The 576,716-nt window shown below is 45.2% G+C and overlaps 1 protein-coding gene across 4 annotated transcripts; it reads left to right on the forward strand.

Annotated features, from left to right (window-relative positions):
* Positions 1 to 228,476: 228,476 nt before the first annotated feature.
* Positions 228,477 to 485,214, forward strand: VAV3 (vav guanine nucleotide exchange factor 3). Of its 4 annotated transcripts, none has more exons than XM_073642837.1 (28): positions 228,477 to 229,599; positions 308,095 to 308,211; positions 337,747 to 337,805; positions 345,249 to 345,314; positions 347,700 to 347,811; positions 350,286 to 350,378; positions 352,360 to 352,428; positions 354,236 to 354,339; positions 355,527 to 355,626; positions 358,412 to 358,507; positions 367,803 to 367,871; positions 370,984 to 371,070; positions 375,481 to 375,566; positions 375,832 to 375,964; positions 386,770 to 386,879; positions 395,104 to 395,205; positions 408,211 to 408,302; positions 414,069 to 414,091; positions 422,336 to 422,378; positions 455,583 to 455,719; positions 459,653 to 459,718; positions 461,629 to 461,666; positions 462,400 to 462,516; positions 466,617 to 466,704; positions 472,885 to 473,014; positions 476,909 to 476,992; positions 481,031 to 481,182; positions 481,959 to 485,214. In XM_073642837.1, exons 1-28 carry the CDS (start codon positions 229,396 to 229,398, stop codon positions 481,998 to 482,000), a joined length of 2,619 nt encoding a protein of 872 aa, XP_073498938.1. In that variant the 5' UTR covers positions 228,477 to 229,395; the 3' UTR covers positions 482,001 to 485,214. The 4 variants fall into 4 exon arrangements, with proteins under 4 accessions (XP_073498938.1, XP_073498939.1, XP_073498940.1 ...); XM_073642838.1 differs by having other exon boundaries at positions 461,632 to 461,666; XM_073642839.1 differs by lacking the exon at positions 476,909 to 476,992.
* The last annotated feature ends 91,502 nt before the right edge of the window (positions 485,215 to 576,716 follow it).

A 576,716-nucleotide genomic window follows, 5' to 3' on the forward strand; every position in this document is an offset into this window, starting at 1 on the left:
GAATTATATGAAAAACAGTTTACTTATAAGAAGGAATCTGACAAACAAATAAGATTGATTAAACCCTATAACAATCAGTGGGATAAATTAATTGAAATTATCAACAGGCACTGAAAGTCCTTAAAACAGATCCCATTTTAAAATAAACACTTCCCTCCAGACTGTTTATTACAGGTAAGAAATCGAAAAATCTTTGGGATCCTCTAGTTAGAAGCCACTATTTACCAACATCCAAGAAAATCCGATCGTTCTATTAATCCAATTCAAGGCTTCTTCCCATGTGGACTATGTAAAGCCCATAGGAATGTTGTCAAATGTAAGGATTTTAGGAACATCAAGGGAACCCGATATTATAAGATTCAACATTTTTTGACTTGCGCTTCCAGTGGCGTTATATACCACTCACAATGCCCTTGTGGAAAAGGATATATTGGGATGACCACTCGAGAAATGAAAATACGGGTAAGAGAACACGTAAGAGACATTGACAAAGTCAAACATCCAAAGATGACAAACACCTAAAAACATTACCCAAGCACTTCAAGCGGTTTCACAATGTGGATTTGAGTAAGCTAGTCATTAAGGCAACAGATCAGATATCATTCGGGCAGAGGGATGGGGATTTGTTTAAAACTCAATCTCAAATATAAAGTTGTTGGATGTATAGGCTAGATACAGTAACACCGAGAGGTCTCAATGAGAACTTCAGGTTTGGTTCTTTTTTGTAAGACTGGTATGTATTTCTTTGTTTTTTAGGAGATTGGGGTAGACATGGGTCAATTAGTTTTTATTAACTTAATTTTATGTGTTTTAATTCTTATATTGCTACATACTAATATCTGCTTTATAATGTATTTTTTCAGTCTTATATATTTTATGATGGTATATTTGTGTCCACAACTTACTTCTTTGGATGGATCCTGGGTAGATTTCGCTGATGAAGAATAGAAGTATTGCATGAGATCTCTTTTGGACTCTATTAAGAAGAAATCTTTGGTTAAAGGGAACCTGTCATGTCCTATCTACTATGTAAACTGCCCCCATTGCATTGATAGTGATGCAATGTGCATCACTAACACGCTTTTTTCATTAAAATTGGTGAAAACATAACGAGTATATAACATTTTGTATACTTACAATCCTACCTGCTCGTTCAGTCATAGCGGTGTGTTCCTCGTATTCAGTCATGGACGGGCGCCACATTCAGTCAGGGTTGGCGCCGCCCACGTATTTGAATTTTGCTCCCGGCGAGCACTAATATTTGTGGGGAGCATGCGCTATATGACGCGGCCAGGAAGTAAAGCTTCCAGCGCTGGGAGCCGCACATGCGCTATAAAGCTGTGTAGATTCCAGCTTCACTGCGCATGCGTTATGACAAGGCTGCTTCCGGCGCGCGCAGTGAAGTTCCCAGCGTCACTGTGTGCGGCACTGTATGTGCATGGGGAGAGAGGAGCGCCCTTATTCCGGCACTGGCTGTCTTAAAAAAGTCATGAAACAAATTAATTTATATTATAACCTTTTTAACAAGCATAAAAAGATGCAATTTGTACAAAATTTTATAACTATGAAACATTTGACACACTGGACGCCAGCTCTTTTTTCAACATCGAGAAGTGTGCTACCATGCTTAAAATGTTCTTAATGTGCTTAAATAATTTACACCAAATTTATCATTAGGGGTGAAATTTGATAAATATCAATAGTAGTGTTGAAGTGAGTACACAAGATTTGGCTCAAATTACGCAATTTTTGATAAATGTGAACCATTGTGTTTTTATGCTACACCAAAATATTAGTACTTTTTACCACACAATTGGTGGGCTTGTATTATTTCTATGTAGCTACATAGTGGGCCCCAGCAATGATTTTCTGGTGGGCCCAAGGTGCTCCAGTCCAAAGCTGGTCACGTTCCAACCCCTGAAGTCACCAATCGTGTTATATTATAGTGTGAACAGTGTCATGCGTCTTTTATATATATACACACGGTCAAAATTGTTGGTACCCCTCGTTTAATGAAAAAAAAAAAACACAATGATCACAGAAATAACTTGAATCTGACAAAAGTAATAATAAATTAAAAATCTATGAAAATGAACAAATGAAAGTCAGACATTGCTTTTCAACCCTGCTTCCACAGAATTTAAAAAAAAATTAAACTCATGAAATAGGCCTGGACAGAAATGATGGTACCCCTGAAAATAATGTGACAAAAGGGACATGTTAAATCAAGTTGTGTCCACTAATTAGCATCACAGGTGTCTACAATCTTGAAATCAGTCAGTGGGCCTGTATATAGGGCTACGGATACTCACTGTGCTGTTTGGTGACATGGTGTGTACCACACTCAACATGGACCAGAGGAAGCTAAGGAAAGGGTTGTCTCAGGAGATTAGAAAGAAAATTATAGACAAGCATGTTAAAGGTAAAGGTTATAAGACCATCTCCAAGCGCTTGATATTCCTGTGACTACTGTTGCACATATTGTATTATTCAGAAATTTAAGATCCATGGGACTGTAGCCAACCTCCCTGGACGTGGCTGCAGGAGGAAAATTGATGACAAATCAAAGAGACAGATAATACAAATGGTAACAAAAGAGCCCAGGATAACTTCTAAAGAGATTAAAGGTGAACTTCAAGCTCAAGGAACATCAGTGTCAGATCGCACCATCTGTCGCTGTTTGATCCAAAGTGGACTTCATGGGAGCCAACCAAGGAGAACACCATTGTTGAAAAAAAATCATGAAAAAGCCAGACTGGAATTTGCCAAACTACATGTTGACAAGCCACAAAGCTTCTGGGAAAATGTCCTATGGACAGATGAGACAAAAATGGAAGTTTTTGGCAAGGCACATCAGCTCTATGTAATGCACACGCCCGGACTGACTGGCGTGTGCGTGTTTAGTAGTTCCACTGGGCCATGAACCGGAGAGTGCCTGGAGGGGCGTGACTAAGTATCTGCCCAATCCGACCAAGGTCGCACGACGGCATACGACGCCAGTGCACCAGGGAGGAACCGAGCAGAGGGACCAGGGTCTACTCCAGGTCAGACTCCGGACACGGCTGCTGGCCCACACCGGGGAATACAGGAACTGGAAGGTTAGGCTGGCACACAGACTGGGGGTATAGGCAGACACGGCTGGTATGCAGACAGGTGGATGCTGGTAAGCACGACTGGTATGCAGGCAGGGAGGTACAGGCAGGTACGGACGGAATGCAGGCAGGTGGATGCTGGTAAGCACGGCTGGTATGCAGGCAGGGAGGTACTGGCAGGTACGACAGGTTGGAGCACAGAGTGGATAGGACCCAGTACAGACTGGGACTCAGGAACAGAACCGCAGATGCGGTAGACAAACACAGCTGAGTGGGACCGCCCGGAGCGGCGGGTAAGAGCAGAGCGGAAACCGCAAGAGCGGTGAGCAAGGCAGAGCAGAGCGGAAACCGCAAGAGTGGTGAGCAAGGCAGAGCAGAGCAGAAACCGCAAGAGCGGTGAGTAAAGCAGCACAGGCTAGAACCACCGGAGCGGTGAGCAAGGCAGAGCGGGCTAGAACCGCCGGAGCGGTGAACAAGGCAGAGCAGGCTAGAACCGCCGGAGCGGTGAACAAGGCAGAGCAGGCTAGAACCGCCGGAGCGGTGAACAAGGCAGAGCAGGCTAGAACCGCCGGAGCGGTGAACAAGGCAGAGCAGGCTAGAACCGCCGGAGCGGTGAGCAAGGCAGAGCAGGCTAGAACCGCCGGAGTGGTGAGCAAGGCAGAGCAGGCTAGAACCGCCGGAGCGGTGAGCAAGGTACAGCAGAAGGGACAGGGCTCTGTTCACATGGAACAGACAGGAAGGGAAAGGCAGAACCAGATACACAATCGATACTTGCAATGAAGTAGCGAGTGAACTCTAAACTCACAAACCGAAGTACAGCGACAACGAGAAGGAGTTAGGTGCAGGTTCAGACTCTGCAGAAAAAGGGAAGGTACGGACATAGAGAAAAACAGGAGACAGGTTAGGAGACAGTTCAGACAGGAACTGTTACTGCGACAAATACAGGAACGAGCCAAGGTAAAGCCAAGTGCTGGTTCAGACAAAGCAGAAGAAAGGGAAGGTATGGACACAGAGAAAAACAGGAAGCAGGTAAGGAGACAGTTCAGTCAGGAACTGTTACTGAAGCGAGATACAGGAGCGAGTCTGGGTATGCGGCCCCCAGAGGGCGGGATGAACAGGCAAAGAGCGTGTTCACACAGGCCTGGAAATACAGCCTCCAGGAAAGGCAGCTGGCAAGAGAACACAGACAGGACTCAGTTCAGACACGGGAACTGATACCGCAAGGCAGGAAACATAGACAGGACCTGGCACGTCAGCGACCAGAAGCCAACTGACAGAACACAATGCTCAGGCAAGGATTCCAGGGAGGAGCTTGGTAAAATACCAGGTGACAGACAGCAATAGGCTGAGGATGCATCGGGGGTGTGTCTGCAGCAGCTACAAGAAGCAGGAAGTTCCGCGGGCGTCACCCTAAACAGACAGAGCATAGCAAAGCAGACAACATGGAAAGAAGCCAAAGTGGTAGTCTGGACTGGAGATCAAGTGCGCGCTCTTGCACAGTGGGAGATGGACCACTATGCAAGGACGCCGCCAGGTATGTAACACTCTACATTCACAGACAGAAAAATAAAGCATATCAAGAAAAGAACACTGTCCCTACTTGAAACATGGAGGAGGCTCTGTTATGTTCTGGGGCTGCTTTGCTGCATCTGGCAAAGGGTGTCTTGAATCTGTGAAGGGTACAATGAAATCTCAAGACTATCAAGGGATTCTAGAGAGAAATGTGCTGCCCAGTGTCAGAAAGCTTAGTCTCAGTAGCAGGTCATGGGTCTTGTACCACAGAATAACGACCCAAAACACAGCTAAAAACACCCAAGAATGGCTAAGAGGAAAACATTGGACTATTATGAAGTGGTCTTCTATGACCCATGACCTAAATCCTATTGAGCATCTTTGGAAAGAGCTGAAACATGCTGTCTGGAAAAGGCAACCTTCACACATGAGACAACTGGAGCAGTTTGCTCATGAGGAGTGGGCCAAAATACCTGTCGAGAGGTGCAGAAGTCTCATTGACAGTTACAGGAATCGTTTGATTGCAGTGATTGCCTCAAAAGGTTGTTCAACAAAATATTAAGTTAAGAGTACCATCATTTCTGTCCAGGCCTATTTCATGAGTTTAATTTTTAAAAAAATCCTGTGGAAGCAGGGATGAAAAGCAATGTCTGACTTTCATTTGTTAATTTTCATAGATTTTTAATTTATTATTACTTTTGTCAGATTCAAGTTATTTCTGTGACCATTGTGGGTTTTTCTTTCATTAAACGAGGGGTATCAATAATTTTGACCACGTGTGTATGCTAGCAAAATACCCGTGGCTTCGATCACAGAAAATAATGTGTTACTTTGTTGGCTACACTTTCTAAGGTTACAGTTTCAGTTTCACCCTGAAGTTAACATCTTCCGCGTTTAAAATTAGTTTTTTTACAACTCTCCTTTTTGTTAGTTTGGAGTTAACAGTTGTTCATTTTTATAAATTTGTTGTAACACTGAGGCGAACAGCAACTACTTTTTGAACAAATTTTTATTAAATATTAAAATTTCCTCTCCTTTCACAAACACATAAAAAATTAAGAGGGGGGCAGCATAGTGCAACCCTTCACTACCCTCCCCCCAGTGTAACCTATCAGTGGTTAATGGACAAAGAAGTAAGATTGATTTACAGATACACAGCTGATAGCATATATTTATGGGCAGCACGGTGGCTCAGTGGTTAGCACTGCAGCCTTGCAGAGCTGGGGTCCTGGGCTCAAATCCCACCAAGGACATCTGCAAGGAGTTTCTACGTTCTCCCTGTGTTTGTGTGGGTTTCCTCCGGGTTCTCTGATTTCCTCCCACACTCCAAAGACATCCTGATAGGGAATTTAGATTGTGAGCCCCAATGGGGACAGTGGCCATAATGTCTGTAAAGCACTGTGGAATTAATGGCGCTATATAAGTGAGTAAAATAAGTAATTAAGTAATACATTTTTGAAAACAATGTTTTTCGTTTTACCTTCAGGTACATATATGAAAAGATTTTTGGGGTTACTCACCCTAGAGCAAGCAACATAGAGTCGACCATGTGAAAAACATGAGCTCTCCAAATTAATGCTGACTACTTTAAATGATTGACCTTGTGATTTGTTTATAGTCATAGCAAATGCAAGTCAGATTGAGAACTGCAGACGCTTAAAATGGAAGGACATGTCGCTTGGTAGCAAAGGGATACACAAAATGTAAGCATTTTCTCCCTCAGAGTTCCTCATAAGAATATTGGCTTCAATAATGCTTGACATGAGACTCCCAACACACAACTTTGTACCGTTGCACAATTTTGGTAGGTCCAGGTTCTTAAGCAACATTATTGGAGCTCCTATTTTTAAAGTGAGCCTATGCGGTGGCATACCAGGATGCTCCAAAGAATTCAGAAAGTCCAATGGGTACATTATGGCTTGTCCATTATCCATGACTGAATCAATGGACATATATGTAGTCGCTGGACCAGGCAGTCTCCCCTGTATTTGTAGATTTATGGAGCTGACACTATGGGTGTTAAAATTTTTACAATATGAGGGAAAACTTGGTCAATAACCTCCAGTACCAAGGACGTCAGTTTGCAAAAGTCTTCCAGTAAGAAATTTAAGCCAGTAGTGGAATCTGTAGGGAACCTGTCGTTTCTGAGGCATAGTAGGTGGCATGTAAATTTGTCCGCAGTAGTATTTCCCATCAACCCACATATTAGTAGTCAGAGTTAGCTTATGAATATGTCTCCATAGATAAGAAGATTTTAAACAGGCGTCTGATGGTGTTGCACCCTTAAGAACAGGTAACATTTGGCAGAAGTCACCTTCAAAAAGTACAAATTTCCACTATTAAGCGATTGGATCCCCACATATCTTTCAAAGTGCATTCGAGAGTCTCAACCACTTTCTTGTTTGCCATGGTACATTTGTCCCAAACAATTATGCTAATTTTCAAGTCTGTAATACTTTAGCTCTCCCTGAGCCCTTAGTGATATTGTGGCGCCCCTGTGGGTTCGACCGCCACAGGAATGCTGCTCTTCTGCAATGGAGTGTGGTGTTCCTCCTCTGAGGTAAGGCCAGTGTGATGGTAGTGACCTAGCCTTTTGCATCCAACACCACATTTCCACCAGAGGGAGCTATTATGCACTAGGTGCTGCTCCCCTGGTTACAGGGAGACTGGGGAAGACAAAGTGGTAGGAACCAGTTAGTGGGTGTGGGTGGAGGAACAACTAGATAGTGACACTTTAGATTTCATATTTAATAGAATGCCATCTTTGATCTTGGTCTTTTTCGGTCTTCTATTGGTCCATCAGTCTAGCCTTTGCTAGTCTGTCGGCTGTCACTGTGCTGTCAAAATACTGTGTGTAATGTGACTTCCCTCCGGGAGCGCAGATCCTGTGTGGGCCTGCACCGGCATGTGACTCAGCCCTCGTACCCCGATCTTTGGGACGAGAGGTAGGTTGCAGACAAAGAATGTCTCAACCCGGCCGAGGACCAGGATCAAGAAGGCCCGGGAGCTTTAGAGTGTGGCTCCCTAGCAAATGGGTCCCGGGGAGGATGCAGACGGAGCGGAGCACGCCACCTGTCCTCGCCTACCTGATCTATTCAGAGGGATTCCGGCTGCAAGAGGGGTACCGGCCCCCGACACCCAACCTAGTACTCTACGTCCAGGACGGGAAAGCCCGATTAGGCCCTGAGGATCCCACCGGGCGTCAGATGGAGAGGAATTGCCACCCGAGCCCTACACCTGAGAGGAGCTCAGAGGGAGAACCGGCCTATCCACACACGCACAGACGGGAAAGGGTGAAGTCTGTAGTGCAGGAACACTCTGGTGCAGGGTCGCTACCAAACACAGGACTTCCTCGGAGGTAGTCGGACCCCCGTCCCTGATGGCCGCAGGACTCCACGAGGAGCAGGGAGTCGCCTTCCCGCTAATATCTCTGAGTGAGTAAAGCCTTGGAAGTTCACCCCTATGGCCTCCGGACTGTTCATTACGCGCCATACCACGCGACGCGGTGCCCGTACTCCCCGCGCTGCTACTGCTAACCCCCCTTCATCCTGTTTACCTGCCCTGAGGCCTTGCTCCGCCTGTGGGGAGCAGCGAGAACTTTAGCCGCCATGACATCGGGCCTCAGCGGACTGTAGCGGTGCTGGTGGCCCCTTCACCAGACACCACAGGTGGCGTAGTCGTTAATTAAGCCACTCAACCCGGAATAGCCCACACCATCTCTTTCTAATGTGACGGCCCTGAGCATGGGTCGGGCCCGGGCCACGGCTGCATCCCATCTCTTCAAAGCAGGGCCCGATACTGAGTCCCCCAACACCCAGGGTAAAACACGGGCTTTCTAAGTAGAGGCGTCACAACCTGGCGTAGTCGGCAGGATATCGTGCCCGTAGCAATGGAGAAGAGTGCCCATTGCTATCGGGTACTGTGTGCCTTACACCTTGAACTGTTGTTTTACACTTAAAATGGCGTCCGCCCAAGAAGAACAGGCGCCATAATGCTGTGAAAAGACTGTCTTTGAACGCCTCCCATCGTGGGCTGGGCTCCCGCTTGGCGCCAAAAATGTGGACTGCCCCTTCCATCAGAGACTGTCCGCGGGGTAATGCCCGTCAAACTGGATGGGCTGAACGAAGGCGGGCCTGTCAGCATTCCGCCCAGGAACCGCCCTGAAAGAGGAGGAAGAAGAAAAGCAACAAGGTGCGGCCATGTCAGTCGGAGCTTGGCAGTCAACGGAGGCAGACATGGATGCCTCTGGGGAGCAAGTCCATGCAACTACTGAACCCGGTTCAGGCCCTTCACCCGGCAGAGGGCAAGGCGGCAGCGTGCTAACCCCGGGAGATATTAAATTTCTCCGTAAAGAAGCTCCGGAACTTGCAAGGAGGCAGAAAGAGGCCCAGGAGGCGGCGACGGCAGCGTGGAAAGAAGAAATGCTGCTGCGTATTCGAAACCGCCACCGAGGAGCAGAGGTTCCAGGACCAGTCGACTCGGAGATCGAGGTCGAGGGTGACCTCGCGGTGGGTGAGTGTGCAACCCCTGCCCCGGCTGCAGAGCCAACAGAGACTATCCTGGACCTCATGGCGGAGTACATAGTCCCCCGCGTGGTCACCTGGGAGCAAGCGCTAGCTCCTGAGGTGCAATCGGCAGCCATCGGTGGGGACCTGCGATGCCGCCCAAATTCTGAAACGGAGGTGCCTGAAGCTGCGGAGGAGGCTACCGGCTCCAACCCGGACTGTTCCGCATCAATCGAGGACTCGCAGCAACCCGTCCTCACCCCGCTACCTGCTCCGGCAGTAACCTGGCCCGAAGCTGAGGAGTGGGCCTGGGAAAACCAGGGGGGCGACCTAATGGGCTTCCCTCGGGAGACCCGATCTGAAGCGCGAAGGAGGAGCCAGTGGTGCAGCGACCAGATCTTTCAGCTCGCAAGGGAGCAACGTCGGCGGGAGCAGCGCTGCGAGCGCCTCGAGGTCAGGACCAAGGCTGCAAAGACTCGGGCGCGTCAGGAGGAGGCCACCCGTCCCAGTCCCCGGTATGAAGGCCAAGTCGTCCGATTTCATCATGAGGCGGGGTGGGGGTTCATCCGGTGTCCCCTGTTCCAGGACTATGTGTTCGTCAGCCGGCTGGACGTCGAGCCGCGCCTCAAGAAGGGACACCCCGGTCGGAACCTTCTCCCGGGCGACTCAGTGACTTTCACTCGCCACCAGGGGGAGTGTGGGTCGTACGCCCTGGACATCCACAAAGTGTCTGGGAGCGACGCCACCCCGCCCTCAGCCTCAGGTGACCGGCTAGCCTCCGTCGGGAGGAATGAGCCTTTTCCTAGACGAGAACCCGAAGTCTAAAGCAGCCCCCGGCTGCTGCTGTTGTTGTTAAAGTTTAAGTTCTATGCTGCTATTTTTGGGTTTTTCCCTATTTACAGAGACTTTGGTTTCTGCGGACTGTGCATTGTATATAGTTATGCATCTATTTAGGTGCTTCCTATTGGTTTTATGCAAAACCGTGCCTTATCTTCTACCTCAGACCTCAGAAGCAAAACCTGTCTGGAGTGGCACGTTTGGAGGTTCAACTCTGGATCTTCATGCCCTGCAGCCACCCCAGGGCCCACGTAGAGGGTTTAGGGCAGGTCCCTCTTGCTACTGAACTGACCGTCGTTACTTCTAAACAGTCTGCTGCCATTATCAAAAGTCTCTTGTCCTAATTTATGATTTGTACTTTTATAATTTTGTACTTTTGCACTTTTACACTTTTATACCTTGTTATGCAACGTTTAAGATATGTGCCTCCCATAAAGGGATGATAGTTTTGTTATTATAAAAACAAAATTTCCTAGGTGTTGCTTCCTTTGCAGCCCGCGGACGTGCTGTGTTTTACCATGGGGGAATGTGGCACCCCTGAGGGTTCGACCGCCACAGGAATGCTGCACTTCTGCAATGGAGTGTGGTGTTCCTCCTCTGAGGTAAGGCCAGTGTGATGGTAGTGACCTAGCCTTTTGCATCCAACACCACATTTCCACCAGAGGGAGCTATTATGCACTAGGTGCTGCTCCCCTGGTTACAGGGAGACTGGGGAACACAAAGTGGTAGGAACCAATTAGTGGGTGTGGGTGGAGGAACAACTAGATAGTGACACTTTAGATTTCATATTTAATAGAATGCCATCTTTGATCTTGGTCTTTTTCGGTCTTCTGTTGGTCCATCAGTCTAGCCTTTGCTAGTCTGTCGGCTGTCACTGTGCTGTCAAAATACTGTGTGTAATGTGACTTCCCTCCGGGAGTGCAGATCCTGTGTGGGCCTGCACTGGCATGGGACACAGCCCTCGTACCCCGATCTTTGGGACGAGAGGTAGGTTGCAGACAAGGAATGTCTCAACCCGGCCGAGGACCAGGATCAAGAATGCCCGGGAGCTTTAGAGTGTGGCTCCCTAGCAAATGGGTCCCGCGGAGGATGCAGACGGAGCGGAGCACGCCACCTGTCCTCCCCTACCTGATCTATTCAGAGGGATTCCGGCTGCAAGAGGGGTACCGGCCCCCGACACCCGACCTCGTACTCTATGTCCTGGACGGGAAAGCCCGGTTAGGCCCTGAGGATCCCACCGGGCGTCAGATGGAGAGGAATTGCCACCCGAGCCCTACACCTGAGAGAAGCTCAGAGGGAGACCCGGCCTATCCACACACGCACAGATGGGAAAGGGTGAAGTCTGTAGTGCAGGAACACTCTGGTGCAGGGTCGCTACCAAACACTGGACTTCCACGGAGGTAGTCGGACCCCCGTCCCTGGTGGCCGCAGGACTCTGCGAGGAGCAGGGAGTCGCATTCCCGCTAATATCTCTGAGTGAGTAAAGTCTTGGAAGTTCACCCCTATGACCTCCGGACTGTTCATTACGCGCCATACCACGTGACGCGGTGCCCGCACTCCCCGCGCTGCTACTGCTAACCCCCCTTCATCCTGTTTACCTGCCCTGAGGCCTTGCTCCGCCTGTGGGGAGCAACGAGAACTTTAGCCGCCATGACATCGGGCCTCAGCGGACTGTAGCGGCGCTGGTGGCCCCTTCACCAAACACCACAGGTGGCGTAGTCGTTAATTAAGCCACTCAACCCGGAATAGCCCACACCATCTCTTTCTAATGTAACGGCCCTGAGCACGGGTCGGGCCCGAGCCATGGCTGCATCCCATCTCTTCAATGCAGGGCCCAATACCGAGTCCCCCAACACCCAGGTAAAACACGGGCTTTCTGAGTAGAGGCGTCACAATATTACAGACGGGAGTTTCTAAGAGCGTTAGATTCAAGGGCAATCATAGTGATGAATGAGCTGTGCACCCTCCATCTGTAAAAGTGGCCGCAATCCCAGACAATGCAATGACCAGAGCAATGTTATTGTTTGAGCAAATTTTTCCGAACAGCAAATTAAATAAAAATGTTTTACTGGTGCCTCCTGGTGCATCAATGAAAAACATTTCCCATTTCCACTTGAAATCTGAGCCATAATTACCAAATACACCGATCTTTGGTCATCAACCAAAAGAGGCTGATAACATACCTATATTTCCCTGAGTCTTCTACCCGTAAGTGCGCATGCGCTGCCTCCATTCCACTGATCTTTCGGCGAATGGAAATTGGAACGACCGTGCACGTGCCGTCACCATGACGGTGGCGATATGCTTGAGTTCCACAGGTCCGCAAGCTGAGACACCTGTGAGAGAGGGAAGGCTTCTGCTCACGTACAGCAAACACCCGGATCACATGATTTACACACCTCCTTATTAAGTGCCATGATTGGCGCACTGACAGTATTTAACTATGTCCACACTTCCCCAACACTTGCCCCCTGATGAAGAAAGAGCAAAACGTGCATTGGGGAGGTGGTACATCATACAAACCACTGGTCAGTGCATGTAAGTGTATTCATCTAATTTATTTATGTGACAGATTTACCCACTACCTAATTATAGGAAAGAGTATATCCTGCATTATAAAGTAGTATTAATGTAATTCATCCTAGTAATTTGCACTATTTGCACATTAAACCGCTGGTATTATTGTTATCATGTCCCTGCTTACACATAGCAGCATTTCTGTTCTATTCTATTCTAATGTAAACATTTTATACAGTATTTAATAAAAAAATGTATTGGGCTTAATATACTCTTTGGGTTTTGATTACCCTCCATCTTTAGCATTTCACTGTCATGAATTTTGCTCTGGCTAATTAGAAGGTGTATTGGTAATGGATATCTTGTTGTAGTTATTGCTGTCAGATGAGGTAGAAAAAACCTATTGACAAATTCCCTTTAACTCGCTTATACAGTATAGTATCATTAATTCCACAGCACATTACAGACATTATGGGCACTGTCTCTATTGGGGCTCACAGTCTACATTCCCTATCAGTATGTTTTTGGAGTGTGGGAGGAAACCAGAGAACCCGGAGGAAACCCACACAAACATGGGGAGAACATACAAACTCCTTGCAGATGTTGTCCTTGGTGGGATTTGAATACCGCACTCCAGCACTACAAGGCCACCGTGATTATTGTAACGTACCGAACTTAGTAAGTGGACAGATCACTGTGTCTGACAATATCTTCTCTATTGAAATATTCTGTTCTTTATGGGAACCCTGCTCAGTTTTCTATGTAACATGTTGTCTGTGACTTCTACCAAGGTTATTACACTTCTTCTTCTGAAATATTTCATACTGCGGTAAATGCACACTATTATCCATTGCCCTCTTCACGTTCCTCTGCAGCCTCAATAACGGATTGCATCCTACTGACTCTGCCAAGTGTAAAAGGGTTGTTTTGGGTGGCCTCTAAACCTATCACGGTACCCTACTCTAGGATGGTGCATCAAATGAGAAAACTTCCATGTAAAGAATTCACTGTAAACTTTACTTTAGATGGCGCATACTGTAATGGTTACACCAGTGGAACTTAATAGTTACGGAATATTGTACTGGTCTACTGTGGTTTTAGCAATCGCTCCATGATGAGCAGGACAGGCCCAAATTTGGGGAGCTGTCAGGGGTATGTCTCGAATTCAACAGTTGAACACAATAGTGGAGCAGGGAGCCGTCAAATCTAGGAAGAGATTGCCGCGTCATGTTTCTGGGGGTTGTCTGTCCATGAAGCGCCGTGCACTTGTTTAATGACATCATCAGGTTAAAGTTTACCCGACATGTGCATGGAGTGTGGATGGCTGTAGAGGAAAGTGACCTGAGTGGCGGCGGCATCTGGAGCACATGCGCCGAAATTATCAATATCCTTGACCGGGGAGGGTAAATATAATGGGACAGGACAACGCAGATGACACTCCTTTGAGAAAGCAGCCACGCTGTAGCGTCGGCGTCCCTGCCCTCTGCTAGGCAGGGACGCTGTTCCCCTCACCTCTCTGCTCCGAGCCCGGCGTCCTCCTCCCACTCTGCTGGCAGCGCGCGCTCCTTCCCGGCCACTGTGCTTAGGGCGCGCGCGCGCTCCCTCCCTCTTAAAGGGGCCGCACGCGCCGTCCTAAGGAGTCCCCGGCCAATGGCCGGAGGACTTCACCATATATAAGGCACCTCCTCCAAAATGGAGGTGCCCGAGCAATGTTGTTGCACTGTTCACTACTCTGCTTCAGCCCTCAGGTCCCGTTGCCAGTTACCTGTCAGTTACCTGCCTGATTCCTGCCAGAGTCCTGCCAGTTTGCTGTCTGTTTCCTGCCTGATATTCCTGCTACCTGCTTGCTAGCCTGAGGTCCGACGGTCTGCCTTCCTACTCCTGTCAGTCTGTCTATGGACCAGCTTGGCCGCTCACCTGGGAGCGCACATCTGCTACCTGCCTGCTAGCCTACCTGGAGGCTCCGCCGTCACGTGCTGTGACCACCTGCTATTCCAGAGACTCTTGCCCGCTCACCTGGGAGCACTCCTCCGCTACCTGCCTGCCTGCCTACCTGGAGGCTCCGCCGTCACGTGCTGTGACCACCTGCTATTCCAGAGACTCTTGCCCGCTCACCTGGGAGCGCTCATCAGCTACCTGCCTGTTAGCCTACCTGGAGGATCCGCCGTCACATGCTGTGACCACCCGTTTATCCTGAGACTCTCGCTTGCTTACCTGGGAGCGCACATCTACCATCTGCCTGCTAGCCTACCTGGAGGCTCAGCCATCACAGGTCGTACCTACCCTTTACCCAGAGACTGCCCCGGTCACTTGCCGTGACCTCCTGCCCGTTCATCCAGAGACTGCCCCGGTCACTTGCCGTGACCTCCTGCCCGTTCATCCAGAGACTGCCCCGGTCACTTGCCGTGACCTCTAGCCCGTTCACCCAGAGACTGTCCCGGTCACCTGCTGTGACTGCCTGCCCGTCTTCCCTGGTCGCCACCCGCTCCCTTACAAGGACCGCCCCCTTGTATAGTAGCTCAGAGGTTCCGCCTCCCAGACCCGTTACAGTTTGCTCGGCCATGGAACCCGGTGGCACCCAAGCTCCCTCGCTCTCGGACCTCTGTCATGAACTGTCCCGTCAGAGGTCCCAACAGGAGTCCATCCTGGGTCACCTGCGGAATGTCAATTCTCGCCTGGACACTCTGACTGCTCCACCAGCAACCACCGCCAGTGCCATGACTCGCAACCCGGCAGCTCCGCTGCCCACCAATACCATGGTATCCTACCCCAGACCCCGGCTTTCTGCACCTCCTCGCTTCGGAGACGACTCCGCTCAGGCTCGGGGCTTCATAAATCAGTGCACCCTGCACTTTGAACTCCTGTCCCACCAGTTTAACTCCGACCGGGCCAAAATTGCCTTCATCATGTCCCATCTCACCGGGGAGGCCCTGGCCTGGCTAAATCCTCTATGGGAGAGAGGAGACCCCCTGGTGTCCGACTTGCCTGCCTTTCTCACGGCTTTCCGGAAAGTCTTCGACGAACCCGGACGGAGGACCTCATCTGCATCATCTCTGCTACGCCTCCACCAGGGAAATCTCACCGTGGGCCAATATGCCATACGGTTCCGTACCCTTGCCTCGGAGCTGGATTGGGATAACGACGCTCTGGTATCTGTCTTCTGGGAGGGTCTGTCCGGCCGTATTAAAGATGAACTCGCCGGTCGGGACATTCCTACCACTCTCGATGACTTAATAACTCTTGCCACCCGGATTGACCTACGGTTCCAGGAGCGTGCCAAAGAGGTCACCCGTGAGAGGAGGTTTCCACGTCTAGCTCCTACTTTTCAGAAACCCGTCACTCCCTCCGTTTCTCCCCAGGTACACTCTCCTGAGCCTATGCAGGTCGACCAGACCAAGATGGTCAAAACCCGTCAGGACTTACGCCGTGCCGAAGGGAGCTGCTTCTACTGTGGCAGTAAGGAGCACCGGATCCGTACCTGCCCGGAGAGGTCGGGAAACGCCTGTGTCTAGGTTCGCTCAGAGAGGTCGACCTAGACAAGAATAAATCCTCTCCATCTCTGCTACTGTCAGTCTCTATTATCTGCGGGGAGAATCGTTATTTCGAACTAGCCCAACTTGACTCTGGAGCGGCCGGGAATCTTATTTCACAGTCCCTGGTAGAAAAATACCGCATTCCCACCAAACCTCTGGCTGTACCTTTATCTGTCGCTGCTGTGGATGGGGGCCTCTTACCTCGTCCCATCCAACTCATCACCGAATCCATAACTCTGCAGGTGGGAATGCTGCATTCTGAGAGCATCTCTTTTCATGTTCTGCCTGGACTCTCTCACGCCCTCTTACTAGGTCTACCTTGGCTCCAGAGACATGCACCCGTGCTTGATTGGCAGACAGGAGAAGTCCTTCGCTGGGGACAGGACTGTCATAAGACTTGTTTGGTTCCTGTTCATCCCGTCCGTCCTTCTCCTACCCCAACTAATCTACCTGGACTTCCGATTCCCTATTGGTCATTTGCTGATGTCTTTAATAAAAAGGAGGCAGAGACATTACCCCCTCATAGACCATACGACTGTCCTATCGACCTGTTACCCGGTACTACTCCTCCCCATGGGCGTATTTACCCATTGTCCGCTGCTGAGACCCGGTCGATGTCCAAATATATTGAGGAGAATTTGGCCAGGGGATTCATCCGGAAATCTACCTCCCCGGCGGGAGCAGGCTTCTTCTTCGTAAAAAAGAAGGACGGCTCTCTCCGTCCCTGTATAGACTATAGAGGCCTTAACCAGATCACGGTGAAGAATAAGTACCCCCTTCCGCTCATTCCAGAATTATTTGATCTTCTGAGGGGGGCTAGAGTCTTCACCAAACTGGACCTCCGTGGGGCGTACAACCTGGTCCGTATCCGTCAAGGGGATGAATGGAAGACTGCATTCAACACCCGGGACGGCCACTATGAATATCTGGTAATGCCCTTTGGTCTCTGTAACGCTCCTGCCGTCTTTCAAGAGTTGGTCAATGACATCTTCCGGGACCTTCTCTACTCCTGCGTTGTGGTGTACCTGGACGACATCTTGGTCTTCTCTCCGGATCTCCAGACTCACCGGAGGGACGTTCGTCAGGTCCTGCTCAGGCTCAGGCAGAATCACCTCTTCGCTAAATATGAGAAGTGCCTCTTTGAGCAGACCTCGCTTCCGTTTTTGGGCTACATTATTTCTCAGACCGGCCTACGAATGGATCCAGAGAAACTGTCTGCCATCGAGAAATGGCCCCGACCGGAGGGGTTGAAGGCCATTCAGCGGTTCCTGGGCTTCGCCAACTACTACCGCCTCTTCATACCACACTTCTCTTCCCGGACTGCCCCAATTTCCGCGCTCACCCGTAAGGGTACTAATCCCAAGGAGTGGCCGTCTGAAGCAGAGGAGGCCTTTCTTTCCTTAAAACAGGCCTTCTCTTCCGCCCCGGTGCTGCATCGTCTGGACGGCAACAAGCAGTTCTTCCTGGAGGTTGACGCCTCCTCCTCTGGAGCCGGAGCTCTACTTACTCAAAAATCATCTTCCGGGAGGATGGTAACTTGCGGCTTCTTCTCCAAACTCTTCTCCTCTTCTGAGCGCAATTATTCCATAGGAGACCGAGAGTTATTGGCCATCAAGCTGGCATTGGAGGAGTGGCGTTACCTACTCGAGGGGGCTCTTCATCCGGTAATAATTTACACTGACCACAAGAACTTGGCTTATCTCCAGCATGCCCAGAGACCTAACCCGCGCCAAGCCCGGTGGTCCTTGTTTTTTGCTCGCTTTGATTTTGTTCTACATTTTCGCCCGGCTGACAAGAACATCAAAGCGGACGCCTTGTCCCGATCCTTTCTGGTATCTGACCTCGAGGAAGAACCTAAACATATCATCGATCCCGCCAGAGTAATGCAGGTGGCTCCCGTGAGTCTAAATCGTCTCCCTCCCGGTAAGACGTTCGTATCGGTACCTGATCGGGAGAAGATCCTACACTGGGGTCATTCGTCTAAACTAGCTGGCCACGCCGGTCAGAAAAAGACCCTCCAGCTTATTACCCGGCACTACTGGTGGCCTAACCTGCACAGGGATGTAATAGACTTTGTTTCTGCCTGTGCGTCCTGCGCCCGCAACAAAGTTCCGAGACACCTGCCAGCCGGTCGCCTCCTTCCTCTGCCAGTACCTGCTGCCCCCTGGCAGCATATAGCGATGGACTTCATAACTGATCTTCCCGTCTCTGCCGGTTGTACGGTCATTTGGGTGGTCGCTGACCGCTTTTCCAAGATGGCTCACTTCATTCCCCTGCCAGGCCTCCCGTCTGCACCCGAGCTGGCTAAAGACTTTATCCGCCACATCTTCCGTCTTCATGGCCTGCCCCGTCACATCGTGTCGGATCGTGGGGTACAGTTCACTTCTCGTTTCTGGAGAGCCACTTGTAAATTGCTAGACGTCACCCTGGACTTCTCCTCCGCTTACCACCCACAGTCTAATGGTCAAGTGGAGCGGATCAATCAGATCCTGACCAGTTACCTCCGGCACTTCGTTAATGCCCACCATTCTGACTGGGTGGATCTCCTGCCATGGGCCTAATTCTCGTACAACAATCACGAGAGCGAATCTTCCTCCAAATCCCCGTTTTTTGTAGTCTTCGGTCAGCATCCTCGGATCCCGTTTCCCGTCTCCACCTCGGTGGACAATCCGGCTGCGGAATCTCTTATTAACAAATTTTCCTCCATATGGGAGAGTACCCGGTCCGCACTCCTTCTGTCATCCGAGAGTATGAAAAGACATGCTGACAAAAAACGTCTGGATCCTCCTCAATTCCGTCCAGGGGATAAGGTCTGGCTCTCGTCCAAGTAAGTCCGGCTCAAGATTCCTTCCTATAAGTTAGGGCCTCGGTTCATCGGTCCTCTGGAGGTCATCAGTCAGATCAACCCGGTGGCCTATAAATTGAAACTCCCGGCCAACTTGCGGATCCCTAACTCCTTCCATGTATCTCTCCTCAAACCTGTGGTACTTAACTCTTTTTCCAAGTCTACAGGTACGCCTCCTGCTCCGGTTTCCGCTGAAAACGAATTTGAGGTAGAAAACATTCTGGCCACCAAAAGGGTAAGAGGGAAGACCTTTTTTCTAGTAGATTGGAAGGGGTTTGGTCCTGAAGAGAGAACGCGGGAGAACATCCATGCCCCTCTCATCCTTGCTAAATTTCTGTCTGGCCTAAAAAGGGGGGGGCCTAAAGGGGGGGGGTACTGTAGCGTCGGCGTCCCTGCCCTCTGCTAGGAAGGGACGCTGTTCCCCTCACCTCTCTGCTCCGAGCCCGGCGTCCTCCTCCCGCTCTGCTGGCAGCGCGCGCTCCTTCCCGGCCACTGTGCTTAGGGCGCGCGCGCGCTCCCTCCCTCTTAAAGGGGCCGTGCGCGCCGTCCTAAGGAGTCCCCGGCCAATGGCCGGAGGACTTCACCATATATAAGGCACCTCCTCCAAAATGGAGGTGCCCGAGCAATGTTGTTGCACTGTTCACTACTCTGCTTCAGCCCTCAGGTCCCGTTGCCAGTTACCTGTCAGTTACCTGCCTGATTCCTGCCAGAGTCCTGCCAGTTTGCTGTCTGTTTCCTGCCTGATATTCCTGCTACCTGCTTGCTAGCCTGAGGTCCGACGGTCTGCCTTCCTACTCCTGTCAGTCTGTCTATGGACCAGCTTGGCCGCTCACCTGGGAGCGCACATCTGCTACCTGCCTGCTAGCCTACCTGGAGGCTCCGCCGTCACGTGCTGTGACCACCTGCTATTCCAGAGACTCTTGCCCGCTCACCTGGGAGCGCTCCTCCGCTACCTGCCTGCTTGCCTACCTGGCGGCTCCGCCGTCACGTGCTGTGACCACCTGCTATTCCAGAGACTCTTGCCCGCTCACCTGGGAGCGCTCATCAGCTACCTGCCTGTTAGCCTACCTGGAGGATCCGCCGTCACATGCTGTGACCACCCGTTTATCCTGAGACTCTCGCTTGCTTACCTGGGAGCACACATCTATCATCTGCCTGCTAGCCTACCTGGAGGCTCAGCCATCACAGGTCGTACCTACCCTTTACCCAGAGACTGCCCCGTCACTTGCCGTGACCTCCTGCCCGTTCATCCAGAGACTGCCCCGGTCACTTGCCGTGACCTCCTGCCCGTTCATCCAGAGACTGCCCCGGTCACTTGCCGTGACCTCCAGCCCGTTCACCCAGAGACTGTCCCGGTCACCTGCTGTGACTGCCTGCCCATCTTCCCTGGTCGCCACCCGCTCCCTTACAAGGACCGCCCCCTTGTATAGTAGCTCAGAGGTTCCGCCTCCCAGACCCGTTACACACGCGAAATGCGTATCAGGGGCTGCAAGGAGTGGATTATTCACGGTCCTGGCACACTATGTGTAAGCACCTGTGATTTGTACTATGAGTTCTGTGTTTACTAGTATACCCTACTATGGTTTAGGGGGTTTCTTTTGACTGCATAATGATGGAAGAGATCTATTCTATATAAACATTGGCGTTCCTCCTCTGTAGTCTCTTTGAGTGCTGTTCCCATATTCCTCATTTGACTGTGCCTCCCCTTGTATGTCTTCCATGTCTCCTCCTGATATATACATACCTTGAAAGTTCTATATTGACATATATGTGTTTTTATGGAATCTTTGTTTAATAAAATCATATCTATTTTTAACTTTTGGTGGGTTGTGGCTACTCCATTTGTTCTTGTCGTTTTCAATATGTTTAGGAGTACTCCACCTCCGAATCTGTCTGGCTAATATAGAGGGAGAACAGTATACAATTTCTTGACATGTTCTCAACCTGGTTATATATCCTGTGCTTAATGAATATTATTTTTGTAATTAACATGTCTTTATATAATTGTATGATATACATACTGTATTTAATTTTATATATTAGTGTAAATGAATGTGCGAAAAAAGAGAAAATTATACAATTAGTGTCTAGTAGACTATAGTGTAGCACTTTTACCCAGTTATTACGTCTTTGTAGACAGCGTATCATTCAATGACAGAACTCCAGCGATGAGACCATTGGAGTTTAAAATATCTCCTTCAGGATGTGGAAATGTAATCTTCTCCACACACACAGCTCTTCCTCTGTGTTCTGTAATATCCAGCATTACAGTTCCAAAACCATCTAGTCCGGTACAGGAAGAAGCCCTGAATCACAAAAAAACACATGTTTGTTATGGATAAGATGGGTGATAATTGTGAATGCTTCCTTAGTGGAAATTTTCACTGGCTAAACTGATGAGAATGTATTGTGTTATGAAGAATATAAACATTTTTCACAATACAAGTAAACATGTGGAGTGTATGTATCTACCAATACATAGGGGAGTACTCTAATTAAATTTCCATTCATATTCTTGTCATTGACAGCACATAATAAAGATTTGTTAAAAAAAGTGTTTGCAGAGTATTTCCCAATGTTCAGTATATCTACAATGGAAACACCATAGTATTCCACTATATGGCAAATGTTGTCATACTGTACAGGGCTCATTAACTCACTATAAGGGATACTTTTCTGCTCGATGTCTCTTTATAGGCTGATGAAAACAAGTATGATATACTTTACAGTTTAAAAAAAAAGTGAGCCAGAAGATAAGTGAATCGATTTGATACAGATCAGATTCATGTCAAATTTTAGGAATTTGCTGAACCCAACAAATTCGAACAATCTGCAATTTGCTTTGTGTGGATGGATAATGTGGATGCCATCAATTTACCAATTTCAGAATATTGCATCATCCAGAAAGTCTCAGATGACGTCGGCCATGGCCAGGCAGGCTTCCCTATAATGTCTTGCATCTATCACAACAGATAGTACAGCACAACCAAACAGGAGGGATTATCAAAGCCTTTATAAAAGCAGGAGTAGGGAATGCAGCAGCCATTTTGTGCTGAATGTTTTTTGGGTGTGCTATGCACTTACCATTTCTCAATCATTTATTTTGGGGAAAGGGGAATTGTTTTAGAAAAAACTAAAGAGAAATAAAAAAAATACTTTCAACCTATGTGACTTTCTACCTCACATAGCATGCGCTTCACAAACTACTGATTTCTTGTACACTTGTTTTATTTGTCAAATTTCACATCCGCACAAGCCAAACCAATACTGCGCCCTGTTGCCGGGGGTCAATTTCCTACCAGACCTTGGTTGGTACATGAGAACGTTCAAGCTGTCCTAATCCTACTTCTTAATCCTACTTAGCTCATCATTCTGGTAGACAGGCCACATCCTAATTAGTACCTGGTCGGTGTCATCATCGTCATTTATTGCTTGTAGTGCTTCCACTACTCCTCTTCCTTTATCACACCATCAGATATCCATATCTGTTTGTGTGGTCAGTAAACAACAAACTCATCTCCCACCTGGTCAATTTTCTGGTAGTGCAATTCCTGCCATGTCACATACCTTTTGGGACATCATGGTGTGCCTTCAGCCTTGCTGGAAGATACACAGCCACTGTTATTTCTCGCAGTAAGGGGTGTCCGCTCTGCTCTCATGTGCAGGAGAACGTGAGCCTCTTTGCAGATTTCTCATTGAGCTTTGAAGTTTACTGCACCTAGACATATGAAGCAACAATTACGGTCAAGGGCAGTACAGTTTTTCACAGTAATATTTTGATCAGCAGTGACATCAACCAGGAAAGGTGGTGAAGCCTCCACCGTTGGGCGTTATGTCTAGTTAAAACAAGAGGCGGTGCATATCCACTTACTCCTACACCTCCTCCACATCCTCCTCAGTGGACATCACCCCATCGCTAATTGCAACAGGGCAGAATGTTGCATCCAGTACCTCCTCTCAGTCTTCTCGTTCTTCTATCCTTTAGGATAGGGCTACATGGCGACATTGGCCATGACACAAGTCAAGTGATCACTGCATGTATTTTTATGCAGCTGTCACGCTCGGGTCGAAGTTATATGGCCGTCTGACTCTTCCCTAACTGCAATGTTCAATTATGGTGGTTTGCTTTAAAGGGGTTATCTGCTGATCAGAAGAGCAAGTAACTCTTAACCCCAATGGGGCACTATTTATCCCCTTTTCAAAATGGAACAGCAGATTGGGTGCCTGTCGCTCCATTCAGCACTCGGCATCCCCATAGGGAATGAATGAAGAGGCAGTCTAACATCAAATGAACAAGAAAACATGACAAATTACTCAAAGTCATTATTTATTTTACAAAAAATAGGTCAAACTGCAGGAGAAATGTGTAAAAAATGAAGTACCGTATTTTTCGGACTATAAGACGCACTTTTTTCCTCCAAAATTTTGGAGGAAAATGGGGGGTGCGTCTTATAGTCCGAATGTTGGGGGGGGTGGTGTATATATATATATATATATATGGGGTGTGGGGGGAGCGGTAGAGGTGGAGGAGCGGGGCACATGAGGCAGCAGCCTACACTGTCCCCGCTGCTAAAGAAAATGAATATTCACTGCTCTCCACGCCCATGGGGCATGGGAAGCACTGAATATTCATGCTCCTTAATAGCGGCATACAGTGTAGCCGCGCTGTGGCTCCTGCTGCTGCCGGAATCGCCTGTGCCCGCTGTTAAAGGGTATGAATATTCAACCTCTCTCCACGCCCATGGGCGTGGGGAGGGGGTGAATATTCATGCCCTTTAATGAGCGGGCACACGAGATAGCCGGCAGCAGCAGGAGCCACAGCGCGGCTCTGCTGTGTGCCAGCTATGAAGGAGAGTGAAGTCACTGCTCCCCGCGCACACAGACCCGGCGTGGGGAGCAGTGACTTCCAGCAGCTGATCTCTCCTTGTGAGCCGCGTATGGCAGTGACGTCATGCGCGGTTCACATGGAGAGATCAGTGCAGTTAGACAGGACGCAGCGCTGGAGGAGAGAAGAGAGGTGAGTAGGAGTGTTTATTTTTTTTATGTGCAGCCTGATGGGGATTAGGGGGACTATGCATACTAGGATAGGGATTAGGGGTGCCATGCATACCAGGATAGGGATTAGGGGTGCCATGCATACCAGGACAGGGATTAGGGGTGCCATGCATACCAGGATAGGAATGAGGGGTGCCATGCATACCAGGACAGGGATGAGGGGTGCCATGCATACCAGGATAGGGATTAGGGGTGCCATGCATACCAGGATAGGGATTAGGGGTGCCATGCATACCAGGATAGGGATGAGGGGTGCCATGCATACCAGGACAGGGATGAGGGGTGCCATGCATACCAGGACAGGGATGAGGGGTGCCATGCAAACCAGGATAGGGATGAGGAGTGCTATGCATACCAGAATAGGGATTAGGGGTGCCATGCATACCAGGATAGGGATGAGGGGTGCCATGCATACCAGGATGGAGGGGTGCCATGCATACCAGGATGGAGGGGTTCCATGCACACCAGAATGGAGGGATGCCAGGCATACTAGGATGGGGATGGGGACCACGTATAAAAGGAAAGGAGGGGGCATATATACCAGGATGGGGAATATTGTCAGAATTGGGGGACATTACCCCTATACCAATGTCAGCAGAAGACCCGCTCCCCCTTAAAAGTGCATCATGACCACATTTTTTGCTTAAATATTTTTTTTTTATTTTCCTCCTCTAAAACCTAGGTGCGTCTTATGGTCCGGTGCGTCTTATAGTCTGAAAAATACGGTACATAGTTACTGCTTTCATAGGAATTAAGAAGGTAAGTAGCAGCAAGGTGTTACAAATCAAACGCCCTTGCTAATTGTTCATTAAGTAAGTGTGACCACCTCTATAAAACCAGAAACTTTGGCTACTTGCTGGTCTGGAGTATTCAGGTACATGTTAACACAATGTAAAAGAGAAAAGAGATCAGCAATGATCTTAGAGAAGCAATTGTTGCCATCCATCATTCTGGGAAAGGTTATAAGATAATTTCCAAACAATTTGGAGTCTATCATTCTACAGTGACAAATATTATTCACAATTAGAAAATATGCAAGACAGTTTGCAGTTTTACCAGTAGTGGACGTCCCAACAAATTCACCGCAAGGTCAGACTGTATAATGCTCAGAGAAACTGCAAAAATCCCAAGAGCTACAGCTCAGTATCTAAAGGCCTTAGTTAGCATGTTAAATGTTCAACCTCATGACAGTACAATTAGGAAACGACTGAACTCTGAATTGTTAGTCAGCAAAAAGTCTCTTCTTTCAAAAAAAGAACATTGCAGCACAGCTTTAATTTGCAAAGTTGCATTTGAACAAACCACAAGACTTCTGGAACAATGTCCTGTGCAATTCACTGAAAACGACATCAAATCCAAAAAATATCACCTGGTCACAATATTAATGCACTGCAGAATGCAGCAAGCCCTCATGAAAAACGCAGTCAGCACAGGTTCAAAATACGGATAAAACAACCAAACACACCAGTCATTCTTAATGCACCAGGATAAGGCCTATATAGGACGCCAATCACATAGATACATGTAGTGCACCATGCTGGCTTATGACCATACTATTAGATCAGTCAGGCTGCCCAGCTCTCTATATATGCACCCCCCAGGGACAGACACTTAAATTCCCCCTAGCAAACTACAGGGCTTGGCTTCACACTGAAAAAGATGAAAACAGAATTATTGATATTTTTGTAAAAATATGCAAGCTCGCAACCCACATCAAGGGTCCTCACTGTCTTGTGATTCCCTACACTAAAAGCAATTCAAGAACATAAATCCAAACAACATCACAGAAAAAAGCAGCCGTACTTACAAATACCAGGTCACATTACTAATAAAATGCAGCGTCGGTGTAAAATACTGACAAAACAACCACTCACACACCTACCATTTATGGGGCGGTGGCAGGGCTTGCCTAGCATTTTTAAAGCCCTTGGACAAGGCCTGCACAGGGCCCAAGTCACACAGACACGTGTAGTGCACCATGTTGACTTACAGCTTACTGGTCGTACCCATCACTCTGTATTTGCATCCCATAGGGACAGACACCACAATTGTACCAGTATTGTAACCAGGTATTGGTGTTTTTTTTCTGTGATGGAACAATATCTTTTAGACATACGAGACCAGTTTGGAGTTGTTAAACCCTGCGGCATGTTTGGTGGAAACCAAACAGCATTTCTGCACAAATACTTTGTACCAACTGTCAAGCACCGTTGTTGAGGGGTAATGACTTTGTCTTCTTGTATTGCCACAGGGACTGGGCACATTGCAGTCATGGAGGTGACCATGAACATCTTTGTATACCATATTATCTAGAGTCAAAAGCAAAGCTATCTATCCAAAAGCTAATGTTTGGTTGAAAATGGGTTATACAGATACCTCATGGAAAGAATCAACATGTTCTATAACATATAGTGACAATATACATACCATATAACATATATACATGTGACGGTAAAAAAGGACTAATAAGACCACACGTCAAAGCTCAAGAGGGAAAACAGAAAAAAGACGATATGGTGGGCAAGGTATTATAAAAATAGCAAACTTTATTAATATTTACTTCACTGTAATGCAGGTACCGGAATGCAACGCACAGAGACACAAGGCGAGAACAGTCAGAGATGTTTGTAAACAGTTTTATACAACAGGTATTCTGAAACAAGGGTAACGAACAGTGGTTTGAAATATCAGAAAAATACGACATTTCTCAAAGTAAGGCGCAGTCTCTTAAAATAAGGCGCAGTCTCTTAAAGTAAGGTGATGCCCTCAAGCATGAGAAGCACCATACAAGTTCTTTAACCGTGAATTTGGCCCTAGCGGGGGTCACCGGTTATTCCCGCTAGGTCGTGAGTCTCTTTCCGGATGAATTCAATTAAATCACGTTGTGCTACTTTAGCCCCAACCGTCCCCCTCCCAACCTGAGTACTTAAACCCAATTGTCCCCGGTACCGTGGGTGAGCAGAGGAAGTGACGGCCCTGCTCACGTATGCAGCTCCTCTCTGCTTGGCTGTTGGGGGCAGTCTCTCGAGCCTTGGATAGGGGGATCCAGGCCTCGTCTGTCAGCGGCCGACGTCGGGTTCCGCGAACTCACTCAGCACCGCGATCAGGTTCCTAGTATCCTCAGCAGGCACAGTACTCGAGTCACAACTGTGAGGGATCCGGAGCTCTTTTACCGGTGCCCGGCTGGAGCACCTCTCAGGCCTCTGGATTTGGCCTGTCACGCAGGGTTTCTCAGGACGCAGGGAGCACGTCTGCTCCTCTCTGCTGCTTGGCGCCAAAGACCCCTCAGGTTTGGCGCGCTGGCCTCTTATCTCTCTGAACTCCTTCCTGGAAGTCACCTGATTGGGTCCAGCCTCTGAATCTGCCCTCCCTGCAACTTCCTTTGTATATTTTGGTTCCGCTTTACTGTCTCTGGCCAGTAGATGGCAGTCTCGCTCCATCCCTGAAACGTCATGTTGAAGTTCTTTTACAAGCTTTTTTGCTCGTTCTACATTCCTCCCTCCTTTTTGCTCGCCAGTCCTCGGGCGAGTGGACTCCTCGCAGAATTGATGTCTCCTTCCAGGCAGTGCAAGCTCAGACAGGAGTTGGGCACACTCCTGCATTTTCTGTTGGATTCGAGACCAGATAAACTCTTCCTGAGCATACCGGTTAGGAGGAATTCCGGCATTAGCCCGCTCAGTTCTGCGGGGCTCTTCTTGCGGAGGAGACTCCGGGAGATCCGAGGAATCAACTACTGGGGATTGCAAATCATTTCTTGACTCATTCTGACTTCCACTCGGGAGTGGCACCAACGGTTCTGACGGGCCCAACTGCATTGTGGCCCATCCTTCTTCATCCCCCAAGGTTCCTGTATGTGGCACTTCAGCCAACACGTCTGAGGGCCCAGCCCTGTTACAGACTTCTGCTTCAGAGGAGCAAGGTCGCAACATATTACGGTGCAACACCCTGGATGTCGCGGCGTCATCCCCTTCGGGCCTAACCTCGTAGACGGGGTTGTCTGGGTGAACCTTCTTCATCACCCGATATGGTATTGCCTCCCAACGATGGTCCAGCTTACTCCCAAATCGTTTAGCCCTCACCAGCACTCGGTCTCCTGGCTGAAGCGATCCACCTGTGGTCGGGGGCCGAACTGCATGCTCTACTTCCTGAAACTTCTGAGCAACCAGTCTTCTCACGGTATGGAGTCGACGCTGGTGTTCTCGAATCCAGGTACTTGGGCTACTGCCCGGACCGGGGTCTTCTGAGTCTAGCTCCAGTTCGGTGATTTCTCGGCCACTTCTTCCAAACAGCAACAAGTAGGGGGTGTAGCCGGTGGTTGCATGAACTCGATTATTATACACCCACACCAGCTCGGACACGAATTCGGGCCACTTCATCTTTTTGTCCACTTCCAGTGTTCGCAACATTTGCAACAGGGTTCGGTTAAAGCGCTCGCATGCACCGTTCCCTTGCGGGTGGTAGGGCGTTGTCCGGAACGGTCGATCCCATAGATGCGGTATAGCTCATCTATCACTCGTCCTTGGAAGCAGGCCCCCTGGTCAGAATGTATTCACTTCGGGCACCCATAAATCCGGATGAAATCTTGACAGATGGCCTTGGCTGCGGCTTCTGCCGTCTGATCTTTAGTGGGCGTCACTACTGCAAACTTGGTGAAGTGATCAGTCATGACTAAACAGTGTCCATAACCGTTGTATGAAGTTCCTACCATCAAGTAGTCAATCATCAAGACTTCCAAGGGGGCAGAAGTTCGGATGGTCTGAATGGGAGCTCTTTGCTCCGGGGGCTTGTTCAACTCACACTGGCGACATGTTCGGCAGACCCCCTCGACTTCTTGTCGCAGTTGAGGCCAATACACCAGACGTTGCAACCACCGGAAGGTCTTTTCTACTCCGAAGTGAGCACCTCTTCTATGAGCTTCTTGGGCTAGCTGTGTTACTAGCGCTCCTGGAACTACCACTTGCCAGGTAACATCAAACTCTCGAGGCAGCTGGATTCTTCGGCATAGCAAGCCTTCCTTCAGGAGGAGCCTCTCCCACTGACCTAGGATTTGTAGGGTAGTTGGAAGTGAAGTGGCTCTGGTTTCCTGGTCGGGTCTCTGATTAAGGGCGACCCATTCTCTCAACTTTGCTAGCTCCGGGTCGGATTGCTGCAGATGTATCCATTCGTCTCTTGAACGGCCCAGAATCTGAGTGGGCCTCGGCTCCCCTCTGGTCTCTTGGGCGTCGACCACAGCAGCGGCGAACTGGCTGAAATCCGGGATCTCGTCGCCTTCGAGCTCCTCATCTCTGTCCTTTTTCGGCCCCGCCTGAGTGACCCGGGACAGGGCATCTGCATGTGTGTTCAGGGTCTTGGACCGATAGGTGATTTTATACTGGAATTTGGACATCCTTGCGACCCACCGCTGTTCTAACGCGCCCAGTTTGGCGTTCTCCAAGTGGGCCAAAGGGTTGTTATCTGTCCGCACTTGCACTTCTGACCCTGACAGGTACTCAGCAAACTTCTCGGTCATGGCCCACACCAGTGCCAGTAGCTCCAGCTTAAACGAACTGTAGTTGTCCGGATTCTTCTCCGTATCTCGGAGTGACCGGCTGGCATACGTGATCACTCGCTCTTTCCCTCCTTGTACTTGAGCCAGCACTGCTCCCAGCCCATGCAAGCTTCCATCAGTGTACAACATGAACGGCTGCGAAAAGTCAGCGTAGGCCAGAATCGGGGCATCTGTTAGCGCCATTTTCAATGCTCGGAATGCCTCTTCTTGTCGTGGGCCCCACTGAATGGGCTGCCGCTTGGCTCCCCCGGCTGTTCCTCTCAGCAATTCATTGAGCGGGTTCGCAATCTTAGCGAAGTCTTTAATGAATCTGCGGTAGTATCCAGCGAGCCCCAGGAATGCCCTTAGTTCCCTTAGATTGGCGGGCGTGGGCCACTTCTGCACGGCAGCTACTTTCTCCGCAGTGGGGTGCACCCCTGCACTGGACACAGTGTGCCCCAGATATTCAATTTCTCGTTTGAAGAGACGACACTTACGAGGCTTAATTTTCAGGCCATGCCTTTGTAGCCGTTCTAACACTTGTTCCAATCGGTGGAGATGATCCTCAAACGTTGCGGAATAGATAATTATATCCTCCAGATATATTAAAGTGGCTTCAAAGTTGAGGTCCCCCAAGCATCTCTCCATCAGCCGTTGGAAGGTTCCTGGCGCATTTGTTAGTCCGAACGGCATTCGATTGAACTCAAACAGGCCCATAGGGAGAACAAAAGCTGTCTTCGGACGATCCTTCTCAGCTACTGGGACCTGCCAATAGCCACTGGCCAGGTCGAGGGAGGAGAAGAATTTGGCGCTCCCTAGTGCAGATAGAGACTCTTCGATTCGGGGGAGTGGATAGGAGTCCCGCACTGTACAGGCATTCAGCTTCCGATAGTCTACGCAGAATCTCAGGGTACTGTCCTTCTTTCGGACCAGCACGATCGGAGCCGCCCAGGGGCTCTGGCTTTCACGGATCACACCGTTCCGCAACATGTGGGCCAACAGCTCTTTCACCTCCTGGTACATTTGAGGCGGGATCTGCCGATATCTCTCTCGGATGGGAGCAGTATTTCCAGTGGGTATTTCGTGCTGAATGTCCCGAGTGCACCCGAAATCATCTTCATGCTGTGCAAACACTCCCTGATATCGCTGTAGAAGTTGTTCGATCTGCCTTACTTGTCCAGCAGAAAACTCAGTCAGGTTAGCTTCCATTTCTTCCAGGAGGTGGCGTCCAGCCAACGGTTCTCTTCCATGTTCCTGGCTATTGAGGGACACCTCTAGGGTCCATGGTTTTCCTTCCACAGGTGCCAGCCCTATAGCGTCAGCTCTAGTAAGGGCCTCCGGCATTACGCACACTCGCGCCACCTCCTGTCGGGGCAACAACTGTAAACTGGTGCCACTTAAATTGATGCAGCGCACGGGTACTCGACCGTGCCGCACGGTGGCCAGAGTTCGAGCAATCAGGAGTCCAGAGGGCGCTTCTTCTCCCTCCATTGGTTCAACTTGAATGTCCACGCCCTCTAAGGACACATGTGCCAGCACCGGCAAAGTGAGTACAGTCTGTCCCACCGACAGTGTCATTGTGGCTTCGGGCGGTATCGATACCTTACCAAGGTACTGGGAGGTAGTGGCCAACTTTTGAATCTGACTGACCCGCACGAGGCGCTGGAACACTCTCTTGTTAGCTGGGTCTCGAGTGGCGCGGGTCCAGTTGTTTTTGCTACAGCCCTCAGCCAGGAACTGTCCGACTTCTTTCAGCACATTCATGCCCAGGGTTACAATGGGCCCATCGCCTCCGGGCCCGGTGGTCAGTACAATCCCTTTTCGACCGAGGTCCTTTCAACATGCCCGCACGGACATCCATACTACTCCCGCTACTGGGATAGGTAGTTGATTAGCTGCCACCAGTTTGACAGTGGGCTCCCGGCAAGAACGAGCGACTTCAGGAAAGTGACTTTGGAAGTACGTCTCAGGCATAGTGGTCACTTGAGACTAGAGATGAGCGTTGTTCTACTCTAACTGTTCGCCAATCTCAAATTCGAGCTGTTTTGGGCGGTGTTCGAGCCGTTCGGCGAACACGAACAATTTGAGAAAAATTCGGCTGTTCGAGGTTATGTTCGATAACTGTTCGTGCACCAAAATCATAACTGGATTTTTTCTCAGTAATGATGAAAATTAATGTTAATACGCAGTTTGAGTGTACAGCGGGGTGGGGGGAGGGGCAGGGGATGGATCTCTGCAGGAACAATGAAGATCTCCATTTTTTTTTCTCTTTCCCGCATTTACAGTGGGGAGGTGCAATCTGTCAGCCTATCAGCAGCGCACACACGGAGCGAAGTGCTTTTTTTCACACAAGCAAGGGCATGTGTCATTGGCAGTGTATGTCACATGTCCTTGCCCTATAAGACCAAGCCATTTTCCCCGTCGCTACCATTTTCTCACTGCTGCAGCTGCGTGTTAGACGGCACCGCTGTTGCTGTGTGCGCTATACCTTGTTAATTTCAAGCCAATTTTCGCACAAATATACAGATAGCTTGGGAGTAGGGAATAGTTGTGATTGCAGTCCTTTTAAGGACTAGGTTACAGCATTTCCTACGACTTTTATCAGGCAGGTCTGTGCTCTTAAATAGATAGGTTGTGGGAGTAAAGACTAATTGTAATTGGAGTCCTTTTCAGGACTAGGTTACATCAGTTCCTATCAGTTTTTGCCAGGCAGGTCTGTGCCAGTGCTGTGCAAGTTTTTTTCACAGCATTTGGCTGAATCTAGCAAAGCTAATCCTTTTTGGCCTATTGCAGAGTGTGTTAGTCAGTGGAGTAGCCTATCTGTGTTGCAAGATATACCACCTGTGTATAGAATACCAATTTTTTTACTGCACCTAGTGAAGTAAAATCTTTTGGGCATAGCATCATTCTATTAGTCCATCTATACTGACCTCCATCAGGTTGCAAACTGAATCTAATTTTTTTCTGCATCTAGCTCTGAAAAAATATTTGGCCTTCTAGCAGTGTGTGGGACTTGTTCTATTAGTCCACCTATACTGACCTCCATCAGGTTGCAAACTGAATATATTTTTTTCTGCATCTACCTTTGAAAAAATATTGGGCTTCTAGCTGTGTGTGGGACTTGTTGTATTAGTCCATCTATACTGACCTCCATCAGGTTGCAAACTGAATATATTTTTTTCTGCATCTACCTCTGAAAAAATATTGGTCTTCTAGCTGTGTGTGGGTCTTGTTCTATTAATCCATCTATACAGACCTCCATCAGGTTGCAAACTGAATATAATTTTTTTTGCATCTAGCTCTGAAAAAATATTTGGCCTTCTAGTAGTGTGTGGGACTTTCTCTGTTAGTCCATCTATACTGACCTCCATCAGGTTGCAAACTGAATATATTTTTTTCTGCATCTACCTCTGAAAAAATATTGGGCTTCTAGCTGTGTGTGGGTCTTGTTCTATTAATCCATCTATACTGACCTCCATCAGGTTGCAAACTGAATATAATTTTTTTCTGCATCTAGCTCTGAAAAAATATTTGGCCTTCTAGTAGTGTGTCGGACTTTCTCTATTAGTCCATCTATACTGACCTCCATCAGGTTGCAAATTAAAAATAATTTTTATCTGCATCTACAGTACCTCTGAAAAAATATTTGGGCTTCTAGCTGTGTGTGGGACTTGTTGTATTAGTCCATCTATACTGACCTCCATCAGGTTGCAAACTGAATATATTTTTTTCTGCATCTACCTCTGAAAAAATATTGGGCTTCTAGCTGTGTGTGGGACTTGTTGTATTAGTCCATCTATACTGACCTCCATCAGGTTGCAAACTGAATATATTTTTTTCTGCATCTACCTCTGAAAAAATATTGGGCTTCTAGCTGTGTGTGGGTCTTGTTCTATTAATCCATCTATACAGACCTCCATCAGGTTGCAAACTGAATATAATTTTTTTCTGCATCTAGCTCTGAAAAAATATTTGGCCTTCTAGCAGTGTGTGGGACTTGTTCTATTAGTCCACCTATACTGACCTCCATCAGGTTGCAAATTCAAAATAATTTTTTGTATGCATCTAGCTCTGAAAAAATATTTGGCCTTCTAGCAGTGTGTGGGACTTTCTCTGTTAGTCCATCTATACTGACCTCCATCAGGTTGCAAACTGAATGTAATTTTTTTCTGCATCTAGCTCTGAAAAAATATTTGGCCTTCTAGCAGTGTGTCGGACTTTCTCTATTAGTCCATCTATACTGACCTCCATCAGGTTGCAAATTAAAAATAATTTTTATCTGTATCTACAGTACCTCTGAAAAAATATTTGGGCTTCTAGCTGTGTGTGGGACTTGTTGTATTAGTCCATCTATACTGACCTCCATCAGGTTGCAAACTGAATATATTTTTTTCTGCATCTACCTCTGAAAAAATATTGGGCTTCTAGCTGTGTGTGGGTCTTGTTCTATTAATCCATCTATACAGACCTCCATCAGGTTGCAAACTGAATATAATTTTTTTCTGCATCTACCTCTGAAAAAATATTGGGCTTCTAGCTGTGTGTGGGACTTGTTGTATTAGTCCATCTATACTGACCTCCATCAGGTTGCAAACTGAATATATTTTTTTCTGCATCTACCTCTGAAAAAATATTGGGCTTCTAGCTGTGTGTGGGACTTGTTCTATTAATCCATCTATACAGACCTCCATCAGGTTGCAAACTGAATATATTTTTTTCTGCATCTACCTCTGAAAAATATTGGGCTTCTAGCTGTGTGTGGGACTTGTTGTATTAGTCCATCTATACTGACCTCCATCAGGTTGCAAACTGAATATATTTTTTTCTGCATCTACCTCTGAAAAAATATTGGGCTTCTAGCTGTGTGTGGGACTTGTTGTATTAGTCCATCTATACTGACCTCCATCAGGTTGCAAATTGAATATAATTTTTTTCTGCATCTAACCCAGCCAATAGTTTTGGCCTAATACCACAGTTTGGCCACTCAGCTCTGCTCGGTTACCATCCATTGTTTTTTTGTGCAAACAACTCCAGAGTTGTGAATTAGTTAACCACCAAAATGAGTGGAAAAAGGCCTGCTGCTGGTGGAAAGGGGAATAGGCGTGTTGGGAAGGGGAAAAAAGGTTGTGTCCGTGGGGTAGGTGTTAAAGCAACAGTAACATCTGCAGAAGAAAGACCATCTTCCAGCCAAACTAAAATGTCTACTTCTTTTAGCGGACAATGTGATAAGATCCCTTTCTTACGGCCACGCCAATCGCTACAAATTCCAGATGAGGCACAAAAACAGCAGGTGCTTCAACGGATATCAAGTGCTCCTTTAAGTGGGCTCTCCTCCACATCAACTTCAACATCACAAATACTCCAGTCCTCAAAGGTGTCACCCCAATCGCACTTGCTTCCTCACAGCTCCCAAATCTCCAGCTGCCCGTCTGAGTATGAGGTAGAACAGATGGTTGAGTCTGCAGAGCTGTTTACTCATACTATAGCCTGGGAATCAGAGGTCGACTCCAGCGCTTCTGTGAATCCAGACGAGGAAATGATCTGCACTGATGCCCAGAATCTTTATGAGTCGGATCCAGGACCAGACGCAGAAGGTTCTGACCATAATGTAGACCCTCATTCCCAAACTGTAACTCCTGTTGGTGGAGACAATGAGGAAGACGATGATAAGACTCAAATACCTGATTGGAGCGACAACTTTAGTTTTTTGTCAGGGCAGGAACAGGTTGGCTCTGAGGACGACGGGTGTGATAACACACAGGGTGATGATGATGAGGTTGGAGATCCCACTTACTGTCAACCCACAGTCAGCCAAGAGATGAGGTCAGCAGAGGAGGTGGAGGAAGATGCTAGTGACGACGAGGTCAGGTTGCGCCTTCCTGGACAGAGACGTAGTACTGGAAGCACGTCAACAACTGCATCCTCAAACACAACTCTGCCTCTCACCACAAGTCGTGGTGGCTCTTCAGGTCGCATGGGTGCTAAGCCTTGCATAGCCTGGGCATTTTTTCAGATCGATAAAGATGACCCAACTCATGTTATCTGTAACATTTGTCAGCAAAAGCTAAGTAGAGGCCAAAAAATACATAGTTTGAGTACTTCATGCATGAACCGGCACATGGACATGAAGCATAAGTTGCAGTGGGAAGCTCAGTGTGCTACAATGCGGCCTAGCCGGCCGGGCCAACCACCGTCTGCCATATCTTGTGCATCCGCGGCCTCTTCATCCTCTGTGACTGGGGGGACAGCAGTCACACCTGTTTTGGGGCGCAGACCTGCCACCTCTTTACCCGCAACAGCCAGCGTGATTGGCAGGTCATCATTTTCTTTGGAGGTGGTAACACCAGCTGGTGTTGAGCGCTGTCCGACATCGATAGCACCACCTTTGGATCAAGGCAACCTAACATGTCCGCCTGCATCTTCCTCACAGACCGGCAGTTTGCCGGGGACACCCTTATCAACCCCGTCTAAGCACAATAGCCAGCCCTCGGTCCCTCAGATGTGGACAAGTAAAAGACCATTTCCTCCTAGCCATGAGAAAGCTAAGAGGTTGAATTTCACCATCTGCAAGCTCTTGGCTACAGAAATGCTGCCTTTCCGCCTGGTGGACACAGAGGATTTTCGAGACCTTATGTCCGTCGCAGTGCCCCAGTACCATATGCCCAGTCGGCACTACTTCTCAAAGAAAGGTGTGCCTGCGCTCCACCAGCATGTCGCACACAACATCACCGCTTCTTTGAGAAACTCTGTGTGTGACAGGGTGCATTTCACCACAGACACTTGGACGAGTAGGCATGGACAGGGGCGTTACATGTCGCTGACTGGGCACTGGGTAACTATGGTGACAGCAGGACAAGGGGCTGCTGTCCAAGTCTTGCCGTCCCCACGAGTTGTGCATCAATCTTCTTTATGTCAAAGTTCCTCCACTGCTTCTGCCTCCTCAACCTCCTCTCGGTCTTCCACCTGCACCCAAAGCCTGTCTGGTCATGCCACAAGCTTTCTAACTGCGCAGAAGGGATCCTGCACACCTCCTTACTATGCTGGCAGTAGGGCTTAACGTCATCAGGCGGTTTTTACTTTGAAATGTCTGGGAAATGTGAGTCACACAGCTGAGGAGTTGTGGTCAGCTCTGGAGAACCAATTTCATGAATGGCTGTCTCCACTGGACCTGAAACCAGGGAAGGCCGTGTGCGACAATGCTGCAAACCTGGGTGCGGCCCTTCGCCGGGGCAATGTCACACACGTGCCTTGTATGGCTCACGTGTTGAACCTGGTTGTCCAGCAATTTTTAGCCCACTATCCCAGACTAGATGGCCTTCTGCAGAGGGCACGGTCGCTGTGTGCTCACTTCCGCCGTTCGCATCCCGCAGCTCAGCGACTTACATCTCTACAGAAGTCGTTGTGCCTGCCACTTCACCGGCTAAAATGCGATGTGCCTACCCGGTGGAATTCAACTCTGCACATGTTGCAGCGACTGTGGCAGCACCGAAAAGCCCTGGTGCAATACGTTCTGACGTATAGCCTGGGCCAACGAGATCCAGAGGTGGGGCAAATCACGCTGGAGGAGTGGTCTCAGATCAGGGACCTATGCACCCTTCTGCACAGTTTTGAAATGGCGACGAAGATGTTTAATGCTGATGATGCCATTATCAGCATGACTATTCCGGTGATTTACATGCTGGAGCACATGTTAAACAGAATTCGGAGTCAGGTGGTGGCACAAGAGGAGGTGGAGGAAGTAGAGGAGGAGGAGTTGTATGCGGAAGGGCTAATGACACACCCCCTGGGCCATGTTCAAGGGGATACCCGGAGCCGGATCTGTATGGGGGTAGTAGTCCTTGTGGCGGTGACCCGGTCCGTGCCCAGGGTGTCAAACTAAGTGGCAGTCTATGGCAGTAGATGTTGTTAAGTGTCGACTACGCCACCCGTTGAGTGCGGCTTTGAAGCCGCCGCTGCAGAGCAGTCCGCTGAGGCCGGTGGTATATGTGCAGCAGTGATGGTATAACCCCCAACGGGAGGGGTTTGGCCTCAGGGCAGCAGGTGTGGATGATGGGGGTTGTGATGGTGCAGTAAGAAGACTCAGAGTCGGGAGATGCAGTTCAGGGTTTTTTACTTACTGGTGTCCTTTTAGTCACTCTGGCCTTGAGTGACCACCCGAGCCGTGCTGCGTCCACCAGGTCCTGGACTCGGCCAACCCCCAGGCAATTCCGGAGCGTGGTCCTGAGCTCCTTTCTGACTCTCCCTTCCTCTGGCCGTTCCCACCAGGGATCCACTTTTGGCCGGCTCCCTCGGGTCTCTTGGTGGTCAAGCCTCCTCTGGGCTCCCTGACCCTATACTTGGTGTGCCTTTCTAGTGGATTTGGTGAGGGTCGTGGCAGATCCTGACCACGACCTCCGGTTCCTGGCTAAGGTTTACTTCTGCCTCTGCCAGCTTGGGTTCCGGTACCCGTGTCCGCCAACCCCTCACCCTTCTGTACTTATTCTGGGATCTTGGGGTTCCTTCTGACTCTTTCTCTGGGTCCTTCTTCTCTGGAGCTGGGCCCAGCCGGAGCCACAGCTCCCTGTCAGCCCTCCTGGCTGAGCTCCTCTGCTCTGCTTCTCCTCAGGCTGAACTCACCCTGATCCAAGATGGTGCCCACCTTATATACTCCCTCTATGTGTGAGCCCAGGTGACCAGCACCCAATGAGCTCCTAGCTTTACCCAGACTGCTCCCCCTATCTGCCCCTACACTACTGGGATGTTCCACCCCCCTCCCACTCCAGCCAGGGACAGACGCTGTCGTACCTGCACATATACTGGTGGGAGTACCGTTGTTCTGTCCCCCGGAAATGGGATGTATGTAGTGCATGCAGCCTACTAAGCTCAGTTCCACACTCCATCCTTACCCGGGAGTGGAATACCACACCTCTGGGTTGAGGTGCAATACCCCTGTAGCAGCCGAATCCTCAGGGTGCTACATTCCCCCCTGGTAAATCACAGCACGTCCTCGGGCTGTAAAAGAATAAAAACATCCACAAACATACAAATTTTTTCAAAAACATCATAAACATATAAAACATTATATATATCATCAGCATAAAACTTTTCATATAAAACTTTTCATAGTAAACATTCTTGTTCCTCCGGCCACGGTGCAACTTGTGACCGGGTAAAGTGCAACAGTCTCTTCTGGGAGAAAAAACAACAGTTTCCTATAAAACCGGTAGGGGGCGCCTTAAAAAGCGCAACTATATACAAGGGGAGGTATGGCCGCTCTCAGTCCTCGGCCAGTGGGATTAAGGAAAGAATGACCGCTCTCAGTCCTCGGTCAGTGGGGAATAGGGATGGCTGTTCACAGTCCTCAGCCTGTGGGGAGATGGGACACACTGGAACAGTTCACACTTGTCCCAACGGGGAACTCATTTTAATTAAGCAGCATGGCATATACCCTTACGGGTAACTATTTTACAGTTTCAGTTCACCTCTTAATGGTGACGATGCCCTCCTGCTCCTTCCTGAGGGTAGGCTTCAGACCCGTCCGGGTCCTCTTGACCTTCCTCACACCGCAACTCCTCTTCCGTCAGGCGATGTACATGAAGTGCATAGGGTCCTTTGGCACACTGGTGCCGGGTGAAGGTGACCTCATCACCCAGGTAAAGGTCACGACCTCTGTGTCCCTCCGGTAGGTGGGACTCGACATCTCTTCTGGTCACGAAGACGTCGCCGGGGGTATGATGATCTCTGATGAAGCTCCAACCGTGCTGCAGTTGGAATTTGATTACAGTCCCGGTGGCACGGGGACCGTGGGCTGCACGGGGGTTCCGTCGGGTCCGGCTTTTCTGCTCTGCACTCCGGATTTGCAGCCGCTCCTCGCGGACCCGCCTCTCTCTCCTTTCTCTGTCGAAGACCTCTAATTGCTGCCGGCAGCACTCTGTTCGCTGGGCTGCGGCCGCCCGGGTCTCTTGGGTGAACCCGATGAGGTCTTCTCCAGTGGGGTCCCACGCGAACTGCGCTTCCTCCAACGAGAGTGGGGTGATCTTGGCGGGCGCCGGAGCCGGGATCAGGGGCTCATCCAGGGGTCTTTCTTTCCGGAGTCGGGGATGGTAGTACTCCGGTGACCACTCAAAGGGCTGCCCATCCGGGCAAATATGCTGGGCTAACAAGTCTTCACCCAGGTGCGGCACTGTGGAGGTTGAGGGCGCGGTGGTGGTAGCGGCGCCCAGGTTCACCAGGCCTTGCGACCAGGCCTGGGGCACCCTGAAGGTGAAGGGCACCGTGAAGACGGCGGCGCCCGGGTGTACTTGACTTTGCGACCAGGCCGGTGGCTCGGCAGAGGGCGCTGTTGGTACTGCGGCGCCCTGGGGTACTCGGCCCTGCGACCAGGCCGGTGGCGTCTCCTGCTTGGCCGCGCTCAGGGTTGAGGCGCGTGACGTCACAAGAGGCGTGGCCGCGGCTCCTGCTTGAGGCCTAGTCTGGAGCGGTAGCGGTGCGGCAACGGGCACGATCGGTGGGATTTCGGGCTCTGCGACGGGGAGCGGGGGTAAGCTTACGGTGGCCGGGCTTGGGGTAGTGACGTCCCCTTTACTTGCCTCCGTCTCTTCAGCTCCCTCTGCGGCGTCGTCTCCGGCCTCCGTCCCTTCTGCATCCTCTTCAGGGGCAGGCGTGCTCCTCGTTGCGGGTGGTGTGCTTCGCTGGCGGGCTCCAGCCTGCTGAGCTATCTCTCTGCTCCATGCGGCCAGTACGTCTCGCTGCACTCGGGCCATCCTCTGAGCCAAGCCCTCCAGTGCGGTCCGTGCATGCTCCCGATCTCTGGGGAGCTGCGCCAGGATCTCCACCAGGCCTTCTGGGGTTGTCGCTTGCAACAGGCTCCTGACCACTGGGTCGGTGCTGCCTGACTCTCCCTCCATCTCCGGGTACGGCTCCTCCAGACTCCTCCAAGCTGCTCCCATCTTCACTCTTTTGTTCTCGGTCCGCCCACACTGAGGGTGGTCCCGGGGCAACTTGGTGATTGTCAGTCCCAGGGGCAGTCCCCTCACGCTGATGGACATCTCAAGCATCACAGTCTCTGCTGGTGGGGGCGGTCTTCGTTTTTGGCACCATTCTTGGTCCAGGCCCACGATGGGAGGTGGCCTCTTGCCACCCTCTGGCACGCCCATAATGGCGTCCGCTCTGCCAAGGCGGGAAATCTTCTCAGATGGCGGGAACCGCTTCCCAGTGGCGGGAAACACTGCAGATGGCGGGAAAAGACTGCAGATGACGGGCAAATGGCGGGAACCGATCCGAGATGGTGTCCGATGGCGGGAACCCTCTGGAATTGGCGGGAGACTCCTTTTTACGGTAAATGTGAACTTTTCTTCAGGCACGCAGTACCCGTCGGTTGCGGGCACGTAATCCTGCCGACTACGCCAAAAGTTGACGCGCCCCCTGGGCCATGTTCAAGGGGATACCCGGAGCCGGATCTGTATGGGGGTAGTAGTCCTTGTGGCGGTGACCCGGTCCGTGCCCAGGGTGTCAAACTAAGTGGCAGTCTATGGCAGTAGATGTTGTTAAGTGTCGACTACGCCACCCGTTGAGTGCGGCTTTGAAGCCGCCGCTGCAGAGCAGTCCGCTGAGGCCGGTGGTATATGTGCAGCAGTGATGGTATAACCCCCAACGGGAGGGGTTTGGCCTCAGGGCAGCAGGTGTGGATGATGGGGGTTGTGATGGTGCAGTAAGAAGACTCAGAGTCGGGAGATGCAGTTCAGGGTTTTTTACTTACTGGTGTCCTTTTAGTCACTCTGGCCTTGAGTGACCACCCGAGCCGTGCTGCGTCCACCAGGTCCTGGACTCGGCCAACCCCCAGGCAATTCCGGAGCGTGGTCCTGAGCTCCTTTCTGACTCTCCCTTCCTCTGGCCGTTCCCACCAGGGATCCACTTTTGGCCGGCTCCCTCGGGTCTCTTGGTGGTCAAGCCTCCTCTGGGCTCCCTGACCCTATACTTGGTGTGCCTTTCTAGTGGATTTGGTGAGGGTCGTGGCAGATCCTGACCACGACCTCCGGTTCCTGGCTAAGGTTTACTTCTGCCTCTGCCAGCTTGGGTTCCGGTACCCGTGTCCGCCAACCCCTCACCCTTCTGTACTTATTCTGGGATCTTGGGGTTCCTTCTGACTCTTTCTCTGGGTCCTTCTTCTCTGGAGCTGGGCCCAGCCGGAGCCACAGCTCCCTGTCAGCCCTCCTGGCTGAGCTCCTCTGCTCTGCTTCTCCTCAGGCTGAACTCACCCTGATCCAAGATGGTGCCCACCTTATATACTCCCTCTATGTGTGAGCCCAGGTGACCAGCACCCAATGAGCTCCTAGCTTTACCCAGACTGCTCCCCCTATCTGCCCCTACACTACTGGGATGTTCCACCCCCCTCCCACTCCAGCCAGGGACAGACGCTGTCGTACCTGCACATATACTGGTGGGAGTACCGTTGTTCTGTCCCCCGGAAATGGGATGTATGTAGTGCATGCAGCCTACTAAGCTCAGTTCCACACTCCATCCTTACCCGGGAGTGGAATACCACACCTCTGGGTTGAGGTGCAATACCCTTGTAGCAGCCGAATCCTCAGGGTGCTACACTAACATCTGCAAGGTCCAGACGGTCGGCAGCACCAAGGCGGCAGGCATGTGAGGGTGGGGGAGATGGTTTTACCAGGGCGCATGGTAGCAGCCAAACTAGTGAGGAAGGTGCAGGAGCCCAGGAAGAAGTGGAGGACGAACTGATGGAAGACTCATCAGATGAGGGAGACCTTGATCACATTTCTGTTGTGCGAGGTTGGGGGGAGAGGACAGAGGAAGGAAGCATGATTGTTACCTCGCCACCAACACAACAGGGACTTGGTGCTCCTGGATGCGCAACACACATGAGTGCCTTCTTGCTGCACTACCTGCAACATGACCCTCGAATTGTGAGAATTAGAAATAATCCTGACTACTGGGTTGCCACACTGTTAGATCCCCGGTACAAAAGTAAATTTGCCGAAATTATTCCTGCCATAGAAAGGGATGCACGCATGCAGGAGTATCAGCAGAGACTGTTGCAGAATCTTACATGTGCTTTTCCACAAAACACCAGTGGTGCACGTAGTGAATCTCACAGTTCCAACTTGCCAACCGTGGGACCGTCAAGTGTTCAGCACTCAAACCGTAACAGAACCACAGTATCTGCTGGTAACATCAATTTTGCGGAATCATTTCACCACTTTTTTAGCCCATCCTTTGCAAGGCCACAGGAGACAAGAAGTCTGACACATAGTCAACGCCTAGAGACGATGGTACAGGAGTATCTCCAAGTAAACATTGAAGCCACGACTGTGTCACTGGACTCTTGCTCTTTTTGGGCTTCCAATCTGGATAAATGGCCGGAGCTAGCCACTTACGCCTTGGAGATCTTGTCATGCCCCGCAGCCAGCGTTCTGTCTGAACGTGTGTTCAGCGCTGCTGGTGGTGTGCTGACAGATAAGCGCACGCGGCTCTCCACTGATAATGTAGACAGACTCACGTTCATAAAGATGAACAAATCATGGATCCGAAACGACTTTTCTACCCCTGTGTCATCCTGGGGAGAGTAAAAGCTTGATGATTGGTTAAAATCACCCTACCAACCGTTTTAAGCTTTCAAATTACTAATCATGTATATCTGTATCTTGACTGGAAAATAATTTGGGCTTTGTAGCAGTGTGCAGCACTGATCCTATTAGGCCATCTATAATAAGCTCCACCAGATTTAAAATTAAAAATAATTTTTAGCTGCATCTAGCCCGGAAAATAATTTTGGGGCTCCGAGATGCGCAAGACACATAAGTGCCTTCTTGCTGCACTACCTGCAGCATGACCCTCATATTGTCAGAATTCGAAGTAATCATGACTACTGGGTTGCCACACTCTTAGATCCCCCAAACTTTTCGATCAACCTTTTCATTTTAATAAAGACCAAAAAAATGGTCATTTTTGAAATTATAAGCATTAGCAGGTTGTTAGAAACTGAAATCAAACAGTTTTCAACTCAAAACTTTATTCTAGGTGATGTTACATTTTCACATAGGACCCCTTGTTCGAAAGGAGCTTCTGAACTCTCTCGTCCATTGAATTTGTCAGGTTTTGGATGGTTTCTGCTTCAATTGTTTTGCATGAGGACAGAATACCCTCCCAGAGCTGTTGCTTAGATGTGAACTGCCTCCCGCCATCATAGACACTCCTTTTAATGATGCTCCAAAGGTTCTGAATGGGGTAGAGGTCAGGGGAGCATGAGGGTCACACCATAAGTTTGTCCCCTTTTATGCCCATATCAGCCAGAGATGCAGATGTTTTATGTGCAGCATGAGATGGTGCATTATCATGCAGAAAAATGATCTTGCTGTGAAATACACGGTTCTTCTTCTTGAACCATGGCAGGAAGTGCTGTTTGAGAAAATCCACATACATTATGGAGTTCATCTTTAGCGCCTTCAGGGATCCTAAAGGGGCCGACAATCTCTCTCCCCATGATTCCAGCCCAAAACATTACTCCACCTCCTCCTTGTTGGCGCTGTAGCCGTGTTTGCGTGGGGTGTCCATCAACCAGCCATCCTCCACTCCATCCATCTGGACCATCGAGCGCTGCACGGCACTCATCCGTGAACAAAACAGTTTTGAAATCAGTCTTCATGTAATGTTTGGCCCACTGGAGCCGTTTCTGCTTGTGTGAAGTGGATAGAGGAGGTCGACAGGATGGCGTATGCACAGCTGCAAACCTCTGAAGGACCCTGCATCTTGTTGTTCGGGGGACGTTGGAGGCACAAGCAGCTTCAAAAACTTGTCTGCTGCTATGACAAGGCTTTTTTGCCGCTGCTCTTTCAACCTGACGTAATTGCCTGTAGGAAAGAGTCCTCAATTTGCCCTTATCAGCACGCACACGTGTGTACTGTGAATCAGCTACATACTTCTTGATTGCCAAGACACTTCATCCTGATCATCGCACAATGTTGATTGTAGTCATGCCTTGACCTAAACACTCCACAATTTGTTGCTTCTCAGCAGCCGACACATCCTTTTTCTTTCCCATTTTGGCAGAAAATGTAGGCTGCTTAATAATGTGAGAGAGCCTTCTTAAGTAGTCTTGCCTTTCATTGGACACACCTGCCAAACTAATTAGCACAGGTGTCTGCAATTGCTTACAGTGATATAAAGAGCCCTGACACACATCACCATCAATGAGTTTAACTGACAAACAAACAAATTCTTCCCTTATCACTCCTAAACACTTTTTGCATAATAATTTGGAACGCAGTGTACATGTGCTTTTCCACAAAACACCAGTGGTTCACGTAGTGAATCTTACAGTTCTAACTTGCCAACCGTGGTCTGTATGGAATTGTTCAATAAAGGGCCCAAAATTAAGATAACATAGATGGGAGAGGTCTCTATGAATAGGAATTCCTAAGTATTTGATACCCTGTGAGGGCCAGGCAAAGGGAAAGTTGGACTGGATGGAATCCTATATGGATTTGGGGAGGGAGACATCGAGGGCCTCAGACTTCGCAGCATTGATTTTAAAATTTTACCATGTAACAAAGTGATCTATTTCAGCCATAACAGCAGGGATGGATATATGTGATTGAGTGATATATACTAGGACATCATCAGCAAATAGAGAGCACTTGTACTCGGTGCCTCCCACCTCAATCCACCTAATATTGGGGTTATGGCGAATTGATGAGAGCAGGTGCTCCGTCACTAGGATGTATAAGAGAGGGGACAGAGGACATCCCTGCCTTGTCCCATTGGTGATTGTGAAAGGTGATGAAAATGTTCTGACGCACCCCCTGGGCCTTGGGACACCCGGAGCCGGACCCTTTTTGGTGGATGCTGGTGGTTGTAGTCTTCGTGGCGGCGACCCGGTTCCGTGGCTCAGGGCGGTCAAACCAGTGGCGGAACTATTTATGTGGTTTTGATGTTTAAATGTCCGACTACGCCACCCGTGGATTGCGGTCAGAGTGAACCGCCGCTACAGGGCAGACCGCTGAGGCTGGTGTTGTGGGTGCAGCAGAGCGTAGCATAACTCCCCACGGGAGGAGTATAGCCTCAGGGCAGTGTATGTGGAGGATGGGGGTGATGGTGCAGGGCAGCAGCAGTAACGACACGGAGTCAGTGATGCAGTCCAGGGCCTTTACTCACAGTTCTTATTATCCAGACCACGTCTGCAGGTAACGGCTGCCCACGTCGTACTGTGCTCACCAGGTGAGGGGCTCAGACAACTCCCAGATAACTTTGGAGCACTTCACAGGACCCCCTTTGTGTGTCCTTTGTCTGGCCTTTCTTACCAACACTTCTGTCCGGCTGCCTCGGGCCTCCTCTTGGTAAACTTGGCGCCAGTTTCCCTGACCCTATGTGGTGCCTTCCTAGCGGGTGTAGCGAGGGGCTGCGCCACATAAAATGTCAGAGCCTCCGGTTTCTAGCTGAGGGTCGTTTCCTGCCTCCACTAGTTCGGGGACCGGTCTCCCCCTTTGGCCTGACCCCTCCACGCAGGTGGATTCGGGCGTGCGGTGGCGACTCGCCCGTCCGCACCCCTGGGATCCCTTCATTCCTCGTTCCTGGAGCCTTCTCCGCTCCTCTTCCTTCCTTCTCCCTCTTCCAGGCCTGGGCCTCTGTTACTAGGCCCGCCTCCGGAGCAGAGCTCATGCAGAGCCCCTGCTCCCTGCCACTTCTGCTCAGACTTCTCTGCACTGAACTAAGATGGTGCCCACCTTTTATACTCCCTTCTCAATGCACCCAGGAACTGCTTCCTCCCTGCTCCTGCACTACAGGGTTCCCCTTCCTCAGTGTTCCCTCCCCCCACTCCAGCCAGGGACAGGGACTGTCGTGCCCATCTCAGGGGCATATTGGTCGCCCTGCCCCACGGCAATGTGGTGTAATGCATGCAGGTGTCGGGTCCTGATCCACACTCCATCCTTACCTGAGAGTGAGATATCACACCTCTGGGTGAGGTGCAATACGTCTGTAGCAACCGAGCCCTCAGGGTGCTACAGTTCCATTTATCTTCAGCCTAGGTGACGTATTGCGATACAGGGCCGTGATTTTGGCTATAAAAGGGTTCCCTAGACCCCTACCCCAAGCTTTTTAAGAGAATCATATATGGCGTGCCAGGAGACTCTATGGAATGCTTTCTCAGCATCCAACGAGAGTATCTAATTACAAATTTTTAACTGCATCTAGCCCAGGAAATACTTTGTGCCTAGTAGCAGTGTCTGCTAGTCAGCGGATTATCCCGGCTGTTAAGCAAGCTACACCACCTGTAGTTTAGACACTTAATTTTTTCAAAGGAAATGCTTCGGGACCATGGGATACTTAGTGAAGAGCATCAGGAGGCACCCCAAGGCATAGGGGCTGGGACTGGCAGTAGGATGCCTTGCGGTGGACAGCCGAGCTCGATCCTTATAAAAGCTTTTTAACTGCAGCAGCTTTAGTGGACGCTACTGGAGCTGGAATTACCGCGGCTGCTGGCATGAGACTTGCCCTCCAATAGATCCTTGTAAATGGATTTAAAGTGTATTCATTCAAATTAGAGAGACAATTTAAATTAAAAAGCTTAGAGCTGCCTCCACCACAGGGGAACTCGCTCGACCCACCAGCGGACAGGCACCAGTATTGGGAGAGGGGGGCTGGCCGTCAGGGTTCACCGCGGCTCTGGCACAAACCCAGCGACACGGAGGTGGCACGGGCAGGAGCGGACTGGCCGTGTCGGCTTCTCACTTTTTGGATTTTAGAAGGGCATGACATGCCTATATCTGTGTCTCCCCCTCCTTTTACTCCTCCACCTCTTTTATTTTCGCATGACTATATGTACTTGTCACTTTTCCATGTGTTAGTTATGTCTTCTGAGCAGTTTGTCAGCTTTTGGACACCTTTGAAGGTGTTTTCTATGTGTTTCTATGTGTTTTTGTTTGCCTGCCATTGGTTTTAACGGTGTTCGAAGGTGTTCGACGAACAGTTCGACGAACAGTTCGGCGAACACACGGGTGTTCGACGAACCGAACCGAACTCGAACACTACGGGGGTGGCTCAACACTACTTGAGACCCGGTGTCCATCAAACAGCGGATCCACTGCCCATTGAATTCAGCCCAGATAATGGGCCTCTCGGAGACAATGTCTTCAGAGCTCCCTCTTCTACTCTCTGAAGCTCGAGATCCCATGGTATGCTCCACAACCGTGGGGCATTTTAGTTTAACGGCTGTCCCCTCCTCCTCCTTTCTCCCGTTGGGACAGTCTTTGGAGATATGCCCCCTACCTCCGCAGGTCCAGCACTCCGGTCCTCGTTCTGCCGATAGGTCGGGTACATGTCATGCTGGGGCCGGATAGGAACGTCTTTCTCGTTCTGGTCTCCGTCAGCGTTGAGCAGTACGGTCCGTCGGCAAGGGGGCAGTAGGAGTCTTCCTAATAGAATTCAGCTCACCCCGAATGTCTCGAATTTCCTGATGTATTTCCCGTACCCAATCAGGCATCAGGCTCTTGGTTGGTGAATCCAGGAGCAATTGCCTCATGACTTCTAACTGTGGCTTTGAGAACAGGAACTTCTCTCTCCAGGACTCTAGCTTCAGCCCCTACCTCCAGGAAGCCCATATCAGGGCTCAATCGCAGCCGTTCCTTCAGGATCTGCCTCAGGGAAGGGTCTTTCAAGCCAGCAATCAGTTGGTCACGCAACACCTCATCCAATGGTCCCAGTCCTCGGTTCCCATCTCGAGTTTTCTTAGTGATATGGGCCGTCACTTCCTGTAATGCATTAACATACTGATTTACTGTCTCATTTTCCCCTTGGACCCGCTGAAACAACCGTAAGCGCAAGTGTCCCAAATCTGTAGTGTCACCGTGCATGTCCTCTAGAATTTTTATCACTTTATCCACGGTGTCACGGTCCCCAGGTGGGCGGTACATCACAGTCTGTCGGGCCTCTCCATCAAGGGTTAGGAGAGCCAGCTCCGCCTGGGCTAGAGGGTCAAGGGGATACATACGTAGCATACTTCTCAGTCTTTCTGCCCAGTCCCAAAGTGACATGCCATCCCCCGTAAACTTGGGAAGATGGCTGAGCATAGCCCCCAGGGGTATATGGCTCCGGCCGGACCCAGCCACAGACTGATCCGCCATCTCTGCGTCTGAATGTTGCATCCTGCCGACTACGCCAAATGTAATGCAGGTACTGGAATGCAACGCACAGAGACACAAGGCGAGAACAGTCAGAGATGTTTGTAAACAGTTTTATACAACAGGTATACTGAAACAAGGGTAATGAACAGTGGTTTGAAATATCAGAAAAATACGAAATTTCTCAAAGTAAGGCGCAGTCTCTTAAAGTAAGGTGATGCCCTCAAGCATGAGAAGCACCATACAAGTTCTTTAACCGTGAATTTGGCCCTAGCGGGGGTCACCGGTTATTCCCGCTAGGCCGTGAGTCTCTTTCCGGATGAATTCAATTAAATCACGTTGTGCTACTTTAGCCCCAACCGTCCCCCTCCCAACCTGAGTACTTAAACCCAATTGTCCCCGGTACCGTGGGTGAGCAGAGGAAGTGACGGCCCTGCTCACGTATGCAGCTCCTCTCTGCTTGGCTGTTGGGGGCAGTCTCTCGAGCCTTGGATAGGGGGGTCCAGGCCTCGTCTGTCGGCGGCCGACGTCGGGTTCCGCGAACTCACTCAGCACCGCGATCAGGTTCCTAGTATCCTCAGCAGGCACAGCACTCGAGTCACAACTGTGAGGGATCCGGAGCTCTTTTACCGGTGCCCGGCTGGAGCACCTCTCAGGCCTCTGGATTTGGCCTGTCACGCGGGGTTTCTCAGGACGCAGGGAGCACGTCTGCTCCTCTCTGCTGCTTGGCGCCAAAGACCCCTCAGGTTTGGCGCGCTGGCCTCTTATCTCTCTGAACTCCTTCCTGGAAGTCACCTGATCGGGTCCAGCCTCTGAATCTGCCCTCCCTGCAACTTCCTTTGTATATTTTGGTTCCGCTTTACTGTCTCTGGCCAGTAGATGGCAGTCTCACTCCATCCCTGAAACGTCATGTTGAAGTTCTTTTACAAGCTTTTTTGCTCGTTCTACATCACAATACACCGATCACACAAGGGGGGGAAGAAGGGCATGTGCGTGGGGGATCTTGTGAAAAGTAGGGGGCGCTAAGGACACAAAGCCATAGTGGTAAATAACAAATAGGGTTCATGTGTGAACAGAAATTACCATCCTGCAGACTGTATGAAATGGCAACACATGACATTGAGACAACTGTACATAATCAGTAACATATAAATGAATGTTACACCGATGCTGCTAGGTTCAGATAGGGCGAGACAGGTTTCATGAATTCGTTGGAATCCTGGGGGAATCGTTACTCAGGGCGACCATAGGCTGCAGCTTCTCTCAGGCACACGATAGATTCAGAAACAAAAAAGAGTACAATTGGCTTACAAAGAGAAAAATTATTTATTAATCAATAGGTATACAGTACCAAGTTTTACATATCATGAGTATAAAAATAGGAGACAAAAAATAGCAAAGTGCCTATCAAAAGCCCCCAAGATGTAATGCGTCCCATCCCAATACAATCAAGTCATTAGGGTCACCAAGAAGCCTACATAACTAGTCAGGAATATACATATAGAGTGCTCCTATCAACATTGGATCGCACTCATCACTAAAGTAGTGACCTAAGCAGGTATGAAAGAGACTCAAATTGCCATGTGGCAGAAAATATTGTACTCACCACAGGGACAAGACCAGATTGGGTGGGAACGCAAATAAGGGGGGGGGGGCACAAGGTAGCAGGCGCACCTCGACGCGCGTTTCGCTGTCATAGGGCAGCTTTCTCAAGAGGAAATGTGCATTAGAGTCTGTAGGACCTTTTTAAATATGCCCCATATTGGTCATGTGGCCAGATCATGTAACCAGAGAATACCAGGGGTAAGCAACCAGGACCTGCGGTGGAGCATGCGCGGCGGTGCCGACACCCCGCACGTGGATCTCAGCCGTCACACCCCCCAGCGCGTCATCCAAAGCACGGAGGTGCCTGGAGTCAGTGCGATCGGGATACTGACAGCAGGATCAACGCTTGGGACCGGGAAGCCATGGCGAATGCGCGCAGTGGTCACTGTGCCTCATCTCTACTCCCAGATAAGTAAATCAGTCTAACCCTACAAAGGTAAGAGGGGCTATCCACCACTGCCCGAAATGGTATAATGGGAACACACACACAAAAGGTTGCAACATGTCACACTGTTACATCAATACACCACTGTATATAATTATAAAATCCATAAGAGTTTCCACATATTAGTCCACAATAACTTTGCATCGGAAAATCCAACACACATATGCAGTCCACATAAGACCTTCCAGGGGCAGGGAAGAGTACCAGGGCGGTATAGTGTTGGACACATAGACTCTATAGGGAAGAAAAAGAGATAAACCAATAAAATTAAAAACAATTCTAAAAAGGATAAATTCAAAACACAGAAAGCGTCATGCTAACCAATGGAAGTATAGGGGACCCCAGCGGAGTAGGAGAACATTCCACTATCACAAAAACGATGAGAAGACCAGGCTCTCATTCAGGCCTCATAGAGACAGGGTTGAAATCCATCTGGCCTCTTTTTGGACCAAAATCTGTTTGCCATTCCCTCCGCGGGAGCCCAAATGTAAAATGTCTATGCCACGGACCCTCAGGGAGCTAGGATCGCAATTATGAAACTTGTGAAAATGACGCGGAACGTACTTGCCCCACGAATGTCGCGCACATGTTCCCGAACTCTCACTCTGAGCTCCCTCATGGTCAAACCAACGTAAATTAGTTGGCAACTGCAAGTTGCATGGTATATAACGTGGGTCGAACCACATGAGATGTATCTTAGAATTTTAAATTCACGGGAGCCATCAGAGGAGAGAAAGGAAGCACTGCGTAGGACGTTCGTGCAGACCACACAATGGCCGCATGGGTAACAACCCACCGTGGGTCCCCGGGAACCAAAGAAGCTTTTTAGAGTAGGAATATAGTGGCTTGACACAAGTAAGTCACCTAGATTTCTTGCCCGTCGAGACGTCATCAACGGATGTCCTCCAAGGCAGTCCCGCAGGGAGGGCTCCGTGCCAAGAATACCCCAATGTTTCGAGAATATTTCCTGCATCGCCACCCATTGACGGTTGAAAGTTGAAATATAGCGCACCTTCTCTGGTACGTCCCTACCCGATGGGGGGGCCGGATAGAGAAGGCGGCCCCAAGGAGTTTTTCGTGCCCTCTCATAGCCACGCCTGATGGACCTGTTGCTGTATCCACGGTGACGAAAGCGTTTCGCCAGGTCAGCGGCCTGTTTTTCAAAAGATGATTCTGTAGAGCAGATGCGCCTCATCCTCAGGAATTGACCGACCGGAACGGCCCGAATCGTGGAAAAATTATGGGCAGACTCAGCATGTAGAAGGGCATTAACCGCAGTGGGTTTCCTAAAGACATCAGTCTGCAGAGAGGGGGAGGAGTCCACCTCCATAAGGACGTCCAGGAATTCCAAGCGTTTAGGATGGTAAGTAGTTATGTAGGCTTCTTGGTGACCCTAATGACTTGATTGTATTGGGATGGGACGCATTACATCTTGGGGGCTTTTGATAGGCACTTTGCACTTTTTTGTCTCCTATTTTTATACTCATGACATGTACTTGGTACTGTATACCTATTGATTAATAAATAATTTTTCTCTTTGTAAGCCAATTGTACTCCTAGTTCTTTTTTGTTTCTTATGCGATTTGAGTAGGCTTTCTGGGTTAGCCCCGGTCATCCAGGGTTCTAACGTGGCTTTTTTTGATTCATGATATGTTGGTCGTTGTTTATAAATTGCTTTGCTTCTGTGTTTTTGACACGCCCCCTGGGCCGTGGGGTACTCAGCAGTCGGGCCTATGGATTCCGGGATGGGGGATTTCACGGTGGCTGGCCCGGTCCGTGACCCAGGGCGGTCAGTAAAAAGGGGAATAATAGGGGATTTGGAAAGTTCGTGACGCCACCTGTGGAATGCTTCTAAGGGGTGCCGCCGCTGCGGAGCAGTCCTTTGGAGTTGGTGTTACGGCAGCAGGGATGGTGTGGCTCTCAACAGGTAGAGATAGCTCCAGGGCAGCGTGGGACGTAATGGATGGTGGTGCAAGGGAGAGATGGCAGGACGGTCCCGGAGGAAAGACGGACACTCACACGGGGGTAAGCTTCAGTACCTTTACTGGTGATGGTGCAGGCACAGTCCCGGGTACTCCGGGCGAAGGGCGCACTTTTGGACTCTCCCCAGTGAGCGGGTATAGGGCCTCCTTATCCGTGGCTTTACTTGCTAAGCTTCTGACCAGCCTGGAGCTAGGCCTAGCTTGGTTACTGTCTCTCCTTGCACCTGCTGACCTGGTGGTAGGGCCTATTCTTGGAGATCACTCTCCCTGGACGCTGGGGCCTCCGTGACTCCTAGCCCTGGTACTGTAATCAGCATTTGGTGAACCTGGGACCTGTAGTCCTCCAGGGGTTCCGCTGGTTCCTACTGGGTGTAAAGGGTCCCTGTAGGTGCAGACCCGGTGTCCGGTATATATCTCGGGGTGAGCCTGGTATGCTCCTCTGCCCCCTCGCTACTTCTTCCTTCTCCTCTCGCCTTCGGCCCACTCAGGGCCCTCACTAGGCCTTCACACGTGCTGTAGGCCTTGGCTCGCCTAAGCACAGCAGCCAGCTTGCTGCCTCTTCGCTGCTCTCTAGGCGTCAACACGCTCTCTGCTCAACTCTGAGCTCTGTCCCTCTCTGTGTCTGAGTAGGAACTGTCTGAACTCACTTCAGACTAAACACTCAACTGAGCTGCCTGGCTCCACCCTCCATTTATATATCCCTAACGGGCTCCCTCTGCTGGTCTGAGGTGGTAGGGTGGAGGTGTGTGAATGTGTGAGGGCCTCTTGTGGAGAAGTCCATACATGCACCCTTCTGGGATCTGTGGCACCAGTGCATAGCAGGGCGCCACATTTTCACAGCTAATTTTTGGCTGACGATGGATTTTCGTGCCCGGGACATTTCCTGGCTCGCTCAATTAAATGAAATCTCGGGTGACAATGGTGCAAGTGGTCTGGGGGGTGATCCTGATGTGCGGGAGAACATTTTGAAATTTAAAAACCTGTTGAGACGTAGAACTCGTACGTGTTGGACCACGCTTTCCTTACGAAATACATTGACCAGGCTCTCATTCCAAGAGGTTTGAGGGTCCAGATCTTTCCTTCTTTCTCCATTGAGAATAAAGACTTTAAAATGAAATGGGAATCTCTGGCAGACACTTGTTCACTTGGATTCCTCAAACTCCTGAGAGACTCTAATGCGGTCTCTCATAAAGAAATGGAGTCTGAGATTAAGACACTTCAGACTCTTCTCAAAAACGAGTTAAGTAATGATGAACTGAGTAAAGTAAATGAAGAGGTAGACCTTGAATCACAGAAGTTTGTTAAAGACATTCAAGCCAATAAAATCAAAAAATTCCAACGAGATGTCCGGGATAGACAAATGAATACCATTTATAGATGGAAACTTCCCTCTGTGAGGTCCAGATCAAGGTCAAGATATACCTCCATCTCTAGATCAAGGTCAACATCTGTTCCATCTATCACTTCAAATGAGGACAGTGCCCTCTCAGAAAGTCGGGGGCCGGGCCTTATAACTCAGCATCTCTCAGTGCCCAAAGTTCAATCAAGACCTAACACACGCAGGAAGGGTAACCACTCATCCCAGGTTAGTGTTGCCCTGGGGGGCACCGTGTCACCAACCTCTCTAATTATGTTCTGACTGAGGAGCAGATGGAGGTCCTGGGTTTGGGTCTATCCTTTGTTCCTATTAATGGATTTGACTTTTTTACTGCCCTTAAGGACCTCCATCTGTTCGTAAATTAATTCTAAAAAAACTTCACTCTAGGCCACGAGGTGAGGATGCTATGCTGATGGCGGCGGAGAGGGAGGCCGTGAAAAATCTGGAGGACTTCCTCATGGAATAAGAACCTGCCCCTCCAGGTGGGTCACTTACCCCTTGGGTTCCTAGGTCTACTAGATTTCCCCCCTTGTCACTCTGCCCAGCAGTGGAGATTTTTGTTCGCCTGGTGACGGAAGATCTTAAATTCCTATCCGGGCGAAGGAGAGGGGATAATCTCTCCAGCACTAAACGTTTGGCGATAGAACAACTTAAAACCTATAAAGACATTGTGATTAAGCAGGCTGACAAGGGGGGCAATATTGTCCTGTAGGCATGTGGAATGTATGAGAGGGAGGCTTTACGCCAATTAAGAGATCGGGACACTTATTCTAAATTATCATACAATCCCACGATCGCTTTCTCCGCCGTTCTGCAAGGCATCCTCACCCGTGCCTGTGATCAGAGCATAATTGACAAGAAAACTCTTGAGGCGTTGACCGTTCGCTCCCCAAGGACGGCTACATTTTATCTATTGCCCAAAATCCACAAGGATGCCCTCAGCCCACCTGGACATCCGGTCGTGTCTGGTCTGGGTGGCTTATGTGGACCAATCTGTCGTTATATTGACAGTCACCTCAGACCTTTAGTGCCTACATTGCCATCTTGTATTAAAGACACGACGGACGTCCTTACACGGGTTGACGGCGTCCTTGTGGATGATGATACTATCATGGTCACGGCTGATGTGGAGAGCCTTTTTACATGTATTAACCATGACCTTGGCCTGTCTGCGGTGCGCCTCTTCCTCAGGATGTCCGACCTGGGCGGCCCCTTGTGTAAGTTTATCCTCGAGCTCCTTGACTTTGTCCTGTCACACAATATTTTTTATTTAAAGACAGTGTGTATCTGCAGAGACGCGGCACGGGCATGGGGGCAGTCTGCGCACCCTCGTACGCCAACCTCTTCCTGGGTGCCTGGGAGCGGGAGCTTTTTCGTGATGGGGACGCGCCGGGCGCCTCACGTGTCGTGTTGTGGCTTAGATACATTGATGATATTTTGTGTTTTTTGGCGGTGGACGGTGGGGGAGCTTGAGGATTTTATTGTGCAGCTCAACTCCAATAACCAGGGCATTAAACTTACATATACTTACCATCCTAAACGCATGGAATTCTTGGACGTCCTTCTGGAGGTGGACTCCTCCTCCTCTCTCCAGACCGATGTCTTTAGGAAACCCACTGCGGTTAATGCACCTTCTACACGCTGAGTCTGCCCATAATTTTTCCACGATTCGGGCCGTCCCGGTCGGTCAATTCCTGAGGATGAGGCGCATCTGCTCTACAGAAACATCTTTTGAAAAACTGGCCGCTGACCTGGCTGAACGCTTTCGTCACCGTGGATACAGCAACAGGTCCATTATGCGTGGCTATGAGAGGGCAAGAAAAACTCCTCGGGGCCGCCTTCTCTCTCCGGCCCCCCCATCGGGTAGGGACGTACCAGAGAAGGTGCGCTATATTTCAACTTTCAACCGTCAATGGGGGGCGATGCGGGAAATATTCTCGAAACATTGGGGTATTCTTGGCACGGAGCCCTCCCTGCGGGACTGCCTTGGATGACATCCGTTGATGACAGCTCGACGGGCAAGAAATCTCGGTGACCTACTTGTGTCAAGCCACTATATTCCTCCTCAAAAAAGCTTCTTTGGTTCCCGGGGACCCATGGTGGGTTGTTACCCATGCGGCCATTGTGTGGCCTGCACGAACGTCCTACGCAGTGCTTCCTTTCTCTCCTCTGATGGCTCCCGTGAATTTAAAATTCTAAGATACATCTCGTGTGGTTCGACCCACGTTATACACTATGCAATCTGCGGTTGCCAACTAATTTACGTTGGTTTGACCACGAGGAAGCTCAGAGTGAGAGTTCGGGAACATGTGCGCGACATTCGTGGATCAAGTACGGTCGCTAACCCTCGGGAGCTAAGGACGCTTCCGAGTCATTTTCACAAGTTTCATAATTGCGATCCTAGCTCCCTGAGGGTCCGTGGCATAGACATTTTACATTTGGGCTCCCGTGGAGGGAATGGCAAACAGATTTTGGCCCAAAAAGAGGCCAGATGGTCAGATACAGTGTCTCCACGGGGCCTGAATGAGAGCCTGGTCTTCTCATCGTTTTTGTGATAGTGGAATGTTCTCCTACTCCGCTGGGGTCCCCTATACTTCCATTGGTTAGCATGACGCTTTCTGTGTTTTTAATTTATCCTTTTTAGAATTGTTTTTAATTTTATTGGTTTATCTCTTTTTCTTCCCTATAGAGTCTATGTGTCCGACACTATACCGCCCTGGTACTCTTCCCTGCCCCTGGAAGGTCTTATGTGGACTGCATATGTGCGTTGGATTTTCCGATGCAAAGTTATTGTGGACTAATATGTGGAAACTCTTATGGATTTTATAATTATATACAGTGGTGTATTGATGTAACAGTGTGACATGTTGCAACCTTTTGTGTGTGTGTTCCCATTATACCATTTCGGGCAGTGGTGGATAGCCCCTCTTACCTTTGTAGGGTTAGACTGACTTACATATCTGGGAGTAGAGATGAGGCACAGTGACCACTGCGCGCATGCGCCGCAGCTTCCCAGTGTTAGAACCTTGCTGTTAGGTTTTTTTTTCCTTTGCTGGTCACATGACCTTGTTGGCCTATTTAATCCTGCTCCGCCCTTCTGGCTTTGCTGGACTTCATTGTATATCTACTTTCTAGTTAGCCTGTGCTCTGCATCTAACTCTGTTAGTTTGCTTGGTCTACGGACCTCTATGTTCTATCTATTTTGTTTGTTCGTCTGTCTGCTACTATTTCTGTTAGGAGGTGTCCCATATTCCTCCCAGTCCTTAGTACTTGTAGGGATTCCCTCCCCACATCTATAGGTCTTCGTACAGACTAGATTAGGACTTTAGCAGGTCTGATCGCAGGATCAGGTTCCCTGTTACATCGTAGGGATTCAGCTGAGTCTTATAGTAGGGACAGATCTCCTCTCTTTCCTTAGCTTTGGTAGCAGAACATAACAGTAAGTCCAGCCTGCAAATTCTCTAAGGAAAGATTTTTTTTTTTTTTTTTTTTTGTTCCATCATGGTGTCGGTTCAGGATTTGGCTAAACACCTGCAGGGACTCTCTCTGGAAGTGGCCGAGCTCCGTCAGCACGTGAGTAACTGTCCTGGAGCATATTTCTTGGAGCCTAAGGTATGTTTGCCGGATTTATTTTTTGGTGAACATCGAGAATTTTTTTCATTTAAAAATGCTTGCTTATTGTATTTTCGTTTGAGACCCAAGTCCTCTGGGGATGAATCCCAGCGCGTAGGGTTCATAATGTCACTTTTGCGCAAAGAGCCTCAGGAGTGGGCCTTTTCTTTGCAACCTAGTGATACATGCTTCAGATCAGTGGATAGTTTTTTTTCTGCTTTAGGACTATTATATGATGATCCTGACCGTGTGGCATCAGCTGAGACTGAGTTGAGACGTTTAAAACAAGGATCAGGTAATGTCGAAAAATATTGTACTCATTTTCGTCGTTGGTCCACTCAAACAGGGTGGAACGATTCTGCTCTGAAAAGTCTATTTCTTGCTGGGCTCAGTGAAAGGGTTAAAGACCTGCTAATTGCTTATCCTACACCTGAGGATTTGCAACAGGCTATGCAATTAGCTATACGGGTGGATAGAAGACTGCGTGCTAGGGTTAATGAGAGCAAATCCTCTGCTATGTCAGTTTCTGGTTATGATAATGTGTGTACTAACAGTGGTGAACCGATGGAGATTGGATCGGTGGCACCTCGCTCTCAAGAAAAAGACCGTCGTTTTTCGGAAGGCTTGTGTTTCTATTGCGGAAAATCTGGTCATTTGATTAAAGGCTGTGAGCTTCGTATGAAGAAAGAAAAAAAAATGGTCAGTCACGCCCGTATTGCCTGTTTAAATTCCAAGGGTATATTTTTAGCTGCTTCCACGATTGCTCAGGAAAAATTAATGGAATTTCGGGTGTTTGTTGATTGCGGGTCTACACTGAATGTAATTGATGGGGGATTCGTGGAAAAACTCAATTTAAAACCTGAACCTTTATCATCCCCCATTGCTGTGGTTTCTGTGGATGGCTCCCCTTTGAAGAATATTACTCTCAAGGTCAGTGAATTTCCTCTCACTATTAATGGTGTTCACCATGAGAAATTGGATTTGGTAGTGTTGAATAACTTGCCTTCTCCAGTAATATTGGGTTTGCCCTGGTTAAAATTTCACAATCCTGTACTGGATTGGTCTACCAGTGAAATTAAATCCTGGAGCCATAAATGTTATGACAAGTGTTGTAACGGGCGTATTGCAGCTTTGGATAGGGGAGAATTGCCTGTTCCTATTCAGGATTTTTGGAGAGTTTTTTCTGAGAAGGAATCGCAGGTTTTGCCTCCCCATAGAGACTATGATTGTTCTATTGAATTTGTCCCTGGAGCGACTCTTCCTAAAAGTCGTTTATTTAACCTTACTATTCCTGAGAGGAAGGCTTTGGAGGAATACATACAGACAAGTTTGGCCGCCGGTCACATTAGGCCCTCTAAGTCTCCTGTGGCGGTTGGATTTTTTTTTGTAAAAAAAAAGGACGGCGGTTTACGTCCTTGTCTGGATTTTCGTGAGATTAACAAAATTACGGTACGCAATCCTTACCCACTGCCATTGATTCCTGATCTGTTTAACCAGTTATTGGGGGCCAAGTGGTTCTCTAAAATTGACCTTAAGGGGGCATACAATCTGTTGCGCATGAAGGAGGGTGATGAATGGAAGACTGCTTTTAACACTCCTGTGGGTCATTTTGAGAATCTGGTTATGCCTTTTGGTCTTACTAATGCTCCTGCATTTTTTCAGAATCTGATTAATGACATCCTTAGACCTTTGATCGGTAAAAATGTGGTTGTGTATTTGGATGACATTTTGATTTATTCGCCAGATCTGGAGTCTCATTGGCGGAGCGTGCGTGAGGTATTACAGTTATTAATGGACAATTCACTTTTTGCTAAGCTGGAGAAATGTGAGTTCGCTGTACAGAGAATTAGTTTTTTGGGCTACATTATCTCCAGCAAAGGTTTTGAGATGGATCCGGTTAAGGTTCAGGCTGTGCAGGAATGGCCTAGGCCTATTGGTTTGAAATCGATACAGAGGTTTTTGGGTTTCGCCAATTACTACAGAAAATTCATAAAAAAATTTTCTAGTATTGTCAAACCTCTGACTGATCTCACCAGGAAAGGTGCTGATGCGGTTCAGTGGTCTTCTGAGGCCATTGAAGCTTTTGTGTATCTCAAGGAGAGGTTCACCTCTGCTCCCATCCTTATGCAGCCTGATGTTACTAGGCCGTTTTTGGTTGAGGTTGATGCTTCCTCTGTGGGGGTTGGCGCAGTATTGTCTCAGGATAACGGGGATGGATTACATCCCTGTGCCTTTTTTTCAAAAAAATTTTCGGAGACTGAACTGAATTACGATATTGGTAATCGGGAATTATTGGCTATTAAACTCGCATTTGAACACTGGCGCCACTTCTTGGAAGGTGCGGAATTTCCCGTTCAGGTTCTTACGGATCATAAAAATCTGATATATCTTGATGCTGCCAAGCGCCTGAATGCCCGTCAGGCTAGGTGGGCACTGTTTTTCTCGCGGTTTAATTTCTCCGTTACTTACATCCCTGGTACTAAGAATGTTAAGGCGGATGCCTTGTCTCGCAGTTTTTCTCCCATAGTCGGTGCTGAGAAAGAGGAAAACATTTTACAAGAAGGTGTTGTGATAGCTGCTTTAGACTCCGTTTTGGAAGATGAGATTCTTAAAGCTCAGGAGAATGCCCCATCTAACACTCCTCATGGGAGGTTGTTTGTGCCTGAGACCTTTAGGAGAGATTTGTTTGTTGAGTGTCACGAATCTCGGTTGGCAGGTCATCCCGGAATCTCTGAGACCAAGAGACTGGTGGGTCGCAGTTTTTGGTGGCCTGGATGGCAGAAGGAAGTCATTAAGTGGGTGCGCCAATGTACTATATGTGCTAGATCTAAGTCCTCACATACTCCTGCTGCGGGGTTGCTTTGTCCTTTGGAGGTCCCCAGTGCTCCTTGGACACATTTGGCTATGGACTTTATAACTGACCTTCCCCCCTCTGAGGGTTTTACTGTCATCTGGGTGATCGTGGACCGTTTTAGCAAGATGTGTCACTTGGTTCCCTTCGTCAAACTGCCCTGCGCTAAAACTCTCGCTAAGGCCTTTGTCAAGGAAATTGTCAGACTTCATGGCGTTCCTACTGACATTGTTTCTGATAGGGGTCCTCAGTTCGTGGCTCGTTTTTGGCGTGCCTTTTGTGACAGGTTGGGAATTCATTTGTCGTTTTCGTCCGGATATCATCCTGAATCTAATGGCCAGACAGAAAGGAAAAACCAGGATGTTGAGCAGTTCTTGCGTTGTTTTGTGGCAGACAATCAAGAGGGGTGGTCTGAGTTTCTGCCACTTGCCGAATTTGCTCTGAACAATCATACATCTTCTTCTGCTGGTTGTTCGCCTTTTTTTTGTTGTTCTGGGAGACATCCGTCGTTTGGGTCGTTCTCCAAGTTGGGATCTGCCGTGCCTGAGGAGGAGAATTTTTCCGGTGATTTGGAAAGAGTTTGGACGGATGTGCGTGGTAATCTTCAGGAGGCCAACAGAAAATCTAAAGACTACTTTGATAGGAAACGACAGGAGGTTTTGTTCGCTGTTGGTGACATGGTTTGGTTGTCCTCTAGGAATCTGCGGTTGAGGATTCCTTCTAAGAAATTGGGTCCCAAGTTTGTAGGGCCCTTTAAGGTGCTTCAGGTTGTCAACCAATCTGCTGTTAGGTTGGAGGTTCCTACCTCCTGGAGAATTAATCCGGTCTTTCATGTCTCTCTGTTAAAAAAAGCTGTTGTGTCGGATGGTGACGCCTCTGCCTCTGTTCCTCCGGTGGTGGAGGACGGGGAATATGAAATTTCTCGCATCCTTGACTCTAGACGGTATAGAGGTAGTTTGCAGTATCTTGTGGCCTGGAAAGGTTTCGGACCCGAGGATAACTCTTGGGTGAGGTCAGATGATGTTTCCGCGTCCAGACTTATCAGAGCGTTTCACAGGAGATTTCCTGATAAGCCTGGTCCTAGGGGATCCGGAGGATCCTCTTAGAAGGGGGGGGTACTGTTAGAACCTTGCTGTTAGGTTTTTTTTTCCTTTGCTGGTCACATGACCTTGTAGGCCTATTTAATCCTGCTCCGCCCTTCTGGCTTTGCTGGACTTCATTGTATATCTACTTTCTAGTTAGCCTGTGCTCTGTATCTAACTCTGTTAGTTTGCTTGGTCTACGGACCTCTATGTTCTATCTATTTTGTTTGTTCGTCTGTCTGCTACTATTTCTGTTAGGAGGTGTCCCATATTCCTCCCAGTCCTTAGTACTTGTAGGGATTCCCTCCCCACATCTATAGGTCTTCGTACAGACTAGATTAGGACTTTAGCAGGTCTGATCGCAGGATCAGGTTCCCTGTTACATCGTAGGGATTCAGCTGAGTCTTATAGTAGGGACAGATCTCCTCTCTTTCCTTAGCTTTGGTAGCAGAACATAACACCCAGTTCCGGGCGTTGATCCTGCTGTCAGTATCCCCCTCGCGCTGACTCCAGGCACCTCCGTGCTTTGGATGACGCGCGCTTTGGATGACGCGCTGGGGGGTGTGACGGCTGAGATCCACGTGCGAGGTGTCGAGGTGTTTCCTCTTGAGAAAGCTGCCCTATGACAGCGAAAGGCGCGTCGAGGTGCACCTGCTACCTTGTGCCCCCCCCCCTTACTTGCGTTATCACCCAGTCTGGTCTTGTCCCTGTAGTGAGTACAATATTTTCTGCCACATGGCAATTTGAGTCTCTTTCATACCTGCTCAGGTCACTACTTTAGTGATGAGTGATGTTGATAGGAGCACTCTATATGTATATTCCTGACTAGTTATGTAGGCTTCTTGGTGACCCTAACGACTTGATTGTATTGGGATGGGACGCATTACATCTTGGGGGCTTTTGATAGGCACTTTGCACTTTTTTGTCTCCAATTTTTATACTCATGACATGTAAAACTTGGTACTGTATACCTATTGATTAATAAATAATTTTTCTCTTTGTAAGCCAATTGTACTCCAATTGTACTCCTAGTTCTTCTTTTTTGTTTCTTATACTATTTGAGTAGGCTTTCTGGGTTAGCCCCGGTCATAACCCGGCTTTTTGTTGATTCATGATATGTTGGCCGTTGTTTATAAAACACGATAGATTCAGTTGCTGACCTGACATATCAGACAAGAGTCTTTTTCAACAGTTTAACAGTGGAATTTAATCTGAAGTACGGCCAGTGCAATTCAGGGATATTACAGCAACAATCTTCATTACAGTACAGTCTCATAAAGCAGGCACAGTAACGTCAGTCTCTTCAGTAGAAAAATTCAGCACAGATTAGATCTCTTGGCAGCACACTTCTATGCATAAACAGCAAACTTTTCCTTCACAAGGACTCACTAGTACACAGCTTTCTTTATCCTGCATGGGGATGGCGGGATGGACGGTTTGAGGGAGATGATCCCTATGACACGATTCCTTCCAGTCCTTATCTTTCTGCCTGTTAATACTCCACACTGTTAGCTCAGGGAGTCTATCTGACCTGTGCTTAGATTCCCGTCTGACCTGAATTCTGTTCCCTTGTCTTTTGTGAGATACAGATCACACACCACCTTTCTCTACGGCTCCAGCCAGACAATAAACAACTTCCCCACAATCCCCCTGGGGCTCTGCTAAACACTCCCTGTCTCCTGTGACTGTGTTAACTCTTATAGTTGCTGGATGCTTTTGAAGCAACAGCACTACTTCTGCATGTCACATGAAGCAACATCATAAATGTGCCATGTCAAATTCCTTAATAACCATGCAGGACCACCAGGCAGACCAAAGTGTACCAACCACGACGGTCGTTTTGGTAAGCCTTCGTCAGTGGGCAATGCTGTGAGCGTGATGCGACATTTAAATAAGGAAGTAGAGACAGTGTGACCGGTTAGCCGCAACCCGGATGTGTAACCATGAGCCGGATGTGACGCATGCGTCACCTTAAGATATTTGACATGCCACGTTTATGATGTTGCTTCATTTATATGTTACTGATTATGTACAGTTGTCTCAATGTCGTGTGTTGCCATTTCATACTGTCTGCAGGATGGTAATTTCTGTTCACACATGAACTATATTTGTTATTTCCCACTATGGCTTTGGATCCTTAGTGCCCCGTACTTTTAACAGGATCCCCCACACACATGCCATTCTTTCCCCCTTGTGTGATCTGTGTATTATGAGGTATATATTAATAAAGTTTGCTAATTTTATAATACCTTGACCACCATATTGAAAATGGGTCATGTGTAAGGAGATGAACATGCTGCCCATTTTCTCCCATTGAAGAACAAGTGTAAAGTTGTATTGTACAATGTCAACTGTGACTTGCGTTAATAATGTTGGTATTGTGTGTTGCCCTACATTAGGGAGAGCTAGAGTTAAAGATGGGACTAGCCCAGAGTGGGTGGAGCTAATATGAAGGGACAGAGACACTTTCCTGTTAGAAGGTCCAACAGGGCTCAGTGTGTGTAGAAAGCAGACCTAAGGTCTGATCAGTGAGCAGTGCAGCATGACGTAGGTGTCCATACCGTGAGAGGAGATGATGACTGAGGATAGCGAGATCCTAGTAGAAGGAAGGAGACAAGTTACCGAAAGATAGAGTGATTTATCAGAGACTGGTCCCAGGAAAGGACTCCTGGCAGTATGTCCCAGAGTTTATAACTCCGAGAGGTAATGGACCAAGACGAGACAGACTACATGAGATGAAGAGAGTGCCCTGAGCGGGAGTTCCAGAGCGTCAGGGACAGAGAAGATAAGTACCGGCCATACTGGCAAAATAGATGCCTTGATGGAAAAGAAGACGTGGAGCCCCGGTTTGAGAATAGGACACTTGCTAACTGGACTGTAGCACTGAGCTGGGTTTGGTGAAGTAGAGGGGAATGGTGAAGAGATAGGAAAGCAAGTAAAGAGGAAGAAATTGAAACTGTGTGTGGAAAACGCTCCGTATTGTGAAAGAAACGGTCTTCAAGTTGTGTACACGCTATCTAGTGTATTTAATCCAACACCAAGTTATCGTTTAGTAAAAAGTTTATTTTTGACTGGTGGTCTCCCTCATTGAGCCGTCTAACTTCTGGACCAACCAAAGTCATCGGTTACATGCGGCCTGCAAGGGTGTAGCACCCCCACAGCACAAGTTTACTCACCCAGCCAGGACCCCCATGTAACCTGCTAGGGCGCAAAAGATGAGTACCTCGCCCACGGCTACCGCCCTGCGTTACGTTACACATGCAGCATTACAATGATTCTAAGCACACCAGCAAATCTGGGGCATGCAAAGGACGTTACCATGTCACTCTGCCTGTGCCAGGTCTTTGATGTCCTGTGCACCACCCTGTGGTTCTGTAACCAACAGGACTAAAGTGACTTGTGACCTTCAGAGCGAGACGGGCAGAACAAGAGCAGTGGAGCAGGGAGACCATAAAAGACTCTAGTTTTTAGTACAAGAGTTACATAAGATGTAACCATTTGCTAAGATATCTGCAGCAACATCACTGACACATTCAAAAAATGTAATGGGCTATTTGCAAAAAGACAAATGTATTCAATGGACTAGAGTCACTCTAATAGCAAATGGGATAATAAAGAAATTTAAGAAGCACAAGATTCTCCTCTTCATTATAAAGTCTAGTGCAGAAATTCAGCATTGCTATAGTTGTAAAAGCTATCTGATTACATTTTAATGTAAACTAATGGCCATTTGTGCATTAATTATGTATATGTCAATCAGAGGCGGTTTTGTTTCTTTCCGTGCAATTCTGATAATTTCATGCACATTATTGTATCATCTGTTGTCGTTTTTTAAGTTCATAAGGTACTTGGGAAGCACATTTCAAGTTGTGAAGTATGGGGAGGAATTTTCTCATAGCTATGAGCTCTTCTTTCAGGGTAGGGAGAATATGCTAGGACTTGTAAAGTCTGGATCTTGCAAGCTGTTGTTTTTTTTTACCAGAGGGCAAATAAAATTCTACTCTGCAATCTGTGTAAAAAAAACTTCTCATGTCTCTGATTTCATAAGGAAGCATGTCAATTGTTTTATTCATATGAAATTCCACTAAAAAATATAGTAGGGGAGGGGCACCTGTGATAATGGATGCATATTAGTAAAGAATTAGTAATTAACATAGAAGCATATTAGTAAGGAAATGGATATTTCATCACTGAAAAAATCCACTTGGATCTTTATTTATAAATGAGACAATTCCCAGCTAATGTTCCAATCTTCCACATTATGCCACTCCAAATTCCAAAGCCATGAGTTTGATTGACATTTGTTTAGCGACGCTACTGCAATCTTATTTGCAGCACTGAAGAGACATCAATCAAGCCCAAAGGGGTGGAGATGGGTGGGGAACAATGCAGAAGATGTATGCGATAGCTAGGCAATGGCCCTCCCTCAATGCACTTGCATCCACATTTGCATAGATATTTTATTCTCTGATCCATTTGGGGCTTGGAAGGTAAATTTGAACTTTCCTATTTTTCCCTTCTTCAGCAATGTAAGAGCCTAATAGCCCCATATCATTGACTGATCAAGATATTAAAAAAACATTGTTTTGATTTTTATTTCAGAAATCAATAGTACACATGACAATAAAAAACTTTGTAATATATCTTTTCAGAAAAAAATCTGATGTTATACCTCTTGGACTGATCATTCTCAATTCAGGGGTAAAATCTGTTTTCAATGAAGACAGATTTTCCCATTACTGTGATAGGAGATGGCAGTTGGTGCTTTTAAAATTCTATGGAGGGAGGAGCTAGAAACACACACGGATATTCTACTGCAAGTTCTCCTGAACAGACAGTTACAGTTCTCCATAGAGGTTTATGAGCACCAACTGCCATCTATCTCAGTAATGGGAAAAATCTACATTTGCTGAAGAAAGATTTTACGCATGTATTGAGATTTTTGAGAGTGAATGATCAGTCCAGGGGGAGAAAGAAGTGTATTACATAGAAAGAGAAGATATCTTACAAAGTTTAGTATTTCCGTGTGTGCTATAGATTTACAAAAAAAAAATATATAACAACGGTTATTCTTTAAGTTATTATCTAACATTTTGGGTCAACCAATTGTTATCCTTGATGCCAGCCATTGTAGGTCCCACACAGGTGAGTTGTGGATGACAATGCGATTGTTTTTGATAGAACAACACTTTGCCCACCTACTTGCTTTGGATGCTCTTGAAGAGGGAATTTGGAAAAAAATGGGCATCATTAGTCTCGCTTACTGTATATGTTCCCTCATGTGATCCATGTGAACCTAACAAAAAAATTTTTCCGTCAAGTACTTTTCAGATACTTAAATTGGCCAGTCAAGAAATTACCTCCCCCTTTGATCCTCTACTTTTTTGATTTGACCATTGATCCATTGACTAAAAAATTAAAGCATTCTTTCTAACTTAAATGGGTTTTCCCATGAACAAAGTTAATTTTAATCAACATTTTAATCAATAAATCTTTGAATAATAATTAGTGATGGGCAATCACTAAAATGCTCGGGTGCTCGATGCTCGGGTCGAGCACATTGGAATACTCGGGTGCTCGACCCGAGCAACGAGCCCAATGTAAGTCTATGGGAAACTCGAGCATTTTTCAGGTGGCTCCCCCCGGCAGTCTGAGAGGGCCTAAAAATTGCCCAAGTGGATGGGAATAGTGCTCAAATGACAAGGGAACAGCATGGGGAAGACCCCTGGAAGTATCTCTGACTCCCAGATCACTGCTGTCAACAACGATGTCAGAGGTATTACGTCATTTTTACAGACTCACAATAAAACATACAAAAACGAAACCAAAATGGATTTTCCTGGGAAATATGTTAAGGAACATCCTGTCCAGGGTAATGACTTCTATATAAAGCAAAATAAATAACCAAAAACAAAAATACTCCTCCACACCTTGGGCTATGTTCACACTTAGCGTTTTTGATGCGTTTTTGCACTTTTGCATTGCTTTCAACCGTGACAAAAGCATTCACCAGGAAATTTCATTTTAACATTTTACAACCTTATCTGGCCATGTGGTGTGTGAGATATCATCAGACACATCGTGTTTCATTTATGAAGGAGGGACTCTGAAAGTCACAAAGCCAATTTTTATAGGGCCATCAGGCGGCCTTTACTATTCTTAAAGGGCCAGCAGTCGTCCCTCACTATTCTTAGAGAGCCATCAACCGGCTATGTTTTATTGTTCCCATTACTAAAGAGTGGGTCTCCTATACTGTTATTGCATATGCAGTGAGTGGCAGGGTTGCCCAAAATTTGGACGCACCCCAATACCACTTTGAAAATTTGGACGCATCCCGATACCCCTTTGAAGAGACTTAGAGGAGAGCCTCCTGAAAACAATGTTCCCATTATTAGGAAGTGGGTCTCCCATTGTGTTTGCCTATACAGTGAATGCAAGGGTTGCCAAAAATTTGGAGGCACTCCAATGCCCCTTGGTAGAGACGTGGAGGTCAGAGGGCCTCCTGAAAACAATGTTCCCATCATTAGGAAGTGGGTCTCCCATTGTGTGTGCCTATGCAGTGAATGCAAGGGTTGCCAAAAATTTGGAGGCACTCCAATGCCCCTTGGAAGAGAAGTGGAGGTCAGAGGGCCTCCTGAAAACAATGTTCCCATTTTTAGGAAGTGGGTCTTCCATTGTGTTTGCTTATGCAGTGAATGCAAGGGTTGCCAAAAATTTGGAGGCACTCCAATGCCCCTTGGAAGAGACGTGGAGATCAGAGGGCCTCCTGAAAACAATGTTCCCATTATTAGGAAGTGGGTCTCCCATTGTGTTTGCCTATGCAGTGAATGCAAGGGTTGCCAAAAATTTGGAGGCACTCCAATGCCCCTTGGAAGAGACGTGGAGGTCAGAGGGCCTCCTGAAAACAATGTTCCCATTATAAGGAAGTGGGTCTCCCATTGTGTTTGCCTATGCAGTGAATGCAAGGGTTGCCAAAAATTGGGAGGTACTCCAATGCCCCTTGGAAGAGACGTAGAGGAGGGCCTCCTGAAAAAAAATGTTGCCATTATTAGGAAGTGGGTCTCCCATAGTGTTGGCCTATGCAGTGAATGCAAGGGCTGCCAAAAATTGGGAGGCACTCCAATGCCCCTTGGAAGAGACGTGGAGAAGGGCTTCATAAAAAATATTCCCATTAAAAAGGAGCAGGTCTCCTATACTTGTAATACCCATGCACTAAGTGTACGGGCTGACAAACATTTACCCCTGGGGGGTATACATGAACATACTGTATAAAAAAATTTTTTATGGGCATCATAAACACCCTTTAAAAAAATTATGTGGGTGTTGCATCACGGACAACGGTCACCCTGGTGATATGGTGGTGGAGGATGAGGATGAGGAGAAGTAGGAGGGCAAGAGCAAATAGACAAAATCAGGAAGCGTATACCCATGTGTGGGTGTGAAGAGGTGCATGGGAATACACCTCCCAAAAAAAGACACTGGATTTGAGTTTATGTTACACTGCTATCATTCGGTGGTGTTGAGAAGTCTGGCCCAATCCAGCCCTTGTTCATTTTTATAAGAGTCAGCCTGTCAGCATTATCAGTTGACAGGCGGATACGCTTATCAGTTATAATTCCACCAGCGGCGCTAAAAACCCGCTCTGACAAAACACTAGCAGCAGGGAAGGCCAGGACCTCCAAGGCGTAGAAAGCCAGTTCATTCCACATATCCAGCTTGGATACCCAATAATTATAAGGCACAGAGGAATCACGGAGGATGTTGGTACGGTCAGTAACGTACTCCCTCAGCATCTTCCCAAACTTTGCACTCCTTGTGAGAGTACCCCGTGCCTCAGGGCCTGTGCAATGGGAGGGGCTGAGAAAATTCTCTCAGAATTTTGACAGTGTTCCCCTGCCTCTGCTGGATTGAAGTTGAGTCTCTCTCGCCTGTACTCCTTGGTTGTCCAACGAACTGTGACCTCTGCCGCCAGCATTTTCAGATGGGAATTTTTTTAATAGTTCCGCAACAAGGGCCTTCTGGTACTGCCCCATTTCTGTAGACCTGTCCACCTCAGGAATAAGAGATATAAAGTTCTTCTTGTAGAGTGGGTCTAGAAGTGTCACCAACCAGTAATGACTGTCACCCAAAATTTTGAGAATGCGAGGGTCATGGGAAAGGCAGTGTAACATAAATTCAGCCATGCATGCCAGACTGCTAACAGGCAAGACTTCCGTGTCCTCACCAAGAGAGGATGACTGACCATGCTCTCCTCCTCTTCCTCTCTGTCCTCTGGCCATCCACGCTGAACAGAGGGTATGACAGTTGTGCAAATAGTACCGTCTATAGCGCATGAAACTAGCTCCTGTTTAGAGATGAGCGTTGTTCTACTCGAACTGTTCGCCAATCTCAAATTCGAGCTGTTTTGGGCGGTGTTCGAGCCGTTCGGCGAACACGAACGATTTGAGAAAAATTCGGCTGTTCGAGGTTATGTTCGATAACTGTTCGTGCACCAAAATCATAACTGGATTTTTTCTCAGTAATGATGAAAATTAATGTTAATACGCAGTTTGAGTGTACAGCGGGGTGGGGGGAGGGGCAGGGGATGGATCTCTGCAGGAATAATGAAGATCTCCATTTTTTTTTCTCTTTCCCGCATTTGCAGTGGGGAGGTGCAGTCTGTCAGCCTATCAGCAGCGCACACACGGAGCAAACTGCTGTTTTTCACACAAGCAAGGGCATGTGTCATTGGCAGTGTATGTCACATGTCCTTGCCCTATAAGACCAAGCCATTTTCCCCGTCGCCACCATTTTCTCACTGCTGCAGCTGCGTGTTAGACGGCACCGCTGTTGCTGTGTGAACTATACCTTGTTAATTTCAAGCCAATTTTCGCACAAATCTACAGATAGCTTGGGAGTAGGGAATAGTTGTGATTGCAGTCCTTTTAAGGACTAGGTTACAGCATTTCCTACGACTTTTATCAGGCAGGTCTGTGCTCTTAAATAGATAGATTGTGGGAGTAAAGACTAATTGTAATTGCAGTCCTTTTCAGGACTAGGTTACATCAGTTCCTATCAGTTTTTGCCAGGCAGGTCTGTGCCAGTGCTGTGCAAGTTTTTTTCACAGCATTTGGCTGAATCTAGCAAAGCTAATCCTTTTTGGCCTATTGCAGAGTGTGTTAGTCAGTGGAGTAGCCTATCTGTGTTGCAAGATATACCACCTGTGTATAGAATACCAATTTTTTTACTGCACCTAGTGAAGTAAAATCTTTTGGGCATAGCATCATTCTATTAGTCCATCTATACTGACCTCCATCAGGTTGCAAATTGAATATAATTTTTTTCTGCATCTAGCTCTGAAAAAATATTTGGGCTTCTAGCAGTGTGTGGGACTTGTTCTATTAGTCCATCTATACTGACCTCCATCAGGTTGCAAACTGAATATAATTTTTTTCTGCATCTAGCTCTGAAAAAATATTTGGCCTTCTAGCAGTGTGTGGGACTTTCTCTATTAGTCCATCTACACTGACCTCCATCAGGTTGCAAATTAAAAATTATTTTTATCTGCATCTAGCTCTGAAAAAATATTTGGCCTTCTAGCAGTGTGTGGGACTTTCTCTATTAGTCCATCTATACTGACCTCCATCAGGTTGCAAATTGAAAATAATTTTTATCTGCATCTACCTCTGAAAAAATATTTGGGCTTCTAGTTGTGTGTGGGACTTGTTCTATTAGTCCATCTATACTGACCTCCATCAGGTTGCAAACTGAATATAATTTTTTTCTGCATCTAGCTCTGAAAAAATATTTGGCCTTCTAGTAGTGTGTGGGACTTTCTCTATTAGTCCATCTATACTGACCTCCATCAGGTTGCAAATTAAAAATAATTTTTATCTGCATCTACCTCTGAAAAAATATTTGGGCTTCTAGCTGTGTGTGGGACTTTTTCTATTAGTCCATCTATACTGACCTCCATCAGGTTGCAAACTGAATATAATTTTTTTCTGCATCTATCTCTGAAAAAATATTTGGCCTTCTAGCAGTGTGTGGGACTTTCTCTATTAGTCCATCTATACTGACCTCCATCAGGTTGCAAATTAAAAATATTTTTTTTCTGCATCTACCTCTGAAAAAATATTGGGCTTCTAGCTGTGTGTGGGACTTGTTCTATTAATCCATCTATACAGACCTCCATCAGGTTGCAAACTGAATATAATTTTTTTCTGCATCTACCTCTGAAAAAATATTTGGGCTTCTAGCTGTGTGTGGGACTTGTTCTATTAGTCCATCTATACTGACCTCCATCAGGTTGCAAACTGAATATAATTTTTTTCTGCATCTAGCTCTGAAAAAATATTTGGCCTTCTAGCAGTGTGTGGGACTTGTTCTATTAGTCCACCTATACTGACCTCCATCAGGTTGCAAATTCAAAATAATTTTTTGTCTGCATCTAGCTCTGAAAAAATATTTGGCCTTCTAGCAGTGTGTGGGACTTTCTCTTTTAGTCCATCTATACTGACCTCCATCAGGTTGCAAATTGAAAATAATTTTTATCTGCATCTACCTCTGAAAAAATATTTGGGCTTCTAGCTGTGTGTGGGACTTGTTCTATTAGTCCATCTATACTGACCTCCATCAGGTTGCAAACTGAATATAATTTTTTTCTGCATCTAGCTCTGAAAAAATATTTGGCCTTCTAGTAGTGTGTGGGACTTTCTCTATTAGTCCATCTATACTGACCTCCATCCGGTTGCAAATTAAAAATAATTTTTATCTGCATCTACCTCTGAAAAAATATTTGGGCTTCTAGCTGTGTGTGGGACTTTTTCTATTAGTCCATCTATACTGACCTCCATCAGGTTGCAAACTGAATATAATTTTTTTCTGCATCTACCTCTGAAAAAATATTTGGGCTTCTAGCTGTGTGTGGGACTTGTTCTATTAGTCCATCTATACTGACCTCCATCAGGTTGCAAACTGAATATAATATTTTTCTGCATCTAGCTCTGAAAAAATATTTGGCCTTCTAGCAGTGTGTGGGACTTTCTCTATTAGTCCATCTATACTGACCTCCATCAGGTTGCAAATTGAAAATAATTTTTATCTGTATCTACCTCTGAAAAAATATTTGGGCTTCTAGCTGTGTGTGGGACTTGTTCTATTAGTCCATCTATACTGACCTCCATCAGGTTGCAAACTGAATATAATTTTTTTCTGCATCTAGCTCTGAAAAAATATTTGGCCTTCTAGTAGTGTGTGGGACTTTCTCTATTAGTCCATCTATACTGACCTCCATCAGGTTGCAAATTAAAAATAATTTTTATCTGCATCTACCTCTGAAAAAATATTTGGGCTTCTAGCTGTGTGTGGGACTTGTTCTATTAGTCCATCTATACTGACCTCCATCAGGTTGCAAACTGAATATAATATTTTTCTGCATCTAGCTCTGAAAAAATATTTGGCCTTCTAGCAGTGTGTGGGACTTTCTCTATTAGTCCATCTATACTGACCTCCATCAGGTTGCAAACTGAATATAATATTTTTCTGCATCTAGCTCTGAAAAAGTATTTGACCTTCTAGCAGTGTGTGGGACTTTCTCTATTAGTCCATCTATACTGACCTCCATCAGGTTGCAAACTGAATATATTTTTTTTCTGCATCTACCTCTGAAAAAATATTTGGGCTTCTAGCTGTGTGTGGGACTTGTTCTATTAGTCCATCTATACTGACCTCCATCAGGTTGCAAATCGAATATAATATTTTTCTCCATCTAACCCAGCCAATAGTTTTGGCCTAATACCACAGTTTGGCCACTCAGCTCTGCTCGGTTCCCATCCATTGTTTTTTTGTGCAAACAACTCCAGAGTTGTGAATTAGTTAACCACCAAAATGAGTGGAAAAAGGCCTGCTGCTGGTGGAAAGGGGAATAGGCGTGTTGGGAAGGGGAAAAAAGGTTGTGTCCGTGGGGTAGGTGTTAAAGCAACAGTAACATCTGCAGAAGAAAGACCATCTTCCAGCCAAACTAAAATGTCTACTTCTTTTAGCGGACAATGTGATAAGATCCCTTTCTTACGGCCACGCCAATCGCTACAAATTCCAGATGAGGCACAAAAACAGCAGGTGCTTCAACGGATATCAAGTGCTCCTTTAAGTGGGCTCTCCTCCACATCAACTTCAACATCACAAATACTCCAGTCCTCAAAGGTGTCACCCCAATCGCACTTGCTTCCTCACAGCTCCCAAATCTCCAGCTGCCCGTCTGAGTATGAGGTAGAACAGATGGTTGAGTCTGCAGAGCTGTTTACTCATACTATAGCCTGGGAATCAGAGGTCGACTCCAGCGCTTCTGTGAATCCAGACGAGGAAATGATCTGCACTGATGCCCAGAATCTTTATGAGTCGGATCCAGGACCAGACGCAGAAGGTTCTGACCATAATGTAGACCCTCATTCCCAAACTGTAACTCCTGTTGGTGGAGACAATGAGGAAGAAGATGATGAGACTCAAATACCTGATTGGAGCGACAACTTTAGTTTTTTGTCAGGGCAGGAACAGGTTGGCTCTGAGGACGACGGGTGTGATAATGCACAGGGTGATGATGATGAGGTTGGAGATCCCACTTACTGTCAACCCACAGCCAGCCAAGAGATGAGGTCAGCAGAGGAGGTGGAGGAAGATGCTAGTGACGACGAGGTCAGGTTGCGCCTTCCTGGACAGAGACGTAGTACTGGAAGCACGTCAACAACTGCATCCTCAAACACAACTCTGCCTCTCACCACAAGTCGTGGTGGCTCTTCAGGTCGCATGGGTGCTAAGCCCTGCATAGCCTGGGCATTTTTTCAGATCGATAAAGATGACCCAACTCGTGTTATCTGTAACATTTGTCAGCAAAAGCTAAGTAGAGGCCAAAAAATACATAGTTTGAGTACTTCATGCATGAACCGGCACATGGACATGAAGCATAAGTTGCAGTGGGAAGCTCAGTGTGCTACAATGCGGCCTAGCCGGCCGGGCCAACCACCGTCTGCCATATCTTGTGCATCCGCGGCCTCTTCATCCTCTGTGACTGGGGGGACAGCAGTCACACCTGTTTTGGGGCGCAGACCTGCCACCTCTTTACCCGCAACAGCCAGCGTGATTGGCAGGTCATCATTTTCTTTGGAGGTGGTAACACCAGCTGGTGTTGAGCGCTGTCCGACATCGATAGCACCACCTTTGGATCAAGGCAACCTAACATGTCCGCCTGCATCTTCCTCACAGACCGGCAGTTTGCCGGGGACACCCTTATCAACCCCGTCTAAGCACAATAGCCAGCCCTCGGTCCCTCAGATGTGGACAAGTAAAAGACCATTTCCTCCTAGCCATGAGAAAGCTAAGAGGTTGAATTTCACCATCTGCAAGCTTTTGGCTACAGAAATGCTGCCTTTCCGCCTGGTGGACACAGAGGATTTTCGAGACCTTATGTCCGTCGCAGTGCCCCAGTACCAGATGCCCAGTCGGCACTACTTCTCAAAGAAAGGTGTGCCTGCGCTCCACCAGCATGTCGCACACAACATCACCGCTTCTTTGAGAAACTCTGTGTGTGACAGGGTGCATTTCACCACAGACACTTGGACGAGTAGGCATGGACAGGGGCGTTACATTTCGCTGACTGGGCACTGGGTAACCATGGTGACAGCAGGACAAGGGGCTGCTGTCCAAGTCTTGCCGTCCCCACGAGTTGTGCGTCAATCCTCTTTATGTCAAAGTTCCTCCACTGCTTCTGCCTCCTCAACCTCCTCTCGGTCTTCCACCTGCACCCAAAGCCTGTCTGGTCATGCCACAAGCTTTCTAACTGCGCAGAAGGGATCCTGCACACCTCCTTACTATGCTGGCAGTAGGGCTCAACGTCATCAGGCGGTTTTTACTTTGAAATGTCTGGGAAATGTGAGTCACACAGCTGAGGAGTTGTGGTCAGCTCTGGAGAACCAATTTCATGAATGGTTGTCTCCACTGGACCTGAAACCAGGGAAGGCCGTGTGCGACAATGCTGCAAACCTGGGTGCGGCCCTTCGCCGGGGCAATGTCACACACGTGCCTTGTATGGCTCACGTGTTGAACCTGGTTGTCCAGCAATTTTTAGCCCACTATCCCAGACTAGATGGCCTTCTGCAGAGGGCACGGTCGCTGTGTGCTCACTTCCGCCGTTCGCATCCCGCAGCTCAGCGACTTACATCTCTACAGAAGTCGTTGGGCCTGCCACTTCACCGGCTAAAATGCGATGTGCCTACCCGGTGGAATTCAACTCTGCACATGTTGCAGCGACTGTGGCAGCACCAACAAGCCCTGGTGCAATACGTTCTGACGTATAGCCTGGGCCAACGAGATCCAGAGGTGGGGCAAATCACGCTGGAGGAGTGGTCTCAGATCAGGGACCTATGCACCCTTCTGCACAGTTTTGAAATGGCGACGAAGATGTTTAGTGCTGACGATGCCATTATCAGCATGACTATTCCGGTGATTTACATGCTGGAGCACATGTTAAACAGAATTCAGAGTCAGGTGGTGGCACAAGAGGAGGTGGAGGAAGTAGAGGAGGAGGAGTTGTATGCGGAAGGGCTAACATCTGCAAGGTCCAGACGGTCGGCAGCACCAAGGCGGCAGGCATGTGAGGGTGGGGGAGATGGTTTTACCAGGGCGCATGGTAGCAGCCAAACTAGTGAGGAAGGTGCAGGAGCCCAGGAAGGAGTGGAGGACGAACTGATGGAAGACTCATCAGATGAGGGAGACCTTGATCACATTTCTGTTGTGCGAGGTTGGGGGGAGAGGACAGAGGAAGGAAGCATGATTGTTACCTCGCCACCAACACAACAGGGACTTGGTGCTCCTGGATGCGCAACACACATGAGTGCCTTCTTGCTGCACTACCTGCAACATGACCCTCGAATTGTGAGAATTAGAAATAATCCTGACTACTGGGTTGCCACACTGTTAGATCCCCGGTACAAAAGTAAATTTGCCGAAATTATTCCTGCCATAGAAAGGGATGCACGCATGCAGGAGTATCAGCAGAGACTGTTGCAGAATCTTACATGTGCTTTTCCACAAAACACCAGTGGTGCACGTAGTGAATCTCACAGTTCCAACTTGCCAACCGTGGGACCGTCAAGTGTTCAGCACTCAAACCGTAACAGAACCACAGTATCTGCTGGTAACATCAATTTTGCGGAATCATTTCACCACTTTTTTAGCCCATCCTTTGCAAGGCCACAGGAGACAAGAAGTCTGACACATAGTCAACGCCTAGAGACGATGGTACAGGAGTATCTCCAAGTAAACATTGAAGCCATGACTGTGTCACTGGACCCTTGCTCTTTTTGGGCTTCCAATCTGGATAAATGCCCGGAGCTAGCCACTTACGCCTTGGAGATCTTGTCATGCCCCGCAGCCAGCGTTCTGTCTGAACGTGTGTTCAGCGCTGCTGGTGGTGTGCTGACAGATAAGCGCACGCGGCTCTCCACTGATAATGTAGACAGACTCACGTTCATAAAGATGAACAAATCATGGATCCGAAACGACTTTTCTACCCCTGTGTCATCCTGGGGAGAGTAAAAGCTTGATGATTGGTTAAAATCACCCTACCAACCGTTTTAAGCTTTCAAATTACTAATCATGTTTATCTGTATCTTGGCTGGAAAATAATTTGGGCTTTGTAGCAGTGTGCAGCACTGATTCTATTAGGCCATCTATAATAAGCTCCACCAGATTTAAAATTACTAATCATGTTTATCTGTATCTTGGCTGGAAAATAATTTGGGCTTTGTAGCAGTGTGCAGCACTGATCCTATTAGGCCATCTATACTAAGCTCCACCAGATTTAAAATAAATAATAATTTTTAGCTGCATCTAGCCCGGAAAATAATTTTGGGGCTCCGAGATGCGCAAGACACATAAGTGCCTTCTTGCTGCACTACCTGCAACATGACCCTCATATTGTCAGAATTTGAAGTAATCATGACTACTGGGTTGCCACACTCTTAGATCCCCCAAACTTTTCGATCAACCTTTTCATTTTAATAAAGACCAAAAAAATGGTCATTTTTGAAATTATAAGCATTAGCAGGTTATTAGAAACTGAAATCAAACAGTTTTCAACTCAAAACTTTATTCTAGGTGATGTTACATTTTCACATAGGACCCCTTGCTCGAAAGGAGCTTCTGAACTCTCTCGTCCATTGAATTTGTCAGGTTTTGGATGGTTTCTGCTTCAATTGTTTTGCATGAGGACAGAATACCCTCCCAGAGGTGTTGCTTAGATGTGAACTGCCTCCCGCCATCATAGACACTCCTTTTGATGATGCTCCAGAGGTTCTGAATGGGGTAGAGGTCAGGGGAGCATGGGGGTCACACCATAAGTTTGTCCCCTTTTATGCCCATATCAGCCAGAGATGCAGATGTTTTATGTGCAGCATGAGATGGTGCATTATCATGCAAAAAAATGATCTTGCTGTGAAATACACGGTTCTTCTTCTTGAACCATGGCAGGAAGTGCTGTTTGAGAAAATCCACATACATTATGGAGTTCATCTTTAGCGCCTTCAGAGATCCTAAAGGGGCCGACAATCTCTCTCCCCATGATTCCAGTCCAAAACATTACTCCACCTCCTCCTTGTTGGCGCTGTAGCCGTGTTTGCGTGGGGTGTCCATCAACCAGCCATCCTCCACTCCATCCATCTGGACCATCGAGCGCTGCACGGCACTCATCCGTGAACAAAACAGTTTTGAAATCAGTCTTCATGTAATGTTTAGCCCACTGGAGCCGTTTCTGCTTGTGTGAAGTGGATAGAGGAGGTCGACAGGATGGCGTATGCACAGCTGCAAACCTCTGAAGGACCCTGCATCTTGTTGTTCGGGGGACGTTGGAGGCACCAGCAGCTTCAAAAACTTGTCTGCTGCTATGACAAGGCTTTTTTGCCGCTGCTCTTTTAACCTGACGTAATTGCCTGTAGGAAAGAGTCCTCAATTTGCCCTTATCAGCACGCACACGTGTGTACTGTGAATCAGCTACATACTTCTTGATTGCCAAGACACTTCATCCTGATCATCGCACAATGTTGATTGTAGTCATGCCTTGACCTAAACACTCCACAATTTGTTGCTTCTCAGCAGCCGACACATCCTTTTTCTTTCCCATTTTGGCAGAAAATGTAGGCTGCTTAATAATGTGAGACAGCCTTCTTAAGTAGTCTTGCCTTTCATTGGACACACCTGCCAAACTAATTAGCACAGGTGTCTGCAATTGCTTACAGTGATATAAAGAGCCCTGACACACATCACCATCAATGAGTTTAACTGACAAACAAACAAATTCTTAACTTATCACTCCTAAACACTTTTTGCATAATAATTTGGAACACAGTGTACATGTGCTTTTCCACAAAACACCAGTGGTTCACGTAGTGAATCTTACAGTTCTAACTTGCCAACCGTGGTCTGTATGGAGTTGTTCAATAAAGGGCCCAAAATTAAGATAACATAGATGGGAGAGGTCTCTATGAATAGGAATTCCTAAGTATTTGATACACTGTGAGGGCCAGGCAAAGGGAAAGTTGGACTGGATGGAATCCTATATGGATTTGGGGAGGGAGACATCGAGGGCCTCAGACTTCGCTGCATTGATTTTAAAATTTGACCATGTAACAAAGTGATCTATTTCAGCCATAACAGCATGGATGGATATATGTGATTGAGTGATATATACTAGGACATCATCAGCAAATAAAGAGCACTTGTACTCGGTGCCTCCCACCTCAATCCACCTAATATTGGGGTTATGGCGAATTGATGAGAGCAGGTGCTCCATCACTAGGATGTATAAGAGAGGGGACAGAGGACATCCCTGCCTTGTCCCATTGGTGATTGTGAAAGGTGATGAAAATGTTCTGATGCACCCCCTGGGCCTTGGGACACCCGGAGCCGGACCCTTTTTGGTGGATGCTGGTGGTTGTAGTCTTCGTGGCGGCGACCCTGTTCCGTGGCTCAGGGTGGTCAAACCAGTGGCGGAACTATTTATGTGGTTTTGATGTTTAAATGTCCGACTACGCCACCCGTGGATTGCGGTCAGAGTGAACCGCCGCTGCAGGGCAGACCGCTGAGGCTGGTGTTGTGGGTGCAGCAGAGCCTAGCATAACTTCCCACGGGAGGAGTATAGCCTCAGGGCAGTGTATGCAGAGGATGGGGGTGATGGTGCAGGGCAGCAGCAGTAACGACACGGAGTCAGTGATGCAGTCCAGGGCCTTTACTCACAGTTCTTATTATCCAGACCACGTCTGCAGGTAACAGCTGCCCACGTCGTACTGTGCTCACCAGGTGAGGGGCTCAGACAACTCCCAGATAACTTTGGAGCGCTTCACAGGACCCCCTTTGTGTGTCCTTTGTCTGGCCTTTCTTACCAACCCTTCTGTCCGGCTGCCTCGGGCCTCCTCTTCGTAAACTTGGCGCCAGTTTCCCTGACCCTATGTGGTGCCTTCCTAGCGGGTGTAGCGAGGGGCTGCGCCACATAAAATGTCAGAGCCTCCGGTTTCTAGCTGAGGGTCATTTCCTGCCTCCACTAGTTTCGGGGACCGGTCTCCCCCTTTGGCCTGACCCCTCCACGCAGGTGGATTCGGGCGTGCGGTGACGACTCGCCCGTTCGCACCCCTGGGATCCCTTCATTCCTCGTTCCTGGAGCCTTTTCCGCTCCTCTTCCTTCCTTCTCCCTCTTCCAGGCCTGGGCCTCTGTTACTAGGCCCGCCTCCGGAGCAGAGCTCTTGCAGAGCCCCTGCTCCCTGCCACTTCTGCTCAGACTTCTCTGCACTGAACTAAGATGGTGCCCACCTTTTATACTCCCTTCTCAATGCACCCAGGAACTGCTTCCTCCCTGCTCCTGCACTACAGGGTTCCCCTTCCTCAGTGTTCCCTCCCCCCACTCCAGCCAGGTACAGGGACTGTCGTGCCCATCTCAGAGGCATATTGGTCGCCCTGCCCCACGGCAATGTGGTGTAATGCATGCAGGTGTCGGGTCCTGATCCACACTCCATCCTTACCTGAGAGTGAGATATCACACCTCTGGGTGAGGTGCAATACCTCTGTAGCAACCGAGCCCTCAGGGTGCTACAGTTCCATTTATCTTCAGCCTAGGTGACGTATTGTGATACAGGGCCATGATTTTGGCTATAAAAGGGTCCCCTAGACCCCTACCCCAAGCTTTTTAAGAGAATCATATATGGCGTGCCAGGAGACTCTATGGAATGCTTTCTCAGCATCCAACGAGAGTATCTAATTACAAATTTTTAACTGCATCTAGCCCAGGAAATACTTTGTGCCTAGTAGCAGTGTCTGCTAGTCAGCGGATTATCCCGGCTGTTAAGCAAGCTACACCACCTGTAGTTTGGACACTTAATTTTTTCAAAGGAAATGCTTCGGGACCACGGGATACTCAGTGAAGAGCATCAGGAGGCACCCCTAGGCATAGGGGCTGGGACTGGCAGTAGGATGCCTTGCGGTGGACAGCCGAGCTCGATCCTTATAAAAGCTTTTTAACTGCAGCAGCTTTAGTGGACGCTACTGGAGCTGGAATTACGCGGCTGCTGGCATGAGACTTGCCCTCCAATAGATCCTTGTAAATGGATTTAAAGTGTATTCATTCAAATTAGAGAGACAATTTAAATTAAAAAGCTTAGAGCTGCCTCCACCACAGGGGGGCTCGCTCGACCCACCAGCGGACAGGCACCAGTATTGGGAGAGGGGGTCTGGCCGTCAGGGTTCACCGCGGCTCTGGCACAAACCCGGCGACACGGAGGTGGCACGGGCAGGAGCGGACTGAACGTGTCGGCTTCTCACTTTTTGGATTTTAGAAGGGCATGACATGCCTATATTTGTGTCTCCCCCTCCTTTTACTCCTCCACCTCTTTTCTTTTCGCATGACTATATGTACTTGTCACTTTTCCATGTGTTAGTTGTGTCTTCTGAGCAGTTTGTCAGCTTTTGGACACCTTTGAAGGTGTTTTCTATGTGTTTCTATGTGTTTTTGTTTGCCTGCCATTGGTTTTAACGGTGTTCGAAGGTGTTCGACGAACAGTTCGACGAACAGTTCGGCGAACACACGGGTGTTCGACGAACCGAACCGAACTCGAACACTACGGGGGTGGCTCAACACTACTCCTGTTCTTCCTCCTCCTCCTTTTCCTCATTGTCACCAAATCCACGTGGAGATGAGATGAGGCTGGGCTGTGTGTAACCACCCTGTATGGTTGCTTGCTCCATCTCATCATGCTCCGCCTGCAATGCATCCTCTTTGATTGTGAGCAGAGAGCATTTCAGAAGACAGAGAAGCAGGATGGTGACGCTAATTATGGCGTCATCGCCGCTCACCATCTTGGTGGAGTCCTCAAAGTTTTGGAGGATGGTGCATATGTCTGACATCCATGTCCACTCCTGAGGTCTTATGTGTGGAGTCTGAACTGAATACCGACTGCCTTGTTGATGCTGATACTCAACAACTGCACTCTTCTGCTCACAAATCCTTCCCAACATCTGCAGTGTAGAGTTCCAACGCGTGGGGACATCACACACCAGTCTATGAGCCCGAAGCTGCAAACGCTGCTGAAACACGGCAAGGGCGGCGGAAGCTGTAGGTAACTTTCTAAAATGGGTACACAGGCAGCGTACTTTAACAAGCAGATCCAGCAGTTCTGGGTAGGATTTGAAAAACCGCTCAACCACGAGGTTAAGCCCATGGGCCAGGCATGGTACGTGTGTGAGCTCGCTTCGCCTCAGAGCCGCCACCAGGTTCCCGGCCATTGTCACACACGACCATGCCTGGCTGTAGGTTCAGCGGTGTAAGCCTCAGATCTGCCTGCTCTTTCAGAGGTGTCCACAACTCTTCAGCATTGTGCGGTTTGTCACCTAAGCATATAAGCTTCAGCAGAGCCTGTTGCCGCTTGGCTGAGGCAGTGCTGCAGTGCTTCCAGCTTGTGACTGATGTGGTAATTTCGGAGATGGAGGCTGAAGAGGAGGAGGAGGCCGAGGAGGATGAGGTGCAGGAGCTGTAGACTGTGGGGGCAACCATGATTGACCTAGGGCCCACAATCCTTGTCATCGGGAGGACGTGTTCCATCCCAAGGTCTGACTGGGTCCCAGCTTCCACTATGTTAATCCAGTGTGCCATCAGCGAGATATGCCATCCCTGCCCACAAGCACTTGTCCACGTGTCCTTGGTTAGGTGGACTTTCCCGGTAACTGCGTTGTTGAGGACATGGCTAATGTTTTGGGACACGTGCTTGTGTAATGCGGGGACGGCACATTGGGAGAAGTAGTGGCGGCTGGGGACGGAGTACCAAGGGACGGCCGCCGCCATCAGGTTGCGGAATGCTTCTGTCTCCATGAGCCTAAAAGGCAACATTTCTAGTGCAAGCAGTCGTGAAATGTGGGAATTTAGTAGTGTGGCCTGTGGGGCGTTGGTTGCGTATTTGCGCTTACATTCCAAGGACTGGGGTATGGACAACTGAAGGCTGCGCTCCGACAAGGATGTGGACGTGCTTCCTGATGCTGCTACTTGAGAGTGTACAAAGACAGGTGCAGGGCAGGAGGCATCTTTGCATGCACCATGGACAGGGGATTGGCTTGTATGCACAACAGCGGAAGAAGCAATGGTGCCACCCGCGGACACTGTTCCTGGACCCTGGGATTTGGCCCACAAAGTCGGGTTCTTTGCTGCCATGTGCCTGATCATGCTGGTGGTGGTCAGGCTGCTAGTTTTGCCACCCATGCTGATGCTGGCCTGGCAGGTGGTGCAATTGGCCTTTTTTGGGTTATCGGCAGAGTCTTTAAAAAACAACCAGACACAGGAAGACCTAACAGTTGTACTGGCAACTTCCGTCGTGTTGGTGTTATGGGGAATGGTTGCCTGCCTTCTGTCTGCGGCCAGCACACTGCTTCTTCCTGCCTGTTGGGGTGCTCTGCCTCTCTCCCCCTGTGTGCTGCTGTCCTCACTCTGCAGGTTCTCCTTCCAGGTTGGGTCAGTTACGATATCATCCACTACTTCGTCTTCCACTTCCGCACCCTGGTCCTCCTCCTGACTTTCTGGCAATTGTGACACTTTCCCACCGTCGCCTTCATGTGACCATGGCTGCTCAAATATTTGGGCATCGCTACATGCGATCTCCTCTTGCACCGCTTCAAGTGGATCGGGCGAGAGGCCCGAATCTATAAATGGAAAAGTGAACAGCTTTTCAGAGTGTCCAAGTGTGGGATCAGTTGTCTCCGGGCACTCGGCATGGTGGGAGGAAGGAGGATCAGGGGGGAGGAATATGCAGTACAGACTCATGGCTACTGAGACTTGACCGTGTGGAAGACAGGGTGGTGGTGGTGGTGATGGCTAAGTGACTGGAAGCATTATCTTCTATCCAACCAACAACCTTTTGACACTGCTCTGGGTTCAATAGTGGTGTGCTGCGGTCCCCTAGGAATTGGGACAGGAAGGTCGGGCGAGAAGATGTGGATGTTTGTTGTGGCACAATTTCAGCTTGCTCACGGCCTCGGCCTCAGCCTCTGCATGCACCATCACCATTACGTCCAGTTCCCCGTCCCTTGCCACGCGCCTTGCCCATTTTAAATGGAGGACAATATCTTTCACACTCACTACAAATGGCTGAATTTGGAGCGAAGTTATATGTAATCCATGTGATGGAGAAAACACAGTTTTACATACCTGGCCTGTAGGTAACTATTTTGAACAGCAAACCGGTGTTAAAAACTTTGCTGATACACTGAAAAAAAATTAGAATGGAGGTCAGAAATGGCAGAATTTTCAGAAAACGTATATGTGATCCGTGTGACGGACAAACCACAGTTTTAAATACCTGGCTTGTAGGTAACTATTTTGAACAGCAAACTGGTGTCAAAAACTTTGCTGACACACTGAAAAAAAATTTGAATGGAGGCCAAAAATGCCAGTAGTTTCAACGCAATTATATGTGATCCGTGTGACGGACAAACCACAGTTTTAAATAGCTGGATTTTTAGCGCTGTAATATGGAAAGGACCTGGCTGTATTCTGCAGTGCCAACAAGCAAATCGCGCAGATTCTCTGTTCTCTGGATTGCTTTTTAAGCAAATAATGAGGATTAAGATCCAAAAAAATTATTCCTGGCCCCTGAGAACTGGGCCTTTGTCTAGAAATGTCTAACAGCAGCAGAAGGCAGAACTGGAATGGAGCCTCTTGTGCTATGTGCACTGCAGTCTGCTATATACCCTGCCTGCCTATATACACTGTCTGCCTGATATCTCTGTAGATGGATTAGTCCTCAGAAGGACTGTTTGTTGAGATGGATATGTGTAATATACTTGTTTTCTCCCTACACTACCTAATACACAACCAAATATCTCCCTAGCTCAGCAGCACCTCTCCCTTCACTGCCTGATTGTGGAGTAGACTGACGAGCATGGCGGCGCCAGGTCTTATATAGACCTCATGACGCTGTGCGGCCAGCCAATCACTGTAATGCCACAACCAACATGGCTGCGGCATTACAGTGAGTAGTAGGCAATCCCTGCATGTTGATTGGTGCTCTAAAGAGCCCCAAACATGCAGGGAGGGGACCCGAGCATCCGCCTGAGCAACCCCGGAAATACTCGGCGAGCTCCGAGCATCTCGAGTACTGAGATGCTCGGGCGAGTACCGAGTACTTGCGAGTATGCTCGCTCATCACTAATAATAATAAGTTCCACAATTGGATGTGTTTTAAAAAATTGTTCCTGTGCTGAGATAATCTTATAAATGTCCCCTGCTGTGTACTGTGTAATGGCTGTGTCTGACCGTAAAGGTACATGGTCTGATCATACCACATCTCCAGGGCAGGGGAGGAAGAAAAAGAGTATACAGACAGGACAGCACAAGATCACAGCTGATTATTTCTTTGCCGTAAAACTTTTCTTAGAAACAGACAGGGAAATGTTTTGCCTCACAGAAACAATCAGCTGTGATCGTGTGCTGTCCTGTCTGTATACTCTTTTGCATTCTCCCCTGCCCAGGAGCTGTGGTATGATCAGACCATGTTCCTGTATAGTCAGACATAGCCATTACACAGCAGGGGCACATTTCTAAGATTATCTCAGCTCAAAAACATTCTTTTAGCACATCCAAATGTGGAAATTATTTTCATTTTAATTATACAAATTCAAATGTACTTTGTTTGTGGGACAACCCCTTTGAACAAAGATATTGAAGTGTCAGAACTCAGAACGAAATTAAAAAATATGTTTGTGGATGATATCATTCTAATTTGGCCAACCAGACAACCAGAAAACCAGGGGTAGTCAACTTTGGACGACCAGCTAACTAAGTCAGGGTTAGCCAAGATTCGGTGTGATCAGCAAGTATATGATAAATTTTTATTAACTTCATACAGCAATAAAAAAGATAAGCACGGCTCTCACTGTAAGTCCAAAAAAATATTTTATTAGTCCAGAGTATCTAGACAAAGAACTACAGCGGTTTCCCTTCTCTTGATAGGCCGCGATGGCCGTTTGATGTCACTGATGATGCTTCATCCAGAAGGAGTGTCATCAGTGATGCGAAATGGCCATCTTGTTGTGCCAGGAGAAGGAACTCGCTCTAGTCCTATGTCTCTAGATACTCCTGGTTGGACTAACAAAATACATTTTTTTGATTTGCGGTAAGTGTCACATTTATTTTTTATTGATTGCTATATGAAGCTAATCTTTATCACTGAGGACTTCTGAGTGACGCGCCCCCTGGGCCGTGGGGATACCCGGAGCCGGGCCTTGTAGATGCTGGGGGTTTTAGTCACCGTGACGGCGACCCGGTCCGTGATCCAGGGCGGTCAAACCAAGGGGGTAGTCTATGTGTACAAATGTTAATGTCCGACTACGCCACCTGTGGAATGCGGTTATTGGTAACCGCCGCTGCGGAGCAGTCCGCTGAAGCTGGTGGTATGTGCAGCAAGGTGATGTGACTCCCCACAGGAAGAGTGTAGCTTCAGGGCAGCGTGACTGGATGATGGTGGTGATTGTGCAGGGCGTTCTAGTGCTGTGAGTACTGGCGCCGCAAGGAACACAGAGACAAGATAGTGCTGTCCCATGGTCTTTACTCACTGTTGTTGTAGTTCAGATTACAGGTACCAAGCAATCTTCCCCCGCTGTTTTTACTCAGTGAGGGGCTCAGTCCACCCTCAGGTATTTCCAGAGCACTTATCAGGACCCCGTTCTGTGTACCTTCCTCTGGCCTCTTCCTGCACCTCACACCCAGCGCCACTTCTATCCGGTACCCTCAGGCCTTGGCGGGCGACGTATGTTCCGTCCCCTGGGTCCTATGTGGCTACCTTCTTAGTGCGACTGGTGTGGACTTGTGGCTACAGCACTTGAAATGCTGCAGCCTCCGGTTCCTAGTTAAGCATTTGCGGTGTCTCTACTGTGACACTCACAGCCCTAACCCTGGGAAGATGGGGGATTACTCGGAGCCGGGTCCTATTGTTTGATGGGGTGCAGCCGTGGCCTGGACCCGCTCCATGCCCAGGGCCGTCACATTAAAAAGGGTGGTACGGGCTATCAGGGTTGAGTGGTTGCTATCGACTACGCCACCTGTGGTACCTGGTGAAGGCCACCAGCGTTGCTGCAGTCCTCTGAGGCGGGATGTTGTGGCAGCCGACGTTGACACTACTCCACACAGGCGGAGCAGGGCCTCAGGGCAGAGACAAGGATGGAGGGGATTGTAGTGTAGGAGGTCTGGTGCTACGTGGTGCGGTGCAGTACAGAAATAAAGAGTCCGGAGGCCATAGGGGTCGACTTCCAGGGTTTTTACTCACGGTGGAGAGTACAGCTGCAAGGCTTCTCCCTGCTCCTCACGGAGTTCTGCGGTCACCAGGGACGGGGGTCCGACAACCTCCGAGTAATTCAAGCGCTTAATCAGGACCCCGCACCAGAGTGTTCCTAGACTTCAGACCGAGTCCTTTCCTGTCTGTGTATGTGTAGATAGGCCGGGTCTCCCTCTGGACTTCGCTCAGAAAAAGGGTACGGGTGGCAGCTCCGCTCTTTCCGTTACCCGGTGGGATCCTCAGGGCCTGCCGGGCTTCCCTGACTAGGACGTAGAGTAGCAAAGTCAGGTGTCGGGGGCCGGTAACCCCTCTTGCAGCCGGAATCCCTCTGACTAGGCCAGAATAGCGAGGACAGGTGGCGTGTACAGCTCCGTCTGCATCCCCCTGGGATCCTTTTGCGGTGGAGCTACACTCCTAAGCTCCAGGCCTTCTTGGTTATGGTCCTTGACTGGGTAGAGACATTTGTTTACTCCAACCTGCCCATCGACTCAAGGCCAGGGTACGAGGGCCATGTCTCCATCCACTGCAGGTTCACCCAGAAGCCATGTTCAGGGATGGAGAGCACAATCAAAGAACCATGAGCCAAGATGGCTGTTTATTAAATACGAAATGTGAGTCCTCCACCCTCACCCACTAATTGGTTCCCCCTATCTCTTGGTTCCCCGTCTCCCAATTTCCAGTAGGGGCAGCACACTAGTGCCTACTAGCCCCCTCTGGTGGGAGAAGTGTGCATCCCAAACCCTTAACGGAGGCCCTGGGTTGGCTGCAGGGCTTAGACGATCCAGATGCTGGACCTCATCTTCGGCCACCTCCAACGGGTTTTTGTTCTGAGGTCACTCGTTGTAGTTCTTATAAAACCAATAAGGGGCACCTCAAAAGGTGCAACTACTGTATTTACAAGAAAGTGGCTGCTCCCAGTCCTCAGCCGGTCAGTCTTTGGACCTGTTACGGGTAACTAGGTAAACGGGTAACAACACACATTGTGAACCTGCAGTGTTTATTCTGCTGCACGGGTACTGATTACTACTGGCAGTCCTTAGTAGTATTGCTCCCTCCGGGGAGGCTCTAGTTCATGATAAGCTGACCCAGCCGGGTCTTCAGCTTCATACTGGTAGAAGCCGTGCTCTTCTTCCACCTTGTGGACATTTAAGGCGTACCAGCCTCTGACTCCTTTGTGACGGGTATAGGTCACGATGTCTCCGGGGTAGAGGTCCCGATCAGGGTGACCCACTTTTAGATGGGACTCCACATCCCTCCTGTTGACAAACAAATCAATGTCTGTGTGCGGATCCCGGATGACCCCCCATCCGGCCTTTAAGTTAAATTTAACTACGGTCCCCTCTTCTCTGGGACCGTGGGTGGCTTTGTTGGACTGACGGGCCCGGGCTTTCTCCTGCATATTCTGGGCCTCCAATTTCTCCCACCGCATGCACCGTGAGCTGCGCTCTTTTTCAAATTGGACCAGCTGCTGGTGACAGAACTCCTTGCGGCGGGCTGCGGCTGCCCTGGTCTCCTGGGAGAACCCCATCAGGTCCTCCACAGCAGGGTCCCTCTCGAACTGGGCCTCGTCCTCCGGTATTTGGGAGATGACGGCCGGCTGCGAGGCAGGCAGGAGCGAGGGGCACTGGTCTTCTACCTCCGCGGACCAGTCCTACCGTCGGCGGCGGTACATCCACTCGGCTGGCGGGGGAGACGGCTCCTGCAGGGGGCCCAGAAGCTGGCTGGATGCTTCCAGGATCTGGGGAGCATGCTGGGCAGATGCGCCCGGGGCTTGTAGGCCTTGCGGAGGGGCCTGGAGAGGGCCGCTGCTGATGACGCCCGGGGTCAAAGGGCGCGGCTTTGGGCCTGGGCGCGGGCTGATGATAGTAGCGCCCGGGGCTGGAGGGCTTGATCTTGGATCTGGGCGCGGGCTGGTGGTGGCAGCGCCTGGGGTCGGAGGGCTTGGCTGCGGGGCTTGCTGCGGGATAAGGAACAGGCCGGTGTCGGTAGCGCCCGAGATCGGCGGCTCCACCAGGGGGCCCAGGAGCAGGTCGACGCTGGCAGTGCCCGGGACAGGGAGACTCCTCCTACCTGCTCCCGAGGCCGCTCCTGCGCCACGCGTCGCCTCCTGGTGCTGGTCAGGATTCGCGAAGGCTGGGGCACTGCCGGTACTGGGAAGCATCCTCTGCTGCCGGTCTGCCATCCTCTGCTCCATCTCCCGCTTCTATCCGGCGATGGCGTCACGCTGGGCCTTCTCCATCCTCCGGCCCAGGTCTTCCATCCCGGAGCGGAGGAACTCTGAGTCATCCTGGGGCAGCTTTGCCACGAGCTCCTCCAGGGTGTAGGGTGCTGCAGGCTGCAGCAGGCCTCTGACTGCCGTCCTCCATCTTCTCCACCGGGTGCGGTCTGTCTAGACTGATCCAGACCACACCCTGTCTACTAGTTTTCCTCTCTCCCCTCCCCTGCTGGGGGCAGTCCCAGGGCAATTTGCTGCGGTCCCATGGCAGCCTGCTGTTGGTCACCTTTAGGGTCAGCACCCCCACCTTGATGGACACACTTGCATACATGACCACTTCTGTTTGGGGCGGGCTCCGCTTCTGGCGCCATTCTGGGACCAAGCCCACGATGGGAGGTGGTTTCTTGTTGTCTTTTAGCACGCACATAATGGCGCGTCGTTCTGAATGTGGCGGGTGCCACATTCAGTACAGTGAAACAGTCTCTAGGCGCGCGATACCCGGTGATAACGGGTTGGTTGCATATCCTGCCGACCAAGGGCGTACATAGAAGTCATGGGGCCCCATAGCAGAAGCTCTAATTGGGCCCCCCCCTACAAAAAATAAATATTTGTCTGTGTCACAGAAGAGCAGCTCTCATAACTTTCCAGCCTTTACATAGTAATTTACCTCCTTCTGAAGTCGTAGATTCCTCCTTCATTGCCCCCATAAAGTATGATGCCAACAAAAGTGCCCCCCAAACAGTATGATACCCCTATGATGCATTCCTCCACATGCACAGTATAATGACCCTATTGTACCCCACTTCAACTCCCACGGCAAAGTATGGTGACCCTAACACAGTATAATCCCCCAACTGTGAACCCCACAGAGCCCTCCATACACTCTCATGGCCCACACAAAGCCCTCCAAACAGTATAATGGCCCCCACACAGCCCTCCAAACAGTATAATGACCCCACACAAACCTTCACACTGTATAATTGCTTTCATACAGTATAATGGCCCCCCACATAGCCCTCAAAATATTATAATGGCCCCACATAGCCTTCCATATAGTATAATGCACCACCAATAATCTTCCATATAGTATAATGCGCCCCCATAATCCTCCATATAGTATAATGCTACCCCCATAAACCTCCATATAGTATAATGTGCCCCCCATAATCCTCCATATAGTATAATGAACTTCCCATGGTCCTCCATAGAATATAATGCACTCGCCATAGTCCTCCATACAGTATATTACACACCCCATAGGGTAAAATGCAGCCCCCATATAGTATAATGCACGCCACAGTCCTGCAGTATTAAGGGCACCACGTACTCACTGATTTTAAAATACCGTATATTTTAAATAAGCCGACCCGAATATAAGCCGAGGCCCCTAATTTTACCACATAAAAATGGGAAAACCTATTGACTGGAGTATAAGACTAGGGTGAGAAATTCAGCAGCTACTGGTAAATTTCCCCATCCTCGTATGTGTGGCCCCCTCAATCCCACAATCCCTGGTATGTGTGGCCCCCACAATCCCTGGTATGTGTAGCCTCCTCAATCCCCCAATCCCTGGTATGTGTGGCCCCCTCAATCCCACAATCCCTGGTATGTGTGACCCCCTCAATCCCACAATCCCTGGTATGTGTGGCCCCCTCAATCCCACAATCCCTGGTATGTGTGGCCCCCTCAATCCCACAATCCCTGGTATGTGTGGCCCCCTCAATCCCACAATCCCTGGTATGTGTGGCCTCCTCAATCCCCCAATCCTGGTACGTGTGGCCTCCTCAATCCCCAAATCCTGGTACGTGTAGCCTCCTCAATCCCCAAATCCTGGTACGTGTGGCCTCCTCAATCCCCAAATCCTGGTACGTGTGGCCTCCTCAATCCCCAAATCCTGGTACGTGTGGCCTCCTCAATCCCCAAATCCTGGTACGTGTGGCCTCCTCAATCCCCAAATCCTGGTATGTGTGGCCTCCTCAATCCCCAAATCCTGGTATGTGTGGCCTCCTCAATCCCCAAATCCTGGTATGTGTGGCCTCCTCAATCCCCCATTCCTGGTATGTGTGGCCTCCTCAATCCCCCATTCCTGGTATGTGTGGCCTCCTCAATCCAAGTATCCTGGTATGTGTGGCCTCTTCAATCCCCAAATCCTGGTATGTGTGGCCTCCTCAATCCCCCATTCCTGGTATGTGTGGCCTCCTCAATCCAAGTATCCTGGTATGTGTGGCCTCCTCAATCCAAGTATCCTGGTATGTGTGGCCTCCTCAATCCCCCATTCCCGGTATGTATGGTCTCCTCAATCCCCCATTCCTGGTATGTGTGGCCTCCTCAATCCCCAAATCCTGGTATGTGTGGCCTCCTCAATCCCCCATTCCCGGTATGTATGGTCTCCTCAATCCCCCATTCCTGATATGTATGGCCTCCTCAATCCCCAAATCCTGGTATGTGTGGCCTCCTCAATCCAAGTATCCTGGTATGTGTGGCCTCCTCAATCCAAGTATCCTGGTATGTGTGGCCTCCTCAATCCCCCATTCCCGGTATGTATGGTCTCCTCAATCCCCCATTCCTGGTATGTGTGGCCTCCTCAATCCCCAAATCCTGGTATGTGTGGCCTCCTCAATCCCCCATTCCCGGTATGTATGGTCTCCTCAATCCCCCATTCCTGGTATGTGTGGCCTCCTCAATCCCCAAATCCTGGTATGTGTGGCCTCCTCAATCCAAGTATCCAGCATGTGTGGCCCCCTCATCCCCCAATCACTGCACACATAAAACAATAAACACTTATACTCACCTTCCTTCCTCCCCAGTCCTCCAGCGCTGCGTCCTGTCTGCAGCAGCTCATGTCGGCATCTGAGCTGCGCGCGCTCTCAGAAGCCGAGGTGAGCTGCTGCTGCTGCTGGCACATTCACTGCCCTCTCCACGCCGAGACTATGGGCGTGGAGAAGCGTGACTATGCTTTCTCTTTAGCGGCGGGCACTGACAGCAGGAGCCGAGGCTCAGCGCTCCTCCGTGCCCGCTACTAAAGAGAATGAATATTCCGTCTTCTCCACGCCCATGGGAGTGGAGAAGAGGGAATATTCATGTACCTTTAGCAGCGGGCACACGTGGTAGCTGCAGCAGCGGCTACTGTGTGTGCTCCGCTCCTCCACTGCCGCAACCCGCTCCTCTGCCGCTGCAACCTCCTACTCACCTATCCTCCTCGTTCCCACGCTGCTTGGGGCCCTCACGGGCCCCCTCCAGCCACGGGCCCCATAGCAGTGGCGTGGTCTGCCGCCATTGGCGATACGCCACTGCTGCCGACTACGCCAAAGTTGACGCGCCCCCTGGGCCGTGGGGATACCCGGAGCCGGGCCTTGTAGATGCTGGGGGTTGTAGTCACCGTGGCGGCGACCCGGTCCGTGACCCAGGGCGGTCAAACCAAGGGGGTAGTCTATGTGTACAAATGTTAATGTCCGACTACGCCACCTGTGGAATGCGGTTATTGGTAACCGCCGCTGCAGAGCAGTCCGCTGAAGCTTTTGGTATGTGCAGCAAGGTGATGTGACTCCTCACAGGAAGAGTGTAGCTTCAGGGCAGCGTGACTGGATGATGGTGGTGATTGTGCAGGGCGTTCTAGTGCTGTGAGTACTGGCGCCGCAAGGAACACAGAGACAAGATAGTGCTGTCCCAGGGTCTTTACTCACTGTTGTTGTAGTTCAGATTACAGGTACCAAGCAATCTTCCCCCGTCCTGCTGTGCGTACTCAGTGAGGGGTTCAGTCCACCCTCAGGTATTTCCAGAGCATTTATCAGGGCCCCGTTCTGTGAACCTTCCTCTGGCCTATTCCTGCACCTCACACCCAGCACCACTTCTATCCGGTACCCTCGGGCCTTGGCGGGCGACGTATGTTCCATCCCCTGGGTCCTATGTGGCTACCTTCTTAGTGCGACTGGTGTGGACTTGTGGCTACAGCACTTGAAATGCTGCAGCCTCCGGTTCCTAGTTAAGCATTTGCGGTGTCTCTACTAGTTGAGGGATCCGGTTCCCTGTTCTGGCCTGACCCCTCTACCTCCTGGCAGCAACGGGCGTACGGGTGGCTTGCTGCACGGCCCGTACCCCTAGGGTCCCTTCTCTCCTCATTCCTGGAGCCGTCCTGCTCCCTCTCCTTCTCTTCCCAGACCTGGGCCTCACTGTCTAGACCCGCCTCTGGAGCAGAGCTCGTGCAGAGCCTCTGCTCCTGTCACCTTCCTCCTCTGACTGTCTGGACTCACTGCTGATCTAAGATGGTGTCTAGTTTTTATACCTCCTACACATGTGCTCCCAGGATCTACGTCCTCCACCCCATCCACTACATAGTTCCCCCTCTCTAGGTGGTTCCCCCCACTCCACCCAGGGACCAGGGACTGTGCTCTCCCGTAGGAGCAATCTCTCTCTGTCCCCCGGAAATGTGGTGTAGTGAATGCAGGTGTTAGGGGCCCGAGCCATACTCCTTCCTTACCTGAGAGTGAGATACCACACCTCTGGATGAGATGCAATACCTCTGTGGCGACCGAACCCTCAGGGCCGCCACATGAGCATCACCTGCCACATCCTGTATGCTATATTGGCATTATAAACCTACGCTGCCGAAACATTGTATAGATAGTGTTGACTTTTTGGACTCTTGATTTTTTATTAAGAGGAGCAAATTTTAGCACAAAACCACTTAAGTTCATAGCTGGCATTGTGATGTAGCATTTCTTAAAGGTTTTTCTTCCATTATATCCATTTTCTTAAGGCTCAGTTATGTGTAAAAAAACAAACTGATCTTTACTTACCCTCCATGGAACCAGCACTGTATCATTATCGCTGCCCTGGTCTCTGTTTGGCTGCAGCGGTGACATCGTGTTAAGAGCTCATCGGCTATGCTGATGTACAAGGGAAGAGATGCTGAGTGATTGGCTGCATCTCTGTCAATGTGACGTCACTACTGTAGCAAAACAACAGAGACCGGAGACCCAGCAGGGACACAGCGTTAGACACAGGGAGGGTAAGTAAAGTTTGTTTTACACCCAACTAAGCCTGTGTTTGATATGTTTGAGAAAATTTGACAACCGCTTTAAACTTCCAAAATAGACAGATATCACGGTACAGAAAGTTAACACTTATCACTCAAGACAACCAAAGCCATTGAGCTCATATAGCCAAGTGACGAGTTACACTTTTCTGCATCAGGATTATTTTTTATTCTAAGAAATGCAGCATCTGTAGATTTCATTTTCATTCTTTAGAACAGAGCAAGATGTACCAAATACATCAAGGTTGGGTTTCCATGTATCAATTGCATCAGGATTAGTTATTTTGTGACTCAGCTGATCACAACTGATATAAAATTATTCTCCTTTGGCGTTTTTACTAGTTTGTTTTGGAAAATCATGGAGCTGGATCAAAAAAACACAACATGCAGCATTTTCTGATCCATCTTCTTGAAGGGTCTGATGAAACAACTGATATCCCAGATGAATGAGAATGACCCCAGGATCAGGAATCAATTCCCATAGGATCATAGGATAGGATCAGTTCCCACATTAGTTTCCTTCCAGCGTATTTTTTTGTAGCACACTGGAGAAAAAGAACCAGAACCAAAAAACTGGGCCACCATACTTGTTGGTATATTTCTTGTACTTTGTACATTTGGGGGAAGGGGCCACTTACCCTTTGGGCTGTGCACCTTGTTTATTTAGCTTTTCTTAGATAGGCGCAAAACACAGTCAGGTCTAGGTCCTGCTCTTCCCCCGTCTATTTTGAGGTTTGCTGGCACATAGCGAGGTGAGTTACTAGAGTGAGGGACTATCCTTATTGAGTACAACTTGTCACAATGGGATCGCTTTTACACTTTTTTCATCAAAATAGTTTAAAATACTTTTTTTTTTTTACATGTATTTCTATTATTTAATTATTTAATGCAAGGTATTTATTGTTTTTATTTTATTAATTGTCTTTATCCTTGGAGAAATAAAAACGAGATTGCATGCACACAATAATAGGAGGAATAACAGTGGAATGTTACAACGGAGAATTCTACAATAACTGAAGACAATTATGAATTATCTCACGAGTAATACAAGGCTATACAGGAAGGGTGGAGAATCTTTTTTCTGGCAAGGGCCATTTGAATATTTATACCATCCTTCAGGGGCCATACAACTAGTGCACTAACTCTGCCCACAAAGTACGTCCTAACGCTGGCACTGGTGTCAGGACATAATCTTTCATTGCACGCGCGTCAGCATTCAGTAGTGAACACTGCGTGCGTGTGGTCACAGAGCAAGAAGAAATTAATGGGAGATATCAAAACACAGCTGCCGGCCCAAGTACTGCAGTCACCAGGAATCTGCCCGGGAACCAGATAAACTGTCATCGAGGGCCGTAAACGGCCCACAGGCCTCAGGTTCCCCACTCCTGCTATACAGTAATGAACATGTCAGGAAAGCCAAAATGTCCTCTTTAAATACATGAACTCACAGGTGACATCTTCTGTGATTGCAGATGTTCTCTTTCCTTTCTTTCCCCATTCGACCCAAAGCACCATTATTACTTATCTACTATACAGTGGCATGTAATAGTTTGGGCACCCCTTGTCAAAATTACTGTTATTGTGAAAAGTTAAGCAAGTTGAAGATGAAATGATCTCTAAAAAGCGTAAAGTTAAAGATGACTCATTTCCTTTTGTATTTCAGACAAAAAAATATATTTTTCATCTTTTACATTTTAAAAAATTACAAAAAGGAAAATGGGCACATGCAAAAGTTTGGGCACCCTGAATGGTTAGTACCTAGTTGCTCCACCCTTTGAAAGTATCACAGCTTGTAAACGCTTTTTGTAGCCAGACAAGAGTCTTTCAATTCTTGTTTGAGGGATTTTTGTCCATTCTTCCATGGAAAATTCTTCCAGTTCTGTGATAATACTGGGTTGTCTTGCATGCACTGCTGTTTTGAGGTCTACCACAGATTGTCAATGATGTTCAGATCAGGGCACTGTGAGGGTCATTGTAAACCTTCAGCTTGTGCCTTTTGAGGTAGTCTATTGTTGATTTTGACATGTGTTTAGGATCATTATCCATTTGTAGAAGCCATCCTCTTTTCAACTTCAGCTTTTTTACAGATGGTGTTATGTTTGCAACAAGAATTTGTTGACATTTCATTGTATCCATTCATCGCTCTACCCATGAAATGTTCCCTGCGCCATTTGCTGAAACACATACCCAAAGCATGATTGATCGACCCCCATGCTTAAAAGTTGGTGAAATGTTCTTTTCCTGAAATTCTGTGCCCTATTTTCTCCACACATACCATTGATCATTGTGGGCAAAGAGTTCTATTTTAATCTCATTGGTCCACAGGACTTGTTTCCAAAATGCATTAGGTTTGTTTAGATGTTCTTTTGCATACTTCTGATGCTGAATTTTATGGTGAAGACACAGAAGAGGTTTTCTTTTGATGACTCTTCCAAGAAGGCCATATTTCTGCAGGTGTCTCTGAACAGTATAACAATGTACCACAACTCCAGAGTCTGCTAAATCTTTCTGAAGGTCTTTTGCTTTCAAGCGTGTTTTCTGATTTGCCTCTCTTGCAATCCTACGAGAAGATCTCACTGAAATTGTGCTTGGTCTTCCAGACCTTATCTTGACCTACACTGATCCTGTTAACTGCCATTTCTTAATTAGATTCCAAACTGAGCAAAGGGCAACTTGAAAACTCTTTGCTATCTCCTTATAGGCTTCTCTTGCATTGTGGACCTCCACCATTTTCATTTTCAGAGTGCTAGGCAGCTGCTTAGAAGGATCCACGGCTGCTGTTTTTTGGCACAAGGTTAGAGGAGGCTGGGTTTTTATAAAGCTGGGAAATTTGCATCACCTGGCCTTTCCTAACAATGATCCTACCTTTCCAGTGGAGGATACTACATTTATATCTAAATGGGAAGCTACATGTGATGAATGTTCGTATAAATTGATGCAACAATTAAGTGAATTAAATGCTGGCAAAATTGCGGCATTGGACATATCTATTGATACTACTCAGACGTCATTTAGATTGAACTGTCCTTCTGATAAACTACTGATCTTTGATTCTAAATTGGAAAATTCTATTGACGGCATTGTCAAGAAAATTCAGGATGTTCATGTTAAAAAGATTAATAGAGATATATGCGACTATCAATTGAAAAGAGTCTACTGGTGGCGTAAAGTCTATACTCAGCAACCTCGTTCACTTCGTACATCGTCAGTTTCATCGGGATCATCACTGAGTGAATCCTGTGACGAGGCATGCAGCACAAGGGTGACCAGGTCTAGTTCCATGACCAGGAAACATCGTGACCTCAATTATCACCCATATAAACGGCAGAACTCTAGACCACCCGGGAAAAAGAATATCGATAACAAGGTAATTAATTTAAGCCAACATCCGCATTCCGAATCTGATCTGTCCCTTCTTAGCAGGGGCCTGTCTTTTTCGCCAGCTATGGGGTTTGATGAGTTTACCCTTATCAAGGATCTACATATTTTTGCTAGATCCTTGATTTTTAAACATCATTTCCATGACCCTTATCTATGGCATTTATTTCCATCTGAGGAGGAGCAAAGAGCTTTGAGAACTCTGGAGGAATTGGCGATTGAACATACATCCACTGAGAGTGGAAGGATACCTCCATCTATTAGACAGGGCTCCAAGCGGTTCCCTCCTCTCTCGAGTCATTCTAATGTGGAGATGTTTGTTCAAATTGTCTCTAATGAATTGCAAAAAATTCCTAGACATATCTCTTGTGACAATTTGAATAGGGAGGAGAGACAAAGGCTTAAGATCTTAAAAAATCTACCCGATGTCGTAATTAAGCCTGCTGACAAAGGCGGTAAAGTTGTGGTCTGGCCTCAGCAGATGTATGAAGCAGAGGCACTTCGCCAGTTACGTGATACATCTTGCTATAAAAAATTGACGTATAATCCATTGCGCACTTTCCAGGAACAACTTAAGAATATCGTTGGTAAGGCGGTCTGTAGAGGGATTATTACTGGCGAACTGTCCTCAGCTTTGTGTGTGGTTGAACCGACAGTCCCTACCCTTTATCTTCTCCCTAAACTACGTGCCACTCAACACTTTTTGAGAGGGTCATCTTTATCAATTGAGATACAAGCATTACTGATGGAGCTGTTAGAGTTTACACTTACGCATAGTTTTTTTGTGTTTAAGGGGTCCTTCTACCTGCAGCTCCAGGGGACCGCGATGGGGGCGGCCTTTGCCCCCTCATATGCTAATCTCTTCCTGGGGTTGTGGGAGATGGACCTCTCCCTGCCGGATCAGGAGTCCTCGATTGGCCGCGTCCTTTCTTGGACGCGGTACATTGATGACATTTTCCTGATCTGGCAGGGGCCACGTGAACACCTTGAATTATTTATTCATGACCTAAATATTAATTCCCTGAATATACGGCTCACTTTTTGCTGTAATTCAGATAAAGTCGAATTTCTAGATGTGTGTCTAACTCGTGGTCCTGATAATGCCATCCAAACAAACATTTTTAGAAAGCCTACTGCATCAAATACTTTGTTGCATGCTTCCTCCTCTCACCCACCACACATCATCCAATCCGTCCCGGTGGGGCAGTTCCTGCGCCTCCGCAGGATCTGCTCTAATGACCGGGATTTTGAATTACAATCCCAGGAATTGAGTGAGCATTTCTATACACGTGGGTACAGTCGCAGGTGTGTGAAGAAAGCATACAATCGAGCTAGACATTCCTCCCGCCATGACTTACTTTATAAATCTAATACTAGGAAGGAAAGTGATGTCAGGTTCATTACAACTTTTCATTCTCAAATACCGGCTGTAAGGAATGCCTTAAAAAAGGCCTGGCCGGTACTTAGAGCGGATCCAGTGCTAGCTAAATACATCACAACTAAACCCACTCTTGTATTTCGTCGTAGTAAAAACCTCCGCGATCACCTAGTTCGGAGCCACTATGAGGGGGGAAGGGTTGGTACCTTTTTAGATAATTTCAGGAGCCGCCCGGGATGTACCCCAAGTGGTCGGTGCGTGGCCTGCCCCAACGTGGTGAGAAGCACCACATTTGAAGATTCTACAGGGAGACATTCATATGAGATCAAGAAACGTATAACATGTAGCTCTCGGAATGTTATATACTGTGCTACATGTCCCTGTGGTCTCATCTACGTGGGGATGACCACGCGGTGTCTTAAAACACGTATAAGGGAACACGTCCTAGGGATATCAGCGGCATCAGAGCAAAATGAAATATCTACGTTAAAAACACTACCAAAGCATTTCAAAAGATACCATAATTGTAATCCAAAGCTCTTAGAGGTCAAAGGGATTGATTCGGTGGAGGTGGGTATACGTGGAGGTCCTGTTTCGCAGAGACTGGCCCGTATGGAAACAAGGTGGATTTGGACCCTTAATACAATAAATCCGAGAGGTCTAAACGAATATAACAGTTTCGCCCCATATTTGTGAATCCGGTCCTGCTATTCCATCTAACATATGCGTTAGTCATTTTGCATAGAATTTTGTGTGTTCTTTCGTTTTTTAATTGTGCACAATATTATTATTATTTTTTATCAGGTGCTATGAATTTGTGGGCTTTGACTGGATACGTGACCTGTTCCTCTATCCTCCTTCCATATTGGACTATCTTACGTGACCTGTCGCCCTATTCTCCTTCCATATTGGATTATCCGCACTTATTTTTTGTATACCGGACAACCTCCTGTTTGGATGTGACACCTGAGAATTATATGCTACGCCATCGTTGCTGGGAAGCTATGTCATATAGAGATCTATTTGTACAATTTATTTATGCAATAATGTCCTATATCCCCCTGTTGTTGATACCTATTTGTTAGTTGTCATCTTATGTATGATCCTTCACTATGCAGTATATAATAATTTTTTCTGTATTGGTCTTTATATTTTGTGTATATGCCATGTGTCATCATAGTCATGATGGATTTATTATCACATGAGTTATATCTCTGCGAGTATATGTATAATTATCTACATATTGTGACAGGATGGGTTGTATATGCACGATATACATATAAACATGTTGGTAGCACGAGTTGCAATTTATATATACAGCGACCAGTAAGTTAGGTGTTAATAATATCCTTCTTTATGCTAGTATGATTGTGCTATAAATGGGGCATATTGGGACCTTTTGTTATTGGCATCGCTGTTTGTGATGGTTTCTTTTTTTTTTTTTTTTTTTTTCTTTCTCTCTCCCCCCCTCCTTCCCTCCCTTTACATCGTGACATATGTTGTAATCCCTATAGTGTCACCTCTTAGTTCCTGCGTCACATTTTAGACTTTCTGTGATGACTCTGCACGCAGGTGCCTCTCTGTCCATGGCGTCTGACTCCCTCCGTGTCCTGGGCAGCTTACTGCTGCGACGCTGATGTAGTCCGTCGCCTGGCCTGCAGTGATGGACTCTGCGTCACCTTTGGGTCATGGTGCAGGGTGGGCAGCGTCTTGTGCTGCTATAGTAACAAACACGTGGCCCTATAGTCCTATGGTAGTGTCCTGGTTGTTTCCGGGTTGTAGTGCATAGTGGGTAGCGCTATGTGCTACTATGGTAACGGTCACATGATCATTTAGTTTCCGGGTTGCAGTGCATAGTGGGTAGCGCTATGCGCTACTATGGTAACGGTCACATGATCATTTAGTTCCGGCATTAGCGGCAGGTCCCACCCCATTGTGGGTGTATTTAAGAGGGATATGTGGCACCCCAGGGGTCTGGTTTCCACAGTAATAGCAATATTACGTCTGTGAGCAGGTGGGAGGTCTCCTGGTCAGGAATCCTATGCATGCCACACCTCCTGCCCAGTCCTGGGAGGGGAAGAACTTCCCCTATATAAAACTAGGGCTGAGGCAGGGTTAAAAAAAGAGAAAGAGCAGAGAACACAGACAGAGATACAGTCTGGTCTGTAGTGGAGCAGATTTAGGGAAAGAAAGATCAGGAGCTCTGTGGGAGCTGTGCTAAAAGAGATCAGGGGCTGGAAGCTGTAGAGCTCGCCCTGATTGAAGAGTTCTTACCGGACCCGGAGTCCGAGGCTGTGGGGATTAATCCTTACCCAGCAGCAGAAACCGCCCGGCAGGGGATTTCAGGTCCTCTGGCCAAGAAACCCGAAGGCACGGTCACACGCAAGGGACCAGCACCGCGACGTGGAGCGGAAGCTACCAGAAGGCCCCGAGTCACCGGCCATACGGGTGAGCACCACACGGTACACTTAGGGACGTGGGCTACTTTTATCAGCCTCTAGCAAGGTAGCCAGAAGAGTACGATTAGTTGGGGAGGCCTACAACTCCGCCTGGCCAGGGGAGATCCCATCAGCTCACGGACTGACCAGGCCCCGATCGCTAGCCAGTACTCCGGGAGGGTCTACCTTGTCACCAGTAAAGACCCAAAACTACACCGCACCGTCTCTGAGTGGTTCCTGCTACCCCCTTCAAACACGTCGGCTGCCCTGAGGCCATACCCCTCCCGTTGGGGGTTATACCATCTACGCTGCACAATCGTACCACCGGCCTCAGCGGTCTGCCCTGCAGCGGCGGCCTCATAGCCGCATTCAACGGGTGGCGTAGTCGAACACCGTACCATCTTCTGCTAAACTCTGCCACTCAGCTTGACTCCCTGGGCACGGACCGGGTCACCGCCACGAGACTACTACCCCTATCAGATCCGGCTCCGGGTAGGCTCCCGCGTGCGCAACGCTGCGCGACTCAGGCCCAGGGGCGCGTCAACTTTGGCGTAGTCGGCAGGATTTCGTGCCCGCAACCACCGGGTACTGCGTGCCTGAAAGAAGACTGTTAAACTTACCTGTGGTGAAGATTCCCACCATCCGGCGCCATCTTCTGCCTTCTTCCCGCCATCCGTGAAGTTTTCCCGCCATCCGGCGCCATCTTCTGCCTTCTTCCCGCCATCCGTGGAGTTTTCCCGCCGTTGAACGCCATCTTGAAGACGCCGCGCGGGAAGAAGAGGGGCGTGGACTCTGAAAGCGCGCGAGAACTGAAGCTCCGCCTCACGTCCGGACGTTGCGTAAGGTCCTGGAAGGAGCCCAGCAGACGCCGACGTCATAGGAGCGCGACGGAAGGTCCTCAACCCTGACGATCCACTGCGGAGCCGCGGCCTACGGAAGAGGATCATCGTAAGGTAGGCCACGGTCCACTAGGGGGGAGGAGGATGTCGGATACAGAGGAGAGCTTCACTGCCACAGCCACCGCCAGCGCCACCGCTGCTGCGGTCATGCCTTTCACTATGCCCTATATCCCGGGGGCAGCCTGGCTACCCCAGTACTCAGGGGAGTCACATACCCTGAATGACTTTAGAGAAAAGCTGGATAGCCTCTTCCAGGTGTACCCCCTCACAGAAGAGCAAAAAGTGAGCATCCTGGTGGCCCAACTAACCGGGGCAGCCCAAAGGGAGGTAAAGTCCTGGCCACCTGGGAGGAGGACTGTCGCAGGGATATTAACCCGGCTGAAGGACACCTTTGATACCCGCACCTCAGCCGAGATTAAGCTTAGATTCTACGGGTGCAAACAGCGAGCACATGAGGATATAAGGGACTATGCACTAAACCTACAAGAGGCCCTGAGAGCCATTAAGCAGACCGACCCTGACGGCGTGGGAAACGAGGACAGGCTGTTGACCGAACAATTTATAGAGGGACTATATTGCAATGCCCACCGAACCCAGTTGCGGGCAATGGCCTTACAGGATCCTCATCTGGACTTTGCACAGTTCAAGGACAGAGCCATCCGGGTGCTCCGAGAACCGGCACCGGGTGGCGTGGTGACCCACAGGCGCCCTACTACCGCTTACCACCAGGAGGCGGCGCCCTTGTCGGCAGGGCCTGTGGGAGCTGATGCGCAGGCTTTGAACAATGACCCGGCTCCAGACCTGCACCATCAGGTCCAAGAGCTAGCTAAAAGCGTTGCTGCGCTAACTCGAACTGTGCAGTCTTTACAGGTTTCTGCTCCAGGGAAGATCCAGCTGGCATCCGGACCGGAGGACATCCCGTGGCGTCGACCAAGGAGGACCCCACCGGCCAGAGGAAGACCCAGCGACCGATACAACGAGGACGGACAACCCATCTGCCGCCGCTGCAATCAACCCGGACATATGGCAAGGTACTGTCCTTTAAACTGGCACAACCTGGGGTAGAGGGCCAACCCCCAGGAATAAGATCACCAGGCCCATCGAACTGGCGTGACAAATACGTGGGAGGACGTCCAGTCTTGCCTGTGGTACTGGATGGCATTCCTATGAGTGCCCTACTTGACACCGGGTCACAGGTCACCACCATCCCGTACGTGCTCTTCAAGCAGTACTGGAATGACTCGGATATAACCCGCTACCCTGACGACGACTTGAGTATCATTGCCAGCAATGGTCAGCCCGTGCCACAGATCGGATTTAAAGAGATGACCATTAAAATCGGTAGAGTCGAACTGGCAGCACAGGGACTGATCATTGTAGACATTGACAAGCGCGAGAGTCACCCAAAGATAACTCTAGGAACTAATGTGATTGAAAATTGTCTTGCAGAGGTGATTTTCATTTTACAGCAGGTTGCCAAGAACGCCAGCTCCGGCCAGCAGCGAGTGCTCCAAAAAGAGATCCGGGCACTGATGCGGCGGCAACAGGTGGAACTCTCCGGTGGTGAGATAGGAAGCGTGAGAATGTGTGACCCTTTCCCTATTGCCATGCCCCCGAAAAGTGAAATGATGATTTGGTGCCGGGCAGCTATTGGTCTGAGAGGTAGAGATTACCAGGCAATGGTAGAACCAGTCTACTCAGACAGTAGGCCCACCATTTTGACGGCACGGGGGGTGGTTGATGTACGCCATGGGAGGGTGCCCGTTCGCATAATAAATATCGGGAAGAGGGAAGTATACTTGCCCCGGTATGCCACGCTAGCCAAATTGTATACCATCGACCAAAATTCTGTACAGGCCGTGGAACCCTTGCCTCCATCTCACCCAGAGGAAGGTAACGGCTCTAAGAAACCAATGGAGGACTGGTGTCAGCAACTACATTTGGGAACTGACTCCACTCCCTCACACCAGAAACAGGGAGTCTATCGGGTGGTTCAAGAGTACGAGAGAGTGTTTAGTAAACACCCGTTAGACTTCGGGCGAGTAAAGGGGGTAGAACACCACATCCCCACGGGAGACCATCCTCCCATAAAGGAGAGATACCGACCCGTACCCCCTGCACACTACCAACACGCCAAGGGGATGCTTAGAGACATGAAGGAGGCTGGAGTAATCAGGGATAGCTGTAGCCCCTGGGCAGCTCCGCTAGTCTTGGTTAAAAAGAAGGACAACACCATGAGAATGTGTGTAGATTACCGGAAAATCAACCGTATCACACACAAAGATGCGTACCCCTTACCAAGGATAGAGGAGTCTTTGGCTGCTTTAAAATCTGCTAACTTCTTCTCCACTTTGGATCTCACTAGCGGGTACTGGCAGGTTCCTGTAGCAGAGGCGGACCGGGAGAAGACCGCATTCACCACCCCGATGGGACTTAGCGAGTTTACCTGCATGCCGTTCGGACTCTGCAACGCACCAGGAACCTTCCAACGATTGATGGAATGCTGTCTGGGACACCGAAACTTCGAGACGGTCCTGTTATACCTGGACGATGTCATCGTCTACTCCAAGACCTACGAGGACCACCTGAAACACCTGGCAGAAGTGTTCGAAGCCCTGGCAAACTACGGCCTAAAGGTGAAACCCTCCAAGTGTCACCTCTTGAAACCAAAGGTGCAGTACCTGGGACACGTGGTGAGTGCTGACGGAGTGGCTCCCGACCCTGATAAGATCACCGCAATTAAGGAATGGCCAAGCCCCTCCAGCGTAAAGGAAGTGCGGCAGTTCCTCGGGTTGGTAGGCTACTACCGAAGATTCATTCCCGGTTTCACCAAAAAGGCAGCTCCTATGCAGGACCTCCTGATAGGCCAGTCCAGGAAGACCAAGAACCAGAAGCCATCCTTCAAATGGGAGAAGCTGGAAGAAGAGTCCTTCCGCCAGCTGAAGATGGCCCTCACGGGGGATGAAATCCTGGCGTACCCTGATTACAGCCAGCCCTTTATCCTCTACACCGACGCAAGTAACATCGGGCTAGGAGCCATACTGTCCCAGATCCAGCAGGGGAAAGAACGGGTAATTGCTTACGCCAGCCGAAAACTGCGACCCACCGAAAGAAATCCTGAGAATTACAGCTCATTCAAGCTAGAGTTCCTGGCAGTGGTGTGGGCAGTCACCGAACACTTTAGGCACTACCTTGCCTCTTCCCGGTTCACCGTGTACACGGATAACAACCCGTTGACACACCTGGATACGGCAAGACTCGGTGCCCTGGAGCAGAGATGGATGGCCCGCCTGTCCAACTATGAGTTCACGATCAAATACCGGGCAGGACGCTCCAATACCAACGCGGATGCCTTGTCCAGAATGCCAAACCTACCGGACGTAGGGGAAGATCCAGAGGAACTGGAAGAAGTTGAACTCCCCGCGTTCCACCGTCATGGGACTATCCAGTATTCCCACCGTGTAAGGGGTAAGCAATCTGCTACGTTCAACCCCTTACCTCATTACAACTGGGCGGAAACGCAAGACAGTGACCCCGCCGTCCGACTGGTGAAGGAGATGCTGACTCAGCCAGATGCCCGCCTTGACCCAGACGCTCCGGAGGAGGCCAAGCAACTGTGGGTTGGGAAGAGTCGACTGTTCCTTTACAAGGGGAAGTTGTGCCGCAGAATGGTTAACTCCCGGACGCATGAACTGATCTGGCAAGTAGTGGTGCCAAGAAGAGACGCGGCTATGGTACTGGAGGCATACCACAACGGAGCTGGGCACTTCGGATGGAAGAAGCTGGAGTTCCTGCTGCGCGGGCGGTTCCATTGGGTAGGCATGAGAGGAACCATCGAGAGGTGGTGCAGAGACTGTGGCCCATGCAACCTAAGAAGGAAGGACCGTGCTAGCCAGAAGACTCCCCTGCAGTCCATCGTCACCAAGCAGCCGTTGGAACTGGTAGCCTTGGATCATGTAAAACTGACCCCCAGCAGAAGTGGCTACGTCTATGCGTTAACCATCGTGGATCACTACTCCCGGTTCTTGGTTGTCGTCCCCGTCAAGGTCTTAACGGCTCAAACAGCAGCTAGAGCCTTCCAGCAGCACTTCTGCCGTCCACACGGATACCCAGAGCAGGTGCTGACGGACCAGGGACCTGCCTTTGAAGCGGAGGTCTTCCAGGAGTTCTGCACTCTGTATGGCTGCCGGAAGATAAGAACAACACCCTATCATCCGCAAACCAATGGACTCTGCAAGAAAATGAACCAGGTGGTGATAGACCTTTTGAAAACATTGCCCCTGGAAGAACGCAGTCTGTGGCCTGAGAAACTGCCTGATCTGGTGGACCTATACAACCACATCCCTGTAGGTTCTACCAACTGTACCCCGGCTTACCTAATGAGAGCAAGACCTGGTAAGCTGCCTGTTGACCTGGATATGGGAGTCCTGACACCCGAGGACACTTCACCAGAAGCAGACTGGGACACAGAGAGGCAGCAGCAGTACCGGAAAGTACAGGAGAGCGTGGAGCGAAGTCTCTGTCAAGCTAGAGAAAGACAGGAGAAGACTTACAACCAGTATGCTCCCGCTGTTCCCCTGGTACCTGGAGAGCAGGTCTTGAAGAGGAAGAGACGGCTCCACAAGTTGGACGACCAGTGGGAGAAGGACCCGTACACCGTACTGCCCTCCAGCCATGAGAACCCGAAAGTCTGCACAATCAGTAAGGACGGAGGAGAAACCACAGCCATTGTCTCCCGAGATCACCTGAAGAAGTGTCCCGAACAGCTACGGAACCCTGAAGAAGAACAGGAAGACCCTCGACCCGCAGAGGAAAGGGAAGATATGGTCAGTACTGTGCTCGGAGACTTCCCTCGGTCTTGGACTCAAGTCAATGGCGCTGTTGTGGTACCCGTCCTCACCTTCCTCCAACCAGCATCTCAAGTACCTACGGAGAAACAGGTAGAGCTGGAAGAGCAGCCGGTCCAGGAGGCAGAAGACCCCACACAAGCAGACCAGGAGGATCAACCCTCTGCTTATAGTGAGCCTGCCGTACCCCTAGTGAGCCAAAGAACCCGTAGACAGCTGCCCAGTTTACCTTTGACAGCTCCTACCACCCGTAGCTCAGGACCAGTTGTTAGAACCTTGCTGTTAGGTTTTTTTTCCTTTGCTGGTCACATGACCTTGTTGGCCTATTTAATCCTGCTCTGCCCTTCTGGCTTTGCTGGACTTCATTGTATATCTACTTTCTAGCTAGCCTGTGCTCTGTGTCTTGCTCTGTTAGTTTGCTTGGTTTACTGACCTCTATGTTCTTTATATTTTGTTTGTTCGTCTGTCTGCTACTATTTCAGTTAGGAGGTGTCCCATATTCCTCCCAGTCCTTAGTACTTGTAGGGATTCCTCCCCCACATCTATAGGTCTTCGTACAGACTAGCTTAGGACTTTAGCAGGTCTGATCGCAGGATCAGGTTCCCTGTTACATCGTAGGGATTCAGCTGAGTTCTATCGTAGGGACAGATCTCCTCTCTTTCCTTAGCTCTGGTAGCAGAACATAACAGTAAGTCCAGCCCGCAAATTCTCTAAGGAAAGATTTTTCTGTTCCATCATGGTGTCGGTTCAGGATTTGGCTCATCGCCTGCAGGGACTCTCTCTGGAAGTGACCGAGCTCCGTCAGCACGTGAGTAACTGTTCTGGAGCACATTTCTTGGAGCCTAAGGTATGTTTGCCGGATTTATTTTTTGGTGAACATCGAGAATTTTTTTCATTTAAAAATGCTTGCTTATTGTATTTTCGTTTGAGACCCAAGTCCTCTGGGGATGAATCCCAGCGCGTAGGGTTCATAATGTCACTTTTGCGCAAAGAGCCTCAGGAGTGGGCCTTTTCTTTGCAACCTAGTGATACATGCTTCAGATCAGTGGATAGTTTTTTTTCTGCTTTAGGACTATTATATGATGATCCTGACCGTGTCGCATCAGCTGAGACTGAGTTGAGACGTTTAAAACAAGGATCAGGTAATGTCGAAAAATATTGTACACATTTTCGTCGTTGGTCCACTCAAACAGGGTGGAACGATTCTGCTCTGAAAAGTCTATTTCTTGCTGGGCTCAGTGAAAGGGTTAAAGACCTGCTAATTGCTTATCCTACACCTGAGGATTTGCAACAGGCTATGCAATTAGCTATACGGGTGGATAGAAGACTGCGTGCTAGGGTTAATGAGAGCAAATCCTCTGCTATGTCAGTTTCTGGTTATGATAATGTGTGTACTAACAGTGGTGAACCGATGGAGATTGGATCGGTGGCACCTCGCTCTCAAGAAAAAGACCGTCGTTTTTCGAAAGGCTTGTGTTTCTATTGCGGAAAATCTGGTCATTTGATTAAAGGCTGTGAGCTTCGTATGAAGAAAGAAAAAAAAATGGTCAGTCACGCCCGTATTGCCTGTTTAAATTCCAAGGGTATATTTTTAGCTGCTTCCACGATTGCTCAGGAAAAATTAATGGAATTTCGGGTGTTTGTTGATTGCGGGTCTACACTGAATGTAATTGATGGGGGATTCGTGGAAAAACTCAATTTAAAACCTGAACCTTTATCATCCCCCATTGCTGTGGTTTCTGTGGATGGCTCCCCTTTGAAGAATATTACTCTCAAGGTCTGTGAATTTCCTCTCACTATTAATGGTGTTCACCATGAGAAATTGGATTTGGTAGTGTTGAATAACTTGCCTTCTCCAGTAATATTGGGATTGCCTTGGTTAAAATGTCACAATCCTGTACTGGATTGGTCTACCAGTGAAATTAAATCCTGGAGCCATAAATGTTATGACAAGTGTTGTAACGGGCGTATTGCAGCTTTGGATAGGGGAGAATTGCCTGTTCCTATTCAGGATTTTTGGAGAGTTTTTTCTGAGAAGGAATCGCAGGTTTTGCCTCCCCATAGAGACTATGATTGTTCTATTGAATTTGTCCCTGGAGCGACTCTTCCTAAAAGTCGTTTATTTAACCTTACTATTCCTGAGAGGAAGGCTTTGGAGGAATACATACAGACAAGTTTGGCCGCCGGTCACATTAGGCCCTCTAAGTCTCCTGTGGCGGTTGGATTTTTTTTTGTAAAAAAAAAGGACGGCGGTTTACGTCCTTGTCTGGATTTTCGTGAGATTAACAAAATTACGGTACGCAATCCTTACCCACTGCCATTGATTCCTGATCTGTTTAACCAGTTATTGGGGGCCAAGTGGTTCTCTAAAATTGACCTTAAGGGGGCATACAATCTGTTGCGCATGAAGGAGGGTGATGAATGGAAGACTGCTTTTAACACTCCTGTGGGTCATTTTGAGAATCTGGTTATGCCTTTTGGTCTTACTAATGCTCCTGCATTTTTTCAGAATCTGATTAATGACATCCTTAGACCTTTGATCGGTAAAAATGTGGTTGTGTATTTGGATGACATTTTGATTTATTCGCCAGATCTGGAGTCTCATTGGCGGAGCGTGCGTGAGGTATTACAGTTATTAATGGACAATTCGCTTTTTGCTAAGCTGGAGAAATGTGAGTTCGCTGTACAGAAAATCTAAAGACTACTTTGATAGGAAACGACAGGAGGTTTTGTTCGCTGTTGGTGACATGGTTTGGTTGTCCTCTAGGAATCTGCGGTTGAGGATTCCTTCTAAGAAATTGGGTCCCAAGTTTGTAGGGCCCTTTAAGGTGCTTCAGGTTGTCAACCAATCTGCTGTTAGGTTGGAGGTTCCTACCTCCTGGAGAATTAATCCGGTCTTTCATGTCTCTCTGTTAAAAAAAGCTGTTGTGTCGGATGGTGACGCCTCTGCCTCTGTTCCTCCGGTGGTGGAGGACGGGGAATATGAAATTTCTCGCATCCTTGACTCTAGACGGTATAGAGGTAGTTTGCAGTATCTTGTGGCCTGGAAAGGTTTCGGACCCGAGGATAACTCTTGGGTGAGGTCAGATGAGGTTTCCGCGTCCAGACTTATCAGAGCGTTTCACAGGAGATTTCCTGATAAGCCTGGTCCTAGGGGATCCGGAGGATCCTCTTAGAAGGGGGGGTACTGTTAGAACCTTGCTGTTAGGTTTTTTTTCCTTTGCTGGTCACATGACCTTGTTGGCCTATTTAATCCTGCTCTGCCCTTCTGGCTTTGCTGGACTTCATTGTATATCTACTTTCTAGCTAGCCTGTGCTCTGTGTCTTGCTCTGTTAGTTTGCTTGGTTTACTGACCTCTATGTTCTTTATATTTTGTTTGTTCGTCTGTCTGCTACTATTTCAGTTAGGAGGTGTCCCATATTCCTCCCAGTCCTTAGTACTTGTAGGGATTCCTCCCCCACATCTATAGGTCTTCGTACAGACTAGCTTAGGACTTTAGCAGGTCTGATCGCAGGATCAGGTTCCCTGTTACATCGTAGGGATTCAGCTGAGTTCTATCGTAGGGACAGATCTCCTCTCTTTCCTTAGCTCTGGTAGCAGAACATAACACCAGTCAGTCAGCTCCGTAGGTCCACTAGGGTCACTAAAGGCCAGTTGCCCGTACATTGGAGGATCTAGGTGTTTAAACTGTTTATTTGTATTTACCTGTTTTCTGTTACTTGTAAATAATTGTGTATTTTTAGTTATTTTATAGGTGTCGTTTAGGGATTATCCGGAATCCTTTGTACATATGTTGGAGCGTAACCCAGGAATGGACTAAAGACTGTTAAGGACTCGGGGCAGGACAGACCCCTACCTGGTTACGGCTCCCGGTCTCTTGGTGAAATGGACACCTTTGTTTTCTTCAAAGACTGCACCTGGTTGCGGACATGCCGTGACCATCCTAATGTGTTTTTCTTTATTGTACTGTTTCTGTTTTTACTTGTTATGTTTTAAAAAAAAAAAATAAATATGTTTAGTCCCGGAGTACTAAATTTCACTAGGGGGGAATGTGGCACCCCAGGGGTCTGGTTTCCACAGTAATAGCAATATTACGTCTGTGAGCAGGTGGGAGGTCTCCTGGTCAGGAATCCTATGCATGCCACACCTCCTGCCCAGTCCTGGGAGGGGAAGAACTTCCCCTATATAAAACTAGGGCTGAGGCAGGGTTAAAAAAAGAGAAAGAGCAGAGAACACAGACAGAGATACAGTCTGGTCTGTAGTGGAGCAGCTTTAGGGAAAGAAAGATCAGGAGCTCTGTGGGAGCTGTGCTAAAAGAGATCAGGGGCTGGAAGCTGTAGAGCTCGCCCTGATTGAAGAGTTCTTACCGGACCCGGAGTCCGAGGCTGTGGGGATTAATCCTTACCCAGCAGCAGAAACCGCCCGGCAGGGGATTTCAGGTCCTCTGGCCAAGAAACCCGAAGGCACGGTCACACGCAAGGGACCAGCACCGCGACGTGGAGCGGAAGCTACCAGAAGGCCCCGAGTCACCGGCCATACGGGTGAGCACCACACGGTACACTTAGGGACGTGGGCTACTTTTATCAGCCTCTAGCAAGGTAGCCAGAAGAGTACGATTAGTTGGGGAGGCCTACAACTCCGCCTGGCCAGGGGAGATCCCATCAGCTCACGGACTGACCAGGCCCCGATCGCTAGCCAGTACTCCGGGAGGGTCTACCTTGTCACCAGTAAAGACCCAAAACTACACCGCACCGTCTCTGAGTGGTTCCTGCTACCCCCTTCAAACACGTCGGCTGCCCTGAGGCCATACCCCTCCCGTTGGGGGTTATACCATCTACGCTGCACAATCGTACCACCGCCCTCAGCGGTCTGCCCTGCAGCGGCGGCCTCATAGCCGCATTCAACGGGTGGCGTAGTCGAACACCGTACCATCTTCTGCTAAACTCTGCCACTCAGCTTGACTCCCTGGGCACGGACCGGGTCACCGCCACGAGACTACTACCCCTATCAGATCCGGCTCCGGGTAGGCTCCCGCGTGCGCAACGCTGCGCGACTCAGGCCCAGGGGCGCGTCAGATACGTCTCCAGTTACAGTCATCCCCTTGACAAAGGCGGAAGCGCCGAAACGCGCGTCGGGGAGCCACACAGCGTGCAGTCTCGATCCCATTACAAGGTGAATCATATCTCTGTGACATTTCCTCCTTCTGATATTTTCCTATAATTGATATGTACTATGAAGGTTTATGTCTCTATGTGGGTGTGCTAGTGGTAGCCATTTATTTGTCTACAGATATGATTACCCTAAGTGATATGTCTATAGTTTAAAACGATATGTGAGGCATGCGATATCTGTACTCTGTGGTGACACCTGGTGGTTGTTTTTAAGTATGTTTTATTTGTCTCTGTGTAATGTCTTCTGACATATGTCGTGCCACCATAGCCTGAAATGATGTTGTGATTATTTATATATATATTTCTCAATAAAGATACTTTTTCTAAATTCTTTATATTTTTGGCCGTATATTCGTATTTTTTCTTGCTTAGGCACTTCGGAATATATGTTACTTATACGAATGGCCCTAGATACATAGTCTTCTGAATTGGTTCTAATATGGAGATACTTGTTATCTTCATTATATATGTGTATGGTAACCTAATATTCGGTTCTAATCCTTCTTCCAATGATTGTGAATGAGCCATAATCCTAACAGGCTAATTAAGGTCTGAAACTTTGATCAAAGTTATCTGAGCACACAAATCTCCAAGGGGGCCCAAACTTTTGCATTGGACCATTTTCCTTTTTGTAATTTTTAAAATGTAAAAAATGTCAATATATTTTTTCTTGCGTAAAATACAAAGGAAATGTGTCATTTTAACTTTAGGCCTTTTAGAGATCATTTCATCTTCAACTTGCTTAACTGTTCACAATAAGGCTGTGTGCCCACGATGCGTTTTTTAAGCGTTTCCGCAGCGGCAAAAACACTGCAGAAACGCTTAAAAAACGCATGGTAGAAGGCCTGCCATGTTCCCCAATGATAATTTCGCGGATTATCATTGCGGAAAAAAACGCAGAACTACCAATTATTTTGCGGAAGTGCTGCGTTTTCGCCGCCATTGACTTGCATTGTAACGCATGGATTCCGCATCACTGTATATGTAGATGCGCATTCCATGCGTTCAATGTGCGGATGTTACCCAGGTCTGGAGGAGAGGAGACTCTCCTCCGGACCCAGGTACCATAGAAATTGTGAAAAAAAGAATAAAATAAAAAATAAAGATTATATTAACCTTCTGGCGGCCCCCAGTCTCCTTGTCTGTGCTTGCCGGCAGCTAGCGATGGACTGAAGGACCTGCGCTGACGTCATAGTCATGTGACGGGTCACGCGACGCTGACGTTGGCAGGTCCTTCAGTGTACCGCTGCCGGCAGCCGGGACGGAGGGAACCAAGACTCCGGGGGCCATCGGAAGGTAAGTATAGATTTATTTATTATTTTTTACCATTCTTTTGGTCACACTATATAAATCCATGCCGGTTGCATGGATTTATATAGTGTGACCAAGTTGACAAGCACTTTCCAAGTGATGCTAAAATCGCTTGGAAAGCGCTTGTCAACCCGCATGCGGAAATGCATGCGAAGAACGCTTCACATCCGCATGTCCTTGGCAGGAAAAACGCATGTACAATCCGCATGTACAATCCGCATGCGTTTTTTTCTGCCAGGGAGATGCAGAAACGCTCAGGAAAGAATCTTGAGCATTTCTGCATCGTGGGCACATAGCCTAACAGTAATTTTGACCAGGGGTGCCCAAACTTTTTCTACGGAGATATTTTCCAACCCTTACTTTTGCAGCTATCACCATCACTAAAGCTACACAAAATTGTTCTGCAAAAGACTTTGCAGATGAGCCACCGTGCTGCCCATACTTCATTTCTATTTGGAGGGATTTGCTAATATTATTATTATTATAACTACTACAAATAGGTATAGGATCTTGGAGATTGAAATACCTCTTTATACTTATTTAAAAATCTAGTTACTCTTTAAGTTTATGTTTCAGCAATGAAACATTAAGAGAATCTGATGCCTTTACTTAAATTGTTTATAGATGAAATCCTGGTTTATATGTTCTGTAACTTTTACAAGCTGCATAACAACTGGGGTCAAGACTATCCAAAAATAAATAAATGGTGTGGCATCTGGTATTTAAGTACGGTAATGTCAAAAATGAAACACTACAGGAGTCAAGCAAAATCTTCACTCTACTATAAGGGTATGTGCACACGATGCAGAAATGCTCAGGATTTTTTCCTGAGCGTTTCTGCATCTCTCTGGCAGGAAAAAACGCATGCGGATTGTACATGCGGTTTCCTGCCAGGGACATGCGGAAATGAAGCGGTCTTCACTTTCATTTCCGCATGCGGGTTGACAAGCGCTTCCCAAGCGATTTTAGCATCACTTGGAAAGTGCTTGTCAACTTCACACTATATAAATCCATGCAACCGGCATGGATTTATATAGTGTGTGATGTCAAAAAATAAAAAATAAATCTATACGTTACCATCTGATGGCCCCCGGTGTCCTGCTTCATCGGTCCCGGCTGCCGGCAGTGAAGACTGTAGGACCTTCCGACGTCAGCGTCACGTGACCCGTCACATGACTCTGACGTCAGCGAAGGTCCTTCATTCAACCGCGAAGTGCGCGGGAAGCCAGCAGGACGCAGCGCGGGCCGTCAGAAGGTGAGAATATATATATTTTTTATTTTATTCTTTTTTTTTTAATGGTACCTGGGTCTGGATGAGAGTCCTCTCCTCCACACCCGGGTACCATCCGCACATTAGACCGCATGAAAAGCGCATCAACATATACAGTGATGCGGATTCCATGCGGTCTAATGCAAGTCAATGGCGGCAAAAGAGCAGCGTTTCCGCAAAATTAATTGACATGCTGCGGATTTTTGACCGCAGCGTTTACGCTGCGGAAAAATCCGCATCATGGGCACAGCACATGCGGATTTCCATTGGGGAACATTGCTGCCCTTCTACCATGCGTTTTTCATGCGTTTCCGCGGCGTTTACGCAACTGCAAAAACGCCACGGAAACGCATGAAAAACGCATCGTGTGAACTCAGCCTAAAAGAAAAAATAATCATGTATTATTCATTAGGCTGAGTTCACACGATGGGTTTTTCATGCGTTTCCGCGGCGTTTTTGCAGTTACGTAAACGCCGCGGAAACGCATGAAAAACGCATGGTAGAAGGGCAGCAATGTTCCCCAATGGAAATCCGCATGTGCTGTGCCCATGATGCGGATTTTTCCGCAGCGTAAACGCTGCGGTCAAAAATCCGCAGCATGTCAATTAATTTTGCGGAAATGCTGCTCTTTTGCCGCCATTGACTTGCATTAGACCGCATGGAATCCGCATCACTGTATATGTTGATGCGCTTTTCATGCGGTCTAATGTGCGGATGGTACCCGGGTCTGGATGAGAGGACTCTCATCCAGACCCAGGTACCATTAAAAAAAAAAGAATAAAATAAAAAATATATATATTCTCACCTTCTGACGGCCCGCGCTGCGTCCTGCCGGCTTCCCGCGCACTTCGCGGTTGAATGAAGGACCTTCGCTGACGTCAGAGTCATGTGACGGGTCACGTGACGCTGACGTCGGAAGGTCCTACAGTCTTCACTGCCGGCAGCCGGGACCGATGAAGCAGGACACCGGGGGCCATCAGAGGGTAAAGTATAGATTTATTTTTTATTTTTTGACATCACACACTATATAAATCCATGCCGGTTGCATGGATTTATATAGTGTGAAGTTGACAAGCACTTTCCAAGTGATGCTAAAATCGCCTGGAAAGCGCTTGTCAACCCGCATGCGGAAATGAAAGTGAAGACCGCTTCATTTCCGCATGTCCCTGGCAGGAAACCGCATGTACAATCCGCATGCGTTTTTTCCTGCCAGAGAGATGCAGAAACGCTCAGGAAAAAATCCTGAGCATTTCTGCATCGCGTGCACATACCCTTAAAGTGAATATTATTCATACAATGATCAGCATTTTATTGTTACAGCTAAACCGCTGATCAGTTTATTGTGACAGACAGGAATTTACAAAAAAGAGTTGAGGGCGTCAGCTTCTCTGCCCAAATTTAACTTTTTATTGACAAATTGCATAATTCATAGGAAAAAAATATCTATACATATTAACACAGCAGTGCTGTAACTTGAAGCTCAAGGGAATTAATACAAAATCCCAAATAGAGCCACTGACTATCATAGATCAAGGACTTCGTAAATGGGCCAAAGGGACTTTTTGCCCCCCCAGAGCTCCAGGGCGCAGGTGCCACTGCAACTCCCGGAGCATTTTCCCTAAAGTATAAAAAAAAAGTCATGCATCTGTCCATTATATCAAATTGTTAAAAGTACTATTCAGCAACTTTTTATTTTTATTCACGCTTATGATTGGTGACAACTAATATAACGGTTATGTTTTTAAGGGATTACATCCCAGTTTCCTAAACATCTCACCATTAGATTTGCCTGAAACATCAGCCATCGGTGCATTCACTGATAATCCATATAAATAAGGGACTTCCGGCTAATGAATGTACTAAAAAATAATTGTCACCATTTTATCTTATAGGCTACGTTTATATTTTCAGTATTTGGTCAGTCTTTTACCTCAGTATTTATAAGTAGAGATGAGCGTTGTTCTACTCGAACTGTTCGCCAATCTCAAATTCGAGCTGTTTTGGGCGGTGTTCGAGCCGTTCGGCGAACACGAACAATTTGAGAAAAATTCGGCTGTTCGAGGTTATGTTCGATAACTGTTCGTGCACCAAAATCATAACTGGATTTTTTCTCAGTAATGATGAAAATTAATGTTAATACGCAGTTTGAGTGCACAGCGGGGTGGGGGGAGGGGCAGGGGATGGATCTCTGCAGGAACAATGAAGATCTCCATTTTTTTTTCTCTTTCCCGCATTTGCAGTGGGGAGGTGCAATCTGTCAGCCTATCAGCAGCGCACACACGGAGCGAAGTGCTTTTTTTCACACAAGCAAGGGCATGTGACATTGGCAGTGTATGTCACATGTCCTTGCCCTATAAGACCAAGCCATTTTCCCCGTCGCCACCATTTTCTCACTGCTGCAGCTGCGTGTTAGACGGCACCGCTGTTGCTGTGTGCGCTATACCTTGTTAATTTCAAGCCAATTTTCGCACAAATATACAGATAGCTTGGGAGTAGGGAATAGTTGTGATTGCAGTCCTTTTAAGGACTAGGTTACAGCATTTCCTACGACTTTTATCAGGGAGGTCTGTGCTCTTAAATAGATAGGTTGTGGGAGTAAAGACTAATTGTAATTGGAGTCCTTTTCAGGACTAGGTTACATGAGTTCCTATCAGTTTTTGCCAGGCAGGTCTGTGCCAGTGCTGTGCAAGTTTTTTTCACAGCATTTGGCTGAATCTAGCAAAGCTAATCCTTTTTGGCCTATTGCAGAGTGTGTTAGTCAGTGGAGTAGCCTATCTGTGTTGCAAGATATACCACCTGTGTATAGAATACCAATTTTTTTACTGCACCTAGTGAAGTAAAATCTTTTGGGCATAGCATCATTCTATTAGTCCATCTATACTGACCTCCATCAGGTTGCAAACTGAATATAATTTTTTTCTGCATCTAGCTCTGAAAAAATATTTGGGCTTCTAGCAGTGTGTGGGACTTGGTCTATTAGTCCATCTATACTGACCTCCATCAGGTTGCAAATTAAAAATAATTTTTTTCTGCATCTAGCTCTGAAAAAATATTTGGCCTTCTAGCAGTGTGTGGGACTTGTTCTATTAGTCCACCTATACTGACCTCCATCAGGTTGCAAACTGAATATATTTTTTTCTGCATCTACCTCTGAAAAAATATTGGGCTTCTAGCTGTGTGTGGGTCTTGTTCTATTAATCCATCTATACTGACCTCCATCAGGTTGCAAACTGAATATAATTTTTTTCTGCATCTAGCCCTGAAAAAATATTGGGCTTCTAGCTGTGTGTGGGTCTTGTTCTATTAATCCATCTATACTGACCTCCATCAGGTTGCAAACTGAATATAATTTTTTTCTGCATCTAGCTCTGAAAAAATATTGGGCTTCTAGCTGTGTGTGGGTCTTGTTCTATTAATCCATCTATACTGACCTCCATCAGGTTGCAAACTGAATATAATTTTTTTCTGCATCTAGCTCTGAAAAAATATTGGGCTTCTAGCTGTGTGTGGGTCTTGTTCTATTAATCCATCTATACTGACCTCCATCAGGTTGCAAACTGAATATAATTTTTTTCTGCATCTAGCTCTGAAAAAATATTGGGCTTCTAGCTGTGTGTGGGTCTTGTTCTATTAATCCATCTATACTGACCTCCATCAGGTTGCAAACTGAATATAATTTTTTTCTGCATCTAGCTCTGAAAAAATATTGGGCATCTAGCTGTGTGTGGGTCTTGTTCTATTAATCCATCTATACTGACCTCCATCAGGTTGCAAACTGAATATAATTTTTTTCTGCATCTAGCTCTGAAAAAATATTGGGCTTCTAGCTGTGTGTGGGTCTTGTTCTATTAATCCATCTATACTGACCTCCATCAGGTTGCAAACTGAATATAATTTTTTTCTGCATCTAGCTCTGAAAAAATATTGGGCTTCTAGCTGTGTGTGGGTCTTGTTCTATTAATCCATCTATACTGACCTCCATCAGGTTGCAAACTGAATATAATTTTTTTCTGCATCTAGCTCTGAAAAAATATTGGGCTTCTAGCTGTGTGTGGGTCTTGTTCTATTAATCCATCTATACTGACCTCCATCAGGTTGCAAACTGAATATAATTTTTTTCTGCATCTAGCTCTGAAAAAATATTTGGCCTTCTAGCAGTGTGTGGGACTTGTTCTATTAGTCCACCTATACTGACCTCCATCAGGTTGCAAACTGAATATATTTTTTTCTGCATCTACCTCTGAAAAAATATTGGGCTTCTAGCTGTGTGTGGGACTTGTTGTATTAGTCCATCTATACTGACCTCCATCAGGTTGCAAACTGAATATAATTTTTTTCTGCATCTAGCTCTGAAAAAATATTGGGCTTCTAGCTGTGTGTGGGTCTTGTTCTATTAATCCATCTATACTGACCTCCATCAGGTTGCAAACTGAATATAATTTTTTTCTGCATCTAGCTCTGAAAAAATATTGGGCTTCTAGCTGTGTGTGGGTCTTGTTCTTTTAATCCATCTATACTGACCTCCATCAGGTTGCAAACTGAATATATTTTTTTCTGCATCTACCTCTGAAAAAATATTGGGCTTCTAGCTGTGTGTGGGACTTGTTGTATTAGTCCATCTATACTGACCTCCATCAGGTTGCAAATTGAATATAATTTTTTTCTGCATCTAACCCAGCCAATAGTTTTGGCCTAATACCACAGTTTGGCCACTCAGCTCTGCTCGGTTACCATCCATTGTTTTTTTTGTGCAAACAACTCCAGAGTTGTGAATTAGTTAACCACCAAAATGAGTGGAAAAAGGCCTGCTGCTGGTGGAAAGGGGAATAGGCGTGTTGGGAAGGGGAAAAAAGGTTGTGTCCGTGGGGTAGGTGTTAAAGCAACAGTAACATCTGCAGAAGAAAGACCATCTTCCAGCCAAACTAAAATGTCTACTTCTTTTAGCGGACAATGTGATAAGATCCCTTTCTTACGGCCACGCCAATCGCTACAAATTCCATATGAGGCACAAAAACAGCAGGTGCTTCAACGGATATCAAGTGCTCCTTTAAGTGGGCTCTCCTCCACATCAACTTCAACATCACAAATACTCCAGTCCTCAAAGTGTCACCCAAATCGCACTTGCTTCCTCACAGCTCCCAAATCTCCAGCTGCCCGTCTGAGTATGAGGTAGAACAGATGGTTGAGTCTGCAGAGCTGTTTACTCATACTATAGCCTGGGAATCAGAGGTCGACTCCAGCGCTTCTGTGAATCCAGACGAGGAAATGATCTGCACTGATGCCCAGAATCTTTATGAGTCGGATCCAGGACCAGACGCAGAAGGTTCTGACCATAATGTAGACCCTCATTCCCAAACTGTAACTCCTGTTGGTGGAGACAATGAGGAAGACGATGATAAGACTCAAATACCTGATTGGAGCGACAACTTTAGTTTTTTGTCAGGGCAGGAACAGGTTGGCTCTGAGGACGACGGGTGTGATAACACACAGGGTGATGATGATGAGGTTGGAGATCCCACTTACTGTCAACCCACAGTCAGCCAAGAGATGAGGTCAGCAGAGGAGGTGGAGGAAGATGCTAGTGACGACGAGGTCAGGTTGCGCCTTCCTGGACAGAGACGTAGTACTGGAAGCACGTCAACAACTGCATCCTCAAACACAACTCTGCCTCTCACCACAAGTCGTGGTGGCTCTTCAGGTCGCATGGGTGCTAAGCCTTGCATAGCCTGGGCATTTTTTCAGATCGATAAAGATGACCCAACTCGTGTTATCTGTAACATTTGTCAGCAAAAGCTAAGTAGAGGCCAAAAAATACATAGTTTGAGTACTTCATGCATGAACCGGCACATGGACATGAAGCATAAGTTGCAGTGGGAAGCTCAGTGTGCTACAATGCGGCCTAGCCGGCCGGGCCAACCACCGTCTGCCATATCTTGTGCATCCGCGGCCTCTTCATCCTCTGTGACTGGGGGGACAGCAGTCACACCTGTTTTGGGGCGCAGACCTGCCACCTCTTTACCCGCAACAGCCAGCGTGATTGGCAGGTCATCATTTTCTTTGGAGGTGGGAACACCAGCTGGTGTTGAGCGCTGTCCGACATCGATAGCACCACCTTTGGATCAAGGCAACCTAACATGTCCGCCTGCATCTTCCTCACAGACCGGCAGTTTGCCGGGGACACCCTTATCAACCCCGTCTAAGCACAATAGCCAGCCCTCGGTCCTTCAGATGTGGACAAGTAAAAGACCATTTCCTCCTAGCCATGAGAAATCTAAGAGGTTGAATTTCACCATCTGCAAGCTCTTGGCTACAGAAATGCTGCCTTTCCGCCTGGTGGACACAGAGGATTTTCGAGACCTTATGTCCGTCGCAGTGCCCCAGTACCAGATGCCCAGTCGGCACTACTTCTCAAAGAAAGGTGTGCCTGCGCTCCACCAGCATGTCGCACACAACATCACCGCTTCTTTGAGAAACTCTGTGTGTGACAGGGTGCATTTCACCACAGACACTTGGACGAGTAGGCATGGACAGGGGCGTTACATGTCGCTGACTGGGCACTGGGTAACTATGGTGACAGCAGGACAAGGGGCTGCTGTCCAAGTCTTGCCGTCCCCACGAGTTGTGCGTCAATCCTCTTTATGTCAAAGTTCCTCCACTGCTTCTGCCTCCTCAACCTCCTCTCGGTCTTCCACCTGCACCCAAAGCCTGTCTGGTCATGCCACAAGCTTTCTAACTGCGCAGAAGGGATCCTGCACACCTCCTTACTATGCTGGCAGTAGGGCTCAACGTCATCAGGCGGTTTTTACATTGAAATGTCTGGGAAATGTGAGTCACACAGCTGAGGAGTTGTGGTCAGCTCTGGAGAACCAATTTCATGAATGGTTGTCTCCACTGGACCTGAAACCAGGGAAGGCCGTGTGCGACAATGCTGCAAACCTGGGTGCGGCCCTTCGCCGGGGCAATGTCACACACGTGCCTTGTATGGCTCACGTGTTGAACCTGGTTGTCCAGCAATTTTTAGCCCACTATCCCAGACTAGATGGCCTTCTGCAGAGGGCACGGTCGCTGTGTGCTCACTTCCGCCGTTCGCATCCCGCAGCTCAGCGACTTACATCTCTACAGAAGTCGTTGGGCCTGCCACTTCACCGGCTAAAATGCGATGTGCCTACCCGGTGGAATTCAACTCTGCACATGTTGCAGCGACTGTGGCAGCACCGATAAGCCCTGGTGCAATACGTTCTGACGTATAGCGTGGGCCAACGAGATTCAGAGGTGGGGCAAATCACGCTGGAGGAGTGGTCTCAGATCAGGGACCTATGCACCCTTCTGCACAGTTTTGAAATGGCGACGAAGATGTTTAGTGCTGACGATGCCATTATCAGCATGACTATTCCGGTGATTTACATGCTGGAGCACATGTTAAACAGAATTCGGAGTCAGGTGGTGGCACAAGAGGAGGTGGAGGAAGTAGAGGAGGAGGAGTTGTATGCGGAAGGGCTAACATCTGCAAGGTCCAGACGGTCGGCAGCACCAAGGCGGCAGGCATGTGAGGGTGGGGGAGATGGTTTTACCAGGGCGCATGGTAGCAGCCAAACTAGTGAGGAAGGTGCAGGAGCCCAGGAAGAAGTGGAGGACGAACTGATGGAAGACTCATCAGATGAGGGAGACCTTGATCACATTTCTGTTGTGCGAGGTTGGGGGGAGAGGACAGAGGAAGGAAGCATGATTGTTACCTCGCCACCAACACAACAGGGACTTGGTGCTCCTGGATGCGCAACACACATGAGTGCCTTCTTGCTGCACTACCTGCAACATGACCCTCGAATTGTGAGAATTAGAAATAATCCTGACTACTGGGTTGCCACACTGTTAGATCCCCGGTACAAAAGTAAATTTGCCGAAATTATTCCTGCCATAGAAAGGGATGCACGCATGCAGGAGTATCAGCAGAGACTGTTGCAGAATCTTACATGTGCTTTTCCACAAAACACCAGTGGTGCACGTAGTGAATCTCACAGTTCCAACTTGCCAACCGTGGGACCGTCAAGTGTTCAGCACTCAAACCGTAACAGAACCACAGTATCTGCTGGTAACATCAATTTTGCGGAATCATTTCACCACTTTTTTAGCCCATCCTTTGCAAGGCCACAGGAGACAAGAAGTCTGACACATAGTCAACGCCTAGAGACGATGGTACAGGAGTATCTCCAAGTAAACATTGAAGCCACGACTGTGTCACTGGACCCTTGCTCTTTTTGGGCTTCCATTCTGGATAAATGGCCGGAGCTAGCCACTTACGCCTTGGAGATCTTGTCATGCCCCGCAGCCAGCGTTCTGTCTGAACGTGTGTTCAGCGCTGCTGGTGGTGTGCTGACAGATAAGCGCACGCGGCTCTCCACTGATAATGTAGACAGACTCACGTTCATAAAGATGAACAAATCATGGATCCGAAACGACTTTTCTACCCCTGTGTCATCCTGGGGAGAGTAAAAGCTTGATGATTGGTTAAAATCACCCTACCAACCGTTTTAAGCTTTCAAATTACTAATCATGTTTATCTGTATCTTGACTGGAAAATAATTTGGGCTTTGTAGCAGTGTGCAGCACTGATCCTATTAGGCCATCTATACTAAAGCTTCACCAGATTTAAAATTAAAAATAATTTTTAGCTGCATCTAGCCCGGAAAATAATTTTGGGGCTCCGAGATGCGCAAGACACATAAGTGCCTTCTTGCTGCACTACCTGCAGCATGACCCTCATATTGTCAGAATTCGAAGTAATCATGACTACTGGGTTGCCACACTCTTAGATCCCCCAAACTTTTCGATCAACCTTTTCATTTTAATAAAGACCAAAAAAATGGTCATTTTTGAAATTATAAGCATTAGCAGGTTGTTAGAAACTGAAATCAAACAGTTTTCAACTCAAAACTTTATTCTAGGTGATGTTACATTTTCACATAGGACCCCTTGTTCGAAAGGAGCTTCTGAACTCTCTCGTCCATTGAATTTGTCAGGTTTTGGATGGTTTCTGCTTCAATTGTTTTGCATGAGGACAGAATACCCTCCCAGAGCTGTTGCTTAGATGTGAACTGCCTCCTGCCATCATAGACACTCCTTTTAATGATGCTCCAAAGGTTCTGAATGGGGTAGAGGTCAGGGGAGCATGGGGGTCACACCATAAGTTTGTCCCCTTTTATGCCCATATCAGCGAGAGATGCAGATGTTTTATGTGCAGCATGAGATGGTGCATTATCATGCAGAAAAATGATCTTGCTGTGAAATACACGGTTCTTCTTCTTGAACCATGGCAGGAAGTGCTGTTTGAGAAAATCCACATACATTATGGAGTTCATCTTTAGCGCCTTCAGGGATCCTAAAGGGGCCGACAATCTCTCTCCCCATGATTCCAGCCCAAAACATTACTCCACCTCCTCCTTGTTGGCGCTGTAGCCGTGTTTGCGTGGGGTGTCCATCAACCAGCCATCCTCCACTCCATCCATCTGGACCATCGAGCGCTGCACGGCACTCATCCGTGAACAAAACTGTTTTGAAATCAGTCTTCATGTAATGTTTGGCCCACTGGAGCCGTTTCTGCTTGTGTGAAGTGGATAGAGGAGGTCGACAGGATGGCGTAAGCACAGCTGCAAACCTCTGAAGGACCCTGCATCTTGTTGTTCGGGGGACGTTGGAGGCACAAGCAGCTTCAAAAACTTGTCTGCTGCTATGACAAGGCTTTTTGGCCGCTGCTCTTTCAACCTGACGTAATTGCCTGTAGGAAAGAGTCCTCAATTTGCCCTTATCAGCACGCACACGTGTGTACTGTGAATCAGCTACATACTTCTTGATTGCCAAGACACTTCATCCTGATCATCGCACAATGTTGATTGTAGTCATGCCTTGACCTAAACACTCCACAATTTGTTGCTTCTCAGCAGCCGACACATCCTTTTTCTTTCCCATTTTGGCAGAAAATGTAGGCTGCTTAATAATGTGAGAGAGCCTTCTTAAGTAGTCTTGCCTTTCATTGGACACACCTGCCAAACTAATTAGCACAGGTGTCTGCAATTGCTTACAGTGATATAAAGAGCCCTGACACACATCACCATCAATGAGTTTAACTGACAAACAAACAAATTCTTCCCTTATCACTCCTAAACACTTTTTGCATAATAATTTGGAACGCAGTGTACATGTGCTTTTCCACAAAACACCAGCGGTTCACGTAGTGAATCTTACAGTTCTAACTTGCCAACCGTGGTCTGTATGGAGTTGTTCAATAAAGGGCCCAAAATTAAGATAACATAGATGGGAGAGGTCTCTATGAATAGGAATTCCTAAGTATTTGATACCCTGTGAGGGACAGGCAAAGGGAAAGTTGGACTGGATGGAATCCTATATGGATTTGGGGAGGGAGACATCGAGGGCCTCAGACTTCGCTGCATTGATTTTAAAATTTGACCATGTAACAAAGTGATCTATTTCAGCCATAACAGCAGGGATGGATATATGTGATTGAGTGATATATACTAGGACATCATCAGCAAATAGAGAGCACTTGTACTCGGTGCCTCCCACCTCAATCCACCTAATATTGGGGTTATGGCGAATTGATGAGAGCAGGTGCTCCGTCACTAGGATGTATAAGAGAGGGGACAGAGAACATCCCTGCCTTGTCCCATTGGTGATTGTGAAAGGTGATGAAAATGTTCTGACGCGCCCCCTGGGCCTTGGGACACCCGGAGCCGGACCCTTTTTGGTGGATGCTGGTGGTTGTAGTCTCCGTGGCGGCAACCCGGTTCCGTGGCTCAGGGCGATCAAACCAGTGGCGGAACTATTTATGTGGTTTTGATGTTTAAATGTCCGACTACGACACCCGTGGATTGCGGTCAGAGTGAACCGCCGCTCCAGGGCAGACCGCTGAGGCTGGTGTTGTGGGTGCAGCAGAGCGTAGCATAACTCCCCACGGGAGGAGTATAGCCTCAGGGCAGTGTATGCGGAGGATGGGGGTGATGGTGCAGGGCAGCAGCAGTAACGACAAGGAGTCAGTGATGCAGTCCAGGGCCTTTACTCACAGTTCTTATTATCCAGACCACGTCTGCAGGTAACGGCTGCCCACGTCGTACTGTGCTCACCAGGTGAGGGGCTCAGACAACTCCCAGATAACTTTGGAGCACTTCACAGGACCCCCTTTGTGTGTCCTTTGTCTGGCCTTTCTTACCAACACTTCTGTCCGGCTGCCTCGGGCCTCCTCTTGGTAAACTTGGCGCCAGTTTCCCTGACCCTATGTGGTGCTTTCCTAGCGGGTGTAGCGAGGGGCTGCGCCACATAAAATGTCAGAGCCTCCGGTTTCTAGCTGAGGGTCGTTTCCTGCCTCCACTAGTTCGGGGACCGGTCTCCCCCTTTGGCCTGACCCCTCCACGCAGGTGGATTCGGGCGTGCAGTGGCGACTCGCCCGTCCGCACCCCTGGGATCCCTTCATTCCTCGTTCCTGGAGCCTTCTCCGCTCCTCTTCCTTCCTTCTCCCTCTTCCAGGCCTGGGCCTCTGTTACTAGGCCCGCCTCCGGAGCAGAGCTCATGCAGAGCCCCTGCTCCCTGCCACTTCTGCTCAGACTTCTCTGCACTGAACTAAGATGGTGCCCACCTTTTATACTCCCTTCTCAATGCACCCAGGAACTGCTTCCTCCCTGCTCCTGCACTACAGGGTTCCCCTTCCTCAGTGTTCCCTCCCCCCACTCCAGCCAGGGACAGGGACTGTCGTGCCCATCTCAGGGGCATATTGGTCGCCCTGCCCCACGGCAATGTGGTGTAATGCATGCAGGTGTCGGGTCCTGATCCACACTCCATCCTTACCTGAGAGTGAGATATCACACCTCTGGGTGAGGTGCAATACGTCTGTAGCAACCGAGCCCTCAGGGTGCTACAGTTCCATTTATCTTCAGCCTAGGTGACGTATTGCGATACAGGGCCGTGATTTTGGCTATAAAAGGGTCCCCTAGACCCCTACCCCAAGCTTTTTAAGAGAATCATATATGGCGTGCCAGGAGACTCTATGGAATGCTTTCTCAGCATCCAACGAGAGTATCTAATTACAAATTTTTAACTGCATCTAGCCCAGGAAATACTTTGTGCCTAGTAGCAGTGTCTGCTAGTCAGCGGATTATCCCGGCTGTTAAGCAAGCTACACCACCTGTAGTTTAGACACTTAATTTTTTCAAAGGAAATGATTCGGGACCATGGGATACTTAGTGAAGAGCATCAGGAGGCACCCCAAGGCATAGGGGCTGGGACTGGCAGTAGGATGCCTTGCGGTGGACAGCCGAGCTCGATCCTTATAAAAGCTTTTTAACTGCAGCAGCTTTAGTGGACGCTACTGGAGCTGGAATTACTCGGCTGCTGGCATGAGACTTGCCCTCCAATAGATCCTTGTAAATGGATTTAAAGTGTATTCATTCAAATTAGAGAGACAATTTAAATTAAAAAACTTAGAGCTGCCTCCACCACAGGGGGGCTCGCTCGACCCACCAGCGGACAGGCACCAGTATTGGGAGAGGGGGGCTGGCCGTCAGGGTTCACCGCGGCTCTGGCACAAACCCGGCGACACGGAGGTGGCACGGGCAGGAGCGGACTGGCCGTGTCGGCTTCTCACTTTTTGGATTTTAGAAGGGCATGACATGCCTATATCTGTGTCTCCCCCTCCTTTTACTCCTCCACCTCTTTTATTTTCGCATGACTATATGTACTTGTCACTTTTCCATGTGTTAGTTATGTCTTCTGAGCAGTTTGTCAGCTTTTGGACACCTTTGAAGGTGTTTTCTATGTGTTTCTATGTGTTTTTGTTTGCCTGCCATTGTTTTTAACGGTGTTCGAAGGTGTTCGACGAACAGTTCGACGAACAGTTCGGCGAACACACGGGTGTTCGACGAACCGAACCGAACTCGAACACTACGGGGGTGGCTCAACACTATTTATAAGCCAAAACCAGGAGTGGAACAAACAGAGGAAAAGTATAATAGAAACACGTCACCACTTCTGTATATATCACCCACTCCTGGCTCTGGCTTACAAATACTGATGTAAAATACTGACCAAATGCTGAACGTGTGACCGTGGCCCTACAGTATATTTTTATCATCAAGGTCTGAGTCAAAAGTGAACTAGGCTCCATACCTGATATGTGTGATGCCTGTGGTAAAGTTATTTAACATTCACATATAATAATTGTTGAGTCAGTTACAGTAACTCACACTGAAAGTTGTTGTCTAGACTGCTGCGGACATTACAAGAGAACAAAGGACAGATAAGACAGTCTGAGGCTTGAGACCGAATACTCAAGGACATTTAAAAACTTCCTGGAGATTTCTTCTTTTATTAGAATAACTGTTCTTCCTTTTCTTCTCCATCTGGTCCAGACCATCATGACATCTTCAAGTTGTTTCTTCCCTCTGCAGTTTAACCCCTTAAGCCCCGCGGGTGGTTTGCACGTTAATGACCGGGCCAATTTTTACAATTCTGACCACTGTCACTTTATGAGGTAATTACTCTGGAACGCTTCAACGGATCCCCCTGATTCTGAGATTGTTTTTTCGTGACATATTGTACTTCATGACTGTGGAAAAATTTCTTCGATATCACTTGCGTTTATTTGTGAAAAAAACGGAAATTTGGCGAAAATTTTGAAAATTTTGCGATTTTAAAAATTTGAATTTTTAAGCCCTGAAATCAGAGCGATATGTCACACAAAAGAGTTAATAAATAACATTTCCCACATGTCTACTTTACATCAGCACAATTTTGGAACCAAAATTTTTTTTTGTTAGGGAGCTATAAGGGTTAAAAGTTGACCAGTGATTTCTCATTTTTCCAACAAAATTTATAAAACCATTTTTTTAGGGACCACATCACATTTGAAGTCACTTTGAGAGGTCTTTATGACAGAAAATACCCAAAAGTGACACCATTCTAAAAACTGCACCCCTCAAGGTGCTCAAAACCACATTCAAGAACTTTATTAACCCTTCAGGTGCTTCACAGGAATTTTTGGAATGTGGAAGAAAAAAATGAACATTTAACTTTTTTCACAAAAATGTTACTTTAGACCCAATTTTTTTTATTTTCACAGGGGTAACAAGAAAAAATGGACCTCAAAATTTGTTGTGCAATTTCCCCTGGGCACGCAGATACCCAATATTTGGGGAAGAAACACTGTTTGGGCGCACGGCAGGGCTCGGAAGGGAAGGAGCGCCATTTGACTTTTTGATTGTAAAATTTGCTTGAATAATTAGCGGACACTATGTTCTGTTTGGAGAGCCCCTGTGTGCCCAAACTTTGGAGCTCCCCCACAAGTGACCCCATTTTGGAAACTAGACCCCCCAAGGCACCTTTCTAGATGCATAGTTAGCACTTGGAACCCCCAGGTGCTTCACAAATTGATTCGTAAAAATGAAAAAGTGAAAAAAAAAACACTTTTTCATTTTTACGAATCAATTTGTGAAGCACCTAGGGGTTCCAAGTGCTCACTATGCATCTAGATAGGTGCCTTGGGGGGTCTAGTTTCCAAAATGGGGTCACTTGTGTGGGAGCTCCAATGTTTGGGCACACAGGGACTCTCTAAATGCAACATGGTATCCGCTAACAAATTGAATGGAAAATCGGCTCAAATTGTTAGCGGACACCACATTGCGTTTGGAGAGCCCCTCTGTGCCCAAACTTTGGAGCTCCCCCACAAGTGACCCCATTTTGGAAACTAGACCCCCCAAGGCACCTTTCTAGATGCATAGTGAGCACTTGGAACCCCCAGGTGCTTCACAAATTGATTCGTAAAAATGAAAAAGTGAAAAAAAAAACACTTTTTCATTTTTACGAATCAATTTGTGAAGCACCTAGGGGTTCCAAGTGCTCACTACCATCTAGATAGGTGTCTTGGGGGGTCTAGTTTCCAAAATGGGGTCACTTGTGGGGGAGCTCCAATGTTTGGGCACACAGGGACTCTCTAAATGCAACATGGTATCCGCTAACAAATTGAATGGAAAATCGGCTCAAATTGTTAGCGGACACCACATTGCGTTTGGAGAGCCCCTCTGTGCCCAAACTTTGGAGCTCCCCCACAAGTGACCCCATTTTGGAAACTAAACCCCCCAAGGCACCATTCTAGATGCATAGTGAGCACTTGGAACCACCAGGTGCTTCACAAATTGATTCGTAAAAATGAAAAAGTGAAAAAAAAAACACTTTTTCATTTTTACGAATCAATTTGTGAAGCACCTAGGGGTTCCAAGTGCTCACTATGCATCTAGATAGGTGCCTTGGGGGGTCTAGTTTCCAAAATGGGGTCACTTGTGGGGGAGCTCCAATGTTTGGGCACACAGGGACTCTCTAAATGCAACATGGTATCCGCTAACAAATTGAATGGAAAATCGGCTCAAATTGTTAGCGGACACCACATTGCGTTTGGAGAGCCCCTCTGTGCCCAAACTTTGGAGCTCCCCCACAAGTGACCCCATTTTGGAAACTAGACCCCCCAAGGCACCTTTCTAGATGCATAGTGAGCACTTGGAACCCCAGGTGCTTCACAAATTGATTCATAAAAATGAAAAAGTGTTTTTTTTTTCACTTTTTCATTTTTACGAATCAATTTGTGAAGCACCTAGGGGTTCCAAGTGCTCACTATGCATCTAGATAGGTGCCTTGGGGGATCTAGTTTCCAAAATGGGGTCACTTGTGCGGGAGCTCCAATGTTTGGGCACACAGGGACTCTCTAAATGCAACATGGTATCCGCTAACAAATTGAATGGAAAATCGGCTCAAATTGTTAGCGGACACCACATTGCGTTTGGAGAGCCCCTCTGTGCCCAAACTTTGGAGCTCCCCCACAAGTGACCCCATTTTGGAAACTAGACCCCCCAAGGCACCTTTCTAGATGCATAGTGAGCACTTGGAACCCCCAGGTGCTTCACAAATTGATTCGTAAAAATGAAAAAGTGAAAAAAAAAACACTTTTTCATTTTTACGAATCAATTTGTGAAGCACCTAGGGGTTCCAAGTGCTCACTATGCATCTAGATAGGTGCCTTGGGGGGTCTAGTTTCCAAAATGGGGTCACTTGTGGGGGAGCTCCAATGTTTGGGCACACAGGGACTCTCTAAATGCAACATGGTATCCGCTAACAAATTGAATGGAAAATCGGCTCAAATTGTTAGCGGACACCACATTGCGTTTGGAGAGCCCCTCTGTGCCCAAACTTTGGAGCTCCCCCACAAGTGACCCCATTTTGGAAACTAAACCCCCCAAGGCACCTTTCTAGATGCATAGTGAGCACTTGGAACCCCCAGGTGCTTCACAAATTGATTCGTAAAAATGAAAAAGTGAAAAAAAAAACACTTTTTCATTTTTACGAATCAATTTGTGAAGCACCTAGGGGTTCCAAGTGCTCACTATGCATCTAGATAGGTGCCTTGGGGGGTCTAGTTTCCAAAATGGGGTCACTTGTGGGGGAGCTCCAATGTTTGGGCACACAGGGACTCTCTAAATGCAACATGGTATCCGCTAACAAATTGAATGGAAAATCGGCTCAAATTGTTAGCGGACACCACATTGCGTTTGGAGAGCCCCTCTGTGCCCAAACTTTGGAGCTCCCCCACAAGTGACCCCATTTTGGAAACTAAACCCCCCAAGGCACCTTTCTAGATGCATAGTGAGCACTTGGAACCCCCAGGTGCTTCACAAATTGATTCATAAAAATGAAAAAGTGTTTTTTTTTCACTTTTTCATTTTTACGAATCAATTTGTGAAGCACCTGGGGGTTCCAAGTGCTTACTATGCATCTAGATAGGTGCCTTGGGGGGTCTAGTCTCCAAAATGGGGTCACTTGTGGGGGAGCTCCAAAGTTTGGGCACAGAGGGGCTCTCCAAACGCAATGTGGTGTCCGCTAACAATTTGAGCCGATTTTCCATTCAATTTGTTAGCGGATACCATGTTGCATTTAGAGAGTCCCTGTGTGCCCAAACATTGGAGCTCCCCCACAAGTGACCCCATTTTGGAAACTAGACCCCCCAAGGCACCTATCTAGATGCATAGTGAGCACTTGGAACCCATAGGTGCTTCACAAATTGATTCGTAAAAATGAAAAAGTGTTTTTTTTTTCACTTTTTCATTTTTACGAATCAATTTGTGAAGCACCTGGGGGTTCCAAGTGCTCATTATGCATCTAGAAAGGTGCCTTGGGGGGTCTAGTTTCCAAAATGGGGTCACTTGTGGGGGAGCTCCAAAGTTTGGGCACAGAGGGGCTCTCCAAACGCAATGTGGTGTCCGCTAACAATTTGAGCCGATTTTCCATTCAATTTGTTAGCGGATACCATGTTGCATTTAGAGAGTCCCTGTGTGCCCAAACATTGGAGCTCCCCCACAAGTGACCCCATTTTGGAAACTAGACCCCCCAAGGCACCTTTCTAGATGCATAGTGAGCACTTGGAACCCCAGGTGCTTCACAAATTGATTCATAAAAATGAAAAAGTGTTTTTTTTTTCACTTTTTCATTTTTACGAATCAATTTGTGAAGCACCTGGGGGTTCCAAGTGCTTACTATGCATCTAGATAGGTGCCTTGGGGGGTCTAGTTTCCAAAATGGGGTCACTTGTGGGGCAGCTCCAATGTTTGGGCACACAGGGGCTCTCCAAACGCAACATGGCGTCCGCTAACAATTTGAGCCGATTTTCCATTCAATTTGTTAGCGGACACCATGTCGCGTTTGGAGAGCCCGTGATGTGCCTAAACAGTGGAGCTCCCCCACAAGTGTCCCCATTTTGGAAACTATACCCCTCAAGGATTTTATTAAGGTGTATAGTGAACATTTTGAACCCAGAGGTACGGCACAGAATTTGTTTACATTAGGTCATCATATTGAATAAGTTGTCATTATTCTTGAGCGCAAGTGCTCGCTACTTGAGTTTGCATCGGGTACTCAGGTATGCACCATGTACAGCGTGTGCTTGAGTGACATGCTCGAGTCCCTGCTCCGCATGTTTCACGGTTATTAGGCACCCAAAAAAAAACATGCGGGGATCGCTCGTGCATGGCAGGCAATCCCCGTAAAGTTTTTTGGCCGCGAAGCATATGGGGCAGAGACTCGAGCATGTCACTCAAATACCCACGATACTCAATGCATACCAGAGCACCCGATGCAAACTCAAGTAGCGAGCACTTGCTCTCAACACTAGTCACCATATCGTCATCTTTTTTTCTTACTTTTGAAAAAAATCCCAACCCCAGCCCTAGCCCTAGCACAACCCTAGCCCTAGCACAACCCTAGCCCTAGCACAACCCTAGCCCCAGCACAACCCTAGCCCCAGCACAACCCTAGCCCCAGCACAACCCTAGCCCCAAACCCAGCCCTAACCCTAGCCCAATCCTAACCCAAGAGTTTATTTTTGACGCCGTTCCTTGTGCGGTATAAGTGATTAGACGACTTTATTCTTCGGGTCGGTGTGATTACAGCAATGCCAGAATCATATGGGGTTTTTATGACTGACAGCTGTCACACACTAAAAGACGCATTTTTTGTAAAATCTAGTTTTTGCATCGCCATATTTTGAGAGCTATAATTTTTCCAGATTTTGGCAGACAGTCATGTGACGGCTCGTTTTTTGCGGGATGACTTGACGTTGTTATTGGTGCCATTTTCAGGCACGTGACATTTTTTGATCGCTTTCTATTCCGATTTTTGGGAGGCAGAATAAACAAAAACCAACAATTCAGGAATTGTTTTTTTTTTTTTTTTTTTTATTCTGTTCCGCGTGTGGTAAAATTGATGAGGTAGCTTTATTCTTCGGGTCAGTACGTTTACAGCGGTACCACATTTGTATAATTTTTCTATGTTTTGGCGCTTATACACAATAAAAGCTATTTTATAGAAAAAAATATTTTTTAGCATCGCTTTATTCTGAGAGCTGAAACTTTTTTATTTTTCGGCTGACGGAGCTGTATGGCAGCTTGTTTTTTGTGGGACGAGATGACGTCTTCAGCGGTATCATTTTTATTTATATGCGTCTTTTTGATCGCGTGTTATTCCACTTTTTGTTTGGCGGTATGGTGATAAAGCATTGTTTTTTGCTGCGTTTTTTTTTTTTTTTTTTACCGTGTTCACTGAAGGGGTTAACTAGTGGGACAGTTTTATAGGTCAGGCTGTTCCGGACGCGGCGATACCAAATATGTGTACTTTTATTGTTTTTTTTTTATTTTTTTATAATAATATTTATTGATGGGTACATTATATTTTTATTTTTGGTGTATTATTTTTTTTATTTTTTTATAATATTTTTGCACTTTTTTTTTTTTTTTTTTTTTCCACTTTCAGACAGTTTGTACACCTTATTACTTTGTCCCACTCTGGGACTTTCACTTTTTTTTTTCTGATCGCCTGCATGGCATAGGAATGGAGCACCATCCCTATGCCATGCAGGCTGTCAGAAGTGCACAGTGTTAAGATTGCTTGGAGATGCACTGCGCATGTCCAAGCAATCTTCCTGCTCTCTGGTGACCCGGATGTTGTCATGACGACATCGGGTCGTCATGGCAATGACTCGCCCCCTGGGCCGTGGGGCACTCGGATCCGGGCCATAGGGGGAACGATGGGGGTAGTAGTGGCGACCCGGTTCCGTGGCTCAGGGTGGTCAGGCCAATGGTAGTCTGCTATGTTCTGCTGATAATGTCCGACTACGCCACCCGTGGATTTGCGGTTATTAGGAACCGCCGCTGCATGCAGACCGCTGGGGCTGATGAGGTGTGCAGCTAGGGTAATGTGACTCCCCACGGGAAGAGTGCGGCCCCAGGGCAGTATAGTGGATGGTGGGAGTGATGATAGTGAGAGTCCCAGTGATGATAGTGCTGGAGGAGCAAGGAGCACACAGACAATAGGTTGTAGTCCAGGGTCTTTACTGAAACAGGTAAACTGACCCATAAACAGTCCCGGCTAGGAGGGGACCTGGATGTCTGAGAGCAACGGGGAAATTGGCCCTGGTCAGGGTGAGGGTGTAGGCCTACCGTGCTTTCTGCGCTCCTTCTGACTATCTCCTCCTGATAGGATAACAGCCCACGTTTCCGAGCTTTCCGTGCTTTCTCGCCTGTATGGCCTGCGACGTGGGTTCCTTTCTGCTCCCAGCCTTGTACGGCTTTACTGGTCCCTTCGGTTGTGGCAGGGCCTCCAGGCTTCTTAGGCCAAGGAATGTACAGTCCCTTGCGGGCTGGTTCTCTGCTGGGGGATGTGGAATCCTTCCAGCCTCAGACACCAAAGTCTGGTTAAGTAAGTCTTTTCTCTGCCAAGACAGGCTCACTGCGCCTCTTGTCTCTGGCTTGTGGCTCTTCTCCTGCCACACTTCCTCTTAGGTTACAATGCAACTGTCCCTCTCTGCTCTGGGACCTGAATCCTCAGATAGGTCGCCCAGTTCTCTCTAACCCTGTCCCCAGTACCAGCTTTTATAGGGGCAGCCTGCTCCCCCTACTGGCCTGAGACAGGAGGCATTGCATGCTAATGTTCCCCTAACCAGAGAACCTCCCCCTTGCTCTCAGACACAGCTTTATTACACTTATGGCATCCAGGTAGGGTGACACAGCAACACCCGGGAAGCCGCTGCAGTCTGCGCTGGAAGCCGGAAGAGGAGGTGAGTATCGCCGATCACCTCCCCTTGCCCCCGCAATGCCGCGATCGATTTCGATCGACTTCGATCGCAGCATAGCGGGGGTTAATGTGCTGGGAGCGGTGCAGGACCGCTCCCTGCACATAGTACCGGGTGTCAGCTGTGACAATCAGCTGACACCCGGCGGCGATCGCGCCCGCACAGCCTGTGTGCGCGCGTGATCGCCATGACGTACTAATACGGGTCTGGCTCTTAAGTCCCAGGGCACAGACGCGTATTAGTACGTCAAATGTTATTAAGGGGTTAACGTCCAGACATCTCCGGCTTTTCACTTTTGCAAGAGATCCGATTCCTTATCAATGGAAATAATAATTCCACATACTATCCCGCTGAAAATAATACTACTGTACACTGACCCAAAGAATCCTTGGCATCTGCTGAACGTCTCATATTCAATTGTATTCTTATCTTTAGGGTTCATGCACAAGTCAGTCATTTTCTCATACGAGAAAATCAGTCCGAGTTTCTTCAGTGTTTTAAATCAGAATTTCACCAGAGTTTGGTCAAAGTTTCATCAGCTTTTTTCTGATGAGAAGAAAAAAGTTTCTCCACTTTATCTTATCTATCAGTCTCTGAAAAACAGAAAGCACTCAGATAGCATCCAAGTGCAGTCCGATTTTTTCATGCGCCCATAGATTTTCATTGCCGAGTCTGATCCGACACTCGGATCAACTTTGGACATGTCTCTGTAATTTTGCATGGAACGCTCGGTCCCCAAAAAATCATGGATATGTGAACAGTTCATAGGCTATCGGGTGATATCCGAAAAAACAGCACTTGTTTGAGAAAAAGTGAAGTGTGAATGAGTCCTAAGAGCATGAATACAATTGATTGCAGGGAGAACCAGTTTGTGAATCTCTTTTTTTCCTGGTTTCCTGAACTGGCTGTTAAAAAACAGGCTAGATCCAACCCCTGCTTATAATTATCTATCTTCTTGATCTTGCATTTTCTCTTGCCAATTTGTGTGTAAAAATGTAGGCTATCTGTGATTTTGGCAAAATTATCCAAAACAAATAAAAAGGAATCTGAAGCCTGATAAGAACCTTTGCAATCGTAAACGCAGTCATATTGGTTGTCATTTATGGGAACTTTTCAGATGAATTACTAATTAGTAATTTTTAAACTAGAGAGATCAGAAGACTACAGAATCATGAAATTATATCTTCTTCTATGCCTTATTGCTGCAAATTTATTTTTAAGATTTTAGGAGCATTACATTTTTGGACATACAAAAAGACACTTAAAGGGAACCTGTCAGCAGGATTTTGCTAAGTAATCTATAGGCAGTGTCATGTTGGAGCAGCTGCACTGATTAATATGATACCTGAGGTGAAGAAATCCGTCCTGTGGTTCTTGTGTAATCAGTGTTTGCAGTTCTAGGTTAATGATCTACTCGAGGTCCGGGCAGGACTATAGGCAGGGTATTTCCTTGGTGCTCTAGGCCAGATCTGCAAGATAAGACCTGCCCACAGGCCGCACCTATCTGTCTCTGTGTCTGTCTCTATGATAAGGAACGTACTTGTGCTTCGGGGCAGTCCTGTGGGCAGGTCTTTTCTTGCTGATCTGCTCTAGAGCACCAGGATTAGACCCTGCCTACAGTCCCACCCCGGAGCACAGGCATATTATTAACTCAAAACTGCAAACACTGATTACACAAGAACAACAAGACGGATTTCTTCATCTCAAGTATGATATTAATCAGTGCAGCAACCCCAACATGACACTGCCTGTAGTTTACTTAGCAAAATCCTGCTGACAGGTTCGCTTTAAGGCTTGTCCACAAAACTCATGCACAATGAAATGTAAATGTGTCACACAGTTTATTTTTTTTGCAAAAATACTGCATGTTTGCTGTTTTTTTGTGACAAGCTCTATCTTTTTTAGCATTATTTTAGGTATAAATAAATGATTGCATCATTTAGATAATTTTAATATAGAAGAAAAATGATTTTTTGGTTTATTTTTCTTTAGTTTATACTTTTATTGTCTACATTTCACACCAAATAACATTTTGAATGCCTAGTTCAGGCTATGACAATAATGTAGATATGTACAAAATAGGGTTTTTTTCAGTGGGGACTTTTTATTTTTATTATTTTTAAAAAATGTAAGATGTTTTATAAATGTATATATTTTTAGCATAATTTGTTTCCCAAAAGATAATAAAAGACTTCTAAAAACATTATTTTTCCTTTTATTGTTTATTTTTTCCACTGTACCCAGGACATCTATAGGAGGCCCAGTTACAGGGGAGAAATGTTTGCTGCTATGCTGAACACTACTAGAAGAGCTGATTTGGGTCTGCTAGGACCCAGCGGCTCTGCTTTACCGGCCAGACGATCAGGGATCATATAATCACCAGGTCTTACAATGTTCACTGCATAGAACAAGTTGTTTTTTATATGTCACCATTTTGGGGTATGTCATGCATTGTACCTTTTATAAATGTTGCTTTTCTACTTTTGCTCAATAAAAATACTTTATTTTTTTTTTGATTAGTTCTTTTTGTCTCTGTCTATGGAACAGTGTGAGGGCTTTTGGGGGGATGAATTGTAGTTCTCACTGGTGTCATTTTGGATTGCATAATTGAGTTTGATCACTTTTTATTGCATTTTTTGGAGGCAGGTTAAGCAAAAGAAAAAACACATATTTTTTTCTATTGGATTTTTTTATGATTCTTTTATTGTAATGGTTACTATGAATATATTGTGTATCTTTTTTACACCGAGAAAAGGACTTTTATGTTAAAAAAATGTCATTTACCTTTTGTTTCACTAAGTTTTTCCTTTATTTTCTTACACTTTTTTCCATATGGTACTTGAACATACAACCCTTCATTCACTTGTATAGCAGTCTGCAAGTCTTCTGTATAAAATTGCCAGGCGTACTAGCCTCCAAATGTTATGGTAATGCATTGGCACCTTGAAATTGCATCTCCAAGGAAGGCTAAGACCATGTGCACACGTTGAGTATTCGATGAGTTTTTTACCTCAGTAAAAACCAGGAGCCAAAACCAGGAATAGGTGATAAATACAGAAATGGTGACGTGTTTCTATTATACTTTCCCTCTGATTCTTCCACTCCTTGTTTTGGCTTATAAATACTGATGTAAAATAGTGACCAAATACTGAACGTGTGAACGTGTCCTAAGTGTATGTGTGTGTGTGTGTGTGGGGGGGGGGGGGGTGGCAATAAGGAGACTAAGGGTGCACTCTCCTTTGTGAAGCAACTTAGATTTAAAGTTGATAATTGACTTGGACATTTAAGTGGAGTAGTAGCCAGGATTGAGGTCATTAGGGGGTAGAAGGAAAGTAATGGTGCAGACACATTTCATCACTGCGCAGAGTGCATGGTGCATTGTGCTAGGTTCAGCACAGTGAGGAGAAGGGTTAACCACCATGGTTCATTAGTTTTTGTTCACATTTTTAGTTTGACTCATACCATTGCCTTTTGATCATCGCATCTCTCCCTACCCTGACTTGTATTTGTGTCTCATGTTGCATACACTCGGCCTTCATTGACCTTGGATTTGTACAACCACTTCTTTTCATCGATTCTTGCACCTTTCCTTGGAAATATTATAGGCAAGCTGTCAGAAGTTACTTTACAGACTACTCCTGGGACACAACTTGGGGATTCCTTGCTTGAAGTTCGTACTCTGATGAGATGAATCTTAAGAATTACAAATGTAGTCAAATAGTGACATGATGGCTAAGTATTTGCTTGTACAACCCCTGGCAAAAATTATGGAATCACCAGGCTCGGGGGATGTTCATTCAGTTGCTTAATGTTGTTGAAAAAAAGCAGATCACAGACATGGCGCAAAACTAAAGTCATTTCAAATGGCAACTTTAGGGCTTTAAGAAACACTAAAAGAAATCAAAATAAAAAATGTGGTACTCAGTAAGGGTAATTTTTTTTCAGAGCAAGCAGAGGGAAAAAATTATAGAATCACTCAATTCTGAGGAAAAAATTATGGAATCACCTTGTAAATTTTCATTTCCAAAACTAACACCTGCATCAAATTAGATATGCTTGTTAGTCTGCATCTAAAAAGGAGTGATCACACCTTGGAGAGCTGTTGCACCAAGTGGACATGAATCATGGCTCCAACACGAGAGATGTCAATTGAAACAAAGGAGAGGATTTTCAAACTCTTAAAAGAAGGTAAATCTTCACACAATGTTGCAAAATATGTTGGTTGTTCACAGTCAGCTGTGTCTAAAATCTGGACCAAGTACAAACAACATGGGAAGGTTGTTAAAGGCAAACATACTGGTAGACCAAGGAAGACATCAAAGCATCAAGACGGAAAACTTAAAGCAATATGTCTCCAAAACAGGAAATGCACAACAAAACAAATGAGGAACGAATGGGGGGAAACTGGAGTCAATGTCTGTGACCGAACTGTAAGAAACCACCTAAAGGAAATGAGATTTACATACAGAAAAGCTAAACAAAAGCCATCATTAACACCTAAACAGAAAAAAAACAAGGTTACAATGGGCTAAGGAAAAGCAATCGTGGACTGTGGATGACTGGATGAAAGTCTTATTCAGTGATGAATCACGGATCTGCATTGGGCAAGGTGATGATGCTGGAACTTTTGTTTGGTGCCGTTCCAATGAGATTTATAAAGATGACGGCATGAAGAGAACATGCAAATTTCCACAGTCATTTATGATATGGGGCTGCATGTCAGGTAAAGGCACTGGGGAGATAGCTGTCATCATTACATCTTCAATAAATGCCCAAGTTTACATTGATATTTTGGACAATTTTCTTATCCCGTCACTTGAAAGGATGTTTGGGGATGATTACATCATTTTTCAAGATGATAATGCATCCTGTCATAGAGCAAAAACTGTGAAAACATTCCTTGAAAGAAGACACATAAGGTCAATGTCATGGCCTGCAAATAGTCCGGATCTCAATCCAATTGAAAATCTTTGGTGGAAGTTGAAGAAAATGGTCCATGACAAGGTTCCAACCTGCAAAGCTGATCTGGCAACAGCAATCAAAGAAAGTTGGAGCCAGATTGATGAAGAGTACTGTTTGTCACTCATTAAGTCCATGCCTCAGAGACTGCAAGCTGTTATTAAAGCCAGAGGTGGTGCAACAAAATACTAGTGATGTGTTGGAGTGTTCTTTTGTTTGTTTGTTTTTCATGATTCCATAATTTTTTCCTCAGAATTGAATGATTCCATAATTTTTTCCCTCTGCTTGGTCTGAAAAAAATTACCACATTTTTAATCTTGATTTCTTTTAGTGTTTCTTAAAGCCCTAAAGTTGCCTTTTGAAATGACTTTAGTTTTGTGCCATGTCTGTGATCTGCTTTTTCTCAACAACATTAAACAACTGAATGAACATCCTCCAAGCCCGGTGATTCCATAATTTTTGCCAGGGGTTGTAGTTCTCAGCATTGAGGACACTATTATTCTTGATCAAATCCCTAACTCTATTTGCTGAAATGCAGCTCCAAACTTGTAGGGAACCTCCCCCATGCTTCACTGTTACTGCAGACACTCATTATTATACCACTATAGAGCCCTTGCAAACAAATTGCCTTCTGTTACAGCCAAATATTTCATATTTTGACTCTTCAGTCCTGAGCACCTGCTGCCATTTTTCTGCACCCCAGTTTTTATGTTTATGTGCACAGTTGAGTTACTTGGCCTTTTTTCCATGTCAAAGGAATTATTTTTGGCCACAATTCTTCCATGAAGACCATTTCTGGCTAGAGTTCTCCAAACAGTAGATGGGAGTAGCTTGGTCCCACTGGATTCTGCCTGTTCTGATCTAATGGCAGTGTTGGACATCTTCCAAATTCAAAGGGAATTAAGCATGATGTATCTTTCGTCTGCTGCACTAAGCTTCCTTGGCTGACCGCTGCATCTGCAAGCCTCAATGTTGCCCATTTCTCGGTGTCCTCCATGCTGAGAAATACAGGCTGATACTTAACCACCATGCAATACCATCAGGGAGGCGTCTGATTGGCTCTAAATTTATTCTGCACCAGGATACTGCCCCCAAACATACATCAAATGTCATTAAGAATTATCTTCAGTGTAAAGAAGAACAAGGAGTCCTGAAAGTGATGATATCCTCCCCAAAGAGCACTGATCTCAACTTCTTCAATTCTGTGTTGGATTATATGAAGACACAGAATAATTCGTGCAAGCCTACATGAACAGAAGATCTGTGGTTAGTTCTCTAAGATGTTTGGAACAATCTCCCTGCCAAGTTCCTTTAAAAAAACTGGGTTCAAGTGTACCTAGAAGAATTGATGCTTTGATGCTGCTTTAAGGACAAAGTGCGGTCACACCAAATACTGATTTGAAGATGATTTCTCTTTAGTTCATCCATTTTGCATTTTTTTAATTGATAAAAATAAACTATTAACACTTCTATTTTTGAAAGCATTCTTACTTTGCAGTATTTTTTCACACCTGTGTAAAACTTATGCATAGTACTGCATATAATAACAAAAAAAACCTACAAGAAGGAAAATGAATATAAATCCTTGTAGGGTTTTGTACTCACTGTGCCACGTTAGAGGTAGGCACAGGATGCTGTCTCTTTAAAATGTCCAAGGCAGGTTTATTCAGAGTTCATAAACCGCACTTTCAAAGCAAACAAAACACTGCCTTGGTGGCACAAAGTAACAAAGCAGAAAAATAAACAGTCCATACAGTGTTGCTGGTTCGCCTGCTCACAGTCGGTGTCTTTTAGCACAGACACGCTAGAGGTCTCCACACCTCCAGCCACAGACACTGAATGAGACACTCGGTCTCCATTTTATTTACACGCCCTGGGGTGGGGATATGTGAGTAGCCAATCCCTCCCAACTCTTATGACTGCTCGTAAAAAACGGCCCTGATATGTCCAATTAACTCTCTCAGCACCACGTCTGCTGGAGCATGCTTTTCCCGGGTTTACATCACCGAAGCTACCAACCTCGGTGATACAAGGACCCATCCAGCGGCCATCTTACACCCTGCTGTAAATAAATAAATACAAAGCAAAAGTGCATTTAAATAACAGAGGGTTCTTAGTAACATTGTTTTTGATCAAAAATAGCATAAAAGCCATGCTACCTCGGCAAGGCGACCCCATTTAAGATGGTCCTAGTCTGTCTATAATTAAAAATCTTACCATGTGTCAAAGTTGACCTCGGTGTGTGAATAAGGGCAGATAAAGGACCAGGTCCGGAACTGTGGACACCAGCCTTAGCAAGCTATTTAAATGTAATTTCCAGCTCAATGAAGGGAGGCCACACCCTGGCTTTCACAGAATGCAAAGATAGAAAGAAAAAAACACAAAAATTGAGCTTGGTTTAAGTTGGTATACATGCAGCAGATAAACACATATTCACATTGGCCATAAATCAGAAAAAAACTACAAGAAGCAAAATGAACATAAACCCTGCTGTAAATAAATAAATAAAAAGCAAAAGTGCATTTAAATAACAGAGGGTGCTTAGTAACACAGTTTTTGATCAAAAATAGCATAAAAGCCATTGTACCACGACAAGGTGACCCCATTCAGGATGGTCCCACTCTGTCTAATATTAAAAACCTTACCATGTGTCAAAGTTAACCTCAGTGTGTGAATTAGGGCAAACAAAGGACCAGGTCCGGAACTGTGGACACCAGCCTTGGGAAGCTATTTAAATGTAATTTCTCGCTCAAGGAAGGGAGGCCACACCCTGGCTTGCACAGAATGCAAAGATGCAAAGAAAAAAACACAAAAACTGAGCTTGGTTTCAGATGGTATACATGCAGCACATAAACACATATTCACATTGGCCATAAATCTGAAAAAAACCTACAAGAAGCAAAATGAACATAAACCCTGCTATAAATAAATAAAAAGCAAAAGTGCATTTAAATAACAGAGGGTTCTTAGTAACACTGTTTTGATCAAAAATAGCATAAAAGCCATGCCACCACGGCAAGGCGACAACATTAGTATTTTTTTCACACCTGCATAAAACTTTTGCATAGTACTGCATATAATAACAGTAGACAATATAGTAAGGAATTATTATTAAAGCAATTCCATAATATCTTATTAAATGTTCACCAAAAGTTAAAATCACTGGAAGCTTTCAGTTATAAAGCAATAGCAGCTTTGACACATAGGCGCCACTTAGCTGGAATGCCCCTAACAGAATGGTGAGAATTTCCAATGTGTTTATATCTTCATATAAGGCTGTGTTCACACGATGCGTATTTCATGCGTTTCCGCGGCGTTTTTGCAGTTGCGTAAACGCCGCGGAAACGCATGAAAAACGCATGGTAGAAGGGAAGCAATGTTCCCCAATGGAAATCCGCATGTGCTGTGCCCATGATGCGGATTTTTCCGCAGCGTTAACGCTGCGGTCAAAAATCCGCAGCATGTCAATTAATTTTGCGGAAACGCGGCGATTTCGCCGCCATTGACTTGCATTAGAACGCGCCAATTCCGCAAGACAGCATTTGTACTTGCGTAATTGGTGCGTTCTAATGTGCGGATGGTACCCGGGTGTGGAGGAGAGGAGAGTCTCATCCACACCCAGGTATCATTAAAAAAGCTGTAAAAAGAAGAATAAAATAAAAAATAAATGTATTCTTACCTTCTGTCGGCCCGCGCAGCGCTCCTGCTTGGTTCCCGGCACTTGCAGTGAGTTGTAGGACCTGCGGTGACGTCAGAGTCATGTGACGGGTCATGTGACGCTGACGTCGGCAGGTCTTTCAATTCAAAGTTGCCGGCAGCCGGGAGAACGGAGTGAGCAGGACAGCGCGGGCCATCGGAGGTAAGTATATACACTCTCTCGGTTCACACTGTATAAATCCATGCTGTTTGCATGGATTTATATAGTGTGACCTAGTTATCAAGCACTTTCCAGGTGATGCTAACATCGCCTGGAAAGCGCTTGTCAATCTGCATGCGGAAACGCATGTCAATCTGCATGTGGATCCGCATGTATTCTGCAGGAAAAACGCATGCACAATCTGCATGCGTTTTTTCTGCCAGGGAGATGCAGAAATGATGCAGAAATTTTCTGCTTCATTTCTGCATCGTGTGCACATACCCTAAAGAAGGTTTTGTTTTTGAAATTGTTTTCTTTGTCTTGGCGTCTCTAAAATATAAAACGGCTTAAATAGGCATAGTTCAGAATAAATAAAGCAAGATGACTGGAGACAGGTTACTTTGATGCAAACCGATTTTATAAAAAAGAAACAAAATTGTTGAATCTGCATAGACATTCTCATTCATAAATTGCTCTTTGGATTTTAAAACAAGTGGCACAGCCTGTAGAAGTGAGCGAACACGTAAAGAAAAATAAAGTCATTCAGTAATGTAAAGAGAATTATGCAATATCCAAAACTGTTAAACAAACCAAAATGAATATTTAAGATTACACTCGTGTACACTCCTTGCTGGATGGTGCACAGCAAGTGACTCCAAGTGAGGGCTGCTGGGCAGACCGGGGGCTGCTTTAAAGTGTGAGGGCTGAAGATAAGTGTATAGTTAAACACAATATCATAGTTTAATATAAGAGCAGAGTTTTGGTGTCTTCCCTAACTAGTTTTCCATTGTTTTTCTACTTTTATCTGTACTGTTTATCCAAATTTAGTATGTGCTCCATGGACAATGCTACAAGGTGTGCGTCTTGCAGGATGTATGCACGCATTGAGCAGCCGTTATCAGCCCTTGATGTCAGCGTGCTGCATATTTGGAAGCCCAGGTAACAGATCTAAATGTGCAGCGTGCAACACTCAGGAGCACTGCAAATCTGGAGTGGAGTTTAGAGCTCACTGAGCTTGCTCTGGCTGGGGCCAGTGATATGGGGGAGGGTGGAGGTGGGAAAGATCAGGATACAGATGTACACACATGGTCAAAATTATTGATACCCCTCGTTTAATGAAAGAAAAACCCACAATGGTCACAGAAATAACTTGAATCTGACAAAAGTAGTAATAAATTAAAAATCTATGGAAATGAACAAATGAAAGTCAGACATTGCTTTTCATCCCTGCTTCCACAGAATTAAAAAAAAAATTAACTCATGAAATAGACCTGGACAGAAATGATAGTACTCTTAACTTAATATTTTGTTGAACAACTTTTTGAGGCAATAACTGCAATCAAACGATTCCTGTAACTGTCAATAAGACTTCTGCACCTCTCCACAGGTATTTTGGCCACTCCTCATGAGCAAACCGCTTCCAGTGTGTGAAGGTTGCCTTTTCCAGACGGCATGTTTCAGGTCTTTCCAAGATGCTCAATAGGATTTAGGTCAGGGCTCATAGAAGGCCACTTCAGAATAGTCCAATGTTTTCCTCTTAGCCATTCTTGGGTGTTTTAAGCTGTGTGTTTTGGGTCATTATCCTGTTGCAAGACCCATGACCTGCGACTGAGACCAAGCTTTCTGACACTGGGCAGCACATTTCTCTCTAGAATCCCTTCATAGTCTTGAGATTTCATTGTAGCCTACAGAAATTCAAGACACCTGCGCCAGATGCAACAAAGCAGCCCAAGAACATAACAGAACCTCCTCCATGTTTCACAGTAGGGACAGTGTTCTTTTCTTGATATGCTTCATTTTTCCGTCTGTGAACATAGAGCTGATGTGCCTTGCCAAAAACTTCCATTTTTGTCTCATCTGTCCATAGGACATTCTCTCAGAAGCTTTGTGGCTTGTCAACATGTAGTTTGGCGAATTGCAGTCTGGCTTTTTTATGATTTTTTTTCAACAATGGTGTTCTCCTTGATCGTCTCCCATGAAGTCCACTTTGGATCAAACAACGTTCGATGGTGCGATCTGACACTGATGCTCCTTGAACTTGAAGTTCATCTTTATTCTCTTTAGAAGTTTTCCTGGGCTCTTTTGTTACCATTCGTATTATCCGTCTCTTTGATTTGTCATCAATTTTCCTCCTGCGGCCACGTCCATAGAGGTTGGCTATAGTCCCATGGATCTTAAATTTCTGAATAACATGTGCGACTGTAGTCATAGTGTGTCACCCTGGCCTGGATGCCACAAATACAATAAAGCTGTGTCTGAGAGCAAGGGGGAGGTCCTCTAGTCAAGGACCATTAGCATGCAGCATCTCCTGTCCCAGACCAGTAGGGGGAGCAGGCTGCCCCTATAAAAGCTGGAGCTAGGGGCAGGGTTAGGGAGAACTGGACAACCTGTCTCTGGATTGAGAGGTGTCCCAGAGCAGGGACCGACAGTTGTGTTGCAGCCTAAGAGGACGTGTGGCAGTAGGAGAGCCACGAGCCAGGGACAAAAGGCGAAGTGAGTCTGTCCTGGCAGATAAAGAAACTAATCCACCAGACTTTGGTGTCTGAGGCTGTGAGGATTCCACATCCTACAGCAGATAACCAGTCCGCAGGGGACTGTATGTTCCTTGGCCTAAGAAGCCCGGAGGCTCCGCCACAGCAGAAGGGACCAGCAGAGCCGTACCAGGCCGGGAGTAGCAAGGGACCCAAGTTGCAAGCCATACGGGCGAGAGGACAAGGTGAGCTCAGGAATGTGGGCTGTTACATTACCAGAAGGGAAATAGCCAGAAGGAGCACAGAGAGCACGGTAGGCCGACACCCTCACCTTGACCAGGGCCAGCTTCCCACTTGCTCTCAGACATCCAGGCCCCCTCCTAGCCGGGCCTGTTTCTGGGTCGTTTTACCTGTTCTAATAAAGACCCTGAACTGTTTAAGAGGCCTCCGTTTCCTGGCTAATGCGGTTGGAATCATCCCCTCCATCATCCATCATACACTGCCCTGGGGCCCTACTCTTCCCGTGGGGAGTTGTACTATTCGGAGCTGCACATTTACATCTGCCCCAGAGGTCTGCACTGCAGCGGCAGTTAGCACTGACAGCAATCCACGGGTGGCGTAGTCGGACATTACTTAAAACTTATAAAGGACTGCCACTGGTCTGACCACCCTAAGCCACGGACTGGGTTGCCACTACTACCCCCATCGTCTCCCTATTGCCCGGCTCCGAGTGCCCCACAGCCCAGGGGGCGAGTCAGCTTTGGCGTAGTCGGCAGGATTGTAACCAACCCGCCACAATCGGGTATTGCGTGCCTGAAAAAGACTGTACACGTACCTGAAGAAGAGTTTTCCCGCCATTCGGAGCTGTTTCCCGCCATTTTCAGCCGTCTCCCGCCATCTTCCGTCGGTTCCCGCCATCTTCAGCCGTTTTCCCGCCAACGGACGCCATCTTCAAGACGCCGCGCGGGAAGAAGAGGGATGTGGACGTCCAAACCGCGCGAGACCCGAAGCTCCGCCCCACGCACCGACGCTGCGCAAGGTCCTGGAAGGGAGAGAGAGCAACGCTGACGTCACCAGGACGCGACGCAAGGTCCTCGTCCGGAGCAGCACCAGCGGAGTCGTGGCCTACAGAAGAGGATCGTCGGAAGGTAGGCCACGCTTAACTAGGGGGGAGGAAGATGTCGGACACGGAGGCGCCCACTACCACCAGCGCAGCTGCAGCAGCGGTGATGCCATTTTCTCTGCCCTACATCCCTGGAGCGGCCTGGCTGCCTAAGTATTCAGGGGAGCCCCATGCCCTAACTGACTTTAAGGAAAGGCTGTACAGTTTGTTCAAAGTTTACCCCCTGACAGAGGAACAGAGGATTAACATACTGACAGGGCAGTTAACTGGCGCAGCCCAGCGGGAGGTAAAGTCATGGCCCGCTGAGGAGAAAAGGACCGTAAAGGACATTCTAGCCCGGCTGCGGGGTACCTTTGATACCCGTACCTCCGCTGAAATTAAAATGTGGTTCTATGGATGTAAGCAGCGGGCACAGGACAGCATCAGAGACTATGCCCTAAATTTGCAGGAAGCCTTGAGAGCCATCAAACCAGCTGACCCTGGCAGCGTGCAGGATACGGATAAGCTACTAACAGAACAGTTCATAGAAGGTCTGCTGTCTAGCGCCCACAGGACCCAGCTGCGCCTCATGTTCTTTCAGAACCCTGATCTGACCTTTGCCCAATTCAAGGACAGGGCCATAAGGGTGCTCTGTGAACCCGCAACAAGTGGCGCTATAAACCCCCGGCGCCCTGCTCTCACCTACCACCAGGAGGCGGCGCACTCCTCTATGGACTCTGTGGGGGCCGATGCACAGGCCCTGAACCAAGCCCCGTCGAAAGATCTGCATCACCAAGTCCAGGAGCTGACCAGGAGCGTCGCGGCGTTGACCAGGACCGTCCAGGCGTTACAAGTGGACCCGTCAAGACTCATCGAGTTGGCTTCAAGTCCGGAGGATGTCCCGTGGTGTCGACAGTGGAGGACCCCGTCGTTCCGAGGGAGGCCCACAGACTGCTACACAGAGGATGGACAGCCCATTTGCCATCGATGCAACCAGCCCGGACACATTTCCAGGTACTGTAATTTAAACGGGTCCAACCTGGGGCAGAGGGCCAACCCCCAGGCATAAGATCACCAGGCCCTTACAATTAGCACAATAAGTACGTTGGAGGGCGCCCGGTTTTACCCGTGGTGCTGGACGGTATCCCCATGAGAGCCTTGCTGGATACCGGGTCGCAAGTAACTAGTATCCCTTATGTACTTTTTAAGCAGTATTGGACTGATGCTCATATAACACGGTATCCAGACAGTGACTTGAGCATCATCGCCAGTAATGGCTTGCCCGTGCCGCAGATGGGGTTCAAGGAGATGACCATTAAAATTGGTAAAGTTGAACTACCGGCACAGGGAGTGATTATTGTGGACATTGACCGTCGTGAAAGTCACCCTAAAATAACTGTGGGTACTAACGTGATTGAAAATTGTCTTTCAGAGGTAATTGTAATTCTACAACAGGTGGCGGTGAATGCTAGTTCCAGCCAACAGAGAGTCCTCAACAAGGAGATAAAAGCCCTGATGAGACGGCAGCAGGTAGAACTGTCTGGTGGTGAGATCGGTAGCGTAAGACTGAGTGACCCATTCCCCATTTCCAAGCCTCCCAAAAGTGAAATGATGATCTGGTGTCTGACTGCAAACGGGTTGAGAGGTAGAGACTACCAAGCCATGGTAGAACCCGTGTACTCAGACAGCAGGCCCACCATTTTGACAGCCCGGGGGGTGGTTGATGTCCGTCATGGGAGGGTGCCCGTTCGCATTCTCAACATTGGGGAGAGAGAGGTACACTTACCCTGGTACGCTACACTTGCCAAACTGTTTGTTGTCGAACACAAAGCTATCAGGGCCGTGGAGCCTTTGCCTCCATCTCCACAGGCGGAGGGTAATGGCTCCCAGAAACAAAAGGAGGACTGGTGCCAGAAACTCCATGTGGGTGCTGACTCCACACCCCTGCACCAAAAACAAGGAGTCTACCGGGTGGTACAGGAGTACGAGAGAGTCTTTAGTAAGCACCCACTGGACTTCAGCAGAGTAAAAGGGATAGAACACCACATCCCCACAGGGAGCCACCCACCAATAAAAGAGAGACACAGGCCTGTACCCCCTGCACATTATCAGAACGCCAAGGGTATGCTGCGGGAAATGAAAGAAGCTGGGGTCATTAGAGATAGCTGTAGCCCCTGGGCAGCCCCCCTGGTTCTGGTAAAAAAGAAAGACGGCACCATGAGAATGTGCGTGGACTATAGACAAATCAACCGTATCACCCACAAAGACGCATATCCGCTGCCTAGAAACGAAGAGTCTTTAGCCACACTAAAATCAGCTAACTTCTTTTCTACTTTGGACCTTACTAGCGGGTACTGGCAGGTTCCTGTAGCAGAGGCTGACAAGGAGAAGACCGCCTTCACCACCCCGATGGGACTGAGCGAGTTCAACTGTATGCCCTTCGGGCTCTGCAACGCACCAGGGACCTTCCAGAGGCTGATGGAATGCTGTCTAGGGCACCGAAACTTCGAGACGGTCCTCCTTTACCTGGACGACGTGATCATCTATTCGAAGACTTACGAGGACCATCTAAAGCACCTGGCCGAGGTGTTCGAAGCCCTGGCAGGCTATGGCCTGAAGGTGAAACCATCAAAGTGTCACCTGTTGAAACCGAAGGTCCAGTACCTAGGGCACGTGGTAAGTGCGGAAGGAGTAGCCCCCGACCCTGACAAGGTCACGGCAATCAAGAGCTGGCCAAGCCCTTCGAACATCAAGGAAGTGAGGCAATTCCTCAGGTTGGTAGGCTACTACCAAAGGTTCATCCCCGGGTTCACTAAGATGGCAGCTCCTATGCAGGACCTCCTGATAGGACAGTCTAAGTCCAGAAGCCAAAAGACACCCTTCAAGTGGGATAAACCGGAAGAGGAGTCCTTCCGCCAGTTGAAGATGGCCCTCACAGGGGATGAGATCCTGGCCTACCCTGATTATGGCCAGCCTTTTATTCTCCACACAGACGCCAGTAATGTGGGACTGGGAGCCGTACTGTCACAAAACCAACAGGGCAGAGAAAGGGTGATTGCGTACGCCAGCCGGAAGCTGAGGCCCACTGAGAGGAACCCGGAGAATTACAGCTCCTTCAAGCTAGAATTCTTGGCAGTGGTGTGGGCCGTAACGGAACGCTTCAAGCATTACCTGGCCTCCGCAAAGTTCACTGTGTACACGGACAACTACCCGTTAACACACCTAGACAGTGCCCTGGAACAGCGGTGGATGGCCCGTCTCTCCAATTATGACTTCGTGATCAAGTACCGGGCAGGCAAAACCAATGCCAACGCTGACGCCCTATCGAGAATGCCTCACTTACCTGAAGGTGACGAAGACCCAGAAGAGCTTGAGGAGGTAGAACTCCCCGCGTTTCACCGGTATGGGGCCGCTCAATACTCCCACCACGTGAAGGAGGAAGATTTAACAACCGTTATGATCAATCCCCTACCTCACCACAGCTGGGCCGAGACCCAAGATAGTGACCCTGCAATCCACCTGGTGAAAGATCTGCTGACCCAGGAAGACGCCCGCTTAGATCCGGATGCTTCAGAGGAAGCCAAGCAGCTATGGAAAGAGAAGAGCAAGCTGTTCCTCTATGAAGGCAAGCTGTGCAGAAGACTTGTCAACCACCAGACACACGAGCTGACCTGGCAAGTCGTGGTCCCAAGGCGGGATGCAGATATGGTCCTGGGGTCTTACCATGACAGAGCGGGGCACTTCGGTTGGAAGAAACTGGAGTTCCTGCTAAGAGGACGGTTCTTTTGGGTCGGCATGAGAGGGGCTGTAGAGAAGTGGTGCAGGGACTGTGGCCCTTGTAACTTAAGGAGAAAAGACCGCACCTGCCAGAAGACACCCTTGAAGCCCATCGTCACCCAGCAGCCTCTTCAGCTGGTAGCTCTGGACCACGTCAAATTATCTCCAAGCCGGTCAGGATACATCTACGCCCTGACAATCGTGGACCACTATTCCCGTTTTCTAGTGGTGGTCCCGGTAAAAGACTTGACAGCCCAAACGGCGGCCAGAGCCTTCCAGCAATACTTCTGCCGTCCACACGGGTATGCGGAACAAGTCCTGACAGACCAGGGTCTAGCGTTCGAGGCCGAAATCTTCCAAGAGTTCTGCAACCTCTATGGCTGTAAGAAGATTCGGACAACGCCTTACCACCCACAAACCAACGGGATGTGTGAGAAAATGAACAATATAGTCATTGATCTCCTGAAGACGTTGCCCCTGGAGGAACGCAGCCTGTGGCCAGAAAAACTGCCGGACCTGATAGACTTATACAACCATATCCTGGTGAACGCTACAAACTGCACCCCGGCTTACCTGATGCGAGCCAGACCAGGTAAGCTGCCCCTAGATCTGGAGATGGGAGTCCTAACACCTGAGGACACCTCCCCGGATGCGGACTGGGATACGGAGAGGCGACTGCAGTACAAGAAGGTACAGGAGAGTGTGGAGAAGAGGCTGGCCCAGGTGAGAGAAAGGCAAGAAAGACTCTTCAACCAACACGCCCCTGCTGGTCCCCTAGAACCTGGTGAGCAGGTCCTGAAGCGAAATAGAAGGCTACATAAGTTGGACGACCAGTGGGAAAGGGAACCCTACACCGTACTGCAGTCTGATCACGACAACTCGAAGGTGTGCGTGATCACCAAGGATGGAGGAGAAACCACTAGTACCATCTCCAGAGACCACCTAAAAAGGTGCCCCGAGCAACTCCGTAGTGCAGAAGAGGATCAAAGTGACCTTGAATCCGCAGAGGACAAGGAAGAAATGATCAGCACCGTTCTCGGAGAGTTCCCTCTGTCCTGGACTCGAATAAACGATGCCATAGTGGTACCCGTCCTGCATTTCCTGCAACCGGTTCAGCAACAACCTACACCAGAGCCGGAAGGTGAAGAAGAGCAAGCAGTTCCAGAGGCAGAAGAGCCTGTACCAGCAGCCCAGGAGAATCAACCCTCTGCTGACAGTGAGCCTGCCATGCCTGCGGTAAGCCAGAGGACCCGCAGACAGCTGCCTGCCCTGCCTGTAAGTCTAGCCAGTGACTGTACCCTAAATGGTAGTGAAGAAAACCAGGTCGGTCCACCACCAGACAGTGGGTTACGCAGGTCAACCAGGAGCACAAAGGGGCAGATACCCGCTCGCTGGAGAATATAGGGTGCACTAAAACCGTAAATAACCCTGTTGCCAAGTGTTGAAATGTTTGCAAAGTTATATGCATGGTTAGTAATTGTGTATTTCAGTTTCTTACAGTTACCGTACAGACTCAAAGGTTATGGATTTTTAATAACCGGGACTTGTGTGGACTGCGTTCGGAGCCTGACCAAGGAATGAACTAAGACTGTAAAGGACTTGGGGCTAGGACAGACCCCCACCTGGTTAAGGCTCCCCGTTGTGTTGGTGAAAATGGACACCCGGTCACAGACCACACTGTGACCTTAAGAACTCAATCTGTGTGTCACTTGCCTGATAATGTTTTATGGTCATGCATATTATCTTTGTTTATTGTTTAGTCCCGGAGTACTAAATTTTACTAGGGGGGAATGTGTCACCCTGGCCTGGATGCCACAAATACAATAAATCTGTGTCTGAGAGCAAGGGGGAGGTCCTCTAGTCAAGGACCATTAGCATGCAGCACCTCCTGTCCCAGACCAGTAGGGGGAGCAGGCTGCCCCTATAAAAGCTGGAGCTGGGGGCAGGGTTAGGGAGAACTGGACAACCTGTCTCTGGATTGAGAGGTGTCCCAGAGCAGGGACAGACAGTTGTGTTGCAGCCTAAGAGGACGTGTGGCAGTAGGAGAGCCACGAGCCAGGGACAAAAGGCGAAGTGAGTCTGTCCTGGCAGATAAAGAAACTAATCCACCAGACTTTGGTGTCTGAGGCGGTGAGGATTCCACATCCTACAGCAGATAACCAGTCCGCAGGGGACTGTATGTTCCTTGGCCTAAGAAGCCCGGAGGCTCCGCCACACCAGAAGGGACCAGCAGAGCCGTACCAGGCCGGGAGTAGCAAGGGACCCAAGTTGCAAGCCATACGGGCGAGAGGACAAGGTGAGCTCAGGAACGTGGGCTGTTACATTACCAGAAGGGAAATAGCCAGAAGGAGCACAGAGAGCACGGTAGGCCGACACCCTCACCTTGACCAGGACCAGCTTCCCACTTGCTCTCAGACATCCAGGCCCCCTCCTAGCCGGGCCTGTTTCTGGGTCGTTTTACCTGTTCTAATAAAGACCCTGAACTGTTTAAGAAGCCTCCAGTTCATGGCTAACGCGGTTGGAATCATCCCCTCCATCATCCATCATACACTGCCCTGGGGCCCTACTCTTCCCGTAGGGAGTTGTACTATTCGGAGCTGCACATTTACATCTGCCCCAGAGGTCTGCACTGCAGCGGCGGTTAGCACTGACCGCAATCCACGGGTGGCGTAGTGGGACATTACTTAAAACTTATAAAGGACTGCCACTGGTCTGACCACCCTGAGCCATGGACCGGGTTGCCACTACTACCCCCATCGTCTCCCTATTGCCCGGCTCCGAGTGCCCCACGGCCCAGGGGGCGAGTCAATAGGAACATCAAGCTGCTTGGAGATGGTCTTATAACCTTTACCTTTAACATGCTTGACTATAATTTTCTTTCTAATCTCTTGAGACAAGTCTTTCCTTTGCTTCCTCTGTTCCATGTACAGTATGGTACGCTCCATGTCACCAAACAGCACAGTGAGTATCTGTAGCCCTATGTACAGGCCCACTGACTGATTACAAGATTGTAGACACCTGTGATGATAATTAGTGGACACAACTTGATTTAACATGTCCCTTTTGTCACATTATTTTCAGGGGTATCATCATTTCTGTCCAGGCCTATTTCATGAGGTTTTTTTTTTAATTCTTTGGAAGCAGGGTTGAAAAGCAATGTCTGACTTTCATTTGTTCATTTTCATACATTTTTAATTTATTATTACTTTTGGGATTTTCTTTCAGTAAATGAGGGGTTGACAATTTCGACCAATTGTTTAGGTAGCTGAGTAACAGTTAGAAGAAGGGGTAGGAGGTAAAGTGCCAGGGAGCCTAGTCCTGATCTGGCACAACCTGGTAAATATGCCTGTTTGGCTGATATTAGGATTGTAAGCCCAGTACTGGGATCACTACAGCAGGCCTTGCTCCAAGCAACCAGGAAAATGACCACTATAGGAAGGAGGGAAATAGGAGTGCAGCAAAGGTCAGACAGATGTTAGTAGTAGGAGCCTCTATAATTAGGCGGACAGACAGGGTTATCTGCCGCCGAGACCGTGAATGCCGAACAGTGTGTTGTCTACCGGGTGCCGGTTTCTGCATATTGCGGATCGGATAGACAGATTGCTGGGTGGTGCTGGGGAAACCCAGCGGTCATTATACACATTGGTACCAATGACAAATCTAGAGGAAGGTGGAAAGTCCTTAAAAATGATTACAGGAAACTAGGAGAGAATCTGAAGTCCAGGAACTCCAATGTGGTGTTTTCAGAAATATTGCTGGTGCCACAAGCATCACTAGAAAGACAGCAGGAGCTTAGGAACATAAATAAGTGACTTAGAAATTGGTGCAGGATGGAAGGGTTTGGGTTCATGGAGAACTGGGCTGACCCCTCTTTCAGCTACAGGCTCTACAGTAGGGACGGGCTGCACCTCACACCTCAATGGGGAGGGTGCAGGGGTGCTGGGGGAAAAATGGTCAGACGGATGGAGGAGCTTTTAAACTAGGATCTGGGGGGAGGAAGGGGAGTCGTGCAAATAAGGGGATAAATAGAGTAGATGGAGCAAGTGAAACAGTAGGGGTCAATGAGAATTTAGGGGGGCAGGGACATACAATAGGGAGGTGAATAATAAATGTGCTCATAGTATTAAAGGGAATCTGTCACCCCCTGGGCGAAAGAGGTCTGCTTGCAGAGAAATGCAGTTTTATAAAGTCTGTTTTCACATGCTTGGCGTCCCCCGGATGCCAAAAAATCCCTGCCTATCTTATTAGGAAGGCAAGAAATCCCCGTCTGTCTGATTAGGAAGGCAAGAAATCCCCGCCTATCATCTTATTTTGCATCCCCCCCCCCCTGCCCTGCATGTCACAGATCCACAGGGCATTTGCCAGCAACACTTCCTCGGGATTAATCCACATGGTCCGGGGCACAGAGGGCAGAGGTGCTGCTGATCTCCTATGATCCTCAGAGAGCCTCCATGGCCATGGTGAGCTACAGAGGCGCTGCACAATCCTTCTGCCACCGTCAGCTGCTCCTGGAGGAGGGGAGGAGACGGGGACCTCCGGTCACTGGATGTCCACACGGATCCCAAGCATGAGAAAACATTTTATAAAATTACATTTCTCTGCAAGCAGACCTCTACTATGGGCCATACAGGTATGTATAGATTTACTTTTCTATCACCTGCATGCCCATATTAGAGGTCTGATATCTCCCATGGGTGACCGATTCCCTTTAAATGTTTGCTGGCAAATGCAAGAAGTTTTGCAAACAAAATGAATGAATTAGAGACTCTTATGTCAGCCACGGATTACAATGTGGTGGGCATTACAGATACCTGGCTGGACGAAAGCCATGACTGGGTGACAAACGTAGAGGTATATGATGCACCCCAGGTCTGGTCGCCACAGTGGCAGCAATGTCATGTCTGGGGACAATTAGCATGCAGCACCTCCTGCCTCAGTCCAGGGAGGGGAGAAATCTGCCCTTTATAAACTGGATCTGGGGCGGGGTTAGAGAGACCAGTTAGAGACAAGCTCCAGTGAAGCTGCAGATAGGGACAGGTCAGCAGCAGGCTGAGGAGTCCCTGTAGGCAGAGGAGGAACACGAGGCTAGGAGGGGAGCTAGCAGAGCTCATCCTGGCTAGAGACTTACAGAGCCGGACACTGGAGTCCGAGGCTGTGGGGGTTATAAGCCCAGCAGCAGAAAACCACCACGCAGGGGACTTCAAGTCCTCTGGCCCAAGGAAGCCCGGAGGCTCAGCCACACGAGAGGGACCACTACTGCCCAGGAGGGGTGAGAAGTACGGAAGGCCTGAGTTGCCAGTCATACGGGTGAGAACAACACAGTACACTCAGAGACGTGGGCTACCACTACACTACAGCAGGATAGCCAAGAAAGAGTGAAGTCGGCACGGTAGGCCTACAAACTCCCCCTGACCAGCGGGATTTCCCAGTTGCTCTCAGACTGACCAGGCCTCCATTGTTAACCTGTATTCCGGACGGGTCCCTTAATACCACCAACAGTAAAGACCCTGAATTGCATGACAGACTCCATGTGGTTACTGCTGCTCCCGCGCACCCTCACCACCAACATCCCTATTTACTGCCCTGAGGCTATACTCCTCCCGTGGGGAGTTATACTATCCTCTGCTGCACCCACAGGTTCACTCTGACCGCAATCCACAGGTGACGTAGTCAGACATTCAGCATATAGACTGCCATTTGGTTTGACTGCCCTGGGCACGGACCGGATCGCCGCCATGGAGACTGCAACCCCCAGCATCCACAAGAGGTCTGGTTCCGGGTATCCCCACACACACACGGCCCAGGGGGCATGTCATATACCCTACATTCAGAAAGGACAGGAAAGACAAAAAAGGTGGAGGGGTGTGTATTTTTATTAAATCCAACGTAATACCTGTGCTCAATGATGACATTGGGGGGAGATCTGTGACAATGTATAGGTAAATGTACATGGGGATGGCATTAATGGATATCTGCTAATTGGAGTTTGCTATCAGCCCCCAATATAGCTGAACAGGTAGAGAATGTAATGCTTCAGCAAATTAAAAAGCCAGAAAATAATAATATGGTCCTTATTATGGGAAATTTTAACTATCCAAATATTCAATGGGACATAGAATCTTCTGTTTGTGCTAAAAGCTGCAAGTTCTTATCCTTAGTTTAGAACAATTACCTCTCTCAGCTGGTAGATAAACCAACCAGGGGAGATAATTTGCTGGTTCTGGTTCTGTCAAATAGACCAGACTCAATTTCTGATCTACAACTACAGGTTCAGGAGCATTTGGGAGCTAGCGACCATAATATGTTAAGTTTCAATGTTCAGTTAAACATTTCAAAGGGGAAATGCAAAAAACTGGAACTTTAGGGAAGATTATTTCATCAAATTAAGGGAAGAGCTTAATCGTGTAGACTGGGACCTTGTCATGGTAACTGGGGATACCTAACATAAATGGGGCAGGTTTAAGGATATACTACTAGAATCCTGTAGAAAATGTATACCTTCTGGTAATAAAATGCCCAGGAATAAAACAAAACCATTCTGGATAAATAAGACAGCACAAAGTTTAATAAGACAAAAACATAGGGCATTCAAAATCTTGAATTCCGAGAATACAGAATTAGCATTTCAGGAGTATAAAGATCTCAATAAGAAATGTAAAAAAGAAATCAAGCTAGCAAAGTTAGCTACTGAAACACAAATCACTAGAGACATTAAAATAAATCCAAAAATGTTATAAATACATCAATGCCAAAAATAAAAAAACAGAAGCTTTGGCACCTTATAAGATCATAATAACAAGATAATTATAGAGGACAAAGAAAAGACTGGGATATTAAACAAGCACTTTTCATCCATGTTCACCAATGAACTGTCTGTTCCAAGGATCATTCAACAAAGCAAAAATCAAAGTTCACCACTTGATATAAGTAGTTTAACCCAAGAAGAAGTACGTCTGCGTCTGAGCAAATTAAATATTGATAAATCCCCCGGCCCAGATGGTAATCATCCACAGATACTGAGGGAATTGAACTCAGTAATTGGCAAACCACTGTTTCTCATATTCTTAGACTCTCTTGTAACATGGTTGGTGCCACAGAAATGGAGGATAGCTGAAGTGGTATCGATATTTAAGAAAGGTAAGAAGGTGATCCAGGTATCTACCGTCCGGTAAGTCTGACATTAGTAGTGTGCAAAGTTTTTGAGGCATTTACAAGAGATGATCTGCAAAGATATATTGCAGAGAATAATATAATAACTGACAACCATCTTCGATTTATGAAAGATAAGTCATGCCTAGCCAACATGTTGGTGTTCTATGAGGAGGTAAGTGCAAATCTGGATGTTGGTAATGCGGCTGATGTGACTTATCTGGACATTGCAAAAGCATTTGATACTGTACCATATAATAGCCTGAGGCTATGTTACCACGTAGCAGATTTGATGCAGAGCGTTTTTGCCTCTCTCTGGCAGAAAAAACGCATGCAGATTTACATGCGTTTTTTCTGCCAGAGAGAAGCGTTTTTACATGCGTTTTCGCATGCGTTTTTTCAAGCACTTTTCCAAGCGATTTTGAGCATCATTTGGAAAAGTGCTTGACAAGTTGATCACACAATATAAATCCATGCAACCGGCATGGATTTATAATGTGTGAACAACTTAGATGCTTTAAATGCAGCATTTATAGTAAAAAAAAAAAAGAATAAGGCTATGTGCCCACGTTGCATTTATGAAGCAGAAAATTTCTGCTGCATAAATGCAAGTTCTCTCCCGGAAAAACGCATGCTGAATTCCGCACGCGTTTATCGCGCATCTTTCGCGCGTTTATCACGCGTTTTCCACATGCGTAATTGCCTTGCGTTTTTTTATGCATTGGACAAAGGCAATTCCGCTTGCGGAAACGCAAAATTAAATGACATGCTGCGGACTTTTGAACGCGGCATAAACGCTGCGGAAAAATCCGCAGCATGTGCATAGAACTTGCGGAATCCCATTGGGGACCATGGGGTGCGGATATACATGCGTTTTTCAAGCGTTTACGCTGCGGAAATTCCGCAGCATATACGCTTGAAAAATGCTACGTGGGCACACAGCCTAAAAACGTTAAAAATAAAAAAAACCTGTATATTCACCTCTCCGGCGGCTCCCGGTCTGCTCTCCGGGCTCCTCCAGTCTGCTCCCGGCCGCGTCTTCTCTCTTAAGCGTCCCGCAGTGTACTGTCAGGACCTGCGGTGACGTCAATTAGTCAGCTGATGGTCACGCGACCATCACCTGACCGCCGAAGTCAGCGGTCGCGTGACCATCAGCTGACTAAATGACGTCAACGCAGGTCCTGACAGTACACTGCGGGACGCTGAAGAGAGAAGACGCGGCCGGGAGCAGACCGGAGGAGACCGGGGGCCGCCGGAAAGGTGAATATACAGGTTTTGTTTATTTTTAACTTTTTTATTTCTTTTTTTCACCGCGTGGTAGCCGGGATGAAGAGGAGTTGTAGTCTCCTCTTCATCCCAGGTACCACACGCACCGCGATTACGCTGCAGCGTAATCGCGGTAGAATTGGTCATGCTGCGTTTTGCAAACCAATGCGAATTCGGCGCGCAAATTAGCGCATCATGTGCACAGAACATCCGAATTCACATTGCTTTGCATGGCAGACTGTTTTACAAGCGTTTTCGTGGCGTTTTCGAGGCCGTAAATACGCCGCAAAAATGCTACAAAAACGCTACGTGGGCACATAGCCTTATACTGAAGCTCCAGAAGCAGGGACTTGGGGAACCTATATGCAGATGGATAAGAAATTGGCTAAATGATAGGAAACAAAGAGTCGTCATAAATGGTACATTCTCTAAATGGGATATAGTCAGCAGTGGGGTGCCACGGGGATCTATGCTAGGACTGATTCTTTTTGACCTCTTTATTAATGACCTTGTGGATGAGATTGAGAGTAAAGTGGCAGTCTTTGCTGACAACACCAAACTATGTAGGATATTAAAAACTTGACATTACAATATTGCAGAACGATCTGGATAAGATGTTTGAATGGGCAAACGCTTGGAAAATGAGGTTTAATGTTGATAAATGTAGAGTAATGCACCTGGGAAGGAGTAATCCTATTGCTGCATATACATTAAATGGGAGTATACTCGGGACTACAGAACAGGAGAAAGACTTGGGTATTCTGATTACAAGTAAACTGAGCAGAAGTACTCAATGTCAAGCAGCAGCGGCAAAAGGAAACAAGATTTTAGGATGTATAAAAAGATAAAATCCTGCAATCCTAACGCATTGTTACCCCTCTATAAATTATTTGTAAGGCCACATCTACAATATGGAATTCAAATTTGGGATCCACATTTTAAAAAGCATACAGTGGCTTATAAAAGTTTGGGCATCCCTGGTCAAAATTACTGCTATTGTGAACAGTTAAGCAAGTTGAAGATGAAATGATCTCTAAAATACCTAAAGTTAAAGATGACACATTTCCTTTATATTTTAGGCCAAAAATATATATTGTCAGTTTTTACAATTTAAAAATTACAAAAAGGAAAATGGGCCGATGCAAAAGTTTGGGCACCCTTGGAGATTTGTGTACTCAGAAAACTTTGAGCAAGGTTTCAGACCTTAATTAGCCTGTTAGAGTTATAACTTGTTCACTGTCATTGTTAGGAAAGGCCAGGGGATGCGAACTTCCCAGCTGTATAAAAACCCAGCCTCCCCTAGCCTTGTGCCAATAACTGAAGCCATGGGTCCTTCTAAGCAGCTGCCGAGCACCCTGAAAATGAAAATGGTGAAGGTCCACAAAGCAGGAGAAGACTATAAGAAGATAGCAATGCGTTTTCAAGTTGCCCTTGAAATGTAATTAAGAAATGGCAGTTAACAGGAACAGTGGAGGTCAAGATAAGGTCTGGAAGACCAAGCAAAATTTCAGTGAGAGCTTCTCGTAGGATTGCTAGAGAGGCAAATCAGAACCCCTGCTTCACTGCAAAAGACCTTCAGAAATATTTAGCAAACTCTGGAGTTGGGGTACATTGTTCTGCTGTTCCGAGACACCTGCACAAATATGGCCTTCATAGAAGAGTCATCAGAAGAAAACCTCTTCTGCCTTCTCACCATAAAATTCAGCGTCAAAAGTATGCAAAAAAATTCAAACAAGCCTGATACATTTTGGAAACAAGTCCTATGTACTGATGAGGTTGAAATAAAACTCTTTGGCCACAATACAATGATCAAAGGTATGTGTGGAGAAAAAGGGCACAGAATTTCAGGAAAAGAACATCTCGCCAAACATTAGGCATGGGAGTGGATCAATCATGCTTTGGGATTGTGTTGCAGCCAATGGCACTGGCAACATTTCACGGGTAGAGGGAAGAATGGATTCAATGAAATTTCAACAAATTCTTGATGCAAACATAGCACCATCTGTAAAATAGCTGAAGTAGAAAAGAGGATGGCTTCTACAAATGGATAATGATCCTAAACACATGTCAAAATCCATAAGAGACTACCTCAAAAGCGCAAGCTGAAGGTTTTGCGCCTTCACAGTCCCCTGATCTGAACATCATTAAAAATGTGTGGCTAGACCTCAAAATAGCAGCGCATGCAAGACAACCCGGGAATCTCACAGAACTGGAAGAATTTTCCAAGGAAGAATGGATGAAAACCCCTCAAACAAGAATTGAAAGACTCTTGGCTGGCTACAAAAAGCGGTTACAAGTTGTGATACTTGTAAAAGGGGGTGCTACTAGGTTCTTCACCATGCAGGGTGCCCAAACTTTTGCATTGGCCCATTTTCCTTTTTGTAATTTTTAAAATGAAAAAATTGCAATATATATTTTTTGCCTAAAATACAAAGGAGATGTGTAATCTTTAACTTTAGGCCTTTCAGAGATCATTTCGTCTCCAACTTGCTTAACCGTTCACAATAACATTAATTTTGACCAGGGGTGCCCAAACTTTTACATGCCACTTTATTTAGAAGTTAGAGTCAGTTCAAAGGAGGCAACTAGATTATTACAAGAGATGGAAGGCCTCTCATGATGAGAGATTGGAAAAGTTGGGTTTGTTCAGCTTAGAAAGAATGTGGGCCCATTATACTGCATGGATGACTATGTGGGGTCCATTATACTCTATGAAGGACTATGTGGAGCCAATTATACTGTATGGAGGACTATGTGGAGCCCATTATACTGTATTGAGGACTATGTGGAGCCCATTATACTGTATGGAGGACTATGTGGAGCCCATTATACTGTATGGAGGATTATGTGGAGATTGGAAAAGTTGGGTTTGTTCAGCTTAGAAAGAATGTGGGGCCCATTATACTGCATGGATGACTATGTGGGGCCCATTATACTGTATGGAGGACTATTTGGAGCCAATTATACTGTATGGAGGACTATACGGGGCCCATTATTCTGTATGGAGGACTGTGTGGAGCCCATTATTCTGTATGCTGGACTATGCAGGGCCCTGTATTCTGTATTTATAACTATGAGCGGCCCATTATTCTTCATAGAAGACTATGCGGGCCCATTATTCTATATGGTGGACTATGCATGGCCAAATATTCTGTATTTAGAACTATGTGCGGCCCATTATTCTGTATGGGGGACTATGCGGGGCCCATTATTCTGTATGGAGGACTATGCGGGGCCCATTATTCTGTATAGAGGGCTATGTGGGGCCCAATATACTGTATGGAGGACTATGCAGGGCCCATTATACTGTATGGAGGACTATGTGGAGACCATTATACTATGTGCGGATCACAGTTGGGGTATCATACTCTGATGGGTCACAATACTTTGCTGGGGGAGTACAGGAGGGTCTTCATACCGTGCGTGTGGAGGAATTCACTGGGGGGGTATCATACTGTGTTTGGGGGACACTTGTTGGCAAGACACTTTATCTGTATTATTTATTATTTCATGGTTCTTTATTAGTGATGAGCGAATGTGCTCGCCACTGCTCGGTACTCGCCCGAGCATCACTGTGCTCGACAAGCTCGGCGATTATTTCCGAGTTGCTCAGGCGGGAACATGGGTTCCCTTCCTGCATGTTTGGCGCTCTTTAGAGAGCCAATGAAAATGCAGGAATTGCCTGCCATGCACTGTAATGCCATAGCCATGTTGGTTGTGGGCAGCACAGTGATTGGCTGGCCGCACAGCATCATCAGGTGTATGTAAGACAGGGTGCCGCCATGCTTCTCACAGTTTACCCCGGAATCAGGCAGAGCAGCGAGAGGTGCTGCTGCGTCAGGGAGAGATTTGCTTCTTCAAAGTTAGTATAGGTATTCCACAACATATATATATATATATATATACACTGCTCAAAAAAATAAAGGGAACACTTAAACAACAGAATATAACTCCAAGTAAATCAAACTTCTGTGAAATCAAACTGTTCACTTAGGAAGCAACACTGATTGACAATCAATTTCACATGCTGTTGTACAAATGGAATAGACAATAGATGGAAATTATTGGCAATTATCAAGACACACTCAATAAAGAAGTGGTTCTGCAGATGGGGACCACAGACCACATCTCAGTACCAATGTTTTCTGGCTAATGTTTTGGTCACTTTTGAATGTTGGTTGTGCTTTCACACTCATGGTAGCATGAGACGGACTCTACAACCCACAGAAGTTGCTCAGTTAGTGCAGCTCACCCAGGATGGCACATCAATACGAGCTGTGGCAAGAAGGTTTGCTGCGTCTGTCAGCGTAGTATCCAGACTGGAGGCGCTACCAGGAGACAGTCCAGTACACCAGGAGATGTGGAGGGGGCCATAGGAGGGCAACAACCCAGCAGCAGGACCGCTACCTCCGCCTTTGTGCAAGGAGGAACTGGAAGAGCACTGCCAGAGCCCTGCAAAATGACCTCCAGCAGGCCACAAATGTGCATGGGTGTGCACAAACGGTTAGAAACCGACTCCATGAGGGTGGTATGAGGGCCCGACGTCCACCGATGGGGGTTGTGCTCACAGCCCAACACAGTGCAGTACGCTTGGCATTTACCACAGAACACAAGGATTTGCAAAGTCGCCAGTCCTGTGCTCTTCACAGATGAAAGCAGGCTCACACTGAGCACATGTGACAGACGTGACAAAGTCTGGAGACGCCAAGTGGAGAGCGATCTGCTGCCTGCAACATCCTTCAGCATGACCGGTTTGGCAGTGGGTCAGTAATGTTGTGGGGTGGCATTTCTTTGGAGGGGCGCACAGCCCTCCATGTGCTCGCCAGAGGTAGCCTGACTGCCATTAGGTACCGAGATGAGATCCTCAGACCCCTTGTGAGACCATATGCTGGTGCGGTTGGCCCTGGGTTCCTCCTAATGCAGGACAATTCCAGACCTCATGTGGCTGGAGTGTGTCAGCAATTCCTGCAAGATGAAGGCATTGAAGATATGGACTGGCCCCCCCATTCCCCAGACCTGAATCCGATTGAGCGCATCTGGGACATCATGTCTCGCTCCATCCACCAACGTCACGTTGCACCACAGACTGTCCAGCAGTTGGTGGATGCTTTAGTCCAGGTCTGGGAGGAGATCCCACAGGAGTCCATCCGCAACCTCATCAGGAACATGCCCAGGCGTTGTAGGGAGGTCATACAGGCACGTGGAGGCCACACACAATACAGAGCCTCATTTTGACTTGTTTTAACCCATTACTTGCCAAAATAGCAATTTTCATTTTTTATTTTTTTTTTACCTAATTGGACCTAATTAGAAAATCTCAATTGCTAGAAGCAAAAATGTAGGCGTCCCAAAAATAGGACATTGGTAGATAATGGGACATTACATCAAAGTTGGATCAGCTTGTAGTGTGTTTTTCCACTTTAATTTTGGGGGTGACTCCAAATCCAGGCCTCCATTGGTTAATAAATTTGATTTCCATTGATTATTTTTGTGTGATTTTGTTGTCAGCACATTCAACTTTGTACAGAACAAAGAATTCAATGAGGATATTTCATTCATTCAGATCTAGGATGTGTTATTTGAGTGTTCTTTTTAATTTTTTGAGCAGTGTATATGACGCGCCCCCTGGGCCATGTTCAAGGGATACCCGGAGCCGGATCTGGATGGGGGTAGTAGTCCTTGTGGCGGTGACCCGGTCCGTGCCCAGGGTGTCAAACTAAGTGTGTGGCAGTCTTGGTAGATGTTGTTTCTGTGTCGACTACGCCACCCGTTGATTTGCGGTCACAAGGCCGCCGCTGCAGAACAGTCCGCTGAGGCCGGTAGTATGTGTGCAGCAATGGTGGTATAACCCCCAACGGGAGGGGTATGGCCTCAGGGCAGCTGGTGCGGATGATGGGGGTAGTGATAGTGCAGAAAGGAGAGTCAGAGACGTGAGATGCAGTTTCAGGGTTTTTACTCACAGGTGTTCCTTCAGTCACTCTGGCCTTGAGTGACCACCCGAGCCGTGCTGCATCCACCAGGTGCGGGACTCGGCTAACCCCCAGGCAGTTCCGGAGCGTGGTCCTGAGCTTCCCTCTCACTCTCTTTCTCCTGGCCGTCCCCACCAGGGATCCACCTTTGTCCGGTTCCCTTGGGCCTTCTATGGTAAAACCTTCTCTGGCTTCCCTGACCCTACTCTTGGTGTACCTTCCTGGTGGATGTGGTGAGGGTCGTGGCAAAACTTGACCACGACCTCCGGTTCCTGGTTAAGGGTTACTTTTGCCTCCGCCAGCTTGGGATCCGGTGCCCTCTTCTGCCAACCCTTCACCCTTTTTAGCTCACTCGTGGGATCTCAGGGTTCCCTCTTGGTCTCATGCCTCTGGGCCTTTCTTCCTCTTCCTCTCTGCTTCAGGCCTGGCCGTGGAGCTGGGCCCAGCCGGAGCCACAGCTCCCTGTCAGCCCTCCTGGCTGAACTCCTCCTCAGCACTCTCCTGACAGACTGACTCTATCTCTAGATGGTGCCCACCATATATACTCCCTCTATGTGTGAGCCCAGGTGACCAGCACCCAATGGGCTCCTATCTCTATGCCCAGAGCCCCTCCCCTATCTGCCCCTACACTACTGGGATGTTCCACCCCCCCTCCCACTCCAGCCAGGGACAGACGCTGTCGTACCTGCACATCTACTTGGTGGGAGTACCGTAGTTCTGTCCCCCGGAAATGGGATGTATGTAGTGCATGCAGCCTACTAAGCTCAGTCCCACACTCCATCCTTACCCGGGAGTGGAATACCACACCTCTGGTTTGAGGTGCAATACCCCTGTAGCAGTCGAGTCCTCAGGGTGCTACATATACAGTGCTGGCCAAAAGTATTGCCACCCCTGCAATTCTGTCAGATAATACTCAGCTTCTTCCTGAAAATGATTGCAATCACAAATTCTTTGGAATTATTATCTTCATTTAATTTGCTTGCAAGGAAAAAAACACAAAAGAGAATGAAGCAAAAATCAAATCATTTATCATTTCACACAAAACTCCAAAAAAGGGCCGGACAAAAGTATTGGCACCCTCAGCCTAATACTTGGTTGCACAACCTTTAGCCAAAATAACTGCGAACAACCGCTTCCTGTAACCATCAATGAGTTTCTTACAATGCTCTGCTGGAATTGTAGACCATTCTTCTTTGGCAAACTGCTCCAGGTCCCTGATATTTTTAAGGGTGCCTTCTCCAAACTGCCATTTTGAGATCTCTCCACAGGTGTTCTATGGGATTCAGGTCTGGACTCATTGCTGGCCACCTTAGAAGTCTCCAGTGCTTTCTCTCAAACCGCTTTTGGAAGTGTGCTTTGGGTCATTGTCCTGCTGGAAGACCCATGACCTCTGAGGGAGACCCAGCTTTCTCACACTGGGCCCTACATTATGCTGCAAAATTTGTTGGTAGTCTTCAGACTTCATAATGCCATGCACACGGTCAAGCAGTCCAGTGCCAGAGGCAGCAAAGCAACCCCAAAACATCAGGGAACCTCCGCCATGTTTGACTGTAGGGACCGTGTTCTTTTCTTTGAATGCCTCTTTTTTTTTCCTGTACACACTTTGTTGATGCTTTTTCCCTAAAAGCTCTACTTTTTTCTCATTTGACCAGAGAACATTCTTCCAAAACGTTTTAGGCTTTCTCAGGTAAGTTTTGGCAAACTCCAGACTGGCTTTTTTATGTCTCGGGGTAAGAAGTGGGGTCTTCCTGGGTATCCTACCATATAGTCCCTTTTCATTCAGACGTCGACGGATAGTACGGGTTGACACTGTCGTACCCTCGGACTGCAGGGCAGCTTGAACTTGTTTGGATGTTAGTCGAGGTTCTTTATCCACCATCCGCACAATCTTGCGTTGAAATCTCTCGTCAATTTTTCTTTTCCGTCCACATCTAGGGAGGTTAGCCACAGTGCCATGGGCTTTAAACTTCTTGATGACACTGCGCACGGAAGACACAGGAACATTCAGGTCTTTGGAGATGGACTTGTAGCCTTGAGATTGCTCATGCTTCCTCACAATTTGGTTTCGCAAGTCCTCAGACAGTTCTTTAGTCTTCTTTCTTTTCTCCATGCTCAATGTGGTACACACAAGGACACAGGACAGAGGTTGAGTCAACTTTAATCCATGTTAACTGGCTGCAAGTGTGATTTAGTTATTGCCAACACCTGTTAGGTGCAACAGGTAAGTTACAGGTGCTGTTAATTACACGAATTAGAGAAGCATCACATGATTTTTCAAAGGGTGCCAATACTTTTGTCCACCCCCTTTTTTTAGGTTTGGTGTGGAATTCTATCCAATTTGGCTTTAGGACAATTCTTTTTGTGCTTTTTTCATAGAAGACAAATTAAATGAAGATAATAATACCAATGAATTTGTGATTGCAATAATTTTCAGGAAGAAACTGAGCATTATCTGACAGAATTGCTGGGGTGCCAATACTTTTGGCCAGCACTGTATATATATATATATCCATCTGGACTAACAGTCCTTCTAAGGACTAATCCAGGTCATATATTCAGTGGTGACAGCAGGAATTAGGCAGACAGGCATTGTATGTGGCAGACTGCAGTGCATATAGTGCAAGAGGGTCCATTGAACGTTCCTGCTGCTGCTGTTCTTACAGATATTTGCTGACATAGCCCCAGATATCAGGGGCAGGGGAATTTTTTTTTATCTTAATCCTGGATATTAGCTTAAAAAGCAATCCAGAGTACACCATTTTTCTGCTCCTTTTACTTGCTCTCACTGCAGGATAAAGCCAGATCTGTTCCATATTTCAGCGATAAAATTTCAGAAATTTAAACTGAACATGGAAAATATTGGCCTCCTTTTCCATTCTGTTGCAGTGTGTCGGTCAAGCTATTCACACTAAGTGTCTGTGAAGGATAGTATTACCAAATTATAGGCCTGCTATTCAAAACCGTGGTTCTCTGTCAGACATATCACCTATAAGAGTGTTCCAAAATCAGACATTTCTTCCATTTTCATTCCGTTGCAGTTTGTCGGTCAAGCTATTCACACTCGGTGTCTGTGAAGGAAAGTATTAGCAAATTACAGGCATACTATTTAAAACCGTGGTTCTCTGTCACACATAACACCTATAAGAGTGTTCCAAATTCAGACATTTCTTCCATTTTCATTTTGTTGCAGTGTGTCGGTCAATCTATTCACATTATGTGTCTGTGAAGGATAGTATTAGCAAATTACAGGCCTGCTATTTAAAATTGTGGTTCTCTGTCAGACGTATCACATATAACCGCGTTCCAAAATCAGCCATTTCTCGTCAACATGGAAAATATTGTCCTCCTTTAAAAATGGGCAAGGTGCGTGGCAAGGGACGAGGAAGTGGACGTGATGGTGATGGTGCATTCAGAGGCCAAGGACGTGGCCGTGGACAAGCTGAAATTGTGCCACAACAAACACCCACATCTTGTCGCTCGACCTTCCTGTTCCAATTAATAGGGGACCGCAGAACACCACTATTGAACACAGAGCAGTGTCAAAAGGTTATTGGTTGGATAGCAGATAATGCTTCCAGTCACTTAGCCACCACCACCACCACCCTGTCAAGTCTCAGTAGCCGTGAGTCTGGACCGCATATTCCTCACCCTGATCCTCCTTCCTCCCACCATACCGAGTGCCCGGAGACAACTGATCCCACACTTGAACACTCAGAAGTGCTGTTCACTTTTCCCTTTGTAGATTCGGGCCTCTCGCCCGGCAAGCTGCAAGCGAGTCAAGAGGAGAATATGTGTAGCAATGCCCAAATACTGGAGCAGCCACGGTCAAACAAAGGCGATGGTGGAAAAGTGCAATTACTGTCGCAAGAGGTGGATGATGATGAGACACAATTGCCAGAAAGTCAGGAGGAGGACCAGGGTGCGGAAGTGAAAGATGAGGTGGTGAATGATGTAGTAACTGATCCAACCTGGCAGCGGGACATACAGAGCAAGGACAGCAGCACACGGGGAGGGAGGCATAGCACCACAACAGGCAGGAAGAAGCAAGGTGGCCACACACACAAGACGTGAAAGCATTCCTTGTAACGTCAACACGACGGAAGTTGTAAGTACAACTGTTAGGTCTTCCTAAGTCTGGTTATTTTTTAAAGACTCTGCAAATAACCCCAAAAAGGCCATTTGCACCACCTGCCAGGCCAGCATCAGCAAGGGTAGCAAAACTAGCAGCCTGACCACCACCAGCATGATCAGGCACATGGCAGCAAAGCACCCGACTAAGTGGGCCGAACCCCAGGGTCCAGCAACAGTGTCTGCGAGTGACACCACTGCTTCTTCCGTTGTTGTGCATGCACGCCAATTCCCTGCCCATGACGCATGCCAAGATGCCTCCCGCCCTGCATTTGTCATTGCACACTCTCAACCAGCACCATCAGCAAGAATGTCCACGTCTTTGTCCCAACACAGCGTTCAGTTGTCCCCACCCCAGTCCTTGGAAAGCAAGCTCAAATACGCAGCCAAAGCCCCACAGGCCACACTACTAAATTCACACATTTCGCGAATGCTTGAGCTCGATATGTTGCCGTTTAGGCTCGTGGAGATGGAAGCTTTCTGCAGCCTGATAGCGGCGGCCATCCCTCGGTACTCGGTTCCCAGCCGCCACTATTTCTTCCGGTGTGCCGTCCCCGCATTACACGAGCACGTTTCCCACAACATTAGATGTGCCCTCAACAACGCAGTTACTGGGAAAGTCCACCTAACCACGGACATGTGGACAAGTGCCCGTGGGCAGGGACGGTACATCTCGCTGATGGCACACTGGGTTAATATAGTGGAAGCCAGGACCCAGTCGGACCTTGGGACGGAACACGTCCTCCCGACGCCGAGGATTGCGGGCCCTGGGTCAATCAGGATTGCCCCCACATTCTACAGCTCCTGCACCTCATCCTCCTCGTCTTCAGAATCCATGTCCGAAATGATCACATCAGTTGCAAGTTGGAAACACTGCAGCACTGCCTCGGCCAAGCGGTAACAGGCTGTGCTGAAGCTAATCTGCTTAGGTGACAAACCGTACAACGCTGAAGAGTTGTGGACAGCTCTGAAACAGCAGGCAGATCTGTGGCTAACACCGCTGAACCTACAGCCAGGCATGGTCATGTGTGACCATGGCCGGAACCTGGTGGCAGCTCTGAGGCGAGGCAAGTTTACACACGTACCATGCCTGGCCCATGTGCTTAACCTTGTGGTTCAGCAGTCTCTCAAAACCTACCCGGATCTGTCACATCTGCTTTTCAAAGTACGCCACCTGTGTGCCCATTTTAGAAAGTCAGCTACAGCTTCCACCACCCTTGCTGTGCTTCAGCAGTGTTTGCAGCTTCCAGCTCACCAACTGATCTGTGATATCCCCATGCGTTGGAACTCTACATTTGCAGGTGTTGGGAAGGATTTGTGAGCAGAAGAGGGCAGTTATTGACTACCAGCATCAACAAGGCCGTCGGTATTCAGGTCAGGCAAGAGCAACAGAGGCAAGAGTGCCGGAGGACGCCGGGCAGGGAGCGCGGCGGTAAGTGGGACGGCGTCTCTGCCTGACTGGGGGCAGAGACGATGATACTACATACACCTTTTTGGCAGCCGTTGCTTCACTGCTTAGGCAAATAGTATGGGAGATACACTTCCTAATAATGGGAGAATTTTTTGCAGGAGGCGCTCCAACCTCTACGTCTCTTGCAAGGGGCATTGGAGTTCCTCCAAATTTTTGGCAGCCGTTGCAGTCACTGCATATGCAATAACAGTATAGGGGACCCACTATTTAATAATGGGAACAACAAAGCATAGCCGACTGCTGGCCATTTAAGAATATTTAGGGCCGCCAATGACCCTATAAAAATAGTCTTTGTGACTTTCAGAGTTACTCCATCATAAATGAAACAGGATGTGTCTGATGATGTATCACACACCACATGGCCAGATAAGGTAGTAAAATGTTAAAATGACATTTACTGGTGAATGCATTTGTCTTGGTTGAAAGCAATGCAAAAGTGAAAGAACGCATCAAAAACGCTACGTGTGAACATAGCCAAAGGTGTGGAGGAGCATTTTTGTTTTTGGTTATTTATTTTGCCTTATATACAACTCACTACCCTGGAAAGGATGTTCCTTAACATATTTCCCAGGAAAATCCATTTTGTTTTGGTTTTTGTATGTTTTATTGTGAATCTGTAAAAGTGGCGTAATACCTCTGACAACGTTGTTGACAGCAGCAACCTGGGAGTCAGAAATGCTTCCAGGGGTCTTCCCCATGCTGTTCTCATGTCATTTGAGCACTGTTCCCATCGATTTGGGCAATTTTTAGGCCTCTGCAGACCACCGGAGGGAGCCGCCTGAAAAATGCTCGAGTTTCCCATAGACTCACATTGGGCTCGTTACTCAGTCCAAGCACCCGAGCATTCCAATTTGCTCAACTCGAACAATGAGCACCTGACCATTTTAGTGCTTGCTCATCACAATTCTTTATCCTTTGTTATTATAAACATACATTTTTACAGTCTTACATAACATATATTATTCCAGTATGCTCCATTTGTGATTATGTGCTAATTTTATTCTAAGCTATACAAAGAAAATGATAAAGTCCGCTCACCTATAAACTACTTCCCGGAGTTTCCTCCTTTCTGCTCGGATAGCAGCAGGCTGCTGCATTGAACACAACTTCAAACCAAAATCCAGTTAGTGAGGAGACTCCAGCGATGTGGCGTAATTAAAATTTCCATTTATTTGAAGGATGATATTTCCATAAAAAATGCACTTACAAAAAGAGCCAATTTACACCATATGGGCAAATAGAGTAAAAAAAACACTACACGTTTCGGCTTAGAAAAGCCTTAATCATGGTACCATGATCATGGCACCCATATGGTGTAAATTGGCTCTTTTTGTAAGTGCATTTTTTATGGAAATATCATCCTTCAAATAAATGGAAATTTTAATTACACCACATCGCTGGAGTCTCCTCAATCGCTGGATTTTGGTCTGAAATTTTATTCTAAGGTCTATTAATTAAAATGTACTTTGTTTGTGGGATAACCCCTTTAAGTCTTATTCCATATGAAGTTTCATCATTATTTTTGATGAGGAAAATCTTCCTCAATTGTAGACATTTTTTTTAATAAATATCAAAGTTGGCCCCCGACTTTGTCCAAGTTTTTTATTTTGGCCCTCTGTGTATTTGAGTTTGATATCCCTGATTTATAGTGATCAGATGTCCAGGATCAGTGTTTATAGGCCAAAATTCATTTTTTTAAATAGAGTAGTGGATTCTTTGCAGCATTTTTACCATCACAGCCTTACTCAGTCTCCTTTGTATATTCACACATAGGGAGGGATACATTTATCTAACCTCTAATCCTAATAAAAAAAAATTAAATAAATTGTATACTCAAAAGCACAGGATACATTTGTTTCACCTTTTCAGTGTCCAATTTCACTGGAGCCTGGTTCATTTTTAAAGTTGGACAATTTGACCAAGTGTGTTTTCCTAGTCTCATACTTTTCTTAGAATCACTTGAATATAATATAAAATAACAAAATGTGTCATTCTTACCTTTGATATTCCATACTGCACTGGTTCTGATGATCCTGTGGTTCAGTCATTGTTTACTATCTTCATATAATCTATTAGTATAGGGATGTTAAAATACTTTTCATGGAAATGGTAAAAATCATAGAAAATATTATGACAAGTAGCAGTTGTAGCATTTGCAAATGATAAAATTGATAACCAGAAACATCTGAAATTCCTCTGCACTGTTTACCCAAAGTATGAGAGGAATTTGGCAGTGCATAAAAATATTAAAAAATTGCCTTAAATTACAAACATAAAATCTATACAACCTAATAACAAATGGAAAATGATAAAGACATGACATTTTAGATATTTAGATGAAATTCTCATACATAGAAACTATTGGTTTTAATAAATGGAAAGTTATTTTTTCACTGTATTTATTGCCTTTTTGTACTTTTGCATGATAAAAATTTAACTGTTAAAGGGATAATCCATTTTTTAGCAAATATTTAGATTTTATTTTGCATGATCAAAAAAAAAGTTTTACAATTTACCAATATTTTTTCTTTAACTTCCTCATGGTTTTGAAGATCTCTGCTTGAACAGATTCAATTAGAACCTTCATAATTTAATTCCAGCTGCTAAAAAATATGGGCAGGTAATGTACTGTAACTCTAAAGGCTCCAATACACAATAGATTGAAGTTTACTGAAACTGCTGACCAAATGTGTAAAGAGGTCCCACAACTCACCCTTAGGGTGCCTCCACACTGCATTTTGGCACCCGTTCATTGGTCCCTTCGGGGCTTAAATCCGAACCCCCCCTACTTCGTCTGAGTGTCCACCTCCAGTAGGAGTACACGCCCGAAAATGATGCACGACAGAGCACATGTTCTCTCTGTCGGCACCATTACAGTCTATGGCCCCCATTGGCGCATACGCCCAAATACCGATAGGGTGCCAAAACACAGTGTGAAAGCACCCTTACAGATGATGTTGGGGGAGAGAAGAAGAGAAGAATTGGGAAATTTTAATTTAGAAACCCGATCAGTCGGTTCTGCTAACAGATATGCTGTTGGCAGGTCTGTCCAGCAGTGGATTACTCTCCTCTCCTCTTTGAAAATATATGAACGCTCAGCAGAATTGAGTGTTCATGTGTATGATGGAGTTGGGAGAGTTCACGTATACAATCACTACATTTGTGTGTTTAATTCTACAGTAATCATTGGTAACTTAGTGGCCATTCTTTGTGGTCTAATAGTTCTTTGTCAACTTCTGGTAGTTCAGTCCAATCCCTTCGCGACCTTGGGATTTTCCGTTTTTGCATATTCGTTTTTTGCTCCCTTTGTTCCCAGAGCCATAGCGTTTTTATTTTTTGGTCAATATGGCTGTGTGAGGGCTTATTTTTTGCGGGATGAGTTGTACTTTTAAACGCCATTACTTGTTTTACCATATCATGAACTGGAAAATGGGAAAAAAATTCCAAGTGGGGTGAAATTGCACAAAAAAATGCAAATCCACAGTTGTTTTTTTTTTTTTTTCTTTCCACATTCACTGGATGCTAAAACTGACCTGCCATTATTATTCTCCAGGTCATTACGAGTTCATAGACACCAAACATGTACTAGTTCTTTTTTACTTAAGTGGTGAAAAAAAAATCCACAATTTGCTAAAATCAAATTTAAAAAAAGTCGCCATTTTCCAAGACCCGTAGCGTCTCCATTTCTCAGGATCTGGGGCCGAGTGAGGGCTTATTTTTTGTGTGCTGGGCTGACGTTTTTAATGATACCATTTTGGGCTAGATACGATGTTTTTATCGCTCGTTATTGCATTTTAATGCAATGTTGTGGCGAACAAAAAAACGTAATTATGGCGTTTGGAATTTTTTTCTCGTTACGCCGTTTACCGTTCGGATTAATTCTTTTTTTATATTGATAGATCGGGCGATTCTGAACATGGCGATACCAAATATGTGTATGTGGGGTTTATTTTTTATTATTTTATTTTGAATAGGGCAAAAGGGGGGTGATTTAAACTTTTATATTTTTTTAACATTTTTAAAAACATTTTTTTTAACTTTTTGCATGCTTCAATAGTCTCCATAGGAGACTAGAAGCAGCAACTGTCCAATCGCCTCTGCTACATAGAGGTGATCAGCAGCCATAACAGCCAGTGGATTATCACAGTGATGGTCAGTACTTGGGCCATCACAGATCAGTGGTTTCCCCGAGGAGCACAGTTTTGTAGGGCAGAGTCGTCTTCCATCTTCAGAGTCTCTGGATAAGTCTCTCTCCTGTAGAGTGTAATCCCTTATGGTCAGGGGAGTACTTTCTCTCTTTCCTTGTAAGCTTTTATGATCATCTGAGTCTTCTCTCTCCTGTAGAGTGTAAGCTCTAATAATCAGCTGGGTCTTCTCTCTCCTGTAGAGTGTAAGCTCTTATGGTCAAATCTGTGGAGTGCAAGCTCTTATGATCAGTGGCGTCCTCTATCTCCTGTAGAGTGTAAACTTTTATGATCAGTGGCGTCCTCTATCTCCTGTAGAGTGTAAGCTTTTATGATCAGCGAGGTCCTCTATCTCCTGTAGAGTGTAACCTGTTATGGTCATCTTGGTCCTTCCTCACCTGTCATGTGTAAGCTTTTATGATCGACAGGGCTCTCTTTCTCTCTGTCATCTCCACTAACTGTATTTTCTGTGTAATTACAAGCTTTCCAGTACTGAAATTCATGCAGATTTATTAGCTGCAAATCAAATTTTTGGGAAAAATTTGTCAAAGTCAGAAAATTCAAATTTCAAAATATCCGCTCATCTCTACTAATGAATAAAATCACTGGTGGTCTTGTGAGTTAATAATTATTGGTAAAATAAAAATGATCTTTGGTGTCCTTATATTGGATCCATAATATTAAAATTTATGGGATCTAGTGGATTATATAATAAGATCCCTGGTGGACTAGTGGGTTATCTAGCAGGCACCTAGAAGGGTAATAAAATATATTCTCAGTGTGTTAGTTGATTAAATATATCTCCAGTGGTTGCACGTATTACTTGGTCTAGTGACCTAATAAATAATGTTCCTGACGTCTATTATTATGATAATCAGGACAATAGTTTAAGCTTGATAATATTTTGTGGTTCAGCTAAAAAATGGAATTATAAAATGTATTTAATTGGTATTTCCATGAATCTATGACCATGACAGATCTATAATATAAGTTAATACTTCCACTTTGCTTCCACTGTCTGCATCATTATTCGGCTATATTTCCTTTAGGCCAAATTATTGCTGCAGTAAATTAGTATGTTCTCCAGACATCTCAGAAAATATATGATATATAGTATAATATGGTCTGCTTTATAACCAGCGCTTAGAGGCTTTAACAAGCATTTGACTTCACTTAACATCAAGAACAGCTCCCTAATGACTTTCTTGTATATATACAAGACTCTCGGGTTTTTCAACTGATGAAACAACGTATTTGTGTCAGGAGAAGGAGACGATACATAAGTACAGTCTGACGGGTCAGAAAGGCAGCATTAGTAGTAACACTTACTTTACTCCAAGTCTAAAATATGTTTAATGACACATTTATGTACAGCATGTATGTGAGAAAAACATCTGAATGGAAATAATGTTATAAATGAATGTGATTGTGAATTTGCAAATGTAAATTTGCTGTAGAAAAATGAAAAACACACCAGCGCTCTCAAAGCCTCGGCACTCCCAATAATTAAGGCATGGTAAGTAAATAGAAAATGATGGGAGACAAATTATATACTTGATTTTATCCAATAAAGAAAATTTGTAGCACCGAGGTTTGAGTTTAAGCGGCCTGTTTCATGAAGGTGTTTTTCACAAGTTTCCTGGCAAAAAAACACCTTCAAATGATACAAAATCTTTGTGAAACTCAAAGTTGTACAAAATTTTTTCAACATTTGGCTGTCTTATGCCATTTTTGACCAGCTTCAACAAAATGGATGGAGCTGGTGTGGGATGGGGCATGGCAAAGCCCAGCCGTCTAATTCATCAAAATTTACCCCACTTTGTTGGCATAAATTTTGCCAGAAATTTATCCCAAAACCTGGCAGAGTAACATTTAAGGTGTGTCTAATTCATTAAGTAGTGTACGCCTTTTGTGAATTAGGCGCACATTACCGCATTCATTACTTGCTAAATTCGATCTCTTCGTTTATTTATTATTTAATTATTGAAAAATGTGATTAATCTAAAATTAAACAAAAAAGGTTATTCTGACTCCATAACTAGACTGTGAGTGTGAGGTACTTGAGACCCCGTTTCTATGAATGTCTCTACGTACCAGTACTCATACAAAGAGATTTCATCTGATAGCTTGACTCAACTGCAGGAGGCACATATAAAGATTGCAGAAGATGGTTTATTAATCTGAATTCTTGTAGTTATGTACAATTGATGTAGGTAAAAAAGACTATACTGGACCAGGGATGCAAGACATGAGCTTCTTAACTAGGCTGACATACTCAAAATGAGGAAGGAGAAGAGAGGGATTACTAACATCAGAGCTAGGGAGACAGACAAGGAGAGAGTGAGAATAAATAGTAACAATACAATTCAATATTGTATGATTCCAAAGTTGTGGGATATGACAAGGGTCACAATTCATCAAACAGTTTGGCATATTTTGGCATAAAAGTGATTGAAATGTTGCAAATTGCTTTTTTATGGCAGCTCTAATAACTTTTTGAAGAGTGTGTAGAGCTTAGAGGGAATGGGTGAGGAGTGGGGTGGCCCAGAACGGCCTGAAAAAATTCATCATAAGTTCATCCCCTGACGAGAGTAGAGAGATGTGCCATATTCTTTACGAGGCGCATGCCTGTTAATGCACTTGATGTATCTTACTCCATTTGCACGCCAGAACTTCATAAAGTCTGGAATACAAAACGTCAGGATTGATTTGTTTACTGCACTTTTTTGTAGCACATTAGCAATAAGAGCCCGATGAATCTCTAAGGCTATGTTCACACATCATTTGTTCAACGTTTTTTACTGCAGATTTTTATGCAAATTTTCAGCTGCCTTTTGCAGTACCAGCATCATAAACCACTTTCAATGAATTTTACGGGTGGGCTTAACCAAGCCCCGCCCCCCTCTGGCTCCTTCTCAGCTGCACCCATTTTGGCAGTGCTGCTTGAAACTGACTCAAAAACACCAAAAGATGCTTAACTTTTGAACAAGTCCACGTTGCACAAAATTTTGTGACTTATCAAAGAGTTTAAATCACTTTGATGAACTGCTCCGTAGACTATAGTCGGTACATGTTCTGTCCGTGCAAACCATTGATAGAACACGTTTGTGAAAAACGAATGAGGCCTAAATGTTATTCCAGTCTGATTATCAAAGGGAATATGTGCCCATTTAGAGCAGATTGCTTTAAGTATTATGTTTTTTTTCCTTCCTTTTCTTGCATTTTTTGGCTTTTAGTGCGGTCTTGGTGATTTTTTTTTCAAGTCACAGCATTCCTTAGGGATGGCATTTGTTCTGGTGTTTTGCTCACCAACTGTGATATTTTCATACTTTTACAACTGGATTGCACTTTGTTGTAGCTTATGTTATTTTCTACTTCCAACATCAGAGGGGTTGTACATCCCCTTCGGAATCCCCATGTTTTCCCTTTGGAAAATAACAACACTTATACTCACCTCCAGGGCTGGCGCTGTTCCAGCGGTGGCGGCACTGCCTCTCCAGGGGATGACATGATCATTGCGGCCAATCAACGTCAAGTCTTCGGGTGTATCACATACGGTACATCCGGAGGAAGTGAGAGCTGCTGCTGATTTAAACATAGATATTCAGAAGGTGTTGTCTGAGAAGTGGTAATCCTTTTAATGAAAGTGTGCAAAAGAGTTTCTGCAACATTCAATGTATTTATTTTTTTTAAAAATTACTGATTATTACAAAATGTAAAGTCGACCTGTAGCTTTAAATGAGTTTATGATACTCTGCCTAGACTGTATTTGTATAACACAAAAGTCTGTTTTCATTTTGAACTGTGGTTAGACTTTTTTCTTATTTGTGAAATGACAAAAAGTAAAAAAAAAACCTCATAATTTTAATTTTAGAGAACTGCTATAGGTCTTCGTTCAGACTAGTCTAGGACTAAGGCGGGTCTGTTCGCTAGGAACAGGCAGCCAGCTACATCGTAGGGATTCAGCTTAGTCTTACTGTAGGGACAGCTTTCCCCTATCTTTCCTTAGTACTAGTTGCAGATCATAACACAATGCAGCCATCACATTTACATTTTATTAATCATCATTATTTTTTGTCACTATAATAAAATCGGTTCAAATCTAGAAAAAAAAACAATAACAAAACAATGGTTACAATTGCAATGTGCTTGTAAAAGCAAGCTACTTTGCATTTTAATCTTATTAAAATTCCTTTTTATCCTCAAGAACTAAGGGATTTTTAATCTTATTGTTTAATGCTCGTTGTCTAGGTTACCAACCACCGCTGCAGAATCGGAGAGTGCATAGTTTGGGCCAACGCAACACCCTCAACAAACAGGAAGCTGGGAGGCAGAGGGAGTGGTCTGCCCAAGTCACCAGGATCCGCGGTAAGATGCGTATATAATGTTTATTTTAATTGTACTTGTGGGGCCCTTCATACAGTGTGGACTACTGTAGATATCCTTATACAGTGTGAGGACTACTGTGTGGGCCCTCATACCATACGGGGACTACTTTGGTGCTATCATACAATATGGGGACTACTCTGAGACATTATACAGTGTGACGACTACTGTGGAGTCCCTTATATAGTTTGGAGAATACTGTGGCGGTCCTCATACAGTGTGTATACTATTGTGGAGGCTGTCATATATTCTGGGGACTACTGTGGTGGCCAACATATAGTGGTGAGGCCATCATACAGTATAGGGGGCATTATACTGTGTATAGGGGAGTAATGGCAACATTATAATGAGTATATGGGAGCTATGGGTCTGTCCTACTGTGTATAGGTGAGCTGTGAGGGCATCATCCTGTGTATATGGTCACTGTGGGTTCATCATGCTTGTCACGGATACACAGCTGGGGGGGTCGTGCAGATCCCAACACTGTTACCACTTTGTCACAGATGACACCGAAGAGTTCACCCAGATCACACCGCTGCCATCAATATGTCAGGGAACGCAACTCCGCTGCCTCAAATCATCAGGACAATTATGCAATTGGCTGACAAGTGATGGACAAAGACGTGGCTGCTTCCACTACTAGGCCGGTTATTGGAGAACTCACAGTGAGGATATGGTATATACACCTCCGATATATATATACCGTATTTTTCGGACTATAAGATGCACCGAACCATAAGACGCACCCCAAATTTTGGGGTGGAATATAAAAAAATATATTTTTATAAGATGGGGGTCCGTCTTATAGTCTTAATAGGTACAGTATCTTACCTGGGGGGCGGTGGAGCGAGGGTCACAGGAGGCAGGGTCCTTCAGGAATCCAGTGCTCCAGCAGCGGGGAGTTGCGGTGGAGCAGGATTGCAGGGCCCTCAGTTCCCTCCCTCAGGAACCTGGCAGCTGCAGCAGAAAAGATGGCTGGGGCCGGCGCCTGGCTGGGGGCCTGGCTGAGGGCCTGGCTGGGCCCTGGGCTTGGCTGGGGGCCGAGGCTGGTGTTTGGCGATCGGGGCCTGCCTGAGGGCTGGGACCGGGGTCTGGATGCGTGCCGCCGAGGCCTGCCTGGGGACCGGTACTGGTGGCAGTGGCCGCAGCAGCAAAGGAGGAGGAGGTGAGATGCTGCGGGTGTCTGGCTGGAGGCCGGCGCGGGTTGGACTGGATGCGGGCAGTGAGCGGCGCAAGTTTCCGGTGTGCTCGGCCATCTTCCTGAAGCTCTGATCTACAGGAAAATGGCCGCCCGAGCTACAAGTCAGCGCATGCGCCGGCTCGGGTGGCCATTTTCCTGTGGATCACACCTTCAGGAAGATGGCCGTGCACACCGGAAACTTGCGCCGCTCACCGGCCCCGGACCGCAGCCAGACACCTGCAGCATCTCACCTCCTCCTCCTTTTCTGCCGCCATCACCACCACCACCATCACCGGGTTCTTGAAGGAGGGAAGCCCCGCGATCCCGCTCCACCACCATCACAGGTACGCAATGTTCGGACCATAAGACGCACCCCCCATTTTCCTCCCAAATTTTGGGGGAAAAAAGTGCGTCTTATGGTCCGAAAAATACGGTAAATACCCCAGTCCGATCACTGCCAGCTCCAAAATAACAAAAAAAACTACTAGCTGGAACCACCACCATTTATGTATAGAGATCTATTTTCAGTAACAGCAGGGTCACCTGCTGAGGTTCCCCTATAACCAAGATTATTTAGATTAGATAACCACTGTAGTTGTAAACATGGTTACCTGTATATATATTTATGCATATGCTTTCCTTACCTTTATAATGATATAAACTAGATAAAGCCAGTAACATATCTCATTACAAGAATCTTGCTCTGTACTTGATTCCATATGTACTAACACTAACATGCACTAGCACTTTATATACTTTTTGGCTCATCATGGGCTATAATTCGTGCACTAGAATTTTATATTGTATATATATTTTTTAGTCCCAATGTTAGCCTAAGTCTATATGTATTTTAGATTGTGCAAATTTCTATCAGCTCAATACACTAGACTTAATTAATTCTTTCTGTCTGATTTAATCACTCCCTTCTGGACATCAGTTAATACACTCCCTTGGTGTGCGCCCCTTGTTTTATATATTTTTTATGTTGTTTTAATTTTTCTGTCATTGTTTTGTCGTCCATTTGTTGTCACCTCATTCAAATAAAATATGATTATTTTTCACTAACTTTGATGTACTGGGACTTTATGGTCAGATTTCTTTCTCTCTTTTATTCTATTTGTGGTTCACGGACTGTCCACTCGGTTACTTAGGTCGGGTTTTCACGATTTTGGAGATACATACTATATATACTATAAGGTTGTTTAAATTATATTACATATTAAGTCTATATCGGAAACCTATCTTGTCCCTTGTTTCATATTTTATTGCTCCATTCAGTATCATGGGCCCCATATATTACTCCATACAGTATAAGGACCCCCATATTGTGCTCCATACAGTATAATGAGACCCATATATTGCTCCATACAGAATAATGGGCCCCATATAGCACTCCATACAGAATAATGGACCCCATATATTGCTCAATACAGGATAATGGGCCTCATATAATGCTCCATACAGAATAATGGACTACATATAATGCTCCATACAGAATAATGGACCCCATATAATGCTCTATACAGAATAATGGACCTCATATAATGCTCTATACAGAATAATGGACCCCATATAATGTTATATACGGAATAATGGACCCCATATAATGCTCTATACAGAATAATGGACCCCATATAATGCTCTATACAGAATAATGGACCCCATATAATGCTCTATACAGAATAATGGACCCCATATAATGCTTTATACAGAATAATGGTCCCCATATAATGCTCCATACAAAATAATGGACCCCATATAATGCACCATACAGAATAATGGACCCCATATAAAGCTTCATACAGAATAACGGACACCATATAATGTTCCATACGGAATAATGGGCCCCATATAATGCCCCATACAGAATGGGCTCCATACAGAATAGTGGGCCCCATATAATGCTCCATAGAGAGTGGGCCCCATATAATGATCCACATAGAATGGGCCCCATATAATACTCCATACAGAATTGGCCCCATATGATGCTCCATACAGAATGGGCCCCATATAATACTCCATACAGAATGCGCCTCATATAATACTCCATACAGGATGGACCCCATACAATGCTCCACACAGGATGGGCCCTATATAATGCCCCATACAGGATGGGCCCCATATAATGCTCCATACAGGGTGGACTCCATATAATGCCCCATATAGGATGGGCCCCATATACACTGTGTTCCAAATTATTATGCAAATAATATTTTCTCAGATTCTCCCAAATTACCTATATGAATTGCAATCATTGTAATTTTCCAGTCAAATAACTATTAGAGTACAATTGAAAGGTTTTTGTACAAACTGGCTATGATAACAGTATATTTTTAAAAAATAAAAAACTCAAACTGCACTCAAAATGCATGTTCCAAATTACTATGCACAGCAGAGTTTTCAACCTTTTCATTTTAATAAAGAACAAAAAAATGGTCATTTTTGAAATTGGAAGCATTAGCAGGTTATTACAAACTGAAATCAACCAGTTTTCAACTCAAAACTTTATTCTAGGTGATGTTACATTTGCACATAGGACCCCTTGTTCGAAAGGAGCTTCTGAACTCTCTCGTCCATTGAATTTGTCAGGTTTTAGATGGTTTCTGCTTTAATTGTTTTGCATGAGGACAGAATACCCTCCCAGAGCTGTTGCTTAGATGTGAACTGCCTCCCGCCATCATAGACACTCCTTTTGATGATGCTCCAGAGGTTCTCAATGGGGTTGAGGTCAGGGGAGCATGGGTGCCACACCATAAGTTTGTCCCCTTTTATGCCCATAGCAGCCAGAGATGCAGATGTGTTATGTGCAGCATGAGACGGGGTATTATCATGCATGAAATGATCTCGATGGTCCAGATGGATAGAGTGGAGGATGGCTGGTTGATGGACATCCCATGCAAACACGGCTACGGCGCTAACAAGGAGGAGGTGGAGTAATATTTTGGGCTGGAATCATGGGGAGAGAGATTGTCGGCCCTTTTAGAATCAAAAAGGGGTAAAGATGAACTCCATAATGTATGTTGAGTTTCTCAAACAGCACTTCCTTCCATAGTTCAAGAAGAAGAACCGTGCATTCCGCAGCAAGATCATTTTCATGTATGATAATGCCCCGTCTCATGCTGCACATAACACATCTGCATCTCTGGCTGCTATGGGCATAAAAGTGGACAAACTTATGGTGTGGCACCCATGCTCCCCTGACCTCAACCCCATTAAGAACCTCTGGAGCATCATCAAAAGGAGTGTCTATGATGGCGGGAGGCAGTTCACATCTAAGCAACAGCTCTGGGAGGGTATTCTCTTCTCATGCAAAACAATTGAAGCAGAAACCATCCAAAACCTGATAAATTCAATGGACGAGAGAGTTCAGAAGCTCCTTTCGAACAAGCGGTCCTATATGCAAATGTAACATCACCTAGAATAAAGTTTTGAGTTGAAAATTGTTTGATTTCAGTTTGTAATAACCTGCTAATGCTTATAATTTCAAAAATGACCATTTTTTTGTTCTTTATTAAAATGAAAAGGTTGAAAACTCTGCTGTACATAATAATTTGGAACATGCATTTTGAGTGCAGTTTGAGTTTTTTATTTTTTAAAAAATATACTGTTATCATAGGCAGTTTGTACAAAAACCTTTCAATTGTACTCTAATAGTTATTTGACTGGAAAATTACAATGACTGCAATTCATATAGGTAATTTGGGAAAATCTGAGAAAATATTATTTGCATAATAATTTGGAACACAGTGTAATGCTCCATAATGAGCCCCATATAATGCTCCATACAGGATGGGCCCCATATAATGCTCCATACGGAATAATGAGCCGCATATATTGCTTCATACAGAATAATGGGCCCCACATAATTCTCCATACAGGATGGGCCCCATATAATGCTCCATACAGGATGGACTCCATATAATGCTGCATACAGGATGAGCCCTATATAATGCTCCATACAGGATGGACTCCATATAATGCTCCATACAGGATAGGCCCAATATAATACTCCATAAATAATAAAATAATAATCGAATACTCACCTGAGCTTCTCCTTGTTCCCCACTGGCTGCAGCTCTGGTCTCCTCCTCGGCGTCTTCTGACTCGACATGCAATGCTCAGCAGAGGACGCGCTGTAGTGACGTCATTGCGCCCTCTGCCCTGAGGAGTCACAGAGTCAGATGACGTGGAAGAGACCGAAGCTGCAGGGAACGAGGAGAGGCAAGTATTGCAAACAATTTAAAGTACGGAGGGAAGCCCCCCGACTCAAGGGCCCCATAGCGTGGCAGTGTCCCCGACGGCGAGTGGGCCCTCCGCTTGCTCAGGGCCCCAGCACTTGCCCGGGTGGTGATGCAGGCCCTGCCAATGTTCACTGTGACATTAGGATGGTTCTAGTGCATGATGTAAAAATGTGGCTAGATATATAGCAGTACATGATCAAGTATTTTTTCTGCATTATTTTAGACAAATAAGGCCTGTAGTGTGAACAGGGTATCATAAAGCGTCAAAACTTTTATTTTACTCTCATCCTAAATGCTGAAATTACTTTTCATTTGTAAAAAGAAAAAAAATCCCAACTCATGAAATGGGGCTTTAACATCTACCAATGTCATGTGCACTCCTCAACATTGAAATTGCAAGTCCACTGTAGCTATTACATCCACTCAGATGTTTCTAATAGAATGTCTATTATAGAGTATTTTCTTTCAGTGAAAAGACCTGGATATTGGAGGAAAAGCTGTAAAATTTTAATAAGGGCCATGTATCCGTCTTGTGCTCATATATACAATCATGGCCGGTAGTGTTGGCACCCTTGAAATTGTTCAAGAAAATTAAGTATTTCTCCCAGAAAATTATTGCAATTACATGTGTTTTGTTATGCACATGTTTATTTCCTTTGTGTGTATTGAAACAACACAAAAAAAACAGAGAGAAAAAGGCAAATTGGACATAATTTCACACAAAACCCCAAAAATGGGCTGGACAAAATTGTTGGCACCCTCAACTTAATATTTGGTTGCACACCCTTTGGAATAAATAACTGCAATCAATCGCTTCCTATAACCATTAACAAGCTTCTTACACCTCTCAACTGGAATTTTGGACTACTCTTCTTTTGCAAACTGCTCCAGGTCTCTCATACTGGCAGGTTGCCTTCTACCAACAGCAATTTTAAGATCTCTCCACAGTTGGCCACTTCAGAACTCTCCAGCGCTTTATTGCCATCCATTTCTGAGGGCTTCTTGAAGTATGTTTGGGGTTATTGTCCTGCTGGAAGACCCATGACCCAGGACATAAACCCAGTTTCTAACATTGGGCATTACATTGCGACCCTCACTCCTTTGGTAATCTTGAGATTTCATGATGCCTTGCACACAATCAAGGCACCCAGTGCAAAAGGCAGCAAAACAACCCCAAAACATCTTTGAACCTCTACCATATTTGACTGTAGGTACTATGGCCTTTTCTTTGTAGGCCTCATTCCATTTTCGGTAAACAGTTAAATGATGTGCTTTACCAAAAAGCTCTATCTTGGTCTTATCTGTCCACAAGACGCTTTTCCATAAGGATTTTGGCTTACTCCTGTACATTTTGGCAAGCTCTAGTCTAGCTTTTTTATGTCTCTGTGTCAACAGTGGGGTCATCCTTGGTCTCCTGCCATAGTGTTTCATTTAATTAAAATGTCAGCAGATAATTAGCTCTGACACTGATGCACCCTGAGCCTGTTGGACAGCTTCAATTTATTTGGAACTTGATTGGGACTGCTTATCCACCATCCGGACTATCCTGTGTTTCAACCTTTCATCAATTTTTCTCTGCCGTCCACGTCCAGGGAGATTAGCTACAGTACCATGGGTTGTAAACTTTTTGATCATGTTGTGCACCGTGGACAAAGAAACATCAAGATCTCTGGAGATGGACTTGTAACCTTGAGTTTGTTGATATTACTAAACAATTGTGGTTCTCAAGTCCTCAGACAGTTCTCTTCTCCACTTTCTGTTCTCCGTGCTTAGTGTGGCTCACACAGACACACAATGCAAAGATTGAGTCAACTTCTCACCTTTTTATCTGGTTTCAGATGTGATTTTCATATTGCCCACACCAGTCACTTGCCACAGGTGAGTTTGAATGCACATCACATGCTTGAAGCTAAGTTGTACTCGCAATTTTGGAAAGGTGCCAACAATTTTGCCTGGCCCACTTTTGGGGTTTTGTGTGAACTTATGTCCAATTTGCCTTTTTTTGTCCATTTTTTAGTGTTGTTCTAATACACACAAAGGGAATAAACATGTGTATAATAAAACATGTGTAATTGCAATAATTTTCTGGTAGAAATACTACATTTTCTGGAGCAATTAGAAGAATTTCAGCCATGACTGTACATTTCATATTTCCATTATTAATGTTTTGTGGTGTTAGTACACACCAATTATATAGAGAGATGATGTATTGCTTTCTAACCCAAAAGTGGTGCTGGTTACTCCCATAACACCTGTTCCTCCATGGCGCATCTCCAAAAAAGACATGTCAATTAAAGATGATAGATATGATCACCCCTTTTTCCTTTAGAAAGAGCAGCAGTCGAAGAATATCTTTATGGCATATGTTTGGTTAAAGATAGGTTATGGTCACATTAACATTTTATGACATATACAACATGTGAAAGCGCAGTTACTAGTTGTACACTGTGTAAGGATAATACTGTGCTCACAATCCAAACAATCGAGAATGACTTAACCACGGCTTAACTATTTGATGAAACAGGTGTTACTATAGCTTTAATCTTCTATCAGCCACTCCATACATGTCTGTGAAATACATAGATCAGGAAACAAGCTGATGTAAAGGACAGGAAGCAGGTGTCTCTTCCTGTATCTTCAGTTATTCTAATATTCTGCGTCTGTGATCTCTAACTTATGAGCATCTGGAACTCTTACATATTCTTTCCATTCTGCACATCCCGTAATGAATCTGATACTATTAGTAATTACATATCAATATATACTTTATCCACACGAGAAACAGTATAGAATGTGGCTTATGTTTCAGGAAATGTGTCACCAGGTTTTTGCTACCACATCTCAGAGCAGCATGATGTAGGATGATGTAGGGGCAGAGACCCTGATTCCAGCGATGTGTCACTTAGACTATGTGCACATGATGTTTTTTTCAGTTGGATTCTGCCTGGAAAAGCGAAGCAAAACCATCATAAAAAACAAATGTAATGCGGTTAAAAGAAAAGTAGCATGTCTTCCACTATGAAGCTGCTCAATAGTTATAGTTTAAATAAGAGAAAAGTGACGCTGAAAAATGACAGCAAAACCAACTTTGAACCCACTTCAGAAAAAAAGATCACTGGCATACTCCTAAAGTGGCTTTGCCTAGGATATCCTCAGCGTGTGCGCCTGTGTCTTAAAGACGTCGTGTGCACATACCCTTATGGGGCTGCTTGCTGTAATTTTGATAAAATCACAGTTTTTTCTACTGCAGATCAGTCAGTTCTCTGGATGCTGAGCTCTATATAATCCACTGATTGGCAGATTTCTGTGTGCACTGTGCATAGGCAGAAATCTGCCAATCAGTGGTGGGGGAGGGGTGATACAGAGCTCATGAATACGGAGGACTACATATCAGCAGGTTTACTAGCCCTTTAGTAATAACTTACTGCAGATAAAACAGTTATTTTACTGAAACTGTAACAAGCAGCATAGTAAGAAACACATCCCTGAATCAGGATCTCTGTTTCTACATTTTACTGCAGTCAGATTAGGTGGTAAAAACCTGCTGACAGATTAATAATGACTGATGAGACCCGAGCACACAACAACAACAACAACAATCCCATGAATAAAAAGACCACACAATATATAACTTTTAAAACAAATCCTTTTAATGGATGGAGGTCGGTCACAGCAAAATGTATGTAAACATTTGGAGAACATCTCTGTTCCAGTGGCACTATAAGTGCAAAATTGTGCAAAAAAACAGCCGGACTCCCGGCGGGTATAACCATTAAAACATAAAACACCATAACTGACCGCCAAGGAGGGGCGCAGCTAAACTGCGCTCCGACCCCCACCCATTAGAATCAATGCCTGTTCAATACTATCCTGGATACCCGACAAGAAAATATCCATTCCGATGTCGGTGAGATGGACACCATCACTAAGCATGAGCCTAGAGTTGTCCCCTTCAAGCTGGCGGTGTCGAATAACGACACCCCCTTTGAAACGCACAAAGCGGGACATGCGAGCGTTGAGGGTTCAGCAAGAGCGTTCAACAGCCGCCGACTCCCTAGCACCCTGCCACACAACGCGAGGAATGACCTCAGACCAAACCAAGACCAGCTCTCTCTGAGAAGAAGCAGTGAAACTTGTCCGCATCAGACCGCATCATCGTCAGCACCTCGGCAAAGCGGAAGGAGCAGAGGTCATTCCCGCCAGCATGAGGAACAAGAATGACGGGGGAGGATGCAGGCTGAGATATTCCAACAATTTCCGGTAGAACTTGGGACCACGTAAGGCCACGATTGCCTTTCCAAAACACCTCCAAACCCCGGAAACCGAGGCCTCTTCCTCCTGGACGACTGTCTGCTATTTGGGCGGCCCAAAAAACGTAGGAATAACCTAGGATCCACACAGTAGGTCTGGTCGAACCTAAGTGAAAATATTATAATAACAATAATAATAATGTTCAGTTTTTATAGCGCCAACATATTCCGCAGCACTTTACAAATTTTAAGGGGGATTTATACAGACAATACAAAATAAGCATATCTCATATCGAAAGGAGTGAGGGCCCTGCTCGCAAGCTTACAGTCTATGAGGAAATGGGGGAGACACAAAAGGTATAATGTACATATACTGTATAATGCAGCCTTAATATACTAAATAGGATAAATAATACATGGACTGGTCGCCTGCCAGTATGTGTACAGTCCTGACCAAGGCTATTAAGTACATGGTTGGTATGAACCTGAAATTGAAGAAGATTTTAATATGGGGGAAAACTGGGACGGACAACTGGGATGGACAGGTAGTGTGTGGAGGCGATACGCCAGTCTAAAGAAATGGGTTTTTAGGGTCCGCTTGAAACTGTGGGTATTGGGAATTAATCGAATTGTCCTGGGTAGTGCATTCCAAAGAATTGGCGCAGCACGCGAGAAATCTTGGAGACGGGAGTGAGAAGTTCGGATTATGGAGGATTTTAGTTTTAAGTCACTGGCAGAATGGAGGGCACGTGTAGGGTGGTAGACTGAGACAAGGGAGGAGATGTAGGGGGGTACTGAAGCATGGAGCGCTTTGGGGGTAAGCGTGATAAGTTTAAATTGAATTCTATATTGGATGGGTAACCAATGCAATGACTGGCACAGGGAAGAGGCATCGGAGTAGCGGTTGGCGAGGAATATTATCCTGGCGGCTGCATTAAGGACGGATTGGAGAGGGGAGAGTTTAGTAAGAGTGAGCCCGATAAATAGAGAGTTGCAGTAGTCCAGACGGGAATGAATAAGAGCTACGGTAAGAGTTTTTGCCTAGTCAAAGGTGAGAAAAGTCCTGATTCTTGAGATGTTTTTGAGGTGTAGATGACATGAACGAGCGAGTGATTTGATGTGAGGAGTAAAAGAAAGATCTGAGTCAAAAATGACCCCAAAACAGTGGGCTTGTTGCTGGGGAGTAATGGTTGAGCCACAAACGGAAATGGCAATATCGGGCACAGGTAGGTTAGTGGAGGGAGGAAAGACGAGTAGTTCAGTTTTTGACAGATTCAGTTTTAGGCAGAGGGAGGACATAATGTTAGACACAGCAGAAAGACAATCACTGGTCTTTTGTAGTAATGCAGGGGTCCGGAGCAGAGGTGTATAATTGGGTGTCATCAGCATAGAGATGGTACTGGAAACCGAATCTGTTGATTGTTTGTCCAATGGGAGCGGTGTATAAGGAGAAAAGAAGGGGGCCAAGGACTGATCCTTGAGGAACCCCGACAGTAAGGGGAAGGAGAGAGGAGGAGGAGCCGGCGAAAGACACAGAGAAGGAGTGGTCAGAGAGATAGGAGGAGAACCAGGAGAGAACAGTGTCCTTGAGGCCAATAGTGCGGAGCATAGTGAGGAGGAGCTGGTGATCCACAGTGTCGAATGCTGCAGAGAGATCCAGGAGAATCAGCAGGGAATAGTGACCATTAGATTTAGCTGTTAGTAGATCATTAGAGACTTTAGTGAGGGCAGTTTCAGTAGAATGTAAAGAGCGGAAACCAGATTGTAAAGGGTCAAGAAGAGAGTTGTCTGAAAGATAGCGGATTAGACGGGAATGGACCAGGCATTCCAGGAGTTTAGAGATAAAGGGAAGATTGGAAACAGGTCTGTAGTTGGCCGTGCAGTTCTGGTCAAGGGATGGTTTTTTAAGTAATGGATGTATGCTGGCATGTTTAAAAGAAGACGGAAAGATACCAGATGAGAGGGAGAGGTTGAAAATTTTAGTTAGGTGAGTGGTGACAGCTGGAGCAAGGGACTGAAGGAGATGTGAGGGAATAGGGTCACTGGTGCAGGTGATAGGGCGAGAAGATGCAAGGAGCCTGATCACTTCATCTTCCGTGACTGGTTCGAAGTCAGAAAGTGAGCAAGATACAATGTGGCGGGGGAGAGCATGCATAACGTTTGGGGATTGGGAGAAAATTTCCTGTCGTATATGGTCAATTTTTTCTTTGAAATAATTGGCCAGATCGTCAGCGCTGAGGTCGGTGGTCGGGGCCTGTGTTGTTTGATTGAGGAAAGAATGAAACGTGTCAAAGAGTCGTTTAGGATTATTGGAAAGTGAGATTATGAGGTTGTTAAAGTAGGTTTGTTTGGAGATGTGAAGCGCAGAGTTATATGTTTTCAGCATAAATTTATAATGGAGGAAATCTTCGGGCAGATTAGATTTTCTCCACAGCCTTTCAGCACACCTGGAACACCGCTGGAGAAGACGTGTTTGAGGTGTATGCCAGGGTTGTCGCCGTCTATGCCGAATTGTTCTTTGTGTAGGAGGTGCGGCTTCATCCAGGGCGCATAGCATTATTTCATTATAATGCTTCAATGCAGAGTCGGGACATGAGAGGGAGGAGATTGGGGCCAATGATGAGTGCAACTTTTTCATCAATTTCTGGGTGTTAATGGCGCGTAAATTTCTATAAGTGTGGAAAGAGGGGGGGTCTAGAGTAGAGTCACAGTTCTTGACAGAGAATGAAAGAAGATTATGGTCAGACAGTGGAAGGGGAGAGTTAGAAAAGTCATGTACTGAGCAAAGCCGGGAGAAGATCAGGTCCAATGTGTTCCCGTCCTCATGTGTAGGAGAATTAGCAAGCTGTGAAAGGCCGAAGGAGGAGGTTAGTGATAAAAGGTGAGCGGCAGATGGGGAAAGAGGATCGGCAATTGGGATGTTAAAATCTCCCATGATTATCGTGGGGATTTCGCAGGATAGAAAATTTGGAAGCCAGGCAGAAAAGTGATCCAAGAACTGACGGGAGGGACCTGGAGGGCGATAGACAACTGCCACTCGCAGGGAGAAGGGCCGGTAGAGTCTGACTGTGTGAGCCTCAAAAGAAGGGAAGATAAGGGAGGGTACTGGCGGGATCACCTGAAAAGTACATTTTGTTGAAAGAAGCAGACCAACCCCTCCACCTGATCTGTTGTCAGGTCTCGGAGTATGAGAGAAGTGTAGGCCACCATAGGAGAGAGCTGCAGCGGCGGTGGTGTCCGACTGCTGGATCCAGGTTTCAGTGAGAGCCAGAAGGTTGAGGGAATTAGAGAGGAAAAAGTCATGGATATAAGAGAGTTTATTACATGCTGAGCGTGCATTCCAAAGGGCACAGTTGAATGAGACAGAAGATATGCAGGGAATATTAATGAGATTAGCAGGGTTTCTGAATGTAACAGGGAGTTAGTGTTATTATTACTGGAGGGTCCTAGATTAGGAGAAATATCACCTGCGACTAAGAGAAGGAAGATACAGAGAGTGAGCAGGTGGTTGAGTGATTTGTGAGAGCGTTTCCTGTGTTGTATGGTGGGAATGAATGGATCTGTGTGGTATAACATTGTGAAGAGAGCATGACAGTCGTACATAGGAGAAGAGAGGAGAGAGGGGTTAATATGGATGAAGTGTGCTGAATTTGTGGGAGAACGGTGAATGTGGATGATTGTAGCAGCCAGAATATAAATGGCACAGATACAAAAGGTGAATACTGTTTGCAAAACAGATGGACTGGAAGCATGTTTGTTTAATTGTCTTGCATGTTTTACCTGTCTCCTGCCCTGTCCAACTGCCATATCTAACTGCCAGGTCACTTTGATAAATTATGGCACTTCGATAAAGTATGCATAAATGCTATATGCATAAATGCCCCCGCATAAATGCTGCCCCTTGACTATGTCTCAATATATAGGGAAGTATCTGCTTAGATCTACACAGATTTAACTCGTTAGCAATCAATCAGCTAGTTTAAGATAACAGGAGACCATAAACTGCAGAAAAAAAAAAAAACAGACTGGCAAGTCTACATGGATCATAAACTGTGAAAGTAAGTGTGATGACCTTAGAGTATCATGGGTTAAACAACGTAGATGAATGACAAAGATATACCAATGATAGGCTGCAGAGCATTGCAAGAAGCATGGAGGTACAATTCAGTTTTCAGAATAGATAACACGTAGTAGATGAATGACAAAGATATACCAATGATAGGCTGCAGAGCATTGCAAGAAGCATGGAGGTACATTATGTCATTAGTTTAGCAAATACGGTCTGATATACTTCGCAAAGCAAGCAGAACGCCATCTGCCAATCCGTTGAATCTCGACATTGGATAAACCTGCCCGAGCCGCTTCGGTAGCCGCCCCAATTCTAAACGAGTGAGTGCTGAAATCTTTCGGGGGAAGACCTAGTAAACCCAGGCCTTTAAGAAAAAGGGAATGAAATTGAAACTTTGTCAGAGGGGAACCGTCTTCATGGGACAAAAATGAATAACCGCAACGTCTGTGTTGAAGGAAATTCGAAATTAAAGATAGTGGGCAAATGGGGCCCGGAATGGAAAACAGAGGGACCCATGTCCCTGCGTCTGAAGGGTCTGTCTTGGATTTACGTATACGAATACGTAAGCCTCCCTGACAGAAAGAAACGTCATCGTGGCGAAGGCCTCTTGGGCTGTGCTTAGAGGCTGATACCAACTCACTAATGCGGAAAGCACCAAAGAATGCAAGACTAAAAGCGGCTGAAAATAAAGAAACCTCGTAAGGAGAGGAGCAGAGGGAGGGGGTGCACTCAATGAGGCGCTTTAGGAGGTCAAAGGAAATGGGCTGTCTGCTCTCCTCCCGGGGGTGACTCCTGCTCCAGCCCCTTACGGCGCGCCGTATAATAAAAACTTTTGTCACATCCACCCATTCACGGAGCTGGAAGTGAAAAGACAGACCTGACAAACGGCTTTGGGCAACCGTGCCTGAGGCACCAGTGCTGTGAAGGTGAAGAAGATACTGTATAGTAGCTTCTAAACGATCAGAGGTGGAAGAGGAAACCGGTTTGTTACCTGCGAATAAAAGCCACTCATTCCATGCCTTACCATGGGCCCGTCAAGTCGCCGGGGCAACAGATGACCTGACCAGCGACATTAGCTGTCCTCCACAACCTCCCATACACTGGATGGGCATGGGAGACCCTCCGGCTGGGCACTGGGACACAGGTGTCGAAATCTCTGAAAATCAAAACGCGAAAGTGAGTCAGCGACAACATTCATAGAACCAGGAATATGGCATGCCCGAAACCATATGTTAAAAGATAGACATTGTAATACTAAAAACCTAATTAACTTTATCACTGGAATGGACGAAGATGAAAGATGATTTATAGCCTGGACTACACTCATGTTATCCGACTAAAAGCAGATGCGCTTATCACGCAACTGGGGACCCCAGATGCGAATTGCAACTGCAATAGGGAAAAGTTCCAGCAAAGTAAGATTTTTAACCAAATTTCTGGCGTGCCAGGACTCGGGCCACTTTTCAGCACACCACTGGTCCTGAAAAATCACACCGAAACCTAAAGATCCTGAGGAATGAGAAAAAAGAGACAGATCCTCGTTAGAAGACTCCGCTGACTGGAAACAAGTACGGCCATTGTAAGAGGAAAGAAACTGTCTCCAAACCACCAGGTCAGCTCGCAAAGGGGGGGTTATGCGGATCCCGTGATGAGGAAGCTTTATACCTTTAGTAGAAAGGGACAGCCGGCGAGAAAAAATTCTACCCATGGGCATAACCCGACAGGCAAAAACAAGGAGGCCCAACAGGGACTGCATTTGACGTAGAGTGACGCTTTTAACAGCGAAAAAAACTTTAATGATCGATAATAATTTTGAAATCTTGTCCTCAGGCAGACGAAAAACCATTTCTACTGAGTCAATTTCAATACCCAGGAAAGATAGAGAAGATGTTGGTCCGACAGTTTTTTCAATGGAAAGGGGGACTCCAAAACGAGACATAAAAGAACAAAAAGTGTTCAACAAATATTGACAAGAACTAGAATCCCGAGGGCCAACGAACAAGAAATCATCAAGGTAATGAATGATTGAAAAGGACTTTGTTTCATACCTAATGACCCATTCAAGGAAGGAGCTGAACAGTTCAAAATAATGGCAAGAAATGGCGCAACCCATTGGAAGACAGGTGTCGTAGTAGTATTGCCCGTCCACCAAACAACCTAAGAGGTGATGACAGTCACGATGAACCGGCAAGAGGCGAAAAGCAGATTCGACGTCAGATTTTGCCATTAAAGCTCCTTGACCGGCATCCCTGACCAGGGCGACTGTTCTATCAAAGGAAACATATGTAACAGATGCGTCACTGTCAGAAATGCCGTCATTAACAGAGGAACCCTTAGGATGTGAAAGGTGATGAATCAAATGAAACTTTCCGCTCTCCTTCTTGGGTACGATACCTAGCGGAGATACCCGTAAATTGTAAAACGGGGGGGATTTGAAAAAGGACCCTTAATTCTTCCCAAAGAGATTTCTTTTTGAAGCTTCTCAGCTAGTATCTGAGGAAAATCTCTGACAGATTTTAGATTTGAAGAAAAAGAGGGAAACCTGCTGAAAGTGAAAGGAATAAAGAAACCAAATGTGAAACCAAAGCGGAGTTGGGCCCCTGCCTCTTTATTGGGGTACAGGTCGAGCCAGGGCCCCATCTCGGACACGCTCACTGGAGTCCTTTTTTTCAGATTGACCAGAGGGCATGGTTGGAAAATTAGTGGAGGGGCGGGAACATTTAATGGCCGCATGAGGGGCTCCGCAGGCGGAGCACTCATGCTTATATTTACAGAGTCCGTAAAAACGGCAGTGCCCTTCATTGAAAAGCCAGCATGTGCCCAGTCTGCGAACGGCCGCTGACCCAGGACCAACGAGGGGGCCAGGGGCCGTTGACTGAAAGGAAGATGATGCCTTTTGAGCCATCACTAATCTGAGCCATGTATCCGTGGCTTTTACCCCCCATCCCAGATGAGGCTGAAGGGACAAGCGCCTTCTAAAATCCTCATCATAACGCCACCAGGCGCTGCCTCCATGGGACTTGTAAGAATTATATATGGAGTCCATATATATAAACATCTCAGAGCATCGCTCAGGGTGTTTCTGACCCATAATACAACCCATATCAAAGAAGGCCTGAAGCCAATTATTCATAGTCCTTGCGACCTTCGGTTTGCGGTCATAAGGTCTATCGGACACACGACGTTCCTTGTCAATGGTGTGTTGGTCAGTGGAAACCAGAGACCAAATATCAATATATTCATTTGGCCAAATTTTATTTTAGGTTTCCACATCTAAGTGAGATCCTAACGGGGAAATACCGCAGAAGAAAACGTCCTTATGTATGCGGGCCTGTACCGGGGTGAGGTCCCGCTGGACTGCGGGGTTCTGAATTAACGGGTTCTGAATTAACATAAGTGGGTTAACTAAAACTTTTCTACCTGTGGTGGAAGCTACTACCGGTGATGAACCATCCCCCCAAGCTCCAGAATATTGGTACTCACCACAGCCTTGCTGAATCGTCGAAACAGGAACAGAAGTGGGAGCGATCATACCCTCCTGACGTTCCGGAGGTCCGGGTGACCTGTGACGGCGCCGAGAGCGACGGTGTGAACCCCTCTGCGAATCCGTTGAAGAGTTCGACGACTCGTCCGTAGAAGACGGTGAACGCCAGCTCGAGGACCTCAAACGGTAGATCCTTGAGCTATGGGAAGAATGCCTGGTGCGCCGTTTATGCGATTTTCTTGCGTGTCTGCGTGGAACTGAGCTGCCTGAATTTGAAGGGGATGAAGAATCCGAGGTGCGGTGATGACGAGCCGGAGATCCTGCACCCGCGGATGGACCAGCAATGGGAATAGTTGCCATATCGGAGCCAGAGGGCATCAAAGGTGCTGCGGAAGAGATGATTGGGTCAGGGAGGTTAGGAATGGGGGCTAGCACCTGCAGCATGTGTGGATGATGTGGGGAGGGAGGGGGTGGTGACGTGGCTAAAATCACTGCCTGTGATGGATGGCTGATTGGTAGTGGCGTAGGCGGGGGGGGTTAATACGCCCGAGGGTGCCGGCGGTTGTGGAGTAATAGCAGTCTCCTCAAAAGAGGAAGAGCTGCAACTGGCATGGCCACCCATGGCTATATAAGCAGGCTGCTGGTTTAAAGTGGGGTAAATGGAAGAGCAAAGAGGGGGCTCGGCAATGCTCTGCAGCATGCAGCGATTACTTGCCCCTTGAAAAATCCTATGTGGGGGGGGCACTTTTATTGGGCTGGGAGGTGGGGGTTTGAACCACCGGCTCTGCGTTACCCGATATACGGCGTGCAGCAACCGCAGGTGCTGTGTGAGGGACTGTATTTGGCGCTTTATTCAAACTTGGCGCCGAGAGTGAAGGGGGAGGGGCCTGTCCTAAGCTGCTGCACACGCTGCATGCAGCAGCCGAGGAGGAATCAAGATGGCAGGTGGGCGGGGCCATCAACAGACCCGGCGCACGAAGCGCCGCGCTTGATAGTGGCGGCAACGGCGCTGTGTTGCCTTCTGAGCCTGAAAGGCTTACAGCCGCCGGTGCTGCCGCCATTGTTACCCGCTGTGAAGGTGATCTCATAGCCGGCGCGCGCACGGCGTTCTTGCACACGCGCCGGGATGAGTCACCACTGGGGCTGAGATTGACTGGCGGGCGGATTCGCCGAGCGGGCTGCCGGCCACCAGGGGGGTCCTGACTCTGCTGCGGAGAAGGAGCGCCAGGCTCACCAAGTATGCAGGTAAGCCAGGCGTTCCCCTCCTTTCTGATCTTTTCCCTAATGGCCTGGGCAAGACTGTCACTGTCTGCCATCTGTCACTGTCTGTCTCTCACCAGCAGACAACCAGTCTCTGGGTCCCACGCTGTGGGGAGAGACCGGAAGATGAAACACAGGGACATTTATATGAAAGGGAATGGGAGGAGGACAGGAAACATGGAACCATTGGGCAGGCAAACATGGAGGAGGGGACATGGGAATGCAGAGGATTTTAACCCCTTATAGCAGGGCTCCTCAGTCAGAGGTATCTGACTAAGGGTCAGACTGCCCTACAGTATCTTAGACAGCTGTTAGGCCAACAGATATCTCTGTCAACGTTCTCATACACATGAAAATTCATCATAGCCTAGAATATTTATCTGGTTTCAGTTGGGAGGGAGGAGAAAGCTACTGCCAGAAAGCTGCTGCCAGAAAGCCGCTGCCAGAAAGCCACTGCCAGAAAGCCTCTGCCAGAAAGCCACTGCCAGAAAGCCACTGCCAGAAAGCCTCTGCCAGAAAGCCATTGCCAGAAAGCCTCTGCCAGAAAGCCTCTGCCAGAAAGCCATTGCCAGAAAGCCTCTGCCAGAAAGCCACTGCCAGAAAGTCACTGCCAGAAATCCTCTGTCAGAAAGCCACTGCCAGAAAGCCTCTGCCAGAAATCCTCTGTCAGAAAGCCACTGCCAGAAAGCCTCTGCCAGAAAGCCACTGCCAGAAAGCCTCTGCCAGAAATCCTCTGCCAGAAAGCCTCTGCCAGAAAGCCACTGCCAGAAAGCCACTGCCAGAAAGCCTCTGCCAGAAAGCCTCTGCCAGAAAGCCACTGCCAGAAAGCCTCTGTCAGAAAGCCACTGCCAGAAAGCCTCTGCCAGAAATCCTCTGTCAGAAAGCCACTGCCAGAAAGCCACTGCCAGAAAACCTCTGCCATAAAGCCACTGCCAGAAAGCCTCTGCCAGAAAGCCTCTGTCAGAAAGCCACTGCCATAAAGCCACTGCCAGAAAGCCACTGCCAGAAATCCTCTGTCAGAAAGCCACTGCCAGAAAGCCACTGCCAGAAAGCTCCGGCAGCAGCTTAGCTCATGGAGAATAAAAGGAACTAAAGAGTAGGGCATATGGATTCAACTTGCCCAACCCTAAACTCCCTCAACATCATCTGTCATGAGATAGTTGGGAAGCTGATTCTTATGATATTGGGAGGTTCAGCAAATTCAGTGTGTATGAAGGTGAGGATTGTACAGTTGTCACCGCCATGTTTCTTTTGTTAGCATGCCTAGAATAGGGGTCAAATTGGCTTAGCCCTTTTGGCTAAAATGGGTATATATTACTCTGTGCACTTGCTCTATGCTGTTATTACTCTACATTACATACGGTTGTCCAGGGCTGGATATACCATGCTGGAGCCTATAGGAGCTCTGGGTGCCCTGAACACTGGCTAGCTCACAAGTCTCAGATAGAAGCCATCCTTCTATGACTTTTACCCTATTTCTGGTGTTTTACCCTGACTCACACAGCTTTGTTTGTTGTGTCCTTAGTTATTTTCACTTTGCTAAGCCATCATATCTGTTAGTGTTACTGGTATTTCCTGATCTTACCGTCCCATATAACATATATTTTATTTGTATTACAGAACTCCAATAAAAATTTATTGATGTTAAAACACAACCTTTGACATGAATGCCATATCGAAACCAGACGTCCATAAAGCAGCTGCCGGCTCAGACGGTCATACTCAATTCTTACCATCACTAGTAGTAAATCCTGTAAATGCTTTTCATGCAGGCAGATAGATGTTATTATGTGGCAACATGAATATTACTGCACATCCTGCATCAGATAATCAGCACAGACCTAAGATGAGTACAAGGAGTGATCAGCTGTAACGGGGTAGGGGAGGCAGGCGGCTATGTGCCCAACAACTAGGATCCATCCATCTGCACCCAGCCATAAGGCGCGGTTAATGATGACTATGGGTGATACAATAGTCCTGTACTGTGACATCATGTGTTCTTTGTACTTGTATGATATGATTTTCTTCCACATAAGGCACTTAGTGCCCTGTTCTGTTTGCCTGATGCTGTGCTGATATAATGTTGTGCATTATTCTTGTACTGTGACATCACTGTGTGAACTATGATATTACTTGCGTTATCCCTATGCTGCGATTTCCCTTTTCTCTAGCTATTGTGATACTACTGTGTGCATTATTCCTGTGCAATAGGAAAACAGTGATACATTTTTTATATTATGAGCCAGCTGCTGAAGATCATCATTCCAAGTCTCGTTATCTGCTGCATCTGAATTTTTTTTATTTCGCTTTTCTGCAACCAGGACGCAGAACATTGTAAGGGCTCGTTCAGACGAGCGCATTATACGGACATGTGCTGCCCATGTTAAAATCAGACAATGTAATTCAATAGGGCTGTCCAGATGAGAGTTTTGCCACTCGGACCGACTGCAACATGCAATATTCTCTTCCATATTTCAGATGAGACTTGCCTAATCAAGTCTAAGGGGTCGCAAAGAAAAAAACCGATCATCCATTTTGCATCCGATTTTTACTGATATATTGCATCTTACTAAACTATATTTCATCTTGAACATTTTAAAATGTTGATGTATAAATACGGATAACACACGGATGCCACATGAATGTAATACGGATGACGACGCGGATGACAATCTTCTAAGTTTTCTGGAGGAAAATGGGATGATTTTTCATACACTTATCTGAGGCCGGCCTGATACATAGAACAGAAGTAGTAAAAAATTATTTTTAATAAAAAAGAGAAAGTCCTATCAGTTGGTGGCACAGGTAGAGGAAGTTTCAGCAAAACTGATCTGCGACAGACTGCTTCTACAGGAAGAGACGCGCAGCGCCATTGTAGTGCCAATTCTCCTCTGTATAATTATCTGAATCTAATAATAGAATTAATTAATAAATAAACCACCTATCAACCAATATCCTATCAAAGTCATTTATTACCAAATCTACCAATAACTTTCTGGCTTCTAGCATTTACAGTTTTGGCACAGGTGTACTAGCAACTTGGCACCACTTGCAGTTAACATGCCTAGAATCAAATCACTGTGTCAATATCATATAAAAAGCAGCAATATAACTCTTTCCTTTAACAAGTACAGTATTACTGCTACTTCAGCTTGCTGTGCCATACAGTCTCTTGGTTTGCTCGGTTTATTTTTAACATTTATTTGATTTTTGCCTTGTAACTGTATATAACGTTCTTGTCAATGAGTCTAATATGGTTCTACATAACCTATTATCTTTGAAAGCCATTCATGAGCTAACTAAAGTCTAGAGCTCTTTGTTCTAGAAAGTCCAAACCATTGAATCCTAATTGTTAGCTGCTATAATGCCGCATAGCCATTGACCAGTCATATGGGTATCTTCACATATCATAATTCACAAAAAAACTTCCAAAATTGCAAAATGTAGGAAATCTGTTGTGACTTTTGCCCTTTTTATATTCCTCTTCTTAAAGGGAATCTGTCAGCAGGTTTTTGCTTCCTGATCTGAGCGCAGCATGATGTAGGCAAAGATACCCTGAGTCCAACGATGTATCACTTAGATTACTGGGTGCAGCCATACTGACACAATCAGATTTTAGATTTAGGATGAAGCAGAGCTGAGAAAGCTAACCCCGCCCACACCAGGCTCTCTGTTTACAAAGTTCATACACAGTGAGGTGCTTAGTTGCCCAATTAGTCTGGCAATGTTAATCTCTCTTCACAGTTAGTAAACAATAGCAAGCACTGTGACAAGTGACACATCCCTGAACTCTGTGCTTCAGCCTCTATCTGCTGCTGTCTCCAGATTACATAGCAAAAATCTGTGGACAAATTCCCTTTAAAAAGTAGGTGGGTCTTAGATACATTGAAATTTACAACAGAAAGTAAAGTAAATCATAGCAGAGGTCTACTTGAACTCATAGCTGGAGGAAGTGGTATTATTCTTGATAAATCGGCTCCATAGTATTGATGCTAATGCATTGCTAACAGATCGCTAATCACTTGCACAGTGGCTCATCTTTTCCTACTATTCCTATTCAATTTTTGTTTCATACCCTTTGACTACACATTTCTGTTCTCTAGTCTCACACAGTGATTCTTGTGCTATTCCTCAAGCAACCGCACCATAGCTGTACAGCAGTCCCTAATCTGGGTTACCCCATCTCTTCGGTAAGACTATGTTCACATGTCCAGTAATGATCCATCAGAACGGATCCAGCAGAAATCCGTTAGGAATAAAGTTGTGCTGACACAACTTTTTTTGTCCATTATTCCCTAACTGATCTCTGCCAGATAGTTTTTTTTTAACATTGGAGTCAATGGGTAACGGATCCATAAATGAGGCATCAGTTGTCGTCTATTTCTAACGGATCTGTCAAGAAAAAGACATCAGACAAAGTAAGAGACATCAGACTAAGGCTATGTGCACACGTTCAGGAAAATTTCTGCGTTTCTGCACCCCTTGCCAGCAAAAATGCTGCGGAAAATCTGCAGTGTTTTTGATGCGTTTTCATGTGTTTTTTGATGAGTTTTTGCCTGCGGATTTGCCATACGTTTTTTCCAATGTACTGTATAGGGAAAAACGCTGGCAAAAACGTACAAAGAATGGACATGCTGCTTCTTTTTCTGCACATGAAATTCAGTCAGGAAAAATCCTGATCATGTGCACAGATGTTGCAAAATGTCATAGGAAACCATGAGATAAGGTTTGCAATGCGTTTTTGGCCCATTTCTGCAAGGAAAAACCGCACCAAAAACACACTGTGTGCACATAGCCAAAGACATTAGTTGGGTAAAGGGCTGGATGTTACACTTAAATACAACCTTGTGCAAATTTATTTGCATTTGACCACCTTATTAAATTGAGCATAAAATGTCATCACCTAGCTCCCTACACATTAGCTTAACATATCTACCTTGTTTGTACCATGAGCCAAACCAACTGTGCCCCGATTGGAATAGCTGTAAATCTTTTGCAATTACTACATACATATGCTGTTAGGCTGAGAACTTTGTGCAACACTACTGTCCGTCAATAAGGCAAGCCCTGTGGCTATTGTTCAGGCATACGTTTTTGATGCCCTACCTAGGATAGTCCATCAATAGCAGATCAGTGAGGGTCTGACACCCAGCGTCTTCAAGATCAGCAGTTTTTTGCTCCGGGGGTCGCTGGATGGAAACACTTTGAAGGGGGCTACAGAGTGCAGCATCGTTCAAAGTTTGGTGGCCACTGCTGACTACTGCTACATAGGTACCATGCAACAGAAAAAGAGCTGTCCTTCAGCAGTGCATGCAGCTCTGGTCAAAGTGTTTATATCCAGCTGCCATAAGAGCAGAGAACAGCTAAACAGGGGCAGGAGGAACCGGGTGTCGCTCCCCCACCCATATGCCATTGATGACCTATCTTTTAGATAGGTCATCAAATACCAATGCCTGGACAACCCCTTTAATGTAGTTTACTTGGACCCTAATTACAGTTTTGAGGACTTTCTTGCCTGTTGCATTTTGAGAAATCTCTGTTTGAAACTGAACACAGGCTTCTGACATCCTATTGTTTTCACTACAATCTCAGCCAGATAACTGTTTGGTGCCTGAAGAAGTTGTTTTAGTTTTCTGTCTGTTATTGCAGTTTCTGCTCTAAGGGTATGTGCACACGATGCAGAAATGAAGCAGAAAATTTCTGCATCATTTCTGCATCTCCCTGGCAGAAAAAACGCATGCAGATTGTGCATGCGTTTTTCCTGCAGAATACATGCGGATCCACATGCAGATTCACATGCGTTTCCGCATGCAGATTGACAAGCGCTTTCCAGGCGATTTTAGCATCACCTGGAAAGTGCTTGATAACTAGGTCACACTATATAAATCCATGCAAACAGCATGGATTTATACAGTGTGAACCGAGAGAGTGTATATACTTACCTCTGATGGCCCGCGCTGTCCTGCTCACTCCGTTCTCCCGGCTGCCGGCAACTTTGAATTGAAAGACCTGCCGACGTCAGCGTCACGTGACCCGTCACATGACTCTGACGTCACCGCAGGTCCTACAACTCACTGCAAGTGCAGGGAACCAAGCGGGAGCGCTGCGCGGGCCGACAGAAGGTAAGAATACATTTATTTTTTATTTTATTCTTCTTTTTACAGCTTTTTTAATGGTACCTGGGTGTGGATGAGACTCTCCTCTCCTCCACACCCGGGTACCATCCGCACATTAGAACGCACCAATTACGCAAGTACAAATGCTGTCTTGCGGAATTGGCGCGTTCTAATGCAAGTCAATGGCGGCGAAATCGCCGCGTTTCCGCAAAATTAATTGACATGCTGCGGATTTTTGACCGCAGCGTTAACGCTGCGGAAAAATCCGCATCATGGGCACAGCACATGCGGATTTCCATTGGGGAACATTGCTGCCCTTCTACCATGCGTTTTTCATGCGTTTCCGCGGCGTTTACGCAACTGCAAAAACGCCGCGGAAACGCATGAAATACGCATCGTGTGAACACAGCCTTAGAATAACATAATTTACTTTTGCAATTCATTTGTTGCACAGTTTTTAGATATTTTAAAACATCAAAGATAAATAGTAAAGTAGGTCTCAAGTCACAAGTTATAATATTGTTTTTTCTAGGGTGACTTGTAAGATGTAAATATTGAACTCTGTGGAAGACTAACAATTGGCTCTGAAGTCCCAAAATATCATTCTAAACCAAAAAAAATTAAGACTAAGGTCTCATACGGACGTCCATGTATCTCGATATGATCACGGACTGAAATGCACGGACTGGCTGCAGGTCTGCCGACCGGAGCACGCTCGGACTGGCCTCGGGTCTCCTGGCCAGAGCATGACGGCTTCATATATTTCATATATTTCCCGCGGCCAGTCCATGCATTGCCGTCCATGATCAGACCAAGGTCCACGGACTTCTGCATAAGCGTTTAATGGGTTGATCTCTATTGTACAACCCCATTATTAATGGCTCCAGAGTGCTGCAGGAATTAAACAAAATCTATGCTTACCTCCTGGATCGGCACAGGTTCCTCTGCTGTCAGTCCTGTGTTCCTGCCAATCTGCTGATAGATCACAGTTTCATGTGACCTCTGATCATCTGCAGCCTTAACATTTTTTGTTGGCCAAAAAACAGGTTTGTGGGCGAGGTTCTCGTACCTGACGCCCCGGCCCGCTACAGAAAAGCGAAGTCTTGTATTGGTGTCTGTGCACGGCCATGTTACTGTGATGGGCACCTCCCAGCTCTGGTCTGCCACGCATTGAAAGACTCTGGTTCCCAATGACATCACGATAAGAAGACCACACCAGTCCATCAATCTTTTTACTACCAGTTTGTCTTGCATACATTGAATAACAGGAGATGCAGTTGTCATTTTCTTTGTTGCAATACAGCGGCACGTTTCCAATAAACATTTTCAGCGGCACAGTTGGTATACTGCAGAAAAAGTTAGAGACCTTCATCCTTTCTGTGTTTAGTGCCACTTTATGCTGTGCTTTTCCAAATGACCACTATCCTTCAGCCCACTTGTCGGGAACTACGTAACGATGCGTCTCTGGCTGTCACCTTACTGAGCATGTCCCAGCCTTGCTGACTCTGTCTCTCTCAGATGCGCAGCTTCCAAGGCCTGGCCGACACTTAGGGACTCTGATAAAGTTTCTGGCTGTGCGTTCCCCCCGACTTGCCTGCTAAACAGAATTCCGCTGCCACCGATGGAGATTTTCCTTAGTCGCTTTCTCTCTGCTTTCTACTGTCTTCGCCACATCACACACCCAGTGATGATGATCACCTATTTTCTGAGGGTGTCCTGTCTTCTCTCTTCCTAATCCTTAACTGAACTAATCATTGTCCAACTAACCCACATATCCTCAATTCTCCTTTCCAACTATGGGCCAGCCCTACAGTTAACAATGTCACCTCTGACTACCAGGAACTGCAGCCCACAGGGGGATAACAATAAAACACAATATAAAACGTCAGGCGTTACCAGGGAGGCGTAACGCCATCCTCTCCACCGTTACCTATGTAGCAGGCACCACATTTATTATATGTGTTTATACTTTTTACACCTAAATGATGAGTAAGCATGACTTAAAGGAATTATATCACCATCAAAAAACTAATTAAACTACTTATACAGGTATTTAGGTGACCCCTATGAAAATCATACCTATTGTATAAAGTTTAGTGATTTAGTTGTCTGAAAAAAATATTTATTTCGTATGCAAATGAGAGGACTTTGGTGCATTTGTGAACAGCTTACTGAGATGCAACACGCAGATAAGGATGAGGCGGAAGTAACCAACTAAAGCTATTTATTTTCCTAACACAGAAATGAAAATGTTAATTATGGTAACAGTTAGTTGCTTGGGTATAAAGTAACAAACCACACAATATGAGCAATACTGGCAATAACAACAATGCAACAATTTCAGTATTCTATTCTATCTAGCTTTCGCTCAGTGTGAACGACGTTTTATGTTTTTCTGCTTTAACTCCACGGGCGTTACGCACAATGTTAGGCCCGTCACTGCAATGAGTCCTTCAGGCACTTCTAATGATTATACTGGCATTATTGGGGGTCACCGGTATCTCCCGCTAAGCCGCAAGTCCTTAGTAACGAGTCACTTAGTACCCTATGTGTGTTCCTCACACTGGCCGTCCCTGGTCTCTTTTGCAACCTGGCCTGGCCCACGTCCTGTACCGTACATCTACGCTGGAAGTAATGGCCCGGTTAACTCACGTCCAATGGTCACGACGGCAAACATCCTGCCACGTATGATGATCAGCGTTCGACCTTCGGTGTTTGATCTGCGGCATTCGGATATCGGGTCTTAACTGGCGAAGACTGGACTTTGGATCTTGACCGGAGAAGTTTGGGCTTCAGATCTTGCCCAACATAGTCTGAGCTTCGATCTTGACCCCCGATGTTCTGCCTGTCCCGGTCTCCAGCCACTCCTCGGTTGCTCTGCCTCTGCATTCCACTGAGCACACGTCCTCCCTGTTTCACTGGTTGGCGTCAACTGACTTCCCGCCTTGGCACTTCGGCCTTTTATATTTCATAACTAGGCAACAGATACCACCTGACCCTGTGCTCCCTTCAGGCTCCTCCCTCCAGAAACACTTCCTCCATCTTCTGGTCCCACCTTACTCAGTTCGCTCAGCAGATGGCGATATTTGGTCACAAGTGCCATAGAACAAGATGAACCACATCTTCAGCTCCCCATCCCCTTTACACACCCTTGTCATGGCCAAGGGCTCAGTGCCTCAATATTTCCCCTCAATATGCTTACTGAGATTTTTGTCATATCTTGATTGACAATGCTCAAGCGAGCGATGACTGAACTCAAGCAACGGCTCTGCACCTCTGCAGGAGCCCAGCAATTCTCTTAGCGCGCACTCTCATCGCTGGCACATGCCTGCAGTTCAGTATTAGGCTGCAGCCACAGACAGTAGCCGATGATGAAAGAGCATACTGATACTGCAAGGGTCCCGCCGAGCACTGCTCACACAGTGTCATTGTGCTCTCTCATTGCTAGCTACTGTCTGCAGCTGCCATTTGGTACTGTATTGCATAGCTGGGCTCCGAGGAAGAGTGATGGAGGAGGAAGCGTCAGCGGACCCTAACTCCTCCATCACTTTCAACTGTATCGGCGGATGATGATACAGTTGAACTTGCGGGGGGGCCCCCAGCTCACGGCCTCATAGCGGCAGTGCAGGGAGATTGTGTCTCCCTGCTCTGCCGCAGAGTTTAACTGTATTTGTGCACGCTGATACAGTTAAAAGTAACGCAGCTCCAGGTGGGCCCCTCTGGCCGCACCCTTTGACCCCCCGGTAGCTACACTACTGCTGTCAGAACATGAATTTTGCACCAGACCCACCGTCAGTACATGAATGCAGCATCAGAACCACATCAGTACATGAATGCAGCCCCAGAAACAGTCAGTACATGAGTGCAGTGCCAGAACCACCATCAGTGCAATGATCAATTGTAATGTCAGGTCAGCCCCATATACAATAGTATCGTATGAACCTACAACTCTCAGTGTGTCCTTAACAATGGTAAGGAGATACTGGGAGTTGGTGTTACCAGAAATCAGCAGACTACGGACCATACAAGAACCACAGTACTGATGAGACGTAGTCAACATCACATATAAATATTTGCATCTTCTCTGATCCCTTTTGTCACCCCGTAGTACAGACGCCATGATGAGATTTCACACCCACAGTTCATCTCTCCAGATTTCCTTCTTCTCCTTCAGCAGCACATACCGACAAACGTATCATTATACTGTCCAATAAATAAAAAATATTGTCCATGCTGCATCTCTGAATAAATAATTGCTCCTCACTGTGCTACCTGCACAAAATATCCGCCTAACCCTACTGTTACACGCACGCCGCCTAAGTTCAGATAGGGGCGATACTGGTTACATGAATTCGTTGGAATCCTGGAGGAACCATTTCTCAGGGCGACCATAGGCTGTAGCTTCTCTCAGGCACATGATAGATTCAGTTGCTGACCAGACACATCTAACAAGAGTCTTCATAAATGGTAGAACAGTAACTTTTAATGAGGCACGGCCCGTGCAAAGCAAATGTCTGTTTGGGCACCAGGCTCCAGTAATAACAGTAAAGTCTCCTTTGCAGCACAGCAGTACACAGTCTATTATCCGGTAGCACAGTACAGCACAGTTTTAATGCATACACAACCACAGGCCTTTCCTTCACAAGGACTCAATAGTGCACAGCATTCTTTATCCTGCATGGAGATGGAGGGGGGAAGAGTGTGATGAGGGAGATAATCTCTATGACAGGCTTCCTTCCAGTCCTTATCTTCCTGGCCAATAATACTCCACACTGTAAGCTCAGGGAGTCTAACTGACCTTTGTTTAGCTTCCCTCCAGACCTGAATTCTGTTTCCTTGCCTTCTGTGATATACAGATCATAAGCCACCTTTCTCTTTGGCTCTGGCCAGACAGTAAACAACTTCCCCACAATCCCCCTGTGGCTCAGCTAAAAACACTCCCCTTCTCCTGTGAGTGCGTTAACCCCTCTGGTTGCAGGATGCTTCTGGAGCACAACACTTCCTGTCTCCTGTGCTTGTGTTACTTCTAATTGTTGCTGAATGCTTTTAAAGCAACATCACTACTTCTGCATGTCACACTTTGCAACAGCACTACTTCTGCATGTCACACTCTTCCCTCCTTTTTGAATGTCGTCCTAGACATTCTTCTTAATTGGTCAATCTGACCAATTCTGAGACAGTGGTGAAAGTTGGATAACTTTATATACAAATTGGCATTGAGAAATTGGTATAAAGTTCATAAACATTGATAACAACCTAATCTTACAACCTTTTTCTTGTAGGATGCCTGTAAGAAATTAACACAATTAAAACAATCAGCATCTCTTCAGCTGGAGCTTTTCGTACGTCTTCAACCAGCTGTCTCTCTCTATGCGTTAACAGTTCTTTGTTTCTACAAAGTCTTTTAAGGAAAATCAAAGCATGAAAACAAGTCTTTCCACCAACATCTTCCATACTGCCTCTCGGTGGTGAATACTACTCAAGTGGGCTTACCTGGTCTGCAGACAGAGATACCCGTTTCTAGTCGACAGTTCTTGGCACTTGACTCAGTTCACCAAGTGTCTCATACGTCAGCATCACGGGCCTCCTCACTTCTCAAGTCGACATCCTCCTGGTGGGTTGTTCCTCAGATACCACGGGTTCTTCGGTCACAGAAGTTTCTTCTGCCGCACTCATTTCCCCTGCTTCCTCAGATGCTCTTGGAGCTGCCTTTGTAAGTTCCTGTACTTCTCCTAAGTTGCTTGTTTCCGCACGGTCTGGTAATTCCGCTCCTCCTGAGTGTCGAACGGTCTCTTCAGGGGCCGGTGTTCTATCATCAGATCTGGATTGGACTTCATCTGTACTCCTTGGTACGAACTCTGGAGCCTCAGGACTTAGTTCACTCTCCTGAGGATGGTACATCCCTCTCCTTGCTGGTTTGAGAAATACAACGGTGTGTTCTTCTCCATCAGAACTTTCAAGGTCACTATCCACCTCCGGAGCTTCAGTCTGTGGTGGTCCCTTAGTTAATCTCGGACAATGTCGGTCTACTTCTGGGAAGTCTTGTTGTGGGGGGAGATAATCACAGGGTAGTAGTAAATTTCGATGGACTATTCTGATTTTCTTGTCTCCCATTTCCAATCGGATTTAATACACTGGGCTGTCCTCCTTATGACCACATAGACCTTGTCTTCCCAGTATGAACAAAGTTTTCCTGGACCGCCTTTGTCACATACGGTCTTGACTAGCACCCGGCTTCCCGGTGTCAATTCTGCTCCATAACATTTTCGATCATAGTACTCCGTACTCTTGCTCTGTCCTTGCGTAACCACTTTGGACTCTATGTTGTATGCCTCTTCCATCCGTTCCTTCCATTTCTGAACGTACTCCAGATACATTCGGTAAGACTCTGACATCGGAGTATCGAACATGATGTCAATTGGCAGTCTTGGCGATCGTCCATACAATAGAAAAAGGGTGAGTAACCCGTTGCATCGCTCTTTGTACACTTATAGGCATGTACCACTTTTGACAGAGAACTCTTCCAGTCTTTCTTCTCATCAGCTGTTAAAGTGCGCAAGATTGACAATAATGTCCAGTTAAAACGTTCCACTTGTCCATTACCTTCTGGGTGATAGGGCGTTGTGTGGGATCTCTGAATTCTACAGTACAATCCTAGCTTGGCAAAGAGCTGGTTCTCAAATTCTCTTCCTTGGTCGTGGTGTAACCTCGTAGGGAACCCAAACCTCAAAGCAAAATCATTGAAGATCTTCTCTGCCACTGTTCGACCCGATTTATTGGTGGTGGCATATGCTTGAGCAAATCGAGTGAAATGGTCCATCACCACCAAGATGTATTAGTAACCACCCTTGCACATCTCGAGATGTAGAAAGCCTATTCAGACTATCTCAAATGGATACGTAGTTTGGATGTTGCCGATAGGTGCCCGGGTTGATGTGTTGGGACGTTTATCTTTCAGACACCCACACTCCCTGGTAACGTACCTCTCAATATCTCTCTGCATGTACGGCCAGAGGAAACGTTCACGGATCAAATTTGTTGTCCTTTCCAGTTCCAGGTGTCCCATGTTTTCATGGAGTTCTTTGATGACCAACCTATGAAATACTCTGGATAGTACCAACTGCCGGTTTTGTCCTCCTTTATGATACCGGATACCGTCTTCAATGAGGTAGAGCTTTGTCCATTCTTTAATTAAAACAGATACTGCTGGTGACTCATAGTCTCTCTCCCGTTTACTTGTAAATCGATTTTGGTCCACATAAAGTAGTATTCTTCCAATTATCTGATCTTCCGGTTGTGCTCTACGAATTTTCCCTTTTGGTAGTTGTTGTTCTCTTGCTTTTATGGTGGTTTCCACCGTCAACGGACACCACAATGGTGTGTCTTCCTCCTGATAAGCTTGTACTGCTTGGGTAGTGCTCTCAATTGCTTCCAGACTGACTTCCATCGAGCTTTCTTGCATGAACTTCTCAGGCTCTAGTGGCATTCTTGACAATCCGTCAGCATCTGCATTGCATTTTCCTGAAACCAGACAATGTGAACTGAGGTCTAAGATGGCAGACATACAAGAAACAGAGGCATGTTCACACTAGCAAAAAAGAAGCAAGACAAAAATATATCTCATACCCTACCATAATTATATATAAATGTAAAGCAAAATTGCATAATAAATATAGGGTACTTAGTGAACTATTTTTGATCAAAAAAAGTATACAAGCCGTCCCACCAGCGGCAAGGTGACCCTAAATTGGGACGGTACCTATACTGCCTATATTAAAAACCTTACTGTATATCAAAGTTGAAGTAATGCATATAAAAGGGTAGGCAAATAGGACCGGGTCCCAACTCCAGACCACCTAGGCCCGTGGTAAGCTACATATATACCAATCAGCTCAACAAAGGGCATGCCACACCCTTAAATTGCACAGAATGCAAACAAGTCAAAAAACCAGACAATGTGAACTGAGGTCTAAGATGGCAGACATACAAGAAACAGAGGCATGTTCACACTAGCAAAAAAGAAGCAAGACAAAAATATATCTCATACCCTACCATAATTATATATAAATGTAAAGCAAAATTGCATAATAAATATAGGGTACTTAGTGAACTATTTTTGATCAAAAAAAGTATACAAGCCGTCCCACCAGCGGCAAGGTGACCCTAAATTGGGACGGTACCTATACTGCCTATATTAAAAACCTTACTGTATATCAAAGTTGAAGTAATGCATATAAAAGGGTAGACAAATAGGACCGGGTCCCAACTCCAGACCACCTAGGCCCGTGGTAAGCTACATATATACCAATCAGCTCAACAAAGGGCATGCCACACCCTTAAATTGCACAGAATGCAAACAAGTCAAAAAACCAGACAATGTGAACTGAGGTCTAAGATGGCAGACATACAAGAAACAGAGGCATGTTCACACTAGCAAAAAAGAAGCAAGACAAAAATATATCTCATACCCTACCATAATTATATATAAATGTAAAGCAAAATTGCATAATAAATATAGGGTACTTAGTGAACTATTTTTGATCAAAAAAAGTATACAAGCCGTCCCACCAGCGGCAAGGTGACCCTAAATTGGGACGGTACCTATACTGCCTATATTAAAAACCTTACTGTATATCAAAGTTGAAGTAATGCATATAAAAGGGTAGACAAATAGGACCGGGTCCCAACTCCAGACCACCTAGGCCCGTGGTAAGCTACATATATACCAATCAGCTCAACAAAGGGCATGCCACACCCTTAAATTGCACAGAATGCAAACAAGTCAAAAAACCAGACAATGTGAACTGAGGTCTAAGATGGCAGACATACAAGAAACAGAGGCATGTTCACACTAGCAAAAAAGAAGCAAGACAAAAATATATCTCATACCCTACCATAATTATATATAAATGTAAAGCAAAATTGCATAATAAATATAGGGTACTTAGTGAACTATTTTTGATCAAAAAAAGTATACAAGCCGTCCCACCAGCGGCAAGGTGACCCTAAATTGGGACGGTACCTATACTGCCTATATTAAAAACCTTACTGTATATCAAAGTTGAAGTAATGCATATAAAAGGGTAGACAAATAGGACCGGGTCCCAACTCCAGACCACCTAGGCCCGTGGTAAGCTACATATATACCAATCAGCTCAACAAAGGGCATGCCACACCCTTAAATTGCACAGAATGCAAACAAGTCAAAAAACCAGACAATGTGAACTGAGGTCTAAGATGGCAGACATACAAGAAACAGAGGCATGTTCACACTAGCAAAAAAGAAGCAAGACAAAAATATATCTCATACCCTACCATAATTATATATAAATGTAAAGCAAAATTGCATAATAAATATAGGGTACTTAGTGAACTATTTTTGATCAAAAAAAGTATACAAGCCGTCCCACCAGCGGCAAGGTGACCCTAAATTGGGACGGTACCTATACTGCCTATATTAAAAACCTTACTGTATATCAAAGTTGAAGTAATGCATATAAAAGGGTAGACAAATAGGACCGGGTCCCAACTCCAGACCACCTAGGCCCGTGGTAAGCTACATATATACCAATCAGCTCAACAAAGGGCATGCCACACCCTTAAATTGCACAGAATGCAAACAAGTCAAAAAACCAGACAATGTGAACTGAGGTCTAAGATGGCAGACATACAAGAAACAGAGGCATGTTCACACTAGCAAAAAAGAAGCAAGACAAAAATATATCTCATACCCTACCATAATTATATATAAATGTAAAGCAAAATTGCATAATAAATATAGGGTACTTAGTGAACTATTTTTGATCAAAAAAAGTATACAAGCCGTCCCACCAGCGGCAAGGTGACCCTAAATTGGGATGGTACCTATACTGCCTATATTACCGTCCCAATTTAGGGTCACCTTGCCGCTGGTGGGACGGCTTGTATACTTTTTTTGATCAAAAATAGTTCACTAAGTACCCTATATTTATTATGCAATTTTGCTTTACATTTATATATAATTATGGTAGGGTATGAGATATATTTTTGTCTTGCTTCTTTTTTGCTAGTGTGAACATGCCTCTGTTTCTTGTATGTCTGCCATCTTAGACCTCAGTTCACATTGTCTGGTTTTTTGACTTGTTTGCATTCTGTGCAATTTAAGGGTGTGGCATGCCCTTTGTTGAGCTGATTGGTATATATGTAGCTTACCACGGGCCTAGGTGGTCTGGAGTTGGGACCCGGTCCTATTTGTCTACCCTTTTATATGCATTACTTCAACTTTGATATACAGTAAGGTTTTTAATATAGGCAGTATAGGTACCGTCCCAATTTAGGGTCACCTTGCCGCTGGTGGGACGGCTTGTATACTTTTTTTGATCAAAAATAGTTCACTAAGTACCCTATATTTATTATGCAATTTTGCTTTACATTTATATATAATTATGGTAGGGTATGAGATATATTTTTGTCTTGCTTCTTTTTTGCTAGTGTGAACATGCCTCTGTTTCTTGTATGTCTGCCATCTTAGACCTCAGTTCACATTGTCTGGTTTTTTGACTTGTTTGCATTCTGTGCAATTTAAGGGTGTGGCATGCCCTTTGTTGAGCTGATTGGTATATATGTAGCTTACCACGGGCCTAGGTGGTCTGGAGTTGGGACCCGGTCCTATTTGTCTACCCTTTTATATGCATTACTTCAACTTTGATATACAGTAAGGTTTTTAATATAGGCAGTATAGGTACCGTCCCAATTTAGGGTCACCTTGCCGCTGGTGGGACGGCTTGTATACTTTTTTTGATCAAAAATAGTTCACTAAGTACCCTATATTTATTATGCAATTTTGCTTTACATTTATATATAATTATGGTAGGGTATGAGATATATTTTTGTCTTGCTTCTTTTTTGCTAGTGTGAACATGCCTCTGTTTCTTGTATGTCTGCCATCTTAGACCTCAGTTCACATTGTCTGGTTTTTTGACTTGTTTGCATTCTGTGCAATTTAAGGGTGTGGCATGCCCTTTGTTGAGCTGATTGGTATATATGTAGCTTACCACGGGCCTAGGTGGTCTGGAGTTGGGACCCGGTCCTATTTGTCTACCCTTTTATATGCATTACTTCAACTTTGATATACAGTAAGGTTTTTAATATAGGCAGTATAGGTACCGTCCCAATTTAGGGTCACCTTGCCGCTGGTGGGACGGCTTGTATACTTTTTTTGATCAAAAATAGTTCACTAAGTACCCTATATTTATTATGCAATTTTGCTTTACATTTATATATAATTATGGTAGGGTATGAGATATATATTTTGTCTTGCTTCTTTTTTGCTAGTGTGAACATGCCTCTGTTTCTTGTATGTCTGCCATCTTAGACCTCAGTTCACATTGTCTGGTTTTTTGACTTGTTTGCATTCTGTGCAATTTAAGGGTGTGGCATGCCCTTTGTTGAGCTGATTGGTATATATGTAGCTTACCACGGGCCTAGGTGGTCTGGAGTTGGGACCCGGTCCTATTTGTCTACCCTTTTATATGCATTACTTCAACTTTGATATACAGTAAGGTTTTTAATATAGGCAGTATAGGTACCGTCCCAATTTAGGGTCACCTTGCCGCTGGTGGGACGGCTTGTATACTTTTTTTGATCAAAAATAGTTCACTAAGTACCCTATATTTATTATGCAATTTTGCTTTACATTTATATATAATTATGGTAGGGTATGAGATATATTTTTGTCTTGCTTCTTTTTTGCTATTGCATTTTCCTGGCCTGTACTTGATGCTGAAATTGAAGTCAGCTAGTTCAGCGACCCGTCTCTGAACCGTTGCATTCAGTTTAGCTGTAGTAAGGACATAGGTCAAAGGGTTGTTGTCAGTGTATACCTCAAACTCTTTGCTGTAGTAGAGATAATCTCTAAATTGTTCACAGATAGCCCATTTCAATGCCAGGAGCTGGAATTTTCCCGAATGTAGATGGTAATTCTTCTTGGCGACTGTCAACGTTCTAGAACCATAACAGATGACTCTAATTTTTCCATCTTGATGCTGATACAGGGAAGCTCCCAGTCCAAGTTGAGAAGCGTCACAATGAAGAACAAATGATAAATTGAAATCAGGATATCCCAAGATGGGTGGTTTTACCAGGTAGTCTACTAGTTCTTCCAATATCTCCTGGTGGCCTGCTGTCCAGAGAATGGGCTGTTGTTTCTTTTAAGCCCGGTCCTACCAACGTTCTTCTTTTTCTCCGTGGGTTTTGTTGTCTCTGTCCCCCCCCCCCCCCCAAGAGGAGGTTTAGTGGGGCAGCAATCCTGGAGAAGTTCCGAACATAAGTACGATAGTAGGAGAGGAATCCTAATATCTGTCTCATCTCCCCGACGGTAGAGGGCCGCTTGTCTTTTAAGGTCAGTACCGGAGCGATTTCTGCTGGGTCCATGGTATATCCTTCTCCGGACACAATTTTCCCTAGAAATTGGACTTGTCTTTTGAACAGTTCACACTTCTTTGGGGTCAACTTAACTCCATGTTGTTGATACCATTGTAATACGGTCCTCACATGTTCAACATGCTCCTGGAAGGTTTTGCTTTGTACCACATTGTCATCCAAGTACGGTTGGCAGATATTGTCCCTCAATCCTTCTAAACATGTCTCCATGCTCCTCTGGAATTCTGCTGGAGCTGAACTGAGCCCAAACGGTATGTGGATCCACTCATATAATCCCCACGGTGTGATGAATGCTGTCAAGGGTCTACTGGACTCTTCGACGAACCCTTGGTGGTATGCCTTACCTTGATCGAGGACAGAGAACCAGATGCTTCCTGATAGGCTATCCAGCATATCTTGGATCTTTAGGATCGGGTGTCGATCAGGTACTGACTTTCGGTTTAGTTCCCGGTAATCACAACAGAGTCTCAACATACCGTCCTTCTTCCTAACACAGACAATAGGAGAGGAATAAGATGACTTTGATTTTTGGACTCAACCTCTGTTGATGAGATCTTGTAAATATTCTTTCACTTCACGATGTAATGGTTTTGGCACAGACATGTAACTTCTGGTTACTGGGGTCGTGTCTTTGAAATTGATTTTCAAATGCAACGACGGGATACAGCCTATATCAGAATATATAAGAAATATTGTATCTAGACTAATGTCACTTTGAAAAATGAAGGTTTTTTTGCGCATAATTTGGCCAATTTATGTGTGCCCATCAACCATGACAAGGTCACCTTCGTATGATGGGAAACTACGCTACGCTACCACTAGATATGCCACTCTTGGGCTGTAAGACTGTATGGACAATATGTCTCTGCTTGGGCTTTTAACCTACAATGTATGGGCTGGTAGAGCTAGTTAAAACCACCTGTGACTGAATGGGAGGGACACATGGTCAGATAAAAAGCTGTCAAACTTCTAATAGTGTGAACACGTACCTGCTGCAATGCTCCAGGAGCGGGATCCCAAAAATGATTAATAGAAAAAAGAGAGGGGTCGCTCACTGGTCTATTCGGGTGCTCTGAAGAAAAAAGTCATCTCAATTGCAAAAAGAACTTCGGCACTCCATACATGAATATATAAGAAATATTGTATCTAGACTAATGTCACTTTGAAAAATGAAGTTTTTTTGCGCATAATTTGGCCAATTTATGTGTGCCCATCAACCATGACGAGGTCACCTTCGTATGATGGGAAACTACGCTACGCTACCACTAGATATGCCACTCTTGGGCTGTAAGCCTGTATGGACAATATGTCTCTGCTTGGGCTTTTAACCTACAATGTATGGGCTGGTAGAGCTAGTTAAAACCACCTGTGACTGAATGGGAGGGACACATGGTCAGAAAAAAAGCTGTCAAACTTCTAATAGTGTGAACACGTACCTGCTGCAATGCTCCAGGAGCGGGATCCCAAAAATGATTAATAGAAAAAAGAGAGATATGAAAGATATGCCACTCTTTTTGCAATTGAGATGACTTTTTTCTTCTGAGCACCCGAATAGACCAGTGAGCGACCCCTCTCTTTTTTCTATTAATCATTTTTGGGATCCCGCTCCTGGAGCATTGCAGCAGGTACGTGTTCACACTATTAGAAGTTTGACAGCTTTTTTTCTGACCATGTGTCCCTCCCATTCAGTCACAGGTGGTTTTAACTAGCTCTACCAGCCCATACATTGTAGGTTAAAAGCCCAAGCAAAGACATATTGTCCATACAGGCTTACAGCCCAAGAGTGGCATATCTAGTGGTAGCGTAGTTTCCCATCATACGAAGGTGACCTTGTCATGGTTGATGGGCACACATAAATTGGCCAAATTATGCGCAAAAAAACTTCATTTTTCAAAGTGACATTAGTCTAGATACAATATTTCTTATATATTCATGTATGGAGTGCCGAAGTTCTTTTTGCAATTGAGATGACTTTTTTCTTCAGAACATCCGAATAGACCAGTGAGCGACCCCTCTCTTTTTTCTATTAATCATTTTTGGGATCCCGCACCTGGAGCATTGCAGCAGGTACGTGTTCACACTATTAGAAGTTTGACAGCTTTTTTTCTGACCATGTGTCCCTCCCATTCAGTCACAGGTGGTTTTAACTAGCTCTACCAGCCCATACATTGTAGGTTAAAAGCCCAAGCAGAGACATATTGTCCATACAGGCTTACAGCCCAAGAGTGGCATATCTAGTGGTAGCGTAGCGTAGTTTCCCATCATACGAAGATGACCTTGTCGTGGTTGATGGGCACACATAAATTGGCCAAATTATGCGCAAAAAAGCTTCATTTTTCAAAGTGACATTAGTCTAGATACAATATTTCTTATATATTCATGTATGGAGTGCCGAAGTTCTTTTTGCAATTGAGATGACTTTTTTTTTCAGAGCACCCGAATAGACCAGTGAGCGACCCCTCTCTTTTTTCTATTCTTCTAACAGCCTATATCAGAGTCATCTTTGGAGAATGCATGACACTCTTCTCTCAGCATCTGTTTTGCTACCGCTAGATCTTCAGCACACAAGTGTTCCAGGGGTACTGGGAGATCCCAGGACCCTGAGGTGGGTGGCGCAATTTCCTCCTCTGGGCAACTCCTGTTCCTTGGTGGAGAGACTGAATTCACTGTAGACCCCTGGGCGGGTCTCACACTGGCTGGATATACCGTTTTAACGGTTTCAATGTGACCTAACACAGTCTTTGGATCCAGTCTAATTTCGTGTTTCATAGTATTCATCACCGGTACTGTTACTCGAGCAAACCCACCAGTAGGAATCGTGAGCACAGTCTCACCTTGAACTACGCCTTCCGGAAGTTCCGAGGAGTCTTTTGGCACGCACAGTCTTTTCTGGACTTTTCTTCCTGGTTTTACCCGGACTCCACACCTCACCCCCACCATTTGGTTTGCAGGGATGATATGGTTGGGCGCAAGCCTACCTTGACTTCTTTTAGGTCTATTGTATTCTGTGCTTGCTTTACTCTATGAATCACATTTTCCGCCACAGCGTTAGGTATGGCGAGTGATGTGGCGATTGCATCCACCACCAACACTCGTCTTGTGTTTCGTGATGACCTCACTGATTACATTATAAACCATGATAGGATCCTCTGCCACATTGTGATCACTGGTCAGAGAAAAGGTACCAAAAGCTTGATGGTGTTGCTGTTCTTCGTGGCCCTGAGATGGAAAGTCACTTCCACCCAGCCTATGAAAGGGATTTCGGTCTGGTTGACGACTTTGCCGTGGAGTTCCACTGGTCCCAAGAGTTCTTTTAGTGACCGAAGGCAAGTGTGTGGCAGGTAGCGCCTTCTCCATTCTTCATTTAAAAGGCTCGCTTGGGCTCTTGTGTCCCACAGTGCTTTTACTAGGAGTCCATCTAGCTGGCACTGTATAAAGCACCTTTCACCGATTATCTTTGCTGACCGAGGAATCCTCCTTCCAGGAGTACATCATTTGACCTCCGCACTGGGCATTAAGTAACTGATGCCCCTGTCTCCCATGCAGCTGTTGTAGATGGGAACACACTTGGGGATAGTACTGACACAGCCATTTTACCTCATGCGCCGTTCTGGGGTTTGCTGAGTGTTACGCTCGTGCCCGGACTGACTGGCGTGAGCGTGATTAGTGATCCCACTGTACCATGAACCGAGGAGTGCCTGGAGGGTCGTAACTAAGTATCTACCCGATCCGACCAAGGTCGCACGGCGGCTAATGACTCCGTGAACCAAGGAGGAACCGAGCAGAGGGACCAGGTGCCACTCCAGGTCAGACCCCGGTCACAGCTGTTGACCCACACCGGGGAATGCAGGAACAGGCAGGTTAGACTGGCATACAGACAGGTGGGTATTGGCAGGCACGGCTGGTATGCAGACAGGTGGATACCGGTAAGCACGGCTGGTATGCAGACAGGTGGGTGCTGGCAAGCACGGCTGGTATGCTGACAGGGGGAAGTACTGACAAGCACGGCTGGAGTGCAGACAGGGAAATACTGGCAAGCACGGCTGGAGTGCAGACAGGTAGGTACTATCAGGTTGGAGCGCATGCTGGATAGAGTCCAGTACAGACTGGGAGGCAGGAACAGAGCCGCAGATGCGGTAAACAAGCAGAGTAAAGCGAAACCGCCGAAGCGGAGGACAAGGCAGAGCAGAGGGAACCGCAGGTGCAGTGAACAAGGCTGAGCAGAGAGGAACCGCCGGAGCGGTAGGCTAGGCAGAGCAGAGAGGAACCGCCGGAGTGGTGAGCAAGCAGAGCAGAACTAAACCACAGGTGCGGTGAACAAGGCAGACCAGAGAGGAACCACTGGAGCGGTGGGCTAGGCAGAGCAGAGGGTAACCACCGGAGCGGTGAGCAAGCAGAGCAGAACTAAACCGCAGGTGCGGTGAACAAGGCAGAGCAGAGAGGAACCGCCGGAGTGGTGGGCTAGGCAGAGCAGAGAGAAACCGCCGGAGCGGTGGGCAATTCAGAGCAGAGAGAAACCGCTGGTGCGGTGGACAAGGCAGATCGGACAGGGCTCTGTTCACATGGAACAGACTGGAAAATACAGGAAGATACGGAGGAAGGGAAAAGGGACAAGCAGAACCAGATACACACAAGGTACTTACTATGAAGTAGCGAGTGGACACAAAACTCACAAACAGAAGTACAGAGACAACAAGTTGGAGTTAGGTGCAGGTTCAGATACTGCAGGAAAAGGGAAGGTACGGACATAGAGACAAACAGATAACAGGCTCGGATACAGTTCAGACAGGAACTGCTACTGCAAGGAGATACAAGAACAGGCCTGGGTATACAGCCCCCAGAGAAGGTGGAGACGGACAAGAAGGCACAGATAATAGGTCTGGGTATGCGGCCCCCAGAGATGGCAGAACAGACAAGAAGATACAGAACTGGACCTGGCAACTTCAGAGTCAAGGCGCACACTGAAAGTTAGTGTTGCTCAGGCACCTCCTACTGGGTGGAGGGGGATTAAATATCCAGTGACTCACAGCAATAGGCTGGAGACGCACTAGCCGTGCACCCACAGCAGCTATAAGAATCAGGAAGTAACCGGGCCGCCGCCCTAAGCAGTCAGTCAAGAGACAAGCACACAGCATGAACAATAGCACAGTTTGCAGGCTGGACTGACAGGTAAGATTGCGGTCTTGCATAGTGGGAGGTGGTGCACTATGCAAGCATGCCGCCAGGGATATTACACTGATTTGCTTCTGGGGCCTCCTCCGTGTCGCAGTTACCAGTCGCCCCACACTGGTAGCCTCCTGTCTTTTAACCCAAACGACCGTGACCATTGGCATTCCTTGGCATAATGTCCTTCCTCACCACATCTTAGACAGTGGACACACACCGTACTCTGATTTGATGAACGGCACGCTTCACAAGCCGGGTCTCTTCTGTTTTGGAACCCACTCCTGGGTCTGAGGGATACCGATTCTGGCCTGGAACAAATCAGCTTTTTCACCTCAATCAACTCAGCTCGCAGTTCTCCTATTACTTCCTCCCAGTCAGCGCTGGTGGTCCTCTCTTTTCTTGGTGATTTAAGGTTTCCTCTCAGAGGTGCCATTGGAGGGTCTCTATGATAATCTTCGAACTGGCCATCGGGGGTCTCCAACTTCAGCTGACTCATTTTGGTGATTTTAGGAGCAGAGCCTTTCTTTAACTTCTGTTCGCTCTCTGACTTCAAACTAGTGGCCTCATTCATTTTTTCAATTAGGACTTAGTCCAAAATGCCAGGATATTCTAGGTACTGTTTCAGCTGCAACTTGATATCTTTGCTGATTAATCCCATTCCCAATGATTTCAAGAACTTCTTCTGGACTAGTCCAGCATCAAACTTCTCTTCCGCTTCTAAATCTCTGGATGCAAACAACAGTCTATCCTTCAGTTCAATTGCTCTGAACAAGAAACTTTGGGGTGATTCATTATTTTTCTGTGACAGGCTAATGAGTCGGTGGAACAATTCTGAAGTACTCTATTCTTTATAGTGCCCTTTTAAAATCATCTTCAGCTGTTGCAAGGTCAATTGACTTTTCATTTCTAGTATACTATGGAGGTTCAGTCCTGGGTTGATCGCTTTCACCACCCCCTCAACGATCTCATCTGGCTGGTAGCCTTTCTGTAAGCCTGCATCGATCTGGTGCAACAAATTCCTATAAGACAGTCTCTCTTTAAGTTCACACTCTCCAATCTGTCCCAGGATCTTGAATTCTTTCTTTATGGTGATTTGTGGTGTTGGAGAGGACTGTCTCTCTGATTTATCTAACCCGAGAAGGTTAAAGGTCCTGTTTGAGTCTATCACCTGTTCAGAGGTTTTGGTCAATTGGTCAAGGGCTGTTGTTAGGACTTTGAATTGTTCTTTCAATTCCTGTAGTTCAGTCTGTGGACGGAGATTGCCGCTTTTGGTAATTTGTGCCGCCCCTTCATCCTCCAACTTCAACCTGGTTAGAAACTATGTTAGTACCTGGAGGAATGTCCCTATGATGTCTTCAGCTTCTTTCTCCCCCAGCTCATCCATTTTTGCATTAATGGCAGCTAACTGTTGCCTGCGGTTGTGTGCTTTAGAAATCTGTTCTTCTGAAATCTTTATATGTTCTGCTACTGTTCTCAATTCTTCACAGGTTAACTGAAGAAGCAGCTCACTAATTCTGTCCATTTGTGTTTCCACATCCATTGCTGCTAGTGAGTTTTTCTTTAGGGATGGTCCCCTTTAACTGGTGTAGCAGAGTTGAGTTGAGGTGCAATGCTGCTGTGTTTTTCCAGACACTTTCCTCTTCTCCCTCTACATGCTAATTCCCGCTCAGGATTCCCTGTATAGGCCACCAATGTTACACGCACGCCGCCTAAGTTCAGATAGGGGTGAGACCGGTTACATGAATTCATTGGAATCATGGGGGAACCATCACTCAGGGCGACCATAGGCTGCAGCTTCTCTCAGGCACACGATAGATTTAGTTGCTGACCAGACATATGTGACAAGTCTTCATAAACGATAGAACAGTAACATTTAATGAGGCACGGCCAGTGCAATGCAAATGTCTCTTTGGGCAACAGGCTCCAGTAAGAACAGTACAGTCTCCTTTGCAACACAGCAGTACACAGTCTATTATCCGGTAGCACAGTACAGCACAGCTTTAATGCATACATAACCACAGGCTTTTCCTTCACAAGGACTCAATAGTACACAGCATTCTTTATCCTGCATGGAGATGGAGGGGGGAAGGGTGTGAAGAGGGAGATGATCTCTATGACAGGCTTCCTTCCAATCCTTATCTTACTGGCCAATAATACTCAACACTGTTATGTCAGGGAGTCCAGCTGACCTTTGTGTAGCTTCCCTCCTGACCTGAATTATGTTCCCTTGCCTTCTGTGAGATACAGATCATAAGCCACCTTTCTCTTCAGACAGTAAACAACTTCCCCACAATCCCCCTGGGGCTCTGCTAAAACACTCCCCTTCTCCTGTGACTGTGTTAACCCCTCTAGTTGCTGGATGCTTCTGGAGCACAACACTTCCTGTCTCCTGTGCTTGTGTTACTTCTAATAGTTGCTGAATGCTTTTAAAGCAACAGCATTACTTCTGCATTTCACTCTATCCCTCCCCAAAATAGCTCCTCCCACAATGCCCCTCTCCAAAATAACCCCCAAACTGCCCCTTTCCATAATATCTCCCCAACACTGCCTCTCTGAATAAAGTCCAGCCCCCCCCCCACCCACTGCCCCTCGCTATAATATTACAACTTTCAACATTCCCCAATAGACCCATAATGTCCCAAGGTTGCTCCATAATGTCTTCCATGAAGTGGCCTTGCAGTAACACAACTCTTAGTAGCACAACCCTCCCCTCCCCTGGTCCCCTCATCTAAAATAATACCACAGTTAATCTGCTACTCTGGAGCTCTTACCGATGCAGCTGCCCCTGTTGCCTATTCGGTGCCGCTGATGCCAGCAGCACTGTGATGAGGTCACAGTTAACCAGACCCAGATTACACCCTTTGTATAAAAGTAGAAAACAAAATGAAAATAGCAAAATGTTTCAAATTTTTGCAAAAAAATAGACTGCAAAAAATGCAGCTTTTTGTAACAAAAAACTGCAAAAAAAAACATTAATATGCTACCCTGTTATTCTTTTCATCCTGCTTTACACAAACCAATTACTTCTTATCAGCTTAGTCTTTGCTCACTTACAGTATTTCATGAACATGGTATATCCTGCCTGCCTGAATGAAGCACTTTGCTGCCACCATTCCTTTTATTTCATTCATAATTTCATCTCTTAGCTAGTTTATATATGGACTATTAGTTGTTGGTTGCATGCAGATTTGAAGTGTGAGAGTATATAGGGGTGTAAACTGTACACTAGTCCCTGGTCTCATCTGTGAAACCCACTGAGAGGAAGCAGGCAGCCACCACTTTTCCCATTTCCTCTGTACATGAGCGATTGAGAAATTATATTTTGTTGCAAAACAACTTAAAGCAACTGAAGACAAGCACCTCTGCAATTTGTCTCTTATAAATTCTCTTCTCAAGATTGGAGAGATCTTTTCTTTTATTGTGTACAGCTCGTTGCCAAGGTTGCCGGTCACCTCTGCAGTCTCAGAGTAGCCGGTTACCTAGGCAAGAAGCATGCGCCACTTGCAAGCTCTATTCTTTAGAGCCTACTAGTGCAGCTCTGAAGCTTCAGCTCCCCTAAGCGTCTCTCATGTTGCAGAGGCAAAACTACAGTTTGTTAGCAGCATGGAAGAACGCACAGTATCGATCTTCAGGAGTTGTACGCCCCCTGAAAATAGGAAGGCAGGAAGGAGGAGAGCGGTCCTAGAGAAAGAAGATGAAACAAACCCTTTAAAGTGAACCTGACAGCGGATACATGCTGCCTGATCTACGAGCAGCATGTATCAGGCACTGGCTGTATGATCTCAGCTAGGTATATTTGTCTATGAAATGACGTTTCAGAGAAAAACATTGTTTAGTAGCCTCCAAGGACCGAGCCGCAAGGGAGACTAATCAGATGGGCGGTTCTCCAGTGGCTTCTCCCCACCTACTGCCCTGGATTGACAGGTTTCTCCCTACGTACGCATATAGGGAGAGACCTGTCAATTCAGGACAACGGGTATGGATAAGCCGCCAGTCCGACTAGTCTCCCGTGTGGCTCGGTCCACTGCGGCCTCTAGAGTCAAAAATACTATGGTGACTATCGGATTCTTTTTGATATTTTGTCACATTGCCTGCATCTGGGGATTTTTTTTCTATCTTTGAGAGGCCTTAAAGGAGTTCTCTAGCCTGCAGTCATTCTATGTGACTGCAGACTGTGAATCCTCAGAGCACGCACACTGCTTGCTGTCAGGATTCTCCGGTACTGGCAGTGGACGCTTGACCGCAAGTATGTGATTTGCATAAATGCACTAATGTGCTGACTAGATGTGCCCAGCCTCAATGTAAGTGAATTGAGCGAGACCAGACACGTCTAGTCGGAATGTGGCCGGAAGCATTCAAATCGCAAAGCACACTGTGAGTGACTGCAGACTTATAACCCAAGGCTGGACAAGCCCTTTAAGGCTATGTGCACACAGAGTTTATTGAGGAGCTTTTGGAGCAAAAATTGAGGGGTAATTGAGTGAAAACTCTACAAATCCTCCTCCAAATCTCAAAACTCCTTCAAAACTTTGAGTTTTTGGTCTGTTTTTGCTCCAAAAACTAAAAAAAAGACTGCGTTGTGCACATAGCCTAAGAATGTATCCACACACATATTTTTTTAAATGAAGTTTTTTTTTTTTAAACAAAGAAGTAGATTCAAAAAACTGCATGGGTACTTTTTCTTCTTGTTTCAATAAGCGTAGTGTGTGAAACTAACAAAAAATGGCAGTAAAAATGGACAAGGTTGAGTTCACACTAGTGTGTGGAGTTCCTTTTTGTGTCCTGTTATAGGAGCATACAAATTAAACTCATTAGGGAAACGGATCCATCCCATGACAGACATGAATGGTACCAGACGGATCCTAGTGACTTTAATAGGGTCCAAGGTTGTCTGTGATTTTAATGGAAAAAATGTGCTTTCTTTTTTTTTTCATTTATTAAAAAAGACTGGATCTTACACCACAAGCCCTTTTTCACCTTTGGCGTCTCCCCTGTGTCCTTTTAGATTGTGAGCTCCTTAGCAGGGCCCTTAATCTTTGTGTTTGAATAGTTGAATTCTGCGTTCGTGATGTCCCATATAATTTGTACACGTAGCCCCTGATCTGTAAAGTGCTGCGTTATTGGTTAAAGTAATGACACGTCCGAATAAGCCACCTAATGGCGGTCAATGATTGCAGCAAAAAAGCAAAGTATGAACGCAGCCGGAGGGGTGGTTTGACATGTTTTTTTTTTTTTTGTTGCAACAAACTCTTAGCTGAAAATCTTCTTATCTGTTTTCATGGTCCATTGTGTTTATTTTCTAAATTCATTCTTCTCTATAGGACATGGAAAATTCCCCCAAAAAAACTTGTAGAAAAGCTTGTCCACTAATACAATCTGTTGTTCCCTGTTATCAGCCCTTGAAGATTGACTGTATAGAATAACGTGTGCCAAGCCATGTTCACCTCTCACATAGATCCAGGGATTGTGCCAGCTCTGTATTTCCCAGGTTTGCAGTTCAGGCTTAGACTCCAGCTCCCTGGCACCACACACCCGTCCTCCCATGCCACAAGCATCTAGTATCAGCGCTCCCCTCCTCCTCCTCCTGTGCAATGACAGCAGGTAGTGTCACATCCACATGCCCTGCACTGCGCATGCGTGACAGACGAGCTGCAGCCCAAGGCAGAGCTGGAGAGGCGACCGGACTGGTGGCAGAGACAGCAGAGGCAGCCGAGGCTGAGGGTGGCGCCGGGCGCTGCTGCGATTACTGAGCAGCCAGTGACCCCGAGGAAGAAGAAGCGCTGAGTGACTCCTCCATCAGCTGCTGCACAGTGAAGGATCTCATGTCCCCCACCATGAAGAGGAGCCCAGATGAGGAGACACCTCCACCCATCAGCCTGCGCCCTGCACAGCACAGGAGGCTGCTGTGACCCTGCACTCAGGACCTGCACCCTGAACAGCACAGGAGGCTGCTGTGACCCTGCACTCAGGACCTGCACCCTGAACAGCACAGGAGGCTGCTGTGACCCTGCACTCAGGACCTGCACCCTGAACAGCACAGGAGGCTGCTGTGACCCTGCACTCAGGACCTGCACCCTGAACAGCACAGGAGGCTGCTGTGACCCTGCACTCGGGACCTGCACCCTGAACAGCACAGGAGGCTGCTGTGACCCTGCACTCAGGATCTGCACCCTGCATTGCACAGGAGACTGCTGTGACCCTGCACTCAGGATCTGCACCCTGCACTGCACAGGAGGCTGTGACCCTGCACTCAGGACCTGCACCCTGCACTGCACAGGAGGCTGCTGTGACCCTGCACTCAGGACCTGCACCCTGCACTGCACAGGAGGCTGCTGTGTCCCTGCACTCAGGATCTGCACCCTGCACTGCACAGGAGGCTGCTGTGACCCTGCACTCAGGATCTGCACCCTGCATCTCTCCACACTCCTCAGAACTGAACTTCTGCTGCCCAGGATGAGGCTGGCAGAGCTGTGATCGGTCCTCACCTGCCCCCTATTACTTTCCTCCTATCTTAGTTTTGCACTTGCACTTTTTGTTATTCCACCTGCACCAATGGAGCCTTGGAGACAGTGTGCCCAGTGGCTGATCAGGTGCAGGGTGCTGCCACCCAACCATCGGGTAACATGGGACACTGCGCAGGTATTCGATCTGGCCCAGACCCTTCGGGATGGGGTCCTGCTGTGCCAGCTGCTCAAGAACCTGCAGCCCAGCTGTGTCAATCTGAAGGACATTAATCTTCGGCCACAGATGTCCCAGGTCAGTAAGTGCCCACCTGCCATCACCCACTACTGCTTATTCCTAGGATGGGATCCTGCTAAAACTCTACATTCTATAACACCAACATGTTCTGTGGCGCTGTATATAGAGCAGTCTCACATCTGTCCTAAGGGGCTCACAATCTAATATGGCACACAGTCTGGGGGCATATTTCATTAACTTGGGGTAACTTGGCTCAGAAAACGTCTAAATGTAGAGAGACTCATGCTCCTGTTGACATTCGTGGGCATCCATTGTTATCTTGCAGGGTATATGACAAGGCAAAACTTGTTTCTGAAGTGTCAGTAAAGTTCAGCTATCTGCCGGTAACTCATGCAAACACGGGAAAGATCTGCAAGTGTTGCCCTGATCAGATACAAATGTGTGTCCTTATGGCCCCGTGGAGCCGCCATACTGCTCATCCATAGGAGCTGTCCAACATGTGCACCAACCACCTATTATGTAGTCTTATGGCACTCTGGTCCTGCACCAACTCTCACCGCTGGTCCTTGTTGGGCCGGGTATGGTTGTGGCGCCAAGCAGTGTATGGCCATAGTGCTGCCATGTTGTCCCAGTTGCTACCATGAAACGTTACTGTGTAGTGATCTGTGACATCTACTCCAGTAATTGGAGACTTTGGGCCCGATTCATTATTTGTTTTTCTTTCGTTTCTCTTTTTTTGTCTTGTAGTGTTCACTTGCCTTTTTTGCACCATGTTCTTCAAAATACCGCACATGGTTCATGAATTTTGGGCAAAATCAAAAATACTCTTTATTTTTTGGCTTCAACCTTTCTTGAGATGTTTTTGATCAAAAAGTCACATGTTCCACTAAGTGATGGAAAATTTGAGCAAAAATTCCAGACGTATATAAAATCACTCCGGGGTGGACTGGAGTACATGTGTGCAAAAATGTAGTGACTTTTTAAAAAAAAGTTGCACTTGCTAAATCAGCCGCAAACATCTGGAAACCCCAAAATGCGGCTCACAATGGCGAATAAAAAAAAACAACAGGAGAAAATACATACAGTTAAAAAAGGGACAGATTAAAGTTTATATATCATGAAAGCTTTTTTTTTTAGCATGTCTTCCCACTGTTAAAAAAGCTTTCACTCTGACCGCTGTGTGATTTTGCTGCGCCAAACTGTGCTCTATGACAATCAGTTTCTGTAGACGAGAGGTCCCCAACCTGTAGCTCGACAGCCCATGATGTGTGGCTCTTGACTATCTGGTGACTTTTGTGTGTAGCCCTGCACAGAAGAGCACACCTGAATGGGGGTAATACTGACTCGGTGTGATTTCAATGAAAAAGCTTTGGCTGTCATTATACCAGTAATGGGGGATATGGTTGTCACTACTGTGAGGGGGCAGGAGCTGGATGTGGCTCTCCAGGTCAGAAAGGTTGGGGACCTCTTCTGTAGACTATGGCGATCTGTGAGGATTCTTGGCTCTTTGGGAGATCGTTAGAGACAAACCATAAATTTGCCTACAAGAGATAGACTCACCCTATGGGTTAACATTAATGCCGACTTTGGGTACACTGTGGGTATACTACCGCCACATTTTCTTTCTCCTTGGTCAAAGAAGACTACAGTATATGCAGACTTCGTGCAAGCCCTATATTTGTAGTATGGGTTGGGAAAGCTTCCTGGGGTGTATTATAAATATATCTATACTATTCCTACACCCGACACCAAAATGTGTCATTTTTGTCTCCATCAAGGTGGTATGTGTTAGTGTATTAGATTTATGCAGCATACATTTGTTACATATGAAGGTACCCATTGATACAATTCTAATGTAAGTGTCCAATGTAGTGTGTCCAGGCCCAAGACTCTGTCCTCATCTCCATTGGGGTGTGGTGCTATACAATGGACACCGTTAACGTTCACAGGCACATTGATTTTTAATAGGGTTGTTGGATTTTGCAGAGGTGTCCTAAGTCTTTACGGGAATATTAGTGCTGTATGCAGCACTATTTTTTCCACCAAATGTGGCAGAGTCTGCAATGGAGTCCCAACGGTATCTCAGATGCTTTTTTTCACTCAAAGGGGTTGTCCTAGGCTAAAAAGAATAATCTACAACCACTCTCACTGCAGATTGCCAAATTGTGTCAGTGTGCAATGTGCATAATATCAGGATTCCCCAAGTAGACTCCAGCGTGTCTCTGAATTATCTTCTATTGAGGGAAGCCGCGTGAGACTAGTCATCCCGCATCACGCAATCGCCCACCTGCACACAGGGGAGTTGTGACAGTGTGTGTGTCCCACATTGCCACAATTTAGCAGTCTGCAGTCACATAGACTTTTCATTTCTGCCCGGACAGCCCCTTTAAACCATTTGGAATGAGTAGCTGAATTCTTTTCTGGTGAAAACTATCTAATACCTGTTGATATTCATACATGAATCTTTTCTATATCTATATGGTATTATGTAGTGAAATAGATTCCGGCAATGTGACAAAACTTGCCACTGCCCCCCAATCCATCATCTGCACTCCGCCAACCCAGAAGTCAGGCGAATAACAATACTGAGACGATCCTCCATAGTCACTTTTCTTCTACAAAGCAACATCTCAATCAAAGACAACAATGGAGAACCTTAGGAGCAGAGTTTTCCTACAGTGCATTGTGAAAGTATTTGGCCCCCTTGAACTTTTCTACCTTTTGCCACATTTCTGGCTTCAAACATAAAGATATAAAATTCTATTTTTTTGGGGAAGAATCAACAACAAGTGGGACACAATCGTGAAGTGGAATGAAATTTATTGGATATTTTAAACTTTTTTAACAAATTAAAAACTGAAAAGTGGGGCGAGCAATATTATTCGGCCCCCTTGAGTTAATACTTTGTAGCGCTACCTTTTGCTGCGATTATAGCTGCAAGTCGCTTGGGGTATGTCTCAATCAGTTTTGCACATCGAGAGGCTAAAATTCTTGCCCATTTTTCCTTGCAAAACATCTCAAGCTCATTAAGGTTGGATGGAGGGCGTTTGTGAACAGCAATTTTCAGCTCTTTCCACAGATTCTCGATTGGATTCTGGTCTGGACTTTGACTTGGCCATTCTAACACCTGGATACGTTTATTTTTGAACTATTCCATTGTAGATTTTGCTTTATGTTTGGGATCATTGTCTTGTTGGAAGATAAATCTCCGTCCCAGTCTCAGGTCTTTTGCAGACTCCAACAGGTGTTCTTCCAGAATGGTCCTGTATTTGGCTCCGTCCATCTTACCATCAATTTTAACAATCTTCCCTGTCCCTGCTGAAGAAAATCAGGCTCAAACCATGATGCTGCCACCACCATGTTTGACAGTGGGGATGGTGTTTTGAGGGGGCTGAGCTGTGTTGCTTTTACGCCAAACATATCGTTTTGCATTGTGGCCAAAAAGTTAGATTTTGGTTTCATCTGAGCAGAGCACCTTATTCCACATGTTTGGTGTGTCTCCCAGGTGGCTTGTGGCAAACTTCAAACGAGACTTTTTATGGATATCTTTGAAAAATGGCTTTCTTCTTGCCACTCTTCCATAAAGGCCAGATTTGTGCAGTGTACGACTGCTTGTTGTCCTATGGACAGACTCTCCCACCTGACTTTCCCACCTCAGCTGTAGATCTCTGCAGTTCATCCAGAGTGATCATGGGCCTTTTGGCTACATCTCTGATCAGTCGTCTCCATGTTCGAGATGAAAGTTTAGAGGGACGGCCGGGTCTTGGTAGATTTGCAGTGGTCTGATACTCCTTCCATTTCAATATGACCGCTTGCACACTGCTCCTTGAGATGTTTAAAACTTGGGAAATCTTTTTGTATCCAAATCCGGCTTTAAACTTCGCCACAACAGTATCTTGGACCTGCCTGGTGTGTTCCTTGGTCTTCATGATGCTCTCTGCACTTGAAACAGAACCTTGAGACTATCACAGAGCAGGTGCATTTATACGGAGACTTGATTACACACAGGTGGATTCTATTTATCATTGCCAGTCATTTCGGACAACATTGGATCATTCAGAGATCCTCACTGAACTTCTGCACTGAAAGTAAAGGGGCCGAATAATATTGCTCGCCCCACTTTTCAGTTTTTGATTTGTTAAAAAAGTATAAAATATCCTATAAATTTTGTTCCACTTCACGATTGTGTCCCAGTTGTTGTTGATTCTTCCCCCAAAAATTAGAATTTTATATCTTTATGTTTGAAGCCAGAAATGTGGCAAAAGGTAGAAAAGTTCAAGGGGGGCAAATACTTTCACAATGCACTGTATATGTACATCCTTATTTCTTGTACTTTGCCTCTTATGGTAAGTCTTTTCTTCCCCGTATTGTAGTACAATGTTCTTTTGTGGCTACAACATATCATTTGCATCTGTTTTGTATCTTGTAATAACAGTGTATAGACAGTGAATGCTGGAAGTGTGCGTCCGGCCGGCTAATAATGATCTAGTGTCAGTGTTTACTGATGCCGAATATAATGAAGTCACTGTAGTGAGCGGCAATGATGAGGATCCGTGTGGTCATAGCTGTCAGCTGAATACATACATTTTATATATATATGATTTTCATATAGGAATCTGCAGATTATAGTAATTTGCACCTCGTATTCACAGGTTATAATATGACAGTACTGATTATGCCGAGTGTCTAATTATAGCATTTACAGATACATGTGTTATATGCATAAGTCATTTATATGTTTTTATATAGGAAAGTTGGGTGGCTACCAATATGGCCTCGAGAATAGCTTGTTTTTATGGTGACACCCAGCTTTTCTGTAATGTAAAGTGGTGTGTAGATCATATGGAGCTAATGGATATCAAGTAACCCGACTGTCCAGGAAACAGACATAACTGAGACTGAAGGTTAGTGGGGAATTATCTGTAGCCATTGTTTATGATCGCACATATAGATGATGATACCACTGGCAGATGTAAGAAGCATCCCCATGTGCGGCTGATCAGCTCTGTTTCCGTTCGGTGGGCGGTGGGTCATACAGAGGCTGGAGGATGCCACAGATGAGTAGCTGTCTGCTGCTCGCATGGCTGATGGGGGCAGTACAAGGAAAGACAGAGCTGCTCATAATAGGGTTTATTAGCAATAAACATTTGGAAAAGATTTAAAGAGAAATGAAAATAGGAAAATGGTATAAATGGTGCATTCACACTGGGTGAATGTGCAGCAGAATTTCCATCCAGATTTTTTTTTGAGTGGAAAATGTGCTGCAAACTCCAACGCCAGCATGGTGGGTGAGATTTTCCAAAATCTGATCCACATTCAGCAGAATACAGAACCTGAAATTGATCATCATCCACAGCGTGTGAAATAATGCTGCACAGTCATACGCATATTCCGGTTTTGTGTAGGTTCACACTTATTGGAAGGGTCCTATCAGGCAGCGACAGGAGTCAACTCTTTTGTTGATTATAACAAGAACTGGGTAATCACTGCTTCGCTGTCTCAATGGACCTGCCAGCTTGATTGTCCTCCTTCTTTCCTATAAGGTGAAACAAAGAACAGAACCACTTCCCACAATCGTGAAGCACCACAGCGCCAGGATTAATCTGCGCCCTGATATTATTGTACTCACAAGACAGATAAGAAAAATCAGCATATTATCAATTATAGACAAATTCAGGAGATTGCCTATTTTCCTACTTGATTTTTCCCATTCTGGCTTGTCCACCCAATGGTGCCAGATATCACAGGAAGGTGTCCTGTAATATCCGACACCAGGACATTAGCATTTTATATCCTTTCTGTATCTTACCATAGGACATCCTGGTCCATATCTAGTTTGCACCGGTTCACACTTGCCGGTCAGTTTTTTGATATTTGTAGTACACACTCTCTGACTGAGCACTCCTCCTCCCATCAGCCTATGGCTTTTTTAAATTGACCTTGATCCTACCTGACCATATAATTGTAGTCTTATAGCCTGGGAGAGGCATCATGTCAGGTTTAGGGTCCCAACAAAGGGGCACGCCTTGTTACTGGTTGTTGGGCTCACACGAATTGGCCAATTTGTACACTAAGTACCTTCATTTTTCAACATGTTTTCTACAGCAGTAATGCAGTTGCAATTTCAATATTCAATATGTACATCTTGTAGCTTTTCACAGTGCAGCTTTAATTTGTCATCACATGGGACATCACATGGGATACAAAAGTCTCAACAGGCTGGCTAATCGCAAGAAGAGCTGCGGATGCCCGGAAGTAGGTGGCATTTCGGCATTTCTCAGGGCTCCTGTCCAACGGCCACAGTGATTTGGTCCTGTGAATCTATTTGCACAAACTCTACTCATGAGTAGAGATGAGTGAACCCAAACTTAAAAGCTTGGGGATTGTTCCGTTGTAATGTTTGAAGTTCTGGGGAGAGAGAGAATTTTCCAGCTCAAAAGTTTGGGTCCCCATTGTTTTCAATGGGGTAGGGTTCAAGTTTGGGTACAGTTCTGGTACCCGTACCGAACTTTGGAATAAAGTTCAGGTTCGGTACCAGAACCCGAATGTCCATGGGTCCACACATCCCTACCCACGACCCTATAGCTGGTTCACTAATTTTCCTTCCTTGAAACATTTTTGTTTCATACTAACCACCAAATACCAGGAACATCCCACAAGAAGCACCATTTTGGAAATTCTCTGACTCATTAGGTCTGCCGTCACAATTTGATCGTCACACTTGCCCATTTTTCCTGCTTCCAGCACAAACACTTGGAGCACGGTGATTTGCTGCCTGTTATCTCCCACCTATTGACAGGTGCCATTGTGAGATAACCTGTTGGATTATGTGAATGGTTCAGAGCCATGAGCCAGGGTTTAGCGGTCTGGTTCGGACAGTCTGGGTTTGACCATGGTGTAATGGTGTCGTATATGCTCGCCGTCATTGCTGCTTGTGTGTGCAGCCGGGGCCATAACTTCAGCATTATATAAGTAGCACATTCATTTCACTTGTCTAATTTCTTTTAGAATATGACTCAAGAAAAAAAAAAGAAGTCTGAGTCTTCTTTCAGCCGTCATGCAGCAGTGAACGGAGCCATTATATTGCTATTAGGCCTGTAGGGTAAGAATGATAGCAGGCCGAGGAAGCCTCCGTGTACAGTAAATTGTAGGAAGTGGTTTGTGTGACTGAATTTAACCTTGTGTTTTGTCATAGACTTTGCAGAAAGCCATTAGAGGACAAGTCACTTTTTATTAATGTTCAGGTTTGCGGTTCCACCATTTTGCTTTGTAGTAAAGGCTCGGCTTGCTGCGCTCTATTTTCTGGTAAAGAACTTAGGACCGATTAATCAAAGTGGACTAAAAAACTTCTTTAGTTGCCCGTAGCAACCAATGAGAGCTCAGCTTTCATTTCTTAAAACTGGTGTGATAAAATGGAAGTTGCACTGTGATTGGTTGCTATGGGAAAGAAAGACATTTTTCCTTATAAATGGTTTTGAATCTCCAGCCTTATGGGTGGTTTCATACATTCGGGCATATTCATCACAATGGCTTTCCATCTGACAGTCTTAGAAAAAGCACGGCAGAGCAACGGTCCCAATACTTGATGGAACGATGGTTCAGGCGAAGACGATCCTTTCTGACTCCCCCATACACAGGAGCGAGTGTTCCTGTGCTCTCTATGAGAGAGACACTGCTGGAGAGAGAGACGCTGGTGGCAGCTTATCTCCCCGAAAACAAAAGGATCGGCAGTCCAAAATCAGACATGCATGACCCTTAGGCCACGTTCACACGTTCAGTATTTGGTCAGTATTTTACCTCAGTATTTGTAATCCAAAACCAGGAGTGGAACAATCAGAGGAAAAGTATAATAGAAACACGTCACCACTTCTGTATTTATCACCCACTCCTCGTTTGGACTTACAAATACTGATGTAAAATACTGAATGTGTGCACATGGCCTTAGAGTCGGGAGCCCTATATACATTAGACTGTCTGATGAGACCAATATCAGTGGGTTCGGCTGACGTTAGTCTAATATGTATGGGGGCCTCAAGATGCACAAAATTCAAGAGAAGCACCAGCTTAAAGAAGTTTTCTGCTACTTTTACATCGATGCCCAATCCGTAGGATAGAGCATCAATGTCTGATCGGCTGGGGTCCCTCACCCGACACCCCCGCTGATCAGCTGTTATCGGTGCCGGCGGCAGCTGGAGATGCTTACTTGCGGAGCTTGGCCGTTATAGTTATAGTGCCTGCCGCGTGGTACTGCACATCCGCCCCCCATTAAATCAAGCTCCGCAAGCAAGCACTTCTGGCCGGCGGCTGCCAACAGCGATATCAGCTGATCGGCGGGGGGTGCCAAGATACTCCCCCTGAGAAAGCCCATCAGAGTGCGAAACGCACGTCGGGGTGTATGCTGTGGCGGTAGTCTGGGTATAGCAGGACTACAAATGGGTAAGCTCTGATAGTTAATGATCTTTCCTTCTCATGGATATAGGGCATTGCTCTGGTGTAACTTATATTGTATACACATGTATACTCTAAGGTCTGAAGACACTTGTCCCTCTACTTAATTTAGCCATACTCAAACACATACATGTTTATATATGATGAGTTATTATTTTTTCAAGTTTCCCTTTTCTGCTGAAAATCCTCCCACTTTTTAATAGGTGGGAGACCTGGGTGCCATTTATCTTCATGGCACTCTTCTTTTTGTGACCCTACATACTACATCACAATAGGATCACATCCTAGACCACGTGTATCCACAATTTCTTGAATCCCTTTTTCACCTTTTGTAGAATTGTTATTTGTGTTTTAATAATTTTTTCAATAAAAATCTGTTGTTTTATATTGTTGCAAGTGGTTTTGGATTTTTTTATCCAAATATAGGTTGCCTGGAGGTGCTTACTTGCGGAGCTTGGCCGTCTAGTTGTAGTGCCCGCCGCGTGGTGCTGCACATCCGCCCCCCATTGAATTAAGCTCCGCAAGCAAGCACTTCTGGCCAGCGGCCGCCAACACCGATAACAGCTGATCGGCGGGGGTGCCAGGTGCGGGACCCTGGCCGATCAGACATTGATGCTCTATCCTACAGATGGGGCATCAATGTAAAAGTAGTGGACAACCTCTTTAATGAATTTAGCACCAAAGAGTACTTCACCTATAGGGTGCAATAGGTTTCTAGTACAATTTTCTCCACTTTCTAGCATAAATTACAATAAATTTGCCTGTCCACCATTAGCCATGATCTTTTCACTACGCTCCCCCCATTTTTGAAACGTAGTGGAACTGACGTACAAAGGCAAAAGTTGCAAAAAATTGTGAAAAAAAACTTTGCGCAAAAATTGGCTAATTTTATACACCTGTTTTCTGGAATAAAAGTATCAAGGAGTTACCTACACTGTGTCTTTCCGGATGAACGTCATTTTATTTTCAGAACTTTACGGCATTCTGTGGTACATTTTTTCTCACCATTTGGTGTTTTAGTTGGATCATTGGTGCTTATTTTTTAATTAGGGCAGGCTGTACACGTGTTATTTTTTCATGTGCTTCCCAGTAGTTTTCGCTGTAGAAAAAAAAGAACTTGCTTAGAAAAAAATGCATGTGTGAATAAAAATGGCAATTTTACAATTTAAAGGGGTTGTCCAATACTCGGACAACCCCTTCTCAATCCCTGTGTTTACCTGTTTTAAAATACTTAGGCCATGGCCCCACTATCAGTGTTTGGTCAGTATTCGATCAGTATTTTTCTCAGGAGTGGGAGCCAAATCCAGGAGTGGGTGATAAATACAGAATTGGTGACTTGTTTCTATTATACCTTTTCTCTGATTGTTCCTCACCTGGATTTGGCTCCCACTCCTGAGAAAAAATACTGACCGAATACTGATAGTGCTTCTATGGCCATATACTCACCTCCGGTGCCGGCGCCGTTCCAGTGTTGTCGGCACTGACTCTCCCAGGGATCGAGGAGGCGAGTATAAGTGTTATTATTTTACAAGGTGAAAACATAAGGATTTAGAAAGGGTTCTCCGAGTAGAGGAAAACTTCTTTAAAGGAATTGTAGCAAACAAAAAAAAAAACAGGGGAACCTTAGGGCTTGTTTTTTATGCACATTTTTAGTGCAGAAAAAAATGCAGCATTTTACAGTAACAGCAAAATGAATGAGACTTCTAAAATCTCATTCACACAGTGCTTTTATTTCTTTACCTGTGTTATGTTTTCTAAAAAACACAGCACATCATTTCTTTCAGTGTTTTTACTACATTTTTCCCCATTGAGATCAAAATGGCTTAGCACCAAAAAAACGCACAAAAGAAAATTCTCATTAAAGCACATAAAAAATGCATACAAAACATGTGTAATTTACACTGCGTTCTTCTCGCCACCGTTTGCATCAAAATTGCATTAAAAACCCTATGTTGATCAGAGGACATGCTGAAGGCTCACCTCTGTATGCCTCACCATGAATCCTATTCCAATCAGGGACTGGAGTAAGATTTCTGGCATAAGGCATGTTGTAGCTCGTCATACATTAGACGAGTGGTGATATCATGCCCCCCAAAAATTGGCGGGGCTGGGCATAACTGGCACGAAAGTGCCAAAAGTTGCAAATTTTTGGCACAATCCCGAGTTGCACAACATTTTTGTGACTTGTGAAAGTGTTTTACACCAGATGAATCGGGGCCTAAGTGTGAACTTGGCCTTACAGGATATTTCTGGAGTAGCAGGGTACCATAATGCCTTTAGTAAAGCATTTGCTGATTTATGAATAGTTGAATTTTCCATTTCGTTGATTGAATTATGGTACATAAAAAGCAGACAATTGCATGAACAGCAATTCCCTCCTATATTATTGGTAACGCAATCTATTCCATTCGCATCATGTGTGAGGTCGCTTTACTGAATACGTTATATACCTGTTGTGAGATCCTGGGAGCTCAGGTTACGTCTGAATCTATAGACTTAACACTTTGATTAATTTCATGTTACCTGCACCGTTTCTGATTATTGACGCATGTAACTTTTATTTCTACTTTACAAGAAGACATTCCTTTCTAAAGAAAACATCATTAATTAAACTAAAGGATGAGAGAGAACACACCCTGAATTTATTGCATACCGTGGATGTAGTCTGTAATAAAACCTAAGTGCAATATAATTGGTAACATACAGGAAGCAAATTCTTGCATCGTCAGAATTAGAGTGTGGTTTTATAAGTGTTAATTATAATTATTCTCAATTTATATTATCGTGGACAAAGCAAAGTTACATGTCTGCTTGCTAGGATTTAAAGGATTTATGTTCTTGAACAGATCACTTTGTTTCCAGCCATTACAAAGGTTTTCTCTTTATATTATGACTGTGCTGATCATAGAATCATACAATGTTAGAGTTGGAAGGGACCTCCAGAGTCATCGTGTCCAACCCCCTGCTCAATGCAGGAGTCACCAAACCATCTCCGACAGATGTCTGTCCAGCCTCTGTTTGAAGACGTCCATTGAAGGAGAAGTCACCACCTCTCGTGATGACTTGTCCTGCTTCTACCGCTCAAACTCTGCCTTCCATGACCAAACACCACCATCCCAGCCATAAGGTTTCCTCTTGATACCGAGCAAGGTCTCAGAAACTTAGCCCCCTATTGTTGTAGGAGGCATGTTTGACACTAAGACCGGGTTCACGTCATGTTTTTGCCACACATCAGTGGCTCGGTCTACACTTCCATTTGGAGCCCTCAAAGATGGGATTCAGGTGGATCTGCCAATGGGGCCTTTGACTTTATTGAAGCAGACAGTCACTTTGTCTCCTGTACGACCACATTTTTGGTAGTGTCCGTCTTTTTTAGATATACCCAAAATCATGGTTGACTGTATTTTTGTGCCTGCCCCAAAAAAGACGACCACTGTCAAAAATGAGGTTAGAAATAACACAAAGTGCCTCCACCTGCTTTATTAATGGCTCCACCAGTGGATACGCCCGAATCCTATTTTTCAGATCCTACGGGGCCATTGATGTGTGGGAAAAACTTGAGGTGAATACAGCCTTAGGCTGATTCATCATTCTTTTTGCCTATTTTTTTGGGGAGTAAAAGTGTGCATTTTAGATATTTTATTTTTGTGCCAGTTTCACTAGTTTTTTCAGTCCTAATTATTTTTTAGGTTTGCTTAACATTGTAGGTGTGGTTTTCATTATCCAGTTTTCGGCAGATTTATAATTTCTGACTTTTCAAAATATCGCAGAATTTTTCTATTAGTAGTAGACTATTAGAGCACACAGTCTGTCTAATTTATTTTTGCGCAGTTGAAGACCAACATGCAACATTTTAAAGTTTATGGAGGGAGGGGCGGCATTTCACTTAAATAAGGTGCAAATAAAGCAAATGGGGAAAAATAAAAGCATCTTTGAAGTTGCAAACCTCATAAACCTTTATGATGATTTTGACGCAGAACCCCCAATGCGAAATGTAAGATGAGACAATGAAACGACTTAAAATGAAATTCAAATGATCAACCGTGGTATAAATTTTCTATTGGTTTTCATGTAATTCCAAAGTATAAACTTTGTGAAACTTTTGAAATAAACTCATTAACTCCATATTTCATCTTCAGACCCACTTTCGAAAATGAAGAAAGCAATCTAAATGGTTACTATGGTTCACTACGCTGTTGGTAATTCTCTCCAATGCTTAGTAGATATATTGATCTAAGCTGTATGATCTCTATATACCACTTAGGTCCCAATGACTCCAAGCCACACACTGAGCGACACTGCTATGGGACCCAAAATATATCTCTGTGCCTCCAATTTTATATGGAGGAGCACAAATGTTTTTTTTTCTCAAATTGAGCATTCATAAGGAATAAACTTTCATGCCGTATTATGAAGAAACAGTGATTGTAGAGAAGACTACAGTACCTTACCGACGCACACATGGCTACACACAAAATATATGTACACCCTATTTGTGTGTACTTGAGCTCTTCCGTGGATTTTCTCTGTTCATACCTATAAATATTTTCTGATTTCTGTTTTCCATCACCGGACTGTCGTGTATTATGGGATCCTAGCTATAAAGCTTCATCCCATGCCTGACAGTGAGGTGGAGATAAATCTTTGTCTCTTTCCAAAGACAACCAGGACAATTTTGAAAGCTGATATGCATTTGAATAGGGGAGATGAAATTAAAGGGGTTGTCTGGTTTGGACAATAATGGAACCCCCAGTGATCACATATAATCTGCATGGAAATGTGGCAACAACTTTGCTACAGTACCTCCATAGGGTAGACTCTTTAAAATACTTTAATATGGACTTTAATATTGACGACCTATAGGTCATCATTGTCAGATCAGTGCAGATCCAAATCTTGGCACCTCAATCGATCATGTGTAGTGGATAGTGAATGGTACTGCAAGCTCTCACCTATCTGCTTGTAAAGGAAAAAAGCATGTAGTATCATTCACGACCACAGCACAATGAGCAGCTATCAGTGTGCTCGGCACCTACAATCAGCTGCTTTATTGGGGTGCTGGGAGGCACACCCCTTCCAGTCTTAAAAATCTTTTTAAACACCATTAAATCTTTGTTTAAATCATTTGCTGTCCTTTTATATCAGATTGTTCCATCCAGATATTTCTTACTTATTCCTTTTGTGTTATTCCTTTTGGGAAAGTTCCGATAGCAATGCCCATACATGACAAATAGGAGAAGTCTTTTTTTGCTTTATGGTTGGTAGCAGAAATGTGAACAATTATTTGCAATGCTTGGCACATGATACATTTTCTTTAAAAATTAGGCCAGATTTTTGTGGTTAGTCATCTTGATATGGACGTGGTAGCTGATGGATGGTCGAAGGCCCCGATTCATCAAAGTGTTTACCCCCAAAAACGTGTAAAACACTTAGAATGTTTGCAAAATTTTTGTGCAACACAGGGTTTTGCCATTCATGGCATTTTCATACTGGTATCTCCGCCAAAATGGAGGTGGGACAGGGGGAGGTTACACCTGTCTAACAAATTAATGAAAAGCGGCAACTATTGTTACTCCTGAAGTGTTACTCCAGTCCCCGTACATAATTCTACTCGGGGCCATAGTGTGTTAAGGAGCCTTTTTGCCCATACTCTTTTTCATATATATAGGTGCAGAACGTTTCTATAAGAAATATTTGGGGGGTTGAACACATATATGCATGACAAGACTATTGATCTTCTATATGTTCTACCGTGTGACATCTCGTTTTTGGGCTTTTCTGTAGCTTGTTGGGAGAAAAAAAAAGAATGTAACGAACGACAACTCATGATGATTATTTCTTCACTTCTGAACAATTTTCTCATGAATCTTTCCAGTAAAAACTAAGGTGCTGCTCTGTTACTTTCCCTCTCGGTGTACATTGTGGTATCCTTACATTTAGTTTCCACTCTACCTCCTGCTTATAGTGAATATATTCTTAGACTTACAGGAGGGGAAACTATTGTCTTTCCATTTCCTGTATTGTGCTGAACGTGGGAACATATCACTTCCTACCATCTGCTGGCACAAGTTTTTTCTTAGAGTCTGACTTAAGCCATGAATTTGACACTTTTCTCTGTAGCACAAGGGCATATTTCACTATGAAGATTCCCATAAGTTATGGCTTGATGGGTGTCTCTCCATTTACTAAATAGTCCCGTATTTTGGTGATCATAGAGGGCGAAAAGATTGCATTTAAATATTGGTGTACCAACTCTAGAATGTAAAACGGGGTCATGTGAAACTCTTTGGCACTTCGAGAGGGTTCAACACTGAAAATTGTCCTTAGTTATCCTGCCTGATATTAACGTTATCCTGCCTGATATTAATGTTATCCTGCCTGTTATTAACGTTATCCTGCCTGTTATTATCCTGCCTGTTATTAACGTTATCCTGCCTGATATTAACATTATTCTGCCTGATATTAACATTATCCTGCCTGTTATTAACGTTATCCTGCCTGTTATTAACATTATCCTGTCTGATATTAACGCTATCCTGCCTGATATTAACGTTATCCTGCCTGATATTAACATTATCCTGCCTGTTATTAACGTTATCCTGCCTGTTATTAATATTATCCTGCCTGATATTAATGTTATCCTGCCTGTTATTAACGTTATCCTGCCTGATATTAACGTTATCCTGCCTGTTATTAACGTTATCCTGCCTGATATTAACGTTATCCTGCCTGATATTAACATTATCCTGCCTGATATTAGTATTATCCTGCCTGATGTTAACATTATCCTGCCTGATATTATAGTTATCCTGACTGATATTAGCTTTATCCTGTCTGATATTAACATTATCCTGCCTGATATTAGCGTTATCCTGCCTGATATTAAAGTTATCCTGCCTGATATTAACATTATCCTGCCTCATATTAAAGTTATCCTGCCTGATATTAGCGTTATCCTGCCTGATATTAAAGTTATCCTGCCTGATATTAAAGTTATCCTGCCTGATATTGGAGTTATCCTGCCTGATATTGGAGTTATCCTGTCTGATATTAGCATTATCCTGTCTGATATTGGAGTTATCCTGCCTGATATTAAAGTTATCCTGCCTGATATTAGCGTTATCCTGTCTGATATTGGAGTTATCCTGCCTGATATTGGAGTTATCCTGCCTGATATTAAAGTTATCCTGCCTGATATTGGAGTTATCCTGCCTGATATTGGAGTTATCCTGCCTGATATTGGAGTTATCCTGCCTGATATTGGAGTTATCCTGCCTGATATTGGAGTTATCCTTCCTGATATTGGAGTTATCCTGTCTGATATTAGCGTCATCCTGTCTGATATTAGCGTTATCCTGCCTGATATTAAAGTTATCCTGCCTGATATTAGCGTTATCATAAAGGAGAAACATGAGTATTTATGGCATAAAATAGATTTTATTAGAAAATATTCTCATTAAAATGACATTAGTGTAAAATACATAGTAGAAACAACAAGACATGGGAAAAATGGATTAGGTCAAGCGACATCATGTCCATACACAAGGGGCCCCAATATATCCAATATGGATGACACAGGTAAATATATATGTGTATGAGTTACTATATCTGGGTAAGATTTAACAGCCTCAGTAGGAAGTATGTACCAACATTGGGGTTACAATAGAAATGAATAATACCCATAGAGACTCACCACAAGACAGGAGGGGGCCCGAGAGGTAGGGCAGGGTGTCACCGAGGGCTACAGAGGTAAAAGGTCGCGCCCCAACATGCGTTTCGCCTGGGAGCACAAGGGGCTTTCTCAAGAGGTGCCTCTCGAGAAAGCCCCATGTGTTCCCAGGCAAAATGCCTGTGTTGGGACAATTTCCTAATTTAGAGAAAAGACTGTCTAATTCATCCAGTTGCTCCGAAGTAAAATGCAGAAACTTTGATTGCTAAACCCTTTCATGTGATAAACCCTTTTTACAAAGAAATGGCAAAAAAAAACATAAATAAGTTCTGCAATCATTTCATTGGATAACCTAAACCAAATATCTAAGAGAAACTTTACAACTTTGTGACAAGTGTATCTACAAAATGCCTAATTTGTGAGATTAATTTTACACACCCCGATCGGCTCCAGATGCTTTAAAGGGAATCTATCACCAGGTTTTTGCTACCACATCTGAGAGCAGTATACTGTAGAGACAGAGACCCTGATTCCAGCAATGTGTCACTCACTGGGCTGCTTGCTGCAGTTTTGATAAAATCACTGTTTTCTCTGCCGCAGAGGCGCCTCTTGAGAAAGCCCCTTGTGCTCTCAGGCGAAACGCTTTTACCTCTGTAGCCCTCGGTGACACCCTGCCCTACCTCTCGGGCCCCCTCCTGTCTTGTTGTGAGTCTCTATGGGTATTATTCATTTCTATTGTAACCCCAATGTTGGTACATACTTCCTACTGAGGCTGTTAAATCTTACCCAGATATAGTAACTCATACACATATATATTTACCTGTGTCATCCACATTGGATATATTGGGGCCCCTTGTGTATGGACATGGTGTCGCTTGACCTGATCCATTTTTCCCATGTCTTGTTGTTTCATGTACTTTACACTATTGGCATTTTAAAAAGAATATTTTCTAATAAAATCTATTTTATGCCATAAATACTCATGTTTCTCCTTTATGATATCTTGCTGTTTGAGTAGGTTTTTTGTGGCTTGGGCCCGGCATTGTTTTAGCGGCCCCTTATTCCGCTTTGTATACAATATGTGGGTCTTTTTTTGTTTACTGATATTAGCATTATCCTGCCTGATATTGGAGTTATCCTGCCTGATATTGGAGTTATCCTGCCTGATATTAGCGTTATCCTGCCTGACATTAACATGAACATTTATTTGAACATCTTAATCTGGACTCAGAAATGCTCAATTATATTCCAGGATTATACAGCCATTCTGAAATAGATTTTAACTGTAAAAGCACCAGTATCATCAGGTCTGAGATCTATGTAGTTTGTATTGTGAAACCTGATGACAGATCTATTAAAGGGAATCTGTCACCAGGTTTTTGCCACATAATCTGGGCAACTTAATGTAGACAGACCCCGATTCCAGTGATGTGTGATTTACTGGGCTGCTTTGTGTAGTTTTGATAATATCACAGTTTTATCAGCAGGAGATTACCATTAGAGGACTAGTAAACCTGCTGTCAGGTAGTCCTCCATATTCATGAGCTCTGTATAACTCTGCCCCCACCACTGATTGGCAGCTTTCTGGGTACATTGTACATGGGCATAAAGCTGCCAATCAGTGGTGTGGGCGGGGTTATACAGAGCTCAGCATTTAGAGAGCTGCTATATCTGCAGCGGAAAAAACATAATTTTATCAAAACTGCCGCCTATTAAGTGACACATTGCTGGAATCAGGGTCTCTGTCTCTACATTATACTGCTCTCAGATGGGGTAACAAAAACCTGGTGACAGATTCCCTTTAAAGCATCTGGAGCCGATCTGGGTGTGTAAAATTAATCTCACAAATTAGACATTTTGTAGATACACTTGTTACAAAGTTTTAAAGTTTCTCTTAGATACTTGGTTTAGATCAGTGTTTCCCAAACCCCATCCTCACGGCCCCCACAGGTCATGTTTTCAGGATCTCCTTAGTATCACACAGGTGATTGAAGTATCATCAAGGCATCAGGAATTCTCTCACTTGTGCAATACTAAGGAGATCCTGAAAACATGACCTGTGGGGGTCCTTGAGAGTGGGGTTTGGGAAACACTGGTTTAGATTATCCAATGAATTGATTGTAGAACTAATTTATGTTTTTTTTGCCATTTCTTTGTAAAAAGAGTATATCACATGAAAGGGTTTAGCAATCAGAGTTTCTGCATTTTACTTTGGAGAACCTGGATGAATTAGACAGTCTTTTCTCTAAATTAGGAGTTGTCCTAACACAGGCAGCCTGAGTCAGAGCCGTCTGTAGAAGAGGGCGAGGGCAGACTGAGCGATCTGGTAGCGGCTGTGGCTCTGCCGCTGTGGAAAGCGCTTTGTGATTGCTTAACAGTCACTTGATTTTGTGAAGGAACAAGTGTTTTACCCGCAAAACTCGTGGCAGATTTTTCTGATAAAATAGCTGTTCTTCTGCCAAATCAAATAATCATTTAAAATTTGACTTTGAGAATCGCAGCAGCTTTTCATACTGTTGTTTCCTAATGTATTCAATCTACGCTTATCTAAGGTCTCTTTACAGATAATGTAGCGGGAACGTTATTTTTGTTATTGTTGTGTTACGTATTCAGAGTTATAAACCTGCACCTATGTTACTGGGGTTCTCATGGCTTAGTTACTATATGAGGTTGCCAGGTCATACGTTCACTCTAATGTCTGCATGTGTGATAATGAGAACATGCACTATTGCGTGAGTGAGCCAATCAGACATATATAGCATATCAAACCAATATGTCACAGGCACACTCGCCAAACTATCGTGTCCAGCTTTAAGCACCCTCCAACTATCAGTATTATCCTATCTCCAGCTTACAGTATTGGTTTCTCTCCCCAGACCCATCTAGTATATGCACATCCAGACCTGGCTACTCACTACTCACCATCTGGAGACCTTCTCTTCATAGCTGGTTGCTAGATCTGGTGCTAATGCTCCAAGCTGGCAGACAGTCGCGAGCCACACATCTTGGGCCCGAGAGCCCGAGCCACATGTGGTTCCTGAGCCACAGGTTGGGAACTCCTGGTCAATTGTGGATGGAGGCCTCCTGACTGTCCCCTGGTGGACGGAAAGATCTGATATGTCTGATATCAGACGGCCAATCATTTTTTCTTCTCAGAGATAAGACACCACCAGAAATGTCTGGAAGCAGCTCTCTAAGGGCGCAGACAGACGGCCGTATTTCTCGTGCGAGGATAGCATCGCAATCCTCGGACTGGCCGGCATTTCTTCTGACCTGAGCCTGAGAGCTTCATATAAATACAACAATCCGTCAGGCTCAGGTCAGGAGAGGTGCCGGGCCAGTCCAAGGATTGCGATGCTATCCTCGCACGAGACATACCGCCGTCTGTCTGCGCCCTTATAGAGCACACAGGAGCTCTCTGCAGAGCGAGTGCTCATATGTATGGGTGAGTCAAAGGAAATAGCTGTTGGCCATAAAATTGTTCCACCGAAAATAATCTAAAGTTGGGACCGTTAGCTTTAAAACCTCTTTAGATAGTCATCTCTAAACGGTTATTTTCCTTTACCTTTAAAAAGTAAAAAAACACATTTTACCCAATGAAAAAAGCTTGAACTTCTGTGCAGGATTTGCTTGGCATTTCCTATCTTACTGACTGCAGCAGATAATGAAGCACTCGCCTAATTCATCTGAAGACGCTTCAATAAAAATCATCTGAGAAATCCCCCTCTCCTCTAGGCTCTAGTAAGTGCACAGCACCTTCTACAGGAGCAGTGTCATCAGGATATATGGTAAAGATGCATTCAGGACATAGCAGTGATATAACGTGCTAGTAATGAAGTATACAGATGTGGCTGAGCTAGTTCACAATGGATCCATACAGCTGTGTGCTTTTATAGCAATGGCATACGTATATGATGACCCCAGTAATGTCCCATAAAACATCAAGATTATATATCAGCTAATGGAAAGTAGCAGCGATAGAAAGGTATCATGATTTAGGTACAGCTCATTAAGGAAATTCCCTCCATAGATTTTATTGAAGTGACATGAAGGTGAAGATGAACATAAATTCATTTTAGAGAGCCCAACTTGAGAGGGTCCGTCTCAGCGTATCGATGACCCCTACAGCATATATCACGGGGATAAAATGAACTCTGCTCCCAGGGGGACACTTTGTAGTGACAGTTATAAAGGGTATTTTTGTAGGATTTTCCTTCCATTTTTTAGGAGTTATTCAAAGAAGCACATTTTAGGTCCAGATTAATATTTTTGTCAAAAATAGGACTGTAAAAGTTTAACCACTAACCATTATATAAGTCTGTCATGAAACGGGCACCTTAATAAAGGCCACTTTAAATTTGTGGCAAAAATGTTCAAGATGGTCTGGGAGCAAAATAGATGTGATTATCATTAGTATGTAATCACACATCCACTGCTGTAATATTCAAAGGTGTTTTTAAGGAAAATAAACGTAAATGAGCTGCTCATTACTGACCGACCCCTGTATCAATGGCCCCAGGGACCGGGAGCCTGATGAAGAAAAAAATATCTATACTTACCTCTCAGACTGGCGCCACTGCTCTGCTCTCAGCCCTGTGTTCCCTGCTGGTCATCTGACATGAACAATGGCACATGACCGCTGCAGCCTATCAGCGGTTGCAGCATTCACTGTTTTGTCCGAACAAAAGAAATATTGTTTTTTCTGCTTGGACAACACTGTGAAATCTGCTGCCGATCAGCATTCTGGGCCATTGATAAGGGGTCGTTGAGTAGTTGAAAACTCCTTTATCAACTTTCAACTTTTTTGGGTTCCATCAATATCGGACTGCTCGGGGTCTGACTCCTTTTAACCCCACTGATGACCTGAATGAAGAGGCCACGGGTGCCACATCCGCCTCATTGTGTGCCAGATAAAGCGCCGTCAGTGTGTAGTGGCTGAGCAAGGTATTGCAGTTTACTGGGAAAATCACAAAACTGGCAATGAATGGGCACAGCCACCTCAAGATTTATGGAGCTACGCCTGGTAAACACTGAAGAGGATGCAGCGCTTGGCAAAGTGCTGCTGCTGCTTCAATGAGCTATTTAGTGGGAGTCAGACCACCCTCCGCCAATTCTGATCAGGGTTCATAACCGGGGTTCATAACTGATCATAATTAAGCTTTCGTTTATCTAGGGCAATGGCTCAGTTTGGTGTTCTAGCCCTGAATTTAAATACCCTGGCTACTCGGTGGCTTGATAGCAGCCAACTAGGCACTCAGTCCCCGGAGCATATGCCATGGTTGCCTCTTACTAGGTTGTTGCCTCAAAAATCGATGACACATCCTAAGGATTGGCCGTAAATATGATCATCCTTGAGAAGTCCTTCACTATTGTTATTATCCTTTTCTATAGTGCTATTGCCTCTCTGTTTTACTAGAAATTATATCACTTACCATAAGTCTTACTAATTCAGTTCTCATATAGAGGACTTCACGGTTTAGGAGACGACTTGAGATGTATGCAGTGTCAGGTAGGTGCCAGGCTGTCATCTTCAGGGCTCTGAGCAGCCTGTTCTTTAATAAAGCAATAATCATGCTCACTCAGTGATGCGATCCTTCTCTACGGCTTCCATTAGAGGCTATAACAAAAAACGAATGAAGCAGAGTGGAGACTCTCACAATTTCATATAAAACTGTTTCTGATGGCACCAAAAGCTAGAAATGTAGAAATTATATTCTTTGAAACAAGTATTCAATTTCGGACAATATTCTGTAGTGCAATTTTTTATAAAACCTAAAGGCTCATGTTCAAAGCAGAGCCCTGTGCACATATTGTAGTATGCTTATCAATGCATGAAGCTAAATGCATGGAGACTGTATGGCAGTGCATGGAGCCTGAATGGCAACACAGAGAACCTGTGTATGGAGTCTGTACTGCAATGCATGTACTGTGTCTGGGAGTGCATGGAGACTGAACGGCAATTTATGAAGCTTGTATGGCAACACAGAGAGCCTTTATGGAAGTGCATGGAGTGTGTATGGGCATGCATGGAGCAAGTTTGGTAGTGTACAGAGTCTGCACATTACTGCACAGAGTCTGTACAGCAGTGTTGAGAGCCTGTATGGCAACGCAGCGATTCTGTACGGCAGTGCACGTAGCCTGTATGGAAGTGTATGAAACTTGAACAGTCATGAGTTGAGCCTGTACATTAGTGCAAGAAGCCTGTGTATGGCAACACAAGGAGCCTGCATTAGAGTGCATGAAGCTTGCATGGCAGTGCAATCTGTACGGCAGTGAATGGAGACTGTATGGCAGTGCATGGAGCTTTAACGGTCGTAAGTGGAGCCTGTACATTAGTGCAAGAAGCCTGTGTAGGAGCCTGCATTAGAGTGTAAGGAACCTACATGGCAATGCATGGATCTTGCAATGATATGGGTGAAGTCTGTTCATCAGTTCGAAGAGCCAAAATGGTAACTCAGGGTGTCTGTATAGTGGACTGAGCTTATATGGCAATGTATAAAGCCATTACTGCAGCACATGGAGCCCATACAGCAGTAAGGAACATGCACACAATGCACGTAGTTTGTATGGCAGTGTGTAGAGCCTGTATGGCAATGCATAAAGCCTGTATGGTGATGCACAAAGGCTTTATGGGCTATGAGTATAAAGCATGCTCCACCAGGCTTGATATATATGGAGATATTCTCCTCTAGAAGCAATGCTGTTAAAATTGTAATTCTTCTGTTTATACAAGGCATTTATACAATGCCCTAATAGCTCTCAGAGAATAACCCACCTAAATTCTCCATTGGAGCTAACTAGAAGTATGCAGAATATGCAGAATATGCTTTGATGAGGTCAGTGACAATCTTTCGTTCAGGGGTTATTCTCTGATGAGACCATATAAGTGATCTGTATATGTTGCATTTTCTGATACATATATTTTACCGGTACACTTAGGAACTAGACTGTAGTTGAGTGAGAACGTGTCATTGCTGTTGAAATCCAGCACTAGGTTTACATCTTCATCACGGAGGCCATCAGGAAATAATCTCCTCCGCCAGGCTACAGTCTGCCGGACATTGCTGCTTACCTCCTCGGATCTCGGAAGAAGCCTAGAAAAAGCTGATGTGCTATTTTTCTGGGATGAGCAACTGTTGAAGTACAGCGAAGAGCACAGATTACACACAATCCCTTTGATGGATTTAACTTACATTTTAAATCCAATACCAATGTTAGAGGATGAAGGAGAAAAAAATCAGTGCTAAGCAAAACGAAATGTGCTGTGTAGTTGAACTCATTTCATGTCTGTAAAAGGCTCATTTATTAGCAATGTATTACTCACATCCAAAACACCTCTCCAGAGAGGAATCTAATGAATTAAAAGGGTTTTTGACTTTTATGTAAATTATTGTAAAATGAAAAGTTCTTCAATTCTCTAGTTTACCTAAAGAGTTTTGTTTGCTCAATTTTATAATGTTACCATAGTGTAGGGATTCTTGTAACAGAAAGAAACAAGCCATACTTGGTCAGTATGATGATGGACAGCTTGGCCGTCCAATCGGATGCTGGGGTGTGCTCAGCTGTCAGCTTCTGGAGTGACAGTTTAGCTGTCCAATCAGGACAAGGGTGTGCCAGGTCTCTTGTCCATAGTAATTACTTGGCTGTTTAACCATCTCTCTGTCTTTGATTGCTGCCAATTGTAGCTTTTCTCATGATGTGTGCTTACTCTGTGCTCCTAGTCTTGTATTCTGATCTTTGCTACTCAACCTAGGATTTGCCTTGACCATCCATTTGCCTTGCCGTTTTTGTTGTGATCTGCTACCTTTTTGGAATATTAACCTTGGACTGTTTTCTGACTATACCTTTATCTCACCTCTCTGTCTATGACATACTCTCTTGGCTTTTGACCTTGAACTTCTTGACTACCCAGCCTCACGGCTTGTCTGTGAGTAGTGACTAGCGTCACTGACTGGAGGTTAGACCCTAAATTACAAGTGTTTCTAGTAATTTCTACTAGACATACAGTACAGACCAAAAGTTTGGACACACCTTCTCATTTAAAGATTTTTCTGTATTTTGTATTTTCATGACTTTGAAAATTGTACATTCACACTGAAGGCATCAAAACTATGAATTAACACATTTGGAATTATATACTTAACAAAAAAGTGTGAAACAACTGAAAATATGTCTTATATTCTAGGTTCTTCAAAGTAGCCACCTTTTGCTTTGATGACTGCTTTGCACACTCTTGGCATTCTCTTGATGAGCTTCAAGAGGTAGTCACTGGAAATAGTTTTCACTTCACAGGTGTGCCCTGTCAGGTTTAATAAGTGGGATTTCTTGCCTTATAAATGGGGTTGGGACCATCAGTTGTGTTGTGCAGAAGTCAGGTGGATACACAGCTGATAGTCCTACTGAATAGAGTGTTAGAATTTGTATTATGGCAAGAAAAAAGCAGCTAAGTAAAGAAAAATGAGTGGCCATCATTACTTTAAGAAATGAATGTCAGTCAGTCCAAAAATTGGGCAAACTTTGAAAGTGTCCCCAAGTGCAGTTGCAAATACCATCAAGCGCTACAAAGAAACTGGCTCACATGAGGACCGCCCCAGGAAAGGAAGACCAAGAGTCACCTCTGCTTCTGAGGATAAGTTTATCTGAGTCACCAGCCTCAGAAATCGCAGGTTAACAGCGGCTCAGATTAGAGACTAGGTCAATGCCACACAGAGTTCTAGCAGCAGACACATCTCTACAACAACTGTTAAGAGGGGACTTTGAGCGGCAGGCCTTCATGGTAAAATAGCTGCTAGGAAACACTAAAGAACACAAGGAATGGACATTAGACCAGTGGAAATCTGAGCTTTGGTCTGATGAGTCCAAATTTGAGATCTTTGGTTCCAACCACTGTGTCTTTGTGCGACGCAGAAAAGGTGAACGCATGGACTCTACATGCATGGTTCCTACCGTGAAGCATGGAGGAGGAGGTGTGATGGTGTGGGGGTGCTTTGCTGGTAACACTGTTGGGGATTTATTCAAAATTGAAGGCATACTGAACCAGCATGGCTACCACAGCATCTTGCAGCGGCATGCTATTCCATCCGGTTTGCGTTTAGTTGGACCATCATTTATTTTTCAACAGGACAATGACCCCAAACACACCTCCAGGCTGTGTAAGGGCTATTTGACCAAGAAAGTGAGTGATGGGGTGCTACGCCAGATGACCTGGCCTCCACAGTCACCAGACCTGAACCCAATCGAGATGGTTTGGGGTGAGCTGGACCGCAGAGTGAAGGCAAAAGGGCCAACAAGTGCTAAGCATCTCTGGGAACTCCTTCAAGATTGTTGGAAGACCATTTCCAGTGACTACCTCTTGAAGCTCATCAAGAGAATGCCAAGAGTGTGCAAAGCAGTCATCAAAGCAAAAGGTGGCTACTTTGAAGAACCTAGAATATAAGACATCTTTTCAGTTGTTTCACACTTTTTTGTTAAGTATATAATTCCACATGTGTTAATTCATAGTTTTGATGCCTTCAGTGTGAGTGTACAATTTTCATAGTCATGAAAATACAGAAAAATCTTTAAATGAGAAAGTGTGTCCAAACTTTTGGTCTGTACTGTACACAATGGCCTACATTCATTTATCAGTTTTTAAGATTTTTTTTGTCATAAAGTATGCTAATAAAAGTTAAATAGGATTTACTTGGGTGGAGGTGGTTTACATATTTTAAGGCAGAATATAGAGCATATTGTGGGGCAAATAGCTGATTTTGATTTCATTTTCTCACTTTTGCACAGAACAGAATACACCAAATTTGTTAAGAGTTGTGCTCTCCAAAAAAACGTTTTATATTTTTTGGAGTAGGCTTCATAATTGTAGTCTGATATATTTCCTTACAACACTTACCTTTACAAGTCGGTTGACTAGAAAATGAAAAGCCAAGGAATTCTTTAGAATATCTGATTTATACTTCGTCTAAAGCCAAAACTGCAAACTCTCCACTGATGTCATATTTGACCTCCCAACCAAATCCAGCATTCTGTATGCTACAATTAAAAAAGATGAGAAAAGAAGACAATCACCTCCCGACACATTGGACAGAATATAATTACTACCACAGTAAGATATAATGATTCCTCCTCTGATCGCCTCTGTGCTCACATTGTACAGATGTGAATGAAAGTAGAAGGAAAACCACAAGTGTGATAGCTGCCTCACAAGAAATGTTTATAACAGGGATGTTTAGATATAAAATATCTGCTAGGACTAGGTAAAAACTGAGCCTGAAATTACATCCGGAAATATTCTACTCATGATATTTTCCAGGTACTAACTGGTACACTTTAAAGGGAACCTGTTATTAGGTTCATGCTGCCTGAACCACACATCATAAATCAGAGCCTGAATTGGCAAATTTGGCCAGGTATGTTTTTGGCCACGTGCACACGTTCAGTATTTGGTCAGTATTTTACATTAGTATTTGTAAGACAAAACCAGGAGTGGAACAATCAGAGGGAAGGTATAATAGAAACACGTCACCACTTCTGTATTTATCACCACTCCTGGTTCTGGCTTACAGATACTGATGTAAAATACTGACCAAATACTGAACACGTGACCGTGGCCTCTGAAACGTTGCGGTGAAAACATAGTATAGTCGTGGACTGTACAGCCGGCCGGAGAGATCTGACTAGTTTGATGCAGTCCCTGATCGTCTTCTCCCCGCCACACTCCAGATGATTGATTGGTTTATTCCTATGTACACCCATGGGAAGGACGTGTCAATGAAATGGAGCAGAGTGGGGAGAAACCGACCAGGGACTACAACGGACTAGTCAGATCTCTCCCGATAGTCCAGTCCAGAGCGTTTAAGTGCTAAACGTACATGGCTGCAATTGCACAGCCAGACTCTGATTGATGCTGCCCGTAGTTTGGGCGCATTAATTTAATGACAGGTTCCTTTTAATGGGTGACTTCAGGTCTGTGCCATGCTGGATACTGAGCTGATATAAGAGGGTCAGTGAAAACCCAAACAAGGTATATTCTCATATATTCTCATATGGCTGATTTGTTGTAGAAATTTCTGTGATTGAAAATCAGTTCCTTACTTCTTATTTTGGTTGTTTTTGTAGCATATGAATGGATTTCTGCAAACCCTATTCAGATCAATGGAAAAGTTGCAGAAATTTTCGCAACAAACCTGCCATGTGTGAAAGTGTACATCTGTCCTTCAATATGTATGTTCAGGGTCGGACTGGGGTGCCTAGGGCCCACCAGGGGAACTGACTCTAGGGGCCCACACTACAGCCCACCTAAACGGTTTTATTACTTGTTATGTTTTTCTATAATGTACTATAATTACATGTTTGGCCGCGCTGTGGAGCACCAAGCGGCAGGACTTTCTTCGAACAGTCATTCCGTACTGCCAGAGTCCCTTTAATGGTAACTTGTCACCTTGAAAAATGCTATTTATCTGCAGATATAGGGGTAATCTGCAGGTAAATAGGGTGTAAAGCCTGGTTAGACGGCTTATTGGAAAAGCATTGGCTACACGGAGAAAATTACATTTTATTCTCCCTGCCGCCACTCGCTTCATGTCATAGGGTCGGTGAGGGTGCTGCAATAACATCCGGCACCTTGATTGTGACATCTTCCATGGAGGCCAACCTCAGGCTGAGCTTCATTGAATGACTAACATGGCAGCAGCACCTGGCAACTAGTGCTGAGCGAACGTGGTTGGATAAGGTGTGATCCCAGCATGCTCGGGTGTTATCTGAGTATCTTGTAGTGCTCTGCTACTATGCTCGAGTCCCCGGGGTAGCATGTTTTACGGAGGTAGACAGACGCAACACATACAGGAATTGCCGGTTTGTTAGGTAATCCCTGCATGTGTTGCTTCTGTCTATCACCGCAAAACATGCTACCCCGGGGACTCGAGCATATTAGCAGAGCACTACAAGATACTCGGATAACACCCGAGCATGCTGGGATCACACCTTATCCGACCAAACTCACTCAGCACTAGTTGCCAGGTGCAGCTACCATGTTAGTCATTCAATGAAGCTCAGCCTGAGGTTGGGCTCCATGGAAGTGTCACAATCAAGGTGCCGGACGTTATTGCAGCACGCTCACTTTGTAGTTCGCGGTGACTGTAATGTCTCTTATCCGACCACGCTCACTCAGCACTACTGGCAACCCATCAGCAACCTGCAACTGCGTCACAGGGGGCTGCATGCACCGGCCATTGTGCTATCTAAATGCCGCTGTCAGTGATTGAAAAGGGCACTTAAATACTCAAAACAGCAGCAATCAAGGCGAGCTCTGATCACTGCTGTTACAGGCAGACGCCGGCTATGTAACACAGCCGACATCTGCCCGGTATGGAGCAGGCTCAGCTCCTGAACCCGCTCCATACAAGCACATCCCAATGGTGACAGTTATGACAAGGTTAGCAAATTTCACTTGTCTGTTCCTAAATGTGGAAAGACAAATGGAATTCCCTAACACATGTGAAAGAGACCTAATAGATTTAGTAAAGGTGCCTCAAGCATATGAATGTTACTACACACCACAATGCACAGTTACATACACGCATCTTACAAAAATACATATTATTCCAGATACGCAGGCGTGCACAAACACACAGACGCGCACAAACACGCAGACGTGCACAAACACGCAGATGCGCACAAACACGCAGACGCGCACAAACACATCAGTACATGAATACATCATCGGAACCACCATCAATTGTAATATCAGGTCAGCCCCATATATCTTTGTATCGCATAAACCTACAACTCCCAGTATGTAATTAACAATAGAGATACTGGGAGTTATCAGTCATCATCAGACTGCGGACCATACAGGAAGCACAGTTCTGATGAGACACAGGCAGGATCACAAATGAACATTTACATCCAGGTATCTTACCTGAGACGTCTTCTCTGATTAGAGTTGTTCTCTTTCTTTTCTTCCTCTTGTCCAGACTCCATGATGACTTTTCTCATCCACAGCTCGTCTCTGCAGACTTCCATCTTCTCCGGTCTTCTGCAGCACATCCCGACACAATGCCCTTAAAGATAGCAGAGTCATTATAATGCTCCTGAATAAAAATATCTACACTGAGCCCCTGAATAAACCTAACTCTTACAATGCTCCCTGCACAAAACATGACATACACTCTACCCCTCTTATGGTACCTGCTCTCCACACTGTCCTCTCCTTACCATACTGGGACCCCTGTTCACATTGTCCTCTCACACTGTGTCCCCCCTATACTGCTCAGTCTCTATACTGTGCCCCTTCATCACACTCCCCCTCCTCAGCATACTGTTCCCCCCTTTCTGTGCCCTCATACTGTTTCCCCCATACTGCTGCATCTCTATACCTTCCCCCACACTACCTAGTCTCTGTGCTGTGTCACCTCACACTTTTCTCCCTCCATACTGTCTCCTCACACTATTCCCCCACTCTCCGTACTGTTTCCTCATACATCCCCTTTCCCCATTCTGTTCCCGCACCCATTCCCATACCTCCCCTAGTTATTTCACACATCTCCCCATTCTGTCTCCTAAAATTTCTCTCCCATCTCTCCCCAAATATAATAAATCTTCGGAAGAGCACACAGACATGCAGAAGCGCGCTTACACACACGAAAACAAGCGCACACAGACACATACTAAGGGCTCTTTCACACGTCAGTACATGCGATGACAGTTTCCACACGTACCAGAGACATTGGTACACGCAGACCCATTCAAATGAATGTTTTTACCTGCTGCACCTCCTGCAAAACGTCCCGCACACTGATGACAGCGCTCTTCCCAAGCACCGGGTGCTGAACGCTGCTCTCATCATAGATCCCTGCCGGCGCTGCAATCAGCAACAGCAGGGTCAATGATGAGAGTAGTAGTCTACTCCCGCCGTGTCCAACTGTAAAAATAGGAATAAAATAAAAAACTCCTTATACTCACCTCTCCTAAGTGTCACCCGCTGTAATCCGTGCGAGCGCTCACGCCGAGGAGAATGACTCCTGCAGCGAGCAGGCCCCGGAGCTGCGCTCAACAAGGGGTGCCCTGTCAATCACTGAGCACAGCTCCGGGGCCCGCTCACTGCAGGAGTTGTTCTCGGCGTGAGCGCTCGCACGGATTACAGCGGGTGACACTTAGGAGAGGTGAGTATAAGGATTTTTTAATTTTATTCCTATTTTTACAGTTGGACACGGCGGGAGTAGACTACTACTCTCATCATTGACCCTGCTGCTGCTGATCGCAGCATCGGCAGGGATCTATGATGAGGGCAGCACCCAACTCTTGGGAACAGCGCTAACTGTACATTGATTCCCAAGCGCTGGTATGTGTCACACGGATGACACACAGGTGGACACGGATATCTCCAGTCCCGTAAATATCAGGACATGTGAAAGAGCCCTAATATACACAAGCAGATACACATACAGAAATGGGGACACGTACACACACAGGCAAGCACACACAGAAATGCACACGCAGTCATGCACAGACACACTCAGACAATCACACACAAAAATGCAGACATGCAGGGAAGCATGCACACACGTGTGAAGACACATATACACATGTAGACATGCAGGCACTCAAATACATACACACAAACACATGCAGGCATATACACACACATGCAGGCAGGCATATACACACACACTGTACACACACAGCCATATACACAAACTGTACACACATGTGTGACACCCCAGGGGTCTGGTTGTCACAGTGATAGAGATATTACGTCTGAGAGCAGGTGGGAGGTCCTTTGGTCAGGGATCCTGTGCATGCCACACCTCCTGCCCAGCCTTGGGAGGGGAAGAACTTCCCCTGTATAAACCCGGGGCTGAGGCAGGGTTAGTGAGTCCAGGAAGAGTAGAGACAAGAGCAGCATAGGAAGCAGCAGAGTCACAAGGAGTCAGGGGCTGGCAGCTAAAGAGCTCGCCCTGACTAAGAAGATTCTTTACCGGACCCGGAGTCCGAGGCTGTGGGGACTAACTTCTACCCAGCAGCAGAATCCGTCAGGCAGGGGATTTCAGGTCCCCTGGCCCAGAAGCCCGAAGGCCCGGTCACACGCGTGGGACCAGCACCGCCATCGTGGAGCGGAAGCCATTAGAAGGCCCCGAGTCACCGGCCATATGGGTGAGCACCACACGGTACACTCAGGGACGTGGGCTACTTACATCAGCTTCTAGCAAGGTAGCCAGAAGAGTACAGTCAGCTTGGGAGGCCTACAACTACGCCTGGCCAGGGGAGATCCCATCTGCTCAAGGACTGACCAGGCCCCGTTCGCTAGCAAGTACTCCGGTAGGGTCTATCGTTGTTACCAGTAAAGACCCTGAACGCTACCATACCGTCTCTGAGTGGTTCCTGCTACCCCCATCATCCACGTCGGCTGCCCTGAGGCCATACCCCTCCCGTTGGGGGTTATACTATCACGCTGCACCATCCTTCCACCGGCCTCAGCGGTCTGCCCTGCAGCAGCAGCCCCCTGGCTGCATTCAACGGGTGGCGTAGTCATCAACCATTTTCTACCGCTAACAGACTGCCGTCCAGTTTGACTCCCTGGGCACGGACCGGGTCACCGCCACGAGACTACAACCCTAAACAGATCCGGCTCCGGGTAAGCTCCCGCGTGCGCAACGCAGCGCGACACAGGCCCAGGGGCGCGTCAACTTTGGCGTAGTCGGCAGGATCACGTGCCCGCAACCACCGGGTACTGCGTGCCTGAAAAGCAAAGACTGTTCAAACTTACCAGTGGTGAAGATTCCCGCCATCGGTGAAGATTCCCGCCATCCGGCGCCATCTTCAGCCTTCTTCCCGCCATCGGTGAAGTTTCCCGCCATCCGGCGCCATCTTCAGCCTTCTTCCCGCCATCCGTGGAGTTTTCCCGCCATTGGACGCCATCTTGAGGACGCCGCGCGGGAAGAAGAGGGGCGTGGACTCCGAAAGCGCGCGAGAACTGAAGCCCCGCCTCACGTCCGGACGTTGCGTAAGGTCCTGGAAGGAGCCCAGCAGACGCCGACGTCACAGGAGCGCGACGGAAGGTCCTCAACCCTGACGATCCACTGCGGAGCCGCGGCCTACGGAACAGGATCATCGCAAGGTAGGCCACGGTCCACTAGGGGGGAGGAAGATGTCGGATACGGAGGAGAGCTCCACTGCCTCAACCCCCGCCAGCGCTACCGCTGTTGCAGTTATGCCCTTCACCATGCCCTATATCCCGGGAGCAGCTTGGCTACCCCAGTACTCAGGGGAGTCACATACCCTGCATGACTTTAGAGAAAAGCTGGATAGCCTCTTCCAGGTGTACCCCCTCACAGAAGAGCAAAAAGTGAGCATCCTGGTGGCCCAACTAACTGGGGCAGCCAAAAGGGAAGTAAAATCCTGGCCACCTGGGAGGAAGACTGTCGCAGGGATACTAACCCGGCTGAAGGACACCTTTGATACCCGCACCTCAGCCGAGATTAAACTTAGATTCTACGGGTGCAAGCAGCGAGCGCATGAGAGTATAAGGGACTATGCACTCAACCTACAAGAGGCCCTGAGGGCCATTAAGCAGACCGACCCTAATGGAGTGGGAAACGAGGACAGGCTGTTGACCGAACAATTTATAGAGGGTTTATATTGCAATGCCCACCGCACCCAGTTGCGGGCAATGGCCTTACAGGACCCTCATCTAGAATTTGCACAGTTCAAGGACAGAGCCATCCGGGTGCTCCGAGAACCGGCACCAGGTGGCGTTGTGACCCACAGACGCCCCACTACCACTTACTACCAGGAGGCGGCGCCCTTGTCAGCAGGGCCTGTGGGAGCTGATGCGCAGGCTTTGGACAATGACCCGGCTCCAGACCTACACCATCAGGTCCAAGAGCTAGCTAAAAGCGTTGCTGCGCTAACCCGAACTGTGCAGTCTTTACAGGTTTCCACTCCAGGGAAGATCCAGCTGGCATCCGGACCGGAGGACATCCCGTGGCGTCGACCAAGGAGGACCCCACCGGCCAGAGGAAGACCCAGTGACCGATACAGCGAGGACGGACGACCCATCTGCCGCCGCTGCAATCAACCCGGACATATGGAAAGGTACTGTTCTTTAAACGGGCACAACCTGGGGTAGAGGGCCAACCCCCAGGAAAAAGATCACCAGGCCCATCGAACTGGCGCGACAGATATGTGGGAGGACGTCCAGTCTTGCCTGTGGTACTGGATGGCATTCCCATGAGTGCCCTACTGGACACCGGGTCACAGGTCACCACCATCCCGTACGTGCTCTTCAAGCAGTACTGGAATGACTCGGATATTACCCGCTACCCTGACGACGACTTGAGTATCATCGCCAGCAATGGTCAGCCCGTGCCACAGATCGGATTTAAAGAGGTGACCATCAAAATTGGTAGAGTCGAACTGGCCGCACAGGGACTGATCATTGTAGATATTGACAAACATGAGAGTCACCCAAAAATAACTCTAGGAACTAATGTAATTGAAAATTGTCTTGCAGAGGTGATTTTCCTTTTACAGCAGGTTGCCAAGAATGCCAGCTCCGGCGAGCAGCGGGTGCTCCAGAAAGAGATCCGGGCACTGATGCAACGGCAACAAGTGGAACTCTCCGGCGGTGAGATTGGTAGCGTAAGAATGTGTGACCCTTTTCCTATTGCCATGCCCCCAAAAAGTGAAATGATGATTTGGTGCCGGGCAGCTATTGGTCTGAGAGGTAGAGATTACCAGGCAATGGTAGAACCAGTTTACTCAGACAGTAGGCCCACCATTTTGACAGCACGGGGGGTGGTCAATGTACGCCATGGGAGGGTGCCCGTTCGCATAATAAATATCGGGGAGAGGGAAGTGTACCTGCCCCGGTATGCCACGCTAGCCAAATTATATACCACTAATCAAAATTCTATACAATCTGTGGAACCCTTGCCTCCATCTCACCCGGAGGAAGGTAACGGCTCTAAGAAAGACATGGAGGACTGGTGTCAGCAACTACATCTGGGTACTGACTCCACTCCCTCACACCAGAAACAAGGAGTCTATCGGGTGGTTCAAGAGTATGAGAGAGTGTTTAGTAAACACCCGTTAGACTTCGGGCGAGTCAAGGGGGTAGAACACCGCATCCCCACGGGAGATCATCCTCCCATAAAAGAGAGGTATCGACCCGTACCCCCTGCACATTACCAACACGCCAAGGGGATGCTTAGAGACATGAAGGAGGCTGGGGTAATCCGGGATAGCTGTAGCCCCTGGGCAGCCCCACTAGTTTTAGTCAAAAAGAAAGACAACACCATGAGGATGTGTGTAGATTACCGGAAAATCAACCGTATCACACACAAGGATGCGTACCCCTTACCAAGGATAGAGGAGTCATTGGCTGCTTTAAGATCTGCTAACTTCTTCTCTACCTTGGATCTCACTAGCGGGTACTGGCAGGTTCCTGTAGCAGAGGCGGACCGGGAGAAGACCGCATTCACCACCCCGATGGGACTTAGCGAGTTCACCTGCATGCCGTTCGGACTCTGCAACGCCCCAGGAACCTTCCAACGATTAATGGAGTGCTGTCTGGGCCACAGAAACTTCGAGACGGTCCTGTTGTACCTGGACGATGTCATCGTATACTCCAAAACTTATGAGGACCACCTGAAACACCTGGCGGAGGTGTTCGAAGCTCTGGCGAGTTACGGCCTAAAGGTGAAACCCTCCAAGTGTCACCTCCTGAAACCAAAGGTGCAATACCTGGGACACGTGGTGAGCGCTGACGGAGTGGCTCCCGACCCCGATAAGATCACCGCAATCAAAGGATGGCCAAGCCCTTCCAGCGTAAAAGAAGTGCGGCAGTTCCTAGGGTTGGTAGGCTACTACCGAAGGTTTATTCCCGGTTTCACCAAAAAGGCGGCGCCTATGCAGGACCTCCTGATAGGCCAGTCCCGGAAGGCCAAGAACCAGAAGCCGCCCTTCAAATGGGAAGAGCTAGAAGAAGAGTCCTTCCGCCAGCTGAAGATGGCCCTCACGGGGGATGAAATCTTGGCGTATCCGGACTATAGCCAGCCCTTCATCCTCTACACCGACGCCAGTAACGTCGGGCTAGGAGCCGTACTGTCCCAGATTCAGCAGGGGAAAGAGCGAGTAATCGCCTATGCCAGCCGAAAACTGCGACCCACCGAAAGGAATCCCGAGAATTATAGCTCATTTAAGCTAGAGTTCCTGGCCGTGGTATGGGCAGTCACCGAGCGCTTTAAGCATTACCTCGCTTCTTCCCGGTTCACCGTATACACGGATAACAACCCGCTGACACACCTGGACACGGCAAGACTCGGTGCCCTGGAGCAGAGGTGGATGGCCCGTCTGTCCAACTACGAGTTCACAATTAAATACCGGGCAGGGCGCTCCAATACCAACGCGGACGCCCTGTCCAGGATGCCCAACCTGCCGGACGGAGGAGAAGATCCGGAGGGACTGGAAGAAGTTGAACTCCCTGCGTTCCACCGTCATGGGACTATCCAGTATTCCCACCGGGTAAGGAGTAAGCAGGCTGCTACGTTGAACCCCTTACCTCACTACAACTGGGCGGAAACGCAAGACAGCGACCCTGCCGTCCGACTGGTGAAGGAGATGCTGACTCGCCCGGAGGCTAGCCTGGAATCAGACGCTCCAGAGGAAGCCAAACAACTATGGGCAGAGAAGAGTCGACTGTTCCTTTACAAGGGGAAGTTGTGCCGCAGAATGGTTAACTCCAGGACGCATGAACTACTCTGGCAAGTAGTGGTGCCACGAAGAGACGCAGCCATGGTGATGGAGGCATACCACGACGGAGCTGGACACTTCGGGTGGAAAAAGCTGGAGTTCCTGCTGCGCGAGCGGTTCCACTGGGTAGGCATGAGGGGAACCATCGAGAAGTGGTGCAGAGACTGTGGCCCGTGCAATCTGAGAAGGAAGGACCGGGCCAGCCAGAAGACTCCCCTGCAGTCCATCGTCACCCGGCAACCGTTGGAACTGGTAGCCTTGGATCATGTAAAACTGACCCCCAGCAGAAGTGGCTACGTCTACGCGTTAACCATCGTGGATCATTACTCCCGGTTTCTGGTTGTCGTCCCCGTCAAGGACTTAACGGCTCGAACAGCAGCTAGAGCCTTCCAGCAGCACTTTTGCCGTCCACACGGGTACCCGGACCAAGTGCTGACGGACCAGGGACCTGCCTTTGAAGCGGAGGTCTTCCAGGAATTCTGCAATCTGTATGGCTGCCGGAAGATAAGGACGACACCCTACCATCCGCAAACTAATGGACTTTGTGAGAAAATGAACCAGGTGGTAATGGATCTTCTAAAAACGTTGCCCCTGGAAGAACGCAGTCTGTGGCCTGAGAAGTTGCCCGATCTGGTGGACCTATACAACCACATCCCGGTAGGTTCCACCAACTGTACCCCGGCTTACCTAATGAGGGCAAGACCTGGTAAGTTACCTGTTGACCTGGAAATGGGAGTCCTGACGCCCGAGGACACTTCACCAGAAACAGACTGGGACACAGAGAGGCAGCAGCAGTACCGGAAAGTACAGGAGAGCGTGGAGCGAAGTCTCTGTCAGGCTAGGGAAAGACAAGAGAAGACTTACAACCAGTATGCTCCCGCTGTTCCCCTGGTACCCGGAGAGCAGGTCTTGAAGAGGAAGAGACGGCTCCACAAGTTGGACGACCAGTGGGAGAAGGACCCGTACACCGTACTGCCCTCAAGCCACGAGAACCCGAAGGTCTGTACCATCAGTAAAGACGGAGGGGAAACCACAGCCATTGTATCCCGGGACCACCTGAAGAAGTGCCCCGAACAACTGAGGAACCCTGAGGAGGAACAGGAAGACCATCGACCCGTGGAAGAAAGGGAAGATATGGTTAGTACCGTGCTCGGGGACTTCCCTCGGTCTTGGACTCAAGTCAATGGTGCAGTTGTGGTACCCGTACTCACCTTCCTCCAACCATCATCCCAAGAACCTACGGAGCAACGGGTAGAGCTGGAAGAGCAGCCGGTCCAGGAGGCAGAAGACTCCACCCAAGCGGAACAGGAGAATCCACCCTCTGCTTATAGTGAGCCTGCCGTACCCCTAGTGAGACAAAGAGCCGGTAGACAGCTGCCCATTTTACCCTTGACAGCTCCTACACCCTGTAGTTCAGGGCCAGACAGTCAGCTCCGTAGGTCCACTAGGGCCACTAGAGGCCAGTTACCCGCACGTTGGAGGATCTAAATGTTTAAGTTGTTTTACAATGTTTACCTGTTTATTGTTGCTTGTGTGTAATTTTGTGTTTCTAGTTGTTTTTAGGAGTCTTCGGTGGATTTGCCGGGAATCCTTTGTATATAGTTGGAGCGTAACCCAGGATGGACTAGAGACTGTTAAGGACTCGGGGTAGGACAGACCCCTACCTGGTTACGTCTCCCTGTGTTGGTGAAATGGACACCTTTGCTTTTCTTCAAAGACTGCACCCGGTTGCGGACATCCGTGACCATCTTATTGTGTTTCCTTATTGTATTTTATTGTTCTTTGATATACCTTGTTATATTTTTCTAAAAAGTGTTTAGTCCCGGAGTACTAAATTTCACTAGGGGGGAGTGTGACACCCCAGGGGTCTGGTTGTCACAGTGATAGAGATATTACGTCTGAGAGCAGGTGGGAGGTCCTTTGGTCAGGGATCCTGTGCATGCCACACCTCCTGCCCAGCCTTGGGAGGGGAAGAACTTCCCCTGTATAAACCCGGGGCTGAGGCAGGGTTAGTGAGTCCAGGAAGAGTAGAGACAAGAGCAGCATAGGAAGCAGCAGAGTCACAAGGAGTCAGGGGCTGGCAGCTAAAGAGCTCGCCCTGACTAAGAAGATTCTTTACCGGACCCGGAGTCCGAGGCTGTGGGGACTAACTTCTACCCAGCAGCAGAATCCGTCAGGCAGGGGATTTCAGGTCCCCTGGCCCAGAAGCCCGAAGGCCCGGTCACACGCGTGGGACCAGCACCGCCATCGTGGAGCGGAAGCCATTAGAAGGCCCCGAGTCACCGGCCATACGGGTGAGCACCACACGGTACACTCAGGGACGTGGGCTACTTACATCAGCTTCTAGCAAGGTAGCCAGAAGAGTACAGTCAGCTTGGGAGGCCTACAACTACGCCTGGCCAGGGGAGATCCCATCTGCTCAAGGACTGACCAGGCCCCGTTCGCTAGCAAGTACTCCGGGAGGGTCTATCGTTGTTACCAGTAAAGACCCTGAACGCTACCATACCGTCTCTGAGTGGTTCCTGCTACCCCCATCATCCACGTCGGCTGCCCTGAGGCCATACCCCTCCCGTTGGGGGTTATACTATCACGCTGCACCATCCTTCCACCGGCCTCAGCGGTCTGCCCTGCAGCAGCAGCCCCCTGGCTGCATTCAACGGGTGGCGTAGTCATCAACCATTTTCTACCGCTAACAGACTGCCGTCCAGTTTGACTCCCTGGGCACGGACCGGGTCACCGCCACGAGACTACAACCCTAAACAGATCCGGCTCCGGGTAAGCTCCCGCGTGCGCAACGCAGCGCGACACAGGCCCAGGGGCGCGTCACATGCATATACACACAGGCAGGCATATACACACACACACACGCAAGCATATATACACACGCATCGCAGGCATATACACACACACTGTACACACAGGCATATACACACACACACACACTGTACACACAGGCATATACATACACACTGTACACACACAGGCATTTACACACACACTGTACACACACAGGCATTTACACACACACTGTACACACACACACGCAGGCATATACACGCACGCACCGCTGGCATATACACACACACAGGCATATGACTCACCCATAAAAACGTTATTGAATATTTGGCACGGTGCTCTTGATATGAAATTGAAGCAGTGACAGCTGTAGGCCTGCAGCCTTGTTTCCAATTCCAGGCCTGGTTGGAGAGTTGAACTGTAGAGTGCTGCAGGTCACCGTCCACATATCCAGCCCCGGAACCGGTATAAAAAAAAACAGAGTCAGAGCAGGAGAGAAGGGGGCGGTGCCACCACCCGGGAGCCGGTATTACTACAGGGGAGCAGGCCAGGGCAGATATGGAGCCGGGATGGGACGTATCAGAAGCCCGGGAGCAGGGAGAGCAGAGCGAGACATCAGCTTCGGTGGCGCCGGCGTCTCAGAGGCCGGCCCCGGAGCAGAGAGAAAGCACTGCAGAGCGCGGCCGTGGCGTATCAGAGGCCAGAAGAGAGCGGCGTCAGCGTCAGTGTTACCTGACACCACAGTCTGCCAGCCAGCGGGAAAGCAGAGCGCGGTGCGTGTCACCGCCCAGAAAGAATCCATCCTCTCAGTGTCACGGACTCACGTGGTAAGTATGCTGCATGCACGTCACTGCAGGCCCGCTATCACCAATGAATGTGCCATGCGCGCGATGCTACATTTGCTTCAGCCGCGCTTTTAAAGGGCCCCCGCCACCAATTTTCTCACTCTCATATCGGGGCCCACCGGGAAATTTCCCGATTTCCCGCCAGGCCAGACCGACCCTGTGTATGTTAAAGGGGTATTCCCAAAATTGAAAGTTATCACCTATCCATAAAATAAGAGATAAAATGCGGATCAGTGTGGACCTGACCACTAGGACCCCTAGCAATTCTTAGAGCAGGTTCTGGATTCTGAGAACTGAGGTGTACACTGTCTTGAATGGAGCAGAGGTTTAGGTTATAATTTATTTTATAGTTTAACTTGGCTTTACCAGATATTTGTATGTGGCTTCATGTACTTTTTCGCCTGCATGATATTGACCAATCATAATCAGGCAGCGTCATGCAGAGGCGAAAAGAACATGCCCTCCTCTCCTCACTGATCTCTGCAGCTATTGTGTAAAAATTCAGGAGAGCTGAGTTATGTATCATTACAAGCACTTCCAGAACTCATCTCACAGCAGTCAGTGTGGGGGGAATGGGGCAGCTGACATCACTATGAGATGAGATCTGGAAGTGTTTGTAATGATACATAATTCAGCTCTGTTGAACTGGTTACAAACATGTCCACTCTGATCCTCTATGTCCTCAACTTGCTATCCTTGTCACATTACTCTGCACTCTGAATTTAGGTTGGATTATACTTTCCCATAGCTTATATAAGGAAACGGTCCCCTAGATAAAATTTGCTTTACATGCTGTTTAGATTGTGAGATTGTATAGATAAAGACATCTTTCCTTTTATCTCATTGTGAAATATTTTGCCACCATATTACATACTTGTTTCTGCACATTTTCTCTTCTACACCTCACCATTTGCTAGAATGCAGACTGAGGTTCTCGATTTATGCAAGCCATAATGAAGACTTAAGTGAGCGATGATGACTTGGCCCCTGTTTTAGTGACTGTTTCTTGGTGTATCTCAATACTGCCAAATTTAATAGAAGTACCGTTCAAGTGTTAATAGATATTCAGTAGTTCCTAACATTGACACACCCTGTATTTATATAAACTTGTTCCCTTTTTTGCATTCATTGACACTGCTGTAAGTGATGTACAGCTGTAATACGTAAATTTTACACCAGTGCCAAAGAAAATATTTTTCAGTAACCGTACCGCCGCCTGGTACACAACTCTCACATGTTCTCGAAAAATATTCGAGTTGGCCGTTCATGACTAAATAAAGTGTCTAGTTTTCCATCAAAATTTAACAGTGGGTTTTACATTTTTAGTACTTGTTGCTTATGCATTGTTTTGAAGTTTTGTGACACTTATTTGCTGATTACCGGACCCCTCTTTTGTCCAAGATGGACGTAATTCTTTAGTGCTTTTCCTTCTACCCATTGCACACTGTAGGAGAGGTGAGACCTCCTTTACACACAATGTGCCCAGTAACTGCGCAAAAATTGTTCAAAATTGGTTTGGGGAACATGACTAAGAGTCCTGGATGTTAACTCTGCCCCCAAATTCCCCAGGCCCCAATTTGTTTGAGCGTCTGTGGATTGTGTGGGATCTGCTGCTAATTTCTTAGTGACAGGTACTAGTGATGAGCGAGTATGTTCTGTTAACCCTCTCGGCAGACATGCTCGGGTGTTCGCCAAGTATCTTCAGCGTGCTCGGGTGTTATGTTTGAGTCACTCCGTGTGCATGATTTGCGACTGACAGCTTTAATATATGTGAGGAATGCCTAAGAAACAGGCATTCTTCACATTTATTAAAGCTGTCAGACAGTCGCAAATCATGCGCACGGAGTGACTGAAACATAACACCGGAGCACGCTGAAGATACTCGGAAAACAGTACCACAGTGCACCATCAGAGATCTTATGGAGTCCATGTCTCAAGGAGCTGTTTTAAGGAGTCTTGTCAGCACAGAATGAATATGGAGAACTACATAACAGCAGCAGGTTTACTAGTCCTCTAGTGATAATCTCCTCCTGATAAAACAGTGATTTTATAAAAACTACACTAAGCAGCCCAGTAAGTGACACATCACTGGCATCAGGGTCTCATCTGCTACATCATGCAGCACTCAGATTAGGTAGCAAAAACCTTGTGACAGATTCCCTTTAAGGAGCAGCATTATGTCTTTTTTATCACAACCGTAAATGCTTTGGAAAAGTTTTAACTAATAAAATGCTGCATATTGTCACCTTGGAAGTGAGTGCAGAGTAATGTATTGCTTATTTTTAATCACAGTGGCCAGCACCACATGATTGGGGCAGTCTGGCTTTCTCGATGGGGACACTATTGAGGGGGACACTAATGAGGGGGAATGCGATTACCATTATGTGCGGACGGTTCACTGCATCACCACAGAACTCCTAAATGTATTTTAGTGTATTTCTAGATTCCATGTTTCATACATACAGTATATTTTAGAGGTTAGTAAAACTAAGTACCGTATGTTTGTGCCTCAGACTTGGATGAAAACCATCAAGATATGAGAACAGAGACCATTAAAGATGGTCCAACACAGCAGACTTCCACCTATTCACAGGTTGTTAAGTCACTAGTGGTCCGACCAATGGGACCCATATGTATCCTGAGATTGGAGCTCAGGAGCCCCTCTCTTGGATTGTTGAGCATATGTACCACCTCTCCATTAATTGCCTATGGGACTGTTGAGCTCTGTACTCTCCCAGATAATGAATGGAACAGTGGTGTACATGCTAAAATCTGACCATGGTCATAGTTAAAGTGGTTTTCCCACAAACAAAAGTTCATTTTAATCAATGAATCTTGGAATAATAATAATTTTCACAATTGGATGTGATTAAATAAAATGTTCCTGTGCTGAGATAATCTTATAAATGTGCCCCTGCTGTGTACTGTGTAATGGCTGTGTCTGACCGTACAGGAACACGGTTTCATCATACCACATCTCCTGGGCAGGCGAGGATTCAAAAGAGTATACAGGCAGGACAGCAGGGGATCACAGCTGATTCTTTCTTTGAAGTAAAACATTGTTTAAAAGCACAGGGACATGCTTTACCTCACAAAAAGAATCATTTGTGACCCCATGCTGTAATGTCTGTATCCTCTTTTGCTCTCTCCCCCGCACAGGAGCTGTGGTATGATCAGACCATGTTACTGTACGGTCAGACACAGCCATTACACAGTACACAGCAGGGACACATGTATAAGATTATCTCAGCACAGGAACATTTTATTTAATCACATCCAATTGTGGAAATTATTATTATTCCAAGATCAATTGATTAAAATGAACTTTTGTTCGTGGGAAAACCCCTTTAAACCTGGAGGCCCAGTTGTGCTACAAAACTTACCATTCTGTCACTATGCTGGTATATGATTAATAGAGGCCTACTACTAAAATGCTCCCAAGTCCTGGTGACGGACGGGTGAGTGCAGCGGCGCAGCGTCATGCCCTATATACCATGCTATGTGTTAATAGAAAGTTCAGCCCTCTTATGGAGTCAGGGGACACTTGTGAGACCTCTTTAGCGTGGTAGGTTTAGCAGCGGGCATTTAGATGACGTCCACATTGGAAAATAGTGGAAGGTCCTTCTTTAAAACTAAAGCTTCACAAAAGAACTTTTACATCCAGTAAAATGAGAAGTAAAATGGTGAAGAAGAGTAAATGACAATATAAGAAGGGGATGAAGAGAGATTGTATGTAGAGGAGATTAGACAAGAGTAAGACTGAGATAGAGGAGAATATAGAAAGATTAGCTGTTGGGTGGGGGCCGGAGCCCTATAGAGGCATACATGGAATTAGGAGGAAGAAATAGGACAGACACCTTCAGGCCAGATGTGCAACAATAGATCTTTGTACAGATGCAGCTGTCAGAGTAAATAAGGGAGCCAGTATGATGGAGGAGGCGGGAGTCAGTGAGTCAGGCTGGAAACCTTCCTGTGTACACACAGTCCAGGGTCAGGAAATCCAAGCGGGTTCTAACTATTTCACTGCCAGAGGGGAGCTACGTGTATGAAGCTGGAGGGGCGGGAAGGCTAAGCCCGTGGCATCTGTAAGGGTTACAGTATGGAAGAAATATATGGCTATGTGTTATACGGGTCAGGTATCAAGCCTTGTCTAAATGCCACATATTATGCAAAGGTGCCTAAAAACTATCAACCCCTAAAAAAAAGAAAAGCCTTAGAAATGATGTAGACTATTAAAGAACAATAGACGTGTGTGGGCCTTTACTGCTCCTCCATCTGCCTATGATTTCTTATGAGGGTCACTATAGTGTTTTTGGCAGATTTCTCCATGCCACGTTCCTTGTGATGCCACATCTACAGAGGATGCACTCTGTACACCACTTTGCCAGGTTATGTTGACCTATTCCTACATTGCTGCGTAATTGGACAGTTTGGGCATGAGCTGGTGAAGAACCAATATATCCGTCATTATATCTTCACAAGGAAGTCACTCAGATTTAGGGCTCGCTTACACCACCATTTATCGATCTGAGTGAGATCCGACAAAATATCAATGTTATGCTGAGGGGCCGTGCACATTTCCGATTTTTTTCTTCAAACCGAGCTGGTCCGAGAAAAAAAATTGGTGCCCGACCGAGTTTGATCCCATATTCAGATAGCACTTGGCCATGCAAGTCACTGAGTCCGTGGAAACCATTGGACTGCACTGGGATGTCATCTGAGTGCAGTCCGTTTTCCGCGCACTGACACAATGGAGAAGATGGAGACATTTTTTTCTTCATCTTCTCCTCACAGTGTGCTCCAGTTCTCTCATCCGAGAAAATCGGATCACGCTATGCTAACACCAAACTCTGATCAGAGCGTTTAATTAGAGTGTCATTAGCGTAATTAGAGTATCTTGGATGAGATAATTTGCTGCCATGTGATCCTAGCCTAACCAGGTAATGTCAGAAGACAGTGACCCAATAACATCATTGATTGTCAAGTACTAGAATAAAAGGCCAGAAAATACTACCACACAGTGACCATGCTGCCCTGGCTGCCCAGATAATCCCGGCATACATTGACCGGCCAAATAATGCAGTCACACATTGTCCTCTTCTTGGTGTCTTTTATCATTGAGCTCTGAAACCTCATGCACACATTGCTTATTTTCTCCTTGCAGATTTTCTCACTATAGAGTAAATTTATTATCCAGGAGACTAGAAAAAGTGGTTGACAATTTGGTACACTTTACGCCTGTCATTTTAATGCCTTCCATGATGTGTGATTTCCAGTTTTTGCGCTTTTTATTTTTCTTTTCTTTCTTTCAGGAGCCATATTTTTTTCATTTTTCTGTCGATATCGCTATATGACGGCTTGTTTTGTTTTTTTTGTGTGTGGGAACAGTTGTAATTTTGAATAGCAGCATTCATTTTACCATTCAATGCAATGGAAATGGAAAAATAACCCGGCAAGTGCTGTGAAAGAGCAAAAAAAAAAAAAAACACAATTCCTGAATGGGTTTTGTTTCTCCACTATTCATTGATTGGTAAAAATGACTTGTGAACATGACTCTCCAGGTCAGTACGATTACAGCGAAACCAAAATTGTATAGTTTTTTTTAAGTGGCGAAAAAAATGTGGAAATTTGTAAAAAAAAACAAAAAAAAAACAATTTTTGCTTGTGAAACTTGTGATTTTTTTTATATTTTTTGGTAGATGAAGCTTGTTTTTTTCAGGGTGAGCTGACATTTTTTATTGATAACATTTCAGGTAGCTATGATGTTATGATCACTTCTTACTGCTTTCTTTTGCAGAGTTGCAGCAACCAAAAAAAACGCTATTCTGGCACTTAAATTAATTTTCTCATTACAGTGGTTGGCGATCCAGTTAATTAAATTTTATATTTTGATCAATTGGACTTTTACTGATACAACGGTGCCATGTCTATATTTTTTTCTTTTCAATTTATTTTTAATGGGGGAAGGGAGTGTTTCAAACTTTTATATTTTATTATATTTTTAAAAACATTTTTTGTTACTATTACTTAGCCTTAAGGCACTTGAACCTGCTGTTGTCCGATGCTTTTGCTATATACTGCTATACAACTGTATTGCAGGATAGTATAAATCACCGTACCCTATGACTGTCAATCACAGGTTGGTTTATATAGGTGCATCTCACTCAATTAGAATATCATCAAAAAGTTAATTAATTTCAGTTTTTCAATACAAAAAGTGAAACTCATATATTACATAGAGTCATTACAAACAGAGTGATCTATTTCAAGTGTTTATTTCTGTTAATGTTGATGATTATGGCTTACAGCCAATGAAAACACAAAGGTCATTATCTCAGTAAATTAGAATACTTTCTAAGGCTGTGTGCCCACGATGCGTTTTTTAAGCGTTTTTTTCTGCCAGGGAGATGCAGAAACGCTGAGGAAAAATCCAGAGCATTTCTGCATCGTGGGCACATAGCCTAACAGCTTGAAAAATGTTTTTAAAATCCGAAACGTTGGCCTACTGAAATGTATGTTCAGTAAATGCCCTCAATACTTGGTCGGGGCTCCTTTTGCATCAATTACTGCATCAATGCGGCGTGGCATGGAGGCGATCAGCCTGTGGCACTGCTGAGGTGTTATGGAAGCCCAGGTTGCTTTGATAGCAGCCTTCAGCTCGTCTGCATTGTTGGGTCTGGTGTCTCTGTCAAGGTGAATAAAATCATGGAATGCATTAAAAGAGGCATAGATTCTCATGACAAAAACATAGTTTTGCTTCTATAGAAGCCATTAGTGCAGCCACACTTTGGGCTCCAGTGTAGTAGAAGGACATAGCTGAACTTAAGAGCGACCAAGGTTAGTAAGGGAATTCGAGAACTTAAGGACCAGGACAGGTTATCAAACTTGGGCTGAGTTCACACGATGCGTATTTAATGCGTTTCCGTGGCGTTTTTGCAGTTGCGTAAACGCCGCGGAAACGCATTAAAAACGCATGGTAGAAGGGCAGCAATGTTCCCCAATTGAAATCCGCATGTGCTGTGCCCATGATGCGGATTTTTCCGCAGCGTAAACGCTGCGCTCAAAAATCTGCAGCATGTCATTTAATTTTGCGTAAACGCCATTGACTTGCATTAGAATGCTCCAATTCCGCAAGACAGCATCTGTACTTGCGTAATTGGTGCGTTCTAATGTGCGGATGGTACCCGGGTGTGGAGGAGAGGAGAGTCTCATCCACACCCAGGTACCATTAAAAAAGCTGTAAAAGGGTATGTGCATACGATGCAGAAATGAAGCAGAAAATTTCTGCATCATTTCTGCATCTCCCTGGCAGAAAAAACGCATGCAGATTGTGCATGCGTTTTTCCTGCGGAATACATGCGGATTCACATGCGTTTCCGCATGTGGATTGACAAGCGCTTTCCAGGCGATTTTAGCATCACCTGGAAAGTGCTTGACAACTAGGTCACACTATATAAATCCATGCAAACAGCATGGATTTATATAGTGTGACCCGAGAGAATGGTAAAAATAAAAAATAAATGTATACTTTACCCTCCGATGGCCCGCGCTGTCCTGCTCAATCCGTTCTCCCTCGCCGGCAACTTTGAATTGAAAGACCTGCCGACGTCAGCGTCACGTGACCCGTCACATGACTCTGACGTCAGCGCAGGTCCTTCAACTCACTGCAAGTGCCGGGAACCAAGCAGGAGCGCTGCGCGGGCCGACAGATGGTAAGTATATATATATTTATTATTTTATTCTTGTTTTACAGCTTTTTTAATGGTACCTGGGTGTGGATGAGACTCTCCTCTCCTCCACACCCGAGTACCATCCGCACATTAGAACGCGCCAATAACGCAAGTACAGATGCTGTCTTGCGGAATTGGAGCGTTCTAATGCAAGTCAATGGCGGCGAAAACACCGCGTTTACGCAAAATTAAATGACATGCTGCGGATTTTTGAGCGCAGCGTTTACGCTGCGGAAAAATCCGCATCATGGGCACAGCACATGCGGATTTCAATTGGGGAACATTGCTGCCCTTCTACCATGCGTTTTTAATGCGTTTCCGCGGCGTTTACGCAACTGCAAAAACGCAGCGGAAACGCATTAAATACGCATCGTGTGAACTCAGCCAAACAAGAATAAAATAAAAAATATATATATACTTACCATCTGTCGGCCCGCGCAGCGCTCCTGCTTGGTTCCCGGCACTTGCAGTGAGTTGAAGGACCTGCGCTGACGTCAGAGTCATGTGACGGGTCACGTGACGCTGACGTCGGCAGGTCTTTCAATTCAAAGTTGCCGGCGAGGGAGAACGGATTGAGCAGGACAGCGCGGGCCATCAGAGGGTAAAGTATACATTTATTTTTTATTTTTAACCATTCTCTCGGGTCACACTATATAAATCCATGCTGTTTGCATGGATTTATATAGTGTGACCTAGTTGTCAAGCACTTTCCAGGTGATGCTAAAATCGCCTGGAAAGCGCTTGTTAATCCACATGCGGAAACGCATGTGAATCCGCATGTATTCCGCAGGAAAAACGCATGCACAATCTGCATGCGTTTTTTCTGCAAGGGAGATGCAGAAATGATGCAGAAATTTTCTGCTTCATTTCTGCATCGTGTGCACATACCCTTATTCAGCTTGAAAAAAACGAAGACTTAGAGACGATCTTATTACAATATACAAGTTTATGAGGGGACAGTACAGAGATCTTTCTAATGATCTTTTTACAGCCAGGACTTCAATGATGACAAGGGGGCATTCTCCGTGTCTAGAGGAAAGAAGATTTAATCACAATCACAGAAGGTGATTCCTTACTGTAAGAGCAGTGAAATTACTGAACTCATTACAACAACATGTTGCAATGGTCTATTTGTTAAGCAAGTTCATGGAGGGCTTGGATGCCTTTTTCCCCTAATTTGGGGCAATTAATATCGGCATCATTGGGTTTTTGCCTTTCTCTGGATCAGCTCCATAGGTTCAAGTTTGAACATGACAATCCTGTGTCTACTTTCAAACTTAAAGGGAATCTGTAGGCAGATTTTTGCTATGTAGTCTGAGGACAGCACAAGGTTGGGGTTAAAACACAGATTTCATGGATGGGTCACTTATCAGGCTGTGTGCTGGTGGTCTTAATGAACACAACAGCTTTTCTTCATTTTTGTAGGTTCTCATCTCCTTTGTTTTTAATGTGGGTTTTTATCCTTTTTTTCATTGTTTAATTTTTCTTTCCTTTTCTCCACTATTTTTTGCACTCAGGCGCCATTGTCTACACCTCTATGCCATATATAGGACTTTTGGACGTATATGGGACGGGCAGCTATAACTATTATGAACATTCAGCACTGCAAACAATTCTTAATGATCTGATGGATGGCTTTCTACCATTTCTATTTATATGTATACCTGGCCCCTTGATAAATATGTTCTTATTATAACATTGTTATCTCTGATATAGTAATGGGGCAATTGTTTTACTTTTATGTATTCTCTATTTGTCTTTACCATGGCAATTTATGTACCGTTTTATACATATAAATATGTTTGCTTTCCTCCTTTTCCTTTACCTGCCATGGCTACTATTGAGCTGTGTATGTGCAGTGCCGTTCCTGTCTGACCCGTCATTCATTATTTCCATCACTATGCACACTCTACCTTTTTTCCATACGTACCTATGGTGGCATTACTGTTCCTGTTGTATAGATGGGGCAATTACTTCATCTGTACTTTTTTGTACTTTCTTTACCATGGCAATTTGTACCTTCTATACATAGAAATATTCTTGCCCCCATCCTTGCCCTCACTTGTCATGGCCGCCGCTGAGCCGCGCATGCGCAGTGCCGTCCTCTTCTGGCCGCGTCCCGTCGGGCTTCCGTACGTGGGGATTGTGGGTAGTGACGTCACCGCAGTGCGTCCCTTCCCGCGATCCCCCGGGAAACTGGCCGGACGTGACGCAGTGCGGGGGGACGCCGTCGCTCCGCATGCGCTGCACTTATCAGCGATCTCTCCAGGAGGGTATTTAATGGCGCCTACCTTGTCCACGGCCACAGCCCCCCGAGAAAGCCACGCGAAACGCGCGTCGGGGCTTCAGCACGGCGGTGTGGTCACTCTAGTCCCCATGGGTGAGTCCCTGACCTTGATTTTTTCTCCCGTCTTGGTCACTTGACCTTCCCTTTTGAGTACTGGTTACCCTCTATACCTGGCAATACTTCTCTCACTCAGGTCCTTGAGCCTTTATACATATTCTATAGCCGTGTGCATTATGTATACATGCTATTCTATCTGCTCTATGAACTATTAATTTATTGAAGGGATGATTTACCTCTTTTCCCGGGGGACCCACTAATAAATTTCCGTATCTGCTTTGTGTGTACTTCTACCCTGTATGACCCCCCTTTTTAATTGTTACACATATTTTTAATTTTTCTATCAAATAAAAGTGTTTTTAAATACATCAATATTGTTCTATATTTGATTTGTAAGGTGTTCTACTCCAATTTTTCTAGGCTTTGTGTGCTGTTGTTTGTATACACTGAAGGTTTTCTCACCTGGTGATTATCATTGTCTGGACTACATGGCAGGCTCTTGCTAGTCCGACTCCGCCCCCTCCTGGTAGAAGCAGCTGACTGTCAATAGACAATGTAAATACAGAGCATGGTGTAGGTGGGATTAGCTGTAGTGCGGGCGAGGGCAGCTTTCTCAGCTCTGCTGCATTGCTAATTTTAAGAACTCTGATTACGTGAGAATGGCTGCACCCAGTAAACTAAGAGATATATCATTGGATTCAGGTCCTTTTTGCCTACATCATGCTGCTCTCAGATGAGGTAGCAAAATCCTGGTGATAGTTTCCCTTTAAAACTATAAAACTGTGAAACCCCTCTAAGTGCTGCGGAACCAGCTATATTGGTTGTCATCAAGGTTTCCTAGGAAATATTGACTCACATATTCCATGTAGTTACATAGTAAGGTCAATATAGGACAATAGTTCATCTTGTGTTACTATGTTGTAATTCCGACCAAAAAATAGCCTTTTAGGGACCAGTGATCTTTTTGTTCACGATATGTATAGTAGAGGACCTGGCAGGGATCACATGAAAGAAAATAACATGTGTAAGCAGAATGTCATCACACGTCATAGGCATCGGCCATCAGCAGCCAGGCTGTGACCCCGGGCCGGATACAGATACAATACATGCGATAGTTCTGCTTTTCTTAATATGGCCTCATCCAGAAACACTGAAAGCAGGAGTGACTGACAATGCTGTAATATCGCAGATAATAATGGAATGTGTCAGGTTGTGGATCATGATTTCCTTTGATGAGACTCTAGGAGGAGAACTGTTTGCTTTCCTATCCATGGTTACTCCATAGCCAAAATTACATCATATGTTTTTAAGAGCAACTTGATTTCCATTATAAGTAAAAGACATATTATTCTATGTGCAAACTATAAGATCAGTCAGGAAGTCATGTAATACCCAGAGCCTCATGTATGAGAACTAGTGTGGACACCAGGGTAGAGCGCTCTCACTAGAAGCCAACCAGATGCCAGCTTTTTTGTTTTCCTGTGCTGATCTCAAATAAAAGAAGTCATTGGTTGTCATTGGGTTTCTCCCAATAAAGCGTCATATACTGTATCCTTATGAGCACATCCAATGACTTTTTAGGTCAATGAAAATACACTGCTCAAAAAAATAAAGGGAACACTTAAACAACAGAATATAACTCCAAGTAAATCAAACTTCTGTGAAATCAAACTGTCCACTTAGGAAGCAACACTGATTGACAATCAATTTCACATGCTGTTGTGCAAATGGAATAGACAATAGATGGAAGTTATTGGCAATTATCAAGACACCCTCAATAAAGGAGTGGTTCTGCAGGTGAGGACCACAGACCACATCTCAGTACCAATGCTTTCTGGCTGATGTTTTGGTCACTTTTGAATGTTGGTTGTGCTTTCACACTTGTGGTAGCATGAGCCAGACTCTGCAACCCACAGAAGTTGCTCAGGTAGTGCAGCTCATGCAGGATGGCACATCAATGCGAGCTGTGGCAAGAAGGTTTGCTGTGTCTGTCAGCGTAGTGTCCAGAGGCTGGAGGCGCTACCAGGAGACAGGCCAGTACACCAGGAGACGTGGAGGGGGCCGTAGGAGGGCAACAACCCAGCAGCAGGACCGCTACCTCCGCCTTTGTGCAAGGAGGAACAGGAGGAGCACTGCCAGAGCCCTGCAAAATGACCTCCAGCAGGCCACAAATGTGCATGTGTCTGCACAAACGGTTAGAAACCGACTCCATGAGGGTGGTATGAGGGCCCGACGTCCACAGATGGGGGTTGTGCTCACAGCCCAACACCGTGCAGGACGCTTGGCATTTGCCACAGAACACCAGGATTGGCAAAGTCGCCACTGGCGCCCTGTGCTCTTCACAGATGAAAGCAGCTTCACAGTGAGCACATGTGACAGATGAGATGTGACAGAGTCTGGAGACGCCGTGGAGAGCGATCTGCTTCCTGCAACATCCTTCAGCATGATCGGTTTGGCAGTGGGTCAGTAATGGTGTGGGGTGGCATTTCTTTGGAGGGCCGCACAGCCCTCCATGTGCTCGCCAGAGGTAGCCTGACTGCCATTAGGTACCGAGATGAGATCCTCAGATCTCTTGTGAGACCATATGCTGGTGCGGTTGGCCCTGGGTTCCTCCTACTGCAGGACAATGCCAAGCCTCATGTGGCTGGAGTGTGTCAGCAGTTCCTGCAAATGGAGGTATTGAAGCTATGGACTGGCTCGCCCGTTCCCCAGACCTGAATCCGATTGAGCACATCTGGGACATCATGTCTCGCTCCATCCACCAACGTCACGTTGTACAACAGACTGTCCAGGAGTTGGCGGATGCTTTAGTCCAGGTCTGGGAGGAGATCCCACAGGAGACCATCCGCAACTCATCAGGAGCATGCCCAGGCGTTGTAGGGAGGTTATACAGGCACGTGGAGGCCACACACAATACTGAGGCTCATTTTGACTTGTTTTAAGGACATTTCATCAAAGTTGGATCAGCCTGTGGTGTGATTTTGTTGTCAGCACATTCAACTTTGTACAGAACAAAGTATTCAATAAGAATATTTAATTCATTCAGATCTAGGATGTGTTATTTGAGTGTTCCCTTTATTTTTTTGAGCAGTGTATGTATGCAACTGCCATCTCCTATCTCAGTAATGAGAAAGTCTGTCTTCACCGAATGCAGATTTTACCTTAGAATTGAGAATTTTGATAATGAATAGGGATGAGTCGAACTGAAATTAAAAGTTCGGGGCTCTCACCGGACAGCTAGTGTCTGGTGCTAAACCCCAAACACAGACTTCTGGAAGTTCGTTACAATGTTCGGAGTTCCGGGAAAAGTCTGTTGCAGAGCGAGAGTGAGAGGAGAGAGAGAGAGAATTTTCCAGCTCAAAAGTTCGGTTCCCCATTGTTTTCATTGGGGTTCGGGTTCTGGTTCAAGTTCAGGTACAGTTCTGGTATCCAAACTCAGCTTTGGTATAATGTTCGGGTCGGGTACCCAAACCTGAACTTCCACTCGTCTGCTCATCCCTAATTATAAGGGATTATACTCTACTCAAACTGTATTCCAAACTTGAACCAGAACCCGAACCCCATTGAAAACAATGGAGACCCGAACTTTGGGTCTTGGTAACAAAAAAAAATTCTCTCTCTCCCTTCTCTCTCTCTGCAACGGACTTCTCCCAGAACTGCGAACATTGCTTCCGGGGAAAGTCCGTGTTCGGTGTTTAGCACCGGACACTAGCTGTCCGGTAAGAACCTCAAACTTCTAAGTTCAGGTTCACTCATCTCTACTAATAATGAATGATCAATTCTGGCAGAGAAAGAAGCAGATTTATCTGATAAGATATAATACAAAGTTGCTTATTTTCATGTGTACTATTGATTTATGAAATAAAAATTATAATGACAGTTATGCTTTAACCATCAGCCGGCTGCTAATTTTTATGCCTCCCTTTATTCGAGCCACTGCAAGAAAAGAGTTAAAATGATGTGTGCAGCTATTATCTTTAGATACTGATTCAATCTACATTACGGCCCCATACATTTTGATATAGGTTAGATAAATCCAACAGGCAAGTGATAGAAACTATTAGATTGTATTGATTGTTCTGCCTAATTAACATGGATAATAGGCTTGAATGCAGCTATCAATCAGGGGAGGGCATTGTAAGTGGACTTCTGATATTGGAAATGTGATAACACTGACGCTGTTATATCGAGCATTACGTGAAAAGATAACATTTATGTCTATGCAACGAGTCATTTATTTTATAGAAAAGCAGAACAGAGCCTAGCAAGGAGAATTAAATATAAAACTTTCCAGACAACCACTTCTACCATAGAAAACAAATACTTTCATGGCTAAAATCTGTCGATCAGTTGCTTCGATCATTTTTTAAAATGTTGGAAGTCTAAATTGAGACCGCGGATCCTAATATACCCAGTGTTGGTCTGGGATGCCAAGAGCCCCCCAGTAACCAACTGCAGGGCCCCACTTTTCAGCTACATGCAGATGTGACATTATCCTGAATCACAAATTTATATAATAATGAACTTGGTAGAGTGTTCAATGAATAAGATTCTGTCTTTGTCTGTATACTGTATAGTGAATCAAGTGTATTGTGCCAAGTACTGCTCATAAAAGAGAAAGGTGACCCACTCCTGCACAGGGGCCCACCAGAGGATTCTCCTATTCTCCTGTGGGCCAGTCCGAGCCTGGACATACCACATAGTCATTAATATGGTTTGTTAGAAAAACCTAAGTCTCACAACATATTTTTTATTCCATAATCCATACTAATTATCTAAGTAATGGTGTGTGTGTATTATAGTTACGGATTGGCGTCTTCCCTGGTTTCCAGTGCCACTTCGGTCCTCTTCTGGCCCACGTGACCTGCAAACAAACTAGCCGGCTCACACAGGTGTTTATGTGAGGAGCTGAAGTCACTTTATCAGTGCAAATCTATGGAATCCTGTTCTGAGTCTCATAGAGTAACAATGGAAAGCAGCACCCACCTTCCCCGCACAGTAGTGCACATCCAAAGCTGCTGCGGCCACGTGGGATCGGAGCGGCACTGGACACTAGAGATGATGGCAATCAGTAAGAGTTTTAAAGGGGATCTGTCAGCAGGATTTCACTCCACAAGCTATGTACAGTACAGACCAAAAGTTTGGACACACCTTCTCATTTAAAGATTTTTCTGTATTTTCATGACTGTGAAAATTGTACATTCACACTGAAGGCATCAAAACTATGAATTAACACATGTGGAATTATATACTTAACAAAAAAGTGTGAAACAACTGAAAAGATGTCTTATATTCTAGGTTCTTCAAAGTAGCCACCTTTTGCTTTGATGACTGCTTTGCACACTCTTGGCATTCTCTTCATGAGCTTCAAGAGGTAGTCACCGGAAATGGTCTTCCAAGAATCTTGAAGGAGTTCCCAGAGATGCTTAGCACTTGTTGGCTCTTTTGCCTTCACTCTGCGGTCCAGCTCACCCCATACCATCTCGATTGGGTTCAGGTCTGGTGACTGTGGAGGCCAGGTCATCTGGCGTAGCACCCCATCACTCTCCTTCTTGGTCAAATAGCCCTTACACAGCCTGGAGGTGAGTTTGGGGTCATTGTCCTGTTAATAATAAATAAATAAATGATGGTCCAACTAAACGCAAACTGGATGGAATAGCATGCCGCTGCAAGATGCTGTGGTAGCCATGCTATTCAGTATGCCTTCAGTTTTGAATAAATCCCCAACAGTGTCACCAGCAAAGCACCCCCACACCATCACACCTCCTCCTCCATGCTTCACGGTGGGAACCAGGCATGTAGAGTCCATCCGTTCACCTTTTCTCCTTCGCACAAAGACACGGTGGTTGGAACCAAAGATCTCAAATTTGGACTCATCAGACCAAAGCACAGATTTCCACTGGTCTAATGTCCATTCCTTGTGTTCTTTAGCCCAAACAAGTCTCTTCTGCTTGTTGCCTGTCCTTAGCAGTGGTTTCCTAGCAGCTATTTTACCATGAAGGCCTGCTGCACAAAGTATCCTCTTAACAGTTGTTGAAGAGATTTGTCTGCTGCTAGCACTCTGTGTGGCATTGACCTGGTCTCTAATCTGAGCTGCTGTTAACCTGCGATTTCTGAGGCTGGTGATTCGGATAAACTTATCCTCAGAAGCAGAGGTGACTCTTGGTCTTCCTTTCCTGGGGCGGTCCTCATGTGAGCCAGTTTCTTTGTAGCGCTTGATGGTTTTTGCAACTGCACTTGGGGACATTTTCAAAGTTTTCCCAATTTTTCGGACTGACTGACCTTCATTTCTTAAAGTAATGATGGCCACTCGTTTTTCTTTACTTAGCTGCTTTTTTCTTGCCATAATACAAATTCTAACAGTCTATTCAGTAGGACTATCAGCTGTGTATCTACCAGACTTCTGCACAACACAACTGATGGTCCCAACCCCATTTATAAGGCAAGAAATCCCACTTATTAAACCTGACAGGGCACACCTGTGAAGTAAAAACTATTTCCGGTGACTACCTCTTGAAGCTCATCAAGAGAATGCCAAGAATGTGCAAAGCAGTCATCAAAGCAAAAGGTGGCTACTTTGAAGAACCTAGAATATAAGACATATTTTCAGTTGTTTCACACTTTTTTGTTACGTATATAATTCCACATGTGTTAATTCATAGTTTTGATGCCTTCAGTGTGAATGTACAATTTTCATAGTCATGAAAATACAGAAAACTCTTTAAATGAGAAGGTGCGTCCAAACTTTTGGTTTGTACTGTATATGCGCATGTAGAGGTAATATTAAAATACATTCTTACAAATAAGTGCACAGCGCTAAACATCTAAGCCACCATATGGAACATACAAGATAACTTCAAATAATGCGATAACTACAACATCTGGAAGCTTCGGGTGACTCCCTGATGTGTGTGACATCTGTACTCTGCAAACAGCAAAAACAAAATCTACAAAATACAACTTTTATAATTTACTTACACGAAGGTGAGGTTCACGCCATGTTTTTCTGGTGTTTGGGACGTATTAATTTGAATCGGGAAAAAACGTATTCAAAGGGATACGTAGTTTCCATAAAATGTCCTTTCTGAAACATTTCAAATGAGCGTCCTTTTCTCTTTCAATTTGTATTAGTATTTTTTTTTACCGATCAAAATAGTTTAGTCTTTCACGCTTTTTGTATCCTTTACAACCGTGGAAATTAGATGTATCTTTCTTTATAAATGGAAATTATGGAAACATTTTGCTTTACATTTGCATAAGTTAAAGTGTAAATGGTTTTTTTTAATCTTTTTTTTCCCAAAAGATAGTCTCATGAGTTGCTCACCCCTAAAAAAATAAAGGATCCGGTGTTTTTTTAAAAAATAGATACAAGTTATATGCTAAAAAAATATCTGATTTGCTTACACTGTACAAATGAGTAGATGTAGCAGGTTACAAAAACATGATGTGAACGGAGTCCTACTATGACTGCCAGTTATTCCAGAGATAGAAGGGAATTTATAATCTGTTTTATGCCCCCAAAACGGCATAAAATTGTAACAAAATAGGGCACCTTCTAAATTTGCACTATATTTTGCGACTTTTTGTCGTTTTGTGTTTCTCTCTGCACGTTTGAAGACACGGTTTAGATGTGGATTTCATTTTCTGGCTCATGGACATATAAATTTAGGAAGAGGAATATGCACTTCTTAATATGATCCTTCTAAAATTGTCGCACTTAGCCAACATTAATTGAATGTGTATGGAGACCTTTAGTAAATTCCTCCCTGACTTCGGTTGTAATTGCCAGTATTATAGTAGCTGCAGCTTTCGGACACATCTGTCTTAACAAAATGTGGATTCTGTCATGGTTTTTGTCTTTCGCAGACCCATAAGACTGACATATGGAGAAAACAACACCTTTCCATATATTTTTATGACGCCAGACACATCATCCCAGATATTTGCTTCCTTTCATCTGCTTAGAATCACTTGTGGTCTTTGGAGACGTTCTGTATAAACGGATGCATTCCATTACTGGGAATATCACGGAGTGAAATTCTCTGAATTCAGCCTGATGTGCTTTTATGTAGAAGAAGAAGGTGTAGAATTACATCAGAATATTATACAACGGACCATGATGATATTAAAGGGGTTGTCCAGTGAATATAAGTTATCACGTATACACAGGATAGGTGATACATTATAGATTGGGGATCTGAACAGTGGGGTCCCACCAATAGGAAGAACAGGGCACTTTTATTCCCATTAAAGTGTAGCTGTAGTGCACATGTTCGACCACCGCTTTTCCTGCCAGCCTCATAGAGAATGAATGGAGTGGTGGTCAAGCATGCATACTGCCGCTCCAGTTTATCGGGAATAAAAGTACCCCATTCTGCCTAATGGCGGGGGTCCAGTCTAATGGGAATAAAAGTGCCCCAATCTGCCAAATGGTGGGGGTTCAGTTTAGTGGGAATAAAAGTACCCCATTCTACCAATTAGCGGGGGTCCAGTTTAGTGGGAAAAAAAGTACTCCATTCTGCCGATTGGTGGGGGTTCAGTCTAGCAGGAATAAAAGTGCCCCACTTTGCCGATTTATGGGGGTCCAGTCTAATGGGAATAAAAGTGCCCCACATTGCCGATTGGTAGGGGTCCAGTCTAATGGGAATAAAAGTACCCCATTCTGCCGATTGATGGAGATCCAGTCTAACGGGAATAAAAGTGCCCCATTCTGCCTATTGGTGAGGATCCCAATGGTCTGACTCTTACCAATCTATAAATTGTTTCCTACACGGTGGACATTCCCTTTTAAGGTAATAGGTTGAGTATAAGGCCCTTTCCTTTTTTCCTTCTGAGGTTTTTAGCACGGGGCAGCCCATAGAGCAGGTGATATCATGTGTACCATTGTGGCGTTTCTGAGAAACTCCACTTATAGATCTGGACTCTTTGGATATGAGCAATGTATTTTACAGTGGACTTTTCACACATAATTTTACAGCAACATCATAAATCAGAATCATGAATCCATGTGCAGCTAAGCCCAGTATTCCTAATATTGGTTCTGCAGTTTTAAGCAGACAAAATGGTATTTTTGGCTCTTGCAGAAATGCTGTTTTGTTTGTAAGGGAAGGAAATCGCTGCTGACCACCTTTTTTTTTTCTCTACGCCACAGTTCTACAGTATGAGGATGCCAAAAAAGTCTCCATGTATTAGCTTCCTCTGTGAGTTTGACATTGGAGTTAACAGTTTTAGAGGTTAAAGAAAGTCTGTCAGCACAGAATGAATGATCAAACCAAGAATAGGCACTGGGTGCACCCTTGGCATCCTCAAACATTTAAAGGGAGACTGTCATCAGGATTTTACTCCCTAACTATTTATATGCACATGTAGCTCTTTCAAAAACAAGTCCAGTAATACCTTTACATGACCAGTCTATTCCTCCGTTATTGAGAAATTAGTGTTTGAATTCAAATGCAAATTATGTTGTAGATCTGAAGCCTCTGTCACTCCAGCTCTATTCCCCACCCCACACTGCCTCCTCCTGCTTGACTGAACGTCTCTATGCTGTGTGAATTCAGGCAAAGGAGCCTTCAGTCAAACAGGAGGAGGCGGTGCTGGGTGTCGAATAGAGCTGGAGTGACAGAGGCTTCAGATCTACAAATAGTTCTTCACCCTCATTTACATATCAATTCAAACACTGATTACATGGACTGGCCATGTAAAGGTATTGCTGGACTTGGCCTTGAAATAGCTGCATGCACATATAAATAGTTGGTGGTGGGGGGGGGGGGATCCTGCTGACAGATTCCTTTTAAATGTACCTTCCTTCCTACTTGTTTTCTATCTCCACCCTTCCCTGGCTCTATGAAACCAGAGCTGTCAATCAAAGAAGAGGGGGGGAAGGCATTTGTGGAGATAGATGGAAAAAACGTAAGTGGGAAGATGCACTTAAATATTTGGTCCCGCCATGATGCACCGAGCACCTGTTCTTGGTTTGATAAGTTATTCTGTGCTGACTGAGACCCTTTAACTGAAATCTTACCTGAATCTCAAGGATTTGGGCAAATTTAGGCTTTAGGATGAAACAGAAGCAAACAAGTGATCCCATGTATATTAAGCTCCTCTTTGATACGTAGCACTTACAAATTTGCTGCTGAGTCCTCATTTTTGGTGTGTTTTCTAATCATGCCTGTATTAGTTCTTATTGTCGCGCTGTGGTGTAACTGGCTCCTAAAGACTACAATAATTTGTCAACCCCTTTTCATTTGTATAGTCAGTAGGCCACTTCTTGCACTATTGTATCACTCAATATAGGGCGCAAACTATGTAAAGATCCTCATAATTATTAAGTTCAGTTATGTCAGCATCATCCATTGCAAAAAAGTACATAAAATCAGGCACACAGCCATTCAAACATTCTGTATAAACGTTAGTGGTATGGACAGTGGTATTGCTGTGGACATTGGCATGGACAGTGTTAGTGGTATGGACTGTGGTAGTGGTATGGACTGTGGTAGTGGTATGGACAGTGGTATGGAGAGCGATAGTGGCATGGACAGCGTTAGTGGTATGGACAGTGGTAGTGGTATGGACAGTGGTAGTGGTATGGACTGTGGTAGTAGTATGGACAGCAGTAGTCGTATGGACAGTAGTAGTGGTATGGATAGTGGTATGGACAGTGGTAGTGGTATGAACAGTGGTAGTGGTATGGACCGCGGTAGTGGTATGGACTGTGGTAGTGGTATGGATAGTGGTATGGACAGTGGTAGTGGTATGGACAGTGGTAGTGGTATGGACAGTGGTATGGACAGTGGTAGTGGTATGGACAGTGGTAGTGGTATGGACAGTGGTATGGACAATGGTAGTAATATGGACAGCGGTAGTGGCATGGACATTGATAGTGGCATGAACAGTGGTAGTGGTATGGACAATGGTAGTGGTATGGACAATGGTAGTGGTATGGACAGTGGTAGTTGTATGGACAGTGGTGGTGGTATGGACAGTGGTAGTGGTATGGACAGTGGTAGTGATATGGACAACTGTAGTGACATGGGCAGTGGTAGTGGCATGGATAGTAGTAGTGGTATGGCCAGTGGTGGTGGTTTGGACCGTGATAGTAGTATGGACCGTGTTAGTGGTATGGACAGTGGTATGGACAGTTGTAGTGGTATGGACAGTGGTATGGATAGTGGTATGGACAGCTGTAGTTATATGGCCAGTGGTAGTAGTATGGACAGCGGTAGTGGTATGGATAGTGGTATGGACATTGGTAGCAGTATGGACTGTGGTAGTGGTACGGACAGTTTTATGGGTCGTTCTAACGAGAAGTTTGACTGTTTAGATGGCACTGTTGTAGGGTGGCACGTTTGTCATAGGTCATTTTTTCTCATTTCTGATCTACTACATTCTATCTTGTCAAGTCACTTGGTTTATTTTTGTGAAATGAAAACATGTAGGAGTAATAACAAATCAGTAGAGCACCAAACTTACCCTAGTGTGTGCTGTCCATGGACCAGTGATCAGCTATGGCAGTGTCAAGTGTTGGCTGGTGTCCATAGCTGGAGTCTAGAGCAGTGCAATTGTTCTCTGAAGCAATGAATTACGTTTCCCTATCTGGTGTTCTGATGGATAAATCTGGTTTGAGATATTTTGAACTTGTGTGTCCAACAAGCTCATCTAGATGTGATGGCCAGGTGCCCATGTACTTTTGGCCATATAATGTCTATCATATGTGTAAATTCTCATCATTGACGTTTTGTATTGTTCCTTTAGTTGATTTCTGAGGATACTGAAAATAAAATCATAAAGATTTATGTTCAGTGAACAACAAATGATCATTTCCGTCCTTTCATGCATCTAATTTCTTTGATAGTTTTTTTTTATTGAATTTTCTTGCTTGTAACAATGTGTAATGGAGCTGGATCTATCCAACGAATAAGAGATTTCCTGCTTTGCTGTATGCAGAATGGGGAGAATCGGCTAATTTCTCTTCCTAATGTAGTAATAACTGGAATAATAAGGAGTAAATTACTTTTACATTTACTAATAACATGTTTTTTAATGGATACAACAGTTTTGAAGTAGGAATGGATGGGTCAAATCCATTGAGTGATTCCTATGGGAATTTAAAGGGAGCCTGTCATCATGAGCCCTGAGACCTGCCTCTTACCTCCTGGCATCTGTGTTTAAGGAGGCTCTGTCAGTCTTCCCCTGGCAGCTCTACAATGGCTACTTTGAACAGGCTTGGCGCAAGCTACTTAGTTTCCCAGAGCTCTGGGGTGCCCTCGCCTTCACCCATTGACCCCTATACAGGGATCTGGACTTACACAAGGATCCTTGGGCAAAGGCCGCAGTCAGCAGCTGTTCGATGGCTCAAGCTGGCAAGAAGGATAGCCAGTTAGCCAGGTCAAAACCAAGAGGGCAGCAAACGTACCAAATCATCAGGCAGGAGAAACGTCAGTAAACAAGTAGCGGTCAAAACAGGAAAGCACAAATACTGCACAGTAAAGGGAAGCACAAAGCTATATCTGGCAGTTGCCAGCAGTAAGATGGAAGATTAAGTAGCGTGTGGTGCCTTCCAATTGGCTGAAGCAAGGAGGTGATAACTTCAGCTGTACAACACACAAACCAATACTGTCAGACTGGACAGCACTGAAGGTCTCAGCCACTCCAACCTTAGTGGCTGGACTAAGCCTGCACCGTCCAGAGCTTCTGGTTCCGACATCTCTTATATCACCAGCGTCGCCCGCAGAATAAATACGGTGGTGCCTGGTGACAGAAGTAGACGTTGCGGAAGTAGGCTCTGGTGGAGTTGTGATCCTGTGGCTCTTCTTTTGATTAGCTGACCTGGTGCGATGTCATAGTGGTGGCATAACACATGTAATGTTGTGCCAGATGGGCTAATCAAAAGAAGATCCGCGCATGTTGCCAGGTAGGGGGAGATTTTTAAAGCTCCTTTCTAGCAGCCACAGGTTATTGATGTGGCCAATAGACCTGGTCCTCTACTCTAAGTACTGAAACGTTTACTTAGGGTGGGGGGTTCCTATTGTCCATGTAGCTTATATAAAGCTTATCTTCGTGTGTTGTTAAAGGGATTGGACACTTTCTCTGGTTAGTGCCGCTTTTCTTATAAACTGCACAGCACTTCTTTCCATAAAATGGCTGCCGTTGGAGGAGCATGTGCCCTCACCTGTCCATCAGCCTGTTTACATGGGAAAGCTGCTTTTCTATAGGAGGAGGCTGATGGACTGGTCTGATCGCATGTTCCTCCCCCAGCAGCCATTTTTATCGATAGAAGTTCTGTGCATCTTGTGAGGAAATCTGCACTTAAAAGAGGAAGTGGCAATACGCCTTTAAGAACAGCTCAGGAAGATGGCCGCCCTCATAACCATGTGCAAAAATTACAATAAAAAAATTACAAGAATATGTATAAGTTTGAGGTTTTAATTAGTAAAAAACAAATCTAAAACATACATTCCCTATAAAGCATTGAATAGCACACTTAATAAAGATGTTACGGAAAGGTTAGTAGGACATTGGGGACAGGATGACCCTGAATGAGGTGGCCTTCTACTGTAGTATAGATGCTGAAGGCCTGGTAACCTAGGCAGACAGTACTGACTGGCGAGGCTGGTGCATCCTGGAGGGAGACTATTAAGTGAACCATTTATGTGACTAGATAGATAAACATCTTCCCATTAGAAGCATCACGGATCGGAGCCAGCAGCTTTCTTCTATATGTTCGTCTTTGCCGACGAGTGACTCATTTTGCTCCAGGGAACAATTTTCATTCAGGACACCTTTGTAAATCCCCAAATGTTCAACTTGAAACTTTCACATCCCAGGGCAACAATATCAGTGAATAAGGAAAAGATAAAAGTTCCTAATCTGCTGTCAATGTTCCTTATGTTAGAGTCTGCGCCTTCTTGAAGGCCGTGCGGTGAAGTGTAGAGTCCTGCTTTACATTGGCTGCTTTCTGGTGTGCTTTATACCATTCTTTATATACTGCTGTGTTCAAACCTACCAGATATGTAGTGGGTTTTTGATGCAGTTTTCTCACTTTAATTCTGCAATACATTACAGTAAACTATGTCCGAATGTTTTAAAATATGACAATGAGCATTCTTATTTTCTTTATAATTTTTGTTCAGGAATAGAAAAAAAGGTTCTGTTCTTTTACCAGAAACAGCACCACATATGTCCATGGGCCGTGTCTGGTATTACACCTTATCTCCAGCAAACCATTTCTCTAATCCTGGACAACCTCTTCAAGAGGGTGTAATGACTGTCCACAAATGCTCAGACACATATTAAGAAAGCAGCTTAAATGACCCCATTATCCAGTGGCTGATGCAGAGTGTTATATCAATGTAAGGCTGGGACTACACGGCAACAGGTTACATGACCATTGCCGCTTCTATATTGCAGCCAGGGCCGGCTCCAGGTTTTTCTGGGCCCCGGGTGAAAGAGTCTCAGTGGCCCCTTTAATACATACCACAATTCATGATGCAGAGATACCGCAGAGAAATATAGATATATAGTACAAGGCCAAGGATTTCACTTCTTACATTATATGAGCGATATCTATTGTAAATTCCACAATAGCTCAGAAACCAGCGAATCGCTCCACACAGTATACTGGCCCCCATATAACGCTCCATACAGGATACTGGTCCCCATATAACGCCCCATACGGAATACTGGCCCCCATATAAGGCCCCATACGAAATACTGACCCCCATATAAGGCTCCATACGGAATACTGGCTCCCATATAAGGCTCCATACTGAATACTGGCCCCCATATAAGGCTCCATACGGAATACTGGCCCCCATATAAGGCTCCACACGGAATACTGGCCCCCATATAAGGCTCCATACGGAATATTGGCCCCCATATAAGGCTCCATACGAAATACTGGCCCCCATTTAAGGCTCCATACAGAATACTGGCCCCCATATAACGCTCCATACAGGATACTGGTCCCCTTATAAAGCTCCATACAGGATACTGGCCCTCATATAACGCTCCATACTGGATACTGGTCCCCTTATAACGCTCCATACAGGATACTGGCCCCCATATAATGCTCCATGCAGGCTGTTACCCCCCCACATAATGCCCCATACAGGCTGTCCCCCCCTTATAATGCTCTATGCAGGCTGTTACCCCCCACATAATGCCCCATACAGGCTGTCCCCTCCCCCTTATAATGCTCCATGCAGGCTGTTCCCCCCACATAAAGCACTATGCAGGCTGTCCCCCCCCCCTTATAATGCCCCATGCAGGATGTCACCCCCCTCTCTTTATAATGCCCCATGCAGGATGTCACCCCCCTCTCTTTATAATGCCCCATGCAGGATGTCACCCCCTCTCTTTATAAGGCCCCATGCAGGATGTCACCCCCCCTTTATAATGCCCCATGCAGGATGTCACCCCCCCCATATTATGCCCCATGCAGGATATCACCCCCCCATATTATGCCCCATGCCTCCATACATTAAAAAAAAAAATCAAATACTCACCTCCCTCCTCCTCACCTGCTGCAGCTGCTCGGGTCCGGACTCCAGCGTCGCCGGTATCTTCCCGCTCTGCACTCCCTGTGATGGCTCAGGGGAGCGCGCGGTGGAAAGAGGGAGCGCGCGGTGGAAAGACGTCACCGCACCCTCTGACCTGAGACGTCACAGGGAGCGCAGAGCAGGAAGACAGCGGATCTGCGGAGGCACGGGGAGAGGTAAGTATCCGGCTGCCGGGGCCCTAAGCAAGCAGGAGAGAGCGGGCGCTGACACCGCTCTCCTCTTCCCATAGCCCGGCGGGGTGCGCGACCGCCAGTGGGCCCCTCTGCCTGCTCAGGGCCCCGGCACTTGCCCGGGTGCGCCGTGTGCTGACGCCGGCCCTGGCCTAAAGGACACATGGTGATGAAGTGTGGTGTCACTGTAGGCCAACAGTGGTCCCAGGGGTCACGCTTTGTACTCGCACCACCACCTAGCATGGCGTAATGATACCAGCTGGTCACATGTTGGCAGCTGGGACACAAATACTCCATGACCACCGCAGTATCAGTGCCAGATCTCTAAAATGAAAATGAATTCACTGAAAAAGACATCAGATAAAAGATGAAAAAAAACATCAGCGATGCATCACCGGTGGAAAGAAGATGGAAAGTGTTTATTTTTTACTTTTGCAGCTTTTTTTCTTTTAAATTTTGTTTTAAAAGTTGTGCAGTATATAACTTATTTATAGAGGACCTCCTATTGGTGTTGCTCCATTGATTCTGGAACAGTTTTCTTTTTTTTCTGTACCCCTCTGTTCTAATGTTATGACCCCCAATAATAAAGATACAAATTTTCCCTTTAATCAACTAGGCGTGTACCATAGAACTTCTGTGTGGGCATTTGCTTTTTCTCCTCTAATGCTGACCAATCTAAATTCAGCCTCACGCACAAAGATGTCCTGTCTTATACGCCCAGTTGGTTGAAAGGAAGATTTGCCTCTTTATTTCTGAGGAGAAATAACTTTAGAACGAGGGGCACAGAAAAAAAAGAAAAGCTGTTCCAAAATCAGCGGAGCAGTGCCAGTTGGAGAAGGTATTCAGTTTAAAGGGAACATGTCATGTCGAAAAATGCTATCAACCTGCAGATTTGGGGTTAATCTGCAGGTTAATAGTGTTTTGAAGCTGTGCGGCCGCCACACTCAAAACTCGGCTGTTGGGAGGAAATTAACTTTATTCATCCCAGCTGACACTGGCTTTCAGTCACAGAGGTGCGGCTACAGTCACCGCTCAGTGCATATAGATCGGCGGCTGTAACCACGCCCTGGTACTGACTGACAACTGGCTCAGTAGTGCATCTGTGCAGAGCTGGCTGTCAGTCAGTGCAGGGTTACAGATGCCTCTCACAATGCACTGAGCAGTGACTGAAGCCGCCGCGGCCGGCCTCTATGACTGAAAGTCAGAGGCTCCCAGGAGGAATAAAGTTAATTTCCTCCCTTCCAGTGCAGTGGCCACACGGCTTCAGAATGCTAATGACATGCAGATTAACTCCATATCTGCAGGTTATTCACGTTTTTTCACACGTTAACTAGAAATTAAAAAATTCAGTGAAAGGTCCTCTTTAAATTGATGCACATCTCTGGCACTTGCACTCAGGTCTCATGGGCCAGCAGCTTTGGAGAGTATGTTGCTAAAAATGAAAATCCTTTTAATGTGTTTTTTTTTGTTGCTATTTTTGTAATTATATCCACAGTTGGCCAACCTCAGTGTGTATATAAAGTATACTAAAATAACATCTTATTCACTGTGCTCAGACCATTCGGTGATGTTATGAAAGGCCGTCCAGTGCTTGATGCAGTGGTGAAAGACATCATAACATTTAGCCTCCTCACTATTTATTACCGGTTGGGCGATTAGTCCTTTCCAGTATGTTGACATAGCTCTTAAGAAGGAGCAAACACACAAAACTCCAAATAAACATGTTTTTTTCTAGAGACTTTTTTTTCCTTAATGCCTTTTTCCTTGATTCTCTGTCCTCAGATTTGGTAAACATCAAACACCCAGAGAGAATATCCTGATCTGTAATCTGTGTGAGTGTTCCCAGAGGATCCGAGAACGAGCGAGCTAATGAGTCATTATTAATTAATATCCAGTCACTCCCCGGCAGAGAGCACAGCTAGGGAAAGTTGGTAGATTGGGTAGATACACTTCGCATGCACATAAAGGGTCAGGGGAGAAAGTGGCATGATCCACGCTTTACAAACTGCTCATATGCTGAAAAGTAATCCAAGCCATTTTTTTATTTGTTACGACCCGGCTGGAAACTTTTTTGAAAACAGGAACCAAATAATACGAAAAAGGGTCATATGTAATTTATTTTTTACACTCATTGAGATATTTTTGTGCATCTGTTGTACGACAATTTACCTCTAAAAAATAACAAACGAGAACACATTTTATATACAGTATATCTTTTCATGTTGCTATAGAAAGGAGTCCCCTATATGCAACACTAGTCGTAGCCCAGATGCCTGGCTGAAGCTGGATGGTGCAACGAGTGTGTAACCCAAATTGTGTAATACTTCTTACATTAATAGCAAATAGGGAAACAGTTGTATATTCTTCTTGTAAAACGAAATATTCCTATGAATGTGGGATGCAACTATTGCTCTGCTAAGTTCATAAAGTGTTTCACGATTTCACTACTCATGGTATCTTAAGGACGCTGTGAATGACAGCTCTGCCGCCCTATGGGATAGAGGCAGAAGTGTGAGTATTGTTATTGACAGCTCAGCCGTCCTATCTGGCTGGGTCAGTGCGATCTCCTCCAGGTGTCATCTATTCTGTGTAATTACAGGTCTATTTAGCACTCTGACAATGGTCAGATCTTTGCCAAGTGTAGCTTTGCTCAAGTGCTGTGCGTGTTTCTCTTTGCTCTGAGTTGTATCTTGCTCTCCGTTGATGACTTTGGACTTACCTTTTGACCATCTGTTTGACTTCCCATTTGTCTTGATCCACTATGTTTCTGATTCTCTGACCTCGGACTGTTACCTGACTACGCTTTTGTTTTTTCCCCTTTGTCTATTACAAGCCCTCTTGGTACTGATCTCAGACCTCTTAAATATCCTGCCTCATGGTAGGTCCATGAGTAGTGACTAGTGTCACATTGAGTAGTGACTAGCGTCACAGAATGTCTTATGACGCAATCTACGCCTCTCCTCCACCTGGAAAACTGTGTGAAATTGTTAAATAAATTCCTTCTTTTTAAAACTAGTTCTAGGAACATTTCTGAAATAATCAGGTTCGCTTTAAGACAAACATCCTCCATAATCCAAACCTCCCACATTGGTTTCCCAGGGTAAGGCCAGATGGAGCAGCCGAGTCTAGTTTAAAAATATAAGTTAAACATTTTCTTGATTGTGAAAATGCTATTTAACCCCCCAAAGCTGTGCAGTTGATTGTTATGGCCGTATGGTTTTGCGGGTGAAACATCTATTCATCTCTGAAAATCAAGTAATTGCTTAATGGGCAAATTGAAGACCACAGCTGCTACTGACCCTGGCCGCAACTTGGCCAAACCCGTGTGACCTTACCCGAAGATTTTTCTTATGCTGCTCAAATTCTCTGGAATGCAATACCCCGGACAGTCAGAATAATTCTCAACATCAACAGTTTTATGTGTCACCTAAAAACACATCTTCTTAGTTTTTTGTATTACATTGTGTAAATTGACTCATTTCCTTCTTCTTCTTTAGAACCTGATCCCCTTATTCAAAAGCATCCCACACACTCTTTTCACCCCGATGCACTTCAAATTGCCATAAGTTAAAATAATTTTAAAATGAATAAGATCAGTTGCTATCCACAGCATTGATCATAAATATCTGATTGCTTAGATGGAAAAAGATCAGCAGCAAAGTCCTAATAAAAATAGTGTGCTTGAGGAAGGGACTTGTCGTCCAGAATAATTGAAGTGGAAACCTCAGCACCACAAAAGAAAATGAGACTGTAGGTCTTGCTGCAGTGTTTTTTACTTGATTCAGCAAGGAGTCTAAACAGATATGGTCCAACTTTTTGACCGAAAGCGGTCTTTGTCAAGGATATCTGTGTTTAGCAAGAGCGGGGAACCAGAAAATGTGGCAGGGTGTGGTTACTGGTTCCTGGCTCTTGCTAAACACATATGTCCTTGACAAAGACCGCTCTCGGTAGAAATGTTGGACCATATCTTTTTTGACTCCTTGCCGGATCAAATAAAAAACACTGCATCAAGACCTATAGTCTCATTTTCTTTTTGTGGTGCTGAGGTTTCCCCTTCAAATGTGTGATTGCTAGCTCACCACCACTGAGATCCTTACCAATCATGAGAATGGGTGTCCCGATCCCCCATTCCTGTCCTCTTCACTGGCAAGACTGCATTAGTTTATATGGGAGTTTTGTAGGTAGCACATGGCTTTCTCCATCATTCCCACAGACATGAATGAAGCAGCAATGGTCACACATGGCCATGCCACTCCATTCAATCTTGCTGACAAGAGGAACTGGAGGAATTGGCAATCTGGACCCCCAATTTCATGATCTTGTGGTCCCAGCTTTGGGAGTCCTTATAATGTGGTCCCCAATGATCAGAAATGTATCACCTATCCTAACTGCAACTTCGTTAATGTAGTGGGAGGCTTCAGAGATTTTTATTGTTTAGTAAATGTACACAGATGACAAAAAAGTAATGATTAATACATTAATATCGGCCCATAGGATGTGGTTTATGATTGAGAGCATATGACACCATAGAGGTCATGTAAGAAAACTAGCAATGTAGAAAGAGAGGATTTTGCCCAGAACATCAGATGTTTCAGGTTTCACATGCCAACGATCGCTGTATTCTGCTGCTACACAGTACAAGAGAATGGAGTGACCATCAATGTATCGCAACAAGCAAGTTGCAGAAAGTTGGTATACTTTAGATTTTTTGTGACTTGCATGGTGTAATCGTGGTATCTTGCGGGTCACAATGTGATCACATTCACTTGCAATATGTCTCAATGTTGCAGCAGTATACAGCGATCTTTAGTCATACAACCAGTGTAGGTTTGGCAATAAAATTGTCACCTATCCAAAGAATATGCGATATCTTGCATATTAGTGGGGCACATGACCCACCTTATCCAGGGAATAGTCTATGGTCAGTGGCTATCTTGGGGCTTATGCCTGAAGCCCTTGAAAATGAGATTTGGACGTTTGTGCTGACGGGGCCATTGACTTTAATGATGACAGATGGAGTCACTGTGTGCTCTGTTGGACATCATTTTCACCATATCCGCCTATTTGAGATAGGCTCCAATAGGCATATACACCTGATAATGATGTCCAACAGAGAACTCTGTGACTCTGTCTGCAATCATTGGCCTTGTCAGCGCAAACGTCTGAACAACCCCAGCTTAAAATGATTCCCCAATGGAGCCACTGACTATAGGCTGGAACGCAATGTCAACCCAGCCTGAAACGCAATGTCAACCCAGCCTGAAACACAATGTCAACCCAGCCTGAAATGATCTGTCCAAAATGCAGCCCACTGCTCCATGCGTTCTCTATGGGATTGTGGGAGATAGCCAGGTGCAGCTCTTTACATTCTCTGACTGTCCCTTAGAGAATGAATGGTTTGGTTGTGGTCATGTCATATTTGGCTGGGACATTTCAGAAGCCTGTTTTCGGGATTGGTGGAGAGGTCTAGTGGTTGGACACTCACTGGTCTGCATGTTATTTTGTGTAAATGTTGGGAATGACACTATAATGGCGAATGGAAGTAGTCAACTGCTGTATAAGTTCTTCTGCTATATGCTATGATTATATTTTATTCCTAAAGATGAAAAGTACTTTCGGACCTGTCCTGGTGAAATTCATGAAATTGCATGTGATTACACCATGTCATAATTACAGTAGCTGTGACTACGAAGTCTCTGATCACCACATGTACAGGATATGAGCTCAGGGGCAGCTTCATGGAGAGAAACCAATGTTGAACCTTGTGCATTCATTGGGTACAGCTTTCTTACTTTCCACTGTGTATCACTATCACTCCATCCTATACCGTAGGGTGACTAACTCCATTACCATTGAATAGAGCAGATCTTATTAGAGCTGGTACATTACACGCTGTGAAAGTTATTACCGCTGCTCACTGGGGCATAGTCTCTTCACCAGTAGCTGATTTGACTCTTTTACTGGTTTTATGTTTTACGCAAAGCAAATCTCCCATGGGTGAACGCTAATTAGCAATTATATTACAATAATTAAGATGTGAGACGATGGAGAGGATTTTTCTCCATTTTTTTGTACATGTACATTCAATTTATTTTGGGGAATCATTTAAATCATTTTGACCAGCAATATATAGGTAGAATTTACAGTATAAAGGTCACTTTTACTTTTAACCACATGGATGGTAAAGACTGGAAATAGCTCATGTAAATGTAACACAGGTACTTGGTTCTTGTTTGCTTCCAGGCTGGAAAAGGTTAAACAATGATGTGATTAGGATTTACCGGGTATATTTAATGAAAAGACGTTTCAGACTTCTGTGCATTATTAATGCAGGTCCCAAATTAGCAAAGGTCCACACGGCCTGGCTATACAAATCAATTCATCTGTCTGAGAGCGGGGGGTGGGGAGGAAAGACAGCGAGAAAAGGCAGGGGGATGAGGAATGGGAGTAAAGATCGATAATGGAAGTATTCCTGCTGGACGGCAGAAATGTCAGCTGACCGGCCTGGAAGATAACCTACAACTCACCATGCAAGTCATTGTATCTATGCATCTCATCTATCTATCTATCTATCTATCTATCTATCTATCTATCTATCTATCTATCTATCTATCTATCTATCTATCTTTCTAGCTATTATCTATCTATCTAGCTATCTAGCTATCTAGCTATTATCTATCTATCTATCTATCTATCTTTATCTATAATAAAAAAAAATGTAGACAGCACTCCTTCAAAAAAAAAGGTGATTTATTAGCTCAAAAAGAGCTGTAGCAACGTTTCGGCTCCAATTGTGAGCAAAGGCTTGAGAAAGGCTCACAATTGGAGCCGAAACGTTGCTACAGCTCTTTTTGAGCTAATAAATCACCTTTTTTTTTTGAAGGAGTGCTGTCTACATTATTTTTTATTATACTGTATATAGAAGGTTTGGTACATACCTGGAGGACGGGCACCCTGCCTCTTTGCCTTTGTTTGCAAGTGCTGCTTGAGAGTACTATTTTTTGTATCTATATACAGTATGTATCTATCTAATATCTATCTATCATCTATCTATCTATCTATCTATCTATCAAACTAACATCTATCTATCTCATCTATTTATTGATCTATATATGTTCTGTATATACAGTTGAAACCAGAAGTTTCCATACACTATATAAAAAAGACACATCTGCATGTTTTTCTCAATATTTGACATGAAATCAGAATAAACCTTTCCTGTTTTAGGCCAATTAGGATTACAAGAATTTTTAATGTTGGCCAAACGCCAGAATAATGAGAGAGAGAGAATGTTTTAAGGCATTTTTATTACTTACTGCAAAGTCAAAAGTTTACATACATTTCATTAGTATTTGCTACCATTGCCCTTAAACTGAATGACTTGGGTCAAACGTTTGGGATATCCTTCCACAAGCTTCTCACAATAGTTGGTCGGAATTTGGGCCCATTTCTCCTGACAAAACTGGTGCAACTGATCCAGGTTTGTAGGTCGCCTTGCTCGCACATGCCTTTTCAGCTTTGCCCATAAATTTTCAATAGGATTGCGGTCAGGGCTTTGTGATGGCCGCTCCAAAACATTGACTTTGTTATCCTTAAGCCACTTTGTTACTATTTCGGTTGTATACTTCGCTTCATTCTCCATTTGGAAGACCCATTTCCGCCCAAGCTTTAACTTCCTGGCTGATGTCTTGAGATGTTGCTTCAGTATTACATCATAATAATCTTCTTTTCTCATGATGCCATCTATTTTGTGAAGTGCACCAGTCCCTCCTGCAGCAAAACAACCCCACAACATGATGCTGCCACCCCTGTGTTTCACAGTTGGGATGGTGTTCCTAGACTTTCAAGCTTCTCCCTTTTTACTCCAAACGTAGCGAAGGTCATTATGCCCAAAATGTTCAATTTTAGTTTCATCAGAACACAGGACATGTCTCCAAAAATTAAGGCCTGTGTTCCTGTGTGCATTTGCAAACATTAATGTGGCTTTTTTATGTTTCTTTTGGCGTAATGGCTTCTTCCTGGCAGAGTGGCCTTTCAGTCCATGTTGATACAGTACTCGTTGCACTGTGGTTATTGACACAATCTTACCAGCTTCCACCATCATCTTCACAAGGTCTTTTGCTTTTGTCCATGGGTGATATGCACATGTCGGACCAAATCACGTTCATCTCTGGGACACAGAACCCGTCTCCTTGAGCGGTATGATTGCTGGACATTCCCATCTTGTTTGTACTTGCATATAATTGTTTGTACAGATGAACGAGGCACCTTCAGGTATCTTGAAATTGTACCCAAGGATGAGCCAGACTTGTGCGAGTCCACAATTCTCTTCCTGATATCTTGGCAGATTTCTTTACACTTTCCCATGATGCTACACAAAGAAGCAGTGTGTTTCAGGTGTGCATTAAAATACATCCACAGGTGTGTCTCTAATTAATTCAAATGTTGCCAAAAAACATTCAGAAGCTTCTAAACACATGACATCATGATATGGGCAGTCCAGAATTGTTTAAAGGCATTGTAATCTTAGTGTATGTAAACTTTTGACTTTGCAGTAAGTATTAAAAATGCCTTAAAACATTCTCTCTCTCATTATTCTGGCATTTGGCAAATATTAAAAATTATGATAATCCTAACTGACCTAAAACAGAAAGAAAAATATGCATATGTGTCTTTTTATATAGTGTATGTAAACTTCTGGTTTCAACTCTATCTATCTATCTATCTATCTATCTATCTATCTATCTAGGGCACATTTTTACCCTGTCCATAAGAAAAATTAAGCCATCCATGATATTTGTGAGACTGAAGAAACTTGTACAGATTAATTTGACTGTAATTATCATCATTTTACAGTTTCCAGTGAATGCAGCTGATGTCTCTATTACAGAATTATGGTCTGTAAACATGTAGCACTTATAATAATTTATTATGGTTTTACAATATGTCCATAAACATATTTTCTGTCCAGGATTTTTTTGTAAGTTGTTCAGAAAAAATAAAAAGTCAATATAACCAACAATTTTAGGCTTTCAACCTGGGGGAGGCATATAAGGTTAGGGTCCCAGCAAAGGTTACGCCTTCCATTGCTTTTGGGCTCTCATGAATTAGCCGATTTGAGCGCTTGGTACCATCATCTTTTAACATTTTCTCTATAGCAGTAATGCAGTTCCTTTTCCATGCAATTAATATTTGATTATAGAATTTCATAGAGCAGCTATATTTTTTTGGTTATATTGAATAGGTGTGATGACTTGGCATCCTTAGTTACAGTAGGAAACATGCATCTAAATAGAGAAATATATACAGGTGCATCTCACAATATTAGAATATCGCCAGCAAGTTAATTTATTTCAGTTCTTCAATCCAAAAAGTGAAACTCTATATAATATATGAGTCATTACAAACAGAGTGATCTATTTCAAGTGTTTATTTCTGTTAATGTTGATGATTATGGCTTACAGGCTATGAAAACACAAAAGTCATTATCTCAGTAAATTAGAATAATTGACAAAAAACACCTGCAAAGGCTAGATAGATAGATAAAAGAGACAAAAAGCAGCACTAGCAAGCAGTCTTCCAGACATATACTTGTCCTCAATATATAATAAAAAAATGAAGACCACACTCCTCTTTAGAAAAATAAATGGTGATTTAATAGCCCACCCGGGCTTTAGGCGATGTTTCGGCTTTAAGTTTGAGCCTTTCTGTGATGGGAGAGAATCGGAGCGCAGAGCACTGACCCTGTCATTAGCATAATTGGCCTGATTCTCTTGCATGAGGGAATGTACTTTTCCCACTAAAATGTATATCAATCTGATTAGCTCCTCCTGCTGTATATCATTCTGCCTGCAGATAAGATACCATTTTTAACATGGCAGGTTTCCTTTAAAAATGGTATTAGGAGGCTGGTAAAGTGCTCCTACCAAGTCCTATGGATAAATCCTTCTGTCAGGTTCTCTTTAAGGAAGTTGCTGGTTTATAGCCTGGAGTCTTGCACTCAATCCTAATGATATGGTACTGCTGAAATTCCTTTCTCTAGATAGATTTGCATTAGATGGATATTTCTTATTCACACCTTTGTATCTTTTTTAAACATGCGAAAACCACCAACTGTTTCCTTCCGTGACAGTCCCTTTTTCATCCATTTGCATTTTGCTTGACCACTTTCACCATCTCTGTCATCTCTTTTTCACATATGCTAAAATATCGGCAAAAGCAAAGTGTCTGGTAGCAATCGATCTAATAGGGTCTCACCATCCTCAGCCTGCAGCCATAGAGGCTCCACTTCTCCTCAGGCTCCAGTCTCTACCAGGCCTCTCTCAGTGCCGATATGATGGCTCCTCGATGGCTGATTAGGCCCAGATATCCGCCCAGTCTTAGAGCTGGTGTCCCTGGTTCTCATGCGTTCCTTGAGCAGAGGGTTATTCTCCATCTCAGCCCGTATACAGACACTGCAGACGCAGGGCACCAGCATTGGCCTTCCATTATTGTCACCACTTCTTCCTGGAGGATGGTGTCTAGGAATGTCACCACCATTGAGGGAACGGTTTGTCCGCTCTCTAGCCTGGGCTCTATCGGCACAAGTGACAAAAATAATGCAGAACAGTATTATGAATCGCACTATGGCCACACATTGTGTCTATAGAGCTGGAAAGTCACAGGGAAATCATGGCTGGCTCCCCCGCGTATCGTGAGAACATGTGGGGACTAAAGCGTGTTTTATACATGACGTTTAGACTGTTTTCGTGACAGGCTGTGTCTCGAATGCTGGCCGGTCTAAAGTATAAGCTGTATTCAGTATAGCGCTATAGTGTCGAGCATTGTAATATTTAATACTAGTGAAAAATGAAATTCCTCCTCTGTGAGAAATTATCAGCTGTATGTTATTTATTAGGGAAGCCCTGGAGACAGCCAGAATGGCCACCATTATAGCACCCATTCATTGTCACCCACTTTTATGAGTATTGTCAGTGACCCTTCCAGTACACAATGTCGGCTGAGCACTTTCCTGGAGAGAAGCCTGTAGTATATCGCTGTGGTCTCATGTACAGGTCTCCAGTATCTTATTTTGTAAGGTCTGGATAGTAATACTGTCTGTTTTGTGTCATGGTAACCTGCTCCGTATCGTAGCACCGTCTACTTTGCGTCATTTTCTGTGTTTTCATTACGATTCTGTAACGTCTGCTCAGCGTCATGAGGCTCAATGCAGATGATAGGAAGGAGAGAGTAGCTCATGATGGGATGGTATAAGTGTTACTGGAAATGGTACAACCGGAAGCAAGAGAAAAGCCGTGTCTGAAGCACATGATGTGAATCTTTAATGGAGTCAGACGACAGTATAATTCAGACGGGGATCACAACACAATGCTTGGACTGGCCGTTGGCTCTCCCGAACCGAGCTTGACAGCTGCATAGAAATAGGTGCTGTCAGGGTCGGGTCGGGAGACCCGCCGGCCAGTCCAAGCATTGTGTTGTGATTCCCGTCTGAGTTATACGGCTGTCTGATTTTTCCCTAAAGTGAACCTGTCACCATGACAGTGCAGTCCACTCTGCAGGCATCATGTTATAGGGCAGGAAGAGCTGAGTAGATATCTAGATTTGTGAGAAAAGATTCAAGAGAACCTGTGTTTCTATCATTTAATCCTCTGCTCTTTCTGGGATTTTCAGTACAGTGGGGGGTTAAGGTTCTGTTCACGTGTCCAGTAGATATTTCCATTTTTTGGATCTGTTTTGGCATTAAAAAAAACCCAGAAATAAAATGTTCCTTTGCAGAACATTTTCATTTGAAAGGGAATGGAAGGGTCAGAAAATGTCCTCTTTTTCTCTTTTCCAGCTGCTATACATTTTTAAACTGGATCAAAAAATTTAGGCTGCACAACTTTTTTTTTGTCTGGTCCAAAAGAAGGAATGCAAATGTTTCACATTAAAGTCTCCAGGAAATGGATAATTATGGGTGTTCATCTGTTATGTCATTGGTAACAGATTCCTTTGCCCAGAATGCTAAAGGTGAGACATCTCTAGTGAAAATGGATCTGGTACAAACAGATGGAAAATAAAATCGAAAGTGTCCGATTTTAAACAGATTACCATATTTTTTTTTAAAAGAACAGATCCGTTCACAAGCAAAAATTTTAGTTTTCATTTGGCATCTGCTCTATTTGTAACCGATCACTTTTTAATTTTTAATACAGGTTCTGTTATAAAATGTCTGACTAAGACATGTGAACATACCCTTAATTCAATTAGGACTAAATCCTGCAAGGCAGTGGGAGTCAACTTTATGGCAGAGTCAGACGACCATATAAATCGGAGCGAGATCGGAACGCAGTGCTCGGACTGACCGGTGGCTCTCCTGAACCGAGCGTGTCAGCTGCATAGATACATGAAGTTGTCACGCTCAGGTGGGCAGAGCCATCGGCCAGTCCAAGCACTGCGTTCCGATCTCCCTCCGATGTAGAACACCTATAAAAACTTCTGGTCCTTCTTGCCCTTTTAAGCTCCTGGCCATTCATTGTCATTTTTATCCATTATTTAACCAAGATGGCAGATGAAAACTGATGGAGGATCTGATCTCATTGATTGCAATGGGAGTGATCCCACCTGTCCTGCGCCTCAGTTGACAGGTGCAGTCATTTGTCGAGGGCCAGACAGGGTTGCCAACCTGATTTTTTACTTTTTCTGGACAGCTTATCAAAAAATCACGGACGGACAATATTTTTTACAAACACATTGGGAAACCATTAGAAATCATTATGATTATAAGTGATACATGTCTATGGCCCATAAATATGAAGATATTAGTTATATTCACTATAAAATTATAATTACAGTTAAAATATTCTGTATAAGTTTCTACAACTTCAAAAAAAATCACGGAAGCCTTCCATTTTTTTTACGGACAGGGCAAAAAAGTGTCCTCTTTTTACGGACTGTCCTGGAATTTCTGGACAGTTGACAACCAAGTTTTGATGCAAATGGTATCACCCTTGGTTTTTCTATGTTATGCCCCTTCCTACCTGAGGTGGGACAATGGCACTCCACCGGAGGAACCCTGGCACCATTGGCCATGAGTCGAGTCTTGGTTACCCCACAGCACTATTATGAGCCTCCCTCCATCTTTTTGTGCATCATACACCGTTCTGTTCCTGACTTATGTGACGTGTATGCGGTTAATTGCTATATATACAATTTACAGGTCTTTCTGCAGTTGATTTACTGAAATTGTCCGTTACTTTCCTTTTTAGTTTCTGTGTCTAAAGAATATCCGGACATTCCTGACTGTGTGTTGTGAAGCCTTCAACATGAAGAAAAGTGACCTGTTTGAAGCATTTGACTTATTTGACGTACGAGATTTTGCAAAGGTAATAATGATCTAATAAATTTCTTATAATTTGTCTAATAGATACCAGAAATCCTCTACCACTTTCTGATATTTTCACCTTGCACAGATCCCGCTTACATGCCCCACCCTGATACATTCCCTGATATCTAGCCCAATATCAGGGAAGCTGTAGTGTTAGACTCGTTCCTTGATTATGCCGACTTCCCAGTCTTTTCCTATGGTAACATCACCCATCAGCGTCTGACAACTGCAGCAATGGTCACTAGATGACTGTCCAGTCAGGTGGTTTAATAGGTTGTTCCTCTAGCCCAAAAAACGTATGAAAGTGCCACTTAGGTTAAAGGGGTGGTCCAAAACACAAATTTATTTTAATTCTAAATGCCTATCTATTTAATGTCATAATCTCTTTTCTAATATGCTTTAATTCAAAATTCCCTACCCTTTCCTCAGTACACTATGCTGGGGTGGCACTAGTCTCTGCATACTTCTTATAACGCGCACTGATGGTACACTCGCTTGTCAGTTTGTTGCTTCAGATCTGAGCCAGCGACAGAGCGCACTGTCACTGTGCAGAAGCTGTGGCAGTGACCGCAGCTTGTGCCCTCTGATGATGACACGTTTGAGCATCCCAGCATGCACTGGGATATTCAAACGAAGAGTGATCAAAGAGGAAATAGTAAAACAAATAAAGCAGTTAGATAGTGTAGTGAGGGAAGGATATGGAATTTTTAATGAAAGTGTTTTAGAAAAAAAGATTAGATTATGACATTAAAGGGGTTGTCCAGTCTAAAATGAAAAGTCTGCAGTCAAACTGTATGACTGCAGACTTGTAAATCCTCCCAGCGTTTGCTGCTAGGGTTCACCGTTCTCTGCCCCAGGTCAAGTATGTGATATGCATCCTCCTGGGCAGAACCCATCTAGGGCGCAGCCTTGATCAATACACTTGACCGATTCTGCCCGGGAGTATGCATATTGCATACCTGACCTCCATTCCCGGGGCAGAAAACAGTGCACCCTCGCAGTGCACAGTGCGTACGCTGAGAGGATTCACAAGTCTGCAATCACACAGAGAAACTGCAGACTTTTTAGACCGGACAACCCCTTTAAATAGATAGGCTTTTAGTATTAAAATTAATTACGGTAGTTTTTTAGACAACTCCTTTAAGTTCCCACAATGAGTTTTTGATGCAATATATTTTCTCTGTGTAAAAGAATGCATCGTCTTCTAATTCCAGCAACATGGATGGGATTTATATAAGGCCTCATTTAGACGTCCATTTTACTCACATACGAGAAAAATGGACTGATTCTTTTGATCTGAGTTTGATCAGAGTGTGGTCTGAGTGTCATCAGTCTTTCTCATACGTGGAGAAAAAAAAAGTTTCTCCACTTTCTCCTTTCTGAAAGTCCGTGAAAAATGGACCACTCTCGGATGTCATCCAGGTGCGCTTGATTTTTTTTCACGGACCCATAGACTTGCATTGCCAATGTGGATCCAATCCTCAGATCAATGTGTCTCTGCGATTTTCTGCAGACTGCCCGGTGTGAATGAGTCCTAACTCTCATGCGCACATTGTTTTTTTACGCTGTGTAAACTGACCTGCGGAGCCTGATTGAGATCTGCAACATGTCAGTTTCTCTTGCGCGTGCGCTGAGTTTATGTGCGAAATTTCCTGTTAGACTTACATTAAATGAGGAAAATCTGCAGGTTAAAAACGCATGCAATCCACACATGACTGTATCAATAAAGTTTTGTCAAAGCCAAATACCAGGAAGCATCAAAAACAAAACAGCTTTATTTAAATCATGACACACCCAACAAGAGACAAAAAATGCAGGATCAAAAATGCGATAAAAACGAAAATCTGCAACATCAAAATCTCACCAGATACTTATCGTTGGAACGTGTCCTTAAGCGATCAGCTTTTGAGGAGTTTTTGATGTTGCAGAGTTTCTGCACCCACTAAGTAAAATACGTTACTTGCATTTTTTCCAAAATACACAGAATTAAAAACTTACCAAAAGCTCATTGTGGGAAGGCTGGCTTAGGCATTTTACCTGCAGATTTTCTGCATCCAATGCAAGTCCAAGGGGAAAATCTGCCCAGAAGACTCAGCATACCTGCAAGAGAAGTTCACATGTTGCGGATTTCGAAAACGCTCCGCAGGTCAGTTTACGCCAAGTAAAAAGACAAGCACAATGGGCAGGAGGTTTCTATAAAGCCCATCCTCTTTGCTGGAACTATATGACGCTGTATTTATTTTGGGGTATTCCCATTTCCAGGATCCTATCCCAATATGTAGTAGGTGTAATAATAATAATATTAGCAAATACCTCCTTAGAAATGTAGTATAGTTTTTCTGATTCGCTATGTCTCTTTCCTCATGTGCAGGCATTGCAGGACCTAAGGTATCCATGGTTAGGACCACTGATATAGTGACAGTTAGTTAGCTAGTTGCTTGTGGTCATAACCATGGATACCTAAGGTCCTGCAATGCCTGCACATGAGGAAAGAGACATAGCGAATCAGAAAAACTAATATTATTATTATTATTATATTTACTACATATTGGGATAGGATCTTAGAGATGGGAATACCCCTTTAACCTTAGGGTCCAATTACAAGTTGAGGATTTGACAAATCTGAGGACATTTAATGTATGTGAATGGGGTTTTGCAGCATACACTTATGGTAGGAGATATTAATATCTTCTACACTTGTGTATTTCCGGTGTTTCTCAGCACCTTAGATACGTGAGATAATGTAGTAATCATTAGGGCAATGTGTTTCCTGTCAGTAATCCAGTTGAAGCATGATCTAGTTAGGTCCTTAGTGTGAAATAGCTGTTTAACTACTTACGTACCAATTCACATTTAGTCATTAATCGATTTTATTCTATAGTGCCACAAGAACACAGCACTGTAGAACAGGGCCTGTGCTAAACTCCCGTGCTCCTCTAGAGCGGGAGCGTGGCTGTCCATTGAAGGTTTAAGCTGGACATTTCCATGGGATAACTGTTGGTCGGTCATTCGGCTGACTGCTATCCCCACCGATTCCCCCATATATTGCTCCATACAGAATAATGAACCCCATATAATGCTCCATACAGAATAATGAGTCCCATATAGTGCTCCATACAGAATAATGGACCCCATATAATGCTTCATACAGAATAATGGACTCCATATATATCGCCATACAGAATAATGGGCCCCATATAATGCTCCATACAGATTGGGCCCCATGTAATGATCCATACAGAACAATGGACCTGATATATTGCTCCATACAGAATAATGGGCCCCATATAGTGCTCCATGGAGAATGGGCCCCATATAATGCTCCATGGAGAATGGGCCCCATATAATGCTCCATACAGAATAATGGACCCCATATAATGCTCCATACAGAATAGTGGACCCCATATATTGCTCCATACATAATAATATGCACATATAATGCTCCATACATAATGGGCCCCATATAATGCTCCATTCAGAATAATGGACCCCATATAATGCTCCTTACAGAATGCCCCCCCTATAATACTCCATACAGAATAATGGACCCCATATAGTGCTCCATACAGAATAATGGACCCCATATAATGCTTCATACAGAATAATGGACCCTATATATATCGCCATACAGAATAATGGGCCCCATATAATGCTCCATACAGATTGGGCACCATATAATGCTCCATACAGAACAATGGGCCCGATATATTGCTCCATACAGAATAATGGGCCCCATATAGTGCTCCATACAGAATGGGCCCCATATAATGCTCCATGGGGAATGGGCCCCATATAATGCTCCATACAGAATAATGGACCCCATATAATGCTCCATACAGAATAGTGGACCCCATATATTGCTCCATACATAATAATACGCACATATAATGCTCCATACATAATGGGCCCCATATAATGCTCCATACAGAATAATGGACCCCATATAATGCTCCATACAGAATAATGGATCCCATATATTGCTCCATACAGAATAATGGGCCCAATATAATGCTCCATACAGAATGGGTGCCATATAATGCTCAATACAGAATAATGGACCTCATATAATGCTCCATACAGAATAATGGACCCTGTATAATGCTCCACACAGAATAATGTGCCCCATGTAGTACTCCATACAGAATGGGCCCCATATAAAGCTACATACAGAATGGGCCCCATATAATGCTCCATACATAATGGGCCCATATAATACTCCATACATAATGGGCCCCATATAATACTCCATACATAAAAAAAAAATCAAATACCTCTCCTCTCTGGCCTCAGGTCCTGTCTCTTCAGCATCTTCCGGCTCTCTGCACTGTGACTGCTCAGAGCAGAGGGTGCACTGTAGTAACGTCATCGCGCCCTCTGCCCTGAGATGTCAGAGAGTCAGAAGACAAGGAAGACACCGGAGCTGCAGAGGAACAGGGAGAGGTAAGTATTGTGAACAGTTTAAAGCCGGGCCCTCCTGACTCACGGGCACCATAGCACGCTGGTGTCCCCAATGGTGAGTGGGCCCCCCTGCTTGTTCAGGGCCCCGGCACTTGACTCGGGTGTTCCGGGTGCTGACGGCGGGCTTGCTCATCTCATCAAAAACTCATTGTGAGAACTTAAAGGGGTATTCCCATCTCCAAGGTCCTATCCCAATATGTAATAGGTGTAATAATAACCTTAGCAAATACCTCCAATTAGAAATGTAGTATAGTTTTTCTGATTCACTATGTCTCTTTCTTCATGTCCAGGGCAATGCAGGACCTTAGGTATCCATGGTTACAACCACTGATATAGTGACAGTTAGTTGGCTAGTTGCTAGTGGTCGTAACCATGGATATCTAAGGTCTTGCAATGCCTGCACATGAGGAAAGAGACATTGCGATTCAGAAAAACTATACTACATTTCTAATTGGAGGTATTTGTTAATATTATTATTATTACACCTACTACATATTGGGATAGGATCTTGCAGATGGAAATAGCCCTTTAATAGACATAAACCCATGAAAATAGCCAGATACTTTTATATATTTTAATACAGTTATATGAAAAAGTTTGGGCACCCCTATTAATCTTAAGCTTAATGTTTTTAAAAAATTGGTGTTTTTGCAACAGCTATTTCAGTTTGATATATGTAATAACTGTTGGACACAGTACTGTTTCTGCCTTGAAATGAGGTTTATTGTACTAATAGAAAATGTGCACTCTGCATTCAAACAAAATTTGACAGGTGCATAAGTATGGGCACCCTTATCATTTTCTTGTTTTAAATACTCCTACCTACTTTTTACTGACTTACTAAAGCACTTTTTTTGGTTTTGTAACCTCATTGAGCTTTGAACTTCATAGCCAGCTGTATGCAATCATGAGAAAAGCTACTTAAAGTGGCCACTTGCAAGTTGTTCTCCTGTTTGAATCTCCTCTGAAGAGTGGCATCATGGGCTCCTCAAAACAACTGTCAAATGATCTGAAAACTAAGATTATTCAACATAGTTGTTCAGGGGAAGGATACAAAAAGCTGTCTCAGAGATTTAACCTGTCAGTTTCCACTGTGAGGAACATAGTAAGGAAATGGAAGAACACAGGAACAGTTCTTGTTAAGGCCAGAAGTGGCAGGCCAAGAAAAACATCAGAAAGGCAGAGAAGAAGAATGGTGAGATCAGTCAAGGACAATCCTCAGACCACCTCCAGAGAGCTGCAGCATCAACTTGCTGCAGATGGTGTCACTGTGCATTGGTCAACTATACAACGCACTTTGCACAAGGAGAAGCTGTATGGGAGAGTGATGCGAAAGAAGCCGTTTCTGCAAGCACGCCACAAACAGAGTCAGCAGAGGTATGCAAAAGCACATTTGGAGAAGCCAATTTCTTTTTGGAAGAAGGTCCTGTGGACTGATGAAACCAAGATTGAGTTGTTTGGTCATACAAAAAGGCGTTATGCATGGCGGCAAAAAAACACGGCATTCCAAGAAAAACACTTGCTACCCACAGTAAAATTTGGTGGAGGTTCCATCATGCTTTGGGGCTGTGTGGCCAATGCCGGCCCCGGGAATCTTGTTAAAGTTGAGGGACGCATGGATTCCACTCAGTATCAGCAGATTCTTGACAATAATGTTCAAGAATCAGTGATAAAGTTGAAGTTACGCAGGGGATGGATCTTTCAGCAAGACAATGATCCAAAACACCGCTCCAAATCTACTCAGGCATTCATGCAGAGGAACAATTACAATGTTCTGGAATGGCCATCCCAGTCCCCAGACCTGAATATCATTGAACATCTGTGGGATCATTTGAAGAGGGCTGTCCATGCTCGGCGACCATCAAACTTAACTGAACTGGAATTGTTTTGTAAAGATGAATGGTCAAAAATACCTTCATCCAAGATCCAGGAAATCATTAAAAGCTACAGGAAGCGACTAGAGGCTGTTATTTTTGCAAAAGGAGGAGCTACTAAATATTAATGTCACTTTTCTGGTGAGGTGCCCATACTTATGCACCTGTCAGATTTTGTTTGAATGCAGATTGCACATTTTCTGTTAGTACAATAAACCTCATTTCAAGGCAGAAACATTACTGTGTCCAACAGTTATTACATATATCAAACTGAAATAGCTGTTGCAAAAACACCAATTTTTAAAAAACATTAAGCTTAAGATTAATAGGGGTGCCCAAACTTTTTCATATAACTGTATATATTTAGTAGTTTATTCAGAGCTTCCTAACTGACTTACTTCTTTGGTCTCTTTTCTTATAATAGTCGTGCTGACCGTCTCTACTGCCTGGCTGTGTTTTTCTTGAATTTCTGACATCCTGTTTATTTCGGACTATAATATGATCTTCAGATAAGAATAGATGATTTTCGTTCCTGCATTACAGACAACCGGTCTTTAATAATAGCATAGAGTTGAATTTGTAAAAAAACCTTTTTAGTAAAGTGGATCTAATATTCTTACGGTCATGCATTTTCTTCAAGTGCTTTTTTTTTTAATTTTTATATACAGACAAATACGAAGAATTGTCTAAGAAACTGCCATACCTGGAGCATAATGGACTTTGAGAAAAACACCTAAAATGCTAAAAACACACAAAAGCATTAAACAAAAAAGCAAATATTGTATTACATAATTTCCTATTGATTGCCAACTAACATCTGGCTGCAGTACTTCTTAGCTTAAGAATAAAACTTTATTGGCAGCATTTTTACATTCTGGAGGCGATATTTTTTAATTAAAATGAATTAATATTTTAAGTTCATGAGATGTTTTTTTCTAATATTGCAAGTCATGTGAGTCCAGGATTCCTAAGAGAGATAAAATGTAGGACTAGATGTGCCAATATTGCTTTTTACGAAGATATAGAGGAAGTAGAAGCGAGCTACGCACAATGCACGCCAGCCTATTGCCAGGGGCATGGGACGATGAACGACAATCGCCAAAGGCAGGAGAGGTTAATTGATCTGTATTAAATTAAGGTGAGCTGGTTACCGGGTTCTGGATATGTGACAGCCCTTTCAGACATCTGACCTGGTTCACTACATTAAGTAGAATTAATGTGATCATAGCTAAATAGCAAAACGGATATGTTTTTTTTTTTACTGATTCTTAAAGGGAATCTGTTAGTAGGGTTTTGCAACCTCATCTCAGAGCAGCCTGAGATGCAGTAGGCAAACAGAAGCTGAATCTAACAATGTATCACTTAGATTACTGGGTGCAGCCGTTCTCACACAATCAGAGATTTTAGATTTAGCAATACAGCAGAGCTGAGGAAGCTAACCCCGCCCACACCAGGCTCTGTATATACAATGTCCATAGACAGGGAGCTGCCTATGACAGCATGGGGCGTGGCAGACTAGCAAGCATGCACTGCTGTGACCTAGCAATGATAAGCTACTGGTGTTAAAACAATCATTGCAAGAAAACAAAACCGAGGAGCTTAATAAGAGAGGCATCACTGAAATCTGTGTTTTAACCCCTCCAGCATGCTGTCTTCAGATTACATAGCGAAAACCTGCTGACAATGCTGGCTGTGTTATCCAGCTGGCACCTGCTTGTAACAGCAGCAACCAGAGCTAGCTCCAATCGCTGCTGTTTTACAACATACAGTATGTGCTACTGTCAGTCACTGATAGCAGCATTTTTAAAGGTTTGGTTGCTGGTGCTCACATGCATCAGCTCCCATCAGTCACCTGTGACATGATCACGAGATGCCGCAGGCTGCAATTGCAAACGAGGGCCCTTGCTGCCAGCTCTGTCCTCCTATCAAGGCCAGCCTATGGGCTTCATAGGGGAACATTAGTTTATCCATATACTGCAATACTGATATATTGTGCTTAATACTGCAATAATACGTATTATTGCAATAATAGTATTGTATTGTACTGTATTATTGTATATATACCGTCAATCAAGCATTGAAATGATTGCTGGACAAAAAAAAAGTGAAAAGTAGAAAAAAGTTTTAGACTAAGCTCCCACAATTGAGTATTTTGTGTGTTTTTGACCCTGTGTATTTTCACTCCAAAAAAAAAAAAAACACAGCGTCTTACAATTCCAGCAAACTGGATCGAATTTTTAGAAATCTCACACTCAATTAGTTTTTTTTTACGATGCGTAAATCGACCTGCAGTGCATCTTTGCAATCTGCAACATGTAAATTTCTCTTGCGGTAAGTATGCAATTTATTTTATGTTTGTCACCATAGTCTTGAATGAAATGTGGGAAATCTGCAGGTAAGGGCTATTTCACACGTCCTGATATTTCCTGTACTGGAAAAAACAGTACCGGAGATATCCAGGTCCGTGTCTACCTGTGTGGCATACGTGTGGCAACCGACAGTGCTGACAATTGTATTCTGCTCCCGCTGTGTTCAGAAAGTGTAAAAATAAGAATAAAATAAACAAACACTTATATTCACCTGTCTGATATACTGTCCCATGCTGTAATCCATCTAATCGACAATTTTGCATCATTGTGAGTGGTGGCCTGAAGCGACATCACACGCTGAGGAGCAGGGGAGAATGAGTCGCTGCAGCGAGCGGGTCCCTGAACTGCGCTGAGCTCACTGAGTGACAGGACACCGGTCACAGAGCTCAGCGCAGGTCAGGGGCCCGCTCGTTGGAGAGAGTAATTCTCCTCTGCTCTTCAGCGTGTGCGGTCGCTTCAAGCCACCACTCACAATGATGCAGAATTGTCGATTAGATGGATTACAGCAAGGGACAGTATATTGGACAGGTAAGTATAAGTGTTTGTTTATTTTATTCTTACACTTTCTGGACACAGCGGGAGCAGAATACAATTGTCAGCATTGTTTCCTGCTGGCGCTGATCGCAGCGCATGCAGAGGACAATGATGAGAGATGCCTCCAGCACCCGGCGCTTGGGAACAGCGCTAACCGTGCCTCTAATTCCCAGGTGCCAGTACGTGTCACACTGATGACACATGGATGTCATCCGTCTGTCATCAGAGTGGGACGTTTTGCGGCCCGTGCAGCGTGTAAAAAACGGACATGTCAGTGTGTTTTGCCCACAGACACACGGTCTGTGGAAGCACACTGACATTCATTTGAATGGGTCTACGTGTGTAAGTGCCTGGAAACACGTACTGGAAACACGGACCTGTGAAAGATCCCTAAAATACACTCATATGTATTTTTAGTGCGTTTCTACAGTGGAAATGCACTAAAAACACATGTGATCTGCACATGACTGTATCTATAAGGTTTTATCAAAGCCAAACATCATGAAGTTTCCAAAACAAAGCCGTTTTTTATGGCGTGACATACCAAAAGGAAACAAAAACTGCAGCAGAAAAAGAGCAAAAAAAATGCATATAAAAAAAATACTACCAAAAACACAAGTAACTTAATTTATCTAATTGGTGCAGAAATGCTGCTGAAAATCTGCACCATCTAAAACTCACCTAATACTCATCGTGGGAAGGTAACCTTCATAGATGTTAAAAACATAAACATAAAAACTTGAGCACCCTCCTTTTCCCCATTGAAAAATAAAGAAATTAAAAAAAGCACATTTGGTGTTTGGTCCATAAAAGTCTGATCTATCAAGATATAAAATTGTTTAATCCATATGGTAAATATTGTAAAAAAAAAAAATTAAACTCGAGAATTGATGTTTTTTGTGTCATGTCAGGCATAAACGTATTGCTGGACTTGTCTTTGAAAAATCTAGATGTGCATATAAATAGTTTGAGGGTTAAAATCCTGTTGACGGATTCCTTTTAAGGGCAGAGTTCTTGTCTCAGGACAATCACTGCAGTCTTTATATATAATATCTATGTTCACGAAAAGGACTTAGTGGAATTAGGAATAGTAGTTATAATGCAAAGGCATCAGCTGTCTTGAATGCACAAGCTATCCAGGACAAACCAACATGGAGACCCCTTTGTATGTTGCCCCACTGGCTGACTCAGTCAGAGTGCAGTGCACAGCTGCTCTCTGCTATATGGCTGAATACAGGGCGCCGTGCAGAGTAAATAGACGATGCAGCCTTCTTTTCCAACTTTCCCACTCTGCTTCAATGTATGAACTGAATGCAGCAGGATTCGCTGGGCACAGAATCCACTGATCTTAGAGGCTAGCTTTCTCCATCCCCACCCATCTGTGCTTGGGCAGGAACAGCTTGACACAGTAGATGCTAAGCATGGACCCCCACATAACGCTGTGCATTCCTGGTCAGCACTTCCATATGGGTGCTGAATGCACCTGGAACCGGTGTGCTCAAAAGCTGGTGAGCACCTCCCCTCCAGCTTAGTATCGCCCACATAATGCTGTACATCCCTGTACAACCCTTCGATGTGGGCATTGTTGGAGCAGTATTGGCTGGCCACAGCTTGGTGAAGAAGGAGCCGCTCACTGACACATTGCTGAGTGCAGGGCACAGGGCAGAGTGGAGTGAGTTTGGGTGAGATGACTTCTTTCTCCCTCTTCCCTCTCCCACTAGGTACCACTCACATTGTGCCATACATTCCTGCCCTGGCTTTGATGTAGGCGCTAACTGTAAGTGTAGCAGGAGCCTCTCTCCATTACACTGGTGAGTGGGTGTTGTAACAATGTTCTCTCTCACCCTCCACCCCTGGCTGGTGAGTGGTCACGACACCAGCTGAAATCTATCAGTAATTAGAAAGCAATCCTGCCACTTAGTGAAAAAAAATATCAACTTGTTCAACTGATGGCCTATAAAAAGGTGTCTCATTACGAAAGTGCCACACAAGAAACATGTCATGATGGGAAAGCCTGTGAGCAGTCTCAAGATCTTCGCAACCTTATTGTTGCAAAACATACTGATGGCATTGGTTACAGAAGAATTTCTAAACTACTGAAGGTTCCAGTGAGCACTGTTAGAATCATAATCCGGAAAGACCTGGAATCAACAGGTACAATTGTTTCAAAGAAAACAGTAAGTAATGCACTCAACCTCCATGGCCTGTATGCACACTCACCACACAAGACTCCATATCTGAGCAAAAAGCGTGTTCAAGTACGTTTACAGTTTGCTGAGCAACATTTAGACACGCCTGTGAAATACTGGGAGAATATAGTCTGGTCAAATGAGACCAAAATTAAACTCCTTGGATGCCATAATACACACAATGTTTGGAGACCAAAATCAACCCCAAAACACCATACCAACAGTGAAGTTTGGAGGTGGGAACATCATGGTGTGAGGCTGTTTTTCAGAATACAGCTCTTGCAAACTTCATGTAATTGAAGAAAGAATTAATGTACAAATGTACTGAGACATTCATGATAAACATCTGCTGACATCTACCAGGATGAAGAAGGTGAAACAAAGGTGGACATTTCAAGAAAATTATGCTAAACACGCAGCCAAGAAAACTCAATTGGTTTCAGAGAAAGAAAATAAAGCTGCTAGAATGGCCCAGTCAATCACCTGACCTGAATCCAATTGAAAATTTATAGAAGGAACTAAAACTCAAAGTTCATAGAAGGAGCCCACAGGACCTTCAGGATTTGAAGAGTATTTGTGTGGAAGAATGGGCCAAAACCACACCTAAGCAATGCATGCGACTAGTTTCTCCATACAGGAGTTGTCTTAAATTTGTCATCACCAACTAAGGCTTTTGTACAAAGTATTAAATAAATTTCAATAATCATGTTCAATACTTTTTTCCTGTGTCATTTCTAATTATTACACATAACTTAATTTATTGACATCTATAGTTAGATTTTTTTGCCTGTGTGGATTGGATGGGTTGTTACCGACATCTGGTGAGAATTTCATGATAATAGCCCCTTTAGAAATATATTTACCGTATTTTGCGGACTATAAGACGCATCGGACCATAAGACGCACAACCAAATTTTGGGGAGAAAAATAGGACATTTTTTTTCTATAAAATGGTGGTGCATCTTATAGTCAGATTTTACGGTAGCTTACTGGGTGGGGCGGCTGCGGTGCAGCAGGGTCCCAGGAGGCACAATCGCTGCTGCAAGAAGCTGACAGCGGCAGGAGGGGCGCGATGCTGTGGGCCTCGGGCTGGGATAAGGGGGTATTCAGCGGTGCAAGGCTGTGGCGGGCCCCAGGCTTTCAGAAAATGTCAGCAGAGTCCCCACACTTCTCTTTGTTTTCACTGCAGTGGACTTTGGGAAAATGGCTGCCGGAGGCACCGCATGCGCAGATTGAGATCTTAGGAGCCGAGATCTCGGGAGGCGAGATCTCAGGTGCCTGCAGATCTGACGAGATCTGCAGCAGCCACCCTGCCTCCTGGGACCCCGTTCCACCGCAGCTGCCCTCCCCTGGTAAGCTGCATTTGTACAGTATTATAAGACGCACCCCCATTTCCACCCCAAACTTTGGGGAAAAAAAGTGTGTTTTATTACCTGAAAAATACGGTACTTAGAAAACTGGTGATGTTTTCAAAAATTATTTCACCAGCTTTATATATATATATAGATATATATATATATCTATATATATATCTATATCTATATATATATATATATATATATATATATCTATATATATAGATATATATATATATATATATCTATATATATACATATATATACTGTATATAGTAGGAGCCCGGCTGTTAGTTCACAGAGCATTGCCTAAACTTCATGCCCTCTCTCTCTTGATGCTTTCATTCGCAGAAAGGAAATAAAAATCTGTAAATCGATAAGGAAGTGAAACACAAACTGTATTAGAAAGCTACAAAACCTTTTATTTTACAGTTAGAGGACTTTTTTTTTGCATTAGTAGAAACCCCTTTAATGTTATGTAATTGTCACGTGTTAGTGTGAGAACTGTTTTAATAAAATCAGCAGATAACGGTATAGCAGATTTTGTATCTCTTCACCAAGTCTGAAATAAATGGCACTGGACATTTCCAGCACTTTGATCACACGGCCGTTATCACCTATTTTTGATATTCTAGGGAAAGCCAACAGCGCAGTTTAGATTTAGGACTGAGTCTTATCTACATGGATACCAATCAGGCATGGACTGACTCACAGGAGAACTGGGAATCCTCCGGTGGGCCCCTGTGCAGGAGTGGGCCACCACCCTTTTATATGAGCAGTACTTGTCACTATATACTCGAATCACTGTGTACAGACAAAGGCGGCATCTTATTCATTTAACATTCTACGCCGTTTATTGTTATATAAATTTGTGATTGAGGATAATGTCACATTTGTGTAGCTGAAAAGTGGGGCCCTGGAGTTGGTTACTGGTGGGCCCTGGAGTTGGTTGCTGGTGAGCTCTGGAGTTGGTTGCTGGTGGGCCCTGGAGTTGGTAACTGGTGGCCCTGGAGTTGGTTACTGGTGAGCCCTGGAGTTGGTTGCTGGTGGACCCTGGAGTTGGTTGCAGGTGGGCCCTGGAGTTGGTTACTTGTGAGCCCTGGAGTTGGTTGCTGGTGGGCCGTGGAGTTGGTTACTGGTGGGCCTTGGAGTTGGTTAATGGTGGGCCCTGGAGTTGGTTGCTGGTGGGCCCTGGAGTTGGTTGCTGGTGGGCCCTGGAGTTGGTTACTGGTGGGCCCTGGAGTTGGTTGCTGGTGGGCCCTGGAGTTGGTTGCTGGTGGGCCCTGGAATTAGTTACTGGTGAGCCCTGGAGTTGGTAGCTGGTGGACCCTGGAGTTGGTTGCTGGTGGACCCTGGAGTTGGTTACTGGTTGGCCCTGGAGTTGGTTACTGGTTGGCCCTGGAGTTGGTTGCTGGTGGGCCCTGGAATTGGTTGCTGGTAGGCCCTGGAGTTGGTTGCTGGTGGGTCCTGGAGTTGGTTACTGGTGGGCCCTGGAGTTGGTTACTGGTGAGCCCTGGAGTTGGTTACTGGTAGGCCCTGGAGTTGGTAACTGGTAAGCCCTGGAGTTGGTTACTTTTGGGCCCTGGAGTTGGTTACTTGTGGGCCCTGGAGTTGGTTACTTGTGGGCCCTGGAGTTGGTTGCTGGTGGGCCCTGGAGTTGTTTACTGGTGGGCCCTGGAGTTGTTTACTTGTGGGCCCTGGAGTTGGTTGCTGGTGGGCCCTGGAGTTGGTTGTTGGTGGGCCCTGAAGTTGGTTACTTTCAGTATTTGGGGAAATCGGACATGATTAGGGAATAGATTAGTAATATATTAGAGAACATTTAGGGCTCATTCAGACGTCAATGATTTTTCTCACATAGAAGAGCCGGCTGATTTTCATAGGGTTTCGTTCATGTGTCAGTTCTTGCCATCAAATTTTCATTATATATATTTTTTTTTACAAAAAGCAAAACTGATTGAAGTTTCTAAAGCTCCTCCTAGCAAACAGTCAGTGCCAAATAGACAGCACACGGTTGGGATCCGAACGCTGTCCAATTTTATTGCGGACCCTTAGACTTGCATTGGTGAGTTTGATCCCTGATTTTTATTCCTTGAAAAATCAGACATGTCTCTGTGTTTAGGTGTGTATCACTTGAGCCGCAAAAATACATGGACATTTGAACCGCCCCAAAGAGTATTGTAGGTACAAGGTCTCTCCCATGAAAAAGATGGATAAAACTCATATGTGAAAAACTGACGTGTGAATCAGACCTTAAAGGGAATGTGTCAGCAGGATTTAACCCTTCAAACCTTTTCTGTTCACATGTAGCTCTTAAAGACAAGACCAGCAATATCATTATTCGGCCGGTCGCTTCCTCCTTTACTGGGAATTCAGGTTTTGAATTAATATGCAAATGAGGCTGAAGAGCTATGCTTTGCTAACTTGTCCTGTGCCTGAAGTCACACAGCATACAGGCTGTCAGTCAAGCGGAGGAGGCAGCGCTGGGTGGGAAATAGAGCTGGAGTGGCAGAGGCTTCAGATCTACCATAGCCCATCAGCCTCATTTTCATATCAATTCAAATGCTGATTTCTCAGTGATAAAGGAACGGACTGGCCATGTAAATGTATTGTTGGACTTGTCTTTGATAGAGCTACATGTGCATATAAATTGTTTTGGGAGTGAAATCCTGGTGACATATTCCCTTTAAAGCCAATATGTGTGTATTAATAAGAAATATACTATAATTACATATATAAGAGACTGTGAGGATTCTAAGATCAGGCTGTTTGCTCCCCCTAGTGGCTAATGTTTAATATATCACTACCAGCCTTTAAACGTCTCCACTGTAAATATTTCAGACACAAAAATGTATTACATATATACCCAAAAATGCTGATTTATGCTGCTGTTCGCAAGGAGGACAGACAATACCCAGTGGCATAGAGTTAGTCGACATGATATTCAGCCCAAAAGGGGAAAATCCACAATGCACAAGTGTCCTGATAATGTTTCAGTCTGAACATATGATTAGGTCAGCTAAGCTACGTCTTTTGGTGTGAAACGACAGGTTTCATACCAAATTTTGCACGCAATGAAATGGGTAAAATCAGTTGCAAAATCCACTGGGGAATTTGACCTTGCGCTCAGGTTTTACGGCTTTAATACAATTATAAACCTGCTCCATTGTGTCCAATATTGTCTTTTGCTTCCATTGCATGGGGGGAGGTGGAGGAGCTTTGCTATCAGTCCAGGGTGTACTTTCTAATTATTTTATGGGAAACAGAGTGGAGAGAAATGGATCTACTGCACAGTTCTTCAATGGGGCGTGAAGATATGATATATCGAGGGAAGAAGTCATTGCTAAATATATACTGTAGCTTACTACACATGTTAGGGAGAAAATTAGTTTCCTCCAGTCATCTGTACAACTTCTGCTTTCAGGAGGTTTTATGTAAATTACATAAGACTAAAGGGAATCTGTCAGTAGATCAACCCTCCTAAGCCGTGGGTATGGGCATGCATGTCTTATTCTACAGAAATCCTCATGAGCTGGTAAAATCTATGTGGCGGACATAGATCTTCCTAAGAATCTGCTCACAGGGTTTTCTTGTAAATGGATTGGGGCATACCAGTGTGAGACATGTAGATCAGGAGAGCGGACTGTCAGTCATTACATGTCTCACACTGGTAACGTCACTTTCATTTACTATAATCTGTGGAGGCAGATTCTCATGGAGATCTATGTCCGGCCCATAGATCTTAACAGCTCATTTGCATATAAGAAAAATGTGGATTTTTCTGGAATAAAACATCGGATCGCAGATCTCAAGGTATCATTTAATTCACCTTTATATGACCTACGTGCCCATATAGATGGTTTAGGAGGGTTGATCTTACTGACGGATTCCTTTTAATTGCTGTATAATGTCATATTCTACAATTAGTTATTTTTTAATTTCTCCCCATTAAAAGGGGTTGTCTGAGAGTTGACAAAATCGAGCAATCTGCAGGAAATGTTCTAAAGTGAGTAAGCATTTCTGCCGTCCTAGCTGTGGGCACCATGTTATAGAGCAAGAAAAGCTGAGCAGATTAATATGTAGTTTTGTGGGTAAAGAATCAGTAAATTGTGTAATTTATTTCTTTTAATCCCTGCTTTTACTTTGCTTAGCAGTTTAGTGGTCGGTCCTGTTCAGTGATTGACAGCTATCTTTGTATGCACTCTCACAGAGGGACGGCTGTCAATCATTGAATTTAACTTCTTGACTCCTGAATGTGTCGTGTGGCCAAGTTTCTGCTTTGATAAGTGCCAGAAAACATTGGATTTTTGACCCAGAATTGTTTTCTGATTGCTGTATTGAAATGTGATACTGGCGCAGCGCGGGCACAAAATACCAGTTTTATTAAATCTACCCAATGTTTTAAAGTTGGTAGAATGCATCAACCTTGAGTTCACGTTACCTGTCGCACAAAGGATTGCTTAATTGGTTCAGACGCATTTGTTTTTTACAGGTTTTCAGCATGTTAATGCAGATGTTTTCCTTCAATGACTGCAAGCAGAGATCTTGAAAATTATTTTAAATAATTAAAAAAAACATTAGAATGCTCCACATTATGAATATAAAGCAACAAATAGTGAAAATTCACAGTGCATTTCTGGTCTAGAGGATGTACTGCATGTAACAGAGTTTGCAGATTACACAATTCAGATCTGAAATCAAATTTCCTTTTGAGAGAAGAAGACTTGAACTCTAGTGACACCTATTGGAAGCAGCGATCCTAAAAGTCAATATCGACCTTTCAATGAGCCTTCCCACATGACAAAGGATAAAAACCAAACCAGAATCTCAGTTTACAGACACATGTTTCAGAGTGCTGCTCCTCATCAGTGCAAAGTTTGAGATTTGATTTGTTGGCAAGATGAGAGGCTCTGGACTGGGGTATAAGGGGACACGTTTCTCGTTGTTAGGACCCCTTAGACACCATATCTGAAAGCAAAAACTCAAGCAGATTTACAATGGGAATTATTTAAAGGGGTTGTGCCACGAACAAAAGTATATTTTAATCGACAGATCTTTGAATAATAATAAGTTCCACAATTGAATTTGTTTAAAAAAAATGTTCCTGTGCTGAGATAATCTTATAAATGTGCCTCTGCTGTGTACTGTGCAATGGCTGTGTCTGACCATACAGAAACATGGTCTGATCATACCACAGCTCCTGGGCAGGGAAGGAAGCAAAAGAGTATACAAATATTACAGCAGGGGATCACAAATAGTTTTTTGAGGTAAAACAGTTAAAAAAACAGGCAGAGAAATGCTTTATCTCACAAAAAGAATCAGCTGTGATCCTGTGCTGTAATATTTGTATACTCTTTTGCGTCCTCCCCCGCACAGGAGATGTGGTATGATCAGACCATGTTCCTGCATGGTCAGACACAGCCATTACACAGTACACAGCAGGGACACATTTATAAGATTATCTCAGCACAGGAACATTTTATTTAAATACATCCAATTGTGGAAGTTATTATTATTCCAAGATCTATTGATTAAAATTAACTTTAAAATTAAGTTTGTTAGTGGAGAAACCCCTTTAAGCTGCTAATTATTTCCACAAACATGCACACCATCTGAGCGCGGTGACAATGTGCTACCTCTAGGGCTCTGGGACTGAGATGCAGATTGTACGGGTGCACATGCTGGCGAGTTAGCCCAGTGTCTGTGAGCTCGGCAGGCTTTGGCTGAAAAACTATTTTTTCATTTCAGACCAAGCTGATTTTGGATTTGTAAAAAGCGGAGATGACCTTGAGGAGGTTTATGACAGTATTAGAGCGTGTGCTAGTGGTAGTGACTGTAGCGTGCAGACAATGCCGCTTTGATGAATAGACCAGGGTGTATTAGGCAATAAAATAGAAATAGTTGTCAGAATTGGCTTCTAAGGTCCAGAGCTGTTCTTTCAGGTTACTTGCCATTGCTCTGTAAAGCCATAAATGGACAGAATATGACAGCTCAGTTTTGTGTGAGGTTGTGTTAGGGCTCATACTCATCTGCGAGAAAAACGGACGAGTGCAATCCGATAAAAAATCGGATTGCGCTCTGACTAATGTTATTTCATGATTCCCTGCTCATCTGCGATTTTTTTTCTCAGCTAATATCGAACTGAGAAAAAAATTGCAGCATGCTGCGAGTGGCCGCGTATATCGGACGAGACTCACCAATGCAAGTCAATGGGTGCGATAAAAAAATCGCACAGCACTTGGAGCATGCATGTGCCGTCCGATTTTTACACACCCATCTCCTAGAAAATTCAACATTTCATCAGCCGAGTACAGTAAAATCACAGTGTGACCCATCACAATAGAATAGATATATACACTGCTCAAAAACATAAAGGGAACACTTAAACAGCACAATGTTACTCCAAGTCAGTAACACTTCTGTGAAATCTACCTGTCCAGTTATGAAGCAACACTGATTGTGAATCAATTTCTCCTGCTGTTGTGCAAATGGAACAGACAACTGGTAGAAATGATCGGCAATTAGCAAGATACCCCCTATAAAGGAGCGGTTCTGCAGGTGGTGACCACAGACCATTTCTCTGTTCTCATCCTTTTTGGGTGTTGTTTTGGTCACTTTTTCATTTTGCCAATGCTCTCACTCCTAGAGGTACAGTAGCATGAGGCGGTGTCTACAGTACAACCCACAGAAGTTGCTCGGGTACTGCAGTTCATCCAGGATGGCACATCAGTGCGAGCTGTGGCAAGAAGGGTAGCTGTGTCTGTCAGCGTAGTGTCCAGAGGATGGAGCAGATACCAGGAGATGTGGAGGGAGCCATAGGAGGGAAACAACCCAGCAGCAGGACTGTTACCTTCTCCTTTGTGCAAGGAAAAACAGGAGGAGCACTGCCAGAGCCCTGCAAAATGACCTCCAGCAGGCCACAAATGTGCATGTGTCTGCACAAACGATTAGAAACTGACTCCATGAGGGTGGTATGAGGGCCCGACATCCACAGATGGGTGTTGTGCTCACAGCCCAACACCGTGCAGGACGCTTGGCATTTGCCACAGAACACCAGGATTGGCAAAGTCGCCACTGGCGCCCTGTGCTCTTCACAGATGAAAGCAGGCTCACACTGAGCACATGTGACAGACGTGACAGAGTCTGGAGACGCCGTGGAGAGCGATCTGCTGCCTGCAACATCCTTCAGCATGACTGGTTTGGCAGTGGGTCAGTAATGGTGTGGGGTGGCATTTCTTTGGAGGGCCGCACAGCCCTCCATGTGCCCGCCAGAGGTAGCCTGTCTGCCATTAGGTACCGAGATGAGATCCTCAGACCCCTTGTGAGACCATATGCTGGTGCGGTTGGCCCTGGGTTCCTCCTAATGCAGGACAATGCCAGACCTCATGTGGCTGGAGTGTGTCAGCAGTTCCTGCAAGATGAAGGCATTGAAGCTATGGACTGGCCCGCCCGTTCCCCAGACCTGAATCTGATTGAGCACATCTGGGACATCATGTCTTTCTCCATCCACCAACGTCACGTTGCACCACAGACTGTCCAGGAGTTGGCGGATGCTTTAGTCCAGGTCTGGGAGGAGATCCCACAAGAGACCATCTGCAACCTCATCAGGAGCATGCCCAGGCGTTGCAGGGAGGTCACACAGGCACGTGGAGGCCACACACAATACTGAGCCTCATTTTGACTTGTTTTAAGGACATTACATCAAAGTTGGATCAGCCTGTAGTGTGTTTTTCCACTTTCATTTTGGGGGTGACTCCAAATCCAGGCCTCCATTGGTTAATAAATTTGATTTCCATTGATGATTTTTGTGTGATTTTGTTGTCAGCACATTCAACTTTGTACAGAACAAAGTATTCAATGAGAATATTTCATTCATACAGATCTAGGATGTGTTATTTGAGTATTCCCTTTATTTTTTGAGCAGTGTATATACATTGAATAGATAGATAGAAATATGTGAATGACATACAGTTAGGTCCATATATATTTGGACAGAGACAACATTTTTCTAATTTTGGTTCTAGACATTACCACAATGAATTTTAAACAAAACAATTCAGATGCAGTTGAAGTTCAGACTTTCAGCTTTCATTTGAGGGTATCCACATTAAAATTTGATGAATGGTTTAGGAGTTTCAGCTCCTTAACATGTGCCACCCTGTTTTTAAAGGGACCAAAAGTAATTGGACAGATTAAATGATTGTAAATAAAATGTTCATTTCTAGTACTTTGTTGAAAACCCTTTGTTGGCAATGACTGCCTGAAGTCTTGAACTCATGGACATCTCCAGACACTGTGTTTCCTCCTTTTTGATGCTCTGCCAGGCCTTCACTGCGGTGGTTTTCAGTTGCTGTTTGTTTGTGGGCCTTTCTGTCTGAAGTTTAGTCTTTAACCCCTTACTTACCGGGGACGTATTAGTACGCATATTTGCGTACTGCCCGTTCAGTGAGGGCTGCTGCGCTGAGCCCTCACTGAACGGAGCACATGTCAGCTGATTCTTACAGCTGACATGTGCCCGCAACAGCCGTGGGTGGAATCGCGATCCACCCGCGGCTGTTAACATGTTAAATGCCGCTGTCAATCTCCGACAGCAGCATTTAACGCGCGCTTCCGGGTAGCGCGTCATAAGCCCCGCCCACCGGCGACCCCGTCACGTGATCGCGGGTCGCCGATGGGCGTGCATGACAACCCAGGGTCTGCAGCAGATGCCTGTGGTTGTCATGATCTTGTCGCTATGAGCGCCACCTAGTGGTCGGCGCTCATAGCACAGGACCATTTCTGCTGCATGCAGGGGACCTGCTCGTCCCCTGTATGTAGCAGAGGCGATCGGATAGTTGCTGCTTCTAGTCTCCTATGGAGACTATAGAAGCATGCAAAAAGTAAAAAAAAAAAGTTTTTAAAAATATAAAAAAAAATAAAAAAATATAAAAGTTTAAATCACCCCCCTTTCGCCCCATTCAAAATAAAATATATATATAAAAAAAACCCCACATACACATATTTGGTATCGCCGCGTTCAGAATCGCCCGATCTATCAATATAAAAAAAGAATTAATCCGATCGGTAAACGGCGTAACGAGAAAAAAATTCTAAACGCCAGAATTACGTTTTTTGGTCGCCGCAAAATTGCAATAAAATGCAATAACGGGGGCGATCAAAACATCGGATCTACCCCAAATGTTATCAATAAAAACGTCAGCCCGGCACGCAAAAAATAAGCCATCAACCAGCCCCAGATCACAAAAAATGGAGACGCTACCGGTCTTAGAAAATGGCGCTATTTTTTTATTTTTTTTTTTACCAAATTTTGGAATTTTTTTTCACCACTTAAATATAAAATAACCTATACATGTTTGGTGTCTATGAACTCATAATGACCTGTAGAATGAGAAGGGCAGGTCAGTTTTAGCATTCAGTGAACGTGGTAAAAAAAATAAATAAAAAACAACTGTGGTATTGCACTTTTTTTGCAATTTTACCGCACTTGGAATTTTTTTCCCGTTTTCCCGTACAGGATATGGTAAAACTAGTAATGGCGTTGAAAAGTACAACTCGTCCCTCAAAAAATAAGCCCTCACATGGCCATATTGACCAAAAAATAAAAACGCTATGGCTCTGGGAACAAGGGGAGCAAAAACGAAAATGCAAAAACGAAAAATGCTCCGGGGCTTAAGGGGTTAACAAGTGAAATGCATGCTCAATTGGGTTGAGATCAGGTGACTGACTTGGCCATTCAAGAATATTCCACTTCTTTGCTTTAATAAACTCCTGGGTTGCTTTGGCTTTATGCTTTGGGTCATTGGCCATCTGTAGTATGAAACGACGACCAATCAGTTTGGCTGCATTTGGCTGGATCTGAGCACACAGTACGGCTCTGAAGACATCAGAATTCATTCGGCTGCTTCTGTCCTGTGTCACATCATCAATAAACACTAGTGACCCAGTGCCACTGGCAGCCATGCATGCCCAAGCCATCACACTGCCTCCGCCGTGTTTTACAGATGATGTGGTATGCTTTGGATCATGAGCTGTACCACGCCTTCGCCATACTTTTCTCTTTCCATCATTCTTGTAGAGGTTGATCTTGGTTTCATCTGTCCAGATAATGTTCTTCCAGAACTGTGCTGGCTTTTTTAGATGTTTTTTAGCAAAGTCCAGTCTAGCCTTTTTATTCTTGATGCTTATGAGTGGCTTGCACCGTGTAGTGAACCCTCTGTATTTACTTTCATGCAGTCTTCTCTTTATGGTAGATTTGGATATTGATTCGCCTACCTCCTGGAGAGTGTTGTTCACTTGGTTGGCTGTTGTGAAGGGGTTTCTCTTCACCATGGAGATTATTCTGCGATCATCCACCACTGTTGTCTTCTGTGCCCAGGTCTTTTTGCATTGATGAGTTCACCAGTGCTTTCTTTCTTTCTCAGGATGTACCAAACTGTAGATTTTGCCACTCCTAATATTGTAGCAATTTCTCGGATGGGTTTTTTCTGTTTTTGCAGCTTAAGGATGGCTTGTTTCACCTGCATGGAGAACTCCTTTGACCGCATCTTTACTTCACAGCAAAACCTTCCAAATGCAAGCACCACACCTCAAATCAACTTCAGGCCTTTTATCTGCTTAATTGAGAATGACATAACAAAGGGATTGCCCACACCTGTCCATGAAATAGCCTTGGAGTCAATTGTCCAATTACTTTTGGTCCCTTTAAAAACAGGGTGGCACATGTTAAGGAGCTGAAACTCCTAAACCCTTCATCCAATTTTAATGTGGATACCCTCAAATGAAAGCTGAAAGTCTGAACTTCAACTGCATCTGAATTGTTTTGTTTAAAATTCATTGTGGTAATGTCTAGAACCAAAATGAGAAAAATGTTGTCTCTGTCCAAATATATATGGACCTAACTGTATACAGTGAAGGAAATCATTATTTGATCCCTTGCTGTTTTTGTAAGTTTGCCCAATGACAAAAACATGAACAGTCTATAATTTTAAGGGTAGGTTAATTATAACATTGAGAGAATATAAAAAAAAAATCAAGAAAATCACATTGTATAAATTAGATAAATTTATTTGCATTTTGCAGTGAGAAATAAGTATTTGATTCCCTACAAACCATTATGAGTTCTGGCTCCTACAGACCAGTTAGACGCTCCTAATCAACTCAATACCTGCATTAAAGACAGCTGTCTTACATAGTCACCTGTATAAAAGACTCCTGTCCACAGACTCAATTAATCAGTCAGACTCTAACCTCTGCAACATGGGCAAGACCAAAGAGCTTTCTAAGGATGTCAGGGACAAGATCATAGACTTGCACAAAGCTGGAATGGGCTATAAAACCATAAGTAAGACGCTGGGTGAGAAGGAGACAACTGTTGGTGCAATAGTAAAAAAATGGAAGAAATACAAAATGACTGTCATTCGACATCGATCTGGGGTGCCATGCAAAATCTCACCTCGTGGGGTATCCTTGATCATGAGGAAGGTGAGAGATTAGCCTAAAACTACATGGAGGGAACTTGTTAATGATCTCAAGGCAGCTGGGACCACAGTCACCAAGAAAACCATTGGTAACACATTACGCTTTAAAGGTTTAAAATCCTGCAATGCCCGCAAGGTCCCCCTGCTCAAGAAGGCACATGTGCAGGCCCATCTGAAGTTTACCAATGAACACCTGGTTGATTCTGTGAGTTATTGGGAGACGGTGCTGTGGTCAAATGAGACAAAAATTGAGCTCTTTGGCATTAACTCGTTGTGTTTGGAGGAAGAGAAATGCTGCCTATGACCCAAAGAACACCGTCCCCACTGTCAAGCATGGAGGTGGTAACATTATGTTGTGGGGTGTTTCTCTGCTAAGGGCACAGGACTACTTCATCGCATCAATGGGAGAAAGGATGGAGCCATGTACCGTAAAATCCAGAGTGTCAACCTCCTTCCCTCCGCCTGGACATTAAAAATGGGTCGTGGCTGGGTCTCCCAGCAAGACAGTGACCCAAAATATACAGCCAAGGCAACAAAGGAGTGGCTCAAAAAGAACACAGTAAGGCCATGGAGTGACCTAGCCAGTCTCCAGACCTTAATCCCATAGAAAACTTATGGAGGGAGTTGAAGCTCCGAGTTGCCAAGCGACAGCCTCAAATTCTTAATGATTTAGAGATGATCTGCAAAGAGGAGTGGACCAAAATGAGCTGATATTAATAGCCTTAAGCTCCATGTGTATTATCCCCTTCCCATGCTATAAACATCAGACCCCAGCTGTCGGCTTTCCCTCAACTGGTTAATAAAAATTATGGGTGACCACACTCCATTTTTTTTCATTTATTTATTACTTAAATAGATGTACAGTAAGCTACACATGCAAAGTACTGAGTGATTATATATCTCACTCACATATTTCTATATATATATATATATATATATATATATATGTTTTTAAGAATATTTCATTTGAAAAGTATCTTTAAGTGACATACAGAATTACTCTATGTAAAAGCTAATGTTAAAATCGCATTGCATTCGCATGTCATTCGGATACTAGGTGAGAACAATTGCATGACACTCATCCGATTTTTCAGGAACAACATTGGACCGATTTTTTTAGCGGTGATGGGTATGAGCCCTTAAGGCAAGAATAGTAGTACACGTGGCCTTAATGTACCTCTTTAGTTTTCCTATTCTTTCAAGACCAGAACTGCAATGACTGCCAACATGTAAGGCTGCTTATACAGCTGTGTTTTGGGTACTTTTTGGCAACTCTCACAAACTATCACTATCTCCATATTAGCCAGATAACACTTAAAGGGAGTCTGTCAGCTGGTTTTTGCTTTGTAATCTAACAGCTGCATGATGTAGGGGCAAGACCCTTTTTTCCAGCGATGTGTCACTTAGTTCACTGGGTGCAGCAGTTGTGATAGAATCCCACACATTTAGCAGAGCTCAGAATGTTGGGCCCTGTATAACCCTGCCCCTATTACTGATTGACAGCTTTCTGTGTGCTCTATACAGTTAGGTCCAGAAATATTTGGACAGTGACCGAATCTTGGTGATTTGGACTCTGCATACCACTATTTTTTATTTAACATTAAACAACTGAGATAGAATTGAAGTTTAGACTTTCAGGTTTGATTAAAGGGGTTAAACAAATATGTCCTGTGAAATGTTTAGGAATTGCAGCCATTTTTCTACAAAGCCTCCTCATTTCAAGGGCTCAAAAGTAATTGGAGAAATTAACTTTCTTGTAAATAAAATGCTCATTTTTAATACTTTGTAGAGAATCCGTTGCAGGCAATGACTGCCTGAAGTCTGGAAGCCATGGACGTCACCAAACGTCCTTTGTGATGCCTTGCCGCCTTTACTGCAAATGACTTCAGTTGTTACTTGTTTGTGGGTTTTTCTGCCATAAGTTTTGTCTGAAGAATGTGAAATTCTTCTTGATGGGGCTGGGATCTGGTTATTGACTGGTGAATATTTCACTTCTTTACCTTAAAATGTGGTGGGTCCCTTTCACAGTATGTTTTGGGTCATTGTCCATCTGGACTGTGAAGTTCCGTCCAATCAATCTTTCTGCATTTGGTTGAATCTGAGTATCGCCCTGTACACTTCAGAATTCATCCGGCTGTTTCTGTCTTCGGTCACATCATGAATAAACACTAGAGACCCAGCGCCATTAGAAGCCATACATGCCCGCGCCATCACACTGCCTCCACCATGTTTTACAGAGGATGTGGTGTACTTTAGATCATGAGCCAGTCCAAGCCTTCTCCATACTTTCTCTTTGCCATCATTCTGGTACAGGTTGATCTTAGTTTCATCCGTCCTGTGAATGCTTTTCCAGAACTGGGCTGGATGCTTCAGATGTTTTTTGGTAAAGTCTATTCCGGCCTTTCTATTTTTAAGGCTGATTAATGGTTTGCACCGTGTGGTGAACCCTCTGTATTTTCTCTCATGAAGTCTTCTCTTTATGGTAGACTTAGATACTGAAAAACCTACTTACCAGAAAGTGTTCATTTTTTTAACTTTATTTATTGAATTTATAAAGAGAAGAAGAAATACAATCACAAGATAGAAAAACAATCACTGAGGGAAGGGAAATCACAATAGAAGTTAATAACATGGTACTCAAATCTTGAAAGCAGTGCAGAACAATAACACAAAATGAACATTAGGAGCAGAACTGGAGTTTGTCCTTCATTTGGGTGGATGTTGTGAAGGGACTTTTCTTCATCATTGAAAGGCTTCGTCGATCATGCACCACTGTTGTCTTCCTTGGACATCCAAGCCTTTTTGAGTTCCCGAGCTCACCAGTGCTCTTTTTTTGCAAAATGTACCAAACTGTTGATTTGACCACTCCTAACATTTTTGCTTTCCATCTGATGGATTTCTTCTTTCTTTCAGCCTAATGATGGTCTGTTTCACTTCTATTGAGAGCTCATTTGACCGCATGTTGTGGGTTCTCAGCAACAGCTTCCAAATGCAAATGCCACACCTAGAATCAGCTCCAGACCTTTTACCTGAATAATTGATGATGGATTAATGAGGGAATAGCCCATGCAGCCCATTTAAAAGCTTTTAAGATAATCATCAAATTACTTTTGGTCCCTTTAAAACGAGGCAGCTACATATTAAAGAGTTGTAATTCCTAAACCTTTACTCCAATTAGGTGTGAATACCCTCAAATTAAAGCTGAGAGTCTGCACTTTGGCCCATATTGATTATATATCTGTATCCTGAATATGTTTTGTTAAACAGCTGAAATGACAAAACTTGTGTCACTGTCCAAATATTTTTGAACCCAACTGTAAGTGGACAGCAAGCTACTAATCAGTAGTGGGAGCGTGGTTGGACCAGGAGGCAGGAGACACCTAGTCCTCTAGTGATAATCTCCTTCTTATAATACACTGATTTTCTTAAAACAGCAAAACACAGCCCAGTCAGTAACACATCGCTGGAATCATTCTGCTCTCAGATTGTATAGCGAAAACCTGCTGACAGATTTCCTTTAAAGGGGTTGACCAATATTTACAATTTATTATGCACAGGAAGTGTTTAATTGTTAAGGGCCCCTACCAAATATAAGAAAGTGTTCCTGTGTCTCCCCACTGAATGGAGCGGCAGTCTTGCATGCGCTCTACAGCTCTGCTCAGTGTCTTAGGGAGTGAAAATTTTAGTGAGTACAGTCCGCTGTAATCTTTATCGCTCCAATAGACAGTAAATGGAGCTGCTGCATACAAGCTCGACCACAGCTCCAACGGAGGACATCTGAGCCCCGCCCTGTAATACCTGATAGTCAGGTATAAACAGTACAGGTACATTATATTCCCAGTGTGTCTACAGTTTATCCAGCATGTCTACAACATTGGATATTTATCACCTAGGGACAAAACATTTGTACCTGCCGCAGCTCATTAGAACCGGAGGTAGAGCACTGGTTAGTGATCAGAAATTGGACCTGAAATAGTTCATCAATACCAGAGATGGCGTACTGATTAGAGACTAACATTCGGACCTGCCGCGGTTCATGAGGACCAGAGATAATCACTAATCAGTGAGCTAACATCCGGACCTTCCGTGGTTCATCAGGACCAGCAATGGCACCTTGATTAGAGATTAACATCCAGACCTGCCGCGGTTCATCAGAACCAGCAATGACGCACTGATTAGAGATTAACATCCGGACCTTCCGTGGTTCATCAGGACCAGCAATGGTGCACTGATGAGAGATTAACATCCGGACCTTCCGCGGTTCATCAGGACCAGCAATGACGCACTGATTAGAGATTAACATCCGGACCTTCCGCGGTTCATCAGGACCAGCAATGGTGCACTGATGAGAGATTAACATCCGGACCTTCCGCGGTTCATCAGGACCAGCAATGGTGCACTGATTAGAGATTAACATCCGGACCTTCCGCGGTTCATCAGTACCAGCAATGACGCACTGATTAAAGAATAACATCCGGACCTTCCGCGGTTCATCAGGACCAGCAATGGTGCACTGATTAGAGATTAACATCCGGACCTTCCGCGGTTCATCAGTACCAGCAATGACGCACTGATTAGAGATTAACATCCGGACCTTCCCTGGTTCATCAGGACCAGCAATGGTGCACTGATGAGAGATTAACATCCGGACCTTCCGCGGTTCATCAGGACCAGCAATGGTGCACTGATTAGAGATTAACATCCGGACCTTCCGCGGTTCATCAGTACCAGCAATGACGCACTGATTAGAGATTAACATCCGGACCTTCCGTGGTTCATCAGGACCAGCAATGGTGCACTGATGAGAGATTAACATCCGGACCTTCCGCGGTTCATCAGGACCAGCAATGGTGCACTGATTAGAGATTAACATCCGGACCTTCCGCAGTTCATCAGGACCAGCAATGACGCACTGATTAGAGATTAACATCCGGACCTTCCCTGGTTCATCAGGACCAGCAATGGTGCACTGATTAGAGATTAACATCCGGACCTTCCGCGGTTCATCAGGATCAGCAATGGTGCACTGATGAGAGAATAACATCTGGACCTTCCGCGGTTCATCAGGACCAGCAATGGCGCCCTGATTAACATTCGGACCTGCCGCTGTATTTGCTTGTCTGCTTTGTAGTCGCTGCTCTTTCTATATACATCTCTGTGATCACCTGATTATACATCTTTTCTGATTCATCTCAAACTAAATTAATGCTGGATTAAAAATGTTCTCAATTTCTGCAGTAAAAGCCTCATAAATGTAAACTGTCTGTGTTTCTTTTACAGGTTATAGAAACTTTATCCAAGCTGTCTCATACGCCCATCGCACTTTCCTGTGGAATAAGGTCAGGCATCTTTTGTTTCTTTTACTTTTTTTCTGGAAAGTCCATCGCCTGTAATTACAGAAATGATACTTTCCAGACTCCGAGCCATTAGCCTCTGTGGTCAGGATTTGTTTAGTGCACTGCTGCATCACAAGGACACAGCGAGGACTACATTGTTCCAGAAAGATTTCATCAATCCTAATGTTCCCAATAATCCAAATATTTAAAGGGCTATCTATTCCTTATTATCCCATAAAATAATCTGATAATTTGCTCTTCAGTGGGGGTCTGACCAATGGGATTCCCCATGATCTTAAGTGCTGTGCACTGAAATGTCATTCATTCTCCATGGGACTGCCAGAGACGAATGAGCACTCAGCTTTTTCTGGTAGTGCCATAGAGAATGAATGAATCGGTGGTGACTGACAGCTGGCTCAACATCAGAGCTCAGCATTAGAGCCGGCTGTCAGTCAGAGCCAGGGGTGCAGGTACAGCTACCGCTCTCTATATACTGGTGACTGAAACCGTGCAGGCGTCACCCCGATGACTGGAAGCCAAACTTTGCCGGGAGGAATAAAGTTAATTTCTTCTCGACAGCAGAGCTCTCATTGCTGCCGCTGCAGTGTCAGAGCACTGATAACCTGAAGATTAACCCCATATCTACTGTTTAATAGTGTGTAGGGTTTGTACTCACTAAGCTGCTTTTGAGGTAGGGACAGGAAGCGTTTTTTTTTTTAAATGTCCAAGGCAGGTTTATTGCAACTTCATAAACCACACTCTTAGAAGTAAACGAAACATAGCCTTGTCCAGCACAGAGTAACAAAAACAGAAAATAAACAGTCCATACAATATGGTGGGTTCGCCCGCTCACGGTCAGTATTCTTTAGCACAAACGTGCTGGAGGTCTCCATACCTCCAGCCAGAGACACTGAATGAGACACTGTCTCTATTTTATTTACCAAAACCACACCCCGGGGTGGGGTATGTGAGCAGCCAATCCCTCCCATCTCTTATGACTGCTTGTAAAAACCGACCATGATACGCCCTTTTAACCCTGTCAGTACTACATGTGCTGGAGCATGCTTTCCCAGGTTTACATCACCAAAGCTATCAACCTTGATGATAAATATCTCCCCTCAAGGACCTGTCTGGCAGCCATCTTACAAGTGTTATTTTCCATGACAGGTTTCCTTTAACATTACTTTCTGGACTTCTGTGTTGACTGGTTCCTTTAAAAAATAAATAGCATTGATAGACAGAGAGGCAATTAGGCTCAGATAAACTATGAACTGTATGGGATTGTCTTACTGGGCCCAAAGCCTGCAAAACATGGCAAACCCTGGCTGCAAAAACACTTAGAGTGATTGTCTTATCTCATTAAATGGGTAGAATTACAAAGTGCTTGTACAATGTAATTAATTTGCAATTTACCTGCTATTAAGAATGCTCTCCGTCGTCAAGAATGGAGTGATTTTTAATTCTATAGGTTACAGTTCGTTGCCAAAATTATCGGCCACCTCTGCAGCCTGTCAGAGGTGGCCAGTTTCTAAGGCAAGGAGCATGTGCTTGATAGCTTTTTGTAATACAACTTGCAATTGGTGCTTGAAGCTGATCAGATTGCCTTTGATAGAAACATAGGAGAGTGAACAGTTCTGGCCAGCGTCGCAACTATTCCACTGGTGTGGACTGTCCTTCATCAGAAAACCAGGAGGCAGCGGAGGGGGAGCAGAATGCTACGGGAAATAGGCAACTCAGACCTCCACATCAGCCCCTTATTAGAATTATTTGAACACAGGATACAGCTACCTGAATCTTCAGCAATCATCTGTTACCAAAGCTGTGTGTTTTACCTTCAATGGAAATGTAGTATCACATGCTAATGCATGGCTGTGTTATGTAAGCCAGAGCAGCCTCTTCAGTCTGGCTCAGACAGCGGGATCCCCATTAATAATGTTAGTGTTTCTGATGGAACAACCCCTTAAAGGGAAGCTGTGACCCTTTTGAGGTTCTCACATTAATAATATGGGCATACATGTTGTATACAGCTGAAATAAGTCATACCTGTATGCCTCCTGGATGTGGCATCGTTCAGTAAAAATCATCTTTTATGGTTTTGCTCTTCCTGGCTTTGGGGCGAAGGCTGCCCAGAAGAGAAGACTGCCTCCGATCTTCATTATACAAGATTTCTCCTACCATTCTCTTCAGTTTCCCTTTGACGTTATGTGCGCTACCGGAAATCCTGCACCTGCATATTCGGCCTGCTGTCGCTGCTCTGAACTGTGGGGAATTCACCTTTACTGTGCGCCGGAGATCACTGGGACCGGAAGTTACACTGACTCTCCAGCGCCTGCGCACATCAAAATTGAAGACAGCGCCCAAAGAAGGGCAGAACAGTGCAGAGGAGAGTCGGCAGGCTGAAGGCGCAGGCACAGTATTTCCGGCCGCACATGTGATGTCAAAGGAAAGTCTGAAGAGAAGGGGAGGAAAAAATCTGTATAATGAAGACCGGAGGCAGTGTTATCTTCCGGGCAGCCTACCCTCCACAGCCTGGAAGATCAAAACTATAAATGATGATTTTTACTGAGCAAGGCATCATCCAGGAGCCATACAGGTATGACCAATTTCAGCTGTATACAACCTGTATGCCCATATTATTAACGTGAAAACCTCGAACGGGTGGCAGATTCTCTTTAAAGGGAATCTGCCACCAGATTTTTACTACCTCATCAGAGATTGTCATGATATAAGGGCAAAGACCCTGATTCCAGCAGTGTACTGTAATACTTGCTGTAATTTTGATACACGCACTGTCTCTTGTTCCAGTTCTCTGAATGTTGAGCCCTGTATATCTCCACCCACACTCCTGATTGGCAGCTTTCTGTGTGCACTGTGCATAGGTAGAAAGCAGCCAATCAGTGTTGGGGGTGGAGTTATATAGAGGTCATGAATATGGAGACTACATGGCAGCAGGTTTACTAGTCCTCTAGTGATAATCTACTGCTGATAAAACAGTGATTTTATCAAAACTACAGCAAGCAGCTCAGTAAGTGACACATCGCTGGAATCAGGGTCCTGGTAACAGATTCCCTTTAAACTCATTCATTGCAGCTCGTGTGTTCACAGTTCTACCAGTGCTACACTCCTACAATCTACTGACCCCTGCACCCTACATCCAGTGTTGGGGTATGCCTCTGTGACTGGTAGACATACACCAATATATGTAAGAACACATGAAAGCTCTAAAGCCTGATATGTGAGGCTAGGGTAAATTGCACCGTAGTCATGTCTTCCCATCCACGTGATTGATGATTGTGGTGTCACTTTGTGCTGCTCACACCTTACATTACTTGATTCAATAGCCGTGAGTACATCTGTGCTTAATATTATAACACGGGAACGAGGCATGAATATTTTATCGAGGTCTATTGTTTGCATCTATTATGCAGCACGAGAAAATCTCAGAATATTAATTCTACAAGAAAATTCTTGTTATTGTAAAGTAGGACATGGGAGAAACATCCCCATGATCCTTCCCGAGAAAATCCATTACCAAGTCAAGTGGATATTCATTTAACCACTGATTTCAATGATGAATTATTCACTCTCCTCCGTTATGAGCCGCAGGCCGTTATTACGGTAATTGTACACTGTGACAGTGAGAAGGGTGGTCCAGGAAGGGGTCCGTAAGTGATGGTGTCCAGTGATTATACACAAGACTAGATGAATTTATACACTCAGACAGTCCTAGATGTTATTGGTTGTATATGGATAGTTTTAGTATGTTCTGTTGGATTAGATTTTTGGTTGTAACAAAGGAAGTTGTAAGGAAGCCCATTAGAAAATGTAAGAATGTGTTCTTCTAAAATGTAACAAGTGTGAATCTGTGTCCCCAGCAGGGCACTTTCATGCCCATTTTAGATGGTGCGGCAGGTTGGACGCACAACCACCACTCAATTCATTCTCTATGCGGCTGCCAGAATAAGCAGAGCGCAGCGCTCAGCAGCCCCGGGGAAGGAGTGGAGCGTGTGTCGGGCATGTGCACCGCTGCTCCATTCTAATGGGGGTATACATTCCCTGATCTGCTGATCGGTGCAGGTCCCAGAGATCAGACCCCACCGATCAACACATCATCACTAATTTGTTGGATAAGATATCGCTTGTTTTCACCAGACAACCCTTTTAAACCCTTATATTTTGGGCTAAAAAAACATTTTTGTGATTGGGTTTCATTACAAATTTTACACCATTTGACTTTTTTTTTCCCTGCGTATTGCAGGCTGCAGAATGAGTTTTCCGAGAATCCGTCAGTGAGCTTTTCCTCACAGGGTATTTGTAAATATTTTGTATGTCTTTTATTGTACCATTAATACCCAGCAGCTTATGGACAGTCTGCACACATCTTTAGCCCCCATCTCCTCCCTCTCCTGTCCAGACTTAGCATTGTCACGCTACAATAATACACTGAAGAGAGCCCTTGATGAAGCAGCACCTTCTACACGCAGAAAGACCTGACAGACAACGGCAGCCCTGGCACACAATGCAAACACGCTTTCTTCAGCGTTGCTCTAGGTGTGCAGAGCGACAGTGGAGAAAATCTCTTTTAGCAGAGGACTTCATCCACTATAAGTTTATGCTCAAAACCTATAACTCTGCCCTTCATCTCGCCAAACAATCCTACTTCACAACCCTCATCACTTCACTGTCCAACAATCCAAAACGACTTTTTGAAACCTTAAACTCCCTCCTGAGCCCTAAAGCACAGGCCCCCATCACCAACCTCAGCGGGGAGGATCTGGCCACTTATTTCCTAGAAAAAATCAACCACACCCATCAGGACATTTCAGCCTAATCTCCCCATTTCTTGGATCCCCTTTCCTGCCGCACGTCAAGCTCACTAGCCATCTTTGAGCCTGTTACAGAAGAAGAAGTTACCCAGCTCCTCGCTTCTTCTTGGCCTACAACCTGCAACAGTGACCCCATTCCCTAATATCTCCTGCAGTCTCTCTCACCGGTGGTCACCACTCACCTGACTAAAATATTTGACCTCTCTCTTTCTTCAGGTATCTTTCCCTCCTCACTTAAACATTCCATCATAACCCCTTTACTTAAAAAGCCATCCCCGGACCAGAACTGCACTGCTAACTACAGACCTGTCTCTAACCTTCTATTCATCTCTAAACTCCTGGAAGGTTTGGTCCACTCCAGTCTAATCCGCTATCTCTCAGATAACTCTCTCCTCGACCTTCTACAATCTGGTTTCCGCTCCTTACACGCCACTGAAACTGCCCTCACTAAAGTCTCTAATGATCTACTAACAGCCAAATCCAAAGGTCACTGCTCCCTGCTGATTCTCCTGGATCTCTCTGCAGCATTTGACACTGTGGATCACCAGCTCCTCCTCACTATGCTCCGCTCTATAGGCCTCAAGGACACCGTTCTCTCCTGGTTCTCCTCCTACCTCTCTGACCTCTCCCTTACAGTATCTTTTGCCGGCTCCTCTTCCTCTCCTCGTCCCCTTACTATCGGGGTCCCGCAGGGCTCAGTCCTAGGTCCCCTCCTCTTCTCTCTATACACTGCCCCTATTGGACAAACAATCAGCAGATTTGGGTTCTAGTATCATCTCTATGCTGAAGACACACAATTATACAATTCTTCCCCTAACATCACCTCAACCCTAATACAAAATACCAAGGATTGTTTGTCTGCTGTCTCTAATATTATGTCCTCCCTTTATCTTAAACTGAATCTCTACAAACCTTAAATTCTTGTGTTTCTCCCCTCTACTAACCTAAGTCTACATGACATTGAAATTACCTTGGAGGGATCACCCATAACTCCCAAGCAGCACGCCCGCTGCCTTGGGGTCATATTTGACACTAAACTTTCCTTTATTTCCCATATACAATCACTCACTCGCTCTTGTCACCTGCATCTTAAAAACATCTCCAGAATCCGACTTTTTCTCACCTTTGAAACTGCTAAAATTCTTACTGTCGCTCTTATTCACTCTCGTCTGGAGTACTGCAACTCTCTTCTGATCGGTCTCCCTCTTACCAAACTTTCTACTCTCCAATCCGTCCTGAATGCGGCAGCAAGGGTCATATTTCTGTCCAGCCGTTTCACCGATGCCTCCATCTTGCGCCAGTCATTACACTGGCTACCCATTCGCTACAGGATCCAATATAAACTCATCGCTCTCACCCACAAAGCTCTCCACAGTTCTGCACCATCCTATATCTTCTCTTTGCTCTCTGTCTATCGCCCTACACGTGCCCTCTGTTCTACAAATGACCTAAGACTAACATCCCCCATAATCCGAACCTCGCATCTCCGTCTCCATGACTTCTCTCGTGTTGCACCAGTTCTCTGGAATGCTCTACCCCAGACGATCCGACTGATACCTGGCCCCCACGTCTTCAAGCATGCTTTAAAAAACCCATCCCTTTAAACAAGCCTACTACCTCAACTACTCAGTAAACTAACTTTCCTCTGTTCCCTCCTTCTAAATATTATTCTGAATCTGCTCCCTACTATTCATCTGTCTCCACACCCTCCATGCACATGATAACTGCACTCGATATTTGATTATTGCACTTAAACATACTGGCTGATGACCAGATCTGCAGGTTTATATGAAAATCCCTATTTATTATAATTGCCAGACCTGAAATAACAATCACTTTTCACCCATTGTGTCCCCCCATTTCCTTGTAGAATGTAAGCTTGCGAGCAGGGACCTCACTCCTAATGTAACTGTTTAAACTGTCTTACCTTGTATTGAATTTATTGTCTGTACATGTCCCCACTTAATTGTAAAGTGCTGCGGAATATGTTGACGCTATATAAATAAAAATTATTATTATTATTATTGAGCTTCCCTAAGCTGGTCTGTTGTCATAAATCAGGTGAGAAAAGCTCAGTAAAGGACAGATAAAAGTTACAAATACCCAGAACAAGCTCACTGATGGATTCCAGTTAACTCATTCTGCAGCCAGCAGGTAAACAGAGAATGATTATGTGCACACAGAATCTTTTTGCGGATTTTTTCTTAGAGGAAACTGAGCAGAACCTCCAATGTTTTGTAGGAGATTTGCAATTTTGAGAAGGATTTGAAGAGTTTCCTCTTGGATTCTGCTCCAAAACCTCCTTGAAAACTCTGTGTGCCCATAGCCAGTGTAGGAGCCAAACGGTGCAAATCTTTTTTCTTAGGAAACCCAATTGCAAAAATTATATTTAACCCCAAAAAACATGCATTTAAGTAAAAATAAAGTCCCTGAAGGAGTCCATTACCTGGATCCAGATAACGCTGAGTAGGATGGGTTTTGGATCCATACAGTTTAATCATTTGTAGTTGCACATTAACTTTTATATTTAATATTGGAGTGGAGAACTTACAAAACCACTTTATTTTTCTTGTGCTTCTGTAGAAAATGTGTAATGCTTGTCTTGTGTGCATTTACTTAGGCCTTTTCCAACAGAAGAGAGTGTGCAAGATGAAGACATCTACAAAGCCTTGCCTGACCTCATTGAGTAGGTATTTAATGTGTCTATCAATCAAGTATTGCTGGTGTTGTGGAGTGGAAATGTCTGCGAGTGACAGCAGCTCCTCCTTGAAGAAGTGGACCATACAAAGCTGTAGATTGTGGCCCCAAGTGCAGAGGACGTAGAAATGGCCTGTCCTCTGTTGTGTCAATCACTAGAGTGCCAAACTGCCTCTGCAGTACATATATCTGCTGCAGCACACACAGGCCTTACATCACCAAGCACAATGTCAAACGCTGGTTGGAGTGGAGTAAAGCACGCCGCCATTTGGTTCTGGAGCAGAGGGAGTATATTTTGTGCAGTGATGAACCACATGTCACTATCTGGCCATCTGATGCATTAATCTGAGTTTGGCAGATGTTTAGATATATGAACACCGACACCTACTGGATCGTACGAAAAGGTGGCTGTGACTGAAAAATCAGTTCCCTTTTCCTGCAACAGTAGACTGGCCAACCATGATGGTCCTACTAGTTCATCACCGTCCTCCTCTGCCTCCTGGATGAGTGGCCACTATCATTTCTGATGGGCTTTCTCAGCCGCTGCTCCTCTTGTTTAGTAAGGGACTCGGCTGGCTCTCCGTCTCCTCATAGCTACAAAAGAAACCACTCTATGGAATCTGTCAGCAGGTTTTTGCTATGTAATCTGAGAGCACCATAATATAGGAGCTGAGTCCCCGATTACAGTGATGTGTCACTTACTGGGCCGTGTTTTTTCTGTTTCAGTACAATCAGTGTTTTATCATCAGGAGATTATTATTACAGGACAACTGGTCTCATGCCTCCTAGTCCAACCACCACCCCCAGCACTGATTATCAGCTCTCTGTCACTATACAATGTACACAGAAAGCTGTGGTGTGGACGGGTTATACACAGCTCAACAACTGAGCTCTGCTAGATCTGCAGCAGAGAAAACTGTGACTCTATCACAACTGCTGCACCCAGTAAACTAAGTGATACATTGCTGGCATCAGGGTCTCTGTCCCTACATCATGCTGCTGTCAGATTACATAGCAAAAGCTTGCAGGCAGGTTCCCTTTAAGAAACACACCCTGAGTTGGGCAGGAGAAGCAGCAGCCCTGTGCTGTATAGAATTTTTTTTATTAGGTGGAGGATGAGGACCCACCAATCCAGGAGCCCAAGGTTAAACCTTCAGCGAGCCTTCCCTTGTGCTCTTTCACCTCTTTCCGACATCATCTTATGAAAAGAAAGCAATCATGTGAAAAATAGAGTATTTTTTTTTCTATCAGCAGGTTTGACACAACGAGGTTCAGTTGCAGGAACAAGAGAAATGCCAAATGTCCCATACGAAATAAAAGCCTCAGTATACGCATGGGAGGTTTGCATTGCTCTTCACCACTGTGTAAGGTAGCAGGGTCATCTGAACCTCAATGATGGATTCCTGCTGGAAAAAAAATGTTACAAAGCTACTAGTGATGAGCGAGTATGCTCGGGCGAGCACCAAGTATTTACAGCGTGCTCGGTGATATGTTTGAGGCACTCCCGTGTGCATGATTTGCGACGGTTTGACAGCTTTAATACATGTGAGGAATGTCTATTTCTTACACATTCCTCACATGTAATAAAGCTGTCAAACAGTTGCAAATCATGCACACGGGAGTGACTCAAACATATCACCGAGCAGCTGTAAATACTCGGTGCTCGTCCGAGCATACTCGGCGAAAGGGTTAACAAAACATACTCGCTCATCACTGAAAGCTACATGTTACTAAGCATAAATACTCACATTTAGGTCATGGCCCCACTATCAGTATTTGGTCAGTATTTGCTCAGTATTTTTTGTCAGGAGTGGGAGCCAAAACCATGCGTGGGTGATAAATACAGATTTGGGGACTTGTTTCTATTATACCTTTTCTCTGATTGTTCCTCACCTGGTTTTGGCTCCCACTCCTGAGAAAAAATACTGACCAAATACTGACCAAATACTGATAGTGAGGCCGTGGCCATAAGCCCCACATCCCAGCACCTACCCCAGTCCTGGCACAGCTGCTCGTGGGTCTGTAACCTGGGTTGTTTCTTCTGTGATGGTTGCTGGACACAGTATAGGCATGTTTTCCCATTTCTATTAATGTTACGCTTATATTCAGTTTCTTTTGTATATTTTAAGCATTTTCTAATGTCCTTTTTGTGTGGATTTCGTGACAAATTCCACATCCGAAGGCTCATCATAATGCAGGCAGAAAAGAAGAGATAAACCAAAAGAAAAATGGTGCTACAAAACATCTAACAAATATATCAATGGAGGGCTAGCCACAAACCCCCCAAGGCTCTGAGCAGTATATAGCAATATGCGCCCTGTCCTTGTGTCCTCCGTTGTCCGTCTGCTCTATGGATCTGCGTTTTCTTTTGCAGTGAATCTGGGATGGAAGAAGATGATGAGTTGTATTACGACTGCGTGTACCGGGAGGATGAAGCAGATGAAGTGTATGAAGATCTTATGAAGGCCGAGGTTGCAGTGCCCAGTGTACGGACAGTTCAGAGTAATGTAGCTACAGTCTGTCACCAGGACTATAAGGCCTCATTCAGACGCATGCACTTTTCCTGTCCATGATAGAACCTGTTCTTATTATAATCTATGGGCCTGTTCACATGATGGTGTTTTTTGGGGACTGTGTGTTTGAAAAAAAATCACTGAGACATGTTCAATTTTCATTCAAGATGCAGATCAAAATTACCCTTACAAGTGTATGGGTCCATGATTATCGTTTCAATCAATAGGAGAAGCTAGGCAATTGATTTATTTCATATGAGAAAACCACTAAAGAAACTAACAGTAAAAACTGACTTCTGCCCAAATACTGATGAAAATCTGATCCAAAACACTGAGGGAATCGGACCGTTTTTATTGTCTGACCAAAAAAAGTCCTGACTTCTAAATGAGGCCTTAGAAGCGCTCCAGCACCCCTGAATGATTCTCCTCCTCTGATGGGTGCCGCTTTAGACAAATCACTGTGGTCTCAATTCATCAGTTGCATTTTATTTTAAGGCCACTGCACCACTATCAGTATTTGGTCAGTATACGGTCAGTATTTTTTCTCAGGAGTGGGAGCCAAAACCAGGAGTGGGTGATAAATACAGAATTGGTGATTTGTTTCTATTATACCTTTTCTCTGATTGTTCCTCACCTGGTTTTGGCTCCCACTCCTGAGAAAAAATACTGACTGAATACTGACCAAATACTGATAGTGGGGCCGTGGCCTTAGTCACTTTTCTGGAATAGAGTTGTGTCAAATTTTTATGACTTTTTAAAAAGTCACAATTGATGAATTAGCCGAATACATCTGGAATCGCTAAGGAGCACATACATACAAAATAGACTTCAAGAAAGGCGCAAATAGAGGAATGAACTGGGTGCAAATAAAAAAAGGCACAAACTACCCAAAAAATAGGCACAAAGGCAATGGTGGATCCGGGCCTTTATGGTACTCAGTGTCATGTAGTCTTCACCACAACCTCTTCTACCACTGCGCTGCCGTGGCCTTCACCACATGGTGACTTTTGACGGATCAAGAATGATAGATTTTAATATTACAATTATTACTAATAATTATAATGGCGGCTCTGTTGTGGTGATATTGGCTTTCTATTTTAGTGGTGAACTTAGTTATTTAGCTTTCAATCATGTGTAATTAGCCACTATTTATTGCTGTTGCCTGGGAGCCATATAGCCGACATTTGGCTGATCCCAGGTTATTGAACTGTCTTGTCTTATCTGTCTGCAGAAAAAGTCAGTCAATTAAGTTATCTAATATGCAAAACTGGCTTAATAGGATTTTCTGGGATCAGACTATTTATGGCCGTCAATATTACATCAGTGTAAAACCCCTTTAAATAAGCTTGGATAAGGCTATGTATGGCTGCGTTACCACAATGGTATTTGGTGACTTTTAGATGTTGCAGAGTTCCTTCACCATTTCTGCACCTATTAAGTAAATTAAGTTACTTGCATTTTTTCATTGCATTTTTGTGTGCAGTTTTTTTAACGTGTAGCCCTATGCCTATGGCAAACTATAAGGCGCGATGGATGTCAAAGAAGTGTAAAGAGACAATCCCTATATGTCATAATCTGCCGTGTAAAATCTTAGGGTATCAATTTTGTCCACACTTTTTTTAATAGGCCAAATATTCAACCCTAAAGAAGCTCTCCTAACATCAAAGGTTTTAACCTCTTAATATATTGTAGTCATATTATATAGCATTGTGTACTTACAATTGCTCATTTTGCCTTTCTACCCAGTTAATTATTCTCTATGTAGAAACAGGAAGTTTCTTGTCCCTGCAAAAATCATTCCCATCTTCAAATCCTGACCCAGCTTCTCCTCCCCCCTCCCAGGGACTTTTGCAGTTACTCATAAGTGTGCAGGGAAAATTGACCTCCTGTTTCTACATAGAGCTTAGAAGGATTCAGCTAGTCAGGTTATAATCACTTGATGTCATAGACCTAATGGAAAAGAGAAGAATTAACTGGGTAGAAAGGCAAAATGAGAAATTGTAAGTGCACAGTGCTATATAATATGATGGCCGTTCAAGCCAAGCACAGGAGCTCATTGCACACTTGATGTTTCTAAGCAATCCAGTATCGGTGCTTGGTTTGAACAGTCATTTTCTGCTCCATTTAAAGGAGTTTTTTTTAGCCCCATACAGTATTTTTAGAAGGCTGTATACATAGAAGAAAATATCAAAAGATTTGTATTTTCCTTTCTAATTCAGAGTTTCTCACACACCAATATTTCCTGACCCCCACGTGGGTCTTTCTCCATGATGACTTGTCATCTTCACACATGGCTGATCTCTAGCTGCTGCAGCAACAGTCTGAGGCTGACGTGATTTGTACCATATTCAGCCCTTATTATGGGGCTGAAAAACCCTTTAGGATCATTGCTACTTTAATTGTTCTTTTAGTGTGGTAATGGTAATTGAGCTATTATTCCTTTGTAGAGGACTGCAGAGAGCGACATTCGGTGCTGTTGCCTCTTAGAAATCAAGCATACAGAGGAGAAGTATTCCGAGACCTTGGAATCCATAGAAAAGGTATGTGGCAGGATCCAGGATGGAAATGACAGATTCATTATGATCCGTCTTGTAATGGATCTCATGGACCTATGTAGGATCATCTGGGTAGTACTCGGTATACAATAGCAACACACTGCACTCAGGGCCGTGGTACGGCGATAGCTTTGTGCCACTGAAATATCTGCATATTGTGCCACTCATTCAAAATGAGTGAGAACTGCTGCAATTCCAGATAATGTATTGCTCCCAAGCATGTTACACTATTTACATAGTGCGGCAGTGAACTACTGCTGTCACCATTGAATTCTGCAAACTGCCTTTTCAGAGAGAGGACGGGAACTCTAGTGCCATCTATTGGATGGAGCAATCCTAAAAGTAAATTTGACTTATGATAAAAAGCCAAACTAGTCAGTCTGATTGCAGACATGTGTTTTAGGGTGTTTGCTCATCATCAGTGAAAAGGCTATTTGCAGGTTTAAATCCCTAGGAGAACATTGCATGGCCTATACATTTCACCACATCAACTTGGTGCTATCCACAAGGATAAACATTGCCCCTTAGAACACCTGTCAGAGGCCTCTCACCCAACCAAACTAGTCGTCCTGCTTTGTACTGATCAGGGGCAAACACCCCGAAACACGTGTCTGCAAATTGAGTGTTTGGTTTTGCTTCTTATCCTACGTCATGTGTCTAGGTTCGTTAAAGGGTCTATATTGACTTTTAGGAATGCTACTTCTAACAGGTGGCACCAGAGCTCAAGTCATATTGCTCTCTGAAGAGGCAATTTGCATATTTCAGTTCCCAGGGGGACATTGCATGGCCTATAAGTCGTCTTGTGCTGACTTGGCGCTCTTCTCAAGGAGAAACTTTACCCTGTAGATCCCTTGAATTCAGAAGTCATGCTTCGCTCCCTTTTTAGCTCTTTTACTTTTCGTAGGTGATCTGCCTTTTGGCTAACATCCGGTTTAGTGTCTCCTGGTGTCGGTGGGTTTGGCCTCGCCCACTGATGCAGAAGAAGATAGATTATGGCACACTAGTTGGAATCTTCAGGGTGTTCACCGATTGGCTTATATAATCTTCCAGTTAGGTGACCCCCAAGCCATAGGATCAAAGCCATGAATTTGGGTTAAGTTAGAAAACCCAAGGTGTAGAAGTGTCCCAGGAGTGGTGATCCTGACGTGCCTGAACTCATTGGGTGCAGGGCCCCGACTGAGTTTCATGGCGCATTGTATACACTTCTTCTTTCTTATTTTTTAAACACACACCCTTATTTTGGGCCTTCTGGCTAGGATGGGGGAGTTTTTACATTGACCATCTGAAGGTCCAGACAGTATTACACTGTATCACTATGTATCTTATTAGTTTTTCACTGTGTGTCTACCTTTGCACGTGTGTTTATCACTAGGATTTTTCAGAGTGTGGTTCCCATATGGGTTCCTCTTTCTTGACTGATCTGGGGGACGGAGTATGTGGTCATCAGGTTGCGCTCTCTCCTAATACCAGGCTCTTTTCATCAGGAGGAGCGTTGGTCTAGACTGGGCTCCTAGCTCCACTGGGGTGGCACCCTAGGTGGATGCTGAGCATGACTGGGTCTCCCTAAGCTTCGGCGAGGGAAGACCACCGATCAGTGACTTTCACTGGGACCTTTTGGTACAGACGGGTGGGGAAAGGTTTATTGGGGGCCCTTCTTTTTTGGGAGTTGGCTGTGATAGACCTTGTGTACTTTTGTGGCACCACCACATTTTTAGGCACTTGGGTAGATAGTACGATTTCGGGCTTTCAATAAAAAAAAAAAAAAAAATGCGAGAGGGATAGAATGGAGAGTAACGTATGATTCCTGGTCATATTACAAAGATTGTATTTCTAGTCTGCATCCATTGGTCTGCATAGGAACTGGTAGCTGTTACTTTTAGATGAGACTGTTTTGAAAATTTGTTACATTTTTTTGGGTGAAGTGGAGCAATAACAAATGGTTTCATATTTGATTCTTCTTTTACAGTTCTTTATGGATCCACTGAAGAAATTCTTGCCCACAGCGGACTTGCAAAAAATATTTATTAATATTCCTGTAAGTCAAATACATTTAAAAATGTTGGCTTTGCTATCATCCCTGTGCACCAGTTATTCTTTATAACATAAAACGTGCTGCAGGCAAAGAAGAGGTAGAAAAAGACTAATAGTATATTATCATCAAAACCAGTACAATGGAGGCTCTCCTGTAGTCACAGACATCTCAGCACGTACCTAAGGTTGTATTTTCGATACTTACCATAGGTGGAGGCTATCATTAACATCCATCCATCTATAATAGTGTATATATTCATTTAAAGGGAGTGCGTCATAGGATAATTATCTACTGTCTAAATCAAGCATTTATGTTTAAACAGATTTTAAGAAGTTGGTGATGTTTCTTTTTGCGTTTTGTGTTAAAGGGAATCTGTCACCAGGTTTTTTACTAACCCATTAAAGAGCAGCATTATTTAGTGGCAGAGATCCTGATTCCAGTGATGTGTCACTTACTGGGCTGCTTTCTGCAGTTTTGATAAAATCACAGTTTTATCTGCTGTAGATCTAGCAGTTCTCTGAATGCTGAGCTCTGTATAACCCCGCCCACACCACTGATTGGCAGATTTCTGTGTACACTGTGCATAGGCAGAACGCTGCCAATCAGTGGTGGGGGCGTGGTTGGAATACATGGAAGCAGGTTTACTAGTCCTCTGTTGACAATCTCCTGCTAATAAAACAATAATTTTATAGAAACTACATTAATTAGACAGTAAGAACACATTGCTGGACTCAGGGTCTCTGCCTCTACATTATGCTGCTCTCAGATTAGGTAGAAAAAACCTGCTGACCGATTCCCTTTAATATCTGTATAAAAAAAATCCTAAAATATTTTAGCTTTTGCTACACTACCTTTTGACCACTGAATGTAATAATAGATAAAAACTTTCTGATCATCTCATTATGATCACAGGCAGGATTACAGTTACATTGTATATATGCATATACAACATATGGGCAAAATTATTGCTCCCCGCCTCTTAATCATTGAAAGGTTTTTCATTCAGTCCCATTACCTCCAGTAATGACACATGAAGCATTCATTTAAAAGCCACTGAATATAGTGAAATGGGGGTCTATAAGATCAGCCATGGGGTCTATAAGACCAGTATTGACATTGGGTAAAATGCACATAGTAGAGATGACGTGCTTTATTAGATCTGTAGCCTTCATACATATCCCCCTGTAGGGAAGGTAAATGGTCTCGAACAGATATCCTGAGCTCTCTCTAGAGTATCTGCACACATTGACTTTTTCAGGTGGACTTCTCAAGAGGAAGACGTTTCAGTTTTTCTCGCTGAAGCGACTTTTTTTTTAGAGTTTTTTGTCATTTCCTGAGCACTTTTTCAATGTTTTTGGCGGTTCTTTTGAGCATTTTTTGAGCATTTTTTTGTGTCTTTTTACAGAGGTTTTCTGGACTTTAACTCCATTCAATAATGAAGTAACTGCTCGAGGTTTTACAAGCAAAACCGCTGTCAAAACGCTCAAAAAAAGGCCCAGGCACCTTCTGAGCCTTCCCATTGGCTTATACTGTAAGAATAGAGCGTCTTCAGAGATGAAGACTCCTGGAGAACGGTCTGCTTCACTCAAAGCCTGAACATATGTGTAATAAGTCATTTATACATAGAAAGGCGTATGCGCATTCATTTGACCGTTAGCATTTTTTTAAGGTTGGTCCGCTTCAGAACCTGTCTGAGAAAAAACCTGTGCACATACACATAGTGAACCATGGCAAGTGTGGGCAGTGTGGTCATACAGATGCTAAACTACTGTGTGAACACGGCCTTATGTTATCTTTGTTTTGCCCGTAGGACCTAGTGAAAGTGCACAAGAGCCTGGTGCTAGAAGTCAACGACTCCATCACACATAAAAACAGCCAAAATTTATACCAGATCTTCTTGAAATACAAAGAGAGGTATGGTGTTTTAATTTGAGAATTTTACCAAAATTTTGCGACATCCGGTTATGTTCTAATCTCATTCCATTAGGCCGGTTTCAGACAGGCATATTATGTGCATGTATAACAGATGTGACGAAGCTGTTATCTTAGACCCTTCGTCTGGTGAGGATGTGCATATTATAGGCACAAATATGTCTGTAATACACTTGCTGGAAACTCAATCTATATACAGTTGTACCTGATGAGATATTTTAAAGGGAACCTGCCAGATAAGATAACGCTATTTACCTGCAGAGATGGGGTTAATCTGCAGGTTAATAGAAATGCTGTCCGACCACCATAATGAATCCGCAGCTCCTAGGAGAAAATGAACTGTACTACTCCCGGGAGCCTCTGGCTTTGTCATAGTGGTGCACCGGCACTGCTAAAGTCTCCGCTCAAAGCACTCTCACACCGACATCGCTCTGCAGTGCTTACAGCCGGCGCTCACTGTGTACTGAGTGATGGCCGTAGCCACATCTGGAAAGCAGGGCGAGGAATAAAGGGAAAAGCAATAAAGTGAATTTTCTCAGTACGCAGGGTGGGCACCATTCTAACACTATTAACCTGCACATTAACCCCATATCTGCAGGTGTATAGCGTTATCCAATGTGACAGGTTTCCTTTAAAATTTGCTGTATGTAAATGGGTGACAACTTTAAAAGTGGATCCCAGGCTATATTAAGTATTGTCCATTACATGAGTGAGACATCCGAGTGCGGTCGGTCCGTATTTTTCACGTACCTGTAGATTGCATTGCCGAATTTAATTCGACCCTCGGGTCAAAATCAGACATGTCTCAATTTTTTTAAACGGACCACTCGGTCAGAGGAAAAAATCAGACATGTGAACAGCCTCATAGACTATCATAGGTATGAGTGCTCACCGTGTAAAGCACAGATAACACTCGTACAAGAAAAACTGATGTGTGAATGAGCCCTTAATGTGAATACATCGGAAGTATCCATATGCCGCCCATTCACTCCACACATGCAATACATCAGGAGATCCTGCTGACATACATACACATACATATATACACTCCCACCAGACGACTGCGAGCAGAACCTTAGGTATCATCAGATATAATCTGTAATTTTGCTCTATTTATGCTCTATGTCATCTCATCAACCATATACACAATTGTTTTCCATCAAACTCAGACTTCTCATCTATGGAGAATACTGCAGTTTGGTGGAGTCGGCCATATCTATCCTGGACAGCATCTCCAAAACCAGAGAAGATGTCCGATTAAAGCTGGAGGTAAGACCCGGTTTCGGTTTCCAATTACTAGTCATTTTATTACCTATTCTGCCGTCTTGAGATTCTGCTCCCCATTGTAATCATTTATAAGGAGGGTCTTGTGACTGCACATTGAATATTTTATCCTGCATCGTCTTTGCTGGGAAAAATTCAAAATATTTTGGGCCATTGCCTAGTAACAGATGCAGAATGAAGAGGGTGAATTTCCGTTAGCCCTTACTCCTGTGGTGACTGGCATAGGGACATGGCAGCGCTGATTGAGAAGATGGTTGGGCCACAATTATGTTGCATAAAATGGACATAAGAGGACTGCGGAGCAGCAGGATTCTGTAGTATGCCAATTCTGCAGCGGTACTATGGGAAAAGCCAGAAACAGAAAAGTAGGAGAGGAATGTGTAAGAGACAGAGTAGTATGAAGAAAGGGGCTAATTGATGATTTAAAGGGGTATTTCAATCTCGCACATCCTGTGCCATAAATGTGTAGTAGATGTGGAGCCCAATGACTAATTCCATATCTGTTCTAAGAATTGGACCCAAGTGTCCGCGGAGAGGTGGTCAGAATTCACATTTATTTGCCAGGAAATTCCGAAAAACTCTACTGAAAACAGCAATGGCGAGGCCCTATTCTTAAGATAACTAACTATACACTTACTGTATTTTTCGGACTATAAGACGCACTTAGGTTTTAGAGGAGGAAAATAGGAAAAAAAAAGTAAGCAAAAAATGTGCTCATGATGCCCTGTTAAGGGGGAGGGCGTCTGCTGCTGACACTGTTATAGGGGTAATGTCCCCCAATGCTGTTAATATCCTCCATCCTGGTATATATGGCCCCCTCCTTCCTGTTATACGTGGCCCTTATCCCCATCCTGATATGCATGGCACCCCAATCCTCCATCCTGGTATGCATGGCGCCCCTCATCCCTCTTCTTGGTATATATGGCACCCTTCATCCTGTTATGTATGGCCCCCCTCACACCCATCCTACTATGTATGGCACCTTCATCCCTCTTCCTGGTATGTATGGTACCTTCATCGCTGTATGTATGGTCCCCTCATCCTGGTATGTATGGCCCCCTTCATCCCTGTATGTATAGCCCCCCTCATCTTTCAACTCTGTATGTATGGACCCCCTCATTCTGGTATGCATGGCCCCCTTCATCCCTGTATGTATGGCCCCCCTCATGCATCATCCCTGTATATATGGCCCCCCTCATGCCTCATCCCTGTATGTATGGCCCCCCTCATCCTTGTATGCATGGCCCCCCTCATCCCGGTATGTATGGCCCCACTCATCCTTGTATGCATGGCCCCCTTCATCCCTGTATGCATGGCCCCCTCATCCCGGTATGTATGGCCCCACTCATCCTTGTATGCATAGCCCCCTTCATCCCTGTATGTATGGCCCCCCTCATCCCTCTATGTATGGCCTCCCTCATCCCTCTATGTATGGTCCCCCTCATCCCAGTATGTATGGCCCCCTTCATCCCTGTATGTATGGCCTCCCTCATCCTAGTATGCTTGGCACCCCCTGATCCCCGTCACCCTGCACAGAAAAAAAATAAAAAATCATACTCCCCTCTTCTCTCCTCCAGCGCTGTGTTCCACTCTGTGCCAGAATAATCACTGCTCCATTCCGGGACTGTGTGCGTGGGGAGCAGTGACCATTCATTCTCCCTAATAGCGCGCACGCTTTAGCTGCAGCGTGGCTCCTGCTGTGCTCGGTGGTCAGCGTGCCCGCTATTAAAGTCCATGAATATTCACCACACCCATGGGTGTGGGGAGCAGTGAATATTCATTTTCTTTAGAAGCGGGCACAGTGTAGGCTGCAGCAGGTGGCTGCTGCCTCCTGTACACCGCTACTCCGCCATTTTAGATTGGGCAAACAAATAATACAAGCTTCTGCAGAGGGCACCGGAGAATGAGGCACTTTTCACAGTGGTCCCTAATGTTAGGCGGCCATATAGATAGGGGCTATCACCTTACTGCAATGTGCACAGATTTCATCTTAACTATCAGGAAAAAATAGTGCAGTATGTGGAGCTATATTTTTCATTAAAATGATGGCACATCATGATATAAACCGGACAGACCTCATTACAAACTACGATACAATCAATGGGATCCACCGGACATCATTGGTGCTCGTCCAGGGCCGATCCGACTTATCTACATTTTACTATTCGTATGACTGAACAGAAAACATAAATATGAATGTAGATATAAATCTAGCCGGTCCTTTCACACTAAAAGCGCCACTCTGGCATTTTTGTTTTATTTCACCACCAGACTGGTATCACTAATGCCTGTTCCCTGCCCCTGGTAATATTCTTACCAGTCGCCATCATCGTTTGTTCTCGGCTCCGCTCCAGTTGTCTCCTGCTGGATAGCTCCAGTGTTTGCTGGGTGACTCGGAAGTGTCTTCTCAATATAAGTCTATGGGAGCCACAACGAGGCCAGAATGAGACTCTCATAGACTTACACTGAGAGCTTGTGACCATTACCTCTGACCTCCGGTCAGTCAGGCGCTAAGGTCATAAGATGTCAGAATGGGACCGGAGCGGCGCTGTGAAGAACAGAAGATGGTGACTGGTAAGTATATTGCTACAGACAGGGGTCAGACATTAGTGAAACCACTGCCGGCAGTTAAATTAAAAAAACAAAACCCTGGAGTGGTGCTTTAACTTGTGAATTGAGTTTGTAAACTAAAGTTTGGGGGAAAACGTTCTCATTCAGAATCCGCCAAAAAAACATTTTAATTGGAAAATCAATTGTTTTTTTAAAACAGGAATGTTCAAAACGAGCCAATAATGGGAAATTCACCCTGCGAGACCTGCTTGTTGTTCCCATGCAGAGGGTGCTGAAATATCACTTGCTGCTCCAGGTAAGTGAAGGGTTTCCTATCCGGACTCATTGAATCCTCTGTTGCTCCCGTGGTGTTCGTTTTCTGTGGGTGTACATACTGCAGTCAGTCAGTCCACAGTCTTCACACATCCGTGTGAAGTGTCGGCGTGCTACCTGATGTTTAATCAGACAGCACATAACCCCATTTGAGTATGTCCTATTCTGATTCGCAAAATTGAATCTCATGGATCTCATATCCGGATCTGTGATTTTCATGGATGTGTGAATGGATCAATGAAGTTCTATGGGTCCACATAAAGGTGATAATTGTTGGGTGTCCTGAGAATGGGGTTCCCAATATCGACCGTATGAAAGGAATAATCATACACATGCGTGACCACCGATTCACTTCTTCGAAACTGATGGAAATTTAAATTATTTTGATATTTTAATAATTTTGAAACACGTGTACAAAAGTAGGCGTGATCAGATTAGACTGGTCTGGGCGACCATATGTGACAGATTCACTATAATTTAGTCCGTAAATTACACCGTAAAATTATATTGTTAATCTATGCCTGCTGAATAAAGATTTCACATTCAATTTCTGACGGATAGACAGGTAAAGATGCGTCAAATTTATTATGATGGGTGTGACTTTTAACTCCTCCATGATGTTTATATTTGCCATGACGCGGGTTGGGGTGTGTGGCTCACACCCTAACTCCAGCTCCACAGATGGCAGGTATGTGTTATACAGTCAGCATCTCCCTCTAAAAGCAGCAATCAGAGCTAGCTCTGTTCGCTTCTGATTAACTTCTTAAGACACGCTGTCAGTCACTACCAGCAGCATTTACAGGTGCTTCTCACTAAATTAGAATATCATCAAAAAGTTAATTTATTTCAGTTCTTCAATACAAAAAGTGAAAGTCATATTATATAGAGTCATTACAGACAGAGTGATCTATTTCAAGTGTTTATTTCTGTTAATGTTGATGATTATGGCTTACAGGCAATGAAAACACAAAAGTCACTATCTCAGTAAATTGAAATAATTAACAAAAAACACCTGCAAAGGCTTCAGATGCGTTTAAAAAGGTCCCTTAGTCTGTTTCAGTAGGCTCTACAATCATGAGGAAGACTGCTGACTTGACAGATGTCCAGAAAGCAGTCATTGACACACTCCACAAGGAGGGTAAGCCACAAAAGGTCATTGCTAAAGAAGTTGGCTGTTCACAGAGTGCTGTATCGATGCATATTAATGGAAAGTTGAGTGGAAGGAAAAAGTGTGGTAGAAAAAGATGCACAAGCAACCGGGATAACCGCAGCCTTGAAAGGATTGTTAAGAAAAGGCCATTCAAAAATTTGGGGGAGATTCACAAGGAGTGGACTGCTGCTGGAGTCATTGCTTCAAGAGCCACCACACACAGACGTATCCAGGACATGGGCTACAAGTGTCGCATTCCTTGTGTCAAGCCACTCATGACCAATAGACAATGCCAGAAGCGTCTTACCTGGGCCAAGGAGAAAAAGACCTGGACTGTTGTGGAGAGGCACACAATCCAAGCTGCTTGAGGTCTAGTGTGAAGTTTTTACAATCAGTGATCAAAAGGAGTCCCGACCAAGTATTGAGTGCATTTACTGAACATACATTTCAGTAGGCCAACATTTCGGATTTTAAAATCATTTTTCAAGCTGTTGTTAGAAAGTATTCTAATTTAGTGAGATAATGACTTCTGTGTTTTCATTGGCTGTAAGCCATAATCATCAACATTAACAGAAATAAACACATGAAATAGATCACTCTGTTTGTAATGACTCTATATAATATGAGTTTCACTTTTTGTATTGAAGAACTGAAATAAATTAACTTTTTGATGACATTCTAATTTAGTGAGAAGCACTTGTAAGTCATTCCATCTGGGTGGCGCAACCTTTTAGATGTCCATTGGCTCCCTGCAGTATTCCTGCAAGGTGCGGGTTATCTGCCGTGGCAGATGGAGGCTGGATGAAGGCCCCTGTCGCTGCCATCCTGGTACTTCTGTGAAGCTCAGCCACAGGCTGAGCTTCAGAGGAGATTAGAACTGAAATATTGTAGTATATAGTACAAGTACAGATGTTGCAAATCGACTTGCAAAATCCGGTCCAGCTTCTGCATCGGTAATCTGTGGGCAGCAGACAGAAGCCCTGGGAATCACCTGCTACCTGATGGCATCCCTGGCTCTTTTTTTGGTTAGCCGGCCTGGCACAACATCTTTGTTGCAGCCTGATATACATGTGATGTTGCCCCAGGCTGGCTATTTAAAAGAAAACCCAGGGATGTCAGGATGCGGAGGCCTGTACAGCCGATTAAATTATTGAAGGTTTAATTCCTTTATGGGAACTAAAAAATAAAAGTGTAATGTATGAAAAGAAAATAATCTATTAAAAATAATAATAAAAAATAAAGCATAAAAATTGAATCAACCTGCTTTTCCCATGTTAAAAATAAAGAAATAAAAAATAGGCACATTTTATATTGGTAATGGGGAGGAGGAGAAGGAAGGTTTGGAAAGCTTACTACGATGTAAATCACTGGATCAGTGTTTCAGCTGGAATCCATCCTGAGGGTGCCGCACCCGCTGGTGATCACACGCAAATGGTAGAGAAAAAGGGAGGGCCATCGGCACATCCAACCAGGATATGTATAAAATTAGTCTTTTCATCCTATGAATAAGAGGGTTGTATACACCAGAAACGCGTCAGGTTTCTTCAGGTTTCACGTTTTTACTATGTTTTAATTTTTTCTAATAAAAGACAAATGCTGTACGTATCCTGGTTGGATGTGCTGATGGCCCTCCCTTTTTCTCTACCATATTTGATATTGCCGTGTCTGTAAAAGTCCAGAATACGAAAATATTAAATAATATAACCCATAAGGTACACAATGTAAAGGCATAACATTTCAATGTAGATTTTTGGTCGCTGCGTATCATCCAAAAAATGCAAGATAAAGCAATCAAATTTCTTGTACCCCAAAATGCTACTAACAACAACTGCAGCTCACCACGTAAAAAAAAAAAACTCTCGGAAAATGCAACTCCACTCAGCTTTTCTTGTAAACTGCACAATGAACGACGAAAAAACAAAATCCCTACCAAACAATTGTGGATTATTCACCATTTCGCCGCACGTGTCATCCCCCCCCCCCCATTTTTTTCAGTAAACTAAATGGCGTCACTTGAAACTACATCTCATCCTACAAAGAAGATAGAAGTCCAGATACAGTTACTTGGAAGAAAAAGAGAGCAACATTAAAGGTTGCTTCATTTTACTCTAGCAGAAATCAGTTTACTGCTTTTTTCTGCAATACTGTTTTTTTCTTTTTCTTTTTTTTTTCCATTTATACGACTTTATTTTGGTTATCATTACTTTGGATTCCTGGCAGAAGATGTTTAAATTGAGGGATGAAGATATTGAAGCCAGACTTAGCTTAAAAATGACATCTCCCGGCATTGCCGGCTGTAAGGAGCGGGCATCCTTCAGGTGAGCGTTTAATTAGGGCAGGAAGATCTAGTGCGGCGTGCGCTTGATGGCTGTTTGGAGGCTGATTAGAAGCAGAAGAGATCTATAATTCTTGCTGTGGCTCTGACCCGCTGCTGATGCCGGAGAACTGTCACTTTGACAAACAAGTGCGGCTTTAGCCCACAGAACAAACTACACTCGGAGGAGACCAAATTATTTATTTCTCTTTTTTGCATTCTCAAATTATTCCAGTTTCAATATTTGCAGAGTAGCCTGAGGATGAGAGTATTAATGTATTCAGCGGGTTCCCTATGAATTTGCCTTCTGACTCCATTTATTGCTCCACTTTATTGTTTCAACCATTGAACCATACTAATTTCTACAATTCTGTCTTTGCTTCCTTTAAGTGCTGTTGATGGCGGCTGTTTTCCCTTATAGCTGCTTTTATCTTCTATCGTCTACAGCCATACATAACCCCATTGAAACTAGTCCCTGATACCTAGTAAACTGCTCCCTCGCAATGTGAGAATTACTGCACCATCGTGTCACAAATTTCAGGCCATTTAATATTTTTTGTAGTAACATGTGCTTTCAGAAGGGAAGCCGAAATTCTACAAATTGTGTGTTCACTGGTGCCTGAGAACTGGGGTAACTATTCTAGACATACTGGGGACAGGGTGACCAGAAAACACCATAGGAAGAACGGCTGTAAGGCCACGGCCCCACTCAGTATTTGGTCAGTATTTTTTCTCAGGAGTGGGAGCCAAAACCAGGTGAGGAACAATCAGAGAAAAGGTATAATAGAAACAAGTCACCAATTCTGTATTTATCACCCACTCCTGATTTTGGCTCCCACTCCTGAGAAAAATACTGATCGAATACTGACCAAATACTGATAGTGGGTCCGTGGCCTAATGAATAGACTGCTGCTCCTACAAGTGAAATCATGTGGAGAGAAGAGGAACTTATGCACAGAATTAAAGGGAGTCTTTCAGCAGGTTTTTGCTATGTAATCTAAGCGCAGAATGATGTAGGGGCAGAGACCCTGATTCCAGTGATGTGTCACTTACTGGACTGCTTGCTGCAGTTTTGATAATCTCCGTGTCTCTGCTGTAGATGTGTATAACCCCGCCCCCACCACTTATTGGCCTCTTGCTGACAGTGTGCACGGGAAACTGCCAATCAGTGGAGCAGGCGGGGTTATACTGATTAGCTGGACTGCTTGGCACTTAACAGCTAGTCCTCTAGTGAAAGTCTCCTGCTGATAAAACACTGATTGTACTGAAACTAGAGCAATCATCCCAGTAAGTGACACATTCTTGGAATCAGGGTCTCTGACCCTACATTATGCTTTTCTCAGATTATATAGCAAGAACATGCTGACAGATTCCCTTTCATGGGGTTGCCCACTACTTTTATACTGGTGACTTATCCATAGGATGGGTCATAACTATAAGATTGGTGGGGTCCAACACCTGATAACCCCATATTGTAAAAACACTTTTACGTCCAAATTTTCCCATTTTTGATAAATGAAAAATAACCATTACATAGTGAAACATTTTACAGCTTTTTAACCCTTCTTGACTCACCTGTTTTTTCCTCCCCTTCTTCCTAGAGCCATAACTGGTTTATTTATTCTTTGACATTTTAATTTTTTACTTAGAAAGGAGAGTGCTTCAGACTTTTAGATTTTTTATTATATTTTTCTTTTTCTGTTTCCCAAATGGGATCTCTTGTTCTGTATAGTGCAATTCTGCAGTATTGCTGTCTAGGATGAAAATTATGGTTTCCTATGATGAACAGGGGTACCAAGAAGGGAGCCAAGGGGCCTTCTGCTGGCTCCCTGCGATCACCTTGGCGCCACTTGGATCGCGCATCTTAAAGGGAACCTGTCGCAATGTACATGTAGCTTGATCTGTGGACAGCATGGTATAGAGAAGGAGAAACTTAGCAGAATCATATGTAGATTTGTTGAAAAAGCATTCAGTATACCTATATTTTAATCATTGAAATCACTGGTGTCTGTATGCATACGAGTCCAGTGGGCGGTCCTAATAGTGATTGACAGCTATCTCCTCATGCACAGTATACGTGCAGCAGACCGCGTCCAACTCCAGGGTGTTCAATTAAAATAAAGTTTATTGTGCCAAAAACATGAACAAAGTTTCGACCTATAGTAGGTCTTTTTCAAGTGCAAGCATGGAGCAATAAGACAGGCTTATGGGATTATATAATGTGGTTTATAGACTTACACCAATCACTACAAATACCCAACCCACTATGAATAAATATATAAAATCAAATATTTAATAAACATCAAAATAACTAAAAGACACATAGTCCCATAGGGTGATAGGAAAGTATAGCAAAATCTACAATAAATAGGTAATTAACCCCAACAAAAATCAAAACGAGCGCTGTATAGCAGGAAAGTTATATGCTGATCCTCCAATCAGAAGAAAGCATCAGCGTTGCCATGGTCATTATCTGCCAATCCAAGAGCAACTGGCCGTTGGGGTATAATGCGCCTGTGTAAATGAAGTCCAAGCACAGGACCACAAACTATCGCACCAAAAGCGCTATTTAATTCCCAGAATATGGCTTATACATGGTGTGTCGCTCTTCCAGGAATCAGAGGGGAGCGTCCATATTATTGAGGCAACCATGAGCCTCTCACAGTGCAGCAGACCATATTCGCGCAGTGCGTCTGTGTGGACGGCGCCCAATCACAGGGCTAACGCCCATCGCGTCATCCAGAACATGGTCACGTGACCGCAACCCGGACGCAGTGAGGCACGGTGCGCATATCTGTGAGGGCAATTCTACGCGACAGATCCTGATGGTGCTTTTATGTTTGCTAATACAAGCCCTTATTTCCATTGTCGTCTCCCCCACGTAGACAAGTCCACATGGACAGCTATGTCTGCATGCACAGTCATATAGAGTCACTGTATAGGACCGCCAACTGGACTCATGTACAGACAAACCCAAGGGATTTCTATGAATAAATCCCTTTTACTGAAACTTTTCCCACAAAAATGTAGATGAGTCTGGTCAGCGCCTCCTGCTCTATAACATTGTGCCTGCAGACAGGAAACCATTTCCTACATGACACGTTCCCTTTAAGTGCCGCTGCCAGAGATTGACAGGGGCATATATGAGGTTAAACAGCAGCAAATGGAGCTATCTGCGGTTGCTGCTGTTAGAGGTGGATGCTGGTTGTATAACACGCCGGCCCCTGCTGTGTGTGAAGCTGGCTCAGATCCTGAGCCTGCTCCATACACCCAGCATGTGGGAGGTTTGGGGCAGATTGTTGCTCCTGATCCCTGAACCCTATTGTCATTCCACCTGGCTCCAGTCCGAGAGCCATGTATTACCTTTGATTTAGGTGGGCTTGTATATTTTAGTGTTGTATAGTTTTGTGTTTATTTTTTTTGATGATGTGCTAGTTGATAGATAATTCATGTCTGTTCCCATTATAGCATTGTGTTGAGTCATTCCTATTCTCTTGTTTGTTACTTGTCTGGCATGTGTCACATTATTATCACCGCTTCTGATTGAGTTTGGCCCTGTTCATACAGTATATCCTGCCCTTTCTCATTTTTTTTTGTACTGAATATGGAGGAGTGTGCCATGCCTGTATAGAATTTTTTTTAGGCTTGATTCACTTTGCATCTGTGTTCACTATCTGGCGCATACACTAAGGATGTACGCGCCTGACAATGGCCACAGTCAGGATGGATGCCGAGGCATCGACCCCCATAAGGATCCACTGTAAAAAAAAAAAAAATGCTGTTTAATGCCGGCGTCCCTGCATGTCTCCGCTCCTCTCTCTCGGCAGGGACTCGAACTTACCGGCCAGGTTGCCCTGTCGTGTGCCCTGCTCCGGCTCCTGCATCCCAGTCTCAGCATGCACCGCACTGCTTCCCTTCTTGAATAGACAGCGAGCACTATCCGATGTGACCCCAGCCAATACCTGGGAGGCACTTAGTACTTAAAGGGATATTACCATCTCCAAGATCCTATTCCAATATGTAGTAGATGTAATAATAATAATATTTGCAAATACCTCCAATTAAAAATGTAGTATAGTTTTTGTGTTTCGCCTTGTTGCTTACCTAATGTGTTGGCATTGCCGGACCATAGGTTATGGTCATGACCACTGGTATAGTGACAGTTAGTCAGCTAGTTGCTAGTGGGATAGGATCTTGGAGATGGGAATACCCCTTTAAGGCACCTCCACCCATAGGGAGGTTCCTGAGCAACAATTAAATTTTGCAGTCTGCTAGCTGCAAACCCATTGTCAGGTCCCTGAACCTGCATCTGTTCTAGTACCTGTTCCAGTCTGTACCTGAACCTGAAACCGTTCCGGCGGTACCCGAACCTCTAACCGCTCCGGCGGTTACCTGAGCTTGAAACCGCTCCGGCGGTACCTGAGCCTTTAACCGCTCCAGCGGTACCTGAGCCTGGAACCGCTCTGGTGGTATGTGAACCTGAAACCGCACCTGCGGTACCTGAGCCTAAACCGCTCTGACAATATGTGAACCAGTACCTTTGCTTACTACCCTGTCCCTGCTGTACTAGCACTACTATCCGTTCCATCAGTATCCGGTCCCACCTTGGGCTCCAAGTTTGTTTCTACTGTCCTGACCCTTGGGGTCAGCTGCCACGGTACCGGGATCTGTCCTGGAGTCGCATCTGGCGTCCACCTGTGGCCCAAGTCTAACCACACCATCTGGGGCTCTAGTGAATACCCAGGTGATCGCCTAGTTACACCCCTCACGGCTCTTTGAGTCCACAATCCACGTGTGTTACATACAGCCATGGCTCTTCAAAAAAAACTGTCTTTTCTATAAAAAAATGGTATGCGGACCTAGTGAATGGGGTCTTATGTATAGTATGTACCGGGAAACTTCAGACGTGTACTGTAGGCACAAATGCAGCCTTAATTGTGTTTTATCCTTATCCATCTGCAATTAAATTTGTGATTTGTGACATTTTCTATTATTTGTGATTAGATTCATTGTGCACCTCTTTTATTACCTCATGCTTTTCTCTTTGTTGTGTCTGCTACTGATTTCTGGCATCCTTTTACAACATAATTATTATTTTGTACCAAAAAATTATTCTTTGCGACATACTTGCCAATTTGGATTTTCTGTCTTCATCGACAATTTTATTAAAAATGTGTTTTTTTTACATGTACAGTATCTTTGAAGGAGTAAAATGTCTGATGGTCAGACACAGATAGCTAACGTCCCCATGTGATGTTAATTCAGAAAAGGCTTTTTCTTGTTTGCTACATGCTAAGCACCAAAAATGTATCTATTGACACCATATTGGCACATTCTGTGTGCAAAACAATCAGCGTGGAGAAGTTAGTTTTTGTTTTTACAAACTTTGTGCAAAAAAAAAGGGAAAACGTTCTGCTTAACAGAATAGACAAAAAAAACATCATTTACAAATCTGCAGTAGAAATTAAAGCGGTTGTCAACTACTTAGACAATATCTTCTCAATCATTATATTTCCTCCATGTAAAAAAGCAACGCTATACTCACTGCCGGTCGACTTCGGCACCTGATCTCCCGGGGCTTGCATGACGCTATTATGTCACGCGAGCACTGCAGCCAATAATTCTCACTTCTTTTGGATGAAATTGACAAATAGAAGAAGTGAGAGTCTGAAGTTGCTGCTCTCTGATTTCCTCCGGATTTCAGTTGGACTTAATTGCAGTAAACTACATCTTCTTCTTCCTACCATCAATGATAATGCAATGCTTAGAAATATGTCCACAGCTTCTATATCTTTAATGTTTCATTTTTTTAAGGAATTAGTAAAACACACTACTGATGAACAAGAGAAAAACAACCTGCGCCTGTCCCTGGATGCTATGAAGGTAAGGGGTCGGCATTGCCTACTTTATGCTGCTAATTACTTCTCACAGTGGCTTTTCATTTTTCAATAATGCTCAATTTATTGATATGACTCAAAGTCCTAATTGTGAAGGGAGGCGAAGAACAGCACATTTTTGTATATGCCGGCTATTCAGTATTAGGCTAAGTTCACACGAGCGTATAAAAAAAAATCCAGAAAAAAATGGATAATTTTTCATCTGTTTTGTCATCTGTAGGACATCTGTTTTCATAAATGAGCTGTTAATAAAATTCCAAAACCAAATACAGTTTCCTATGTTGAGAATTGCAATGTATCTGTAAATGGCATGAGTGCTGTACACGTGCAGTCGGTGGTTTTCATGGACAACACTCAGACTGAAAATAGGTTGTGTGAACGTGCCCTTAGGATGAAATTAAATCTGCAATCTCTTTATTAGAAAGGCCCAGAAATAAACCAAACTCAACTGTTTCATTTAGCAACGTCTTTTTTATTGTAATACCATCGGTACAAGTACATTGATCATCAGCTATCTGCTTATATCCTAAATAACCAGACACCTTTTACTGATTTTACTCACGTAATGGTTTTAATGGGTACAGGTTTTTTACTTGTGGAATAACCAAAGTAATTTTTGTGCCGCATTGTTTGTGTTTTAATGGGCGTTTTGTTTTTTTTTTCTTTATTTTTATTTTTTACATTTTTGCTTTTGCTTGTATATATTTCTTCTATAAGATGACTCACTGGAAGTCACAGATGTTTGGAGAACATTCCATTTTTTTTCTCTGGTATACTATGGTCATTCCCATCCACATTTTATCTATCGGTCCATACGTCATGGATTCTTACTTTTTTCTTGTCCAATACTTATATTATTACATTCCATAATGTGATTGACTTCAAGAGTGTTGCAAAAATCAAAAAATTTGGTGCGATTTAATAAGGTATTCCCATCTCCAAGATCCTATCCCAATATGTAGTAGGTGTAACATATTAAATAATAATATTTGCAAATACTTCCAATTAGAAATGTAGTATAGTTCTTCTGATTCGCTATGTTGCTTACTCCATGTGCAGGGCATTGCAGTAGCTTAGGTATCTATGGTCACGACTACTCTTAGGCTATGTGCCCACGATGCAGAAATGTTCCGGATTTTTTCCTGAGCGTTTCTGCATCTCCCTGGCAGAAAAAAACGCATGCGGATTGTACATGCGGATTGTACATGTGGATCGTACATGCGTTTTTCCTGCCAGGGACAAGCGGATGTGAAGCGTTCTTCACTTGCATTTCCGCATGCGGGTTGTCAAGCGCTTTCAAAGCGATTTTAGCATCCCTTGGAAAGTGCTTGACAACTTGGTCACACTATATAAATCCATGCAACCGGCATATATATAGTGTGACCGAAAGAATGTTAAAAAATAAATATATACTTACCTTCTGATGGCCCCCGGTGTCCTTGTCTTGGCTTGCCGGCACCTCGCGGTAGATTAAAGGACCTGCCGACATCAGCGGTCGCGTGATCTGTCACATGACTAAATTACGTCACCGCAGGTCCTTTAATCTACTGCGAGGTACCGACAAGCCAAGACAAGGACACCGGGGGCCATCAGAAGGTAAGTATAATGTATATTGTTTATTTTATTCTTTTTTTTACAGGTTCTATGGTACCTGGCTCCGGAGGAGAGTCTCCTGTCCTCCACACCCGGGTACCATCCGCACATTGAAATGCATGGAATCCACATCTACTGATGCAGTGATGCGGATTCCATGCGTTCCAATGCAAGTCAATGGTGGCGAAAACGCCGCGCTTCTGCAAAATAATTGGTAGTGCTGCAGATTTTTCTGCAATGATAATCCGCAGCGGAAATTTCCGCAGCATGTGCACAGCACATGCGGATTATCATTGGGGAACATGGCAGGCCTTCTACCATGGTTTTTTTTAAGCGTTTCTGCAGCGGAATTGCCGCTGCAGAAACCCTTAAAAAGCGCATAGTGGGCACACAGCCTTATAGTGACAGTTAGTTACCTGTTAGTGATCATAACCATGGATACCTAAGCTACTGCAATGCCCTGCACATGGGGTAAGCGACATAGCAAATCAGAAGAACTATACTACATTTCTAATCGGAGGTATTTGCTAATATATGTACATATATATATATCCTGAAGTAATGTACAAAACAATTCTGGGGTGAAAATGGCCTTACATTAATTGTGGACCTTTATATATAAAAAGACTCGGACTTGGACTATTGGTTGCCAGACAATAGACTTCACAATTTTGGATTAACACCATCAGTTCCCTTAGCTCTTGGACTGTCTAAAATGTACTTTATTTGCGCAGAGGTTACACACTTTTTAGAAAAGAGTTAAAGGGAACCTCTCATTAAATTCATGCTGCACGAACCACAGGCAGGATGAATCAGAGCCTGGCTGTGCGATTTCAACCAGGTATGCCTTTCTCTGAAACGCTCTGGTGATTTATCATATGCATTTTTTAAAGTCAATTTTCATACAATTTTACCATTATTTGTGCCAAATTCTTAAAAATGGTGCACACAGTTCATGACTTTTGTGCAAACTCAGAAATGATCTTTATTTTTTCTTTATCCTTTTCTGTGCCTTTTTTAAGCAAAATCTTTCAAAATTTGTGCAGAACCCCCCCCCCCAAAAAAAAATCAGTCCAGCTCGTGACTGGATTATATTTTCGCCAAAAATGTCCAAATTTTTAAAAAGTCGCATTTGATGAATCGGTCAAAAACAACTGGAAAAGCCACAGTGACGTGGAAATTATAAAAAATAACTTTAACAGCCACAAAACATGCGGGGATTTTCCCTTGTTCGTCAGCCAATCCCCGCATGTTTTGTGTTCAGGCAGTGTGAATCTAGTGGCAAGTTCCCTTTACCTAAGCTTATATATTGCTAGTAGAACCCTATGAAGAAGATAGAAAGTAGCTGATCACTATCAGGCAACCTAATACATATAATGATACGATCTGTAGGATACAGTACTATTACATTCAGTAAAGAATGGACTTGTTAGTACTGGAGCTTCTATAACAGCATGTGACAAGTTCACCAGTTTGCAGCAGTAATGTGTCTCCTTTCTTTACAGGATTTAGCTCAGTACGTGAATGAGGTTAAAAGGGACACGGAGACAATTCGGGAAATCGAGCAATACCAGCACTGCATAGAGAACCTGGTGAGTGTTTCCTGCTGTGGGAATATTGGGCGCAGGTCTGGTAGTGCCAGGAAGGAAAACGGGCACACCAGCAGATGAACACTTGTCTAACCCCGGTGAGCCGGATGATGGAACAACTGTATTCTAGGAGACATCAAAAATGTTCTAGACTAAAAATTATCTGGAACATTTCTAGGAAGCATTAGCATTTTCCTTTCTCTGGGGTTTGTTAGATTGTGAAGGGTTAAGTACAGGACAGATTTTTATTATTATTATACTCACTTATTTAGCGCTATTAATTCCACAGCGCTTTACAGACATTATCAGCACTGTCCCCATTGGGGCTCACAATCTACATTCCCTATCAGTATGTCTCTGGAGTGTAGGAGGAAACCGGAGAACCCGGAGGAAACCCACACAAACATTGGGAGAACATACAACCTCCTTGCAGATGTTGTCCTTGGTGGGGTTTTAACCCAGGACCCCAGCGCTGCAGTGCTAACCACTGAGCCACCGTGCTGTCCAAGATCACACAGGCTGGGTGTTACCTGACTTATCTTAGTATTTCCCATGGAGATAACCTTCCTCGCTTGTATGATTCCCAATGTATCACCACACTACAACTAACCTCCTTGTATTACTTTATTAGAAACCTACGATTTCGCCCACTTTTCATAAGGAACCATGCACATGTCAAGGTCCCCTTGATTGACCCTGTATGGAGGCACGTGATTATGTGCCAAAAACTGTGAAGCCTCCTTAAAGAGAAGCTCAACCTTTGTAATATTTTGTCATTTTTCATTGCCTTTATAATTACAAGCAGGTGAGTGATGGTCTAGGCCCTGAGACCCCCACTGATCATTCAAACCCATCCCAAGAGGTGTGCAGCTCAGAAGGCAGGAGTGCACGGCCTCATAACCTATTCTAGCTGTGCTCCTGTCTCCTCAGCTCGGGGGAAATGAGAGGGGTTGAGTGATCGGGGGGGGGGTCTCAGTACCTGGACCTCCACCAATATGCTTGTAGTTACGTAGCATTTGTAACATTACAAAGGTTTAGTTGCTCTTTACGGCACCGTGTTCTCCACCAGTTCTATATGTTTGGGCAAGATTGCCCGTGTAATACGGCGCACAAAAGAACATGACACAATTGTTTTTCCCCCGCGAGTGCATACGGAATCTGGAAATGTGAGGCCGAAATCTGAGAAAAAACCCTCTGTGTGTCTCCATGTATAACGGAGCTTTAATTCATCCAGCACCAAGTACAGGCCGTTCTATAGCCGAGAGCTTGGAGGGTGTAGGCTTCAGTTTTGTTTTTTTCCCCGTCATGTTTGGAGTGGGTCTGCTCCTAGAAACACTGAATACTGCACTCATAAAACGCTCAAATGAATCGTCCTATTCATTTAAAAAAAGGACATGTTTTTATGTTCAGGCTTTTATATGCTTCAGCCTTTCAAAAACGTCAAGCAGCTAAAAGAAGTGACAGGTCCATTCATCTGGTGTCTACTGCTAGGAAGATATTCCATACAGCAGAAGTCAATGGGAAGGCTAAAACGAGCGATTCCTGAAGCATCTTCTGCTTAAAAATAGACATTTTTATCGCTGAAAAAAGAATGTAGTGTGAACATACCTTTACACAGTTTTTTGGGGGTGTTTTCTGAAGCAGATGCTCTTCAAAATCCTCCTCAAAAACTGCTTCAATATTGCCTGGAAATCTCCTCTACTCATTTCTGTCGTAAATCGTTTTGACATTGCTGTGCACTATGTCCATTTTTTGTGCTGATTTTTGGGCGATCTTCAGGGCAGATTCCACCATGATGTGATGTGCACACAGAGTCTTTTTGCTGAGCAGAAAAAGAGCAGAAACGCTCGAGATTTTGTTGAGTTTTCAGATTTGTTGGAGAGTTTGGCGTTTGTGCCAGTTTCTGCTCTGAAAACTCCTTGAAAAACTCTGTATTTCCATTGCCTTACGGTGTGTTCACACTGAGTCTTTTTGCTGAGTTTTTCAAGCAGAAATTTCAAATTTTTGAAGAATTTTAAGGGGGATTTTAAGAGTTTCTGCACAGTGGCTATGTGCACACAGCGTCTTTGTCAGGTGATTTTCGTCCGGAATATGCCTGGAAAAGTGCACAGCAATGTAAAATATAAAGACGACATTGCTGTGCAGATGTTTAGTAATTAATTACTTCTTTTAACTGTTTTAAGGCTCAGTTTGGAAAAAGTCGGCGGCTACACTGGCGTCTAAAAGGCGCTGTGTGCACAGAGACAATTTCTAGTCCAAAAGCTCCCCTGTGTGCACATAGCCTTAGGTAGAAGAATTTCTGCCTCGTCCAGGAGGTGTCTGATTTTTTATAGACAGTTTTAGAGCGCTGACAATTATATTCTGAAATACAACATGGAGACCGGAGGAGGTTTTAGCAATCGAACACTCTTGAATCCGGACATCCTCTGTCTCTCCGCCATTCGCAACTATTGCATAGTCCTTGGTAGGTAAAACTGATGGCAGAAACATAAATCCCTATTGCAGTAATAAGGCTGTGCAGTTTATTTTCTAATCTAGTTCAAGGGGAATATCACGGGTGGTTTATGGCTGGAGCGCTGTTTTGCATTGGAGGTAATATGGTAATGTCTTACTACGGGGAGCAGAGTCTTACATATTGTGGGATCCTTAAGCAGCAGTAAAATTAATATGAGATATGTTCAAATGATCTTATAGGACACACAGGGATCTATAAGATCTTACATAGCTTGTTTTCATGTAATTGATCACTACCGTAGTATATCAGACATGGGGTGTATTCATGTAACTCATTGCAACTTATAGGTCACAGGTAGAAATCAGTGAATTTTCTACACCAGCAGCACATTATTTGCTGTTATTAGTTTATATGTGCTATTTATTCTGATGTGTAGTGTAATATCACAGATGACCACTAGAGGGCAGGAGATGATAATACATCGCTGTAGCGTTACTTATTAAACAGTTAGAGTTGTGCAATTCTGCATGAAAATACTGATCTAATCAAAATTGTTCATTCAAGTTCAGAAAAACTTTTTGTAATAAGTTTTGGTAGTAACCTAAATTGTTAATGATAATTAAGTGAACTCCAATATATAATATATGAAATGATAATAATTCACGCCCCTTATATATGATGCAGTCTACTTTAATAATTGTCAATGCGATTGAACAATTTACTAAACACACTCACGTCCCTTCGTGCCCTGGACTTAGATTAACTGGGGCACAACAAGATCCAGCCTTACGTAATTCTAATTAACACAGTTTTGGAAAGATGGGTGGATGGGCGCAGATGCATAACAAGAAGCAGCCGATCACTTTTCTTTTAGGCCGCTTTGATAAATCATTCCCATTAGGTTCATGAATTCCACTATTGCTGCACTCAGGAAAATGTGACGTTCTTAGCACACGTTTTAATCAAACTGTATAACCAATCTGCCAGCAACAACGCGACCCCTTTTAAATGGGACTCTATACTAAACAAAATATTAGAAGTTGCTGAATCCCGGGGGTCCGAGCGCTGGGCCTCTGTCTCTATTGACTTGCTGGAGGTAGCTGAACACTGTGCATGCACAACCGCTGCGTCACTCACTGGCGGATCCACATAGCCCGTTTCATGACTGGGTTCCCAGTGTTTGGACGCCATCAGCAGATTACTGTAAAACTTAGTACAACCCTTTTAAGGGCGCATTCAGACTGCCGTATAAATTGGAGCAAGATTTTAACTCAATGCTCAGACTGGCCGACCCAATCGAGACATCTTCTTATATTTCTATGCAGCTGTCATGCTTGGGTCGGGAGAATCGCTGGCCAGTCCGAGCATTGCTTTCCGATCTCGGTCTGATTTATGCAGCCGTCTGACTGCTCCCTAAAAGGTAACTATTGATTTATGTATTTTTTATATATATATGGAATATATTATATGGGCTGCTATTGGTGGTGGTCCAGGTCCTGAGATTCCTAACGTTTGGTCAAAACTAGAGATGAGCGGACCTGAACTTAAAAGTTTGGCGTTCGCCCTGGACACTTAGTGTCCGGTGCTAAATGCCAAACACAGACTTTCCCCTGAAGTCCATTGCAGAGAGAGAGGAGAGAGAGAAGAGAGAGTTGGGATCTCCATTATTTTCAATGGGGTTGGGGTTCTGGTTGAAGTTCGGGAACAGCTCTGGTACCCGAACCCGAACTTCCACGGGACTGCTCATCCCTAGTGAAAACATGGCTCTGAAGTGCTCCTCTCCTGCATGAGAGCGGTGAATAGTAAGTCTGTGGGTCCGTACACCGCTCTATGGTGAGAGCGAATGTATGATATAGTTTCAATTTCAATTTTAAATACTTCTTACAATTTTTTGCCAGAATATTTATTACCATTAGGTATAGAGCTCTGTAAAAAAAAAAGTTTCTTCTTATTTCTAGAATCAGCCCTTGGTGTTGTTTGGAAGACCAAAAGTGGACGGTGAGATCAAGTTTAGTACACTGGACAAGCGCACGAGGCAGGACAGGTAAGGAGAGCGTCAGCACAGTGATCTGTGACCTGCCTATCTGACATATTGACTATCTATCCTCAGGAATAAGGGCTAAGGGTAACGACAGTGACATGTTTACTAAGCGACCCCTGACAGGTAGACGTTTACTGATCACACATGGGGACAGTGACCGGGGGGGGGTCATTTCCAGCAGAACCCAAGTCACTAAGTGAAATCAATGTAATTTTCCAAGTATTGAATACAGATAGTGCTGACCTGCACGTTTTTCGGTCTTTCCTAGGTATATATTTCTCTTTGATCAGGCCGTCGTTGTGTGTAAAAGAAGAGGGGACAATTATGAAATGAAGGAAGTGATAGATCTTCAGAAATACAAAATAACGAATAATCCAACTAACGACAAGGAGAATAAGAAGGTAAAGGGGAACGTTACAGTTATAAATGTGTAATGGAAGGTGGAAAGGGAGATCGCTCAATAGCTGGGAAAGAAACGTATCTAAAAGCGTGTGGGATTATGGGGAGGGTCTCGCCAGCTGCGCGCTCTGAAATACCCTAACCATTTTGCCTAAGGGTCCCCATTTATGTGTTTGATGTGATAACTTCGGCTCAACCTTTTATGGTTCAATAAATCAGGCTGCTATTGATAAATTGATAATGCCCAGCGACCATAAAACACGGCCATGCAATTCTCAATTGATCATTTTAAAGTGACACTTAAAAAAATAATTAATTGCTTGAACATTAAAATGTAAAAAAAATTAATTACTTGAACATTTGAAAGCTTAAAAATTTTATGTAAGTCAGAACCTTCTAGGAATGACTACTTTTTTGTTTTTCTCAGTTCTTGCTACTTAGTTGCTTTTTAGCTCAGCTTTAGTTGGGCAGAGCTGTGATCTATGACTACAGTTTAGATATACTGGCTACAGGGATTTCAAGGTAGTCTGAGACACACCCCCTGCCCCATCATTGGCCAGGCTGCTGCAGAGCAGACGCCTGAACCAATCATGAAACGGTGGGAGTGTCTTAGACTACCTAAGACTTCTTGTTAGCACTGCAGCTAAAGTGAGGTCATAGATCACATCCCTGAAGCAAAGGAAAACAAATAGTTGGCAATAATCCTTTATAGGTACTGATTAGAGATGAGCGTTGTTCTACTCGAACTGTTCGCCAATCTCAAATTCGAGCTGTTTTGGGCGGTGTTCGAGCCGTTCGGCGAACACGAACAATTTGAGAAAAATTTGTCTGTTCGAGGTTTTGTTCGATAACTGTTCGTGCACCAAAATCATAACTGGATTTTTTCTCAGTAATGATGAAAATTAATGTTAATACGAAGTTTGAGTGTACAGCGGGGTGGGGGGAGGGGCAGGGGATGGATCTCTGCAGGAACAATGAAGATCTCAATTTTTTTTTTCTCTTTCCCGCATTTACAGTGGGAAGGTGCAATCTGTCAGCCTATCAGCAGCGCACACACGGAGCGAAGTGCTTTTTTTCACACAAGCAAGGGCATGTGTCATTGGCAGTGTATGTCACATGTCCTTGCCCTATAAGACCCAGCCATTTTCCCCGTCGCCACCATTTTCTCACTGCTGCAGCTGCATGTTAGACGGCACCGCTGTTGCTGTGTGCGCTATACCTTGTTAATTTCAAGCCAATTTTCGCACAAATCTACAGATAGCTTGGGAGTAGGGAATAGTTGTGATTGCAGTCCTTTTAAGGACTAGGTTACAGCATTTCCTACGACTTTTATCAGGCAGGTCTGTGCTCTTAAATAGATAGGTTGTGGGAGTAAAGACTAATTGTAATTGGAGTCCTTTTCAGGACTAGGTTACATCAGTTCCTATCAGTTTTTGCCAGGCAGGTCTGTGCCAGTGCTGTGCAAGTTTTTTTCACAGCATTTGGCTGAATCTAGCAAAGCTAATCCTTTTTGGCCTATTGCAGAGTGTGTTAGTCAGTGGAGTAGCCTATCTGTGTTGCAAGATATACCACCTGTGTATAGAATACCAATTTTTTTACTGCACCTAGTGAAGTAAAATCTTTTGGGCATAGCATCATTCTATTAGTCCATCTATACTGACCTCCATCAGGTTGCAAATTGAATATAATTTTTTTCTGCATCTAGCTCTGAAAAAATATTGGGCTTCTAGCTGTGTGTGGGACTTGTTCTATTAATCCATCTATACAGACCTCCATCAGGTTGCAAACTGAATATATTTTTTTCTGCATCTACCTCTGAAAAAATATTGGGCTTCTAGCTGTGTGTGGGACTTGTTGTATTAGTCCATCTATACTGACTTCCATCAGGTTGCAAACTGAATATATTTTTTTCTGCATCTACCTCTGAAAAAATATTTGGCCTTCTAGCTGTGTGTGGGACTTTCTCTATTAGTCCATCTATACTGACCTCCATCAGGTTGCAAATTGAATATAATTTTTTTCTGCATCTAACCCAGCCAATAGTTTTGGCCTAATACCACAGTTTGGCCACTCAGCTCTGCTCGGTTCCCATCCATTGTTTTTTTGTGCAAACAACTCCAGAGTTGTTAATTAGTTAACCACCAAAATGAGTGGAAAAAGGCCTGCTGCTGGTGGAAAGGGGAATAGGCATGTTGGGAAGGGGAAAAAAGGTTGTGTCCGTGGGGTAGGTGTTAAAGCAACAGTAACATCTGCAGAAGAAAGACCATCTTCCAGCCAAACTAAAATGTCTACTTCTTTTAGCGGACAATGTGATAAGATCCCTTTCTTACGGCCACGCCAATCGCTACAAATTCCAGATGAGGCACAAAAACAGCAGGTGCTTCAACGGATATCAAGTGCTCCTTTAAGTGGGCTCTCCTCCACATCAACTTCAACATCACAAATACTCCAGTCCTCAAAGGTGTCACCCCAATCGCACTTGTTTCCTCACAGCTCCCAAATCTCCAGCTGCCCGTCTGAGTATGAGGTAGAACAGATGGTTGAGTCTGCAGAGCTGTTTACTCATACTATAGCCTGGGAATCAGAGGTCGACTCCAGCGCTTCTGTGAATCCAGACGAGGAAATGATCTGCACTGATGCCCAGAATCTTTATGAGTCGGATCCAGGACCAGACGCAGAAGGTTCTGACCATAATGTAGACCCTCATTCCCAAACTGTAACTCCTGTTGGTGGAGACAATGAGGAAGACGATGATAAGACTCAAATACCTGATTGGAGCGACAGCTTTAGTTTTTTGTCAGGGCAGGAACAGGTTGGCTCTGAGGACGACGGGTGTGATAACGCACAGGGTGATGATGATGAGGTTGGAGATCCCACTTACTGTCAACCCACAGTCAGCCAAGAGATGAGGTCAGCAGAGGAGGTGGAGGAAGATGCTAGTGACGACGAGGTCAGGTTGCGCCTTCCTGGACAGAGACGTAGTACTGGAAGCACGTCAACAACTGCATCCTCAAGCACAACTCTGCCTCTCACCACAAGTCGTGGTGGCTCTTCAGGTCGCATGGGTGCTAAGCCTTGCATAGCATGGGCATTTTTTCAGATCGATAAAGATGACCCAACTCGTGTTATCTGTAACATTTGTCAGCAAAAGCTAAGTAGAGGCCAAAAAATACATAGTTTGAGTACTTCATGCATGAACCGGCACATGGACATGAAGCATAAGTTGCAGTGGGAAGCTCAGTGTGCTACAATGCGGCCTAGCCGGCCGGGCCAACCACCGTCTGCCATATCTTGTGCATCCGCGGCCTCTTCATCCTCTGTGACTGGGGGGACAGCAGTCACACCTGTTTTGGGGCGCAGACCTGCCACCTCTTTACCCGCAACAGCCAGCGTGATTGGCAGGTCATCATTTTCTTTGGAGGTGGTAACACCAGCTGGTGTTGAGCGCTGTCCGACATCGATAGCACCACCTTTGGATCAAGGCAACCTAACATGTCCGCCTGCATCTTCCTCACAGACCGGCAGTTTGCCGGGGACACCCTTATCAACCCCGTCTAAGCACAATAGCCAGCCCTCGGTCCCTCAGATGTGGACAAGTAAAAGACCATTTCCTCCTAGCCATGAGAAAGCTAAGAGGTTGAATTTCACCATCTGCAAGTTCTTGGCTACAGAAATGCTGCCTTTCCGCCTGGTGGACACAGAGGATTTTCGAGACCTTATGTCCGTCGCAGTGCCCCAGTACCAGATGCCCATTCGGCACTACTTCTCAAAGAAAGGTGTGCCTGCGCTCCACCAGCATGTCGCACACAACATCACCGCTTCTTTGAGAAACTCTGTGTGTGACAGGGTGCATTTCACCACAGACACTTGGACGAGTAGGCATGGACAGGGGCGTTACATGTCGCTGACTGGGCACTGGGTAACTATGGTGACAGCAGGACAAGGGGCTGCTGTCCAAGTCTTGCCATCCCCACGAGTTGTACGTCAATCCTCTTTATGTCAAAGTTCCTCCACTGCTTCTGCCTCCTCAACCTCCTCTCGGTCTTCCACCTGCACCCAAAGCCTGTCTGGTCATGCCACAAGCTTTCTAACTGCGCAGAAGGGATCCTGCACACCTCCTTACTATGCTGGCAGTAGGGCTTAATGTCATCAGGCGGTTTTTACATTGAAATGTCTGGGAAATGTGAGTCACACAGCTGAGGAGTTGTGGTCAGCTCTGGAGAACCAATTTCATGAATGGTTGTCTCCACTGGACCTGAAACCAGGGAAGGCCGTGTGCGACAATGCTGCAAACCTGGGTGCGGCCCTTCGCCGGGGCAATGTCACACACGTGCCTTGTATGGCTCACGTGTTGAACCTGGTTGTCCAGCAATTTTTAACCCACTATCCCAGACTAGATGGCCTTCTGCAGAGGGCACGGTCGCTGTGTGCTAACTTTCGCCGTTCGCATCCCGCAGCTCAGCGACTTACATCTCTACAGAAGTCGTTGGGCCTGCCTCTTCACCGGCTAAAATGCGATGTGCCTACCCGGTGGAATTCAACTCTGCACATGTTGCAGCGACTGTGGCAGCACCGACAAGCCCTGGTGCAATACGTTCTGACGTATAGCCTGGGCCAACGAGATCCAGAGGTGGGGCAAATCACGCTGGAGGAGTGGTCTCAGATCAGGGACCTATGCACCCTTCTGCACAGTTTTGAAATGGCGACGAAGATGTTTAGTGCTGACGATGCCATTATCAGCATGACTATTCCGGTGATTTACATGCTGGAGCACATGTTAAACAGAATTCAGAGTCAGGTGGTGGCACAAGAGGAGGTGGAGGAAGTAGAGGAGGAGGAGTTGTATGCGGAAGGGCTAACATCTGCAAGGTCCAGACGGTCGGCAGCACCAAGGCGGCAGGCATGTGAGGGTGGGGGAGATGGTTTTACCAGGGCGCATGGTAGCAGCCAAACTAGTGAGGAAGGTGCAGGAGCCCAGGAAGAAGTGGAGGACGAACTGATGGAAGACTCATCAGATGAGGGAGACCTTGATCACATTTCTGTTGTGCGAGGTTGGGGGGAGAGGACAGAGGAAGGAAGCATGATTGTTACCTCGCCACCAACACAACAGGGACTTGGTGCTCTTGGATGCGCAACACACATGAGTGCCTTCTTGCTGCACTACCTGCAACATGACCCTCGAATTGTGAGAATTAGAAATAATCCTGACTACTGGGTTGCCACACTGTTAGATCCCCGGTACAAAAGTAAATTTGCAGAAATTATTCCTGCCATAGAAAGGGATGCACGCATGCAGGAGTATCAGCAGAGACTGTTGCAGAATCTTACATGTGCTTTTCCACAAAATACCAGTGGTGCACGTAGTGAATCTCACAGTTCCAACTTGCCAACCGTGGGACCGTCAAGTGTTCAGCACTCAAACCGCAACAGAACCACAGTATCTGCTGGTAACATCAATTTTGCGGAATCATTTCACCACTTTTTTAGCCCATCCTTTGCAAGGCCACAGGAGACAAGAAGTCTGACACATAGTCAACGCCTAGAGACGATGGTACAGGAGTATCTCCAAGTAAACATTGAAGCCATGACTGTGTCACTGGACCCTTGCTCTTTTTGGGCTTCCAATCTGGATAAATGGCCGGAGCTAGCCACTTACGCCTTGGAGATCTTGTCATGCCCCGCAGCCAGCGTTCTGTCTGAACGTGTGTTCAGCGCTGCTGGTGGTGTGCTGACAGATAAGCGCACGCGGCTCTCCACTGATAATGTAGACAGACTCACGTTCATAAAGATGAACAAATCATGGATCCGAAACGACTTTTCTACCCCTGTGTCATCCTGGGGAGAGTAAAAGCTTGATGATTGGTTAAAATCACCCTACCAACCGTTTTAAGCTTTCAAATTACTAATCATGTTTATCTGTATCTTGGCTGGAAAATAATTTGGGCTTTGTAGCAGTGTGCAGCACTGATTCTATTAGGCCATCTATAATAAGCTCCACCAGATTTAAAATTACTAATCATGTTTATCTGTATCTTGACTGGAAAATAATTTGGGCTTTGTAGCAGTGTGCAGCACTGATCCTATTAGGCCATCTATACTAAAGCTTCACCAGATTTAAAATTAATAATAATTTTTAGCTGCATCTAGCCCGGAAAATAATTTTGGGGCTCCGAGATGCGCAAGACACATAAGTGCCTTCTTGCTGCACTACCTGCAGCATGACCCTCATATTGTCAGAATTCGAAGTAATCATGACTACTGGGTTGCCACACTCTTAGATCCCCCAAACTTTTCGATCAACCTTTTCATTTTAATAAAGACCAAAAAAATGGTCATTTTTGAAATTATAAGCATTAGCAGGTTGTTAGAAACTGAAATCAAACAGTTTTCAACTCAAAACTTTATTCTAGGTGATGTTACATTTTCACATAGGACCCCTTGTTCGAAAGGAGCTTCTGAACTCTCTCGTCCATTGAATTTGTCAGGTTTTGGATGGTTTCTGCTTCAATTGTTTTGCATGAGGACAGAATACCCTCCCAGAGCTGTTGCTTAGATGTGAACTTCCTCCCGCCATCATAGACACTCCTTTTAATGATGCTCCAAAGGTTCTGAATGGGGTAGAGGTCAGGGGAGCATGGGGGTCACACCATAAGTTTGTCCCCTTTTATGCCCATATCAGCCAGAGATGCAGATGTTTTATGTGCAGCATGAGATGGTGCATTATCATGCAGAAAAATGATCTTGCTGTGAAATACACGGTTCTTCTTCTTGAACCATGGCAGGAAGTGCTGTTTGAGAAAATCCACATACATTATGGAGTTCATCTTTAGCGCCTTCAGGGATCCTAAAGGGGCCGACAATCTCTCTCCCCATGATTCCAGCCCAAAACATTACTCCACCTCCTCCTTGTTGGCGCTGTAGCCGTGTTTGCGTGGGGTGTCCATCAACCAGCCATCCTCCACTCCATCCATCTGGACCATCGAGCGCTGCACGGCACTCATCCGTGAACAAAACAGTTTTGAAATCAGTCTTCATGTAATGTTTGGCCCACTGGAGCCGTTTGTGCTTGTGTGAAGTGGATAGAGGAGGTCGACAGGATGGCGTATGCACAGCTGCAAACCTCTGAAGGACCCTGCATCTTGTTGTTCGGGGGACGTTGGAGGCACAAGCAGCTTCAAAAACTTGTCTGCTGCTATGACAAGGCTTTTTTGCCGCTGCTCTTTCAACCTGACGTAATTCCCTGTAGGAAAGAGTCCTCAATTTGCCCTTATCAGCACGCACACGTGTGTACTGTGAATCAGCTACATACTTCTTGATTGCCAAGACACTTCATCCTGATCATCGCACAATGTTGATTGTAGTCATGCCTTGACCTAAACACTCCACAATTTGTTGCTTCTCAGCAGCCGACACATCCTTTTTCTTTCCCATTTTGGCAGAAAATGTAGGCTGCTTAATAATGTGAGACAGCCTTCTTAAGTAGTCTTGCCTTTCATTGGACACACCTGCCAAACTAATTAGCACAGGTGTCTGCAATTGCTTACAGTGATATAAAGAGCCCTGACACACATCACCATCATTGAGTTTAACTGACAAACAAACAAATTCTTCCCTTATCACTCCTAAACACTTTTTGCATAATAATTTGGAACACAGTGTACATGTGCTTTTCCACAAAACACCAGTGGTTCACGTAGTGAATCTTACAGTTCTAACTTGCCAACCGTGGTCTGTATGGAGTTGTTCAATAAAGGGCCCAAAATTAAGATAACATAGATGGGAGAGGTCTCTATGAATAGGAATTCCTAAGTATTTGATACCCTGTGAGGGCCAGGCAAAGGGAAAGTTGGACTGGATGGAATCCTATATGGATTTGGGGAGGGAGACATCGAGGGCCTCAGACTTCGCTGCATTGATTTTAAAATTTGACCATGTAACAAAGTGATCTATTTCAGCCATAACAGGATGGATGGATATATGTGATTGAGTGATATATACTAGGACATCATCAGCAAATAGAGAGCACTTGTACTCGGTGCCTCCCACCTCAATCCACCTAATATTGGGGTTATGGCGAATTGATGAGAGCAGGTGCTCCGTCACTAGGATGTATAAGAGAGGGGACAGAGAACATCCCTGCCTTGTCCCATTGGTGATTGTGAAAGGTGATGAAAATGTTCTGACGCGCCCCCTGGGCCTTGGGACACCCGGAGCCGGACCCTTTTTGGTGGATGCTGGTGGTTGTAGTCTCCGTGGCGGCGACCCGGTTCCGTGGCTCAGGGCGGTCAAACCAGTGGCGGAACTATTTATGTGGTTTTGATGTTTAAATGTCTGACTACGCCACCCGTGGATTGCGGTCAGAGTGAACCGCCGCTCCAGGGCAGACCGCTGAGGCTGGTGTTGTGGGTGCAGCAGAGCGTAGCATAACTCCCCACGGGAGGAGTATAGCCTCAGGGCAGTGTATGCGGAGGATGGGGGTGATGGTGCAGGGCAGCAGCAGTAATGACACGGAGTCAGTGATGCAGTTCAGGGCCTTTACTCACAGTTCTTATTATCCAGACCACGTCTGCAGGTAACGGCTGCCCACGTCGTACTGTGCTCACCAGGTGAGGGGCTCAGACAACTCCCAGATAACTTTTGAGTGCTTCACAGGACCCCCTTTGTGTGTCCTTTGTCTGGCCTTTCTTACCAACCCTTCTGTCCGGCTGCCTCGGGCCTCCTCTTGGTAAACTTGGCGCCAGTTTCCCTGACCCTATGTGGTGCCTTCCTAGCGGGTGTAGCGAGGGGCTGCGCCACATAAAATGTCACAGTCTCCTGTTTCTAGCTGAGGGTCGTTTCCTGCCTCCACTAGTTTCGGGGACCGGTCTCCCCCTTTGGCCTAACCCCTCCACGCAGGTGGATTCGGGCGTGCGGTGGCGACTCGCCCGTCCGCACCCCTGAGATCCCTTCGTTCCTCGTTCCTGGAGCCTTCTCCGCTCCTCTTCCTTCCTTCTCCCTCTTCCAGGCCTGGGCCTCTGTTACTAGGCCCGCCTCCGGAGCAGAGCTCATGCAGAGCCCCTGCTCCCTGCCACTTCTGCTCAGACTTCTCTGCACTGAACTAAGATGGTGCCCACCTTTTATACTCCCTTCTCAATGCACCCAGGAACTGCTTCCTCCCTGCTCCTGCACTACAGGGTTCCCCTTCCTCAGTGTTCCCTCCCCCCACTCCAGCCAGGGACAGGGACTGTCGTGCCCATCTCAGGGGCATATTGGTCGCCCTGCCCCACGGCAATGTGGTGTAATGCATGCAGGTGTCGGGTCCTGATCCACACTACATCCTTACCTGAGAGTGAGATATCACACCTCTGGGTGAGGTGCAATACCTCTGTAGCAACCGAGCCCTCAGGGTGCTACAGTTCCATTTATCTTCAGCCTAGGTGACGTATTGCGATACAGGGCCGTGATTTTGGCTATAAAAGGGTCCCCTAGACCCCTACCCCAAGCTTTTTAAGAGAATCATATATGGCGTGCCAGGAGACTCTATGGAATGCTTTCTCAGCATCCAACGAGATTATCTAATTACAAATTTTTAACTGCATCTAGCCCAGGAAATACTTTGTGCCTAGTAGCAGTGTCTGCTAGTCAGCGGATTATCCCGGCTGTTAAGCAAGCTACACCACCTGTAGTTTGGACACTTCATTTTTTCAAAGGAAATGCTTCGGGACCACGGGATACTCAGTGAAGAGCATCAGGAGGCACCCCAAGGCATAGGGGCTCGGACTGGCAGTAGGATGCCTTGCGGTGGACAACCGAGCTCGATCCTTATAAAAGCTTTTTAACTGCAGCAGCTTTGGTGGACGCTACTGGAGCTGGAATTACGCGGCTGCTGGCATGAGACTTGCCCTCCAATAGATCCTTGTAAATGGATTTAAAGTGTATTTATTCAAATTAGAGAGACAATTTAAATTAAAAAGCTTAGAGCTGCCTCCACCACAGGGGGGCTCGCTCGACCCACCAGCGGACAGGCACTAGTATTGGGAGAGGGGGGCTGGCCGTCAGGGTTCACCGCGGCTCTGGCACAAACCCGGCGACACGGAGGTGGCACGGGCAGGAATGGACTGGCCGTGTCGGCTTCTCACTTTTTGGATTTTAGAAGGGTATGACATGCCTATATCTGTGTCTCCCCCTCCTTTTACTCCTCCACCTCTTTTCTTTTCGCATGACTATATGTACTTGTCACTTTTCCATGTGTTAGTTGTGTCTTCTGAGCAGTTTGTCAGCTTTTGGACACCTTTGAAGGTGTTTTCTATGTGTTTCTATGTGTTTTTGTTTGCCTGCCATTGGTTTTAACGGTGTTCGAAGGTGTTCGACGAACAGTTCGACGAACAGTTCGGCGAACACACGGGTGTTCGACGAACCGAACCGAACTCGAACACTACGGGGGTGGCTCAACACTAGTACTGATTTAAGTACAAATGTTAGAATTTGTTAGAGTCAAATTTGTTTGACTACTTTATTTCTGTCTGGAAGCATTTTGTAGAAGCCGCAACCTTCTTACATCTCCAAGCAAACTATGCCTTGCTCTGTTGTTGAAGCCCTTTCAGCTGCTCTTTTGTCTATGATGGGAAAAAAAAGAAAAGAACAGCAAAAAAACAAAGTTTTATAGACACTTTTAAGACGGTATAAATCAGCAATGAATTTATTAACATTCCCGATACAAGTTTTTTTTTGCCCTAACGGGAACACTCCTGTGGCTCAGCGCCTCGCTAGCCGTGTCAGGGTTCATGGTGTAATTAGGTAAGAATTGTAATATCTGTGTCTTTTATAGTGGTCGTATGGATTCTACCTTACACATGTGCAGGGGCAGAACGGATTTGAAATCTACTGCAAGACCAGAGATTTAAAGAAGAAATTGCTGGAACAATTTGCAATGGCCTTGTAAGTTTGTTTTACATCTGCACAGTAGACCCGGTGTCATGTTTTACTTTAAGTTTCACATATAAATGAAAAAGATGTATTTTGTGATTCAAGATATACAGTAAAGTTAGTCACTCCTCAAATCAGGCAGGTCTGTCCTAGTATATGAGTAAGGCCATGACCCCACTATCAGTATTTGGTCAGTATTTGGTCAGTATTTTTTTCAGTAGTGAAAGCCAAAACCAGGAGTGGGTGATAAATGCAGAATTGGTGACTTGTTTCTATTATACCTTTTCTCTGATTGTTCTTCATCTGGTTTTGGCTCCCACTCCTGAGGAAAAATACTGACCGAATACTGATAGTGGGGCCGTGGCCTAAGTATACAAATATTAGAATGCACGTACAGGAGCAAGTGCCGACTCTTGATAAGAATCTGTATAGGATATCTTTCTTTACCTGTCAAAAGTTTGGACATAACTGATCAAGCAATGGTTTTCTTTGTTCTTATTAAAATGTGCACATTGCAGATAAGACTGAAGGCAGCAAAACCACAAAGGAAAACATATAGAAACAAGGATTAAATAAACAAGTGTGAAACAAACTAGAATGCGTTAAGCCTTACATTTCCTAAAGCACTCCCTTTTAGTCTGATGGCAGCTTTACGCCTCCTTGCCATTGCAGGTGAAAACCTGATAAAGCTGCTTTAGAGAATGCCAAGGGGTTGTAAAGCATCAGACTAAAAGGTGGGAACTTTGGGGAATTTAAGGTTTAACATATTCTAGTTTGTTTTACATGTGTCTCTTTACTCCTTGTTTCCACATCTCTTCATTGGTGGTTTTTGCTGCCTTCAGTCTGAATCAACACTGTTCACATTTCAATAAGAACAAAGAAAACTGTTGCATGAACAGGTGTGTCCAAACTTTCATTCTATATGTGTATATATATGATGTGTTCAGTGCCCAGCTTTTTGTGCCCACTTATGAATAGATGACATTTTAGTTCTCGTCTGTCCTCCGCAGTCTACTTGTGTTTCTTTTTCTCACCATTTTAAGATACCAGCTTGCTTTTAGTGAATTGAAGCTTTATTGTTACATCAAGAAAATGAAAAACTCTTCTGATCACATTCAGATCACACTGGTGCACGGCTTGTCGCAGTCTGTTGAACACACCCAGTCTTCAGCCTCCGCATGTAGAAAAGGGGGATAATCACTGATAACAATCAGAGAAATGGTGCTGAACCAAAACAGATTACAATGGGTTTTTTTTAAATGCAAAATGATGGAAAAAAATTAAAGTATTATTAACACATTCACTAACTGGTAAGAGTTGATTGCTGAGGCTCTGTCTCCAATCCGGAGGATGGAGGTGCCTTGTGTCGCCAGCAAAGAAGCAGCTGCATATGTACCGTTAGTAGGAAGGGCGAAAACAAAAAAAAACAAATAATCAGAATATTGTTCTCTCAGTCCTGATTTCTATGAGATTCATTCTTATTATAACATGTTAAAAATTGTTCACAATGCAATTACCATGTATAGTGCTAAAAGGAAGTTGCTTTAAAGCACCACTCCAGCTTTTTTTTAATTGCACTGCTGGAGTGGTGCTTTAAATGTAATTTCCCTGCCCCCTGTCTGATACTCCCTGCCGCCGCCTTCATCCTTTTCCAGTATCAGTCTCCTGCGAAAAGTGACTTGCCGGCAACACCAGTGTTTCAAGGAGCGGCGTGGAGGTCACTTTTCAGTACAAGTCTATGAGAGTCTCGTTCTGGCCTGGTTCTGGGTCTCCTAGACTTGTATTGAGCTCTTGTGACGTAGCTTCTGACTTCCGGCCAGTTAGAAGTTCCTAGCACAAGATGGTGTCGCGGGACCCGAGCGGGGTCAGTAAAAGATGAAGCTACCAGAAGGGGAGTATAAGAATGGGGGGCAGGGGGCTTACATTTAAAACGCCACTCCAGTGCTGAAAAACCCCCCCGCTGTAGTGGTGCTTTAAAGTTGAAGCATAAATTGCCTCTGTAGATGGTCCCACATGTCGGGGGCATTCATCAAAGCTTTTATGCCAGGTATCGGTTGTATAAGTTGCGACCTGTAGCTTCTCATAATGGCCTTGGCTTAGTGGAAGGAGGCACTGTCACCTACTGTCCGAAAAATTTACTATTCCTCACACCAACAATCAACCAATATGGTGAGTTAGGCAGCACATCCAGAGAAATCCACTACTTTCATACTGGTGATCTATCTTAAACTACCTTTTTAAAGTCAACTGTGAAAAATAAAATAATGCTTTTTTTGTTTTCTGGCTTTTCTGTAGGTCATTAAAAAGTTATAGATTTCGATTTAAAGGGGTTGTCTATGGGTATGTGCACACAACTTGCCCGTATTGTTTTTGTTGTAGGAAGATGCTTCAGGAAAACACCTTCCTATTGGATGTCTTTTATGGCAACCTTGCCTCCGCTCATCTTTTTTAAAATTCTATATATAAAATAATGGCGTCTTCCAAGCGGAAGCTGCCAGAAGAATGGACAGGTCATGTCTTCATGGCATTGAAAGCTTGAAGCGGTTAAAAGAAGGGACAAAAGATAGAACATGCACAGGAAGTCGTTTTGACATTGCTGGGCATCATGTTCATCGTTGCTGATTCTAGGTGGAATTTGCTTGAAGAAGACACACTGTCACAGTTCCCCAGTATTCCCTGTGCAGGTGGGTGGATGTAATTTGCATACTTGTCATGTGCTGACTAGACTCTTCTCCGCTTCTCAATGTTCTATCAGAGGAGAGTCTAGTAGGTATGTGACCGCATGTATGCAAATTTCATCCGCCCATCCACACAGTGAATACAGAGGAATCGTGACAGTTTATGCAGCACACTTTGTCAAATTTTTGTCAGTCTCCAGTTACATAATTTTCTTCTTAGACCAGACAACCGCACTAAAGAGGTTGTCCACTACTTGGACAACCCCTTCTGAATCACAATGTTTTACCCCAGTAAAATAATAACACTTACACTCACCTCGGGGCCTTTCTAGTGGTGTCGGCACTGGCTCTCCCCCATTTTATGTCACGTGAACCCAGCAGCGAATCAGCGCTGGCTTCACTCTCCTATGAACATAATTGACTTTGGAGGAAGTGGGAGCTGTGGCTGCTCTCTCACTTCCTTCAGATGTCTTGATTTGTTCAAAGGAGAGGAGGGTGAAGCCAGCGCTGACTGGTCGCAGGGATCGCATGACATAATAATGTCATAAGATCCCTGGGAGATTCAGTGCCAACATTGCTTTAATGACGTTGACCCCAGAAGTGAGTATAAGTGTTGTCCTAGTAGTGGCCAACCCCTTTAACAAACACCACAAAAATAAAAGATTTTTAAGTTCAAATTGCATTCCTGTATTAATTGTTGGATAATCAGGGGGACCGGACTGTAAAATGTCTGGAATTATATTTGTTCCCTTTGCACCACTTATATGGTGACCCTGTGAAGACTCACCACCTCTTCTCCAAATCGCTCTTACATCTTTCTTCACCGATCCTTATACAGTGGATACAATATTTCTTTGACAATAATACAAGTATCCCCTATGATTGCTCAGCTTAAATGTGTTTTCCTGGCGTATCTTCAGCGATCCTTATCAGCTGAGTGGTAACTTAGATTCAGGCTGTTTTTTTTTTAGGAACAGAATGAATGCATTTGGGTAGAAAAAAACACATCTCATGAATAAAATAATGGTTCTTTAGGGGAAGACGTGGTGTGAATGTCAGACTTGTGCAGAAGGTTCTGCTTGTTCTGCTTGTCTGTCAGGATCTGATAAATTCGACCAGATTTGTAGTCAAAGAATCTGTTCAATCTCTCCAGGGTCATTTTATCTTTATATCTAGAGAAACCAGCTACATGTTTAGTCATATCAAGTTTATCTACACAACAGCAGAAACCCTCCATGTCTGGTCAATGCGGGAGCACTTGGGGTCTTACAGGAGTCGTACCGACTTAGGAAACATGGCTGCTCTCTCCCAGAACAGTGCGGCACCTTTCCCCCGGCTGCCTTTGGTAAATGCGTGTTGTAATATCATTCTAGGAGAAAAGAGCCACGTGTTTAACCCTTTAATGCCCCATTAGCAGTAATTATGAATTAACCATTTTTATGGGTGCCAAAGTGGTCCTGATGCGTTATGAGGCTTGGATACGTCTGTCCCCGCTTGAGACCTCCTCATATTAGTACAATTTACCAGAATAGAACATATTTCATAGAGTTATATTAAGGAGATCATCCAATACCGAGGGTTATGATTCATCACTATGTAAAGGAAGGTCTGCAAGTTTAGAAAAAGCAATTTTTGTGTTTCGAGTGTCCGCCATTTTTAAGATATTTGTTTGCTGTCAGTGAATTAGTGAATGGGAGAACACTTGATGACATTCACAGACTGCAAACCTGTCGATATCTAGTCCTGCTCTCTGGTAGTGGATATAGTTGTATACAGTCTTGGCTGTATTCTGCTGGCTTTAAGGTGCGGTCATTACTAAACAATCCCGGCGTAATCGAGTCAGGACTCCATATAAAACAATATATACTAAGTGCCTGCAGTGGCGTTGTTTCTGCCATGTCCATTCCTGTGCTCGCTTTTAGGCCACGGCCCCACTATCAGTATTTGGTCAGTATTCGGTCAGTATTTTTTCTCAGGAGCCAAAACCAGGAGTGGGTGATAAATACAGAATTGGTGACTTGTTTCTATTATACCTTTTCTCTGATTGTTCCTCACCTGGTTTTGTCTCCCACTCCTGAGAAAAAATACTGACCGAATACTGACCAAATACTGATAGTGGAGCCGTGGCCTTAGTGTGTACACAGGGAAGTTGTCCATACACGCAAAACCTGTCCATGGGTTTCCTTTTTCAGTACAGAAGCTAAAAGAGCGTTCTCTATGTGGTCAGTGAAGGAAAGGTGCAGCACAGATTAGTATTCATACTTTGCTGTTCCATACCACCATGTTTATATGTTCATTTTTTTGTGTGTTTTTTCTGGTGGAAAAGAAGCCATGTACCAGCAAAAGTAAAGAGATATTAGAAATCCCATGCACACCCCTGGTTTTTTTCGGACAGAATTTGAGCATTGCAGGGTGTTTTTCATATCTGCTGCGTGTCAGCTCTTTCAGCATTTTTTCTCATCAAAAGTAATGAGAACCTGCAAAAGCGCGGAAAAAACGGAGCGAAACATTCGTGCTGCATTTTGTGCAGCGTTTTTGGTGAATAAAACTAACTTTATTAACATGTAGTGTAGACAAATCACACACATAATCTGCACAAAAACAAAACGCAGCAATAATTTGTACTGTAGAGAAATCACATATGTAATCCACCTGAAAAACGCAGCTGCAGAAGAGTAAGGCCACGTGCACACGTTCAGTATTTGGTCAGTATTTTACATCAGTATTTGTAAGAAAATATCAGGATTGGAACAATCAGAGGAAAAGTATGATAGAAACACGTCACCACTTCTGTATTTATCACCCACTCCTGGTTCTGGCTTACAAATACTGAGGTAAAAAAACTGATCAAATACTGAATGTGTGAACGTGATCTGAAGGTTTTGGCTGCAGAAAATAAAAATGCAGAATGTGCGCATACTGCTATCATCTGCGGTTACAGTATATGAACTCTATAAATGCTACATGGAATTTCCAGAATATCATAGTCCTTGTTAATTCAACAATCTGATAAATATATAGAATAATATAGTAATGAGTGTTACAGAGTATAGGGCACAAATGTTACAATATCAGAGCGATCTTTTTTGACAAAGAAATAAGCGTCAGTATCAGCCAATATCCCAGAGTACCAGAGGCTGTGTAGAGATTATTAATAAAACACAATGTATATATTGCTTTTTCAGAAAGCATGTGTGCAAAATATATTGCTCAGTGTCAACCAGGAGACTTTTGGCTATGACCTCCAGATAACTCTTCCTCTGAGTCCTGCATCTATTAAAGGGTAATAGTGGTGCCCAAATATACATAGAAAACCGCAGAACAAAGAAATCTTATAATAAGAAGTAAGTATGGCATCCTAATGAGCCAAACAATACAGCTGATTTTTCAAGAATTTGCTAAACCTCATCATGCCTTGTTAACTCTATGTAATAAAAAAGCAAGTATCAGCACAACCCAGAGTACTTCCATTGGTAATTAGAAATCATGTAGGCACAGCACCTTGGGATGATGACTTAAGGAATATGGACTCATTTGTTGATTTTTTTTTTTTATGTTAATCGCATCTATTTTCTTAGAGTTTGAGTAAAAATGTTGTCTTCTACAGCTTCTGTGTATCACAGTACATAACTGGTTGCTGAATGAGTTAACAGGAGATCAGTGAGTGAGCTACTGTTTACATCAAAGTCTGTAACCCTTATCTCTCTTCCAATGAAGAAACTTTGAAGCTGATTTATGAACTAATGAAAATTAAGCTGTGATGTGATTATAAACTAGCTAAGACAATCCTTCAGGAGAAGAGCGATAAGGGTTACAGACCTGGGAACAGTGAAACAACTTCACTGATGAATATCACTGTTAACTGTTCCTGCAGTCGGCTATGTACTGTGCTATATAGAGGCTGAAGAAGCTAAACTGTTTAATCACTTTTAATGATAATAATATTGCAAAAATGCTTTAGAGACAAAATAACATGTAACCACAGTTTTAATTTTTAATTAATAAATCAGTAATACACATGAAGATAAGTAACTTTGTAATATATATTAACAGAAAAATCTGCTTCTTTCTCCTCAAGGACTGATCATTCATTTTCACAATTCTCAATTCATGGGTAAAATCTGTATTCAGCGAAGACAGACTTTCCCATTATTGAGATAGGAGATGGCAGTTCCTACTGATAAGAATTTATGTGGGGGGAGGGATGGAAGGTGGGAGGAGATAGATGCACAGCTCCTCCTCCTTCCTCCCCCTTTCCTCCTCCCACATGTATAGAATCTTACTAGTAGTAACTGCCATCTCCTATCTCAGTAATGTACAATCTGTCTTCACCGAATACACATTTTACCACATTTTACATTTAAACACTCCCAGGAGACAGGGAGTGTTTTAGCAGAGCCCCAGGGGGATTGTGGGGAACTTGTTATTGTAGTCTGGCTGAAGCCGAAGAGAAAGGTAGTGTGTTATCTTTATCGGACAGAAGGCAACTGAACAGGATTCAGATCAGGAGAGAAACTAAACACAGGTCAGATAAACTCCCTGAACTAACAGTGCAGAGCATTATTGGGCAGGAAGATAAGGACTGGAAGGAATTGTGTCACAGGGATCATCTCCCTCCTCAAACCCTCCCCCCCTCCATCTCCATGCAGGATAAAGAATGCTGTGTACTTTTGTGTCCTTGTGAAGGAAAAGCCTGTGGTTGTGTATGCATAGAAGTGTGCTGCTAAGTGATTTAATCTATGCTGAATTATGCTACTGAAGAGACTGTAATACTGTGCCTTGTGAAGAAACTACTGTATTGTTACTGGAGCCGGTTGCTCAAGAAACTCGGACTGTACTGTAATGAAGATTGTTGCTGTAATATCCCTGAATTGCTCTGGCCGTGCTTCAGATTAAATTCCACTGTTAAACTGTTGAAAAAGACTCTTGTCAGGTGTGTCTGGTCAGCAATTGAATCTATCGTGTGCCTGAGAGAATCTGCAGCCTATGGTCTCCCTGAGTAACGGTTCCCCCAGGATTTCAACAAATTCATGAAACCCTTCTCGCCTCTATCTGAACCTAGCGGCGTGCGTGCAACATATACTGGTTTGTCCACAACTTTGTCCAAGTTTTTAATTTTAACCCTCTGTGTATTTGAGTTTGACATCCCTGTTCCAGAGGGACATGCTCATATTTACAAGGCTGGGGATGACTCTTCCCATTTGGTATCATATAGTCCAGTCCGTGCACCAAATGATCATGTTGGTGGAATTATGTTATAGGAAGGTTGTAGTTAGCGACTTTGGCCGGCACAACTCCGGATGAGATCACTGAGCTGCGGAGCGCATGCACGTGTCTGGTTATAGTAGACAAATAGTACAAAATTATTAGATACATTCAATATTGGATTGTGCAGGTTGTCACCTGCTATTACGACATATCTATTATGAAGTGATGTAGGAACACAGGGGTTCATGTAACGAAATCCTGCATCACAACTACATGTGTGACCTATTGCCTGGCAGACGGCATGGAGCTTCCAGCCTTGTTTCCTAATGTCTCACTGCACTTTCTTCTAGGTCCAACATTCGGCCGGAGTACGCCACCTCCAATAATCATGAATTTAAGATGCACACGTTTGAACGGGTTACATCCTGCAGAGTTTGTCAAATGCTGCTCAGGTAAGTCCTCTAGTACTGCGCTCCTGGCAGAAGTCATTTTATATTCACCATGTATGAAACGGTGCTGCCAAAATGCCTTCTGTCACCGGATTTATGCATAATGGGGTGCCGGAGACGCTGATTTTAGCTCTATACTACGTACTTTGGGGGGAATTCATCAATACGGGCGACTTGTGCTCCAGTCTTGATCCAGAGTCCGCTGGATTATAAGGCCCCAAGTTCATTAAGTGGTACTCGCCTCTTAATTTGGCGCTTCTTTCAGCTGAGGAGTCAGAAATGTCATAGACCATAGACTGGAGAGCATTTCTGCTATAATACCAGTTTTCAGGGGTAAATTATGGTGAATTTGTGTAGGCCATGCCCCTTTCTTCTAAGCCAACCCATACGTGAGTCTGTCCTTGTCTGTGCAGGCAGTGTAAGCATTCAGCACGCTCAAAATATAGGAAATTCTGATGCCTGTATCTGCCGATGTTAGCACCTGTGCAAAAGAGGAAAAAGCCACTTACATGATTGTCAATCGGACCGCCACCACCTCGCGTGCTCTGGACGAGGCAGCCGCTGCCATCTAGTGTTTACACAGCGGATCTGTATGAAGCAGGAGGGTTTTGCAGTACTGTGCAGGGTTAAGCAAAGAGGGTGTTCATGTTTGTACACAACAGTTTAGGACATTTTAGAATTTTGACTAGAAAGGGGCCATCCCATTTAAGGATGTAGCAATTTTTTTAAAAATTTTCTGCTTTCAAAAGCCATTACTTTATTATCAAATTAGCCGAATGAGGCTATAGCTGTGATTGGGACTAATAGGCCCCTGCACATGTGACCTGGAGAACATCGTTGGGCCTTAGGTTGTCAATCTTGTTTCAGGAGTGTTAGTTGGCTGACAGAAGCAGTCCCACTCCCTCTGTCAAACCCCTTGGTCCTCATTCACACTGTAACGGGTCTGGGAGGCGGAACCTCTGAGCTACTATACAAGGGGGCGGTCCTTGTAAGGGAGCGGGTGGCGACCAGGGAAGACGGGCAGGCAGTCACAGCAGGTGACCGGGACAGTCTCTGGGTGAACGGACAGGAGGTCACGGCAAGTGACCGGGGCAGTCTCTGGATGAACGGGCAGGAGGTCACGGCAAGTGACCGGGGCAGTCTCTGGATGAACGGGCAGGAGGTCACGGCAAGTGACCGGGGCAGTCTCTGGATGAACGGGCAGGAGGTCACGGCAAGTGACCCGGGGCAGTCTCTGGGTAAAGGGTTGGTACGACCTGTGACGGCTGAGCCTCCAGGTAGGCTAGCAGGCAGATGGTAGACGTGAGCTCCCAGGTGAGCAGGCGAGAGTCTCTGGATAAGCGGGTGGTCACAGCATGTGACGGCGGAGCCTCCAGGTAGACCAACAGACAAGCAGCAGATGAGCGCTCCCAGGTGAGCGGGCAGGAGTCTCTGGACAGGCGGGTGGTCACAGCACGTGACGGCGGAGCCTCCAGGTAGGCTAGCAGGCAGGTAGCAGATGTGCGCTCCCAGGTGAGCGGGCAAGCTGGTCCATAGACAGACTGACAGGAGTTGGAGAGCAGATCGTCGGACCTCAGGCTAGCAGGCAGATAGCAGAAGTGCGCTCCCAGGTGAGCGGGCAAGCTGGTCCTTAGACAGACTGACAGGAGTCGGTAGGCAGACCGTCGGACCTCAGGCTAGCAGGCAGGTAAGCGGAATATCAGGCAGGAATCAGACAGCAAACTGGCAGGAATCTGGCAGGTAACTGGCAACGGGACCTGAGGGCTGAAGCAGAGTAGTGAACAGTGCAACAACATTGCTCGGGCACCTCCATTTTGGAGGAGGTGCCTTATATATGGTGAAGTCCTCCGGCCATTGGCCGGGGACTCCTTAGGACGGCGCGCGCGGCCCCTTTAAGAGGGAGGGAGCGCGCGCGCCCTAAGCACAGTGGCCGGGAAGGAGCGCGCGCTGCCAGCAGAGCGGGAGGAGGACGCCGGGCTCGGAGCAGAGGGGTGAGGGGAACAGCGTCCCTGCCTAGCAGAGGGCAGGGACGCCGGCGCTACAGTACCCCCCCCTTTAGGCCCCCCCTTTTTTAGGCCAGAGAGAAATTTAGCTAGGATGAGAGGGGCATGGATGTTCTCCCGGGGCTCCCACGTTCTCTCTTCAGGACCAAACCCCTTCCAATCTACTAGAAAAAAGGTCTTCCCTCTTACCCTTTTGGTGGCCAGAATGTTCTCTACCTCAAATTCGTTTTCAGCGGAAACCGGAGCAGGAGGCGTACCTGTAGACTTGGAAAAAGAGTTAAGTACCACAGGTTTGAGGAGAGATACATGGAAGGAGTTAGGGATCCGCAAGTTGGCCGGGAGTTTCAATTTATAGGCCACCGGGTTGATCTGACTGATGACCTCCAGAGGACCGATGAACCGAGGCCCTAACTTATAGGAAGTAATTTTGAGCCGGACATACTTGGACGAGAGCCAGACCTTATCCCCTGGACGGAATTGAGGAGGATCCAGACGTTTTTTGTCAGCATGTCTTTTCATACGCTCGGATGACAGAAGGAGTGCGGACCGGGTGCTCTCCCATACGGAGGAAAATTTGTTAACAAGAGATTCCGCAGCCGGATTGTCCACCGAGGTGGAGACGGGAAATGGGATCCGAGGATGCTGACCGAAGACAACAAAAAACGGGGATTTGGAGGAAGATTCGCTCTCGTGATTGTTGTAAGAAAATTCGGCCCATGGCAGGAGATCCACCCAGTCTGAATGGTGGGCATTAACGAAGTGCCGGAGGTAACTGGTCAGGTTCTGATTGATCCGCTCCACTTGACCATTAGACTGTGGGTGGTAAGCGGAGGAGAAGTCCAGGGTGACGTCTAGCAGTTTACAAGTGTCTCTCCAGAAGCGTGAGGTGAACTGTACCCCACGATCCGACACTATGTGGAGGGGCAGTCCATGAAGACGGAAGATGTGGCGGATAAAGTCTTTAGCCAGCTCGGGTGCAGACGGGAGGCCTGGCAGGGGAACGAAATGAGCCATCTTGGAAAAGCGGTCAGCGACCACCCAAATGACCGTACAACCGGCAGAGACGGGGAGATCAGTTATAAAGTCCATTGCTATATGCTGCCAGGGGACAGCAGGTACTGGGAGCGGAAGGAGGCGACCGGCTGGCAGATGTCTCGGAACCTTGTTGCGGGCGCAGGACACACAGGCAGAAACAAAGTCTATTACATCCTTGTGCAGGGTAGGCCACCAGTAGTGCCGGGTAATAAGCTGGAGGGTCTTTTTCTGACCGGCGTGGCCAGCTAGTTTAGACGAGTGACCCCAGTGTAGGATCTTCTCCCGATCAGGTACTGATACGAAGATACGAACGTCTTACCGGGAGGGAGACGATTTAGACTCACGGGAGCCACCTGCATTACTCTGGCGGGATCGATGATGTGTTTCGGTTCCTCCTCGAGATCAGACACCAGAAAGGATCGGGACAAGGCGTCCGCCTTGATGTTTTTGTCAGCCGGGCGAAAATGAAGAATAAAATCAAAGCGAGCAAAAAACAAGGACCACCGAGCTTGGTGCGGGTTAAGTCTCTGGGCATGCTGGAGGTAAGCCAAGTTCTTGTGGTCAGTGTAAATTATTACCGGGTGAAGAGCCCCTTCGAGCAGGTAACGCCACTCCTCCAATGCCAGCTTGATGGCCAATAACTCTCGATCTCCTATGGAATAGTTGCGCTCAGAAGAGGAGAAGAGTTTGGAGAAGAAGCCACACGTTACCATTCTCCCGGAAGATGATTTTTGGGTAAGTACCGCTCCGGCTCCAGAGGAGGAGGCGTCAACCTCCAGGAAGAACTGCTTGTTGCCATCTGGGCGATGCAGCACCGGGGCGGAAGAGAAGGCCTGTTTTAAGGAAAGAAAGGCCTCCTCTGCTTCGGGCGGCCACTCTCTGGGATTAGTGCCCTTACGGGTGAGCGCGGAAATTGGGGCAGTCCGGGAAGAGAAGTGCGGTATGAAGAGGCGGTAGTAGTTGGCGAAGCCCAGGAACCGCTGAATGGCCTTCAACCCCTCCGGTCGGGGCCATTTCTCGATGGCAGACAGTTTCTCTGGATCCATTCGTAGGCCGGTCTGAGAAATAATGTAGCCCAAAAACGGAAGCGAGGTCTGCTCAAAGAGGCACTTCTCATATTTAGCGAAGAGGTGATTCTGCCTGAGCCTGAGCAGGACCTGACGAACATCCCTCCGGTGAGTCTGGAGATCCGGAGAGAAGACCAAGATGTCGTCCAGGTACACCACTACGCAGGAGTAGAGAAGGTCCCGGAAGATGTCATTGACCAACTCTTGAAAGACGGCAGGAGCGTTACAGAGACCAAAGGGCATTACCAGATATTCATAGTGGCCGTCCCGGGTGTTGAATGCAGTCTTCCATTCATCCCCTTGACGGATACGGACCAGGTTGTACGCCCCACGGAGGTCCAGTTTGGTGAAGATTCTAGCCCCCCTCAGACGATCAAATAATTCTGGAATGAGCGGAAGGGGGTACTTATTCTTCACCGTGATCTGGTTAAGGCCTCTATAGTCTATACAGGGACGGAGAGAGCCGTCCTTCTTTTTTACGAAAAAGAAGCCTGCTCCCGCCGGGGAGGTAGATTTCCGGATGAATCCCCTGGCCAAATTCTCCTCAATATATTCGGACATCGACCGGGTCTCAGCAGCGGACAATGGGTAAATACGCCCACGGGGAGGCGTAGTACCGGGTAAAAGGTCGATAGGACAGTCGTATGGTCTATGAGGGGGTAATGTCTCTGCCTCCTTTTTATTAAAGACATCAGCAAATGACCAATAGGGAATCGGAAGTCCAGGTAGATTAGTTGGGGTAGGAGAAGGACGGGCGGGATGAACAGGAACCAAACAAGTCTTATGACAGTCCTGTCCCCAGCGAAGGACTTCTCCGGTCTGCCAGTCAAGCACGGGTGCATGTCTCTGGAGCCAAGGTAGACCTAGTAAGAGGGCGTGAGAGAGTCCAGGCAGAACATGAAAAGAGATGCTCTCAGAATGCAGCATTCCCACCTGCAGAGTTATGGATTCGGTGATGAGTTGGATGGGACGTGGTAAGAGGCCCCCATCCACAGCAGCGACAGATAATGGTATAGCCAGAGGTTTGGTGGGAATGCGGTATTTTTCTACCAGGGCCTGTGAAATAAGATTCCCGGCCGCTCCAGAGTCAAGTTGGGCTAGTTCGAAATAACGGTTCTCCCCGCAGATAATTGAGACTGACAGCAGCAGAGATGGAGAGGATTCATTCTTGTCTAGGTCGACCTCTCTGAGCGAACCTAGACACAGGCGTTTCCCGACCTCTCCGGGCAGGTACGGATCCGGTGCTCCTTACTGCCACAGTAGAAGCAGCTCCCCTCGGCACGGCGTAAGTCCTGCCGGGTTTTGACCATCTTGGTCTGGTCGACCTGCATAGGCTCAGGAGAGTGTACCTGGGGAGAAACGGAGGGAGTGACGGGTTTCTGAAAAGTAGGAGCTAGACGTGGAAACCTCCTCTCACGGGTGACTTCTTTGGCACGCTCCTGAAACCGTAGGTCAATCCGGGTGGCAAGAGTTATTAGGTCATCGAGAGTGGTAGGAATGTCTCGACCGGCGAGTTCATCTTTAATACGGCCGGACAGACCCTCCCAGAAGACAGATACCAGAGCGTCGTTATCCCAGGCCAGCTCCGAGGCAAGGGTACGGAACCGTATGGCATATTGGCCCACGGTGAGACTTCCCTGACGGAGGCGTAGCAGAGATGATGCGGAGGAGGTCTTCCGTCCGGGTTCGTTGAAGACTTTCCGGAAAGCCGTGAGAAAGGCAGGCAAGTCGGACACCAGGGGGTCTCCTCTCTCCCATAGAGGATTTAGCCAGGCCAGGGCCTCCCCGGTGAGATGGGACATGATGAAGGCAATTTTGGCCCGGTCAGAGTTAAACTGGTGGGACAGGAGTTCAAAGTGCAGGGTGCACTGATTTATAAAGCCCCGAGCCTGAGCGGAGTCGCCTCCGAAGCGAGGAGGTGCAGAAAGCCGGGGTCCGGGGTAGGATACCATAGTATTGGTGGGTAGCGGAGCTGCCGGATTGCGAGTCATGGCACGGGCGGTGGTTGCTGGTGGAGCAGTCAGAGTGTCCAGGCGAGAATTGACATTCCGCAGGTGACCCAGGATGGACTGACCTCTGACGGGACAGTTCATGACACAGGTCCGAGAGTGAGGGAGCTTGGGTGCCACCGGGTTCCATGGCCCGAGCAAACTGTAACGGGTCTGGGAGGCGGAACCTCTGAGCTACTATACAAGGGGGCGGTCCTTGTAAGGGAGCGGGTGGCGACCAGGGAAGACGGGCAGGCAGTCACAGCAGGTGACCGGGACAGTCTCTGGGTGAACGGACAGGAGGTCACGGCAAGTGACCGGGGCAGTCTCTGGATGAACGGGCAGGAGGTCACGGCAAGTGACCGGGGCAGTCTCTGGATGAACGGGCAGGAGGTCACGGCAAGTGACCGGGGCAGTCTCTGGATGAACGGGCAGGAGGTCACGGCAAGTGACCGGGGCAGTCTCTGGGTAAAGGGTTGGTACGACCTGTGACGGCTGAGCCTCCAGGTAGGCTAGCAGGCAGATGGTAGACGTGAGCTCCCAGGTGAGCAGGCGAGAGTCTCTGGATAAGCGGGTGGTCACAGCATGTGACGGCGGAGCCTCCAGGTAGACCAACAGACAAGCAGCAGATGAGCGCTCCCAGGTGAGCGGGCAGGAGTCTCTGGACAGGCGGGTGGTCACAGCACGTGACGGCGGAGCCTCCAGGTAGGCTAGCAGGCAGGTAGCAGATGTGCGCTCCCAGGTGAGCGGGCAAGCTGGTCCATAGACTGACAGGAGTTGGAGGGCAGACCGTCGGACCTCAGGCTAGCAGGCAGGTAGCAGAAGTACGCTCCCAGGTGAGCGGGCAAGCTGGTCCTTAGACAGACTGACAGGAGTCGGTAGGCAGACCGTCGGACCTCAGGCTAGCAGGCAGGTAAGCGGAATATCAGGCAGGAATCAGACAGCAAACTGGCAGGAATCTGGCAGGTAACTGGCAACGGGACCTGAGGGCTGAAGCAGAGTAGTGAACAGTGCAACAACATTGCTCGGGCACCTCCATTTTGGAGGAGGTGCCTTATATATGGTGAAGTCCTCCGGCCATTGGCCGGGGACTCCTTAGGACGGCGCGCGCGGCCCCTGTAAGAGGGAGGGAGCGCGCGCGCCCTAAGCACAGTGGCCGGGAAGGAGCGCGCGCTGCCAGCAGAGCGGGAGGAGGACGCCGGGCTCGGAGCAGAGGGGTGAGGGGAACAGCATCCCTGCCTAGCAGAGGGCAGGGACGCCGGCGCTACACACACATCATTTTTAATGTTTTTAATCTGATTTTTGTCCATTTTTGATCTCCATCTCCATTTTTGCCATCATCGTGATATTTATTTTTTGTATGCGCAAAAAAAGTTTCCAAGCTCCTCCTACCCACTAGACAGTAAAAAATGGCAACACATGTCATCACAGATGACATTTGTCTACTATTTGTTTTTTTCATGGAACCATTAACTTTAGTAGGTGATCTTGATCCGCTAATCGGATCAAAATTGGACTTTTCTCCTTTTTTCTTTTGAGGGTGATGTGAACATGCACGTCCTATCCCCCCAAAAAGGCGTGAAACTCAGATGTGTTGATGAATCCTTACACGTTGCAGTCGTTATTGACCACAGCATTTAAAGGTGTAAACAGCCATGATCTGGCTACATCACAGTCGGCCCCACCATGCACTAGGTGGCGCTATATTATGACACTGAATGTTATAACTAGTGTTGAGCATTCCGATACTGAAATATCGGGTATCGGCCGATATTCGCGGTATCTGAATTCCGATACTTAATTCCGATACTTTTAGAATATCGGATTCCGGAATCGGAAGTTCCCATAATGCCTGCGCTCTGCAGTGTCTCTGAAGGATGACAAGCTGGATGGCAGCGCTTAGCTGCTATCCAGCCTGTCATCAGAATGCCATCCCAGCGTGAGAGAATTCTCCTGATTGTTTAAAAGCCGGCGGGCGGTAAAAAGCTGCCGGCTTTTAAACAATCACACAGTCCCATACTGCTTCCCCACAGCCTCCCACCCCGATCCTCCGCTCCCCCCATCCTGATCGTAACTTAGGACCGGGCGGGGAGCGCAGCACCAGGGAGCGGGGAGAGAAGGACCCGGGCGGGGAAGCCGGTAGTGAAAAGACTTCACCGCCGGCTTTCCCGTTCTGTGCTGCTCTTTCCCACCGGTTATTTCAAATGAACAGCTGAGGTATCAGGTGATGCTGATCAGCTGTTCATTTGAAGTAGCCGCGGTGCCCTCAGAGGGTTCATGTGAGTTCATGCTTGACTGCATGAACTCACATGAACTTTCCCATGGCCGCACAGGTCAGCCTCACCTCCTAGACCATCAGCCCGTCATGATTGGTGTGTGCGCGGTGTCTGTGCGATGTCTGCGAGTGTGTGCGATGTCTGCGGGTGTGTGCGGTGTCTGTGCGATGTCTGCGGGTGTGTGCGGTGTCTGTGCGGTGTCTGCGGGTGTGTGCGCGGTGTCTGCGGGTGTGTGCGGTGTCTGTGCGATGTCTGCGAGTGTGTGCGGGGTGTCTGTGCGATGTGTGCGGGTGTGCGCGGTGTCTGTGCGATGTCTGCGGGTGTGCGCGGTGTCTGTGCGATGTCTGCGGGTGTATGCGTGCAGGCAGACATAGGCCGATGTGACACTACTACTTCCATCGGCCTATGTCTGTCCCCCGTCCACTCGTGCCAGCAGGATCAGCTCGATGGGAGCAGTAGTTCCCATCAGCCTGATCCTGCTATTTAAACTGCCCCATATGTTATTTTTGTCCCTATACGTGTTTTATTTTTTAGGCCCCCATATATATTTGTTTTTGGTCCCCAATAAATTTTAAATACATGTCATTGGTGGCCAGTGATTACCTAAAATAAATTAGTTTATACATTACCTGTCCCCGCCGATCGCCACCTAAAATAAAGTAAAAAATAAAAAACTACACCTATACTCACCTAGACACCTAATTCCCCGAAGCCATCGATCTCCTGTAATAAAATATAAAATAATAAACCACAACCTTATCCTTACCCCTCCGTAGTAGTCCACGAGTGTCCCACGAAGATCTCCAGTTTAGAGCAGCCACATAGAATGTGACCGCTCTGAACCGCTGCCGCCGCTAGAATGACGGTGCTGTAAAGCAGCCCCGTCTTTGCATAAGCGGGTTCGCCGGAGTTCAGGCAGCGCTGCTCTGGTGAGCTCCTTTACGGCCCTGCTGTACCGTGAGAAATTCCCACGGTACAGCAGTACCGTAAAGGATGTCTCCGGAGCTGCGCTGACTGAATGCACTCCGGTGACCTCAGTCAGTGGCTTCCGCTGCCGGGAGCGGACGTGTTCCCGGCAGTGTGAGCTTACAGCAGCCATGCACAGCTGTCACCATCTCCAGATGTGACAGCTGTGTATGGGAGATCAGCGCAGGAACGTGGAGAGGTAACTATTTTTTTTTAGTAAACTAAGAATTAAATAAAATGGTGCTTTATTTCAAATAAATTATTTTTTTCTGTGTGTAGTGTGTGTTTTTTCTTTTTAACACTTTGTAGGTTAGTAATGGGGGTGTCTTGTAGACGCCCATCATTACTAACCTGGGCTTCATGGCAGCTGGCGCTGACATGAACCCCACCACTATTACCCCCTGCCACCGCACCAGGGCAGCGTGGAAGAGCGAGGCTAGGTGCCAGAATTGGCGCATCCCGTGGATGCGCCATTTCTGGGGCGGCTGACGGCTGTTGTTTCTAGCTTGGGAGGGGGCCAATATTCATGGCACCCTTCCTGGGCTATTAATATCAGCCCCCAGGTGTATGCCTAGCCTTTGCTAGCTATTAAAATAGGGGGGACCCCACGTCATTTTTTGGGGGGGGGTCCCCTATTTTAATAGCTAGTAAAGGCTAGGTATTCAGCTGGGGGCTGATATTAGTAGCCTGGGAAGCTCCGTGGGTATTACCCCCTTCCCAGGCTTCAAACATCTGCCCCAGCCGTCTGCTTAACCTCTGCTAGAGACTAAAATTATGGGGGATCCCACGCCAATTTTTTTTTTAATAAATCCTTTATTTTAACACTAAATGACACTTAAGGGGTTAATAAAGATGCAGTCCCTAAATTATTAGTTATTTTTTTAATTAATTTTTCCAAAAAATTTTGACGTGGGCTTTGCCATATTTTTGTATGCCAGCCAGGTACAGCATCCAGGAACGGGCTGCCCCCAACTCCCAGCTGCCTATTTGTACCTGGCCGGACACAACAATATAGGGAAGCCCTTTTTTTATTATTATTTCATGAATTTCATGAAATAATTAAAAAAAAAAATACGTGGGGCTTCGCCCTATTTTTGTGTCCAGCCAGGTACAACTAGGCAGCTGGGGGCTGGAATCTGCAGCGCAGGGAGGCCCAAGCTTTCTGGGCCCCACCCGCTGCAAATTGCAGTCCGCAGCCACCCCGGAAAATGGAGCGTTCATAGAAGCACCATCTTCTGGCGCTGTACCCAACTCATCCAGGGCCCTGGTGTGGTGGCTCACTGGGTAATAAAGGGGTTAGTGCCAGCTAGGCATTATCAGCTGGCCCTAAGCCCGAAATTCATGGGGTCACGCCAATATTAGACATGACCGCCATGAATTTCTAGTAAAGTATTTAAAAAAAAACACAACACCCAGAATAAAGTCCTTTAATTGAAATAAAGACACAATTCTTTATTGTTCTAAATTAAACCATACTTACCATCACACCCATTCCAGCTGAAGCCAACGATCTCCTGCAATAAAAGAAAAATAATAAAGCAATATCATCCTTACCTTTCCATGGTTCCCAGGACAGCTTCACCTCTGCTACATCGAGTTGACAGGCTGGACCGCAGCAGAACGCTGCCATCCAGCCTGTCATCCCGCGGACACTGAGAAGCGCAGGCATGCTTGCGCTCCTCAGTGTCAGACTGTGACGGCATAAAGATGAGCCGAGTCTCTCACGCAGGAGAATTCTCCCACGCTGTCAGTGACGTGCATGAGGTGAGCTGAGTTAATTGTCGGCTCATCTGGATGCCGTCACAGCCAGACACTGAGGAGTGCAAGCATGCCTGCGCTTCTCAGTGTCCGCGGGATGACAGTCTGGATGGCAGCGTTCTGCTGCGGTCCAGCCTGTCATCTCGATGTAGCAGAGCTGAAGCCGTCCTGGGAACCATGGAAAGGTAAGGATGATGTTGCTTTATTATTTTTCTTTTATTGCAGGAGATCGTTGGCTTCAGCTGGAATGGGCGTGATGGTAAGTATAGTTTAATTTAGAACAATAAAGAATTGTGTGTTTATTTCAATTAAAGGACTTTATTCTGGATGTTGTGTTTTTTTTAACTTTGACTATGGGGTTAGTAATGGGGGTGTCTTATAGACGCCTCTCCATTACTAACCTGGGCTTGATGTCAGCTGGCATTATAAGCTGACATCAACCCCAGCCCTATTACCCCACTGCCACCGCTACAGGGCAGTGGGAAGAGCGAGGCTAAGTGCCAGAATTGGCGCATCCTATGGATGCGCCATTTCTGGGGCGGCTGACGGCTGGTGTTTCTAGCCTTTAAGGGGGCCAATATTCATGGCACCCTTCCTGGGCTATTAATATCAGCCCCCAGCTGTCTGCCTAGCCTTTGCTAGCTATTAAAATAGGGGGGACCCCACGTCATTTTTTTGGGGGGTCCCCCATTTTAATAGCTAGTAAAGGCTAGGTATTCAGCTGGGGGCTGATATTAGTAGCCTGGGGAGCTCCGTGGGTATTACCCCCTTCCCAGGCTTCAAACATCTGCCCCAGCCGTCTGCTTAACCTCCGCTAGAGACTAAAATTACGGGGAACCCCACGCCAATTTATTTTTTAATAAATCCTTTATTTTAACAAAAAATGACAAGTACAGTAATCAACACTATCACTGTACTCATTATATATGTGACTGACATGTTTCTATCTATCTAATCTATGTGTGATGCTCTATTCTTTCTGTTATAAATTGTCGGGTACCGCTGCTGAATTGCCGGCCGGCTTTTTTAAAGAGACAGTGCATGAAAACACTAATTATTTTTTTAAATAAATCCTTTACACTAAATGACAAGTACAGTAAGCAACACTATCACTGTACTTCATGTATATGTGACTGACATGTTTCTATCTATCTAATCTATGTGTGAAGCTCTATTCTTTCTATTCTAAATTGTCGGGTACCGCTGCTGAATTGCCGGCCGACTTTTTTAAAGAGACGGTGTATGAAAACACTGTTATTTTTTTTAATAAATCCTTCACACTAAATGACAAGTACAGTAAGCAACACTGTCACTGTACTTCTTATATATGTGGCTGACATGGTTCTATCTATCTAATCTATGTGTGAAGCTCTATTCTTTCTGTTATAAATTGTCGGTACTGGTGTATGCCGCTGCTGAATTGCCGGCTTTTCATGTTTCACTGAGAGCACTGTTCCCATCGATTTGGGCAACCACCTCCCCCAATACATTCTACATTATTGTTAGTTGTTTTCCTTCATGTAGAATTAACCTACAAGGAAAGAAAGGGTTTATTTTCATTCCGATATTTCTGTCCCATTGACTTGCATTGGTTTCCGGTATCGGAATCGGCGATATCCGATACTTTTTGGGTATCGGCCCGATCCAATACGATCCGATATTTCCTGATATCGGAAGGTATCGCTCAACACTAGTTATAACCCTTCACTGGATCGCTTTTATGCCAGCATATACTGTAAAGAACAAACATTATTTTTCATGATCTGTATAAGGTATATGACATTTACTGGTAGGGTGGCCCCTTTAACTGTTATATGTTGACTTTTATTAATATATGAGCTACTTTTCTTCATATTAATAAATATCCACACTAAGCCGGATAACCATTAACCTGTATTGTGAATTTATTTTTCAGGGGGACATTCTTCCAAGGGTATTTTTGTTCAAAATGTGGGACTGGTGCACACAAGGAGTGTCTGGGCAGAGTGGATAACTGCGGGCGTGGAGGTAGGAAACCTCCGCACTGATTGCAATGTTTTAATGAGCTTGTAAACCAAGGCAGGAATAATTAAAGTTCATTCGGAGTGTGATGTGTTTTTATTGGAGCACATATACTCTTAAAACTGCCATTTATATGCACAATTAGAGTAGCATGTGAGATTCATGAGGACTCTGACCCTCCTTAATTATCATAAGAGTACCTAGGGAAACAGTTGGGAATTGCTTTTTATTTTAACCACTAATGCACCAATACAATGTCACCAGCGCTTACAGTGAGTCCTGTATTGCACAATTTATTCTGACGGCAAAAGTGTTATTAGTCATTTTCATATTCATGAAAATATTTATTATAGCCGTATAGGAATTATGTAGTTCTATTGAACTTACTTCAAGGCTGTGTTCATACTTTGCACCTATCTCACTTTTTTTGCATAAAAAAACAATGTGGCTGCAATATGTGAACACAGCCTTAAAGAGCACTTGTCAGCACAATTTTATAATGTAAAGTAAAGCCATGGCTGTAATGGTGCTGTAATTCTGATTACATTGATACCTTTGGTGGAGAAATCCGCATTATGGTTCTTCTTTAATCGCCATTTGAAGTTTTCTGCTAATTAGAGTTCGGTGCACAGGGGCCGGGCTGTGCACTGGGTCTTCTCCTCCCAGTCTGTTATTCCCCCGCCCTTCTGCTTCCGGTCTGTGATTCCCCCGCCCCTCCGTCTGCCTCCTGTCTGTGATTCCCCTGCCCCTCCGCCTGCCTCCGGTCTGTGATTTCCAGCCCCTCTGCCTGCCTCCGGTTTGTGATCCCCCCCCCCTCCGTCTGCCTCCTGTCTGTGATTCCCAGCCCCTCTGCCTGCCTCCGGATTGTGATTCCCCCGCCCCTCCGTCTGCCTCCTGTCTGTGACTCCCCTGCCCCTCCTCCTGCCTCCAGTCTGTGATTCCCAGCCCCTCTGCCTGTCTCCTGTCTGTGATTTCCCAGCCCCTCTGCTGGCCTCCGGTCTATGATTCTGTGGTCCCTCCACCTGCCTCTGGTCTGTGATTCCCCAGCCCCTCCATCTGCTTCTGGTCTGTGATCCTCCCACCCCTCTGCTGGCCTCCGGTCTGTGATTCCTGGCCCCTCTGCCAGCCTCCGGTCTGTGATTCCATGCCCCTCTGCCTCCCTCCGGTCTGTGATTCCAGCCCCTCCGCCTGCCTCCAGTCTATAATTCCTGGCCCTCCTGCCTCTGGTCTGTGATACCCCCGCCCCTCCGCCTGCCTCCGGTCTGTGATTCCCCCACCCTCCGCCTGCCTCCAGTCTGTGATTCCCCCGCCCCTCTGTCTGCCTCCCGTCTGTGATTCCCGGCCCCTCTGCCTTCCTCCGGTCTGTGATTCTCTGCCCCTCTGCCTGCCTTCGGTCTGTGATTCCCGGCCCCTCTGCCTGCCTTTGGTCAGTGATTCCTGGTCCCTCTGCCTGCCTCCAGCCTGTGATTCCTGGCCCCTCCACTTGCCTCTGGTCTGTGATTCCCAGCCCCTCCACCTGCCTCCGGTCTGTGATTCCCGACCCCTCTGCCTGCCTCTGGCCTGTGATTCCCCTGCCCCTCCGCCTACCTCCGGTCTGTGACTCCTCCGCCCCTCCGCCTGCCTCCGGTCTGTGATTCCCCCGCCCCTCCGCCTGCCTCCGGTCTGTGACTCCCAGCCCCTCTGCCTGCCTCCTGTCTGTGATTTCCCAGCCCTTCCATCTGCCTCCGGTCTGTGATCCTCCCGCCCCTCTGCTGGCTTCTGGTCTGTGATTCCCATTCCCTCTGCCTGCCTCTGGTCTGTGATTCTCCTGCCCCTTCGCCTGCCTCTGGTCTGTGACTCGCCCGCCCCTCCGCCTGCCTCCGGTCTGTGATTCCCCTGCCCTTCTGCCTGCCTCTGGTCTGTGATTCCCGGCCCCTCCACTTGCCTCCAGTCTGTGATTCCCCCGCCCCTCTGCCTGCCTCTGGTCTGTGATTCCCCTACCCCTTCACCTGCCTCCGGTCTGTGATGCCCCGGCCCGTGATTCCCGGCACCTCTGCCTGCCTCCGGTCTGTGATTCCCGGCCCCTCTGTCTGCCTCCAGTCTGTGATTCCCGGCCCCTCTGCCTGCCTCCGGTCTGTGATTCCCGGGCCCTCCACTTGCCTCCGGTCTGTGATTCCCCTGCCCCACTGCCTGCCTCCGGTCTGTGATTCCCCTGCCCCACTGCCTGCCTCCGGTCTGTGATTCCCCTGCCCCTTCACCTGCCTTCGTTCTGTGATTCTCGGCCACACTGGCTGCCTCTGATCTGTGATTCCCCCTGCCCCTCTGCCTGCCTCTGGTCTGTGATTCCAAGTCCCTCCACCTGCGTCTGGTCGTTGATTCCCCTGCCCCTCCCCTGCCTCGAGTCTGTGATTTCTGCCCCCTCTGCCTGCCTCCGGTCTGTGATTCCCGGCCCCGCTGCCTTCCTCCGGTCTGTTATTCTCGGTCCCTCTGCCTGCCTCCGGTCTGTGATTCCCGGCCCCTCTGCCTTCCTCCGGTCTGTGATTCCCGGTCCCTCTGCCTGCCTCCAGTCTGTGATTCCCGGCCCCTTCGCCTGCCTCCGGTCTGAGATTCCCCTGCCCCTTCGCCTGCCTCCGGTCTGTGATTCCCCTGCCCCTTCGCCTGCCTTTGATCTGTGATTCCCGGCCCCTCCGCCTGCCTGTAATCTGTGATTCCCGGCCTCTCCACCTGCCTCCGGTATGTGATCCCCCAGCCCCTCCGCCTGCCTTTGGTCTGTGATTCCCCCGCCCCTCTGCCTGCCTCTGATCTGTGATTCCCCCGCCCCTCTGCCTGCCTCCGGTCTGTGATTCCCGGCCCCTCTGCCTGTCTCCGGTCTGTGATTCCCGGTCTCTCCACTTGCCTCCGGTCTGCGATTCCCCAGCCCCTCTGCCTGCCTCCGGTATGTGATCCCCCAGCCCCTCCGCTGGCCTTCGGTCTGTGATTCCCCCAGCCCCTCTGCCTGCCTCCGGTCTGTGATTCCCGGCCCCTCTGCCTTCCTCCGGTCTGTGATTCTCGGCCCCTCTGCCTGCCTTCGGTCTGTGATTCCCGGCCCCTCTGCCTGCCTTTGGTCAGTGATTCCTGGTCCCTCTGCCTGCCTCCAGCCTGTGATTCCTGGCCCCTCCACTTGCCTCTGGTCTGTGATTCCCAGCCCCTCCACCTGCCTCCGGTCTGTGATTCCCGACCCCTCTGCCTGCCTCTGGCCTGTGATTCCCCTGCCCCTCCGCCTACCTCCGGTCTGTGACTCCTCCGCCCCTCCGCCTGCCTCCGGTCTGTGATTCCCCCGCCCCTCCGCCTGCCTCCGGTCTGTGACTCCCAGCCCCTCTGCCTGCCTCCTGTCTGTGATTTCCCAGCCCTTCCATCTGCCTCCGGTCTGTGATCCTCCCGCCCCTCTGCTGGCTTCTGGTCTGTGATTCCCATTCCCTCTGCCTGTCTCTGGTCTGTGATTCTCCTGCCCCTTCGCCTGCCTCTGGTCTGTGACTCGCCCGCCCCTCCGCCTGCCTCCGGTCTGTGATTCCCCTGCCCTTCTGCCGGCCTCTGGTCTGTGATTCCCGGCCCCTCCACTTGCCTCCAGTCTGTGATTCCCCCGCCCCTCTGCCTGCCTCTGGTCTGTGATTCCCCTACCCCTTCACCTGCCTCCGGTCTGTGATGCCCCGGCCCGTGATTCCCGGCACCTCTGCCTGCCTCTGATCTGTGATTCCCCCGCCCCTCTGCCTGCCTCCGGTCTGTGATTCCCGGCCCCTCTGCCTGCCTCCGGTCTGTGATTCCCGGCCCCTCTGTCTGCCTCCAGTCTGTGATTCCCGGCCCCTCTGCCTGCCTCCGGTCTGTGATTCCCGGGCCCTCCACTTGCCTCCGGTCTGTGATTCCCCTGCCCCACTGCCTGACCCCGGTCTGTGATTCCCCTGCCCCTTCACCTGCCTTCGTTCTGTGATTCTCGGCCACACTGGCTGCCTCTGATCTGTGATTCCCCCTGCCCCTCTGCCTGCCTCTGGTCTGTGATTCCAAGTCCCTCCACCTGCGTCTGGTCGTTGATTCCCCTGCCCCTCCCCTGCCTCGGGTCTGTGATTTCTGCCCCCTCTGCCTGCCTCCGGTCTGTGATTCCCGGCCCCGCTGCCTTCCTCCGGTCTGTTATTCTCGGTCCCTCTGCCTGCCTCCGGTCTGTGATTCCCGGCCCCTCTGCCTTCCTCCGGTCTGTGATTCCCGGTCCCTCTGCCTGCCTCCAGTCTGTGATTCCCGGCCCCTTCGCCTGCCTCCGGTCTGAGATTCCCCTGCCCCTTCGCCTGCCTCCGGTCTGTGATTCCCCTGCCCCTTCGCCTGCCTTTGATCTGTGATTCCCGGCCCCTCCGCCTGCCTGTAATCTGTGATTCCCGGCCTCTCCACCTGCCTCCGGTATGTGATCCCCCAGCCCCTCCGCCTGCCTTTGGTCTGTGATTCCCCCGCCCCTCTGCCTGCCTCTGATCTGTGATTCCCCCGCCCCTCTGCCTGCCTCCGGTCTGTGATTCCCGGCCCCTCTGCCTGTCTCCGGTCTGTGATTCCCGGTCTCTCCACTTGCCTCCGGTCTGCGATTCCCCAGCCCCTCTGCCTGCCTCCGGTATGTGATCCCCCAGCCCCTCCGCTGGCCTTCGGTCTGTGATTCCCCCGCCCCTCTGCCTGCCTCCGGTCTGTGATTCCCGGCCCCTCTGCCTGCCTCCGGTATGTGATCCCCCAGCCCCTCCGCCGGCCTTCTGTCTGTGATTCCCCAGCCCCTCTGCCTGCCTCCGGTATGTGATCCCCCAGCCCCTCCGCCGGCCTTCGGTCTGTGATCCCCCAGCCCCTCCGCCGGCCTTCTGTCTGTGATTCCCCAGCCCCTCTGCCTGCCTCCGGTATGTGATCCCCCAGCCCCTCCGCTGGCCTTCGGTCTGTGATTCCCGGCCCCTCTGCCTGCCTCCGGTATGTGATCCCCCAGCCCCTCCGCCGGCCTTCTGTCTGTGATTCCCCAGCCCCTCTGCCTGCCTCCGGTATGTGATCCCCCAGCCCCTCCGCCGGCCTTCGGTCTGTGATTCCCCAGCCCCTCTGCCTTCCCCCGGTATGTGATCCCCCATCCCCTCCGCCGGCCTTCGGTCTGTGATTCCCCCACCCCTCCGCCGACCTCCGGTTTGTGATTTTGCGGTCCCTCCACCGGCCTCCTGCCTTTGAATGACATGTCACTGCTGAGGTTTAAAACAGAGGACGCAGGTCATTCACAGACCAGAGGCAGGCGGAGCACCCTAAATCCTCAGGTAAATCGCTGGCCTGGCATTGTTTTTATTGTGTTTCTACAACAGCAAAAACTATATACTGTATCTCATGTATAAGTCCTGAGAATATGTGTAGATTTCAGAGGCAGAAAGCTGAGGATTAAATCCGCCCGAATCGGCAACGTGTGGCCCTGGCCTAATTGTTATTTGCACGTTTTCACCACAGATTTCACGTTTTGCAATTAGGTGCAATCTGCAGCAAATTCATCTGCAGCAAAATCCATGTGTGAATAGATGCTTACTGATCTCCTTATAGAGAATCCACGTATAGAGCGCAGCATGGGTCGTGCCAGGGTCCTGTCATCTGTCTGGGCTTCGGGTGACTAATGGACTAGAACAGAACATGCCAGGCTTGTGCTTGCCTACAGAGAGTGGCATGGGCAGAGCCTATTACATTAGAGGTCTACACCCCTTTATAGTGCCATGTACAATCAGACTGCTCTGTTATTCCCACTGGTAATGCTGTTTTCTAATTTCTTTCCAGAGTCCGGGACACTGAAGCCTTGGGTAGGTTAGTTTTTTTTCTTATTTCTGTGATGTAGCAAACATTCTCCTGCCATATGCTGCTGAAAAAGAGCAGTGCCTATGTATATTTTCAGAATGAACATATGTCTTCATATTGCTGCAAAACTGTGAGAAGTAAGACCGTATTTCTCTAAAATGCTGATTTTAACCCTTTAAGAGAAGAAACAGTCTGGGTAAATGTATAGCATAGTAAAGGAAACATACGTTACACAAAGCCGTGTAGTCAGCAGCCGGCTGATGGAACTGCAGTGATCAATGTCTGTAAGATGGTTATGGAGATAGATTCACTTTTAGTGATTAACAGGGGGTTAGGACAATCAGCTGACCTGAATCAATGTGTTTTCATGACTTAGATTGCAAAAAATGAGAAAACTCATCCTAATACTAATTTGGCGAAAAGATTTTGCTTTTTGTGAACTAAGGACTCATTCAGACGTATGTTTTTTTTTTCACGTATGATTAAAAACGATCCTAGTTTCATTCAAATTTGATCCGAGCTTCAAACGTTTTTCTCAGATGAGAAAATAAAATGTTTTCTACCTTCCATCTAGCAGCCTGTGAAAAACAGGCAGCACTTAGATGGCATCCGAATGCTGGCCGTTTTTTGACGGACCCATAGACCTGCATTCATGATTGTGATCCGACACTCGGATCAATATTGGACATGGCTCCGCAATTGTGTTCAGTCTGATGAAAAAAAAATCAGACTATACTAGGTACGTGTGCCATTAATAAAAATATTACTAGTATCTGTGCATTAAAAAAAACGGAGGTCTGAACGAGCCCTTAGTCTGCGTCTAACCAGCAGTCCATACAGAATCATTCATTCTGAGCTGGTAGTCGAATGATAGCTACATAATGAGATATTGGTTGATGATCTGTCATGTTTGTATGCTGTTACCTAAGATGCCATACATAAATGCATTTGTCATTTTGGACTTTATTGGCATTGCTCATAACAAATAAGATGCTGTAAGGTATAAGGTATATAAGGTAGTCGATCTGTAATTCAGTGTAACATCACAAATGGTCCTACATGATAGTCCTATATGATGGTCCTACATGATAGTCCTATATGATGGTCTTACATGATAGTCCTATATGATGGTCCTACATGATAGTCCTATATGATGGTCCTATATGATGGTACTATATGATGATCCTACATGATAGTCCTATATGATGGTCCTATATGATGATCCTACATGATAGTCCTATATGATGGTCCTACATGATAGTCCTATATGATGGTCCTACATGATAGTCCTATATGATGGTCCTACATGATAGTCCTATATGATGATCCTACATGATAATCCTATATGATGGTCCTACATGATAGTCCTATATGATGATCCTACATGATAGTCCTATATGATGGTCCTACATGATAGTCCTATATGATGATCCTACATGATAGTCCTATATGATGGTCCTACATGATAGTCCTATATGATGATCCTACATGATAGTCCTATATGATGATCCTACATGATAGTCCTATATGATAGTCCTACATGATTGTCCTATATGATTGTCCTATATGATTGTCCTATATGATGGTCCTATATGATTGTCCTATATGATTGTCCTATATGATAGTCCTACATGATTGTCCTATATGATGGTCCTATATGATGGTCCTATATGATGGTACTATATGATGCCCTCACACAGTTGCATTTCCAGTTCTTGTGAATATGTTAGCCAAAGTTAGGAGTGTACCCTAGTAGAAAAAAATTCATAACTTCCGTGTTTTTATTGGCAAAATCAGGAGCAGAGACCAAAAGTGGAAAGTAGGAAACTGGCTACACTTGTATTTATTGGCAACTACATGAGAGGATCCATCAAGGAAAATAGACACAAGTTGTTCTTTTTTGGTTTGTTTTATCTATGCTTTAATTTGATACATTTCTGTGTTTGTAACTTGTGAGGAGAATAAAACCATGAGAATATATGGTTATGCTCTTAGGAAAATTACCCATTAGAGACCTCGATCAGAGGGTCTTCCTCCGAGCTGGTCTTACCCAACAGCTGCTCTCAATTATTGATGGTCAGATTTGTACCAATCTGTTGATTTTAGAAGATGTTGCCCAGCAGGAACAGCGTCATATATTATGCAACAATTTGTATTAAAAGGGTAACTATCACTTCAAAGAACTTTTTTTTTATTTTAGGTGCTGCTGAGTGTTGCTATTTCTGAATGAGCCATTTGGAGACAGCCATGGAGCTCAACCGTAAATCTATGGGTCCGTACGCCACCATCTGTGAGAGCGATTTTCAGACCCATTGACTTACTGTTGAGACCGTACACCGATGCCAGCGTGAGGCTCATCCAGGAGCTGTGCACTTCAGAGTGGTGTTTCAATCTTTTGGTGGTGATCAAAACCTGGACCTCCACCGATCAGTAACATTATGCGGCCCCTAAAAAAGTTTTTCAAAATAATAGTTACCATTTCAGGCTCATTTTATATTTATTTAAGGTGAAAATCATCTTTTTAATAGTGAGGATTGCTTTGTATATAACTGTTTTGCTGTTTTCACCAAACAAATTAGGATGAAGATGGCAGCATACTTTTTTTTTACAGCTTTGGATTAGTTTTACTATGTCTTGCAGAAAAAATTCAAACTGAATTGGTTAAAAGGGTTGTCTAATTAAGAAAACCCATTTTATATGGTAATTCTGCAGAAGGTAATCCTCTGTTTAGGATCCTCGTGTTTTGGCCAGAATGGAGAGGACTAGGGATGAGTGGACCCGTGGAAGTTCGGGTTCGTCAAGTTCAGTTCGGGTGCCAGAACTGTACCCGAACTTGAACCAGAAACCGAACCCCAGAGAAATTAATGGGGACCCAAACTTTGGAGCTGGAAAATCTTTCTCTCTCCCCTCTATCTGTCTCTCCTCCTCGGAACCCGGAACTGTAAAACATACTTCCAGGAGAAGTTTATGTTCTGAGGTCTAGCACTGGACTCTAGGTGTCCGCTACGAACCCCAAACTTTACAGTTAGGGTTTCCTCATCTCTAGAGAGGGCCATCTCATCCTGGAATACACAGATGGCCTATTGATTTGAGATAGCACTGTGATATTAGTCTCACCTGTGGTGGCGCTGATAGGAAATTGTGCACCTAGTGCGGATTTCCTCACACATTACAGGTGGGGAAAATTAAATAGAAGTTATTGTCCAAGGTAGAGAACCTCTTTAGTAGGCGGTTAGACTGCTTGGTCATATTCATTTGCACACAGGTGACTATGATACAACAGCTGCCCTGCCTTAGTGTCCCCAGAATTAAAGGTGAGACAATAAAAAAAACTTCAAGCAGGCTGTCCTACTGCTTGGTTAGCATCACATGCATGCTGATGGCTTGTATCTGCCCTCCTTTAAAAGCCCTCAGTGAATGTCATTAAGACCAGAATGAGACTTCTAACCTGCATATGTGAACCTCATTATCCTAGGTTATCTGTACGCTACGCTTTCTTTTTTTCTTTTCACAGTCATCAGTTGATTTTTGTCATTCAAAGGACCTGTCAATTGTTAAAAACATTGGGCTAAATACCTTGTAAAAAAAATCCCTGCGCTCCCCTGATTCTGCCGCTTTTTTTGGTTTTGTGCTGTGCCACTCCATTGCAGAGATATTTACATTTGTTTCTTTTGGAGTGGAATATGTGAAATCTCTGTTTGTAGTGCAACTGGGTGTTTCTTCAGAGTCTTCTCCGGGGATGTGCACTTTCACCCCTCCGTCTCAGAAGTCGCCAATCAGCTGATCCAGAAGTCTCAGACCCTGTCTCAGTGCGCTCCGAGAGCATCAAATGTGAATATCTCTGCAAAGGGCAGTACAGCACAAATTGTAACAGAGCGGCACAATCAGGAGCGCTCAGGAATTTTTACAAGATATTTACTGATTTTTCTTGTGCTAGTGACAGTTCCCCTTTAACCCCTTCACTACCTTGGGATTTTCCGGTTTTGCATTTTGTTTTTCTGCTCCTCTTCTTCCCAGAGCCATAACTTTTTTATTTTTCCATTAATATGGCCATGTGGGGGCTTGAATTTTGCAGGACGAGTTGTACTTTTAAACAGCACCATTGATTTTACCATATCGTGTACTGGAAAACGGGAAAAAAATCCAAGTGCTGTGAAATTGCAAAAAAAGTGCAATTACACAATTTTTTATTTTAATTTACCACGTTCACTATACGGTAGAACTGACCTGCCATTATGATTCTCCAGGTCATTACAAGTTCGGAGATACTAAACATGTATAGGCTTTTTTTTATTAAAGTGGTGAAAAAAAAATCCAAATTTGTAAACAAACAAACAAAAAAATGCCGCCATTTTCCAAGAACATTTTCCGTAGCGTCTCGATTTTTTGGGCTCTGGGGCTGGGTGAGTGTTTATTTTTTTTGCGCCGAACTGACGTTTTTATTGATTTTATTTGAGGGTTGATATGATGTTTTGATCGCCTGTTATTGCATATTAATGCAATGTTGCGGTCACCAAGCAAAACGTAATTCTGGCGTTTTGATTTTTTTTCTTGTTACGCCGTTTACCTATCAGATTAATTACTTTCATATATTGATAGATCGCGCGATTCTGAACGCAACGATACCAAACATGTTGTGTTTTGAATGGGGGAAAATGGGGGTGATTTGAACTTTCATATTTTTTACATTTTTGAAAAGCTTTTTTTTATTACTTTTTTTCTTGCTTCAATAGTCTTCTTAGGCTGTGATCTTCTGATCACTTGTGCTACAGCTAGCAGGGCTACAGCCCTGCTATCTATAGCACACATGATCATCTGCTATGAACGCTGTCCACGGGGTGGCGCTTATTGCAGATCAAAAATGATAAGGACTGCACAAGACCCCTGAATTTATCTGAAAAACGTATTAGATAGCTATAGTAGTCAAAGTGCTCCTGTTTATGAATCCTGGATAAGGCATGGATAGGAGCTTATAACCTTGCCATAATACATTACATTCACAAACATTTTACATTTTAACTAAATGTTGGGTCATTCAGGCCTAAAAATTTTACATCTTCCTACTATTTTGTTCAACTATTTTTTTTATTAACATGCATCATGAAAACTACTAAAATATTGTGTCGTAGCAGAGCTTTTCCACTGTAATTTAGTACAGAGCATTTTTTACACCCTGGAGAATGTTTTTTCGTTTGTGGCAGGCAGCGTTACATCTTGAAAGATTTTCCTTCTCCCTATACATTTACGGAAGATTTAATACTTGGGACAAAGTCACTGCAATGACGGTTATTCCTCTGCATGGAAGGATGCTGACATTATTGTGGAATAGGTTTCAGTGGTTGTGAAGAATACTGACAGCTGTCACTCATTCTCACCGGTCATCATTTTCCTTTGTTATCCTGATTAATTCAGTTTTCCACCGTTGCTCAATGTCCCCTGGCTCAGATGAGTACAGAATATGACTGTCCTCCACCGTTTCAGTCTTGTAAAGAGAGACCAGCCTTCTCCGCCAGGTATTCTGTATTCAGTGCATACCTGTGACACCAGCACCCTGACTGCTATCAATCTGTAGAAGGAAAGCCGTGGGCTACTGAGCCAAGAACAGCACGCTCACTGCTAGAATTATACATGGGCACAGACTGTCACATAGACAGCAATGTACGGAAAGCGCCCGACTGCTCACAAGTGGCAGTCTGCTGGAACTTCTCTGGATAGATCGCACCCTAACACATTAAAGTGGACCTCTCATTTGCTTTTACATCTTAAATAAGGCAACGGGCTAAATATTTATTATGTTGTAATATGTCTTTTTTAGGGTTATTTTGTATTTAATACATTATTTTATGCTTTTAATATAATCATTCAATTTTTATTGCTTCATTGCTCCATTTTTATTTCCTTTCTCTCTACCCGGGTTTCTGATATGATCATGAAAGTGAATCTGTCAAGGGCAGTATAGGATAGCGGGGGATGATAAGTTTTGCTATATATACTTTTATTTGATCTCATTAAAGGGGTTTTCTTATGATTAATATTCTGGAGTGCATTGCTCACCTGCCTTCCGGCTTCCTGGTTGCCGAGGGCGGTGCGCTCCTTAGAATTGACAGTTTGGACCAGCGGTATGATCTTGTCGCTGCTCCGAATTGAGTGCTCTCCCCAAATTTGCCTTTGCAGCATTGGATAAGCCCAGGGGGCTGAGGTTGGCCAGATCCAGCGATCCATCTAGCTGCAGATCGGCATAAACAGGCTCTAAAGCATTGAGCCTCCAAGCGCTATGTGCTCCCTGCCTAGGTCTGGCCAGTAATCTTGACAATAAGTAGTAAACTTTATACAATTAAAAATCCCTCTGTTCTTGAGAACAGAGAATTTTTAATAAGAGGGAAAATGCAAATATACTTGTTTTTAAAAGCACATTGCAATTGTATCCATTTAAGGACTACTTGAGACAACCCCTTTAAAGGGGTTCTCCCAACAACAAAGTTCATTTTAATCAATAGATCTTGGAATAATAATAACTTCCACAATTGAATGCATTTAAATAAAATGTTCCTGTGCTGAGATAATCTTATAAATGTGTCCCTGCTGTGTACTGTGTAATGGCTGTGTCTGATCGTGCAGGAACATGGTCTGATCATACCACATCTACTGGGCAGGGGAAGATGCATGTAAGGGGTTAAACTGTCAGGATTGGCCACTCCTTAGATCCTGCAGTAAATGACTACAGCAACAACTAGGGTATTTGACAGAAAGAAGAGCCCATCTGTCACACCACTGAGAGATTCTGTGGTGCCTATGAGTTGTTTTAACTAAAGGGGACTATCAATGCCCCCATAGTTGCCATATTAGCACAGGCTCTTACTGGGCTCTTAATAGGATGCTTTTCAGCATCCCGTCAAGTATTTCCCTGCAATAGGTAAGTAATCAAAAGTTTCCATACTGTAGACCCTTAGTGGGATTAAATATAAAGTGTAAAAAGTTTTTTCAAATATTTAAAAAATATTTAAAAAGTAAAGGTAAATCAGCACAAAAAAGCTTTGCCCTGTTACAAATGTTGTATAATGTAAAAAATATAAAAAAAGTACACAAAATTGGTATCCTCTTATTTTTAATGACGTGAGCTATATTCACATAAATTAACTCACACTGTAAACCTCATAAAAGTAAAACTCCAAACAAACCCCCAAAATAATATACAATCCTGGAATGGCTGGTTTTGGTCATTCCAACTTCCAAAGAAAGGGAGTAAGAATGGCAAAATTCTTCTTGGCCCCCAAAAAATTGTGAAATTGCTGTTATTTTTCTTTCTCAACCCTAAAACAAATGAAAGAAAAAGTTTTTCAATTATATTCCAAAATGGTATCATTCAAAAATAGAACTCGTTCTTACGTGGCATAAAACAAAGCAAAAAAATTCTGGCTTTTAAAATGAAGAGAATAAAAAAAAAGTTAGTCCATTAAGGCTTAAAATAGTCCAGTAGTTAAAGGGAATCTGTCAACAGGTTTTTGCTACCTCATCTGAGAGCAGCATGATGTAGGCAAAGAGAAGCTGAATCCAACGGTGTGTCACTTAGATTACTGGGTGCAGCTGTTCTCACACAGAGCTTTTAGATTTAAAATGAAGCAGAGCTGAGGAAGTTAACCCCGCCCACACGACACCTAACCCCGCTCACACCAGGCTCTCTATGTATAACATCCATAGACAGTGAGCTGCCTATCACAGGGGGGCGTGTGTGACCAGGGCTCATAGGACCAGCTAGTCACAGCAATGATAAGCTACTGGTGCTAAAAGAATCACTGTAAGAGAGGCATCGCTGAAATCCGTGTTTTAACCCCTACAGTATGCTGTCTTGAGATTACATAGCAAAAACCTGATTCCCTTTAAGGTGTTAATTATATATAAAAGCCGTATTGTAATTGCATGTAAAATTTCAATAATGGATTGTGGTGTTGGGAAAGGCTCTGATGCTTCCATTCTGATATTCCGTTTGTTCCGTTTTTTAGGAGCAGACGAATGGAATAAATAAAAACGGGTTTGTTGAATTTCTGATGCTAACAGAAGCAGAGGGTCCTCATTGATTGGGGTCTGACTAGGTTATGTTAGGTGTCCTCTCTTTTTTTACTTCTTTTCTCTTTTAAAAATTGACACAAAACAGAACCTAGACGGACCCAAAATAATCATCTTTTGTTTGGATCAGAACGATTTTGCATAATCTACATTATTTAATTAATTTTTATGTATTTATTTTCTAGAGAGAAAATGGTCCTTCAAAGTCTGTAAGACACACAGATTCAGGTAGGTCCTATAAAGTTCTATCTATCGATCGTTATGGTGACATCGCCCATATTATATTGATTTTTCTGCTCCTTCTCTGTAGGCAAAAAATAAATAAAATTCCAAATCTTTTTTTCTATGACCGATAATAGTTTTAGAGCTACAATAATAAGACTGGATATAAAGCCTGCCAGGGTAACTATCTAATTATGGGTTATTTTCTGCTGTACATATTTATATATTGTGCTCTACATTACTTGTAATTGTATGCAATAGATAGTTATGAGCTGCGCTAACACAACGCTCAGCAGGAATCGTTCTCTGTGTTCACCAGTATAAACCATGCTGGAAGCTTTTGGAATTAATTAGTTGCAATGAATAGAACAATGTTATCCCTTTATTAGAAAGAAAATCACAAATACGTCTACCAGGATGGTGGCTACAGAAGCTTTGTAAAAATTTCAATGGCTGCAAATTTTCCCCGCTGGCTAGACAGCAGGATGGATTTTTATGACATCCTGTAAGTTGGATAACAGGGGAAGGACATGAAAAGACAGAGTTATTGGAAATAAAAATTCTAGAAATGCAAGAACTTTTTGAGGACTGCTGGGTAATATTGCCAACAGAGGATGTATCAGTAAAACAGCTGAAATCCAAACTCCAAGGGAAAGTGATCCCCAAGGTAGTCAGAATTGGCCACATGCATTTAATCTCTTCCCGACAGCCCTAGTGGTCAAGCATTGATTTTTATTACAGTCTGGAGTTTTGGTTATAGGGTTTTTCCAACTAGGTCAAACGCCAAGCAAACTACTAGTTTTCAATTTAGTCATACATCTTTGATTTAGAAAGTAACTAAACCTTTCTTATTGTTTTTTTATACTTGAGTGCCCTTTTAATTGCATGCAGATCAGTGCGCAGCTCAGGAGGCAAAGGAGCGGCGCACAGCTCTTGCCTGAGAGCGCACACAGAGAAGGGTATGGGTGGAAGGCCACGATGTCTATGCTTTTATTGAATCCGTACCCAGTTTTGTGTGCGTTCTCAGACATAAACTGTGTGCTCTTCTCCCTGAGCTGCAGGTTTTTGAGTAATCAGTTGGGTGTCAGGACCATGATCTCCACCATTCTGCTTACAATTCAAAAGGAACATAAATATACAATTTTAAAAAGTTTTATGAAGTTTTTTTTCAAGCATGTGCCATTAAATTGTGATCTGTAAGTTGGGTGGGTTGATCAATGGGACTCCTACTAGTCTAGAATAGAGAGTACCATAGCATAAAGAGGACCACCATGTGCCCTTTGCATTTTGTCCAGACAGACTCTTGTAGTAAATATAAACCCTAGAAGTGTTTGCGGCTTTCACTGTGTATTGTTGTATCCTGTATTTGTTATTACTCATCTGGAACTTGTGGGAGGCTCCCCGAAGACGGTGAGGCTTCCTAGACTCTCCAAAAAAATGAGCAAATATTCTGGGAGCCGCAATAGTTTTCCACAAACTCTTGGAAAGCAGCTATGTGCAGGATGCCGGGATACTTCGTCTTCAGAAGGGTTCCCGGCATTAAGATGCACATTCAGAGAGGCAGGAAATGGGATGTGGCCTCCAAAAGGGGCTGTGGTTATGCCAAAAATCTCCTATACTATAACCTCCAAAAGTTGGCTATTATATCCTCAACACTGTGAAATATGTATAACATTATTATTATTTAGATCAATTAGTAATCAGACAGGCCTTTTATGCCTGTATGTAGATTAATTTGTATTTCTATGTAGAAATCACAGTAAACCTCCAGCTACCTCCTTACGTTTAAAATCTCTTGTTTTTGAATGTTTTCTTCAGGTTAAATATTATCATTGATTATTGTACAGTTCATATAATTTTTCATCAGCTGACAAGTGCCACTAATCTGACCCCCTTCTGATTGAATACGTTAATAAGACTTTGCTTGGTGCTGATTTTCTAAAGCCTTCCTAGTTTACTGTAGAGCCATACCATACTGCTCACTGTGTGCCCCATTCAACCACCGGCCAAAGTGCGCTAATTTGATCCAGGAAATGTTTGCTAAGTGCCGAATCCCTTGTTACATGGCCACCTAAATTTAATAGTTTTTAAAATAGTCCGTTCATAATAAGCTGGTTACAAAGCCTAAAATAAACTATTTTTTCTCCTTTCACCTTTATCGACTCCTGTGGGTGTAACATAAAAAAGATTTAGGGCCTAGTGATAACTATTGCCCTCTAGAATTTTAATGATTTTAACCATATGAGTCATGGTTTGTAACAGAAGAGGAAGATGGCGTCTTGTTCTTTAAAATTGATGGACTATCATTAGAATCATCTGTCTGAAGGGACCCACAGCGCTACCACACGTGCCACATCCCCTTCATTATCCGGCCTTGATCTACAAATCTGCAGGCTACAAGTCTGCCTGGAGTGGCAGGCACGTGACTGCAATTATGTGTTTTGCATACATGCGGTCACGTGCCAACTAGACGTGCACGGCCGCAATGCAAGTGTATTGAGCGAGGCTGGACACGGCTAGTCGGAATGTGGCCGGGAGTATGCAAATTGCATACTTGTGATCACAGGACTGCCCACTCCCGGTGCTGGTACCGGAGAATCCTCACATCACTGCGTGCAATATGAGGATACACAAGTCTGCAGTCACATAGAGTGGCCTGGTAACCCAGCTTTATCCCACTCCATTAGAGGAGACTGAGCTGCTGTATCAAGCATAGCTGCTACTACAGTTATAACATTTTGCTATTCAGCCCACAATGCAGCAACTTAGAGATCAATTTTAAAGAGGTGGAAAACTCCTTTCCACATAAGAAGAATTCCAATATTTCATACAAAATATTTTTAATAACGAATGTATTATATGAATGAAGGGGAATTTGCCTTTATGAGGTTTTCATGGCAAAGCCTGTATCATAGCGCATTATACCCTGACATTGTGTTACTGAAAGATCGTTTAGTTGTTAATTATTAATTGAACTAGGGACTGTGTGCCTTCCAATCGTATATGGTCCAAGTTAAATTGCTAACCAAATAAAGAGTATCCAGCTTCTCACAAATTTCCAATAATGAAACATTAATGATTGAACTTGTAATAAATCACAACAACCATAATTAATAGTTTTACTCTCTTATTTATGAGAAACCTTTGAAATTTTCTAATTAAGGTCTTGTAATATGTATTTGTGTGGTACGGCTTGGTAATACTGTGCCCATAGCTTGTTATGGGTTTATATTGCCCTATGCCCTGCAGAGTATTTGTCTCTTAGACTTTACCAAAAACATTGCTTCAAGTGCATTTGTATGCTGTATTGGAGAGGCATACATTCTCTGGAAGAATGTATCAGCACCATTATTTGGCACAAAGTTTGTAAACACCTTGTTATATTATCTTTAAAATCTCTGAAAGTAAATGTAGATTCAGACCACAGTTCAAGCATATAATATGTAAAATTATTGCAAACCTTCCATTTAAACAACTTAATCATAATAACTATATAAGGAGCTTTAAAGGATATTCACAATATCTTATTATTATGTACATATATATAGTTATTCATTTGTGTAAATATAGCTCATTGTTAAATCTGCCCCTTTTTTGCACATATCACCCCATATAGATGACCTTCCAGGCGATATTTACCCTCCAGTTGCTGTTAAATCCGTCTTGATGTAGCTCCGCTTCTCCTAGCTGAGCATGTGCAGTGAGTGCAGTCTTTCTCACCTGGCTTCCAGCACGATTCTTCTACGCCTATAGCTCTGACATAAAATATATTCCACGATTAGAATACATTCTATTCTTCTGTGCATTGTGTGATCTTGTTCAGTAGCCTGTGAGCCTGATTTTATCTTCTGCCATCTACATCAACATCTCTGCATGTGTGTTTTTACATTATTGTTCTGTTAGCTGGTTTCCAGGAAAGATCAACAGCCCTGCACTCCACTGTGCTCAGCCTGCACAATGAAGCACTAAACTGTGACATCTGCACAGAGCGGTATTTGTAGTTTCACTGCATTGAGCTGTCAGCGCAGCCATCCAACACAGCTAAACTCTACTTGTATGAGCACTGCAGGGCTCCGTTGTGCAAGCAGAGAGAGCTCAGGAAAGGACCGTTGATTTCTACTTAAAACTAGCTAACAAAGCAATGATGTAAAAACCCACCCAAAGCTATGTTGATGTAGATGATAGTAGATAAAAATCTTTCAGGCAGAGTTATATACAGTGCCTACAAGTAGTATTCAACCCCCTGCAGATTTAGCTGGTTGACACATGCGGAATTAACTTGGCATTGTGACATTTGTACTGTAGATCACCAGGAAGTGGGAAATGCACTGCAGCAAATTTTTTTTTTTTTTTTTTTTTTTTTTTTTAAAACGTAAAAAGTTAATTCAGAGTGTCATTTATTATTCAACCCCTCAAACCACAAGAATTCTGTTTGGTCCCCCTAAAGTATTAAAAAGTAGTTCAGGCACCAAGAATAATGAGCTTCACATGTGTGGATTAAAGATCTCTTTTGCCAGCCTTTTCTGACTATTTAAGACCCTCCCCAAACTTGTGAACAGCACTCAGACATGGTCAACATGGGAAAGACAAAGGAGCATTCCAAGGCCATCAGAGACAAGATCGTGGAGGGTCACAAGGCTGGCAAGGGGTACAAAACCCTTTCCAAGGAGTTGGGCCTACCTGTCTCCACTGTTGGGAGCATCATCCGTAAGTGGAAGGCTTATGGAACTACTGTTAGCCTTCCACGGCCAGGACAGCCTTTGAAAGTGTCCTCCCGTGCCGAGGCCAGGCTTGTCCGAAGAGTCAAGGCTAACCCAAGGACAACAAGGAAGGAGCTCCGGGAAGATCTCATGGCAGTGGGGACATTGGTTTCAGTCAATACCATAAGTAACGTACTCCACCACAATGGTCTCCGTTCCAGACGAGCCCGTAAGGTACCTTTACTTTCAAAGCGTCATGTCAAGGCTCGTCTACAGTTTGCTCATGATCACTTGGAGGACTCTGAGACAGACTGGTTCAAGGTTCTATGGTCTGATGAGACCAAGATCGAGATATTTGGTGCCAACCACACACGTGACGTTTGGAGACTGGATGGCACTGCATATGACCCCAAGAATACCATCCCTACAGTCAAGCATGGTGGTGGCAGCATCATGCTGTGGGGCTGTTTCTCTGCCAAGGGGCCTGGCCATCTGGTCCGCATCCATGGGAAGATGGATAGCACGGCCTACCTGGAGATTTTGGCCAAGAACCTCCACTCTTCCATCAAGGATCTTAAGATGGGTCGTAATTTCATCTTCCAACAAGACAATGACCCAAAGCACACAGCCAAGAAAACCAAGGCCTGGTTCAATAGGGAAAAAGTCAAGGTGTTGGAGCGGCCTAGTCAGTCTCCTGACCTTAACCCAATTGAAAACTTGTGGAAGGAGCTCAAGAATAAAGTCCACATGAGACACCCAAAGAACCTAGATAACTTGGAGAAGATCTGCATGGAGGAGTGGGCCAAGATATCTCCACAGACCTGTGCCGGCCTGATCAGGTCTTATAAAAGACGATTATTAGATGTAATTGCAAACAAGGGTTATTCCACAAAATATTAAACATAGGGGTTGTATAATAATTGACCCACACTTTTATGTTTAAAATTTAATAAAATTCAACTGAGCAACATAACTTTTTGGTTTGTAAGATTTATGCTTCTGTTCATAAAACCTACTCTCGTTTGCAGTTTGAAGGCTCTAACTTATTTGCATCTTATCAAACCAGCTAAATCTGCAGGGGGTTGAATACTACTTGTAGGCACTGTACATGACCATGCATTACATAGAACAACAGTGTATTCTAAACATAGATTAGACTGATAATGTGTGAAATATTTGTGGTAGATGCAGCTGAGCCAAGGGCGGACATTATTCAAAAGCTGTATACGTGACCTTTGCCATATTATGGTAATACACTTCTTTATGTGTCTGTAAGGGAGCTTTCACATTCCGTTTAGTACACGCACTGTGGCCCTGAAGGCTTTACTAGTGCTGGCAAAGCAAACATGCACTCTGCCATGCATCATTTTCAAATGTGTATGCCTACTGGAGGTGGACACTCTAAGTATAGCCAGTGGCACCGTCGGCACATTCGTCCAAATCCCGTTTTGCGGGGGGAGGGGTGCTGTTCGGATATATGCCCCACGGGGCCACCGAGCATGTACTAAACGCAATGTAAAAGCAACCTTACTGAAGCTGCTTTAGTGGTGAAAGTGGGCCTCCTTACCTCTTGGGCTCCTGTGTGGCTGGACAGATTGCACTAATGCTCTGTCCCCCGCTGTTCTAAACATAATTTTGCAGAGCCATGTTGGAAAACCTGCACTATTTTACACATTCATCAGTCAACCTGGCTAGAGGGTAGGACTAGTCAGAAGCACAGAGGAGAGGGAGTGAGGTGTCTGCAGCACTAGGAGGAGCAGGGTACTCTTGGGAAATGTAGTTTTAGCAGTGTAGGAATAGGACCACTCATTGAGCTATGTGAAAATGGAAGCATAGACGGGTTTAAAGAGAAAAAAAAGACAAAGTGCAAAAAATAATCTTTATGTTGATCTTTTACTGTGCTTTGTGAAAAATAATGCAATTCTGGGAATAACCCTATAAGGGTTGGGCAAACCACTAATTACTTTACACTGTGGTAAGTGATAAATCTGCCTTAATATATGTAGCCTAAATGTACTGTACTGTAAAGTGAGTGAATCTACATAAATTATGACCATCAAAAGTGTAAAGAGAAACAAGTATATCCGAATTTAAAGCAGAAGGTTATCAATGAATAATGGAAGCCATGAGAATTCACTTCCATATAAGACAGGTCTCTAGAGCAGCTGTAATGTGCTTATATGAGTAGCAGGAACTTTCCAAAAAATCAGTACCAGATGTGAAATGTAATGCTTAATGTCAAATTCTTTCGAAAGACAAAAGCACAGTAATGTGAGGTGAAGAGAACAGAGGCTTCAGTCAATAAGAAATAGTTCACAGGGAAGCACAAGTTGAAAACAAAGTGATCAGTGTTACTAAAAATCCTAAAGATGTGGATATATTCACTGTTTTTTTATATATATATATATATATATATATATATATATATGTCTGTATTTATATATATATAAAAGGGTGTATGTATATATAAAAGGCTGTATGTGTATCTATATTTATGAGTTTGAATGGTGCAGCAAGTTATTCACTCTACATTCACACACAATAACTGGAAGACAAACAGTGCAAACACTTTGCTTTTTGATTACTGCATCTCTGTGATGGTGATTGCGCAATAGTCTGGTGTAAACACAAAACTGACTGTCCCATGTTATAGTTCAGCAGTCTTTATAGAATAAAAATGTAGCCATATTGGTAAGGGTATGTCCGTTAATAAGCTGGAGAGTTCCAGCAGAATTTTAAATTCAGCTCTTGGGTAAAATCCATGGTCAACATTATTGACATTCCTGACTAATAATTAAACCATATAAAATACCTCTTGAAATGGTTTAGTGAAAGTGCTTGTATATATTGAAACTCGCATGTTTGGTACAGAAAAAAAAACTAGGATAACAAAATAAAAATTTGGCAATAAAAAAGCCATATACAGTTAGGTCCATATATATTTGGACAGAGACAACATTTCTCTAATTTTGGTTCTAGACATTACCACAATGAATTTTAAACAAAACAATTCAGATGCAGTTGAAGTTCAGACTTTCAGCTTTCATTTGAGGGTATCCACATTAAAATTGGATGAAGGGTTTAGGAGTTTCAGCTCCTTAACATGTGCCACCCTGTTTTTAAAGGGACCAACAGTAATTGGACAATTGACTCCAAGGCTATTTCATGGACAGGTGTGGGCAATCCCTTCGTTATGTCATTCTCAATTAAGCAGATAAAAGGCCTTGAGTTGATTTGAGGTGTGGTGCTTGCATTTGGAAGGTTTTGCTGTGAAGTAAACATGTGGTCAAAGGAGCTCTCCATACAGGTGAAACAAGCCATCCTTAAGCTGCAAAAACAGAAAAAACCCATCCGAGAAATTGCTACAATATTAGGAGTGGCAAAATCTACAGTTTGGTACATCCTGAGAAAGAAAGAAAGCACTGGTGAACTCATCAATGCAAAAAGACCTGGGCACAGAAGACAACAGTGGTGGATGATCGCAGAATAATCTCCATGGTGAAGAGAAACCCCTTCACAACAGCCAACCAAGTGAACAACACTCTCCAGGAGGTAGGCGTATCAATATCCAAATCTACCATAAAGAGAAGACTGCATGAAAGTAAATACAGAGGGTTCACTGCACGGTGCAAGCCACTCATAAGCATCAAGAATAAAAAGGCTAGAATGGACTTTGCTAAAAAACATCTAAAAAAGCCAGCACAGTTCTGGAAGAACATTCTTTGGACAGATGATACCAAGATCAACCTCTACAAGAATGATGGAAAGAGAAAAGTATGGCGAAGGCGTGGTACAGCTCATGATCCAAAGCATACCACATCATCTGTAAAACACGGCGGAGGCAGTGTGATGGCTTGGGCATGCATGGCTGCCAGTGGCACTGGGTCACTAGTGTTTATTGATGATGTGACACAGGACAGAAGCAGCCAAATGAATTCTGATGTATTCAGAGCCATACTGTGTGCTCAGATCCAGCCAAATGCAGCCAAACTGATTGGTCGTCGTTTCATACTACATTTGGACAATGACCCAAAACATAAAGCCAAAGCAACCCAGGAGTTTATTAAAGCAAAGAAGTGGAATATTCTTGAATGGCCAAGTCAGTCACCTGATCTCAACCCAATTGAGCATGCATTTCACTTGTTAAAGACTAAACTTCAGACTATAAAGGCCCACAAACAAACAGCAACTGAAAACCACCGCAGTGAAGGCCTGGCAGAGCATCAAAAAGGAGGAAACACAGCGTCTGGTGATGTCCATGAGTTCAAGACTTCAGGCAGTCATTGCCAACAAAGGGTTTTCAACCAAGTACTAGAAATTAACATTTTATTTACAATTATTTTTTAAATCAAATATTTTTCATTGTTAAAACTTTTTTTGTAACACAACAGTAAAACAAATAAAACAACCCAACCAAAGATGGGACCCAGTCCCTATTCTTTCCCTCCCCCCACAACACATCGCCCTTTCAAACTAAATATTTTGAGTTAAATGTTCCACAGTTCTGTCCACAGCAAATTAACAATCTTACAGTATGAATAGTCACAATTGTATTAAGGGGTATCTAACTCTTGCTTTGGAGCAGTTATATACATGTCTAAAGCAGTCCAATGTAGGATTTTGCACCTGTCAAGTAATCTATACATCAATCATAGCAGACCAAGTCGAAATCTATGCAGGTCTCTGGATGCTAGGCCGGAGCCGTCAATCCATGGAGCCCATATTTTTTCAAATTTGGAGATGGCCTTCCTTTTCAGATATATACTTTTTTCCAGATTTAATAACCAATTAATCTTTTTTATAAATTCTGTCACCGTGGGCGCCTGCTCTGATAACCAATGTTGGGCTATTAGTTTCCTAGCCATGTATAACATGCGTGCCACCGCTATTTTGCCATGTTCGTCAGTGCTCAGATCTTCTATATATCCCAGTATGCAAACTAATGGTGAGGGATCTGAATCGACTGAGTATGTTCTATCAATGATCGCTATTACATCCCTCCAGACGTTTTCCAGAGCAGGGCAGGTCCACATCATATGAAGCATGTTAGCCGGGGATGTTTTACATCTAGCACATAAGGAGTCTGGTTGAAGCCCTATATCGTGGAGAAATTGGGGTGTTCTATATGACTGGTGCAGCACCTGTAAGTGGGAGAATCTATGGGACTCACTCAGAGATAACTGGGGAACTCTTTCCAGTATTTCAGACCACAGCCCCTCTTCAATAGGGCCTATCAAGCCCTCCCATTTTTCTTTTGATCTTATGGGGTGTTTTGCTAATACCAGGTCCAGCAGACCCCTATAAAGCAATGAGATTAGCCCCCCAGAATTATGTGAGCTAGCCATTCTCTGTATTATAGCATTTTGAGGAACTCCATTATTTAGCACAAGACCCTCTGCCTGATATGCATGTCGTAACTGAAGGTACTTATAAAATTCGGTGTTGGGCAGTCCATATTCATTTTGTATCTGTGTAAACTCCTTGAGTGAATCTCCCGCTAAAACATGAGTGAATCTTTCTAGTCCTTTTAGACTCCAATTTTTAAACCCTTCCAATTTATATAGGTTAGGGGGCCATGGCGTTTCCCACAGTGATGTAAATTGTGAGATCCCTTGTATCCCCTGTAATTTCCTTACTGACCATTAAAGTTTGTGTATTAACAGCGTAGTTGGGGTTCTACAAGAGGGTGTCTTAAATTTGTGAGCCTCCAATGCTCCATAGAGTCTGAGTGATTTAAAATGTGATTGGAGTAGAAGACGTTGAGCCCCCCCTCCCCCTCCTGGGTCGTCCCACCCACGAATATGCTGGAGCAGAGCTGCCATATAATAAACCCACGGATTTGGTACAGCAAGGCCACCCATTGTTTTATCTCTTTGCAAAGTTTCCAGTTTAATTCTTGGATCCTGTTTTCCCCAGATTAAGTCCCTGAACATGCTGTTTACTTTAAGGAAATATCTCTGGGGAAGCCATATTGGAGAATTATGCAATACATATAAGCAATTGTGGCATCCAGATCATCTTGACCAAGTTAGTGCGGCCCACCACTGACAGTGGCAATTTAGACCACGTGTCCAGTTTACACTTGAATCTGGCCAGTATTGGGTTGAGGTTTAGCTTCTCATAGTCAGTGACTTTAGATGTTACATTAATACCCAAATATTTAAATTCATTGACCACTTGTAAGCCCGAGTCAGTATAGTGAGGTGCATTAATGTTCCCATTATCTATTGGAAGCAATACTGACTTAGTCCAATTAATCGCCAAACCCGAAAATTTCCCAAACTTCTCAATTGTCTCCATAGCTACAGATAATGTTTTGGAGGCTTCCGCTAAAAATAGTAGTGCATCGTCAGCATAAAGCGCAATTTTCTCCTCTATATTCCCTCTGCGAAATCCCATTATGCCAGGGTGCATCCTGATAGCCGCAGCTAGTGGTTCAATGGCCAGTGCGAACTTATTTACAATCATTTAATCTGTCCAATTACTTTTGGTCCCTTTAAAAACAGGGTGGCACATGTTAAGGAGCTGAAACTCCTAAACCCTTCATCCAATTTTAATGTGGATACCCTCAAATGAAAGCTGAAAGTCTGAACTTCAACTGCATCTGAATTGTTTTGTTTAAAATTCATTGTGGTAATGTCTAGAACCAAAATTAGAAAAATGTTGTCTCTGTCCAAATATATATGGACATAACTGTAACATTAAAATCAATACTAGGACATACATGACTAATGGCACCCTTTTTTCAATTTGAAACAATATCAAAATAACCTGTGACTAAGTAGCAATTAGACTTCATCTGTCCCAAACTTGTCAATGCTCACATGATATTATTGAGCCTATACATGGTGGCTTTGATGCTTAAAAATCCAGTTTTATTCTCAGTTCACTGCTCATAATGACAAAGACAAGAGAGACCGGAAATACTATTATTACTAAACACAAGCAATCTAAAGAGTCCAAGACTATCTTTTAAGACCTTGTTTCGACAATTTGAAATGTGATCATGAAATTTGCTACTCTTGAACAAGTCATTAACCTTATAGAACATGGGGGAAATAGGAAAATGAAAGGGGTATTCTTAAGTTGTCTCTTGAGTATCTCAAAGCAATGGAATCTCCTTAGTTTCCTTACTTCTTGGTTTCTAGCAGGGTGGGCTCTCCTCATTGAGTGACAGCTCTGGTGCATAGTAGAACTGTTGTATTAATAGAACTATGAAGCTCAGCACAAATTCTGCTGTAAGACATTTTATTTGTCAGTAGTTTGTTTTTGAGTCTACACTGTTATAACTATATTTATACGTAGATATAGCAGGGCATTTGAATAAGCACACCATTCTGAACAGGGAGAGCAGAGAGCCCTGATTAGATCTGCTATGAAAACTGTAAGCTGGTGATTTTACAAGATTTTAACTGCATTTCTTCAGAAGATGAGAGGGAGAGGGAGGGTGGTGAGCAGGTAACTGCTGCATGGCAATCAATGGGCTTGAGGGAGTTGACTGGAATGCTAAGAGTTAACCCCATAACTGAAATTTGACTACTGTGAACCCTCTGGTGGCTGAGGTTCATGAAATGAGCTGTACACTATAAGACATAATAGCTATCATTGTAGGAGAATGACAGCAGATAGAAAAAGCAAATCAATTGCAAACTTGCTTATGTTGAATCTGTCTTACTAATGAAAGCAATTTAAGAACTTGACTGCACCCTTTTAATGACGGAATGCTATGAAAGTTGGTTGAAAATGTAGAACATATAATATCCAGGCTGAGCTGAAATCGAAAGCTCTGGAGAACTCTAAAGTAAAGACATAAAATAGCGACTTATATAGACAAACGACAATCCATGTAGGAAAGTATACAGTGGACAGATGAAACCAAACTAGAGCTCTGGCAATGCCTACCAGCGTTATGTTTATAGGTGATAAATTGAAGCTTATAAAGAAAAGTGCATTCTTCTTATAATGAAACATAGTGGAGGATCCATAATGTTGCTGGGCTGCTTTGCTGCCTCTGGGACTTGAAAGTATTACAAGAACAATGAAATCAAAGGATTACCAGAGCATTTTACTGTGAAATGTGTTCCCAGGTGTAAGGAAAGCAGCTTTTAGTCAAACTTATTGGGCTCTACAGCTGGATAATAATACATACAGAAATATACAAGAGTCGAGAAGGAAGAAAATAAGACTGTTGTGAGCTGGCAAGCAATGAGTCCTGATCTAACTCCAGTTGAAAATCTTTGGAGGAAGCTGAAATGTGTTGGGAAAAGGAAACCTGCAAGCATTCAAGAGAATTACAGTAAGATTAAAATGGACGAATTAAATTGGACGAATGCAATCAGATAAAAAATCGGATTGCATTTGGTCCAGTGTTAATCTATGTGGATGTGCTCATATGCGGTTTTTTTTTCAACTCCAATCAAATCGAGATCGGACTGAAAAAAAAAACGCAGCATGATGCGATTACATGCGAAATTCGGATTGCATGCACCCATATAAGTCTATGGGTGCATGTGAAACATCGCACTGCACTCGGATATCATCCAAGTGCAATGCTATTCCCGTGGAGGATGACAGTGGAGGAGATAGAAAAATTACTTTCTCCGTCTCCTCCGCAGCTGCGCTGCGATTCTCTCATGCGAGAGGATCAGAGCACAGAGCACTGACACTCGGCTCACACCCGCAGAGCACTGACACTCGGCTCACGCTCGCAGAGTACAGAGCACTGACACTTGGCTCACGCTCGCAGAGTACAGAGCACTGACACTTGGCTCACGCTCGCAGAGTACAGAGCACTGACACTTGGCTCACGCTCGCAGAGCACTGACACTCGGCTCACGCTCGCAGAGCACTGACACTCGGCTCACGCTGGCAGAGTACAGAACACTGACACTCGGCTCACGCTCGCAGAGTACAGAGCACTGACACTCGGCTCACGCTCGCAGAGTACAGAGCACTGACACTTGGCTCACGCTTGCAGAGTACAGAGCACTGACACTCGGCTCACGCTCGCAGACTACAGAGCACTGACACTCAGCTCACACTCGCAGAGCACAGAGCACTGACACTCGGCTCACGCTCGCAGAGTACAGAGCACTGACACTCGGCTCACGCTCGCAGAGTACAGAGCACTGACACTTGGCTCACGCTTGCAGAGTACAGAGCACTGACACTCGGCTCACGCTCGCAGACTACAGAGCACTGACACTCAGCTCACACTCGCAGAGCACAGAGCACTGACACTCGGCTCACGCTCGCAGAACACTGACACTCGGCTCACGCTCGCAGAGCACTGACACTCGGCTCACGCTGGCAGAGTACAGAACACTGACACTCGGCTCACGCTCGCAGAGTACAGAGCACTGACACTCGGCTCACGCTCGCAGAGTACAGAGCACTGACACTCGGCTCACGCTCGCAGAGCACTGACACTCAGCTCACGCTCGCAGAGCACAGAGCACTGACACTCGGCTCACGCTCACAGAGCACTGACACTGGGCTCACGCTCTCAGTAGAGCAGGAACCGAATGTCATTAGCATATTGCATCGGATGCCATACGCTAATGTGACTCTGGGCCTAAGGGCTCTCTCACACTGGTGAGTAGCCAGCGTATAACTCAGACGAGTGCTATGTGATTGGATAGCACTCGCTCCAATGTTAATCTATGGAGCAGTGCCGACTAGTGGTTATTTTCTTATGCTGAGTCAGCATGAGAAAAAAAATAGCTGCATGCTGTGATTGTCAGTGTATATTGGATGGCGTGCCCCCATATAAGTCAATGGGTGTGTGCAAAACATCGGACTGCACTCTGATGTCATCTGAATGCAGTCCGATGTACGCCGATTCACAGAATAGAGTAGATGGTGATATTAAGTTCTCCATCTTCTCCGCACCTGTGATCCGATTCTCACATGCGAGAGAATCGTATCACAGTAAAATGACACTCGGCTCTCGCACCCTAAGTGAATCCCATAGGCTGTCTATACAGAACACCTCAATTCCTGTAAGACATAGGGGTGTGGCCAAACCCCTTATGATTTCAATACTAAGGAAATCCTGAAAACATAACGTGTTGGGGGCCATGAGGATTGGAGTTTGGGGGAACACTGATCTAGATTAGTGTTGAGCGAGTATGTTCTGTTAACCCTTTCACCGAGTATGCTCGGACGAACACCGAGTAGTTACAGAGTGCTCGGTGATATGTTTGAATCACTCCCGTGTGCATGATTTGTGACAGTTTAACTGCTTTACTACCTGTGAGGACTATGTAAGAAGCAGGCATTCCTCACATGTATCAAAGCTGTCAAACAGTCGCAAATCATGCACACGGAAGCGATTCAAACATATCACCGAGCACGGTATAAATACTCGGTGCTCCCCCGAGTATAGTCGGCGAAAGGGTTAACAAAACATACTCTCTCATCACTAATCTAGATGTAAAGTGCACTCAGCAAATTTAATGCACATGATGCGGTCTTGCCCTAATTTGGATTTATTTTGGAAAGGCATACTGGAAATTATAAAAAGGTTTACTTGGTAAATAAAACTCCCTCACCCATTGTTTGCAATGTAGGGTACATCAAAGACCTACCCACTGACGAATTAGGTAAGACTGCTATGTCCTGTATGTTATTTATGGCCAGAAAATTGATAGCCAGCGAGAAGGATATTTAGCTTTCATCCTAAGTCATATTGCAAGGCTCATTATAGGGTAAAGATCACTGCTTCCAATAGGTGGCACTAGAGTTCTAATTACCTCCATAATTACCTCGTCTGCCTGTGCTCTGCGCCGCAGGTTTCTATTGCGCAGCGCTGGGGAGTCACTGTCACTTCCCGGCGCCTGCGCAATAGAAACCTGCAGCGCAGAGCACAGGCAGATGGGGCCGGGATGAAGCAAAGCGCGCTCTATGTGAGCTCTATGTGAGCGGCGCTTTGCGCATGCCCGGAAGTCAGGGAGCACAGTGCATGTCACAGGGCCCTGTGACGTGCAGGGGAGGGGGGGAATATGATAATTAAGCATATAGGCGGGATTTGGGGGAATAATAAGCACATAGACGGGGATTGATTGGCATCCCCCGGACGCCAAGCCTGGGCAAAATAGAATTGATTAAAGCGCTTTTCTCTGCAATCAAACCTTTACTATGGGCCATACAGGTATGTATAGATTTACTTTTCTATACCCTGTATGGTCATTGTAGAGGTCTGATAACTCCCAGGGGGTGACAAATTCCCTTTAAAGATGCAGCATCAAATAAATGAGTAAGAGGTGAAAGTTATAAAAGACATATAATTATGGTTCCTTTTAACTATTAGCTTCCACAGATTAGTTACATGGTGCAAAATATAAGAGTTTAGGGCTTTAATTACCTTCTTATCTTTATCTTGGATTTCACAAAGAAGCATAGAGGATTCCAGGGCTGTGAAGTCGATAAGCCAAACTTCCGACTCTGACTCCAACTCCACGACCCCACAGCACAGCCTCAATACTGAGCATGTACATAAAGTGCAGCACAGATTCATCTCCACTAAAAGCCGAGATCCTTAGATCAGGAACAGAACAGTCATTTATAGGACATTTCAACCTTTCCCAAATTCTTATGTAAATATGTACAGCACATCCTACATTGTACTACTGTACCCAATTTATTATATATTTTAGGAGTCGGAGTCAGTCCACTTTATACCGACTCCACCAAAATGGACACCAACTCCACAGCCCTGGAAGATTCCATGCAATACCGACCCAACAAATCCTGGCTTGTTGTACTGGGCTCCATATGTACGGAGGTATTCTCTCCAATAAGCACTGCGATATGGCTACGTACGCTTGAACAGATTTTCCTTGTTTGCCCACAGATATACAGTGGTGGCCAAAAGTATTGGCACCCCTGCAATTCTGTCAGATAATACTCAGTTTCTTCCTGAAAATGATTGCAATCACAAATTCTTTGGTATTATTATCTTCATTTAATTTGCTTGCAAGGAAAAAACACAAAAGAGAATGAAGCTAAAATCAAATCATTGATCATTTCACACAAAACTCCAAAAATGGGCAAGACAAAAGTATTGGCACTCTCAGCCTAATACTTGGTTGCACAACCTTTAGCCAAAATAACTGCGAACAACCGCTTCCGGTAACCATCAATGAGTTTCTTACAATGCTCTGCTGGAATTGTAGACCATTCTTCTTTGGCAAACTGCTCCAGGTCCCTGATATTTGAATGGTGCCTTCTCCAAACTGCCATTTTGAGATCTCTCCACAGGCGTTCTATGGGATTCAGGTCTGGACTCATTGCTGGCCACCTTAGAATTCTTCATTGCTTTCTCTCAAACCATTTTATAGTGCTTTTGGAAGTGTGTTTTGGGTCATTGTCCTGCTGGAAGACCCATGACCTCTGAGGGAGACCCAGCTTTCTCACACTGGGCCCTACATTATGCTGCAAAATTTGTTGGTAGTCTTCAGACTTCATAATGCCATGCACACGGTCAAGCAGTCCAGTGCCAGAGGCAGCAAAGCAACCCCAAAACATCAGGGAACCTCCACCATGTTTGACTGTAGGGACCGTGTTCTTTTCTTTGAATGCCTCTTTTTTTTCCTGTACACTCTATGTTGATGCTTTTTCCCAAAAAGCTCTACTTTTGTCTCATCTGACCAGAGAACATTCTTCCAAAACGTTTTAGGCTTTCTCAGGTAAGTTTTGGCAAACTCCAGCCTGGCTTTTTTATGTCTCGGGGTAAAAAGTGGGGTCTTCCTGGGTATCCTACCATACAGTCCCTTTTCATTCAGACGCCGACGGATAGTACGGGTTGGCACTGTTGTACCCTCGGACTGCAGGGCAGCTTGAACTTGTTTGGATGTTAGTCGAGGTTCTTTATCCACCATCCGCACAATCTTGCGTTGAAATCTCTCGTCAATTTTCCTTTTTCGTCCACATCTAGGGAGGATAGCCACAGTGCCATGGGCTTTAAACTTCTTTATGACACTGCGCACGGAAGACACAGGAACATTCAGGTCTTTGGAGATGGACTTGTAGCCTTGAGATTGCTCATGCTTCCTCACAATTTGGTTTCTCAAGTCCTCAGACAGTTCTTTGGTCTTCTTTCTTTTCTCCATGCTCAATGTCGTACACACAAGGACACAGGACAGAGGTTGAGTCAACTTTAATCCATGTTAACTGGCTGCAAGTGTGATTTAGTTATTGCCAACACCTGTTAGGTGCCACAGGTAAGTTACAGGTGCTGTTAATTACACGAATTAGAGAAGCATCACATGATTTTTCAAACAGTGCCAATACTTTTGTCCACCCCTTTTTTAGGTTTGGTGTGGAATTATATCCAATTTGGCTTTAGGACAATTCTTTTTGTGTTTTTTCATTGGAGACAAATTAAACCAGAGTGTTCCTTACATTATGAGTTTGTTTTAACTCATAATTGTGGTAATTTTAGACATACATATGTTTTAGAGTGTCTCCTAGCCATAATGTTTTCTAGCAACCACACTGCAGGAGAATCCTGGCGCATGGTCACTCTGGAGCAGCTGAGGAAAGCCACAGCTCAGGTAGGAAAATCTGTCCACAGACAACTATTAGTTGTATTCTCCACAAATCTGACTTTTATGGTACAGTGGGAAGAAGAAAGCCATTTTTGAAAGCAAGTTCATAAGAAGTTCCATTTGCAAAAAGACATGTAGAGGCACGGCTAGAATGTGGAAGAAGGTGCTCTGGTCAGATGAGGGCAAAGTAGAACTTTTTGGGCTCAAAGCAAATCTCTTTGTGCGGCTGAAAACTAACACTATTAATCACCCTGAAAACACCATTCCCACCATCAAACATGTTGGTGGCAGCATCATGCTGCAGGGATGCTTTTCTTCAGCAGAGACAGGGAAGTTGGTCAGAGTAGATGAGAAGATGGATAGAGCTAAATACAGGGCAATCCTGAAGGAAAACCTGTTAGAGGCTGTAAAAGACTTGACACTGGGGCATAAGTTTACCATCCAGCAGGACAATGACCCTAACATACTGCCAGTGCTACAGTGGAATGGTTTAGATGAAAGCATATTCATGTGTGTGAATGGCCCAGTTACAGACCAGACCTAAATCTCATTGAGAATCTGTGGTAAGACTTGAAGATTTCTGTTCACGGACGACTCCATCCAATCTCACTGAGCGACAGCGAGTGTGCAAAGAAAAATGGGCAAAAATATTACCTCTAGATGTACAAAACTGGTAGAGACAGAACCCAAAAGACTGCAGCAGTAATTGCAGCGAAAGATAGTCCTACAAAGTATTGACTCGGGGGGGCTGAATAAAAATGCATTTCTTAATTTTCCCATTTATATATTTCAAATATTTAAGAAACCCTGTATCATTTCATGTACAAGTAACAAATACTTGCTACTTTGTGTTGGTACAATGCCTTAAAAAAGAATTCATACCCCTTGAAGTTTTCTAAATTTTTTCACCTACAAATCTAAATGTATTTTATTGGGATTTTTGCGATATACGAACACAATGGAGCAAGTACCTATAATAGTCATGTATGGCTAGTTAATACCTAGTACATAGATTTTGGATGAGATAATGCTGTAGGTTTACATACCTGTAATGGGGCAGGTGTATGAATAGTTCTGTCTAATATCCCTATAGAATATATGCCACATGTGTGTACAGTGTTTCTTCTGAAGCTGTAATGCAGATGTCTGCTCGGATTGTATACGACTCTGGCTCTATATGACTGCGGCTTGTCATCATCAATTATTAGTTTTTTACTGCCAGCTTTCCGCTTATATTTTCTGTATAATACAGTAACATTAGGACCACATGGGAAACACCTCAGCGGCATTTGCATTGATAATTTGGATACATGAATGCAGATCTAATGTAATGTGCTAAATGCTTACTAATTTTAACATAAATTCATTTACAGCATCAGTGTTTTCCGCCAATGCCAATTAGTGACTTTGTCTGCAGATCATTATCTTGCTAATATGAGAATATTCTGCCGGTTGTAATGTTTAGAAATTAATTCTGGCATTTTTATAATAATAGAAGTTTCTTAGATAAAGTAAGGTCTACCCACCTAGTTAAGAGCACAAATACACTGCGGCATTACGTGGGATGCAGAAATATATTATATATTTCTAGTAGATTACATTTAGCTGGGTCATTATTTTTATTTCTCAGTTCTACTAAGAAGGATCTCTTATTAAATAATGTCTAAGGACTGGGTTGCTTGATATGGGTGTCTGGCATCTATTGGGTATCAATGGCAGTGAAACCCTCTAATACTACCTGTTTAGATCATACTGTAGCTTGTTTGTGTGACAGGTATATTTCCTTTGTGCCTCATTGTATGTATGACGGCACCATGCAAAGTTGGATTAGCAAAGGGGTAGGGGTAAGAATTAGTAAAGAGGACATGGCCCCTCACAGCCCAATTATAGAAAAACGGGTTCCAGCTTATAACTGAAGTAGATGTACTTTTTTAATGCATGAACAGGAAAAATGTGACATGTTTATTAAATGGAACATGTCAGAAAGGTTTACCCTCTTAAACCATTAAAGAAGCCCTCCTATCAAAGTTTTTATCTTCTTAATATATTGCAATCATCATATTATATGGCACTGTGTACTTACAATTGCTCATTTTGGCTTTCCACCCAGCTAATTATCTTTTCTCTACTTAATGTATACACAGGAAGTCTTTATTCCCTATATTTATCATTCCCCTCTTCAACTCCTGGCCCAGCTGCTGCCTCTTACCCTCTGCCATAGACTTTTGCAATGACTCATGACTTGTGCAGAGAAAATTGACCTCCTGTTTCTACATAGAGCTTAGAAGGATTCAGCTAGTTAGTTTTTAATCACATGATATCATAGAAATAGTGGAAAAGAGAAGAATTAGCTGGGTAGAAGGACAAAATGAGCAATTGTAAGTACACAGTGTTGTATAATAGCAGAAACCTGGCTGATTGACAGGTCAGTGGCTGTGTAACAGAGCAAACAACCTGCTGCTAAGTAGGAAATAGCTGGAAGTGCATCATCACGTCCCATTGCACTTCCAGGCACAAGTTCAAAATGCCGTTTCTTGGAGCTGGAGCAGTGCATTTGGGTCATAAAGGGATCAACGGGCTTATCTTTTAAAGGGCAACACAGTCATATTAATGGCTGGGGAGGGGAAAGTAAAAGTTTCTGACAGGTTCCAGGTAAGATTCCAGATTCCCTTAATACATTTTTCTCATTTTAGTCCAGTGCTCTTTACCCTAACAATTGTATGAAATGTCAGTCTTAAGTAAATATCCCAGTTTTTGTCCACTTTTATTCTGGAGCTCTAATATTTAAGGTCTTGTGAAGAGGCATGGACCATTATGCGACCACTGTTATTTTCTATCCCTTAGTGGTGGCCATATATGTTGCCAGTCCATAGTGAATAAATATAGGTAAATATACAGTATACTTCACTGTGCCTATTGAGGAGTACCAGAAATCTTCAAAATATAGAAGCATCTCTGTATTATCTGTATATAATTTGCATTGCATCAGTATATCATCAGCATGGCATTACGTTTTTAAAGGGGCTACCTTATGTGATTTAATGATCCCCTAAATGATAGACCATCATTATTAATGATTTGCAATACATATGCAATACTGATAATTTGCTACAATATCACATATAATACCGATGAATACATACAGTGCCTACAAGTAGTATTCAACCCCCTGCAGATTTAGCTGGTTGACACATGCGGAATTAACTTGGCATTGTGACATTTGTACTGTAGATCAGCCTGGAAGTGGGAAATGCACTGCAGCAAATTTTTTATTTTTTTTTTAAAACGTTAAAAGTTAATTCAGAGTGTCATTTATTATTCAACCCCTCAAACCACAAGAATTATGTTTGGTCCCCCAAAAGTATTAAGAAGTAGTTCAGGCACCAAGAATAATGAGCTTCACATGTGTGGATTAAAGATCTCTTTTGCCAGCCTTTTCTGACTATTTAAGACCCTCCCCAAACTTGTGAACAGCACTCAGACATGGTCAACATGGGAAAGACAAAGGAGCATTCCAAGGCCATTAGAGGCAAGATCGTGGAGGGTCACAAGGCTGGCAAGGGGTACAAAACCCTTTCCAAGGAGTTGGGCCTACCTGTCTCCACTGTTGGGAGCATCATCCGTAAGTGGAAGGCTTATGGAACTACTGTTAGCCTTCCACGACCAGGACAGCCTTTGAAAGTGTCCTCCCGTGCCGAGGCCAGGCTTGTCCGAAGAGTCAAGGCTAACCCAAGGACAACAAGGAAGGAGGTCCGGGAAGATCTCATGGCAGTGGGGACATAGTTTCAGTCAATACCATAAGTAACGTACTCCACCGCAATGGTCTCCGTTCCAGACGAGCCCTAAGGTACCTTTACTTTCAAAGCGTCATGTCAAGGCTCGTCTACAGTTTGCTCATGATCACTTGGAGGACTCTGAAACAGACTGGTTCAAGGTTCTATGGTCTGATGAGACCAAGATCGAGATCTTTGGTGCCAACCACACACGTGACGTTTGGAGACTGGATGGCACTGCATGCGACCCCAAGAATACCATCCCTAGAGTCAAGCATGGTGGTGGCAGCATCATGCTGTGGGGCTGTTTCTCTGCCAAGGGGCCTGGCCATCTGGTCCGCATCCATGGGAAGATGGATAGCACGGCCTACCTGGAGATTTTGGCCAAGAACCTCCGCTCCTCCATCAAGGATCTTAAGATGGGTCGTAATTTCATCTTCCAACAAGACAACGACCCAAAGCACACAGCCAAGAAAACCAAGGCCTGGTTCAAGAGGGAAAAAGTCAAGGTGTTGGAGTGGCCTAGTCAGTCTCCTGACCTTAACCCAATTGAAAACTTGTGGAAGGAGCTCAAGAATAAAGTCCACATGAGACACCCAAAGAACCTAGATAACTTGGAGAAGATCTGCATGGAGGAGTGGGCCAAGATAACTCCACAGACCTGTGCCGGCCTGATCAGGTCTTATAAAAGACGATTATTAGCTGTAATTGCAAACAAGGGTTATTCCACAAAATATTAAACATAGGGGTTGTATAATAATTGACCCACACTTTTATGTTTAAAATTTAATAAAATTCAACTGAGCAATGTAGTGCCGGCGTCCCTGCCCTCTGCTAGGCAGGGACGCTGTTCCCCTCACCGCTCTGCTCCGTGCCCGGCGTCCCTCTCCCGCTCTGCTGGCAGCGCGCGCTCCTTCCCGGCCACTGTGCTTAGGGCGCGCGCGCGCGCCCTCCCTCCCTCTTAAAGGGGCCGCGCGCGCCGTCCTAAGGAGTCCCCGGCCAATGGCCAGAGGACTTTACCATATATAAGGCACCTCCTCCAAAATGGAGGTGCCCGAGCAATGTTGTTGCACTGTTCACTACTCTGCTTCAGCCCTCAGGTCCCGTTGCCAGTTACCTGCCAGTTACCTGCCAGTTACCTGCCAGATTCCTGCCTGATTATCTGCTACCTGCCTGCTAGTCTGAGGTCCGACGGTCTGCCTTGCTACTCCTGTCAGTCTGTCTAAGGACCAGCCTGCCCGCTCACCTGGGAGCGCACACCAGCCACCTGCCTGCTTGCCTGAGGTCCGACGGTCTGCCTTCCTACTCCCGTCAGTCTGTCTATGGACCAGCTTGCCCGCTCACCTGGGAGCGCTCACCTGCTACCTGCCTGCTAGTCTACCTGGAGGCTCCGCCGTCACATGCTGTGACCACCTGCCTGTCCAGTGACTCCTGCTCGCTCACCTGGGAGCGCTCATCTGCTGCCTGTCTGCTAGCCTACCTGGAGGCTCTGCCGTCACGTGCTGTGACCACCCGCCTGTCCAGAGACTTCTGCCCGCTCTCCTGGGAGCGCTCATCTGCCGCCTGTCTGTTGGTCTTCCTGGAGGCTCCGCCGTCACATGCTGTGACCACCCGTTTATCCAGAGACTCTCGTCTGCTCACCTGGGAGCTCAAGTCTACCATCAGCCGCCACAGGTCGTACCAACCCTTTACCCAGAGACTGCCCCGGTCACTTGCCGTGACCACCTGCCCGTTCACCCAGAGACTGCCCCAGTCACTTGCCGTGATCTCCTGCCCGTTCTTCCAGAGACTGTCCCGGTCACTTGCCGTGACCATCTGCCCGTTCACCCAGAGACTGCCCCAGTCACTTGTCGTGATCTCCTGCCCGTTCTTCCAGAGACTGTCCCGGTCACCTGCTGTGACTGCCTGCCTGGTCGCCACCCGCTCCCTTACAAGGACTGCCCCCTTGTATAGTAGCTCAGAGGTTCCGCCTCCCAGACCCGTTACAGTTTGCTCGGGCCATGGAACCCGGTGGCACCCAAGCTCCCTCGCTCTCGGACCTCTGTCATGAACTGTCCCGTCAGAGGTCCCAACAGTCCATCCTGGGTCACCTGCGGAATGTCAATTCTCGCCTGGACACTCTGACTGCTCCACCAGCAACCACCGCCAGTGCCATGACTCGCAACCCGGCAGCTCCGCTGCCCACCAATACCATGGTGTCCTACCCCGGACCCCGGCTTTCTGCACCTCCTCGCTTCGGAGGCGACCCCGCCCAGGCTCGGGGCTTCATTAATCAGTGCACCCTGAACTTTGAACTATTGTCCCACCAGTTTAACTCCGACCGGGCCAAAATTGCCTTCTTCATGTCCCATCTCACCGGGGAGGCCCTGGCCTGGCTAAATCCTCTATGGGAGAGAGGAGACCCCCTGGTGTCCGACCTGCCTGCCTTCCTCACGGCTTTCCGGAAAGTCTTCGATGAACCCGGACGGAAGACCTCATCCGCATCGTCTCTGCTACGCCTCCGTCAGGGAAGTCTCACCGTGGGCCAATATGCCATACGGTTCCGTACCCTTGCCTCGGAGCTGGCCTGGGATAACGACGCTCTGGTATCCGTCTTCTGGGAGGGTCTGTCCGGCCGTATTAAAGATGAACTTGCCGGTCGGGACGTTCCTACCACTCTCGATGACCTAATAACTCTTGCCACCCGGATTGACCTACGGTTCCAGGAGCGTGCCAAAGAGGTCACCCGTGAGAGGAGGTTTCCACGTCTAGCTCCTACTTTTCAGAAACCCGTCACTCCCTCCGTCTCTCCCCAGGTACACTCTCCTGAGCCTATGCAGGTCGACCAGACCAAGATGGTCAAAACCCGTCAGGACTTACGCCGTGCCGAGGGGAGCTGCTTCTACTGTGGCAGTAAGGAGCACCGGATCCGTGCCTGCCCAGAGAGGTCGGGAAACGCCTGTGTCTAGGTTCGCTCAGAGAGGTCGACCTAGACAAGAATAAATCCTCTCCATCTCTGCTGCTGTCAGTTTCAATCGTCTGCGGGGAGAACCGTTATTTCGAACTAGCCCAACTGGACTCTGGAGCAGCCGGGAATCTTATTTCACAGTCCCTGGTAGAGAAGTACCGCATCCCCACCAAACCTCTGGCTGTACCCTTGTCTGTTGCTGCTGTGGATGGGGGTCTCTTACCACGCCCCATCCAACTCATCACCGAATCCATTACTCTGCAAGTGGGAATGCTGCATTCTGAGAGTATCTCCTTTCATGTTCTGCCTGGACTCTCTCACGCCCTCCTGCTAGGTCTACCTTGGCTCCAGAGACATGCACCCGTGCTTGACTGGCAGACCGGAGAAGTCCTTCGCTGGGGACAGGACTGCCATAAGACCTGTCTGGTTCCCGTCCATCCCGTCCGTCCTTCTCCAGCTAATCTACCTGGACTTCCGATTCCTTATTGGTCTTATGCTGATGTCTTTAATAAAAAGGAAGCAGAGACACTACCCCCTCATAGACCATACGACTGCCCTATCGACTTGTTACCCGGTACTACTCCTCCCCGTGGGCGTATTTATCCATTATCCGCTGCTGAGACCCGGTCGATGTCCGAATATATTGAGGAGAATCTGGCCAGGGGATTCATCCGGAAGTCTACCTCCCCGGCGGGAGCAGGCTTCTTCTTCGTAAAAAAGAAGGACGGCTCTCTCCGTCCCTGTATAGACTATAGAGGCCTTAACCAGATCACGGTGAAAAATAAGTACCCCCTTCCGCTCATTCCGGAGTTATTTGATCGTCTGAGAGGGGCTAGAATCTTCACCAAACTGGACCTCCGTGGGGCTTACAACCTGGTTCGTATCCGTCAGGGGGATGAATGGAAGATGGCATTCAACACCCGGGACGGCCACTATGAATATCTGGTAATGCCCTTTGGCCTCTGTAACGCTCCTGCCGTCTTTCAAGAGTTGGTCAATGACATCTTCCGGGACCTTCTCTACTCCTGCGTAGTGGTGTACCTGGACGACATCTTGGTCTTCTCTCCGGATCTCCAGACTCACCGGAGGGATGTTCGTCAGGTCCTGCTCAGGCTCAGGCAGAACCATCTCTACGCTAAATATGAGAAGTGCCTCTTTGAGCAGACCTCGCTTCCGTTTCTGGGCTACATTATCTCTCAGACCGGCCTACAAATGGATCCTGAGAAACTGTCTGTCATCGAGAAATGGCCCCGACCAGAGGGGTTGAAGGCTATTCAACGGTTCCTGGGCTTCGCCAACTATTACCGCCTCTTCATCCCGCACTTCTCTTCCCGGACTGCCCCAATTTCCGCGCTCACCCGTAAGGGTACTAATCCCAAAGAGTGGCCGCCCGAAGCAGAGGAGGCCTTTCTTTCCCTAAAACAGGCCTTCTCTTCCGCCCCGGTGCTGCATCGCCCGGACGGCAACAAGCAGTTCTTCCTGGAAGTTGACGCCTCCTCCTCTGGAGCCGGAGCGGTACTTACTCAAAGATCATCTTCCGGGAGAATGGTAACTTGTGGCTTCTTCTCCAAACTCTTCTCCTCTTCTGAGCGCAACTATTCCATAGGAGACCGAGAGTTATTGGCCATCAAGCTGGCGTTGGAGGAGTGGCGTTACCTACTCGAGGGGGCTCTTCATCCGGTAATAATTTACACTGACCACAAGAACTTGGCTTACCTCCAGCATGCCCAGAGACTTAACCCGCGCCAAGCCCGGTGGTCCTTGTTTTTTGCTCGCTTTGATTTTGTTCTTCATTTTCGCCCGGCTGACAAAAACGTCAAAGCAGACGCCTTGTCCCGATCCTTTCTGGTGTCCGATCTCGAGGAAGAACCTAAACATATCATCGATCCCGCCAGAGTAATGCAGGTGGCTCCCGTGAGTCTAAATCGTCTCCCTCCCGGTAAGACGTTTGTTTCAGTACCTGATCGGGAGAAGATCCTACACTGGGGCCATTCGTCTAAACTAGCTGGCCACGCCGGTCAGAAAAAGACCCTCCAGCTTATTGCCCGGCACTATTGGTGGCCTACCCTGCACAAGGACATAATAGACTTTGTTTCTGCCTGTGTGTCCTGCGCCCGCAACAAAGTCCCGAGACATCTGCCAGCCGGACGCCTCCTTCCGCTTCCTGTACCTGCTGCCCCCTGGCAGCATATAGCAATGGACTTTATAACAGATCTTCCCGTCTCTGCCGGTTGTACGGTCATTTGGGTGGTCGCTGACCGCTTTTCCAAGATGGCTCACTTTATTCCCCTGCCAGGCCTTCCGTCTGCACCCGAGCTGGCTAAAGACTTTATCCGCCACATCTTCCGTCTTCATGGCCTGCCCCTCCACATCGTGTCGGATCGTGGGGTACAGTTCACCTCACGTTTCTGGAGAGCCACTTGTAAACTACTAGACGTCACCCTGGACTTCTCTTCCGCTTACCACCCACAGTCCAATGGTCAAGTGGAGCGGATCAATCAGAACCTGACCAGTTACCTCCGGCACTTCGTTAATGCCCACCATTCTGACTGGGTGGATCTCCTACCATGGGCCGAGTTCTCTTATAATAATCACGAGAGCGAATCCTCCTCCAAATCCCCGTTTTTTGTAGTCTTTGGTCAGCATCCTCGGATTCCTTTTCCTGTCTCCACCTCTGTGGACAACCCGGCTGCGGAATCTCTCGTTAGCAAATTTTCCTCCATATGGGAGAGTACCCGGTCCGCACTCCTTCTGTCATCCGAGCGTATGAAAAGACACGCTGACAAAAAACGCCTGGATCCTCCACAATTTCGTCCAGGAGATAAAGTCTGGCTCTCATCTAAATATGTTCGACTCAAGATACCTTCTTACAAGTTAGGGCCTCGGTTCATCGGTCCTCTGGAGGTCATCAGTCAGATCAACCCGGTGGCCTATAAATTGAAACTCCCGGCCAACTTACGGATCCCTAACTCCTTCCATGTATCTCTCCTCAAACCCGTGGTGCTTAACTCTTTTTCCAAGTCTACAGGTACGCCTCCTGCTCCGGTTTCTGCTGAGGACGAGTTTGAGGTAGAGAACATTCTTGCCACCAAAAGGGTAAGAGGAAAGACCTTTTTTCTGGTAGATTGGAAGGGGTTTGGTCCTGAGGAGAGAACGTGGGAGCCCCGGGAGAACATGCATGCCCCTCTCATCCTAGCTAAATTTCTATCTGGCCTAAAAAAGGGGGGGCCTAAAGGGGGGGGTACTGTAGTGCCGGCGTCCCTGCCCTCTGCTAGGCAGGGACGCTGTTCCCCTCACCGCTCTGCTCCGTGCCCGGCGTCCCTCTCCCGCTCTGCTGGCAGCGCGCGCTCCTTCCCGGCCACTGTGCTTAGGGCGCGCGCGCGCGCCCTCCCTCCCTCTTAAAGGGGCCGCGCGCGCCGTCCTAAGGAGTCCCCGGCCAATGGCCGGAGGACTTTACCATATATAAGGCACCTCCTCCAAAATGGAGGTGCCCGAGCAATGTTGTTGCACTGTTCACTACTCTGCTTCAGCCCTCAGGTCCCGTTGCCAGTTACCTGCCAGTTACCTGCCAGATTCCTGCCTGATTATCTGCTACCTGCCTGCTAGTCTGAGGTCCGACGGTCTGACTTGTTACTCCTGTCAGTCTGTCTAAGGACCAGCCTGCCCGCTCACCTGGGAGCGCACACCAGCCACCTGCCTGCTTGCCTGAGGTCCGACGGTCTGCCTTCTTACTCCCGTCAGTCTGTCTATGGACCAGCTTGCCCGCTCACCTGGGAGCGCTCACCTGCTACCTGCCTGCTAGTCTACCTGGAGGCTCCGCCGTCACATGCTGTGACCACCTGCCTGTCCAGTGACTCCTGCTCGCTCACCTGGGAGCGCTCATCTGCTGCCTGTCTGCTAGCCTACCTGGAGGCTCTGCCGTCACGTGCTGTGACCACCCGCCTGTCCAGAGACTTCTGCCCGCTCTCCTGGGAGCGCTCATCTGCCGCCTGTCTGTTGGTCTTCCTGGAGGCTCCGCCGTCACATGCTGTGACCACCCGTTTATCCAGAGACTCTCGCCTGCTCACCTGGGAGCTCAAGTCTACCATCAGCCGCCACAGGTCGTACCAACCCTTTACCCAGAGACTGCCCCGGTCACTTGCCGTGACCACCTGCCCGTTCACCCCGAGACTGCCCCAGTCACTTGCCGTGATCTCCTGCCCGTTCTTCCAGAGACTGTCCCGGTCACTTGCCGTGACCATCTGCCCGTTCACCCAGAGACTGCCCCAGTCACTTGTCGTGATCTCCTGCCCGTTCTTCCAGAGACTGTCCCGGTCACCTGCTGTGACTGCCTGCCTGGTCGCCACCCGCTCCCTTACAAGGACTGCCCCCTTGTATAGTAGCTCAGAGGTTCCGCCTCCCAGACCCGTTACAAGCAACATAACTTTTTGGTTTGTAAGATTTATGCTTCTGTTCATAAAACCTACTCTCGTTTGTAGTTTGAAGGCTCTAACTTATTTGCATCTTATCAAACCAGCTAAATCTGCAGGGGGTTGAATACTACTTGTAGGCACTGTATTACAAATGCTTAAAATATGCTTATGTACATCTGGCTTTACATGTCTTCTGCCACTACAGTTGTAGCACTGTTTCAGGATGTTTTCAGGATACTATATAGCCACAATTTCCACACAAGGTGCCTGTTATTGCTAAAGTGGCTGCATCAGCAACACGTGGCCTGAGATCATCATGTAGTCTATGCTTAAAAATTACTCCATAATATAATAATCTATACTTACTATGGAAAACTCAATTTTCACTAGAGTTTCTTTTTAAAGGAAAGTGTGAAACTTTAACCCCACCTCCAAATCATTTATACGACTATGTAACCCTTTAAAAGATAATCAAGTCAATCCATTTATGACCCCGAATTGCTGTTCCAGCAGTGAGAAATTGTGTTTTGTGTCTGAAAGTGCTTTAGGGCATGACAGTGCACTGTCAATCTGTGTTTCCCTACTTAACAGCACCGTGTCCTGCAGATTACTCTGATACATTGGCCACTGGCCTATCTAACGACCTGTCAATCAGGAGGGGAGGGTGCTGCTAGTTATTAAAGCGCACCTGTCAGCAGGATTGGGCTTAGTAAACCACATACACTGTCAGGTGGGTGCCATTATACTGAGTAAAATGATACCTTTGTTGCTGAAATCCATCCTGTGGTTCTTCTATAATCTTTATTTTCAGTTCTGCCATAATGATATGCTCGTGCTTCGGGGTGGCCTTTGGGGATGGGCTGTAACTGGTGCTCTCATTATGTATGCCTATCTCTGGCCTCTGACAGGTCACTGTGTTTTCAGTCACCAGCCTACTATTTTAAATATTGCCTTTGTAATTTATGTGCCACACATGAAATTTACATGCACCAAAATGGCCCCCGCCGCCTGCGCATGTTCAGTAGCATTTCTCAGCTGCTGAGAGATGCTACTGTGCAGGTGCGGGCGCCATTTTGCTGGAGGAAAAAGAATTTACCTGCAGCAATATGGTGCCACGCCTGCGCAGTAGCATCTCTTGGCAAACGAGAAATGCTACTGCGCAAGTGCGGGAGCCATATTGCTGCAGGCTAATTTCTTTTTCCTCCAGCAAAATGGCGCCCTCGCGTGCGCAGTAGCATTTCTCAGCAACCGAGAGATGCTACTGCGCAGGCGGCGGGAGCCATTTTGGTGCATGTAAATTTCATGTGTGGCACACAAATTACACAGGCAGTATGTCTATTGTATGGAATATCCTAAAAGAGAAAAAGACGTGGCGCTATCTAAGCGTAGTGCGTTTATGTTAAGTTGTAAAAGGCGAGTTGTATAAGAAAACTTGCTCACCTGATATAGTTGTGCTGCCTGAGGCACAACTCTCGTTTTGGTTTGGATTCAAAAGTGATAGACTGCAGCTATTCCAGGAGAGACAGGGAAACCGCTTCCAGGAATTTCCCACAGTGGAAGAATCAGAAATGGAGACCAGGATCAGCGCTGTCTTCTGTTGCCACGATTGAATCAAGGACGATGTCTTTTTTGATTGCTTCAATGAGCATTTATTTAAAAATAAAAGATTATTAAAACACTATTGCGTTTCAGCTGCAAACAGCCTTCATCAGGTATATAATAGAAATATACTTATCCAACTTTATATCCTCCACCACCAGGAAGTGGGAGGAATGGATAGAGAAGGGGTAAAGGGGGGAGAGGGAGAGGGGTTGGGAAGGAAAGGTTTAATCAGGTTTAACCCTTGCTCTGTACTTTTGTTTGGAACCATATTCACACTGTGGCACCCTAACCCTGATGCTGTTTTATATTTTTCCACCACAAGGAAAGTTTAAATTACTAAAATCCATCTATTCAATATGCATATATATTGCATACAAAAATGCGATAACACTGAAAATGTAAAATTATTATAATAAAAGTATTCAGATCCCTTTACATTTTTCACTCTTTGTTTCATTGCAGCCATTTGGTAAATTCTAAAAAGTTCATTTTTTTCTCATTAAAGTACACTCTGCACCCCATCTTGACTGAAAAAAACAGAAATGTAGAAATTTTTGCACATTTATTAAAAAAGAAAAACTGAAATATCACATTGTAATAAGTATTCAGACGCTTCGCTCAGACGCTCATATTTAAGTCACATGTTGTCCATTTCCTTGTGATCCTCCTTGAGATGGTTCTACTCCTTTATTGGAGTCCCGCTGTGTTTAATTAAACTGATAGGACTTGATTTGGAAAGGCACACACCTGTCTATATAAAACCTCACAGCTCACAATACATGTCAGACCAAATGAGAATCATAAGCTCAAAGGAACTGCCCAAGGAGCTCAGAGACAGAATTGTGGCAAGGCACAGATCTGGCCAAGGTTACAAAAGAATTTCTGCATTACTCAAGGTTCCTAAGAGCACAGTGGCCGCCATAATCCTTAAATGGAAGAAGTTTGGTACCACCAGAAGTCTTCCTAGACTGAGCAATCGTGGGAGAAGAGCCTTGGTGAGAGAGGTAAAGAAGAACCCCCAAGATCACTGTGGCTGAGCTCCAGAGATGCAGTATGGTGATGGGAGAAAGTTCCACAGAGTCAGCTATCACTTCAGCCCTCCACCAGTCGGGCCTTTATGGCAGAGTGGCCCGACGGAAGCCTCTCCTCAATGCAAGACATATGAAAGCCCGCATAGAGTTTGCTTAAAAACACATGAAGGACTCCCAGACTTTGAGAAATAAGATTCTCTGGTCTGATGAGACAGAGATAGAACTTTTTGGTGATAATTCTAAGCGGTATGTGTGGAGAAAACCAGGCACTGCTCATCACCTGTCCAATACAATCCCAACAGTGAAACATGGTGGTGGCAGCATCATGCTACGGGGGTGTTTTTCAGGTGCAGGGACTGGATGACTGGTTGCAATTGAAGGAAACATGAATGCGGCTAAGTACAGAGATATCCTGGATGAAAACCTCTTCCAGAGTGCTCTGGACCTCAGACTTGGCCGAAGGTTCACCTTCGAATAAGACAATGACCCTAAGCACACAGCAAAAATAACAAAAGAGTGGCTTAAGAACAACTCTGTGACCATTCTTGACTGACCCAGCCAGAGCCCTGACCTAAATCCAATTGAGCATCTCTGGAGAGACCTGAAAATGGCTGTCCACCAACGTTCACCATCCAACCTGATGGAACTAGAGAAGATCTACAAGGAAGAATGGCAGAGGATCCCCAAATCCAGGGGTGAAAAACTTGTTGCATCATTCCCAAGAAGACTCATGGCTGTACCAGCTCAAAAGGGTGCTTCTACTCAATACTGAGCAAAGGGTCTGAATACTTATAACCATGTGATAGTTCAGTTTTTCTTTTTTTAATAAATTTGCAAAAATGTCTACATTTCTGTTTTTTTTCAGTCAAGATGGGGTGCAGAGTGTACTTTAATGAGAAAAAAAATGAATTTTTTAGAATTTACCAAATTGCTGCAGACCCATCTTCAAAATGTGATTTCTAACTACTGGAGCAGTGCTTTAGGGTCATTAAAGGCTGGCTCATATTTTAAAGGGCTAAACAATCTTATTTATGGTTTGGAGGGGTGTATGTTTTTGACAGATTGAGTTTAAACTGACATTGGAATTTAGTTGTGCTAGTTTATTAAAGGTAAATCCAGCTCCTTTTATATCTGCAAGTGTTTTTTTAGAATATTCTCTTTGTAATGTTTCATTTTTGTTGTGTTTTACTTACAGGTTTACCAAAGTTGCAGGTTATTCGGCCTTACAACGGTTACCCAGCACCTCCGGTGAACAATGGCCCTTCGCTCACCATACAGGTTGGAGACACCATTGAGTTAATAAGGGCAGATCCTCTCAGCCTGTTTTGGCAGGTAGGTGTTTGGTCGTATTGTAGTAGCGGAGATTATTCCAGTGAAGATGCTAGACATTTCACCTATGTGATGCAGCGCTCAATACTGATTGTGGCATCTATGCAATATAAAGTGATAGGATTCACTTTGTTGTATCGGCTTCTACCCTGGCATTCTGATCATGTTGGAGGACACAATACTCCGATGTGAACATGCCATGTAGAGATACATTTCAACTTTTATTCTATACTTCTACTTTTTAACCTGTCCTCTGCTTTTGACACAGTCAACCACTCCCTCCTACTAAAGATCCTCTCTTCCCTTTGAATCAATGACCTTGCCCTCTTCTGGATCTCCCCATACCTCACTAACCGCATATGTATCATTTCCCTATCCCATGCTACCTCCTAATGCCTCCCCTACTCTTCTCCATCTATATTTTTGGCCTGCGGCAACTCGAAGAGTCTTACAGCTTCCATTATCACCTCTATGCTGATTAAACTCAAATCTACTTCTCTGTCCCAGACGTCAATTGTTTACTGTCCAGAATCCCAGAGTGTCTATTAGCCATATACACCTTCTTCTCTTCACGTTTTCTAAAACTCATTGTGGACAAAACCAAACTCATGATCTTTCTTCCATCCCCACTTAAGTCCCCTGCCAGACTTATCGATCACAATAAACCACATCACGCTTTCCTGTGGACTGCAAGTCCACTGCCTCGGTATAACCCTTGACTCTGTCCTGTCCTTCAATCCACATATCCAAGCCCTTACCATCTCCTGCCTCTTCCAACTCAAAAATATTTGAGGACACAAAAATATTTGTGTCCTTAACTCTGCTGCTCCTCCCGCTACTCCTCTTCCTCTCCCCTCTGCTAATTCTTTCACTGACTTCTAATCCCCCAGCGAATTCAATTTAAACTACTAACAACCCTCCCTCATACATCTCCAAACTAATCTTCCGATACCTCCCCACACATAATCTTCAAGCCTTGAAAAACCTGCTTATGTTCTCTGCTCTTATACAGTCATATGAAAAAGTTTGGGCACCCCTATTAATCTTAAGCTTAATGTTCTATAAAAATTGGTGTTTTTGCAACAGCTATTTCAGTTTGATATATGTAATAACTGTTGGATACAGTAATGTTTCTGCCTTGAAATGAGGTTCATTGTACTAACAGAAAATGTGCAATCTGCATTCAAACAAAATTTGACAGGTGCATAAGTATGGGCACCTCACCAGAAAAGTGACATTAATAGTTAGTAGATCCTCCTTTTGCAAAAATAACAGCCTCTAGTCGCTTCCTGTAGCTTTTAATGAGTTCCTGGATCCTGGATGAAGGTATTTTTGACCATTCCTCTTTACAAAACAATTCCAGTTCAGTTAAGTTTGATGGTCGCCGAGCATGGACAGCCCTCTTCAAATGATCCCACAGATGTTCAATGATATTCAGGTCTGGGGACTGGGATGGCCATTCCAGAACACTGTAGTTGTTCCTCTGCATGAATGCCTGAGTAGATTTGGAGCGGTGTTTTGGATCATTGTCTTGCTGAAAGATCCATCCACTTTGTAACTTCATATTTATCACTGATTCTTGAACACTATTGTCAAGAATCTGCTGATACTGAGTGGAATCCATGCGTCCCTCAACTTTAACAAGATTCCCAGTGCCAGCATTGACCACACAGCCCCAAAGCATGATGGAACCTCCACCAAATTTTACTGTGGGTAGCAAGTGTTTTTCTTGGAATGCTGTGTTTTTTTGCCACCATGCATAACGCCTTTTTGTATGACCAAATAACTCAATCTTGATTTCATCAGTCCACAGGACCTTCTTCCAAAAAGAAATTGGCTTCTCCAAATGTGCTTTTGCATACCTCAGCCAACTCTGTTTGTGGCGTGCTTGCAGAAACGGCTTCTTTCGCATCACTCTCCCATACAGCTTCTCCTTGTGCAAAGTGCCTTGTATAGTTGACCGATGCACAGTGACACCATCTGCAGCAAGTTGATGCTGCAGCTCTCTGGAGGTGGTCTGAGGATTGTCCTTGACTGATCTCACCATTCTTCTTCTCTGCCTTTCTGATGTTTTTCTTGGCCTGCCACTTCTGGCCTTAACAAGAACTGTCCCTGTGTTCTTCCATTTCCTTACTATGTTCCTCACAGTGGAAACTGACAGGTTAAATCTCTGAGACAGCTTTTTGTATGCTTCCCCTGAACAACTATGTTGAATAATCTTTGTTTTCAGATCATTTGACAGTTGTTTTGAGGAGCACATGATGCCACTCTTCAGAGGAGATTCAAACAGGAGAACAACTTGCAAGTGGCCACTTTAAGTAGCTTTTCTCATGATTGCATACACCTGGCTATAAAGTTCAAAGTTCCATGAGGTTACAAAACCAAAAAAAGTGCTTTAGTAAGTCAGTAAAAAGTAGGTAGGAGTATTTAAAACAAGAAAATGATAAGGGTGCCCATACTTATGCACCTTTCAAATTTTGTTTGAATGCAGATTGCACATTTTCTGTTAGTACAATAAACCTCATTTCAAGGCAGAAACATTACTGTGTCCAACAGTTATTACATATATCAAACTGAAATAGCTGTTGCAAAAACACCAATTTTTATAAAACATTAAGCTTAAGATTAATAGGGGTGCCCAAACTTTTTCATATGACTGTATGTTCCTCACCAAATTGCCTCCAAGACTTCTACCGGGCATCCCCCATCCTCTGGAACTTAATGCCTCAGCACATCTGATTATTTCCCACTTTTGGAACCTTCAAATGGAGCCTGAAAACTCATCTGTTCAAAAACGCCAACAGCCTGCAATAACCCCTCCACAACCGGAGCCGCTGCAACGCCCCAACCTACTGCCTCCTTCCCCAACATCCTGCAGATTGTAAGCCGGTGAGGGCAGGATCCTCCCCCCTCTATAACTGTCTGACAATCTGTTTACTTAACATATATAAATAAATCTATGTGAGCCTTTTTTCAGATGTAGATCACCCTGGAATTAAGGGTGTTTTAAAAATAAATAATAATATGAGTCATTTTCAAGGAAAGAATTGGTGTAAACTGTAGCTATTTATATGCAAATAACACTCTTTAATTATCAATGACACCAAGTCATTGATGCTTAGTGTAATTAAGAGGTGTAACTTTGAGTATATATAGCTATACTTTACACCATCTTGTAAATAAATGGGCAGCACGGTGGCTCAGTGGTTAGCACTTCAGCCTTGCAGCACTGGGCTCCTGGGTTCAAATCCCACCAAGGACAACATCTGCAAGGAGTTTCTATGTTCTCCCCATGTTTGTGTGGGTTTCCTCCGGGTTCTAAGGTTTCCTCCCACACTCCAAAGACATCCTGATAGGAAATTTAGATTGTGAGCCCCAATGGTGACAGCGCACATAATGTCTGTAAAGTGCTGTGGAATTAATGGCGCTATATAAGCGAGTAAAATAAATAAAATAAAAATAAATATTCTTCTCCTCCAAACTGCTGTCCAGTCCAAGTGCTCCAGGACGTCTGATCCATCCACATTTGAACCGAATGATCGGATTGTGCTGCTGGTTTTGGACTGTTAGATAAAGAACTGCTTCTCTTCAAAACTCCTTCTGGATCGGTGCACCTTGGATGCTTTTTATCTTTTTCTTTTGGAGGATATTTTTCTAGCACTCTGATCATGATCTTGATTCTGTCATTGTGATTGCCATGGCTGACATCTTCATAATAATATCCCTGGGGGTAAATGAAGCCCATTGCTGTCCTATTGTTTTGCATGTTAGAGCACATGGCTTAACGAATACCTGTACATATGATTTTTATGCATATGTTGCTGATGGACTTGTAGGATAACAGGAGGGATGCCGGATCTATTATCATAACGATTCCATTGTGTATATTTTTCCATTTTTGAATATAAAAGAACTAGTTTAATTATTCTGTTTCAGGGAAAAAATATCGCCACGGGAGAGCTCGGCTTTTTTCCAAGTGATGCAGTAAAACCAAGCCCATGTGTAAGTATGACTTTACCTTACCGAATTAATCAGATATGTATTGGCAGAAAAAGTGGCGGTTGGCTTAATATATACACCACTCTGCCTTTTATATCTGAGTGCTGTCTGTGAAAAAACTGGCCTCACATGGACGACTGTTTTCTCACATGTATCTAATGGGTGTGCAAAAAATATTACATTTTATACTGATCATCCATATAGCATCCGATTTTTACGAATACATTGCAGTGATTAACATAAGAAACTGTATTTGCTCTTCCAAAATTTTATTAACCCTTGATGTATAAAGATGGATGTCATAAGGATGTAAAAAACAGATTGTATACAGGCTACAATACATATTATCCGTGTTTTCCGGGATCAAAATTGGACTTTTTTTTATACACTTAGCCTAAGCACCCGAATTTTCAGTGAAGCTATCATTTTCTTACAATACCCAAATTACTTTGAGGCAGTCCATAGCATTGATGGAAGTAATGGAGGGCTGCAGCCAGTATGTCTCATGTGGCTATGTAGCCAGCATTTAGCAGACTGCAGATACAGCGGTAAATGGCTAAAGTTGGGTACATCGATCTACTGGATGAGCGTCCTCATCTTTACTGTGTGCTCTAATTCACCCTATTGTTCTTTCCGCCAAATGTCACTTGTTGCACAGAAGTTTAATTAACCGTAGTAATAAATGATTCATATATGAGCGTGTTTGCAGATGGCTTACTAATTAGAGGTGGCATGAAAGAAGCCTACGCTAGAACTTGTGTTTGACTCTTTCTAAAAAGATTAGGATGTAGTTTCTTACCCTTAGGCTGGGTTCATGTGGACATATAAGACATTGTAAAAGTTTCATCCAGAAAAATCGGACAATTATTTTTCTCACTTGTCATCCGTTTTTTTACAGCAGCAGCTATTAATAATTTACAGGACCATTTACAATTTCCTTTGTTACAGATTTGAAATGTGTCCATGATAAACGGATGCTATACTGTGATCCTGGTGTTTTTGCACTCCTGTAGACTTGAATGGATGAGTCTCATCCGACACCCTGAAGAAACTACATGCAGATTCATTCAGTGAAAAAAATCACCAAACTGCACTGCCCCATTGAATAACATTGGTCCAAGTGTTGTCTGTGTTCTGTCCTTTTTTTTACAGACAGCGCTGGGACCGAAAATACGGTCGTGTGAAGGAGCCGTCAGGGTCTGTGTCCACATTGCATTTCTAGTGCAGAAATGGTGTGAGCGAGCAGTTTATTTCACTGGGTGAAATGTGCACCGGCGTCTGCTCTATAAACTGACATGCGGCGTATTTCTAATCCACAGCGCTAGTCAATTCATGCTACTGATATTTTTTGTAGTGGGTGGATGAGATATCTTAGAAAATAAAAATACACATGGGAAATCCGTTAAGTTTTCACTTTTTGGGAACATTTCCAATGGCAGTAAATTTAAAAAGATGTTGTAGATATTAACACTTTTTTGTCCTGAGCCATGACTTAAAAGCAGGAGGAGGACTGAAGCTGTAGCAATGTGGCGTTCTCTATCATCTACATCTATAGGAAAAAGGCTTCAATATCAACAAGAAAGGAGATTCTTTCCTGTAAGAGCAGTGAGAACATTAGACATTTTGCTTTAGAAAGTTGTAGCCTAAATTCACTAAAATTATTCAAAAGGGGGCTGGTTGCCTTTCTTGAATGTAGTAACATTACAAGTTATGCTTTTAGGTTTCTGGAGATGGGTTGTTGATCCAGGAATTTGTTCTAATTGCCTTATTGTGAGTCGGGGGAAAAAAATGGCTTTTGCCTTATGGATTTTTTCGTCCTCCGGACCAACATTGTACGGGAATAGGCTGAATTTTTAAGTTGTTAGCCTTACAGAGTGTGGTTCTACATCTCTTACTCATCTCTTTTCCCATAGCAGATGCCAAAGCCGATAGATTACTCCGGACAGCCATGGTGAGTACATGAAGTTCAGCCTTTAACCTTCTTCCATTGAAATCAGTATAATAACTAATCCTCTAGTGATTTAGAAGGGAGTTCATAGGAAAGCTCTTTTTTTTCCTGTATATTCTAATAAGAATCTAGGCTAAGAACGGCCAAAACCCTGCGGACAGTAGCAGCCAATCAGCTGTACCACTCCAGAGTCAATCTGTTTTTTAGTAGCCAGTTCATAAGCACAATCCAAAAAGTCTGGCAATAGTAGAAACTATTTCGGTACATTGGCATTCCGGGCTCCTGGGATTTAGTAGAATAAATTCATATTACATTCATCCTATTTTTGTAACACAGTGACTTCACATTGCCTTCCTGGTCCATGGTTAGTACATACTGTAGTTTACAGTCTTCTTTGTTCCTGCACCATTTCCCTCTTATGTATTTAGTTTTATTTTATCTGCAAGCTGTATTACGTAACAGCCAACCTAAGACAAGCAGGTGTAGCTGGAAGAGGCAGTCTACTGTGCTGCCGAGGAATCTTCCTTTGCCTACACTGAATTGATGGTCACACATATAGGAAGGGATGAGGCTGAAAAGCAGCCAGGATTGCACTATTAAAGTGATCCTAATTTTAATATTAAAGTATGTCTATAAAATGACTGCAGTAGAATTGGGTTGGAATAGTTTGTGTGGCTTTTGGTTTGTATGACACAGTTATCACATTAACACGTAAAATGTCTTTTTCCTTTTCTAGGTATGCAGGGGCTATGGAAAGGGTGCAGGCAGAGGTAGAGCTGATGAATAGAGAAAACAGTACCTACCTCATCCGACACAGAACGAAGGAGATCAGGGAGTATGCAATCAGTATTAAGTAAGTCTGTATGAGACCTCTCAATTTATTGTTTGCCGGACAGCTTTGTACTTGTGGTGGTAGCCTTTAGAATTGGACAAAAAGATTTGTAGGACCCTGGTCCGGGATCCAATTGATAGTCAATGGCAGCCAGACCAGGGCAGTGCCTACTTCCTTAGCGGGCTCTTTAATGCCGGTATCCTGGGCACCTCTTTAATTACTTGACCACCACAATGAGTTGGCATTGCAGCGCAAACCACGTCTAGCTGGTGCCTGACGCTTTTTGGTTATCAAACAAAAAAAGAGTGGGCATCCCAGATGAATATTGAGAAGTATGAGAAATATGCAGGCAATAATGAAAAAAGAAAACATATACTGTGCATACAAAGAAGCTGCCCCTCCAAGCTGGAGAACATTCTATCTCATATATTGTAACTTTATTTAAGCAAAAAACCTAAATGGGCAATAAAAAACATTCAAAACACCAGGCACATTGTGCCAGAACCGCTATCCCAGACCCAAAATAAGGATCAAGGGATAATGCCCATATGATCCACACATAGATAAGAGAAGTCCATGATTACATGCAAAGTGTATAGAGATAATACATATGGAAAATGTAAAACTAGCACAGGTGATGATGCACAGCAGGGCGGTAATCAACATGAGAACAACAGCAAGAAATACCGTAGTGTAAACAATGCGCATATGTTAATTGTGTGCACAGTCAACCGATGACCTCAGCTCCAGAGTCGTCATCTGGGCGGAAAAGTAATCCCCACGGATATCGTCACCGATAGTGACGTCCTCAGGGGACTATCTTAATACTTGTGTATTGTTTATGCCACTGTATTTCTTGGTATTTATCTCATGCTCTTTACTGATGTGCATCATTACCTGTTTTACTAGTTTTACATATTTTTTAGATCTCTGTACTGTTTTATGGAATCATGAACTTCTCTTTTCTACATATGGATTATATGAGCATTATCCTTTGAGCCTTATTTCAGGTTTGGGATTGAGGTTATGGCGCAATCTGTATTCTCTTTTGACTGTTTTTAACTGTCTATTTGGGTTTTTTGTCTAAAAAAAGTTGATCTAATTTTCTTTCTTTTGGAGGTGCCTTTGTATGTATATGTCTATTCTTTTATCGGTATTGTAGGCCTCAAGCAACAGCATGATATCGCGGGGGCCTAGTAGTCATAAGAGGCTGCCAGCCGGGGAAGTTCGTACTGCCCCTGTCCGGCTGCCACAGAGGGTCCTGTGATGCCGACTCCTGGGAATCTTTTTTGTTCAGCTCTAGTGGCTGTGCGGAGTACTGCAGCTCTGTGCAACTTGATGTTATTTAGAGGTTCAAGTCCCATTCAGTCAGCAGATCGACGTGGGTTATAGAGCCTATAATAAAGAAAACTATAGGATACCTATAGAATAAAGAAACCTATAGAATAAAGAAATCTAGTATTGAAGACATATTCCAAGAATAAGCCATCAAATTTGCAGTCATGGAAAACTAATTCAAGACTTTTGAATAAAGTGTTAAAAGAAGATGGGTCTGATCTTTCATACACGTACTTTAAAAAACTGTATATATATTGTAATTTGCATAATTGTGTCTAATGAGACTGCAAAATGTGCCACATTTGTCAGTGACTAAAGCTGTTTAATACATTTGGTGCATTTTAAGCTGCCAAGTCTAAGTTTACACCATTAGTGGGCTTAATTTACACCAAATTGTGCTTTTTGCATTTTAGGCAATTTCCCACTAATACAAACCTAAAACACACCTCCTTTTATTAGTAATGTCTACTATAACACCTATGGAAAACCAACATCCCCAGTGTGCACACTATGCAAATAAGGTGCAAGACACAAAATCAATACCATTGTTATAAAAAATAATGTTTATTAGGACATAAAATTGTATTTTAAAACTTTTTAGATTTGCGAGTCCTCAGTGGTTGATACCTTTTAGTGGCTAGCTGAAAAGATGGTAACAGGTTGCAAGCTTTCAAGACTATGCAGGTCTCTTCATCAAGCTAGTGTAATGCAAAATCTGAAGAGTCACATATTTATACACAATAAGACACAGAAATAATGCAATAGATGAGACAGGTGACGGAAAGCAGAGTTATTACTATGGGAGAGATAAACAGTTCTGGCTATAAATATTTTAGCTTTTAAGAAAAAGAAAAAAGAATAGATCTACCTGTAGCCAAGCATTTTTGTTCCCCTGATCAAAGCATCAAAGACATGAAATTACTGGTATTAAAAGGTAATTTCAAATCTCAAAGAGAAAGAAGAATCTCGGAATATAAACTAATTTTGACCTTTGACACTTTCAGAGCAAGAATGAATGTGCCGCATGGATTTATGTCATTCTACATCAACTAAGGAATGTGTCCATCAGACTTGTGGGGTCATCATAACACTGGACCTACTCACAGGACAATAAAACCTGCACACTCCTTATCTATTAACTGCTAAAATATTTATAGCCAGAACTGTTTATCTCTCACATAGTAATAAGTCTGCTTTCCGTCACCTGTCTCATCTATTGCATTATTTCTGTGTCTTATTGTGTATAAATATGTGACTCTTCAGATTTTGCATTATACTAGTCTGATGAAGAGACCTGCATAGTCTCGAAAGCTTGCAACTTGTTACCATCTTTTCAGTTAGCAATTAGCAATTAAAAGGCATCAACCACTGAGGAGTCTCAAATTGAAATATTCTACTGGCTAACATGGTACAAAAATATATATATTCCCTGTATTTTAAAACTAAAACTGCACAAGGGTAGGAAAAAGGAGGGGGCACCACGATCATAGCAAATCACCATCAATATAAATGTATATTATTGTTCATTGTAAGCACAAGCTATATGGACCAAAGTGCTACTAGAGTAAATTATATAGTGAATACCTATGCTGGACAAAATAGAATTAAAACAAACATTACCAAAAAGGAGCTACTGGAGATTGAGAAACAACCCACAGCTTGACGCGTGTTTCGCATTTTGCTTTGTCTGGGGGTCGAAAAAAGTGTCTACAACACATAACAAATGTGATGCAAGCCATGTTAGACTTTTTCTTTTTTTAATTAGGCCTGAATTCTGTGGTATTCAGCTTAGTGAATCTCCCCATGTATTCTGTAAGTGGCCAAACTATCGAAAAGTGTTAAAGTGCATCTGCAGTGTCTGTTTGGTGCGTGCGCATCCAAAACCCTCTTTGTAGGCCAATAGTATAATTTTTTCGGCTGTGTAGAATAGTTAGTCTGTTGCACTGTTCCATATAAAAGCAGACCCCCAAAAACTTGCACAATATACTTTTATTAAACATAGAAACCCATGGGTGATGTATTACTCTAATGCTCAATGCGAACCATGTGTGAGTGGACCCCAACCTTTCTTGTACACTAGACCCAATGAATATATGAAAACTACAATTCTTCACATGAGGGAATGTCCCCAAGATCATCCTTATGTATTAGTAGGGTTACACATCATTACACTAATGTACAATCAATACAGTAATACGTAGAGTACGATATAAAAATCCTGTGCAAACAAATAATGAAATATAATACCACTATATCATACAGCACATAGCGCAGGTAAAGATGCAGGTCTGTGCCCAGATTTTAAAGTAATCATTTTTCTTTAAATGTAATTCCAGCAAAACTCTTATGTATTTAATACTCAGCGTATGAAATAACTATAGGACATTGGACATTTGTGAGAAATCTTTGTAAATATACATTACGTCCTTTATAGTCATCCTTGAAGTTCTTAATTCCTTGACACCTATTTCATATAACCATATACCTTCTAAAGTAGCCCATGGCCACAAATAATATGCATTAAATCACACTGTATATAAAAGAACTAATTGGTTATAAATACGATCTTGTTACCCAATCTTTTAAAAAGCAAACTGCATCTTTTTCTTCACCCGGCTAAATATATTCTGTTAATGAGTTGTCAGACCTGTGTTGGATGGAATATACTCTCAGCCTCTGCAATGAATCTGTTTACTCTTATTTTGGGCCCTGCCCGCAGGTAATTATTGATCCTTGGCTGATTAAAAGCAAATTTATATTCAGAAGTTATGCCTTGCCCGCAGGTACAACAATGAAGTGAAGCACATCAAGATATTAACGAGAGATGGCTTTTTTCGCATTGCAGAAAATAGGAAATTTAAAAGTTTAATGGTAAGCATTGATTCCGCTCCTTTGCGGAAAAAAAAAATGTCACACTGATCTATTGTTTGTTAAACTCCTTCTGCCCAAAAGCATCTTTCCTCAACTTGAAAGCCATATGACTTGTTAGCTAAAGAGATCCGCAAGATTTCACTATATCCCACAGTGGGCAGTAGTTATTTTATTTGTAGGTTATTGGTTTTATTCGTACGTTATTGGTTTTATTCGTAGGTTATTGGCTTTTCGTCTGATTTGTATTTGTTGGTTAGGGGGGTCTGTGGTTGCAATGCCTTTATTAACTTGTGTATCAAAACCAGGTAAGCTAGGGTTAAATCCTAGCTCTACAGGCTCTGATTAGGTGCACCTGGATAGCTCTGACTATAACCAGGCTAGGTGTTCACCTTAATCAGTCAGTTGGGAGGAGATGACCACAGTGGATTGTGTATGAGCTGGAAAGACAGACAAGCTTGAGTCTCTCTCTGAAAAGAGACTGCACAGGCCATGTGCTGCAAACTGCAAGTATCATTTGTTGCTGTTGGATGACAACTGTTTTGTGGGACCGAACTGGGACTAGCTCAACCATGTCTGAAGTGCCCAATAAACTATATTGTTTAGTTAGCGTCTGGACAAGGCTAGGGGTTTTATATTCATGGTTTTGTTTTGGTACTGTGCAACCAGTGAAAATAAATATTATTCTGTTTATGATATAAAACCCCTGTGACTTTATGTTCCAAGCGGCTACCAGAGAGCATGAATCCCTACAATTGTTTTAGGGAACCAAATTGGACTCTCCAGATGTTCTGCAGTCCATGAGAAATCATCTAACATATGAAAGAAGTAGCTCGAGTTGATTATTCCACAGTCCATGGCTATACTGTTTTACATCAAAATATCCCAATGTTAATAAGATAGGCACATCTAAAATGTTGTATAAGCTTTGTCCAGTCCCAGCCTTAAAGGGGTTATCATTAAAGTACACTCTGCACCCCATCTTGACTGAAAAAAAACAGAAATGTAGAAATTTTTGCAAATTTATTAAAAAAGAAAAACTGAAATATCACATGGTCATAAGTATTCAGACCCTTTGCTCAGTATTGAGTAGAAGCACCCTTTTGAGCTAGTACATCCATGAGTCTTCTTGGGAATGATGCAACAAGTTTTTCCCACCTGGATTTGGGGATCCTCTGCCATTCTTCCTTGCAGATCCTCTTCAGTTCCGTCAGGTTGGATGGTGAACGTTGGTGGACAGACATTTTCAGGTCTCTCCAATTGGGTTTAGGTCAGGGCTCTGGCTAAGCCAGACAAGAATGGTCACAGAGTTATTCTGAAGCCACTCCTTTGTTATTTTAGCTGTGTGCTTAGGGTCATTTTCTTGTTGGAAGGTGAACCTTTGGCCAAGTCTGAGGTCCAGAGCACTCTGGAAGAGGTTTTCATCCAGGATATCTCTGTACTTTGCTGCATTCATGTTTCCTTCAATTGCAACCAGTCATCCTGTCCCTGCAGCTGAAAAACACCCCCATAGCATGATGCTGCCACCACCATGTTTCACTGTTGGAATTGTATTAGGCAGATGATGAGCAGTGCCTGTTTTTTTCCACAAATACCGCTTAGAATTAGCACCAAAAAGTTCTATCTTCGTCTCATCAGACCAGAGAATCTTATTTCTCATAGTCTGGGAGTCCTTCATGTGCTTTTGAGCAAACTCTATGCGGTCTTTCATATGTCTTGCACTGAGGAGAGGCTTCTGTCGGGCCACTCTGCCATAAAGGCCCGACTGGTGGAGGGCTGCAGTGATAGTTGACTTTGTGGAACTTTCTCCCATCTCCCTACTGCATCCCTATGGCCAAGGTTACAAAATAATTTCTGCATTACTCAAGGTTCCTAAGAGCACAGTGGCCTCCATAATCCTTAACTGGAAGAAGTTTGGGACCACCAGAAGTCTTCCTACACCTGGCCGTCCAGTCAAACTGAGCAATCGTGGGAGAAGAGCCTTGATGAGAGAGGTAAAGAAGAACCCCAAAATCAGTGTGGCTGAGCTCCAGAGATGCAGTAGGGAGATGGGAGAAAGTTCCACAAAGTCAACTATCACTGCAGCCCTCTTCCAGTTGGGTCTTTTTGGCAAAGTGGCCCGACAGAAGCCTCTCTTCAGTGCAAAACATATGAAAGCTCGCATAGAGTTTGCTCAAAAACACATGAAGGACTCCCAGACTATGAGAAATAAGATACTCTGGTCAGATGAGACGAAGATGGAACTTTTTGGTGATAATTCTAAGCAGTATGTCTGGAGAAAACAAGGCACTACTCATCACCTGCCCAATACAATCCCAACAGTGAAACATGGTGGCGGCAGCATCATGTTATGGGGGTGTTTTTCAGCTGCAGGGACAGGACGACTGGTTGCAATTGAAGGAAACATGAATACGGCCAAGTACGAAGATATCCTGAATGAAAACCTCTTCCAGAGTGCTCTGGACCTCAGACTTGGCCGAAGGTTCACCTTCCAGCAAGAAAATGACCCTAAGCACACAGCTAAAATAACAAAGGAGTGGCTTCAGAAGAACTATGTGACCATTCTTGACTGGCCCAGCCAGAGCCCTGACCTAAACCCAATTGAGCATCTCTGGAGAGACCTGAAAATGTCTGTCCACCAACGTTCACCATCCAACCTGACGGAACTGGAGAGGTTCTGCAAGGAAGAATGGCAGAGGATCCCCAAATCCAGGTGGGAAAAACTTGTTGCATCATTCCCAAGAAGACTCATGGCTGTAACTAGCTTAAAAGGGTGCTTCTACTCAATACTGAGCAAAGGGTCTGAATACTTATGACCATGTGATATTTCAGTTTTTCTTTTGTAATAAATTTGCAAAAATTTCTACATTTCTGTTTTTTTTCAGTCAAGATGGGGTGCAGAGTGTACCTTTATGAGAAAAAAATGAACTTTTTAGAATTTACCAAATGGCTGCAATGAAACAAAGAGTGAAAATTTTAAAGGGGTCTGAATACTTTCCGTACCCACTGTAAAGTTTTACTGACTCATAAAAACTCCAGTTTGTTAAAAAAAACAGCCTCTTCTGGGCACAAATGTATAACATAAAATAAACAGTTCATATGTATGTAGGTATCAAATATCAGGATGGGCTCACCTATCCAGATCACAGTCGTCTCTCTCTTCTCAGCTTCTGTCTAAGATTGCCAGCACTATAGGTCTTTTCCACCTCCCACACACACAGACCACATCTGAGATAGAGCAGTTGCCATTTAAATGGGCTGCAAAGCCTCAATTGGAGATATGGGAACAGGCAGTCCTATCCAACTTCTCTAGCTACCTCTTTAACCCGGACCCAGAATCTGGGCCCATTGTAAAAATGCTCTCAGCACTAATGGTAGTAGAGCCTGCTTTTCCGGTCTGCACATCACTGAGGCTAACCACCTAGGTGACACCATATCTCTCGTCAAGGACCTGTCCAGCTGCATCCTTACAGTATATGTACATATAGGGTAAAAAAAAATGTTATCCTAGCATGAGAGGTGTATAAGGAATGAGTGACCATTTGGCTGCACAGAATAATATGTGTTAGATGGTATGTGTCCGGCTTATGTTGTGCATTGAGTCAATACCATCATAGTATTGGAAAGACTCTATGGCTATCTGCAGTTATGATTTTACAAATATTTATAGGTATTTGCTATACATTATCACAACTTTTATTTACAGCGATATGTCCGAGTATTAGCTGCCCACAGCATGTGTATTTCATGTGTATGGATTCAGTGGTTGACCTAGAAGTTGCACATATTCCTGAATTATAAGAATGCCCAGTGTGATATAATACATTTGTTTTATGGTCTGCAAAAAATTATCATGCTTTTCCTGCTATTTACTTTTTTTTAAGATAAATGAATGAAAGAGAACTGACTTTTAGGAGACATAATAATGAAAGAGATTTAATTTTCCACATAAACTTTCCAAATTGTGCCTCTTTGTAATGGCTTTTTATAGAGTTTTACAACCCCGGAACATAGCAATTAAAGTAGAACAATATATTTGTATAATTGGAATAGGGAGAATAAATTAGTTCACTTACAGTTTAAATATACTGCTTGTATATCACTAGATATATATATCGGCTTTGGTATGTATGGAGCCTCTTAGGATAAACAGTGGATATAAAAAGTTTAGCACACCCTTAATGAGATTGTTTTTGGAAAGCCTAAAACCAGGATAAATCATGGCAGACGGTTTCCATCTTAATGTGACATTTAAGCTTTCCAATTCAAAGAAAAGCTAAATCATAATTGTAGGGTATCTTAGGATAAAAATCAAGAAAACCTCTGGTTGAATAAGTATCACATTTAGGCCACGGACCCACTATCAGTATTTGGTCAGTATTCGGTCAGTATTTTTTCTCAGGAGTGGGAGCCAAAACCAGATGAGAAACAATCAGAGAAAAGGTATAATAGAAACAAGTCACCAATTCTGTATTTATCACCCACTCCTTTTTTTGGCTCCCACTCCTGAGAAAAAATACTGACCGAATACTGACCAAATACTGATAGTGGGGCCGTGGCCTTACTTTTATAATTGGAGCGGCCTGGTTGATCAGTTTGTATTTACTGCATATTTTTTTATGGTAAAGAAAGAAATGGAAGAAATGTGACATTATGGTGTACTTAACTTTTCAATTATTTTCCGGGAGAGGGGGATTTTTATTTGCATTTCTGTACCCATTTTTCAAGAGTCCATGGTTTATCCACTACTCGTACCTCTAGAGCTGGGGTCCCCAACATGTAGCTCAAGAGCCACATGTGGCTCACGGGCCCGTGATGTGTGGGCTCGCGGCTGTCTGGCAGCTTGGTGCATTACCACCAGGTGTAGCAAACAGCTATTAAGAGTATCTAGATGGTGACTTTTGGGTGTAGCCCTGCACAGAACAACAGATCGGAATAGGGGTAAGAAAGGAAACCCTGGAGCTTGGCATATACTGCCTCGGTGTGATTTCAGTGGAAAAGCTTTGGCTGTCATTATTCTGGTAATGGGGGCTCTGGGTGTCACTACTGTGGCATGAGCTGGATTTGGCTCGTGACCCTTTCACATGTGGCTCTTAACGTCAGAAAGGTTGGGGACCTCTGCTCTATATGCTCCCTCAGGCTGAATTGGGTAATGGCTTGGGTACTGCCAATCTGTTAGTGCAGTGCCAACCCAAGCTTTAAGGCATTATGCACATTGTGTTTCATTAATAGTTGGGAAATCTTCTTGATGTAACCTTTGACATAAGACTCCCCCATATGCCAGATGCATTTTTCAGTGTAAAGCAGTGTTTTTCCACCTCTCTCAATACTACAAATATTAAGCTGTCTGTCCAGTCATTATATAAAGCAGTATTTTCAGTTTGAATGATTCCAGAATTTAATACTTCATGTGTTGGTGGACAGAAGCTCTCCCGGTAGACCATTATAGCTCTACTTTAACAGGAGCACTATTCGTTGTCACTCAGCAGCTCCAAAGAGGGCTACTATGAAAAGGCTTAGTACTTGCTACTCCGTTTTCCAGATCCCAAGGGTTGCCCTGTACTTCACCATTTAACCCCATTACAGGGATCTGGACTTCACATGGACCCCTAGGCTGGGGCCACGGAGTTAGCTGCCATTTGGTGGTGCAAGCTGGCAAGAAGAATGGCCCAGTAGAATCAGAATAATCAGGAGGTCAGTACAGGGAATAAATCACAAGGCAAGAGATTAGTCAAAACACAAGCCATGGTCAAAATCAGGAAAGTCTACAGGGAGCCAAAACAGGATACTGAGACGTTCTATTGGAAAAAGTAATATTATAACTGGCAGTGGACAGCAGGCTTTCAGGAGCTTAAATATCCTGCAGCCCCACCCAGAAAGGAAGGAAATACTGAAAAGTTAACTACTGATCTCCCAGTATGGATAGAACTATAAGTACCTGAAGACACGGAACTAGAGTTGTCACCTTGCGTCGACCACAACAAAGGCGCAGCACCGCCTGGCAACAGGAGCCACGACAGGAAGGGCATGAACTGACACAGATGTCACATATACTAATGGTGGTTTTGAAAACCCCTTCACGTGTATTGAATTTTTCTTTTTGGGGAATTTTTGTTGTTGAATTTTGTAGCACAAATACTGATTGATCCCCACATAATAGGTTTATATGTTTGCTCCGTACAGGAACTAGTAGAATATTATAAGCACCAATCCCTCCGCGAAGGTTTCAGAAGTTTGGACACAACTCTTCTATTCCCTTACAATTCTCCTGAAAATCAGGCTGGACATGCAAGTAACCGGTCGTTGGGAATGTGTAAGTAGTTGTTCGTCCACCAGGGTGACTTGGCTTGTGATCAGTTCCTCTTGAGTGTTGTAGTCCTATGGCTGCGGTCACACACCAGCAGTTGTAATGTAGTGTGACTGCTTGTTAATTGTTAAACCGGGATTAGAGTCAACAGGATTAAGCCATTATTTCTCCTTCACTTGTTTTCATCAAGCAAACTTTGTATGAAGTATGTGACCCTCTTCAGTGTCATCAGTAAAGTCCAATTCACACTGTTCATGTTTGTATAGCATATATGAAGGGAGGACAAAACATAAGCCAGGATGCCGCTCTTCAGTGGGCTACATTATCCTTAGGCTCCTATGTTAAAAAACTATATATATAAAGTGTGGGATGCTTTTGTTGAGCATGCCTCTGTATGGTACAGCAACACTCCGCTATTCCATACATCTGAAAAATACATATATTGCTCTATGCTATTCTGATGGAGGTCTAAGAGACACTGAATAGGGTCCTGGGGTACGTTTGACTATACAGCTAACAAATATTGCAAATACTGTTTTGAATTCAGCCTAATGATCTATACAAAAGTGTCCCAATAGAAAATCTGTATCAGGGGCCTTTACAAACCATTTGTCATTTAGACTGGTGTCTTCTTATGATGGTCTTCTTTCGGCCCCAAGGACCTATGTGTGGCTGCTAACTCTGTGCTCCTCTGTGCCAGAAAATTAGCATTAAGGCTCCTGTCTTTTTTACTGTTCAGATGTCAGACATGCACAATAAGTTGTTACATCTATAGCCCCTTTTTAGTCAGGATGATGGTTTTTCTCCGGCTCTATCTCTCTAGCCATAAATTTAGTTCTCAGAATGGGATCAGATCCCATCTTGTCACATCAGAAAAGTTGTTCCCACAGTAAGCCTTCGAAAAAGTGTTTCTAATCTTCAATGCCAAAATCCAGTCCTCCTTCTTCCACTAAATATGACTTTTCATGCTCAAAGCCTTTAAGGGGTTGTCGTTTTAAAACCAGTTATCACCTATCCACGGGATAGGTGATATCTTATTGATTGGTGGATGTCTGACCATTTTCCACCTATAAGCTAAATGGGGATACTTTTAATCCCATTCCAAAATGGTGCGGCAGGTCGGATGCCCGAACAACGCTGCATTCATTCTTTTTGGGGCTGCTGGAAAAGCCACAGGGCTCTGGAGCATCATATGGAATGAATGGAGCGCAGGTTGAGTATGTGCAATGCCGCTCCACCCCTTTTAGTCTCATCAGGTTGTGGCAGTGATATACTGTAGTGTCACCTCTCCCAATCACAGAGCACGCATGCTATACTCAGTGAAGAAATGACCTTGCAGCTTATGTACGATACACAGCATGCTCTACTTTTTTCCCATCCATGATTCCTGATTATGAAAAAAAAAATGCTAATCCTTTTTTTTTTGAGGATCTGGAGGACAAAAAAGTGCTTATAGTGCAAGGCCTGCGTCACTGCATGTTGGGTGTTATAGCTGGGCGCTGTCGGATAAAGCATGCTTAACCTTAAGAGACAATGAAAACATGTTATTTTTCTAAGGTGGCCATATACTTTATGCCATCATTAGCAGCTCTGTGCTTTTTGAATATCGCACCTTCCATAGGAATAACGTGTACCACACGAATAGCGTAGAGCACCAAACCACTGTTCAGTCTTAAAGGGGTATTGCCATCTCCAATATCCTATCTCAATATGTAGTAGGTGCAATAATAATCATATTAGCAAAAATCTCCAATTAGAAATGTAGTATAGTTCTTCTGATTTGCTATGTCGCTTACCTCATGTGCAGGCATTGCAGTAGCTTACATATCCATGGTTACGACCGCTAACAGCTAACTGTCACTATATGAGTAGTTGTAACCATGGATACCTAAGCTACGGCAATGCCCTGCACATGGAGTAAGGATATAGCAAATCAGAAGAACTATACTACATTTCTAATTGGAGGTATTTGCTAATATTATTATTATTTCACATACTACATATTGGAATAGGATCTTGGAGATGGGACTACCCCTTTAAGTCCGTAAATGTAGCACGACGATTGTTCCTACGTTGGCTACCTCTTGTTACAAATGTGGCAACTAAAGATCAGACATGTAGAATTCCAACATACCTGATCCTTCTTTTCCCTGACATCTGCCATCGGGAAAAGTCAGGACACTTCTCTCCATATTATATAGTTAGCTAGTCTAACAGAAATCGGTTGGGATGTCCTCTGTATAATATGTATGACTACTGTAAGCAGGTATTCCCAGCTCATTTTTGCCATATCCACTGGATGTACCATAAATGTATAATAGATGCACATTCCCTATCATTTTGGGGACAGGTCCCATAGTGGGCCATCCACTAATGCTTGTGCATTATTTCTGAAAACCAGGAATAACTATAAGATGAGTAGAACTGAGGACATCTCAGGGCTTTACATTCACAGTGAATCTCCACATTCATTTTTTTTTCCATTTCAATTTTGAATTGAACTCCATTTTTGTGGTTCTTGGCTCCAAATTTCCCAGATATTGTTTTGTTATTGTGATGGCTGAAAGTAACCAGAATTTTATTATATAACACCTATGTGCATTATCACATACTTGGATTTTGGATGCAGTTTTTGAATCCACAAGCCATAAATGGATTTTAGAGAAGGAGAAGTCTCAGGTGCCTATTCATGAAAGCTTTTACTACAGAAAAGTGTCAAAAAAGCTTTGAAAATCCATAACATTTTTTGCTCAACGCTGAGTTGCTCAAAAATTTTGCGACTTTTAGCGTTTTCATGCCATTTTGAATCAGCTCCCCTGAAATAGATGGAGCTGGGGAGGCGGTGGAATGGGTTCATGAAAAATGATGGTGTCTTGTATGGTGCCCAACACTAAGAAGATGCGCCCAACACTAAGAAGATGCGCCCAACACTAAGATATGCCGTATTCATTAAGTTGCGTGTTCCTCTTAATGAATTCAGCTACTTGTACTCCAGTGAGACTGGCGTAGCACAAGAAATGGGTCGGCCCCTTTGTCTCTTCTTTACAGGTGTCTTCCATTTATGGTTTTGACTTCAAAACCTACTGACGATGTATGTTAGACATGTACGAACCTGGATAGTTTTTCAGATGGAAAACGCTTCAGGACACACTTTTTTGGCGTCTTTTGTCCTGCAGCATCTTTTTTGGTGTCTTTTCGGTAATTTTTTGCTAGGTCTTTTGCCATCAGCTTTTTTAACTTGTATTGAATAAACTAGCGAGAGCCTTCCAATCAGAAGCCGCCTGAAGAATGGTCTACTCACTTCTTTTAACTACTTAGCATCTTTGGAAACCTGAAGTGGTTAAAAGACGCTCCAAAGACTGAATGTATACACAAGTCGTTTTTGCAGTGCATATGTTCATTCTTTTTAGCTTTTTTTTTTAGTTCTTTTTCAGGCAGGTAACAGACCCCCCTGAAAAAGATGTTGTGTGCACATACCCAAAAAACTGCATCAAAAAGTGAATTTGGACTTGGAAACCGGACCTAAAACTTTACAGAGGATTTGGAACTCTGAATCAGAACAATGCCTCACTGACCACAATAGAGATATAATTAGGAAATAATCCGCACAGAATTTCAGCTTGGAAAGTGTTAGCGGTGTACATGCATACACAATAATGCATTCTCACAGTCGTAGGTAATAACCCCAGGTTCATAGGTCATGAATGGTGCTTCCCTCCACACAACACCACCCACAGGCCATGAAGACTTCAGATGCCCGTCCCTGCCCTGGGCTGTGCGTGTGGCTTTGGCACTTGTTACACCAGTTGTGCTGCTCAATGATGCTGTGGTTTTATTTCTCAGTGACTTTGTGACGTAGTAGTGACTCTCTGGTCTTTGCTTGTCTGTCTTCTCTCCAAGCCACGTCTGTGCTGTGTGGGTTTGCTTTTGTTACTGCGCCTGAGTACAGCTTTGTGCCCCCCTCCACTGCTCCCTTCTGGTCAGGTAGCTATGGCACTGCTTTCTTTTCCTCCTGCATGTCCCTCACTCTCACCACAAAGCTGCCAGTTGTCAGATTAGGAAACAATCAGTAAATGAGTTATTATTATCAGTCATGATGTATGAAATATTTTAGATTCACTTAAAGGGGTATTCCCATCTACAAGATCCTATCCCAATATGTGGTATGTGTAATAATAATAATAATATTAGCAAATACCTACAATTAGAAATGTAGTATAGTTTTTCTGATTCGCTATGTCTTTCCTCATTTGCAGGACCTTAGGTATCCATGGCTAACTAACTGTCACTATATCAGTGGTTGTAACCATGGATACCTAAGGTCCTGCAATGCCTGCACATGAGGAAAGAGACATAGCGAATCAGAAAAACTATACTACATTTCTAATTGGAGATATTTGCTAATATTATTCTTATTACACCTACTACATATTGGGATAGGATCTTGGCGATGGGAATACCCCTTTAAAGGGAACCTGCTCATTGTCTGTAAGCCCTGTGGAATATAATAGCACTATATATGTAAAATAATTAAAGATTGTACCTGCAGTCTGATCGGCAAGCATAATATAAAGGACAAGGAGCTGAGTGGATTGGTATATAGTCTTTGTACAAAAAGCCTCAAGATAATTTGTATTTTATTACTTAAATTCCCGCTCATCTTGGGCTGTAGGCGGTACTAATCACTGATTGACAGCTATCTCTATGCATGTTCCTATATTGAAGGCGGTCAGTCTTTGAGTGAGACCTTCCACTCGACTCCTAAGCCCAGAATCAATTGGGATTTCTTTCAATTATAGGGGGCTGGCCATTACTTTTTTATTGATGGCCATTAATATTTGATTAGAAGGGGTGTGATACCCAGCACCCCTGCCGATCAGATGTTGGCAGAACATAGCAGCTCCATCATTTCTATAGTGGCTTGTACCAGTCATTTCAGACCCTCTCCCCCAAGTGAACAGGGGCTGGATCTGTAGTACCCGGCCGCGGGAACTATAGTTTTGACGGAGCTGCTGTGTTCCTGCAGCATCTGAGAACTGCCGGACACCACATGCGCTGGTAACAGCTGATCAGTGGTGGTGCCTGTTATCGCTCCGCCACCAATCAGATAAAAAAGTAGTTGCCAACCATTTTAATTACAATCCAAACCACTCACTTTCTATCTTTCAAAGTTGACTCCATTCTGCATTATATCAGTTACTAAAGCATATGAATGGGTCCTTTTTTTGGTATAACTATAATTGTATGTTATATCGGCACTGAAATAAGTCATTACTTACAGCCAGGAAACTTCAAATTCCTGTTAGTAATTGCCATCCTCTAGTCAATAAATGGGACTGATAAACGTTACAGAATGCAAGGGAAACATTGGCGAATCCCACCGTTACCTTATTCAATTATTTATACTCCTCATCTACAATGAGTATCATCTAATACTCATCTTCTACTGATGGAGATTCTCTAGCGACACTAGATACTAAATTACTATTCAAGACTTACAGGTGCATCTCACTAAATTAGAATATCATCAAAAAGTTAATTTATTTCAGTTCTTCAATACAAAAAGTGAAACTCATATATTATATAGAGTCATTACAGAGTGATCTATTTCAAGTGTTTATTTCTGTTAATGTTGATGATTATGGCTTACAGTCAATGAAAACACAAAAGTCATTATCTCAGTAAATTAGAATACTTTATAACAACAGCTTGAAAAATGTTTTTAAAATCCGAAATGTTGGCCTACTGAAATGTATGTTCAGTAAATGCACTCAATACTTGGTCGGGGCTCCTTTTGCATCAATTACTGCATCAATGTGGCGTGGCATGGAGGCGATCAGCCTGTGGCACTGCTGAGGTGTTATGGAAGCCCAGGTTGCTTTGATAGCAGCCTTCAGCTTGTCTGCATTGTTGGGTCTGGTGTCTCTCATCTTCCTCTTGACAATACCCCATAGATTCTCTATGGGGTTAAGGTCAGGCGAGTTTTCTGGCCAATCAAGCACTGTGATACTGTTGTGTGTAAACCAGGTATTGGTACTTTTGGCAGTGTGGACAGGGGCCAAGTCCTGCTGGAGAATGAAATTTCCATCTCCAAAAAGCTTGTCGGCAGAGGGAAGCATGAAGTGCTCTAACATTTCCTGGTAGACGGCTGCGCTGACTTTGGTCTTGATAAAACACAGTGGACCTACACCAGCAGATGACATGGCTCCCCAAACCATCACTGATTGTGGAAACTACACACTAGACCTCAAGCAGCTTGGATTGTGGCCTCTCCACTCTTCCTCCAGACTCTGGGACCTTGATTTCTAAATGAAAATTGGGACTCTGGGACCTTGTGGAATGTGTCAATGACTGCCTTCTGGACATCTGTCTAGTCAGCAGTCTTCCCCATGATTGTGGAGCCTACTGAAACAGACTAAGGGACCTTTTTAAATGCTTAGGAAGCCTTTGCAGGTGTTTTTTGTTAATTATTCTAATTTACTGAGATAATGACTTTTGTGTTTTCATTGGCTGTAAGCCATAATCATCAACATTAACAGAAATAAACACATGAAATAGATCACTCTGTTTGTAATGACTCTATATAATATATGAGTTTCACTTTTTGTTTTGAAGAACTGAAATAAATTAACCTTTTGATGATATTCTATTTAGTGAGATGCACCGGTGTATGTCTGTTCAGTGATCTCCAGATGTGGGGATCTGTCAGGTTGTGTTAAGAGCTAGCGAGCGATGAAGCGTTGAAAAGATCACTGATCAAATCATCAATAAACATTGGCAACTCTGAAAATCCCATCCCTTAGCATGCTATACATTGTATGTGACTATATTCTGTACGTCTGCCTGGCAGCAGTCGTGGCAGTCAGAGATTTGGACACTCGGAATGACACATTTTTTTCCTTTACTTAAATGCATGTAAATCATTTTTGCAATTTCATTAAAAATTTTACACATTCCACTTTGATGTGGTCTCTGGTCATCTGAGAGCTGAGAGAAGAGGAATCAACTGAGAGGAGCTGAAAAAAGGACAGATAGAAGAGTTAGAAATTCTCCAAGTAGAATAAGCTCACTGACAGATTCCCAGTTAATTCATTCTGCAGCCAGCAATAGAGAGTGCAACACAGAGCCTATAAAAAGAAAACGGTGCCACATTCTTTTGAAACCCAATTACAAATAAGATTTTTTTTTTCCAAAAATTCATGCCGCTCAGAATAAAAATATTTCCTCAAATTTTGATAATCCCTTTAAATATTATAACTTCATTACATTATTACTGGCTAAGGTGAAATAATTATATTTAAAGGGCAGTGTATGCCAAGGGAAATGCAAATGATTTGTGTAAATCCTTGCACTCGGCATAACCTAGTGTATGGAGTAATAAGTGTAGGCACATTATATCTAACCCTATTTGTCAGAATTACTTTCTGTGGGTTGTACATTATACATGCATAGGTAAACCAAATTCTACATGGCCCTTTTCTGCAAGGAGAAAGCAGTATATCTTGGGCATGTTGCTCTCTTCCAAGGTGGTGGCAGCTTATGCTGTAGGTATGGCTGCCTTAGCTCATGCCTATTGTCAAAGAAACGCGAACAAGTAGCACGACTTCATAGTGAACTGCATGTAAAGCAAATAGAAAGAGCAAATGTCATAGGATTAGGTGGAATTACAGTTTATTATTACTCTTAGAATAAAGTCCTTCCCAGATCCCAGATCTCTGACTAACCATCATAATATCCACGCAAACGCATTGCTTGATATATCACAACATTTCTCAGTATAATAATCTGACGATCAGCTGTTAATAGTTTTAGTGTTGGGACTAGTCTAGTCGAGTATGATGGTTTTACTGAAGCTTCATATAGAGAATCTACATACGTAGTAATGGCCATTTCTCCCACTGTCCATCACGTCACAGATTAATGCAATGCTTTCTAACCATTTTTACTCCACCATACCATTCATTTTATGTGAGGTTACTTTATTTTACCTGTTATGACTTTTGTCTTTTATTATTCTTTCAGTCCTTAGTCCCAAAGTTCTAGGTATCGCCATTGCACGGTATGATTTCTGTGCGAGAGACATGAGGGAGCTGTCCTTATTTAAAGGCGATGTGGTAAAGATCTATACCAAGTCAGGGACCAATGGCTGGTGGAGAGGAGAAACTAATGGAAAGGTACATGCATTATAGTGGAAGAGGGGATGTAATAAAATAAATTGATATAACAAAAGCCACTGCTTAACTCAGCAGTTATTAATCATTAACAAGACCATTTACAGTTTCCTATGTTACAGAATTGTAATGTATCTGTAAAATTGAAATCAGATGCCATACTGATATTCCGTATGCCATGCGATTTTTTTCACTTTCCACTTTCGGAGTGAAATCACAGCATGCTGCGATTTTTTTTTCATGCCTAATACAGCTGAGATAAAAAAGCAATCTGCATTGCCTCATTGAATAACTTTGGTCATAGTGCAATCCGATTCTTTACGCTAGTATGAGCGAGCCAAATGAGTGAGTCTCATCTGATTTTCGGAGGAAAATCGTGCATTTTGTGATTTTTTTTTTTCACATGCAGATTCAGTCCGTGCAAAAAAAATCGTTCTTCCAAACTGCCCCTTTGAATAACATTGGTCCCAGTGCGATCCGTTTTTTTTAACGAATAGCACTTTGATTGAAAATGCGGTCGTGTACACGAGTCCTAATAAGTGGCAGTAGAGTGCCTGTGCTCTTCTTCTGTGAAGCTGTTTTCATGTTGTGAGGATAGAGCATGTGCGTTCACAATCGTTCCCATTATTGAGCTGAAAGAACCCCATTGTTTCTTAACACTTAGCAGTGCCATTTAATCCCTGAAGAAATTGGCAATGATCTGCAATCCTCTGTGAGTTGGTGCTGTAAATAGTGAAGTGGTCTTACTTTTTTTTTTGTTTTTTGCTTTGCACCCACAGGTTGGTTGGTTTCCATCCACATATGTAGAAGAAGATGAATGATGTTAACGATCTTCAGTGCAACACTGGAAATATTTCTGAAGTTTGCAAACATCGGCTTAACCACCTCCGTGGCATGGAGCAATCGCTGAGTTCTCCACTGTCTCAATACTGTTCATGTATCTAATGAGCATGCTCTGAAGGGGGGACTCGTATGATTTTGGGATGTACCATGGCATTGCAGGCCTGATGGTGCACAGATTGAAATTGACCTGAACATGCTATTGTGTGAGAAGGGCTGAAAAATCGTATTCACAACAACTAAGCCATATCTTACTATGCCAAACTGAAGGAGCTCACACACAGTGCCTATAAAATGTAACTACCCCACTGGAATTTTTCATGTTTTATATTTTTACAGCATTAAATGGGTTAAGTAAGATAAATTAAGGTCAATGTAAAAAGTCTATTATAGATACAAATGTCTAAATGTCCCCTGTTCACCCCTAAAATTCTTCACCGAGGCGTAGCGTCACCTCCACACATTAAACCTCTGTATGTCATGTTTTTCCAAAATTCTTCAAGCTGGCAAAGTTTATGTGAAATAAGCTGGTCAGCCCCAGGCTCGCAGGTGGGGGTACGTCTGTATTGCAGGAACATTGGGGCAGATGTATTACTGTTGTTGATCACAAATTCTGCCATTGGAGGCATCAAAATTTTGGCACAAATCATTTTCGAAAAATGTATTAGCGAAATGCGCCCAAAAGAATAGATGTCTGCACGTCTAAAGTGTCCAGGAGAGCGGGCTTGGCTTTGTAAAGTCGCAGAACACTCTGAAATTCTTTCTGATGTTCGCCAATTTTGTGGGGCAGATTACTGATAGCACCAAAGAGTTGGTATGAAAAAAGAGGAGTCCAGCATGGATATAGATTTGTCAAACTGCCAGGCAAACATTCCAATACACTGCATAGATCAATAACACAAGCATAGATTTTACAAGAGAAATATGCTTTTGTTTCCTTTCTGAACTCATCTTTCACTCAGAAATAGAGCTAAAATCTGTCCTAGCTGGGCGAGGAGGAGCAGAGTAAGGGAAGCAGAGAAATTGTGCTGCTGCTCTCTAGTAAGTGTTATATCTCACCTCATCAGTGCTTAGTAATACTGTATAATGTCCTCCATGCATCTATTGCTTCTGAACAAGTTGTACATAGAGACAAGAGAGCGGGAATCCATCACCCTCATATCTGTGTGTGCTGTGCATGGGAGACATCATACCTGCTAGTCTGCCCCCTTAGCTCAGAGACATCTGTAAATTAGAGACACAACCTGGAACCAGCTGTTGAAAAATGCATAATAAAAAGCCATATAACGACCAGAAAGAGCATTATTCCAAGTCTGCACTCACATGACAACTTATTCCTTAGAATCACCTGAAAAGACAGGTACGCTGCGTATTTCTGAGTAAAAGTTGCACTAATTTTTGATCTTTTATTGATAAACATGACACAAATCTCCTTTTTTTTTTTTTTTACATTTTTATTGAGAGAAAAATATTTAATATTTCCAATGGATGTAAATGAAACATGAAAAATAAACATGTACGGTGACTGCTTTACATATATTGTAGGTACTGATATACATACACACACACATGTCGCAGAGCTGAATGTGTCATTAGTCAATATGCTCTTTGGATTTTGCAACCAGCTGTTTGTAGGGGCGACCGCTGTCCACGTCCCCTTTATTGGTGACCGGGTTCTGCCTCATACTTTTAGTAGCAGCCATGCTAGGTGCTGCAGCTCAGTCCCATTCACTTGAATAGAGCAAAGCTGTAGTAAACTAATAGCAGGCACTGCCATAAATATAAGTGTGCTATGACCGCCCCTCCTATGTACAGCACCATGGAATCAATAAATGAATAATAATAATAAATAAAAATGACCCATTAAGACAGCTGCCAAGAGTCGAACCCCCAAAGTCCAACATTGATAGTATCCTAAGGATATCCCCTTTGAGACTATGCATTTACAGAAGTAGCATTTTTCAGCTAACACATAATGCATTACCTATACCATGTCACTAAAGGATATCTGGATGCAGACAGCTATAACTGGACATTTAGGCCTCACACCACCGTATTAATCAGATTTTTTATAGCACAGCACTTGGACCAATGATATGTAATGGGGCAGTCCTGATCAACTGTTTTTTTCTCAAATCAATATGGCATGAGAAACAAATTGCAGCATGCTGCGATTTGACGCATAAATCGTGCGAGACTCGCCCATTCAAGTCTATGTGTGCATGGCAATCATCGGACTGCACTCAGATGATATCCAAGTGCAGTCCTATTTCTGCTGACTCAGAAAATGGAAAAGATGGAGAAATTTTGTCCTCTATCTTCTCTTCTAGCAAAGAAGCTATCAATTAAGCAACACAAGACAGCGCTGGGCAGGGGAAAGCCGGAGAGCACACGCTTGGGAAGTGCTTCCACACATCAAAAGCACTTTAGCCTCATTTGCATAATGAGTCAAATGACGATTTCTCTGTAATGGAAGAACGGACTGGCTAGATAAAGGTATTGCTGGACTTGTCTTTTCAAGACCTACATGCTCTTGTAAACAGTTTTAGGGGTAAAATCCCGATAAAAAATTCCCTTTAACACAGTACAAGCCATTGAAAATATTAAGGTAGGCGTCAAGTTACATGATATCTTCTTGCATCATTGAATATAGTAATGTTAGGAAATGCTACACCTGCAGCTAAACTTGGGAGAAATGAATCACCAAATGACACCATTCAGCTCTGCTACATCTAACAAATCCTGCACTTGTACATCCGATAGGGCATATATTTATATATTGTGTGTATATAGTGGGCCTGCCATGCTTTATGTCATTCTCTACTAGTAAATGTAGCTTAATGGGATATCTACGGAAAACATTGAAGAAAGGAGCAGCTGGAAATAGATGGTAACATGTATTGCGGCATGCTCTATTATTTATGAATTTCCCAATTTTTCTGTATTATTTCTTTCTACCTGTAATGTGAATGCACAGAAATTTTGTTCTATATTTTGTACTATGATTCTGAGATTCAGATTATTATTTATTGCAAGATGTAGAATTAACAGTATTAATTTCTCTTATCTTTTCTACCACCTAAGGAAATGTTTAGATGCCACCTTTTTCATTATGTATCTTCACTTTAAACAAGCTTCTGAATTTTATTGTTTGTTTTTTTTACTTGACAATAAGTTACTGAATAAACCAAAAATACAGACAAAACGTGTGCAGTTATTAATTCTGCGTAAAGATAAAAGCACTTGTATCATGTAAATGCACACACAGCATCATTGCAATCTAAAAATGTCTTAAGGGTTTGCAAGTGTGGCAAAGAGGCACGCAGTCATCCAAGGACAAGCCGGGAAATATATATTACCTCCAGGGGCAGATACAACAAGGGAAGTGGAAATGACTCGATTTAGATTTAAAGTGGTCCCAAAACTTTCAGCTACTATTTTAAGGTTGAATTTTGTTGTGTACTGTCCGTTTATATGCCAGGCAAATCTCCCAGAGTAAAGGACCTGTCAGCTCTCGTCGCCCTGCTGACAGTGCTAGACTGTAGGGTCACACTCTTGACAAATAAAATGGTAATAAATTAAATGAAATTAAATACATTCCATGAAAAATACATATTTTTTCAGATAACATGATAACATTTCTTTCTTTCTGACTCTTGTCAAGAGACTGTTGTCTTGACTCTGACAAGAGTCAGAATGAAATATTATATGTTATTTATCATGTCATCAGAAAAAATATGTATTTTTCATGGAATGTATTTGTGGCGCCCTGTTGCGCACAGATGCCACAGAACCCAGTAGGGTGCATGGATGGACTTCTCCACAAGAGGCCCTCACACATTCACACACCTCCACCCTACCACCTCAGACCACCAGAGGGAGCCCTGATATATATAGGGAGGGCGGAGCCAGGCAGCTCGGTTAGCTCAGTGAAGAGTCAGAAGTTAGTTGTGAGAGAGTGTGCTGGCACTTAGACCAGCGAAGATGCAGCTCGTCTGCTGCTGCCGTAGTGAGGGCCCTGAGTGTGGCCGACCGAGGAGGAAAGGAGAGAGGAGTTGAGGGGGCAGAGGAGCGTACCAGGCTCACCCCGAAATATACACCGGACACCGGGTCCGCGCCTACGGGGACCCTTTATACCCAGCAGGGACCACCAGATACCTGGAGGACTACAAGTCCCAGGTCGACCAACGCTGACTATTGTACCAGGGCTAGGAGTCACGGAGGCCCCAGCGTCCAGGGAGAGTGATCTCCAGGAGAAGGCCCTACCACCAGGTCAGCAGGTGCAAGAGAGAGAGACAGTAATAAAGCCAGGCCTAGCTCCAGGCAGGTCAGAAGCTTAGCAAGTGGAAGCAACGGATCAGGAGGCCCTATACCCGCTCACTGGGGAGAGTCCAGAAGTGCACCCTGCCTACCGAGTACCCTGGACCAAACATGCATCTACACCAGTAAAGGTACCGAAGCGAACCCCCGTGTGAGTGTCCATCATTTCTTAATGAACCGCCCTGGCTGTCTCTCCCCTGTACCACCATCCATTACCCCACGCTGCCCTGAGGCCCGCTCCACCTGTGGGGAGCCGTTCCATCACAAACTGCCCTACCATCTGCCTCAGAGGACTGCTCCGCAGCGGCGGCTCCCTTTTGCCGCATTCCACAGGTGGCGTCACAAACACTTTACAAATCCCCTATAAATAATTCCCCTTTTGGGTGACCACCCTGGGCCATGGACCGGGCCAGCCACCGTGATATCCCCCACCAGCATCCAGAGGCCCGGCTGTCGAGTACTCCACAGCCCTGGGGGCGCATCATCTTTAATACTGATTCCTTGCATTGTAGAGTAAAATATAGAGGCAATATAAACTATTATCGTAATGTCTCTGTGTATAATGTTATTCTGTAACACAGAAATTAACAGATTTAATTTCTTTGTAGCAACGCATGGGAAATTCTAACCCCTTTACAGCCTTTTTTTTTCTTTTAGAAAACTTTGGATTTTTTTTTCACCACTTAAATAAAAAAGAATCTATACATGTTTGGTATCTACAAACTCGTAATGATCTGGAGAATAATAATGGCAGGTCAGTTTTAGCATTCAGTGAATGTGGTAAAAAAATAAAAAAAAAACACCTGTGGTATTGCACTTTTTTTGCAATTTCACCGCACTTGGAATTTTTTTCCTGTTTTCCCTTACACGATATGGTAAAACCAGTAATGTCATTCAAAAGTACAACTCGTCCCGCAAAAAATAAGCCCTCACATGGCCATATTGACCAAAAAATAAAAACGCTATGGCTCTGGGAACAAGGGGAGCAAAAAACGAAAATGCAAAAACGGAAAATCCCAGGGTCCTTAAGGGGCTGATATATGTTTAGCTGCAGAGGTTTCCCACCTGTGATTGAATTGATTTGTTTGCAATCAGGAAATTGGTGTGTGCACATGTTCAGATTCCTTTTAAATCTTGTAAGTACACTTGGATGGTATCTTGACAAAGAGCGCTTGCTGCTCGAAACGCGTCAAAAGATGCCTGTATTCTCTTTTTTGTGAACACACAATTTTAATCTTTGCTCCATGTACCTTGGAAAATAAAATGCACTTTTTTGGACTTTATCTGTGAGCTGGACTTTTCTGCTTTCTCTATAGAATGCTTCTGTATATAACAGTGTAGTCTGCTGAATTGTTCTACGCTGCTGAAAACTCCCAGTAACATATTTAACTGGAGCTGTGTATAATGTCATAGAAAGCACACCAGCATCATCAGGTCTAAGAGATTTATATAAAGCAGCACTCATAGTTTTTTTCTCTTATAACTGCATCCTTCGTCTGATTGTCAAACTTTACACTTCCCTTATGCATAGTGTACTTATTTCCATGTAATTTAGCCTCATATTTTTTTCCTTCAGTGTTTATCTTGATTTCTGCCTATTATTCCTCTATGCTCTGCTATCAGTCCCATTATGTATCAGTACAGCATTGCATGGGCAGCCAGAGCCAGAACCATCTCTGTCCACTGGCACAATACTGTGAATATTCTTTCCTCTGAATAAACTAACAGATTCTAAGTATACAGTCAGAGAGGCAGAACTGAGGTCTCCTACATGTTTTCTTTGTGAAAATCACTGTGCAGTCATCATCATTATCTTTGAAATGAGCCACTGTCCCCTTTCCCGGTAGAAAACTTAAGATGCAGAGTCCATGCAGTTACTTCATGCAGGCAGTTCTGACAATCACCTTCAAAAACATATTACCATGTAATTCCCACGGTGTCACCATGTAAATCCCAAGGATCACATGACCTAACTGAAGTATGACATGAATTTACAGATAGAAACGAACAACTACATAAGGTAAGTCTAGCTGAATTCTACATACAGTGGGGAAAAATAGTATTTAGTCAGCCACCAATTGTGCAAGTTCTCCCACTTAAAAAGATGAGAGAGGCCTGTAAGTGATATCATAGGTAGACCTCAACTATGAGAGACAAAATGAGAAAACAAAGCCTGAAAATCACATTGTCTGATTTGGAAAGAAATTGTTTTCAAATTTTGGTGGAAAATTAGTATTTTGGTCAATTACAAACAAGCAAGATTTGTGGCTCTCACAGACCTGTAACTTCTTCTTTAAGAGGCTCCTCTGTCCTCCACTCATTACCTGTAGTACTGGCACCTGTTTGAACTTGTTATCAGTATAAAAGACACCTGCCCTCAACCTCAAACAGTCACACTCCAAACTCCACTATGGTGAAGACCAAAGAGCTGTCAAAGGACACCAGAAACAAAATTGTAGCCCTGCACCAGGCTGGGAAGACTGAATCTGCAATAGGCAAGCAGCTTGGTGTGAATAAATCAACTGTGGGAGCAATAATTAAAAAATGGAAGACAGACAAGACCACTGATAATCTCCCTTGATCTGGGGCTTCACACAAGATCTCACCCCATGGGGTCAAAATGATCTCAAGAATGGTGAGCAAAAATCCCAGAACCACACGGGGAGGCTTAGTGAATGCCCTGCAGAGAGCTGGGAACAACGTTACGCAGGCTATTATCAGGGACTCAGATCCTGCAGTGCCAGACATGTCCCACTGCTTAAGCCATTACATGTCTGGGCCCGTCTGAAGTTTGCTAGAGAGCATTTGAATGATCCAGAAGAGTATTGGGAGAATGTCATATGGTCAGATGAAACCAAAGTAGAACTGGTTGGTAGAAATACAACTAGGCATATTTGGAGGAGAAAGAATGCTGAGTCGCATCCAAAGAACACCATACCTACTGTGAAGCATGGGGGTGGCAACATCATGCTTTGGGGCTGTTTCTCTGCCAAGGGACCAAGACGACTGATCCGTGTACATGAAAGAATGAATGGGGCCATGTATCGTGAGATTTTGAGTGCAAACCTCCATCCATCAGCAAGGGCATTGAAGATGAAACGGGCTGGGTCTTTCAGCATGACAATGATCCCAAGCACACTGCCAGGGCAACGAAGGAGTGGCTTCGTAAGAAGCATTTCAAGGTACTGAAGTGGCCTAGCCAGTCTCCAGATCTAAACCCTATAGAAAACCTTTGGAGGGAGTTGAAAGTCCGTGTTGACCAGCAACAGCCCCAAAACATCACTGCTCTAGAGGAGATCTGCATGGAGGAATGGGCCAACATACCAGCAACAGTGTGTGCCAACCTTGTGAAAACTTACAGAAAACGTTTGACCTCTGTCATTGCCAACAAATGATATATAACAAAGTATTGAGATGAACTTTTCTAATTGACCAAATACTTATTTTCCACTGAAATGTAAAAAAAAATTCTTTCCAAATCAGACAATGTGATTTTCAGGATTTGTATTCTCGTCTTGTCTCTCATAGTTGAGGTCTACCTATGATGTCAATTACAGGCCTCTCTCATCTTTTTAAGTGGGAGAACTTGCACAATTGGTGGCTGAATAAATACTTTTTTTTCCCACTGTATTGGGGAGCTAGTGACAACATGATTAAAAAACTGTGAAATCTGATGACAGATCTGCTTTAGAAATGCTCCTGTAAAATGTTTTATAGCGAATTCAGGCTTTGATGTTGCCACATAATGGTGTGTTCACATACGTGTTTTATGTGAATTTTACAGGCAGGAAAATAAATTTTTAAAATAATAAAACATTTTTTCTGGTGTTTGTGATGATTTTTTTGTGCATGGGGTGTTTTTCCTGCTTCTATTACCTCAGTGGCCACATTTGAAGATTTTTTTTCAGGCAGAACCTTCTCAAGAATAAACATGTTGCTTTTTTCCACAAGAAAGACCTGGAAAAAACAGCAGCATGTGTATTCAATAGGATGCCTATTCAAAGCGTATTTAAACAATCCACTCCAAAAGCCACATCAACAAAAACTGTATGAAAACCATAAAGATATGTGCACACTAAGTTTTTTTTTAGAAGTTTCTTGGAGCAGAAACTGAGCAAAAACTCTCTAAGGCTATGTGCCCACCATGCAGAAATGCTCCGGATTTTTCCTGAGCGTTTCTGCATCTCCCTGGCAGAAAAAAACATATGCGGATTGTACATGCGGATTGTACATGCGGATTGTACATGCGGATTGTACATGCGTTTTCCTGCCAGGGACATGCGGATGTGATGCGTTCTTCACATGCATTTCCGCATGCGGGTTGTCAAGCGCTTTTCAAGTGATTTTAGCACCATTTGGAAAGTGCTTGACAACTTGGTCACACTAAATAAATCCATGCAACCGCACATGCGGATTATCATTGGGGAACATGGCAGGCCTTCTACCAAGCGTTTTTTAAGCGGTTCTGCAGCGGAGTTGCAGCTGCGGAAACGCTTAAAAAACGCATCGTGGGCACACATCCTTATTGCTCCTCCCCTAAGGGTATGTGCACATGGCGTTAGAGATGCCAGCGGATCCACCGAGGTTTTCCAAGCCATTTCAGTAAAAAGCTGGTGGTCTTTTCCTGAAGCAGGTTTGCTGGCAGTTTTGTCTTCATTTTTGCAGTAGCTCCGCCACCCACATCTTTTTGTATATAATTTAAACCAGCGATTCCCAACCTTTTTTTTACTTTGAAAGTCACATTCAACTCTTAAGAGATAATCACAAGCCACATCCAGATCCCCACCTCATTCCATCCCATTCCCACCACAGTGGTGACACTCAGAACCCACCATGACTCGTGTGATGATAGCCAAAGTTCCCCCAGAGAGAGGAAACAGACCTTGTGCCCCCTCCCATATAGGCAGTATACTTACATCCAACGGTTCCCATTTTACCACTATTCGGCATTCCTGTATCATGTATTCTCAGCACACTATTGCCATCCAGCTTCAAGTACCTGGTCTGAGTATCGGTATGATTCTATCTCCAGCTTACAATATTTCTCTTCCCCATCTCGCCTGCCAGTATAATCACATCCAGATCTGCTCTTCTCACAAAAGTCACCATTTGAAGACCTTCTCTTCATAACTATTTGTTATACCGGGTACTAATGCACCAAGCTAGCAGATTGCCACAAGCCACACACCACGGGCCTGTGAGCCACATGTGGATCCCAAGCCACAGGTTGGGAACCCCAAATTAAACTATAACTATTGAGCGGCGAAGGATTAACATGGTACATCTTTTAACTTCTTTACGGTTTCCAAACCCTGAATCGGTTAAGAGGAGAAATAATGGATTGAACATGTGCACAGCAATGTCGTTTTTACATTGCTGTGCATTATGTTCACTTTTTGCTGCACTTTTTCAGGCAGGTTCCAAAATTGCTCATTTTGCCTTTTTACCCAGTTAATTCTTCTCTTTTCCATTAGGTCTATGATACCACATGATTAAAAACTCAGTATCTGAATCCTTCTAAGCTCCATGTAGAAACAGGAAGTCTATTTTTCCTTCATGAGTCATCATTAGAACTAAAATTCTACATCACTTTAAAGTGTGTGGCAGTCCAGCTCCACATCCTCTTCTACTCCTTGCCCAGCTGCTGCACGTCGACCTCCTGCAGTGCATTTAGAATTGCATTTCTAATGATGACTCATGCAGGAAAAAGAGTCTTCCTATTTCTACATAGAGCTTAGAAAAACTCAGTTGGTCAGTTTTTAATCACGTGATGTCATAGACCTAATGGTAAAGAGAAGAATTAACTGGGTAGAAGGGCAAAATGAGCAATTGTAAGTACACGGTGCTTTATAATATGACTACAATATATTAAGAGGATAAAAACTTCTTTTATAAGTATATCAAAGGACTCTTTTAACACTATGGACCTTTGCTTTGCTCAGCCTGGGTGCTATTCTCTCTCTTTTCTACAGTATGTCTGTGCATATTTATCAATGTATTAAACTTTGGTCTAAATGCATAAAAATTATGGCTTTGGGGCATCTTATTTATGAAGCCTTATGTCCCTTTTTCTATCCATCTGAGAATTGGATTCACGGTCACATATATACTTTTTTGGGGCAGATATATTGATGTGTTCCCAACGAATGTATGAGATGAAAACAGTGAAATATCTGTTGTTTGGGTTGGACGCCATATTGTTCAACACCTTAACGACCACCGATATGCCTTATTCCTCAGCACCGCTTTTTAACTGCACTGAGGAATAAGTAAATAGTGCTGCTCCACAACCAAAATTCCCACGGGTGGCAGCTGAACATGACAGTTGGCACCCTGTGGTATCGGCCCCAGACGGTTTTGGAGCCGATCAGGGCTGATTAACCCATCAATTACCGCTGACAATCGTGACAGTGGTATCTAACTGGTTAAAAGGGGGTTAAAAGACCCATATGGCAGGATCCACCCCCCTGGGATCTCAACTGTGGGTGCTGATCGTTGCCATGGTAGCCTGAGGTCATCTGATGACCCCAGGGTACAGTGGCCTGTGAGATCCATCTATAAGCAGGGTCTCACAGGCTGTGTCAGTGAGGCACTGACAGGTCTCAGTTCTGCAGTGCATGAGACCAGTGATCAAATTGAAAAAATATGCATACAAGTGAAAAAAGTAAAATAAAATGTGTAAAAATAAAAAGCACACAGAAGTCACGGAAAGCCGTTTCACCACTAAAGACACAGCGTTTGTGATAAAACAAAGATAAACCAAAAAAAAGGACACATAATTTCTTCCTTCGCGTCTGGAACAAACTGATCTATAAAACGGACACGTTATTTATTCCGTACAGCGAATACCATAAAAAAAATGAAATACAAACCAAAAATGTCACTTCTTTATCATACTGACAGAAAATTTGATAAAAAGTGATCAAAAAGTCATATATAAAAAGATAAAAAAGTTACAGCTCTCAGAATATGGCAATGCAAAAACAAATTCATTTTTGTATAATATTGTTTTCGGTCTGTAAGAACAGTAAAGCATAAAAAAACTATAAATCTGGTATCGCTGTAAACGTACCGTCCCGATGAACAAATCGGTCTAATCACTTTTACGGTCATCAGAAATAAAAATTGCAGCATGCTGCGATTGACTGCATATATCGGACAAAACTTGCCAATGCAAGTCAATGGGTCTGATAGAAGGCAACGTGACTTTTGCCAACTCTGATAAGCTGTATAGTTACATCACCGCTGTTCAGAGTCGCTGGGTATCTCAGATTGCAGCTGGAGCCGGCCACTCAGATTAGCCGTGACGTCAGTATCCGGCTACTCTGAATAGCAGTAACATTACTTACTGCTATTCACAGTTGCTGGGGCCTGATTCAAAGAACGCCATGGACTAAGTCGGAGTTGTTTGTCAACATTTTTGACAATTTTATTCCGCTCTTTTTATGCCTTTCAGGTTTCCATTTGTGGACTATGTCGGATTCGGTGGCACATCATGGATTCCCTGGACTACGATGGCCATGCATCGCTTTTTTTTATAAATTGATTAATGAGGGAAAGTGTAAGGGAGTGTTTTTTCAAATAAAGAATTTTTGTGTGTGTGTGTGTGTTTTTATTTTTGATTACTGGGTTAGTAATGAGGGAGTCTGATAGACACCTCTACATTACTAACACCATGGCTTGATGTCAGCTGTGATTTTTGACAAATCACAGCTGACATCAACCTCAAACCCCATTACCCCGATTGTCACCGCACCAAGGCAATCAGGAGGAGCAAAGCAAAGAGTCAGAATTGGCGCATCTCATGTCTTGCGCCATCACTGGGGCGGCTGCAGGCTGGTATTTTTAGGCTGGGAAGAGTCCAATAACCAGGGACCTTCACAGCCTGATAACATCTGCTCACGGCTGTCTGCTTTACCTTTGCTGGTTATCAAAAATTAGGAGGACCGCACATAGTTTTTTAAAATTATTTATTTATTAGGCTAAACCGGGCTAAGCACCCTTTTGTACCACATGAAAGGTACTAAAGGGTGCAAGTTTATTATATGTAGTGAGCTTGTGAAATTATATATCTACAGGACATCTATCTATTTTATATATCTGTCTTGCAGAAATTGTCTGCTGTTTTACTGCCCTAAGGGCCATTCAAATGCGACATGGTGCCCGCCATCTCTTTTGGCCAAATTTGTGTTCCAAAATTCAAATATTGCTCTTTCCGTTTCAAGCCCTGTCGTTTGTACAAATAGAACTTTTTGACTACATGTGGGCTATCGCTGCTCTCATAAGTAAGTGGGTAATAAACTGTGGGTCCAGTTTTTGGTGTTCCCTCTTGCAAAAGTGAGAAATTTGGGGCTAAAGCAAGATTTTTGTGAAAAAAAAGTAACATTTTCAATATGACGACCTAATGTTATCAAATTCTGTGTGGAACCTGTGGGTTCAAAATCCTCACTATATCCCTGAATTTAGGGGTGTAGTTTCCAAAATGGGGTCAGTTGTGTGGGGTTTCTGCTGTTTAGGCACCTTAGGGACCCTGCAAATGGGACATGGTGCCCGCCATCTCATTCAGTCAAATTGTGTTCCAAAATTCAAATATTGCTCCTTCCGTTCCGAACCCGGCTGTTTATCCAAATATAACTTTTTGACTACATGTGGGGTATCACCGCACTCGTAAGAAAGTGGGTAACAAACTGTGGGGTCCACTTTTTGGTATTACCTCTTGCAAAAGTGAAAAAATTGGGACTAAAACAGCATTTTAGAGGTAAAATTTAATCTTTTTTTCATTCCACTTTGCATTAATTCCTGTGTAGCACCTGAAGGGTTCAAAAAAATTCCTGACAACAGTTTTGAAGCATTTGAGGGGTGCAGTTTTTAAAATGGACTCACTTTTGGGGAGTTTCCAATATATAGGTCCCTCAAAGTCCATATAAATCTGAAACAGGTTTTGTAAATTTGTTTAAAAAATGAGAACTTGCTAAACTTTTAACCCCTCTAACATCCTAGTAAAAAAATGATGCTTCAAATCTAATGCAGATGTTAAGTAGACATATGGGAAATGTTATTTATTAATTATATTGCGTGGTATAACTATCTCATTTAAAGGTATAAAAATTTAAAGTTTAAAAATGCTGAAATTTTCAATTTTTTTGTTACATTTTCGACATGCAAATTATATAAACCAAAATTTACCACTAACGTGATAACGTGGCATCCGTTGAAGTGTTCCAGAGTTATTATCTCATAAAGTGACACTGGTCAGATTTTTAAAATTTAGCCTGGTCTTTAAGGTCAAATTTGGCTTCATCACCAAGGGGTTAATCCTTTGTGTGTCTTTTAAATATTTTCTGACTTACTGTCGTTTTTAATTTGCACTACATTTATGAACGGGTATTGCACCGTGTTGGTCAATGTGTTACATCAAGAAATCCATTATTAATAAATCTGCAGGGTTTTAAGGGGTTTTATTATTACAAAGGTTTTAAACGTGAATTGTTGGAACACAGGAGTTTACATTTCTCTAAGGATGTTTTATATCCTCTTAACATAAATAGGGATTATTTCTTTTAAGAGAAAACAATATTTTTTTTTGCCACCTTTACATGTGGATTTGTGCTTTGCATTCTGCAGGAAAGTAAGTGTGACACTGATAAGAAATTCATATTCCACAGTACACATGACGATGACTTAAAAATTACTGTTATGAAGTTTTTGCTGCCTCGTGGGAGAAATATATTAATATATTAAAGCTCTTCTAATGTATTCACTTTTGAGCTGGAAATTTCAGCTAATGTGTGTCAAGTGTATTGTAAAACCCCATCCATATTCTCCTAATATCCTAAGTTTCAGTGTTGTAAAATATCAATGATTCTTAGTATAAGAAAGCAAGAGTTTTATTTTCACACATTGCTGATTTGCTACAGAAATGCTTCTCCCTATCCCTTTTCTGCAACCCCTATTTAACCCTTTCTTTCTACAGCCAGTTTTTTTAGTATGTTCGTTATTATCTTGAAAGGGGTTTTCCCATGAACAAAGTACATTTTAATCAATAGATATTGGAATAAAAATAATTTCCACAATTGGATGTGTTAAATAAAATGTTCCTGTGCTGAGATAATCTTATAAATGTGTCCCTGCTGTGTACTGTGTAATGGCTGTGTCTGATCGTGCAGGAACATGGTCTGATCATACCAAATCTACTGGGCAGGGGAGGACGCAAAAGACTATACAGACAGGACAGCACTGGATTGCAGCAGCTGCTTTCTGTGAGTTAAAACATTGTTTAAAAACAAGCAGCAAATGCTTTACCTCCAGGAAGAATCAGATGTGTTCCCCTGCTGTCCTGTCTGTATATTCTCTTTTGTTTCCTCCACTGGAGATGTGGTATGATCAGACCATGTCCCTGTACAGTCAGACTCGCCCATTACACAGTACACAGCAGGGGAACATTTATAAGATTATCTCAGCACAGGAAAAAAATTTTAACATCCATTAGTGGAACTTGTTTTTATTCCAAGATCTATTGATTAACATTGTAAGGTTACAGCCGGACAGGTCGTGGATGGGAGTTATGTATCCCCAGGATGCCAAGCCTTGGTGATGTAGGACTCGGAAAAGCAGGTTCCAGCACACATAGTGGCAGGGCAGGGTTTTACGAGCAGCTGAAAGAGCTGGGGTGATCAGCTGCTCACTTAACTCCAGTCCAGGTCTTGGAAGGACTGATATAAGACAGCTGCGCCTGTCTCAGTCTGGCTGTGTGTTATGCAAGGTGAGCAGGGCCTTGCATGTGCTGCTCAGACCTGCTGAAGTCCAGGAAAAGTACTTCATTTAAACGGCTGAGGCCGTGCTGTATATGGACTTGTTATTTTAAGTTTGGTTCTGTTATATCTTTTTTGTGCCGGAAAAGGCTGTTTTGTGTTTGCTTAATGAGCGGTTTATGCTGTCAAAGTAAACCAGCCTGGATTCTCTGATGAAAACGTTTTGTGTGCCTACCTCAACGCAGCCGAGTGAGTACAAAACCTTACAATTGGTGCTAGAAGCTTGGGTATGAATCCCAAGGGGCAGTGTGACTGCTAGAGAAAACCGTATACATGTCCTGGGTGAAGGCCGCCAGCCAGCAAAGGTTGTCCAGCAGCATGGAAGAGCTGATAAAGCAACTGGTGCAGGCTAATCTCCAGCAGTATCAACAGCAGCAGTGGCAACAGCAGCAGCAGATGCAGCACAAACAGCAGATGGAGCTCCTAGCCGAGGTGATCCGTGGCAGGGCAGCCTCCCCACCTCCAAGCTGAAGCGACAAGACCCAGGTGAGAAAAACCGTGACCGGGGGATGACGTTGAGGAATTCCTGCCCGTGTTTGAGAGGGTGGCGGACCATGAGAGACTACCACCAGAGCAGTGGGCAGAGGTTCTAGCGCCATATCTGCCCGGGGAACCACAGAAGGCGTACTTTGATTTGGCCCTGCAAGATGCTAAGAAGTATAGCAAACTTAAGGCTGAGATCCTCGCGTGACTGGGCGTAACCCTGGCAGTCCGGGCATAACGAATCCACCTCTGGGACTTCCACAGGGACAAACCTCCCCGGTCACAAATGTTTGACCTTCTGCTCCTGGTCCAGAAGTGGCTGCAGGCAGCCAGAGATTTGTTCCCCAGCCCAGATGGCTAAGAGAGTGGTCATGGATTGGTTTATCCACTCTCTGCCAAAGCCGATTTAGTCCTGGGTTGCCCAGGGAGATCCCCAAAATGCAGATGACCTGGTGGGCCTAGTGGAGAGCTATTGGGCGGTAGAGGGTTCCCTGAGTGGTCAAGCAGGGGTTAGGTCACCTTTCTGTGGTTCCCAAAGGGGGGATGGCTCCCAAAAGAAGGGGACTAAATTCTCACTGGGTGGGTGTCCAAAATCCCAGGAGGCCACTGAATCACAGCTGGGTAATCAGTCCCATTCCATTCTCTGTTGGAGGTGTCATGCCCCTGACCTTATAGCCGCCCGGTGTCCTTTGAACTCTCAACCGAAGGACTGCAACATAGGCCGGTGTTGCTCCTATTTTGCCTATCCCGCCTGTAGCGCAGTTCCACAACATGACGAGGGCCCTCAGGCATGCTCAGTGTCCATAAACGGGGTGCAAGTGTCTGGACTGTTGGACTCAAGAAGTTTGTTGACCCTGATAAGGGCCATACTCCCTCATCGGCTGGTTCCTGGGAAGGTGGTGGGTGTCCGGTGTATTCATGGGGACGCTAAAAACTATCCTGTCGCCCGGGTGGATTTAAACACGGACTGTGGCACCACAGCTCAGGAAGTGGGGGGCGTTAAAGACTTGTTGCACCCGATAATAATCGGACGGCACTATGCATTATTCTGGGACATGTGGGGGAAAGCAGTGACACCTGGTTGCTCAGACGACAGCCAGATCACCCCTGAAGAAACCTCGCTGCAGGCCGTAACCGATGAGTTTCCAATGTGTGTGTTTGTGGGTGATGAGGATGGGGCAGCATCCCCTGAAGCCAACATCCCTGAGCTGGAGGTGTCCGAGGAAAACTTTGGAACTGCTCAACTTAGGGATTTAACTCTTAAAGGGGCATTTGATAATGTGTCTGTACTTAGCGGTGTTGCTCAAGAGCCGGGGGTGACACCAGATACCCGTACTTTGCTGTCAATAGAGACTTGCTATACGGAGTCACCAAGGTGAGAAGGGAGCTCGCTGAGCAGTTACTGGTTCCGTGGACATACAGGTGTAAGGTATTAGACATGGCCCATGCACATGTGTAAGGTGGTCATCTGGGGGTAGAAAAAATACAAGAACGAATCCTCCAGAGGTTCTATTGGCCCGGTTGTCATAGAGAAATTGTGAATTATTGTAGGTCCTGTCCCACCTGCCAGCTGATCTCCCCGGTGATACACCTTCAGAGCCACTTGGTTCCATTACCTATCACTGAGGTGCCATTTGATCGCATAGCCATGGATCTGGTGGGACCCCTGGTCAAGTCTGCCAGAGGGCATCAGTATATCCTGGTGGTACTCGACTATGCAACACGATATCCAGAGGCTGTGATGCTACGTAACTCCTCCTCCAAGTGTATAGCCCGGGAGTTGGTCCATATTTTTTCCAGGACAGGGTTACCTAAGGAGATCCTAACGGATCAAGGGACCCCATTTATGTCAAAGATGATGAGAGAGTTTTGCAAAACTCTGCAAGTCACACAACTACGGACCTCAGTCTACCATCCACAGTCGAACGGCTTGGTGGAAAGGTTCAACAAAACCTTGAAGACCATGTTAAAGAATGTCGTAGAGAAGGACGGCTGATTCTGGGACTGCCTACTGCCGTACCTTCTCTTCTCCATCAGAGAGGTACCACAGTTCTCTACTGGATTCTCCCCTTTTGAACTGTTGTATGGCCGACAGCCCTGAGGAATCCTGGATGTGGCAACGCAGACCTGGGAGGCGGAGTCTACACCCTACCGGAGTATAATCAAACACGTGGCCCAAATGCAAGAGAGAATTGCCAGGGTGATGCCCATCGTGAAAGAGCACCTCCTCAAAATACAAGAGGCACAATCTAGGGTGTACAATAGATCGGCAAGAGTGAGACACTTCAACCCTGGGGATCGGGTGCTGGTGCTGGTACCTACAGTGGAGAGCAAATTCCTGCAAAGTGACAGGGCCCCTATGAAATAGTTGAAAAGGTTGGCGAGGTCAACTATAAAATCCACCAACCAGGGAGACGGAAGCCATACCAGGTCTACCACATCAACTTGATTAAGCCATGGTAAGATAGGGAGCCCGTGGAAGCTCCGTATTTTGTGGCTGAGGCTGACGCCGATGTGAAAGAGGTCAATGTGGCAGAGTCGCTGTAACGTGCCCAAAAGCTACAGTGCAAAGAGTTGCTACAGCGAAATAAAGATCTGTTTTCGGAGTTGCCAGGACTCACTCAGGTCATAGAGCATGAGGTACTCACAAAGGCTCATGTTCGAATCAACCTAAAACCGTACCGGATCCCAGAGGCCCGCAGAGAGGTGATCTCGAAAGAAGTGAAGCAGATGCTTAACCTGAGAGTCATTGAAGAGTCCAAGAGTGGCTGGTCCAGTTCCATAGTCTTAGTGCCGAAACAAGATGGAGAATGGCGGTTTTGCAACGACTATAGGAAGCTGAACGAGGTCTCGAAGTTCGATGCCTACCCAATGCCTAGGGTAGATGAACTTATTGAAAGGCTAGGACCCGCTCGGTACATCACCAGCCTGGACCTCACTAAAGGATACTGGCAAATTCCCCAGTCCAAAGAGGCTAAGGAGAAGACGGCCTTCTCGACGCCAGATGGATGTTATCAATACGTCAGATTGCCATTTGGGTTACAGGGAGCTCCGGCCACCTTCCAGAGAGCCATGAACCGAAATTTAGCACCCCACAAAAAGTATGCAGTGGCCTACCTAGATGACATTGTCATATTCAGCCAGGACTGGGAAAGTCACCTTTCCAAAGTTCAAGCCATACTTGATGCCCTAAGGAAGGCGGGCTTTACCATCAACCCAAAGAAGTGTGCTATGGGGATGGAGGAAACCAAGTATCTGGGCTACGTGGTTGGTAGAGGGGAAATAAAACAACAAATAAATAAGGTAGAGGTGATCCTGAATTGGCCACAGCCCCTCACGAAGAAGCAGGTCAGGGCATTTCTAGGCATCGTAGGCTACTATCGAAGATTTGTCCCTAACTTTGCCCTGATAGCAGACCCGGTGACGGATCGATCTTCTGAAAGGGACGAAGTCTGCTTTGGCGCCCATCTTCTCCAAAGAGTTTGTGGTCCAGACAGACGCATCCGATGTCGGGCTGGGAGCAGTCATGTCCCAGGAGATTAATGGGGAGGAACACCCTGTAATGTACCTCAGTCAGAAGCTGTCCACATGTAAGAAGAACTACTCCATAGTGGAAAAAGAATGTTTAGCCATTAAGTGGGCGTTGAACACTCTGAGTTATTACCTGCTGGGTAGAAGGTTCAGGTTAGTGTTGGACCATGCCCCACTGAGGTGGATGCGAGAAAAGAAGGGCAACAATGCCCGGGTAACTAGGTGGTTCCAAGCCCTACAAGATTTTAGTTTCCAGGTGGAGCATAGGCCTGGGAAACAACATGGGAATGCTGATGCCCTGTCAGGGGTCTATTGTATATTGGCAGAAGGTGCCAAACTCAGCCAGGACTGGGAAAGTCACCTTGACAAAGTTCAAGCCATACTTGACACCCTAAGGAAGGCGGGCTTTACCATCAACCCAAAGAAGTGTGCTATGGGGATGGAGGAAACCAAGTATCTGGGCTACGTGGTTGGTAGAGGGGAAATAAAACCACAAATAAATAAGGTAGAGGTGATCCTGAATTGGCCACAGCCCCTCACGAAGAAGCAGGTCAGGGCATTTCTAGGCATCGTAGGCTACTATCGAAGATTTGTCCCTAACTTTGCCCTGATAGCAGACCCGGTGACGGATCGATCTTCTGAAAGGGATGAAGTCGGCTTTGGCGCCCAACTTCTCCAAAGAGTTTGTGGTCCAGACAGACGCATCGGATGTCGGGCTGGGAGCAGTCTTGTCCCAGGAGATTAATGGGGAGGAACACCCTGTAATGTACGTCAGTCAGAAGCTGTCCACGTGTAAGAAGAACTACTCCATAGTGGAAAAAGAATGTTTAGCCATCAAGTGGGCGTTGGACACTCTGAATTATTACCTGCTGGGTAGAAGGTTCAGGTTAGTGTCGGACCATGCCCCACTGAGGTGGATGCGAGAAAAGAAGGGGAACAATGCCCGGGTAACTAGGTAGTTTCAAGCCCTACAAGATTTTAGTTTCCATGTGGAGCATAGGCCTGGGAAACAACATGGGAATGCTGATGCCCTGTCAGGGGTCTATTGTATATTGGCGGAAGGTGCCAAACCCTCCGGCTTTGGGCAGAGGGGGGGGTATGTAAGGTTGCAGCCGGACAGGTCGTAGACAAGAGGTATGTGTCCCCAAGGTGCCAAGCCTTGGTGATGTAGGACTCGGAAAAGCAGGCTCCAGCACACATAGTGCTGAGAGGTGTTTAATGGGACCGGGTTTTACGAGCAACTGAAAGAGCTAGGGGGATCAGCTGCTCATTTACCTCCAGTCCAGGTCTTGGAAGGACTGATTTAAGACAGCTGCACCTGTCTCTGTCTGGCTGTGTGTTATGCAAGGTGAGCAGGGCCTGCTGAAGTCCAGGAAAAGCACTTCATTTAAACGGCTGAGGCCATGCTGTATATGGACTTGTTATTTTAAGTTTGGTTCTGTTATATCTTTTTTGTGCCGGAAAAGTCTGTTTTGTGTTTGCTTAATGAGCGGTTTATGCTGTCAAAATAAACCAGACTGGATTCTATGATGAAAATGCTTTGTGTGCCTACCTCAACACAGCCAAGTGAGTACAAAACCCTACAACATATACTTTGCTCTTTGGAAAACCCCTTTAAGAGCTGTTATCATTATATAAGGGGATTATTTTATAAAAGACAAGTTGTATTTTTAGTATTACTATTTACTGCATTGATTGATAACCTTTTGTGGAATGGTAAATAAGTAATTCCACCATTGGTTTTTGGGGTTTGTGTATACAGGGTTTAATGTGCAGTAACATGACATATTAAATTGTTTCTGCAGGTCAATATGCTTAATTTTATACGAAAATTATTAACTATTTTAGTTTTTTATATGGTATGTTGGCTTGTTTTATGTGGAGCAAGCTGTAGTTTTCATTGGTTTCATATCTGGTTACATTCAAATTTTTGATCTCTTTTTATTAATATTTTCTTGGAGACAAGGTGGCAAAAAAAAAAACAATTCTGATATTTTTTATGCCATTAACTGCCTTGGATAATGCGTAATTTCATTTATTCAGATTATTATGGACGAGTAACAGTTATGTTTATTTTCTATTGGTCAGATCTGTTAATATATTAAATGAGAATCAAGAAGCTTTTAAAATGTTTTTGTGGGGGGTTTTCTTAATATTTTTGAAATTACATAGCTAACAGTGGGCCTAGATGCCTTCATTAGGCTTCTAGTTGCCATTTCTGCAGGTAAAAGTGGGTGTTAGAATCTATTTGTTTTACTATCGGCTATCTTGTTGTGGTTTGCTGGCTTCTAGTCTTTTCCTCTGGTGCTGGGTTTCTTGGTCACGTGATCTTTGCACTCTTTATTACTCAGCACCTGGCTCCCATTCCCTGCTGGATATCAGTGTTGTTACGCTTGTGCTCTGGCTAAGTAGCCTTGTTTAGTTCTTTGTGCTTTGGTCAATTGCTATCCTGGGACTTCTTGTTCCACCAGTTTTGTTTCCTTTAATCTTTGTTTCTGCAACTAACTTTTCTGTTAGGAGGTCTCCTGCTTTTGCTCCCAGTCCTTAGATCTTTTAGGGACCCCTTTCCCCTTCCTACAGGTCTTCGTTTGAGTTCAGTGCAGGAGTTTCGGTGGGGCTATTCATAAGGAATAGAGCACCCACCCCAGCGTAGGGTTAAGCTGAGTCTCAGTGTAGGGACAGCTTTTCCCTCCTATTCCTTAGTTCTAAGTTGCAGAACATAACAGTATGCCTTAGTTCTAAGTTGCAGAACATAACAGTATGACGCGTTTAAAAAAAAAAAAAAAAGTTTTTTTTTTTTCCTTCTCCTCTCCTCTTCCTGGATTCTATTCAGTATGAGTACCATCCAGGAGCTTGCTCAATGCTTGCAAGGGTTGACTCTGGAGGTTGCCGGTTTTCAGCAGTACGTGAGTAAATACCCTGCAGAACGCTATGAAGAGCATTCCCTGCACCTGCAAGTTGCCATGCAGTTAGATATCTGTGTGGATAGAAGGATGATTGAGGACTAGACAGAATGAGGAGAAGTTTCCTGTATTGCTGGATTCTGTTTCTCACGATATTCCTGCCGACACTGGGGAACCTATGCAGGTCGGAGCAATGTAATCCCGTTCCAAGGAGAGGAACAGGAGGTTCTCTGAGGGACTTTGCTTGTATTGCGGTAAGGCTGATCATTTTTTAAAGCAATGTGAGGTTCACTTAAGGAAAGAAAAAAAAAAATGGTCAGTAGAAGTAACAGTCCCGTTCGCATTGCGGTTTTACGTTCTGCTGGGGTGTTTTTTCCTGGTAATACCAACTGTCAGGGTCGTTTGATTGAGTTTCAGGTTATGGTGGATTGTGGTTCTGCACTTAATTTGATTGATTAACAATTTCTTGAAAAGTATACGTTTGATTCTGAACCTTTGTCGTCTCCTTTTCCTGTGGCGGCGATTGATAATACTCCCCTGGAGCATGGGAGCATTCTTCGAAAGGTCACTGGGTTTCCGCTTACTATGAATATGGAACATCAGGAGCAGATTGACTTATTTGTACTTGCTAAGTTGCCTTCCCCGATCGTTATGGGGTTGCCCTGGTTAAAAGTGCATAATCCTTTGCTGGACTGGTCGTCTGGTTCCATAAGATCCTGGGGTTAGGGGTGTTATGGTAAGTGTTGTAATGTTTACATTGCAGCTGTTGTGAACGGGGAGTTACCTGAACCCATTCAGGATTTTTGGAGGTTTTTTTCGGAGGTGGAGTCGAAAGCTTTACAACCTCATAGAGATTACGATTGCGCTATTGACTTCGTTGCTGATGCTAAGCTCCCTAAGAGCCGGTTGTTTAATCTGACAATTCCCGAGAGGGAGACTTTGAAGGAGTACCTTCAGACTAGTTTAGCTGCAGGTCACATAAGACCCTCTAAGTCTCTTGTGGCAGTTGGGTTCTTTTTTGTCAAAAAGAAGGATGGGGGTCTTAGGCCATGTCTGGATTTTCAGGAGATTAATAAGATCACTGTGCACAATCCTTACCCGTTACCACTTATTCCGGATTTGTTTAACCAATTGACCGGAGCTAAATGGTTTTCTAAGATTGACCTTCGTGGGGCATATAATTTGCTGCGGGTGAAGGACGGAGATGAATGGAAGACAGCTTTTAACACCCTGGAGGGTCATTTTGAGTGTTTGGTGATGACTTTTGGGCTTACTAACGCTCCTGCATTTTTTCAAAATTTCATCAATGACATTCTGAGACCCTTGATCGGTAGGAGTGTTATTGTTTATCTGGATGACATTTTGATTTATTCATCGGATTTTGAGTCTCATTGGCAGAGAGTCCACAAAGTTCTTCAGATACTGAGAGATAACACACTCTTTGCTAAATTGGAGAAGTGTCAGTTTGCTGTCCAGAAAATTAGTTTTTTGGGTTACTTAGTCTCTTGTGATGGTTTTGAGATGGACCCGGTAATCGTTCTGGCTGTGCTGGAGTGGCAGAGGCCTGAGGGTTTGAAGTCCGTACAGAGGCTTTTGGGGTTTGCCAACTATTGCAGGAAATTCATAAAGAATTTCTCTGTCATCGCTAAACCCATTACTGATCTCACCAAGAAGGGTGCTAATACAGTTAAATTGTCCACTGAGGCTATTGAAGCTTTTGAGTATCTCAAGGAGAGGTTCAGCTCTGCTCCTGTTCTTATCCAGACTGGATGAGACCAAGCCACTTTTGGTTGAGGTGGATGCCTCATCTATAGGCGTAGGGGCAGTTCTGTCCCAGGAGGGTGAGGATGGGGTGCATCCCTGTGATTTCTTTTCAAAAAAAATTTCTGAGACAGAGCTCAACTATGATGTTGGGAATCGTGAGTTGTTGGCTATTAAACTCGCGTTCGAGCATTGGCGACATTTTTTGGAGGGGGCTCAACATCCTGTACAGGTTTTCACTGATCATAAGAATTTGATTTATCTGGATGCAGCTAAACGTTTGAATGCCCATCAGGCTAGGTGGGCACTGTTTTTTGCCCGGTTCAATTTTTCTGTAACCTTTGTCCCAAAGACAAAGAATGTTAAGGCTGACGCTTTGTCTTGTAGTTTGCTGTTTGGGAAATGGTTTGGTTGTCGTCTAGGAATCTTCATTTGAAAATTCCTTCTAAAAAACTGGGGCCTAAATTTGTGGGTCCTTTCAAAGTGGTTCAGATTGTCAACTCAGCAGCTGTGAGGTTGGGCATTCCCCCTGTCCTGGAGGATTAATTCTGTGTTTTATGTGTCGTTACTTAAGAAGGCCGACACGCCTGATAAGCAGGCGAAGCCTACTGTTCCTTCTGTTGATAAGGACGGTGAATTTGAGATTTATTGCATTTGGGATTCCAGGTGACAAAGAGGAAGATTACAGTATCTTGTGTCCTGGAGAGGTTTCGGCCCCGAGGATAATTCCTGGGTGAATGCCGAGGACATCTCAGCCTCAAGGCTAATTAAGGCTTTTCACAGGAGATTTCCTGGTAAAGCTCAGCCTAGAGGATCCGGAGGATCCTCGTAAAAGGGGATGTACTGTTAGAATCTATTTTGTTTTACTATTGACCATCTTGTTGTGGTTTGCTGGCTTCTAGTCTTTTCCTCTGGTGCTGGGTTTCTTGGTCACGTGATCTCTGCACTCTTTATTACTCAGCACCTGGCTCCCATTCCCTGCTGGACATCAGTGTTGTTACGCTTGTGCTCTGGCTAAGTAGCCTTGTTTAGTTCTTTGTGCTTTGGTCAATTGTTATCCTGGGACTTCTTGTTCCACCAGTTTTGTTTCCTTTAATCTTTTCTGTTAGGAGGTCTCCTGCTTTTGCTCACAGTCCTTAGATCTTTTAGGGGCCCCTTTCCCCTTCCTACAGGTCTTCGTTTGAGTTCAGTGCAGGAGTTTCGGTGGGGCTATTCATAAGGAATAGGGCACCCACCCCAGCGTAGGGTTAAGCTGAGTCTCAGTATAGGGACAGCTTTTCCCTCCTATTCCTTAGTTCTAAGTTGCAGAACATAACAGTAGGCACCCTTCTGTGTAACCAAATATAGATTCCAGGCTCAAAACTTGAGCTTTGCAAGAATAGCCCTGCTGTGTATTACAGCCTTGGAGCGAACTCAACTCCTGAATCTGCCACTCTTTTAAAGGGAACCTATGACCATGAAAATGCAGTCCAATCTGTAGGTTCCATGTTATAGAGCAGGGGGAGCCGAGTAAAATGATATATAGTTTTGTGAGAAAAGATTCAGTATAACCTGTGTTTTCATCATTTAAACCTCTGCTACATCCAGTGGGCAGTCCTATCAGTGATTTACAGTAACTTTGTATAAGAATTCGTACAGAGATCGCTGTCATTCACTGATAGGACCTCCAACTGGACCAAGGATCCCAGGAAAATGCAATAACAGGTGATCAAAACATTGTATCTACCCCAAAATGGTATCAATAAAAACATCAGCTCGGCGCACAAAAAATAAGCCATCACCTGGTCCCAAATCCCGAAAGATGGAGATGCTACGTTTCTCAGAAAATGGCGCTATTTTTTTTTCTTCCAAACTTATGATTTTTTTTCACCACTTAAATAAAACAGAACCTACACATGTTTGGTATCTATGAACTTGTAATGACCTGGAGAATCATATTGCCAGGTCAGTTTTAGCATTTAGTGAACATGGTAAATAAAAAAGCACGAAAAGCAATTGTAGAATTGCACTTTTTTTCAATTTCACCACACTTGGAATTTTTTTCCCGTTTTCCAGTACGTTATATGCTAAATTCAATGGTGTCGTTTAAAAGTGTAACTCATTCTTCAAAAAACAAGCCCTCACATGGACATATTGATAGAAAAATAAAAAAGTTATGGCTCTGGGAAGCAGGGAAACAAAAATCGAAAACTCAAAAACGAAAAATTGCAAGGTCGTGAAGGAGTTAACAGAAAAGCAAAAATAGTTGTGCAAAGTATTTAAAATGAAGAAGGATAATTCATTAAGCTCGGAGGTGGAGTATAATCCAGAATCACCAGAAAGTTGTGAAATTCTTTTTTATTTTTTCAAAAGTAGAATGTGTAACACAATCAATGCTTTATGGGTCCAGAACGGTGCCTTCCTCAGGATTACAATACACCAATAAACTAATGAAGTACAATAAAAAAATTATATTGTGGTATCGTGTTAGCCATAAAAAACATGTAAATACTTTTATGCCCCAAAATGACAAAAGTAACCACCTTAAAAAGCGCTAAAAATCACAAGAAAAGAATGAACATAAGCACTCCAATGTCAAAATGACTTGATGTTCCATGTTTTGTAATTTTGTTTAACTGCTTCAAGCTTTGAAAACCATGAAGCAACTAAAAGAGATGACCAGTCCATTTTTCAGGTAGCTTCCGCTTTAAAGCTGCTACTGCGTTACATATAGTATTAAAAAAAAAAAAAAAAGAAGTCACCGGCGGCAAAGCCGCTGCAAATACCACTAATAAGACACCAAAAAGGATGCTTCAGGAAAACCAACGCATCACGTTGGGCACCGCCATCACGTGTCACAACAGCACTGGAGCCCGGGGAGAGCGAGTGCCGACACCGCAGAATCGGCACCGGCACGGGAGGTGAGTATAAGCTTTATCATTTTATGGGGACCAAGCGTGGGGTATGAACAAAGATTGTCCAAGTAGTGGACAACTTCTTTAATGACCTATGTAAGGATAGTCCATCAGTTTTGCATCCTATATAACATTTTTAACAATAAAGCTGCTTCAATGAATGAAGGAAATTTGTAGATCTGTAACAGAAAAATGCTGCTCTGATTCTTATAAAGATAAATTATGAAATTAACCAGCACAGAATTTTGGATCTTTAGAAGAAATGAAACAATAGACGCCCTTTAAACAATGCAGTGTATGAACCTTATACTCCGACTGAGCACAGTCTGATGTAAAATATGCTGTTTACAAGGCATTTTCACAGGATGTGTATGAACTGTGGCAAAATCAGAAAATAAACCGTCTGATGTGAATCAAAGCTGCTGGCAATGGAATGAATTCAGAGAGAAAATAGCAAAAACAAAAGCATACAATCATTGAATATGCAGGAGAAGAGCAAACATTTTGATTTCTTCCAAGTCCTTATGGCTGCTTTATCAATTATAGACGCCAGCAGGACAAAGCGTCAGCATCAAGGATGGGATGTCAGCAAGCGTGAAATGATATGAAAGCAAAATGAACGGTATTTAGTGAGCAGAACAGCCAATCTAAAATGAAACCTCTTTTGACAGACTGACACTAATATATGCTCCCTTTGCAATTTTACATAATATAAAAATGGCATGCAGTTATTACAGGGAGCCCTGAGCCTCCACGCATAATGACTGTCGTTTCTTTAATACGACGTCTGTCCAAGAAGAGTAATTTTCCTGTTAACAAAACAAAAATGTCTGAACACTCTCTAGTGGCCTGTAGAAAGCAGTGATGATCTCGGGTGACGGGGCGTACAGGAAAATTATAGGGCTCTGTGCGGAGGAGGACAAGTGTATTATGGAGGGAGTTCCTGAGTGTTATAGACTGCAATGACAATTTAACCAGACCACAAGTTCATACATCAGAAATAGAAATAGATGTAATGGCTATCTCCTGTCTATTAACTATTTCATTACAGGCTATTTACCAAGGATGTCTCAGTGTCATTAGTTTTACGATTACGTTATAATGCTGTATATCTTTGTGTCATCTAGTTGTACATTTATTTAGCAACATAACAATTTCAATAAATAAAGATGAAACTTGGTTCAAAGTTACCATTTATGTTTATTGTAATTTTATGCTTTTGATTGCATTACATTACGCACATTGTTAGCCTAGACTGGCTTAATATCATAATGCCTCCAGTATTAGGCTATATTCACACATCTTATTACTAAAAACAAGTTTAAGTAAAAACGCACTTGTCACTTCTATCCAGTGATTTCATCAGTATCAGCATCTTCAGGATGAAGATACACTTGAATACAATGATGGAGCAGGGCTTCCCTGTTCCACGTTTCAGCTTATTTGAGCCTCAGTCTACATGCTGCACAGACCATAGCAGTGTATTGGGAGAATGGGGCGAGGCCAGTCGTTTTTATTTATTTAATGTTTTCTGTACTTGTGGAATGAATCGGTAGGGTACTGTGGGGGACCATCATAGTGTGTGTTGGGGAGCATTATATTGTGTGGGTGGTCCATCATACATGTGGGGGGCTGTGAGGACCATCATACTCTGTATGTGGGCCTTAATACCGTGTGGGGGGCTGTTTGGGCAACATACTATGTGGAGGACTGTGGGGCCATGATACTGTGTGACAGGCTTTGGAGGCTGTCATACTGTGTGGCGGGCTATGGGGGCAATTATACTGTGTGTGGGGGTGCTATGGGGCTATTATACTATGTGTTGGTGGCTGAGGAGGCCATCACATTGCATATGGGTGCCATCATATTGTGTGTGGAAGCCTTCATACTGTGAGCGAGAGGCCCCATCATACTGTGTGTGTAGGAGAGGGGTCTGAGGTAGTATCATATTGTGTTGGAAAGGCCCCCATCATACCATGTGTGAGGGAGGCTGTGTAGATACCTTATTGTGTGGGAGCCATCATACTTTTGAGGCTGTTATGGTGCTCATACTATGTCAAGTGCTTTGGCAGCCATCTTAATATGGGGGGCTGTGAGTGCCATCATATTGTGTGGAGACTACGATACTCTGGGGGGGGGGGGGGCTGTGGGTTCCAACATACTATGTGGAGGGCTATGGGAGCTATCATGCTGTGAGACAGGCTGTCGGAGCTATCATACTGTGTGGGGGCCATCATATTGTGTGGTGGATGTGGGTGCCATCATACTCTTCATGAGGGTTGCGGGGGCCATCACACTGTGTATGAGGGCTATGGGGCAATCATGCTATGTGTGGATGGCTGTTGGGCCATCACATTGCGTGTTGGGCCATCATACTGTGTGTGGAAGTCTTTATACTAGTGTAAGAGGCCCCCATCATACTGTGTGTGCTTGGAGGGGAGGGCTGATATAGTATAATATTGTTTGGGAGAGGCCCTAATCATACTGCGTGTGGGAGACTGTGGGGGTATCATATTGTGCAGGAGCCATCATGCTGTGAAACAGGCTGTTGGGTCTATCATACTTTGTGGGGGTCATTATACTTTGTGGGGACCATTATATTCTGATATTCTGGGTAGAGAGGCTGTGGGGGCCATCATGCTGTTTGTGGGTGGCTCTGTGGGGCATCATAGTGTGTGAGGGCCATCATACTGTGGGTGGTTGTGGGGCCATGATACTCTATGTGAGGGCCATTATATTGTGTGTGGGTCTCTGTGAAGGCATCTTACTGTGTGACCAGACTTACCTATTCAAGTGAATATATTCACAATAAAACATACAGCACAAAGGTGCCATCTCTGCTGTATCCATTTTCTATCCATTTTTCACAAACTGGTTGGTAAGAGTAGGGAAACCTCCATCATTCTGTTTTCCGGTATCCAAGGGGTAACGTTTCTCCTTGCAGAGAGTGACATGTTAAGCATATCAAGGTGAGGAGACTTTTTAAGCCGCAATGCTCCTCTGGGAAATATGCAAATTGTCTCTTCAGAGAGGAAGAGAACTAGAACTTGAGTGCCTCTTATAGAAAGTTACCCCTTGGATGTCGGTCTGACGTCTCTCACCCAGCCAAACCAGAACTCACACTTTGCACTGACGAGGGGCAGTACCCAGAAACACAGTGTCTGCAAACTGAGTTTCTGGTTCTGGCTTTTATCCTAAGTCATGCAATACACTGAACTAAAGCGCTGATGTCCGCGGCTCCTGAACCAGGCCGCATGTGCAGAAAGGGCACGGAGGACAGGTGAGAAGAATCTTTTTTTTTCTCTGTTATGTGTATGTGAAGAATGGCACAGGAGACATATCCACAATATGGGGACCTGGATGGGGACATACCTACAATATGGGGACCTGGATGGGGACATAACTGCAATGTGGGTACCTGGATGGGGACATAGCTACAATATGGGGACCTGGATGGGGACATAGCTGAAATATGGGGACCTGGATGGGGACATAGCTGCAAAATGGGGACCTGGATAGGGACATAGGCAGCTATCAGAGGCCAGCAGCTGACATCTGCGCATGGCAGTGACGTCTTACGCCGCTGCGCTGGGATGCAGATGTCAGCTGCTGGCCTCTGATAGGTCGGTAGCTGGCATTGGTATTGCTGTGTGCAGAGAGCCGGTCTCTGAGCGGCAATACACTGAACTAAAGCGCTGATGTCCACGGCTCCTGGACCGGGCCGCGATCGTCAAGGGGTCTATGGTGCCTGTGGGCCACATGAAGCAGGCCGCGTGTTTGAGACCCCTGGCCTAGATCATTATAAAGTGTAAGGAATCATGGAGACAATGGAAGAACTCCCTAATTCATAATTGTTATTTTCTTATATAAAACCATATCAGACATGTAGTCTTTCAGGTTGGATATCTAGGTAAGAAAGTGTCCTAATATCTTTATAATACATCAGATAGTGACAGGTACTGTAGAACCAAAGTGTTCGGAGAATAAACCCCTCCATTTACTGGGACTAAAGCCAATGTTAGCCTTTGTTATGCTGGTTGCCTTTTAAGTAGTGATCAGTCACATGGCTGCAGAAAAGATATGAGTGATCTTTGACTGATTTTAGAGTGATTCAATAACCGACCACAAGAATGGCAGCTAGAGAGTTAAGAAGAAAATGGATGTTGACTCACAATGCACAGAGATGGACATAATTATCTGCTCAGCTCTGCACATCAAGGAAATAATCTTCCAAGAGGTCCACAACTTGCTCCCTTCAAAACCTCCCTCTAAAGAGATTTGCGGTTCCCTCGATCAGTGTGTATTATTTGGAGAAGGAATATCTGCAGATTTGAGCTGGAAGAGAAGAAAACACCATTTCTGATTCTCAGTTAAAGAAAATAAAAAAATAGCAGCCTTAAAACAAAACTCATTTCCAGACAGAATGATAAATGGCCCCTAAAAAATAACATTTTCTAAACTACTTCTGTTGGAGGAACTGGGCCAAATATGTGATAACCTTGTAATGATATTTTGCAGTAAAGTACAAAATTCATTATCCTAAAATAGATCTAGTACAAGTTTTAGGGATGAGGGAACTGGAGAAATAGTTTTGCTTACTAAAGTTCAATCACAGTTCATGAAAATAATACAAAAAATATACTTGTTTCTATTTCAAAGTGATTTTGTTTGAAATACTGTTACACCTGTAGGTGGCGCACGTGGTTCATGGACCCACTGTGCCATTGAATAAACTTACCCTGGAGCGGCGTAACTAAGCAGCTACCTTGGTGTTCACTGGAGCCTCTAGAGGTGAGGTCAGGCTTGTGTGGCAGGTAGCTGCCAGGTACCACTCCAGGGGGGCATACGGCAGTAGCTGCTGACCCCAAAGGGCAGAGATCTTACTTCAGATTCCTAGACTGGGAAGGACGACCACTTGGGACATGAACAGACTTTGCAGACAGGACAGCCGCTGGGACAGGTTCAGACTGTGCAAACAGGACAGCCACTAGGGCAGGTTCAGACTGTGCAGACAGGACAGCCACTAGGACAGGTTCAGACTGTGCAGACAGGACAGCCACTAGGACAGGTTCAGACTGTGCAGGCAGGACAGCCACTGGGACAGGAACAGACTGTGCCGACAGGACAGCCACTGGGACAGGTTCACACTGTGCAGACAGGACAGCCACTGGGACAGGTTCAGACTGTGCAGACATGGCGGCCACTTGGGACTGGAACAGACTGTGCCGACAGGACAGCCACTGGGACAGGTTCACACTGAGCAGACAGGACGGCCTCTGGGACAGGTTCAGATGGTGCAGACAGGACGGCCACTGGGACAGGTTCAGACGGTGCAGACATAACGGCCACTGGGACAGGTTCAGAAGGTGCAGACAGGACAGCCACTGGGACAGGATCAGACGGTGCAGACAGGACAGCCACTGGGACAGGTTAAGATGTTGCAGACAGGACAGCCACTGGGACAGGTTAAGACATTGCAGACAGGACGACCACTGGGACAGGTTCAGATGTTGCAGACAGGACGACCACTGGGACAGGTTCAGACGGTGCAGACAGGACAAGCCACTGGGACAGGTTTAGACGGTGCAGATATGATGGCCACTTGGGAATCAGTTCAGATTCCTCTGATGTGGCCACTGGGTACAGATACTGTAGATGCGGTTTCAGGGTAAAGAATAACCTAGATACGACTACAGGGACAGTACAGGATAGGGAAACACTATAATAGACTACAGGAACACAGGATACGGGATAGTTTAAACCGACTAAGAACGGGGAACCTGGCAGCATACAGTTGCACACCAAACCACCTAACAGTAACTATTGGGGAGGGTGCCTTTTATACAAGATGGCTCCCAGCTATTGGCCGGGAGACATCTTGCAGGTGTTCACATTAAATAAATGCCTCCCAGCTGGAACTGTGCACAGACAACTAAAAGAGTTACTAGCAAGTCTTTATAAAATACCAAGACACAGGTGTGGTTCTTGGGAGGCTTTACAGAGGCCTGGGAATTACAACACATGGGATCACGCCGGGCTACTTGCAAAGCCTGACATGGAGCACAATGAAATCTAACGAACCGGGCAGGTGCATAACAGTGGCATGTTGTGATCTAGATTTCCACAGATCTTATTTATTATAAAGGAATATCTGTCCGATCACCACTTTTATTATTTCAGAAATTAAACCATAGGAGATAAACTGTGCGTAAATGTACAGTAGATTAAACATCCGAATGTGTCCCCTAGGCATGGAAGATAGCTGTATATTAGGCAGCTGTAACACTCACTTTTGCTTCATGTCACTTCAGTATATACTTACCAACTTACAGCTTTTACATTAAACCAGATAGAAAGCAAAGTAAGGGCTCAAGGGTGATCGTTTGACCCTCCAATGCAGTCCCCATGTGCTGATGTACAAGCTCAATCAGTTATCACACTGATGACTGGTGGACAGTACCTTACATATCAAATTCAAGGAAAAACCCTTTTATGTCTCCATATACGATCAGAGGCATATGGAAGCACAGTCAAGGTGCTAGATACTAGATAGGAGGTTTAAAATTTAGTCCATAATACAGTCGAATCAAAAGGGTTGACAGAGTAAGAGGCTTGTCCAGAATCTGATGGAATCAGACATGTGAGTGGAGAGTTCTGTGCCGCCTTCACTACAAAGGCTTTGAAGCAATAGCTAGCAAAATTATCTACAGAGAAACAAATCGCCAGCAACATTAAAATAAATCCCCCAAATTTCTATAAATACATCAATGGCAAAAAGAAAAAAACAGATGGTTTTGCCCCTACGATAATAACAAGATAATTATAGATGACAAAGAAAAGGCTGGGATATTAAACAGGCACTTTTCATCCATGTTGACCAGTGAACTTACTGTTCCAGGGATCATTCAACAGGTTAAAAATCAAAGTTCACCACCTGATATAAGGAGTTTAACACAAGAAGAAGTACGCCTGCAGTGCAGCAAATTAAACATTGACAAATCCCCCCGACCCAGATGGTATTCATCCATGGATATTGAGGAAATTGAGCTCAGTAATTGACAAACCGCTGCATCTCATATTCTTCGACTCTCTGGTGAAAGGGGTAGTGCCACAGGATTGGAGGATAGCCAATGTGGTACCGATATTTAAAAAAGGTAAGAAGGTGGATCCAGGTAACTACGGTCCGGTAAGTCTGACATCAGTAGCGTGCAAAGTTTTTGAGGGCATCATAAGATATGACCTCCAGAGTTATATTGCAGAGAATAATATAATAAATGACAACTAGCATCGATTCATGAAGAAGAAGTCATGTCTAACTAACATCTTGGGTTTCTATGAGGAGGTAAGTGCAAATCTGGATGTTGATAATGCGGCTGATGTGATTTATGTGGACTTTATATGAAGGCATTTGATACTGTACCACATAACAGCCTTATACTGAAGCTACAGAAGCAAGGACTTGGGGGAACTATATGCAGTGTAGGGAATCGGCTAAATGATAGGAAACAAAGAGTCGTCATAAATGGTACGATCTCTAAATGGGATATAGTCAGCAATGGGGTGCCACAGGGATCTGTGCTAGGACAGCAGAAGTACTCAATGTCAAGCAGCAGCCGCAAAAGCAAACAAGATTTTAGGATTTATAAAAAGAAGGGTAAAATCTTTCAATCCCAACGTACTGTTACCCCTTTATAAATCACTGGTGAGGCCACATATGGAATATGGGATCCAGTTTTGGGCTCCACATTTTAAAAAGGATATTCAGAAGTTAGAGTCAGTTGAAAGGCGGCAACTAGATTATTACAAGGGATGGAAGGTCTCTCATATGATGAGAGGTTGGAAAAGTTGAGCTTGTTTAGCTTAGAAAAACGACGCCTCAGAGGAGATCTCATTTACATATATAAATATATGTGGGGTCAGTACAAAAGACTAGCACATGACTTATTCCTTCCAAAGACCATACTGAGGACCAGGGGGCACTCATTACGGGTGGAAGAAAGGCAATTCCAGCACCTAAATAGGAAAGGGTTCTTTAAAGTCAGAGCAGTCAGACTGTGGAATGCCCGACCACAAGGGGTAGTGATGACCGACACTAAAACAGCTTTCAAAAGAGGGCTGGATGACTTCCTCAATACACTTAACATTGTGGGTTATAGATAATTTAGTGACAAAATGTATAATTGGTGGAGAAAGTTTAAACTTGATGGACCTAGGTCTTTTTTCAACCTATGTAACTATGTAATAGCTTATGACTAGATTTATGGGGAAAAAGGTCCAATGAAACCTTCCTTGTCTACCTTGACTTAGAAAGGGCTAGTTCATGTAGCCAGCACACTAGATTTATATTTACAGAGCGACCATGCCAGCAGGCCTTCATCAAAGGTGGGGTCGACTAGCAATTCAGAACATATCTCACAGCTCAGCTTGAGAATATGACCAGCTTGCCTGTACGCTCCACTATACTCTCTTCTGTGAATGGGAGCAATCTCCTTCTCAGACAAGTACAGTTAAATGTTCTTCTATGTCTGGAGACCATAGCTCCACTCTGAAAGAGCAAAAGAAAGGCTTCACTCTTCCAGGTGACTGGGAGGTCGGGAGGACTCTAAACCCTACACATCCTGAATATCACTCTGATTTACAGCCATCAGTCTCAGTTCAGTTACCTCAATCTACTCCATCTCCTACACTTTGGTATTCAGAATGAAGGAGATCAACTCCGATCCAAAAGTGTTGTATAATTATGTCTGCACTCTCCCCATCAAAGCAGACCTGCGGAAGTGATATATCAGATATTTGCAAGGATCTTTGCTGTATTGTTGAGAGGTTAGAGACCTTGATGGAGGACCATAAAACTGTATACTCCCTCTTATTGCAATCTAAGGTTATTATCTGTGCTCAAGCCTCTGAGATGAGAGAAATTAAGCCCCATTTAGAAGATATCGACAACAGAGGACAGAGCAACAACATAAGGATCCGGACCTTCCGGAAGCTCTAGAAGATTAAAATCTTAAACCGATCCAGTGTTCAACAAAATCCTAGGACTGCTGAAACTCAAGATAAAATAGACATAGATACCATTCTTGGCTGGTCACTTTATTCCTCCTCATGGCCATTGTTTTATCTCTTTCAGGTATGGGTGGGTGGTACTTAACCTTCCCCTCTCTTGAGTTATTCAAATTAAGTTGTCTTTCAATACAGTGCCCCCCAAGTCTCTAAGCCAAAAGAGTAGGGACCGCTATTTTAATTTCTTAGTTGCCCACTTATTGTGACTAGGTTGGTGGCTGCTTCATCATTATCATTGTGAGTATAAATGCTATTTCACTAACCTATAAAGCCTAATATAGGTCAAGCAACTTTCGACTTGGCCATTCTTCAAAGAATAGACCTATCAATATTTGGCTAGTGGGTGTTTTCTGAGTAAATGTTCTGATATACTTTCTACTTTATAAGCATAATTTGTCATAATGATATTTTCCACATCTTAAGGATACATACTACCACTTCACTATATATACATTATTTGTTGTCCATTCTTGTGGCCAAAAATCCTTCCTTTATAGGGATCTGCTAGCCCTTTGATGTAATGATCATTTGTTAATGTACATTTTTTTTTGTTTATTTTCAATAAAAATAACATAAAAAGTTCTAGTGTAAATTTGAGGCATAACTAATGTGCTGATCAGGCAAACAATGTCGCTTTCACAAAATATGTAAAAGTTCCCTAACCGGCATTTGTCTCTGCTCTTGTAGTTAGCAATGTGGAGTCTGTGCCAATGCTTATAATTAATTAATAATGTCTTGATGAGATTTATTTTCCTAAATGCATCAAAATTCCTTCCCAATCGGTAAAACTCAGAAATCAATGGCTGCATTTGACCAGGTGCTTAATCCCAATATTGATCCTGTCTTCTGGGAGTTCACCAAGTTTGTGTCTGCTTTTCATCAGTCTCAATGAGAATAGAACAGCTGAATTAAGAACAAAATAATTAACCATTTACATTCCATTTACGAGTTTCATCACTGATTTTGATCAGTTTCATCATATTTTCTTCATTTTTTTTTGCTAGGTTTCTCCACCTTCTCCTATCTATCAGTCCATGAAAAGATACAGCACAATGATGGTATCCAAAATGCTGTCCAATTTTTTTATGGACTCATAGACTTTCATTGCCAATTTTCATCCGACACTTGGATCAATGTCCGTCATGTCTCCACGATTTTGCAGGGACCACATGATCTGAAAAAAAATCTGATATGTGAAAAGCCCCATAGACTGTCATAGGTACGAGTGCTATCCTTTAAAAACAACCAATATCACTCGTATGTGAAAAACTAATGTGTGAATAATCCCTAACAGGGATTGTGCCATACAAAAAGATCTGATAGGCCAGGCCAGGATGGAGCTGTGGTCTTATTCTGCACTGTTTAGCATATTTCTGGATTCATATGACAAATTAAAAAAAAATCAGGGGAGCAGTGGGAATAAATTGTCCACTTCTGACCTGGTGATAAGTACTTCTTAAAGCAGCACTCAGCATTTTTTTGCCTGCTTGGTGCCACATTGGAATTTCTTATAATGGGTTTAGCATGAAAAAACATAAGGTTTTCAAATATTAGAAGTAAGTAAAACACACTTTTGCAATTTGATCAACAATTTAAAGGATTTCATTACTTTCGGCCCCCTTTACTTCAGAACTGATATTTCAGCAGTTCTAGAGTCTCAACACGAAAGCAACCGGCTCCATTTCAAATGCTAACAAACCATGTGAAAGAAGGAGTTTTGATTATCTTCTGTGCCATGCTCCAAGCTTTACCCTTTCAGTCCTGCCCTTGAGCAAGGCCAGCCTCATCTTCAGCGCTCCTTTTTCACCCTACCCCCAGCCCTCCTCCCTCTTAACCAACCGTCATTACCAAAGTCCTCCCCACATTATACTGTTGTCACCCTTATAGCTTCATCATGTGATCAAATAAACTCAGCACAGACACATAAAACAAAGGGCACAGAGCTATTTTTTCAGTGCATCCTATAGAATGCAACTTACAGTTCTCTGCCTCCTGCTTGTCCTGTCTCTCTGTTACCTGTGACAAGCAGGAAGTTACTGAGGGCATCTCACTGGATACAACAAATATTTAGATTGGGTTATAAGCACTACTAATATTTGTATAGATGCATCTACTCTATCAGTTCATTCTTATACAAAGCAGAAATTATATCCTTAGTTGCATAGGACATATTTAGAAAGTTTTTTGGAGGACTAACAAGGTCCATGTCATCAATTTAGTATAATCTGGTTATATGCTAACTTTAATGGTATCAACCAAGTTTTCTTTATTTACTGGTGAAATGTTGGCACAAATATTACATCTATGATGAGCCCATGTACATCAGAATGACCTACAGATTACCAATGGATTATCATTTGCGCTTTTATTTGTCGAGTTTTGTAAATTTTTATTTGCACCTAATTCTTCATTTAATAATTGATAGTATACAGCACTCCGTACGTGTAGGTAGGTGCCTGAGTAGGGTTCCAAGCCATAACAGTATGTAGATGAAAACTCGACACTGAAATTGATGCACCTCTTTGACAGCAACAGACATCGCGCTTTCTGCAGCGCTGGACACATACTGTATATAGTGATTAGAAGAAATGGAGTGTATGGCAAAATAGATAATGCTTTATTTAACAACAAATGTGGAACATGCACGTATAATTAAAAAATACAACAACCAGACAACCAAACTGGGTAGCATGTACACAAAAATATAGTGGGTAGAAAAATATCAGATGTAAAAAGTGCCATAGTGCTTGTATGGAGATAAAGTTATGCACTGCATATGTTACAAATCCTATACATAACTATCACTGTGGATATATCCATATCACACACAGTACACACATGAATTGTCATTGCAAAGTAATTAAATCCATAAAATTGCACTCTTACCCATATTGTGTTAAGTGACAGCACCCAGCATAAAAAACACAGAGCCCCAACGCGGGTTTCGCGTGGTTTATTGCAGCTTCCTCAGGGAGAGATTGAAAAACAGGACCTTCAGTGTCTGTTTAAATACCTTTTAGGACTTGCGGTCACATGACCGGAACGGGCCAATGATATCCCAGTTAATTGGCGCATGCGTATCGTGCCATGTGCGCCAACTGCACCGCCCATGGCCATCAAGGTGAACTGCGCATGGCCGGGAAACCAGGATGCGTTGCCAAGGCTCTGGGCATGCATAGGTCCCGTAAAGATGCCGCAGGCGATGCAGGGGCATGGATCGGCGCGGCACACACATTCATACCAGGAAAGACCACAGAATTAAATACATTTGCTGCAGCAACCGATACAGTGACACTACAATCATACACAGTAATTAAGTATGATATTGAAAGCAAAACAAATAAATAACTGCAGAATATCATTCACTGGTCCAATCCAGTACTATACGCAGGTTCCTATCTTGATTAGCAGTAGTGCTTGTCATTCATGGTATAGGTAGTAAATAAAGGCTATGGAAGGAGGAATAAAATGACAAAGAACACATTAGATTAAAAATAAACATAGATGTATTAAAAATACCACAAGAGTTACACATCTTATAGAAGGGGGGCGAAGCTCAGATCCTCCTTAAGACCATTCATGGTCATAGCTCCCAATTCCACAATCCACTTGGTCTCCTTCTTGGCCAAAAGACCCACATATGCCCATCTTCTCCGCACGCTATCTGTCTCTTTCTGATGAAGGTCCAGATACAGGACCTAAACACTATACAGTGGGAACGGAAAGTATTCAGACCTCTTTAAATTTTTCACTCTTTGTTTCATTGCAGCCATTTGGTAAATTCTAAAAAGTATTTTTTTTTTCTCATTAAAGTACACTTTGCACCCCATCTTGACTGAAAAAAAACAAAACAGAAAGAAATGTAGAAATTTTTGCAAATTTATTAAAAAAGAAAAACTGAAATATCACATGGTCATAAGTATTCAGACCCTTTGCTCAGTATTGTGTAGAAGCACCCTTTTGAGCTAGTACAGACATGAGTCTTCTTGGAAATGATGCAACAAGTTTTTCACACCTGGATTTGGGGATCCTCTGCCATTCTTCCTTGCAGATCCTCTCCAGTTCTGTCAGGTTGGATGGTGAACATTAATGGACAGCCATTTTCAGGTCTCTCCAGAGATGCTCAATTGGGTTTAGGTCAGGGCTCTGGCTGGGCCAGTCAAGAATGGTCACAGAGTTTTTCTGAAGCAATTCCTTTGTTATTTTAGCTGCATTCTTAGGGTCATTGTTTTGTTGGAAGGTGAACCTTCAGCCAAGTCTGAGGTCCAGAGCACTCTGGAAGAGGTTTTCATCCAGGATGTCTCTGTACTTGGCCACATTCATGTTTTCTTCAATTGCAACCAGTCGTCCTGTCCCTGCAGCTGAAAAACACCCCCATAGCATAATGCTGCCACCACCATGTTTCACTGTTGGGATTGTATTGGACAGGTGATGAGCAATGCCTGGTTTTCTCCACACATACGGCTTAGATTTATCACCAAAAAGTTCTATCTTTGTCTCATCAGACCAGAGAATCTTATTTCTCTTAGTCTGGGGGTCCTTCATGTGTTTTTGAGCAAACTCTATGCGGGCCTTCATATGTCTTGCACTGAGCAGAGGCTTCCTTTGGGCCACTCTGCCATAAAGGCTCGACTGGTGAAGGGCTGCAGTGATAGTTGACTTTGTGGAACTTTGTCCCATCTCCCTACTGCATTTCTGGAGCTCAGCCACAGTGATCTTGGGGTTCTTCTTTACCTCTCTCACCAAGGCTCTTCTCCCATGATTGCTCAGTTTGGCTGGACGGCCAGGTCTAGGAAGACTTCTGGTGGTCCCAAACTTCATCCGTTTAAGGATTATGGAGGCCACTGTGCTCTTAGGAACCTTGAGTAATGCAGAAATTCTTTTGTAACCTTGACCAGATCTGTGCCTTGCCACAATTCTGTCTCTGAGCTCCTTGGGCAGTTCCTTTGGGCTCATGATTCTCATTTGGTCTGACATGCACTGTGAGGTCTTATATAGACACGTGTGTGCCTTTCCAAATCAAGTCCTATGAGTTTAATTAAACACAGTTGGACTCCAATGAAAGAATTGAAACATCTCAAGGAGGATCACAAGGAAATGGACAGCATGTGACTTATATACGAGTGTCTGAGCAAAGGGTCTGAATATTTATGACCATGTGATATTTCAGTTTTTCTTTTTTAATAAATTTGCAAAAATTTCTACATTTCTGTTTTTTTTCAGTCAAGATGGGGTGTAGAGTGTACTTGAATGAGAAAAAAAGAACTTTTTAGAATTTACCGAATGGCTGCAATGAAACAAAGAGTGAAAAATTTAAAGGGGTCTGAATACTTTCCGTACCCACTGTATCTCCAAGTAACACTGGGCAATCTGCTGAAAGCAATGATTTTTATTCCCGCATAAACAATCCAATCACCCAGTGAATGAGCATAAATTTGCTCGTTTTTTGGGCAATTGCCATCATATTTACAACTATGGACTCTCATCTGCACTGCCAAGCACATACACACAGAGCACATACATGCATACACACATTTATACACAGAGCACATACATACAGACATACATGTATACACAGAGTGGACAGAGTAGACATCCAATCACTCCTTTACCTTTGTATCCTCTTCTCATGTGTGAATATTTTATGAATATACTAGCTGTACCCGGCCACGCATTGCTGTAGCTCAGTCTGGTTAAATGGAAAAGAAAGAAAAGAGAAAGCGCACTTTTCTAAAATATTTCATTTCACAATGCTTGTGGGTATACAATACTTTTTGTTGGGGTATAGCATGTGTTGCTTTTACGTCCAACAGCTGGTACATAAAAACATAGAAGGTATATAAAAACATGCGTGTATTTGAATGCAACGTTCATTTTTATTTATATAGATTATATATATACTGTATATATTATATATATACTGTATATGATATTTATATACTTAAATTTTTATTTATATAGATATATATATCAGATGGGGCAATGCTGGAGCTATTGATAGCTGTGGCAGGCATGGTGGAAGCCTGTACCCTGTGACCCCTGCAGGCCTGTACTCTGCACAGGTCACTAAAGAGGTCGGTACTTGCTGACAGGTGTCACAATGGAGCCGGTCATGTCAGGGATTGCTAGTTATGCAATTCTCTAGTACAGAGGGAATGTGACAGGAGGGGGTGCAGAGATGAAGGCAGGCGGTGGCAGTGGAGGAGGGGGTGATCCACTTTAAATGTCGCGGGCCGGTACCGGCCAGATCACAGCGCCGCTCCCACCGGTGGCGCAGTGGGATTTGCAATCGCTCGCTATCCGCCCACTGCTGTAAGTCTCGGACCCAGCTCAGCACCCAGAGCGGAGGCCGCGGCCTGGGCCTCTCCGTGCAGCCTCCCTCTCTCCTTCCCTCCCTCCCCCGCTTGTTCTTGCGCAGTCAGAAATAAGACTCACCTGCCGGAAAAGAAGAAGCCACAGCAAGCGGTGGTGGTGATGAGCAGCAGCGTCTTTCGGTCTCGAACAGACGGTCTCGTCATTCCCCTTCCCTCTAATCCCCAATGGGGGACACGAAAGGAGCAGAGAACAGGCAGTGGCTGGGTCAAATGAAGGAGAGGGAGAAGGGTTTATGAATGATATGTCACTAAGGGGAGAAAATGCCGGGCAGCCGGGGAGAGTCAGCCTGGGACTGAGCTCGTAACACCGACCTCTCGCTGTTGCTTTTAAGTCCAACAGCTGGTATATAGTGATAAGCGAGCACTAAAATGCTCGGGTGTTCAATGCTCGGGTCGAGCACATTGGAATACTCGGGTGCTCGACCCGAGCAACGAGCCCAATGTAAGTCTATGGAAAACTCAAGCATTTTTCAGGCGGCTCCCCCCGGCAGTCTGCAGAGGGCCTAAAAATTGCCCAAATTGATGGGAACAGTGCTCAAATGACATGGGAACAGCATGGGGAAGACCCCTGGAAGAATTTCTGACTCCCAGGTCACTTCTGTCAACAACGTTGTCAGAGGTATTACGCCACTTTTACGGACTCACAATAAAGCATACCAAAACTAAACCAAAATGGATTTTCCTGGGAAATATGTTAAGGAACATCCTTTCCAGGGTAATGACTTGTATATAAAGCAAAATAAATAGCCAAAAACAAAAATGCTCCTCCACACCTTGGGCTATGTTCACACGTAGCGTTTTTGATGCGTTTTTTTAACTTTTGCATTGCTTTCAACCGTGACAAATGCATTCACCAGGAAAAGTCATTTAAACATTTTACAACCTTATCTGGCCATGTGGTGTGTGAGATATCATCAGACACATCCTGTTTCATTTATGAAGGAGGGTCTCTGAGTGTCACAAAGCCTATTTTTATAGGGCCATCAGCGGCCTTTACTATTCTTAAAGGGCCAGCAGTCGGCCCTAACGATTCTTAGGGAGCCATCAGCCGGCTATGTTTTATTGTTCCCATTACTAAAGAGTGGATCTCCTATACTGTTATTGCTTATGCAGTGAGTGCCAGGGCTGCCCAAAATTTGGACGCACCCCAATACCACTTTGAAAATTTGGATACACCCCAATACCCCTTTGAAGAGACTTAGAGGAGGGCCTCCTGAAAATAATATTCCCATTATTAGGAAGTAGGTCTCCCATTGTGTTTGCCTATGCAGTGAATGGAAGGGTTGCCAAAAATTTGGAGACACTCCAATGCCCCTTGGAAAAGATGTGGAGGTCAGAGGGCTTCCTGAAAACAATGTTCCCATTATTAGGAAGTGGGTCTCCCATTGTGTTTCCCTATGCAGTGAATACAAGGGTTGCCAAAAATTTGGAGGCACTCCAATGCCCCTTGGAAGAGACGTAGAGGGCCTCATAAAAAAATATTCCCAATATTAGGAAGTGGGTCTCCCATAGTATTGGCATATGCAGTGAATGCAAGGGCTGCCAAAAATTGGGAGGCACTCCAATGCCCCTTGGAGGAGTTGTGGAGGAGGGCCTCATAAAAAAATGTTCCCATTAGAAAGGAGCGGGCCTCTATACTTGTAATGCCCATGCACTAAGTGTATGGGCTGACAAACATTTACCCCTGGGGGTATACATGAGCATACTGTATAAACATTTTTTTTTACGGGCATCATAAACACCCTTTAAAAAAATGATGTGGGTGTTGCATCACGGACCATAATCACCCTGGTGATATGGTGGTGGAAGATGAGGAGGACAAGAGCAAATAGCCAAAATCAGGAATCGTATACCCATGTGTGGGTGTGAAAAGCTGCATGGGAATACACCTCCCAAGAAAAGACACTGGATTTGAGTTTATGTTAAGCTGCTATCATTCGGCGGTGTTGAGAAGTCTATCCCAATCCAGCCCTTGTTCATTTTTATAAAAGTCAGCCTGCCAGCATTTTCAGTTGACAGGCGGATGCGCTTATCAGTTATAATTCCACCAGCGGCACTAAAAACCCGCTCTGATAAAACGCTGGCGGCAGGGCAGGCCAGGACCTCCAAGGCATAGAGAGCCAGTTCATTCCACATATCCAGCTTGGATACCCAATAATTAGAAGGCACAGAGGAATCACGGAGGACGTTGGTACGGTTGGCAAGGTACTCCCTCAGCATCTTCCCAAACTTTGCACTCATTGTGAGAGTACCCCGCGCCTCAGGGCCTGTGCGATGGGAGGGGCTGAGAAAACTCTCCCAGAACTTTAGCAATGTTCCCCTGCCTCTGCTGGATTGAAGTTGTGCCTCTCTCGCCTGTACTCCTTTTTTGTCCAATGAAGTGTGCCCTCTGCTGCCAGCGTTTCCAGAGGGGAATTTTTTTAATAGTTCCGCATCAAGGGCCTTCTGGTACAGCCCCATTTTTGTAGACCTGTCCGCCTCAGGAATAAGAGATATAAAGTTCTCCTTGTAGCGTGGTCTAGAAGTGTCACCAACCAGTAATGACTGTCACCCAAATTTTTGAGAACGCGAGGGTCATGGGAAAGGCAGTGTAACATAAACTCAGCCATGCGTGCCAGACTACTAACAGGCAAGACTTCCGTGTCCTCACCAAGAGGATGACTGACCATGCTCTCCTCCTCCTCCTCTCTGTCCTCTGGCCATCCATGCTGAACAGATGGTAAGAGAGTTGAACAGGTAGTACTGTCTATAGCGCATGAAACTAGCTCCTGTCCTTCCTCCTCCTCCTCCTCTTCCTCATTGTCACCCAATTCACGTTGGGATGAGATGAGGCTGGGCTGTGTGTAATCACCCTGTATGGTTCCTTGCTCCATCTCATCGTGCTCCGCCTGCAATGCATCCTCTTTGATTGTGAGCAGAGAGCGTTTCAGAAGACAGAGAAGCGGGATGGTGATGCTAATTATGGCGTCATCGCCGCTCACCATCTTGGTGGAGTCCTCAGCGTTTTGGAGGATGGTACATATGTCTGACATCCATGTCCACTCCTGAGGTCTTTTGTGTGGAGTCTGAACTGAATACTGATGGCCTTGTTGATGCTGTATATCAACAAAAAGAAAAAGAGGTACACTATGTTCGCAGTGATCACCCAAAATTCCAAAGATTCGTTGTAAATATATATAAATTTTTATTTTATATCCACAATTGCTTTAAACACCCAAAACAAACCTAAAACACAAGCAAAAAACTCAGTGGCATGCGTCCCACTGAGTATTGGCCCATTCACTGTACATTTCCTCCCATTTCATAGGAAACTTGATAATTTATATCCTAGGGTTGTCTCTGATGGTCAATGCATTATAATCACTGTACAATGTTCACAAAAATATCATGATTATATAAGAGTTCACATCTATTGCACTTCCCCTCAATACAATACATACTTTGTTTAGACCACCTTAATATCTATTGCACATGCCCTCAATACAATATATAGTTTGTTTAGACCACCTGTTGTCTCTTGCAATCATTACAGTTACACAGAAATATTGTTATTATATAAAGATCAACATCTACCAAACATACCCTCAGTTCAATACCTCATTTGTTTAGATCACCTATCTGTATATTTCTAGGGAGGAAAACCTTGGTTTGCTGCATAGGGGTTAGTAACCCATTTGTTGCCAAGAAAAAAAAATCCAGTGAATGGGCTATTTTTGCCCAACGCGTGTCGCCACCTGTAGTGGCTTCATCAGGGGCGGTGGGTTCATTTACAGCACTCTGTGATATATATATATATATATATATATACTAAGTTTTAAAATAATTACCCTGGAAACAGCTGTGGCTCTGATCATGGACGCCGCGCTCTCACCCCGGAAATGCGATCTCTGCACCGGAAGTGCTCGCCTTGCCCCCCAGCCTTCGGCTGTATCCGGAGGCCGCGCCTGCAAGTGCGCATCACCATGTCCATGACTATCAGACCTACCATGCGCTGTGGGAAGCTATGTGCTTCTTCTCTCCATGACAACCACCCACTCCCTTAGTGATGTTGCAGCACATGCTATATCGTTCGTTCTCCACCGCCCATATCTCAGAGCTGTGGCTCCATACGTAGTGCGCAGTTCAGTTATCTTTAGGTGGTGGATATTCATCTCAGAGTTCTAGCCTAAACACCACTCCCACCACTTTGTGTCACTATGGTGGAAAATACAGCAATACACCATACAATATCCTATCTTTTTCCTTTTTTAGTGTTTTCAGTTGTTCTTCGAAAAAAATATACATATTACAAGAACTATATCACCTCAAACATCAATATTTGTTACGGGGCGAACGAAAAACATCTGCTGTATCATATGTCAGATCTGAGACCTGTATTAGTTCTATCCATCTGTCATTGACCATCAGAGACATATTGGTTTCATTAATGATTCTATATTATCGTACTAACATGTTAATATACATGATAAAATTCCCCTAGTTTAAGTTAATAGTTATAATTTGAGTCACAAGTCCTCTGTTTTAAATAGAGTGGCTCCATATTATTCTGTCCAATTATAGGATGGGATTATTGATACGCCATCCGACCCTCGGGGGACTACCCGGCACATTTCTCCATCTCGGCAGATCCACTCCTCCGGCCGCTCTTCCCAAAAGGTAAGTTCTAAAGCCCAATTTTTTAGGGGGTAAAATTATTTCTTCTCAGTTTATATAGACCTAAGTCCTATGTCCCCTATAATAAGGAACATTGGAGTACTCAGTTTTCTTCTTCTATTAGTCCATGGGGTTCCCTATCCAATTGATTGCAGTCTTTCAATTCTTCACACCTTTTTGCAGCAGTCCACCCAAGTTTTGTATTGCTCCTGATGCACCTGCACGGCCATATTTTCATAGTTGGTGCAGATCATGTCCACACATCCACCTTCAATAAGGCCTATTTCGGCTGTTGGCCAACATTCAATGGAAGAAACTCCGTTGGGTCCATCCTCTGTGGTAAAAGAGATGTCAATAAGTTGCAGGAGATAACGTCATAGCTGTTTGTAAAAACCCGTGAATTGTAATTCTCCATTTAGTCCATGGGGAGCTAGGCTATGTAGATTATACAGTTAGGTCCATATATATTTGGACAGAGACAACATTTTTCTAATTTTGGTTCTAGACATTACCATCAGCTTTCATTTGAGGGTATCCACATTAAAATTGGATGAAGGGTTTAGGAGTTTCAGCTCCTTAACATGTGCTACCCTGTTTTTAAAGGGACCAAAAGTAATTGGACAGATTAAATAATTGTAAATAAAATGTTCTTTTCTAGTACTTGGTTGAAAACCCTTTGTTGGCAATGACTGCCTGAAGTCTTGAACTCATGGACATCACCAGATGCTGTTTCCTCCTTTTTGATGCACTGCCAGACCTTCACTGCGGTGGTTTTCAGTTGCTATTTGTTTGTGGGCCTTTCTGTCTGAAGTTTAGTCTTTAACAAGTGAAATGCATGCTCAATTGGGTTGAGATCAGGTGACTGACTTGGCCATTCAAGAATATTCCACTTCTTTGCTTTTATAAACTCCTGGGTTGCTTTGGCTTTATGTTTTGGGTCATTGTCCATCTGTAGTATGAAACGACGACCAATCAGTTTGGCTGCATTTGGCTGGATCTGAGCACACAGTATGGCTCTGAATACATCAGAATCCATTCGGCTGCTTCTGTCCTGTGTCACATCATCAATAAACACTAGTGACCCAGTGCCACTGGCAGCCATGCATGCCCAAGCCATCACACTGCCTCCGCCGTGTTTTACAGATGATGTGGTATGCTTTGGATCATGAGCTGTACCACGCCTTCGCCATACTTTTCTCTTTCCATCATTCTGGTAGATGTTGATCTTGGTTTCATCTGTCCAAAGAATGTTCTTCCAGAACTGTGCTGGCTTTTTTAGGTGTTTTTTTTAGCAAAGTCCAGTCTAGCCTTTTTATTCTTGATGCTTATGAGTGGCTTGCACCGTGTAGTGAACCCTCTGTATTTACTTTCATGCAGTCTTCTCTTTATGGTAGATTTGGATATTGATAAGCCTACTTCCTGGAGAGTGTTGTTCACTTGGTTGGCTGTTGTGAAGGGGTTTCTCTTCACCATGGAGATTATTCTGCGATCATCCACCACTGTTGTCTTCCGTGGGCGCCCAGGTCTTTTTGCATTGATGTGTTCACCAGTGCTTTCTTTCTTTTTCAGGATGTACCAAACTGTAGATTTTGCCACTCCTAATATTGTAGCAATTTCTCGGATGGGTTTTTGCTGCTTTTGCAGCTTAAGGATGGCTTGTTTCACCTGCATGGAGAGCTCCTTTGACCGCATGTTTACTTCACAGCAAAACCTTCCAAATGCAAGCACCACACCTCAAATCAACTCAAGGCCTTTTATCTGCTTAATTGAGAATGACATAACGAAGGGATTGCCCACACCTGTCCATGAAATAGCCTTGGAGTCAATTGTCCAATTACTTTTGGTCCCTTTTAAGGATGGCACATGTTAAGGAGCTGAAACTCCTAAACCCTTCATCCAATTTTAATGTGGATACCCTCAAATGAAAGCTGAAAGTCTGAACTTCAACTGCATCGAATTGTTTTGTTTAAAATTCATTGTGGTAATGTGTAGAACCAAAATTAGAAAAATGTTGTCTCTGTCCAAATATATATGGACCTAACTGTATATCCACCTTGATTCACATCTCAGGAGAGCATTTGTTATCTTGCCTCCTCTGATATTCGTCCGCACCTCTTCTAGTCCCATTACCTGTAGGCCCGATGCTTTTCCTCCATGGAACTCCAGAAAGTGTGCAGCCACTGTTGTAATTGCTTTGTTCTTTTCACTGTCGCGCTTTGCGGTTGATATATTTGAAAGATGTCTTCCTCAGTTCTTATGTTGTCTGACCAGTATATATCTTTGGACACCCACAGATGATAGCATACACCACATTTCGTGACCTGCAATTAAAATAGGATTTTGATTGAATCCGATATGGATCCATTGGGAGCAGTGCTTCTTTTCTAGCTACCACGTGCTGGCAGATGTTACACCCACCACATGGATAGGTTCCAACCAATTTTTCTCCCCCCACAGTTCTGGTTTTGGGGCACATGTAATGGCTCCGACATAAGTTATCTTTAAGATTTTTTGCTCTTTGTGCCACCATACTCGGGGCTATCGCTAGATGCTTAGTTAATTTTGGTTCACTCAAAAGTATTCCCCAATTTTTTGTCAGAATTTCCCGGATATCCTGCCACTGGTTGATGAATGTGGTAATTACACTCAGTGGTCTATCGGTTCTCTGTGATTTAGTTTGTAATAATTCGTTCCTGTTCCTACCTTTCTCTCCTTGATAAGCATTGGAAATTATGCCTCGTGGATAGCCTCTCTTGATGAACCGTTGGGTTAAGTCACCTGACTGCCGTTTAAATGCATCGGTTGTAGTGCAATTTCTTTTCAAATGGAGGAATTGCCCTTGGGGATTCCCCGGCGCAGATGTGTTGGGTGGAAGCTGCTGAAATGCAGCAAATTGTTAGTCATAGTTGTTTTCCTATACAGAGTGGTATCAATCTTATTTCCAGTTCTTAATAATTTAAGGTCTAGATAGTCAATTTCTGTTGTTGAAAGGCTGTGGGTTAGTTTGATATTCAACTTGTTCCTGTTTAAATCTCCAATGAAGGTTTCACAGTCACTTTGTGTCCCCTTCCACAGGAAGAAGACATCGTCTATGAATCTAAACCACATAGGTACTGATTTTTTAAAGGCCTGATGTTTATACACCCACAATTCCTCCCACCACCCTAGATAAAGATTAGCGCATGAAGGTGCACATCGTGCACCCATCGCTGTCCCCTCTATCTGTCTATAGAATTTTCTGTCGAAGACAAAATAATTTTTGTCCAAGACGAAATGCATTAGTTCGAGGATGAAGGAGTCATGTTTACGGTCTCCTGTTGTATGTTGATCCAAAAAGTATGTGACTGCTTTTATTCCCAAATTATGTGAAATGCTGGTATACTGGGATTCCACATCTAAAGACACCAATATGGTGTCCTCCGAGATGGTATAACACTTTAGTTGTTGAATAAGGTGAGTGGAATCCCTGATATAGGATTTCAAAGCAGTTGCCAATGGTTGTAAATAATAATCCAAATATATACATGGGCATTCAAAGAGCCCTCCTATCCCTGAAACGATAGGTCTTCCTGGTGGCCTTGTTGATGCTGGTACTCAACAACTGCCCTCTTCTGCTCACAAATCCTTCCCAACATCTGCAATGCAGAGCTCCAACACGTGGGGACATCACACACCAGTCTGTGAGCCAGAAACTGCAAACGCTGATGAAACACGGCAAGGGCGGCGAAAGCTGTAGGTGACTTTCTAAAATGAGCACACAGGCAGCGTACTTTAACAAGCCGAGGGCCAGGCATGGTACGTGTGTGAGCTCGCCTCGCCTCAGCCGCCACCAGGTTCCGGCCATTGTCACACATGACCATGCCTGACTGTAGGTTCAGCGGTTGTGAGCCACAGATCTGCCTGCTCTTTGAGAGCTGTCCACAACTCTTCAGCATTGTGCGGTTTGTCACCTAAGCATATTAGCTTCAGCACAGCCTGTTGCTGCTTGGCTGAGGCAATGCTGCAGTGCTTCCAGCTTGTGACTGATGTGGTCATTTCGGAGATGGAGGCTGAAGAGGAGGAGGAGGCTGAGGAGGATGAGGTGCAGGAGCTGTAGACTGTGGGGTCAACCCTGATTGACCTAGGGCCCGCAATCCTTTGCGTCGGGAGGACGTGTTCCGTCCCAAGGTCCGACTGGGTCTCGGCTTCCACTATGTTAACCCAGTGTGCCGTCAGCGAGATGTACCGTCTCTGCCCACAAGCACTTGTCCACGTGTCCGTGGTTAGGTGGACTTTCCCGGTAACTGCGTTGTTGAGGGCACGACTAATGTTTTGGGACACGTGCTTGTGTAATGCGGGGACGGCACACCGGGAGGAATAGTGGTGGCTGGGGACCAAGTACCGAGGGACGGCTGCCGCCATCAGGTTGCAGAATGCTTCCGTCTCCACGAGCCTAAAAGGCAACATTTCAAGCGCAAGCAGTCGTGAAATGTGAGAATTTAGTAATGTGGCCTGTGGGGCGTTGGCTGCATATTTGCACTTGTGTTCCAAGGACTGGGGTATGGACAACTGAACGCTGCGCTGGGACAAGGACATGGACGTGCTTCCTGATGATGCTACTTGAGAGTGTGCAACGACAGGTGCAGGGCAGGAGGCATCTTCACATGCACCATGGACAGGGGATTGGCTTGCATGCACAACAGCGGAAGAAGCAATGGTGCCACCCGCAGACACTGTTCCTGGACCCTGGGGTTTGGCCCACAAAGTCGGGTACTTTGCTACCATGTGCCAGATCATGCTGGTGGTGGTCAGGCTGGTCGTTTTGCCACCCCTGCTGAATGCTGGCCTGGCAGGTGGTGCAAATGGCCTTTTTGGGGTTATCGGCAGAGTCTTTAAAAAACAACCAGACTCGGGAAGACCTAATAGTTGTACTGGCAACTTCCTTCGTGTTGGTGTTAAGGGGAACGGTTGCCTGGCTTCTGTCTGCGGCCACCACACTGCTTCTTCCTGCCTTTTGGGGTGCTCTGCCTCCTTCCCTCTGTGTGCTGCTGACCTCGCTCTGTATGTCCTCCTGCCAGGTTGGGTCAGTTACTATATCATCCACCACCTCATCTTCCACTTCCGCACCCTGGTCCTCCTCCTGACTTTCTGGCAATTGTGTCTCATAATCGTCCACCTCTTGTGACACTTTCCCACAGTTGCCTTCATGTGACCGTGGCTGCGCAAATATTTGGGCATCGCTACATGCGATCTCCTCTTGCGCTGCTTCAAGTTGACCGGGCGAGAGGCCCGAATCTATAAATGGAAAAGTGAACAGCTCTCCAGAGTGTCCAAGTGTGGGATCAGTTGTCTCCGGGCACTCGGCATGGTGGGAGGAAGGAGGATCAGGGTGAGGAATATGCAGTCCAGACTCACGGCTACTGAGACTTGACCGTGTGGAAGACAGGGTGGTGGTGGTGGTGGTGGCTAAGTGACTGGAAGCATTATCCGCTATCCAACCAACAACCTTTTGACACTGCTCTGGATTCAATAGTGGTGTGCTGCGGTCCCCTAGGAATTGGGACAGGAAAGTCGGACGAGAAGATGTGGGTGTTTGTTGTGGCACAATTTCAGCTTGCCCATGGCCTTGTCCTCAGCCTCTGCATGCACCATCACCATCACGTCCAGTTTCCCGTCCCTTGCCACGTGCCTTGCCCATTTTAAATGGAGTACAGTATCTTCCACGCTCACTACAAATGACTGAGTTTGGAGCGAACTTTTATGTGATCTGTGTGACGGAGAAAACAGAGTTTTAAATACCTGGCCTGTAGGTAAGTAGTTTGAATAGCAAACTGGTGTGAATTGCTTCACTGACACACTGAAAGAAATTTTTAATGGAGGCCAGAAATGGCAGTATTTTCTGACAACGTATATGTGATCCGTGTGACAGAGAAAACAGAGTTTTAAATACCTGGCCTGTAGGTAAGTAGTTTGAACAGCAAACTGGTGTGAATTGCTTCACTGACACACTGAAAGAAATTTTTAATGGAGGCCAGAAATGGCAGTATTTTCTGACAACGTATATGTGATCCGTGTGACGGAGAAAACACAGTTTTAGATAGCTGGATTTCTAGCGCTGTAATATGGAAAGGACCTGGCTGTATTCTGCAGTGCCAACAAGCAAATGGTGCAGAAAAACGGTGTTCTCTGGATTGCTTTTTAAGCAAATAATGAGGATTGCTATCCAAAAAAAAGTATTCCTGGCCCCTGAGACCTGGGCCTTTGTATAGAAATATCTATCAGCAGCAGAAGGCAGAATTGGAATGGAGCCTCTTGTGCTATATGCACTGCAGTCTGCTATATACACTGCCTGCCTATATACACTGCCTGCCTGATATCTCTGCAGATGGATTAGTCCTCAGAAGGACTGTTTGTTAAGATGGATATGTGTAATGTATGGTTTTTCTCCCTACACTACCTAATACACAAGCAAATCTCTCCCTGACACAGCAGCAGCTCTCCCTACACTGTCTGATCTGGAGTGACTGTGACGAGCACAGCGGCGCCAGGTCTGATATAGACCTGATGATGCTGTGCGGCCAGCCAATCACTGTAGTGCCATAACCAACATGGCTACGGCATTACAATGAGTGGCAGGCAATCCCTGCATGTTGATTGGCGCTCTAAAGAGCTCCAAACATGCAGGGAGGGGACCCCAGCATCCGCCCGAGCATCTCGCAAGTACTTGCGAGCATGCTCTCTTATCACTACTGGTATATAAAAACATGTGTGTATTCGAATGCAACATTGTGTCAAAATTTTAAAGCAATCACTGAAGAACTTTCGGAGATTTAAGATTTTGAACAAACAAACATTTACATTTTTATTTATATATAAGATACAGCTCTGGCAAAAATTAAGAGACAACTGCAAAATTTTCAGTTTCTCTGATTTTTCTCTTTATAGGTATATTTTTGAGTAAAATGTACATTGTTGTTTTAGTCTATAAACTACTGATATGTCTCCGAAATTCAAAGCTAAAAATTTTGTATTTATTTGCAGCAAATGATAAAGCGTCAAAATACTAAAAAAGAAACAGTGCTTTCAGACCTCAAATTACTCATGTTTTAACTGTGAAATCAATATTTGGCAATATTTGGTGGACTAACCATGATTTTTAATCACAGCTTTCATGCGTCTTTTCATGCTTTCCACCAGTCTTTCCATGCTTTCCAATAGAAAACTGTTCAGTGGTCTCTTAATTTGCCAGAGCTGTATATACAACTTTTTTGATTTTTCCAGTTTTTTAATGCATATCCATTAAAGTATTCACTTTTTTAAATTAGTTTTTTTTCCCCAAATATCATGAAATGCTCAGATAATCACCAACCGTGGTGGGTCACTGATGCAGCCAGTGAGCAATTCTTTTTATTTCCAGTGTTTCAAAACAGGCCCACAGAGTAGAAACCAGTGTGGACTGAGCAGTGTCGGAAGAAGAGTTCATGAGGACTGGTGAGAAAGAGTAGCCCTTATTTATCGCTAAAATATTTATTTTACTTATATTGCGCCATCATATTCCACAGCGCCTTACAGACATTATCATTATCATCGCTGTCCCCATTGGGACTCACAATATAATTTCCTATCAGTATGATTTTGGAGTGTGTGAGGAAAAAGCAGTACATGGAGGAAACACACACAAACACGGGGAGAACATACAAACTTCTGTTTTTCCTGGCGGACATGAACCCAGGACCCCGGCGCTGCAAAACAACAGTGCTAACGACTGTGCTTTATCCACTGGACAAGTGCTTTAATCTTACGCCTCCTTGATATGGACATTACATATTTTTTATTATATTCCCTTTGTATAATATTTGATATACAGTATATATTTTTTGTGTAATAAAAGTAGAATATGAAATTCTGTTTGCAGTAGCCAAGAATAACAGAATGAAGAGATACAGTACAGCATATAAAGTATATTTGTTTCAGTCCTTATGTTCTTCATAACTTAAACTTAAATTTTTATTTAATTGCAAAAAAAGTACCGTATTTTTCGGACTATAAGACGCACTTTTTTCCTCCAAAATTTTGGAGGAAAATGGGGGGTACGTCTTATAGTCCGAATGTTGGGGGGATATATATATATATATATGGTGTTAGGTGTTGGGGGAGCAGTAGCGGTGAAGGAGCGGGGCACAGGAGGCAAAGGCCGCTTGCTGCAGCCTACACTGTCCCCGCTGCTAAAGAAAATGAAAATTCAGTGCTCCTTAATAGCAGCATACGGTGTATCCATAGCGCGTCTCCTGCTGCTGCCGGGCGATCGCTTGTGACCGCTATTAAAGGGCATGAATATTCACCCCCTCTCCACGCCCATGGGATTAAAGAGGGGTGAATATTCATGCCCTTTAATAGCGGGAACACGCGATCGCCCAACAATAGCAGGAACTGCGCTGCGGCTACGCTGTGTGCCGGCTATTAAGGAGCATGAAGTCACTACTCCCCATGCACACTGTCCCGGCGAGGGGAGCAGTGATTTCTGGCAGCTCATCTCTCCTTGTGAGCCGCAATGCGAGATCAGTGCGGGCAGACAGGACGCAGCGCTGGAGGAGAGAGAAGAAAAGTGAGTAGGAGTGTTTATTTTTTTTTTTATGTGCACCATGATGGGGATTAGGGGGACCATGCATACCAGGATAAGGATGAGGGAGGCATACATACCAGGATAAGGATGAGGGGGCCATGCATACCAGAATAAGGATGAGGGGGCCATACATACCAGGATAAGGATGACGGGGATCATACATACCAGTATGCGGATGAGGGGGCCATGCATACCAGAATAAGGATGAGTGGCCATGCATACCAGGATAAGGATGAGGGGACCATGCATACCAGGATAAGGATGAGGGGGCCATGCATACCAGGATGAGGATGAGGGGTGCCATGCATACCAGGATAGAGGAGAGCCATGCATACCAGGATGGAGGGGTGCCATGCATACCAGGATGGTGGGGTGCCATGCATACCAAGATGGGGATAGGGGCCACGTATAATAGGAAGGGGGGCATATATACCAGGATGGGGGATATTATTAGAATTGGGGGACATTACCCCTATACCAGTGTCAGCAGCAGATCCCCTCCCCTCCCCCTTAACAGTGCATCGTAACCACATTTTTTGCTTAATTTTTTTTCTATTTTCCTCCTCTAAAACCTAGATGCGTCTTATAGTCCGAAAATACGGTAATTCACCGAAATAGTTGATGTCTCCCCCATAGTAATGTATCAGCTGTTTGTATTTCTAATACAATGACATCTGTATTCTGCAATCAGAAAGTGGTGCATGAGGTCTTACAGGTGGGTGGGGGGATAACCCATTGTCTCAAAATCCACTGGTGGATTGGTTGCAATCCAAACTTGTCAATGCAAAAATGAAAGCCCACCATGTTTGCCCCATTTGGCATATTTAGCTGTCATTTCATATGTGATCTGTGTCAGTCTAGAGAGCACATGTTGCACTGTTGGGTTAAACAAGGATAAGACCAGAAGCCCTTACAGGGACAGCTAGACCAATGATTAATTTTTCACATAGGTAAATGTAGGAACAGCTCAGCAAATCTCAGCACCATCCACTGAATTCTATCCCCGGGGTAATCTACACTGAGAGTGGACATTGATTTATGAACTAATTAATTGTACAGATGAAAAAAAAATACTTTTAACAAATGTTGGCACATGACCCCCCAGAATAGACCCCCAACAGCAGGAGAAAAATAAGTGCTGGGTGTCAGAAAATAAAATTCAATATATATTTATGAGGCTGTTTAGAACATATACTCGTTAATGGCAGGGTTTGAGGTGGGAGAAAGATAACCATGTATCATAATGCCAGCGGGAATATATCAAGGAAGGAATTCTGGAGCAAATGTGATGGATTGTGGATTCAAGTGGAAACATTAGTAATTGTTGAGACATAAAAAGTTGAAAATATCCATATGAAGTGGAGTATGCTAGAAGTATACTCACGTACAAATGTGCTATGTCTGTATATATATATATATATATATATATATATATATATATATATATATATATATATATAGTGGTGGCCAAAAGTATTGGCACCCCTGCAATTCTGTCAGATAATACTGAGTTTCTTCCTGAAAATGATTGCAATCACAAATCCTTTGGTATTATTATCTTCATTTAATTTGCTTGCAAGGAAAAAACACAAAAGAGAATGAAGCAAAAATCAAATCATTGATCATTTCACACAAAACTCCAAAAATGGGCCAGACAAAAGTATTGACACCTTCAGCCTAATACTTGGTTGCACAACCTTTAGCCAAAATAACTGCGAACAATGAGTTTCTTACAATGCTCTGCTGGAATTGTAGACCATTCTTCTTTGGCAAACTGCTCCAGGTCCCTGATATTTGAAGGGTGCCTTCTCCAAACTGCCATTTTGAGATCTCTCCACAGGTGTTCTATGGGATTCAGGTCTGGACTCATTGCTGGCCACCTTAGAAGTCTCCAGTGCTTTCTCTCAAACCATTTTATAGTGCTTTTGGAAGTGTGTTTTGGGTCATTGTCCTGCTGGAAGACCCATGACCTCTGAGGGAGACCCAGCTTTCTCACACTGGGCCCTACATTATGCTGCAAAATTTGTTGGTAGTCTTCAGACTTCATAATGCCATGCACACGGTCAAGCAGTCCAGTGCCAGAGGCAGCAAAGCAACCCCAAAACATCAGGGAACCTCCGCCATGTTTGACTGTAGGCACCGTGTTCTTTTCTTTGAATGCCTCTTTTTTTTTCCTGTACACTCTATGTTGATGCTTTTTCCCGAAAAGCTCTACTTTTGTCTCATCTGACCAGAGAACATTCTTCCAAAACGTTTTAGGCTTTCTCAGGTAAGTTTTGGCAAACTCCAGCCTGGCTTTTTTATGTCTCGGGGTAAGAAGTGGGGTTTTCCTGGGTATCCTACCATACAGTCCCTTTTCATTCAGACACCGACGGATAGTACGGGTTGACAATGCTGTACCCTCGGACTGCAGGGCAGCTTGAACTTGTTTGGATGTTAGTCGAGGTTCTTTATCCACCATCCGCACAATCTTCCGTTGAAATCTCTCGTCAATTTTTCTTTTTCGTCCACATCTAGGGAGGTTAGCCACAGTGCCATGGGCTTTAAACTTCTTGATGATACTGCGCACGGAAGACACAGGAACATTCAGGTCCTTGGAGATGGACTTGTAGCCTTGAGATTGCTCATGCTTCCTCACAATTTGGTTTCTCAAGTCCTCAGACAGTTCTTTGGTCTTCTTTCTTTTCTCCATGCTCAATGTGGTACACACAAGGACACAGGACAGAGGTTGAGAAAACTTTAATCCATGTTAACTGGCTGCAAGTGTGATTTAGTTATTGCCAACACCTGTTAGGTGCCACAGGTAAGTTACAGGTGCTGTTAATTACACGAATTAGAGAAGCATCACATGATTTTTCAAACAGTGCCAATACTTTTGTCCACCCCCTTTTTTAGGTTTGGTGTGGAATTATATCCAATTTGGCTTTAGCTTTTGTGTTTTTTCCTTGGAGACAAATTAAATGAAGATAATAATACCAAAGAATTTGTGATTGCAATCATTTTCAGGAAGAAACTGAGTATTATCTGACAGAATTGCAAGGGTGCCAATACTTTTGGCCACCACTGTATATACTAGCAGCCCGAGTTCCGAAACAAATAAGTTTCAGAAGCTAGAAAAGTGTGCTCTACATAATAAAAACTAACTCAAATGACCCATGTCTATTCACTTTCAGCCGTTTTACACGATAAACAGAAAAGTATCTGTGTGGAAATCGCTCTGTATGCCTTATCACCTTCATCTGATCCTGTTAAAATCTCTGCCTCAAGAACATTTCTATTCAATGATGTTACAACTAATCGTGTACCATTGCTGAGACCTTGTTTTGTACTCAAATTTCTCAACAACATGATAATGCTGCCCACCTTAAGTCTAAGGCAATGACTTGGCATGCCTGATGGGGTTAAGCTATTTAAAAATTCAATAGGAAATGTTCCCTTTCCTTGTCATCATCTACAACAATAGAGTCATCGCTCCAACGTCTGCTGATGTTTTTCTCGGACTTACCTCAACATTAAGCTCTTTATGTAGTAAGATTGTGTTTTATAACAGGCTGGAAAATCGTGGAACGATTACATGTTATGTTCCTGGAGCAAGATATATATTGCATTATATTGAATAGGATTGCCTGGGGCCAGGACGAAGGCTAGGATAGGGTAGGCAACTGCCTATGGCACTACCTCACACCACCCTGGGGGGCGCAATTACAAAATAAAATCATAATTAGTGTCAGTCACTGACACTACTTATTGGTCTGCCTGCGCCCGGCCATCACTGACATTCAGCGGCACCCCCCCAGGGGAATGTAACCTGCTGCCTGTTTTTTCTTTACTGCTAGGCTGCAAGGCACGGAGCCCTTGATATTAATTGGCCAATGTATCCCCATTATTATTAAATTACCCACTATTCCCCACATTAGCTTTTCGCGACGCCCTTTATACATTTAATTACATCCACGTCCTTACTTAAATGCAGTTGAACCTGTCAGTGGAGTGACATACAAAAGTCCTTGCCCAGATCTCTGCCTCACCACTCAGCTGGCGGCTTCTTTTGTATGACACAGGCGGTTCAATGACATAATTGTGCCGCGAGCTCCATTCAGTAGGACTCCGACCAGTAGAGACCAGGGCTGTTAGAAGACAAAGCTGCACGTGAAGGTCTGATGGATAATTCTATTTTTGAGGGAGGGCAGAGTGGCTAAATTAATTTTAAGAAGAGGAAACCTAGTGGTCAATTTAATACTAAAGGGAACAGTGGCTAATGTAATATTAAGGGTGCACACTAGCTAAGAAATTGTAGGGAGGGACCTCAGTGGCTAAGTTAATACTAAAGGGGGGTGGGACAGAGGCTAATTTAATAATAAAGAGGGCACAGTTGCTAATTGAATATTAATGAGGGCACAGTGGCTAATTTAATATTAAGGCTATCCACAGGACATCAATCCGCTTTAGTAGTTTAGGATGGACCTTTGAGACATCTTTTTGATTAACTGTTAGACAACGTTGAACTCCAAAGCGAAGTATCAGCTGGGTTACATACAATATGTCTTGATTAGTGATGAGCGAGCATACTCGCAAGTGCTCGGTACTAGCCCGAGCATCTCAGTACTCGAGATTCTCAGAGCTCGCCGAGTACTTCCGAGATGCTCGGGCGGATGCTCAGGTCCCCTCCCTGCATGTTTGGCGCTCTTTAGAGTGCCATTCAACATGCAGGGATTTTCTGCCACTCATTGTAATGTGGCAGCCATGTTGGTTGTGGCATTACAGTGATTGGCTGGCCGCACAGCATCATCAGGTCTATATTAGTGATGGGCGAGCACTAAAATGCTCGGGTGCTCGTTGCTCGGGTCGAGCACATTGGAATACTAGGGTGCTCAACCCGAGCAATGAGCCCAATGTAAGTCTATGGGAAACTAGAGCATTTTTCAGGCGGCTCCCCCTGGCGGTCTGCACAGGGACTAAAAGTTGCCCAAATTGATGGGAACAGTGCTCAAATGGCATGGGAACGGCATGGGGAAGACCCCTGGAAACATTTCTGACTCCCAGGTCACTGCTGTCGACAATGTTGTCAGAGGTATTACGCCACTTTTACGGACTCACAATAAAACATAAAAAAACGAAACTAAAATGGATTTTCCTGGGAAATATGTTAAGGAACATCCTCTCCAGGGTAATGACTTGTATATAAGGCAAAAAAACAAAACAAAAACAAAAATACTCCTCCACACCTTGGGCTATCTTCACATGTAGCATTTTTGATGCATTTTTGCACTTTTGCATTGCTTTCAACCATGACAAATTAATTCACCACGAAATGTCATTTTAACATTTTACAACCTTATCTGGCCATGTGATATGTGAGACATGATCAGACACATCCTGTTTCATTTATGAAGGAGGGACTCTGAAAGTCACAAAGTCTATTTTTATAGGGCCATCAGGCGGCCTTTACTATTCTTAAAGGGCCAGCAGTTGGCCCTCACTATTCTTAGAGAGCCATCAGCCGGCTATGCTTTGTTGTTCCCATTACTAAAGATTGGGTCTCCTATACTGTTATTGCGTATGCAGTGAGTGGCAGGTCTGCCAAAAATTTGGACGCACCACAATACCGCTTTGAAAATTTGGACGCACCTCAATACACCTTTGAAGAGACTGAGAGGAGGACCTCCTGAAAACAATGTTCCCATTATTAGGAAGTGGGTCTCCCATAGTGTTGGCCTATGCAGTAAATGCAAGGGCTGGGAAAAATTTGGACCTACTCCAATGTCCCTTGGAAGAGACGTAGAGGAGGGCCTCCTGAAAAAAAATGTTCCCATTTTTAGGCAGTGGGTCTCCCATTGTGTTTGCCTATGCAGTGAATGCAAGGGTTGCCAAAAATTTGGAGGCACTCCAATGCCCCTTGGAAGAGACGTAGAGGGCCTCATGAAAAAATGTTCCCATTATTAGGAAGTGGGTCTCCCATTGTGTTTGCCTATGCAGTGAATGCAAGGGTTGCCAAAAATTGGGAGTTTCTCCAATGCCCCTTGGAAGAGACGTGGAGGAGGGCCTCATAAAAAAATGTTCCCATTAGAAAGGAGCGGGTCTCCTATAATTGTAATGCCCATGCACTAAGTGTATGGGCTGACAGACATTTACACCCGGGGGGTATACATAAACATGCTGTATAACATTTTTTTTTTTTACGGGCATCATAAACACCCTTTAAAAAAATTATGTGGGTGTTGCATCACGTACCACGGTCACCCTGGTGATATGGTGGTGGAGGATGAGGATGAGGAGAAGGAGGAGGACAAGCGCAAATAGCTAAAATCAGGAAGCGTATACCCAGGTGTGGGTTTCAAAAGGTGCATAGGGATACACCTCCCAAAAAAAGATACTGGATTTGAGTTTATGTTACGCTACTATCATCCGGTGGTGTTGAGAAGTTTGTCCCAATCCAGCCCTTGATCATTTTTATAAGAGTGAGCCTGTCAGCATTCTCAGTTAACAGGCGGTTGTGTGTCACCCAGGGGGAATATAGGGGACTTGGTACCTGGGCCTTTTACCTTGTTTAGGATGTCACGGCAGTCGGCTCCCGGGCCGTACTCTGGGTCTCTCTTTAAAAAGGGGTTTTAGTGTACAGTTTGTCTCATGACGCCACCTGTGGTTTCTGGTAATGGTTACCGGCACTGCTGCAGACCTCCGGGGGGTGATGGGATGGCAGCTGGGATGTTTCTGCTCCCCACAGGCGGAGCGGGCCCCTGGGGCAGTGTAGGTGCAAATGGTGGTGATGCTGGGGCTTGCAGTGCAGGAGAGATGGCGCAGCAGGAGTAACTGACAGAGACAGGAGATTCACTTCAGTACCTTTACTGGTGCGGATGTCAGGTACGGTGCAGGGTACTCGGTAGGAAGGGTGCACTTCAGGACTTCTCCCCAGTGAGCGGGTATAAGACCTCCTGGTCCATGTCTCCCTCTCTCTAAGCTTCCTGGCCAGCCTGCAACTGGGCCTAGCTTCTTTGTCATGCTGTTCCTTCACCTGTCGCTTGGTAGTAGGACCTTTTTCTGGCAACCACTATCCCTGGATGCCGCGGCCTTCGTGGTTCCTAGTCCTGTCAAGGGTTTAGCTTCAGGTAAGCCAGGGACTTGTAGTCCTCCTGGTATGCCGGTGATCCCTACTGGGTATAAAGGACCCTGTAGGCGCGGACCCGGTGTCCGGTTTGTGTCTTGGGGTGAGCCTATGATGCTCCTCTGCCCCCTCAACTCCTCTCTCCTCTCCTCCTTGCCTCTGGCCACACTCGGGGCCCTCAATACAGCAGAATACGTGCTGCATCTTCACTGCTCTCAGTGGCAGCACACTCTCTGACTAAACTCACTAACTGCCTGGCTCCACCCTCCATGTATATATCCCTAACGGGCTCCCTCTGGTGGTATGAGGTGGAAGGGTGGAGGTGTTTGTTTGCAACGAGGACCTCTTGTGGAGAAGTACATCCATGCACCCTTTTGGGTCCTGTGGTACCTGTGAACAGCAGGGTGCCACAGATGCGCTTATCAGTTATAATTCCACCAGTGGCACTAAAAACACTAAAAACCCGCTCTGATAAAACGCTAGCGGCAGGGCAGGCCAGGGCCTCCAAGGCATAGAGAGCCAGTTCACTCCACGTATCAAGCTTGGATACCCAATAATTATAGGGCACAGAGGAATCACGGAGGACGTTTGTACGGTCGGCAAGATACTTCCTCAGCATCTTCCCAAACTTTGCACTCCTTGTGAGAGTACCCGCGCCTCAGGGCCTGTGCGTAGAGAGGGGCTGAGAAAATTCTCCCAGAACTTTGAAACTGTTCCCCTGCCTCAGCTGGATTAGAGTTGTGTCTCTTTCACCTGTAGTCCTTGGTTGTCCAACGAACTGTGACCTCTGCCGCCAGCGTTTTCAGATGGGAATTTTTTTAATAGTTCCGCAACAAGGGCCTTCTGGCACTGCCCCATTTTTGCAGACCTGTCTGCCTCAGGAATAAGAGATATAAAGTTCTCCATGTAGTGTGGGTCTAGAAGTGTCAAAAAACAGTAATGACTGTCACCCAAAATTTTGAGAACGTGAGGGTCATGGGAAAGGCAGCATAACATAAACTCAGCCATGCGTGCCAGACTGCTAACAGGCAAGACTTCTGTGTCCTCATCAAGAGGACGAGTGACCATGCTCTCCTCCTCCTTCTCTCTGTCCTCAGGCCATCCACGCTGAACAGACGGTATGACAGTTGTGCAGGTAGTACCGACTATAGTGCATGAAACTAGCTCCTGTTCTTCCTCCTCCTCTTCCTCATTGTCAACCAATCCACGTTGGGATGAGATGAGGCTGGGCTGTGTGTAATCACCCTGTATAGTACCTTGCTACATCTCATTGAGCTCCGCCTGCAATGAATCCTCTTTGATTGTGAGCAGAGAGCATTTCAGAAGACAGAGAAGCGGGATGGTGACACTAATTATGGCGTCATCGCCGCTCACCATCTTGGTGGAGTCCTCAAAGTTTTTCAGGATGGTACATATGTCTGACATCCATGTCCACTCCTGAGTTCTTATGTGTGGAGTCTGAATGGAATACCAATGGCCCTGTTGATGCTGGTACTCAACAACTGCCCTTTTCTGCTCACAAATCCTTCCCAACATCTACAGTGTTCCAATGCTTGGGGACATCACACACCAGTCTGTGAGCCGGAAGCTGCAAACGCGGCTGAAACATGGGTGGCGGTAGCTGTAGGTGACGTTCTAAAATGGGCACACAGGCGGCGTACTTTAACAAGCTGATCCGGCAGCTCTGGGTAGGATTTGAGAAACAGCTGAACCACAAGGTTAAGCACATGGGCCAGGCATGGTACGTATGTGAGCTCACCTCGCCTCAGAGCCGCCACCAGGTTCTGGCCATTGTCACACATGACCATACCTGGCTGTAGGTTCAGCAGTGTGAGCCACAGATCTGCGTGCTCTTTCAGAGCTGTCCACAACTCTTCAGTATTGTGCGGTTTGTCACCTAAGCATATTAGCTTCAGCATAGCCTGTTGCCGCAGGCAGTGCTGCAGTGCTTCCACCTTGTGACTGATGTGGTCATTTCGGAGATGGAGGCTGAAGAGGAAGAGGAGGCTGAGGAGGATGAGGTGCAGGAGCTGTAGACTGTGGGGGCAACCCTGATGGACCTAGGGCCAGAAATAGTTGGCATCGGGAGGGCGTGTTCTGTCCCAAGGTCTGACTGGGTCCAGGATTCCACTATGTTAACCCAGTGTGCCGTCAGCGAGATGTACCATCCCTGCCCACAAGCACTTGTCCACGTGTCCGTGGTTAGGTGGACTTTCTCGGGAACTGCGTTGTTGAGGGCACAGCTAATGTTTTGGGACACGTGCTTGTGTAATGTGGGGACGGCACACTGGGAGAAATAGTGGCAGCTGGGGACCGAGTACCGAGGGACGGCCGCCGCCATCAGGTTGCGAAATGCTTCCGTCTCCACGAGCTTAAAAGGCAACATTTCGAACGCAAGCAGTCACGAAATGTGGGAATTTAGTAGTGTGGCCTGTGGGGAGTTGGCTGCGTATTTGCGCTTGCGTTCCAAGGACTGGGGTATGGACAACTGAATGCTGCGCTGGGACAAGTACGTGCTTCCTCATGCTGCTACTTGAGAGTGTGCAATGACAGGTGCAGGGCAGGAGGCATCTTTGCATGCACCATGGACAGGGGATTCGTTGCATGCACAACAGCGGGTGAAGCAGTGGTGCCACCCGCAGACACTGTTCCTGGACCCTGGGGTTCGGCCCACAAAGTCGGGTGCTTTGCTGCCATGTGCCTGATCATGCTGGTGGTGGTCAGACTTGTAGTTTTGCCACCCCTGCTGATGCTGGCCTGGCAGGTGGTGCAAATGGCCTTTTTGGGGTTATCGGCAGAGTCTTTAAAAAACAACCAGACTCGGGAAGACCTAATAGTTGTACTGGCAACTTCCATTGTGTTGGTGTTACAGGGAATGGTTGCCTGCCTTCTGTCTGCGGCCACCACACTGCTTCTTCCTTCCTGTTGGGGTGCTCTGCCTCCCTCCCCCTGTGTGCTGCTGTCCTCACTCTGCATGTCCTCCTGCCAGGTTGGGTCAGTTACAATATCGTCCTCCACTTCGTCTTCCACTTCCGCACCCTGGTCCTCCTGACTTTCTGGCAATTGTGTCTCATCGTCGTACACCTCTTGTGACACTTTCCCACCATCACCTTCGTGTGACCGTGGCTGCTAAAATATTTTGGCATCGTTACATGCGATCTCCACTTGCCCCGCTTCAAGTGGACTGGGTGAGAGGCCCGAATCTATAAATGGAAAAGTGAACAGCTCTTCGGAGTGTCCATGTGTGGGATCAGTTGTCTCTGGGCACTCACAGCTACTGAGACTTGACTATGTGGAAGACAGGGTGGTGGCTAAGTGACTGGAAGCATTATCTGCTGACTAACCAATAATCTTTACACACTACTCTGTGTTCAATAGTGGTGTTTTGCGGTCCCCTATTAATTGGGACAGGAAGGTTGAGCGAGAAGATGTGGGTGTTTGTTGTGGCACAATTTCAGCTTGACCACGGCCTCAGCCTCTACATGCACCATCACCATCATGTCCAGTTCCCTGTCCCTTGCCACGTGCCTTGCCCATTTTAAATGGAGGACAATATCTTCCACGCTTACTACAAATTGCTGAATTTGGAGTGAACTTATATGTGATCTGTGTGACGGACAAATAGCAGTTTTAAATAGCTGGCCTGTAGGTAACTATTTTGAACAGCAAACTGGTGTCAATAGCTTCACTGACACACTGAAATTTATTTTAATGGAGGCCAGAAATGACAGTATTTTCTAAAAACGTATATGTGATCCGTGTGATAGAGAAAACACAGTTTTAAATAGCTGACCTGTATGTAACTATTTTGAACAGCAAACTGGTGTCAATAGCTACACTGACACACTGAAACAAATTTTTAATGGAGGCCAGAAATGGCAGTATTTTCTGTGGAATACCTACAATAACTAATAAACAACCAAATCTCTCCCTAACTCAGCAGCACCTCTCCCTACGCTTCCTGATTGCGGAGTAGACTGACGAGCACGGCGGTGTCAGGTCAGATATAGACTAGTGATGAGCGAGAATGCTCGCTACTGCTCGGTGCTCGCCCGAGCATCTCACTGCTCGAGATGCTCGGCGCTCGCCGAGTATTTCCGGGTTGCTTGGGCGGGAACTCGGGTCCCCTCCCTGCATGTTTGGCGCTGATTAGAGAGCCAATGAACATGCAGGGATTGCCTGCCATGCACTGTAATGCCATAGCCATGTTGGTTGTGGGCATTACAGTGATTGGCTGGCCGCACAGCGTCATCAGGCCTATATCAGACCTGTCGCCGCCATGCTCGTCACAGTCACTCCGGATCAGGCAGTGTAGGGAGAGCTGCTGCTGTGTCAGGGAGAGATTTGATCATGTATTAGGTAGTGTAGGGAGAAAAACCATACATTACACATATCCATCTTAACAAACAGTCCTTCTGAGGACTAATCCATTTGCAGAGATATCAGGCAGGCAGGTTGTATAGGCAGTCGGTGTATATAGCAGACTGCAGTGCATATAGCACAAGAGGCTCCATTCCAATTCTGCCTTCTACTGCTGATAGATATTTCTATACAAAGGCCCAGGTCTCAGGGGCCAGGAATACTTTTCTTTGGATCTTAATCCTCATTATTTGCTTAAAAAGCAATCCAGAGAACACCGTTTTTCTGCGCCATTTGCTTGTTTTGGGAGAGGTGCTGCTGCATCAGGGACAGATTTGCTTGTGTATTAGGTAGTGTAGGGAGAAAAACCATACATTACACATATCCATCTTAACAAACAGTCCTTCTGAGGACTAATCCATTTGCAGAGAAATCAGGCAGCAGGGTGTATAGGCAGGCAGTGTATATAGCAGACTGCAGTGCATATAGCACAAGAGGCTCCATTCCAATTCTGTTTTCTGCTGCTGTCAGATATTTCTATACAAAAGCCCATGTCTCAGGGGCCAGGAATACTTTTCTTTGGATCTTAATCCTCATTATCTGCTTAAAAAGCAATCCAGAGAACACCATTTTTTCTGTGCCATTTGCTTGTTGGCACTGCAGAATACAGCCAGGTCCTTTCCATATTAGAGCGCTAGAAATCCAGCTATTTAAAAGTGTGTTTTCTCCGTCAAATGGATCACATATACGTTGTCAGAAAATACTGCCATTTCTGGCCTCCATTAAAAATTTCCTTTAGTGTGTCATTGAAGCAATTCACACCAGTTTGCTGCTCAAACTACTTACCTACAGGCCAGGTATTTAAAACTCTGTTTTCTCCGTCAAACGGATCACATATACGTTGTCAGAAAATACTGCCATTTCTGGCCTCCATTAAAAATTTCCTTTAGTGTGTCATTGAAGGAATTCACCGCAGTTTGCTGTTCAAACTACTTACCTACAGGCCAGGTATTTAAAACTCTGTTTTCTCTATCACACGGATCACATGTAAGTTCGCTCCAAACTCAGTCATTTGTAGTGAGCGTGGAAGATACTGTCCTCCATTTAAAATGGGCAAGGCATGTGGCAAGGGACGGGGAACTGGACGTGATGGTAATGGTGCATGCAGAGGCCGAGGACAAGGCCGTGGGCAAGCCGAAATTGTGCCACAACAAACACCCACATCTTCTCGCCTGACCTTCCTGTCCCAATTTCTAGGGGACCGCAGCACACCACTATTGAACCCAGAGCAGTGTCTAAAGGTTGTTGGTTGGATAGCGGATAATGCTTCCAGTCACTTAGCCACCACCACCACCACCCTGTCTTCCACACGGTCAAGTCTCAGTAGCTGTGAGTCTGGACCGCATATTCCTCACACAGATCCTCCTTCCTCCCACCATGCCGAGTGCCCGGAGACAACTGATCCCACACTTGGACACTCTGAAGAGCTGTTCACTTTTCTATTTATAGATTCAGGCCTCTAGCCCGGTCCACTTGAAGCGGGGCAAGAGGAGATTGCGTGTAGCGATGCCCAAATATTTGAGCAGTCACGGTCACATGAAGGCGACGGTTCGAAAGTGTCACAAGAGGTGAACGATGATGAGACACAATTTCCAGAAAGTCAGGAGGAGGACCAGGGTGCGGAAGTGGAAGACGAGGTGGTGAATGATATAGTAACTGACCCAACCTGGCAGGAGGACATGCAGAGTAAGGACAGCAGCACACAGGGGGAGGGAGGCAGAGCACCCCAACAGGAAGGAAGAAGCAGTGTGGTGGCCGCAGACAGAAGGCAGGCAACCGTTCCCCGTAACATCAACACGAAGGAAGTTGCCAGTACAACTGTTAGGTCTTCCCGAGTCTGGTTGTTTTTTAAAGACTCTGCTGATAACCCCAAAAAGGCCATTTGCACCACCTGCCAGGCCAGCATCAGCAGGGGTGGCAAAACGACCAGCCTGACCACCACCAGCATGATCAAGTGACTCGCCCCCTGGGCCGTGGGGCACTCAGAACCGGGCAATAAGGAGACGATGGGGGTAGTAGTGGCGACCCGGTCCTGTGGCTCAGGGTGGTCAGACCAGTGGTAGTCTTTCAGGTGTTTTAGATAATGTCCGACTACGCCACCCGTGGATTGCGGTTATTAGGAACCGCCGCTGCAGGGCAGACCGCTGGGGCCGATGATGTACGCAGCTGGGATGGTGTGACTCCCCACGGGAAGAGTGCGGCCCCAGGGCAGTGTAGTGGATGGTGGGAGTGATGGTGGTGAGAGTCCCAGTACCGGTAATGCCGGAGGAGCGAAAAAGCACACAGACAACGTACTACAGTCCAGGGTCTTTACTCACGGTTAATATCCAAGTCACTTCTGCAGGGAATGACTGCCCGAGCCGTGCTGCGTCCACCAGGTGAGGGGCTCGGTCAACTCCCAGACAGCTCAGGAGTATGGCTCAAGACCCCCTTTTGTCCTTTCTCTGGCCTGCCTCACCAGTGACCCACTTTTGTCCAGCTACCGCGGACTTGTGCGGTTAAACGTGGGCCCCGTCCTCCGCTGTCCTATATGGTGCCTTCTAGCAGGTTTGATGAGGTGTCGCACCAATAAATGATCACGACCTCCGGTCTTTGGCTGAGGGTTGTTTCTCCTCCACCAACTTGGGATCCGGTGCCCTTAATCTGCCTGACCCTGCACCCTGGATTCTCGTGGGTTCTTAGGGTCCCTTCCCCCTTCTTGTTCCTGAGCCCTTCTGTTTCTTCCTCTCTTTCTTTGCTGTTCCTTTCTGTTTCCGCTCCTTTCTGTTCTTGTTCCTTTCTGTTCCTGGCCCTCTCCTCAGGCCTACCTCATGGAGCTGGGCCCAGACTGAGCCACAGCTCCCTGTCAGCCCTCTCCGGCCCAACTCCTCTCTCTTCTCCTCCTGCTTGAACTGACCCAGAACTAAGATGGTGCCCACCTTTTATACCTCCCTCTAGAAACATGAGCCCAGGTGACCAGCAACCAATGGGCTCCTACCTACGCTCAGGAACCAACCCCCATCTGCCCCTACAGCACTGGGTGTTCCACCCCCCTCCCCACTCCAGACAGGGACATAGTCGGTCGTGCCTGCACTTCTGTCTAGTGGGAGCACCGTTGAGCAGTCCCTCGGAAATGGGGTGTGTGTGCTGTATGCAGCTAACTGAGCCCTGGTCCATACTCCATCCTTACCCGGGAGTGGAATACCACACCTCTGGCAGAGGTGCAATACCCCTGTAGCGGCCGAGCCCTCGGGGCGCTACATTCCCCCTTGGTAAACCACAGCACGTCCTCGGGCTGGAAAAGAGCAAAAACAGATAATTGCAGGACATGCAAACTTTTTCAATAACTTTTTACATCAGAAACGGACGACATTGTTCAATTCCCTTTATGGGAAACACTTTTCTTTGTCATTGTTAACACTACCGGAACTCTTTTATCATATAAAACATCATATAAAACATTTGCATTATCACCTAGCAGCATATAAAACTTTCTCATGTAAAACATTTTCAAATACGGCATATTCTTGTATCCTGGCCACGGTGCAACTTGCGACCAGATGTTCTTTCTTCTTAAAGGTGCAACAGTCTAGTAAACTTGTCTTGAGGTAGACGTTGTGGTTTTTATATAAAACCAGTAGGGGACGCTTTAGGAAGCGCAACTATATACAAGGGATTGGCCGTTCCCAGTCCTCGGACGGTTTTGGGGAGGGGAGTGGCTGCTCACAGTCCTCAGCCTGTTAAAGGGAAGAGGGATGGCTGCTCTCAGTCCTCAGCCAGGTTACTTAGGGGATAGGGCAACAGTCAAACAGTCCTATATCAGTCCCAACGGGGACCACACTTTATTCTGGAAACAGTCCCAAACAGTTCCTTTGTACCCAGACGGGTAACTATTTACACTGGTATTCTACTGTTTACTGGTAGCGATACCCTCCAGCCGCTCCTTGCTCCTCATAATCTTCAGGCCCGTCCGGGCCCTCTTGGTACTCAGAGTCCGAGTAGTGCTGTTCCTCCTCCTCTACTACTCTGTAGACTTGGAGGGCGTACCATCCCTTCACGCCTTGGTGCCGGGTGTAGGACACCACATCCCCTGGAAATAGGTCCCGCCCTCGATGACCTTCCGGCAGGTGACTCTCCACATCCCTCCTCGTCACGAACACGTCGCTGATGGTCTCAGGGTCTCGGATGAAACCCCAGCCGCGCTCCGTCTGGAACTTCACAACAGTTCTGGTGACTCGGGGACTGCGGGCAGTTCGGGGATCTCGCCGGGCCTTCATTTTCTGCTCTGCGCTCCGGACCTGCAGCTTCTCTTGTTTCACGCGCCGCTCTCGCTGCTCCCTCTCAAACATCTCCAGTTGTTGGTGGCAGGCCTCCCGCCGTTCTGCTGCGTCCGCCCGTGTTTCCTGTGTGAACCCCATCAGGTCCTCCCCAGTGGGGTCCCATTCAAACTGGGCATCCTCCAACAGCAGCTGGGGGGTTTCCTGAGGCGCCGGAGCAGGTATGAGGGGCTCAGATGGTACTTCAACCTCCGCGGGCGGGCTCCTCCGAAAGCGGGGGTTGACATACTCGGCGGGCCAGATGAAAGGAAGCCCATCCGGACTGGTATGTTGGGCGAAGAGATCTGCGCCCAGTGGTAGTACTGCAGAGGCAGGGGGCGCGAGCGGGTTGGCGGCACCCGGGGGCACGTGGCCTTGCGACCAGGCCCGCGCTGGTCGTTTCCTAGTTGCTCCCAGGGGTGGTACAGCAGGTGCAGGGGGTTCCGTCGGGACAGCGGCGCCCTGGGGCGCTGGGCCTTGCGGCCGGGCCTGCGATGGTGGTTTGCTGAGCACGCCCGGGGTCAGAGGGCACGGCGTGGGGCGGGGCTCACTGGCAACGTCGACGGCCTGGGGGCCGGTTGATGGCGGTGGCGGCACGGTGTCGACGGCGAGTCCAGGTGCGTTAGGCTCCGCAACAGGATGCAGGGGCAGGTCGGCGGCCCCAGGGTTCGGGGTAGGGGCGTCTCCGTTACCTGCCTCTGCTGTCGCGGCCTCCTCCGCGGCGTCGTCGTCAGCCTCCGCTCTGTCTTCACTGCCCTCGGTGGCTGGTGTGCTACTGGACGTCGACGGCTCCTCCTGCTGCAGGGTCACAGCCCGCCGAGCCACTTCTTCTTTCCACCCGGCTATCACGTCCTGCTGCGCCCGGACCATCCTCCAGTCCAGCTCCTCCAGCGCCGCCCGCGCATACTCGGGGTCCTCCTTGGGGAGATGGGCTAGAAGTTCTGTGAGGCTGCATGGTGGTGTGGCTTGCAGCAGGCCCCTTGCCAAAGTGCTGGAGCTGGTTCCTTTCTCCATCTCCGGGTGCGGCCTGGCCAGACTGATCCAGACCACCCCCTGCCCCGCAATTTTCTTCTCTTTCCGCGCCCATGGGGGGTGGTCCTGGGGCATTCTGCTGACAATCATTCTCAGGGGCAGCCCCCCCACGTTGACGGACATTTCTACCGCCGTGCTCATGGTTGTTGGGGGCGGGCTTCCTCTTTGGCGCCATTCTGGGACCTGGCCCACGATGGGAGGAGCCTCCTGTGGTCTTTTGGCGCGCACATTATGGCGCTCGTTCTTCTGGGGCGGGCGCCATCTTTAGTACAATGAAACAGTCTCTGTTCAGGCGCGCAGTACCCGTTGTTAGCGGGCACGAAATCCTGCCGACTACGCCAAAGCTGACTCGCCCCCTGGGCCGTGGGGCACTCGGAACCAGGCAATAAGGAGACGATGGGGGTAGTAGTGGCGACCCGGTCCCATGGCTCAGGGTGGTCAGACCAGTGGTAGTCTTTCAGGTGTTTTAGATAATGTCCAGCTACCGCGGACTTGTGCGGTTAAACGTGGGCCCCGTCCTCCGCTGTCCTATATGGTGCCTTCCTAGCAGGTTTGATGAGGTGTCGCACCAATAAATGATCACGACCTCCGGTCTTTGGCTGAGGGTTGTTTCTCCTCCACCAACTTGGGATCCGGTGCCCTTAATCTGCCTGACCCTGCACCCTGGATTCTCGTGGGTTCTTAGGGTCCCTTCCACCTTCTTGTTCCTGAGCCCTTCTGTTTCTTCCTCTCTTTCTTTGCTGTTCCTTTCTGTTTCTGTTCCTTTCTGTTCTTGTTCCTTTCTGTTCCTGGCCCTCTCCTCAGGCCTGCCTCATGGAGCTGGGCCCAGACTGAGCCACAGCTCCCTGTCAGCCCTCTCCGGCCAAACTCCTCTCTCTTCTCCTCCTGCTTGAACTGACCCAGAACTAAGATGGTGCCCACCTTTTATACCTCCCTCTAGAAACATGAGCCCAGGTGACCAGCAACCAATGGGCTCTTACCTACGCTCAGGAACCAACCCCTATCTGCCCCTACAGCACTGGGTGTTCCACCCCCCTCCCCACTCCAGACAGGGACATAGTCGGTCGTGCCTGCACTTCTGTCTAGTGGGAGCACCGTTGAGCTGTCCCTCGGAAATGGGGTGTGTGTGCTGTATGCAGCTAACTGAGCCCTGGTCCATACTCCATCCTTACCCGGGAGTGGAATACCACACCACTGGCAGAGGTGCAATACCCCTGTAGCGGCCGAGCCCTCGGGGCGCTACACAAGCACATGGCAGCAAAGCACCCGACTTTGTGGGCCGAACCCCAGGGTCCAGGAACAGTGTCTGCGGGTGGCACCATTGCTTCTTCCGCTGTTGTGCATGCAAGCCAATCCCCTGTCCATGGTGCATGCGAAGAAGCCTCCTGCCCTGCACCTGTCATTGCACACTCTCAAGTAGAAACATCAGGAAGCACGTCTATGTCCTTGTCCCAGCGCAGCGTTCAGTTTTCCATACTCCAGTCCTAGGAATGCAAGTGGAAATATGCAGCCAACGCCTCAGAGGCCACACTGCTAAATTCTCACATTTCACGACGGCTTGCGCTCAAAATGTTGCCTTTTAGGCTCGTGGAGACGGAAGTGTAGCACCCTGAGGATTCGGCTGCTACAGGGGTATTGCACCTCAACCCAGAGGTGTGATATTCCACTCCCGGGTAAGGATGGAGTGTGGAACTGAGCTCAGAAAGCTGCATGCACTACACACATCCCATTTCCGAGGAGCAGACCAACGGTACTCCCACTTAGAAATGTGCAGGTACGACCGAGTCTGTTCCTGGCTGGAGTGGGAGGGGGGTGGTACATCCCAGTAGTGTAGGGGCAGATAGGGGGAGCAGCCTGGGTAAAGTTAGGAGCTCATTGGGTGCTGGTCACCTGAGCTCACACATAGAGGGAGTATTTAAGGTGGGCACCATCTAAGATCAGGGTCAGTCAGCCACAGTCAGTCAGTCTGTGAGTCTTTGCAGAGCAGCCAGAGGAAGAGGAGCAGAGCAGCCCAGAGAGAGAGAGAGAGGAGAAAGGAAGAAAGACCCAGAGGGGGTGAAAGAAAAGGACTCTGAGAACCCAAAGTCCATCACCGGGTGAAGAGTTGGCAACTGGGTACCGGATCCCAAACTGGTGGGGGCTAAAGCACACCCTAGCCAGAGACCAGAGGCCGTGGGCAGGATCTGCCACGGCCACCCACCACATCCACCCTGAAGGCAAACCACGTGTAGGGTCAGGGAACCCAAGGCCAAGGGTTTCCCAACAGAAGGCCCGAGGGAGCTGGACCTAGGTGGATCCCTGGTGGGGACGGCCAGAAGACAGGACAGGAAGGAGGGCTCAGGGTCACGCTCCGGACTTGCTTGGGGGTTGGCTGAATCCAGGACCTGGTGGACGCAGCACGGCTCGGGTGGTCACTTGAAGCTGGAGTGACCGGAACATCAGCAGTAAGTAAATACCCTAAACTGCACAACCCGACTCTGTCTTTAATTACCATCTATGCTGCACCACCACAACCCCCATCCTCTGCACCTGACCCCCTGAGGCTATACCCCACCCGTTGGGGGTTATACTATCAAAAGCTGCACCAACACCATCAGCCTCAGCGGACCCTGCTGCAGCGGCGGCCGTAGTGACCGCAATACAACGGGTGGCGTAGTCGACATAAAGAACTTTATAACATCTGTAGGACTGCCACATACTCTGAGCTTGACACCCTGGGCACGGACCGGGTCACAGCCACTCGGAGACTACAACCCCCATCTGATCCGGCTCCGGGTATTCCCCTAAAGAATATGGCCCAGGGGGCGCGTCAACTTTGGCGTAGTCGGCAGGATTACGTGCCCGTAACACCCGGGTACTGCGTGCCTGAAGAAAAGAACAAGTTTACCTCAAAAAGAAGTCTCCTGCCGGTTCCGGAGGGTCCCCGCCATCGGACTCCGTCACAGATCGATTCCCGCCGGTTGTCCGCCATTAACAGCTTTTTCCCGCCATCTGCAGAGTTTCCCGCCACTGGGAGACGATTCCCGCCATTTCCAAAGGTTTCCCACCTTGGAAGAGCGGACGCCATTATGGGCGTGCCAGAGGGTGGCAAGAGGCCACCTCCCATCGTGGGCCAGGACCGAAAATGGCGCCAAAAGTGGAAACCGCCCCCACCAACAGAGACTGTGATGCTAGAGGTGTCTGTCAGCGTGAAAGAACTGCCCCTGGAGCTGACAATCACCAAGTGGCCCCGGGACCACCCTCGAAGTGGGAGGACTGAGAAGGAGAGAGCAAAGATGGGTGTCGCCTGGAGCAGTCTGGAGAGAGCGCACCCGGGGACAAGAAGCCTTGAGCTGAGTCCAGAAGAAGCTTACCCGGAGATGGGAGAAGAGGAGAGCAGCACCGGCCCGCTGGCCAGGAGCCTGCTGGAGACAACGGAAGGAGAGCAGAGCAGCACCGACCCGTTGGTCAGGAGCCTGCTAGAAGCAGCGACCCCACTAGGCTTAGTGGAGGTCTTGGCACAGCTCCCCCGAGATCGGGAGTGTGCACAGACTGCGCTGGAGGGCCTCGCACGGAGGATGGCCCGGGTGCAACGAGAGACGTTGGCGGAGTGGAGCCGAGAGATGGCCCAGCGGACCGAGACTCGTCAGCGGAGCACGCCACCCGAGACGAGGAGACAGACCGCCTCTGAGGATGGCGCAGGAGGACTGAAGGCCGGAGACGGCGCCGAGAAGGGAGCCGAACGAAGGGAGGCAGGTAAAGGGGACGTCTCTACCCCAAGCCGGGAAACCGCGTGCCTGCCCCAGCTCCCCGTCGCAGAGCCCGAAGTACCCCCTGCCGTGCCCGTAACCGCAACGTCACTGCCACAGACTAGGCCTCAACCGGAAGCCGCAGCCGCGACCCCTGTGACGTCACACGCCTCGACCCCGAGCGTGACCAAGCAGGAAGTACCACCAGCCTGGTCGCAAGGCCTAGTACCCCCGGGCGCCGCAATACTAACAGCGCCCCCTACCTCCGCGGAGCCACCGGCCTGGTCGCAGGGCCAAGTAGCCCAGGGCGCCGCCGTCCTTACGGTGCCCTTCACTTTCCAGGTGCCCCAGGCCTGGCCGCAAGGCCTGGGCAACCCGGGCGCCGCCACCACCACCGCGCCCATAAAACCTAAAGTGCCGCATCTGGGAGAAGATCTGTTCGCCCAACACACATGGCCGGACGGGCAGCCCTTTGTCTGGCCCAGGGAGTACTACGAACAAGAGCTCCAAAAGAGGGCAAGGCCCATGTGTGAACCCCTGATCCCGGCTCCAAAGCCCGTTAAGAGGATCTCGCCCCCGCTAGAGGAAGCACAGTTTGAGTGGGACCCCACCGGAGAAGATCTCATGGGGTTCACTCAGGAGACTCGGGCAGCCGCAGCGGAGCGTGCAGAGTGCTGCCGCCAGCAGCTCGAGGTCTTTGAGAGGGAGCGGAGAGAGAGGCGGGTCCGGGAACAACAAGCCCAGATAAGGAGCGTGGAGCAGAAGAGCCGGGCCAGGAGAGACCCCCGTGCAGCGCATAGTCCCCGCACCACCGGGACTGTGATCAAGTTTAACATGCAGCATGGGTGGGGCTTCATCCGAGACCACCGCACCCCAGGAGACGTCTTCGTGACCAGGAGAGACGTCGAGTCCCACCTACCGGAGGGACACAGAGGTCGTGACCTGTATATAGGGGACGAGGTCACCTTCACCCGGCACAAGTGTGCCAAAGGACCCTACGCCCTCCATGTGCATCGCCTGACGGAGGAAGAGCTGCGGTGTGAGGAGGAAGAACAAGAGGACCCGGACGGGTCTGAAGCTAAAGGTAACCACAAAGAAAGAGCAGGAGGACGTCGTCGTTGAGTACAGCAGAGTACAAGCTGTATATAGTTGCCCGTCGGGGCACAGTGAACTGTTGATAATATAGTCCCCGTTGGGACCAGCAAGTGTGAACTGTTTACCCGTATTTCCCTTAATCCCACTGACCGAGGACTGAGAGCGGTCATCCCTTTCCTAAATACCTGACCGAGGACTGAGAGCGGTCATCCCTATTCCCATTACCTGGCCGAGGACTGAGAGCGGCCATACCCCTTTGTATATAGTTGCGCTTCCTAAAGCGCCCCCTACCGGTTTCATAGGAAAGCCACGAGTTCCAAAGACTGTCGCACTTTACCCGGTCACACGTTGCACAGTGACCGGAGGAGGAGCCAGAGGCGACGAGAATGTTATTAATATGAAAAGTTTTATGATGATGCTGCTAATATATGTTTTATATGTTTGTATTATGTTGTTTATGAAAAAAAAAAAAAATTGTATGTTTTGATGTTTTTGTCTTACAGCCCGAGGACGTGCTGTGATTTACCAGGGGGGAATGTAGCACCCTGAGGATTCGGCTGCTACAGGGGTATTGCACCTCAACCCAGAGGTGTGATATTCCACTCCCGGGTAAGGATGGAGTGTGGAACTGAGCTCAGAAAGCTGCATGCACTACACACATCCCATTTCCGAGGAGCAGACCAACGGTACTCCCACTTAGAAATGTGCAGGTACGACCGAGTCTGTTCCTGGCTGGAGTGGGAGGGGGGTGGTACATCCCAGTAGTGTAGGGGCAGATAGGGGGAGCAGCCTGGGTAAAGTTAGGAGCTCATTGGGTGCTGGTCACCTGAGCTCACACATAGAGGGAGTATTTAAGGTGGGCACCATCTAAGATCAGGGTCAGTCAGCCACAGTCAGTCAGTCTGTGAGTCTTTGCAGAGCAGCCAGAGGAAGAGGAGCAGAGCAGCCCAGAGAGAGAGAGAGAGGAGAAAGGAAGAAAGACCCAGAGGGGGTGAAAGAAAAGGACTCTGAGAACCCAAAGTCCATCACCGGGTGAAGAGTTGGCAACTGGGTACCGGATCCCAAACTGGTGGGGGCTAAAGCACACCCTAGCCAGAGACCGGAGGCCGTGGGCAGGATCTGCCACGGCCACCCACCACATCCACCCTGAAGGCAAACCACGTGTAGGGTCAGGGAACCCAAGGCCAAGGGTTTCCCAACAGAAGGCCCGAGGGAGCTGGACCTAGGTGGATCCCTGGTGGGGACGGCCAGAAGACAGGACAGGAAGGAGGGCTCAGGGTCACGCTCCGGACTTGCTTGGGGGTTGGCTGAATCCAGGACCTGGTGGACGCAGCACGGCTCGGGTGGTCACTTGAAGCTGGAGTGACCGGAACATCAGCAGTAAGTAAATACCCTAAACTGCACAACCCGACTCTGTCTTTAATTACCATCTATGCTGCACCACCACAACCCCCATCCTCTGCACCTGACCCCCTGAGGCTATACCCCACCCGTTGGGGGTTATACTATCAAAAGCTGCACCAACACCATCAGCCTCAGCGGACCCTGCTGCAGCGGCGGCCGTAGTGACCGCAATACAACGGGTGGCGTAGTCGACATAAAGAACTTTATAACATCTGTAGGACTGCCACATACTCTGAGCTTGACACCCTGGGCACGGACCGGGTCACAGCCACTCGGAGACTACAACCCCCATCTGATCCGGCTCCGGGTATTCCCCTAAAGAATATGGCCCAGGGGGCGCGTCAGAAGCATTCCGCAACCTGATGGCGGCAGCCGTCCCTCGGTACTCGGTCCCCATCCACCACTATTTCTCCCGGTGTGCCGTCCCCGCATTACACAAGCACGTGTCCGAAAACATTAGCCGTGCTCTCAACTACGCAGTTACCGGTAAAGTCCACCTAACCACGGACACATGAACAAGTGCTTGTGGGCAGGGACGGTACATCTCGCTGACGGCACACTGGGTTAACTGTTATGATCTGCAACATGAACTAAGGAAAGATAGGGGAAAGCTGTCCCTACAGTAAGACTAAGCTGAATCCCTATGATGTAGCGGGCTGCCTGTTCCTTGTGAACAGACCCGCCTTAGTCCTTGGCTAGTCTGAACGAAGACCTATAGAATTAAGGGAGGGGTCACTAAAAGAACTAAGTACTGGGACAAAAATGGGACACCTCCTAAACAGAAGTTGTTGCAGAGCACAAAAGACAAACAGACAAAAAGTACTAGAGGTCCCAGAGTACCAAGCGAACTAGACAGAGATAGGCACCGAAGCACCTGGCTAGAGAGACAGTCAAACAACACTGAAGTCCAGCAAAACCAGAAGGGCAGAGCTGTAATAAATAGGCAGATGGTCACGTGACCGCAAAACAATAGAGAGCAAAAACTAACAGGAGGGTTCTAACAGTACCCCCTCTTCTATGAGGATCCTCCGGATCCTCCAGGCCCAGGCCTATCAGGAAACCTCCTGTGGAAAGCTTTAACAAGCCTAGGAGCAGAGACATCATCCATCCTTACCCAGGAGTTGTCTTCAGGACCGAAACCCTTCCAGGAGACAAGATACTGTAATTTCCCTCTATGCCATCTAGAATTCAAAATACGAGAAATTTCATATTCGCCATCTTCCACCACAGGAGAAACTGTGACAGTGGCGTCCCTATTAGATACGTCAGCCTTTTTCAACAAGGAAACATGAAACACAGGATTAATCTTCCAGGAAGTAGGGACATCCAACCTAACAGCAGACTGGTTAACAACCTGAAGCACTTTAAATGGACCAACAAACTTAGGACCCAGTTTTTTTAGAGGGAATCCTCAACCGCAGGTTCTTCGAGGAAAACCAAACCATATCACCCACAGTAAACAAAACCTCTTTACGTTTCCTGTCAAAATACTTCTAGGACATTTTGTTAGCCTCTTGCAGGTTACAATGTACATTAGTCCAAACTGTCTCCAAATCACCGGAAAAATTCTCCTCCTCCGGCACCGCCGGCCTCAATTTGGAGAACGAACCAAAAGACGGATGTCTCCCAGTACAACAAAAAAAAGGAGAACACCCAGCAGAGGAGGATGTATGATTGTTAAGAGCAAATTCTGCGAGAGGCGGAAACTCAGACCACACCTCTTGATTGTCCGCCACAAAACAACGCAAAAACTGTTCTACATCCTGGTTCATTCTTTCAGTCTGTCCATTCGACTCAGGATGATAACCAGACGAAAATGACAAATGGACTCCCAACCTGTCACAAAAAGCACGCCAAAAGCAAGCCACAAACTGAGGTCCTCTATCAGAAACAATATCCGTGGGAACGCCATGGAGCTTGACAATCTCCTTAACAAACGCCTTAGCGATTATCTTGGCGCAGGGCAACTTAATGAATGGAACCAAATGACACATCTTACTAAAACGGTCCACGACCACCCAGATGACAGTAAAACCCTCGGACACAGGAAGATCAGTAATAAAATCCATAGTGAGATGCGTCCAAGGCGCACTAGGAACCTCCAGAGGGCAAAGCAACCCCGCAGCAGGAGTATGTGAAGCCTTTGACCTAGCACACACAGTACACTGACGCACCCACTTGATGACTTCCTTCTGCCATCCAGGCCACCAAAAACTGCGACTGATAAGTCTCTTAGTCTCCGAAACTCCTGGATGACCTTCCAACCGAGACTCATGACACTCCACACACAAATCTCTCCTAAAGGCTCTAGGCATGAACAACCTCCCATGGGGAGTGTTAGATGGAGCATCATCTTGAGCATTCAGAATCCCATTCTCCAAAACGGAGTCCAAAGCCGCCACCACAACTCCTTTCTGCAAAATGCTCTCCTCCTCCTCGGCACCAACCGTAGGAGAGAAGCTGCGAGATAAAGCATCGGCTTTAACATTCTTAGTACCAGGGATATAGGTAACAGAAAAATGAAACCGAGAAAAAAAAAGTGCCCATCTAACTTGACGGGCATTCAAATGCTTGGCAGCATCCAGATAGATCAAATTCTTATGATCTGTGAGAACCTGAATAGGAAATCTAGCGCCTTCCAAAAAGTGATGCCAGTGTTCAAACGCAAGTTTAATAGCCAGCAACTCCCGATTTCCAACATCATAATTCAGTTCGGTTTCCGAATTTTTTTTAAAAAAAAGGCACAAGGATGTACTCCACCCTTGTTCTCTTGAGACAAAACTGCTCTGACCCCCACTGATGAAGCATCGACCTCGACCAAAAAAGGCTTGGTCTCATCAGGCTGCATAAGGATAGGAGCAGAACTGAACCTTTCTTTGAGATACTCAAACGCTTCAATGGCCTCAGTAGTCCACTGTGCCGTATTCGCACCTTTCCTGGTGAGATCGGTTAGAGGTTTAACAATTACAGAAAAATTCTTAATGAATTTCCTGTAATAATTGGCAAAACCCAAAAATCTCTGTATAGATTTCAAACCAATAGGCCTAGGCCATTCCTGCACAGCCTGAACTGGCTCTCTTTGCCTTGGAGGTCCTGGCCTGCCCTGCCGCCAGCGTTTTATCAGAGCGGGTTTTTAGTGCTGCTGGTGGACTTATAACTGATAAGCGCATCCGCCTGTCAACTGAAAATGCTGACAGGCTGACTCTTATAAAAATGAACAAGGGCTGGATTGGGCCAGACTTCTCAACACCACCGAATGATAGCAGCGTAACATAAACTCAAATCCAGTGTCTTTTCTTGGGAGGTGTATTCCCATGCACCTTTTCACAGCCACACATGGGTATACGCTTCCTGATTTTGTCTCTTTGCTCTTGTCCTCCTCCTTCTCCTCATCCTCCACCACCATATCACCAGGGTGACTGTGGTCCGTGATGCAACACCCACATAATTTTTGGGTGTTTATGATGCCCGTAAATTTTTTTTTTTTTATACAGTATGTTCATGTATAGCCCCCAGGGGTAAATGTTTGTCAGCCCATACACTTAGTGCATGGGCATTACAAGTATAGGAGGCCCGCTCCTTTCTAATGGGAACATTTTTTTATGGCAGCCTTTGCATTCACTGCATAGGCCAAACTATGGGAGACTCTCTCCTTTCTAATGGGAATTTGTCGTTACTGTGGCCCTGCTCTGTGTGTCTTTAGATTCTTAGTGGGGTTTTTCCTAAAATTGGTCAGCCGTTGGACTCACTGCATACCCTATAAATGTATAGCAGACCCTCTCCTTTCTAATGGGAACATGTCGTACCTTGTTACTGTGGCCCTGCTGCGTGTGTCTTTAAATTGTTAGTGGGGTTTTTCCTAAAATTGGTCAGCCGTTGGACTCACTGCATACCCTATAACTGTATAGCAGACCCTCTCCTTTCTAATGGGAACATGTCGTACCTTGTTACTGTGGCCCTGCTCCATGTGTCTTTAAATTCTTAGTGGGGCTTTTCCTAAAATTGTTCAGCTGTTGGACTCACTGCATACCCTATAACTGTATAGCAGACCCTCTCCTTTCTAATGGGAACATGTTGTACTTGTTACTGTGGCCCTGCTCTTTGTGTCTTTAAATTCTTAGTGGGGTTTTTCCTAAAACCGGTCAGCCGTTAGGCTCACTGCATACCCTATAACTGTATAGCAGACCCTCTCCTTTCTAATGGGAACATGTCGTACCTTGTTACTGTGGCTCTGCTCCATGTGTCTTTAAATTCTTAGTGGGGTTTTTCCTAAAATTGTTCAGCCGTTGGACTCACTGCATACCCTATAACTGTATAGCAGACCCTCTCCTTTCTAATGGGAACATGTCATACCTTGTTACTGTGGCCCTGCTCTATGTGTCTTTAAATCCTTAGTGGGGTTTTTCCAAAATTTTGGCAGCCTTTGCAGTCTCAGCATGGGCATTACCACTATAGGAGACCCACTCCTTTATAATGGGAACATTTTTTTTACTGAGACCCTCCTTTACATCTCTTCAAAGGGGTATTGGGTTGCGTCCAAATTTTTGGCAGCCCTTGCAGTCACTGGATACGCAATAACAGTATAGGAGACCCACTTGTTAATAATGGGAACAACAAAGCATAGCCGGCTGATGGCTCTCTAACAATAGCTAGGGCCGACTGATGTCCCTGTAAAAATAGGCTTTATGACTTTCAGAGTCCCTCCATCATAAATAAAAAAGGATGTGTCTGATGACGTGTCACACACCACATTGCCAGATAAGGTTGTAAAATGTTAAAATGACATTTTCCGGTGAATGCATTTTTCTTAAAAAATAACGTAAAAAAAACAAAACAATAAGATCTTTCTTTAGTATAAAAAACAGCGTCAACAATTTAACCTCAATGTAATCACATTGTTCAGCTCATGCACCTCCTCCTCAATTTCCGAAATGACCACATCAGTCACAATCTGACAGCACTGCTGCACTGCCTTGGCCAAGCGGCAACAGGCTGTGCTGAAGATAACATGCTTAATGCTTAATTGACTAACCGCCCAGCGCTGCAGAGTTGTTGAAAGCTGTAACACAGCAGCCTGATCTGTGGCTCTCACCGCTGAACATACAGCCAGGCATGGTCGTGTGTGACAATGTGCGGAACCTGGTGACGGAGAAATGACAGCCGGGGTAGACACGGTTTCCCTCCATGCCAGTCCTTTCACCGAGCTAAAGAATATGTCTGTGGTGAAATACAACTCCCACTGAGAAGCTGTTTCAGATTGAAAAACATTGTGCCCACCAGAGGATTCGATTCTGAGGGCTAGCCTTTCTCACACGCTCAAGAGCCCCATAGCAGCTGCAAAGTTAGCGCTATCATGAACTCTCCTGAGGTAGAAGCCAAGGCACACCAGAGGATTCTCTGGTGGGACCGTCCAACCCTGCCGAGAAGCAGTCCTGGCTGAGAAAAGTGTGTGGGAAGGTTCCCGGACACATGGCTGCTTTTTTACTGAGCAGGAAACACATGCAAACACGGGGAGAACTTTCAAAGTCCTTGCAGATGTTGTCCTTGCTGGGATTTGAACCCAGGATCCCAGCGCTGCAAGGCCTCAGTGCTATCCAATGTGCTGCCATTCACCCTCTAATATCTAACAGGCTGTAGAAACTTGCACCTACTGCGCCACTCTATCTTCAGCTCCTTTGTGAGAAAATGTATTTGGACAGCCACTCAGTCTACCAAATTAAATTCCTGAGAAGGAAATTGGGGATGGCTTCGCTACTGGTACTGGGGGCAGTGCTAATACCATGGCGTCGTACCATAGTTTGCTGGAAATATTCCAGGCTGGTAGGAGGCAAGCAAATTCCCACAGAAAAGTACCAGCAGTAATGTTCAGGCCACATTTCAAGTACAAGCAGCTTTTGAGGACTTCCTGGGAGAAATGACACGCAGGGTAGATACAGTTTCCCTCTATGCCAGTCCTTTCACCGAGCTAAATACAACTCTCAGCAAAAAAAGTTGTGGACTAGCTCCGTACCGTCCCTGGCCACATTCACCTGTCCACGTGTTTGTGGTTAGGCGGTACTTCCCTGTAAGTGCACTGGGGAGAGCACAGGTAATGCTGTGGGACCCATGCTTGCGGAAGGCGGAGTCGATACGGGAAATATAGTGGCGGCTGGGGACCGAGTATGGACACCCAGCCGCCGGCATGAGGTGAAAAGCTTCCGCCTCCACGAGCCTAACATGCCACATTTCAAGTGCAAGCAGTTGTCAAAAATGTGGCAGTATAGCATTGCAGCCTGTGGGTGGGTGGGTGGCTGCCTGCATACTTGCGCTTGCATTCCAAGGAATGGGGTAGGGACAACTGAACGCTGCAGTGGGACAAGAACGTGGACGGTGATTGTTGCAAGTCTGCAACAACAGGGGCATGGCGGGCGGCATCTTGGCATGCGCCAAGGATCACTTATGATGGGCACACTTTTAGGCAGTGACCTGGGAGTCAAAAATGCTTCCAGAGGTCTTCCCATGCTGTTCTCATGTCTTTTCAGCACTGTATGCTTGTGTCTGATGATGTGTTACACACCACATGGCTAGATAAGGTTGTAAAATGTTAAAATGACATTTCCTGGTGAATGCATTTGTCTTGGTTGAAAGCAATTCAAAAGTGCAAAAACGCATCAAAAACGCTACGTGTGAACATAGCCCAAGTTGTGAAGGAGTATTTTTGTTTTTGGTTATTTATTTTGCCTTATATACAAGTCATTACCCTGGAAATGATGTTCCTTAACATATTTCCCAGGAAAATCCATTTTGGTTTCGTTTTTGTATGTTTTATTGTGAGTCCGTAAAAGTGGCATAATACTCTGACCATGTTGCTGACAGCAGTGATCTGGGAGTCAGAAATGCTTCCAGGGGTCTTCCCCATGCTGTTCCCATGTCATTTGAGCAATTTTTAGGCCCTCTGCAGACCGCCGGGGGGAGCCGCCTGAAAAATGCTCGAGTTTCCCATAGACTTACATTGAGCTCGTTGCTCGGGTCGAGCATCCGAGTATTCCAATGTGCTCGACCCGAGCAATGAGCACCCGAGCATTTTAGTGCTCGCCAATCACTAGTCTTTATGAAAGTAGAGTATGTTCTCCTGATGAACCTACCTAGGGGAAACGCGTCAAGAATAATACATTCTTCTAGGTTTTCACGCAAATTTACTCGTATGTCATATTATTTTTTAGGTTTACACTCTATGTGCCCATCTGTGTCATAAATTGGAGTATAACATACCAGTGGTAATATATATTTTCTCTTATAGAATCTTGCATTATTGTTATATTCTGAAGATGAGGACAGTATGATGCATGGCTGCCATTGTCTTCTGATGTATCTATTTACTGATGCACACTAACTATTATTATTCATTACCCTGGTTGGGAATAAAGTTATTTATGCTGGGAGATTTCACTGTAGATATACCTTTGTCACAGACTACTGAGCATACTTACCAGGGGTATAGATTATTCAATTTGTATACTAAAATATGTTGAGATAAAATTGATACACTCTATTTTTATGTGTATGGTATTCATTGGATTCATTTATGGTTTATTCTATGTATACCCTGGTTATTAAGTCCTCTTGGTACCAATATTCTATGTCTGGTGTGACTCTATTTTTCTATTTTGCATATTGTATGACATTATAGGGTCAGTAAGGGAGAGCCGAAGGTGAGGGGGGTGCCAACTGCTTAAATCATAGGGTGCCAACCTCCGCGGCAAGGTAGGGACACATTAATCCAAATATAGGGTATCAGTAGACCCTACTGTATTTAGAAACCACTCAGACTGAGATATGACTTTGTGGCCAGATAACATGTTTTTTGTATAAAAATGTTTTTGCTAAAGGAGCATAATAAAGGTTATATTTTAATATAGATTCCTATAAATAGTGTTTAAGTCAGGGAATAGAGTATTTTTTCTTGCACTAAATTGAATCCTGACCGGATGAAATGCTTTTTTATATGTATAGAGTGTATATAAAATGTAAAAAAGAAATACAAAATAAAGAACGAAAAAATAATGGAATATGTTTTGCCATTAAAAATGCTGCTTATATGTAAAAGCAAAAATAAAAAAATGCACCAAATTGTTAACATCAAACCCAGACAATAAAATAGTTACATAATTTAACCTGTACAATGAACATTATATAAAAAATACATAAAAAAGTCAAACATACTGTTTTATCTTCATATAGCTGCTTAAAAAATGCAATATAAATTGATCAAAAAGTCAAATGCACATCAAAATAGTATAAATATTAATACCAACTTATTCCACAAAAGTAAGGAGGTACTGAGCTCTGTTGCCAGAAAAATATACACTGCTCAAAAAAATAAAGGGAACACTTAAACAACAGAATATAACTCCAAGTGAATCAAACTTCTGTGAAATCAAACTGTCCACTTAGGAAGCAACACTGATTGACAATCAATTTCACATGCTGTTGTGCAAATGGAATAGACAATAGATGGAAATTATTGGCAATTATCAAGACACACTCAATAAAGGAGTGGTTCTGCAGGTGGGGACCACCGACCACATCTCAGTACCAATGCTTTCTGGCTGATGTTTTGGTCACTTTTGAATGTTGGTTGTGCTTTCACACTCATGGTAGCATGAGACGGACTCTACAACCCACAGAATTTGCTCAGGTAGTGCAGCTCGTCCAGGATGGCACATCAACGCGAGCTGTAGCAAGAAGGTTTGCTGTGTCTGTCAGCGTAGTGTCCAGAGGCTGGAGGCGCTACCAGGAGACAGGCCAGTGCATCAAGAGACGTGGAGGGGGCTGTATGAGGGCAACAATCCAGCAGTGGGACCGCTACCTCCGCCTTTGTGCAAGGAGGAACAGGAGGAGCACTGCCAGAGTCCTGCAAAATGACCTCCAGCAGGCCACAAATGTGCATGTGTCTGCACAAACGGTTAGAAACCGACTCCATGAGGGTGGTATGAGGGCCCGACATCCACAGAAGGGGGTTGTGCTCACAGCCCAACACCATGCAGGACGCTTGGCATTTGTCACAGAACACCAGGATTGGCAAAGTCGCCACTGACGCCCTGTGCTCTTCATAGATGAAAGCAGGTTCACACTGAGCACATGTGACAGACGTGACAGAGTCTGGAGACGCCGTGGAGAGCGATCTGCTGCTTGCAACATCCTTCAGCATGACCGGTTTGGTAGTGGGTCAGTAATGGTGTGGGGTGGCATTTCTTTGAAGGGCCGCACAGCCGCACGGCCCTGGGTTCCTCCTAATGCAGGACAATGCCAGACCTCATGTGGCTGGAGTGTGTCAGTAGTTCCTGCAAGATGAAGGCATTGAAGCTATGGACTGGCCCGCCCGTTCCCCAGACCTGGATCCGATTGAGCACATCTGGGACATCATGTCTCGCTCCATCCACCAACGTCACGTTGCACCACAGACTGTCCAGGAGTTGGCAGATGCCTTAGTCCAGGTCTGGGAGGAGATCCCACAGGAGACCATCCGCAACCTCATCAGGAGCATGCCCAGGCGTTGTCGGGCGGTCATACAGGCACGTAGAGGCCACACACAATACTGAGCCTCATTTTGACTTGTTTTAAGGACATTACATCAAAGTTGGATCAGCCTGTAGTGTGTTTTTCCATTTTAATTTTGGGGGTGACTCCAAATCCAGGCCTCCATTGGTTAATAAATTTGATTTCCATTAATGTTTTTGTGTAATTTTGTTGTCAGCACATTCATCTTTGTACAGAACAAAGTATTCAATGAGAATATTTCATTCATTCAGATCTAGCATGTGTTATTTGAGTGTTCCCTTTATTTTTTTGAGCAGTGTATATATATATATATATATATATATATATATATATATATATATATATATATACTCCTCAATATTGAAATTGCAACACCAAAGAGGAAAAGTTGTAGAATTATGGAAATCATAGGATCGTTAGACATGTTGATCATATGCAACATTTTCAAAACATCTCAATTCATTCAGTATTGAGTATGAGATCCACGTGCAGAAACACGCACACTTACACACCTTGGCTGCTATCAATGAAATAATGGTTGTCTGAGAAATGTTCTGCCACGCTGAATGCACTTGGACACACAAATCATCAAGATGCTGCTGGCAGTTCCCTTTGCAATTACCAACCAATGACGTCCAGAGATGCTGCAGGCTATGGTAGCACATTTAGGACACGTAGGCTGCTCAAAGTAACACAAGCAACAAGTGGCCTGGCGTTGTCACTTTGAAAAACAGCAACTTGCATACTTTGGAAAAATGGCCTTGCCATTGTTCCTAGATTGATCCATTCTATACTGCAAGTTAAATTAGACATCACATAACAAGCCTAAGGCGTTAAACAATTGCCACACAAACCATTATAAGCTGTTTGCACAACATTGAGCTACGAGCCACAAATACAGCTACAGATGTTCCATTGACCTCACACCTTTGCTCTCAAATAATGGTGCAGGGTAAGACGACAAAGGAGCCTGGAATGGAGGCCTATTTTTTCCATCTATTGACTATTCCATTTGCACAACAGCATGTGAAATTGATTGTCAATCAGTGTTGCTTCCTAAGTGGACAGTTTGATTTCACAGAAGTTTGATTTACTTGGAGTTATATTCTGTTGTTTAAGTGTTCCCTTTATTTTTTTGAGCAGTGTATATACAGGGTGGGCCAATTATATGGATACACCTAAATAAAATGTGAATGGTTGGTGATATCAACTTCTCAAACTTTTCAAGATGAGTGGTGACCATGGCGGCCATTTTTAAGTCAGCCATTTTGGATCCAACTTTATTTTTTTCAATGGGAAGAGGGTCATGTGACACATCAAACTTATTGAGAATTGCATTGACAATCCAACACAATGGGCGGCACTTTGAACACATTTTATAAGTGGTCATAAACTTGTAAATAACTCATGAAAGAATAAAGTTACGTTAAAACCAAGCACACCATTGTTTTTCTTATGAAAAATCCTGGTATGCGTGGTCCCCTCACCCCCAATCCTGGTATGCATGGTCCCCTCATCCCCAATCCTGGTATGCATGGTCCCCTCATCCCCCAATCCTTGTATGTATGGCACCCCTTATCCCTTTCACGCTGCACACATACAAAAAAAAATAAACACTTATACTCAACTTTCTTCCTGTGCTCCAGCGCTGCTTCCCATATTATTTAGGTGTATCTGACGTGCCCCCTGGGCCTGTGCTGTGCAGGGGGATACCCGGAGCCGGATCGCTGGGGGTTGTAGTCTCAATGTGGCGGTGACCCGGTCCATGCCCAGGGCGGTCAAACCAGTGGCAGTCTATTGGTATTGTAATTGTCCGACTACGCCACCCGTGGATTGCGGTCAGTGGGGACTGCCGCTGCACTGCAGACCGCTGAGGCTGATGTTGTTTGCGCAGCCGAGTATGGGATAACTCCCCACAGGGGAAGTATTGCCTCAGGGCAGCTAATGTGGATGATGGGAGTGATGGTGTGAGCGTCCCAGTAGTAATGGTGCTGGTGCGGCAAGGAATCACAGAGACGTGTGGTGCAGTTCAGGGTCTTTACTGATGGTATAAAGCAGACCCTCCCGGGAGTACTGGTTAGCAGTAGGGGCCTGGTCAGTCTGTGAGCAAGCAGGATCTCCCCTGGCCAGGTGGAGTTGTAGGCCTCCCCGACTATCTGCACTCTTTCCTGGCTACCTTGCTCTATGCGGGTAGAAGTAGCCCACGTCCCTGAGTATACCGTGTGGTGCTCACCCGTATGGCCGGTGACTTGGGGCCTTCCGTTAGCCTTCGCTTCACGATGGCGGTGCTGGTTCCTTGCTTGTGACCGTGCCTTCGGGTTTCTAAGGCCAGAGGACATGGAATCCCCTGCCGGTTGGATTCTGCTGCTGGACCTGGATGTCCCAACAGCCTCGGACTCCGTGTCCGGGTTTAGTGTCTTCAGTAGAGATGAGCGGTGTTCGACTAGAACTGTTCGCCAATCTCAAATTCGAGCTGTTTTGGGCGGTGCTCGAGTTGTTCGACGAACCCGAACGATTTGCAAAAAATTCGGCTGTTCGAGGTTATGTTCGATAACTGTTCGTGCACCAAAAGCGTGTCCTGCATGTCTGGCGCTATTTAGAGCACCAATCATGCAGGGATTGTCTGCCACTCACTGTAATGCCACAGCCATGGTGGTTGTGGCATTACAGTGATTGCCCAAATCGATGGGAACAGTGCCAACAGTGAAACATGAAAAGCCGGCAATTCAGCAGCGGCATACACCTGTACCCGACAATTTAGAACCGAAAGAATAGAGCTTCACACATAGATTAGATAGATAGAAACATGTCAGCCACATATATACGAAGTACAGTGAAAGTGCTGCTTACTGTACTTGTCATTTAGCGTAAAGGATTTATCAAAAAAAATAATAGTGTTTTCATGCACCGTCTCTTTAAAAAAGCCGGCCGGCAATTCAGCAGCGGTACCCGACAATTTATAACAGACAGAATAGAGCTTCACACATAGATTAGATAGATAGAAACATGTCAGCCACATATATACGAAGTACAGTGACAGTGTTGCTTACTGTACTTGTCATTTAGCGTAAAGGATTTATCAAAAAAAATAATAGTGTTTTCATGCACTGTCTCTTTAAAAAAGCCGGCCGGCAATTCAGCAGCGGTACCCGACAATTTATAACAGACAGAATAGAGCTTCACACATAGATTAGATAGATAGAAACATGTCAGCCACATATATACGAAGTACAGTGACAGTGTTGCTTACTGTACTTGTCATTTAGCGTAAAGGATTTATCAAAAAAAATAATAGTGTTTTCATGCACTGTCTCTTTAAAAAAGCCGGCCGGCAATTCAGCAGCGGTACCCGACAATTTATAACAGACAGAATAGAGCTTCACACATAGATTAGATAGATAGAAACATGTCAGTCACTTATATATGAAGTACAGTGATAGTGTTGGTTACTGTACTTGTCATTTAGTATTAAAATAAAGGATTTATTATTAAAAAAATTGGCGTGGGGTTCCCCTTAATTTTAGGCTCTAGCGGAGGTTAAGCAGATGGCTGGGGCAGATGTTTGAAGCCTGGGAAGGGGGTAATACCCACGGAGCTTCTCAGGCTACTAATATCAGCCCCCAGCTGAATACATAGCCTTTACTAGCTATTAAAATGGGGGACCCCCCAAAAAAAATGACGTGGGGTCCCCCCTAATTTAATAGCTAGCAAAGGCTAGGCAGACAGCTGGGGGCTGATATTAATAGCCCAGGAAGGGAGCCATGAATATTGGCCCCCTCCCAGGCTAGAAACACCAGCCGTCAGCCGCCCCAGAAATGGCGCATTCATAGGATGCGCCAATTCTGGCACTTAGCCTCGCTCTTCCACGCTGCCCTGGTGCGGTGGCAGGGGGTAATAGGGTTGGGGTTGATGTCAGCTTATAATGCCAGCTGACATCAAGCCCAGGTTAGTAATGGAGAGGCGTCTATAAGACACCCCCATTACTAACCCCATAGTCAAAGTTAAAAAAAACACAAACACCCAGAATAAAGTCCTTTAATTGAAATAAAGACACAATCCTTTATTGTTCTAAATTAAACCATACTTACCGTCACGCCCATTCCAGCTGAAGCCAACGATCTCCTGCAATAAAAGAAAAATAATAAAGCAACCTCATCCTTACCTTTCCATGGTTCCCACGACAGCTTCAGCTCTGCTACATCGAGATGACAGGCTGGACCGCAGCAGAAAGCTGCCATCCAGCCTGTCATCCCGCAGACACTGAGAAGCGCAGGCTTGCTTGCGCTGCTCAGCGTCTCTCTGTGACGACATCCAGATGAGCCGAGTTCATGTCCAATGAACTCGGCTCACCTCATGCACGTCACTGACAGCGTGGGAAAATTCTCACGCTGAAGCGGTGAGTGCAGGAGAATTCTCCCACGCTGTCAGTGACGTGCATAAGGTGAGCTCATGTCCAATGAACTCAGCTCACCTCCTGCACGTCACTGACAGCGTGGGAGAATTCTCCTGCACTCAGCGCTTCAGCGTGAGAATTCTCCCACACTGAAGCGCTGAGTGCAGGAGAATTTTCCCACGCTGTCAGTGACGTGCATAAGGTGAGCTCATGTCCAATGAACTCAGCTCACCTCCTGCACGTCACTGACAGCGTGGGAGAATTCTCCTGCACTCAGCGCTTCAGTGTGAGAATTCTCCCACGCTGAAGCGCTGAGTGCAGGAGAATTTTCCCACGCTGTCAGTGACGTGCATGAGGTGAGCCGAGTTCATTGGACATTAACTCGGCTCATCTGGATGCCCTCACAGAGAGACACTGTGGAGCGCAAGCAAGCCTGCGCTTCTCAGTGTCTGCGGGATGACAGGCTGGATGGCAGCGTTCTGCTGCGGTCCAGCCTGTCATCTCGATGTAGCAGAGCTGAAGCTGTCATGGGAACCATGGAAAGGTAAGGATGATGTTGCTTTATTATTTTTCTTTTATTTCAGGAGATCGTTGGCTTCAGCTGGAATGGGCGTGATGGTAAGTATGGTTTAATTTAGAACAATAAAGAATTGTGTGTTTATTTCAATTAAAGGACTTTTTTCTGGGTGTTGTGTTTTTTTTAAATACTTTACTAGAAATTCATGGTGGTCATGTCTAATATTGGCGTGACCCCATGAATTTCGGGCTTAGGGCCAGCTGATAATGCCAAGCTGGCCCTAACCCCTTTATTACCCAGTGAGCCACCGCATCAGGGCCCTGGATGAGTTGGGTACAGCGCCAGAAGATGGCGCTTCTATGAATGCGCCATTTTCCGGGGTGGCTGCGGACTGCAATTTGCAGCGGGGGTGGCCCAGAAATCTTGGGCCTCCCTGCGCTGCGGATTCCAGCCCCCAGCTGCCTAGTTGTACCTGGCTGGACACAAAAACAGGGCGAAGCCCCACGTCAATTTTCTTTAAATTATTTCATGAAATAATTAAGAAAAAAAGGGCTTCCCTATATTGTTGTGTCCGGCCAGGTACAAATAGGCAGCTGGTGGTTGGGGGCAACCCGTTCCTGCCTGCTGTACCTGGCTGGACACAAATATAGTGCGAAGCCCCACGTCAATTTTTTTTAAATTATTTCATGAATTTCCTGAAATAATTTAAAAAAATTGAAGTGGGGCTTCGCACTATATTTGTGTCCAGCCAGGTACAGCAGGCAGGAACGGGCTGCCCCCATCCACCAGCTGCCTATTTGTACCTGGCCGGACACAACAATATAGGGAAGCCCTTTTTTTCTTAATTATTTCATGAATTTCATGAAATAATTAAAAAAAAAGTACGTGGGGCTTCGCCCTATTTTTGTGTCCAGCCAGGTACAACTAGGCAGCTGGGGGCTGGAATCTGCAGCGCAGGGAGGCCCAAGCTTTCTGGGCCCCCCCCCGCTACAAATTGCAGTCCGCAGCCACCCCGGAAAATGGCGCGTTCATTGAAGCGCCATCTTCTGGCGCTGTACCCAACTCATCCAGGGCCCTGGTGCGGTGGCTCACTGGGTAATAAAGGGGTTAGGGCCAGCTTGGTATTATCAGCTGGCCCCAAGCCCAAAATTCATGGGGTCATGCCAGTATTAGACATGACCGCCATGAATTTCTAGTAAAGTATTTAAAAAAAACACAACACCCAGAATAAAGTCCTTTAATTGAAATAAAGACACAATTCTTTATTGTTCTAAATTAAACCATACTTACCATCACACCCATTCCAGCTGAAGCCAACGATCTCCTGCAATAAAAGAAAAATAATAAACCAACCTCATCCTTACCTTTCCATGGTTCCCACGACAGCTTCAGCTCTGCTACATCGAGATGACTGGCTGGACCGCAGCAGAACGCTGCCATCCAGTCTGTCATCCCGCAGACACTGAGAAGCGCAGGCATGCTTGCGCTCCTCACTGTCTCGCTGTGACGGCATCCAGATGAGCCGAGGTCATGTCCAATGAACTCGGCTCACCTCATGCACGTCACTGACAGCGTGGGAAAATTCTCACGCTGAAGTGCTGAGTGCAGGAGAATTCTCCCACGCTGTCAGTGATGTGCATGAGGTGAGCTCATGTCCAATGAACTCAGCTCACCTCCTGCACGTCACTGACAGCGTGGGAAAATTCTCCTGCAATCAGCGCTTCAGCGTGAGAATTTTCCCACGCTGTCAGTGACGTGCATGAGGTGAGCCGAGTTC

The sequence above is a fragment of the Phyllobates terribilis genome, unplaced genomic scaffold (assembly GCF_046119375.1).
Source record: "Phyllobates terribilis strain yellow unplaced genomic scaffold, ASM4611937v1 Scaffold_8__6_contigs__length_399053987, whole genome shotgun sequence".
NCBI lineage: Eukaryota > Metazoa > Chordata > Amphibia > Anura > Dendrobatidae > Phyllobates > Phyllobates terribilis.

Excerpts from the sequence above, each read along its gene's own strand:
- VAV3 (XM_073642837.1), top strand. The coding sequence starts at position 229,396 with ATGGAGCCTTGGAGACAGTGTGCCCAGTGGCTGATCAGGTGCAGGGTG. Across the intron at positions 354,340-355,526 it reads TTCTTGAAATACAAAGAGAG|ACTTCTCATCTATGGAGAAT; the intron begins GTATGGTGTTTT and ends CATCAAACTCAG. Across the intron at positions 462,517-466,616 it reads GAGTATGCAATCAGTATTAA|GTACAACAATGAAGTGAAGC; the intron begins GTAAGTCTGTAT and ends CCTTGCCCGCAG.